This window comes from Phyllobates terribilis, unplaced genomic scaffold, assembly GCF_046119375.1.
Source record: "Phyllobates terribilis strain yellow unplaced genomic scaffold, ASM4611937v1 Scaffold_2__4_contigs__length_985480577, whole genome shotgun sequence".
Classification (NCBI taxonomy): Eukaryota; Metazoa; Chordata; class Amphibia; order Anura; family Dendrobatidae; genus Phyllobates; species Phyllobates terribilis.
The window spans coordinates 465,735,736-466,307,156 of NW_027362762.1; the positions used below are offsets into that span (position 1 = coordinate 465,735,736).

Below are 571,421 nucleotides of genomic sequence, written 5' to 3' on the forward strand. Positions count from 1 at the left end.
CCTTCAGAAGGATGTAGCAGACTCTGGAGTTGTGGTACATTGTTCAATTGTTCAGAGATACCTGCGCAAAGATGGCCTTCATGGAAGAGTCATCAGAAGAAAACCTCTTCTGCATCCCCACCTTAAAATTCAGCATCAAAAGTATGCAAAAGAACATCTAAACAAGCCCGAGGCATTTTGGAAACACGTCCTGTGGACCAATGAGGTTAAAATAGAACTCTGGCCACAATGATCAAAGGTATGTGTAGAGATAAAAGGGCACAGAATTTCAGAAAAAGAGCATCTTGCCCACCATTAAGTATGGGGGTGCATCAATCATGCCTTGGGGTTGTGTCGCAGCCAATGGCACTGGGAACATTGCACAAGTAGAGGGAAGAATGAATTACAGTATATGAAATTTCAACAAATTCTTGATGCAAACATAACACCACCTGTAAAAAAAAGCTGAAATTGAAAAGAGGATGGCTTCTACAAATGGATAATGATCCTAAACACACGTCAAAATCCACAATAGACTACCTCAAAAGGTGAAAGCTGAAGGTTTTACAATGGCCCTCACAGTCCCCTGATCTGAACATCATTGAAAATCTGTGGCTATACCTCAAAATAGCAGTGCGTGCAAGACGACCCAGGAATCTGACAGAATTGGAAGAATTTTCCAAGGAAGAATGGATGAAAGTCCCTCAAAGAAAACTTGAAAGACTCTTGGCTGGCTACAAAAAGCATTTACAAGCTGTGATACTTGCAAAAGAGGATGCTACTAGGTACCAACCATGCAGCATGCCCAAAATTTAGCATCATCTCCTTTTTGTAATTTTTAAAATGTAAGAAATGACAATATTTTTTTTTTTCGCCTAAAATACAAAGTAAATGTGTCATCTTTAACTTTAGCCCTTTTAGAGATCATTTCATCTTCAACTTGCTTAACTGTTCACAAGAACAGTAGTTTAGACCAGGGGTGTCCAAATTTTTACATGCCACTGTATAGCCCCCATCCTGGTATATATGTTCCCAACCTGGGCCCATCTTGGTATACAGTTGTGCTCAAAAGTTTACATACCCTGGCAGAATTTTTCCTTTCTTGACCTTGTTTCACAGAATATGAATGATAACAAAAAAAACTTTTTCTCCACTCATGGTTATTGGTTGGGTGAAGACATTTATTGTCAAACTACTGTGTTTTCTCTTTTTAAATCTTAATGACAACCAAAAACATCCAAATGACCCTGATCAAAAGTTCACATACCCCAGTTCTTAATACCATGTTTTGCCCCGTCTAACATCAATGACAGCTTGAAGTCTTTTGTGGTAGTTGTGGATGACGTTCTTTAATTTCTCAAATAGTAAAGATGCCCATTTTTCTTGGCAAAAAGCCTCCAGTTCCTGTAAATTCCTAGGCTTTCTAGCATGAACTGCGCGCTTGAAATTTTACCAGAGTGGCTCAATGATATTGAGGTCAGGAGACTGAGATGGCCACTCCAGAACCTTCACTTTGTTCTGCTGTAGCCAATGACAGGTCAACTTGGCCTTGTATTTTGGATTGTTGTCATGTTGGAACGTTCAAGTACGTCCCATGTGCAGCTTCCGGGCTGATGAGTGCAAATTTGCCTCCAGTATTTGCTGATAACGTGCTGCATTCATCTTTCCTTCAACTTTTGCTAAGCTTCCTGTGCCTTTGTAGCTCACACATCCCCAAAACATTAGCAATCCACCTCCGTTCTTTACTGTAGGAATGGTGTTCCTTTCATCATAGGCCTTGTTAACCTTTCTCCAAATGTAACGTTTATGTTGTGGCCAAAAAATTCAATTTTGGTCTCATCATTCCAAATTACCTTGTTCCAGAAATTTTGAGGCTTGTCTCTGTGCTGTTTGGTGTATTGTAGGCGAGATACTTTGTGTAATCGCTTTCTTCTGGCAACTCGACCATGCAGTCCATTTTTCTTCAAGTGCCTCCTTATTGTGCATCTTGAAACAGCCACACAGCTAGTTTTCAGAGAGTCCTGAATTTCAGCTGATGTTATTTGTGGGTTTTTCTTTGCATCCCAAACAATTTTCCTGGCAGTTGTGGCTGAAATTTTTGTTGGTCTACCTGACCGTGGTTTGCTTTTTACAGAGCCCCAGATTTTCCATTTGTTAATCACAGTTTGAATGCTGCTGAATGGCATTATCAATTCCTTGGATTTTTTATATCTCTTTCCTGTTTTATACAGTTCAACTACCTTTTCCCGTGGATCCGTTGACAATTCTTTTGCTTTCCCCATGACTCACAATCCAGAAACATCAGTGGCTGGATGAAAGATGCAAGAGTCTGTCTGGATCCCAGGAACTCACTCAGCTTTTATGCACACACACTGATTACAAGCAAACAGGTCACAGGTGAGGATGTTACCTTTAGTAGCCATTCAAACCCATTTGTGTCAAATTCTGTGCATGTTATCAGGCCAAAATCACCAGGGTATTTGAACTTTGATCAGGGTCATTTGGATGTTTTTGGTTTTCATTAAGATTTAAAAAGAGAAAACACAGTAGTTTGACAATAAATGTCTTCACCCAACCAATAACCATGAGTGGAGAAAAAGTTTTTCTGTTATCATTCATATTCTCTGACACAAGGCCAAGAAAGGAAAAATTCTGCCGGGGTATGTAAACTTTTGAGCACACCTGTATGTCCCACATTCTGCCACTGTTCTTTAATGCATAGAAAAAATAATAATTATGCTCCTCCACTTCCCCGCCACACATCTCCCTCTTCGGAAGCTGGCAGCTGACTTTAGCGCGCAAGTGACAGGAGCGCCTGACGTCACTACCATGTTCTTCAGTCACTTGCATGCTGACATCAGCTGCTGGCCTCTGATTGGCCGATGGCATGTATTGCTGTGCACGGACCCAGCAGATCCCCTGCACCGCAATACACTTTAGCTGAATGTGCGTCCAGATGAAGTTTGGCTGGTGTAGGCGGGCCCCACGCCCTTACGGGCCCGATCACGACCTCTGCGACTGCGATCATTATGCCCTTCCAATATGTCTACAAGTGTATTAGATTTTCTGTCACTAATTGTCACTGGTTGTAAGTCACACTTGACACACTTGCCATAGACTTCAATGTAAGTCACATGCGGCATTTGACCTCCATGTAACTTTTCTGCAACTTGGTTGTTTTATTTACAGCAAAATCACAGCTCTAAAATTGTTGCCTTTAAGCAAGTAGCAGATACGATGTAGAAATGTTTTTGCATCTTGACTTTTCAGAGAATTGCTATCATGTGACAAATGTCGCTGTGTGGTCCCAGCCTCACTCCTTCTCTGCGCTAGCAGAGCACGGACTTATTCTCATCATTAAAGTTTACTCAACACATATAAGGACAACAGCCCAAAACAAGAGTGTATTATATCCCTAAATGTATATTATTTAAAATTAGTTATAAATAAATTAATAACAAATAAATAAATAAAAGCAAGGTGCTGCTTTAAAGTACAGGGACAATTTAAATTAAAAAAAATAAACCAAGTAGCAAATCTAGTGTACACCACCGCTATACTAATAAAAATAACATAGTAACATAGTTTTTAAGGTTGAAGGAAGACTAAGTGCATCTAGTTCAACCCATAGTCTAACATGTTGATCCAGAGGAAGGCAAAAAAAAAACATGTGGCAAACACTAAGCTCCACATTGGGGAAAAAAAATCCTTCCTGACTCCGTATGGCAATCAGACTAGTTCCCTGGTTCAACGCCCTATCAAGGAATCTAGTATATATAACCTGTAATATTTTCAAGAAAGGCATCCAGGCCCTTCTTAAATTTTAGTAGTGAATCACTCATTACAACATCATGCGGCAAAGCGTTCCATAGTCTCACTGCTCTTACAGTAAAGAATCCGCGTCTGTGATTATGATTAAACCTTCTGTCCTCCAGACGCAGAAGATGCCCCCTTGTCCCCGTCTCTGGCCTCAGAGTGAAAAGATCAGTAGAAAGGTCTTTGTACTGTCCCCTCATATACTTGTACATAGTAATAAGATCACCCCACGCCTTCGTTTTTCCACAGTAAATAACCCCAAGTGTAATAACCTGTCTTGGTATTGCAGACCCCCCAGTCCTCTAATAACCTTGGTCGCTCTTCTCTGCACCCGCTCTAGTTCAGCTATGTCTTTCTTATACACCGTAGACCAGAACTGTACACAGTATTCTAAGTGTGGTCGCACTAGTGACTTGTATAGAGGTAAAATTATGTTCTCCTCATGAGCATCTATGCCTCTTTTAATGCATCCCATTATTCTATTTGCCTTTGCAGCAGCTGCCTGACACTGGCCACCAAACGTGAGCTTGTCGTCACCAATACACCCAGGTCTTTTTCAGTTACAGTTTTGCCCAGTGTTTTACAATTAAGCATATAATTATACATTTTATTTCCTCTGTCCAAGTGCATTACCTTACATTTATCCCAATTAAGCTCATTTGCCATTTATCAGCCCAAGCTTCTAGTTTTCATAGACCCTCCTGTAATATAAAATTGTCCTCCTCTGTATTGATTACCCTGCAGAGTTTAGTGTCATCTGCAAATATTGAAATATTAATCTGTATGCCCCCTACAAGGTCATTAATAAATATGTTAAAAAGAAGCGGGCCCAATACTGACCCCTGTGGTACCCCACTGTTCACTGTTAACTGAGACCCAGTCTGAGTGTGTTCCATTAATAACCACCCTTTGTTTCCTATCACTGAGCCAGTTCTTAACCCACATACATATATTTTCCCCTATCCCCATTGATCTCATTTTATGTATCAACCTTTTGTGTGGAACTGTATCAAAGCTTTTGAAAAGTCCATATACACAACATCCACTGCATTTCCTTGGTCCAGTCCGGAACTTGTCTCCTCAGAAAAGCTGATCAGATTAGTTTGACAGGAACGGTCCCTCGCAAACCCATGTTGATATTGGGTCATGAGGTTATTCCTCTTCATATACTCTAGTATATTATCTCTTAGAAAACCCTCCAGGATTTTACCCACAGTAGAGGTTAAGCTTACTGGCCTTAATTTCCAAGTTCAGATTTTGTCCCCTTTTTGAATATTGGCACCACATTTGCTATACGCCAGTCCTGTGTTACAGAACCTGTTATTATGGAATCTTTAAAGATTAAAAATAATGGTCTATCTATGACGTTACTTAATTCCTGCAGTACTTGCTGGTGTATCCCATCCGGGCCTGGGGATTTGTCAACTTTAGTGATTTTTAGACGCCGCCGTACTTCCTGCTGGGTTACGCAAGTGACATTTAATGGAGAATTTTTGTTATCACTAATCATTTTTTCTGTCATGTGATTTTCTTGTGTAAATACGGTTGAAAAAAAATCATTTAGCATATTGGCTTTTTCCTCATCCACCATTTCACCCAGTCTATTCTTGAGGGGGCCAACACTATCATTTTTTAGTTTTTTACTATTTACGTAATTAAAGAATATTTTGGGATTCTTTTCACTTTCTCTGGCAATGAGTCTCTCTGTCTCAATCTTTGTTGCCTTGATTTGGTTTTTACAGAATTTATTTAATGTTCTGTATTTATTTAATGCCTCATCACTACCTACTTGCTTTAGTTCTTTAAATGCTTTCTTTTTTGTCACTTATTGCGCCCCTTACAGCTCTATTTAGCCATAGTGGTTTCCTCCTATTTCTAGCATGTTTATTCCCATAGGGTATATACTGTATTGTGCAAAGGTCCTATTCAGGATGCTAATTAACGTCTCCCATTTGCTTTGTGTAGTTTTATGTCTCAGGGTATCGTCCCAGTTTATTGCACTAAGATCATCTCTTAACCGTTGGAAATTTGCCTTCCTGAAGTTTAGTGTTCTTGTAACCCCTCTACTACACATCTTATTAAAGGATACATGAAAACTTATTATTTTGTGATCACTATTACCCAAGTGACCCCCAATTCGTATATTTGATATGCGGTCTGGCCTGTTGGTTAATATTAGGTCTAGCAGTGCCCCCCTATTTGTTGGTTCCTGAACCAGTTGTGAAAGGTAATTGTCTCTCATAGTTGTCAAAAACCTATTACCTTTGCTTGAACTACAGGTTTCTGTTCCCCAATGTATTTCAGGGTAGTTAAAGTCCCCCATAATAATGACTTCTCCTTGAATTGCTGCTTCATCTATTTGCTTTATGAGGATATTCTCCGCTGCTTCCATTATTTTTGGAGACTTATAACAAACCCCTATCGGTCATTTATTATGTTTTCCCCCTCCCCTTATCTCCACCCACAGGGACTCTACATTTTCATTAGATTCACATATATTGTCACGCAAGATGGGTTTTAAGGATGATTTTACATATAAACACACAGCCCTGTAAATTAACTGCCTAGTCATGGCTCTCGTCCAGCCATGTCTCAGATATCCGCACCATGTCATAATTATTTTCCAACAAAATTAATTCTAATTCCTCCATTTTGTTGGTGAGGCTTCTGGCATTAGTGTACATGCATTTTATATATCTCTCTGTACCTCTATTCCTTCTTACTGTATTGACTGTTCTAACCCCACCCCCAATTTCTTTATTTGTGCCCAGGTCACTATCTGCACTATCTTCCCCACATATAAAATGAATACCCTCCCCCCCAATCCCTAGTTTAAACACTCCTCCAGCCTTCTAGCCATTTTCTCCCCCAGCACAGCTGCACCCTCCCCATTGAGGTGCAGCCCGTCCCTAGCTTAGAATCTGTAGCCAACTGAGAAGTTGGCCCAGTTCTCCAGGAACCCAAACCCCTCCTTCCTACACCAGTTCCTGAGCCACTTATTTATCTCCCTAGTCTCCCGTTGCCTCTCTGGCGTGGTACAGGTAGTATTTCAGAGAATACCACCTTGGAGGTCCATGCTTTAAGCTTGCAGCCTAATTCCCTGAAATCATCTTTAAGGACCTTCCACCTACCTCTAACTTTGTCATTTGTGCCAATGTGCACCATGACCACTGGGTCCTCCCCAGCCCCTCCCAGTAATCTGTCAACCCGATTAGCGATGTGCCGGACTCGAGAGCCAGGTAGGCAGCACACTGTTCGATGATCCCTGTCTTTGTGACAGATTGCCTTATCTGTTCCCCTAATAATTGAGTCCCCCACTACCAGCACCTGACTGGCCTGCCCTGCTCTCCTATTTCCCCCATTACTGGAGCTGACACTCCTCCGGCTTTCAGAGGACATGCCTTGCTGCAGCAGCGCCACCTCTGTACCGACACCCCCCTCATCTGCCAACTTTGCAAACTTATTGGGGTGTGCCAGATGAGGACTAGCCTCCCTGGCACTCTTTCCTCAACCCCCCCTTCTAACTGTCACCCAGCTAGCTGCCTCACTGTCCTTCAGCTCCCTACTACCACCCTCCCCCACATCTACCCCAGTGAGCAGCTGTTCAGTGAGCAGCAGACTCCTTTCCATATTGTCAATGAATCTCAGTGTTGCCAGCTGCTCATTTAGATCCAGTACCTGGGCTTCCAAACTCTCAACGTGCACACATCTCGCACAGCAGTATGCACCCACGACCGGCTGTTCAAGGATTGCATACATGTGGCAAGATGTATACTGGATAGCATAGTCAATAATGGAGCTCATTTCCTAATGGGGATTGCACTAGACAGAAATGTTAGGTAAAAAGAAATGTAAAGAATTAATAAAATACAGACAGCAATTCAGTCCAAATTCCTCCCTTCTAAACTCCCTGAATCCAAAGTCACTGAAAAACAAGTCACACACTTACTTTCGTTTGCACTTATGCTCCGGTCACACTCAGCTCGTTCACACTCGCTAAGGAAGAAGATTTAAAGAGTTTTTTTTTTTTTCCCCTTCTAGCAGCAATCCAACCTACAGCTCAATGCATTTCCAAAGGTGTACACCACGCTATACTAATAAAAATAACATGTTTCATCTTACTTCCTCAGGAAAACATACGCCTCCTGAGGAAGTAGGATGAAACATGCATTGGGGCAGTGGGGACACTGCAATTAACCAGCCACTTATACATGTAAGTGCCATACTATATTGTTATTCTCAGTAGTCGGACAGCCTGTTAAATTTATGGGGAAAGATTCTATCCCCTGTAAGATGGCCACCGGACAGGTCCTTGAGGGGAGATACTGTATGTATCATTGAGGTTGGCAGCTTCGGTGATGTAAGCCTGGGAAAGCATGCTCCAGCACATATTGTGCTGAGAGGGTTAATAGGGCGTTTCAGGGTGGGGTTTTACGAGCAGTCATAAGAGGTGGGTGGGAATGGCAGCTCACATATCCCCACTCCGAGGGACGTGGTTTAGTAAATAAAATGGAGACCAAGTGTCTCATTCAGTGCCTGTGATTGGAGGTGTGGAGACCTCCATGGTGTTTTGCTAAAGGACACTGACTGTGAGCGGGTGAACCTGCCATAATGTATGGACTGTTTATTTTCTGTTTTATTACTTTGTGCCGGAAAAGGCTGTCTTTTTGTTTACTTATGAACTGCTGTTTATGCATACTTAATAAACCTGCCTTGAACATTTTAAAGAAACCGGTTTCCTTTGGCTACCTCAATGCACACAACTGAGTGAGTAAAACCTTACAATTTATGCTAGAAGCACAAGCACGAATCCCAAGAGGCAGTGTAACTGCCGATACCGCATGTCCTGGGTGAAAGTGACTGCAGGACCGAAAGCCATGGAGGAGCTGATAAAGCAACTGGTGCAGGCTAATCTCCAGCAGCAACAGATATGGCAGCAGCAGCATCAACAGCAGCCACAGCAATGGCAACAGCAGCAGCACAAGCAGCAGATAGAACTCCTAGCTGAGGTGATCCGTGGCAGGGCAACCACCCCACCCCCAAGTTCAGGTGAAGACTCACACGTGAGGAAGACGGTAAGAAGAGTCTTACAAAAGATGACCCCGGGTGATGACGTCGAGGTGTTCCTGACAGTTTTTGAGAAGGTGGTGAAGCAGGAGAAATTGCCTCCGAAGCAGTGGGCAGAGGTTCTGGCACTATATTTAACAGGGGAGCCACAGAAGGCCTATTATGACTTGGCCTTGTAGGATGCAAAAGAGAGCACCAAATCAAAGACTGAGATCTTGGAGCGCTTAGGAGTGAGTGACTCTGACTGTCAGTGTTCAACGGGTGCATCACTGGGCCTATTGCAGTGGCAAACCTCCCTGGTCCCAAATGTTTGACCTTCTACACCTGGTCCAAAAGTGGTTGCAACATGAATCTTCTTCCCCAGCACAGATGGTGGAGAGGGTCATCATAGACAGGTTTATACACTCCCTTCCGAGACCTGTGCAATCCTGGGTTGCCCAGGGAGATCCCCATAATGCCGATGACCTGGTGGGGTTGGTGGAAAGGTACCAGGCAGTCAAGAGTGCTTTGGGGACGCAAGGGTTCACAGCATCTGCATACTGGGGTTCCCAAAGGGGGGCGGACACCCAAAACAGAGGAACTAAAGCCACATCTGGGGGGACATCCTAGAGCCCAGGAGGGGTCTGAATTGCTGCCAAAGGCCCCATCCAATAACGTAATTTGTTGGAGATATTAAACCCTGGTCACATAGCCGCCCGTTGCCCCATTACCAATGAGTCAATGGACTGCAGCATAGGACGTCACTGCTCGTATTTTGCATATCCTGCCTGCAGTGCTGTCCCTCAACCAGGCGAAGGACTGCAGGCATGCCTCATGTCAGTGAATGGAGTGCAAATGACTGGTTTGTTGGACTCGGGGAGTTTGGTGACTCTAGTGAGGGCCACAATTCCTCATCAGTTAATTCCAGGGAAAATGGTGGGCATCCACTGTATCCATGTATATGCTAAGGACTACCCTGTGGCCTGAGTGGTCATTGACACAAACTGTGGCCCCCAGTCCCATGAGGTCTACGTAGTCAAGGACCTATTGCATCCTGGTATAATAGAGCGGGACTTTGCCTTGTTTTGGGAATGGTGGGGGAAATGGAAGACGCATGGTTGTCCGGACAACAGCCAGGACAATCCTGAAGAAACCTTGTCTCAGGCCGCAGTTCACGGGTTTACCTTTTGTGTGCTTGTTGGCGATGAGTATGAGGCAGCATCCACGGAGGCCAACATCCCTGAGCTTAAGGTGTCCGGGAGAAACTTTGGAACCGCCCAACTCAGGGACTTAAGTCTAAAAGAGGCATTTGATAATATGTCTGTACTTAATGGTGTTGCTAAAGAGCCGGGGGCTGACACCCGATACCCGTACTTTGCTGTAAATGGGGAGTTGCTATATCGGGTCACCAAGCTGAGAGGGGAGGTAATTGAGCAGTTACTGGTGCCAGGGCCATACAGACGCAAGGTGTTAGACATAGCCTATACACATGTGTTAGCTGGTCATCTGGGGGTAGAAAAAACTTAAGAAAGAATCCTCCAGAAGTTCTATTAGCCCGATTGTCACTGAGAAATTGTAAATTATTATGGGTCATGTCCCACCTGCCAGCTGACCTCCCCGGTGGCTCACTTCCTTAGCCCATTAGTGCCGTTGTCGATCATTGAGGTACCATTTGATCGTATACCATGGATCTAGTGGGACCCCTGGTCACGCCAGAGGGCATCAGTATATCCTGCTAGTACTGAACTATGCTACACGGTACCCAGAGGCCGTACCACTACGTAACTCCTCTGTCAAATTTATAGCCCGGGAGTTGGTCCACATCTTTTCTAGAACAGGATTGCCTAAGGAGGTCCTAACAGACCAAGGGACCCCATTTATGTCAAGGGTAGATGAAGTGATTAAAAGGCTAGGGTCGGCCAGGTACATTACTACCCTTGACCTCAAAAAGGGTATTGCCAAATTCCTATGTCCCAAGATGCCAAGGAGAAGACAGCCTTCTCAACACCAGACAGTTGTTTCCAGTACACAAGGATGCCGTTTGGGTTGCAAGGAGCTCCGGCTACCTTCCAGAGAGCCATGGACCAGATCCTAGCTTCCCACAAGAAATATGCAGCGGTCTACCTGGATGACATCGTGATTTACAACCAGGATTGGGGAAGTCATCTGAGCAAAGTCCAGGCGATATTTGATGCTCTACGGAAGGTGGGGTTTTCCATCAACCCAAAGAAATGTGCCATGGGCATGGAGAAAGCCAAATACTTGGGCTATGTCATAGGCAGAGGTGAAATAAAGCCCTAAATAAATAAAGTTGATGCGATCCAGAGTTGGCTACAACCTCTCTCAAAGAAGCAGGTTCCTGGGCGTTCATCGCAGTGATGAATGTCATGGCCAGTGCGTTGATTGTCATGATAGCTGCCCCTCTGACGGACCTCCTTAAAGGGACAAAGTCGGCTATGGCTAAGTGGTCTCCAGAAGCTGAGAAGGCCTTCCAGGAACTGAAGCTAGCCCTGCGTAAACAGCCAGTGCTGGTGGCTCCAGAATTCTCTAGGGAGTTTGTGGTCCAGATGGATGTGTCAGATGTCGGGCTGGGTGCTGTCCTATCACAAGAGGTGAATGGGAAAGAGCACCCCATAATGTATTTATGCTGGAAGCTGACATCCTGTGAGAAGAATTACTCCATAGTGGAGAAGGAATGTTTGGCCATCAAGTAGGCATTGTACATTCTAAGATACTACCTCTTAGGCAGAAAGTTCAGGCTGGTGTCAGACCATGCCCCACTGAGGTGGATGAGGAAGGAGAAGGGGAACAATGCCCGAGTGACCAGGTGGTTCCTAGCGCTTCAAAACTTCAGCTTCCATGTAGAGCATAAACCCAGAAAACTGCATGGCAATGCTGACGCACTGTCGAGGGTCCACTTTTTCATAGTGCAAGGTGCCAAGTCCCCCCCAGCTTGTGGCAGAGGGGGGGATATGTAAGATGGCCGGACAGATAGTTGAGGGGAGATATGTATCATCGAGGTTGACAATTTCGGTGGTGTAAGCCCGGGAAAGCATGCTCCAGCACGTATAGTACTGAGAGGGTTAATAGGGCATATCAGGGCCGGATTTTACGAGTAGTCATAAGAGATGGGTGGGTATGGCTGCTCAGTGCTCACATATTCCCACCTCAAGGGGCATTGTTTGGTAAATAAAATGGAGACCAAGTGTCTCATTCAGTGTCTGTGACTGAAAGTGTGGAGACTTCCAGGATGTTTTGCTAAAGGAGGTCTGACCATGAGCTGGCGAGTGAGTAAAACCTTACACCCCATAAGGCGCTAAATGTCTACTTTGTTAGTGTAGCGTGGTGTACATGTAATGACCGGAGGTCCGAGAGAGATCCAGTGAGTCACAAACTGAGACAGAGACAGAAATAAACAACACTTTCTTTACTAAAACAGGGATTAGACTAAAATTCAGTATTAAATGAATCAGTCTCAGGTTCTGCCTCGGACACTGTCTCTATTAAATACACACAATCAGCAAAAGCTGAAATCAATGTGCCAATCTCAAGGTTTCCAGCTTATGTGAATTATTCTAGTGATCTGGAACAATTTTACCTAAACACAGTGTCAGTCTAGTGAGGGCGGTATATGGGGACCCCCTGAGATGGCACACTGAATGCAATCCTACCACTATAACAATAGTGTATGCATGAAACTATACCAATTGCTCTTATACCCTTATTATCAGGATACCCGGGTATCTTAAAGTTATGGTACCGTTAACCTCAGATGCAGTCTATCACAGGCCTCTGAATTGCGGTGGCTGCAGCTAGTCCCGGAAAACTTTGGTGCCAAAACAAAACAAAGTTCACAAAAAAACAGCAAAAATTCCTTGTCTTGTCGGCCGATGCCGAGCCCACACGCCGGGGACTTTAGTCCTGTAGCCTCAGATTAAGGTCTGGGAAGATCTCTTCACAAAGTCTTGTCAATATCCTCTCCATGGAAATGGCAACAGAAACCTTCTTTCCTCCCGAAGTCTCTCACTCTTATCCAGTACACCAACCATGTGCTCCGTCACAGAAATGAATTCCTAAGTCCCTTCCTTTATCACTCGACACGTGACTCCTTCAGCACAAAGTCTCTAATCCACTTATCATGGACTTCCACAAAACTCCACAGAGCCACACAGCTTTCCCAGCTCAGCACTTGTTCTTAAACAGAGAAAGGGGTAAACAAACTCCACAGGGAAGCGTGTAAAGACAGCGTCTTGTTGCAGCTCCTTCTCACAGACTTCCTGTCTAGACTGTCACACATCAGACGCTCTTAGAACAAACACAGTTTCTTGCACTGCCCCTCCTCTGAGCTCAGCCAGGCAAAAGTCACAGGGTCCTAGTGCTCTCCTGCTGTTACCAATTTCACACTCTCACTTACACTAGACCTGCTGGTTGGTTTATTTATTTAAATTGTCCTTGCACTTTAAAGCAGCAACTTGCTTTTATGCATTTGTTATTTATTTATATGTAATTTTTAATAATAAAAATGTTGGACTATAATATACTTTTATTTTGGGCTGTTGTCCTTATGCCTATGTGTTGAGTAAAGTTTAGCAGCTGTTTGAGTTCAAGCTGATGTTATTGTTGACTTGCGTCTGAAGTGGGGAATTCTTGTGTACACTGTTAGAACCCTCCTGTTAGTTTTTGCTATCTTGTGTTTTGCGGTCACGTGACCATCTGCCTATATATTCCAGCTCCGCCCTTCTGGCTTTGCTGGACTTCAGTGTTGTTTTGACTGTCTCTCTAGCCAGGTGCTTCGGTGCCTATCTCTGTCAGTTCTTGGTCCTCTGGGACCGTTAGTACTTTTTGTCAGTTTGTCCTTTTTGCTCTGCAACAACTTCTGTTTAGGAGGTGTCCCATTTTTGTCCCAGTCCTTAGTTCTTTTAGGGACCCCTCCATTAATTCTATAGGTCTCCGTTCAGACTAGCCGAGGACGAAGGAGGGTCTGTTCACAAGGAACAGGCAGCCTGCTACATGGTAGGGATTCAGCTTAGTCTTTCTGTAGGGACAGATTTCCTATTCAGGTTTTCACAGATCATAAGAATTTGATCTATCTGGATGCTGCCAAGTGCTGGAATGCCCGTCAAGCTAGGTGGGCACTTTTTTTTTCTCGGTTTCATTTTTCTGTTACCTGTATCCCTGGTACTAAGAATGTTAAAGCCGATGCTTTATCTCGCAGCTTCTCTTCTACGGTCGGTTCCGAGGAGGAAGAGAGCATTTTGCAGATAGGAGTTGTGGTGGCGGCAATGGACTCCGATTTGGAGAATGGGATTCTGAATGCTCAAGATGATGCTCCATCTAACACTCCCCATGGGAGGTTGTTCGTGCCTAGAGCCTTTAAGAGAGATTTGTTTGTGGAGTGTCATGAGTCTCGGTTGGCAGGTCATCCAGGAGTTTCGGAGACTAAGAGACTTATCAGTCGCAGTTTTTGGTGGCCTGGATAACAGAAGGAAGTCATCAAGTGGGTGCGTCAGGGTACTGTGTGTGCTAGGTCAAAGGTTTCACATACTCCTGCTGCGGGGTTGCTTTGCCCTCTGGAGGTTCCTAGTGAGCCTTGGACGCATCTTACTATGGATTTTATTACTGATCTTCCTGTGTCCGTGGGTTTTACTGTCATCTGGGTGGTCGTGGACAGTTTTAGTAAGATGTGTCATTTGGTTCCATTCATTAAGTTGCCCTGCGCCAAGACACTCGCTAAGGCGTTTGTTAAGGAGATTGTCAAGTTTCATGGCGTTCCCACGGATATTGTTTCTGATAGAGGACCTCAGTTTGTGGCTCGCTTTTGGCGTGCTTTTTGTGACAGGTTGGGAGTCCATTTGTCATTTTCGTCTGGGTATCATCCTGAGTCTAATGGACAGACTGAAAGAAAGAACCAGGATGTTGAACAGTTTTTGCGTTATTTTGTGGCAGACAATCAAGAGGTGTGGTCTGAATTTCTGCCTCTTGCAGAATTTGCTCTTAACAATCATACATCCTCCTCTGCTGGGTGTTCTCCTTATTTTGTTGTACTGGGAGACATCCGTCTTTTGGTTCGTTCTCCAAATTGGGGTCGGCGGTGCCGGAGGAGGAGAATTTTTCCGGTGATTTGGAGAGAATTTGGATTAATGTACGTTGTAACCTGCAAGAGGCTAACAAGAAGTCCAAGAAGTATTTTGATAGGAAACGTAAAGAGGTTTCGTTTACTGTGGGTGACATGGTTTGGTTGTCCTCGAAGAACCTGCGGTTGAGTATTCCCTCTAAAAAACTGGGTCCTAAGTTTGTGGGTCCATTTAAAGTGCTTCAGGTTGTTAACCCATCTGCTGTCTGGTTGGATGTCCCTATTTCCTGGAAGATTAATCCTGTGTTTCATGTTTCCTTGTTGAAAAAGGCTGACGTTTCTAATAGGGACGCCACTGTCACAGTTCCTCCTGTGGTGGAAGACGGCGAATATGAAATTTCTCGTATTTTGAATTCAAGATGGCATAGAGGGAAATTACAGTTTCTTGTCTCCTGGAAGGGTTTCGGTCCCGAAGACAACTCCTGGGTAAGGACGGATGATGTCTCTGCTCCTAGGCTTGTTAAAGCTTTCCACTGGAGGTTTCCTGATAGGCCTGGGCCTGGAGGATCCGGAGGATCCTCATAGAAGAGGGGGTACTGTTATAACCCTCCTGTTAGTTTTGCCTATATATTCCAGCTCCGCCCTTCTGGCTTTGCTGGACTTCAGTGTTGTTTTGACTGTCTCTCTAGCCTGGTGCTTCAGTGCCTATTTCTGTCAGTTCTTGGTGTTCTGGGACCGTTAGTACTTTTTGTCAGTTTGTCCTTTTTGCTCTGCAACAACTTCTGTTTAGGAGGTGTCCCATTTTTGTCCCAGTCCTTAGTTCTTTTAGGGACCCCTCCCTTAATTCTATAGGTCTCCGTTTAGACTAGCCGAGGACGAAGGCGGGTCTGTTCACAAGGAACAGGCAGCCTGCTACATCGTAGGGATTCAGCTTAGTCTTTCTGTAGGGACAGCTTTCCTTATCTTTCCTTAGTTTTGTTGCAGATCATAACATACACATTATACTCATCATGCAGAATACAGGCTGCCATTATACACATAGCTCAGCTGTATTCAGGAGGCTTTACAGCGACACAAGGCATCTCATATTATAGGAACTTCATGCATCACTTCATGCGATTCTTCTGTCCAGCTCCATCTTACTGAATTATTCTCCCTGAGGTCATAAAGACTTATGTAGGTGATATATTACAGCACCATACAACTTTTACAGAGCCATAATAAGCTTGTATGCTTAGGCACAGATTGTATACACTTTCTGCTGATAAATCAGAATCTCTACGTTGCACTGTAGAATATCACTGAAATAAATTACGGGTTCTAATAATAACACTGTATTCAGTTATTGTTCTTTGAGTAACTCTCTAATAATTCATTTAAACTGGGAGCTTCACATGTAATACATACATTTAGAAGTTCCCGGTATAATACAGATATGTATGATTAGTTTATATTGCATATTATTTGCACAGTAAATGTGCATTTTAGGAAATGTCACCCTTTATATAGATAAGCTTGATCTAATAGTTTATATAATGAGCTGACTGCCAGGAAAGCGGATTCAAGCTATATATGAAGAATTCCAGCATAGCCTGTGCATACTTTATTTCCAGTGCTGGAATGTAGAACACGTGGTGATTATGTGAATTAAGATGGATGAGGCACCTTTCAACCCTTCCCAGCTTTAAACTATGCAAGTGCAATGAAGTCATCAAAATAAATTGTGGCTTTACAGGAAACATGACCAATAATTTGTGATAGTCAGGAGAAGATAAATGAATGTGGAGTTTAGGAAGTGTAATGCTTCTGTTTGATTAATGTAAAACTTTACAGGATTTGTTCCATTTATTTATCTTCTATTACTTTAAAAAATAACCTATTCTTATTGGAATCAGTTTAATATAATGTGTCCGTATCTAGAATGTCATTTTACCATGTGACAACTTGTTTATGGGGTACATTGTGAAATTTTTCATGGCAATTACTGAACTTTTCTGGCCGTTTATGCAACATTTTTAACTGTATTAACTATGTAACTATTTTGTATAAGTGACACTTTGAGGCATGGTTTTATAAAGGTGAACAATGCCAGGTGCTGTTAGCTGCTACACCATATTCTTCAAAGGGCATGCAATCTAATGCAATACCTAATGCATGGAAAACGCCATCAAAACCATACTGCCGTTTATATGGGCATGTGCTTTTCTGACGCAGTTTACAAATCTTCTTCAATAATTTACTTGCCATTTATTGATTTCTCCTGAAAACTGCAGCAAGTAGTGGCACGTGGATTGAATACATGCGGACCCACGGCAATACAAACCTACAAAAGGAACCTGAAGTCTTGCCTTGGATTTCTGCCAGATTCTTGAGCAATTATACATCTGATTTGTGTTATACGTTGTTTCTTCATGTGGACATACAAAATGCCCAAATCATGGCTATACATACTAAAAGGAAGAAAAAATATGGCAGCAGTTGGATCTACCTTTTACTTTACTGGAATGATTTTATCTTGAGTGTTTATCTTCCTTTATCTCTGTTGCTTTAACTTGGAAGAAATAAGAAGTTAAAAGTCAGAAATGAGTTGCTAAATCTTCCCAGGAAAGAGGGATTTTGGAGGGCGGCACGGATCATGCTCCTACAGGCTGGAGATTTTTAGGACAGGTAGGGACAAAGAAGCAATGTCGTTTTAATGTGGGGCACTGCTTTCCTGTAAAGAAACAGATGGGTTGTGATAATTTACCTGTTCTGAAATAATTGAGAAATAAAAATAGAGGGGAACAGTCTATATCCTCTGGCTGTTTAATATCTGCATCCTTACTAAGGAAAATTCCAGTATAACTACCAGCACAGCCCTGTTTTTGGATCTTTTGGTATTGTTCTGCACGTATACATAGGCGGATTATAATGAGGGCAATCTGGGCTACCGCCCGGGGCCCCGGGCCTCCAGGGGGCCCCGGGCTCCGGGGTGTCTATGGCCAGATTGCCCTCATTATATGTGCGGCGCCGGGGCACATACCGGCAGACAGTGGCGGGGGGGCCCCCGGACCGCTCCCCCAGCAGCGGCGCATGGCTGCTACTTCTTCTTCGGCCGGGCCAGCACTGTAGCTGTTAACTTCCCTGTGCTGGCCCGTCCGCATCACAGCTAGGAGACACGGCCCTGTGCGCGGCCGTGTCTCCTAGCTGTGACGTCACGCAGTGCGCGCCCGGCCTGCACTGCTGGACAGAAGAGGAGCAGGAGGACTGAAGCCGAGCCGGGGATGGCGAGTGTGTGTGTGTGTGATTGAGTGAGTGAGTGAGTGTGTGTGTGAGAGTGTGTGTGAGAGTGTGTGTGTGTGAGTGTGTGTGTGTGAGTGTGTGTGTGATTGAGTGAGTGTGGGTGTGTGTGTGTGCAGGCAGATATCATTGTGTGATGTCTGTTTATATGTATTTTTGTGTTTCAAATGTGTTTATGCGTGTATGTATATGTCTGTATATGTTTGTGTGTGCGTAACTGTGTGCTGCCTCCCGCTGTCTCTGGGGTCTGCGCCGTGCGGCCTTCCACTGTGTATAGATGGCGCCGTGCGGCCTCCTGCTGTGTATAGATGGCGCCGTGCAGCCTCCTGCTGTGTATAGATGGCTACGTGCGGCCTCCCGCTGTGTATAGATGGCTACGTGCGGCCTCCCGCTGTGTATAGATGGCTATGTGTGGCCTCCCGCTGTGTATAGATGGCGTCGTGCGGTCTCCCGCTGTGTATAGATGGCGTCGTGCGGCCTCCCGCTGTGCATAGATGGCACCATGCGGCCTCCCGCTGTGTATAGATAGCGCCGTGCAGCCTCCCGCTGTGTACAGATGGCGCCGTGCGGCCTCCCGCTGTGTATAGATGGCTACGTGCGGCCTCCCGCTGTGTATAGATGGCTACGTGTGGCCTCCTGCTGTGTATAGATGGCTACGTGCGGCCTCCCGCTGTGTATAGATGGCTACGTGCGGCCTCCCGCTGTGTATAGATGGCGCAGTGCGGCCTCCCGCTGTGTATAGATGGCGCAGTGCGGACTCCCGCTGTGTATAGATGGCTACGTGCGGCCTCCTGCTGTGTATAGATAGCTACGTGTGGCCTCCTGCTGTGTATGGATGGCTACGTGTGGCCTCCCGCTGTGTATAGATGGCTACGTGCGGCCTCCCACTGTGTATAGATGGCACCGTGTGGCCTCCCGCTGTGTTTCGATGGCGCCGTGCGGCCTCTTGCTGTGTATAGATGGCGCCGAGCGGCCTTCCGCCGTGTATAGATGGCTACGGGTGCTCAGTATTGAGTCATACAATTAATGTAAGGCTATGTGCCAACGATGCAGAAATGCTCCGGATTTTTTTTGAGCGTTTCTGCATCTCCCTGGCAGAAAAAACGCATGCGGATTTTACATGCGTTTTTCCTGCCAGGGACAAGCGGATGTGAAGCGTTCTTCACATGCATTTCCGCATGCGGGTTGTCAAGCGCTTTCCAAGCGATTTTAGCTTGACACTTGGAAAGTGCTTGACAACTTGGTCACACTATATAAATCCATGCAACCAGCATGGATTTATATAGTGTGACCGTAAAAGAATGGTAAAAAATAAAACATAAATATATAATTACCTTCTGATGGCCGGCCGACGTCAGCGGTCGCGTGACCCGTCACATGACTAAATGACGTCACGGCAGGTCCTTTTCAGACCATCGCGAGCTGCCGGCAAGCCAGGACGCATCGGATAAAGACACCGGGGGCCATCAGAAGGTAAGTATAATATTTATTTTTTATTTTATTCTTTTTTTACAGGTTCTATGGTACCCGGGTCCGGAGGAGAGTCTCCTCTCCTCCAGACCCGGGTACCATCCGCACATTAGAACGCATGGAATCCGCATGTACAGATGCATTGATGCGGATTCCATGCGTTCCAATGCAAGTCAATGGCGACGAAAACGCCGCGCTTCCGCAAAATAATTGGTAGTGCTGCGGATTTTTCCGCAATGATAATCCGCAGCGGAAATTTCCGCAGCATGTGCACAGCACATGCGGATTATCATTGGGGAACATGGCAGGCCTTCTACCAAGCGTTTTTTAAGCATTTCTGCAGCAGAATTGCCGCTGTGGAAACGCTTAAAAAACGCATAGTGGGCACACAGCCTAAAAAAAATTATTATAATTAATATTGTGCCAAATTAATTTCACGTGAACTATCACATGATCTATCACAGGGGATCATGTGACATGTGATACATCAGGTGTGTGTGTGTGTGGGGGGGGCGCGCCTTCTAAACTGCCCGGGGCCCTTGCTACTCTTAATCCACCCCTGCACGTATATATATATCATATTTACATGTTATTATGTTATGTTATAAAATTATCCAAGGACCCAAAGAAAATGATGGTAGTTTCTTACATAGTATGACGCCACTTGGTGTTGGAAGTGTATAGCAATGTGGAGGTCCATCTAATAAGGTGAATGCTATTGGATGTTCATGCTCAGTTACACTCCTGACAGCCAGGTCTCTGCAGAGCAGCCAATAGAAATAGCTTTCTACCCTGCTTACTATTGGCAGTTCTGCAGTTAACAGAGGATCACTATGAACCAGCTGACGGAGGAAATGAGCTTTATTCCTCCCAGCAGCCTCAGGCTTTCAGTCTTAGATGCGCAGCTTCAGTCACCGCTTATTTTCAGTGAGTGGCAGCTGTTACCACGTCCCCCCAGCACTAACTGACAGCCGACTCAGCACTGATGCACTGTAGAGCCAGCTGTCAGTCAGTGCCGGGGTGTTGTTACAACTGCTGCTTATGTCAGGGAGGACAGAGAAAACAGGCCGGGAGGGAAGCACATGAAGAAGAAACAGGTGCAGGATAGAAGCTGTGCTGATATATTAGCTACTGAAAACCTTAACACTCTGGATACACCCGAAACTCATGTAGTGAAGCTAGACCGCTGCAATACATTTGTTTTTCTTGTATAGAAATATTGCATATTCCTACCACCTTTTACTATGATAATTCGTAATTTCAATTTAGTGTAAGCAAATGGCTCTACACCAGATGGGCTACATCCCAGGACTCTAAATGTGGTGTAGATTATGAAATATATTTTCAAAAATCCTCATAGGCATTATGCTGCCATAATTAATAAAATATGAATAGGTACATACTTTAATTCAAGAACAAATGTCTTATCAGATTTGTCTATAACTCAGGAATTTCAATATGAGAAATTCTGTGAAGATTCATTGCGTTATGTTTAGTATCTAAGTGATAGACACAATGTGATGAGATATGAAGGTATTATTGTCACTGGAATGACTTTCCTACGAGATTGGTGTCAATCTTTATAATATCTCATATTTGATAATTCAATGACTAAGTGGACAGTGTAAATGTACATTGAAGCACCCTTCCAACAAGTGGACCAAAGAAGGAGAAGGATTATTGTATAACCCAGCCTCAATGGTGGAATGTATAGGGAGACATAGGCTGGGGATCCAAACCAATTTGATTTGTGTACACTTTCTGCCCTTGTCCCTGGGAGCAAAGGGCTTTCTTATAATGATAGTTAAGCACATGACTTTTCCGTTTTTTTTTATTATTTTTATTTTAATAACTGCTTTCTCCACATTTTATGTATATTTATTTTCTTATTATTGTATAATAACTAAGCACAGTACATTTTGTTTATTAAAGACTAAAACTTTAACAGTTTTTCCTTGCTGTCCTAAAGAGTACAAGCATCCTTGTAGAGACTAAGTGGTATATTGTACATCCGACCGGTGTATGGCCTCTGGGCAGTGAATATATTGTGAGCATGAGAATTACTGCCCTATAAGTGATTGGTGGCAGCATTGATCATCTTGGGCATGTGGACTGGTTTGGGGTACATGTGCTCAATCTTTAGGTCACAGCCCCACTCTCAGTATTTGGTCAGCATTTTTTCTCAGGAGTGGGAGACAAAACCAGGTGAGGAACAATCAGAGAAAAGGTATAATAGAAACAAGTCACCAATTCTGCATTTATCACCCACTCCTGGTTTTGGCTCCCACTCCTGAGAAAAAATACTGACCAAATACTGATAGTGGGGCCGTGGCCTTAGTCTGAGTGAGGGGCGAGTGTGAGATTGAGGCAGAGAAGGACCTGTCCATGACACCTCACATCCAGCCTACATTCCTGGGAGAGAAACACCCAAAAGAGAAAAATCTGAAACTGGGATCTGCATATCAGGAGGTCTGAAAATTAATAAAGGAATGAAGATTGTAGATGGAAGCTTTTGCAATTTTATTAACTAAAGGTAACCACTAACATGTAAAATAAGTTTTCCTTCCTAAAGGTGTCTATGGCTGTTAAGTTGTTTTGTGCCATCTAATTGATTCAGATTGATGTTATTCAACCTTTCTAGAAGGTTTAGGTAACATCCAGCAGACTTTATTTATTTCACAATATACTTCAGCACAGAGTCTGATTGTCAGCATCACCACTTGTAACAATAAGTGACAGACCCTATGACAGTTGTGGTGACAAGAGATGTGAAACGTTTGCTGTTCGGTATAAATGTTGTCACTTGATAAACATAATACACAACATATCACTTTCAAACACATTTGCTTTTAAACCACTTTCTTTTATCTCTATCCATCTGGTTAACAATGATATGTGTGAACTTCCTCAAAGAAAATATTCATTTTTAGAACATGGTTTCTCCTTGTTTTATTTTTAAAGGAAACCTGTCACCTCCATAGATGCTATTTACCTGCAGATATAGTGATAATATATAGGTAAATAGCATTTAGGTCATGTCTCTATGGCTTACAGGAACAGAGGCTATAGGCAGAAAATGAAGTTTTATTCTCCCCACATTCATTTGCTTCCAGTTATTGGGGCGGTGCGGGGGCTGTTACAGTCACTTCTCATCATACATGAGCATGGGTGTTATCGCTCCACCTGCATATTGATTGACAGCCCGCGCTGTCACTGTAGTCACTCCTTGGCACCATTGTGTAGTGTAGCAGTCTCCTGCACTGCCCCAATGACTGGGAGCGAGCGCATGCAGCAGGGCCGAATATCGCTTTCCTGCTGTCTGAGGAGCAATATAAACCTGCATTGAATAAAACAATTCTGTATTTGTTTTTTTGCTTTACGGTGTTCCTTGTGGTAAAAAAGACTTGTAAAAATAATTCTCCAGATCATTGAGGTTTCGGCCTGCAGATTTTTTTTGGTAAAGAAGAAAAAAAGACCCTACCCTTGTTTTTTGCATGGTGGGCTGATGTTGACATTAATACCAACTTTTAGGGAGGTGTTTACCATACCAGTTAATTTTCTATTTTGATTATTTTGATAGACCAAGACTTTTATGGATGTAGAAATACCAAATATGTTTTTTTTTTTTAAATTTCTTTATTTTTATGGCTGTGATTTTAATTTTTAATTTTTTCAATGTTTTTATAAACTTTTCTTTTTAAGTCCCCTTAGGGAGTGATCGTCTATACTAAATACTAATACTACAGGATTACAATATATAGTGCAAATCAGCCACAAAGGCAGCGTTAAGAGCCTTCAACAAGGGATGACGATGGAAGCTGCTGCAGGCACGCATTAGTGACCACTCAATTTAAATGCAACTTTCAGAAATTGACAGCAGCATCTAAATAGTTAACAGAAGCTTTCAAAACTTAGGTCCAGCTGCTGCTATTAGAGACAAATACAAGCTGTGTAACATAGCCAGTATCGACTATGTGTGGAGCAGACTCACATCCTGAGCCACTTCACACACTTAGGGGTGTTAACAAGGCTGAGATTTTAGGTGGGGATCTCAGGGTGCGGGATTCAAATCTTTAAAAACAAGTTCCTTGTTTGCATGAGGGAAACAATGCCCCTTTTCAGACCATGCTAATTTCTGCAGACTACACCCTGTTACACACCCCTTTGTCCCCCATGAAATAAAAGTAATGGTAAGAAAAATAACAGGCACATTTTCCTTCAGCCCAATCTAACACGATAATAAACACACACTGATCCCTCTCTGGGTACTAATAGTGTACTATCATTACATGGATTACTATTAGAACTACCATCAGTAAATAAATACACTACCATTACCACCATCAGTACAGGAATACAGCACCAGAACTACCAGCAGTACATGAATACAGGTCCAGAACCACCATCAGTACAAAATTACAGCACCACAACACCAGAAATACATGAAAACAACACCAGAATCATCAGTACATGAATATAACACCATCATTAATATATGAATACAGCACCCAAACTACCATCAGTACAGGAATTCAAAAAACAGATCCACCATCAGTACATGAATACATTATCAGACCCACCATAAGTACATGAATACAGCACCAGAACTACCATAAGTACATGAATATAACACAAGAACCACCATCAGTACATGAAAATAGCACCAGAACCATCATCAGTACATTAATACAGCAAAACCATCATCAATGCATGAATACATCAACAGAAACATCATCAGAGCATGAATACAGCTACAGAACCACCAGCAGTACATAAATACATCACCAGAAAGAATATCAGTACATGAGCACAGCACCAGAGTCATCATTAGTACATGAATACAGCACCATAAACAACATCAGTATATGAATACAGCACCAAAACCATCTTCAGTATAATAATACAACACAAGAACCACCATCAGTACATGAATACAGCACCAGAACCATCATCAGTACATGAATACAGCACATTAACCAGGTACAGAACAACCATCAGTACATCAGTAGATAACTATATCAACAGTATACTAATAAAGTACCAGAAATACCATCAGTTTCATAAATGAATCACTAGAATCAACATCAGTACATGAGCACAGCACCAGAACCAACATCAGTACATGAATACATCACCAGAACCACCATCAGTTCATGAACACATCACCAGAACCAACTTCATTAAATGAGCACAGTACCAGAGTCATCATCGGTACATAGAGACAGCACCAGAAACATCATAAGTGCATGAAAACAGTGCTACAACCATCATTAGTAGAGGAAAACCACACCAGAACCACCCTCAGTACTTTAATACAGCACCAGAACTACCATCAGTTCATGAATCATCACCAGAAACACGATCAGTACATGAGCACAGAACCAGAATCATCAGTATATGAACACAGCACCAGAACCACTATCAGTACAAGAATACATCAGTGGTTCATGAATACATCACCAGAACCAACATCAGTACAAGAGCACAGCACCAGAACCACCATAAGCACATGAATACAGCGCCAGAACCATCATTATTAAAGGAAAACAGCACCAGAACCACCATCAGTACAATAATGCAGCACCAGAAACACAATCAGTAGATGAATACAGCATCAGAACAACCATCCACAATCAGTATCAGCCTCTATCATGTAAATTTGTATAGCATGGACCTTTCAACTTCCAGTATGTCTTTAAATGTAATCTGTCAGTAGATTTTTGCTATGTAATCTGAGCACAGCATGAGGTATGTGTTAAAACACAGATTTCCATGATGCCTCTCTTATCAAGCTCCAAGGTGTTGTTTACTTGTATTGATTGTTTTAGCAACAAGAGTTTATCATTGCTGGGACACAGCAGCGCTTGCCTGGTAGTCCAACACGCCCCCTCCTTTGATAAGCAGCTCACTGTCTATAGATACATACAGAGCCTGTGTGGGCGGTGTTAGCTTTCTCAGCTCTGCTGCATTGCTAAATCTAAAAGCTCTGATTGTGTCAGAACTGCTGCACCCAGTAAAGTAAGTGACACATCGTTGGTATCAGGGTCTCTTTGCCTACATAATGCTGCTCTCAGATGAGGTAGCAAAAACCTGCTGACAGATTCTCTTTAACAATAGTAAGGAGATACTAGGAGTTGTTGTTACCAGCCATCATCAGGAACCACAAAACTGATTAGATGCAGTCAGTATCACAAATAAACATTTACACTGACGTACCTTACAGGCGAAGTCTTTGTTGAATAGAGTCGTTCTCATCCCTTTGTCTTCATCTAGTACAACATCCGTGATGACTTTTCACATCCACAGCTCTTTACTGCAGACTTCCCTTTTTTCTGGCCTTCTGCAACATACGCCAACACGGTGCCCTTAAAAATAGTGTCATTATAATATCCCTGAATAAATCTGCCCATGCTGTGCCTCTAAATAATTAATTGCCACTCTGTGCTCCCTACACAAAATATTTTTCTGACACTGGCCATCGTATAGTACATTGCCTCCAGTGTCCTCTATTATAAAATATTGACACCACACCATCTGAAAGACACGAATTGAAAGCAGGGAATCAACATTCTACGGGTTCTCTGAACCCAGCTGTCAGTTTAAAAACCGGTTCAAAGAACTGATGAGATCCATACGAATCTCACTTCTTGGGAGCGGAAAATACCACTTTCCGAGAGACACTTCAGACCACTGTCTGAGGCAAGATGTCGACTCACGGTCGAAGTGGCTCTCGACTGCAGGGAAAATAAAACTTCATTTTTTCCTTGTAGCCACTGTTCTAGTAAGGAAGCCAGACATGCTTTATACTCTATTTACCTGCAAATTATCACTACTTCTGCAGGTAAATAGCGTTTTTGCAATTGACAGGTTCCCTTTAATACCACCCTAATACCAACATTATGATGTAGTATTGAAAAAAAGGGATTCAAAAAGGACAGAAAACTAAAGAAAAAAAAAATCTAAAATATAACTTTAATCCAGTATACCTCAGTGGTGTGTTCTAAATATCATACAAACAATACAACTCTTGCACCAGAACCACCCTTCTAAATCAGGACCAGAGAGAAGCATGCCACATCCTTTCACCAGACCTAGCAGTCATTTATTGACCAATCAACACTACCACCCATTTATAGATTGAGTCGCTTTCAATTGTCCGTTTTTCACATCCGTGTTCTTTTCATAATTTCTATGGATAGAACAAGTATCCGTAATAGACTTTGGGGCTGTTCACAGGTTTTATTTTTTTGCAGACCATTTGGTCCGAAAAAAAAAAATCAGTCATGTCTATTTTTCTTTTGAGTCGCACATCAAACTCGCCAATGCAAGTCTATGGGTCAGTGAAAACCCTGGACAGCGCATGGATGCCATCCGTGTACTGTCTGTTTTTAACACTGCAATGGGCAGGAGAACTTTGTGATTTTTAATTTAGTTTTTGCATGCAAGAAAATCACAGATCAACCACTGATGGATGTTAAATACCGAAACAGTGATGTAAAGATGAAAACCAGACTGTTTTTTGCCTAGGAAAAAAATCACTGTTGTCTGAATGAAGTCTTAATAGGACAAATAAGAAAGGATGCAGACGTAGAGAAAAACCTAAGGGTGGGTTTACACCACCCGACTTGCGATCGCCGATCAGCTTCTTGTTCGATGATCAATGGTCATTAGGCTGTTTAGACAGGCAGATCGGTGAATGATCGGATAGGTTTTGTTCTCGGCAGCAAATGTCCTGTTTACACATGATGAAGTGATGCTGAGAACAATGATTTCTAAGCCAGCTTAAAAATCATTTCACCTGATAAATGAACATGTCAGGGACATTTCATTGGGTGATTGGCAGCCTGTTTACACTGCCCAATTATTGGGAACACTCATTCACAATAACTGGCCAGTGTAAATCCAGCTTTATTAGGTGCAAATATAAATATATTGTCATTGCCCTAAGCAATCACAACACGCTAATCAGATTAGAGTGCCTGTGGCACATACACACCAAAGTGCTAAGAATGAATTGATAAATCACATACCCAGAAATACATGTTTCCCCTAGCAAATATAAGATTTTTTTTGTACCCAGGAATATATCCATTGGTCCTAGCAACCAAATGTAACGAGTCAATTTGGAGGGTTTTCTCTAGTTTATTGACTCTTTTTATTTGCTAGTGAATTAGTTTACTTTGTTAAATGCATTTTTCTGGCATCTTTTACAAAGTTTTTGCTGATGGTTTGAGGAGCCACAACAGCTTGCACTGGTCTCCCAGTTGCCTCCTTTCTTCTGTCTGACACAGAGGTAAGAGAACATAGTTACCCCAATGACGTAACAATGGCTCGTATGCAGTACAAGTCAAGGAGATATTTTCAGTGATTTGGGGCAAATTTAGTTTTCCGCCTCTTTTTAAATTTGGTATAATTGAAATGGTATAACAGAAATCAAATCTACTCCAGCTACGTATGTAGAGTGCAGTATGATGAGGGAAGGCCATTCATCTATCCAGGGAAAACCTGGCACAATCACTGTATACAGTTTGTCCTCCATGTGTGAGTGTTGCAATATACTGCCATAAAGAACATATTCTGGTAAATTACACCAATGAAGTGTGCCCCTAATGTCTTTAAAGCATAGTTCTGTGCTTAAAAAGTCAGGACTGCAGGAAAAATTATTATAGGACTCCCCTAAACGCTGTTCAAGGTCTCCAATGACATATACAGTACAGACCAAAAGTTTGGACACACCTTGTCATTTAAAGACTTTTCTGCATTTTCATGACTATGAAAATTGTACATTCACACTGAAGGCATCAAAACTATGAATTAACACATGTGGAATTATATACTTAACAAAAAAGTGTGAAACAACTGAAAATGCGTCTTATATTCTAGGTTCTTCAAAGTAGCCACCTTATGCTTTGATGACTGCTTTGCACACTCTTGGCATTCTCTTGATGAGCTTCAAGAGGTAGTCACCAGAAATGGTCTTCCAATAATCTTGAAGGAGTTCCCAGAGATGCTTAGCACTTGTTGGCCCTTTTGCCTTCACTCTGCGGTCCAGCTCACCCCAAACCATCTCGATTGGGTTTACGTCTGGTGACTGTGGAGGCCAGGTCATCTCGTGTAGCACCCCATCACTCTCCTTCTTGGTCAAACAGCCTGGAGGTGTGTTTGAGGTCATTGTCCTGTTGAAAAATAAATGATGGTCCAACTAAACGCAAACCGGATGGAATAGCATGCCGCTGCAAGTTGCTGTTGTAGCCATGCTGGTTCAGTATGCCTTCAATTTAGAATAAATCCCCAACAGTGTCACCAGCAAAGCACCCCCACACCATCACACCTCCTCCTCCATCCTTCACGGTGGGAACCAGGCATGTAGAGTCCATCCGTTCACCTTTTCTCCGTCGCACAAAGACACGGTGGTTGGAACCAAAGATCTCAAATTTGGACTCATCAGACCAAAGCACAGATTTCCACTGGTCTAATGTCCATTCCTTGTGTTCTTTAGCTCAAACTTGTCTCTTCTGCTTGTTGCCTGTCCTTAGCAGTGGTTTCCTAGCAGCTATTTTACCATGAAGGCCTGCTGCACAAAGTCTCCTCTTAACAGTTGCTGTAGAGATGTGTCTGCTGCTAGAACTCTGTGTGGCATTCATCTGGTCTCTAATCTGAGCAGCTGTTAACCTGCGATTTCTGAGGCTGGTGACTCGGATAAACTTATCCTCAGAAGCAGAGGTGACTCTTGGTCTTCCTTTCCGGGGGCGGTCCTCATGTGAGCCAGTTTCTTTGTAGCGCTTGATGGTTTTTGCAACTGCACTTGGGGACACTTTCAAAGTTTGCCCAATTTTTTGGACTGACTGACCTTCATTTCTTAAACTAATGATGGCCACTCGTTTTTCTTTACTTAGCTGCTTTTTTCTTGCCATAATACAAATTCTAACAGTCTATTCAGTAGGACTATCAGCTGTGTATCCACCTGACTACTGCACAACACAACTGATGGTCCCAACCCCATTTATAAGGCAAGAAATCCCACTTATTAAACCTGACAGGGCACACCTGTGAAGTGAAAACCATTTCCGGTGACTACCTCTTGAAGCTCATCAAGAGAATGCCAAGAGTGTGCAAAGCAGTCATTAAAGCAAAAGGTGGCTACTTTGAAGAACCTAGAATATAAGACATATTTTCAGTTGTTTCACACTTTTTTGTTAAGTATATAATTCCACATGTGTTAATTCATAGTTTTGATGCCTTCAGTGTGAATGTACAATTTTCATAGTCATGAAAATGCAGAAAAATCTTTAAATGAGAAGGTGTGTCCAAACTTTTGGTCTGTACTGTAGAACAGGGGGAGACTTATAGATAAAAGGGCATATGTGTCTAACATCCTTAACAAAGGCATCTAATACTTAAAGCACTAACCCAGAAACCTAAAAGAAGGCCAGATCAAAAGACTGTTGTGATACACGACTGAGATCATGAGCGGAATGGTAAAATATTCTGGTTCCTGCTCTTAAATTCCCCTGTAGTATTTAGATACAACTTGGTTTCCAGAAGCAGGGACGTAGTTTTTTTCTGCCATCTTGTGGTGAGCACCAGTACTTCATCCATCAGCAGATGGTTTGATAAGACAGTACATATATTTTTGTATTAATGCTTATTGGTAATGGTGCTTGCATACACAGAATGAATCTCATGTCTTCACAGGTGCCTGCTTCAGTAAGATGAACTCCTGGCACTTTTTATATTAATGCTTGGATCAAAGCTGCAGGTTGACAGTTTTATCTATAGTTGCCAACTTACCGCACCCATGGGCTTCCTTTTTATTATGGATGTGCCACCACAGAAATATTTGCATATACTGCTAGCAATATTTATAGTTTACAATATAACTAACCACGTATAAAAATTATCCTGTATAAAAATAAATAAATAACAGAGACATCCAACTTTTTAAGCAAAATTTTAATGAAATCAATAAATTAGTGAGGTACATATTTGTTCTATTGCAAACGCATCTATTTCCAAGTCAAGTTTCAGTAGCTTAAAGCATTCTCCTAACCACATTCTAACTACAGTTATTCTTCCCCTTAGAAAATGAGTCCTCTTTCAGGTGAGCTTGCAGGTTGAGGAAGAAGCAGGTAAATGTCAGTTATTGGGGGACGCGTCTTACACTGGATGCAGACCCTAGGTCCATGCCTGTGCATGCAGAGCATTCAAGAAGAGAGTGCAGGATCCTATCATAATCCCGACACCAGGATGCAGGGGACACCAACCAGAGAGGACACCTCAGAACAGGCAAGGAGTCGCAAAGTGAGATTCCAGAATTAAATCTCATTAACAAATCCTTACCTTTCAGCAGGGACAAAATTCTGCATTGAGAACAAGATTGTTATGGGAATCCTAGCCATATATAAAACTAGCTATATTTTTGAGCATTAATATCAATACAATGTGATAACTTGCTGTTTGGGACATTAACATCATACAAGCACTAGATGCCCTTCTGTAGGTTGTGCCTAATGTTGGAGCCACCTGCATTGCTTTCAGCATCCAATAGGTAGCAGCAAAAACACTGTAAAATGCATCCTGCTATAGGCTATATTCTGACTACAAATAGTTCTTTTACAATGTGCAGTACATTTATATACGTCCTAAAAAAGGATAGGCCACGTACAAAATGGCAGTGCTTCACACTGCTGCCCATTTACTACCCCTTGAGTCACGGTCTGTACATTTTTCCTTTTAACTAGTAGTGAAAAATTAAAAGGATCCTAGTCAAAGTGTGTGCCCTACACATAGTAAATACTCCTCATTGTGTGTAAACCTCGTATGATGCAATGAAAAATTGAATTTTACTTTTAGTTTTTCTAAAGAATGCATTCGAACTAGTCCAGGTTTCTTCTTTGCAAGCTCAGTACCACCAATGTCAAAGAGAACAGGGGACATTCTCTATAAAAGTGTTCAGGATACTACTGGACTCCAGCTTTACCTCTATAGTAGTCCAGCAGCCGGTGGGCAAGTACTGAACCAGAGATAGCTGTAGGCCCACAGATAGGATACTTCATCTGCACGTCTTCCTGCTTATAGGGGAATTGTGACTTGTGATGGCTGCCCCTGCACAGTAACCTCAATGTCTGCAGGCAGATCGTGGAGAAAAGCAGATAGAAAGCTGAAGACAAGCGGACAGAAGATAACTGGACCTCTCATAGTCTCACCTTACTGTATGAACTAACACATCAGGAAACACCAACACTTATTGGCTATTGGAACAACTTCAATATGTGTCTTTACATATGGAATTACATGTAACATTATAAAACGTATGCCGGGGCTTGCTGGGTGTAAAGATGTTTCAGGTACCAGGCTGCATGACAAATGTTACTAGTTGTAAAATACTGACAAAAGAGGACAGTAGTCTTCAGTGAGGTAGATAGCAAGAATTCATGACCTATCAGACATTTACGTCTTGACTGTTTCCACTACACAAAGGAGAGGAGAATCGACTAAAAGTACCACAATCCTCTCTTCTTACGTAATGGCATACTGTAATTATAGGAGGATTTGTTGACCGGTACGAACTGAACTAGTGAAATAAAAGTCGTACATTGTCACAAGGGAGACATTTCGGTCAGATTTGCTAAAAGGAAATGTAACTTTTTTTTTGTGTACTAAAGACTTTTGCAGCACATAGCCTCAGGCTGTCCCAATTTCAGTAAGACTGACCTAGTTTTGCAACTGTGTATCAGGTCCCTCAGTATTCATTGCATGTTTCTGTATTACTAGGATAAAAGTTCATGGCTTTAAGACTTATTACATGGGAGGCCTGCCATTATCAGTCTGTTTGTACATCAGAATACATGCTGGCACTCCTCTTCTGACCTCATGTCTTGACTTTCACACAGCAGTCCATAATGACAATGGTAGATAAATGGGTGTTAATCTGGTAATACATCTTATAATATTAGGTGACATTTTCCTTTTTCTGATCAGAAATACAAATTCCTGTAATCCAGTTATGTATTACGAGATCAGATTTCTCAGGCTTTGCAGCAGCTTGCCGACCTAGGGAAAGATGTGATGGAAATGACTAGATAGCAAGAACAACTAGAGGTAAACCGGTGGAGAAGGAATGGAGCCGGTACATGCTTAGGACGTGGGGCGTCATGCCGTGTGCTATGGGAAGAGGACGGAAGACAGAGCAATGCAGGGAAGCACAATGCTTTGCATATCTTTAAATATTGCTTCTCCTAGAGAGACAGCTGTGCAAATAATATTAGTCACTGACCAGGGCTCATACCCCATGTACATACACATAATATATGACATCCTACCATACACTATCCAGCTGCACACATTCCACTCCCTCACACACACAATGGCTGCAGCAGATCCATGCATGCACAACCATCTCCGAAATGGGGGTTTGTGTAAAGATATTCCCATCATTCACATTTAGAAACACTGGGCTCACACATGGACATACATTATGGTTGATAGAAGCTTCCATATAGGGGTGTTTTTGGTTCCATAGTAGCCTATAAGCTAAAATATAAAAATAACACTAGAGGTACTATATGTAGTGAGTGCCAACAAGTCTTAAATGGCAGAAAAGGCCGATTTATTTTCTCATGATAAGACATTATTTACACATGGTTTATTTGAAACTTACCACTCCAATCTCCACAGCGTTCCCTGAAAACTAAGTCACCACTAGAATGTGTACATTATGGTTGTCTGTTAGAATTATTTAAAGAAACATTTCTTGCTAAATTTTTATGCCCTAAACTTTTTCTGATATGCATGTGATATAGTGTTAAAATACTTATGGCCATTTTCCCTTGCTTCAAGTGTAACTCCAGTCTACTTCTGGGTCAAATAAGCACTTCTCATCTTTGGGAACTGGTGTGCGGTGGGCTACTTCCAAGCCTATGCAGTCTCAGAAAGGGGGTCCATAGACTTGCCTTGTAAAAGCAACTTCTAGTCCACACAAACATCCTGTGTGATCAGGCTAAACTGATCTGAAGTCACGTGGTCCAGAAAAGGAGCGGCGTAGCACTGCAAGCCAGGGAAACTGCAATCCATAAGTATTTTAATGCACCTACTCTATATCACATACATATTTAAAAGGGATTAGGGGAAGAAATTTTTTTGCTGGGAGAGCTTCCTTACCATAGTAACTTCATAATTTAAAGGTTTTAACTATTTACTGTGCATGGGTACATGCTAGCTATAGTTCATGGATTGAGGTTGTATATATATATATATATATATATATATATATAAATAAAAAAAATACATACCAGCCACTAGGCCTAATATTAGACCCCTACTTCCTGTTCTTCACATGGACATTAACTGCAACAAACTGAAGCTGCATTTACACTTAAACGTATAGGATAACGAGCATTCTGCTCACAATTATCTTTCAGTGTAAACAGGTTGCCGATCATCTGATGAACAACAAAACACTCATTCTTCAAGTGAAATTATCTTTTGTGCAGCACAAAAGATTAATATTCTCGGCGGTGCATCATCCTGTATAAACAGGACTCCCATTGACGAGAACTAAATCAGCCTATGTGCACTGAGCAATCTGTAATAGGTCATTGTTTGCTTCAGTCTGCCTGTGTAAACAGGCTGCTAAACTACCGCTGTTAAACCACCGCGGTCAGTAAAGGTTTATTGATCGGCAGTCGTTTAGTGCTGGCAGTTGGTCTGTGTAATCGGACCCTGACTCAGACTGCATTTGTTTATAAAGAAGCGTTATCTGGAAATGTTATCAGGGCAGAAGTCATTGCGGAAGGAGGGTAGAAGGGAAGCTATCACATCACCAATTGTTAATGGTGGATTCCGTGTTATCGGCTCTGTTTTCAGGTATTATCTGTATTTATAATCCTGCCTGTGATGATTGTGAAACTGCTGAAAAGTCTTCTGCTCTGAACAGGAAGCACGAGTCTAGCATTAGGCTTAGTGTTCAGTGCGAAAATTACTACATTTCTATTTGTTTATAAAGATAATGATATTTAAATTGAAAACAAATATCATCATCAAACATTCTTTTAAAAATACAATGAACAAAATAAACCTAGTTTAAACTAATTGGCGCATTCCCTTTCTGATCTTTACTGCTTTGAGTGGTTTTGGTATAACAATACAAAGCAGCAAAATATATACCTTCTTTGCACTGTTATAATCATTTGCCTATGGAAGTCATTGTATTATTCTACTCTCGTGGGACATGAACAATTGTATATCCATAGTCCATTGCAGTTTGATCAGTGAATAATAACTAGCATCATTCCCTTTAAAACGTCAAACCAAAAAAATAAAGAGGATATAGATGCAGTTCAGGAATTTTTAATGTGTCACCAAATCAGCCACTCTTTCCAAATATGCACTGTGTAAAGTAAATGACCTGTACCAAGAGCTATCCAATTACTGAGTCTGTGGCTGTTGCTTTATAATCTATTTTCCTTTATTTCAGATATGACATGGGGTTAATTAAGTTTGCCAGTCTGTATTATATATTTTGTTTGTTGCTGCCCAAACATGGAGATTTTCCATTATAGTACAATGCTGTATACAGAACAACACTGCACTTACTGTTCAGAAGCCGAGATCATGGACAGGAGTATGAAGTACACTCTCATCCTGTTCATAAGTACAAGTCAGTCTTTAGTCTGGTTTATCTCATTTACACTGTATCGATGCACATATATATATTTACACAAACACCCCATTACAAAAGCTAGGTCATATTACATTGTTACATAACGGTAATTCATTCATCTCACGAGCACACATCTCAGAGTGTAGACATCCATACAATAGTTCACATGAACATTTAAATTCTCTACTTTTCTTCCACTCCAGCAGGTGGCAGAAACTGATAAGGAAGATGCTCCTTTACCCCTGGAGATGAAGCTTGAATCACTGTAATCCATGCATAAATCAGCTTGTCTCAGTGTCTCGGCTGAGCAAAATACCTCCCTCAAAAAAGCCACCAGAAGTAAGGAGCTCAAGTTTGGTGTGCACCAGTGCACGTGCTGCCCCACACTCAGGAGATGAAAGATTGACAGGAGCAGCATCTGCATAATAAGATCTTTGAGGCACTTTCTACAGGCTGAGTGCTGTAAAACTGGCACCCGCCAACTTAGCAAGACATAAAAGCAAGAACGGACAATGCAGAAATTCAGTGGATTGCTAACAGTGGCCACAGTGCAGCTCGTTCTTGTGACCTTATAACATGATATCTCAGACTCAACAACTCATCTCTCCTAACCATAAGACAGCACAGCACAGAGAGAAATATGGCTCCACAAGTCCGTCTCACCTCTCTGTGACAATACTGGACTCCATTTCCAGAAGACTTGAAATTGCATAATAATAATCTATATTCATTATGTTATAAGATGCAGAGAGCACTAGATCCAATCCAGCCGTGAAATGGTGTCAGTTCCTAGAGCTGTATTGGAAAACCTGTGACTCTACCAATTACCGGTAGAGTAGCTGGAGGCACAAGGCAACTCTACCCCTGTATTGCGGGTCCTTCAGTCCATATTGGTGCTGTCAGAACGGGAAATATTCAGTGTCTGTGCAGACACGGATATATCAACTTGATCCACAGGACTATGGTAATCAGATGTCATATCATGGTCTATCAGTGGCAATTGCATGGACATCAAGGTGGAAGAGCTGGTAGGGCCCTTCTTCAGACAATGAGAATAAAAACCAAGGAGGACATCAAGTTTCTCTTCAATTGATTGAACCTGTAAAAGAAATAAACATCTTAAATTGTTATGATGTGTCACAATAATAATGTATAATAGTTATTATTCATAGCTATGATGTGTCTATAATACTGTAAGAGCTAATTGATTCCATTATAGAGCAACGGTAATATCTAGTCTGTATGACATTCTAGCTTGCCCGTATGTCTCATGACCCGAACTAACAGACTTATATGACGCTGTAAATTCAGATGATGAGACCTACAATTTGGCCACGACTTGCAACGAGAACATATGGCTAAGATGAAGCTGTCTAAATTGGACATTGAGGAAAACTACGTCTTTGGCATATGTGAAAGTTTTCAGTCAATACACTAGATAAAACTTTGTTTATGCAGTACTTTTTGCCTTGTAATAAAGGGGTACAAGAAGAGTGTTATATTGTATACTTGTGTATCTGCTTTTGAAATATCTGCATTTTGCAGCTTTGTTGATTTCTTTAAAGGGAATCTGTCACCAGGTTTTAGCTACCCCCCCATCTGAGATCAGCTTATTGCAGGGGCAGAGACCCTTATTCCAATGATGTGACACGTACTGAGCTGCTTGCTGTCATTTTGATTAAAGTCACCAGTTCTCTGAATACTGAGCTCTGTATAACTCTGCCCACACCACTGATTGGCAGCTGTTTTTTTACTGTAGACTGAAAGTTTGTGAAGTTTAATAAACTATCCTTTTTGAGCAAAGAAACGGCATACTTGTGTGAGTGCTACCGACTACCAAAGAGCTGATTCCCTACAGTAGTCATCTAGTGTTAATCTCCTGCTGATAAAACTGTGATTTTATCAAAACTACACTAAGCAGCCCAGTAAGTGACACATCACTGGAATCAGGGTCTCTATCCCTACATTATGCTGTTCTCAGATTAGGTGGCAAAAACCTGGTGACAGATTCCCTTTAAATGGTTCTCTTATGTTGTTTTCTTTAATATCAGTATTCTTTCTTAAAACAAAACAAAGCAAAACACCTTAATAAAACACATCAATATGGATGTGTTCACATGTTCCGGCCACATTGTTTTCACAGTCCATTTTTTCGTGGCCTTTGAGATTGTGGTAAAACTGCAATGTGTTTGCCATTGTTATTTGATCTGAGCCTCTTCTTTCAGACATGCTGTGTGGTTAGGCAAGAACAGTTGTGTAAAGCTAAGTCATGTGGTCCTTTCCACAACATTGGACTAAGAAGTGAAAAATGTATGAGGCACCTAAATTACAAAGCCTAACTACTACAAACTTCTGATGCAAGTTTAGTAAACCCCAAACTCCCACCGCCATCCATGTCATACTCAAGGAAAAATTCTATAATTGTGACAGATATATTCATCAAAATTATACTGTGAATACTGTACTAACAAGATCAGAAGCAGTACTGTGGGTGTTAAGCATAGCCATGTATTGCTGGGGTTCAAATTTACGCCGTAGCTGCTGCAGTCAATAGTGAACAGAGTATCTTAAAGGGAATCTGTCAGTAGGATAAACCCTCCTAAGCACTCTATATGGGAATGCTGGTCATAGGAAGCTGAATAAAATGATACCTTGATCTACGATCTCATTGCAGAGAAACACACTTTTTTCTTATACAGTACAGACCAAAAGTTTGGACACACCATCTCATTTAAAGATTTTTCTGTATTTTCATGACTATGAAAATTGTACATTCACACTGAAGGCATCAAAACTATGAATTAACACATGTGGAATTATATACTTAACAAAAAAGTGTGAAACAACTGAAAATATGTCTTATATTCTAGGTTCTTCAAAGTAGCCACCTTTTGCTTTGATGACTGCTTTGCACACTCTTGGCATTCTCTTGATGAGCTTCAAGAGGTAGTCACCTGAAATGGTCTTCCAACAATCTTGAAGGCGTTCCCAGAGATGCTAAGCACTTGTTGGCCCTTTTGCCTTCACTCTGCGGTCCAGCTCACCCCAAACCATCTCGATTGGGTTCAGGTCTGGTGACTGTGGAGGCCAGGTCATCTGGCGTACCACCCCATCACTCTCCTTCTTGGTCAAATAGCCCTTACACAGCCTGGAGGTGTGTTTGGGGTCATTGTCCTGTTGAAAAATAAATGATGGTCCAACTAAACGCAAACCGGATGGAATAACATGCCGCTGCAAGATGCTGTGGTAGCCATGCTGGTTCAGTATGCCTTCAATTTTGAATAAATGCCCAACAGTGTCACCAACAAAGCACCCCCACACCATCACACCTCCTCCTCCATGCTTCACGGTGGGAACCAGGCATGTAGAGTCCATCCGTTCACCTTTTCTGCGTCGCACAAAGACACAGTGGTTGGAACCAAAGATCTCAAATTTGGACTCATCAGACCAAAGCACAGATTTCCACTGGTCTAATGTCCATTCCTTGTGTTCTTTAGCCCAAACAAGTCTCTTCTGCTTGTTGCCTGTCCTTAGCAGTGGTTTCCTAGCAGCTATTTTACCATGAAGGCCTGCTGCACAAAGTCTCCTCTTAACAGTTGTTGTAGAGATGTGTCTGCTGCTAGAACTCTGTGTGGCATTGACCTGGTCTCTAATCTGAGCTGCTGTTAACCTGCGATTTCTGAGGCTGGTGACTCGGATAAACTTATCCTCAGAAGCAGAGGTGACCCTTGGTCTTCCTTTCCTGGGGCGGTCCTCATGTGAGCCAGTTTCTTTGTAGCGCTTGATGGTTTTTGCAACTGCAATTGGGGACACTTTCAAAGTTTGCCCAATTTTTCGGATTGACTGACCTTCATTTCTTAAAGTAATGATGGCCACTCGTTTTTCTTTAGTTAGCAGCTTTTTTCTTGCCATAATACAAATTCTAACAGTCTATTCAGTAGGACTATCAGCTGTGTATCCACCAGACGTCTGCACAACACAACTGATGGTCCCAACCCCATTTATAAGGCAAGAAATCCCACTTATTAAACCTGACAGGGCACACCTGTGAAGTGTAAACCATTTCCGGTGACTACCTCTTGAAACTCATCAAGAGAATGCCAAGAGTGTGCAAAGCAGTCATCAAAGCAAAAGGTGACTACGTTGAAGAACCTAGAATATAAGACATATTTTCAGCTGTTTCACACTTTTTTGTTAAGTATATAATTCCACATGTGTTAATTCATAGATGATGCCTTCAGTGTGAATGTACAATTTTCATAGTCATGAAAATACAGAAAAATTTTTAAATGAGAAGGTGTGTCCAAACTTTTGGTCTGTACTGTATGTAAATGAGCTATTAAGATCTATGGGTCGGACAATGATCTGAGAATCTGCCTCCAGAGCTCATTTTAAATAAAAGGGGGCATTACCAGTGTGAGACATGTAATGATTGACAGTCTGCTCTCAAGATGTCACGGGTGTATCAGAGGTGACAGACAGTCGCCCAGCAGTTGGTCGCAGGAGATCTCTACGTTTGGCATTACAGACATCTTCTTAGATGAAAGGCGGTCTCTAGGACTTAGCGGTTACCTCCCTCTGGCTAATTAGCTCTCTGGCCTGGGTGTATAAATACCTGTGTGTGTCTGAGAGGGAGGTGCCAGCTATATTCATTACTACTTGTGAAGGTTTAGCAAGAGCAGTACTTCGTCCTCTCTGGAGCTTGAGGCCGAGTGCGCATTTGTTTGGAGCCGTCTAAAGCTAAGCATTCTCCCCCTGTTTGTCTACCCTTGTTGTCTATAAAGTTTGGTGGGATCGACTATTGCTCATCTCCTCCTTTCCCTAGCCTTAGCCATACGCCAGGGAAAGTCAGGGTGAGGCACGTGTGCGGCGATTGGCGAGGAGCCAATATAGGAACGGTAGTTGAGACAGGGTGACACTAGACCAGACTAGGAGGTCTCCACTCCCCCCTTTCTCTAGCGTCTGGGCTCCCTTTCCCTCTTCCCTCTGTGTTCACTAAGTCTTTCCCACACCTGGGATGACACATGATCTCACTGCAGAGTTGTGTGTGATTGCAACTGACACAGTACAAGCATTAAACAACATCTGCAGCTGTCCTTTTATACTACTTCAGCTTCCATCTCACAGGTAGTATGTGTTGCAATACAGTAGAGCTGTGAGAGCTGCTGCTGCAAACATGTTTATAATGAGACAAAGTTCAGTTCTACTGTTCTGTGTAAATTACATGTCTCACACTGGTAATGCCCCCTTTCATTTAAAATAAGCTCTGGAGGCAGATTCTCAGGTAGATCTGTGTCCAACCAATAGATCTTAACAGCTTGTTTGCATATTAAGAAAATGTGGATTTCTCTGGAATAAGATATTGGATTACAGATATCAAGGTATCATTTTACTCAGCTTCCTATGACCTTCATGTCCATATAGATGGCTTACAAGGGTTTATTCTACTGGCAGATTCCCTTTAACTATTTGGAAAAGACATAGAGGTTGCCCTATCAGCCCATTGGCACTCATTGCGATAAAAGGTTACCATAGCTGATGGGGGCTTTTATTAAACATGCTTTTTGTGTAAAAAGAACTAAAACATAAATAAAAAATATATATTTGGTATTTCATATGTGTTATGATCCATACAATACAGTTAACATGTTTTTATAGTTTGTGTTAAACAATACCCAAAGACAAAATTAAATTTTTATTCCATTCTCACTCCCAAAAAATGTTATTGAACAAATTCTTTAACCTGAAAATGGTGGCTATAAAAACTACAGCTGAGTCCTTAAATAGTTACCACACTAAATCAGTAGTATAACCAAAAGATAAGACATTTTGCAATATATATTTTTTAGAGAAATCTGCTTTTTACCACTTATCAGTCACTTTTTGTTTCCTGCACTGATTATTAAATTCTTAAAAACTGTCTACAGATCGGTTCTCAGCTAGGTATGAAATTACACCTACTGCCTAAAAAACTCTATAGAGAGGGATGAGGGGGGTCTAGAAGAGGGGAGGGGAGATCTAGAAAGAGTTTACAAAGTGAAAATACTGATGCTTCCAATGCTGAGGGAAAAACTGCTAAAATTTGATGCAGGATACACATCAAATAACGGTTACTATGTTATAATAAATTAGTATTATCTAATCCAGGCCTGCATATGTGGCCCGCAGAAGGATGTTATGCAGCCCGCAAAGAATCGGGAGACTCCGGCTCTCACTTCCTTATGTTCAACTGTATTCTGGTCTTTTTAGACGCTTTAGGATTTCTACTCAGTTTGGTGCGTCGGGAGGCATACAGGAAGTGTTTTCTTTTAAATGTCCACGTCGGTTTATTACCTCATAAACCGTCCGTAAGCAAAAGCAAAACAAACAGCCTTTAGTGCAGGTAAAACAAAGTAAACAGTGCTTTAGGCAAAGTCTCTGGTTAGCCAGTCCTGTGGTCACACAAGCTGGATAGCGTCCAACACACTGGCTCAGTCTGGAAAAACAACACGCAGGAGGCCTTCTCCCTCCATACACAGACCATATGCCAAACAAAGGACTCCATTTTATCCTCCTAATCACACCCAGAAGTGAGGTATGTGGGCAACAAGACCCACCCGTCTCTCAAGTTGCCCATAAAACATGGTCCCAGATGCACCAAACAATCCTCTTAGTGCTCACGTGCACTAGAGCAACATTCCAGGATTACATCACAGATGACAACCATCTCTGTGACACATACCTCCCATCAACCATATGTCCTTTAGCTGCCTTACAACGTGAATAGTTAAACATTTCGGTGCCATGAATGAGGCAGAGCAGATGAGAGCTCGTCAGCCCCTGACCCAATGTGCAGCAGCGTGAAGAGGTCATCACGCCACGCTGTGACCTTATCACACTGCTGCTGTTGCCTGCGCCGTAAAGAGTAAGTCCTCCAGGAGGAGCCGAAGATTAAATATCCCTAATAGAAGAGAGGATGGTGGGCTGGTGTTACTATGAAGGCACCTTATGGGGCAACAGGAGGGTGGGGGGGAATTGGGAAGGAGGCACAGTATGGAGAGGGGCAGGGTGTGTGGGGACATTACAGAGACGGGCAGGTTGTGCGGAGGAATATTATGAAGAGGATCTGTGTGAGGTCAACATTATGGAGAGGAGCTGTGTGGTGGGATATTACAGAGAGGTGAAGTGTGGAGAGATATTAGGGAGAGGAGCTGTGGGGGACATTAATGAGAGAGGCAGTATGGGGGGACATTATGGAGAGAGGCAGTATGGGGGACATTACAGATGAGCCGTGTTGGAGGGACATTATAGAGAGTGGCAGTGTGAGGGGAACATTATGGAGAGGCGCAGTGTAAGGAAGACATTACGGAGAGGGGCTACATGGGGAGACATTACAGAGAGGGACAGTGTGGGGTGCATTACAGAGAGGGGCAACATGGGAGGACATTATGGATAGGGGTAACGTGGGGGAATATAATGGAGAGGAGCTGTGCAGGGGAGATATTATTGAAAAGGGCTGTGTGGGGGGGAATATTACAGAGAAGGGCGGTGTGGGGGGAATATTATGGAAAGGGGTGGCGTAGGTGGAATACTACGGAGAGGGATAGGGAGATGTGCAGGAAGGAGGTAATATTATGGAGAGGGGTAGTGTGGAGAGGGGCAGTGTGGGGAAACATTTTGTGCAGGAAAGACAGGGAGGGGCAATTATTTATTCAGTGGTGCAGCACTGGAGCTATTTTTATTTATGGGACATTATGATACTTTTATTTTTGAGGACACCATGTCGAAAACTAGTAACAGCAACTCCCAGTATCTACTTACTATTGTTAAGGACATACTTGGAGTTGCAGGTTTTTGTATGTGAGGCTGACCTGAAACTGCTTGCTGTACTAAGCTTGGTGATTATATTCCTGAACTGATGGTGATTCTGATGCTGCATTTATGTGCGGATAGTGGTTCTGATCATGTAGTAATCCATCACGTGCTTCCTGTTAAAACTGAAAAATCCTCAAAACTTAGTTTTGAGATTATGAGGAGGATTTGGTTGAGTTTTTTCTGTAAGTGTAAGTTTCAGTGTAAATGTAATTTATTTTAGCAGAAATTCTCCAAGTCCTTCTCAAATACTCAAAACTTGGTTCTGCTGGTAAATACCCATTTACATTTTTTTGCGGCCCTTCGGATTGATTCAGTATGACAAATGTGGCCCTTGGACTAAAAAAATTATGTGCACCCCTGATCTATTCGATATGCATATGTGGAAGTACTGTATGGAGGAATTATACAGAAAAGTCACCTGAAAATGCAGTTATACTTACAGGCTGAAAATAGGCCTGTCGTTAAAGGGTTAAGCTTTGAAAAAAACAGATCGACATTTTGCACGCCTTGGGAAAATCCACTGTATTTTTTGTAAAATAAATGTCACTTCTGAAATGCTGCTGTTGCTTAGCTAACCAGTATCTGTTTTCCACTGATCTGCTCTACCAGTGCCCTAACAATGAGGTGCTTCCAGCTCCACAGTACATATCTTGCTTCTTCACCTGGAGCTGCCGCATGTAATTCAAATAATGTTTGCTGCTTTGTATTTAAACACTTTCATTGCACATAGTGTGGGTTTTACCAAACCATTAATCTGAATTGCTCTCTTTTGAAATGCGGCATTCTATTTTCTCACCATAGTTTACAGAGAACAGTGCACATTACCCAGTATGTATTCACAATCTTAGCCTTCAAACACAAATCATGAGAACACATATCTTTTCCTAAGGTTAACTGTCCCATGACAGGCTTCTGGAAAGCATGCAAGTCGTTTACATTATAGCTATTCCATTTCTGGCTGACATTATGTGCTTCACATATAGGGAGGTTATAGTTGTGCAATTCTTTTATTATACTGTATCCTGCAAATAAACCAGTATTTGTATGGGATCCTTCCCTTGTTGGAACAGCTGCAAGCTTGTGCTAGAGAGGTGGGAGGGAGGCCGGTGTTAAGCTGACAGAAGATGGCGCTATATTAATGTGTGGAGTTTGCTAATTGTTACACGTATGCAGCCTAAGTTCAGATAGGGGTGAGACCGGTTACATAAAATTGTTGAAATCCTGGGGGAACCGTTACTCAGGGTGACCTGCAGCTTCTCTTAGGCATAGCATAGATTCAATTGCTGACCAGACACATTTGACAAGTGTCCTCAGAAACGGTAGAACAGTAACATTTAATGAGGCACGGCCAGTGCACTTTAAGTGTCTCTTTGAGCAACAGGCTGCAGTAACAACAGTACAATCTCCTTCGCAGCACAGTAGTACAGAGTCTATCCAGTAGTACAGTACAGCACAGTTTTAATGCATACACAACCACAGGCTTTTCCTTCACAAGGACTCAATAGTACATAGCATTCTTTAACCTGCATGGAGATGGGGGGGGGGGTCTGATGAGGGAGATGATCCCTATGACAGCATTCCTTCCAGTCCTTATCTTTCTGCCCAATAATAATACGCACTGTTAACTCAGGGAGTCTATCTGACCTGTGTTTAGCTTCCCTCCTCACCTGAATTCTGTTCCCTTGCCTTCAGTGAGATGCAGATCATACACCACCTTTCTCTTCGTCTCTAGCCAGACAGTAAACCACTTCCTCACAACCCCACTGGCGCTCTGCTAAAACACTCCCTGTCTCCTGTGACAGCATTAACCCCTCTAGTTGCTGGATGCTTCTGGAGCACAACACTTCCTGTCTCCTGTGCTTGTGTTACTTCTAATAGTTGCTGGATGCTTCTGAAGCAACAGCACTACTTCTGCATGTCACACTCCTTTTTGAATGTCGCCCTCGACATTCGTCTTAATTGGTCAATCTGACCAATTCTGAGACAGTGGTGAAAGTTGAATAACTTCATATACAGATTGCCATTGTCAAATTGGTATAATGTTCATAAACACTGATAACCTATTCTTACTACCTTTTACTTGTAGGATGCCAGTAAGAAATAAACAATTAACACAATTAAAACAATCAGCACCTCTTCAGCTGGAGCTTTTTGTACATCTTCAACCAGCTCTCTCTCACTAGGCTTTAACAGTTCTTTGTTTCTACAAAGTCTTTTAAGGAAAATCAAAGCATGATAACAAGTCTTTCCAGTAGGCAACATCTTCCATACTGCCTCTCGGTGGTGAATACCACTCCAGTTGGCATACCTGCTCCGTAGGCAGAGATACCTGTTTCTAGTCGACAGTCCTTGGCACTTGACTCGGTTCACCAAGTGTCTCATACGTCAGCATCACGGGCCTCCTCACTTCTCCAGTCGACATCCTCCTGGTGGGTTATTCCTCAGATACCACGGGTTCTTCGGTCACAGGAGTTTCTTCCGCCGCACTCATTTCCCGTGCTTCCTCAGATGCTCTTGGAGCTGCCTCTGTAAGTTCCTGTACTTCTCCTGAATCACCCGTTTCCGCATGGTCTGGTAATTCTGCTCCTCCTGAGTGTCGATTGGTCTCTTCAGGAACCGGTGTTCGATGTTAGAACTCTCCTGTTAGGTTTTTTCTATTTTGCTGGTCACATGACCTTTTTTGCCTATTTAATCCTGCTCCGCCCTTCTGGCCATGCTGGACTTCATTGTAATTTCTACTCTTAAGCTAGCCAGGTGCTTTGTAACCTTTCTCAGTCAGTTTAGCTAGGTCTTTTGACCTCTATGTTCTATGTTGCTTGTTTGTCTTTTTACTGCTACAATTTCTGCTAGGAGGTGTCCATCTTTCTCCCAGTCCCTAGTTCTTGTAGGGATCCCTCCCTCACATCTATAGGTCTTCGTTCAGACTAGCTGATGACTTTAGCGGGTCTGATCGCAGGATCAGGTTCCCCGTTACATCGTAGGGATCTAGCTTAGTTCTATTGTAGGGACAGATCTCCTGTCTTTCCTTAGTGATTGGAGCCTATCATAACAGTAAGTCCAGCCCAAAAATATCTCTAAGGAAAGACCTCCAGTTTCCATCATGGTGTCGGTTCAGGATTTGGCTTAACGCCTGCAGGGACTCTCTCTGGAGGTGGCCGAGCTCCAACAACACGTGAGTAGCTGTTCTGGAGCGCATTTTGTGGAGCCAAAGGTACGATTGCCTGATTTATTTTTTGGTGAACAACAAGATTTTTTTTCCTTTAAAAATGCTTGTTTATTGTATTTTCGTTTGAGACCCAGACCCTCTGGTGATGAATCACAGCGCATAGGGTTCATAATGTCACTTTTGCGCAAAGAACCTCAGGGATGGGCCTTTTCTCTCCAACCTAGTGATCCGTGCTTTAGATCAGTGGATAGTTTTTTTTCTGCTTTGGGGTTGTTGTATGATGATCCTGATCGTGTCTCATCAGCTGAGACGGAATTGAGACTTTTGAGGCAGGGATCAGGTAATGTGGAAAATTATTGCACTCACTTCCGTCGGTGGTCTGCTCAGGTGGGGTGGAACGATTCAGCTCTGAAAAGTTTGTTTCTTGCTGGGCTAGGTGAAAGGGTTAAGGATCTGCTTATTCCTTATCCTACACCTGGAAACTTGCAGGAGGCAATGCAATTAGCTATACGGGTGGACAGGAGACTGCGTGCAAGGGTTAATGAGAGTAAATCCTTTGCCATGTCAGCTCCTAGTCTTGAGAGAGTCTGTACTGAAATTGGAGAGCCGATGGAGATTGGGGCGATGTCACCCCGCTCTCAGGAAAAAGACAAAAGGTTTTCTGAAGGTTTGTGCTTTTATTGCGGAAAATCTGACCATTTCATTAAGAACTGTGTGCTTCGTATGAACAAAGAAAAAAAAAAAAAAAGGTCAGTTACGCCCGTATAGCCTGTTTAAACACTAAGGGGGTATTTCTTTCTGCTACTACTGCAGCTTAGGAAGAATTAATTGAATTTCGGGTATTTGTGGATTGTGGTTCTACTCTGAATGTGATTGATGGGGGATTCTTGGAAAAACTTAAATTAAAACCCAAACCTTTGTCATCCCCTATTGCCGTGGTTTCTGTTGATGGCTCTCCCTTGAAATGTGTTACTCACAAGGTTTAAGAATTTCCCCTCACTATTAATGGTATTCACCAAAAAAATTGGGATTTGGTAGTATTAAATAATTTGCCTTCTCCAGTAGTTTTGGGGTTACCCTGGTTAAAATTGCACAATCCTGTACTGGATTGGTCTACTAATGAAATTAAGTCCTGGAGCCCTAAGTGCTATGACAAGTGTTGTAACGGGCGCATTGCTGCTGTGGATAAAGGGGAATTACCTGTACCTATTCAGGATTTTTGGAAAGTTTTTTCTGAGGAGGAGTCGCAAATTTTGCCTCCCCATAGAGACTATGATTGTACCATTGAATTTGTCCCTGGAGCGACTCTTCCTAAAAGTCGTTTATTTAATCTTACTATTCCTGAGAGAAAGGCTTTGGAGGAATACATACAGACGAGGTTGGCCGCTGGTCATATCAGACCCTCTAAGTCACCTGTGGCTGTTGGATTTTTTTTTGTTAAAAAAAAGGACAGCAGTTTACATCCTTGTCTGGACTTTCGCGAGATTAATAAAATTACAGTACGCAAATCCCTACCCACTGCCATTGATTCCTGATTTGTTTAAACAGTTAGTGGGGGCCAAGTGGTTCTCTAAAATTGATCTCCGGGGGGCATACAATCTGTTGCGCATGAAGGAGGGTGATGAATGGAAGACTGCTTTTAACACTCCTGTGGGTCATTTTGAGAATCTGGTTATGCCTTTTGGTCTTACCAATGCACCAGCATTTTTTCAGAATCTTATTAATGACATCCTTAGACCTTTGATCGGCAAAAATGTGGTTGTGTATTTGGATGACATTTTGATTTATTCACCTGATCTGGAGTCTCATTGGCGGAGCGTACGTGAGGTATTACAGTTATTAATTGACAATTCGCTTTTTGCTAAGCTAGAGAAATGTGAGTTCGCTGTACAGAGAATTAGTTTTTTGGGCTACATTATCTCCAGCGAGGGCTTTGAGATGGATCCGGTGAAAGTTCAAGCTGTGCAGGAATGGCCTAGGCCTATTGGTTTGAAATCGATACAGAGGTTTTTGGGTTTCGCCAATTATTACAGAAAATTCATTAAAAATGTTTCTATTATTGTTAAACCACTGACCGATCTCACCAGGAAAGGTGCTAATATGGTTCAGTGGACTACTGAGGCCATTGAAGCGTTTGTGTTTCTAAAGGAGAGGTTCAGCTCTGCCCCCATCCTTATGCAGCCTGATGTGACTAAGCCGTTTTTGTTTGAGGTTGATGCTTCTTCTGTGGGGGTCGGTGCGGTGTTGTCTCAGGAAAACAAGGATGGAGTACATCCCTGTGCCTTTTTTTCAAAAAAAATTTCTGAGACTGAACTTAATTACGATATTGGTAATCGGGAATTGCTGGCTATTAAACTCGCATTTGAACACTGGTGTCATCTCTTGGAAGGTGCTGAATTTCCCATTCAGGTTTTCACTGATCATAAAAATCTGATCTATCTTGATGCTGCCAAGCGCTTGAATGCCCGTCAGGCTAGGTGGGCACTTTTTTTTTCGCGGTTTAATTTTTCCGTTACTTACATCCCAGGTACCAAGAATGTTAAAGCTGATGTGTTGTCTCGCAGCTTTTCTCCCATGGTCGGTGCTGAGGAGGAGGAGAGCATTTTACAAGAAGGTGTTGTCATTGCTGCATTGGACTCCGTTTTGGAAGATGAGATTCTTAAAGCACAGGAGAATGTCCCATCTAACACTCCCCATGGGAGGTTGTTTGTGCCTAGGACCTTTAGGAGAGATTTGTTTGTTGAGTGTCATGAGTCTCGGTTGGCAGGTCATCCAGGGATTTCTGAGACCAAGAGACTTGTGGGTCGCAATTTTTGGTGGCTTGGATGGCAGAAGGAAGTCATTAAGTGGGTGCGTCAATGTACTGTGTGTGCTAGATCTAAGTCTTCTCATACTCCTGCTGCGGGGTTGCTTTGCCCTCTGGAGGTTCCTAGTGCACCTTGGACACATCTGGCTATGGACTTTATTACTGACCTTCCCTCCTCTGAGGGTTTCACGGTCATCTGGGTGGTTGTGGACCGTTTTAGCAAGATTTGTCACTTGGTTCCCTTCATCAAACTGCCCTGTGCTAAGACACTCGCTAAGGCCTTTGTCAAGGAAATTGTCAGACTCCATGGTGTTCCTACTGACATTGTTTCTGATAGGGGACCTCAGTTCGTGGCTCGTTTTTGGCGTGCCTTTTGTGACAGGTTGGGAGTTCATTTGTCGTTTTCATCTGGATATCATCCTGAGTCTAATGGCCAGACAGAAAGGAAGAATCAGGATGTTGAGCAGTTCTTGCGTTGTTTTGTGGCAGACAATCAAGAGGGGTGGTCTGAGTTTCTGCCGCTTGCTGAATTTGCTCTTAACAACCATACATCCTCTTCTGCTGGGTGTTCGCCTTTTTTTTGTTGTTCTGGGAGACATCCGTCTTTTGGGTCATTCTCCAAATTGGTATCGGCTGTGCCTGAGGAGGAGAGCTTTTCCGGTGATTTGGAGAGAGTTTGGACGGATGTGCGTGGTAATCTTCAGGAGGCTAACAAAAAATCTAAGAGGTACTTTGACAGGAAACGTCAAGAGGTTTTGTTTACGGTTGGTGACATGGTTTGGTTGTCCTCTAAGAATCTGCGGTGGAGGATTCCTTCTAAAAAATTGGGTCCCAAGTTTGTAGGGCCCTTTAAGGTGCTTCAGGTAGTTAACCAATCTGCTGTTAGGTTGAAGGTTCCTACCTCCTGGAAGATTAATCCGGTGTTTCATGTTTCTCTATTGAAAAAAGCTGATGTATCAGATAGAGACGCCACTGCCACTGTTCCTCCGGTGGTGGAGGACGGGGAATATGAAATTTCCCGCATCCTTAATTCTAGACGGTATAGGGGGAGTTTGCAGTATCTCGTTGCTTGGAAGGGTTTCGGTCCCGAGGATAACTCATGGGTGAGGGCGGATGATGTTTCTGCTTCCAGACTTGTCAGAGCGTTTCACAAGAGGTTTCCTGATAAGCCTGGGCCTAGGGGATCCGGAGGATCCTCATAGAAGAGGGGGTACTGTTAGAACTCTCCTGTTAGGTTTTTGCTATATTGCTGGTCACATAACCTTTTTTGCCTATTTAATCCTGCTCCGCCCTTCTAGCCATGCTGGACTTCATTGTAATTTCTACTCTTAAGCTAGCCAGGTGCTTTGTAACCTTTCTCAGTCAGTTTAGCTAGGTCTTTTGACCTCTATGTTCTATGTTGTTTGTTTGTCTTTTTACTGCTACAATTTCTGCTAGGAGGTGTCCATCTTTCTCCCAGTCCCTAGTTCTTGTAGGGATCCCTCCCTCACATCTATAGGTCTTCGTTCAGACTAGCTGAGGACTTTAGCGGGTCTGATCGCAGGATCAGGTTCCCTGTTACATTGTAGGGATCTAGCTTAGCTCTATTGTAGGGACAGATCTCCTGTCTTTCCTTAGTACTTGTAGCCTATCATAACATTCGATAATCATATCTGAATTGGACTTCATCTGTACTCCTTGATACAAACTCTGGAGCCTCGTGACTTAGTTCACTCTCCTGAGGATGGCACATCCATCCCCTTGCCGGTCCCAGAAATACAACGCTGTGTTCTTCTTCATTGGAACTTTCAAGGTCACTATCCACCTCCGGAGCTTCACTCTGTGGTGGTCCCTTAGTCGATCTTGGACGATGTCGCTCTACTTCTGGGAAGTCTTGCTGTGGTGGGAGATAATCACAGGGTAGTAGTAAATTACGATGGACTATTCTGGTTTTCTTGTCTCCCGTTTCCAATTGGATTTCATACACTGGGCTGTCATCAGCTTTCCTCCTTAAGACCACATACACTTTGTCTTCCCAGTACGAACAAAGTTTTCCTGGACCACCTTTTTCACGTACATTCTTGACTAGCACCCGGCTTCCCGGTGCCAATTCTGCTCCATAACATTTTCGATCATAGTACTACTTACTCTTGCTCTGTCCTTGCGTAACCACTTTGGATGCTATGTTGTATGCCTCTGCCATCCATTCCTTCAATTTCTGAACGTACTCCGGATACGTTCTGTAAGTCTCTGACACCGGAGTATCAAACATGATGTTGATTGTCAGTCTTGGCGATTGTCCATACAATAGGAAGACGGGTGAGTAACCCATTGCATCGCTCTTTGTACAGTTATAGGCATGCACCACTTTTGACAGAGAACTCTTCCAGTCTTTCTTCTCTTCAGCTGTTAAAGTGCGCAACATCGACAATAATGTCCGGTTAAAATGTTCCACTTGTCCATTACCGTATGGGTGATAGGGCGTTGTGTAGGATCTCTGAATTCTACAGTACTTTCCTTGCTTGGCAAAGAGCTGGTTCTCAAATTCTCTTCCTTGGTCATGGTGTAACCTCGTAGGGAACCCAAACCTCAAAGCAAAATCATTGAAGATCTTCTCTGCCGCTGTTCGACCCGATTTATTGGTGGTGGCATATGCTTGAGCAAATCAAGTAAAATGGTCCATCACCACCAAGATGTATTCGTAGCCACCCTTGCACGTCTCAAAATGTAGAAAGTCTATTGAGACCATCTCAAACGGATACATAGTTTGGATGTTGCCCATAGGTGCCCGGGTTGATGTGTTGGGACGTTTATCTTTCAGACGCCCACACTCCCGGGTCACGTACCTCTCAATATTTCTCTGCATGTATGGACAGAGAATCATTCACGGATCAAGTCTGTTGTCCTTTCCACTCCCAGGTGTCCCATGTTTTCATGGAGTTCTTTTAAGACCAACCTACGTAATACTCTGGGTAGTACGAACTGCCGGTTTGATAAGCTTGTTGTCACGCTGTCTCAGTATACTGGAGGTAGGGGGCCTAAGCTGACCCTAAGCTGGGGCCCTGACTAATCCCTCAACCTGGAGGTACTGTTAAAGGTACAGAGGTCCAGGCCGCCAGCGTAACCCCTACCTCCTGAAGATCCCTGCACCTCAGTAATCTAGTCCTGAGAAGGACCACGATCACAACCAAAGGGAACAAGAAATAATATGCCCAAACACAGTATTTAGACGAACGAGACAGTACAAGGGAAAAACCAAAACCACCTTGCATACAAACAACTTCTCAACTACAACAGAGGGAAAACCAACGGGAAAGGAGATAAATGATAAAGCGAGGAAAGGGAAAAAACACTTCCAAATACACTTATCTCAGCAACTCCAAACACCACGATCCGCTCTGTCAGTCTGAATGAAATGCTTTCACCGACACCTCCCAAACAGACCAGCAGGTATATGAAGGAGTCTCACTACAGAAGTATTGATTGCAGCTGGGCGAGGCTGGACCTCATCTAGCCCAGAGAGAGAGAGAGAGAGAATTAACTCCCTCACTGCCGAGAAACACAAAGCACCAACAAGTCAGCTGCGAGAAGTCAGGCTGTGTACTCGTGACGATCTTCGTGGCAACACACCCGTGACAGTACCCCCCCTTCTACGAGGGGCCTCCGGACCCTCAGGGCCAGGTTTATCCGGGTGAGTCGTGTGGAAGGCCCGAACTAATCGGTCTGCGTTAATATCCGACGCAGGAACCCACATCCTCTCCTCAGGACCATACCCCTTCCAATGAACCAGGTACTGAAGGGACCGGCGATTAAAGCGTGAATCAATGACCCTCGATACCTGGAACTCCAAGTTACCATTGACAACCACTGGAGGGGGAGGTAAAGGTGACGGTACCACCGGCGTCACATACCTCTTAAGCAATGATCTGTGAAACACGTTGTGAATTTTAAACGTAGGGGGGAGGTCAAGACGGAATGCCACCGGATTAATAATAGAACTGATTCTGTACGGCCCGATGAACCTGGGACCCAGTTTCCAGGAGGGAACCTTAAGTTTTATATTCCTGGTAGACAACCATACCCGATCGTTCACACTTAGGTCCGGACCAGACACTCTCCTCCTATCAGCCATACGTTTGTATCGGTTCCCCATAGTATTCAGATTCTTCAGCACCCCTCTCCATACTGAAGCGAGTGATGAGGAAAATCGTTCCTCCTCAGAAACCCCCGAAGAGCCCCCCCCACTGAAAGTACAAAACTGGGGGTGAAAACCATATGCCCCAAAAAACGGGGACTTACCAGTGGACTCGCTCCGCCTATTATTAAGAGCAAACTCCGCCAGAGGTAAGAAAGAAGCCCAGTCCTCCTGGTTCTCTGACACAAAACACCGGAGATATGTCTCCAAGCTCTGGTTCATACGTTCCGTCTGACCATTGGTCTGAGGATGAAAAGCCGATGAGAATGACAACTGCATCCCCCGCCGTGCACAAAACGCCTTCCAGAACTTAGACACAAACTGAGACCCCCGATCAGACACCACCTCGGAGGGTACCCCGTGAAGCCTCACAATCTCCCCAATGAACACCTGCGCAAGAGTTTTAGCATTAGGGAGAGCCGGAAGAGCGATAAAATGTGCCATCTTGCTGAACCTGTCCACTACAACGAGTATGACCGTTTTACCCGAAGACGGAGGGAGGTCCGTAATAAAGTCCATAGACAGATGAGTCCAAGGACGCTCCGGGATCTTCAAAGGTAAGAGGGCCCCAGACGGACGGGTATGTGAGGTCTTAGAGCGCGCACAAACCCCACAGGACGCGACAAAAGTTACCACCTCCTTATGTAAATTAGGCCACCAAAACCGACGCGAGAGGAGATCCACAGTTGCTTTACTCCCCGGGTGTCCTGCAAAAACTGAGTTATGGTGTGCCTCGATCACCTTTTGTCGCAACTGATCTGGAACAAACAATCTCCCTGGAGGTCCAACAGGGGCGTCCCCCTGAGCCTCCAATACCTCCTCCTCCAGCTCAGAGCATACTGCCGAAACCACCACCCCCTCCTGAAGGATAGGAATCGGGTCGTCCGTATTCCCGGCCCCCGGGAAACTACGAGATAAGGCATCCGCCTTTACATTTTTTGATCCAGGACGATATGTAACGACAAAATTAAACCTGGTAAAAAACAATGACCACCTAGCTTGTCTGGGATTCAGACGTTTCGCGGACTCCAGATATAGCAGGTTCTTGTGATCGGTGATGACGGTGACCGGATGAACTGCCCCCTCCAGAAAATGGCGCCACTCCTCAAAAGCTAACTTAATGGCCAAGAGTTCCCTATTGCCGACATCGTAATTCCTCTCAGCGGACGACAATTTTTTAGAGAAAAAGGCGCACGGATGCCACTTACCAGGGGACGAACCCTGTGACAATACTGCTCCCACCCCTACCTCGGAAGCGTCTACCTCTACAATGAATGGCTGAGACGCATCAGGTTGAATGAGTATGGGCGCCGAGGCAAAACATTTTTTCAAAGAGGAGAATGCTTGACAAGCCTTGTCAGACCACCTAGAAAAATCCGTCCCCTTTTTAGTCATGTCAGTGAGAGGCTTAACCATGGACGAGAAATTACGAATGAACTTTCGGTAATAATTAGCAAACCCCAGGAAACGTTGTAGTGCCTTAAGATTCTCTGGCCGATCCCACTCAAGAACTGCCCGCACTTTCCCAGGGTCCATACGAAAACCGGACGCTGAAACCAGGAAGCCTAAAAACTGGAGTTCCTGTACGGCGAACACACACTTTTCCCACTTGGCATACAGTTTATTATCCCGCAAGATCTGTAACACCTGCCTAACGTGCTCCTGATGAGACACCAGATCCGGCGAGTAAATTAGGATATCATCCAGATATATGACAACAAACTGTCCCACCAAGCGGCGAAAAATGTCATTAACAAAGTGTTGGAACACCGCCGGGGCATTAGTCAGACCGAATGGCATGACAAGGTTCTCATAATGCCCCTCCGGAGTGTTAAACGCCGTCTTCCACTCATCCCCCTCCTTCATCCTAATCAGATTGTACGCCCCCCTGAGATCCAACTTAGAAAACCATTTGGCGCCCACGATCTGATTAAAGAGATCGGGAATAAGTGGGAGCGGATACGGATCTCGGACCGTAATCCGATTAAGTTCACGGAAATCCAGGCAAGGGCGTAGGCCTCCATCTTTCTTCTTAACAAAGAAGAACCCCGCAGCCACCGGTGAAGATGAAGGTCTAATATGCCCCTTAGCCAGACTTTCTGAGATATAATCCTTCATGGCCTGCCTCTCAGGACCAGAAAGGTTATACAACCTAGCTTTAGGTAACTTGGCCTCAGGGAGCAGTTTTACAGAACAGTCATACACGCGATGAGGAGGTAGTTCCTGACACCCTTTCTCCGAGAATACATCCTCAAAGTCCGCCAGAAATGGAGGTAAGACCCAAGGAGTAACCGCACCAATGACCGTGTTCATGCAGTTTTTATTACAGAATTTACTCCATTGGCTTATCTCCCTGGTTTGCCAATTAATAACCGGGTTATGCTTAGCTAACCAAGGAAGGCCCAACACAATAGGAGTGGGAAGACCCTCCAACACGTAGCAAGACAACAGTTCTTTATGTATTGCCCCCACTTGAAGTTTTACGTCATGCACAACTTGCAAAAAACTTCCCTGCCCGAGAGGCCTGGCATCGATCGAGAATATGGGGATGGGTTTAGCCAACTCACTCAACCACATACCTTGAACCCGGGCAAACCGAGCATCAACCAGATTAGCCCCGGCCCCACTATCCAGAAGAACAGATATCCTCTCAGTTCTTGTACCCACCACCACCTCCGCCGGTACGAGAAACTGAGACGAACCTAGGGACGAAATACCTACTCCCAGATTGCCGTCCACCACACAACCTGGGATCAACAGTTTTCCGATGACTCTTCACTCTGCAAGGGACGGGATGGACACCCCCCAATAAAATGTCCCTTTCTGCCGCAGAAGAAACACCTTCCTGCCTTATGGCGCACCACCGGTCCCCTCCCCCGAAATGATGTCCCTCCTAATTGCATAGGCTCCTCTGGACTGACCAGGGGAACCACCATATGAGGGGACCTTGTAGGAGGTGGAGTCATCACAGGGGGTAGAGTTATCCCGCACCTCTCCCGAAGCCGTCTGTCCACGCGAATAGCGAGGGCCATAGCGGCTTCCAGAGACACGGGAGAGTCATACTGTGCCAACACATCCTGTAATTTGTCGGATAAACCATGACAAAACTGGCTCCTAAGAGCCGGGTCATTCCACTGGGTGTCCGTGGCCCACCTACGGAACTCCGAACAGAATTCCTCCGCCGGACGATCTCCCTGCTGGATCCTACGTAACTTAGACTCAGCAAGGGAGATCCGATCTGGGTCATCATATACGAGTCCCAGGGCAGCGAAAAACCTATCCACTGACTGGAGAGCCGGGGAACCCGGGGGAAGAGAGAACGCCCAAGATTGTGGGTCCCCTTGTAGGAGCGAGATGACAATTCCCACCCTTTGTTCTTCACTCCCCGATGACCGAGGCCGCAGCCGAAAGTACAATTTACATGCCTCCCGGAAAACAAAAAACTTGTCCCGCCCCCCAGTGAACCTATCAGGGAGAGCTACTTTAGGTTCTGGTCCGGCTTGCTCCTGAGGATGCCAAACCTTGGACCTAACGTCCGCCAGCTCCATGGACAAACTCTGCAATTGCCGAGCTAGACCGGCTACTGGATCCATAGTAGCTGGAGAAAAACTAAGTGGGTCGGTGAAAATGTCACGCTGTCTCAGTATACTGGAGGTAGGGGGCCTAAGCTGACCCTAAGCTGGGGCCCTGACTAATCCCTCAACCTGGAGGTACTGTTAAAGGTACAGAGGTCCAGGCCGCCAGCGTAACCCCTACCTCCTGAAGATCCCTGCACCTCAGTAATCTAGTCCTGAGAAGGACCACGATCACAACCAAAGGGAACAAGAAATAATATGCCCAAACACAGTATTTAGACGAACGAGACAGTACAAGGGAAAAACCAAAACCACCTTGCATACAAACAACTTCTCAACTACAACAGAGGGAAAACCAACGGGAAAGGAGATAAATGATAAAGCGAGGAAAGGGAAAAAACACTTCCAAATACACTTATCTCAGCAACTCCAAACACCACGATCCGCTCTGTCAGTCTGAATGAAATGCTTTCACCGACACCTCCCAAACAGACCAGCAGGTATATGAAGGAGTCTCACTACAGAAGTATTGATTGCAGCTGGGCGAGGCTGGACCTCATCTAGCCCAGAGAGAGAGAGAGAGAGAATTAACTCCCTCACTGCCGAGAAACACAAAGCACCAACAAGTCAGCTGCGAGAAGTCAGGCTGTGTACTCGTGACGATCTTCGTGGCAACACACCCGTGACACTTGTACTGCTTGGGCAGTGCTCTCAATTTCTTCCAGACTGACTTCCTCTGGGCATTCTTGCATGAACTCCTCAGGCTCTAGTGGCATTCTTGACAATCTGTCAGCATGAGCTTTGCATTTTCCTGGCCTGTACTTGATGATGAAATTGAAGTCAGCTAGTTCAGCAACCCATCTTTAACCCATAGCATTCAGTTTGGCTGTAGTGAGGACATAGGTCAAAGGGTTGTTGTCAGTGTATACCTCAAATTCTTTGCTGTAAGAGAGATAATCTCTAAATCATTCACAGATAGCCAATTTCAATGCCACGAACTCCAATTTTCCGGAATGTAGATGGTAATTCTTCTCGGTGTCTGTTAAAGTTCTAGAACCGTAACCGATAACTCTCAATTTTCCATCTTGATGCTGATACAGGGCAGAGGGGTGGTTTTACCAGGTAGTCTACTAGTTCTTCCAATACCCCCTGGTGGTCTGCTGTCCAGAGAATGGGCTGTTGTGACCAAACGGCATTGTTTCTTTTAAGCCCGGTCCTACCCTCGTTCTTCTTTTTCTCCGGGTGTTGTTGACTCTGTCGCCCCCCCCCCCCAAGAGGAGGTATAGTGGGGCGGCAATCCTGGAGAAGTTCCGAACGTAAGTACGGTAGTAGGAGAGGAATCCTAATATCTGCCTCAACTCCCTGACGGTAGAGGGCCACTTGTCTTTTAAGGCCAGTACCGGAGCGATTTCTGCTGGGTCCATAGTATATCCTTCGCTGGACACAATTTTAACTAGAAATCGGACTTGCCTTTTGAACAGTTTACACTTTTTTGGGGTCAACTTAAGTCCGTGTTGTTGATACCACTGTAATACGGTCCTCACGTGTTCAACATGCTCCTGGAAGGTTTTGCTGTGTACCACATTGTCATCCAAGTATGGCTGGCAGATATCGTCCCTCAATCCTTCTAAACATGTCTCCATGCTTCTCTGGAATTCTGCTGGAGCTGCACTGAGCCCAAACGGTATGCGGATCCACTCATATAACCCCCACAGTGTGATGAATGCTGTCAAAGGTCTACTGGACTCTTCAACAAACCCTTGATTGTATGCTTTACCCTGATCGAGGACAGAGAACCAGGTACTTCCTGATAGGCTATCCAGCATATCTTGACTCTTTGGTATCGAATGCCAATCAGGTACTGACTTTCGGTTTAGTTCCCGGTAATCACAACAGAGTCTCAACGTACCGTCCTTCTTCCTAACACAAACAATAGGAGAGGAATAAGACGACTTCGACTTTTGGTCCCAACCTCTGTTGATTAAGTCTTGTAAATACTCTTTCACTTCACGGTGTAATGGTTTCGGCACAGGCATGTAACTTCTGGTTACTGGGGTCGTGTCTTTCAAATTGATTTTCACCTGCAACGACGGGATACAACCTATATCAGAGTCATCTTTGGAGAATGCATGAGACTCTTCTCTCAGCATCTGTTTTGCTACCGCTCGATCTTCAGCACACAAGTGTTCCAGGGGTACAAGGGATCCCAGGACCCCGAGGTGGGTCGTGCAATTTCCTCCCTTGGGCAACTCCTGTTCCTTGGTGGGGAGACAGAATTCATGGTAGACCACTGGGCGGGTCTCATACTTGCTGGATATACCGTATTAACGGTTTCGATGTGACCTAATGGTCTTTGGGTCCAGTCTAATTTCGTGTTTTGTAGTATTCATCACCGGTACTGTCACTTGAGCAAACCCACCAGTAGGAATAGTAAGCATAGTCTCATCTTGAACTAGGCCTTTCAGAAGTTCTGAGGAGTCTTTTGGCACGAACAGTCTTTTCTGGGCTTTTCTTCCCAATTCTATCCGGACTCCACACCTCACCCCCCACCATTTGGTTTGCAGGGATGATGGTTGGGCATCAGCTATATGCGGCCACATGGCTTCAGAAAGCTGTTAACCTGCAGACTACCCCCATATATACAGGTTAATAGTGTTTTTTCACATTACAAGTTCCCTTTAAAGTGGAAATTGTACTGTCTAGAGATAACTTATGGAAGGCTTTACTATCAAGAGACCACACATTAATAGTGGCAAGATCCACCATAATCTTACATATACAGTGGTGGCCAAAAGTATTGGCACCCCTGCAATTCTGTCAGATAATACTCAGTTTCTTCCTGAAAATGATTGCAATCACAAATTCTTTGGTATTATTATCTTCATTTAATTTGTCTTCAATGAAAAAACACAAAAAGAATTGTCCTAAAGCCAAATTGGATATAATTCCACACCAAACCTAAAAAAGGGGGTGGACAAAAGTATTGGCACTGTTTGAAAAATCATGTGATGCTTCTCTAATTCGTGTAATTAACAGCACCTGTAACTTACCTGTGGCACCTAACAGGTGTTGGCAATAACTAAATCACACTTGCAGCCAGTTAACATGGATTAAAGTTGACTCAACCTCTGTCCTGTGTCCTTGTGTGTACCACATTGAGCATGGAGAAAAGAAAGAAGACCAAAGAACTGTCTGAGGACTTGAGAAAACAAATTGTGAGGAAGCATGAGAAATCTCAAGGCTAAAAGTCCATCTCCAAAGACCTGAATGTTCCTGTGTCTTCCGTACGCAGTGTCATCAAGAAGTTTAAAGCACATGGCACTGTGGCTAACCTCCCTAGATGTGGACGGAAAAGAAAAATTGACGAGAGATTTCAACGCAAGATTGTGCAGATGGTGGATAAAGAACCTCGACTAACATCCAAACAAGTTCAAGCTGCCCTGCAGTCCGAGGGTACAACAGTGTCAACCCGTACTATCCGTCGTCGTCTGAATGAAAAGGGACTGTATGGTAGGATACCCAGGAAGACCCCACTTCTTACCCCGAGACATAAAAAAGCCAGGCTAGAGTTTGCCAAAACTTACCTGAGAAAGCCGAAAATGTTTTGGAAGAATGTTCTCTGGTCAGATGAGACAAAAGTAGAGCTTTTTGGGAAAAAGCATCAACATAGAGTGTACAGGAAAAAAAAGAGGCATTCAAAGAAAAGAACACGGTCCCTACAGTCAAACATGGCGGAGGTTCCCTGATGTTTTGGGGTTGCTTTGCTGCCTCTCGCACTGGACTGCTTGACAGTGTGCATGGCATTATGAAGTTTGAAGACTACCAACAAATTTTGCAGCATAATGTAGGGCCCAGTGTGAGAAAGCTGGGTCTCCCTCAGAGGTCATGGGTCTTCCAGCAGGACAATGACCTAAAACACACTTGCAAAAGCACTATAAAATGGTTTGAGAGAAAGCACTGGAGACTTCTAAGGTGGCCAGCAATGAGTCCAGACCTGAATCCCATAGAACACCTGTGGAGAGATCTCAAAATGGCAGTTTGGAGAAGGCACCCTTCAAATATCAGGGACCTGGAGCAGTTTGCCAAAGAAGAATGGTCTACAATTCCAGCAGAGCATTGTAAGAAACTCATTGATGGTTACCGGAAGCGGTTGTTCGCAGTTATTTTGACTAAAGGTTGTGCAACCAAGTATTAGGCTGAGGGTGTCAATACTTTTATCAGGCCCATTTTTGGAGTTTTGTGTGAAATGATCAATGATTTGATTTTTGCTTCATTCTCTTTTGTGTATTTTCCTTGCAAGCAAATTAAATGAAGATAATAATACCAAAGAATTTGTGATTGCAATCATTTTCAGGAAGAAACTGAGTATTATCTGACAGACTTGCAGGGGTGCCAATACTTTTGGCCACCACTGTAGAAGATGATCAACTGATCCACATAAGAAATAAGTACACTGCTATTCGCATGTAAAATGATTTGCAAAAAGTGGAATAAGAGATCTCCCCTGGCCAGGAGATGTGGTATGATCAGACCATGTTCCTGTACGGTCAGACACAGCTATTACACAGTACACAGCAGGGGCACATTTATAAGACTATAAGATTATCTTAGCACAGGAACATTTTAGATGGCTGGTCTCTGTGATGTAACCAGGAGTGTTTCTCTAGTGCATGTATGCACTAAGAGGATCGTTTGGTGCACCTAGGACCGGGTTACAGGTAGTTTAGAGAGTTGGGTGGGTCTAGCTACCCACATAACCACACCCAGAGGTGAGGTAACAGCCTATATAATGGAGGCAGTTGTTTGGCACATGGTCTGTGTGTCTGGAGGGAGAAGGCCTCCTGTGTGTGGTTGTCTCCATACTGGGCCTGTACTGGATGCCTACCAGCCTGTGTGACCACAGCGTTGGCTAACCAGAGACTGTGCTAAAAGGACTGTTTTCTTTGTTTTTGCCTGCACTAAAGGCTGTTTGTTTGCATTTTGATTTTGATCGGTTTATGAAGCCAATAAACCGTTATGGACATTTAAAGGAACATGCCTCCTGTTTGCCTCTCATCGCACCTGAGTGAGTACCATCCCTACAACATCCAATTGTGGAAATTATTATTATTCCAAGATCTATTGATTAAAATGTTGATTGTAATTAACTTTGTTCATGGGAAAACCCCTTTAAGCTGGCAGACAGACAGGAGCCAGACATCACAGGCCCGCATGCCACATGTGGCTCCCAAGCCACTGGCTGGGGACCTCTGCTCTAATGTTATAGGGGCGCTGGCTAACTGATTGTCAGGAAAGATGTTGATCAGGCATGTCCGATTTCGGACTGTTTCGCTTTGTTCTCTCTGACATAAGCCTCTAGCAAATACAACAGTGGATTTCTTAAAGAGAACACAGGAGCGCTCGGCTAAACAAGCACTCCTGTGTATGGGACAGCCGGCTGAGATCGCGGTTAGCTGAACGATTGGCTGAAGCATCGTTCAGCCGACAACCATCTAACGTGTATACTATACAATATAAAAACTAGAACAAAATAAATAATTTCCAAAAGGGACTAAACAAAAGGTTAAATCCACAATCTCTGATTCATTTCCAAATAATTGGAATGGCACATTTAAAGTGAAAAATAATAAGACAAGTATATTAACAGTTAGAAAGAGTGGGCACTGCCAATAAATATATACAGGGTGCTGCCCATATGTACACTGCTCAAAAAAATAAAGGGAACACTTAAACAACAGAATATAACTCCAAGTAAATCAAACTTCTGTGAAATCAAACAGTCCACTTAGGAAGCAACACTGATTGACAATCAATTTCACATGCTGTTGTGCAAATGGAATAGACAATAGATGGAAATTATTGGCAATTATCAAGACACCCTCAATAAAGGAGTGGTTCTGCAGGTGGGGACCACAGACCACATCTCAGTACCAATGCTTTCTGGCTGATGTTTTTGTCACTTTTGAATGTTGGCTGTGCTTTCACACTCGTGGTAGCATGAGACGGACTCTACAACCCACAGAAGTTGCTCAGGTAGTGCAGCTCATCCAGGATGGCACATCAATGCGAGCTGTGGCAAGAAGGTTTGCTGTGTCTGTCAGTGTAGTGTCCAGAGGCTGGAGGCGCTACCAGGAGACAGGCCAGTACACCAGGAGACGTGGAGGGGGCCGTAGGAGGGCAACAACCCAGCAGCAGGACCGCTACCTCCGCCTTTGTGCAAGGAGGAACAGGAGGAGCACGGCCAGAGCCCTGCAAAATGACCTCCAGCAGGCCACAAATGTGCTTGTGTCTGCACAAACGATAGGAAACCGACTCCATGAGGGTGGTATGAGGGCCCGACGTCCACAGATGGGGGTTGTGCTCACAGCCCAACACCGTGCAGGATGCTTGGCATTTGTCACAGAACATCAGGATTGGCAAAGTCGCCACTGGCGCCCTGTGCGCTTCACAGATGAAAGCAGGTTCGCACTGAGCACATGTGACAGACGTGACAGAGTCTGGAGACGCCGTGGAGAGCGATCGGCTGTCTGCAACATCCTTCAGCATGACCGGTTTGGCAATGGGTCAGTAATGGTGTGGGGTGGCATTTCTTTGGAGGGCCGCACAGCCCTCCATGTGCTTGAAAGAGGTAGCCTGACAGCCATTAGGTACCGAGATGAGATCCTCAGACCCCTTGTGAGACCATATGCTGGTGCGGTTGGCCCTGGGTTCCTCCTAATGCAGGACAATGCCAGACCTCATGTGGCTGGAGTGTGCGAAGCAGTTCCTGCAAGATGAAGGCATTGAAGCTATGGACTGGCCCGCCCGTTCCCCAGACCTGAATCCGATTGAGCACATCTGGGACATCATGTCTCGCTCCATCCACCAACGTCACGTTGCACCACAGATTTTCCAGGGGTTGGCGGATGCTTTAGTCCAGGTCTGGGAGGAGATCCCAATGGAGACCATCTGCAACCTCATCAGGAGCATGCCCAGGTGTTGTAGGGAGGTCATGCAGGCACATGGAGGCCACACACAATACTGAGCCTCATTTTGACTTGTTTTAAGCACATTACATAAAAGTTGGATCAGCCTGTAGTGTGTTTTTCCACTTTAATTTTGGGGGTGACTCCAAATCCAGGCCTCCATTGGTTAATAAATTTGATTTCCATTGATGATTTTTGTGCGATTTTGTTGTCAGCACATTCAACTTTGTACAGAACAAAGTATTCAATGAGAATATTTTATTCATTCAGATCTAGGATGTGTTATTTGAGTGTTCCCTTTATTTTTTTGAGCAGCGTATAAAAGATATACATATCACAAAACAAAAAACCATATACATAAAAAACATTAAAAGATGAAATCTGCAAAACCCCTCACCTGTCTCTCTACCTTTACAACTCTTCCCATCATGCTCATTTCATCAGCTGCATCTGCTTCAGATCCAATTTGAGGAAGTTTCTCCCCTTTCTCCCGTGGCTTCTTTTCCAAGGGGATAGGCCCCCTGCCTACAATTTGATCCACACTGCAAGAAAAGTCCATATAATGAGGATTTATAAAGATTATATGAAACATGGAAAACCTAGGTTTATAGGAAGGATAAAGTTGAAATGTGTAAACTAATGCAATGCTAACTTTCACTCATTGCACAATGTATCCTAGATCAGAAATGCTACAATGTACCACTGACCGGCACTGCAAACTCTTTATTCGTCCAAGCATGTCTAGGTGGCCTGCGGAGTACTGCTCAATGACATCTTTCACATCGTATGGACGGAGAGTCTCCTTGAACTTTCTCTTTGCTACAAGGAACTTCAGGATCCTAGATTAGAAAGATAGAAACCATTACAATGATAACACGTATTGATCTGGTGGGGCTGATACAGATGATATGCATGATTTGTAACTTGGATAAGTCGTTGTTTGTGGGACAAGAAAGGGTATGGTATTGTCCTTTTAAGGAAAGTGTTGCAATTTCTTAAGTGTTAGAGATGATTTAGGAATAAGTGTAGTTTGCAAAAGTGGATATGTGCTGGAAATAAGTAACTCTTATGTTTAGAAAACTAAAGCTGTGATTCAAGGCATGAACTGCATCCCAGGAATGCATAGCGGGGACTTGTTAATGCCACAGATATGTTTTGGTTTCACAGAGGAGTAAAATAAAAGTGTCATTTCCATTGGTGTTGAGAAGCTTTAATACATATAGGTTTGCAACAACCAGTAACTCCGTTATTTCCATACGGTAATAGGGCTTTAGACTTGGTTCATTTTTTGTGAACCTACTCTTACTTATTAGGTTACATTCTCACATACCAGAATACAAACAAAAAAGTAAAAACAAATCTGTTGTGGATTTTGACACAAATTCCATGAACTGCGAATTTATCAAAATCTGCACATTAAAGAAATGAAATACAGCAGATGGAATATAACACATGCCAAATTGTTTTGCATTTATACAAGATTTGTTAATCTGCTACCACTATAAAGCCCCCATACACAATAGATAGCTATTGGCCTAAAGGTTGCTTGGCCACTTGTTTGGCTGGCAGCAATGTCCCCGACTCCCCCATGCACCTGAGACTCCTATGGCCGTGACTTATCTTCTTGAGAACAAATGGACTATCAGTCTGAAATCAGACATGCCAGATCCTCCTCTCCCCAACATTATCTATTGGGGAGAGTAAGAGGTCCCCATACATATTAGACCATTGGCCAAACCTGTCGATATCAGCGGGTTCGGCTGGATTTTGTTTAATGTGTTTGGGGGGCCTGAAAGGGAACCTGTCATATTGTACGTGCAGTCCAATATGTGGACCACATGGCATAAAAAGTAGAAGTTGAGCAGAATGATATACAGTGTTGTTGGAAAAGATTCAGCATAACTTGTATTTTATCCATTGAATTCCCTGGTGTCTATATGCATATGAATCCAGTGGACAGTCCTACTGTGATTGACAGCTATCTCTACATGCACTGTCAAGATCGTCAAACACTGAATAGGACCGCTCACTGGACTCATGCATACAAACTAATAAATTAATAATAAATACATTTAAACAATTAATAATTCAGGTTTAACTGAATCTTTTCCTACAAAATCAATCTGCTCAGCTCCTGCTGCTCTATAACAAGCTGAAATCTGCAGCAAAACTGTGGTTTCTGTTATACACTAAGAACAATTCAATTTTTCATGGTGATTATCAAGATTATCAAGACTATCACAAATATCACAGCCCAGAAAGGTCACGTACTGCTCATCTTTGGAGCGAACAGCTCTCTGCTGCTCCCTATCGTCTGTATAATTACACGATTGGCCGATGATTAATGGAGGAGGAAGCAGGCTGTTTGCTGCCTGGTTATCAGAAAACAAACAGTGAGTGTATGGTATATACACCTGCGGATTCCAACACAAGGAATATGTGTGTGGCACCCCAGGGGTCTGGTTGCCACAGTAATAGAAATATTACGTCTGAGAGCAGGTGGGAGGTTTCTCTGGTCAGGAGCCCTAAGCATGCAACACTTCCTGCCCAGACCTGGGAGGGGAGGAATCTGCCCTTATAAACTGGGTCTGGGGCGGGATTAGAGAGTCAGTCAGAGCCTGGAGACAGTTCCAGACACAGGGAGAGTTACAGCAGGAGCTCTGTAGGAGCAGTAGCTGAAGACCAGGGGCTGGAGCTGAGCAGAGCTCGCTCTGGCAGAAGAATTTGATAACCGGACACCGGAGTCCGAGGCTCTGGGGACTGATATCCACCCAGCAGCAGAAACCAGCCGACATGGGATTCCAGGTCCTCTGGCCATAGAAGCCCGGAGGCTCAGTCACAAGGAAGGGACCAGCACCGCCATCCAGGAGCGGAGGCTAACAGAAGGCCCCAAGTCACCAGCCATACAGGTGAGCACCACACGGTATACTCAGGGACGTGGGCTACTTCTACCCGCTTACAGCAAGGTAGCCAGAAAGAGTGCAGATAGACGGGGAGGCCTACAACTCCACCTGGCCAGGGGAACTCCTGTTTGCTCGCAGACTGACCAGGCCCCTTATGTTAGCCAGTACTCCCGGGAGGGTCTGCCTTAATATCACCAGTAAAGACCCTGAACTGCACTGCAAAGACTCTGAGTCGTTCCTGCTTCATCGCCGCACCAGCACTACTAGTGCTGGGACTCCCGTGCACTATCACCCTCACCATCAACTACACTGCCCGGGGGCTCCCCTCTTCCCGTAGGGAGTCACACTACCTCAGCTGCACACCATCAGCCCCAGCGGTCTGCCTTGCAGCGGCGGTCCGCGCTGACCGCAATCCACGGGTGGCGTAGTCGGACAATTAACCTAAAGCCCCCACAAAATACCGCCATCGGCCTGACCACCCTCAGCCATGGGACCGGGTCACCGCCACGGATTCTGCAACCCCCAGAGACCCGCCTCCGGGTATCCCACACACGTCCACACTAGGCCCAGGGGGCGAGTCAGCTTTAGCGTAGTCGGCAGGATTAACCTAAAACCCCCACAAAATACCGCCATTGGCCTGACCACCCTGAGCCACGGGACCGGGTCACCGCCACGGAGACTACCACCCCCCAGAGACCTGGTTCCGGTTAACCCACTACACGTGTACGCTAGGCCCAGGGGGCGAGTCATGTGTATATACTCATGTATGATCACCGCTAACTCCATGATAATCCCAGACTACTCGCTGCCACCACCAGTCGGTTTTATAAATACAGGCTGACTGGAGGCCTGGTTTCTGGTAGCGTATGGCTTCAAGGCACGTTTACAGAACAAAAGAAACAGAATTATTACATTTTATATGTAATCCAAAAGGAAGCAGTGCTTATAAAAAAAATATACAAGAGTTTTACAAAAGGGACAAGACAATGCAGCACATACAGTAACAGAAAATAAAAGGGATTAACAAGAGAACTTACTACACCGATCGAAGATAATTCAGTTTAGCCGAAGGAGAGCGCTTCGCTTGGGGCCGTTTAGTAAATGCGATTCGTGAATACACGATGTGCATTTCTCTACATGAACTCAGATCCTAATTTGGCTTGATCTTTTATGAGCCCCTGAGTTCCACCCCCCCTCTAACATGGGCTGGGTTGTGGGCATTTCTCAGCCCTTCAGGATTTTTTGAAAATCCTATTTATGCGATAACTCCTCTACGGGTGATCGCAGAAGTCCGACATCGCTGCCATATTTTTTACTGCGATTTTATGGTGACCCAGAGACCAAACATGACATGCCTGTTGTTAGTTATCTGGCCCTTACTGATTTGTGGCTTAAAGGCAGGTGTCACGGATATGAAAAAAAAAAGTATCTTCTTCCCAGACTAGCCCTGCCGTTAAAAATATATGTCTCCTCACAATAGGATTTATACTAACTTCAATATTCCATATTTTTTTTCGAAGACATATCTCTGTTGCAAGTGCAATACTTCTCTTACAGGGACAAAGGTGTATAGTGTAAATGTAAAACACTTCCCTTGAAAGGACAATTTATTTCTTGTGGGCAAATAGTTTCTTCCAATTCTGTGTCTATGTGCAAATACATGTCCCTTTTGTTGTCTGAAAAGACCTTTTGTCTAATTACCTGTCCATTCTGAACCTCAGTCTTTCTCACAAAAGGCATCTTCTTTCAGTCATCTGGTCATCAAAAGGACTTCATGCATATTAATTAGGGTGGTTCACTTCCCTATGTGTCCAATATATACATCACAGACTTACCTGTATTAGTGTATTGTGTAATCCTAGATCTAAGAGTGTGAGCTCTTGTCTACTACTGCAACTGAGAGAGGGGAGGAGGGAGGAGGGAGAATGTCCCTATCTGGTGGGGCTGCAGAGCTGGTAATATGTTCTATGACACATAATTTGTGATGTTCTGCACCCCCTGGGGATACGTAAGGTCAGCGTACACAGACACCCCCTGTCCCCACGAGCACAGGGAAGCACGGGAAGTGAGAGAGGGTGGCCCATGTAGCCGCTGGTATGGCACAACACTCGCTCCCAACCCTGACAGTCTGAAACCCCTTTCAGCAACTATGCCGATATGTTAGCACACATGTGCATCATAGGACAGAAATGACTCATCTATCTGTATATTTAGACTGCCAGCCCCTGATGATTCATGGCAGGAGTAAATGAGTGAAGAAACCCGTAGGGCATAATCTCTAGCAGAACGATAAGATCTAAAAGGAGAGTTAGACAGCCTCTAGTATAATAAATATAGGGGAACTATAGGCTGAGGTTCCAACAATCATATGATGCAGAGACAAAAACCTTAATCTGTCACACACTAAACAGGATTAAATCTGTGTGCACCTGAAAATAAATTGAAAGAACAATATGAATTGAGTTTATCCATAACAAAGAGATTTCACCCTTTGCTGGTCATAATTGTCTAAGGACCACAAAAAGGAAACATTATGATATAATACAGGTAGCACTTTTATAGAGTGCAATATCTGATGCTTATTGACACAACTGCATCAGTGTATCATTAGTTATAGATATTAGGGCTATATAAGTGTTTGCTGAGAGAAAAGCAAACAGTTTAGTTTATTTTTCACTTTTATTAAGGATTTTATTAAGATAGTACAATAAAAGTTTAATTTTATAGTTAATATTACTCCAATTGGAACTGTCAGTGAATTAATTTTAAAAATTCTTTGGAGAAATCTGTTTAATAAAATGCAGTGAAATTGCTGAGACCCTTTTCACTAGCACCAGTGAAACAGAGCCCTGCCAGCCCGATTGGACTGCCACTAGTTCCTCGTTAGATATAACCCTTGTCCGTTAACAGGATTACATCGAACAAGAAACCAGGCCCGGAGGCATGTAAAGTTAAACTGAGAACACCGACGTGAGGATTCGTGGATCGAGATAAACGAGCAGCCCAACTTTAAAATATATATTTAATTGCCTTAAGTTCACACTAGACAAAACACTATATACTATGTCATACATGCCAGGCAACGCAAGACGCTACTGTTTCTAGTACTAGGCAGTGGTGGGATTGTGTCCATTCTGCTGTGCAAGTTAGCAGGGAGTGGTTGTCTGGAGTTGATTGGGAGGTAATCAATATCTTATCATTTCCTTCAGCATCAAGAGGGCTATTTAACCTGTTCCCAGCTCAGGTCTTTGCTGGTTATTGCAGTTCATATGAGTTGATGGAGAGTGGTGCTAGCAGTATTGGTTGCTCTCTTTCATGGTTGGTTTTAGGATTCGCTTCCTTTTCTCTTCATGCTACACTCCCAGGGTTTTCCCACAGAGGTACCTACCAGTTTCCAACTAGGCTCCGGCCGCGTCACCAGACACCAGGTGCCCGGCAACAGCAGGCCTGGGAAGGGCTCTGCCAAAGTCCCCCTCCTATTATCTGGGAGCTGGCTGAAGAATATCCTGGACCATTAAGGTTTGCCTAGATGGGGAAGCTTGCGCCAAGTATGTCTGCGCCTTTGCTGGTTTGGTGTCAGTCGTGCTGGGTCTCTCTGCGATTGCTCATATACACAATGGTTATACATATACCATATGTGACCAATGGTCAGATATGCAAATACAGGTGGTAGTACACAAGGTATAAGCAGATGAAACATGTCAGTTATCAGCTTGATGTTCGGCCTTGTGAGCTGGACCACATGGATGAGCAGGGACCTCACGCCTAATGTAACTGTTTAAACTGTCCTTAAATTGTATTGAATTTATTGTCTGTATATGTCCCCGCTTAATTGTAAAGTGCTGCGGAATTTGTTGGCGCTATATAAATAAAAAATTATTATTATTATTATGGGTGGTGTGGGGTGCCAGCTGTTTCCAGATTCTTCCAACACAATACACGTTGTGACTCTGAAGTGAACAGCAAGAAAAGAGAGCCACATGGCCTCAAAAGATAAAAAACCCCTTGGTCGGTCACTCCCTTTACCATCAGCGGGATGGTTCTAGTCTCCCTTCCCCTGGGCTCTTGGTACCTGAAGCGCCAAAACGTATGATGGTTCATAACTTCTCAATGGAAGGTCATAAAGGTGACGGTTTTGGCGCCATCGGATCCGGTCGGCCCCCGTTATGCTTGAAGACCAAATACAGCTTTGCTACCTGTCTTCTACTAGTTGTTCTACATATCTCCCTACCCTGGGGTGCTAGAACGGATCGAGACCCTGGCAGGTGTTCGGCCAATTCCCAAGATCTCGAATATGTAACCTGTATACAATCAGGAGGGAATTTGAATACAGACGTTACACAGCATGCGGGAGGGGGTCATCCTGTCAAGAGAATCTTGGTAGAAGCTAAGTGGGGGTGTGAGTCTTTTCCTTTTGAAGCTGATGAGGCTGGACCACCTGCTGAGCCAGGTGTCCAGTTTCAGCTTCACATTTTAAAGGAGGATTGTAATCTCAGACCGGATATGATACAGTCGATTGGCATGAAATTATCCCACATATTTTTCACAAGGACATTGCAGATGCTTTTCACAAGTAAATGATTAACTCATACAGCGTCACTTTTATGTAAAAAACATTACCTGAAAGTGTTCCTGATCCCATTATTCTCCTTACATACATCAATCATGATGCCACTTAACACAAATTAGTGTGAAGAGCAGTTCAAGGATGGGTTCACATGTAATGCCATAGCAAGACTGCACTGTGAAAAAAGTGCTAAATCAGCTATGGCCACTGTGAGAAATCAGGCTAATGAAAGGTGCATGGTTAGAACTGATATGTGACATCATTTATCCTTTTATTTTACATTTGAGTACCGTCTTTCACATTATTTAGAATTTTGATGTATTAAAAATTATCATCATTTTTGTCCTATGCATAAAGTAAAAGGTAGCATGTCACAGAATTCATGTTTCCCAAACAATGGGCAGCATGAATAACAGCTCGGCTGCACAACTGTTTTTATTGAAACGCTTTGAGAGAAAATACAGTTTTCAGATTGAAAATACAATTTGAAGTTTGAAGCTCTTTCTAGTGCTTCTCCAGGAGATTGACAGGTTTCTTCCTATTTACACACATGGAAGGGGAAAGCTGGACAGTGGTGACGCCGGACAAGTCTCGTCTCTCCAAATAGCCAAGGTCAGATCTTTAAACTATGTGTTCTATAAAACGCCAGAGCATTTCAGAGAAAAATATATTTGGCTGTAATCAATCATGCAATAACAAACACACAATGGCTGTGCTGAAACAAAAAAATCTATATGTAGGCTAAATAGAGGTCTATAAGTTTACAAAGTGGCAACTATAGCAAGGAGTAATAAGCTAACGAATACATGCCAAACAGTGTTTGTGTCCCCTTGCTGGAGCGGGACCCAACAGGACGACACAGATTTGGTTTGGTATGCAGTGAGAGGCTGTATCCCTGGATAAAGCTGTACGTGAAACACAGGTCAGGGCAGTAAGGAGTGCCCAGCATCTATATCCACTCATGGGTAAGCACTAGTGTTGAGCGAATTTGCTCGGCATTTCAAATTCGTGTTCGGGGTTCCGACTTGTACGCGCCAAAAAATTGGCTACGCCCATGAACATCCCTGATTTGCCATGCTGTCACGAAGATGTCATATGCGTGACAGCGTGGCAAATCAGGGATGTTTATAGGTGTACCCGATTTTTTGGCGCGAACAAGTAGGAACACAAACACGAATTTGAAATGCCGAGCAAATTCGCTCAACACTAGTAAGCACCACACTACTATACTGTTGTGTTGGGGAAAATATGTTGGTAGCGCTGACATGCACTGTTATGTGTGCCTATGAATTCAACTATTTTTCCCCCCATTAATTATACCATATTTATTTTCGATTTCCATGACATAGTGACTATTTTTACTACCAATAATACTACCAATATAATTTTTATCACCAATCCCATGTATCTTGAATTTCTCTATTGTGGACTGTTCTTATTGTCATTTTTAAGAATAGATTTATATGAATTGATAGTTTCTTGTGACTCCACTGGTCCATTAGCATACAGCGAGGTACTGAAGATAAGTTGATTTTGCTACAATATGTGCAGTTCCATAAAACAATAAACATATTATCAGAATACCTGAGTAAAGGTCTAAAAGGTCATGTGGCAGTTTAACAACATCAGGGAGCCTGACAAGTCCACTTACTTAACAGACACAAACATGACATATGTTTGATAACCTATAGCAGATATTGTACCTGAATGTATGCTGGAAACATATGTGCATGTTTTATCATTTGTGACATCTTTCAGTCCAATATAATTACCTAAAAGCTCTGATCAACGTTTTTACAGTTGGCATGATGTCTTCCATGGTGAGATCACTGGGAGGTCTCTTCTCATCATTCATCTCATCTCCTGCGCCCTCTGCAGGGAGAAATCATAACATTGACATAACTAAAATATTGTATTTTGCATATTTTTAAAGAACATAAAAAGGTATTCCAATCTCATTTATGGCATATGGCAAACGCTCATCTATTCTATTGGTAATAGAAGCAAATGGAGAGAGAGCTATGCATATGCAGCCTGCTCTCCAGTACGGCAGGGTGGGATGGGGCCTCGTTTTCGAGATGTTGGTCCAAAAGGTGGGCTCACATCAATCATACATTTATTGTGGATCCTGTGGAAATGCTATAACTGAGATTCATTAAATCATTTTACATCATTGGCCTGGGACAGCTCATAGAGTCTCGCAGCTTTCAGTATCACCTCTATGCTGATTACACACAGATCTACCTCTCTGGACCCGATATCTCCTCCCTACTAACCAAAATACCACAATGTCTGTCCGCCATCTCATTCTTCTTCTCTATCAGATTTCTAATACTTAACATGGATAAAACAGAATTAATCATCTTTCCACCATCTCATTCATATCCCCATCTGACCTATCCATCAACGTCAATAGCTGTTCACTCTTCCCAGTCCCACAAGCTCGCTGCCTTGGGGTAACCCTGGAATCTGATCTCTTCATCAAACCACATATCCAAGCCCTTTCCACTTCCTGCTGAATCCAACTCAAAAATATCTCCCGGATCCAAGCATTCCTCAGCAAAGACTCTGCAAAAACACTAGTGCATGCCCTCATCATCTCCCGCCTTGACTACTGCAACCTCCTGCTCTGTGGCCTCCCTTCCAACACTCTCGCGCCCCTCCAATCTATTCTAAACTCTGCTGCTCGACTAATCCACCTGTCCCCCCGCTATTCCCCGGCCTTTCCCCTCTGTCAATCCCTTCACTGGCTCCCCATTGCCCAGAGACTCAAGTTCAAAACCCTAATCTTGGCATACAAAGCCATCCACAACCTATCTCCCCCATACATCTGTGATCTAGTCTCCCGGTACCTACCTGCACACAACCTCCGATCCTCACAAGATCTCCTGCTCTACTCCCCTCTTATTTCCTCTTCCTACAATCGTATACAAGATTTCTCCCGTGCATCCCTCCTACTCTGGAACTCTCTACTCCAACACATCAGACTCTCGCCTACCGTGGAAGCCTTCAAAAGAAACCTGAAGACCTACCTCTTCCGACAAGCCTACAACCTGAGTAACCACTGCTCCACCACATTACTGCATGACCTCCTCTACCCCCACCTACTGTATCCCCACCCATTCCTTGTAGATTGTGAGCCCTCGCGGTAGGGTCCTCGCTCCTCCTGTACCAGTCGCTGACTCGTTGTGTTAAGATTATGTAAATGTTTTTGCTATGTATACCCCCTTTTTCATATGTAAAGCACCATGGAATAAATGGCACTATAATAATAAAAAATAATAATAATAGTATACTTAGTATAATTATCTTGTAGAGATCACCGAATCTGCAATTATTTAAATTTGCCAGATTCACTTAAAATCTGATGGAAAATTCAACTTAAATCAATTTAAGGAGCCATGATTGCCATTTATTATTATGCTCTAAAGTCTCCCAACTCCAAAGCATAATAATTGTGGTTAAAAAAACATAAAAATTCATACCCACCTACCCCATAACCTATCTCTGCCACTGCTGCATACCTAAGGCCCAGCTCCGGTCTCACATCCACTTTTCGCCTCAACATGTGTTGTGACGCTATGATATGTAACATCCCACAGTACCATTTAAGGCAACACATACCATGATGTCAGAACGGGCCCGTAAGCACCAGTGAAGAGTGAAAAGGAGATTGGAACAGGGCCTAGGAAGCCAACAAAAGTATGGCAGTGATCGCAGGCGGTAGAGACAGGTGGGTGGAAAAGTAGGAATGATTTTTTGTTGTGTTTTCAACACCATCCCCAGGCCATATTAATCCAACTGAATAGCAGCTTCTGGCTGCCATTTTGCTGAATTTGCAAATATTGAATTCCCAAATATTCAGTTTCACTGTAGAGTGATTACTGTACAGTTCTTCAGCTCCATTACAGGGCAGAAGTCCAGAAAAGGTGCAGACTAGGTTTTGTTTAAAGGGGTTGAGCACATCAGTTTTACTTTAAAAAAATGTGATGAGAACACAATTTTGTGTCACTTATAGATATATAAACATGGTAAAAAGTCAAATTCAGACTTCTGTGAATCACGGTCCGTGTACAAACTGTGATTTACAAACTGGCCGTGGGTCTTCCGTCTCGAACTTACCAGCCTCATAGAATTATCTGAAGTTGATGAATTTAGGTCAGGAGACCCGTGACCAGTCCGAGCGTTAAGGTTCATACACAGATCATGTTTCATGAACATGTGAATTAGGCCTAAGAATAAGTCCATCAGTCACCTCCAATTGAAAATGCTTCACATGAAAAAGCTTTTACCCAGTTGAAGAAAGATCTTGTCACATGTTCCTCCACCAGCAGACATTTTGTAGACAGGAGAGCTGTGCAGTCTGAGAGGAAAGCATGTGCCAACCACATTTGTTAAAAAAAAGCTAAAATGGACAATCCCTGTAAAGTTTCTGTTCTTACCGTCTGCTTGGGGCTTTGGTTTAAGTCGCAATGATGCCCGGAATCTTGTACGATCATTAAAGCTCCAACTTTTCTGCACTTTGGTAGGACTGGGAGTTTCTGAAGTCAGGTCTGGCCCAGGAGATGTCCGCTCTGGTGGAGCCAAATACTGCTTGCTCCGTGTGCTCTGTTTGGGGGCACCACCTCCGCGTAGTCGATCCTTTAATCCTGCCTTATTACTGGGAAGGACAGGAGCAGAAAACACAGCCCATGAGATCGATAAAGTAGAAAAACTTTTAACAGCGCAGGCAAGGGAAAGGTATATATTAGAAACTAGAAAGGTTTGAGAGGGGTAAAGAAGAAGGTGAATGAAGTGAGAGGGAGACAAGTTGAAGGCATACTCTCTATTCTGTTTGTGACAAATAACTTCTACAGAAAGGGAATTATTTCTAAGGTTACAAACTGAATCACTAAATCATCCCCTACTAATGATCAGGAATCCATGCAGTTATGAATTACATGAAATACAACCAGTCATTCAACATGGTGAAAAAAGTTCCAATAACGTTTCAGAAGTCATGCAACAAAAAGGTGTATACCTACTTCACGGAATGGAATTTTGCAATGTAGAATGTATAGAAAATGTATAAGTAAAGAGACAAATATGCTGAAGTGGAAACTTTTTTCCCCCACCATGTTGAGTATTCATGCTAAGAGCCGTCTAATAAGCCATTAGACTCCCCACATTCCATTTCATCAACCACCCCACTTAATTATAAAGCACCTGGAATACGGCACCCATTTCTCTTGGGAGTAATCCTCTCGGAGTTCGTTACAACACAGTTCAGTACCACATGCTGCTAAGACAGGCGATCCTACACACCTCATTCCTCTACTGCGGGCCTTCACACCTCATTCCTCTACAGCGATCCTTGGAAATCATCTGCATGCAAACACATCTTAACGACACTCTTAAGTCCTTGTCTGCCAAGTGAGCTTTGTATGTTCTCATGGCAGTGAAGGGGTTTAAGAAATGTATCAGATCCTAACTAATTTATATCATTTGTGGGCCAGCACAATGCATTAGTATGAGTAAGGTGTAATTTCACATTTATTCTTTATGGGCTGGCCCTCAAAGGGATAAATTAATAAATGACATTATTTAGAGCAATACAATCAATTATAATAGAACTAAAGTAAAGGCTGCTGTGTATTAGGATAAATGGATTGACAGCTCCTGATGAATAAGGACACTCCATCCACCTCTACATAACCAGCTCAGCACAGGAATGAATAATAGACATGATCGGGTGGAATACTATGGATGCAAATGATGTTTCTGCACATTTTAGACACACATTCTTCATCTTCCAAAACACTGGAAGAATCAGTCCTGCAGCTGGGAATATACAGATGTCTATGAGTCTCCATCATGTCGCCCCATGCACAATTATCCTTATACACAGAAACGCTCAGGGGATTACCCTTTACATGTAGAGAAGACGTCTTGGAGACTGTATTTTTGGTAAAGCAGGCTGGACTACTGTCTGCACAATTCAGACACACACATGCAGATCATCCCATTCCAAAAGGTAAATACCTGGGCTTCCAGCCAGCGTACAGGCGAAAGAAACTCCGCTTATTACTGTAAAGAGGCCATGGGTTACTGTTACACATAGTCCAGTCTGACAAATGAAGACAATTGTGGGTAGTGTGATTTATATGTAATGCACCAGTTCTGATCATAAAACAGTTACTTTTGGGGGTATGTGGAAAATAGGCAAACAACCTGTGCCAATGCAAAACTACATTATAACATTGTAATTCCAACACTGCTGGTTTCCTGAACCTACAAGACTGATAGAAAGCATGGTGGGTAGGAAGGATCCTGCTGATATAAGTCAAATGATGGTCATATTGATATAAAAAAAGAACACCGGCCTAGAAAGAGACAAAGCCCTGTCCTGAAATTCACTATAGAAGTCAAAGGTGAAAAAACAGGGGTTGAAAAGTGAAATTAGTGATGATAGTTAGGGAAAAAATAGTGACACTCACAAAAATGATACCGACAGTTACAAACAAACACGGGGGACAATCAACACTTCAGAGTCAGAGGGGCTGGCAAGGATGTGTGCAGGTATATGCAATGCCCGTCACATGCACTTCACAATGTATATTGGACTATCCACATCTTGTCTGAGTTGTGGTATATACAGTATGATGTGTATACATTTCAGATGGAATAATTGAACTTATCCTACATGTGGACATAATACACTATACGGACAAAAGTATCAGGATACCTACACAATACACCTGCAGGAGCTTTCCTGTTCTAAATCCATGGTATTCATTTGGAGTCTGTCCCTCTTTGCAGGTGCAACTCTCTTTTGGAGAGTGTCTGTAGGAATTTCTTCCCATTCGTCCAGAAGAGCATTTGTAAAGTCAGACACAGATGTTGGACGAGAGGGCCTGGCTGCAGTCTCCATTCTAGTTCATCCCAAAGGAGTTCGATAGGTTTGAGATTAGGGCTTTGTGCGCCCACTCATATTCTTCCACACCAAACTCCCCCAACCATGATGCCTTTATGGACCTTGCTTTGTGCACTGAGGCACAGTCATGCTGGAACAGAAAAGGGCAGTCCCAAAACTGTTCACCTAATGTTAGAAGCATACAGTTGTCCAAAATGATGCAGCTTTACAATTGGAACAATCCAGTCAGGCAGGTAATGTTTTTACATTGTGATTCATTACTCCACAGAACTCGTTTCTACCGCTCCAGAGTCCAGTGGTGGCATGCTTTACATCACTTCATCTGGCGCTTGGCATTGTGCTTGGTGATGTAAGGTTTGCATGCAGATGTTCAGTCCTGGAAGCCCATGTCATGCAGTTTTTGTGCTGATGTTAATGTCAGAGAAAGGAGATTTTGAGTTCTGCAGTTACTGAGTCAGCAGAGTGTTGGTGACTTTTATGTACTACGCACCTCCAAACTCGGTGACCCCACTTTACGTGGTCTGCCACAATGTGGCTGAGTTATTGGTCTTCCTATAAGTTTCCACTTTTGATCGTGGAATGTTTATGCATGAAGAAATATTATGAACCTACTTGTTGCAAAGGTGGCATCCTATTACAGAACAACGCTCCGATTCAGTAAGCTCTTTAGAAAGAACCATTCTTTCACAAATACTTATAAAGGTAAGCTGCATTTTATACAGCTGTGGCAATGGGACTGAATGAAAAACCTAAACTTAATGATAAACAGGTGTATCCCAATACTTTAGTCCATATAGTTTAAGTAAGAGAGGTTTCAACATTTGCAAGAATACCTCAGTAGTACGCTACATATTGAAAGAATAGTATGATGTGGAACCTTACAGGGACTTTAAGCCTTTTCTTGTATTTGGAATGTAATGTATGATTATATGTGGAACTTGTGCAGTATTATACAATCTATTCATCAATACAATTTAGTTCAGGCATACCACTCATGTATAAATTAAACAAGTCTAAAAATCGGACCGACATATCTAATGTGACATTCATACAGCACTCATACTTTGCACATGCATTGCTCTGCTCTTTTGCAGGCCCCTCTGCCCTGACGGACACTTTGACGAACACTGGGCTTGGTAACACTGGCAGGGACCCCTACCTTTCCCCAGCACAGAAAGAGGGTGCTGTAGTTTTCAGAGCAGGGGAGACTGGGTGATATCGAGGAGACCCCTGACAGTGCCTAACCCCTCCATTTCGGCTACGGGTTCGATGCCAGGTATCAAACAAAAGAAGCAGTTCTCTGAAGGGGTCAAATATACAATAGCAGTTACATCTTTGAAGGTAATTAGGAGGTGAGGAACGCAGACATAATCATATCATTAGTGCCTCGCTGTTTTTCTAATACCTCTAAAAGGTGAGGACACCCTTGTACACAAGACTGCCCTGCACTGTATCTAAACAGTGATCACTCTTATTAAAACTCACAAAGATTTCAAAGTCATACACATGCAATGATTAAAACCACTTCAAATTGTGCAAATAGTGCACAAACATGGCCCCGACTTGGCGTAAATAAAATATTACATAGCTCTTTTGGTATATTTATATTATCATTCTCAAGCATTCTTTGTTTTGATACTGCCCTTTTCTGCCTGTCACTTTTTTGCCCTTATCGCACAGAGCACTGGATGGTGATATAACAATTGGGTTATGTATATAAGGATGCTTCGCTCTTATAATGTGTGGTTTCTTATTCATGCCATGTTGTGATTTGTTCACTTGGTATTCGGGCCGGGGTCATATTTGTCCACACTTTGTATGATTTTAAATGGCTTTAATTATTGCCTGTACATGAATTTGATATCTATGTTACAGGTTTGTAAGGGATCTTTTTGACATAATGGCAAATAATTTTCCCATATCTGAAGTGTAATAGTGTTTGGAGACATGACAGATACACTGCTGTAGTAGCAATTGCATTTCATATTTCAGTCTACAAACTGCCCCGATAAAATTAATCCAAGTTTAGACAACAGAAAGTTAGTAAAAACAAATTTCAGACTAATTAAGGCTTCATCTGGCCGTTGACGAAAATCACGTTGGGTATAAGTTGGTGGGTGAACCCCTTACATTACATCTTGTTTTCTCTTAATTGCTTTAATGTGCTGCTTTTAAGCATTTTATTTTACACCTTTAGGCAGGCTCTGTTGGATTATGCACATTTTTCTGTGGATTGCACTTGCACTTTGCTGCCAGCAGCATAATGTCTCATTGATAATCCTGCCTACTACACTGGATTTATTTATCTAGCAGCATTTTAGGTTCACCCACCATTTGTTATCTTTGTGGCTGTGTATTTGTCTCACTTTAAGAATATATTTGGTGCATTTGTCTGTATTCTAATAAAGTTTAACATGTTTATATATTTTCATACTTTTTGTGTCCTGCACATTGCTAATTGGGTCCGTCTTTTGCATTCACTGTGTGTATGGACACATCTTTGTATGTTGCTGAGGGAGATAACATTTAGTTCTTTGAATTTTCAGAAGTACAGGTGCATCTCACTAAATTAGAATATTATCAAAAAGTTAATTTCTTCAAAACAAAAAGTGAAACTCATATATTATATAGAGTCATTACAAACAAAGTGATCTATTTCAAGTGTTTATTTCTGTTAATGTTGATGATTATGGCTTACAGCCAATGAAAACACAAAAGTCATTATCTCAGTAAATTAGAATACTTTATAACAACAGCTTGAAAAATGTTTTTAAAATCCGAAATGTTGGCCTACTGAAATGTATGTTCAGTAAATGCACTGAATACTTAGACTGGGCTCCCTTTGCATCAATTACTGCATCAATGCGGCGTGGCATGGAGGCGATCAGCCTGTGGCACTGCTGAGGTGTTATGGAAGCCCTGGTTGCTTTGATAGCAGCCTTCAGCTCATCTGCATTGTTGGGTCTGGTGTCTCTCATCTTCCTCTTGACAAGACCCCATAGATTTTCTATAGGGTTAAGGTCAGGCGGGTTTGCTGGCCAATCAAGTACAGTGATACTGTTGTTTGTAAACCAGGTATTTGTACTTTTGGCAGTGTGGACAGGTGCCAAGTCCTGCTGGAGAATGAAATTTCCATCTCCAAAAAGCTTGTCGGCAGAGGAAAGCATGAAATGCGCTAAAAGTTCCTTGTAGACGGCTGTGCTGACTTTGGTCTTGATAAAACACAGTGGACCTACACCAGAAGATGACATGGCTCCCCAAACCATCACTGATTGTGGAAACTTCACACTAGACCTCAAGCAGCTTGGATTGTGTGCCTCTCCACTCTTCCTCCAGACTCTGGGACTTTGATTTCCAAATGAAAATTGGAACTCTGGGACCTTGTGGAGTGTGTCAATGACTGCCTTCTGGACATCTGTCAAGTCAGCAGTCTTCCCCATGATTGTGGAGCCTACTGAAACAGACTAAGGGACCTTTTTAAATGCTTAGGAAGCCTTTGCAGGTGTGTTTTGTTAATTATTTTAATTTACTGAGATAATGACTTTTGTGTTTTCATTGGCTGTAAGCCATAATCATCAACTTTAACAGAAATAAACACTTGAAATGGATCACTCTGTTTGTAATGTATGAGTTTCACTTTTTGTATTGAAGAACTGAAATAAATTAACTTTTTGATGATATTCTAATTTAGCGAGATGCACCTTTAGGTTGATGATTGAACAACCATAGCATGAACAATCGTCTGTGAACGACTGTTGCTAAGACATACAGAATTTAGTCTATATTGGTCTACAGCTATCTCTCCTGAGCACCTTTCCCCCCATACACATGCACACTTGGTTCAAGTGATCGTGCATGTGTTTTCAATGGTAAAGTAAGCCGCTGCTAGCCACCTCTGGTCATAGCTTATTAACCACAGGACCAAGAGGACTGGGAGTTGTAAATCAATATACTTGATAGCTGGAAGGTCTCAGTAGACATTAGATAGTTGACCAGTCCTACATAGATTAGTGGGTTCATCTAACAATACCCTGTGTATAATGGTCTTTAGAGTACTGGAAATTCTTTAAAACTGATTATTATTTTTTGTTATTATTAGCTTTATTTTTAGGAAGTAGCAATATAGCAATCATTTATGATCTCATAGGTCATGATATAAATGTTACATATTGTTCTGTTTTATTTGCTGTTTACTTACCGGATGTAACTGTTTTAATACACATCCTAAAGCAGCATGCAGTTTACATAGTCCTGTAAACAGTCTAGAAAACATTGTGCAGTGCTATGACACAGTAAAGGAAGGGCTGCACTTTCCTCCAGTGAAACATCCTGTGCAAGTAATTGTTATAAAGAACTGAACCCTTCAATTTGCGTAAAAAGAAACTTCTGTAATAAGATTATAGATATTGAAATGCTGACGTAAATATGTATACATGAAGCTGGCATTTCACTAGCTGAGACTGATTCCTCCTCGTAATAGCAGCATCAGAGTGCATGGTCTCATACAACTCACCTGAAAGATGGCAGGATACTGTCGTAGTAATACCACGTAGCTGTGAGGTAGGAACGACTCACATCTGTTGAGTATAGACGCCAAGCAGCCTTAAAGAGAGGACAGAGTATTCATTGTATAGTACGGTCAACTTTTTTTAGAAAGCGATCACACAAACTAAGGGACTTACAAGCAGAGGGAAGATCCTTTACTTTGCGTTCCAAATTATTATGCAAATTATATTTTTGAGTAAGTATAATGTTCAAATCTTCAATCCTTAGAGTATAAATCACAATTGGACAAACCTCCCAATGATAAAAGTATTTTTTTCAACACTAAAAAACTCAAAATGTGCTGTTCCAAATTATTATGCACAACAGAGTTTCCAAACATTTTATTGGTTGTAAAGAACTGAAAATTTGTTGAATTTACAGCATTGAATGGACTTTATCAGCAGGTTTTTGCTATGTAATCTGAGGACAGCACGAGGTAGTGGTTAAAACACAGATTTCAACGATGTGTCACATGTTAGGCTGTATGCTGTTGTTTTCTTACACTGAAGGTTTTATCACCTGGTGATTATCATTGCCTGGACTACTTCAGACTGTGCATGCTAATCTGACTCCGCCCCTCCTGTGATAAGCAGCTCACTGTCTATATACAATGTAAATACAGAGCTTGGTGTGGGTGGGGTCAGCTTTCTCAGCTCTGCTGCATTCTACATCTAAAAACTCTGATTGTGACAGAACCCCTGCACCCAGTAAACTACGTGATACATCATTGGATCAAAGGTCTCTTTACCTACTCATGCTGCTCTGAGGTAGCAAAACCCTGATGACAGCTTTCCTTTAAGAGTTCATGTGATGAAAGCCGGCCGGTGGGTGCAGCTCTCTGGCGCCCCCTTACCTCTCAGGTCAGTCAAGGTACTGCACCTAGAGAAAGTAGTGCCAGGAAGCTGCAACCAGCGCAGGGAACACGGTAGTGTGTTATCCCTTCAACGTCACTAAACCGTAACGTCACTACACAGCACAACTCGCTAGCGCCCTCTTAGCCTCAGGTCAGTCAAGGAACTGCACCTAGGATAAGCGGTCGCCAGGGAGACTGTCCTGTAACCTACTGGGTATCGGGGCCCTCTGTAGTGAGGGCGGTATATATATCTTCCTTGGCCGCGCCAGGAATATATATATCTGAACCTCCGACCGTCACTACCAGCCTTCCCCAATCCCCAGTTGGTATGCTGCCACCAGTCCCTATTTTAGATATACGCCCAGTCCGTGAATGGGCCTATATCGGGTCAGGAACCAACCCTGGGTAGCGTTTTTGGCTTGAGCCGAGCTCACACGGACGTGCGTTCGTTATGCAGAATAAAAGGCAGGCCCACAATTACTTGAGGTAATTGATTATAATAATACACTAGATACACGATATACAACTAAATATACACAGGTATAAGGTCAGGCTAAACTATACAACAATGGAATACAACACACAGAATCACCACAGCATATCAGTTACCGGTTTCTTGATTTTCTTGTGACGCAGGGAGAGGATTCTGCGGTCGCAGGCACGGTTCTTTGTTACAGGCTGAGGCCTACCACCGCATGGTCAAACTGCTCCTCCCCTTGGTGGCCTCAGCTGGTGCTCAGATGTTCAGCACACCACTCTTGGGTCAAAAACTGACTTGTCTCTTGTCTGTCCTGCTATCTTACCTGCCCCGTCCCGCCCACTGCTGGTGAGGTCAGCTGGCTCAGTCTCCACCCTCAGGTCTAACTTCGATCAGAAGCCCAAATTCTATGGAACCCAATAACTTCTTCTGGGATGGTCTCATGATACCCCCAGGGGTTCCCATGGATTCGGGCCGCCGTAACCGACCTTTTGATATCAATTATGATACCATACGGTCCTCAGGAATGGCTCCGCGCTATATCTTGGCTTCCAGAGCACGTACAAACGTCTACCGCGGAGGCTTGTGTGCGCAATGGCTCCGGGACGCCGTGATATTTTTTTATTGGCCCATCCCACGCAACATGCGTGTACTATTCATGTTTCTATATCTTATGCCTCCATGCTTGTGACAGACAAAGAAACTAGTCCTATGGGACAAATGGTCAGGTACAGATAGACGAAGCACCCCCCCCTGCTGGCTGTGTTTCCTCTCGAAGTCTTTGAAGCTCCTAGCATTCAAGTGTTAAGTAGGCTTCTTATCTTACAGGAGCCTGGATGGGGGGAAACTATCTAGTTGACGTTTTAACAGAAGGTCCCAAGGGTGGGGGCTGCTGAAGTGTGGCCATCCCTGGATATGATTTATCATTACCAAGATGGCGGCTACAGGTTCATCACACCTCCCCCTATACGAGGGCGCGAGGGGGTAGCACATTCCTGTGTTCCCCCGTGCGTCCTTCTGCACCCTCCCCTTGCCGGGATAACCCGTCAGCGTTACCGTGGTCACGGCCTCTTCTGTGGCGAATGGAGAAGTGGTACTGCTGGAGAGCGAGGCTCCAGCGTAGCAACCTGCCATTCGACCCAGAGACCGTGTGTAACCAGCTGAGGGGGTTGTGGTCCGTCTCCACGGTGAAATGGCTCCCGTACAAGTAGGGCTGCAGACGCTGCAGGGCCCATACAATTGCCAGGCATTCTTTTTCCACCGTGGAGTAAGCCACCTCCCGGGGCAGTAGCTTCCTGCTCAGGTACAAGACAGGATGTTCCTGGCCTGTCGTGTTGACCTGACTTAGCACAGCACCGAGGCCAAAGTCACTGGCGTCGGTCTGTACCACAAACGGCCGGTCGAAGTCGGCAGCTTGCAGTACAGGGGAGCTACTTAGGGCGGCCTTGAGTGCCCCGAAAGCTGTCTCGCAGGCGACTGTCCAGTCGACTGCGACGGGCAGCTTCTTCTTGGTGAGGTCCGTCAGGGGCTTGGCCAGGGTGCTATAGTGTGGGACGAACCTCCTATAGTACCCGGCGGTCCCCAAGAAGGACATCACCTGCTTTTTGGTCCTAGGAGTGGGCCAGGATGCGATGGCATCCACTTTCCCCGGTTCTGGCTTCAGAACCCCCCCGCCTACCCGGTGACCCAGGTAGAGGACCTCACTCATGCCCAGCTGGCACTTTTCCGGCTTGATGGTCAAGCCTGCCCGGTGGATCCGACCGGGCACCTGCCGCAGGTGCTCTAGGTGATCCTCCCAAGTGGGACTGAAGACTGCAATATCGTCCAAGTACGCAGCCGCGTACCCTTCAAGTCCCTCAAGCAGCGTATTGACCATCCGCTGAAAAGTGGCAGGGGCATTCTTCATGCCGAATGGCATCACTGTGGACTCGTACAGTCCAAAAGGGGTGATAAAGGCAGAGCGTTCCCTTGCCGCGGGGGTCAGAGGAATCTGCCAGTACCCCCGGCTCAGATCCATGAGGGTCAGGTACTTAGCCCCGGCCATCCGATCGAGCAGGTCATCGATGCGTGGTATGGGGAACGCATCGGTGGCCGTTACAGCGTTGAGCCCCCGGTAGTCCACGCAGAACCGTGTAGTTCGGTCCTTCTTTGGTACGAGGACTACAGGCGAGGCCCACGCGCTGCTGGATGCCTGGATCACCCCCAGCTTCAGCATCTCATCTATCTCTTGGCGCCTGTTTCCCTGCACCTCGAAAGAGACCCGATATGCTGAACGCCGGATCGGCGGGTGATCGCCAGTGTCCACGTCGTGGACAGCCATCTCAGTCCTTCCGGGCAGGCTGCTGAACAGCCCCCGGAAGGGGTGCAGGGTGGTCCCCAGCTGGGACCGTTGGTCCTCCGTGAGCTGGTGGCCAACCCCCACATCCTCGATGGACCCACCCGCCTTGGCTTGGGTGAGCAGATCCAGGAGGGTTTCTACCTCTCCTTCCTCGGGAAGGTTGCACACTGGGTGGGCAGTCGCTTCCCGCTCATGATGAGCCTTCATCATGTTCACGTGGAAGGCCTTCCTCCTTCCACGGGCGTGATCCAGGGTGACCAGATAGGTGACGGCATTGAGTTTCTGGTGCACGAAGTAGGGACCTTCCCAGGCTGCCTGAAGCTTGTTCTGTGGTACGGGGACCAGTACCCACACCTTTTGACCCACCTGGTAGGTCCTCTCACAAGCATTCTGGTCGTACCACCGCTTCTGGTCGGCCTGGGCCTGGGCCATATTGTCCTGCACCAGCTTTGCCAAGGCCATCATCCTGTCCCGGTGGCGCACGACATACTCGATGACCGACACCTCGGGGGTGGCCAAATCTCCTTCCCATGCTTCCTTCACCAGAGCCAGGGGGCCCCGTACCCGTCGCCCGTACAGGAGCTCAAAGGGGGAGAACCCCGTTGAGGCCTGCGGAACCTCCCGGTAAGCAAATAGGAGGTGTGGGAGGTAACGCTCCCAGTCTCTCCCGTGGGAGTCGACCAACATCTTAAGCATCTGCTTTAAGGTGCCATTGAACCGCTCACACAGGCCATTAGTCTGTGGGTGATACGGGCTGGCCACCAGATGTTGCACCTGCATTTGCTTACAGAGGGACTCCATCAGCCGCGACATGAACTGGGTCCCTCGGTCGGTGAGCATTTCTTGGGGGAAACCCACTCTGGAGAAGATCTCCAGTAAGGCGGTAGCCACCTTGTCGGCCCGAATGGACGACAAAGCTACCGCTTCCGGGTACCGGGTGGCATAGTCCACTACCGTGAGTATGAAGCATTTCCCGGAGTGGCTGGGAGTGGACAGAGGTCCAATAAGATCCACAGCAACCCTCGAGAAAGGCTCTTCGATGATTGGCAGAGTTACCAGTGGGGCTTTGGGGCGCGGCCCCGCCTTCCCCACCCTCTGACAGGTGTCACACGAACGGCAGTAGGCACCCACCGCGGCTCCCATCCCAGGCCAGTAGAAATGCTGAGCTATCCTGGCCTTGGTTTTAGCGATCCCTAGGTGTCCGGCCATCGGAATCTCGTGTGCGATCTGCAACAATTCCGCCCTGAACGGATAGGGTACCACTAACTGTCGGTCCCTGGGCCACGCCTCCGGTGAACCCTGCTGGACCGTTACCCGGTACAGCCGTCCCTGGTCCCAGACCACACGCTCGCAGTCTGACTCCATGGGAGGCTGTGCCGCCTGTTCCTTGAGAGCTTTCAGGCTGTCGTCTGCTTCCAACGCAGCCTGAAATTCCTGACTTGATGTGGCCAGAATCGACGAAACTGCCACATCCTCTGTCAGCCCCTCCGGGCATGTCACCTGGCCGCTGTCTGACCCGGCAGACACTTGGTCAGAAGTGGGGAAGCCGTCGGACCTCTGCAAGGCTCCTTGGGCTCCGGCGCTCCCACTCCTGGTGACAGCGGCTATGACCGCTGTGACCGTGGGTAGTGCCTGCTTCCCCTCTGTTTCTGACCAAGCCGCCCGATCAGGCAGGCTTCCTAGGCCTTTGGACATCTCGGATGTGGGGAACTCCTGCCCTGGGGTCTTACCTGGCGGCTCCTCTCTTGGGACACCCCCACCTCCCATGGCCTGTTCCTCCCCCTGCAGTGGGCCTATACTCAGCAGCCTGGATACCCCTGGGAGCCCTACACTGCCGGTAGCTGCCCCCCTCTCCATCCCTGAGCTTCCCTCTACAGAATCCTGCCCGCCCCCTCCCTCACCGGAGGACAAGAGGTCACGGCACGCCGGCTGAGCACCTCTGCGGGCATCCCCACACTCCCCACCTGCTTTCACTAACCCTGTTTGTGTTGGGTCTGTGCAGGTGTTACCCTCAGGTTTCACTCCCTCCTCCTCAGCAGGACGCACACTACATACAACATGGTTGGCATTAGCAGCAGACAAATCAATACACTCTTGGGGGGCCGAACTTGGGGGTTCAGAGGGTACATACTGCGATACAAGACGCCCCAAGTCGGTCCCTAATAAAACATTTGCGGGAATATTTGGCGTTACTCCCACCTCCCGCATCCCCCTTCCGGCACCCCAGTCCAAATACACCATGGCAACGGGAAGTGCCGGCTCCACGCCTCCAACCCCGGAGACGGAAAGAGTCTTTCCTGGTACCAAGTCCTGGGGGGACACCACCTCAGGCCGTACCAGTGTTCGTTCAGCGCCCGTGTCCCGCAGTCCCATGACCGCAGAACGGCCTATGGTGACGGGTTGGATGTTGTCCAGGGACCTACCACCACCCCCTCCCACACACAAAACATTGGGCGCTCTCTGGGACTGGGATGGGGTCTTTTGGCGCTGGGGACACTCAGCCCTAAAGTGTCCTGGTTTGTTGCATAGATGACAACGTCTTACGTCTGGTCCTTGCCTGGAGAGGGCAACAGGGGGATACACCCCTTGTGTTCTAGGGGCCGGGGAAACAGGGGCATGACTGGGCTTACCCCCTCTCCAGGTGCTGCTGGCAGACTTCTTCAGCTCAGGCGCCCTGTTATTGGCATACTCGTCTGCCAGGGCGGCTGTAGCAGAAGCCCCTGTTGGTTTTCGGTCACGGAGGAACTGTCGGAGGTCCTCTGGGCAGTTCCACAAGAACTGCTCCGTGACGAACAGTTCCTGGACCTCCTGGCGGGTAGTAAGCGCTAGACCCGAGGTCCAGTGCTCTGCGGCTCTCAACAGCGCCCGCATATGATCGGTCCAGGTGTCCTTGGGGCCACGCAGCAGGCTCCGGAACTTCTGGCGGTACGACTCGGGAGTGAGGTTGTACTGCCGGATCAGGGCCCGCTTGATGCAGTCGTAGTTCTGTACCTCCCCGGCAGGTAAGTCCCCCAAGGCATCCAGGGACTTACCCCTCAAACGGGGGGTCAGGTATCTGGCCCACTGATCCCGGGCCAGATGGTGCTGAAGACAGGTCCGTTCAAATGCCACCAGAAAGGAGTCCAGGTCCCCATCCTTCTCCAGTAGAGGGAAGTCCTCAGCTCGGACTTTGGACGACTTGGTCTCCTGATGGGTTGGTTGCTCTAGCGGAAGCCCCCGCTGGGCCAGGTCCAGTTGGTGCTGGCGCTCCGCAGCTCGCTCTGCACGCTCCGCAGCCTCCCGGCGCTCTGCAGCTTCACGCTCCGCAGCCTCCCGGCGCTCCGCAGCTTCGCGCTCCTCCTCCGCTGCCTTCTCTGATGCTGCCAGGAGGGTTTTGTAGACGGCATCGCCATGAGACTGGAGACTTGCCATAGCCGCTTGTAAAAGGGCTTGTGATCTGGACAGGCTGGGCTGGGTAGGTGGTGGGCAGCCCACTGCGGGACCGTATACTGGGGACTGGCTCCCTGAGGTGCCCGGGCTGGACTCCTCCTCGCCATGAGTAACAATGTCCTCCCCTCCTGCCACACGGACCGTAGCATTAGCCTCCTGCAGGGTCTTGCTCCTGGTGCCGTCTGCCATCTTGGTAACCGACACCGCTGCAACCCTGAGTTTGCACACACCTTGTTATACTTTTAGCCTGACCGTCTAACGTTGGGCTGACCTTAAGACTCCAGCAGTGGAAGTTACCACTGGCAGTCTTTAGTGCCTGGGAGTAGGGGTCCCACAACACTATTATTCTGCAATCCCACCGCTCTGCCACCAATGTGATGAAAGCCGGCCGGTGGGTGCAGCTCTCTGGCGCCCCCTTACCTCTCAGGTCAGTCAAGGTACTGCACCTAGAGAAAGTAGTGCCAGGAAGCTGCAACCAGCGCAGGGAACACGGTAGTGTGTTATCCCTTCAACGTCACTAAACCGTAACGTCACTACACAGCACAACTCGCTAGCGCCCTCTTAGCCTCAGGTCAGTCAAGGAACTGCACCTAGGATAAGCGGTCGCCAGGGAGACTGTCCTGTAACCTACTGGGTATCGGGGCCCTCTGTAGTGAGGGCGGTATATATATCTTCCTTGGCCGCGCCAGGAATATATATATCTGAACCTCCGACCGTCACTACCAGCCTTCCCCAATCCCCAGTTGGTATGCTGCCACCAGTCCCTATTTTAGATATACGCCCAGTCCGTGAATGGGCCTATATCGGGTCAGGAACCAACCCTGGGTAGCGTTTTTGGCTTGAGCCGAGCTCACACGGACGTGCGTTCGTTATGCAGAATAAAAGGCAGGCCCACAATTACTTGAGGTAATTGATTATAATAATACACTAGATACACGATATACAACTAAATATACACAGGTATAAGGTCAGGCTAAACTATACAACAATGGAATACAACACACAGAATCACCACAGCATATCAGTTACCGGTTTCTTGATTTTCTTGTGACGCAGGGAGAGGATTCTGCGGTCGCAGGCACGGTTCTTTGTTACAGGCTGAGGCCTACCACCGCATGGTCAAACTGCTCCTCCCCTTGGTGGCCTCAGCTGGTGCTCAGATGTTCAGCACACCACTCTTGGGTCAAAAACTGACTTGTCTCTTGTCTGTCCTGCTATCTTACCTGCCCCGTCCCGCCCACTGCTGGTGAGGTCAGCTGGCTCAGTCTCCACCCTCAGGTCTAACTTCGATCAGAAGCCCAAATTCTATGGAACCCAATAACTTCTTCTGGGATGGTCTCATGATACCCCCAGGGGTTCCCATGGATTCGGGCCGCCGTAACCGACCTTTTGATATCAATTATGATACCATACGGTCCTCAGGAATGGCTCCGCGCTATATCTTGGCTTCCAGAGCACGTACAAACGTCTACCGCGGAGGCTTGTGTGCGCAATGGCTCCGGGACGCCGTGATATTTTTTTATTGGCCCATCCCACGCAACATGCGTGTACTATTCATGTTTCTATATCTTATGCCTCCATGCTTGTGACAGACAAAGAAACTAGTCCTATGGGACAAATGGTCAGGTACAGATAGACGAAGCACCCCCCCCTGCTGGCTGTGTTTCCTCTCGAAGTCTTTGAAGCTCCTAGCATTCAAGTGTTAAGTAGGCTTCTTATCTTACAGGAGCCTGGATGGGGGGAAACTATCTAGTTGACGTTTTAACAGAAGGTCCCAAGGGTGGGGGCTGCTGAAGTGTGGCCATCCCTGGATATGATTTATCATTACCAAGATGGCGGCTACAGGTTCATCACAGTTCACATTTACTGAAATCAAAGCTTTTCAATCAAAAACATCTTAACAGGCCAAATTACATGTTAACATAAAACCCCTTCTTTCCTTCACAATTCTTGCATTCATTGCACTTTTGAGATTTTGGATATTTTCTGCTTGAGTTTCTTTGCAGGATGTCAGAATAGCCTTCCAGAGCTGCTGTTTTGATGTGAACTACCTACTACCCTCATAGATCTTTTGCTTCAGGATACTCCAATGGTTCTCAACAGGGTTAAGGTCAGGAGAGGAGGGTGGCAAAACCATGAGTTTCTCTCCTTTTATGCTCCTAGCAGCCAATGACTCAGATGTATTCTTTGCAGCATGAGATGGTGCATTGTCATGGATGAAGATGATTTTGCTAAGGATGGCACGGTTCTTCTTTTTGTAACATGGAAGAAAGTGTCAGTCAGAAACTCTATATACTTTGCTGATTTCCTTTTCACACCTTCAGGGACCTAAATAGGCCTATCAGCTCTCTCTCCATAATTTTGGCCCAAAACATGACTCCGCCATCTTCTTCCTGACGTCGCAGTCTTGTTGGGACATGGTGGCCTTCCACCAACCATCCACTACTCCATCCATCTGGACCATCCAGGGTTGCACATCACTCATCAGTAAACCAGACTGTTTTAAAATTAATCTGCATACATGTCTGGGCCCACTGCAACAGTTTCTGCTTGTGAGCACGGTTTAGAGGTGGTCGATTAGTAGGTTTATGCACAACTGCAAGCCTCTGGAGGATCCTACACCTTGATGTTCGCGGGACTCCAGAGGAACCAGCAGCTTCAAATACCTGTTTGTCGCTTTGTAATGGTATTTTACCAACTGTTCTCTTAAGCCAATGAATTTGTCTGGCTAAAACCTTCCTCATTATGCCTTTATCCGCACAAACCCGTCTGTAATCTGTATCAGACACAAATCGCTTCGCAGCACGATGATCACGATTACGTTTCCTTGAAATATCTAATGTTTTTATACCTTGTCCAAGGCATTGCACTATTTGATGCTATTCGGCAGCAGAGAGATCCATTTTTTCCCCATATTACTTGAAACCTGTGACCTGCTTAACCCTTCACCCCTGAGCGATTTTCCATTATATCCTCCTTTTCTTCCAAGAGCCATAACTTTTTTATTTTTTCCATCAATATAGCCATATGAGGGCTTGTTTTTTGAAGGATGAATTGTACTTTTGAGAGACATCACTCATTTTATCATGTGATACACTGGAAAGCAGGAGAAAATTCCAAGTGCGTTGAAATTGCAAAAAAGTGCAATTTCACAATTTTCAGGGGTGTTTTTTAGTTGCCATGTTCACATTTGACATTTACCGAGAACCGTAGCGTTCAATTTTTGGAATATAGTGCTGTGCGAAGGCTTAAGTTTTGCGCCCTGAGCCAACGTTTTTACTAATATCATTTTGGGGGTAGATACAATGTTTTGATTGCCTCTTATTGCATTTTATTGCAATGTTTTGGCGGCTAAAAAAAGATAACTCTAGCGTTTTGATTTTTTTTCTTGTCACGTCGTTTACTGATCACATTAATTTATTTTATACTTTGATACATCGGATTTTTACAAATGCAGTGATACCAAATATGGGTATTTTTTATTGTTTTATTTTTAATGGGGCAAAAGGGGGTTGATTTGAAATTTTGTGTTTTTTAAATTTTTTTCATATTTTTTTTACTTTTTACTCTATTTAATAGTCCCCTTAGGAGACTTGAAGCTGGGATCGTATGATCGCTTCTGCTATACCTAGCAGTGCTGCTATGTACAGCTAAAATCATGATCTCCTATGAACGCCAGCTAAACGATGGCTTTCACAGGAGGATCATCATGACAAGCATGAAGGTGTTCAGCAGCCCTTCGACTGTCATGGCAATCCATCAGTGCATCGCGATCACGTCACTGGTGCACCAATGGGAGCGTGAAATGACATGTACCCCTGCCGATGCGTGTTAAATGCTGCTGTCAGAGATTGACAGTGGAATTTATCAGGCTAGGCATCTCATAGCTGCTGAAATCAGTCATCATCTGCCGAGCGTGCATCAAAGGCAGGAACACATAATATGACGTACATGAATTTGTATAATAATTTGGACCGTGGTGTATTGACTTGATTACACACCATAGAAAAGCTATAGCATCCAAAACCTACCATAGACATATTCATGTATTAGGATCTTACTAATAATTCCTGATTACTTTTCCAATAGGGTTTTCATTCCAGCACAAAATTATCTAACAACAAAACATAGTTTGGTAATAAAATGTGAATGTGGAAGTAAAATATATTGAAATTGATGCCATGTCTATTATGGCAAAGATATTACTTTGTAATCAGTAAGTTAAACCTGAGACCCCACCATCCTTATAATAAGGGAAGGAAGACCTGCCAATTACAGAGCTATGTAGTGGAACTTCAGCTGACCCCAATCACTTGAATAGGACTGCACAGCAGCTCCCTGCACAGCCAGGAAAAAACAGTGAAGGGCTTGTAACACCATAATCAATGAAGGTCCCAGAGATCGGACTCACAATTATAAAATTATAAATTATCCTAGTGATTTACAATCACTTTTTGAAATGGCAAAAACACCTTTAAAAGTGAATGGTGTTGAACACTCTAGTGACACATTACATTTGATAATGCTGAAGCGGCGTTTAGCTCAATGGAAATGTGACTTTGCTACAATTTTTGTCTTGATACAGCAATACAATATGACAGAAACTGAATCAATCATTCTCCTTATTCAGCAATTCTAATAGTCTAGGGATTTTTTTTCCTCTAAAATGGTGAGGCAGGCTATTAAAATGAATCTAGCTCCAGAAAAAAAGGCAGCTTAATCTTGCCGACTTGTCTCAAACATATTTGACTGTGAGCACAGTGATTTTCAATGAGAGAAGAACACGGAAAATACACAGAAATGATCACTTGATTTAGGGGCGTACAAGTGAAATCTAACTTCGAAATATTCAGTATAAATCAGCGTGTACTGTAACAACCAGATAAGGAATATATGACTCCATCTGTAGAACCACAGTCAAAATGAGCAAATAGGCCAACTGTGTGTAAGTGCAGTAAACCACGAGCTTCTGGGTTTTGAGAAGAAAAATAATTCTGTTTCCCACGCTGTATTTCTAAACTTTGGTGACTATGAGAATAAAAAAAAACAGCAAATACATACAGGTTTAGTCTCATACTAATACATGCAGAGGCCGCACTTTGAAAATTCACAATTTATTTTCACTGCATATCTGTAGAAATGTAACAAGTATCATTTAACCCCTTCACTCCAAGGCGATTTCTGTCTTTTGCGCTTCCGTGTTTCCTCATCTTCTCCCAAGAGCCATTACTTCTTTACTTTTTTTTATCAACATGTATGGGGGCTTGTTTTTTTGAGGGACAAGTTGTAGTTTTGAATGACACCATTTAATCCTCCATGGTTTTTTTTTTGTTTGTTTTTTTTGTGTTCATTGTATGATAAAAATGACAAGGCAATTTGATTCTCAATGTCAGTTCAGTGATACCAAATGTTTAGTTAGTTTGTTTCTTTATTTAACCAGTGAAAAGAAAGTCAGAGTTTTGTGTTAACACTTTCTGAGACCTGTAACTTTTTATTTTTGTGTAAATGGAACTGTGTGAGAGCTTGTTTTTTCCATGGCAAGTTGACGTTTTTATTGTTACCTTTTTTAGTAGATACAACATTTTGATAGTTTTTGCGGCGAACAAAAATATGCAATTCTGAAGTTTTTATTTTCTTCTCTTAACAGTATTTACAGTTCAGGTTTATTAATTGTAGATTATGATAGATTGGACTGTTATGGATGTGGCAATACCAAATACACTTATCTTTTATTTCTTTACTATTTATGGTAGAAATTGAGTGTGATTTGAATTTTTACATTTTTATTTTTTTACATTTTTTTTTTTTAAATAATTTTTATTTGAGTACCCTTAGTGGTCTTGGCCATTTGTTCTATATACTGCAATATATATACACACAAGTTTACATTCTTCTATGAAGCCCAGCCACAAGAGAACAAACATGGCAGCCATAGGGGCCATGACAACCCATTTACCTCAGCATTGCTTTGGGCTTATTGGAGCTAATGCAACGGCAATCACGCTATTTAAATGCCCCTGTCAGTTATTGACAAGGGCATTTAAAGGGTTAAACAGCTGCAATTGGAGATAGCTACAGTTACTCCAGTTGCAGCAGGGTGCCATCTCTGTAATAGCCAGTATCTCCTGAGCACACTCCATACACTGGCACCCGACATGTGAAAAACTATTAAGTGACTTGTCGGTAAGGGCTTAAAGGGAATCTGTCAGCAGGGTTTTGCTATGTAGTCTGAAGGCATCATGAGGTAGGTTCTTACACACTGATTTCAAGGATGTGTCACTTATTAGGCTGTATGCTGTTGTTTCAATACAATGAATGTTTTATCACCAGGAGATTATCACTGCCTGGACTACAGCTCATGTGAGCCCAGGTCCGACCACATGCCCTCCACTGATAAGCATCTTACTGTTAATAGACCATGTACACAGAAAACTGTGATTTAGTGGTCTGGGCGGGGTTAGCTTTTGAGTTCTGGTACATGCTACATCTAAAAACTCTGATTGTGTCACAACTGCTGCAACCAGTAAACTACGTTATACATCGTTGGAATCAGGGTCCTCTTTTCCTAAATTATGCTCCTCTCAGATGAGGAAGCAAAAACCTGGTGACAGATTCCCTTTAACCCCTTTGTAACCCTGGGATTTTCCGTTTTTGCATTTTCGTTTTTTGCTCCCCTTGTTCCCACAGCCAAAGCGTTTTTATTTTTTGGTCAATATAGTCGTGTGAGGGCTTATTTTTTGTGGAACGAGGTGTACTTTTGAACGACATTACTGGTTTTACCATATCGTGTATGGGAACACGGGAAAAAAATTCCAAGTGCGGTGAAATTGCAAAAAAAGTGCAATACCACAGATGTTTTTTTTTATTTTTTTTACCACGTTCACTAAATGCTAAAACTGACCTGCCATTATTATTCTCCAGGTCATTATGAGTTCGTAGACACCAAACATGTATAGGTTCTTTTTTATTTAAGTGGTGAAAAAAAATTCCAAAGTTTGCTAAAAAATAAAAATGGCGCCATATTCCAAGACCCGTAGCGTCTCCATTTTTCGGGATCTGGGGCTGGGTGAGGGCTTATTTTTTTGCGCACCAAGCTGAAGTTTTTATTGATACCATTTTGGGGTAGATCCGATGTTTTGATCACTCGTTATTGCATTTTATTGCAATGCTGTGGTGACCAAAAAACGTAATTCTGGCGTTTAGAATTTTTTTCTCATTACGACGTTTACCGATCAGATAAAAAATTTTTTTATATTGATAGATCGGGCGATTCTGAACGCGGTGATACCAAATATGTGTATGTGGTTTTTTTTTTTAACTATTTTATTTTGAATGGGGCGAAAGGGGGGTGATTTAAACTTTTATATTTTTTTAATTTCTTTAAAAACATTTTTTTTTCACTTTTTGCTTGCTTCTATAGATGGAGACTAGAAGCAGCACTTGTCTGATCGCCTCTGCTACATAGAGGTGATCAGCAGATCACCTCTATGTAGCAGAAATGCTCCTGTGCTATGAACGTGTGACGCCCAGCTGTGCTTGGTATCACAGATCCTGGAAGAGTGCATTGATGGATTCCTCCACAAGAGGCCCCCATAAACATTCACACATCTCCACCTTCCACCTCAGACCAGCAGAGGGAGCCGTTAGGGATATAAATAGGGAAGGTGGATCCAGGCAGTTTAGTCTAGCCAGAACAGAGTTCCTGCTCACAGTCAGAGAGGGACAGAGTACTCAGTTCGTTTTCCTGCAGAAAGCTGTCTGCAGAGGTGAGCCCAGTCTAGACTCAGTTGAAGCTCGGAATAGGGAGCTTAAGGTGTGCCGGTGCCATAAGATCGGTGAAGCGCGGCAAGCTGCCGTTAGTGTGTATAGCCTAGTGAGGGCCCAAGTAGGCCGAAGGCGAGTGGAGAGTTAGTACATAGGGGGCAGAGGAGCTTAACTAGCTCACCCAGAAGCAGTAACCGGACACGGGGTCCGAGCTTACCGGGATCTCTACGACCCAGTAAGGCATAACCAGAATCCCTGGAGAACTACAAGTCCCAGGATCGCTAAAGTGCTGATACGTAACAGAGCCAGGAAACACATAGGCCCCGGAAGCCGGGAGTGTGCACTCCAAGAGAAGGCCCAACCACTACGTCAGCCAGCGCAGGACAGAGACAAAGTTAGGCCTAGCTCCAGGCAGGTCAGAAACTTACTACGCAGAGGCAAGAAACAGGAGGCCCTACACCCGCTCATTGGGGAGGATCCTGACATGCACCCTTCACCCTACAGTGCTCCGGGACGTGCCTGATTTTCCACCAGTACAAGGTACTGAAGTGACTATCGTGTCTGTCCCCGTTCTTGCTCTGACCCGGCTGGGTCTCGCCTGCCCTGCATTCCCCTTTCTGTACGCTGCCCTGAGGCCTAGCTCCACCTGTGGGGAGCTATACCATCGAGCTGCCTTATCACCGGCCTCAGTGGATTGCCGCAGCGCTGGTGATTCTCACCAGAAGCCACAGGTGTCGTCACAAACTTACATAAAAATAACAAACCTATTATCCCAGTATAATATCCACGCTTTTCAAGAGTGACCCCAGGGTACGGGCCCGGGAGCCGACCACCGCGACATCCCTGAAGGCCAGGCAAAGACCCGGGTACCGAGTCATCCCCATCCCCTGGGCTGGTCATCTCTTCTGGCGTCACCAACAGGATCGCGTGCCCGCTGCAACGATGGAGTGTGATGCCCGTTGCCACCGGGTACTGTGCGCCTTTATTGAAGTGAGCTGTGTATTTGACTGTGGTGAAGGTTGCCGCCATTGTTGGGCAGCGGAGCGAGAAGAAGGGTGTAACCGCGGGAAAATGAGGGGCGTACCTGTAAAAGAGCGCGAAGCCCCAGACATGCCCCACGCCTCGACGTCAAACCAAGAAGCGCCAGGTCCTGGAAGGAGTGTCGCTGAACGCTCTGACGTAGGACGCAAGCGATGCAAGGCCCTGAAGACGACCGTCACCTGCAGAGCTGCGGCCTACCGGAAGAAAAACTAGAAGGTAGGCCACGGTTAGCTAGGGGGGCGCCAGAATGTCCGACGAACAGCACAACGCCGGGATACCGGCCAACGTCCCTGAAGTTCAACCCGCACCCGACGATGAGCAGGCCGAAGTGGCCGCTCCACCAGCAGCGCCTGTAACTCCTGTCATTCCCATAACTCTACCGTACATTCCTGGAGCAAAGTGGCTCCCCCAGTACAACGGCAATCCAGATACCCTGTCTGGATTCAAACGGAAGATAAGCGGTATCTTAGACATGTACTCTATGACAGGCAAACAAAGAGCCGCCGTTGTATTAGGGCAACTGACTGGTGCTGCGGAACGGGAAGTGGAAACATGGTCGGCCGCAGACCAGGAGTCAGTGTCCGCAATATTTCAAAAGCTACAGACTGTCTTTGAGGATCTTACTGAGGCGGACCTCCGGATGAGGTTCTATAACTGTTCTCAACAACCGGAGGACAATGTTCGGGACTACGCCTGGTGTCTACAGGGGGCCCTGCGGGCTCTGAAACAGGTTAGTCCAACCAGCATAGAAAATGAGAATAAAATGCTGAAGGACCAGTTTGTCCGGGGACTGAGGTCTCCAGAGGAGAGCAGGACAGTGCGTTGGTGGTCCCTGGATCATCCAGATGCCACCTTTGACAATCTTAAGGACATGGCTATAAAAGGACTGCAGCCCCTGGAGACAAATGCCATCCAATGTTACCAGGGTGGGGCTACCCCAGTGCCTGCTACACCCACCTTTTCCCCAGTGGCTGCTGAAGCTAAGGTTCCAGCAACGTCCCCTAGAGAGCTGGACAGTCTGCGCTCTGAAGTGCGCCAGTTGAGCAAAACTCTGACCACTTTTCTGAGTGCCCTGCAGCTGCGGACGGAGCCCGAGGAAGGAGGAAAAATCCTGTTAGCCGATAGCCCTGAGGATGTCCTCTGAATGCGAAGGAGGAGGAGGCCAACGCCACCCTCTACGAGGATCAGTCACCAGCGCCGTCCACAGAAGGACCCTACCTGCTACCGCTGCCGCAAGACTGGACACACCGCCCAGAATTGTCCTTTAAACGAGAAAACCCTGGGGCCGAGGGCCGACACCCAGGAGTAAACTCACCAGACCCATCAGACTGGTACAACAGGTTCGTCGGAGGAAGACCTTTCCTGTCCATTGAGTTGGACGGGATCCCGACGCATGCTCTGCTGGACACAGGATCTCAGGTAATTATCATGCTTGACGTCCTCTACAAGAGGTTCTGGTCCATGGACGACCTACGTCCGCCAGCTCCAAATCTTTCTATTTATGCCTCAAATGGACTCCCCCTTAACCTAATCGGGGTTAAGAATGTGACTGTAAAGGTGCGGAGAGTGGAGCTGAAGGACCAGGGGCTAATTGTAGTAGAGACTAATCCTGATGACACTAATCCGTATATGGTACTTGGCACTAACATTGTTGGTAACTGTTTGGGAGAAGCTGTGTTCTTGCTCCAACAGATAGCTGACACTGCCAGACCAAGACAGAGGAGGGCGCTGCAGAAGGAGATCCGAGTCCTGATGCACCAACAGCAAGTAAGTTAACAGATGGTGAAATCGGTAATGTGCGGGTGACAGACCCCATACCCATTGTGATCCCCCCTATGAGTGAAATGCTTATCTGGTGCAGAGCTACTATAGGTCTTAGAGGACAGAGCTACCAGGCGGTAGTAGAACCCCTTTGCTCCGAGCACAGACCCACGCTCTTAACCGCCAGGGGAGTGGTAGATGTACGCAATGGGAGGGTGCCCGTCCGTCTTCTCAACTGTGGGGAAGATGAGGTCAGATTGCCCCGTTATGCCACTGTTGCCAAATTACATGCTGTAGATAACAACTGCATTCACAAGGCGGAGTCCTTAACCTCACCAGATGAAGTGGAGGATAATGACCCCACAACGCAGGTGGAGGATTGGTGTCAACAGCTCCATGTTGGGATTGACACTACTCCTGCCCATCAACAACAGGGTGTACTGCGGGTGGTTCAAGAATACGCGCAGGTGTTCAGTAAACATCCACTTGACTTTGGGAGGGTTAAGGGGGTTCAACATCATATCCCCACAGGCGACCATCCCCCAATCAAAGAACGTTATAGGCCTATACCACCAGCACACTACCAGAAGGCAAAGGAAATGTTGCAAGACATGAGGAAGGCGGGGGTAATAAGGGATAGTTGTAGTCCCTGGGCAGCTCCCCTTGTGCTAGTTAGGAAAAAGGACGGGAGCATGAGAATGTGTGTAGATTACTGACAAGTAAATCGCATTACACATAAAAATGCATACCCTTTACCACGCATAGAGGAGTCCCTAGCTGCCTTAAAGTCTGCAAATTACTTTTCCACCCTTGACCTCACTAGTGGGTACTGGCAAGTAGCTGTGGCTGAGGAGGATCGGGAGAAGACGGCCTTCACCACCCCGATGGGACTCTGCGAATTCAACAGTATGCCGTTTGGACTCTGCAATGCCCCTGGAACATTCCAGAGATTGATGGAGTGCTGCCTGGGACACCGCAACTTCGAGACTGTGTTACTTTACCTGGACGATGTAATAGTGTACTTCAGAACGTACGAGGAACACTTGAAACACCTGGCAGAGGTATTTGAGGCACTGTCCCGGTACGGGATGAAGTTGAAGCCCTCAAAGTGCCACCTGCTCAAGAGAAAGGTACAGTACCTGGGGCACATTGTCAGTCCGGAAGGGGTAGCACCAGACCCGGAGAAGGTCACTGCCATCCAGAAGTGGCCGGAGCCGAAGAACCTCAAGGAGGTGCGTCAGTTCTTGGGACTAGTAGGATACTACCGGAGGTTTGTAAAAGACTACACCAAGAAAGCAGCTCCTCTGCAAGACCTCCTGGTAGGGCAGTCCCCCAAAGGCAGAAATCCCCCATTCCACTGGGGTAAAGAGCAAGCCGAGTCGTTTCAGGAGATGAAGGAGATCCTGACAGGCGATGAGATCCTAGCCTACCCTGACTACAGCCAACCGTTCCTGCTGTATACTGATGCCAGCAACGAAGGACTGGGCGCTGTCCTAAGTCAGAAGCAGAATGGCCAAGAGAAAGTAATCGCATACGCAAGCAGGAAGCTCCGCCCGACCGAGAGGAATCCAGAGAACTATAGCAGCTTTAAGTTGGAGTTCCTGGCCCTGGTCTGGGACATCACTGAAAGGTTTAAGCACTATCTAGCCTCCAGTAAGTTCACTGCCTTCACTGATAACAACCCCTTGACCCATCTTGAAACAGCTAAGCTCGGGGCACTGGAACAACGATGGATGGCGCGGCTGTCGAATTACCAATTTACAATTAAATACCGGGCGGGCCGCAAGAACGCCAACGCCGATGCCCTGTCTAGGATGCCTCACCAGTCAGACACAGAAGAAGAAGTGGATGACCTGGAAGAGATAGAGCTACCAGCCTTTCACCGGAATGGGATGATCCACGAGCAACGAGCCTCCAGGAGGCAGCGTGGAAAGACGTTAAACCCTCTGCCTCACCACAGCTGGAAAGAGACCCAGGACAGTGACCCGGTTGTCAGCCGCATCAAGGAGCTGATAACCCAAGAAGGTTCCTCCCTGGAAAAAGAAGTGTCTCCGCAAGCAAAGCAGCTGTGGAACGAGAGAAGCCGGCTGTTTATCTACCGTGAGAAGCTGTGCCGGAGATACGTCAATCCGAAAACCCATGAGATGGTATAGTGGTCCCCAAAACAGACATCCAAATGGTATTAGAAGCTTACCACGATCAGGCGGGGCACTTTGGCTGGAAAAAGCTAGAGACCCTGCTGAAGTGTCGATTCTACTGGGTAGGAATGCGCAGTTCCATTGAACGGTGGTGCCGGGACTGTGGACCCTGTGGCCTTAGAAGAAAAGACTACAGCAGCCAAAAGGCACCACTGCAACCCATCAAGACGACTCAACCCCGGGAGATTGTGGCCCTGGACCATGTCAAGCTGTCCCCCAGCAGGTCAAGGTACTCTTATGCTCTGACCATGGTGGATCACTACTCACGTTTCCTGGTGGTCGCCCCCGTCAAAGATCTGACGGCAGAGACAGCAGCAAAGACGTTCCAAGCGTATTTCTGTAGACCCCATGGTTATCCTGAGCAGGTGCTGACGGACCAAGGCCCGGCCTTTGAGGCTGAGTTGTTCAACGAGTTCTGCCATCTCTATGGGTGTAAGAAGATAAGAACTACACCGTACCACCCACAAACTAATGGTCTCTGTGAAAAGGTGAACAAAATCATCATCGACCTGCTAAAGACCATACCACTTGAGGAGAGAAATCAGTGGCCAGACCTACTACCTGACCTAGTAGATCTGTATAATCATATACCAGTAAGTTCCACCAATTGCACTACGGCATATCTCATGCGGGCAAGGCCAGGAAAGCTGCCCATGGATCTGGAGCTTGGTGTTGTCGAGCCTGAAGCTGATATGACCACCAAGGACTGGGATACGACCAGACAAGAGCAGTACAGGAGGGTACAAGCCTGTGTCGAAGATGGTCTCACTCGGGTGAGAGAAAAGCAGGAGGCGCACTACAACAAAAACGCGCCCGCAGAACCCTTCACACCTGGTGAAACAGTATTGAAAAGGAAAAGACGCAACCACAAACTTGATGACCAGTGGGAGAAAGAACCCTACACTGTGTTACAGTCAAGATTTGATAATAGGAAAACATGCTTAATCAGTCGAGACGGAGGAAGAACTTCTACAACAGTGTCCAGGGACCACCTAAAGTTGTGTCCAGATTTATTGAAACCCCAGGAAGAAGTGCCTCTCACAATCCCAGAAGAACCTGAAGAAGCAGTGATACACACTGACTTAGGAGATTTCCTGGCAGATTGGCCTCAAATAGGAGGTGCAGTAATCATTCCAACACTCCAATTCTATGAACAGCCAGAAAACCCACCACGGCAAGTTGAACCTGTAAGTGCTGCAGAAGAGCCAGCTCAAGAAGTATCCACGGACAAAGGATCCCCGGTAGGAGCAGAGCAAGAGGGCCCAGCCAATGGTGAACTTGCCAGTCCAAGAGAGAGGTTAAGGCAGTTTTACAACTTGGTCACACGTAGAACTGGTAGGATAACTGACAATACAGACTCTGATACCCCACAGACCACCGCACTACGCAGATCAACACGTAGCACGAGAGGCAAACCCCCTGTTAGGTACACTCAGTAAATAGTTAAGTTTCTGAAAATGTAGATAGTTACCCCTGGGGTATTAAGATTGTAATGTACAGTATTAATTGTGTATTTTCATGCATATGTATATTAAATTGTGCTTTACCTTATCAATTCCTTTATTATTTGCATAAAGAACTTCGTGGCTGAGGAATATGTGCAGCCCAAAAACTGCTTTTGTATATATTTGCGCTCCCTGGAGTGCCCCTTTAGGTGATCTCAGAAGAAAAACCTGTCTGGAGTGGCTCTCTTGGAGGTCCAACTCGGGATCTTCATGCCCTGCAGCCACCCCAGGGCCTACGTTGAGGGTTTGGGACAGGTCCCTCAAACCACCAAGTACTCTACCCTGTGAGATGGACATCCTGTCTGGGAACCTCACCATAAGAGACTTGAACTCTGAGGACGCTCTGTATTTGGTTATATTGTTATGCAACGTTTAAGCTTGGTGCCTCCCATAAAGGGAAGATTGTTCATGTTTCTGATTGTTGTTATAAAATGTACTTCAGCCCGGGAGTGCTGAGCTTTGCTAGGGGGGAATGTGACGCCCAGCTGCGCTTGGTATCACAGATCCAGGTAGAGTGCATTGATGGATTCCTCCACAAGAGGCCCCCATAAACATTCACACATCTCCACCTTCCACCTCAGACCAGCAGAGGGAGCCCGTTAGGGATATAAATAGGGAAGGTGGAGCCAGGCAGTTTAGTCTAGCCAGAACAGAGTTCCTGCTCATAGTCAGAGAGGGACAGAGTTCTCAGTTCGTTTTCCTGCAGAAAGCTGTCTGCAGAGGTGAGCCCAGTCTAGACTCAGTTGAAGCTCGGAATAGGGAGCTTAAGGTGTGCCGGTGCCATAAGAATGGTGAAGCGCGGCAAGCTGCCGTTAGTGTGTATAGCCTAGTGAGGGCCCGAGTAGGCCGAAGGCGAGTGGAGAGTTAGTACATAGGGGGCAGAGGAGCTTAACTAGCTCACCCAGAAGCAGTAATCGGACACGGGGTCCGAGCTAACCGGGATCTCTACGACCCAGTAAGGCATAACCGGAATCCCTGGAGAACTACAAGTCCCAGGATCGCTAAAGTGCTGATACGTAACAGAGCCAGGAAACACATAGGCCCCAGAAGCCGGGAGCGTGCACTCCAAGAGAAGGCTCAACCACTACGTCAGCCAGCGCAGGACAGAGACAAAGTTAGGCCTAGCTCCAGGCAGGTCAGAAACTTACTACACAGAGGCAAGAAACAGGAGGCCCTACACCTGCTCATTGGGGAGGATCCTGACATGCACCCTTCACCCTACAGTGCTCCGGGACGTGCCTGGTTTTCCACCAGTAAAAAGTACTGAAGTGACTATCGTGTCTGTCCCCGTTCTTGCTCTGACCCAGCTGGGTCTCGCCTGTCCTGCATTCCCCTTTCCGTACGCTGCCCTGAGGCCTAGCTCCACCTGTGGGGAGCTATTCCATCGAGCTGCCTTATCACCGGCCTCAGTGGACTGCCGCAGCGCTGGTGATTCTCACCAGAAGCCACAGGTGGCGTTACGAACTTACATAAAAATAACAAACCTATTATCCCAGTATAATATCCACGCTTTTCAAGAGTGACCCCAGGGTACGGGCCCGGGAGCCGACCACTGCAACATCCCTGAAGGCCAGGCAAAGGCCCGGGTACCGAGTCATCCCCATCCCCTGGGCTGGTCAAGCGCCGACCACTAGGTGGCGCTCATAGCGATCAGCTCATGACAACCACTGGAGTCTGCTGCAGACCCAGGGTTGTCATGCCCACTCATCGGTGACCTGCGATCACGTGTAGGGGTCACCGATGGGCAGGGTAAGTGACGCGCTTCCGGCGCGGCGATGTTAAATGCCGCTGTCAGAGACTGATAGTGGCATTTAACACGTTAACAGTCGCGGGTGGATCGCCATTCCACCCGGGGCTGTTGCGGGCACATGTCAGCTGTAAGAATCAGCTGACATGTGCCCGATTCAGTGCGGGCTCACCGCCGGAGCCCTCACTGAACCGGGGTTTACAGCCTGGTGCGTATTAATACGTCCCAGGCTGTAAAGGGGTTTATAATAATTGTGAGGAGCTGGCCTTGTTTTAAAAACTATTGAACCAATGAACGTAAAGCGTAGTCCACGGCTCTAAGGGATGCAGACTTTTTCCAGCACGGAGCACCGCTTCTGTCAATGCTATTGAGGTGTTTTATGGGACATTTGCTTGCTTGTCAGTTCGGCCTGAGGAAATAAATGCTTCCATTCAGTGACAGTAAGCAGAGGAATACGTGCAGGCTGGATCTTATGCATACTTAAGGCCAGACCCAAGATTAATCTCATTAGAACAATGGCTTGATGCTCCTGAAATACTAACAGCCACTAGTCCCTTTGTGTGAATGAGGAAAGTAGACCCAGAGGAGCCGTCACCACAGGGAGTCTCACATGCAGTCCCAGGTGATGGGCTTCTGGAATATTCTTCATTCTTTCAGATAAAATCAAATGTTTAAGGGGAAGGGTGTGAACAATTCTGCCCACTCAGGGGGTGGATCCCAGGGAGAGAGGAAAAGAAGCCACATGTTTAGTTAGGGTGTTGGTGGAATGACGTCAAAGGGATAGGATCTATGCTGAGGTCCTGGAGCCCATGTATGGATGGCTTATGCAGTTTGGAGATCGGTTGCCGACTGGGCTGGATAAACGTGCTACAGTTGTGGGATCTGTCGTCTTTATTTGATGAACTTTCTTAAGGACTATTGCTACTGGATACATGTGCTTCTATTGTTGTATCTGTCGTCTGGAGGAGCGTGGAATGTGAAGACAGACTATACTGGCTGGAGATACAAAATCTGTGGGCCAACCAAAAGTTAGGAGACAGTGAGTATCTACCGCCCCAGGGAGGAGATCTTGTAGACTAGAGGCAATGTATTTTGGCTATTTACCTGGAGTTGTTGTAAAACCTTGGATGTAAGGAATAAAATATTGTTGCATCGTTAACCTGCCTAGGTGATTATTACCCACAACTTCAGATCTTAACACTTCACAATGTACACAGAAAACTGTGATTTAGTGGTGTGGGTGGGGTTAGCTTTTGAGCTCTGCTACATGCTACTGTACATCTAGAAACTCTGATTGTGTCACAACTGCTGCACCTAGTAAACAAAGTGATACATCGTTGGAATCAGGGTCCTCTTTTCCTACATTAGGAATTCTCGGATGAGGTAGCAAAAACCTGGTGACAGATTTCCTTTAATAATAATAATAATAATAATAATAATAATAATAATAATAATATTAATCTCATGTTTACCATCTACCATGAGATTTTTATAAATGTCATTTAGATATGTTAAACGAATTCCTCTGGTTTGATTCTCTGTGATGGCTTCATGGTCACTTCTGCCTCTTCTTGTCATTTTTGAGACTGTTTCACCATTTACTGCTACACATGGGTGTCAAAGAGAAAGCAACTGTTAAAAAGCTTATACGACATATTGTCTTCTGTTTGCGAACGTATTGATTTCAGGATGATTTATTTAACCTTTTTAATATTGCAGCAGCCTAATCTCTGCTGTGTAATGCTGTGTATGCAGAGGGTCCACAATCTATTTACAACCAGTATGTCCAATTTTTCCAGTTGGGTTGTTCAAAAAGGATTTGCAGTTCTCCAGCTCTGTAAAAATGTGCTTGCAGACATGGCTGTTCGGCTTATTTGGTATGCGAAAGTACAATCAGTGGCAGTTATTCCCTGATGAATGAGATAGGACTGGTTAACACAGTGGAACATCATTAAAGGGGCATACTCAAGTTGTCTCTTTAGAAGCTCATAGCTCTTCAGTCTACATAGTTCATGGTTGCTTAGGGGAGCGGGTACGCCACCTTAAAGAAGCACTCCTATCAAAGTTTTTATCCTCTTAATATATTGCGATCATCATATTATATAGCACTGTGTACTTACAATTGTTCATTTTGCCTTTCTACCCACCTAAGCCTTCTCTTATCTGCTTTATGTAGAAACTGTAGAAGTCTATTGTCTCTGTGTAGCACCCCGAGGGCTCGGTTGCTACAGAGGTATTGCATCTCAGCCAGATGTGCGATATCTCACTCTCAGGTAAGGATGGAGTGTTGATCAGGACCCTGACACCTGCATGCATTACACCACATTTCCGTGGGGCAGGGCGACCGATGTGCTCCAAGTAGAGCACGACAGTCCCTGTCCCTGGCTGGAGTGGGGGGAGGGAACACCGAGGAAGGAGCAGGGAGGAAGCAGTTCCTGGGTGCACCTAGAGGGAGGTATAAAAGTTGGGCACCATCTTAGATCGGTGGTTAGTTCAGTTCAGACATAAGAGGGAGCAGGAGGTAGGAGCAGAGGCTCTGCATGGGCTCTGCTCCGCAGGCAGGCCTAAGAGAGGCCGGAGCCTGAAGGAAGGAGAAGGAAGGAAGAGGAGTGGAGGAGGCTCCAGAAAACGGAACGAAGGGACCCCAGGGGTGTGGACCGGTGAGTCGCCACCGCACGCCTGAACCTACCTGCGTAGAAGGGTCAGGCCAAAGGGGGAGACCGGTCCCCGAAACTAGTGGAGGCGGGGAACTACCCTCAGCTAGAAACCGGAGGCTGTGACATTTCACGTGGTGCAGTGCCTCGCTACACCCGCTAGGAAGGCACCATATAGGGTCAGGGAGACTGGCACCAAGTTTACCCAGAGAAGGCCTGAGGCAGCCGGACAGAAGCGAGGTCACTGGCGGGGTATGACAGGCCAGAGAAAGGACACACAAAGAGGGTCCTGTGAAACACTCCGGAGATACCTGGGGGTCGGCCGAGCCCCTCACCTGGTGAGCACACTACGACGTGGGCAGCCGTTACCTGCAGAAGTGGTCTGGATAATAAGAACTGTGAGTAAAGACCCTGGACTGCATCACTGACTCTGTGTCATCATTGCTACTCCTGCACCATCACCCCCATCCTCCGCATACACTGCCCTGAGGCTACACTCCTCCCATGGGGAGTTGTACTACCCTCTGCTGCATCCACAACACCAGCCTCAGCGGTCTGCCCTGCAGCGGCGGTTCATCCTGACCGCAATCCACGGGTGGCGTAGTCGGACATTAGCATATAGACTACCATTTAGTTTGACCACCCTGAGCCACGGGACCGGGTCCCCGCCACATGAGGACTACAACCCCCAGCATCCGCAACGGGTCCGGTTCCGGGTATCCCCACACACGCGCGGCCCAGGGGGGCGCGTCAACTTTTGGCGTGGTCGGCAGGATTTCGTGCCCGCAACCAACGGGTACTGCGTGCCTGAAAAGAGACTGTTTCACTGTATTAAATATGGCGCCCGCCCCAGCAGAATGGATGCCATAATGTGCGCGCCAAAAGAAAACAGGAAACCACCTCCCATCGTGGGTGAGGTCCCAGAATGGCACCAAAGACGGAGCCCACCCCCAACAGCCATGAGTGCGGCTGTAGAGATGTCCATCAACGTGGGGGGGCTGCCCCTAAGAGTGATTGTCAGAAGATTGCCCCAGGACCACCCCCAACAGGGGCGGAAAGAGAAGAAAACCGGGGGGGCAGGGTGTGGTTTGGATCAGTCTCGGCAGACCACACCCGGAGATGGCGAGCAGCACCGACTCCAGCACCCTGACGGGTGGCTTGCTGCAGGCCATCGCGGCCCCGTACAGCCTCAGGGAGCTGATGGTGCAGCTCCCTGGAGAATACCCGGAGTTCCTCCGAACGGTGTTGGAGGATTTGGACCGGAGGATGGTCCAGGCGCAGCGAGAAGCTGTAACGGAGTGGAGAGAGGAGATGGCTCGGCAGGTCGCGGCCCAGCAGCACAGGACGCCGCCAGCACCGGCCAGCGAGCCAGCCCCTGAGGACAAGGAGCGGAGGCCGGAAGCTGAGAGCAGCGCAGCCCTGGAAGCAGGTAAGGGGGACACCCCTGCCACCAGTCCTGATGCCACCAACCTGCCTCTGGACCCTGTCGCGGAGCCAGACGTCCCAGGCGCTGCTGCGCCTCCCCCGCTCCCGCCGCCGGCACGCAGGCCCCAAGCTGTGAGCCCCATCGCCGGATCAAGTCCCAGGCCGTGCCCCCTGACCCCGGGTGCGGTCGGAAGCGGCCCGCTCCAGGCCCGGTCGCAAGGCCTGACCTCCCCAGGCGCCTCTCAACCGCGTGCGCCCCAGGTCCCGAAGCCACCACCCCTTGGGACCGACCTGTACAGCCAGCTCGCCGGACCTGATGGAGAGCCGGTCCCTGTGCCAGAGGGATGGGTTCATCCTAGTCAGGGAGAGGGCCTGTCCGCAGAGGCCGAGGCCCCGCTTGCTCCGCTCCTGCCCGTGCCACAGCCAGTCGCCATCCCCCAGCTCCCGGAGGAAGAGGTCCAGATCGAATGGGACCAGACCGGGGAGGATCTGATGGGGTTTGCGCAGGAGACGCGGGCGGCCGCAGCTCGCACGCAAGAGTTTTGTGAGCAGCTTGAAAAGGAGGAGTGGGTGCGGCGTCAGAAGAGGGAGCAGCTGCAGGCCATGAGCGCGGAGGAGAAAACACGAACCCACCGAAACCCCCAAGCTGCACGCGGTCCTAAAACTGCTGGGACCATGGTAAAGTTCCACCAAGAGAAAGGGTGGGGGTTTATCCAGGACTCTACAACAGCCACAGACGTCTATGTTGACAGGAGGGATGTGGAGGGTCATCTGCCAGCGGGTCACCCGAAGCGGGAGTTGTTCCCGGGAGATCGGGTAATATACACCCGACATCGAGGCCTGAAAGGGTGGTATGCCCTCAATGTCCAGAGGGTGGAAGAAGAACAATACCATGAGCACTACTACCCAGAGGACCCGGACGGGTCTGAAGAGTATGGCGAGGAGGAAGAGCGAGCACAAGGAGGACGCCGATATTAAAGGAAAATGTGAGTGTACTGTACATAGTTGCCCGTTAGGGTACAGGAAGAAAAAGTTCACCCCGGACGGGGACTGTTGCATGTTTGTTTTTGCTGAAAGTTACCCGGAGACGGGTTAGTAATAGCCGGCTGAGGACTGGGAGCAGCCAACTTTTGTGAACTATCCGGCCGAGGACTGGGAGCGGTCAACTTTGTAAATAGTTGCACTTCTTAAAGTGCCCCCTACTGGTTTTATAAGGAACTACAACAACTGACCTCAGAACAAAAACCCGTTAGAGGTGGAGGAAGACGAGGTCCAGCAGCTGGACCAGCTACACCCTGCAGCCACCCCAGGGCCTTCGTTGAGGGTTTACGAACGGGTCCCTCATGTTCAAAAGTTTTGCCAAGTTTGCACCTTATTGAAAAATGGACACCTGGTCGCAAGTTGCACCGCGGCTAGTACAAGAGAGTCCACTTGAAAACGTTTTATATGAAAAGTTTTATATACCGAAATGCTTTGTATGATGCTTTCCATGATGTTTGATAAAAGAGTTCCCGTGATATTAAAGGTGCACTTATAATGTTGACAAGAGAAAGTGTTTCCCATAAAGGGAAGTGATATGCAGTTGACAGTTAAAAAAAAAAAAAAAAAAATTTTGCATGTCCTAATTGTTATTGTCTTTTGCTCTGTTCCAGCCCGCGGACATGCTGTGATTTACCAGGGGGGAACGTAGCACCCCGAGGGCTCGGGTGCTACAGAGGTATTGCATCTCAGCCAGATGTGCGATATCTCACTCTCAGGTAAGGATGGAGCGTGGATCAGGACCCTGACACCTGCATGCATTACACCACATTTCCGGGGGGCAGGGCGACCGATATGCTCCAAGTAGAGCACGACAGTCCCTGTCCCTGGCTGGAGTGGGGGGAGGGAACACCGAGGAAGGGGGAACCCTGTAGTGCAGGAGCAGGGAGGAAGCAGTTCCTGGGTGCACCTAGAGGGAGGTATAAAAGTTGGGCACCACCATCGATGGTTAGTTCAATTCAAACAGAAGAGGGAGCAGGAGGTGGGAGCAGAGGCTCTGCATGGGCTCTGCTCCGCAGGCAGGCCTAAGAGAGAGGCCGGAGCCTGAAGGAAGGAGAAGGAAGGAAGAGGAGTGGAGGAGGCTCCAGGAGCAAGGAACGAAGGGACCCCAGGGGTGTGGACCGGCGAGTCGCCACCGCACGCCCGAATCTACCTGCGTAGAAGGGTCAGGCCAAAGGGGGAGACCGGTCCCCGAAACTAGTGGAGGCGGGGAACTACCCTCAGCTAGAAACCGGAGGCTGTGACATTTCACGTGGTGCAGCCCCTCGCTAGGAAGGCACCATATAGGGTCAGGGAGACTGGCGCCAAGTTTACCAAGAGAAGGCCGAGGCAGACGGACAGAAGCGAGGTCACTGGCGGGGTATGACAGGCCAGAGAAAGGACACACAAAGAGGGTCCTGTGAAACACTCCGGAGATACCTGGGGGTCGGCCGAGCCCCTCACCTGGTGAGCACAGTACGACGTGGGCAGCCGTTACCTGCAGAAGTGGTGTGGATAATAAGAACTGTGAGTAAAGACCCTGGACTGCATCACTGACTCTGTGTCATCATTGCTACTCCTGCACCATCACCCCCATCCTCCGCATACACTGGCCTGAGGCTACATTCCTCCCGTGGGGAGTTGTGCTACCCTCTGCTGCACCCACAACACCAGCCTCAGCGGTCTGTCCTGCAGCGGCGGTTCATCCTGACCGCAATCCACGGGTGGCGTAGTCGGACACTTTAACATCAAAAATAGACTGCCATTTGAGTTGACCACCCTGAGCCACGGAACCGGGTCCCCCGCCACACAAGGACTACAACCCCCAGCATCCGCAACAGGTCCGGTTCCGGGTATCCCCACGCACGCGCGGCCCAGGGGGTGCACCATCTGCATATATTATTCCCCTCTTCAACTCCTGACCCAGCTGTTACCCCCTCACCCTGCCAGGGACTTTTGCAGTGACTCATGATTCATACAGGGAAAATTGACCTCCTGTTTCCGCATAGAGCTTAGAAGCATTCAGCTAGTCAATTTTTAATCATGTGATGTCGTAGACCTAATGGAAAACAGAAAAATTAGCTGGGTAGAAGGGCAAAATGAGCAATTGTAAGTGCACAGTGCTGTATAATAATTAGTGTTGAGCCACCCCCGTAGTGTTCGAGTTCGGTTCGGTTCGTCGAACACCCGTGTGTTCGCCGAACTGTTCGTCGAACTGTTCGTCGAACACCTTCGAACACCGTTAAAACCAATGGCAGGCAAACAAAAACACATAGAAACACATAGAAAACACCTTCAAAGGTGTCCAAAAGCTGACAAACTGCTCAGAAGACACAACTAACACATGGAAAAGTGACAAGTACATATAGTCATGCGAAAAGAAAAGAGGTGGAGGAGTAAAAGGAGGGGGAGACACAGATATAGGCATGTCATGCCCTTCTAAAATCCAAAAAGTGAGAAGCCGAGACGGCCAGTCCGCTCCTGCCCGTGCCACCTCCGTGTCGCCGGGTTTGTGCCAGAGCCGCGGTGAACCCTGACGGCCAGCCCCCCTCTCCCAATACTGGTGCCTGTCCGCTGGTGGGTCGAGAGAGCCCCCCTGTGGTGGAGGCAGCTCTAAGCTTTTTAATTTAAATTGTCCCTCTAATTTGAATGAATACACTTTAAATCCATTTACAAGGATCTATTGGAGGGCAAGTCTCATGCCAGCAGCCGCGTAATTCCAGCTCCAGTAGCGTCCACTAAAGCTGCTGCAGTTAAAAAGCTTTTATAAGGATCGAGCTCGGCTGTCCACCGCAAGGCATCCTAGTGCCAGTCCCAGCCCCTATGCCTTGGGGTGCCTCCTGATGCTCTTCACTAAGTATCCCGTGGTCCCGAAGCATTTCCTTTGAAAAAATTAAGTGTCCAAACTACAGGTGGTGTAGCTTGCTTAACAGCCGGGATAATCCGCTGACTAGCAGACACTGCTACTAGGCACAAAGTATTTCCTGGGCTAGATGCAGTTAAAAATTTGTAAGTAGATACTCTCGTTGGATGCTGAGAAAGCATTCCATAGAGTCTCCTGGCACGCCATATATGATTCTCTTAAAAAGCTTGGGGTAGGGGTCTAGGGGACCCTTTTATAGCCAAAATCACGGCCCTGTATCACAATACGTCACCTAGGCTGAAGATACATGGAACTGTAGCACCGAGGGCTCGGTTGCTACAGACGTATTGCACCTCACCCAGAGGTGTGATATCTCACTCTCAGATAAGGATGGAGTGTGGATCAGGACCCGACACCTGCATGCATTACACCACATTGCCGTGGGGCAGGGCGACCAATATGCCCCTGAGATGGGCACGACAGTCCCTGTCCCTGGCTGGAGTGGGGGGAGGGAACACTGAGGAAGGGGAACCCTGCAGTGCAGGAGCAGGGAGGAAGCAGTTCCTGGGTGCATTGAGAAGGGAGTATAAAAGGTGGGCACCATCTTAGTTCAGTGCAGAGAAGTCTGAGCAGAAGTGGCAGGGAGCAGGGGCTCTGCTGGAGCTCTGCTCCGGAGGCGGGCCTAGTAACAGAGGCCCAGGCCTGCAAAAGGGAGAAGGAAGGAAGAGGAGCGGAGAAGGCTCCAGGAACGAGGAATGAAGGGATCCCAGGGGTGCGGACGGGCGAGTCGCCACCGCACGCCCGAATCCACCTGCGTGGAGGGGTCAGGCCAAAGGGGGAGACCGGTCCCCGAACTAGTGGAGGCAGGAAACGACCCTCAGCTAGAAACCGGAGGCTCTGACATTTTATGTGGCGCAGCCCCTTGCTCCACCCGCTAGGAAGGCACCACATAGGGTCAGGGAAACTGGCGCCAAGTTTACCAAGAGGAGGCCCGAGGCAGCCGGACAGAAGTGTTGGTAAGAAAGGCCAGACAAAGGACACACAAAGGGGGTCCTGTGAAGCGCTCCAAAGTTATCTGGGAGTTGTCTGAGCCCCTCACCTGGTGAGCACAGTACGACGTGGGCAGCCGTTACCTGCAGACGTGGTCTGGATAATAAGAACTGTGAGTAAAGGCCCTGAACTGCATCACTGACTCCGTGTCGTTACTGCTGCTGCCCTGCACCATCACCCCCATCCTCCGCATACACTGCCCTGAGGCTATACTCCTCCCGTGGGGAGTTATGCTACGCTCTGCTGCACCCACAACACCAGCCTTAGCGGTCTGCCCTGTAGCGGCGGTTCACTCTGACCGCAATCCACGGGTGGCGTAGTCGGACATTTAAACATCAAAACCACATAAATAGTTCCGCCACTGGTTTGACCGCCCTGAGCCACAGAACCGGATCGCCGCCACGAAGACTACAACCACCAGCATCCACCAAAAAGGGTCCGGCTCCGGGTGTCCCAAGGCCCAGGGGGTGCGTCAGAACATTTTCATCACCTTTCACAATCACCAATGGGACAAGGCAGGGATGTCCTCTGTCCCCTCTCTTATACATCCTAGTGACGGAGCACCTGCTCTCATCAATTCGCCATAACCCCAATATTAGGTGGATTGAGGTGGGAGGCACCGAGTACAAGTGCTCTCTATTTGCTGATGATGTCCTAGTATATATCACTCAATCACATATATCCATCCCTGCTGTTATGGCTGAAATAGATCACTTTGTTACATGGTAAAATTTTAAAATCAATGCAGCGAAGTCTGAGGCCCTCGATGTCTCCCTCCCTAAATCCATATAGGATTCCATCCAGTCCAACTTTCCCTTTGCCTGGCCCTCACAGGGTATCAAATACTTAGGAATTCCTATTCATAGAGACCTCTCCCATCTATGTTATCTTAATTTTGGGCCCTTTATTGAACAATTCCATACAGACCACGGTTGGCAAGTTAGAACTGTAAGATTCACTACGTGAACCACTGGTGTTTTGTGGAAAAGCACATGTACACCGCGTTCCAAATTATTATGCAAAAAGTGTTTAGGAGTGATAAGGGAAGAATTTGTTTGTTTGTCAGTTAAACTCATTGATGGTGATGTGTGTCAGGGCTCTTTATATCACTGTAAGCAATTGCAGACACCTGTGCTAATTAGTTTGGCAGGTGTGTCCAATGAAAGGCAAGACTACTTAAGAAGGCTCTCTCACATTATTAAGCAGCCTACATTTTCTGCCAAAATGGGAAAGAAAAAGGATGTGTCGGCTGCTGAGAAGCAACAAATTGTGGAGTGTTTAGGTCAAGGCATGACTACAATCAACATTGTGCGATGATCAGGATGAAGTGTCTTGGCAATCAAGAAGTATGTAGCTGATTCACAGTACACACGTGTGCGTGCTGATAAGGGCAAATTGAGGACTCTTTCCTACAGGCAATTACGTCAGGTTGAAAGAGCAGCGGCAAAAAAGCCTTGTCATAGCAGCAGACAAGTTTTTGAAGCTGCTTGTGCCTCCAACGTCCCCCGAACAACAAGATGCAGGGTCCTTCAGAGGTTTGCAGCTGTGCATACGCCATCCTGTCGACCTCCTCTATCCACTTCACACAAGCAGAAACGGCTCCAGTGGGCCAAACATTACATGAAGACTGATTTCAAAACTGTTTTGTTCACGGATGAGTGCCGTGCAGCGCTCGATGGTCCAGATGAATGGAGTGGAGGATGGCTGTTTGATGGACACCCCACGCAAACACGGCTACAGCGCCAACAAGGAGGAGGTGGAGTAATGTTTTGGGCTGGAATCATGGGGAGAGAGATTGTCGGCCCCTTTAGGATCCCTGAAGGCGCTAAAGATGAACTCCATAATGTATGTGGATTTTCTCAAACAGCACTTCCTGCCATGGTTCAAGAAGAAGAACCGTGTATTTCACAGCAAGATCATTTTTCTGCATGATAATGCACCATCTCATGCTGCACATAAAACATCTGCATCTCTGGCTGATATGGGCATAAAAGGGGACAAACTTATGGTGTGACCCCCCATGCTCCCCTGACCTCTACCCCATTCAGAACCTTTGGAGCATCATTAAAAGGAGTGTCTATGATGGCGGGAGGCAGTTCACATCTAAGCAACAGCTCTGGGAGGGTATTCTGTCCTCATGCAAAACAATTGAAGCAGAAACCATCCAAAACCTGACAAATTCAATGGACGAGAGAGTTCAGAAGCTCCTTTCGAACAAGGGGTCCTATGTGAAAATGTAACATCACCTAGAATAAAGTTTTGAGTTGAAAACTGTTTGATTTCAGTTTCTAACAACCTGCTAATGCTTATAATTTCAAAAATGACCATTTTTTTGGTCTTTATTAAAATGAAAAGGTTGATCGAAAAGTTTGGGGGATCTAAGAGTGTGGCAACCCAGTAGTCATGATTACTTCGAATTCTGACAATATGAGGGTCATGCTGCAGGTAGTGCAGCAAGAAGGCACTTATGTGTCTTGCGCATCTCGGAGCCCCAAAATTATTTTCCGGGCTAGATGCAGCTAAAAATTATTTTTAATTTTAAATCTGGTGAAGCTTATTATAGATGGCCTAATAGGATCAGTGCTGCACACTGCTACAAAGCCCAAATTATTTTCCAGTCAAGATACAGATAAACATGATTAGTAATTTGAAAGCTTAAAACGGTTGGTAGGGTGATTTTAACCAATCATCAAGCTTTTACTCTCCCCAGGATGACACAGGGGTAGAAAAGTCGTTTCGGATCCATGATTTGTTCATCTTTATGAACGTGAGTCTGTCTACATTATCAGTGGAGAGCCGCGGGCGCTTATCTGTCAGCACACCACCAGCAGCGCTGAACACACGTTCAGACAGAACGCTGGCTGCGGGGCATGACAAGATCTCCAAGGCGTAAGTGGCTAGCTCCGGCCATTTATCCAGATTGGAAGCCCAAAAAGAGCAAGGGTCCAGTGACACAGTCGTGGCTTCAATGTTTACTTGGAGATACTCCTGTACCATCGTCTCTAGGCGTTGACTATGTGTCAGACTTCTTGTCTCCTGTGGCCTTGCAAAGGATGGGCTAAAAAAGTGGTGAAATGATTCCGCAAAATTGATGTTACCAGCAGATACTGTGGTTCTGTTACGGTTTGAGTGCTGAACACTTGACGGTCCCACGGTTGGCAAATTGGAACTGTGAGATTCACTACGTGCACCACTGGTATTTTGTGGAAAAGCACATGTAAGATTCTGCAACAGTCTCTGCTGATACTCCTGCATGCGTGCATCCCTTTCTATGGCAGGAATAATTTCTGCAAATTTACTTTTGTACCGGGGATCTAACAGTGTGGCAACCCAGTAGTCAGGATTATTTCTAATTCTCACAATTCGAGGGTCATGTTGCAGGTAGTGCAGCAAGAAGGCACTCATGTGTGTTGCGCATCCAGGAGCACCAAGTCCCTGTTGTGTTGGTGGCGAGGTAACAATCATGCTTCCTTCCTCTGTCCTCTCCCCCCAACCTCGCACAACAGAAATGTGATCAAGGTCTCCCTCATCTGATGAGTCTTCCATCAGTTCGTCCTCCACTTCTTCCTGGGCTCCTGCACCTCCCTCACTAGTTTGGCTGCTACCATGCACCCTGGTAAAATCATCTCCCCCACCCTCACATGCCTGCCGCCCTGGTGCTGCCGACCGTCTGGACCTTGCAGATGTTAGCCCTTCCGCATACAACTCCTCCTCCTCTACTTCCTCCACCTCCTCTTGTGCCACCACCTGACTCCGAATTCTGTTTAACATGTGCTCCAGCATGTAAATCACCGGAATAGTCATGCTGATAATGGCATCGTCAGCACTAAACATCTTCGTCGCCATTTCAAAACTGTGCAGAAGGGTGCATAGGTCCCTGATCTGAGACCACTCCTCCAGCGTGATTTGCCCCACCTCTGAATCTCGTTGGCCCAGGCTATACGTCAGAACGTATTGCACCAGGGCTTGTCGGTGCTGCCACAGTCGCTGCAACATGTGCAGAGTTGAATTCCACCGGGTAGGCACATCGCATTTTAGCCGGTGAAGTGGCAGGCCCAACGACTTCTGTAGAGATGTAAGTCGCTGAGCTGCGGGATGCGAACGGCGGAAGTGAGCACACAGCGACCGTGCCCTCTGCAGAAGGCCATCTAGTCTGGGATAGTGGGCTAAAAATTGCTGGACAACCAGGTTCAACACGTGAGCCATACAAGGCACGTGTGTGACATTGCCCCGGCGAAGGGCCGCACCCAGGTTTGCAGCATTGTCGCACACGGCCTTCCCTGGTTTCAGGTCCAGTGGAGACAACCATTCATGAAATTGGTTCTCCAGAGCTGACCACAACTCCTCAGCTGTGTGACTCACATTTCCCAGACATTTCAATGTAAAAACCGCCTGATGACGTTGAGCCCTACTGCCAGCATAGTAAGGAGGTGTGCAGGATCCCTTCTGCGCAGTTAGAAAGCTTGTGGCATGACCAGACAGGCTTTGGGTGCAGGTGGAAGACCGAGAGGAGGTTGAGGAGGCAGAAGCAGTGGAGGAAAAATGACATAAAGAGGACTGACGCACAACTCGTGGGGACGGCAAGACTTGGACAGCAGCCCCTTGTCCTGCTGTCACCATAGTTACCCAGTGCCCAGTCAGCGACATGTAACGCCCCTGTCCATGCCTACTCGTCCAAGTGTCTGTGGTGAAATGCACCCTGTCACACACAGAGTTTCTCAAAGAAGCGGTGATGTTGTGTGCGACATGCTGGTGGAGCGCAGGCACACCTTTCTTTGAGAAGTAGTGCCGACTGGGCATCTGGTACTGGGGCACTGCGACGGACATAAGGTCTCGAAAATCCTCTGTGTCCACCAGGCGGAAAGGCAGCATTTCTGTAGCCAAGAGCTTGCAGATGGTGAAATTCAACCTCTTAGCTTTCTCATGGCTAGGAGGAAATGGTCTCTTACTTGTCCACATCTGAGGGACCGAGGGCTGGCTATTGTGCTTAGACGGGGTTGATAAGGGTGTCCCCGGCAAACTGCCGGTCTGTGAGGAAGATGCAGGCGGACATGTTAGGTTGCCTTGATCCAAAGGTGGTGCTATCGATGTCGGACAGCGCTCAAGACCAGCTGGTGTTACCACCTCCAAAGAAAATGATGACCTGCCAATCACGCTGGCTGTTGCGGGTAAAGAGGTGGCAGGTCTGCGCCCCAAAACAGGTGTGACTGCTGTCCCCCCAGTCACAGAGGATGAAGAGGCCGCGGATGCACAAGATATGGCAGACGGTGGTTGGCCCGGCCGGCTAGACCGCATTGTAGCACACTGAGCTTCCCACTGCAACTTATGCTTCATGTCCATGTGCCGGTTCATGCATGAAGTACTCAAACTATGTATTTTTTGGCCTCTACTTAGCTTTTGCTGACAAATGTTACAGATAACACGAGTTGGGTCATCTTTATCGATCTGAAAAAATGCCCAGGCTATGCAAGGCTTAGCACCCATGCGACCTGAAGAGCCACCACGACTTGTGGTGAGAGGCAGAGTTGTGTTTGAGGATGCAGTTGTTGACGTGCTTCCAGTACTACGTCTCTGTCCAGGAAGGCGCAACCTGACCTCGTCGTCACTAGCATCTTCCTCCACCTCCTCTGCTGACCTCATCTCTTGGCTGACTGTGGGTTGACAGTAAGTGGGATCTCCGACCTCATCATCATCACCCTGTGCGTTATCACACCCGTCGTCCTCAGAGCCAACCTGTTCCTGCCCTGACAAAAAACTAAAGTTGTCGCTCCAATCAGGTATTTGAGTCTTATCATCGTCTTCCTCATTGTCTCCACCAACAGGAGTTACAGTTTGGGAATGAGGGTCTACATTATGGTCAGAACCTTCTGCGTCTGGTCCTGGATCCGACTCATAAAGATTCTGGGCATCAGTGCAGATCATTTCCTCGTCTGGATTCACAGAAGCGCTGGAGTCGACCTCTGATTCCCAGGCTATAGTATGAGTAAACAGCTCTGCAGACTCAACCATCTGTTCTACCTCATACTCAGACGGGCAGCTGGAGATTTGGGAGCTGTGAGGAAGCAAGTGCGATTTGGGTGACACCTTTGAGGACTGGAGTATTTGTGATGTTGAAGTTGATGTGGAGGAGAGCCCACTTAAAGGAGCACTTGATATCCGTTGAAGCACCTGCTGTTTTTGTGCCTCATCTGGAATTTGTAGCGATTGGCGTGGCCGTAAGAAAGGGATCTTATCACATTGTCCGCTAAAAGAAGTAGACATTTTAGTTTGGCTGGAAGATGGTCTTTCTTCTGCACCTACCCCACGGACACAACCTTTTTTCCCCTTCCCAACACGCCTATTCCCCTTTCCACCAGCAGCAGGCCTTTTTCCACTCATTTTGGTGGTTAACTAATTCACAACTCTGGAGTTGTTTGCACAAAAAAACAATGGATGGTAACCGAGCAGAGCTGAGTGGCCAAACTGTGGTATTAGGCCAAAACTATTGGCTGGGTTAGATGCAGAAAAAAATTATTTTTAATTTGAAACCTGATGGAGGTCAGTATAGATGGACTAATAGACCAAGTCCCACACACCGCTAGAAGCCCAAATATTTTTTCAGAGCTAGATGCAGAAAATTTTTTTATTCAATTTGCAACCTGATGGAGGTCAGTATAGATGGACTAATAGACCAAGTCCCACACACTGCTAGAAGCCCAAATATTTTTTCAGAGCTAGATGCAGAAAAAAATTATTTTTAATTTGCAACCTGATGGAGGTCAGTATAGATGGACTAATAGACCAAGTCCCACACACCGCTAGAAGCCCAAATATTTTTTCAGAGCTAGATGCAGAAAAAAATTATTTTTAATTTGCAACCTGATGGAGGTCAGTATAGATGGACTAATAGACCAAGTCCCACACACCGCTAGAAGCCCAAATATTTTTTCAGAGCTAGATGCAGAAAAAAATTATATTCAATTTGCAACCTGCTGGAGGTCAGTATAGAAGGACTAATAGAACAAGTCCCACACACTGCTAGAAGCCCAAATATTTTTTCAGAGCTAAATGAAGAAAAAAATTATTTTTAATTTGCAACCTGATGGAGGTCAGTATAGATGGACTAATAGACCAAGTCCCACACACTGCTAGAAGCCCAAATATTTTTTCAGAGCTAGATGCAGAAAAAAATTATTTTTAATTTGCAACCTGATGGAGGTCAGTATAGATGGACTAATAGACCAAGTCCCACACACTGCTAGAAGCCCAAATATTTTTTCAGAGCTAGATGCAGAAAAAAATTATTTTTAATTTGCAACCTGATGGAGGTCAGTATAGATGGACTAATAGACCAAGTCCCACACACCGCTAGAAGCCCAAATATTTTTTCAGAGCTAGATGCAGAAAAAAATTATATTCAATTTGCAACCTGCTGGACGTCAGTATAGAAGGACTAATAGAACAAGTCCCACACACTGCTAGAAGCCCAAATATTTTTTCAGAGCTAAATGAAGAAAAAAATTATTTTTAATTTGCAACCTGATGGAGGTCAGTATAGATGGACTAATAGACCAAGTCCCACACACTGCTAGAAGCCCAAATATTTTTTCAGAGCTAGATGCAGAAAAAAATTATTTTTAATTTGCAACCTGATGGAGGTCAGTATAGATGGACTAATAGACCAAGTCCCACACACCGCTAGAAGCCCAAATATTTTTTCAGAGCTAGATGCAGAAAATTTTTTTATTCAATTTGCAACCTGATGGAGGTCAGTATAGATGGACTAATAGACCAAGTCCCACACACTGCTAGAAGCCCAAATATTTTTTCAGAGCTAGATGCAGAAAAAAATTATATTCAATTTGCAACCTGCTGGAGGTCAGTATAGAAGGACTAATAGAACAAGTCCCACACACTGCTAGAAGCCCAAATATTTTTTCAGAGCTAAATGAAGAAAAAAATTATTTTTAATTTGCAACCTGATGGAGGTCAGTATAGATGGACTAATAGACCAAGTCCCACACACTGCTAGAAGCCCAAATATTTTTTCAGAGCTAGATGCAGAAAAAAATTATATTCAGTTTGCAACCTGATGGAGGTCAGTATAGATGGACTAATAGAATGATGCTATGCCCAAAAGATTTTACTTCACTAGGTGCAGTAAAAAAATTGGTATTCTATACACAGGTGGTATATCTTGCAACAGAGATAGGCTACTCCACTGACTAACACACTCTGCAATAGGCCAAAAAGGATTAGCTTTGCTAGATTCAGCCAAATGCTGTGAAAAAAACTTGCACAGCACTGGCACAGACCTGCCTGGCAAAAACTGATAGGAACTGATGTAACCTAGTCCTGAAAAGGACTCCAATTACAATTAGTCTTTACTCCCACAATCTATCTATTTAAGAGCACAGACCTGCCTGATAAAAGTCGTAGGAAATGCTGTAACCTAGTCCTTAAAAGGACTGCAATCACAACTATTCCCTACTCCCAAGCTATCTGTATATTTGTGCGAAAATTGGCTTGAAATTAACAAGGTATAGCGCACACAGCAACAGCGGTGCCGTCTAACACGCAGCTGCAGCAGTGAGAAAATGGTGGCGACGGGGAAAATGGCTTGGTCTTATAGGGCAAGGACATGTGACATACACTGCCAATCACACATGCCCTTGCTTGTGTGAAAAAAAGCACTTCGCTCCGTGTGTGCGCTGCTGATAGGCTGACAGATTGCACCTCCCCACTGCAAATGCGGGAAAGAGAAAAAAAAATGGAGATCTTCATTGTTCCTGCAGAGATCCATCCCCTGCCCCTCCCCCCGCCCCGCTGTACACTCAAACTGCGTATTAACATTAATTTTCATCATTACTGAGAAAAAATCCAGTTATGATTTTGGTGCACGAACAGTTATCGAACATAACCTCGAACAGCCGAATTTTTCTCAAATTGTTCGTGTTCGCCGACCGGCTCGAACACCGCCCAAAACAGCTCGAATTTGAGATTGGCGAACAGTTCGAGTAGAACAACGCTCATCTCTAATAATAATATGATGATTGCAATATAGTAAGAAGAGAAAATGTTGATGGCAGGAGTGCTTCTTAAAATAACAGTTCTGCTTAGGAGCTCCATCCTGCTACAACACATTAACGGTCTGTCAGTGTTTGTTCTGAAGTCTACACTGTTATCACTACAGTTAAATATAGAGATATCAGTGCATATGAACAAGAGCACAGTTCAGGAAAGTGAGAGCCGTGATTAGGAGAACCTCTCTGGAAACTACTGATGATGGTGTCTGAGGGTTTGTAATTCTACAGTACTGATAAGTGCTCTATCAGGAGCTGAGAGGGAGAGTAAGTAAGGTGAGCAGCTAACTGGTGTATAGAAATCAATGTGCTAGAGAAAGCTGACTGGGATGTTAGGAGTTACCTTTTGGAATGTAACTACTGCACATACTCGGCCACGCTCTGGTGGCTGAGCGCCATGGAAATGCGCTGTATACTATGTAAGAGAAAAGCTCTCACAGCGGGAGAATGAAAGTAGATAGAAAAAGCAAGTTAATTGCAAACCTGCATATTTTCAATTTTCATGCTGTCTAACTCTCTCAAAAAATTTAATATCCTGAGAATACCTCTTTAACTACCTCTGGACTGCTCATAGACTATACACGTCCAAGTAGTATTCACTTTACTCTACAGTGACGTTCTAAAACTTCCCTGCATAGTAAGCATCTTGCAAGATATTGTGCAGCTGTGGGGGTGGGGAGCTAGCTGTCAGAAACAGACAGACTTCCTGTAGAGAAGATAAACATGATTTATTATCATGTTTGCCTTCCTGACATCTGTGTGAACAATGCTGAACAAGCGCTGTGTATACAGATTAGGAAGCAGTGATGGACCCAGAGATCCAGTCATCACTGGGTGTAGGAAGTGGGCAGAAGCTGCTGGTCCTAGGAAACCCAGTCAGCTCTGCTATGCAGCTTAGAAGCAGAATTTCTCCTGTAATTGGGGCTAATATACCAGCTTCAGTTACAGGGGAAATCAGCAATTAAAGTAACGCATCAATAGATTTAAGCGTCCCCCAATGGTTTTTTAAGACTTTATGGGATGCACAGTGTGTAAAATGATTGAAAAATAAAATTAATTAATAGAAGAAAAATAAACAAATAAATAAGACAACAGTAAAAAAAAAACGCCCACCCCTGTTGAAAGAAATATGACCAATATATTATTTGACATATTATATTATAAATATCCAATAATTTTTATAAAAAGAGGAACACAAAAAAAAAAATAGACACGTATTTCCTCTTTCTTTTACATTTTCCCCCAAAATCAGAAAAAAATAAATGAAAATGATATAAAAATTGACTCCCATAACATGGCGAAAAAGGAGGCAAAAATTTCTTAAATATTCAAAAGAAATTTTTTTTACTGACGTTAAAAGTGCATATACAATGAAACGCAAAAATATGCCGGGTCAAAAAAGGGGTAAAATGGCTTGGTTCTGAACTGGTTAAAGACCTGCCATGCATTGGGGAAGTGGATTTCTGGACCTGCAGCATGTGAGGAATGTTCTTTAGATGCGTTTTATTGCCCTTACAGGTAACTTGTGTTTATACACAGAGAAGCATGAAACAAGTTATTGTTCCCGCTCAGTGGAAATCTCCAGGGAAATAAATCGATAGAGTGCCAACCCTCTGCATTTTCCCCCTTGCTCCTCTTAACTGAGGTGTGTGAAATACAAAGTCAAGTGCTGGGGAGCTTTACTGGGATTAACAGATTTGTAACTTGAATGTATAGTATTCAAGAAGCTGCATGTTGCTTATACTGGCAATTGTGTTGTATTTTTTGGACCAGATTAATAACATGCATCCTAACTTAGACCATAGAAAATTAGTACAAAAAATATTTCAGACTTCCCTGGTGGTTTAAAGTATTTTAGTGGTTAATGTCACCAGCTCTGTGGGAATGGGTAAGTAGATGACTTAATATTTGATCTCCAGGTGGTTACAATAAGATATTATAAAAAAAAACACAAAAAACTCACTTCTACATACTGTTCTAGGTGTTTAAATTGCAGCAGTAATTTTACTTTCAAACGAGATTCTTGCCATTATAATCAGAGCTATATTGTAATAATGTAGCTCATATTAAAAAAGAAGACAGAAGAGAGATTGTGTTCTCATTTTAACTGATGGCTCCTTTGCCTGAAGTCACACAGAATGCAGACTGTCAGTCAAGTAGGAGGAGCGCTGGGCGGGAATAGAGGTGGAGTGACAGAGGCTTCAGCTCTGCCATAGTCATTTGCATATCAATTCAATCAATGATTTCTCAGGAATGGAGGAAAGGACAGGCCATGTAATGGTATTGCTGGACTTACAGGAGCATCTCACTAAATTAAAATATCATCAAAAAGTTAATTTATTTCAGTTCTTCAATACAGAAATACAAAAAGTGAAACTCATATATTATATAGAGTCATTACAAACAGAGTGATCTATTTCAAGTGTGTATTTCTGTTAATGTTGATGATTATGGCTTACAGCCAATGAAAACACAAAAGTCATTATCTCAGTAATTTAGAATAATTAACAAAAAACACCTGTAAAAGGCTTCCTAAGTGTTTCGAAAGGTCCCTTAGACTATTTCAGTAGGCTCCACAATCATGGGTGTTACGGATCCGGATGGTGGAACCTCTGTGCTGCGGTGCAAGGAGGGACCAGAAGGGCGTGACTAAGTATCTACTCGGCCTGACCAATGTCGCACGGCGGCTCAGTCGACTCCGTGAACCAGGGAGGGACCGAGCAGAGGGACCAGGTGCCACTCTGGGGCCGACCTTGTATGAGAGCAGGTGACTCCCATGGGTCAGAAGGCTGGAACTGACCGGTACAGCGGATGAGCACGGCAGGCAGGCTGACGGGTGCTCCGGGTAGGCAAGCTGGCGGGCACAACAGGTAACAGGCAGGTGCTTCCAGGTAAGCAGGCAAGCGGGCACAGCAGGTAACAGGCATGTGTTTCCAGGTAAGCAGGCTGGCGGGCACAGCAGGTAACAGGCTGGTGCTTCCAGGTAAGCAAGCTGGAGGGCACGGCAGGTAACAGGCAGGTGCTTCCAGGTAAGCAGGTGGGCAGAGCACATAGACAGACTGGCGGACTGGACTGTAGGCAGACTGTCAGGCTGGAAAGTAGTCAGACTGGTGGACTGGACTGAAGAACAGACTGGCGGACAGGACTGACTTGCAGAGCACCTGAGGGCTGAAGCAAAGTAAGTATCACAGAGCAACAACCTTGCACGGGCACCTCCATATTGGAGGAGGTGCCTTTTATAGAGAAAGTCCTCCGGCCATTGGCCGGGGACTTTTTAGGACGGCGCGCGCGGCCCCTTTAAGAGGGAGGGAGCGCGCGCGCCCTAAGCACAGAGCCAGGGAAGCTGCGAGTACCAGCAGCCGCAGCATGGAGGCCGGAAGACGCCGGAGCAGGAACGCGGCGGTAAGGGGGAAGGCGTCTCAGCCTGGTAGGGGGCAGAGACGCCGATGCTACAATGGGAAAGACTGATGCCTTGACAGATGTCCAGAATGCTGTCATTGGAAAGTTGAGTGGAAGGAAAAAGTGTGGTAGAAAAAGGTGGACAAGCAACCGGGATAACCACAGCCTTGAAAGGATTGTTAAGAAAAGGCCATTCAAAACTTTGGGGGAGATTCACAAGGAGTGGACTGCTGCTGGAGTCATTGCTTCAAGAGCCACCACATACAGACGTATCCAGGGCATGGGCTACAAGTGTCGCAATCCTTGTGTCAAGCCACTCATGACCAATAGACAATGCCAGAAGCGTTTTACCTGGGCCAAGGAGAAAAAGACCTGGACTGATGCTCAGTGGTCCAAGGTGTTGTTTTCAGATGAAAGTAAATTTTGCATTTAATTTGGAAATCAAGGTCCTAGAGTCTGGACTAAGAGTGGAGAGGCACACAATCCAAGCTGCTTGAGGTCTAGTGTGAAGTTTCCACAATCAGTGATGGTTTGGGGAGCCATGTCATCTGCTGGTGTAGGTCCACTGTGTTTTATCAAGACCAAAGTCAGCGCAGCCGTCTACCAGGAAATTTTAGAGCACTCCATGCTTCCCTCTGCCGACAAGCTTTTTGGAGATGGAAATTTCATTCTCCAGCAGGACTTGGCACCTGTCCACACTGCCAAAAGTACCAATACCTGTTTTAAAAACAACAGTATCACTGTGCTTAATTGGCCAGCAAACTCGCCTTAACTTAACCCCATAGAGAATCTATGGAGTATTGTCAAGAGGAAGATGAGAGACACCAGACCCAACAATGCAGACAAGCTGAAGGTTGCCATCAAAGCAGTGCCACAGGTTGATTGCCTCCATGTCACGCCGCATTGATGCAGTAATTGATGCAAAAGGAGCCCCGACAAAGTATTGAGTGCATTTACTAAACATACATTTCAGTAGGCCAACATTTCGGATTTTAAAAACATTTTTCAAGCTTTTGTTATAAAATAATCTAATTTACTGAGATAATGACTTTTGTGTTTTCATTGGCTGTAAGCCATGATCATCAACATTAATAGAAATAAACACTTGAAATAGATCACTCTGTTTGTAATGACTCTATATAAGATACGAGTTTCACTTTTTGTATTGAAGAATTGAAATAAATTAACTTTTGATGATATTCTAATATAGTGAGATGCACCTGTATCTTTGAAAGAGCTACATGCGCATTTATAGTTTTGGGTGTGAAATCCTACTGACAGATTACTTTTAACAATACAGATCATCTGGAATTCTTACCTAATGGTGGAAACAATCAGGACCTGATTCATCAATGCAATTTTGCCAGAATTCTGGTGTAAATTGCCTTGAAAAGTCACAAATTTTGGGCAACTTGGAGTTGCGCGAAGGTTTTGCAACATTTTGGTCTTTTTACTACAGTTTCTCCCTGTTCAGCCAAAATGGGCGGAGCAGGGATGCGGTGGGTTCATGACACCACAGCTCGTCTAGTTCATAACAAACTGTGGCATTCAAGGACTGGAGTAAGATTTCTGGCAGAAAAGGGGCAGAGGGGCACAAAACTTGTCAGACAGCCCTATTTCATGAAGAGGCGTGCACCTCCTTATGAATCAGGAGGGTATGACTCCTACACGCACCATCATCAAGAACAGCGAGAACATCGCTGGTCTTGATGAATCGGGGAGTTAGCATTTATTATAACAAAATTTTTGCTATGGCAAAAGCTATATTCACAGCATTTACTTTACTGAGGAACATACATTTGGTGCAATGAAACCGATCATTTGTATTATAGTATGTATATTTCCGCTTATGTCTCTTTCTTGGCTTCCATACTATCTGAAGTTATCCTCATCTGAGCTATAAAGCCTTCAAACAATGCAAAGCGCTGTCATCCACCTAGTATTCGCCATATCACGCTATTTTCCACTAATAGGTTAGAATCTGTTTTGTGTCACTGTCTGGATAGTTCCCGCTCTCTTCTCCCTCTTGGGTTTGACAGTTTCCAGCCTCAACAGAACTCCCCCACCTCAAAGCATAACACCCTCCATACACAGAGAGCTTAACTTTTATAAACCAGCTGCTGCCAGGGATTGGGGAGGGGGAAGACCTGGCCTTTTTATTTTGATAGGAAAATAAATACCTTCCATAGCAACACTCTACTCTCCCCTAAATATTATGGCAAAGGAAAGAAAATTCTCTCACAAGTACAAGTACGTATGCATACAATTAAGAGTTACATTCGATAATATACACAGAGCAATAATCAAGTATATAAGATGTTACGTTTATAATATTAATCCAGTGATTAGGTGAGGGGATGTTTGCTGACATCGCTCCCACTTACACCAGCTTCACACACTCGGGTTTCAAGGTCCAAGCTCAAAAAGCGATTCACGGGCTGGCCGCAGGTCTCCTGATCCAAATTCAACAGCCTCATACACATAGGCTATGGAGTTTAGTTCAAAAAACAAACGGCCCATCTAGACATCACAGCCAGAACTCGGATCATGTTTCATGAGCATATGAATTCAGCCTTACAATGTTTTGCATGTACTCTACTGCTCACTACCTGCATTACATGTTCTGTGCTGGTCTTTACCTACTGTCACGGGTGTGTCAGCGGTGACAGACAGTCACCCTGTAGTGGTTTGCAGGAGATCTCCACGTTTGCCAATGCAGACAGCGGCCTAGATAGGAGGCTGTGTTTAGGACCCAGCGACTACCTCCCTTTAGTCTGGGTGTATATATACCTGGTGTGTCTAGGTGGGCGTCACCGGTTATACTCATTTCTACTTGGAACTTGGCTGAAGCAGCATCACATCCTCTCTAGAGTCTTGAGGCCGTGTGCCCTGTTGGAGTTCTTCTAAAGCTGAGTTGTTGTTCCCCTGTGTTGTCTTCCCCTTTTGTCTTTAGAGTGCTAGCGGAGGTTGACTAGTGCTCATCTCCTTCCACCCCCAGCTATAGCCTTACGCTAGGGATAGTAGGGTGAGGCACGTGATCGGCGACAGCTGCGGAGGCAGTATAGGGACGTTAGGGGGAGACAGGGTGACGCTAGTCCAGATTAGGAGGTCACCTCTTCCCCCAGTGTCTGGGCTCCCTTTCCCCTCTGTGTTGCACTCACACCTGGCATGACACCTAGAATGCATACGATGTACTACATGTCCTGTACCCCTCTTTATAGTTTTACCGGCACTATATGTTCTATATTGCTTTTTACCTATGCTCCATCTCCTGTGCTCCTTTTCATGCTCTTTGCCTGCACTGAATGTCCTGTACTGCCCTTTACTCACTTTACCTGCACTATATGTCCTGTATTGCGCTTTACACCTTTTACCTGTGCTACATATTCAGCACTGCTCTTTACCTGCACCACTTGTCCTGTGCTGCTCCTTATGCCTTTTACCTGTGCTGTGCCCTTTTTTACCTGCTCTACATGTCCTGCACTGCTCACTACCTATATGTGCTGTGCTCTTCTTTACCTGCTCTACATGTCCTGCACTGCTCACTACTTGTATGTGCTGTGATCTTCTTTACCTGCTCTACATGACCTGCACTGCTCACTACCTGTATGTGTTGTGATCTTCTTTACCGGCTCTACATGACCTGCCCTGCTCACTACCTGTATGTGCTGTGCTCTTCTTTACCTGCTCTACATGACCTGTACTGCTCACTACCTGTATGTGCTGTGCTCTTCTTTACCTGCTCCACATGCTGCACTGCTCACTATCTGTAGGTGCTGTGCTCTTATTTAGCTGCACTACATGACCTGCACTGCTCACTACCTGTATGTGCTGTGCTCTTCTTTACCTGCTCTACATGTTCTGCACTGCTCACTACCTGTATGTGCTGTGCTCTTCTTTACCTGCTCTACATGACCTGCACTGCTCACTACCTGTATGCTGAGCTCTTCTTTACCTGCACTACATGTCCTGCACTGCTCACTACCTGTATGCTGAGCTCTTCTTTACCTGCTTTACATGACCTGCACTGCTCACTACCTGTAGGTGCTGAGCTCTTCTTTACCTGCTCCACATGACCTGCACTGCTCACTACCTGTAGGTGCTGTGCTCTTCTTTACCTGCACTACATGTCCTGCACTGCTCACTACCTGTAGGTGCTGTGCTCTTCTTTACCTGCTCTACATGACCTGCACTGCTCACTACCTGTATGTGCTGTGCTCTTCTTTACCTGCTCTACATGTTCTGCACTGCTCACTACCTGTATGTGCTGTGCTCTTCTTTACCTGCTCTACATGACCTGCACTGCTCACTACCTGTAGGTGCTGTGCTCTACATGACCTGCACTGCTCACTACCTGTAGGTGCTGTGCTCTTCTTTACCTGCACTACATGACCTGCACTGCTCACTACCTGTAGGTGCTGTGCTCTTCTTTATCTGCACTACATGACCTGCACTGCTCACTACCTGTATGTGCTGTGCTCTTCTTTACCTGCTCTACATGACCTGCACTGCTCACTACCTGTATGCTGATCTCTTCTTTACCTGCTTTACATGATCTGCACTGCTCACTACCTGTAGGTGCTGTGCTCTTCTTTACCTGCTCTACATGAACTGCACTGCTCACTACCTGTATGTGCTGTGCTCTTCTTTACCTGCTCTACATGACCTGCCCTGCTCACTACCTGTATGTGCTGTGCTCTTCTGTACCTGCTCTACATGACCTGTACTGCTCACTACCTGTATGTGCTGTGCTCTTCTTTACCTGCTCTACATGACCTGCACTGCTCACTACCTGTATGTGCTGTGCTCTTCTTTACCTGCTCTACATGACCTGCACTGCTCACTACCTGTATGCTGATCTCTTCTTTACCTGCTCTACATGACCTGCACTGCTCACTACCTGTATGTGCTGTGCTCTTCTTTACCTGCTCTACATGACCTGCACTGCTCACTACCTGTATGTGCTGTGCTCTTCTTTACCTGCTCTACATGACCTGTACTGCTCACTACCTGTATGTGCTGTGCTCTTCTTTACCTGCTCTACATGACCTGCACTGCTCACTACCTGTATGTGCTGTGCTCTTCTTTACCTGCTCTACATGACCTGCACTGCTCACTACCTGTATGTGCTGAGCTCTTCTTTACCTGCTCTACATGACCTGCACTGCTCACTACCTGTATGTGCTGAGCTCTTCTTTACCTGCTCTACATGACCTGCACTGCTCACTACCTGTATGTGCTGTGCTCTTCTTTACCTGCTCTACATGAACTGCACTGCTCACTACCTGTATGTGCTGTGCTCTTCTTTACCTGCTCCACATGACCTGCACTGCTCACTACCTGTATGTGCTGAGCTCTTCTTTACCTGCTCTACATGACCTGCACTGCTCACTACCTGTATGTGCTGAGCTCTTCTTTACCTGCTCTACATGACCTGCACTGCTCACTACCTGTATGTGCTGTGCTCTTCTTTACCTGCTCTACATGTTCTGCACTGCTCACTACCTGTATGTGCTGTGCTCTTCTTTACCTGCTCTACATGACCTGCACTGCTCACTACCTGTAGGTGCTGTGCTCTACATGACCTGCACTGCTCACTACCTGTAGGTGCTGTGCTCTTCTTTACCTGCACTACATGACCTGCACTGCTCACTACCTGTAGGTGCTGTGCTCTTCTTTATCTGCACTACATGACCTGCACTGCTCACTACCTGTATGTGCTGTGCTCTTCTTTACCTGCTCTACATGACCTGCACTGCTCACTACCTGTATGCTGATCTCTTCTTTACCTGCTTTACATGATCTGCACTGCTCACTACCTGTAGGTGCTGTGCTCTTCTTTACCTGCTCTACATGAACTGCACTGCTCACTACCTGTATGTGCTGTGCTCTTCTTTACCTGCTCTACATGACCTGCCCTGCTCACTACCTGTATGTGCTGTGCTCTTCTGTACCTGCTCTACATGACCTGTACTGCTCACTACCTGTATGTGCTGTGCTCTTCTTTACCTGCTCTACATGACCTGCACTGCTCACTACCTGTATGCTGATCTCTTCTTTACCTGCTCTACATGACCTGCACTGCTCACTACCTGTATGTGCTGTGCTCTTCTTTACCTGCTCTACATGACCTGCACTGCTCACTACCTGTATGTGCTGTGCTCTTCTTTACCTGCTCTACATGACCTGTACTGCTCACTACCTGTATGTGCTGTGCTCTTCTTTACCTGCTCTACATGACCTGCACTGCTCACTACCTGTATGTGCTGTGCTCTTCTTTACCTGCTCTACATGACCTGCACTGCTCACTACCTGTATGTGCTGAGCTCTTCTTTACCTGCTCTACATGACCTGCACTGCTCACTACCTGTATGTGCTGAGCTCTTCTTTACCTGCTCTACATGACCTGCACTGCTCACTACCTGTATGTGCTGTGCTCTTCTTTACCTGCTCTACATGACCTGCACTGCTCACTACCTGTATGTGCTGTGCTCTTCTTTACCTGCTCTACATGACCTGTACTGCTCACTACCTGTATGTGCTGTGCTCTTCTTTACCTGCTCTACATGACCTGCACTGCTCACTACCTGTATGTGCTGTGCTCTTCTTTACCTGCTCTACATGACCTGCACTGCTCACTACCTGTATGTGCTGAGCTCTTCTTTACCTGCTCTACATGACCTGCACTGCTCACTACCTGTATGTGCTGAGCTCTTCTTTACCTGCTCTACATGACCTGCACTGCTCACTACCTGTATGTGCTGAGCTCTTCTTTACCTGCTCTACATGACCTGCACTGCTCACTACCTGTATGTGCTGTGCTCTTCTTTACCTGCTCTACATGAACTGCACTGCTCACTACCTGTATGTGCTGTGCTCTTCTTTACCTGCTCCACATGACCTGCACTGCTCACTACCTGTATGTGCTGAGCTCTTCTTTACCTGCTCTACATGACCTGCACTGCTCACTACCTGTATGTGCTGAGCTCTTCTTTACCTGCTCTACATGACCTGCACTGCTCACTACCTGTATGTGCTGTGCTCTTCTTTACCTGCTCTACATGACCTGTACGGCTTAGTACCTACCTGTATGTGCTGTTCTTTACCTGCACTACATGACCTGTAATGCTTGCTTTCTATACTGCATGCCATATTCCATAAAGAGTCAAACCTAATTTGCATTTGCAAATCCTTCATCTGGAGTAGTGCAGAGTATGTATCTGGGTGGGTGAGCGTATGTACTTCTCTGATAATTACATAGATGTTGTTACATCTCATTGGACATGATTACACACTGGTGTACACTCCCATTAAATTATAAAACTTCAGGTGGGATTTTAAAGGGGTAGAAAAGAGTGTGAATAAAATATAACTTTTATTATTAATTGTTATTAAAAACATATAATTTCCACATACATCCTTTTACGGGTGTATATTGGATCACAGTTGTTGAGGTTATTTTGTAATTCAAACCAGGCCCGGACTGCTAATCTGCCCTTCCGGGCACTAGCCCGGTGGGTCACGGAGTGGCACTGCTTGTGGGGCCGCCAACCCGTTTCTCCGGGTGGCGACCCCCTTAATTTTCCGGGTGCTGGCCCTTTAATTTTCCAGGTGCCTGCCCTGGTGGTTCAGCATCTCAGGGGGCGGGGCGCGCACACTCAGCATTCATAATCTGAACGCTGCGACGCACAGGTGCTTAGAGCCGGGAATGCGCTGACGTTGTGATATGTCAGCGCATTTTGCTCTCCTGCCCTAGCAACGCTGCAGCCGTGGCCCGGCCGGAACAGCAGGGAAGGAGGAGAGGTCAGATTTTTTTTTTAAATCAATCAGTATTCTGTGGGGGCCACGGTCTGTGGGGGTCATCATACTATATGAGGGATTATATGTTGGAGTCATTATACTATATGAGGAATTATATATGGGGGCTATCATACTATATGGGGGATTATATGTGGGGGTCATCATACCATATGGGGGATTATGTGTGAGGGGTCATCATACTATACAGGTGATTATATGTGGGGGGCCATCATACTATATGGGCGATTATATGTGGGGGGCCATCATGCTATATGGGGGATTATATGTGGGGGCCATCATACTATATGGGGGATTATATGTAGGGGCCATCATACTATATGGGGGATTATATGTGGCGGCCATCATAATATATGGGGGATTATATTTGGGGGCATCATACTATATGAGGGATTATATGTGGGGGCATCATACTAAATGAGGTATTATATGTGGGGTCATCATATTATGTGCAGGATTATATGTGGGGGGCCATCAGACTATATGGGGGATTATATGTGGGGGTCATCATACTATATGGGGGATTATGTGTGGGGGGTCATCATACTATACGGGGGATTATATGTGGGGGCCATGATACTATATGGGGGATTATATGTGGGGGTCATCATACTATATGGGCGATTATATGTGGGGGGCCATCATGCTATATGGGGGATTATATGCGGGGGCCATCATACTATATGGGGGATTATATGTGGGGGCCATCATAATATATGGGGGATTATATTTGGGGGCATCATACTATATGAGGGATTATATGTGGGGGCATCATACTAAATGAGGTATTATATGTGGGGTCATCATATTATGTGCAGGATTATATGTGGGGGCATCATATTATGTGCAGGATTATATGTGGGGCCATCATACTATGTGCAGGGCTATTAGGACTTTTGCTATGGGCCCCATGATTTCTATGTACTCCACTGGTGGCCACCTATTCAGCTCCAGATCAGCAGTCAGCCGCAGTGTGTTGCCGTTCCTGCCCCAATCTGCAACAATCTGGGTCACTGGGTGATATCGTGTTCTATCCCAGCCCAGAGACAAATGTAATAAATTTAAAGGGGTTGTCCACTACTTTAACATTGTAACTTATCCTTAGGATAGGTCATCAATGTTTGATCTGTGTGGGTGCGACACCTGGCTCCCCCGCAGGTCAGCTGTTCTCGTTGCCAGCAGGAACTGCTCAGTCACGGCACAGCATTGTCTGTGTCCACTTAAATCAGACCGTAGTTGAATGATGTCCAAGTGCAGTCTGATGTTTCACCCACACCCACAGACTTGAGAGGGTGTGCGTGTTCCGAATTCTGGAGCCTTTCGCACTTTTTTTTTTCACAGACCGATTTGGTCTGTAGAAAACAACGCAGATCTGCATTGCCCATAGTATAACATCGGCTGAGTGCTATCTGATAAAACATTGGCTAGTTTTCTGCCATGTTATACGCCAGTGTGAGCGAGGCCTCACTGTGCCAAACACATTCTCATCTGCTTCTCTCAATCGAAAAGTAAGAGAATTGGATGAGAAGTGAACAGAATGAGTTTGGCAAATCACCTACTTATGGTCACGTGACAACTGCCTGAACCGTCTGGTAAAGCCAAAGCCGAACTTTACACTCTGGTTAGTATTCTGCAAGCTGCACTGCTGACTAAAAATGTGCACTCGGTGGTATACCCCTTTAATGATGTGGGAGGAAGGACTGAGTGTATAAATTTATAATTATTATAATATGCACTGACCTTAGGTCCTCCTTCAGCTAGGGGCATACATAGAAGTCATGGGGCCCCATAGCAGAAGTCCTAATTCTGGTTCCCCTTTCCAAAAGCAAATATTGTCAGCGGGTTCACGGGGCATAGGCGCCGTCACAGAAAGCCGTATCTCCAAACTTTTAAAGACCGAGAGAGGGACATGTATTGTCATTTTTTCCATACTGAGCTCCCTTAGTGTTCTCACCCACAAACTTTACAGAAAAGGTTGCATAGAAAAGATTCACTCGTATTGAAAACAGCGATTTGCATGTGAGCTGCTTTGGTTTGTGTGCCAGGGCTGATTTTCAGTCCCAGTCCGGCCCTGATTCAAACAGCTGCGATCCACTAGATCTTGATGAGGTCAAAAGTAGAAACATAGAATAAATGGTAATCTTGACTTTTGTCCCTAATGAATTATAAATCAGATTATAAGCCCCATATCATACATATAGAGCCATAGATTGAGCCACATGGGAGACAGTTCTTATGTACCGGTCTCCAGATAAATTGTAGCTGGGTTATAGAAATAATTATGAATTATTATATTGCAATAATTCAATACAAACAATCAGTGGATTGAACCACAATATGTATTGCCAGATCTATTTATTTTTCAAACTGGCTGATATATACAACTACAATGATTGAAGCATTTTATTTCAATCTATATAACATTCAGATTGATATGGCTTCCGCTGCTCTTACAATCATGGGCATGCCGCAGTTGTTTACACTATGGCGGTCTTGAGATTCACTATAGGGGTCCGTTCTCTTACTAAGCATACTATAGGGCAGTCTGTATGCCTCAATATTCAGGTTCAAACACGCTGCTGTTGTATATGCTCTGCCAGCCGTATCTAAGTGTGCACGGCTCGCATCAGCAGTCGCGTGTTGAGACAGCTACTGCAGATTATGCTGTTTAAGATGGCTCAAATCCCATGCCGGCATGGTGGATGTCTGAGGGAGACCGTGCTCGCAGCTGCCATGCGAGCCGCGTACTGATCAATGCAGCTGGCTTGGTGCGGTTCATGGTGGCATATTTAAATCTTAAACAGCATAATCTGCAGTAGCTGTCTTGTTTTTCTTTTATCGTCATTTTTTATTATTTTCAGAAGACTTTTTAGGGGCTTCTGAACCAATGACTAGTTTTCCAAAATGTTTTAGTCTCAAATTACAATATCTCCAACTCACAATGGTCATCTCAGAACTGATTAATATTGTAACTTGGGAAATGTCCTTTTCTGGATTATAACCCACACTTTGTACCACAGGAAGAGCAAAAAAGGATATTGTACCAATCATACTGTTTGACACTTCATGACAATTACAGAATTTAAAACTCCTCCTTTGATGCTCCCATCAATTCCAATACCTGTATAAGGTTTGCTGCTGGCGTCCGACGCTTCTCAAAATGCTTCTGTCTGTGTTGTTCTTGAACTTTTAGAGCAAAACCAGAACCCAAGATACCCTGTTATAAAATAAAATACCAATTTTTTACCACTCATTTTAAAAGCTGATGTTGGTTATTTAGATTCATTTAAGGAACTCACCGCAGGAAGAGCAAAAAAGGATATGCCAAGAAGAGCAAACCCTGCAGCCAGGACTCTCCCAAGCCATGTGCGAGGTGTCTTATCCCCATAACCAATGGTAGTAAGTGTAATCTGTCAAAATATGAAAATATGAGTACAATTAAGATCCAAGAATATTAGATCACAAAATATGTATCCATTTATTTATAAACCTCTATACCACTTTAAATTACAAAATATAAATACAAGTAAAATGATCACTCACTTTGTATTGTACATATGAAAAAAAGCTTTAAAAAATGTCTATTTTAATTACTGAAACGGTTATTAAAAAGTATTTCCACCATTTTACAGTTTATTTATAGAATTAATCCAAATAAAAAAAAGTTGAGCATCCTTGTAAATACATTGTATTCCTTATCTTATTCTTATGTTGAGTTATACCCTGTGTATGTTGTTGCAGATGTTCACTTGCACATATTGATTTGACTATGCTCCATAGAAGTGGATTGTGGGAGCTCTTGTCTGCTAAATTGCCCCAAATCAGATTGTCTAAGGGGATATACAACATGTAATGTATTCAGACATTTCTGCAAATAAGACATAAATGGGATTGCAATGTTAAGCTAAGATGTCTGACCAGTGGAGGTCCAAATATTGGGGCCTCAGACACCGCTCTATTACTGCAGCGCAGTCCTATTTACTAAATAGCGGGGATTTAATATACTAGATGGTGCTATTGTAAGGAGACAATACATTGTGGAACCAGAACAGCATGGAGGTGTGGCAGAGGGGAAGAGTTTGATCAGGACTCTGGGTACAGCGTTGTCAAGGAAACGAGCTGAGGAGAAAAACAGCGTGTGTGCAAGTTCTGAGGTGATTCTGACGCCGAAGAGAGTCGGGAGGAGCAACAGCAGCGTCCGGAGCTCCTGTCAGGAAGAAACGTGCCGCATTTCCATCAAGCCCCAAAGACCCAAGCGACGCCAGTCCAGTTTCCCAGCCCAGACGTCGACGGTCAAGTCCCGAAAATTCGAGCGACGCCAGTCAAGGTTCCCAGCGCAGACGTCGACGGTCAAGTCCCAAAGACCCGAGCGACGCCAATCCAGGTTTCCAGCCCAGACGTCGACGGTCAAGCCCCGAAGATTCGAGAGACGCCAGTCAAGGTTCCCAGCCCAGACGTCGACGGTCAAGTCCCGAAGACCCGAGCGACGCCAGTCCAGGTTTCCAGCCAAGACGTCGATGGTCAAGCCCCGAAGATTCGAGAGACGCCAGTCAAGGTTCCTCACATGGGTGACGTCGGTCGACAGAACGGGAACAGGCTGCGACGGCACGGTTCTCAGACTTGTGCACCAGTGACAGAACGTCGCAGAAGCCACGGAGGTGTCAGATCAGAGATTCACAGTCGGGTCGGCGACCAGGAAGGACGCGCGAGACAGCCGTTACCTCTGACAGAGACATATGGTACCAGGCACGGATAGAGGGAAAGACAGTAGTCAGACAGGGACCAGCAGACGCCAGAGCGGCATAGCGAAAGTGGATAGAGAGTGATGGGGGAAACGGGCAGTGAGTAGTGATAATCAGGTATGTTTTATTAACTCTTTTGACGAGCATGCTCGGGTGTTCGCCGAGTATTTTGGCGTGTTGGCATTTCTTTTGCTCTCGCTGCGCCAGCAAGTGTCACGGCTGTTAGACAGGCAATCTCTGCATGTGTCACAGCTGTCTAACAGCCGTGACGCTTGCAGGCGCGGCGAGAATAAAAGAAATGCCGAGCATGCCAAAATACTCGGTGAGCACCCGAGCGTGCTCGCCGAAAGAGTTAATGAAATATACTCGATCATCACTAGCAGCGACTTGTGATAGGAACAGAGTATTGCCAAAGCTTTAAAAGACTGCACCTCGCCCAGTATAGTTAATGACAATCTAGTTCCCCTTCTCTCCAGAAGATCATTTTAAACTAGCAGGCAGCCCCTGAATTCTAGTGTATTCTGATATTTTATTCTGTTGTGTAATTTCCTGCTTATTTTACTGTCAAACGTTGTAAAGAAATTGTTACTATATAATACGTGTTTTACAATTTATATTAGTTGCTAAATAAAAGAAATATACTTTTGATTCGCCTGTGTCTCCGCTGGTGCATATTCTTTACCTGCATTATACTTGGCGTAGTTAGCAGGATGCAACATTCCAGTGCGGAAATGGCCGAACAGGGTGATGGCAGGCTTGTCAGGGGAAGTATGCCCCTGGGGGCCATGCTCAGTAACCTCCCAAAATTCACGGGGAATAACTTACAGTTGTGGGATTGGGTGGAGCGACTGCAGAGCATGGTCAGGATGTACCCTACAAGCTCAGCCGTCAAGAGCTTTACTGACTCTTGATAGGGAGGCACAACAGACTGTTATGTACTGACAACCCATTGACCGTGACACAATAGAAAAAGTGATTGGGATTTTGGAAGAAATGCGCGGTGACACTACTGACCTTGGTAACTTATGCATGCACTTATTTAAACAAATTCAAGGGGAAGGTGAGACTATTGCGTAGTATGTCAATGCTCTGCAGGAGGTGACGGCTGATATCGCCAAGAAGACTCAAGAGGAATGTCGAGGGCTGGGATCCTTAGACTAAGTACTGCGGGATTAATTTGTTGCCGAACTAAGGGACCCCTACCTGCGACAGTCTCTGAAGGAGCAGTTACGGACTAACCCGGACATGAATTTCTTGGAAACCGGGGCTGAGGCACGAGTTAGAGAAAAAGAGGCACCCGCCTTGATGGGCACGGTTCGGAATTACCAGGTAGCTACCGCCTCGGAAGCTGCCGTTTGGGAACTTGACTGAGCACGAGAATTACATATGCGCCTGTGACAGGACGTCGCAGAAACTCTGAAGGTGTCAGATCGGAGATTCACAGTTGGGTCGGCGACCAGGAAGGATGCGCGAAACGGGCCGTTACCTCTTACAGAGACATATGGTACCGGGCACGGAGAGAGGGAAAGACAGTAGTCAGACGGGGACCAGCAGACGCCAGAGCGGCATCGCAAAAGTGGCTAGAGAGTGACAGGGAAAACGGGCAGCGAGTTGTGATAGGAACAGAGTATTGCCAAAGCTTTAAAAAACTGCCCCTTGCCCGGTATAGTTAATGACAATCTAGTTCCCCTTCCCTACAGTAGATCATTTTAAACTAGCAACCCCTGATTTCTAGTGTATTCTGATATTTTATTCTGTTATGTGATTTCCTGCTTATTTTACTGTCAAACGTTGTAAAGAAATTGTTACCATATAATATGTGTTTTACAATTAATATTAGTTGTTAAATAAAAGAAAAGAAATATACTTTTTATCCGCCTGCATCTGCACTGTTGCATACTGTTAACCTGCATTATACTATGAAGCATGGTGGCACTGGCAGGACATACTATCAACATTACATTAGGGAAATCAAACTTAATACTCCAAAAAGGTCTATAGCAAGACCTGAATTCTTCTATAACAGATGTGTTTTGCTGGTAATTTCTTGTGACTGCATTTTGGGAACACGTCCTATCAGCAGCTCTGCACCTGTGCTTCATCTGGCACAGACAGGTCTGTTCCATTTAGCCTTGCAAGTACATCTTCAAATGACAATTTAGGGTCATGTTTTAGCAGCTCTGAATGTTTAAACTAATTCCCACAAGGCCATGACCTAGTTTTCTGCGCTTAGTATTTTTTTACTTTCTAACTATGGTCTGACCAGATTTGCCTGCAAGTCCATTCCAGTTTGGTTTTAGTAAATTCCAAGAGTACAGGAAAAGCAGACCAGTTATACACTGTGTGCAGAATTATTAGGCAAGTTGTATTTTAGAGGATTATTTTTATTATTGATCAACAACTATGTTCTCAATCAACCAAAAAGACTCATAAATATCCAAGCTTAATATTTTTGGAAGTTGGAGTGGTTTTTTTTTAGATTTGGCTATCTTAGGAGGATATCTGTTTGTGCAGGTAACTATTACTGTGCAGAATTATTAGACAACTTAATAAAAATCAAATATAATCCCATCTCACTTGTTTATTTTCACCAGGTAAACCAATATCAGTGCACAAAATATAGAAATAAACATTTCTGACATGCAAAAACAAAAACCTAAAAAATTAGTGATCAATATAGCCACCTTTCTTTATTATGACACTCAACAGCCTTCCATCCATAGATTCTGTCAGTAGCTTGATCTGTTTTCGATCAACATTGCGTGCAGCAGCCACCACAGCCTCCCAGACACTGTTCCGAGAGGTGTACTGTTTTCCCTCCCTGTAGTTCTCACATTTTATGATGGACCACAGGTTCTCTATGGGGTTCAGATCAGGTGAACAAGGGGGCCATGTCATTATTTTTTCTTATTTTAGACCTTTACTGGCCAGCCACGCTGTGGAGTAGTTGGATGCATGTGATGGAGCATTGTCCTGCATGAAAATCATGTTTTTCTTGAACGATACCGACTTCTTCCTGTACCACTGCTTGAAGAAGTTGTCTTCCAGAAACTTTCAGTAGGTCTGGGAGTTGAGCTTCATTCCATCCTCAACCCGAAAAGGTCCCACAAGTTCATCTTTGATGATACCAGCCCATACCAGTACCCCACCTCCACCTTGCTGGCGTCTGAGTCAGAGTGGAGCTCTCTGCCCTTTATTGATCCAGCCTCTGGCCCATCCATCTGGCCCATCAAGAGTCACTCTCATTTCATTAGTCCATAAAACCTTTGAAAAATCAGTCTTAAGATATTTCTTGACCCATTCTTGACGTTTTATCTTATGTTTCTTGTTCAAAGGTGGTCGTTTTTCAGCCTTGCTTACCATGGCCATGTCCCTGAGTATCGCACACCTTGTGCTTTTTGATACTCCAGTAACGTTGCAGCTCTGAAATATGGCAAAAGTGGTGGCGAATGGCATCTTGGCAGCTTCACGCTCGATTTTCCTCAATTCATGGGCAGTTATTTTGCGCCTTTTTTGGCCAACACGCTTCTTGCGACCCTGTTGGCTATTTGCCATGAAACGCTTGATTGTTCGGTGATCACGCTTCAAAAGTTTGGAAATTTCAAGACTGCTGCATCCCTCTGCAAGATATCTCACAATTTTGGACTTTTCAGAGCCCGTCAAATCTCTCTTCTGACCCATTTTGCCAAAGGAAAGGAAGCTGCCTAATAATTAAGCACACCTTATATAGGGTGTTGATGTCATTAGTCAACACCCCTCCTCATTACAGAGATGCACATCACCAGATTTACTTAATTGGTAGTTGGCTCTCAAGCCTATGCAGCTTGGAGTAGGACAACATGTATAAAAAGTATCAATGTGATCAAAATACGCATTTGCCTAATAATTCTGCACGCGGTGTATTTTAGGAACCTTGAAAAAAAAGTTATCTATCACTTATGGGGAAATTTACTATAATTAATTTAGTGATACAGGAAGGTTTTGGTGTTTTCATGTTTTGCAAGAGCATAGCGATTCCTTAGTGATTCAGGCCAATAGACTTTCATACTACACAATCTTAAACGGTGGGGTATAGGGCATGGGCGTACCCACCGCGGGGCAGGGGGGGCAGCTGCCCCCCCCCCCCCAGAAGCAGGCACGCAAGCCGCACACCAGGGCCGGCGTCAGCACCCGTCGCACCCGGGCAAATGCCGGGGCCCTGAGCAGGAGGGGGGGGCCCCTCACCGTCAGCGCCCGCTCCCCCCCCCGCTTGCTCAGGGCCCCGGCACCCGGCACAATACTTAGCCCTCCCCGTGCCTTCGCAGCAGCTCCTGCATCCTCCACGGCTGCTGCACTGTGACGTCTCAGGTCAAAGGGCGCGGTGACGTCTTTACACCACGCTCTCTCCTGAGCAGTCACAGCGCAGAGCGGGATGAGGCCGGCGACGCTGGAGTCCGGAGCAGCGGCAGCAGGTGAGATGTGAGGTGAGTATTTCATTTTTTTTTTATTATATGGAGGCCTGTGGCAATATAAGGGAGGGGGGTGAGGTGGGTGTGTGTGACATCCTGCATGGGGCATTATATGGGGGGCGGGTGTGTGACATCCTGCATGGGGCATTATAAGGTGGGGGGGTGACTTCCTGCATGGGGCATTATAAGGGGGGGTGTGACATCCTGCATGGGGCATTATAAGGGGGGGCTGTGTGACATCCTGCATAGGGCATTGTAGCGTCGGCGTCCCTGCCTCCTGCTAGGCAGGGACGCTGTTCCCCTCACCTCTCCACTCCGTGCCTGGCGTCCTCCTCCCGCTCTGCTGGCAGCGCGCGCTGCTTCCCAGCAACTGTGCTTAGGGCGCGCGCGCGCTCCCCCTCACTTAAAGGGGCCGCGCGCGCCGTCCTAAGGAGTCCCCGGCCAATGGCCGGAGGACCTCACCATATATAAGGCACCTCCTCCAAAATGGAGGTGCCCGAGCAATGTTGTTGCAAAGCCTTCACTCTGCTTCAGCCCTCAGGTCCCGTTACCAGTTACCTGCCAGTCACCTGCCAGATTCCTGCTTGATACCTGCCTGATATCCGTTTACCTGCTAGCAAGCCTACGGTCCGACGGTCTGCCTTCCGACACCTGTCAGTCTGTCTATGGACCAGCCTGCCCGCTCACCTGGGAGCGCTCATCTGCTACCTGCCTGCTAGCCTACCTGGAGGCTCTGCTGTCACTTGCCGTGACCACCTGCCTGTCCAGAGACTCTTGCCTGCTCACCTGGGAGCGCTCACCTGCTACCTGCCTGCTAGCCTACCTGGAGGCTCCGCTGTTACTTGCCGTGACCACCTGCCTGTCCAGAGACTCTTGCCTGCTCACCTGGGAGCGCTCACCAGCCACCTGCCTGCTGTCCTTCTACCCAGAGACTGTCCCTGTCACTTGCCGTGAGTACCCGTCCTTCTACTCTGAGACTGTCCCTGTCACTTGCCGTGACTACCTGCCCTTCTACCCAGAGACTGTCCCTGTCACTTGCCGTGACTATCTGCCCGTCTTCCCCGGGAGCCACCAGCTTCCTTACAAGGACCGCCCCCTTGTATAGTTGCTCAGAGGTTCCGCCTCCCAGACCCGTTACAGTTTGCTCGGGCCATGGAACCCGGTGGCACCCAAGCTCCCTCGCTCTCGGACCTATGTCATGAACTGTCCCGTCAGAGGTCCCAACAGGAGTCCATCCTGAGTCATCAGCGGAATGTCAACTCTCGCCTGGACACTCTGACTGCTCCACCAGCAACCACCGCTAGTGTCATGACTCGCAGCCCGGCAGCGCCGCTGCCCACCAATACCATGGCATCCTGCCCCGGACCCCGGCTTTCTGCACCTCCTCGCTTCGGAGGCGACCCCGCTCAAGCTCGGGGCTTCATAAACCAGTGCACCCTGCATTTTGAACTCCTGTCCCACCAGTTTATCTCCGACCGGGCCAAAGTAGCCTTCATCATGTCCCATCTCACGGGGGAGGCACTGGCTTGGCTAAATCCTCTATGGGAGAGAGGAGACCCCCTGGTGTCCAACCTGCCAGCCTTTCTCACGGCTTTCCGGAAAGTCTTCGACGAACCCGGACGGAAGACATCATCCGCATCATCTCTGCTACGTCTCCATCAAGGAAATCTCACCGTGGGCCAATATGCCATATGGTTCCGTACCCTTGCTTTGGAGCTGGCCTGGGATAACGATGCCCTGGTGTCTGTCTTTTGGGAGGGTCTGTCCGGCCGTATTAAAGATGAACTCGCCGGTCGGGACATACCTACCACTCTCGACGACTTAATAACTCTTGCCACCCGGATTGACATCCGGTTCCAGGAACGCGCCAAAGAGGTCACCCGTGAGAGGAGGTTTCCACGTCTAGCCCCTACCTTTCAGAAACCTGTCCCTTCTCCTGCTACTCCCCAGGCGCACTCACCCGAGCCTATGCAGGTCGACCAGACCAAGATGGTCAAAACCCGTCAAGAGTTACGCCGTGCCGAGGGGAGCTGCTTCTACTGTGGCAGTAAGGAGCACCGGATCCGTTCCTGCCCGGAGAGGTCGGGAAACGCCTGTGTCTAGGATCGCTCAGAGAGGTCGTCCTAGACAAGAGTAAACCCTCTCCATCTCTGTTGCTGTCGGTCTCTATCATCTGCGGGGAGAACCGTTATTTTGAACTAGCCCAACTTGACTCTGGAGCTGCCGGAAATCTCATTTCTCAGTCTCTGGTAGAGAAATACCGCATTCCCACCAAACCTCTAGCTGTATTCTTATCTGTCGCTGCCGTGGATGGGGGCCTCTTACCACATCCCATCCAACTCATCACCGAATCCATAACCCTGCAGGTGGGAATGCTGCACTCTGAGAGCATCTTCTTTCATGTTCTGCCTGGACTCTCTCACGCCCTATTGCTAGGCCTACCTTGGCTTCAGAAACATGCACCCGTGCTTGATTGGCAGACCGGAGAAGTCCTTCGCTGGGGACAGGACTGCCATAAGACTTGTTTAGTTCCCGTCCATCCTGTCCGTCCTTCTCCTACTCCAGCCAATCTACCTGGTCTTCCGGCTCCTTACTGGTCGTATGCGGACGTCTTTAATAAAAAGGAGGCAGAGACATTACCCCCTCATAGACCATACGACTGCCCAATCGACCCGATGCCCGGTGCTACTCCTCCCCGTGGGCGCATTTACCCTTTGTCCGCTGCTGAGACCCGATCCATGTCAGAATATATTGAGGAGAATCTGGCCCGGGGATTCATCCGGAAATCTACTTCCCCGGCGGGAGCAGGCTTCTTCTTCGTCAAAAAGAAGGATGGCTCACTCCATCCCTGTATAGACTATAGAGGCCTTAACCAGATCACGGTGAAGAATAAATACCCCCTTCCACTCATTCCGGAATTATTTGACCGTCTGAGGGGGGCTAGAATCTTCACCAAGCTGGACCTCCGTGGGGCGTATAACCTGGTCCGTATCCGTCAGGGGGATGAATGGAAGACGGCATTCAACACCCGGGACGGCCACTATGAATACCTGGTAATGCCCTTTGGTCTCTGTAACGCTCCGGCCGTCTTTCAAGAGTTGGTCAATGACATCTTCCGGGACCTTCTCTACTCCTGCGTAGTGGTGTACCTGGACGACATATTGGTCTTCTCTCCGGATCTCCCCACACACCGGAGGGATGTTCGTCAGGTTCTGCTCAGGCTCAGGCAGAACCACCTCTACGCTAAATATGAGAAGTGCCTCTTTGAGCAGACCTCGCTTCCGTATTTGGGCTACATAATTTCTCAGACCGGCCTACGAATAGATCCTGAGAAACTGTCTGCCATCGAGAAGTGGCCTCGACCAGAGGGGTTGAAGGCTATTCAGCGGTTCCTGGGCTTCGCCAACTACTACCGCCTCTTCATACCGCACTTCTCTTCCCGGACTGCCCCAATCTCTGCGCTCACCCGTAAGGGCACTAATCCCAGAGAATGGCCGCCCGAAGCTGAGGAAGCCTTTCTTTCCTTAAAACAGGCTTTCTCTTCCGCCCCGGTGCTGCATCGCCCGGACGGCAACAAGCAATTCTTCCTGGAAGTTGACGCCTCCTCCTCTGGAGCCGGAGCGGTACTTACCCAAAAATCGTCTTCCGGGAGAATGGTAACTTGCGGCTTCTTTTTCAAACTCTTCTCCTCTTCCGAGCGCAACTATTCTATAGGAGACCGAGAATTATTGGCCATTAAGCTGGCATTGGAGGAGTGGCGTTACCTGCTCGAGGGGGCTCTTCACCCGGTAATAATTTACACGGACCACAAGAACTTGGCTTACCTCCAGAGTGCCCAGAGACTTAACCCGCGCCAAGCCCGGTGGTCCTTGTTTTTTGCTCGCTTTGACTTTGTTCTTCATTTTCGCCCGGCTGACAAAAACATCAAAGCTGACGCCTTGTCCCAATCCTTCCTGGTGTCTGATCTTGAGGAGGAACCTAAACACATCATCGATCCCGCCAGAGTAATGCAGGTGGCCCCCGTGAGTCTAAATCGTCTCCCTCCCGGTAAGACGTTCGTAACGGTACCTGATCGGGAGAAGATCCTACACTGGGGTCACTCGTCTAAGCTTGCTGGCCATGCCGGTCAGAAAAAGACCCTCCAGCTTATCACCCGGCACTACTGGTGGCCTACCCTGCACAAGGACGTAATAGACTTTGTTTCTGCCTGTGTGTCCTGCGCCCGCAACAAGGTTCCGAGACACCTGCCAGCAGGTCGCCTCCTTCCTCTTCCAGTACCTGCTGCCCCCTGGCAGCATATAGCTATGGACTTCATAACAGATCTCCCTGTCTCTGCCGGTTGTACGGTCATTTGGGTGGTCGCTGACCGCTTTTCCAAAATGGCTCATTTCATTCCCCTGCCAGGCCTCCCGTCTGCACCCGAGCTGGCTAAAGACTTTATCCGCCACATCTTCCGTCTCCATGGCCTGCCCCTCCACATCGTGTCGGATCGTGGAGTTCAGTTCACCTCACGCTTCTGGAGAGCCACATGTAAGCTGCTAGACGTCACCCTGGACTTCTCCTCTGCATACCACCCACAGTCCAATGGTCAAGTGGAGCGGATCAATCAGATCCTGACCAGTTACCTCCGGCACTTCGTTAATGCCCACCATTCAGACTGGGTGGATCTCCTGCCATGGGCCGAATTCTCTTACAATAATCGCGAGAGTGAATCTTCCTCCAGATCCCCGTTTTTTGTAGTCTTCGGTCAGCATCCTCGGATCCCATTTCCCGTCTCCACCTCGGTGGACAATCCGGCTGCGGAATCTCTCGTTAGCAAATTTTCCTCCATATGGGAGAGTACCCGATCCGCACTCCTTCAGTCGTCCGAGCGGATGAAAAAACACGCTGACAAAAAACGCCTGGATCCTCCACAATTCCGTCCTGGAGATAAAGTCTGGCTCTCATCCAAGTATGTCCGGCTCAAGATTCCTTCCTACAAGTTAGGGCCTCGGTTCATCGGCCCACTAGAAGTTATCAAACAAATCAACCCAGTGGCCTATAAATTGAAACTCCCGGCCAACTTGCGGATCCCTAACTCCTTCCATGTATCTCTCCTCAAACCCGTGGTGCTTAACTCTTTTTCCAAGTCTACAGGTACGCCTCCTGCTCCGGTTTCCGCTGAAAACGAGTTTGAGGTAGAGAACATTCTGGCCACCAAAAGGGTAAGAGGAAAAACCTTTTTTCTGGTAGATTGGAAGGGGTTTGGTCCTGAGGAGAGAACGTGGGAGCCCCGGGAGAACATCCATGCCCCTCTCATCCTTGATAAATTTCTGTCTGGCCTAAAAAAGGGGGGGCCTAAAGGGGGGGTACTGTAGCGTCGGCGTCCCTGCCTCCTGCTAGGCAGGGACGCTGTTCCCCTCACCTCTCCACTCCGTGCCCGGCGTCCTCCTCCCGCTCTGCTGGCAGCGCGCGCTGCTTCCCGGCCACTGTGCTTAGGGTGCGCGTGCTCCCCCTCTCTTAAAGGGGCCGCGCGCGCCGTCCTAAGAAGTCCCCGGCCAATGGCCGGAGGACCTCACCATATATAAGGCACCTCCTCCAAAATGGAGGTGCCCGAGCAATGTTGTTGCAAAGCCTTCACTCTGCTTCAGCCCTCAGGTCCCGTTACCAGTTACCTGCCAGTCACCTGCCAGATTCCTGCTTGATACCTGCCTGATATCCGTTTACCTGCTAGCAAGCCTACGGTCCGACGGTCTGCCTTCCGACACCTGTCAGTCTGTCTATGGACCAGCCTGCCCGCTCACCTGGGAGCGCTCATCTGCTACCTGCCTGCTAGCCTACCTGGAGGCTCCGCTGTCACTTGCCGTGACCACCTGCCTGTCCAGAGACTCTTGCCTGCTCACCTGGGAGCGCTCACCTGCTACCTGCCTGCTAGCCTACCTGGAGGCTCCGCTGTCACTTGCCGTGACCACCTGCCTGTCCAGAGACTGTTGCCTGCTCACCTGGGAGCGCTCGCCTGCTACCTGTCTGCTAGCCTACCTGGAGGCTCTGCCGTCACTTGCCGTGACCACCTGCCCGTCCAGAGACTCTTGCCCGCTCACCTGGGAGCGCTCACCTGTTACCTGCCTGCTAGCCTACCTGGAGGCTCTGCTGTCACTTGCCGTGACCACCTGCCTGTCCAAAGACTCTCGCCCGCTCACCTGGGAGCACTCACCAGCCACCTGCCTGCTGTCCTTCTACCCAGAGACTGTCCCTGTCACTTGCCGTGAGTACCCGTCCTTCTACTCTGAGACTGTCCCTGTCACTTGCCGTGACTACCTGCCCTTCTACCCAGAGACTGTCCCTGTCACTTGCCGTGACTACCTGCCCTTCTACCCAGAGATTGTCCCTGTCACTTGCCGTGACTATCTGCCCGTCTTCCCCGGGAGCCACCCGCTTCCTTACAAGGACCGCCCCCTTGTATAGTTGCTCAGAGGTTCCGCCTCCCAGACCCGTTACAGGCATTATAAGGGAGGGGGTGTGTGACATCCTGCATGGGGCATTATAAGGGAGGGGGGGTGACATCCTGCATGGGGAATTATAAGGGAGGGGGGTGACATCCTGCATGGGGCATTATAAGGAAGGGGGGGTGTCATCCTGTATGGGGCATTATAAGGTGGGGTGACATCCTACATGGGGCATTATATGGGGGGAACAGCCTGCATGGGGCATTATGTGGGGGGAACAGCCTGCGTGGGGCATTATGTGGGGGTAACAGCCTGCGTGGGGCATTATGTGGGGGGGAACAGCCTACATGAGGCATTATGTGTGGGGAACAGCCTGCATGGAGCATTATATGGGGGCCAGTATTCTGTATGGAGCGTTAAATCTGGGCCAGTATTCTGCATGGAGCGTTATATGGGGGCCAGTATCCTGCATGGAGCGTTATATGGGGGCCAGTATCCTGCATGGAGCGTTATATGGGGGCTAGTATCCTGCATGGAGCGTTATATGGGGGCCAATATCCTGCATGGAGCATTATATGGGGGCCAGTATCCTGCATGGAGCGTTATATGGGGACCAGTATCCCGTATGGAGCGTTATATGGGGGCCTGTATCCTGTATGGAGTATTATATGGGGGCCAGTATTCCGTATGGAGCGTTAGATGGGGGCCAGTATTCTGTATGGAGCGTTATATGGGGGCCAGTACTCTGTATGGAGCGTTATATGGTGGCCAGTATTCTGTATGGAGCGTTATATAGGGGCCAGTATTCTGTATGGAGCGTTATATGGGGCCACTATTCTGTATGGAGCATTATATGGGGGCCTGTATCCTGTATGGAGCGTTATATGGGAGCCAGTATTCTGTATGGAGCGTTATATGGGGGCTAGTATTCTGTATGGAGCGTTATATGGGGGCCAGTATCCTGCATGGAGCGTTATATGGGGGCCAGTATCCTGCATGGAGCGTTATATGGGGGCCAGTATTCTGTATGGAGCGTTATATGGGGGCCACTATTCTGTATGGAGCGTTATATGGGAGCCAGTATTCTGTATGGAGCGTTATATGGGGGCTAGTATTCTGTATGGAGCGCTATATGGGGGCCAGTATCCTGCATGGAGCGTTATATGGGGGCCAGTATTCTGCATGGAGCGCTATATGGGGGCCAGTATCCTGTATGGAGCATTATATGGGAGCCAGTATTCTGTATGGAGCGTTATATGGGGGCCAGTATTCTGTATGGAGCGTTATACGGGGGCCAGTATCCTGAATGGAGCGTTATATGGGGACCAGTATCCTGTATGGGGCATTATATGAGGGCCAGTATTCTGTATGGAGCGTTATATGGGGGCCAGTATCCTGTATGGAGCATTATATGGGGGCCAGTATCCTGTATGGAGCATTATATGGGGGCCAGTATTCTGTATGTAGCATTATATGGGGGCCAGTATTCTGTATGGAGCGTTATATGGGGGCCACTATTCTGTATGGAGCGTTATATGGGAGCCAGTATTCTGTATGGAGCGTTATATGGGGGCTAGTATTCTGTATGGAGCGTTATATGGGGGCTAGTATTCTGTATGGAGCGTTATATGGGGGCCAGTATCCTGCATGGAGCGTTATATGGGGGCCAGTATTCTGCATGGAGCGTTATATGGGGGCCAGTATCCTGTATGGAGCATTATATGGGAGCCAGTATTCTGTATGGAGCGTTATATGGGGGCCAGTATTCTGTATGGAGCGTTATATGGGGGCCAGTATCCTGAATGGAGCGTTATATGGGGACCAGTATCCTGTATGGGGCATTTTATGGCGGCCAGTATACTGTGTGGAGCAATTCGCCGGTTTCTGAGCTATTGTGGAATTTACAATAGATATCACTCATGTAATGTAAGAAGTGAAATCTTTGCATTGTACTATATATATATTTCTCTTTGGTATCTGTGACCATGGCTTGCCCCCCCTTAGTTTTGATCCTGGGTACGCCCATGGTATAGGGGCATATAGTGAGGTACATTTCTGAAAGAAGTATAACTCTGCCAGGTTTTGAGAATAGATTTGCTAGCTTGTTATGTGTCAATTTTATAAACAAGGTCTCATGTATGCATGTGCTAAGTACTACATATCTATTACACAAAGCAGAACAAGTCTGATCAACAGTAGGCAGCCGAACAGTTTTATGGCACTGAAAATCTTGCATATACTTTCAAAGCTTAGGGCTCGATTCAATTGCAATTTTTTTAAGTCACATTTATTTTTTAAGTAAAGTAAAGACACTAGCACCCAAGGGGATACTGCTGAAAGCTGCTGACAGAAAAACGGGTCCTGTGTGGCAAACCCATGGAGAAAGGTAATCAGATAAAAAACTGGATACTGTCACACTAAACAGCTAGTGAATAGACATGTAGAAAGAAAGACACACCTTGGGCTATGTTCACACGTAGCGTTTTTGATGCGTTTTTGCATTGATTTCAACGGTGAAAAATACATTCATCGTTAAATGTCATTTTAGCATTTTACAATCTAACATACTAACAAGCTGATTTTACAATCTAACATACTAACAAGCTGATTTTATAACGTTTTATATACTTTCCTACCTGATTCACTCATGGGCGGGCGCCAAATTCAGTCAGTGCTGGCGCCGCCCATGACATTTGAATACTGCTCCTGGCAAGCGCTATGTTTGTTGGGCGCATGCGCATTTGCACACGTCGGGCTGCTGGTCCAGAGCGTGAGCACTGAGGCTGTGTGATAACCAACTTCAGTGCGCATGCGCTGTGAACTGTGGCTCCCGGCGCGTGCACACTGAGGCTGTGTAAGTACCGGCTTCAGTGCGCGCGCGCTGTGACCTGTGGCTCTCGGCGCGTGAACAGTCAATGTATCTTGCGGTCACCGCTGCACTGTCACTGCGCATGCTGTGGTGACTGCAAGATACATTGACTGCGCATGCGCCGGGATCCAAAGGTCACAGCGGCCCAGCGGCCCGACGTGTGCAATGCGCATGCGCCCCACAAACATAGCGCTGGCCAGAAGCAGCATTCAAATGTCATGGGCTGCGCCAGCACTGACTGAATGCGGCGCCCGCCCATGACTGAATCTGAGAATCACACCCCTATGACTGAATACGAGCAGGTAGGACAAAGTATATAAAACTTTATAAAATCATTATACTACCACCGATTTTCATGAAAATAGCTTGTTAGTGATGCAAATTGCATCACGAACAAAGAAATGGGGGCAGTGTACATAGCAACTAGGACATGACAGGTTCCCTTTAAACTCCATTTAAAATGGGCAAGGCGCATGGCAAGGGATGGGGAAGTGGACGTAACAGTGATGGTACACACAGAAGCCGTGGGCAAGATGAAACCGTGCCTGCTGAGGGAGCACAACAAGCACCCACATCGTGTCGACCTAGCTTCCTGTCCCACTTTCTAGGGGGCCGAATACCACTCTTGAAGCCAGACCAGTGTGAAAAGGTTATTGGTTGGACAGCAGAAAAATAAATAAGGCTTCCAGTCAGTTTGAAACCACCACCACCCTGTCATCCACATGGTCCAGTCTCAGTAGCCATGAGTCTGGACCACATTATTATTATTTATTATTAGAGCACCTTACATGTGAAAAAGGGGTATACATAGCAAAAACAATTACAATAATCTTGAACAAAAACGAGATGGCGACTGGTACAGGAGGAGAGAGGACCCTGTGAGGGCTCACAGTCTACAAGGGATGGGTGAGGATACAGTAGGTGAGGATAGAGAAGGTCGTGTAGCGGTATGGTGGAGCGAGGGTTACTGCAGGTTGTACGCTTGTCGGAAGAGGTGGGTCTTCAAGTTCCTTTTGAAGGTTTCAACAGTAGAATCATAGAATGGTAGAGTTTGAAGGGACCTCCTGGGTCATCTGGTCCAACCCCCTGCTCAACGCAGGATTCACTAAATCATCTCAGACAGTCTGTCCAGCCTCTGTTTGAAGACGTCCATTGAAGGGGAACTCACCACCTCTCGTGGCAGCCTGTTCCACTCATTAATCACCCTAACTGTCAAAAAGTTTTTTCTAATATCTAATCTGTGTCTCCTCCCATTTAGTTTCATCCCATTGCTTCTAGTCTTTCCTTGTGCAAATGAGAATAAAGATGATCCTTCTACAATGTGACAGCCCTTGACATATTTGCAGACAGCTATTAAGTCTCCTCTCAGTCTTCTTTTTTGCAAGCTAAACATTCCCAAATCCTGCAACCGTTCCTCATAGGACATGGTTTGCAGACCAGTCACCATTCTGGTCGCTCTTCTCTGAACTTGCTCCAGTTTGTCTATATCATTTTTAAAATGTGGTGCCCAAAACTGTACACAGTATTCCAGATGAGGTCTGACCAAAGAGGAGTAAAGACCGATAATGACTTCACGTGATCTAGACTGTATGCTTCTGTTAATACATCCCAGAATTGTATTTGCCTTTTTTGCTGCTGCATCACACTGTTGACTCATGTTCAGTCTATGATCTATTAGTATACCTAAGTCTTTTTCACATGTACTGTTGCTTAGCTCTATTCCTCCCATTCTGTATATGCTTTTTTCATTTTTATTGCCCAGATGTAGTACTTTGCATTTTTCCCTGTTAAAAACCATTCTGTTGGTTGCTGCCCACTGCTCCAGTTTATTTAGGTCTTTTTGAATCCTCTCTCTCTCTTCTCTAGTAGTAGCTATCCCTCCTAGCTTTGTGTCATCAGCAAATTTAATCAGTTTACCCTCAATTCCTTCATCTAAATCATTGATAAAGATGTTGAACAATACAGGTCCCAGGACGGAGCCCTGTGGTACCCCACTTGAGACATTCATCCAGCTGGATGTGAAGCCATTTACAACCACCCTTTGAGTCCGATCACTAAGCCAGTTATGAATCCACCTAACAGTTGCCTGGTCCATTGCATACTTGGTCATTTTTTCAATAAGGATGGTGTGAGATACTTTGTCAAATGCTTTGCTGAAGTCAAGATATACTATATCTACAGCATTTCCCTGATCCACCCAGTCAGTGATTCTGTCATAGAAGGAAATTAAGTTAGTCTGACATGACTTGTTAGTTACAAACCCATGCTGACTCTGGTTAATCACTTCATTCTTATCCATGTACTTACATACATGTTGTTTAATAATTTGTTCAAAGATCTTTCCTGGTATAGAAGTCAGACTCACCGGCCTATAGTTCCCTGGGTCCATCTTCTTCCCCTTTTTGAAGATAGGAACATTTGCTCTTCTCCAGTCTTCTGGGACTTCTCCTGTTCTCCAAGAATTTTCAAAGATTATGGAGAGTGGTTCTAAAATTTCTTCTACGATCTCCTTCAGTACTCTGGGGTGTAATTCATCTGGACCTGGAGACTTGAACTCATTTATGTTAGCTAAATATTCCCTCACAATCTTTCTGTTTACAGATAACTTGGATTCCTCTATTCCTTTAAAAGGACAGTGAAGATCAGTTGATGTTACATTTTCTTTCTGAGAGAAAACAGATGCAAAATAGGAATTAAAAAGTTCGGCCTTCTCAACATCCTCTCTTACCATTTCTCCATTTTCATCCTGTAAAAATCCTATAGCATCTTTGACTTTTCTTTTACTTTTGACATACCCCCAAAATCCTTTTTTATTGCTTTTGACATCTCTTGCAAGCCTTAATTCATTGTCAGCTTTAGCTAACCTGATACGTGACCTGCAGGATCTGCAGACTGCATTATAATCTTCTTTAGATATGCCTCCCTCTTTCCATTTAATAAACATTTTTTTCTTTCTTTTTAGCAAGTGTTTAAGTTCTGTGTTCATCCATCCTGGTTTCCTTAAATGCTTCCCATTCTTCCTACTTTTCGGGATTGTTAACGATTGTGCTTTGAGAATCTCATTTTTAAAAATTTCCCATCCTTCCTGGACATTTTTGTCCTTAAGGACATCCAGCCATTGGATCCCTCCTATTCTCTTTCTGAGTCTCTTAAAATCTGCCTTTCTAAAATCTAACCTTGAAGCTTGAGTCTTCACATGTCTTCCTCCTCTAGTTATCCAAAAAGTAGGTGAGAGTCTGATATGTTGGGGTAGAGAGTTGCAGACTAGGGGGGATGCACGGGAGAAATCTTGTATGCGCATGTGGGAAGAGGAGATAAGAGGGGAGTAGAGAAGGAGATCTTGTGAGGATCGGAGGTTGCGTGCAGGTAAGTACCGGGAGACTAGGTCACAGATGTATGGAGGAGACAGGTTGTGGATGGCTTTGCATGCCAAGATTAGGGTTTTGAACTGGAGTCTCTGGGCAATGGGGAGCCAGTGAAGGGATTGACAGAGAGGAGAGGCCGAGGAATAGCGGGGGGACAGGTGGATTAGTCGGGAAGCAGAGTTTAGGATAGATTAGAGGGATGCGAGAGTGTTAGAGGGGAGGCCACAGAGCAGGAGGTTGCAGTATGAGGACATGCACTAGTGTTTTTGCAGAGGAATGTACGGATCCGGGAGATTTTTTTTACTTGGAGTCAGCATATTCCTCCGTTGTCCTTCAGCGTTCAGTTGTCCCTACCCCAGTCCTTGGAACGCAACTGTAAATACGCAGCCACCCACAGGCCACAATACTAAACTGCCAATTGCACGACTGCTTGCACTAGAAATTTTGCCTTTTAGGCTCGTGGAGACGGAAGCTTTCCGCAACCTCATGGCGGTGGCTGTCCCTCGGTACTCGGTCCCCAGCCACCACTATTTCTCCCAGTGTGCCATCCCCGCCCTATACAAGCACGTGTCCCAGAACATTACCTGTACCCTCACCAACGCAGTTACTGGGAAGGACCACCTAACCACAGACACGTAGACAAGTGCTTGTGGCCAGGGACAGTACATCTCACTGACGGCACACTGCGTTAATATTGTGGAAGCCGGGACCCAGTCAGACCCTGGGATGGAACACGTCTTCCCAAAGCAGAGGATTGCGGGCCCTGGGTCAATCAAGATTCAACACAATGTTCACAAGGTAGACAGCAGAAGTGGTCGTTCTCCTAGACAATGAGCAAATTATTCATGATGATAGAGGCCACCATCTCCTTAGCTTGCTTGCTGCTTTTCTGTGGGAATGAGTTTGGCTCAAACCAGCCAGGAATATTTCCAGTGGTTTGGTGTTAGCACCCAGTACCAGAAGCAAAGCCATCCACAATTTCCTTCTCAGGAATTTTATTTTTGGTCTGAGTGGCTGCCCTAACATTAGTTTCTCACAAAGGTGCTGAAGATACTAAGTGACAGTAGATGCAGGTTTCTCCAGCATGACCTGTTTGTTAGATATCAGAGGGAGAATAGAGAGGGCAGCAAGGTGGCTCAGTGGTTAGCACTCCAGCCTTGCAGCGCTGGGATCCTGGGCTCAAATCCCACCAAGGACAACATCTGCAAGGAGTTTGTATGTTCTCCCTGTGTTTGCGTGGGTTCCCCCCAGATTCTCCAGTTTCCTCCTCAGTAAAAAAGCAGCCATACAGTGTCTGGGAACCTTCACACAGACTTTTCTTAGCCATGGCTGTTCTCGGCAGGGTTGGACGGGCCCACCAGAGAACCGGAGAATCCTCCGGAGGGCCCTGGCTTCTCCTCCAGGAGAGTTCATAATGCAAACCTTGCAGGTTGTGATGATAGAGACCACCATCTCCTTAGCTTGCTGTTGGCACTTTTCTGTGGGAATGAGCTTGGCTCCAACCAGCCTGGAATATTTCCAGTGAATTAAGGCACTCCATGGTTTGGTATTAGCACCCAGTGCCAGAAGCTTAGCCATTCACAATTTCCTTCTCAGGAATTTTATTTGGTAGACTGAGTGGCTGCCCAAACTTTAATTTCTCACAAAGGAGCTGAAGACACTGAGTGGCAGTAGGTGCAAGTTTCTCCAGCATGACCAGTTTGTTATTGTTAGATATCAGAGGGAGAACAGAATTGGGCTTTGCCAAGGTGCCAGATTGCTCTTAAGTCTTATAGATTGCTGGAGCCAGTCCACAGTAAAAAAGCAGCCATAGAGTGTCCGGGAACCTTCACACAGACTTTTCTTAGCCATAGCTGCTTCTCGGTGAGAGTTGTACTTCACTACAGCCATATTCTTTAGGTTGGATGAAAGGACTGGCATAGAAGGAAACCGTATCTACTCCGGCTGTCATTTCACCACCACCAGGTTCCGACCATTGTCACACACAACCATGCCTGGCTGTATGTTCAGCGGTGAGAGCTACAGCTCTGCTTTGCTGTGTTACAGCTTTCAACAACTCTGCAGTGGTGTGCGGTTTGTCACCTAAGCATACCCATATTATCTTCAGCACAGACTGTTGCCGCTTAACCGGGGCACTGTTTCCAGCTTGCGACGGATGTGGTCATTTCGGAGATGGAGGCCGAAGAGGAGGAGGTGCAGGAGCTGTAGAATGTGATTACATTGAGGTTACAAGTCTGGTTTTTATACTAAAGATCCTGCTGTGTTTTTATATATATATATTTTTTTACGTCTCTTCAAATGTGTATTGGAGTGTGTCTAATTAACTAATTTTTGGCAGCCCAAAAAGTATAGGAGACCCACTTTTTAATAATGGGAAGGACAATTCAAATAGATTCTATAGTCTAGAATATTACCTGTCTTATCTTAATTCGTTTACAGGTGAGGTATTGCAGTATGGATAGCATATTACACCGATCCAGCCAGGTATTATTGCCTTATACTGCGTGCTGCCGAAAAAAAATAAAAATCTATTCTATTCCCTATCAATACCGCTGTTAGATGCATTTACAATAGGGACAGATGCTGCTAGGTGGCGTCATCAGCTCAAGATGAATGTTCATTCTGGTCGCATAAATCTCTTCCACAGTCCATAACTTTTTTTTTTATTATTATTTCTTTGGACTTATATGCAAGTCATGAATCTGAAAATAATGTTTCTTAAAATTTCTTCCAGGAAAATACATTTTAGCTTTGTTTTTGTATGTTTTATTGTCAGTCCATAAAAGTGGTGTAATACTCCTTGACAACATTGTTCACAGACATGCTATTGGTCAGCGACCAACTGTGAATAGGTTTGAACACACAACTGATTATAGAATCAAAACTACCATCCATAACAATGTGTACCTAGCATGGCATAGGATATATTAAAATATAACTTTTAATGATAGTGTAATAAAAAAAGGCCACAGGCTCAATAAAACCAGACAATTAGACATAAAAAGACCAATAAACGACACACATACATAGAAGTCACAATAACCACGAGGGTAAGGGTAAAATTGCCCAATATTGCAACCTCCCGGATATAAGGCAGTGACAAGTAAATATTTGAGAAAGGAACAGTTTCACCAGAGGTTGGAGTATGGTCCTACTCAAAAGGAGGATCCCCACTTATCTGGTTACTTCATCCAGAGAGGCGCCATCCAGGAGGAGAGATATAAACAGATGGGGGAGGAAAAAGAACTACCCACACATTACCCATAAACAATATCTCATATATAAAGTGGATGGGTCACGGATCTATTGCACATATCCCAAAATATTTCCCATTCCCTACGCGTTTCGTAAATCACTCATCAGGGGATAGTGAGAAGATAAGGGACCACTGTATAAAAACAGCATAATAAAGTTTCCCAGAAAAAGATATATAGGGAAGTTACATGTGCGCAACTCGCCTCAACTGGGAAAATCGCCTAATAGTATGGTATTTGTCAGTGACCAAATGTGAATAAGTTCAACAAAACACAGCCGACTGACTATAAATGGAGTGTAATATTTGGCAAGCTCCACAAAATATCTGTATTATTACCGCAGTAATATGGGATCACGTGTGATCATGGAAAAGTTTCTCTGCTTCCACAATACAGTAATGCGAATATAATCAAAAAATCGGGCTGTATTCTGCTAACAAGCAAATGGAGCAGTAAATGGGTCACTCTGTATTGCTTTTTAAGCAAATAATCAAGATTAAAAGCAAAAAAAAAAAAAAAAAGTAGCCCGGATATGTAGGGCTGTGGATATTTGTAATAGCAGCAGCCAGAACGTGTAATGGACCCTATTGTGCTGTATACACTGTCCACAAACCCTGCCTGCCTAACTTCTGCTATCACCAGTAAAATATGCAGCTGGATTAGTCCTCAGAAGAACTGTTAGCTCAGATGGATATATATCTTGTTGTGGAATACCTATACCTAATTAATAAACAGTCAATTCTGTCCCTCACTCAGCAGCAGCGCTCCCTACTCTGCCTGTTTCCGGGGTACACTGTGATGAGCATAGGGGCACCAGGTCTTATATAGAGATGATGACGCTGTGCGGCCAGCCAATCACTGTAATGCCACAACCAACATGGCTACTGCATTACAGTGCTCGGCAAGCAATCCCTGCATGTTAATTGGCTGTCTAAAGAGCGCCAAACATGCAGGGCGGGGACCCGAGCTCCCACCCGAGCAACTCGGAAATACTCGCCGAGCACCAAGCATCTCGAGCAGTGAGATGCTTGGGCGAGTACCAAGCACACTCACTCATCACTAATCAATACCTCTCCAGAAATAACAATTTGTCGTGTTTCTGCTAACACCGCAATTCTGGTGCTTGGGCCATAGATCTTACATATAGAATATAAATAATTCACCAATCTCTTTCTATTAAAAAGTGTCAGTTTATAATGCTACAAATAGTTACCACTGCAGATCTAGCATTTCAGCATTATGTGAAACATAAAAGGAGTAACAAAAAGAAGACCTACAGTTTGCTGATATATCATCCTTGTTATAGTTCACTGGAGATTATCCTTATACCTCTGAATGCTCCTGTGTGTACTGGAATCTCCTGTAGGGATCCTGTACCAGAAGCAATTCAAAGTGGGCGTAGTGCAGCAAGATGCTGTGAGTCAGTTCACTGGAGGATGGGGGTTATCCCTGTACCTATGAGTGCTCCTCTGTGTACTGGTGCCGCCAGAGCGGCCTGGTAGCACAGACATGTAAGGCCACGGCCCCACTATCAGTATTTGGTCAGTATTTGGTCAGCATTTTTTCTCGGGAGTTGGAGCCAAAACCAGGTGATGAACAATCAGAGAAAAGGTATAATAGAAACAAGTCACCAATTCTGCATGTATCACCCACTCCTGGTTTTGGCTCCCACTCCTGAGAAAAAATACTGACAGAATACTGACCAAATACTGATAGTGGGACCATGGCCTTAGACTTACCAGAGGACTCACAGTGTCTTGCTGCACCGCGTCCATTTCTATTTGCTTCTGGATACAGGATCCCTACAATGGACACCAGTACACAGAGGAGCCTTACTGAGAAATCAGCATTTCAGTTCATATGCAAATGAGGCTGTGGATCTGAAGCCTCTGTCACTCCAGCTCTATTCCCCGCCGCCTCCTCCTGCTGCATAGATGCTGTCAGTCAAGCAGTACATCCATTCAAATGCTGATTTCTCAGTAACATAGGGATGGACTGGCTATAAATCAGCATTTGAATGGATGTGCAAATGAAGCTGAAATGCTTTTGACATTCCCTGCACAGCACTGATTTCTCCTACTTGACTGACAGCTCCTTTGCTGTGTGACTTCAAACAAAAAAGGTGTCAGTCAAGCAGAAGCATATCCAATCAAACACTGATTTTTCAGTGATGGAGGAAAGGTCATGGCCCCACTATCAGTATTCGGTCAGTATTTTTTCTCAGGAGTGGGAGCCAAAACCAGAAATAGGTGATAAATGCAGAATTAGTGAACTTGTTTCTATTATATCTTTTCTCTGATTGTTCCTCACCTGGTTTTGGCTCCCACTCCTGAGAAAAAATACTGACCGAATACTGACCAAATACTGATAATGGGGCTGTGGCCTAAAAGGTATTTCTGGACTTGTCTTTGAAAAAGCTACATGTGCACATAAATATTTTTTTTTTGGGGGGGGGGGTGATTTTTCTTGTAGGCAAAACCATAGTTTGGATCAGATTTTCATCAGTGTTTGGTCAGTGTGTCAGTTTTTATCATCAGTGTTTCATCAATGATTTTCTCAAATTAATTAAAAAAAAATAAATACATACAGCTGTGCTCAAAAGTTTACATACCCCGGCAGAATTTTTCCTTTCTGTACTTGCTTCAGAGAATATGAATGATAACAAAAAAACTTTTTCTCCACTCATGGTTATTGGTTGGGTGAAGCCATTTATTGTCAAACTACTGTGTTTTCTCTTTTAAAATCTTAATGACAACCAAAAACATTCAAATAACCCTGATCAAAAGTTCACATAACCCAGTTCTTAATACCGTGTATTGACCCCTCTAACATCAATGACAGCTTGAAGTCTTTTGTGGTAGTTATGGATGAGGTTCTTTAATTTCTCAGATGGTAATACTGCCCATTCTTCTTGCCAAAAAGCCTCCAGTTCCTGTAAATTCCTGGGCTGTCTAGCATGGACTGTGCGCTTGAGATCTCCCCAAAGTGGCTCAATGATATTGAGGTCAGGAGACTGAGATGGCCACTCCAGAACCTTCACTTTGTTCTGCTGTAGCCAATGACAGGTTGACTGGGCCTTGTGTTTTGGATCGTTGTCATATTGGAATGTCCAAGTACATCCCATGCGCAGCTTCCAGGCTGATGAGTGCAAATTGGCCTCCAGTATTTGCTGATAACGTGCTGCATTCATCTTTCCTTCAACTTTTACCAAGTTTCCTGTACTTTTGTAGCTCACACATCCCCAAAACATCAGCGATCCATCTCTGTGATTTACAGTAGGAATGGTGTTCCTTTCATCATAGGCCTTGTTGACCTCTCTCCAAATGTAACATTTGTGGTTGTGGCCAAAAAGTTCAATTTTGGTCTCATCGCTCCAAGTTACCTTGTTCCAGAAGTTTTGAGGCTTGTCTCTGTGCTGTTTGGCGTATTGTAGGAGAGATACTTTGTGGCATTTGCGCATTAATGGCTTTCTTCTGGCGACTCGACCATGCAGCCCATTTTTCTTCAAGTGCCTCCTTATAGTGCATCTTGAAACAGCCACACAGCTAGTTTTCGGAGAGTCCTGAATTTCAGCTGATGTTATTTGTGGGTTTTTCTTTGCATCCCAAACAATTTTCCTGGCAGTTGTGGCCGAAACTTTTGTTGGTCTACCTGACCGTGATTTGGTTTTTACAGAGCCCCTGATTTTCCATTTGTTAATTACAGTTTGAACGCTGCTGATTGGCGTTATCAATTCCTTGGATATTTTTTTGTATCCCTTTCCTGTGTTATACAGTTCAGCTACCTTTTCCCATAGATCCGTTTACAATTCTTTTGCTTTTCCCATGACTCACAATCCAGAAACGTCAGTGGCTGGATGAAAGATGCAAGAGTCTGTCCCAGAAACTCACTCAGCTTTTATGCACACACACTGATTACAAGCAAACAGGTCACAGGTGAGGATGTTACCTTTAGTAGCCATTCAAACCCAATTTGTGTCAAATTCTGTGCATGTTATCAGGCCAACATCACCAGGGTATGTGAACTTTTGATCAGGGTCATTTGGATGTTTTTGGCTGTCATTAAGATTTAAAAAGAGAAAACACAGTAGTTTGACAATAAATGACTTCACCCAACCAATAAGTGGAGAAAAACTTTTTTTTTGTTATCATTCATATTCTCTGAAACAAGGCCAAGAAAGGAAACATTCTGCCGGGGTATGTAAACTTTTGAGCACAACTGTAAATTGCAAAATATTTCCTACCACTTATAATGTGAAAACTGGACAGCACATGTCTTGCAGTATTACACATGAATAGCACAGACCCACAGACTTGATTGGGTGATTTTAATCTGTGACTTGGATCAAAAACGGACATGTCTCTGGGATTTATTTAGCAGACACAGTCAGCGAAAAAACACAGATATGCACCATAAACTAAAATGGGTATGTGTTCTAACTGTGAAAGACAAAGATAGAGCATGTATGTGAAAAGCAGAAGTCTGTTGCCTTAAAGGGGTTGTCCAGTCCAAAATTATACATCTGCAGTCACCCTATGTGACTGCAGACTTTTGAATCTTCTCAACGTATGCACTGTGCGCTGCGGGGATTCGCTGGTTTCTGATCGGCGGGTACATATGGGTTATGAGGAAGTGAAGATGGATCCAGCTCAACACACTAGGCAATTGATTAAAATTCAACAATCTTTATTGGCAAATCCTTTTAAAAATTTGTAGAAAAAACATTTTTGTTTTGCTTCCACCTTTTTCTTTTTCTTTTCATATATTTAGTCTAGTCTTCTCTGTGATTGGTATTTTCTTGATTGTTTTCATGTGTTTTTTGTATCCATGATTATTTGTTAGTATACTTAAGTCCAGTTCAGAACGTTCTTTTTCATAGCCAGTGTTCAAGAGTTTTTTTTACTCGAAACGCGTATGGCATTTTTTATACACACCACCCCATAATATATGCTTTGTCGTCTGAGACGTTCATTTTTTGTTTTTTTCTACAAATTTTTAAAAGGATTTGCCAATAAAGATTGTTGAATTTTAATCGATTGCCTGGTGTGTTGAGCTGGATCCATCTTCACTTCCTCATTGACCCAGGTGCTGTGCAGCAGCGAGGACTCCGTGCTCCATGCCGGACTGGGATTTCATCTCAGGGGTGAGCAGAAATTTTTTCTTTATTCATACATATGCGTTATGCATACTCCTGGCCAGAGCCCGCCCAGTGGGAGCAGCCTCGCGCAATACATTTGTATAGAGTGAGCCCGTGCCCTGTCTAGTGATGCAGCCGTCCATTGGGTGTGGCCAACTCAGGGCCGGTTTTAGACAAAGTGGGGCCCTAGGCAAAAGTTTAAAGTGGGGTCCTAAATGCTCACATATTGCACCATCACACTTAAACATTTAGGTTGCATTTACATGAGCTGAGTTCAGGCCATTAAATGAGATTGATCGACAATAGTGAAGTTGTTTGGCACTTGTTTCCCGGCCTCTTTACACCGGCTGAGGAAGAATGATGGGGACAGAACGATCACTAATGGATCAATCTGTCCCCATACACATCATGTTATCAGCAGCATATCTGCAGCTTACACCGGGCGATGTGCTGCTGAGAACAATGATGTATGTTCTGCCATAAACCATCCAATCACCCGATGAATGAGCAGCATTTTGCTCATTCGCTGGATGACTGCTGGCATGTTTACACCTATGAGCTCTTGTCTGTGCAGCCGGGATTTATAAATGTGGATGTCATACGCACACAAACACACAGTGTGTTGTCACATACTGCCACTGTGTGTTCATACCTGACCAGCTACATATACTATTTACATATATACAAGTTAGAATAATGCAATAAAATATATAAACATACACATACATACATGGCACACTCGTTCACGGCACACACACATGCACACAACACACCTCACATGCACACACACCTCACACGCACACACACCTCACACGCTGCTTTATGCTGGAGGGAATGATGATCTTCCAGACTATGAGCTGCAGCTTCTCCTGATGGCAGCAGCCCTGCCCCAGAAGACACCTCCTGCCTCTCATCTGCTGAGAGCTGACAGGAGCCAGAGTTCAGCAAAGCACACACAGGTGGACACAGACTTATCTGGCTGCTCATTAGCTTGGTAGGTGCCGGTCTCCGACTCTCCCTCCCCCTCAGGCTGAGTGCAGGAGGACAGGAGCCCCTGCCAACGCTCCTCCTCTCTTACTGCCAGGACCAAGGTCCTGAAGTTCCCCAGAGTGCAAGGTCTGTGGTGACATCAATGTCACACAACAGGTCACATGATCGTGATGCTACTACAGGTCCTTAACCAGTCTACATTGGAAGCTTCACTGATAATGCTATTATTAGTGAAGATGCTGCTGTAGACATACACATGAATGTGATTTTAAGTAGTTAGCTGGTTCAGTCCTGACCCATAAATTGTAGGCTTGCATTTCAGCCCAAGAGAGGTGACAGAGAAGGACAGGGACCCAACAATGAAGGACGCCTTGATGCTGGTTGTTGGGCACACATATATTGGACAATCTATGCACTAAGTACCTTCCTTTACTGTAATTTTTCATATTAATATTACAGATTTTTTTTTTAATATTTCATGTGTACATTTTGTAGCTTTGATAAAGAACGCAGGCTTGCATTTGAAACGCATTGCTATGCCTTCTATTCCCATGGAATTCCTTGCTACCCAATAAAGATTTTTGAAATTTAAGTAGCTGGAACATATTTTGTTTTTCTAAATTTTGTAGCACTTTCTTATGTTCCAATGCAGTTCCAATGTCTTGGAGCAATCACTTAGCAATTTAAGAGGCAACTTTGACCTTTTTTGTAATTTAAATACAGCCTTCAGATTGACAGCAGCATTTCAATGGTTAAACTGCAGTGGATAGAGCAAGCTCTGGTCGCTGCAGTGACAGGCAGACGACAGCTATGTAACACAGCCTGCATTTAGCTCCTGGGACTGCTTCATGCATTCCTTATCAACCCAAGATAAAAATATGTACCATAGGTCATTAAGAGGTTAAGGCAAATTTATAAATGGTGGTAATGGTATTGCAGAAAACCATAACATTACTACACACTGTAAAGAAAATCACCCATGCAACCACATAAAGTTCTGCCATTTGTGCAGTAGTAAATTTGAGATTGCAAGATCAAAAGGAATAGAAAATAAAGGAAGGACTTTTATTTCTCCTTCTTGCTGGATACATTTCTGGCTTTGGCTCAAAAACTGCAACAAACACTACATATCAAACTTAAGAACTCAAAAACTGCATAAGGAATTTCAGCCGCAACGTCTGTTCAAATATTGCGGATGCAATACATTCAAAGTGTGATTTTTAGCATGGTTTCGGAAAAACGGCTGAAAAAATGTATAAAGAACACAACCTATGAACATGATTGATCATTTGTTGCATATTTTACAGCAATTTCTATTGCCATTTTGGCAGCTTTTTCTTAGCTAAGTATCACTGTGGGTAGGTGCTGAAATGCTGCGGTGTTTCAGAGACAACATGGTTTAATATGCCAGCTTGGGACGAGTTGCTAGTCAAGGAAGTAAGTCCTTGCCAGCTTCTCCACGCCTGCTCACCTATATGGACAGGTCTCTCCCTATGGGTCTGTATAGGGACAGACCTATCAGTCTATAGGTGATCGGAGAAACTACAAGTCATCCTAGTCATGTCCTCCAAAGTTGACGCTTTCTTTGAAATGCTGCAGTGTAAAGCATACATGTACGCAATAACCGAGCCATTCTTTGATTCCTGCTGTACGTTGCTCAGGCAGCATGAATCAGCTGGCTGATGACTTTTAAGTCAACAGTAAAACAATGAAAATGTCTACATACACAACATTTTTTTTTATTGCATATGTGTGTGGTCATCTGTTTTTTTCTGCTTTCTTTTCTCCGTAGGCTTCTTTGTAAGACTTGAAAAATGCCAGGAAATATGCATGCACAAATGTTGATACATTAAGAATGACACTAACAAAAAAACCCTTTCAAAACAATATGAAAAACACTAGAAATTCATGACATCATTTACAAGAAATCAAAAACGCCAGGAGTGGATCATAAAGGTAGATAAAGGAATGAATAATACTTCTGTTCTCTTATGTATACTTTCCTGTGTTTGGGTTAAAGATAAAAACTACACCAGATGTCGCATCAAAACTTAACAGTGTAAATTAAGCCTTATGGAGTAGTTTTCATTGAGATGAGAGATAATGTATCAGTTCAATATGCTTTTACATTCTTTAGTTAGAAACAGTCTGTGAAAACAATAACTGTAAAACACTTACCGTCCCCCACCAAAGTGAATCAGCATAGGTTGAAAATTCAGTATTTGCATCTTTTTCTGCCAGGTATACCAGGAAGGAGGCAAAAATTAGCACCAGAAATCCAATGTACCATGCAGTGATCAGCTCCTGCAGTACAAGGGACACACACAAGAAAATTGTTTCACATTATTTAGAAACTCATAAAATAATTAATTTAATAAACAGACAAAAAAAAAACCCACATCATTTGGTACTGTAAGGCTGTGTGCCCACGGTGAGTTTTTGATGCTGCGTATTTTTGCTGTGTCAAAAACATAGCATCTTAAAGTTCCAGCAAAGTGGATGAGATTTACAGACATCTCAGGCCCACTGTGTTTTTTTTTTATTCAGCGTAAACTGAACTGAAAGAAATGAACTGGAGTATAAGCTGGTATACATGCAACGTGTAGGGACATGTTCACACTGGCCATTAAATAGACAACACCTGAGATAGAAACAAAATGAACAAATACCCTGCTATAACAAAGTAAAAAGCAATAGTGCATATAAATAACACAGGGTACTTAGTAGTGATGAGCGAGCGTGCTCGTTTAACCATTTCATCGAGCATGCTCGGGTGCTTGTTGAGTAACTTCAGCATGCTCGTATATTATGTTTTAGTCCCTGAATCTGCATGATTTACAGCTGTTAGACAGCCTCAACACATGCAGGGATTGCCTGTTTGTTAGGGAATCCTCAAATGTGTTGAAGCTGTCTTACAGCTGTAAATCATGCAGACGCAGGGACTAAAACATAATATACGAGTACGCTGAAGTTACTCAACAAACACCCGAGCATGCTCGGTGAAAGGATTGAATGAGCACACTCGCTCATCACTAGTATTTAGTAAACACTGTTTTTGATAGAAAAAAAGCATAAAAGCCATCCCACTTGCGCCAAGGTTTACCCAGTCTGGACGGTCCTGATCTCTAGTATTAGCGTTAACTGACCTACGATGCGTGTTTCAAATCTGCAACGTGTCAATTTCTCCTGTGGGTATGCTGAGTGTTATGTGCAGATTTTTCCCATAAAATTACATTAGATGCAGAAAATCGACAAGTAAAAACGCATGTGCAATTTTAGTGAGTTTCCACAGCAGAAACGCGTCAAAAATGCATACAATCAGCACTGTATCACTAAAGTTTTGTCATAGCCAAATACCAGGAAGTATCAAAAACACAGTCGCTTTGTTTAAAACATGACATATGAACAAAAGACAAAAAACACAGCGTCAAAAACGCAATGAAAATGCACTCAAAAACGCAATGAAAAAAAGCCTAATTTACTTAATAGGTGCAGAAATGGTTTAGAAAATAAGCAACATCAAAAACTCACAAAAAGCTCACCGTGAGAATGCTATTTTCCAATACTCGTAACATTTTTACTTTTCCATTGATGGTTGCCATTTTTATTGATAATATTTTGGAGTATATACAATGTTGTGATCACTTTTTATTGTTTTGTTTTTTTACGGAGGTGAGGTGACCAAAAAAACACAACTCTGGTATTTTGATTTTTTTGTCTTTTTATGTTGTTTACTATGTTGTTTATCAATTTACAGATGAAGGGATGCCAAATATGTTTCTTTTTTTCTTTCTTTATTTTTAATTGGTGAAAGGGAAGGTGGTTTACTTTTTTATATTGTTAAAAACCTTTTTATTATTCACATTTTTATGTCCCTGTAAGTGACTTGAAAATGCGATCAATTGACTGTTTATACTATATGCTGAAATACCGCAGTATTGCAGAAATTAGGAAAAATCCTATGGAGTCCAGTATGTGGCTGAGCTTCACAGGAGTATCAAGATAGCAGCAATTGAGGCCTTCAACAGGCCTCTGGGTGCCATGGCAATCTATTATTATTATTATTATTATTATTATTATTAGTGCATGTCATGTAGGACTGAGGAGAGCCTGCATGTACCGGTATAATGATCCATTTAAATACCACTGTCATAGATTTAGAGCAGCACACGAATGGTTAACAACCAGCTGTTAGACACAGATGCTGGCTATATACTATGGGAGGAGGGAGCTCCTCTCTTGAGCACCCTTCACCCAAGCCCAGGACTTTATTCACGTTCTAATGCAGGAATGGGTTAAAAGCTGATAAAAAAAACTGAAAAAAAAACACATCAAAACAGCGTAAAAAGCTTTATTTTCTTACAAAACTGCACCAAAAGTTACATGCATTTTAGAAGTGGTTACAGCCGGAAAAATATACCAATCTATATTAGCAAATTGCTAAAGACCATTACCTTACTGTGAGCATAGACCACTGAGCCCAACAATTTCCAGGTACCTCCCCTTCGGTCCATGCGCACCATGCGCAAGATCTGCAGAAATCTCATACTGCGCAGGGCTGAAGTTGCAAAGATGTTACCTTGTGTCCCAGCTGCGATCACTGCCAGTGATGCTATTAAGACTATAAAATCTATAATTTGGAAAAAAAAATATTAATATTAATTTTTTGATCTCATAGCACATGAGAAACATTCTTGCAGTTTTCACAATACACAAATCACTGAAAAGGTGCCAAGTCTAGTATAACTTATCTAACTTGGTCTCGGCTCCTATTAATGGGGTGCACTGATACGGTTTTTCTACTAAGGCCACGGCCCCACTATCAGTATTTGGGTCAGTATTCGGTCAGTATTTTTTCTCAGGAGTGGGAGCCAAAACCAGGAGTGGGTGATAAATGCAGAATTGGTGACTTGTTTCTATTATACCTTTTCTCTGATTGTTCCTCACCTGGTTTTGGCTCCCACTCCTGAGAAAAATACTGACCGTAAACTGACCAAATACTCATAGTGGGGTCGTGGCCTAAAACTGACAAAGTTGCCAAAGCCGACCAACTTTTCTATAGATATTTGGGATTTGGCTAGCATCGATCACACTTGATAATAGTAGAAAAAGTCGCAGACAAGAGGCATAACAGGAGGATTGTGACACATCCTCCAAGATGCAAGAGGTTCAGCTGTTGTAACTTCATTTCAGATACTAAAATGCTGGCACATTTCACAATTCCTACTGAATGATATGCACCAGCAACAATTTCATGACCAAGGCTGTAGTGTCGCATGGTATCATTTAGATACCCTGGCTCAGCGTCAAAGTTTGCTTTACATTTTTTGATAACTACAGTACAGACCAAAAGTTTGGACACACCTTCTCATTTAAAGATTTTTCTGTATTTTCATGACTTTAAAAATTGTACATTCACACTGAAGGCATCAAAACTATGAATTAACACATGTGGAATTATATACTTAACAAAAAAGTGTGAAACAACTGAAAATATGTCTTATATTCTAGGTTCTTCAAAGTAGCCACCTTTTGCTTTGATGACTGCTTTGCACACTCTTGGCATTCTCTTGATGAGCTTCAAGAGGTAGTCACCGGAAATGGTCTTCCAACAATCTTGAAGGAGTTCCCAGAGATGCTTACTACTTGTGGCCCTTTTGCCTTCACTCTGCGGTCCAGCTCACCCCAAACCATCTCGATTGGGTTCAGGTCTGGTGAATGTGGAGGCCAGGTCATCTGGCGTAGAACTCCATCACTCTCCTTCTTGGTCAAATAGCCCTTACACAGCCTGGAGGTGTGTTTGGGGTCATTGTCCTTTTGAAAAATAAATGATGGTCCAACTGAACGCAAACCGGATGGAATAGCGTGCCGCTGCAAGATGCTGTGGTAGCCATGCTGGTTCAGTATGCCTTCAAATTTGAATAAATCCCCAACAGTGTCACCAGCAAAGCACCCCCACACCATCACACCTCCTCCTCCATGCTTCACGGTGGGAACCAGGCATGTAGAGTCCATCCGTTCACCTTTTCCGCGTCGTACAAAGACACGGTGGTTGGAACCAAAGATCTCAAATTTGGACTCATCAGACCAAAGCACAGATTTCCACTCATCTAATGTCCATTCCTTGTGTTCTTTAGCCCAAACAAGTCTCTTCTGCTTGTTGCCTGTCCTTAGCAGTGGTTTCCTAGCAGCTATTTTACCATGAAGGCCTGCTGCACAAAGTCTCCTCTTAACAGTTGTTGAAGAGATGTGTCTGCTGCTAGAACTCTGTGTGGCATTGACCTGGTCTCTAATCTAAGCTGCTGTTAACCTGCGATTTCTGAGGCTGGTGACTCGGATAAACTTATCCTCAGAAGCAGAGGTGACTCTTGGTCTTCCTTTCCTGGGGCGGTCCTCATGTGAGCCAGTTTCTTTGTAGCGCTTGATGGTTTTTGCAACTGCTCTTGGGGACACATTCAAAGTTTGCCCAATTTTTCGCACTGACTGACCTTCATTTCTTAAAGTAATGATGGCCACTCGTTTTTCTTTACTTAGCTGCTTTTTTCTTGCCATAATACAAATTCTAACAGTCTATTCAGTAGGGCAATCAGCTGTGTATCCACCTGACTTCTGCACAACACAACTGATGGTCCCAACCCCATTTAAAAGGAAAGAGATCCCACTTATTAAACCTGACAGGGCACATCTGTGAAGTGAAAACCATTTCCGGTGACTACCTCTTGAAGCTCATCAAGAGAATGCCAAGAGTGTGCAAAGCAGTCATCAAAGCAAAAGGTGGCTACTTTGAAGAACCTAGAATATAAGACATATTTTCAGTTGTTTCACACTTTTTTGTTAAGTATATAATTCCACATGTGTTAATTCATAGTTTTGATGCCTTCAGTGTGAATGTACAATTTTCATAGTCATGAAAATACAGAAAAATCTTTAAATGAGAAGGTGTGTCCAAACTTTTGGTCTGTACTGTAGATTATTTGCGTGAATGACCATAGCGTGCTGTGTAATGAAGGTTCATGTGAATTGAAGTGACAAATACTAGTAAGAGCGCCTGAAATATGCCACGTGGCAATAAGACATTCTGCTTACAGTTTCTTGCTTCGCTTCATACTCTGCTGGCAAAAAATAGAATTATGGGACTATACAATCCTGAATTACTGGGGCCCTAATTTGTTAATGCCTATTATAAGACTTTACATACAGAACACAGGACTGGTGTCAGAATATTGCTGCTACTCACATTTAGCTAATTAGGAAACCTCAGGTACAAGAACTCAGGCAGGCACAGAAATACCACATCAAATGGCACCGTTTACAAGACTGGCACCTACACAGTGCATTTTACCTTCATGCATCATATATGAAAATCTCAACTGTAACTTTTCATTAAATATGTATGTCTTTACTAACACCTGCAGATTAAAATAGGTCACACACAAATGTAAAATACCGTATTCCCAGTTGGCTTCTCTGCAGATTTGCTGCATTAGCCACATAGATGGTCACAGGGATATTGCATTTGCTTATGCTTGGATCAACTAAAAGGAATGGTAGTTGTCGGTTGAAGAGAACTTTCACTGGATTTTTTTATTTAAACTGAGCACCTCCTCCAATTGGCACTGCTCCACTGATTCTGTAACAGTTTATCTCCTGCATTCCAAAGTTATACCCCCCTACCATAATTTAAATGCTAATTTTCCCCTTAACCAGCTGGGCATACACTACAGAAAAGTGCTCAGCATGCAAACTGATGGGGCGTAACAGTGCATGGAGCCCTTGGCCACACCAAGGGTGCACGGAAGACTCTTTATTTGCATATAAAATACATATTTGTTTAAGCCAATTAAACTACTAAAAGCTATACTAGAGGTATAATTACTATAGGGGCTAAGTCGCCTACATACCTCTATAGAAGTGGTTTACATAACGTTTCAAGTGTAACAAACTACCTTTAAGTGCACTGGGCAGTCAGAGCACTTAACAGACAGTGAACAATCAATCAAACTGAAGAGGAAGGTGCTGGGCAGGGAAACAACCTCAGGATGCAAAGGCTTGCGAAGTGCTCTGTCACACCTAGAGCACTTAACACAACATTGTAGTTTGGGGGGGTTGATCTTACTGACAGATTTGCTTTAATCATGTCCTAGCATTCTTTTATTTTGTTATTTTTGTATTTTCTTGTGCTGTTCGGTATCAAACATATGACTTATGTTTCACTAAACACTTAAGTTGAGGAGATATTTGGTACATGGTGTACTTAACTGTCACCATGAAAATGCAATCCAATCTGCAGGCACCATGTTATAGGTCAGGCGGAGCTGAGTAGACTGATCATTTTGTGAGAAAAGATTCTGTATAATTTGTGTTTTAATCATTTATACCTCTACTCTTTCTGGGGCTTTCGGTCCAATGGGTGGTCCCATCAGTGACTGACAGCTACCTCAGTGTGCACTCTTCTACAAAGAAAGCGGTCAGTCACTGATAGGACCACCCACAGGACCCAAAATTCTAGAAAGAGAAGTGGATTAAATGATTAAAACACAAATCATACTGAATCTTTTCTCAGAAAACTATACATCAATCTGCTCAGCTCCTCCTGCTCTATAACATGATGCCTGCAATTTAGAACACATTTTCATGCTGACAGGTTCCCTTTAATATTCAGGGTGGCCAGGACTACTATCCCATACATGCAGGCATCACACTACCATATACTTCAATGACACTCTAGGATAATTTCTTGCACATATACTGTACATCTGATCATTTGTACAGAAGAGATGAATATTGGTGGTTTAGATAGAAGTAGTTCCTGTGCAGGTCTTGAGAATACATAAATGTTTAATGCGTGTCTAGACTATTTATCAAAGCCATAAAATTGTAGATTGCAGCAAGTTAAGTCTATTCATCCCATACAAGTATTGACTGTACGCTGTAGAAAAGGACAGAGTCAATGAATGTGAAAAGATTTCAGTTGTTCAGTTCACCACACCGCTTACCATGCCAAACGCAATAAACTAAAAATGCTGCCTTCAGCATATTTATTGTGTGGTGTGAGACCATGTGAATAGCCCTTTGGGGACAAATGATCCCTATTTCATTGCGCACATCACAGCAAAGTAAAAAGAACTAAACACGATGCACCTTTGTGACCTCGAGAAAATGTGTTTTCGTATTAAGCCTTTTATTGACTATGCAAGTCAGTTCAATATATAATTCATAGTCATTTTTATATTGTCCAAAGACTAGAGCGGTGCACTCAGGAGCTTACTTTCGAAGGGCTCAATCCTCAGATAGCAACAACTTGATTAATTTCTAACAGTAAAATGATGACTTCCAAAGTTTTGGATTTTTGAAGTCTCCTGTGAATCCGATTTGAACCCAAGTCCAAAAACCATAGGTAGAGATGGTGCTCCTAATTAAGCTCACTGTCACTTTAGGTCTCCTTGGCATGGCAGTACTCTTGATGGTAATTTCCATCAGTGTTTGTAAACCAAAACCAGGAGTCAAATCCTCTGCCATCCCTTGTCTAATACAGTATAGGAAACTTTAGGACTGTTTTTACTATTTTATGGGAATATTTATGGGCATTATTACTGTACAAGCACAAAGGAACATCATTACTGTGTATGATCAAAAACATGGACATCATTAGACCTGGCAGAGGTTTGGAGACAGAAAACTTTTTACTTTTTGACCATAGAATTTATAGAAACCTATATCATACATGTGAAAAATAACTTAAAGGGGTAATTGCATAACCAACAATTATCACCTATCCACAGAGTAGATGATAAATGTATGATTGCTGTGGGTTGGTTGCAAAGACCTGCTGCTGTTCCAATGAACTATGGGCCAATGTTCACGGTGTCAGTGTTAGGGCTATTTCACACGTTCTGATATTTCCAGTACTGGAAAAACCAGTACCGGAGATATCATGTCCGTGTCCACCTGTGTGACACACATGTGACAACCGTGTGCCGCATCAGGAGCACACGTACCGGTGCTTGAGAATCAGTGGTACAGTTAGTGCTGTTCCTAAGCGCTGGGTGCTGAACGCTGCCCTCATCATTGTTCCCTGCTGGCACTGCGATCAGCACCAACAGGGGCAATGTTGATAGAGGTAGTCTGCTCCTGGAGTGTCCAACTGTAAAAATAAGAATAAAATAAAAAAATCCTTATACTCACCTGTCCTAAGTGTCCCCAGCTGTAATCCATGTGACCACTCACGCGGAGGAGCCGGGGAGAATGATGCGCTGCAGCGAGCGGGCCCCGGACCTCTGTTGCCCTCAGTGAGTGTACCGGAGGCACTGACATGTGAAAGAGCCCTTAGTGAGCATGTTTAATGACTGCTGCATTAACTGTCTATAACTCCTATTGACAGTTAATAGAGCAGTGGTTGTAATTGCTCAGTAAAGCTTCATTCACACAGGAGACTTTGGATCTCAAGCGATTAAACATTTATCACATTTCCTACCTAGTTGCATCACCCTGAGCAGTTATAATTACAAGCAAACTATGACTGCATTTTTATATTAACTGTCAAAATATAACAAGAAGGGGTTACAAAGCTATTTGTTAGGTTCTAGGAGCACAAAGACAGCCAATATTTCTCTCCTGGTACAACACCAAATACTTCTATGAGTACTTGGCTTCAGTAAAATATTTATTTATTGGGTTTGCTTATATAGCGCTAACATATTCTGCAACACTGCACAGACATTGTCATTGTCCCCATTGGGGCTCAAAATCTAACTTTGCTATCAAGTATGTCTTTGGAGTTTGTGAGAAAAGCTAAGTAAAAATGGACAGAACTGTGACAAAGTCACTGGCAAAGTATTAGAGGGGAGATATGTAGCACTGAGGTTGTTAGCTTCAGTAATATAAACCTAGGAAAAATGATCCAGCACACAAAGTGCTGAGTGGGGTTAATCAGCCATGTTTAGTGCTAGGATGATTGAACAGCTGTAGAGTGGGAGGAGTCCGGAGGATAAATACCTAGCTTTTTAGAGCAGTGTGTGTTGGTGAGCCTGGAGGTGAAAGAACTGGAGCTGTGTTTTTGTGTTAAGGAAAGCTGGACCTTGTGTTGATTGTTCCTCAAGTCGGCAGATTCCCATAGCAACAAGGACTGTGCCATACGTTATGCTTTTTGTTTTCCTGTTAAGCCGGGAAGGCCACATTTGTTTGCTAACCCTGCCCTGGTTTTATGTCGTACTTTTAATAAAACCAGTGGAAGATTTAGAGAGACAGTGTTCCTGTGTCTACCTCTATGTGCATCCGAATGAACCAATCTACCACAGAACATACAAACTTGAGTGACAGCTTGACCGCCCTATTGTGTGCAGTGGCGTGCTGGTCTGTCAGTATTATGAGTGACAGCTCAGTTGCCTTACAGTATGCAGGGGTGTGCTGGGCTGTCAGTATTGTTATAGGATTGCCCATTAGCTCAATCAGGGTGAGCCTGCTGGGTTTCCTCCAGGTGTCACCCTTTCAGGGTTATTGCCTGGCTATTTAGTTGGCAGAAGATTGCCAATCGTAGCTTTAGCTTAGTGGTGTGTGAGCCTGACGCGCCCCCTGGGCCGTGGGGTACTCGGTGCCGGGCCGGTCGTTGCTAGGGGAGATGTCACAGTGGCGGTGTCCCGGACCGTGACCCAGGGCGGTCAATCAAAAGGGGATTATTTACAGGGGATTAATAGTTTTTATATAAAGTTTGTGACGCCAACTGTGGTATGCGGCAAAAGGGAGCCGCCGCTGCGGTGCAGAACCTCTGGAGCTGTTGTTGATGCAGCAGAGTTGGTTTAGCTCTCCACAGGTAGAGCTTAGCTCCAGGGCAGTGTAGATGTATAGATGTTGCTTGGCGTTGTAGTGCAGTGTAGTGCAGGGGGTGATGGCGCAGAAGTAATTCACAGAGACAGTGGGGTGCAGTCTTCAGAGTTTACTCACAGTTGTTAAGTTCCTCAAATTGCACTGTACAGATTACAGCCTCCCACGTCACGCTGCGTTCACCAGGCAGAGGTTCAGCAATCCCTCAGGTAATTCAAGAGCGCTTAACGGGACCCATTTCTGTGTGCCTTTCTCAGTCGTCTTCCTGCGCTGGCTCTCACCCTCCTGCCCTGCGCCTCACAATCAGTGTCCCAATCCGGTAGCCTCGGGTCTTGTCGGGCGACCTGCAGTCCCCTGGACCCTCTGTGGCCACCTTTTCGGCGATGTAATTGTGGCTGTCGCAACTGCACCCTAAAACTACAGAAGCCTCCGGTTTCTAGCTGAGCCTTGTAGTTCTCCACTAGTTTAGGGGCCGGTCCCCTCTGCAGCTTGATCCTTCCACACCTGGTAGATTCGGGCGTACGGGTGGCCTCCAGCACTGCCCGTACCCCTAGGATCCCCTCATTCCTCCTGGAGCCCTCCTTCATGCTTCTCTCCTCTCCTCAGTCTTGGGCCTCTCAGGCTAGGCCCTCCTCCTGAGCAGAGCTCCTGCAGAGCTCCTGCCCCACACACTCTCCTCCTCTGACTGGCTTGACTTCCCAAGATGGTTCCCTCTTTTATATCACTTCCTTTCCTGTGCTCCCCTGAACTATGTCCTCCACCCACACCCATTACATGGTTCTACCCTCCAGCTAGGGACCAGGGACTGTGCTCTCCCTTAGGAGCAATCTCGCCCTGCCCCCACTGAAGTGGAATGTGTTGGATGCAGGTGTTAGGGTCCCGGGCAGCACTCTATCCTTACCTGAGAGCGAGATACCACAACTCTGGGTGAGATGCAGTACCTCTGTGGCGACTGAACCCACAGGGGCACCACATGCCTTTCTCTAGTGCTATGTTATTCTGATCTTTTGCTGCCCGACCTTGGACCTTGCCTTTGACCATCTGTTTGCTTAGCCCCTTTGTTTCGATCCGCTACCTCCCTGGAATTCTGACCTCGGACTGTGACCTGTTTACTCTTTTGTCTTGCCCCTCTGTTTGTGACGAACTGTCTTGGTATTTGACCTCGGACTTCTTGACTGCCCTGTATCATGAGAAGTGACGTTTACAAGCATCACAGATGGGCTTTGAACCCAGGAACCCAGCGTTTCTAAACACTGATCCACTGTGCTGCTTTCAACAACCTTAGTAGTACACTCCTCCTGTACATCCAAAACGTCTCCAAATGCAGAAGGCTTCTAGCTTCAGATATAAGAATGTAGCATGGAGGAAATTACTGCTACACAAGCATCTAAATAATCACCTGCTTAGACAATTTTCCATTTGTGCCTGTACTGAAAATATTTCTATAAATGAATGATTATTCTGCATCTGAGGTTAGCACTATATTTGTCATGTGACAATAGGCTTTAGATTATTGTCACAAGACTGAAATTATTTACGTGACTTGCTGCAACTTGCTGTGACAATTGAAGAGCTGCAGATTTGACTTTACAGAAAAAACAACTGGCAACCTGCTGGCAATTTGTGCTTCTAACGTGAAAGCTAAGGTGGCAAAGTTGTGTACGAATTGCTATGGGGAATCCAAAAGTGTAGGAGTTTTGTGACTCTGACAGTATTCTGTTGGTCATAAAGTAACCTAATTAACAATCACTAGATACAATATTGCAATGCAGCACCGCAATCTGCATGACAAAGAACAGATCAGAGAGTGAGCTGAATCATTCCTCAGGTGTTTTTCGCTTTGAAGGCATTCTATATTTTACAATAGAAGACAATGAGAAGGCTCAAAAGATGCCCAGTCATCTCTTTGAATGTTTTGCCAGCATTTTTGGTTGAATAGCCGCTGGTGATTTCATTGTTTAAAAAAAAAACGTCCGGTAAAAAGAAAATGCCACAAAAAAACGCTGGAAAACATTAATCCCTTCATGACCGGGCTATTTTCCGTTTTTCCCTACCTTCTTCCAATACCCATAACTTTTTTATTTTTATGTCCACATAGCTGTATGAGGACTTGTTTTTGCGGGGCTAGTTGTACTTTTGAATGACACCGTTCATTTTATCATGTGATGCACTGGAAAGTGAGGAAAAAAAATTTCAAGCATTGAAATTGCAAAAAAGTGCAATTCCACAATTGTTTTTTGGGTTTTTTATTTATTGTACCATTATATGGTAAAACTGACCTGGCAATCTGATTCTCCAGGTCAGTACAATTACGCAGATACCAAACAGGAATGGTTTTGTTTATATTTATTTAAGTAGTGAAAAAAAAATCAGAAATCTGTAAAAGAAAACATTTTTTGCTTTTGTCACCATTTTCCGAGACCCGTAACGTTTTCAATTTTCAGATATGGGGCTGTATTATTGTTTATATTTAGCATCCTGAGCTGACATTTTTACTGATACCATTTTGGGGTAGATACGATGTTTTGATCGCCTCTTATTGCATTTGTGGTGGCCCAAAACCTGTAATTCTGGTGTTTCAATTTTTTTCCCATTACACTGTATACCAATCGGATTAATAATTTATTTTATATTTTGATAGATCTGATTTTTACGAAAGCATCGATAAAATAATGTGTGTATTTTTATTTTTTTTAACTGTTTATTTTTAATGGGGCAAAGGGGGGTGATTTCAGCTTTTGTATTTTTTTTTCCATTTTTTTTTGTATGCTTTTTCACAGCCTTTTTCTGCCTTCTTTTTGGTGTTTTTTTTTTCTTTTTTTTTTACAAAGAAGCTTATGGGAAAACATCACATTCAGAAAAAAAAGCCAAAAATTGGTAAAAATCCTCAAAACAATAAAAAATGCCATATGTGGTAAAGAGAAATGTACCAAGCATTACAAAAACTTTTTATCATTTAGGATCCTGAGAACATCTGTGAAACGTCTAATTGTGGCTATACTGGCTGCCACCCAGCTTTCTTAAACAGGTATCAGGCAGGCTGTACAGAATTTTTGTGCGTGGCATTCACAGTGTTTACTTGTGGGATAGACGATAAGGACACTGCTTTGTGGTACTGTGCTCTCATAGTACAAAGACGTTGTGACGCTTATTGTTTAAAATTTGCTGATCAGCCTTTTTCTCTTACACAATCCATCTATTAGCCATGACAATGCTGGCTCTGCAATATCTTCCATTAAACCACATCTCCATGTTCTCCAACACTACTACAATGGGAGACAAAACTCATTCTGCAGCTGTTCTGCTGACAGGGAAGATGGAGAGAGGAAAAAGTCTTTGTCCCTTAGGAATTATAACATCTGGAGCCATACAAAAGAAGAATAGAAAGGTACAAATCTGCAACTTCTGTGAAACAGGTATATAGAGAAGTCAAGAGTGTATAAAACTGCCTGGCCAGTGTTATATCAGATACATTGCAGTATAAAGAGCTAAAAAGGACATGATTTGGTTCCTGTAGGTTAAAGGGTAATACTAAGCTTCTTACCGATAACACAGAAAGGTTTCCTTGCAAATCTCAGGCGTCCCTTCCATCCTCTGTAACGACAGCAACACCCGGCAGACCAAATTCGGATCACATACTCCATGCCAAACACCACAATCATCACAAATTCCTGATGAGAACAGAATGTAAATGTTAAATAAAAAAAACTGTAATTGCAATATTAGGCTCTATCATCTGCATGTTTAGAAGACATAACTGTCATAATTCTTCCACTATCATGCATAAAAGGCTAAATTCAACAGGTAGAGATAAGATTCTGCTACACACCACTTATCAATGAGAGAAAACAGTCATCAGATCCTGGTAGATGCTTGTATTTCAGCACTTCGCCAAGGATCTGTCAAGCATCCGAAATGTTAGGATCTCAGAAGACTATCAAAATAAGCACAATCCACCTAAAAAAATACATGTTTATGAAAAGATTTCAGATTAAAGGGGTCGTCCGGCCAACTACAAATTGCTGAATCCTAACAGCGTGTAATATAGCGAGTGTTAGGATTTAGCTTTGCTAGCAGATTCGACCCATGACAACAAGTTTGCGATATGCATACTAGCGGTCATGTGCTGATTCTCATTCATTTCTTTCAATGTACCGTTGGGAGAATGTTGAATAAAGTAGTCCAGCATGTCCAGTTGGTGAAAAGAAGCCTTGAAAAAGAACTGCTGTTCGAACTGCTTTCCTGTGTGCGACTATAAGTAATGTCATGGCTTTTGTAATGCTGAACATAAGAAATAATTAGGATTAGTAAATTTCTACCAACCACAAGTGCTGGACTACTTCATTCTATGTTTAAAGGGTATCACAAACTACTGTGCACCTGGAGGAGAGCACAAGTGCAGATGTGGTGAGCGGAAGATATTCCTCTATATTGATTAGGCCACGGCCCCACTATCAGTGTTTTGTCAGTATTCGGTCAGTATTTTTTCTCAGGAGTGGGAGCCAAAACCAGGAGTGGGTGATAAATGCAGAATTAGTGCACTTGTTTCTATTATACTTTTTCTCTGATTGTTCCTCATCTGTATATACTGATAATGGGGCCGTGGCCTTAAGGGAATACTCTATAGAGAAAAGTGGATCAGAGGCTACAGTGCATGCAGTACTTGCTGTCATGTTATGAACTGCTTAAGTGAGTCTTAACTGTGTGTAATATAACTGCACAGCTTGCCGAAAATTTGCACTTGGCTAGGCCAGCCCTTTAAAGCTAACTATAGACGAAACAATACTTTATTAAAGTGAATGAAGAGTCTGATGTTGTTTGGCTCATATAGTAATAAGCAACTGATCATTTTTTGGGGTGTAGTAGTTAGCAAGTGATAATTTTTTGGGCATAGTAATAAGCAGCTTATTTTTTGGGTAACTAAATGATGAAAGAACTATGATTCTTTCTGATCAGTTAGCATGGAAGAGCCCACCATTTACAATGGGATTATTAAGAAAAAAAGTTTCATGCCTTGGCTAAAGGAAGCTTCATTTTGATAAAACAATGTAATACATATGGGATAATTTCAGTGTAAATTGTAACTTTTTTTTTTTTTAGATTGGGATTAAAAAAGTAACACCAGAAGGCATCTGATCCAGGCACAGGCGTCCTACTTGTCAGTGTGCTTTCAGAATATCGGTGTGGTGGGCTCTGAAGCTGGCAGTCCCTTGTTTGTCTCCATCTCCTTGGAGATCTCATCTTCCATGTAAGCTCTGCCACCAATGATCTTCTGAGAGAAACAAACTGGTGAAAAGAAGAATTTCCGTTGTGATGAGTTTTCTGTTCAGGTTGCTCCTTCATATCGCTGCCTTTTATCCCAACAGTTTTGATCTTGCAATCACTTTCTATGCAGCACCCCTAGAGAGATGTCCTGCAGCTCTCAAAGTGAGGCTTGTTGTCTGCCGTGAGAGTGGGCGTTACGTAAGAACATATCACCATTACTCTTCCCCTAGCAGAACCAACTGGAAATTCAGGAAAAAGAATAGTAATTTTGTTTTAGGACTTAAATAATGGTAAGAATAGAATTTAGTTATAAATAAATGACATAAACTTAAATAATGATTGTGAGTTTTATTTACAACATGAGAAAATACAATGGTCCACATTTATTGATTCTAGGTTATATTTGTTAATGGCCACAGTGTGAATGTGTATCTATGCACTAAACATATCAAAATGTATTTAAGCTCATTTTTTTGCGATTATATTCCTTAGAATGGATCACCCCATACGCATTCACACTACATAGATCAAGGCGCTGTTTATAGCACCCAATACAGCATTCATATAGAGAATACACTTTATATGCCTCCATATGAAATCTGAGGTATACAAAGGTACAGTAGCATTGTAATACTGCATGAAGCATGTAAGAAGCCAGAACAGATCCACGTGCATGAACCTTTACAGGTTAATCTGGTCGTACAAATGAGATTAGTGAGATTATCCTTTACCCAATGCCACCATAAATAAAAAATAACATAATTGTGAGATCTACTGAAAAAATAAACATTAAAGTTTTGATATTTAAACATGATGCCATTGATAGATTGTACAATGTGGGCAATCAATGTACAAATATTTGTTTCGGCCAAATTGTATGTCAAGATTTTTGAGGTCAGTTTAAAAGAAATCTGCTGTGTCCACCAACAATTATGTATCAGTCTACCCAAGAGGCCTTCGTTATACTGAAAACTAATGACACAGGAGCCACGTATGGCACTTAAATGCCTTTGCATGTGGTTTCCTAGCTGTTGGCAGCTACATGTACAACTGGGTACTAGTGGCGCCGGGGAGGTCAGCATTACTTGAATTTAGTAAATGGGTCAAGACCAGATTAATGTAAGCTAACACCAGAGTAAGTCATATCACTTGGTCATATTTTTATTAAGCTTGTTTCTTATTTGCTTTCTTGCTTATCTTTCCAACACAATTCTAGAACGTTGTAAGTAGGGATACATATAGCTCACTTTCAGATTCTCCCAGTTGACTTATTAGGCCAGAATAACTTGACAAACTTTGTTGCTAGCTATAAAACATTAAGAAATATTTACAGGACACAGGTTAAGAAAATAACACTAAAACATTTTGTTCCTGTGCTTGTAATAATACCGTATATCAATCCCAAAGCAAAGTTCCATTATATAGTCATAAGAGTAAATTATCATATGCTTTCTTGATCATAACGCTGTACAAGCTAAGACACTACATACCATTCCTCGCAATCCTCTTCGTGTCAGATCCCTCTAAGCTCTTCACAGCCTATATAGATATCTTTTGTATCTAGATGATAACTATTTGGCCAGACACTCAACTGGAATGCTCCTTTGTAAAATTTTTTTCTTTATTCTAGTTTAGCTATTTCCAATTTACCTTGTCTCAGCAAAATCTCATGCAGCTTTTTAACGCAATTGTAGTCTGCAAAAACTATGTTTCCAAGAGTTTTCTCCAAACTCAGGTTTGTGGAACAAGGATACTTTTTTCCAGTCTGAAACTTGAAGCTACCAGAACCCGATGAAGATAACACATTCAGTGTAAAACTTTATTTCTGTCACATGTGAATGTTTGCCATATAATTATTTAATAATGAACATAAAAGATGACTGAATTATTCCTGTGCAGGAAAAAAATGTCTTAATCCTATTGTTCATATGTATTCAGTTTTATATCTCTCAGGTAAGAGCTTTAATAAGGGTCAAAATAGATTTTCCAGAGTGATAACAACATAAGGTCATGTCCTCCTTCCTTAACAAAAAAAAATTACTTATTTGCGGGAATATCAGGATAGTCTGTGTTATGACGGACAAGTAAGTGAAACTGATCCATTCTTTCAATCTATTGATCTGACAGTTCAGGGTGGGTCTGGTTTCCTAAACATCAGCAATGTGTCCAATGCTATCTCTAGCACCTTTCCACAAACAAAGACAACTGCGTTTAATCAAAGGAGAGACACAAGGACTTCTTAATTTAGACTTTGCCTCCGGAGTGAGTAGTCCTGACGTCAGCCGTTTGGGACAGGGGGCTGGAAGTAAAATACAAATTATACTAAACGAGATTGCGTAGAGCAGAACAGCATAGATTAATAAAAAGAAGAAAGTCAAAGAGAAAAATGCAAACTACATTGAACTGAAGGACAATAACGTCAAGCCGTAATAGGCACATTCAGTTACTGAAACAAGGCCACCTTTACATCTCTCCCAAATTAGTCTTTTCAGTGAAAAAAGTTAACAAACATGTTGGCACTCAGGTCAATCAGTCTGAGGCTCAATGAGCAAGATTCGATTTTGATTCTTAGGTTATGTGCGCACGATCAGGATTTACTTGCAGAAATTTCTACAGCGTTTCTGCAAGGTTCTGCACCTCTTGGCAGCAAAAACGCTGCAGAAAATCTGCTGCGTTTTTGCCATACATTTTTTCCAATACATTATATAAGAGAAAAACACAGGCAAAAACGCACAAAGAATGGACATGCCGCTTCTTTTAACGCACATGAAATTCTGTAAGGAAAAATCCTGATCACGGGCACAGATCTTGCAAAATCTCATAGAAAATGCTGGGATAAGCTTTGCAATGCGTTTTTGGGGCCAATGCTGCGCGGATTTACCGAATCAAAAACACATAAAAAACGCACCGTGTGCACATACCATTTGATGTGTTTAATTGACTTATATGCTATCATTATCAGATATTCAATGATCTCCCGCTGTCAACCCCACTCCTCGTTCTCACCTTCAAGAGAACTTTGTCAGCACGATTTTGTGATGTAAAGTAAAGACATGGCTGTAATGGCGCTGTAAGTCAGAATGAATTAATACCTTTGGGGAAGAAATCATCTTTGTGGTTCTTCTTTAATCACCATTTGAAGTTTTCGGCTAATTAGATTTCAGTGCACAGGGCTGTACTGTACACTGGGTCTTCTCCCCCCTGTTATCTCTATGTGTCAATACAGTGACAGCACTGTACACTCCAGAACAAACCACTGATGGCTAAATATGTTACAGCAGAGCTTTGTAGTTCTACTAATACTACAGTTCTACTATTCGTCAGAGCTGTCACTTAAGAAGGAGAGCCTGCTATATTAGAAACCAGAAAGTAAGGAGACTGCATATCTCTGAACTGCTCAAGAGACCACTTGAAAATACCCCTTTAAGACAAATCTAAATATCTTTTTTGCTGAACAAAACTTTTCATCATCAATGCATAAGTTGCACTTGGTTATTCTGCTTAAATTGTCATATACACACGTGGTCAACATTGTTGGTACCTCTCGTTTTATGAAAGAAAAATCCACAATGGTCACAGAAATAACTTGAATCTGACAAAAGTAATAATAAATTAAAAATCTATGAAAATGAACAAATGAAAGTCAGACATTGATTTTCAGCCCTGCTTCCACATAATTTGAAAAAAAATTAGACTCATGAAATAGGCCTGGACAGAAATGATGGTACCCCTGAAAATAATGTGACAAAAGGGACATGTTAAATCAAGTTGTGTCCACTAATTAGCATCACAGGTGTCTACAATCTTGTAATCAGTCAGTGGGCCTGTATATAGGGCTACAGATACTCACTGTGCTGTATGGTGACATGGTGTGTACCACACTCAACATGGACCAGAGGAAGCAAAGTAAAGAGTTGTCTCAGGAGATTAGAAAAAAATTATAGACAAGCATGTTAAAGGTAAAGGTTATAAGACCATCTCCAAGCAGCTTGATGTTCCTGTGACTACAGTTGACCATGTTATTCAGAAATTTAAGATCCATGGGACTGTAGCCAACCTCCCTGGATGTGGCCACAGGAGGAAAATTGATGACAAATCAAAGAGTCGGATAATACAAGTGGTAACAAAAGAGTCCAGGATAACTTCTAAAGAGATTAAAGGTGAACTTCAAGCTCAAGAAACATCAGTGTCCGTCATTGTTTGATCCAAAGTGGACTTCATGGAAGACGACCAAGGAGAACACCATAGTTGAAAAAAAATCATAAAAAAGCCAGACTGGAATTTGCCAAACTACATGTTGACAAGCCACAAAGCCTCTGCGAGAATGTCCTATGGACAGATGAGACAAAAATTGAAGTTTTTGGCAAGGCATATCAGCTCTATGTTCGGAAAAATGAAGCATATCAAGAAAAGAACACTGTCCCTACTGTGAAACTTGAAGGAGGCTCTGTTATGTTCTGGTGCTGCTCTGCAGCATCTGGCACAGGGTGTCTTGAATCTGTGTAGGGTACAATGAAATCTCAAGACTATCAAGGGATTCTAGAGAGAAATGTGCTGCCCAATGTCAGAAAGCTTGGTCTCAGTCGCAGGTCACGGGCCTGGCAACAGGATAAAGATCCAAAACACACAGCTAAAAACAACCAAGAATGGAAGAGGAAAACATTGGACTATTCTGAAGTGGCCTTCTATGAGCCCTGACATAAATCCTATTGAGCATCTTTGGAAAGAGCTGAAACATGCCGTCTGGAAAATCCAACCTTCAAACACGAGGCAACTGGAGCAGTTTGTTCATGAGGAGTGGGCCAAAATACCTGTGTAGAGGTGCAGAAGTCTCATTAATAGTTGCAAGAATCGTTTGATTGCAGTGACTGCCTCAAAAGGTTGTTCAACAAAATATTAAGTTAAGAGTACCATCATTTCTGTCCAGGCCTATTCCATGAGTTTAATTTTTTTTTAAATTCGGTGGAAGCAGGGATGAAAAGCAATGTCTGACTTTCATTTGTTCATTTTCAAAGATTTTTAATTTAATATTACTTTTGTCAGATTCAAGTTATTTCTGTGACTATTGTGGGTTTTTCTTTCATTAAACGAGGGGTACCAACAATTTTGACCATGTGTGTATGCCTTCCACACCTTACCTACATAATTCTCTCAGATGCATAAAGGGATTTTTGGTTTAAAAAATAAAGTTTTTTTCACTGTGTAAAGAAACATTTGATTTTCTTATGAATTCTTTATGGTTTTGAAGATCTCTATTAGTCAAGGAGTCTGAAACTGCAATGTTTTCTTTTCTCCCATCCTGCAATGGCCATGTGCAGATGTCACAGATTGGAAGCTTGTAACAAGACAGGAACTTATACACAAAGCATTGTAAGGGTATGTGCCCACGATGCGTACCAGCCTGCGGCCCAGAATGCCAAGAGTGTGCAAAGCAGTCATCAAAGCAAAAGGAGGCTACTTTGAAGAACCTAGAATATAAGACATATTTTCAGCTGTTTCACACTTTTTTGTTAAGTATATAATTCCACATGTGTTAATTCATAGTTTTTGTGCCTTCAGTGTGAATGTACAATTTTCATAGTCATGAAAATACAGAAAAATCTTTAAATGAGAATGTGTGTCCAAACTTTTGGTCTGTACTGTACATATATATACACATACATACATATACACAGGGTGGTCCAAAAGTGGGTGGACAGAAAGTGTAATAAGGTTATGAAGGGGGAGATTTATCAAACAAAATCCAGTAATTTTAGATAACATTATGTGGAGTGATGAAGTTTCTTTCAAATTATCCGGCCATATTAACAGACATAATTGTATTTACTGGTATAATGAGAACATGCATTTAACATTAGAGGAACAACTAAATGAGCCTGGTGTCAATGTTTGGGGAGGTATTTCAAGTTTTGGTGTTTTTGGACCAATATTTTTTGATGGAACAGTCACAGGAGATAAGTATCTCGAAATTCTAATGAATCAAGTTGTTCCCCAGTTACAGCAACAACCTAATTCAAATGACCTTTATTTCCAATAACATGGGGCCCCTCCACATTATTCAAGAGTAGTCCACGAGTATCTTGATGAAACATTTCCTAATAAATGGATTGGCAGACGAGGCCCACTTGATTTTCAGGCACGTTCACCAGACTTGACCCCAATGGATTTTTTCTTTTGGGGAGTACTCAAGGACAAAGTTTATAGTCGAAAACCAAAAAGTGTCAGTGATTTGAAAAATTACATACAGATACATTTCAAGAAATTAATACCCAAAGAGTCTTGTGCAAAAAAGTTTGTCGAAGCGCAAGAGTCAGACTTCAAAGCTGTGCAAATTGTAATGGAAAACAGTTTGAGCACCTGCGTTGATAAAATTTAAGGGCTTTTGTATTATTGTTCAGAACAAAATTTAATTGTCAATGTTATGCTTGTGTTAGTAAATATAATTTTATATATAAATCTTAAATCAAAATAAATGTTATTATTTTCTGGCCACCTACTTTTGGACCACCCTGTATGTGTATATATATATATATATATATATATATATATATATATATATATATATATACACACACAGTTAGGTCCATATATATTTGGACAGAGACCACATTTTTCTAATTTTGGTTCTAGACATTACCACAATGAATTTTAATCAAAACAATTCAGATGCAGTTGAATTTCAGACTTTCAGCTTTCATTTGAGGGTATCCACATTAAAATTGGATGAAGGGTTTAGGAGTTTCAGCTCCTTAACATGTGCCACCCTGTTTTTAAAGAGACCAAAAGTAATTGGACAGATTAAATAATTGTAAATAAAATGTTCATTTCTAGTACTTGGTTGAAAACCCTTTGTTGGCAATGACTGCCTGAAGTCTTGAACTCATGGACATCACTAGACGCTGTGTTTCCTCCTTTTTGATGCTCTGCCAGGCCTTCACTGCGGTGGTTTTCAGTTGCTGTTTCTTTGTGGGCCTTTCTGTCTGAAGTTTAGTCTTTAACAAGTGAAATGCATGCTTAATTGGGTTGAGATCAGGTGACTGACTTGGCCATTCAAGAATATTCCACTTCTTTGCTTTAATAAACTCCTGGGTTGCTTTGGCGTTATGTTTTGGGTCATTGTCCTTCTGTAGTATGAAACAACGACCAATCAGTTTGGCTGCATTTGGCTGGATCTGTGCACACAGTATGGCTCTGAATACATCAGAATTCATTCGGCTGCTTCTGTCCTGTGTCACATCATCAATAAACACTAGTGACCCAGTGCCACTGGCAGCCATGCATGCCCAAGCCATCATACTGCCTCCGCCGTGTTTTACAGATGATCTGGTATGCTTTGGATCATGAGCTGTACCACGCCTTCGCCATACTTTTCTCTTTCCATCATTCTGGTAGAGGTTGATCTTGCTTTCATCTGTCCAAAGAATGTTCTTCCAGAACTGTGCTGGCTTTTTTAGATGTTTTTGAGCAAAGTCCAGTCTAGCCTTTTTATTCTTGATGCTTATGAGTGGCTTGCACCGTGCACTGAACCCTCTGTATTTACTTTCATGCAGTCTTCTCTTTATGGTAGATTTGAATATTGATACGCCTACCTCCTGGAGAGTGTTGTTCACTTGGTTGGCTGTTGTGAAGGGGTTTCTCTTCACCATGGAGATTATTCTGCGATCATCCACCACTGTTGTCTTCCGTGGGCGCCCAGGTCTTTTTGCATTGATGAGTTCACCAGTGCTTGCTTTCTTTCTCAGGATGTACCAAACTGCAGATTTTGCCACTCCTAATATTGAGCAATTTCATGGATGGTTTTTTTCTGTTTTTGCAGCTTAAGGATGACTTGTTTCACCTGCATGGAGAGCTCCTTTGACCGCATGTTTACTTCACAGCAAAACCTTCTAAATGCAAGCACCACACCTCAAATCAACTCCAGGCCTTGTATGTGCTTAATTGAGAATGACATAACGAAGGGATTGCCCACATCTGTCCATGAAATAGCCTTGGAGTCAATTGTCCAATTACTTTTGGTCCCTTTAAAAACAGGGTGGCACATGTTAAGGAGCTGAAACTCCTAAACCCTTCATCCAATTTTAATGTGGATACCCTCAAATGAAAGCTGAAAGTCTGAACTTCAACTGCATCTGAATTGTTTTGTTTAAAATTCATTGTGGTAATGTCTAGAACCAAGATTAGAAAAATGTTGTCTCTGTCCAAATATATATGGATCTAACTGTATATATATATATATATATATATATATATATATATATATATATATATATATATATATATATATATAGATAGATAGATAGATATGTATATATACACACACCCACACACACACACATATACATACAGTGGGGAAAATAAGTATTTGATACACTGCCGATTTAGCAAGTTTTTCAACCAACAAAGAATGGACAAGTCTGTAATTTTTATTGTAGGTACACTTCAACTGTGAGAGACAGAATCTAAGAAGAAAAAACAGAAAATCACATTGCATAATTTTTACATAATTAATTTGCATTTTATTGCATGAAATATGTATTTGATACAATAGAAAAACAGAACTTAATATTCAGTACAGTAACCTTTGTTTGCAATTACAGAGGTCAGACGTTTCCTGTAGTTCTTGACTAAGTTTGCACACACTGTAGCAGGGATTTTGGCCCACTCCTCCATACAGATCTTCTTCAGATCTTTCAGGTTTCGGGGCTGACGCTGGGCAACATTGAGTTTCAGCTCCCTCCAAAGATTTTCTATTGGGTTCAGGTTTGGAGACTGGCTAGGCCATTCCAGGACCTTCAAATGCTTCTTACGGAGCCACTCCTTAGTTGCCCTGGCTGTTTGTTTTGGTCATTGTCATGCCTGAAGACACAGCCACGACCCATTTTTGATGCTCTTACTCAGGGAAGGAGGTTGTTGGCCAAAATCTCATGATACATGAACCCATCTATCTTCCCTTCAATACGGTGCAGTCATCCTGTCCCCTTAGCAGAAAAGCACACCAAAGGATGATGTTTCTCCCACCATGCTTCACGGTCGGGTATGGTGTTCTTGGGGTTGTACACATTCTTCTTCTTCCTCCAAACACAGCGAGTGGAGTTGATACCAAAAAGTTCTATTTTAGTCTCATCTGACCACACAATCTTCTCCCATGCCTCATCTGGATCATCTAGATGGTCATTGGTGAACTTCAAATGGGCCTGGACATGTGCTGGAGTGAGCAGAGGGATATTGCATGCCCTGCAGGATTTTAATCCATGATGGCGTAGTGTGTTACTAATAGTAATGTTTGAGACTGTGGTCCCAGCTCTCTTCATGTCATTGATCAGGTCCTCCCGTGTAGTTCTCAGCTGATTCCTGACCTTTCTCAGTATCATCCTTATCCCACGAGGGGAGATCTTGCATGGAGCCCCAGTCCGAGGAAGATTGACAGTCATCTTGTGTTTCTTCATTTTCTAATAATTGTGGCAGCAGTTGTTGCCTTCTCACCAAGCTGCTTGCCTATTGTCCTGTAACGCACCCCAGCCTTGTACAGGTCTACAATTTTGCCATTGGTGTCCTTAGACAGCTCTTTGGTCTTGGCCATGGTGGAAAGGTTGGAGTGTGATTGATTGAGTGTGTGGACAGGAGTCTTTTATACACATAACGAGTTCAAAGAGGTGCAATTAATAAAGGTAATGAGTGCAAAGTAGCAGGTCTTCTTAAAGAAAAACTAACAGGTCTGTGAGAGCCATAATTCTTGCTGATTGGTAGGTGATCAAATACTTATTTCATGCAATAAAATGCAATTTAATTATTTAAGAATCATACAATGTGATTTTCTGGATTTTTTTTTAGATTCTGTCTCTCACAATTGAAGTGTACCTGCGATAAAAATGACAGACCTCTCCATTCTTTATAGGTGGAAAAACTTGCAAAATCATCAGTGTATCAAATACTTATTTTCCCCACTGTATATATGCATGCATGCAATATATGTGCTTGGTATTGCAGCGTTGACCCACTCACTTTAATGCAAGTATACAGAGTAAACATTCAAGAGGCTACGGCATTCACAAAAGTTCTGCGCCCTCTTCAAAAAGCTGATCTTCAGGGTTTCAGAGAGTCACACGTCTGCTGATCTGATATTGATGGCCTATCCTAAGTATAGACCATGAAGATCATGATCCCGGAATTGAAAATGCTTTCCATTTTCGTGTAAAGCATATTAAGTTAACAATGAAATATTATGCCACTGTCTAATACCATTTCTGTATTGGTTTCTCATCATATTCATATTTGATATCTTGGGGAATGAAAGCCTGTAGTGGTATTCACACATAGGGGCACAGCTTATTATAATGTATTTTATTACTAAATTGAATATTAATGGTCAGCACCACCCACTGTACCTCCTTTTGACTCTATAGGCTATATTCACGCGTTGTGCTTTTACTGTTTTATTACTGTGATTTTTTGTGCAAAAGATGCTTTTTACAGTATCAGAAAAAGCTATGAGATTTCAGAAATCTCATGGACACGCTTGTTTTTTTTCTGAATGAATTGGAAAACTGCTGCATTTTTTAAATCTACAGCATGTCAATTCTTTCAGTGTTTTTGCATCTTATTTTCACCAATAGAAAATAATGAAAAAGTGCAAAAATGCAACAAAGCGTTTTTGCAGCATTTTTGGTACATAAAATTAACTTTATTAAATGTGTACTGTAGACAAATCAGACCAGCAATCTGCACCAGAAAAAGTGGCAAAAAACACCGTGAAAAGGCATTTAGAAAGCAGCGTTTTTACTGCCAAGAGAGCACGTTTTGGCCGCTGACAAAGGCTGCAAAAACCCAACTTTAAGGCTTAAAATTACGGAAAAGGAGAAAAAATGAAATCAATATTTTTAACTGAATGTCCAATAGAGAACACATTAAATAAAACTGATTACACCTCAAAAACTGGTGACAGATACTTAAAGTAGAACTCTGGGCAATAGAGTTTACATTGTGAATATCCCATTTGTTTTCTGTTCCGTACACCAGTTCAGTAATTAGACAAATACACTGTTATTATCTACTGGCTTACTGCTTGGTAGTACATCAGTATATGTATATGCTGCGGTCAGATACTCATGCAGCTTTCAATATGACTGTCACACAATAGGCATAGCAAAATACGTTGCTTACCAATTGAATGAGTTGAGCGCTATTTACTATGGAAGCTGTTGGGTGACAAAGGTTTGTGCGTAGTCCCTGAATTACTCCCATGTATTGTACTTCTCTGCAATGAAGAGTTTATAGAAAGCCTGGTGCTGGGTGACACCACTAAATGAGAGGCAACCAGCTTCCGAGTCTCAGTGAGAATAGAAGGAGTGAGAATAAATAACGTGTAATGTGTGCAGAGAAACCTAGGCTAAATCCACAAAAAGATACAGACACAGGAGATCAACTAAATACAAAGAGATCTCTCACCAGTATGAACAGGCCCTTGTTGGCTAAGTTTTGATATTCGGGAATTGTGGAGAATACCGAGAGCACCAGACAGCTGAACACCAGTAAGAATCTGTAAAGAGAAGAGCGAGTGATGTTAAACATACAGATACAGAGAGTCATTGTAGTACATATAGATCCATGTGCGACTGTCATTCATAAGAACACATACTTTCTGCTTCTTCATGTTTTCACTTTTATATACTCTTTATATTATATATCCAAATCCAGCTGCCTGGTGCCATTCCAGTGAGTGATGGGCTCTATGGGTAGATTTTGTGACTATTAGTTATATATATTAATACTTTTACAGCACCTATCTGATCCCATTTTATAGTGCACCGCCTTTTTATTGTACCGTTATTATCATTTGTATGGGCAGCCACATTTGTGTCACTTGCTTTTAGAATTGCTACTATTCACCTGTATCAATGTCAGCTCATTACTTATTTCTATGGTATTTTACTTGTTTCTAGTTGACATTGGATTCATTTTTGGTTCGGCACCTATATTTATGCTTTTATACATTTTAAGATGTTCCTTTTTAACATTTAATTAACAAATTAACAAGGAATAATTTTATCCACATTTATTTTTTAGTGCTCTAGCTTTTGTTTGTATGATTTATATTTTATTTTTTTGCCCACATATTCCTATTCCATGTGTTACCCATATTTTTATTTGTCTTTATTCTTTATTATATGTATTGCTTTTTGGGTATTCACTACCCTGTAGGTTTTTAAGTTATTTGGGATGTGAAAGAGGAAACTGTTTTCAAGTCTTTTTGTGTGTGTGTGCGCCCTTTTTACTTACTATGTTTGAGCACACCTTGCATAACAAAAATCAGACATGTAGTTCTCATAGTGCCCTCAATGAGTAGCAAATACTGACTTGGAAGTGGCTCTAAAGTCAAAGCAAACCATCCAAAGTGTGCTTATAGATAATTTACAAGTCCGTACACAAAGATATTCACTAACTTACACTGGTACATTTCTAACGTGCTTTTAAAATAATCTGACAAGTAAGTATAAACTGCTTTACTATTATTAGAAGAAGCCAGTAATACACCACTATGACCAATAGAGGGAGCACAGAGCTTGATCTATGTCAAGACATGAAATGATAACCCCAAGCAATCATGTTACACCAGTTACAGCTCTTGACTGACTAATCCATACACTGTAAACATACGTGAAAATGACTGAGGTTGTGTTCATATATACAGTTAGGTCCATATATATTTGGACAGAGACAACATTTTTCTAATTTTGGTTCTAGACATTACCACAATGAATTTTAAACAAAACAATTCAGATGCAGTTGAAGTTCAGACTTTCAGCTTTCATTTGAGGGTATCCACATTAAAATTGGATGAAGGGTTTAGGAGTTTCAGCTCCTTAACATGTGCCACCCTGTTTTTAAAGGGACCAAAAGTAATTGGACAATTGACTCCAAGGCTATTTCATGGACAGGTGTGGGCAATCCCTTTGTTATGTCATTCTCAATTAAGCAGATAAAAGGCCTGGAGTTGATTTGAGGTGTGGTGCTTGCATTTAGAAGGTTTTGCTGTGAAGTAAACATGCGGTCAAAGGAGGTCTCCATGCAGGTGAAACAAGCCATCCTTAAGCTGCAAAAACAGAAAAAACCCATCCGAGGAAATTGCTACAATATTAGGAGTGGCAAAGTCTACAGTTTGGTACATCCTTAGAAAGAAAGAAAGCACTGGTGAACTCATCAATGCAAAAAGACCTGGGCGCCCACGGAAGACAACAGTGGTGGATGATCGCAGAATAATCTCCATGGTGAAGAGAAACCCCTTCACAACAGCCAACCAAGTGAACAACACTCTCCAGGAGGTAGGCGTATCAATATCCAAATCTACCATAAAGAGAAGACTGCATGAAAGTAAATACAGAGGGTTCACTGCACGGTGCAAGCCACTCATAAGCATCAAGAATAAAAAGGCTAGACTGGACTTTGCTCAAAAACATCTAAAAAAGCCAGCACAGTTCTGGAAGAACATTCTTTGGACAGATGAAACCAAGATCAACCTCTACCAGAATGATGGAAAGAGAAAAGTATGATGAAGGCGTTGTACAGCTCATGATCCAAAGCATACTACATCATCTGTAAAACACGGCGGAGGCAGTGTGATGGTTTGGGCATGCATGGCTGCCAGGGGTACTGGGTCACTAGTGTTTATTGATGATGTGACACAGGACAGAAGCAGCCGAATGAATTCTGATGTATTCAGAGCCATACTGTGTGCACAGATCCAGCCAAATGCAGCCAAACTGATTGGTCGTCGTTTCATACTACAGATGGACAACAACCCAAAACATAAAGCCAAAGCAACCCAGGAGTTTATTAAAGCAAAGAAGTGGAATATTCTTGAATGGCCAAGTCAGTCACCTGATCTCAACCCAATTGAGCATGCATTTCACTTGTTAAAGACTAAACTTCAGACAGAAAGGCCCACAAAGAAACAGCAACTGAAAACCACCGCAGTGAAGGCCTGGCAGAGCATCAAAAAGGAGGAAACACAGCGTCTGGTGATGTCCATGAGCTCAAGACTTCAGGCAGTCATTGCCAACAAAGAGTTTTCAACCAAGTACTAGAAATGAACATTTTATTTACAATTATTTAATCTGTCCAATTACTTTTGGTCCCTTTAAAACAGGGTGGCACATGTTAAGGAGCTGAAACTCCTAAACCCTTCATCCAATTTTAATGTGGATACCCTCAAATGAAAGCTGAAAGTCTGAACTTCAACTCCATCTGAATTGTTTTGTTTAAAATTCATTGTGGTAATGTCTAGAACCAAAATTAGAAAAATGTTGTCTCTGTCCAAATATATATGGACCTAACTGTATTTCCTATATTTGGAGAATGAGCAGGGAAAATTCTTGGGGCATATGTCAAATGTATCCATAAAGCCCCATTTACCCAATAGATGCAAAAAACTGTTCTTGTGGCATCCATCAGGCACAAATACATTGGCGTATAGTTATCTATGCAGTTTCCCTTTAAAAAAATATATCTCACTGTATATCTTTTAAGAAATAAAATGAAAAATAAAATATGTGCCTCTTTGTGCCAAAAATGTGGAGATAAAGACTTTTTAGAGACATGGAAAGACAATAAATGACCTACAGTAATGAGAGATTAATAATCATAAATGTCGGTCTTACATCATTTAATAAAGTACAACATTTAACGGAGTTGTTCCAAGATCGAAACATGCCTCAGGACACATGATGAGTGTGTGATTGCTGGAAATTTAATACTGAGACACCTTCACTGTTCAAAAGGGGTCCATAGTCAACCCTTTAAAAGTGTATGATGACTGGACACAGGCTGCATTTATCACATGGCTGTTATGATTGTGTAACAACTCACATGGGTAAATAGATAAAACACTAAAAATCTGCAACTGATCCAGCCAGCTCCAGTACAGACTAGAGATTGTGACCCCACGGTCCCTAGCGGTTCCTGCGTGGGCTGGAATAACCCTAACAGACTAAATGATGGCACCTCAGACCTATGCTGCCTGAAGGCTGTCAAGGTCCTCAAGTTCCTCCTAAGGGAAGGAGTGCTGAGATAGAAAGAGATCCCAGAGAGAGTTAAAACGAACCAAGAAATACAAAATGAAAACATAAGGTATGTACTGCTAGAGAGTACGCTGCCTACTTCCTAAACAAGAAACAGAAGATAGGTGCAGGGTGAAAAGCATAATCAGCAGAGAGATAAACCCTAGCTGGTCTTTCACTGACTGGCATAAACAACGGCAGTATTGCTGGACATCCAAATGAGAATATCACCAGGAGAAAACACCAGCAGGGGGAAAGTATATATAGCCGCACCCAAAAGGTGACTGGTCAGACAAAAGAATAAACGAAAACACCCGTCAACCTAAAAAGACTAAAGCAAGGATACCAGGCAATAAACACCCAGAGAAAAGGTGTAACTGCTGTGGCTCAGCGGATAGCGAAGATGAAAGGTTCAAACCCAGACGCATGATAACAGGCAACAAGACACCTGCTTAGACAAGGGGAAATTACACTGTAGCACAGGAATGACAACACAAAACTTGTGTCATATAGACATACTTTTACTACAGATTATGAAAAGTGCGTGCCATCCAATTTTTGGTAATTATTACAATGCAACTAAAATAGTGAGGAACAGTATAAATAATCTTAGCTTATATTCACATGCATGTGTAGAGACTGCAATGACAGGACTAACCATAGGTCTCCTGACTCTAAATAACAGTCTTGGGCTACATTCACATATATGTGACGTTTTTCATTAGTGTCATATTCATATTTTTCTCATCTGCTTTTTTAAAACTGACGCAGGTAGATTGTCTGAACTGTTTTATATATATTGACTCTTAACAATTACCTAATTAAAAATGGATGAAACTCAGATGTAACTCTGGAGTAGAAAGTATATCTTCCTAGTTCAGTCCACGTCTCACAGATCCCCACAGATTTTAATGGCTGAGTCTGATAAGCATAGAACATTTTCTGAGTTTCACGGACCGGACACATGGATGCATTTTTAAAATGTATTTTTAAAATCAATGTATGTATGTATCAATGAAACTCTATGGCCCTATGTGATGTCCGAGGAAAAAAACAGATGGCACAAAGACATGCTACATGGAGGTGTAAATGCATGCGAATGTTAGTTCAAATCGGGAGACATGCATTGTAATCCATAATCGGACCATGAAACATGGATGTGTAAATTAAGTCTTAATTAAAAATCTCATTTATAAAGCTCCTATAAATACCATTTTTTATGGTAACAGGCTAAGCATATCTTTGTACTGTGTTAGCCAGTAGACAGAAAAATTTGAATTTGAATGTCCTCGGTGGTTGATACCTTTCATTAGGCATATTATAACATTGTGTCCTGTTGGGTATCAATACAGTCATTGTCAAAAGTGTTGACACCCTTGAAATTGTTCCAGAGAATGAAGTATTTTTCCCAGAAAATTATTACAACTACACATTTTGTTAGACACATATTTACTTCTTTTGTGTGTATTGGAACAACACAAAAAAACTGAGAAAAAAAGGCAAATTGGACATAATTTCACCAAAAACCTCACAAAATTGTTGGCATCTTTCCAAAATTTTGGGTAAACAACTTTGTTTCAAGCATGTGATGCTCGTTCAAACTCACCTGTGGCAAGTAACAGGTGTGGGCAATATGAAAATCACACCTAAAGCCAGGTAAAAAGAGAAGTTGACTCAATCTTTGCATTGTGTGTTTGTGTGTGCAACAGTAAGCATGGAGAACAGAAAGAGGAGAAGAGAACTGTCTCAGAACTTGAGAACCAAAATTGTTGAAAAATATCAACAATCTCAAGGTTACAAGTCCATCTCCAGAGTGCATGATGTTCTTTTGTCCATAGTGCGCAACATAATCAAGAAGTTTACAAACAATGTGTCACATAGTGACTAGGGACAGTGGGCGCCTATATCTGATCCCTCGAACTAGGGGGCGCCCTAGTCTATCCCTTTCCGGATTACTCCGGAAGGTGGGGACACTGGGGTCACGAAACTTGCTATGCTCCTACCTTAAACCTTATCTGTTCCCAACCCCCATCCAGGGAGGTGTGAGGCTGAAGTGCATAGGATTACACTAACTAGACAGAAAAGGGTAGACAGACAGGTATGAAAGAAAACTACAATCATACAAATATACTCACAAAACAATAGAGTGGAACACAAGGGAGGGATAGGTAGGAGAAACCAAATAGGAGAGAATGAGCAGCAGACTCCAAGCAGAAATCTACTGAACAACTCTCCAACCGCCTACTCAAAACACTGAATTTCTCCTCCAACACCTAACCAGGAAATAGAACTATCACTGGCAATTCCCAAGTACCAGTGGCGAGCATATATACCAGAGGGGAATGGCCAAAACAGAACAGCTGAGGCTATTCAGGATGGAGAGCTCCAGGAGATCAACTGAACTGATCAACCGTTGCCATGACACAGCAAGTGGAAAACCTGCACTGTTTAATAGGATGGTGAAGCAGTTCTAATCAATGCAGGATTTAGTCTGACTAGACGCTGCAATTTTTTGGCCCCTCTCTGTCGCGGTATCCCTGTGACATCATGGAACTATAGCTAAGCTCTCTGCACATGGATGGCAGAGAAAAATTGAGGAAAGGTTGCAATGCAGGATAGTCCGGATGTTGGATAAGCAGCCTCAATCAAGTTCCAAAAAAATTCAAGCTGTCCTGCAGGCTCAGGGTGCATCAGTGTCAGCGCGAACTATCCGTCGACATTTGAATTAAATTAAACACTATGGCAGGAGACCCAGAAGAAACCCACTGCTGACAGAGAGACATAAAAAAGCTAGACTGCAGTTTACCAAAATGTTTGTGAGTAAGCCGAAACTCTTCTGGGAAAGTGTCTTATTGACATATAAGACCAAGATAGAGCTTTTTGGTTAAGCACATCATTATACTGTTTACTGACAATGGAATAAAGCCTACAAAGAAAAGAATACAGTACTTACAGTCAAATATGGTGGAGGTTCAAAGATGTTTTGGGGTTGTTTTGCTACCTCTCGCACTGGGATCCTTAATTGTGTGCAAAACATCATGAAATCTGAAGATCACCAAAGGATTTTGGGTTGCAATGTAGTGCCCAGTGTAAGAAAGCTGGGTTTGTGTCTTAGGTCATGGGTCATCCAGCAGGACAATGACCCCAAACATACTTCAATAAGCACCCAAAAATGGATGGAAACAAAGCGTTGGAGAGATCTTAAGTGGCCAGCAATGAGTGCGGATCTAAATCCCAGTGAACAAGTGTGGAGAGATCTTAAAATTGCTGTTGGGAGAAGGCACTCTTCAAATATGAGAGACCTGGAGCAGTTGGCCAAATAAGACTGGTCTAAAATTCCAGTTGAGATAAGTAAGAATCTTGGTGATGGTTATAGGAAGCGATTGATTGCAGTTATTTATTCCAAAGGGTGTGCAACCAAATAGTAAGTTGAAGGTGCCAACAATTTTGTCCAACCCATTTTTGGGGGTTTGTGTGAAATTATGTCCAATTTGCCTTTTTTTCTCTGTTTTTTTGTGTTGTACCAATGCACAGAAAGCAAATAAACATGTGTATAACAAAACATGTGTAATTGCAACAATTTTCTGGGGGAAATACTCCAATTTCTGGAATAATTTTATGGGTGCCAACACTTTTGGCTATGACTGTATGTGACTCTTCAGATTTTGTGTTAGACTATGCCTAATGAAGAGACATGAGTAGTTTGAAAAACTTGCTATTTATTACCATCTTTTCAGTTAGCCATTAACAGGTATAAATCCCTGAGGTCTCTCATATTTTAATATTTTGGTAACAGGCTCTGTGTAGTCTTTTCCATCTGTCTCCTAATACAACATATGTTTGGTAGGTTAATCCTCTATTTGATTCGGACTACATGTAGCTGCATAAATGGATCCCATTGCACTACATACTTTTGACTCAGTGCACCTTCTATAGCTTTGTAAGGGGCAGTCATCTATACTTCTGTACATGTACCATCTAATTATTTTCATACAGATGGACAAAGGAGAGTATGCAGGAATCTAAAACCTGCAATCTAACATGCTCTCTGGGAAAAGGACAGACACTTGGCAACAGCTGATGAGTACAAGCGACTGCCTCCTAAATGTTGTCTGAAGAAAGTGACAGAATGCATTAGATGTGGGCTTCCCCTCAGTTAAAGTGCTGCCCAACGAGGATTTCTCAGATATTTTTTTAAAGGACAATCAATTGTCTAAATATAAAATGTATGAAAGATTTATCCACTGTCACTTAACATACAGAAGCTTGCAATGAGAGAAAAAACATGGACTTTCCTGCGTTTGATGTGCCAGCAGTTAGAAATAACATACAACCTCCATGGTATGGGTTAAACTCACATTACATAAGTGGATGCAATACTGAAGTCAATGGCAGGTCTAAAATTGGGAGGCTGGGTTGGATGGTTTTGCTGAGAGTCAATCTTTACCAGCAGAGAAGATATCGTCTGCATGTCTCAGAGTCCTGTTTTCCAACCAGGGTTCCTTTACTCTTGGCCAGGAATTTCCTAGAGCACAGCAAAAACAGTGCATTTTGCAGTAGTGATTTACAGGCTGCTCGAAGATGCTTTGCAATGCAGTAAACATGTCGGAACAAAATGACAGAACTGGATAAGGATTATAGAAAGCTATACCCACCCCTCACCAAGATAGTTGGAGGCAGGGATAGCATTAAGAGCTACTCAGGAGTAGTGTTGAGCATTCCGATACTGAAATATCGGGTATCGGCCGATATTCACTGTATCGGAATTCCGATACTTAATTCCGATACTTTTATAATATCGAATACCGGAATCGGAAGTTCCCATAATGCCTGCGCTCTGCAGTGTCTCTGAAGGATGACAAGCTGGATGGCAGCGCTCAGCTGCGATCCAGCTTGTCATCAGAATGCCATCCCAGCGTGGGAGAATTCTCCTGATTGTTTAAAAGCCGGCGCGCGGTAAAAAGCCGCCGGCTTTTAAACAATCACGCAGCCCCATACTGCTTCCCCGCAGCCTCCCACCCCGATCCTCCGCTCCCCTCGCCACCTCCCATCCCGATCGTAAATTAGGACCGGGCGGGGAGCACAGCACCAAGGAGCGAAGGACCCGGGCGGGGAAGCCGGCAGTGAAAAGACTTCACCGCCGGCTTTCCCGTTCTGTGCTGCGCTTTCCCGCCGGTTATTTCAAATGAACAGCTGAGGTATCAGGTGATGCCGATCAGCTGTTCATTTGAAGTAGCCGCGGTGCCCTCAGAGGGTTCATGTGAGTTCATGCTTGACTGCATGAACTCACATCAACTTTCCCACGGCCGCACAGGTCAGCCTCACCTCCCGGACCCGTCATGATTAGTGTGTGCGGGGTGTGTGTGTGTGCGGGGTGTGTGTGCGGGTGTGTGTGTGCGGGTGTGTGTGTGTGCGGGGTGTGTGTGCGGGGTGTCTGTGCGATGTGTGCGGGGTGTGTGTGCGGGGTGTCTGTGCGATGTGTGCGGGTGTGTGTGCGGGTGTGTGTGTGTGCGGGTGGGTGTGTGTGCGGGGTGTGTGTGCGGGGTGTCTGTGCGATGTGTGCGGGGTGTGTGTGCGGGGTGTCTGTGCGATGTGTGCGGGTGTGTGTGCGGGCAGACATAGGCCGATGTGACACTACTACTCCCATCGGCCTATGTCTGTCCCCCGTCCACTCCTGCCAGCAGGATCAGCTCGATGGGAGCAGTAGTTCCCATCAGCCTGATCCTGCTATTTAAATTGCCCTACTGTGTCCCCAATAAATGTTAGATACATGTCATTGGTGGCCAGTGGTTACCTAAAAGAAATTAGTTCATATATTACCTGTCCCCGCCGATCGCCACCTAAAATAAAGTAAAAAATAAAAAACTACACCTATACTCACCAAGACACCTAATTCCCCGAAGCCATCGATCTCCTGTAATAAAATATAAAATAATAAACCACAACCTTATCCTTACCCCTCCGTAGCAGTCCACGAGTGTCCCACGAAGATCTCCAGTTCAGAGCAGCCACATAGAATGTGACCGCTCTGAACCGCTGCCGCCGCTAGAATGACGGGGCCGTAAGGGTTCACCGGAGTTCAGGCAGCGCTGCTCCGGTTAGCTCCTTTACGGCACTGCTGTATCGTGAGAAATTCCCACGGTACAGCACTGCCGTAAAGGAGGTCTCCGGAGCTGCGCTGCCTGAATGCACTCCGGTGACCTCAGTCAGTGGCTCCCGCTGCCGGGAGCGGACGTGTTCCCGGCAGCGTGAGCTTACAGCAGCCATGCACAGCTGTCACCATCTCCAGATGTGACAGCTGTGCATGGGAGATCAGCGCAGGAACGTGGACAGGTAACTATTTTTTTTTTAGTAAACTAAGAATTAAATAAAATGGTGTTTTATTTCAAATAAATTATTTTTTTCTGGGTGTAGTGTGTTTTTTCTTTTTAACACTTTGTAGGTTAGTAATGGGGGTGTCATATAGACGGCCATCATTACTAACCTGGGCTTCATGGCAGCTGGCGCTGACATGAACCCCACCACTATTACCCCCTGCCACCGCACCAGGGCAGCGTGGAAGAGCGAGGCTAAGTGCCAGAATTGGCGCATCCTATGGATGCGCCATTTCTGGGGCGGCTGACGGCTGGTGTTTCTAGCCTGGGAGGGGGCCAATATTCATGGCACCCTTCCTGAGCTATTAATATCAGCCCCCAGCTGTCTGCCTAGCCTTTGCTAGCTATTAAAATAGAGGGGACCCCACGTCATTTTTTTTTGGGGGGTCCCCCATTTTAATAGCTAGTAAAGGCTAGGTATTCAGCTGGGGGCTGATATTAGTAGCCTGGGAAGCTCCGTGGGTTTTACCCCCTTCCCAGGCTTCAAACATCTGCCCCAGCCGTCTGCTTAACCTCCGCTAGAGACTAAAATTATGGGGGATCCCACGCCATTTTTTTTTTAAATAAATCCTTTATTTTAACACTAAATGACATTTGAGGACTTAATAAAGATGCAGTCCCTAAATTATTATTTATTTTTTAATAAATTTTTCCCAAAACTTTTGACGTGGGCTTCGCCATATTTTTGTATGCCAGCCAGGTACAGCATCCAGCTTCTATGAACGCGCCATTTTCCGGGGCGGCCGCGGACTGCAATTTTCAGCGGGGGGGGGAGGGCAAAAAGCTTGGGCCTCCCTGCGCTGCAGATTCCATCCCCCAGCTGCCTAGTTGTACCTGGCTGGACACAAAAATAAGGAGAAGCTCCACGTTTTTTTTTTTTTAATTATTTCATGAAATTCATGGAATAATTAAGAAAAAAAGGGCTTCCCTATATTGTTGTGTCCGGCTAGGTACAAATAGGCAGCTGGTGGTTGGGGGCAGCCCATTCCTGCCTGCTGTACCTGACTGGACACAAATATAGGGCGAAGCCCCACATCAATTTTTTTAAATTATTTCATGAATTTCCTGAAATGATTTAAAAAAAATTGACGTGGGGCTTCGCACTATATTTGTGTCCAGCCAGGTACAGCAGGCAGGAACGGGCTGCCCCCAACCACCAGCTGCCTATTTGTACCTGGTTGGACACAACAATATAGGGAAGCCCTTTTTTTCTTAATTATTTCATGAATTTCATGAAATAATTAAAAAAAAAAAATACGTGAAGCTTCTCCCTATTTTTGTGTCCAGCCAGGTACAACTAGGCAGCTGGGGGATGGAATCTGCAGCGCAGGGAGGCCCAAGCTTTCTGCCCCCCCCCCTCCCCCCGCTGAAAATTGCAGTGCGCAGCCACCCCGGAAAATGGCGCGTTCATAGAAGCTGGATGCTGTACCTGGCTGGCATACAAAAATATGGCGAAGCCCACGTCAAAAGTTTTGGGAAAAATTAATTAAAAAATAAATAATAATTTAGGGACTGCATCTTTATTAACTCCTCAAATGTCATTTAGTGTTAAAATAAAGGACTTATTTTAAAAAAAATTGACGTGGGGCTTCGCCCTATATTTGTGTCCAGCCAGGTACAGCAGGCAGGAACAGGCTGCCCCCAACCACCAGCTGCCTATTTGTACCTGGCCGGACACAACAATATAGGGAAGCCCTTTTTTAAAAAAATTATTTCATGAAATAATTAAAAAAAAATTGACGTGGGGCTTCGCACTATATTTGTGTCCAGCCAGGTACAGCAGGCAGGAATGGGCTGCCCCCAACCACCAGCTGCCTATTTGTACCTGGTTGGACACAACAATATAGGGAAGCCCTTTTTTTCTTAATTATTCCATGAATTTCATGAAATAATTTTAAAAAAAAATGCGTGGGGCTTCGCCCTATTTTTGTGCCCAGCCAGATACAACTAGGCAGCTGGGGGCTGGAATCCGCAGCGCAGGGAGACCCAAGCTTTCTGGGCCACCCCCGCTGCAAATTGCAGTCCGCAGCCGCCCCAGAAAATGGCGCGTTCATAGAAGCGCCATCTTCTGGCGCTGTACCCAACTCATCCAGGGCCCTGGTGCGGTGGCTCACTGGGTAATAAAGGGGTTAAGGCCAGCTTGGCATTATCAGCTGGCCCTAAGCCCAAAATTCATGGGGTCACGCCAATATTAGACATGACCACCATGAATTTCTAGTAAAGTATTTAAAAAAACACAACACCCAGAAAAAAGTCCTTTAATTGAAATAAACACACAATTCTTTATTGTTCTAAATTAAACCATACTTACCATCACGCCCATTCCAGCTGAAGCCAACGATCTCCTGCAATAAAAGTAAAATAATAAAGCAACCTCATCCTTACCTTTCCATGGCTCCCACGACAGCTTCAGCTCTGCTACATCGAGATGACAGGCTGGACCGCAGCAGAACGCTGCCATCCATCCTGTCATCCCGCAGACACTGAGAAGCGCAGGCATACTTCCACTCCTCAGTGTCTGGCTGTGACGGCATCCAGATGAGCCGAGGTCATGTCCAATGAACTCCGCTCACTTCATGTACGTCACTGACAGCGTGGGAAAATTCTCCTGCACTCAGCACTTCAGCGTGAGAATTTTCCCACGCTGTCAGTGACGTGCATGAGGTGAGCTGAGTTCATTGGACATGACCTCACCTCATGTATGTCACTGACAGCGTGGGAGAATTCTCACGCTGAAGCGCTGAGTGCAGGAGAATTTTCCCACGCTGTCAGTGACGTGCATGAGGTGAGCTGAGTTCATTGGACATGAACTCGGCTCATCTGGATGACGTCACAGAGAGACACTGAGGAGCGCAAGCATGCCTGCGCTTCTCAGTGTCTGCGGGATGACAGGCTGGATGGCAGCTTTCTGCTGCGGTCCAGCCTGTCATCTCGATGTAGCAGAGCTGGAGCTGTCCTGGGAACCATCGAAAGGTAAGGATGAGGTTGCTTTATTATTTTTCTTTTATTGCAGGAGATCGTTGGCTTCAGCTGGAATGGGCGTGATGGTAAGTATGGTTTAATTTAGAACAATAAAGAATTGTGTCTTTATTTCAATTAAAGGACTTTACTCTGGGTGTTTGTGTTTTCTTTTAACTTTGACTATGGGGTTAGTAATGGGGGTGTCTTATAGACGCCTCTCCATTACTAACCTGGGCTTGATGTCAGCTGGCATTATAAGCTGACATCAACCCCAACCCTATTACCCCCTGCCACCGCACCAGGGCAGCGTGGAAGAGCGAGGCTAAGTGCCAGAATTGGCGCATCCTATGGATGCGCCATTTCTGGGGCGGCTGACGGCTGGTGTTTCTAGCCTGGGAGGGGGCCAATATTCATGGCACCCTTCCTGGGCTATTAATATCAGCCCCCAGCTGTCTGCCTAGCCTGTGCTAGCTATTAAATTAGGGGGGACCCCACGTCATTTTTTTGGGGGGGTCCCCCATTTTAATAGCTAGTAAAGGCTAGGTATTCAGCTGGGGGCTGATATTAGTAGCCTGGGAAGCTCCGTGGGTATTACCCCCTTCCCAGGCTTCAAACATTTGCCCCAGCTGTCTGCTTAACCTCCGCTAGAGCCTAAAATTAAGGGGAACCCCACGCCAATTTTTTTTTAAATAAATCCTTTATTTTAACACTAAATGACAAGTACAGTAATCAACACTGTCACTGTACTTCATATATATGTGACTGACATGTTTCTATCTATCTAATCTATGTGTGATTCTCTATTCCTTCTATTCTAAATTGTCGGGTACAGATGCTGAATTGCCGGCCGGCTTTCTTAAAGAGACGGTGCATGAAAACACTATTATTTTTTTAAATAAATCCTTTACACTAAATGACAAGTTCTGTAAGCAACACTGTCACTGTACTTCATATATATGTGACTGACATGTTTCTATCTATCTAATCTATGTGTGAAGCTCTATTCTGTCTGTTATAAATTGTCGGGTACAGATGCTGAATTGCCGGCCGGCTTTTTTAAAGAGACGGTGCACGAAAACACTAATATTTTTTTTAATAAATCCTTTACACTAAATGACAAGTACAGTAAGCAACACTGTCACTGTACTTCATATATATGTGACTGACATGTTTCTATCTATCTAATCTATGTGTGATTCTCTATTCCTTCTATTCTAAATTGTCGGGTACAGATGCTGAATTGCCGGCCGGCTTTCTTAAAGAGACGGTGCATGAAAACACTATTATTTTTTTAAATAAATCCTTTACACTAAATGACAAGTTCTGTAAGCAACACTGTCACTGTACTTCTTATATATGTGACTGACATGTTTCTATCTATCTAATCTATGTGTGAAGCTCTATTCTGTCTGTTATAAATTGTCGGGTACAGATGCTGAATTGCCGGCCGGCTTTTTTAAAGAGACGGTGCACGAAAACACTAATATTTTTTTTAATAAATCCTTTACACTAAATGACAAGTACAGTAAGCAACACTGTCACTGTACTTCATATATATGTGACTGACATGTTTCTATCTATCTAATCTATGTGTGAAGCTCTATTCTTTCTGTTGTAAATTGTCGGGTACCGGTGAATGCCGCTGATGAATTGCCGGCTTTTCATGTCATTCTACATTATTCTTAGTTGTTTTACTTCATGTAGAATTAACCTACAAGGAAAGAAAGGGTTTATTTTCATTCCGATATTTGTGTCCCATTGACTTGCATTGGTTTCCGGTATCGGAATCGGCGATATCCGATACTTTTTGGGTATCGGCCCGATCCAATCCGATACGATATTTCCTGATATCGGAAGGTATCGCTCAACACTACTCAGGAGTAAAAATATTGTTTAGCGGTTTCCCTGCTGTAATAAAGTTGGGTTTCACTAAATTAGATGACGAAAAAGTTTTGTCTTAGAATATTGCATGTATTTTCCATCATATATTCAATTTTGGACACAAACAAGATCTGCATGTGATGATGAAATGAATACTTTCAGAAAAAATGAATTAGAATTGTCCATATAAAGTATAGAAACAAAGTCCCTGATGTATGCATTCTAAGACCAGAAAAAGGGGTTGGCCTGTAACATGGGAACGTAGCCGTGGCCGAGGTGCACGTCTTCCACGCCCCGGCACGCTACGTGAAGATGGGAGCCCTGGCTGGGTGTGTGGGCTTCATCTATGGGGGCGCTTTGCCCTTGAAGGCAGCATGATGCTGGTAACTTTCGGCTGGCCAGGACCGCATGTTGAACAGTTCAGTGAGGGAGACCACCACTTAAAAATAAAGTCTTTTACTTAACATTAACTTGGTGGGAACTATGTACAATAGATAGAGGGTGCTGTAAGGTGGGGGTGTTCACACCGTGCACTAACTGAGGCAGTGACCCAAGCAAGTCCAACATAAACAGCTTTATTCAGCAACTCACGGGTAAACAGAAAAGTCCTCCGGTCCGCAGCCGCGTTAACATGAGTCCTTAAACAACGGTTGCCATGGGCAACGGCGGCGCCGGGCCGCTCAGAGCCTGACAGGTGCACAGCCTTTCGAGGCATGGGTTCAGCTACACACAAGCCCGCCGAGCTTTCCTGCTATGTTTCTAGCAGGTTCCAACACTGAACAACACTACTCTTTAATGCAGGGTTTTTAAAGGACCATTGGCAAGAGCCACTGGAAAACCCAGGTTGGAGGGAAGAGGCCACTCCACTGCCTTCCTGTAACCTCCTCCAAAAAAATGAAGGTCCTGCCGGGTTTTACTAATCTGCCTTAGCCAGATAGCCTGACCAGGTCAATGCTCACCTTCATTCCTGCATTGCAGCTGCAGGTGAGTTTGTGACTGCAATGCACTCAAATGGATTTAATAGGACTCTGTACACATTCTGGGGGATATATAACGTCCCTCGTATACGATCCCGGTCACTGCATCACATACCCCCCCCCCCTCTGTTCAATCTTGTGGGGTTGAACATTTGACACCATAAAGGGTGCCCGGGACAGGGCATCCGCGTTTGCCTGCGACTTCCCAGGGCGATGTTCTACAGAGAAACTGAAATTTTGCAGTGACAGGAACTATCTGGTGACTCGCGCATTCCTCTCCTTGGCATTCCTCATCCATACCAAGCGTGAGTGGTCCGTCACCAAGCGGAACTGACGCCTGAGTAAATAATAACGTAGCAATTCCAAGGCCTACTTAATAGGCAAACACTCCTTCTCTAACACGCTATAGTTTTTCTCTGCCGGGACAAGTTTTCTACTAAAGTAGGTGACCGGATGCTCTTCACCATTCACTTTTTGTGACAATACTGCCCCTAGGCCTATCTCCGAGGCATCTGTCTGTACAATGAAGGTTTCCTTAAAGTTGGGGCTGATGAGGACCGGCTGTCCACACAGGGCCAACTTCATGGACTGAAAGGCTTCTTCTGCCTGAGGGTTCCACCGAACCATTACCGATTTTTTTCCTTTCAAGAGATCGGTTAGGGGCGCCGTTCTCCCAGCAAAATTAGGTATAAACAGGCGGTGATACCCAAGGATGCCAAGGAACGCCCTCACCTGCTTTGTACTTGACGGTTTAGGCCAGTTTTTTATGGCCTCAGCTTTATTGATTTGGGGCTTGATAACTCCAATCACATACCCTAAATATCGCGCTTCCTCTAGCCCTATTGCACATTTTTTTCGGTTTGCCGTTAACCCCGCGGCTCTGAGAGAATCCAGCATCGCTTGTAGCTGGGATAGATGCGTATGCCAGTCGGTGCTAAAGATGATAATGTCATCTAGATACGCGGACGTGCACTCCTGATGAGGCTTGAGCACTATGTTCATCAGCCTCTGGAATGTGGCCCAGGCCCCATGTAACCCAAAAGGTAAGACCACATAGTGATATAGACCCTCTGGAGTTATGAAGGCGGTCTTTTCCTTCGCCGATTTCGTGAGAGGTACCTGCCAGTAACCCTTGGTGAGATCGAGCATGGTAAAGTACTGGGCCTGCCCCAGTCTCTCAATCAGCTCATCCAACCTGGGCATTGGATACAGGTCAAACTTCGGCACTTCATTTAATTTCCGGAAATCGTTACAGAAGTGTAACGATCCGTCTGGTTTTGGAATCAGTACGATGGGGCTAGCCCACTCAGTCCGTGATTCCTCGATGACGCCTAACTGGAGCATTTGTTTTACCTCAGCCGTGATGGCTTGCCTCCGGGCTTCGGGTATCCGGTACGGTCTCATTCGCACCCTTACCCCAGATTCGGTGACAATGTCATGTTGGAATACTGTAGTCCTACCCGGTAGCTCGGAGAACACGTCAGTATTCTGCTGTACCAGCGAGCGAGCCTCCCGTCGCTGCAGTTTAGTGAGAGCGTCACTTATCCTGACCTCTCCCCCAGACGCATCCCTGGCTGAAGGTAGAGAACTCTCTGACGGCATGCCCGAAGTGACATCTGTAACTAAACACTCTCGATCTCTCCAGGGTTTTAGCAGGTTTACATGGTAAAGCTGCTCAGGTTTCCTCCTTCCGGATTGATACACCCGGTAATTTACCTCCCCCACCTTTTCTCGAACCTCATATGGCCCTTGCCACTTGGCCATGAGTTTACTCTCGGCTGTGCGTACCAGTACTAACACCCGATTGCCCTTGTTAAAAGACCTGACCTTGGCTCTTTTATTATATGTACGCTTCTGTGCTGTCTGGACATCTAACAGATGTTCTTTCACGATGGGCAGGACTGCCGCAATCCAGTCCTGCATACTAGCCACGTGTTCAATTATCCTTCTATGTGGAGTTGGCTCTTGTTCCCACGTCTCTTTGGCTACGTCCAACAGTCCCCTAGGGTGTCTGCCGTACAATAACTCAAAGGGAGAGAACTCTGTGGAAGCCTGGTGTACCTCACGGACGGCGAACATCAAATAGGGTAGCAACATGTCCCAATTCCTTCCGTCCTTAGAAACCACCTTTTTTAACATGGACTTGAGGGTTTCATTGAACCGTTCTACTAGCCCGTCGATTTGAGGGTGGTACACTGATGTGCGCAATTGTTTAATTTTTAGCAGTTTGCACAGTTCCCTAGTCACCTTAGACATAAAAGGGGTCCCTTGATCCATCAGGATCTCCTTAGGTAGTCCGAGGCGACAGAACCTGGCAAACAGCTCCCGTGCAATCAGTTTCGCTGAGGTGTGGCGTAGCGGTATAGCCTCTGGGTACCGGGTGGCATAGTCGACGACCACCAGTATATATTGGTGGCCCTACCAAGTCCATTGCAATCCGTTCAAAAGGTACCTCTATCACTGACAGGGGTACCAATGGGCTACGGAAACTTGTGGTGGGTGCAGTCAACTGACATTCGGGGCAGGATTCACAGTACTTTTGGACCTCTGCGTAAATCCCCGGCCAAAAGAACTGCTGCAAGATATGCTCTTGCATCTTTTTAACCCCTAAGTGTCCACCCAGCAGGTGTGTGTGTGCCAACTCCAGAACCGCCCGACGGTATGACTTAGGTACCACTAAGTGATCCACGACCTCGTCTCTGATTTTGTCTACCCTATAGAGCAACTCACCATTGACTACCATGCGTGGAAATACAGTATCTGCACCGGGCTGTTGAGCTACGCCATTTACCTCTAACACCCTTTCCCACGCCCGAGTCAGAGTGGGATCCTGTAGCTGAGCTGTCCCAAACGTGCCCCGGGACACTTCCAGCTCGGGGATCGATGGGGTCTCCTCGACCTCTCCTGCCAGCACCTCTAGGGGAGACCTATCGGGGTCACACTCTGTCCCTAGGTCGGACACCCCTACGGCAGGTACCCCTGACTCAGGTTCGTCGGGTACAGCGCCTGTAACAAATTTTACCGGGGGAGAGTGGATTTTGTTTTTCCACAGAGTCCAGAACAGGGGCAAGTCTCTTCCCAACACAGTCCCATAGGGAAGAGTTTTTACCACCCTCACCACGTTTTATGTCTCCACATGGCGTGGACAAAACTACCTCCGCGGTTGCATACTCTCGGAGGTCCCCATGGATACACACAACCCCGACTGTCTGTCCATTGGGGTTGTCTCCTGCCACCAGCGACCCATGTACCAAAGTCAATAGGCTCCCTGAGTCTAGGATGGCCTCCGTGGGGTACCCATTAACCAGTACCTGGCACAGTTGAGGTTCACTGTCCAAGGGGTCGGCACTCGCAGTGCAGACGGTCTGGGCATACATTGAGACCCGGCGGTTATACCCGCAGTCCATGGGTTCTGTAGTCAGGGGGCAGCTAGCAACCAAATGTCCCGTCCCCTGACACCGCCAGCACCTCATGGTGGAGGTACTGTTAGGTCTTATGACCGTTTGGGAGGGAACCGGTCTCCTGCCACTCTCACTCCGGGGTACCCCTTCTGCACTGGTACAGTGCTGACTGTCCTCAGCAGGGGGATGAGACCCTTTTCCCGGTTCCTGGGTTGGCAGGGATCGGCGAGACAGACGCGAGGGGGCAGAGTCTCAGATAAAGTCCTGAGTGGCCGAGTAGTGCTCGATCAGGCTGACCACCTGGTCGAGGGTGCCGGGGTCCCCTTGCCCCACCCAACGTTGGATAGCGGCTGTCAGAGTCCTCACCAGCCGGTCGACCATCACCCTCTCCACAATCTGGGCTGGAGTCAAAGATCCAACTCTTTACCAGCTGCAAAAGGTCATAAGCCTGAGACCGGGCAGGTTGAGTCTCCACATAGGCCCATGAAAATGCACGCTGACCCCTCAAGTATGTATTGACCCCCAGTCGGGCAAGGATCTCACCTTTGAGCCTCTGGTAGTCCTGGACGTCCTCCCGACTGAGGTCGAAGTAGGCCTTTTGGGCATCACCGACCAGAAACGGAGCCACCACTTCTGACCACTGGCCGGCTGGTAGGTTTTCCTGCTCTGCTATGTGCTCATAAATGGTCAGGAAGGCTTCCACATCGTCCTCCGGTCCCATCTTCTTCAATGCTGAGTGAACCTTGACCGGGGCCTCTCGACATTCCGGGGCTGGTGCCGTCGGCGTCTCCCGCAGGGCTGTGAGCTGCTGCACGATCAGCTCATTGGTGTGCTGCTGCTACTTGAGCTGCTCCTGCTGCTTGAACTGCTCCTGCTGCTGTCGTTGCGTGAGGACCAATTGCCTTAACAGCTCCTCCATTTTGTCCACGGGGTTAGACTGAAAAGTGGCCGGCTGGATTGTGGTCATGCAGCTGCCGGTGGGGTATGCCTCAGTCACTATGCCCACATTCTCCACCAAGCTGTAAGGCGGCGGTGTTCACACCGTGCACTAACTGAGGCAGTGACCCAAGCAAGTCCAACATAAACAGCATTATTCAGCAACTCATGGGTAAACAGAAAAGTCCTCCGGTTCGCAGCCGGGTTAACATGAGTCCTTAAACAACGGTTGCCATGGGCAACGGCCGCGCCGGGCCGCTCAGAGCCTGACGAGTGCAGAACCTTCCCAGGCGTGGGTTCAGCTACACACAGGCCCGCCGAGCTTTCCTGCTATGTTTCTGGTAGGTCCCAACACTGAACAACACTACTCCTTAATGCAGGGTTTTTAAAGAACCTGTGGCAAGAGCCACTGGAAAACCCAGGTTGGAGGGAGGAGGCCGCCACACTGCCTTCCTGTAACCTCCTCCAAAAAAATGAAGGCCCTGCCGGGCTTTACTAATCTGCCTTAGCCAGATCGCCTGACCAGGTCAATGCTCACCTTCATTCCTGCATTGCAGCCGCAGGTGAGTTTGTGACTGCAATGCACTCCAATGGATTTAATAGGACTCTGTACACATTCTGGGGGATATATAATGTCCCTCGTAGACGATCCCGGTCACTGCCTCACAGTGCAAAACTTCACAAAACGTTTCCTTTACAACATGGAACATCATGTTACCTTCACCACAACCCAGTACTGTACTACAGTCCAGTAAGTGAGAGTCCTGTACTTCAACCCGCGGTTCCATGTCTTCCTTTCCCTTAGAGGAACTAGTTTGCCACTATGGCCGTCACTTAACTTCTTTGCTTGCTGATGTCTTGGAATTAAAGTCCGGTGCACTCTCTTAGTCTCAAATTCCCTGTTCCGTCCTGGCCCTTTACTGCTGTGTCTTGCAGACTCAGGGCCGTACTGCTAGGCGTCCTTTCCCTGGACCCGTCTCCGATAAATTACCCTGTTCTGCTATCGCTTTTCCTTTGTCTGCATAGAATTACGCTATCCACTGCCTGGGTCTCCACTCACTTTGGGGACATCCAACTCCTGCAGCTCTACTGAGTACTCAGACCAAAGATTTGCTCTAGCTGCAAGCTAGGCTCTGTCTGACTCACTACCAGGAAGTCCTCTCTGATTTTGGTACATAGCCTCGCCGTCTCTGGGCTAGTCCCAACTCTTGACTCTATCCTTACCTACTCACTACCTGTTGCTTGGCAGAACACAACTCTCTCACATAACAATGTAAAACATTATAATGCATCACATCACAGCACATATCAACAAGCGGGAACGTCAGCACAACTTCCATCTTCTAACAGGCATACCATTACATCTAATATAAAGATTATAAAAAGTAAATAATATTAGCAATTTTCTAATAGCAACAAAATAGAAAACAATTCATGGAAAAGATATACAGTAGTATATACCAATTTGAATGTATTTCTGAGCTGAATGCTATTCCTTGTTCATTGTGGAATTATCAAGAAAGCTAAAAATAGTTTTCTGAGCTTCATGCTATTTCTATTAGCTGCTGTACAGTGATCAGTGAATTTCTATTGTTAGGGAGGACTGTCAGTGGACGGCTGACAGCTCTTAATAGGGCTTCCACGACAGGCTTTTGGTCAGTTACTCCATCGAGCAGATTCCAAAAAGAGCCCTAGCTTTTAACATTTAACACTTGTACAGGAATCTGGACATACGCAAGGGCCCTTAGGTTAGGTCCACAGTATGGTTGATGACCAATGGAGCAAGCTGGCAAAGGGCAGTGAGAAAACCACATTAAAAGCAGGAGGTCAGTGACACAAACAGAATCGTCAGGCAGAAAGATTATCTAAACATGGCCAAGGTCTGAAACAGGAATCAAAGTGGCTGAACAAGTACTGAATAACAGGAGTTAACAAGAGCAAGTATTAACTGGCCTGGTGAGGTACCAGTGAAATGCCTGGTGGGCCCTAGAGAAGAAGATGGAGAGAAGAAACAAAAACAAGAAAAAAAAAGTTTTTAGGGGCACGGGCCCTTTAAAACTGCAAGCAGGGGTGTGCGCACACAGGGTTCTTACCTGACTCGTCGCGACAATGCACGACGCACATCAAGATGAATGTACTGTTATTACTGGAGCCTGTTGTTCAAAGAGACATTTACATTGCACTGGCCGTGTCTCATTAAATGTTACTGTTCTACCGTTTATGAGGACTCTTGTCAAATGTGTCTGGTCAGCAATTGAATCTGTCCTGTGCCTGAGAGAAGCTGTAGTCTATGGTCGTCCGGAATAACGGTTCCCCCAGGATTCCAACGAATTCATGTAACCAGTCTCGCCCCTATGTGAACTTAGGCGGCGTGCGTGTAACAAAATATTTCATGTGTACATTTTGTAATGCTTTCTTATGTTTCTATTGCAGCAATGCAGTTTCAATGTCTTAGAGCAATCACTCTTAGCAATTTAGGAGGCAACTTTGACCTTTTTTATAGCTTGAATTTTTTTAGTTGGCTCCTGTTCACATTAGTAAGGATGTGCTGTCCATTTTCACTATGTTACTAAATTGTCTATTTGGCATGTGTACTCCCTCCCCCATCAGCCTCAGGTGATTTTAAGTAGTTAACTGGTTCAGTCCTGACCCATAAATTGTAGGCTTGCATTTCAGCCCAAGAGAGGTGAAAGAAAAGGACATGGACCCAACAATGAAGGACGCCTTGACGCTGGCTATTGGGCACACATATATTGGCCAATCTATGCTCTAAGTGCTTTCCTTTACCGTTATTTTCCATATTAATATTACAGAAAAATTTTTTTTTTCTAAATATTTCATGTGTACATTTTGTAGCGCTTTCTTATGTTTCTATTGCAATAATGCAGTTTCAATGCCTTAGAGCAATCACTCTTAGCAATTTAGGAGGCAACTTTGACCTTTTTTATACTCCTGTGTATAATGTCACTGGTGATCACTGTGTTACCTGTACACTGACACTATATACAGAGCTCCTGTGTATAATGTCATTAGTGGAAATATTAGTGTTATTAGTATTGTGGTTTTTACTAAAGAACAGTATTGTAGTATTCAGTCACTATTTGGTGGCAATATATGATCTGGTCATGGTGTGACGATATTTGTCCCCTGTATGTGGTATTGTTCAGTCACTATGTGGTGGTAATATGTGGTCTGGTCATGGTGTGACATTATTTAGCCCTTGTATGTGATATTATTTGATCACTATGTGGTTTGGTCATGGAGTGGAGGTATTTGTCCTTGTATGTGGTATTATTCAGTCACTGTGGTGGTAAAATGTGGTCTAATGTGGTCTGTCATGGTGTGGCGGTATTTGTCCCTTGTATGTGGTATTACTCGGTCACTGTGGTGGTAATATGTGATCTAAACACGGTGTGCTGGTATTTATCCCTTGTACGTGGTATTATTGGTCTTGGTATAGTGGATTGTGTTGTGTATAGCGGTCATATGTTCTCTCTGATATCAATAAGGGGAAGATTCTTGATTTCCAATAGAAATTAATTACTTGGACGTTTAATCCCTCCCTGTCCTGTGGCTATTACACAATAGCAAATATGCACTTGCAGGGTGAAAACAAGTAATCACCTATCCTAAGGCCACGTTCACACTATGTTTGGTCTGTAACTTAGACCTTCATCAGACTAGGCCACATTGACACGTTCAGTATTTGGTCAGTATTTTACCTCAGTATCTGTAAGCCAAAACAAGGAGTGGGTGAAAAATGCAGAAGTGGTGACGTGTTTCTATTATACTTTTCCACTGATTGTTCCACTCCGGGTTTTGGCTTACAGATACTGAGGTAAAATACTGAACATCTGAAAGTGGCCAAAGGATAAATGATAAGTTATTGATTGGTGGGGGACAACTGCTGGGACGTGTACCGATCTGTAGAATGTGTAACTTTTATCCTCATTAGTATGGAGCGGTATGTACGTCTCGACCACTGGTCCATTCATTCCCTAAGGGGCTGCACTTGTTTTTTTCTGGAAGCCCCCAAAGAAGATGAATGGAGCTGCGGTCTGACATCCCACCTGCCACTCCATTTTAAAATGGGGATAAAAGAGCCCTGTCAGGGATAGAAGTTCCCCATTCTTCCGATCTATACAGTTTCCAATGGTTGGATTCCACCGATCAATAAGTTATCACTTACCTAACCTGTGGATCGGTGATAACTTGTTTTCATCAAAGAATCCTTTAATGCAAAATTCTGTAATTGTACAACCCAGTTATGGTGTGCGCACAGTAGATTTGCAGGAGCCTCCTGTGTTTTACAGTTAATGCTCCACTATAAAGGGATAATGGCTTACGGATATTTGTATATTTCTGTAGGGTGGATCCTAGACACCCCAGTCTGACCCTGATTAACTATAACTTTTAAACCCCTAAGAGGCAACCCTGACCCAATCAGGGCATCACTTGAGGAGACATCCTGCCCCAATCGGGATATCACCCGAAAATAAACCCTGCACAAATCACAACATTCCCTAAGGAGAAGACCTGCCCAAATCAGGACATCACCTGAGAAAAAGCTCTGGCCCAATCATAATATCACCTCAGAAGATACACTGCCCCAATCATGACATCACCTGATTTCCCAATCAGGAAATCACCTGGGAAACCCAGCCCCAATCAGGACATCAACTGAGTAGAAGTCCTGCTCCAATCAGGATATCACCTGGGAAGAAGGCCTGCCCCAATCAGGACATCAACTAAGAAGCTCTGCCCCAATCATGACATCACCTCAGGAGAAACACTACCCCTTAGGAGAAGCCCTTTCAAAATCAGGACACCCCCTGAGGAAATGGCCTGCCCCAATCAGATCATTACCCAAGAAGAAGCCTAGCCCCAATCAGAACATCACCTGAGGAGAAGCCCTGAACCAATCAGGACATAAGCTGGGAAGATCATACTGTTATTCTGTCTATATCATTATAGTCAATGGCCCAGTCAGATCATACCACCAAATTCCCTTTTGTCTCGATGGAGCCATGGAACATAGGGTCAAAGATGTTGTGAGCTCTGCCTTATGAAGAAATGCTAGAAATTTTGGTTAAAGAGAATCTGTAAGTAGGATAAACTCTTTTAATTCATTTATATGGGCATGTAGGTCATAGGGTCATAGGAAGCTGAATAAAATGATACCTTGATATATGCAATCTGATGTCTTATTCCAGAGAAATGAACGTTTTTATTATAAGTAAATTACCTCTTCCAGGCTATGGGGAGATTGTTGGCTGCAAGATAACTCCGACTCCAGAGATTATTTTACATGAAGGGAGAGTTACCAGTGTGAGACAAGTAACTAACACAGAACAGGAAAAATTTAATTTGTCATCTTGCAAACACATTTTTTGCAGCTTTGCAACCCTGACTGCCTGGGAGATGGAAGCTGAAGCTGAGAGGAACCTGCAGAGGTGTCCGTTATGATCACACACAGCTCTGCAGTGAGATCAGGAGAGCAGAGAGCGGCCATCACACATCACACTGGTAACTCCCCCTTCATGTAAAACAAGCTTTGGAGGTGGAGTTCCGGGCAGTGACCTCCCAAGAGCCTGGAAGAGATCATTTACAAAAAGTGATAAAAGATGATTTCTCAACAACAAGGCATCTGATAAGAGGCTTATTTTCAGTGGATCCCCCAAAACAACTTGAAATACATACTTTAATGCAATAAAATGTAATTAGATCTTTACTGTTACCCTTAAAAGACATTGCAAAACACTTGAATCACCTGAAATTTGTGATCCACTTGTCACCCGAGTGGATATCATGATCTTTTAGGAAGCTATATTTGGTGGACTGAGCCCTACACAAGGTGGGGTGAGGGGACCATACTAGCCCTGCAGACGTTGCAGCTCACAACTGCTGAGCATTAACAGAAATTAAGACGGACATTTATTTGCCGGCTCTTGAAATGTTTAAACTGGGGTTTTAAATATTTAATAAGGAGCGAGCCTGCCGCAGAGAAAAAGAGAGAGAGTCACGCTGGGAGAAAAGATGGGATGGTGCTGTTAGCATGAGGGAGACTGCGCAATGTGTGTTAACCCCTTGCAAGAAAATCATTACAATTGCTAGTCTCTATTAATAATAAACCGTATATTTATTTTTAACTGTTGGTTCACTCATAAAGTTCCTGTAGCTCTATACAGGCTTAGGGATTCAAAACATTACACTTGGCTACTGTCTACACTTGCTCTTTACATTCATTCATAGGGAAAAGTAACACCTGGGAACATAACAGGTGATCCATCCCCAGTGCTGTGCCAGTGGGTATATACCGCTGGGCTTTGCCCATACCAGGGCACGAGCCAGTGAGTGAGCATACACAGACTGGAAGAAGGTGAACATGGAAACATGGAAAACTGATGGACTAGCTAAACTATGTTATGTGTTTAAGATGAGAACATTGAGTAAGGATGCCTAAAAATGTGTATTTAGTATTTTGGAATTTATTTGTGTGCCAAAAATTTATATCTAAACTTTATCTTTCTTTCATCTATCTATCTATCTATCTATCCTTTCTACTTTATCTACCACGTTTGTTTATCTTTCATTTAATCTATCTACTATATCTATCTACATTATCTATCGATCTTCTCATCTACAGTATTTATCTATAATATCTATTTATCTATCTACAGTATCTATCTACAGTATCTATCTTTTCATCTACAGTATCTATCTATAGTATCTGTCCATCCATCCATCAACAGTGTCTATCCATAGTATCTATCTATAGTATCTATCTACATTATCTATCTACAGTATCTATCTTGCTATCTATAGTATCTATCTATCCATCCACAGTGTCTATATATAGTATCTATCTACTCATCTACAGTATCTACTGTATCCATCTTTCAACAGTATCTATTTATCTATCTACAGAATCTATCTACTCATCTGCAGTTCTATGTATTCCATCCATCAACAGTATTTATTTGTCTATCTACAGTATCTATCTATCTAAATACAGTGTATATTTACTCATCTACGAAATGTATCTATAGCATCTATTTATAGTATCTATCTACTCATCTACAGTATCTATAGTATCTATATACAGTATCTATCTAGTCATCTACAGTATCTATCCACAGTATTTATCTATCTATTCAGACACAAAAATGGAACAGCACAATAAGAGCAAAAATATGGGTGCAGGGCCTCCCGAATAGCAATTATCCAGTTGTAAGATAAACAGAAAATAAAAAGCAGGCCACCTGGGCTAATAAAAATCCACATTTTTTGTTATCAAAATTTGGTATGCTGCCTTCTTTTTATTTTTTTTTCTATCTATTCATCAAACAGTATCTATCTGTAACCATCATCAAATCTTTACTTCCCAAAGTTTAATATATCATTATATTGAGTAAGTTCTCAGTTAAGTCTATTTTTTAGTATGAACATACAATATATATCAAAAGAATTGTGGAAGCAAGATTTTTGATGAAGAACAGTCAAATAGTAAAATAATAATAAACTTGGAGACATATTTATTTATTTGTAACTTCTTAAATTCTTAAATAGATATATGGCAGAGCTTTTATACAACACTGGTAAAATAAAGCCAAACATCAGGAAGTGTAAAGGTACAAACTCCCCAGTCTCCTCCGATCAGCACAATCTTAAACAACTGCCTGGAGGGATAAATTCGACTTACACCTCCTCTCGTTCTGGTATCACTTACCCCCAAGAGACACCTCACAAACCCCTGTTTTGCTTACTGTGCACTAGTGTGTAACATGTGCACTCTACTTACATTAATAACTACTCTGAGATAAGAGATATCTGATCACAAATATTTCTAATCATAATACAACTATTCTGAGAATTTGATTTATGTATGGAAATATTTACACACACAAATGATTTTCCATTCTATTCTATGTGTCTTACTGAATGAGTGAGTAAAATAACGTAAAAGGACTGGGTACATAAGCTTCTTCAAGACATCAATAACATGAAACCGTCAACATTTGTTCCAAAAGCATTTTGTAAAACAAGCCAGGTACAAAGCAGTTAAGTCTTTAAAACAAAGACGGGAGGGAAGGGGATGGTGGGATCACGCTGCAAACTCCAAATTTGTGTTTTTTTCAGAGATTTTCCCTTAACCAGCATTTCTAAATGTAGAAAGCTCTGAGAGCAGTCATCTGATTTCTGGATTATACACTAGTGCAGGTAAAGGATGTGAGAAGTCTCACCAGTGTAGAACACCAGAGAACAGGATTATTCCCCCTTACAATACGGAAAGCACAGAACATATTTAGGGTCATTCACAGCATGGACATTACCGTATAAAAGGTACTGTGAAATTCTGGTTCAGGATAGTTTTAGTTTGAAAAGCGTAGGATATGAAGAATTGTCAAGCATTTTAGGCTCTACTTATCTAGGGAAACAACATAAGAAGTCTAGGCACTAAATTCTTATGGTCAACGGGGGTCTTCAAGCCCCACAGAAAATAAGGAAAACATAACAATCACTCTTGGGCTGCATTTGCTCTTATTACAGGGGTTTTCAGGGTTGAACATAAATTTCTCTCAGAGAGTGACTGCAGATTGCTGAATCTTGCCAATATGCACACCATCAGGATTCCCCTCTATTTCCAGCTCGATCATGCCGTCGAGCTTCTCAACCACATCTCTCAATAGAACATTTGGAGAAGCAGGAAAAGTTGCTAGTTGGCACGTGACCACAAGTATGCAAATCGCGTAACTGCATGCTTCATTTCCATACTTATATGAGTAAAATGCCCTGCAAGTTCTTTCATATACATTAAATGAGTTGTCTTATAACCTATGAACACATAAAACTCAAGGTACCCGCAAGAGAACTTGACACTTTGTTAGAACTGTAAGAAACTGTGTTTTTGATGCAGCATCAAAAGCTCACCAAAATCTCCTCGTGGACACACAGCCTTAAAATTATTAGCAAAAATGGTAAATCATGAAAAATTTGGCTCACTTGCCATTTTTAGAAACACTTTTGCTCTTTATATCATGTCAATGCTGGCAGACATGAACAAAAATTTGCGCCAATAAAGTTGTCACAGTTTACGACAGAGAAACGTTACCCCTTAGACCTCAGTCCAGAGCCTCTCACCTAGCCAAATCAGATCTCATACTTTGCACTGACGAGGGTCAACAGCCCGAAACACCGTGTCTGCAAATTGAGATTCTGATTTGGCTTGTACGCTAAGTCATATTGTAAGGATCGTTAAAGGGTTGATTGTGACTTGTAGGATTGCTGCTTCCAACAGGTGGCGCTATAGAGTACAAGTCCTCTTTTTCTCTGAAGAGGCAATTTGCATATCGACTTCTCCTTTCAACTCTCTTTTTCTGTGCACTTCCAAACATGAACAGCTCACCATGTACTATATTTTTGCGGCAATATTCAGTACAATACTCGCGCTTGTTTTAGTAAATCTCCACTAATATATAGCACACATTCGATATAACATCAGTGTATCTTCGCTCTCCATATATTCAAGCTAATCGTAAGTAGCTGCTGAATCTGAATAAATTAAAAAAGCAGTCGTAGTGAGGAGTCCCGTGAGACGCACATTTTCACTTAGATCTTGGCCCTCTATGCTGCAGAACCCAATAACAAATGCATGATCCGCTCTTATGTTGTCCCCTTGTGTATGGGTGAACTGCTCTACTGGCTCCCAAAGTAATAGTTTGGCTGAATACTGTCTACATGTTGGGTATTATTTGTATTTTGCGTACTCTGAAATGCTGTATACCAAATCGTGTTTCACAGCAGCTTCTGCCAAAATGTATGTTCATGTTTGTACATTATTTAAGATAAAATAAAACAAACAAAAACTGTTCAGACACGTATAAACTTCATTTTCAGCTTTGAAGCTGAAATCGAACCGAGTGCGCATATGTATGGAATGATAAGGAGGGAGCTTTTGAGAGGAAGAGCATTTGGACAATAGCTATGTGTATGGCCTGTCTTAGCAGTAGTACAAATCAGTAATGTTAGATAACACTGTGACTATAGAGAAATGGATTATGAACATTTTTCAAATTTGAAGTACCTGTGTCTGTATATTTGGGGTGTGTAATCCTTATACAGGTGCATTGCATAATTTGAATGTGTTTTGTGATTGTCTATTTCTATATGCTTAAAGGCCTGTATTTTCAGCTTTAAATAGATTGATGACACCTAAGCAGCAAGGCCCCAGAAGAAGAAAATTTGTGAAACTTTATTTTGGCATTTTGTGCCACAATGAAATTTCTGGCATCTGTGTTTTATATTTACATGTGCTTTATAGTTTAACTTTTGAGAGTATGCAATTAATCTTGCGTGGAGAAATCAGAAATGCCCCTGCACATTACTGTTCGAAGTATGTTTCCCCTGTGTTTCTTCATAGGAATCTGGCTGACACCAGCCATGGTTATGGTATTGATACATCTATGGTTGATATTACCAACAGATGGATTTGATCAACAGAATGTTCCAAACTTTTGGATATTTCCATTAGCCAACAAGCACTACCCATTCATTGTTAGATTATTACATCAATTTGCAAATACTAAACATCTATTACTGCTTTTACACCCGATTTGTTTTAGTGTGGTTGCTGATAGAGAAATGCAATTTCGTGCCAGTTATCTATTGTAATAAACAGAGGAAGACCTAGCTTTGTGAATTAGTGATGAGCGTGCTCGGGTGCTAACCGAGTATCTTTGGCGTGCTCGCAAAATAGGTTTGCATCGCCGCGGCTGCATGATTCGCGGCTGTTTGACAGCAGCAACACATGCAAGGATTGGTTGACAAACAAGAAATCCATGCATGTGTCACAGCTGTATAACAACCGCGGCGATGCTAGCCTATTTTGCTAGAACGCCAAAGATACTCGGTTAGCACCCGAGCATGCTCGGATAACCACTTATCCGAGCACGATCGCTCATCACTATTGTGAATATTTTCTGTGGTCTGTAAGAAGACATTTACTATACATGACTTTTACTTTTATTGTATATGACAAACAATACTCAACGCATGCAACATCCACACCACTTGGAAATCGAACACAAGCAGCACTAGAACTGTTGAACACTTGTGGTCATTCATTAGCGAGACACATGTTGCACATGCATTGCTAGTATTCTGGACACAAATGTGCCACTTACACACTGTATACATTTGCTATTAGAGCACTTGACATATTCGGCACACATGCCACTAACACTCTGAACACACGTTGCATAAGCTCTCTTACCAGCTTGCTATACAACTATTACATATGGGCCACTCACATGCCACGTATGCTTCACTCACACACAAAATGTTACCAATATGACTCTCACAAAGAAAATTCTACTTGCACACAAGGCACATACAAGCTGGACACATGACGGGCAAGCACCATTCATGCACCAATACATTAAATGATTTATGTTGCCCAATAGTGACCCTTAGTAGAAAAGAGACATCTGTCATGGAAATAAAGTTATGCCCCTGATACGGCAAGCAATGACCAATGATGCCAGAAAGGTAAGCCCACTTTCACCACTGCAGTAGTTTTCTTAATCAGAGCCACTAAGCTACATATCCCTCTTCCACCGCTATAACCTTCCCAGCAATATCCAGCTTATTCCACAACTGTCTTTGCAGCACCTTTAAAGAAAGACAATTTCTTACATCAATAATTCACAGTTTCATATAATCTACTATGAGCTTTTGGGATCTTAACTTGCTCTATGCCTCTGGGACTCAATGTGAGAAAGGAATGTTCAGGATACAGAGGCCATCTTCCTTGCGACATTCAAGAATTATTCATGGTTGAGAGCCAGTTCATTGAATATAAATGGCCTACATAATATTGTATAATTTATTAATATTTATACTGGAAACATATTACAGAAAGTGTAGTTTAATATAAGAATGCATTGAGCCACTTATATACATTACACTTGTAAGAAGATGATAAGTAGTTCACCACCATCTTAGAAAAAAGACTCAAACATTGCTTGGACACCACTGTTATGTCTTGGACTAATATACCCTTCGTTGGTTGCCATGGGTTTCCATTCACCCTGTTGTGTTGGAGATACCACCTAGTTATCTAAGCTACTAAGAACTTAAGTAAGATAGTGAAACTATCAAAATACATTAAATATTCGAAACCACCTATCAGCAATGGAGATTGTACCCAATACAATTCAAAACAATAATCTTTATTTGTTCATAGTAGACAACCATTATCTGTTCTAATTACTCCACCACAATCCAGCTCAACAAGAGTCCTTTACTTGCCCCATGGTTCGGCGTCTTCTTTCCCCTTAGGGTGCCAGTATGGCCAGACTGCGCTTCAAGCTCTCTGACACTCTGGAACTCCCTACCGGGACTTTCTACTTGTCTACGCCCATTACCTCCAAGTGTTATAAACTCTGGACCTTTCAGCTAGGCGTCCTCTCCCAGGACCCGTCTCCGATCGATCACTCTGTCTTCCGGCACGGCAATAGTTAACAGCCGGCATATGACGGCATATGACGTCACTGTCATGCGCCAGCATTCGTGCTTCCTCCGATGGCAGAGCAGGACACCGCGGGAGCACCGCAAGGTAAGAAGAGACTTTTTTTAAAAAAAAAAAAAAGCTGCACCAGGACAGGATGGGGAACATTGGGGGCAGAAAACATGGGACAGAATGAAAACATGGGGGACATTGGTGGCAGGATGAAAACATGGGGGACATTGGGACAGGATGAAAACATGGGGGACATTGGTGGCAGGATGAAAACATGGGGGACATTGGGGCAGGATGAAAACATGGGGGACATTGGGGCAGAAAACATGACAGCAGGATGGGAAGAATTGGGAAATGTGCTCTGTAAGATGCTCTAGATAACTGTTATTTTATGCAGAGACGAGCTCTTGCTGGAAGAAGAGATGGCGGTCTGCGCTGGATGAAAATGAAAAGTGAAGATGAAAGACTTCAACTAGAGACGTCACCGGTGAGTCAGTGTGTTATCTGTACACTGACACTGTACACTGTATACTATGTACAGAAATCCTGTGTAGAATGGTACTTATGGTAATATTAGTATTCTGTTTTTTATAAATGATCAGTTTTGTAGTATTCGGTCACTATGTGGTGGTAATATGTGGTCCGGTCATGGTGTGGCGGTATTGTCCCTTATATGTGGTATTATTCGGTCACTATGTGGTGGTAATATGTGGTCCGGTCATGGTGTGGCGGTAGTTGTCCCTTGTATGTGGTATTATTCAGTCACTATGTGGTGTTAATATGTGATATGGTCATAGTGTGGTGGTATTTGTCCCTTGTATGTGGTATTATTGGTCATTTTAAAAAATGTATGTGACACACTCCCATAAATAAAAATATACCTAAAAGAGTATTGGATATTAAAAGAAATGTTTAATAGGTTACAGTAGAGTAGGGTCCGGCCAGAAGAGTCTCCTTGTCGTGGTGGCGGCTAAAAAAAATCTTTTGGCCAAAACAAAAGCTGCTGGCTATGTATGTGATCTGGTGCTCGATGGGAATTGTTAATGTATGATTGGTGAAGACGTGGTGTAGAAAGTAGAGTTTTTCCAAGAGTGAGCGGTGGACTGTGGAACGTTCGAGGGGTGGAGGCGGAGCTGGGGTGGAGCCTGGGCGGAGTCTCTCGGGGCCTGAAAATTTTGCTAGTATGGGGCCCCAAAATTCCTGGTGGCAGCCCTGCCCCCATGCGCATTTCACTTTAGCTTCCTCAGGAAAATATTATGAAACACGTATTGGGGCATAGTCTTTCTTTCTCTGGTGTTCTGGTAACTATTAGGCCACGGCCCCACAATCAGTATTTGGTCAGTATTTTTTCTCAAGAGTGGGAGCCAAAACCAGGAGAGGAACAATCAGAGAAAAGATATAATAGAGACAAGTCACCAATTCTGCATTTATCACACATTCCTGATTTTGGCTCCCACTCCTGAGAAAAAATACTGACCGAATACTGACCAAATACTGACAGTGGGGCCCTGGCCTTATACTGATTATTTGTCTCATTGCATTTACTTGAATTTTAGTCCCATTGTGGGTCATACTTTCTACTGGACAATCATATCCATTTTCTGTTTCACTCTTCATTGTGATGACAAATGATTAATGGGAGTGTGCCCTTTCAGAAAACTTTATGACATACACTGATTTAATTAAAAGACAAACTTATCGTCCCAGGGTCCAGTGCTGTGTCCGTGCAGTCTGTGTTATGATCTGCTACAAGCACTAAGGAAAGAAAGGAGATCTGTCTCTACAATAGAACTAAGCTAGATCCCTATGATGTAACGGGGAACCTGATCCTGCGATCAGACCCGCTAAAGTCCTCGGCTAGTCTGTATGAAGACCTATAGATGCAAGGGAGGGATCCCTACAAGAACTAGGGACTGGGATAAAGTTGGACACCTCCTAGCAGAAATTGTAGCAGTAAAGACAAACACACAACATAGAACATAAAGGTCCGAAGACCTAGCTAAACTGACTGAGAAAGGTAACTAAGCACCAGGCTAACTTAAGAGTAGAAATTACAATGAAGTCCAGCAAGGCCAGGAGGGCGGAGCAGGATTAAATAGGCAAAAAAGGTCATGTGACCAGCAAGATAGAAAAAAACTAACAGGAGAGTTCTAACAGTCTGCATGACAAGAGCTGCTGAGCTCAGTGACTGCCTGCAGCGCTGTCACTGGTGCTGCCAATCAATTGAGACTGGGGAAGTGGCAGAGAGCCACAGCTGGACCCAAGAACGGTGAGTATCACTCAGTTTGTTTGTTTTTTGTTTTTTTTACAACCTCCACATATAGCATAATGTTTTCTGAAAAAGAACAATCCCGGCTTTGAGGCATGTCTTATGTATTGCTGGGTTTATCCAGGAACCTATTATTATTTTTCAAACTCTCTGCAGTTTAATAACCTCTCTAGCATAATCCAGCTCCACTGCCCCAGCCTTGCCTTCAGATCCTCACTGGCTAATTTCTTACATCTTTTTCTGGCTCCATCTCCTCCATAATTGTGTCCATCTGCTTATCGTGAAGTGATGCCCATGTTCTGTGATGCCCATGTGACCATAATAAACTACATTTCCCACAAGAATCATACTTCATCTCCACACTCCCTGCTCTCCACCACTGCTCTGTGGTCTGCTAGTGACCACTGTGGCAGAGCTGACAAGAAGAGATGTGATACTGCGCATAGTTTATAATGTGACATCACTACATGTAATTCTTGTCTGTCCTGACCACCTTGTATAAAGGTTTCCAATCCTCCATTCTCCAATCTATATATGTTTCAGATATATTCCCCTCTGTGTCCTATTCTGGCTACAAAACCCATAGCAAACAATCACAGCACAGCTTTCATCACATCTGAGCTGTTCAAAAAATGAAAGCTGGTAGCTATAGGCAATAAAGGCAGTTTCTCCAACAGTTCAGATATCTACTGAGCATGTGTGACCTGTCATGAAAGAACTACAGGGCATATCCATGGGCATCCCTATTGGCAAAAGCCTCTGACATGCGGGTTTTCAGGGGGTGATATCTGGAGCAGCGAGCACTTTTAAAAATTGATTGCATTTGACATTATTTATTTTCGTATTTTAAGCCACGGAGCTGTGTGATTTTGGGAATAACCCTTTAATACTGTTCTTAGCAATACAGTATGATTATTGATTGGTTTATATACCCAGAATATCAGGGTATATAGTCAGGCAAATTTGCTTGTATCGCATTCCACATTTTAACTACATTATGTACTACTACTATGAACTAATGATATTGACATTGATATTAACAATATATTAAAAACCTGATGATAGAATTTCCTGCTATTTTACACACTGAATTTGTAATGTAGAGGTAGTCTTTGAACCTGTAGGGATATAATCACACTATATAATGCAACCACTCTGATGTATGACAATGCAGAATACTTTGTTGAATTTATAAAGCATATGGATGTACCAGTTCAAACCTGGGTCATTTACCACAGTTTCCGACCAGGCACATTTTTGGGTTCTTTATTACATGAAGTTTAAAGAGCTGAAAAAAAATGTACTTGTTTGATTATTCAAGAAATTTTTGCGTCTTTTTTTCATGGTTCATAGGGCTGCATTTTTATGACACTGTCATATTCTCTTTTTTTTTCTGATATCGGTGGATAAATAAGGGAAATAAGTGTCTGATTCTCCCATTTTTCATGAATAGTTTCCCATTATGTAACAAATATTTTTATATAATTGCCACATATATTACGAGGGCAGAGCTAGTAACAACGATTTGCCTTTACAGTGACATTTTTTGCATTTATTTATTTTTTTACCTGATATTTTTAATTTATTTATTTTACACATTGTACCCCCAAAAAGTAATAAAATACCTTTGGGGGCATTAAAATATTGAAATATTTTTATTTTCATCTTATATCCCTTGTAGCTGGGGCTTGCATATTAGCCCCAGTTAGGTTAAGGTCACAAAAATCAATTTTCTCTCATCAGAGAAAATCGGTCCAAATGTGCTAATCACACTGTGATCAGAGTGTGATCAGATTTTCACGGATATTGAAAAGATAAAGAAAAATAAATGTCTCCATCTTCGTCAGTCCGTAAAAATCAGACCGCACTCAGATGTCATCCGAATGCAGTCCGATTTTTTTCATGGATCCATTGACTTGCATGTTCAACTGCTATCTGATTTACAGATGCAAATCTTGCATGCGGTGATTTTTTCCTTGGACAGGATAACATTGGTCCGAGCGTGATCCAATGCTTTGTTGGATTGCACTTGGACAGAAAATATGGATGTCTGCATGAGCCCTTACAAGGGAAATGCAGCCTACTGTCTCCATTCCAGAGCTGTCTGGGTCTCCTCTTTGTGCCTTCACTATGTAGAATCCCTGCTTCCACAATTACACAATTGTATATAGCTGCGCTCCTACACAGTGACATTTTAGAACGTCACCGCAGAATAGAAGCAGGACCACATGGACGTTTAAACTCTATGGGCAGTCGTGAAACAGTTAATCACGTTACAAAAAAAGACTTTTAGAATTGATGCTGTAATTCATCTGAAATTTACATTGAATGAATATATTAATTTTAAAGTCCTGTAAAGTACAGCTCTATCTCAATTACATGCTACTTAGCTGTATACGAAATTACCAAAGTTGTTATTGCCAAATATACAGTAATATGGTAATTCAAAAATACTTCACTTAAAGGGAACCTGTCATGTAAAAAACACTATTAGCCTGCAGATATGGGATGGGTTAATCTGCAGGTTAATATCTTTCTAAAGCCATTCCACTGCCGCACTGAAAGCACGGCTGCCAGGAGGAAATGAACTTTATTCCTCCCAGCAGCCTCTGACTTTCAGTCACAGAGGCGCGGCTGGCACAGTTTCAGTCACTGCTCAGTACACAGCGAGCAGTGACTATAACCACACCCCGACACTGACTGACAGCCAGGTCACCAGTGCATCAGTACAAAGCCAGTTGTCAGTCAGTGCTGTGGTCTGGTTACAGCTGCCGTTCACTATGCACTGAGCAATGATTGATGCCATGCCAGCCACACCTCCATCACAGAAAGCCAGAGGCAGCCGATAGGAATAAAGTTCATTTCCCCCTGGCAGCTGTGGAACACTATTATCCTGCAGATTAAAGCCACATCTGCAGCTTAATAATGTTTATTGACATGACAGGATCCCTTTAAGTATTGGCTGTGTTTCATAGCCGGCATCTGTTCCTAAGAGTAGTGACCGGAGCTGAGCTTCCATTTCTGCTGATAAATATATAAATGCCGCTGTCAAACACTGAGAATGGCATTTAAATGATTTAAATGCGGAATACACCTGAGCACCAGCTCCCATCAGCTCCCCCCCGTGATGCAATCATGGGGAACCAATGGGCTAGCATGGCAGTCATGAAAGTCACTTTGGCTGCTACTTTAGTCCTGTGAAGTTGAGTCCCAGGCTGGGCTTCACAGGAGAATTGTAATTACAATAATTAATGCAATATATAGTATAAGTACTCAAACGATCACAGGCTCATGTCCACTACAATGAATAAAAACTAAAGTGAAAGAAAAAGGTTTTGAAAAATAGACAAAAAAAGTTTAAAGCACCTCCATTTTCTCCATTGAAAAGTAAAGAAATTAAATATGGAAAAAAAAATATTTGGTATTAGCGTGACAGAAAAAGTCAAATTTATCAAAATATGAAAATATTCAAACTTTAAATTAAACAAAGAAAGATAAAAAAAAAATTGAAATACTAGAATTGTTTTCCCTTTGCTGCACTTCCCTAAAAAATACAATAAAGGGTGATCAAAATGTCTTATGTACACTAAAATGGTATCAATAAAATCGACAGCTCAGTGGACAAAAAACAAGTCCTCACCCAGCTCAATTGATGGCAAAAAAATATGTGGGTCTCAGGAAATGGTGACTGTCAGGGATTCACCAGAGAGGACACCGGGGAGATCACACAATATCTCACTGTCAGGATTTTGTCAGGCGTCCGCGAGCACACAGTCACCACTACTCACTACGGAGGTATCGGCAAGTGACAAGTGAGCGTATGGCGTCACAACTCTGGATTCCAACGCATGGAATATGTGTTTTCGCCCTCCATACGGTCACTGTCAGCTTCACGATAGCATGCTTATTAATATTCTCTGCCACCACGGCCGAGTTTGAATTATAATACAGGCCTGGCCGGACGCCTGCTTTTTGGTAGCGTATATGGCTTTGGGGAATGGAACGATTACAGGACAAAAGAAACAGAACTACTAGATTTTATATTTAATCCAAAAGGGAGGCAGTGTTTAGGAAAAATATATACAAGGATTTTACAAAGGAGACATTACAATACATAAGCAATTACACAAAATAATAAGGATTAAAGAAGAGACTTACTATAAGATCGCTGAGACGATTCAATATAGGTGGAGGAGGGGGCTCCCCGATTTGATTTGAACGTTATCAAACGTGACCCATTGCTTATAGTATCTATACCCCCCTGGTAATGAGTATGGGTCAATCTTCAGTTGGCTTTTTTATGCCTAAGGGGAGATTTGCCCACACACCCCTGTGGTGACATCATCTGGGCTTGGGCTCCACCCTTCATGTATTTATTAAAAGAAGCTTGCAAATGATGCCATTTTTTCCGTTATGAATTTACCTTGGCATAGAGACCACACATGGCATATTTGCAACCCGTTATTCTGGTGTTTTTGCACTACAGCTCCATGGAGGGGTTACAGTGACAGGAAAATATCCCCCCCGTTCCCTAGCTGACCCTGTCACTAAAAATATGGATAATATCATTATCGGATGTATGGAACTTTAGTTATTCCATATTTCATTTTCAGCTCCAAAGAGTCTGGAGACTTTTGTTAAACTCTCTTTGAAGCCCTGGGAATGAAATTTCAACAGGTATCTGTAGATTTATTGCACGCCTGCGTCTAATTGTCCCCTGCCTTTGTCACGAGAAATCTACTTGCAATTTAAGTAGGTTGGTGGCACCTATCTTGCCAGCATTTGTGTACAAGGCCTTACTCAGGAGTGTGTTAATTGGGGTTTTATGCTGAGATTTACATGGAGACAGCTCTTGTACTGACAAGTGGTCGATTGCTAGCTCTTGTCTTGTGATAAAAGGTGGATAAGGGAGGGGTGGAGAGGGGCTTGGGAGAGAGACTTCTTATTATCTATGACAGGGGGAGAAAGAATATTTTCAATATTTCTCAATATTTCCCTGACAGTGACAAAAACAATTATTTTTTTTACAAGGTTCTGAATATTTTTAACCACTAAAATATAAAAAACATACAAATCTGGATGGGGAGAATCATATTTCCAGCTCATTTTTACCATGCAATGAACACAGTAATAATATATCTTTGTACCGTGTTAGCCAGTAGATAGAAAAATATTAAGATAACACTAAAAGAACTGACATGCTGCAGATTTCAATAACGCTGCAGTTGACAAAACCAGTCAGGAAAAAAAAAAAAAAAACTGTGTGCATGAGATTTCCAAAATCTCATAGCTTTTGCTGCTACTGTAAAAAGCAGCTTTTAATTTGCAGAAAAAAATGCAGAAAAAAACGCACTGCATGTGAACATAGCTTAATATAGGGATTGTGATATTTTTACATATACAGGTATTAGGCTGCATGAGACCTCTTGTCTGGTCAGGCAATTGTTCACCATTGTATCAGATCAATTGTGGTCTTCTACAGATTTGTGTCATGTCACTGAGGTGTAACGTTCAGCTTTACAGAACTGTGCAGACACTATCCTGTTTGTTTCCACCCAAGGCTGAGTGAGCAGTACTGCTTTGGCGTTGTAAGCATAGCTAGCTATGATCTGGCCAAGATCTCGGTGAGGTTACCTTCTTTTTCTTGGGATTTGTTATCTATTTCACACTGAGAAAAGCAGCACCCTGGACAGACATCTGAGGGGCTCTGTTAGAGTGTCTGTCTCCTAGATCTGCTCTTGGCAAAGGAGTTGCCATTTCTTCAAGAGGCTCAGGGTAATCCTAAGCAGGTGACGCAGGATTTAAATATTTCTCACCCGTCTGAGTTATGAGAATGTACTAGAGCAATTCCCAGTGTCTCCTCTATTAATCCTACCCTGTTTTGTGATAATAGTCTGTGGCACTGAATGCACATAGACTTTGGCACATTATGAGATTCTGTAAAATGAAGCGATATACTTAACTTAAAAGCAATAAACACAGCAAACGGACATAAAAAATTAAAAAAATGTAACAGAAAAAAAAGCAGCCGTATTTACCAACACAGGTCACAGAATTAATGCACTAGTAAGCTGTAAGCCAGGTACTCTGCATTACTAGATCTGGGTGATCAGCACCCTATGCAACCCTAAGGCTGTGTGCCCACGATGCGTTTTTTAAGCGTTTCCACAGAGGCAAAAACGCTGCAGAAACGCTTAAAAAATGAATGGTAGAAGGCCTGCCATGGTCCCCAATGATAATCCGCATGTGCTGTGCACATGCTGCGGAAATTTCCGCTGCAGGTTATCATTGCGGAAAAAAACGCAGCACTACCAATTATTTTGCGGAAGCTCTGCGTTTTCACCGCCATTGACTTGCATTGAATCGCATGGATTACACATCACTGCATCTGTACATGCGGAATCCATGCGTTTCAATGTGCGGATGGTACCCGAGTCTGGAGGACAGGAGACTCTCCTCCGGACGCGGCCGGGTACCATAGAACCTGTGAAAAAAAGAATAAAATAAAAAATAAATGTTAAATTTACCTTCTGATGGCCCCCGCTGCGCTTGTCCTCCCTTGCCAGCAGCTCGCGATGGACTGAAGGACCGGCGCTGACGTCATAGTCATGTGACGGCAGGTCCTTCAGTGCAGTGTACCGCGAGCTGCCGGCAAGCCAGGACAGAGCGAAGCAAGACTGCGGGGGCCATCAGAAGGTAAGTATAGATTTATTTTTTTATTTTTAACCATTCTTTTACGGTCACACTATATAAATCCATGCCGTTTGCATGGATTTATATAGTGTGACCAAATTGACAAGCACTCTCCAAGTGATGCTAAAATCGCTTGGAAAGCTCTTGTCAACCCGCATGCAGAAATGCAAGTGAAGAACACTTCACATCCACATGTCCCTGGCAGGAAAAACGCATGTACAATCCGCATGCGTTTTTTCTTCCAGGGAGATGCCGAAACGCTCAGGAAAAGTCGGGAGCATTTCTGCATCGTGGGCACATAGCCTTAGTCATACTATCAGGTTCGCTAAAGGGTCGATATTGACATGTAGGATTGCTACTTCAATTAGGTGGCACTACAGTTCAAGTCCTCTTTCTCTCTGAAGAGACAGTTTGCATATTTAATTTCCCAGAGGAGCATTGCAAGGTGTTTAAGCCTCCTCATACTGGCGTGCCAGACATGTCACTCTCCGTAAGGAGAAAACTTACCCCTTAGTTCCTATACAGTTCCTGGTCATTCTCTGAGCCCTGCCTATAATAACCAACTGTTTTGGATTCACACTGGAATATTTACTATACTTAACATCCCTTTGTGCATATTTATACATATTTCTCTAATATTGCCTACTCATAACCTGCATTATTTACCTAAGTGTGGTTAATTCCTTTTCCCTGAGAATTGTTAGTATGCCAGATGTTAGTCTGTGTGGCTTTGCCAGTCCACTTATTTATATACATGGCTCAAAAAAATAAAGGGAACACTTAAACAACAGAATATAACTCCAAGTAGATCAAACTTCTGTGAAATCAAACTGTCCACTTAGGAAGCAACACTGATTGACAATCAATTTCACATGCTGTTGTGCAAATGGAATAGACAATAGAAGGAAATTATTGGCAATTATCAAGACACACTCAATAAAGGAGTGGTTCTGCAGGTGGGGATCACAGACCACATCTCAGTACCAATGCTTTCTGGCTGATGTTTTGGTCACTTTTGAATGTTGGTTGTGCTTTCACACTCGTGCTAGCATGAGACGGACTCTACAACCCACAGAAGTTGCTCAGATAGTGCAGCTCATCCAGGATGGCACATCAATGTGAGCTGTAGCAAGAAGGTTTGCTGTGTCTGTCAGCGTAGTGCCCAGAGGCTGGAGGTGCTACCAGGAGACAGGCCAGTACACCACGAGACGTGGAGGGGGCCGTAGGAGGGCAACGACCCAGCAGCAGGACCGCTACCTCCACCTTTGTGCAAGGAGGAACAGGAGGAGCACTGCCAGAGCCCTGCACAATGACCTCCAGCAGGCCACAAATGTGCATCTGTCTGTACAAACGCCCTAGAAACCGACACCATGAGGGTGGTATGAGGGGGGTTGTGCTCACAGCCCAACACCGTGCAGGATGCTTAACATTTGCCACAGAACACCAGGATTGGCAAAGTCGCCACTGGGGCCCTCTGCTCTTCACAGATGAAAGCAGGTTCACACTGAGCACATGTGACAGACGTGACAGAGTCTGGAGACGCCGTGGAGAGCGATCTGCTGCCTGCAACATCCTTCAGCATGTCCGATTTGGCAGTGGGTCAGTAATGGTGTGGGGTGGCATTTCTTTGGAGGGCCGCACAGCCCTCCATGTGCTCGCCAGAGGTAGCCTGACTGCCATTAGGTACCGAGATGAGATCCTCAGACCCCTTGAAGCATTGAAGCTAAGGACTAGCCCGCCCGTTCCCCAGACCTGAATCCGATTTAGCACATCTGGGACATCATGTCTTGCTCCATCCACCAACGTCACGTTGCACCACAGATTGTCCAGGAGTTGGCGGATGCTTTAGTCCAGGTCTGGGAGGAGATCCCACTGGAGACCATCCGCAACCTCATCAGGAGCATGCCCAGGTGTTGTAGAGAGGTCATGCAGGCACATGGAGGCCACACACAATACTGAGCCTCATTTTGACTTGTTTTAAGGACATTACATAAAAGTTGGATCAGCCTGTAGTGTGTTTTTCCACTTTAATTTTGGGGGTGACTCCAAATCCAGGCCTCCATTGGTTAATAAATTTGATTTCCATTGATGATTTTTGTGTGATTTTGTTGTCAGCACATTCAACTTTGTACAGAACAAAGTATTCAATGAGAATATTTCATTCATTCAGATCTAGGATATGTTATTTGAGTGTTCCCTTTATTTTTTTGAGCAGTGTATATATATACAGTACACACCTCCTCATTTAAAGATTTTGCTGTATTTTCATGACTATAAAAATTGTACATTCACACTGAAGGCATCAAAACTATGAATTAACACATGTAGAATTAAATACTTAACAAAAAAGTGTGAAACAACTGAAAATATGTCTTATATTCTAGGTTCTTCAAAGTAGCCACCTTTTACTTTGATGACTGCTTTGCACACTCTTGGCATTCTCTTGATGAGCTTCAAGAGGTAGTCACCGGAAATGGTCTTCCAACAATCTTGAAGGAGTTCCCAGAGATACTTAGCACTTGTTGGCCCTTTTGCCTTCACTCTGCGGTCCAGCTCACCCCAAACCATCTCGATTGGGTTCAGGTCTGGTGACTGTGGAGGCCAGGTCATCTGGCGTAGCACCCCATCACTCTCCTTCTTGGTCAAATAGCCCTTACACAGCCTGGAGGTGTGTTTGGGGTCATTGTCCTGTTGAAAAATAAATGATGGTCCAACTAAACGAAAACCGGATGGAATAGCATGCCGCTGCAAGATGCTGTGGTAGCCATGCTGGTTCAGTATGCCTTCAATTTTGAATAAGTCCCCAACAGTGTCACCAGCAAAGCAGCCTCACACCATCACACCTCCTCCTCCATGCTTCACGGTGGGAACCAGGCATGTAGAGTCCATCCGTTCACCTTTTCTGCGTCGCACAAAGACTCGATGGTTGGAACCAAAGATCTCAAATTTGGACTCAGACCAAAGCATAGATTTCCACTGGTCTAATGTACATTCCTTGTGTTCTTTAGCCCAAACAAGTCTCTTCTGCTTGTTGCCTGTCCTTAGCAGTGGTTTCCTACTAGCTATTTTACCATGAAGGCCTGCTGCACAAAGTCTCCTCTTAACAGTTGTTGTAGAGATGTGTCTGCTGCTAGAACTCTGTGTGGCATTGACCTGGTCTCTAATCTGAGCTGCTGGTAACCTGCGATTTCTGAGGCTGGTGACTCGGATAAAGTTATCCTCAGAAGCAGAGGTGACTCTTTGTCTTCCTTTCCTGGGGCGGTCCTCATGTGAGCCAGTTTCTTTGTAGCGCTTGATGGTTTTTGCAACTGCACTTGGGGACACTTTCAAAGTTTGCCCAATTTTTCGAACTGACTAACCTTCATTTCTTAAAGTAATGATGGCCACTCGTTTTTCTTTACTTAGCTGCTTTTTTCTTGCCATAATACAAATTCTAACAGTCTATTCAGTAGGACTATCAGCTGTGTATGCACCTGACTTCTGCAAAACACAACTGATGGTCCCAACCCCATTTATAAGGCAAGAAATCCCACTTATTAAACCTGACAGGGCACACCTGTGAAGTGAAAACCATTTCCGCTGACTACCTCTTGAAGCTCATCAAGAGAATGCCAAGAGTGCGCAAAGCAGTCATCAAAGCAAAAGGTGGCTACTTTGAAGAACCTAGAATATAAGACATATTTTCAGTTGTTTCACACTTTTTTGTTAAGTATATAATTCCACATGTGTTAATTCATAGTTTTGATGCCTTCAGTGTGAATGTACAATTTTCAAAGTCATGAAAATACAGAAAAATCTTTAAATGAGGTGTGTCCAAACTTTTGGTCTGTACTGTGTATATATATATATATATATATATATATATATATATATATATATACACACATTTATATTTCTCTTGAACAACTGTAATCCCTCCTTTGTTAATAGTTTCTTTTGTTACCAGTCTCTTATGTTATGTTGGTTTCTTTTTTATTGCACTTTTAGGCCACGTTCACATGTTCAGTATTTGGTCAGTATTTTACATCAGTATATGTAAGCCAAAATCAGGAGAGGAACAATCAGAGGAAAAGTATAATAGAAACCCGTCACCACTTCTCTATTTATCACCCTCTCCTGGTTTTGGCTTCCAAATACTGATGTAAAATACTGACCAAATACTGAATGTGTCAATGTGGTCTAGTCTGATGAAGGTCTAAGTTACAGACCAAAACATCACGTTTGTTGAATTGCATTTCCTAATAAATTACGTTCACTTGCATCATACTAGTGCAAGATCTCATTTTTACATGGTTTGTGGAGTGGTATCCATTCTGAGCATCACATTATACAAAGTGACATATATCCTCATCCATCCTATACAAGTCTTACCAACGTGCATTTCTAATACCAGGCAACCACCTCCACCATGAATAGTAGGCATGTGAGTGGTTGTTTCATCTTTATTTTGCACCTGTGTTGCATTTGTAGCACCCTGAGGATTCGGCTGCTACAGGGGTATTGCACCTCAACCCAGAGGTGTGATATTCCACTCCCGGGTAAGGATGGAGTGTGGAACTGAGCTAGTAGGCTGCATGCACTACACACATCCCATTTCCGGGGAACAGACCGATGGTACTCCCACTAGAGAAATGTGCAGGTACGACAGTGTCTGTTCCTGGCTGGAGTGGGAGGGGGGTGGAACATCCCAGTAGTGTAGGGGCAGATAGGGGGAGCAGCCTGGGTAAAGTTAGGAGCTCATTGGGTGCTGGTCACCTGAGCTCACACATAGAGGGAGTATTTAAGGTGGGCACCATCTTAGATCAGGGTCAGCCTGTGAGACGTCAGTCAGTCAGTCTGTCAGAGTGTAACCTGAGAGGCAGAGCAGAGGAGAAGAGAGAGAGACCCAGAGGCGCAGAGGGGACCCCAAGAGCCCATAAGAGAGCTAATAGGGTGAAGGGTCGGCAACAGGGTACCGGATCCCAAGCTGGCAGAGGCTACAGCACACCTTAGCCAGGAACCGGAGGTCGTGGGCAGGATCTGCCACGATCACCCACTAAATCCACCCGGAAGGCAGACCAAGAATAGGGTCAGGGAGCCCAGAGGAGGCTTGACCAACAAGAGGCCCGAGGGAGCCAGACTTAGGTGGATCCCTGGTGGGAACGGCCAGAAGAAGGGAGAGACAGAAAGGAGCTCAGGACCACACTCCGGAGTTGCCTGGGAGTTGACCGAGTCCAGGACCTGGTGGACGCAGCACGGCTTGGGTGGTCACTGCTGTACACAGTGACCCGAGCAACACCAGTAAGTAAAACCCTGGAACTGCATTTTATGCCTCTGAGTCTCCTTGCTGCACCTTCACAACCACCATCCTCCACGGCTGACCCCCTGAGGCTATACCCCTCCCGTTGGGGGTTATACTACCTAAGCTGCACTCACATCATCAGCCTCAGTGGACCCTGCTGCAGCGGCGGCCGTATTGACCGCAAATCAACGGGTGGCGTAGTCGACACAAAAGAACATCTAGTAACATCATAAGGACTGCCACACACTGAGTTTGACACCCTGGGCACGGACCGGGTCACAGCCACTCGGAGACTACAACCCCCATCTGATCCGGCTCCGGGTATCCCTAACAGCACTGGCCCAGGGGGCGCGTCACATTCCCCTTTGCCAAGACGCAATGCAGCACCCTGTAAGTGCATTTCTTTTGTGAACTGTGTAAGCAAATATGGCTGCTTTTTTTCTGTTATGTTTTTGAATTTTTTGAGACCTTTTGCTTTTGACAATGAGGACCTTTGATGTAGGTTGCAAGTTTGTGTATTTTGGACTATAAGACCCCCTTTTTTACCCCAAATTTGAAAGGAAAATGGGGGTGCATGTTATAGTCTGAGTGTAGCTTACTGGGGGAAAAGGGAGTAGCGGCGGCAGTGGTGGAGTGGTGTCACAGGAGGCAGTGACACCACTCCAGGAGAAGTGGGGCAATGCTGCGGGCCCCGGACTGGAAGGAAGAGTGTCTGCAAAGAGGCAGGAGAGGAGTCCCTGCTCTGAGCATTGATTTCCCAGCAATTGGCTTCAGGAAAATGGCCGCCGGAAGTAGCACATGAGCAAATTGCGGCCATATTCCTAAAGCCCACTACCAGGAAATCAATGCACTCCGCTCTGCCTCACCCCTCCTTCTAGCCCAGGACTCACAGCCTCACACCACTGGGACACCCCCTCCTCTCACCCAGGGCCCACAGCATCGCTCCACTTCTGCCGCAGCCGGCTTCCTGCAGCAGGGACCCTGCCTGTTGTGACCCCGATCCACCGCCGCTACCCCCAAGTAAGCTACCGTAAATTCGGACTATAAGACAGACCCCCATTTTATTAAAAAGCTTTTTTTCACATTTTTTATCCCCCCCCTCCCCCAAAATTTGAGGTGCGTCATTGTAAAGTAAAGCTGATATATGCTGCCCGGTCCACGGGCAGAATGTATCAGTCATTGGTGCATGATTTCAGCTAGGTATGTTTGACTCTGAAACACTGCGGTGTTTCAGATTAAAACATATTTTAAAGGCTATATGGGGACTGAGCAGCATGGGAGACTAGTTGAAAAGAAGGGCCCCCGGCAATTTCTCCCCATCAGCTGCCTTGGAGTGACAGGTTTCTCCCTGTATACGCACGCAGAAGGGACCAGTCATTCTAGCGGAGTGGGTGGAGACAAGACTGGCTAGTCTCCTGTGCGGCTCGGTGCCCGGCTGCTTTTAAACTATGTTTTTCTCTGAAATGCCGCAGCGTTTCAGAATCAAACATACCTGGCTGAGATCATACAGCCAGTGCCTGATACCTACTGCTTGTGGATCGTGCAGCATGTATCAGCTGTCAGGATCCCTTTAAGTGGTTCTTCCCAATACGTAAAGTTTTCACCCATCCATAGATGAAACTTGTGATTTTTGGGGTCCCATTACTGGAAAAGCCACAGCTATACAGTCATTGTCTGTGAGAAGTATCAAAAGAAATCCCAGCACTCACAAAACTACATTTTAGGCTGTGTGCCCACGTAGCGTTTTTCAAGCGTATATGCTGCGGAATTTCCGCAGCGTAAACGCTTGAAAAACGCATGTAGATCCGCACCCCATGGTCCCCAATGGCATTCCGCAATGTCAATGCCCATGCTGCGGATTTTTCCGCAGCGTATATGCTGCAGTCAAAAATCCGCAGCATGTTCATTAATTTTGCGGAAGCGCTGCGGAATCAATGTGCGGATGGTACCCAAGTCTGGAGGAGAGGAGACTCTCCTCCAGACCTGGGTACCAAAGAACCTGTAAAAAAAAGAATAAAATAAAGTTTATACTTATCATCTGATGTTTTCCCTCCGTCGCGCTGTTGTCTGAAGGACCTGCCACGTCATTGAGTCATGTGACCCACCACATGACTCAATGACGTCACCGCAGGTCCTGCACACAACAGCGTGAGCCGCTCAAGACTCCGGACGGGGCAGAGAATGCATCAGAAGGTGAGTATAAAGTTTATTTTTTTATTTTTTACCATTCTGAACAAGTTGTCAAGCACTTTTCCAAGTGATGCTTGGAGAAGTGCTTGATAACCCGCATGCGGAAATGCATGCAAAGACGCCTCACAAACGCTTCTACCTGGCGGGAAAACCGCATGTAATATCCGCATGCGATTTTCCCGCCAGGGAGAAGCGTAAAAAATATGCTTCAGGTCCGCAACGTGGGCACATAGCCTGAGGCTGTGTGCCCACGTAGCGTTTTTCAAGCGTATATGCTGCGGAATTTCCGCAGCGTAAACGCTTGAAAAACGCATGTAGATCCGCACCCCATGGTCCCCAATGGCATTCCGCAATGTCAATGCCCATGCTGCGGATTTTTCCGCAGCGTATATGCTGCAGTCAAAAATCCGCAGCATGTTCATTAATTTTGCGGAAGCGCTGCGGAATCAATGTGCGGATGGTACCCAAGTCTGGAGGAGAGGAGACTCTCCTCCAGACCTGGGTACCAAAGAACCTGTAAAAAAAAGAATAAAATAAAGTTTATACTTATCTTCTGATGTTTTCCCTCCGTCGCGCTGTTGTCTGAAGGACCTGCCACGTCATTGAGTCATGTGACCCACCACATGACTCAATGACATCACCGCAGGTCCTGCACACAACAGCATGAGCCGCTCAAGACTCCGGACGGGGCAGAGAATGCATCAGAAGGTGAGTATAAAGTTTATTTTTTTATTTTTTACCATTCTGAACAAGTTGTCAAGCACTTTTCCAAGTGATGCTTGGAGAAGTGCTTGATAACCCGCATGCGGAAATGCATGCAAAGACGCCTCACAAACGCTTCTACCTGGCGGGAAAACCGCATGTAATATCCGCATGCGATTTTCCCGCCAGGGAGAAGCGTAAAAAATATGCTTCAGGTCCGCAACGTGGGCACATAGCCTTAGTGAAAGCTTTTTTGTGGCTCAATTTGCAAATCCTTCAGCTTTAACATGGTGTGTACATGTCCAGTAGTAGCATGGTATGCCTGCAGCCTTTTTCCACTGCGTAGCGCAAAACATTCTAGCGTCAGAAAAAAAAGTAAAAGAAAAAAGTTCAATGTCTTCATTTATCAATCTGATAAAATATAAAACAATGTCGAATTACAAACTGAAGCGTTAAAAAATCTTGTCTTAATTTGCATGATACCGATAAAATCTAATATTTCATTCGTCTTTCATGAAAATCACCAATCCTATCTCTCACGTACGTGTCTGGAATTTCAAATGACCAAACAAGAATGTGGATTGCTTTAGTAGAGTTTCTGTCTCCTAGACTTGTTATAAGGTCGGTTTAAAAATCCTACTGGAGTATATGGTAAATGCATCCATAGGGCACTGCTGACCTAACATACCGTACTATATGTGTCCATAGGGTACTACTACATGAAAATACGTACATTTACTTTAGCATTGAAGTCTATGAGCTACATATGCCGTTATTCGCCTATATGGAGGCATACATTGAAGCTTTCAGTCAGATGTTTATGTGGGACAATAATCCCAACTATAATGAAGACAGAAGGCTTTCCACACTATAATGCCACTAAACACAGAAAACATAAAGGCATAATTACACATAAACAACTCATTGTTATAACAATTCAATGTGTAAAGACATGTAGTTTGTAAGATAAAGCATCAAGATGGGGAAGAAATGTGATCAGAGTCACTGACAGTTCATGATTGTTAATAGAAACAGGGTTGCTTAGGTATTTAATAAGCGCCTTAAAAATTGCTGAACTCATGATCATATGACGCGCCCCCTGGGCCATATTCTTTAGGGGAATACCCGGAGCCGGATCAGATGGGAGTTGTAGTCTTCCGAGTGGCTGTGACCCGGTCCGTGCCCAGGGTGTCAAACTCAGTTGTATGTGGCAGTCCTACAGATGTTATAAGTTCTTTATTGTCGACTACGCCACCCGTTGTATTGCGGTCACTATGGCCGCCGCTGCAGCAGGGTCCGCTGAGGCTGATGGTGTAGGTGCAGCTTTTGGTGGTATAACCCCCAACGGGTGGGGTATAGCCTCAGGGGGTCAGGTGCAGAGGATGGGGGTTGTGGTGGTGCAGCATAGGTGTTAAAGGACGACAGAGTCGGGTTGTGCAGTTTAGGGTATTTACTCACTGCTGATGTTCCGGTCACTCCAGCTTCAAGTGACCTCCCGAGCCGTGCTGCGTCCACCAGGTCCTGGATCCAGCCAACCCCCAAGCGAGTCCGGAGCGTGACCCTGAGCTCTCCTTCTGTCCTTTCTCTGGCCGTCCCCACTATTGATCCACCCAGGTCCAGCTCCCTCGGGCCTTCTGTTGGGTGACCCTTGGCCTTGGGTTCCCTGACCCTCCACGTGGTATGCCTTCGTGGTGGATGTGGTGGGTGGCCGTGGCAGACGCTGCCCACGGCCTCCGGTCTCTGGCTGGGGTGTGTTTTTGCCCCCACCAGCTTGGGTTCCGGTACCCTAATGCCGACTCTTCACCCGTAGCTTGAATTTGGGTTCTCAGAGTCCTCTCTTTGTCCCCTCTCTGGGTCTTTCCTTCTTTCTCCTCTCTCTCTCTCTCTAGGGCTGCTCTGCTCCTCTTCCTCTGGCTCCTCACAGACTGACTGACTGTGGCTGACTGACCCTGATCTTTGATGGTGCCCACCTTATATACTCCCTCTATGTGTGAGCTCAGGTGACCAGCACCCAATGAGCTCCTATCTTTACCCAGGCTGCTCCCCCTATCTGCCCCTACACTACTTGGGATGTACCACCCCCCTCCCACTCCAGCCAGGAACAGACTCGGTCGTACCTGCACATTTCTAAGTGGGAGTACCGTCGGCCTGTTCCTCGGAAATGGGATGTATGTAGTGCATGCAGCCTACCGAGCTCAGTTCCACACTCCATCCTTACCCGGGAGTGGAATATCACACCTCTGGGTTGAGGTGCAATACCCCTGTAGCAGCCGAATCCTCAGGGTGCTACATTCCCCCCTGGTAAATCACAGCACGTCCTCGGGCTGTAAGACATAACACCAAAAACATACAAATTTTTGCATAAACATATAAGACATATAAAACAACATATATTAGCAGATAAAACATTCTTTCTTATAAAACATTCTTGTCGCCTCTGGCTCCTCCTCCGGTCACTGTGCAACGTGTGACCGGGTAAAGTGCGACAGTCTTTTCTTGAAAACTGGTTTTCCTATAAAACTGGTAGGGGCGCTCTAGGACGCGCAACTATATACAGGGATTATGGCCGCTCTCAGTCCTCGGCCAGATATTAGGGAGGAATGACCGCTCTCAGTCCTCGGTCAGTGGGATTTAGGGGTTAATCGGGTAACAGTTCACACTTGCTGGTCCCAACGGGGACTATATTTAGCAACAGTAACAGTTTCAGTTTCAGTTTATGGTGCCCCGACGGGCAACTATATACAGCTCCTGCTTCGCTGTACTTAACGACGGCGTCCTCCTGCTCTTTCTTTATTGTTACCTTTGGCTCTAGTTTCAGACCCGTCCGGGTCCTCTTGTTCTTCCTCCTCACACCGCAGCTCTTCCTCCGTCAGACGATGCACATGGAGGGCGTAGGGTCCTTTGGCACACTTGTGCCGGGTGAAGGTGACCTCGTCCCCGATGTAAAGGTCACGACCTCTGTGTCCCTCCGGTAGGTGGGACTCAACGTCTCTCCTGGTCACGAAGACGTCGCCTAGGGTGCGGTGGTCTCGGATGAAGCCCCACCCATGCTGCATGTTGAACTTTATCACAGTCCCGGTGGTGCGGGGACTATGCGCTGCACGGGGGTCTCTCCTGGCCCGGCTCTTCTGCTCCGCGCTCCTTACTTGAGCTTGCTGTTCCCGGACCCGCCTCTCTCTCCGCTCCCTCTCAAAGTCCTCGAGCTGTTGGCGGCAGCACTCAGCACGCTCCGCTGCAGCTGCCCGAGTCTCTTGAGTGAACCCCATGAGATCTTCTCCGGTGGGGTCCCACTCGAACTGTGCTTCTGCTAGCGGGGGCGAGATCCTCTTTACGGGCTTTGGAGCCGGGATCAGGGGTTCATCCAGGGGTCTCTCTCTCCGGAGTCGGGGATGGTGGAACTCCGGTGGCCATATAAATGGCTGCCCATCCGGGCACGTATGCTGGGCGTACAGGTCCTCTCCCAGATGCGACACTCTTGGTCTTATGGGCGCGGTGGTGTTAGCGCCCGGGTTGCCCGGGCCTTGCGGCCAGGCCTGGGGTATCTGGAAGGTAAAGGGCACCGTAAGGACGGCGGCGCCCTGGGCTACTTGGCCCTGCGACCAGGCCGGGGGCTCCGCGGAGGTAGGGGGCGCTGTTGGTATTGCGGCGCCCGGGGGTACTAGGCCTTGCGACCAGGCTGGTGGTACTTCCTGCTTGGTCACGCTCGGGGTCGAGGCGTGTGACGTCACAGGGGTCGCGGCTCCCGTTTGAGGCCTAGTCTGCGGCGGTGACGTTGCAGCGACGGGCACGGCAGGATAGACTTCGGGCTCTGCGACGGGGAGCTGGGGCAGGTTCGCGGTTTCCCGGTTTGGGGTATAGACGTCCCCTTTACCTGCCTCCTTTCGTTCGGCTCCCTTCTCGGCGCCGTCTCCGGCCTTCAATCCTCCCGCGCCATCCTCAGAGGCGGTCTGTTTCCTCGTCTCGGGTGGCGTGCTCCGCTGACAGGTCTCGGTCTGCTGGGCCATCTCACGGCTCCACTGCGCCAACGTCTCTCGCTGCACCCGGGCCATCCTCCTTGCGAGGCCCTCCAGAGCGGTCTGCGCACACTCCCGGTCTCGGGGGAGCTGTGCTAGGACCTCCACTAGGCCTAGTGGGGTCGTTGTTTCCAGCAGGCTCCTGACCAACGGGTCGGTGCTGCTCTGCTCTTCTACAGTTGTCTCCAGCAGGCTCCTGGCCAGCGGGCCGGTGCTGCTCTGCTCTCTCTCTTCTGTTTCTAGCAGGCTCCTGGCCAACGGGCCGGTGCTGCTCTGCTTTCTCGCCATCTCCGGGTAAGCTCCTCCGATATTCTTCTCCCGGCTTCTTGCCTCCGGGTGCGCTCGCTCTAGACTGCTCCAGGCGACACCCATCTTTGTTCTCTTCTTTCGTCTCCTCCCCCTTCGAGGGCGGTCCCGGGGCCACTTGGTGATTGTCAGCTCCAGGGGCTGTTCTTTCACGCTGACAGACACCTCTAGCATCACAGTCTCTGTTGGTGGGGGCGGTTTCCACTTTTGGCGCCATTTTCGGTCCTGGCCCACGATGGGAGGCGGCCTCTCGCCACCCTCTGGCACGCCCATAATGGCGTCCGCTCTTCCAAGGCGGGAAACCTTTGGAAATGGCGGGAATCGCTTCCCAGTGGCGGGAAACTCTGCAGATGGCGGGAAAAAGCTGTTAATGGCGGACAACCGGCGGGAATCGACCTGTGATGGAGTCCGATGGCATGGACCCTCCGGAACCGACAGGAGACTTCTTTTTGAGGTAAACTCGCACTTTTCTTCAGGCACGCAGTACCCGGGTGTTGCGGGCACGTAATCCTGCCGACTACGCCAAAGTTGACGCGCCCCCTGGGCCATATTCTTTAGGGGAATACCCGGAGCCGGATCAGATGGGAGTTGTAGTCTTCCGAGTGGCTGTGACCCGGTCCGTGCCCAGGGTGTCAAACTCAGTTGTATGTGGCAGTCCTACAGATGTTATAAGTTCTTTATTGTCGACTACGCCACCCGTTGTATTGCGGTCACTATGGCCGCCACTGCAGCAGGGTCCGCTGAGGCTGATGGTGTAGGTGCAGCTTTTGGTGGTATAACCCCCAACGGGTGGGGTATAGCCTCAGGGGGTCAGGTGCAGAGGATGGGGGTTGTGGTGGTGCAGCATAGGTGTTAAAGGACGACAGAGTCGGGTTGTGCAGTTTAGGGTATTTACTCACTGCTGATGTTCCGGTCACTCCAGCTTCAAGTGACCTCCCGAGCCGTGCTGCGTCCACCAGGTCCTGGATCCAGCCAACCCCCAAGCGAGTCCGGAGCGTGACCCTGAGCTCTCCTTCTGTCCTTTCTCTGGCCGTCCCCACTATTGATCCACCCAGGTCCAGCTCCCTCGGGCCTTCTGTTGGGTGACCCTTGGCCTTGGGTTCCCTGACCCTCCACGTGGTATGCCTTCGTGGTGGATGTGGTGGGTGGCCGTGGCAGACGCTGCCCACGGCCTCCGGTCTCTGGCTGGGGTGTGTTTTTGCCCCCACCAGCTTGGGTTCCGGTACCCTAATGCCGACTCTTCACCCGTAGCTTGAATTTGGGTTCTCAGAGTCCTCTCTTTGTCCCCTCTCTGGGTCTTTCCTTCTTTCTCCTCTCTCTCTCTCTCTAGGGCTGCTCTGCTCCTCTTCCTCTGGCTCCTCACAGACTGACTGACTGTGGTTGACTGACCCTGATCTTTGATGGTGCCCACCTTATATACTCCCTCTATGTGTGAGCTCAGGTGACCAGCACCCAATGAGCTCCTATCTTTACCCAGGCTGCTCCCCCTATCTGCCCCTACACTACTTGGGATGTACCACCCCCCTCCCACTCCAGCCAGGAACAGACTCTGTCGTACCTGCACATTTCTAAGTGGGAGTACCGTCGGCCTGTTCCTCGGAAATGGGATGTATGTAGTGCATGCAGCCTACCGAGCTCAGTTCCACACTCCATCCTTACCCGGGAGTGGAATATCACACCTCTGGGTTGAGGTGCAATACCCCTGTAGCAGCCGAATCCTCAGGGTGCTACACATATATACCACAATCTCTTCAGTTTAGCACCGAAAAAGGGTCAGGGCAACAATATTCATTGTGGATCAAGACTCATAATATATAACTAACCTACAACGCACCAAATAAGAGTCATAGAAAGATCCAGAAAGTCAATCATTTGGAAAAAATAGACACAGTTTTATTAGACAAAATTCATATAAATACAATAAAAGAACTGGGTTCAAATGAACACCAGAACAAGATGACAATGCCTCATACAGTTAAGACGAGGTCCAGATATAGGCTTCAAAAAAGACATTGCAGTGCAGCTCACATGTTTGTGCATATGAGAAGAGGGAATAAGACCAGAAAGTAGCACTGGTCACAGAACACTAAATCCCTTACCATGAGTCATAAATCACATTTATGCATTTATATGTAAGTTTAACTCATGGAAAAAAGGGGTTATTTGTACATGAAGCAAACAAGCTTCATTAGACATAGTATAAGCGTCCAAAACTCTCATTAAGCCAGGGCTGTAAAAGTTAATAAACATGTAAAGAAAATCTCTCCATGTGATAAGTACCTACCCTGACCGGGCACGGGGTACTGATCCAGCAGTGCAGAAAATCAGGGTAGGAATCCTGCCGACTTCACATCCGGTGACATCCTTCCTGTTTCCGGTAAATGGAACGCATGCATATAGAAATGAAGCACATCTCAGGCACACTAGCACTTCAAACCAACCGCAACCGCTGATTCAAACAGCGGTGATTGGGCAGGGAGAGAGAAAATATAATAACACAGACATATAGACTGGGAGGTGTAAAGCCCCTCTTCTCCTACAATTACAGATATATTCTCCACTACAGTCCTGCAGCAGCATATCTGACAATGGGACCAGATAATTTATTCAACTTTTTGAAAAAAGGAAGCATCCATAGTCCCACCCCTTAGGGGTTAAGCATGACCTCCCACCATAGGGCTTATCTTAATCAGACAGCTAGGCAGGCATCGATAGAAGGCTAAAACCAAACATGCATTTGTCCGCAAAAATCCGTTTGGAACATAGTCCAAAGGGTATAAACAAAAGTCAGCCTCTGAAATATGGGGTAGAAGGAAACAAACAAGCACACACCATGGGGTAGATTAACAGATGATACATTACTAGAATAGAATTAAATAGATAGAGAAAACCCTGGCGAGAAAAGTAGCCCCAATAAAAAGGCCAGAGGAATACATAATGGCACACCTGATCATTTCTACACTGGCCCTAGGCCCCAATCCCTACCTAACAGCGGAGGTTGGCACCCTAGACCTGCGCAGTGGCACCCCCACTCAACGTCGGCTGTCCCTACACTCCTTTCCCTAGATGGCCCCTCAACCTATAGGAAACATTTATACGAGATTTGTTCATTTAAACCACTAGGTGCCAGCGTACGCAGATAATGTATCCATCTGGCCTCCCTCTGAAGTAGAGCCTTGTCCCAATTTCCTCCTCTCTGTGGAAACTTGACCTTATCAATACCTATGAATCTAACCGAATCAACTTTGCCCTCATGCATAGTGTTAACATGTTTAGCTAGAGGTGTGTCTTTTTTATTAACAATGTCACTCAGATGTTCACCTATACGCCTCCTGAGTTCTCTTTTCGTTTTGCCCACATACTCGATATTACATTGACATGTAGCTTTATAAATAATCCCTTTGGATCTACAATTTATGAAGAAATTGATATAGTATATTTCTCCAGTCACTTTGCTCTCGAAAGTTTTACTTTGTGTGATCACTTTGCATGCCACGCACCCACTACATTTGAAACACCCCTTGCCAATTGATCTAAGCCACTCAGTACCCACATCATCACATTCAAACAGTCCCTCACTTCTTTCAGGTCCACACTTACTGCAGCAAAACAAACCTACTTCTTATCTATCATATCCTCCCTGTCTCACAACCCTAAACAGCTATTGAACACTTTCAATTCTCTCCTCCATCCCCCAGCGCCTCCTCCCTCTCCTCTCATCTCAGCCGAAGACTTTGCCTCATTCTTCAAGCAGAAGATTGATACCATCAGACAAAGCTTTTGCCTAAAGTCCCCACAGACCCTCCTCATAACTACTCAACCGTCCGCCTCCAAAACCAGCTTCTCTACCATTACGGAAGATCAAGTTTCCTCTTTACTCTCCAAATCACACCTCACCACCTGTGAACTTAACCCAATCCTGTCCCACCTCATCCCTAACCTCACCACAGTCTTCATCCCAACCCTAACCCACCTTTTCAATCTGTCACTAACAAATCATGTCTTCCCCTCATGCTTCAAACATGCCTCGATCACACCCATCCTCAAAAAGCTATCCCTTGACCTATCCTATCTGTCTATCACTTCTCCCTTATGCCTCAAAACTACTGGAACAACACGTCCATTCTGAACTGTCCTCTCACCTCTCCTCCTGCTCCCTCTTTGACCGCTTACAATCTGGCTTCCGACCGCACCACTCCACTGAAACTGCCCTGACTAAAGTCACCAACGACCTACTAACTGCCAAATCTAAGCAACACTACTCTGTCCTCCTCCTCCTGGACCTGTCATCTGCCTTTGAAACAGTGGACCTTCCCTCCTACAACAGACTCTCTCATCTCTTGGCATCAAAGACTTGGCCCTATCTTGGATCTCCTCATATTTAACAGACAGGACATTCAGTGTCTCCCACTCACACACCACCTCCTCATCTCGCCCCCTATCTGTCAGTGTCCCCCAAGGTTCAGTCACAGGACCTCTGTTCTTCTCCATCTACACCTTCGGCCTGGGACAGCTCATAGAGTCCTATGGCTTTCAGTATCACCTCTATGCTGATGACACACAGATCTACCTCTCTGGACACGATATCTCCTCCCTACTAACCAGAATCCCACAATGTCTGTCTGCTATTTTCATCCTTCTTCTCTGACCGATTTCTAAAACTTAACATGGATGAAACTGAATTCATCATCTTTCCACCGTCTCACTCAACTGACCTATCCATCAAAGTCAATGGCTGCCCACTCTCCCCAGTCCTGCAAGCTCACTGCCTCAGGGTAACCCTGGACTCTAATCTCTACTTCAAACCACATATTCAAGCCCTTTCCACTTCCTGCCAACTCCAACTCAAAAATATCTCCCGGATCTGCACATTCCTCAACCACGAATCTGCAAAAACACTAGTGCACGCCCTCATCATCTCCCGCCTTGACTACTGCAACCTCTTGCTCTGTGGCCTCCCTTCTACCACTCTCGCACCCCTCCAATCTATCCTAAACTCTGCTGCCCGACTAATCCACCTGTCCCACCGCTATTCCCCGGCCTCTCCTCTCTGTCAATTCCTTCACTGGCTCTCCATTGCCCAGAGACTCCAGTTCAAAACTCTAACCATGGCATACAAAGCCATCTACAATCTGTCTCCTCCATATATCTGTGACCTATTCTCCGCAAACTACACGCAAACCCCGATCCAAACAAGATCTCCTTCTCTACTCCCCTCTTATCTCCTCTTCACACAATCGTATACAAGATTTCTCCTGTGCATCCCCCCTACTCTGGAACTCTCTACCCCAACACATCAGACTCTCGCCTATTGTGGAAACCTTCAAAAGGAACCTGAAGACCCACCTCTTCCGACAAGCCTACAACCTGCAGTAACCCTCGCTCCACTATACCGCTGCACGACAAGCTCTACCCTTACCTACTGTATCCTCACCCATCCCCTGTAGATTGTGAGCCCTCGCAGGCAGGGTCCTCGCTCCCCCTGTACCAGTCGCCAATTCAAAATTTATTGTAATTGTTTGTGCTATGTATATCCTTTTCATATGTAAAGCGCCATGGAATAAATGGCGCTATAATAATAAATAATAATAATATGTAAAAACTGTTACGCGCTTTGATGAGTGACCCAGCAAGACTGGCAGCAAACCAGCAAAGGCGCAGTGACAGACATACTTGGCACAAGCTGCCCAGCTAGGGGAGCCCTTGAGGGCCGAGAATACTCTTCACCCAGCTCCTAGTAAATGGAAGAGGGACTTTGGCAGAGCCCTTCCCAGGCCCACTGTCTCCAGACAGCTGGCGTCTGACAACGCGGCCGGAGCCCAGTCAAGAACCAAGTGAGTACCTCTGCAAGAACCCCAGGAAGTAAAATCAGAAGAGAAAATGGGAAAACCCCCGAAAAGATAGCGAGATTAATGCTAGCACCACTCACCGCTAAGCACATAGGGAACTGCAATAAACAGCAAAGGACTGAGCAGGGAGTAGGATTATATAGCCCACCTAATGATCAGGTGTTGATTACCTCCCAATCATCCCCAAACAGCCACTCCCTGATAGCTTCAACAGCAGAATGGACAACATCCCACCACTGCATAGTACCAGACAAAGCAGCGTCCAGTGTTCTCACACACCCCACAACACCAGAATGCGACACTCCACAAGAATGGGACAGTTTCCCTGCATGCGCAGTAACTCTGCCACCAGGGTCGGGACAATGGCGGCACTTACGACCGGAGTAGCGTAGCACCGGACTTGCTCCATTCCCAGGTGGGAGCACAGAACAACGATTCATAGCAAAAACACAGCACAGGCATTCATGATATGCATAGACTACAAGCAGCACCATTGGGTTTTAATCCTCAGCTAAGAAATGAAGCAAAATGACCACAGATTTCTCAAAGCTGAATCGTGAAAATGGCCTTAAACTTAATCTTTAACCAGATCAAAAGTGGCCAGTTTTTGTTTTTATTTTATTCACACTGCTCCCCTGAGTAATACAGGTTTTGTTTGATTGTTTTTTAATTTGCCATACTGTTTCAGAGATATGGGCCTTTTAACTGAGTGCTGATTTTTTTGATCTTTACCAAAGAGGTGTTGCTTACAAGATTCCCTTGGGGCGTGTCTTTAGGCTGCTCTGCATAATTACACTGTTAGCAACGACCCCTTAGTAAAGAATAAAAAAAATTAACACTAAATTAAAAAAAACACATCTCTGGAACGGTATTGTTTATTTAGAAGAAATCTAATACTCAGGAGAGCAGCGGAAATAATATAAAGAGGAATAACTGGCTGGTGACAGGTCTTCTTTAAAGTCAAATTTTGGTGTAAAGCGCACAAGTCCATCCAGCCTTTTTTCAGTAGTTTAGGCTGGTATACACCACGATGGTGTATTCTTTGAGCACATTGGGCATATTTCAGTCATTAATAGCTGTGATGGGATGGACTATGAAAACTGTTTAGAGGACTATTTTATGATGTTTCTGTAACTCCCATAGATGTGAATATATACAGTACAGACCAAAAGTTTGGACACACCTTCTCATTTAAAGATTTTTCTGTATTTTCATGACTTTGAGAATTGTACATTCACACTGAAGGCATCAAAACTATGAATTAACACATGTGGAATTATATACTTAACAAAAATGTGTGAAACAACTGAAAATATGTCTTATATTCTAGGTTCTTCAAAGTAGCCACCTTTTTCTTTGATGACTGCTTTGCACACTCTTGATGAGCTTCAAGAGGTAGTCACCGGAAATGGTTTTCACTTCACAGGTGTGCCCTGTCAGGTTTAACAAGTGGGATTTCTTGCCTTATAAATGGGGTTGGGACCATCAGTTGTGTTGTGCAGAAGTCAGGTGTATACACAACTGATAGTCCTACTGAATAGACTGTTAGAATTTGTATTATTGCAAGAAAAAAGTAGCTAAGTAAAGAAAAACGAGTGGCCATCATTACTTTAAGAAATGAAGGTCAGTCAGTCCGAAAAATTGTGCAAACTTTGAAAGTGTCCCCAAGAGCAGTTGCAAAAACCATCAAGCGCTACAAAGAAACTGGCTCACATGAGGACCGCCCCAGGAAAGGAAGACCAAGAGTCACCACTGCTTCTGAGGATAAGTTTATCTGAGTCACCAGCCTCAGAAATCGCAGGTTAACAGCAGCTCAAATTAGAGACCAGGTCAATGCCACACAGAGTTCTAGCAGCAGGCACATCTCTACAACAACTGTTAAGAGGAGACTTTGTGCAGCAGGCCTTCATGGTAAAAATAGCTGCCCTGAAACCACTGCTAAGGACAGGCAACAAGCAGAAGAGACTTGTTTAAGCTAAAGAACACAAGGAATGGACATTAGACCAGTGGAAATCTGTGCTTTGGTCTGATGAGTCCAAATTTGAGATCTTTGGTTCCAACCACCGTGTCTTTGTGCGACGCAGAAAAGGTGAACGGATGGACTCTACATGCCTGGTTCCCACCGTGAAGCATGGAGGAGGAGGTGTGATGGTGTGGGGGTCCTTTGCTGGTGACACTGTTTGGGGATTTATTCAAACTTGAAGGCATAATGGACCAGCATGGCTACCACAGCATCTAGCAGCGGCATGCTATTCCATCCGGTTTGCGTTTAGTTGGACCATCATGTATTTTTCAACAGGACAATGACCCCAAACACACCTCCAGGCTGTGTAAGGACTATTTGACCAAGAAGGAGAGTGATGGGGTGCTACGCCAGATAACCTGGCCTCCACAGTCACCAGACCTGAACCCAATCGAGATGGTTTGGGGTGAGCTGGACCGCAGAGTGAAGGCAAAAGGGCCAACAAGTGCTAAGCATCTCTGGGAACTCCTTCAAGATTCTTGGAAGACCATTTCCGGTGACTACCTCTTGAAGCTCATCAAGAGAATGCCAAGAGTGTGCAAAGCAGTCATCAAAGCAAAAGGTGGCTACTTTGAAGAGCCTAGAATATAAGACATATTTTCAGATGTTTCACACTTTTTTGTTAAGTATATAATTCCACATGTGTTAATTCATAGTTTTGATGCCTTCAGTGTGAATGTACAATTTTCATAATCAAGAAAATACAGAAAAATCTTTAAATGAGAAGGTGTGTCCAAACTTTTGGTCTGTACTGTATATATCTTGAAAAATGGAAAAAGATAGATGTTGTAATAAGTCGCCAAATTGTTCATTCCATGCCTAGAAGACTTGGTGATGTCCTTAAACTCATAGAGGTCATATAAAATACTAAATGTAGTTGTTTTTGATTTGGTGTGGGTTTTTTTTGCATCAACTAATTTAAGTAAAACTGAAGATTTTGTAATGAAAGCTATAATATTAACCTTACTTTCATGTTATGGGTTAGAAAAATGTTCTATGAAACTCAGTCTTATCACAATTTTGGAATTTGGTTTTGTGTTCATTAAGATATTAAAATGTTATTTTTCAAAAAGGGTATACTAATTTATCCTGAGAACTCAATGTTTAGCTATACTCAGGATTGTAATAAGATACAAAAATTACTCAGGCAGGAAATGAAAGCTTTCACACATCCATTTATGATGTCAGTTTACCGTCATCAATTTATTAAAATGTACCGAAATGTATATAACTAAGAAGGTTGCAAAAGAAAGAAGTATTAACAGACTACTCAGGTAGTTCCTGATGATTTTGCAGTAAGATATGTTTAACAGTTCTTACTGTTAATGTGGAAGAGCCCAGTACCCTATAACAGTAGTCCCCATCCTTTTATATCTTGAGAGCCACATTCACCCTTGAGAGATGGTCGCAAGCCACAATCTATGCAAATAAATCATAGAAGCTATATACAATGGTATTGATTTGCTTATTGACCTGGTGTAGTCCATGGAATAGGTTCATATTATGGTCCGTAGACACGGAGTGTAACTGTGCTGCTCTGCAGGCATCTTATTTTCACCTTGAAACAATGTTAATGCAGTCCTTCTAGATTACCAAGATCTACCCAAAGCACAGTTTTTATGTAATCTTTCTCCTGATAAGACAATTGTATATAAAAACTAACAACAGTAACAGAAAATTACAATGTACTGTGGCTCAGTGGTTAGCATTGCAGCGCTGGGGTCCTGGGTTCAAATCCCACCAAGGACAATATCTGTAAGGAGTTTGTATGTTCTCCCTGTGTTTGTGTAGGTTTCCGCCGGGTTCTCCGGTTTCCTCCTACATGCCAAAGACATACTGATAGGGAATCTAGATTGTGAGCTCCAATGGGGACAACAATGATAATGTATGAAAAGCGCTGTGGAATTAATGGTGCTATATGAGTGATTAAAATTAATAAATAAACACTGTCCAGTATACCTAAAAGAAATGGAGCTCTGTATGTGAATTATCATGGAGTTTTTTCCAGAGCTTAAAGGGAACCTGACACCAGCAAACTGCATATTAATCTGACCCCATGCTCCTGCAGGCAATAGAATGATAATTATGTTCCTAGCTAAGCTGTATGATTAGTTGCTTTGGCATAGCTATAAAATTAAAATGTGCCTAGACTCTGAGTCTACAGCATTCAAGCAGAAGCTCCGAGTCATCCATTCTCTTTAGATTGATTGTCCCGTGGTCTGGTAACATTAGAGCAGATGATTCTGAAAACTTGCACATGCTCTTTTATTGTTTGGGTCCACAACACCTTTGTCATGTGACGCGCCCCCTAGAACCGTGGGGTACTCGGTCGGTTCCTTGGGATTGTCATGGGAGCGTGACCCGGTCTGGGGCCCTAGGCGGTCAATAAAAAGGACAGTTTATTTAGGGGAAAAGTTCTGTGACGCCACCAGTGGTATGCGGCTATAAGTGGCTGCCGCTGCTGAAAGAGACCGCTGGGGCCGTTGGTGACGCAGCTGGGATGGATGTGCTCCCCACTGCTAGAGCGGGGCCCCAGGGCTACCGGTAAGGTTTATGTAGGGGGCCTGTGGATGTTGGGGTGCAGGACTGAGGGTGCAGATAATGACCAGACGACACAAGAATGGCGGTTTCCTCTACCTTTACTTGAGGTTTGATGGTGTAGACCGGGCCACTGGTAACAGAAGGTAATGGAGATCCGGGTGGCCTAGAAGCAATTTTGGGATCCATCTCCAGGTGGAGTTGTAGGCCTTCCTTCAGCGCTGTCCTCTTTGGCTCTGCTGCCTAAAGCTATGTTGCGGCCCTCTTTCCTGAGCAATCGTTTAATAATCGCCTGTATGGTAGGCAGCTCGAGCCTTTTTCAGGCGTCGCTCCTTCGTGGCGGCTCCTGGCTCTAGTATGCTGCTGAGCCGCCGGGTCTTTGGTGGGGCCAGGAGACCTGCAGTCTCCTGCCCTCCGGATTTAGCTGCCGGGACTTCAGTACCCGAACAACCACGGACTCCGGTGTTTCTCGTGCTTTTCTCTGGGGCAAGCTTGGTCACAACTCCTCTCCCCAGGTTCTCCCTCGTCGCTCTCCTGTCTCCAACTGACTTTTCTCACTCGAACCGACTTTTCTAAACCAAGCCTCCAGGCTCCAATTTAAAGGGAAAGCTCCTCTGAAACCGGGTTAGAGCTCCCCCTTCTGGTGTGGAGCCAGGAAAATGTGTTGGATGCTGGTGTCACCTGATAAGGGGACCCCTCCTTGCTTCTAGGCATGGCATCACCCCCTGTGAGGGAGGCAATGCCAATGTGGCAACCGGACTCCTGGGGTGCCACACATGCACAGTGAGTTGTGGTGCATACACCTTAGCTTCCCCAAGATTACGGTGCATGATCAAGATCTATCCCACACGCCAGTTCAGAGCGCACCAATCCTGCTCCTGATAATGTGAAGGAAGCTTGGTGAGGCTAAGGTGTATGACTCACTGCGCATGACGGAGCATTCTGAGCCCTGACCGTAAGGTTGTGTGCCCACGATGTGTATTTCATGCGTTTTTGGTAAGGAAATTTCCGCAGCATAAACGCATGATAAACGCGTGGTAAGCCTTCTGCCATGGTCCCCTATGCAATTCTGCACTTTCAATGCCCATGCTGCGGATTTTTCCGCAGCGTTTATGCTGCGCTCAAAAATCCGCAGCATGTCCATTAATTTTGCGGAAGCGCAGCGTTTTCACCGCCATTGACTTGCATTAGAACGCGCCAATGCCGCAAGACTGCATCTGTACTTGCGTAATTGGCGCATTCTAATGTGCGGATGGTACCCGGGTGTAGAGGAGAGGAGAGTCTCATCTACACCCAGGTACCATTAAAAAATCTGTAAAAAAAGAATTAAATAAAAAATAAATGTATATTTACCTTCTGGCGGCCCACGCTGCGCTCCTACTTGCTTCCCGGCACTTCACAGTGGATTGAAGGACCTGCGCTGACATCAGAGTCATGTGACGGGTCACGCGACACTGACGTCGGCAGGTCTTTCAATTCACCGCTGCCGGCAGCCGGGACCGAGCGAAACAAGCCAGCGCGGGCCATCGTAGGGTAAGTATAAATTTATTTTTTTATTTTTAACCACTCTCTCGGGTCACACTATATAAATCCATGCAGTTTGACCTAGTTGTCACAAGCACTTTCCAAGTGATGCTAATCGCTTGGAAAGCGCTTGTCAATCCGCATGCGTAAATGTCAGTGAATAACGCTCCATTTCCGCATGTCCCTGGCAGGAAAACGCATGTACAATCCGCATGTACAATCCACATGCGTTTTTTTCTGCCAGGGAGATGCAGAAACGCTCAGGAAAAAATCCTGAGCATTTCTGCATCGTGGCCACGTAGCCTAAGGCTACGTTCCCAAGATGAGCTGTTAGTTAGTTTGTGATGTTGCAGATTTTCTGCACCAATTAAGTAAATTAGGCTACATGTGTTGTTTTCCTTGCGTTTTTGTATGAGTCTTCACATTGAGCTGGAAACATCCGGGTCGGTTCAAAATCCCACCAATCCTGCAGGTTATCCTTAGCAGAGACATAGTTATTGGGGGTGCACGAGTAGCACTCACACACAATCTCTGGTGCCTTTGGAGGCTCAAATGCCACATGAGAAGCCACCAGTATCCTATATGGCATTATGCTATTACAGCTAAGAGGAGAATGGTCAATAATAATATTATTTGAAGAAAATGCTAGTAACACAATTTGCTAACAGTATTTCAATCAAATCTACCAGTGGAGTTCCTCTTAATTTTTTTTCCTTTTGTTAATAAAGTTATCTATCCCCTGAGCGGCCATTGTTCTAATTGTTTTTACACTTATTGACTGTTAAACACTTCATCTGTGTCTCTCTGAATATTTCATTATACATCAACAAAGCAATTACGCCAGACATTCAATGTTCTAACCTGTATTCATTAGTGTAGAGTAATGGCTACGGCATGTGAACCATCTGTAGAAAAAAAACATTAACATATAATTTAACCTTCTGAAAGTCACATTAAAGTTTGAAAAAACTTCCAGAAAATAAACACTTTTGCCTTATGTATCTAGTTGGCATATATTAACAATAGGGGAATTGGGAGAGACAACTTTACTATGCACTGGAGTAGCTCAAGAAGAAGACAGGAATTGGAAGAGCACAAGGAGCATGGAGTCACAAGCGGAAGAGAATGGGGCACAGAAGTGAAGAAGAACCAAATACTAAATATGATGATTTATACTAAGCGGGGGACATGAAAGGAAAGAAGAACTATATAACAGATATAATTTCTACTAAGCGGGCCATGAAAGTGAAGAACTATATGATAAATATGATTTATACTAAGCGGGGCCATGGAGGTGAAGAATATATATGAGATGCTATGATTTGCATTAAGCCGGGCCATGAAAGTGAAGAACTACAGTTCAAAATAATAGCAGTGTGTTCAAAAACATGAGTTAAGCACAAAATCTTTATAATAGTTTTTTTTCACATGCATTGGGAACATTGCACACAGTTTTCTAATTCAAAACATGAAGAGAAATGTGTATAATTTTTAGCTACATTACAGAAAATAACAAAAAATTAACATTGGGCTGTTCTAAAAAATAGCAGTGTCTGCATTTGTCTACAAACTCACATGTACTTTTTTTTGAGGATTTAGCATTCCTGTGAATCACTAACCTAATATTTGGTTGTATACTCACAGTTTTTTTAGAACTGTTTCACATCTATGTTGCATAAAGTCAACCAACTTCTGGCACCTGTCAACTTTTATTTCGTCCCAGGATGCTTTGACTACATCCCACAATTTTTTGCCATTTGTTGGTTTTGTCTCAGAAATGACTTTTTTGATGTCACCCCACAAGTGTTCTATCGGACTAAGGTCCAGGGATTAGGCTGGCCACTCCATAACCTCAATTTTGTTGGACTGGAACCAAGATTTTGCTTGTTTACTGGTGTGTTTAGGGTCGTTGTCTTGTTGAAACACCCATTTCAAGGGCAAATCCTCTTCAGCATAAGGCAACATGACCTCTTCAAGTATTTTAATATATGCAAACTGGTCCATGATCCCAGGTATGCGGGAAATAGGTCCAGCACCATAATAAGAGAAACATGCCCATATCATAATGCTTGTACCACCATTCTTCACTGTCTTCAGAGTGTACTGCGGCTTTAATGCAGAGTTTGGGGGTCATCTGACGAACTGCGGAAATTGGCCCCAAAAAGAACAATTTTACATTCATCAGTCTACAAAATGTTTCTCCGTTTCTCTTTAGGCCAGTTGATGTGTTCTTTGGCAAATTGTATCTGCTTCAGTACATGTCTTTTTTTTAACAGTGGGACTTTGCGGGAACTTCTTGCTAAGAGATTAGCTTCACACAGGCGTCTTCTCACTGTCACAGTACTCACTGATCATTGGCTGGACCTTTGCCATTCTGGCTATTCTTTGATCCATTCGAATGGTAGTCTTCTGTTTTCTTCAACGTCTCTCTGGTTTTGCTTTCCATTTTAAAGCATTAGAGATCATTTTAGTTGAACAGCCTATCATTGTCTGCACTTCTTTATAAGTTTTACCCTCTCCAATCAACTTTTTAATCAAAATACGCTGTTCTTCTGAACAATGTCTCGAACAATCCATATTTCTCAGGCTTTCAAGGAGAAATGCATGTACAATATGTGCTGGCTTCACCCTTAAATAAGGACCACCTGATTCACAACTGTTCCTTCACAGAATGATTGCCGTCACTAATTGAACTCCACACTGCTATTATTTTGAACACCCCCCCCTTTCAATTAATTATTCAAATACACAGACTCAAAAACATGCAGATCATGAATGCTGAGTCTGTTGGTTTTCTCAGAATCTACAGCACCAACTGGTAAATTGTTTGACATGTGGTAATATAATTTATATATAGTAGGTATTCTGATTTGTACTAAGCATTGGCACAGAGAAGCAGGTGAAGGACACTGGCGTCATGGGGAGAAGATGGGGTTGTGACGCGCCCCTGGGCCTTCTGTGTCGTGCGGCATCGCGTGCACGGGGGCTTACCCGGAGCCGGATCAGATGGGGGTAGTAGTCTCGTGGCGGTGACCCGGTCCGTGCCCAGGGAGTCAAACTAAGTGGCGAGTCTATTAGCAGTAGATGTTGGATGACTACGCCACCCGTTGAATGCAGCTTTGGAGCTGCCGCTGCAGGGCAGACCGCTGAGGCCGGTGGAAGGATGGTGCAGCGGGGATGGTATAACCCCCAACGGGAGGGGTATGGCCTCAGGGCAGCCGACGTGGATGATGGGGGTAGCAGGAACCACTCGGAGACGGTACGGTGTAGTTCAGGGTCTTTACTGGTGACAAAGATAGACCCTCCTGGAGTACTGGCTAGCGATTGGGGCCTGGTCAGTCCTTGAGCAGATGGGATCTCCCCTGGCCAGGCGGAGTTGTAGGCCTCCCAAACTAACGATACTCTTCTGGCTACCTTGCTAGAGGCGGGTATAAGTAGCCCACGTCCCTGAGTGTACCGTGTGGTGCTCACCCGTATGGCCGGTGACTCGGGGCCTTCTAGTAGCTTCCGCTCCACGACGGCGGTGCTGGTCCCATGCGTGTGACCGTGCCTTCGGGTTTCTTGGCCAGAGGACCTGAAATCCCCTGCCTGACGGATTCTGCTGCTGGGTAGGAGTTAATCCCCACAGCCTCGGACTCCGGGTCCGGTAAGAAATCTTCTCAGTCAGGGCGAGCTCTGCAGCTGCCAGCCCCTGACTCCTTGTAACACTGCTCCCACAGAGCTCCTGTTGTTTCTTCCCATAGCTGCTTCTCTTCTCTGTCTCTACTTCTGGCATGGCCCAGGAGCTGGGCCCAGCCGGAGCCACAGCTCCCTGTCAGCCCTCCTGGCTGAACTCTCCCTCTCAACTCTCTAACCCTGCCTCAACCCCAGGTTTATATAGGGGAAGTCCTTCCCCTCCCAGGACTGGGCAGGAGGTGTGGCATGCATAGGATTCCTGACCAAGAGACCTCCCACCTGCTCTCAGACATAACATTGCATTACTGTGGAAACCAGACCCCTGGGGTGCCACATTCCCCCCTAGTGAAATTTAGTACTCCGGGACTAAACATATTTTAGAAAAAACATAACAAGATATAACAATAACAATACAATAAAGAAACACATAAAGGTGGTCACGGCATGTCCGTAACCGGGTGCAGTCTTTGAAGAAAGCAAGGTGTCCATTTCACCAAAACAGGGAGACGTAACCAGGTAGGGGTCTGTCCTGCCCCGAGTCCTTAACAGTCTTTTAGTCCATCCTGGGTTACGCTCCACTAACTGTACAAAGGATTCCCGGTAAATCCACCAAGGACTCCTATAAATTACTAGAAACACATAATTATTTACAGGATATGGCCGCTCTCAGTCCTCGGCCAGTGGGGATAAGGATTGGCTGCTCACAGTCCTCAGCCTGGTAAGGGATAGGGGATGGCTGCTCACAGTCCTCAGCCTGGTAAGGGATAGGGGCACATGGGGAACAATTCACTAATCCCAACGGGGACCATATTTTAACTAGCAGCAGTCCTTGTACCCTTACGGGTAACTATTTACAGCTCTTTATTCACGCTACTTCCCTTCAGTAGCTATGTCCTCTTTGTGCTCCCTCCTGAGGGTAGTCCTCAGACCCGTCCGGGTCCTCTTGGCTTTCCTCGTATTGGTAGTACTGCAGCTCCTCCTCGGTTAGCTGGGTTAGTATCTCTGCGACAGTCCTCCTCCCAGGTGGCCAGGACTTTACCTCCCTTTGGGCTGCCCCGGTTAATTGGGCCACCAGGATGCTCACTTTTTGCTCCTCTGTGAGGGGGTACACCTGGAAGAGGCTATCCAGCTTTTCTCTAAAGTCATGCAGGGTATGTGACTCCCCTGAGTACTGGGGTAGCCAGGCTGCCCCCGGGATATAGGGCATGGTGAAAGGCATGACCGCAACAGCGGTGGCGCTGGCGGGGGTTGAAGCGGTGAAGCTCTCCTCCGTATCCGGCATCCTTCTCCCCCCTAGTGGACCGTGGCCTACCTTGCGATGATCCTCTTCCGTAGGCCGCGGCTCCGCAGTGGATCGTCAGGGTTGAGGACCTTCCGTCGCGCTCCTGTGACGTCAGCGTCTGCTGGGCTCCTTCCAGGACCTTACGCGACGTCTGGACGTGAGGCGGGGCTTCAGTTCTCGCGCGCTTTTGGAGTCCACGCCCCTCTTCTTCCCGCGCGGCGTCTTCAAGATGGCGTCCAACGGCGGGAAAACTCCACGGAAGGCGGGAAGAAGGCTGAAAATGGCGCCGGATGGCGGGAATCTTCACCGATGGCGGGAAGAAGGCTGAAGATGGCGCCGGATGGCGGGAATCTTCACCACTGGTAAGTTTGAACAGTCTTTTTCAGGCACGCAGTACCCGGTGGTTGCGGGCACGAAATCCTGCCGACTACGCCAAAAGTTGACGCGCCCTTGGGCCTTCTGTGTCGTGCGGCATCGCGTGCACGGGGGCTTACCCGGAGCCGGATCAGATGGGGGTAGTAGTCTCGTGGCGGTGACCCGGTCCGTGCCCAGGGAGTCAAACTAAGTGGCGAGTCTATTAGCAGTAGATGTTGGATGACTACGCCACCCGTTGAATGCAGCTTTGGAGCTGCCGCTGCAGGGCAGACCGCTGAGGCCGGTGGAAGGATGGTGCAGCGGGGATGGTATAACCCCCAACGGGAGGGGTATGGCCTCAGGGCAGCCGACGTGGATGATGGGGGTAGCAGGAACCACTCGGAGACGGTACGGTGTAGTTCAGGGTCTTTACTGGTGACAAAGATAGACCCTCCCGGAGTACTGGCTAGCGATTGGGGCCTGGTCAGTCCTTGAGCAGATGGGATCTCCCCTGGCCAGGCAGAGTTGTAGGCCTCCCAAACTAACGATACTCTTCTGGCTACCTTGCTAGAGGCGGGTATAAGTAGCCCACGTCCCTGAGTGTACCGTGTGGTGCTCACCCGTATGGCCGGTGACTCGGGGCCTTCTAGTAGCTTCCGCTCCACGACGGCGGTGCTGGTCCCATGCGTGTGACCGTGCCTTCGGGTTTCTTGGCCAGAGGACCTGAAATCCCCTGCCTGACGGATTCTGCTGCTGGGTAGGAGTTAGTCCCCACAGCCTCGGACTCCGGGTCCGGTAAGAAATCTTCTCAGTCAGGGCGAGCTCTGCAGCTGCCAGCCCCTGACTCCTTGTAACACTGCTCCCACAGAGCTCCTGTTGTTTCTTCCCATAGCTGCTTCTCTTCTCTGTCTCTACTTCTGGCATGGCCCAGGAGCTGGGCCCAGCCGGAGCCACAGCTCCCTGTCAGCCCTCCTGGCTGAACTCTCCCTCTCAACTCTCTAACCCTGCCTCAACCCCAGGTTTATATAGGGGAAGTCCTTCCCCTCCCAGGACTGGGCAGGAGGTGTGGCATGCATAGGATTCCTGACCAAGAGACCTCCCACCTGCTCTCAGACATAACATTGCATTACTGTGGAAACCAGACCCCTGGGGTGCCACAGTTGCACCAAAGAACCGGTACAAAACTAGGGCATAGGGAAGCAGTTAAAAGGGACAGGTCACTACACCATTCATTTTTTTATATATATAATATGGCATGGACTATGTGAGAGCAGACAGGTACCAGATTTTTTGTTTTATAAAAGCACTGATAGGGGAGAAGAAGTGAAGCATGGAGACAGTAGGAGTGGGGTCACCTTCACTGCTTGGGCGAAGTGTTCCTCAGGAACATTGCCTAAGCTTTATTTTACTTATCATCCTAAACTGATGACAAAAGTTGCATATGGAAGCCACAGATATTAATAAACAGCTCTTCTGGTACTTACACTGGGGTCCAAAAGCTGTTCAGGGTAAAAAGTAGTGAGTTTTAGAGTTTAAAAGAAAGACTCTTGAGACTCTCGCTTTGCAAAAGAAACAATCAAAATTTTAAATCTGAAAGGCAGCAGCAGTTAAGGAAGTATTGAGAATAGTGTAGAAGTGATATAGGTATTTATGCTTATTGGTGCTAAATCGCTCAATCGTATACAAGCAAAGTAACCTGATAACTACTCTGTGGACTTCAGCTTTCCTTGGTAATTTATTTGCAGCTTCTTAAATCTCTATAGACACAATCCGTTAATTAATTTGGTGGGTTGATTAAACTAATTGCAAAATATACACAATGGAACAGCAGGGATTCTACTTCAGTTGTGCTTTTTCTCACACAAGGTACTGGAAACCAGTTGTGTTTATAGAGATATATTTCCTTCAGGGATCTTCACACTTATGTAACTTGGCTACACATGGGAGCCGTATTTTTAGTGCCAAAAAAGGTATTGCATCCCTTCATGAAAATGCAGGATAGTCTTTCCCAAAACACGATTACAAACACAATAGTTTTTGGGTTTTTTTCATGATCAGTCAATGACTCAATTAATGAAACCACTAGGATATGCAGAAATTTCTAAATGCTGTGGTATTGCATCATGTGCAAAGATTTAGGCATTAGCCATTCAATGAATTGGACAATTGCAGAAATGTCAAAAATTGCCCTGCCTCATAGGAAGTTTTCCTTAGACCTCATTCAGACTTCCCCAATTGCTGTTCAAATGTCCATACTTTAATCCTAGACCCGGATCAAAATCACTCATACTACGCTAAGGCTGCGTGCCCACGTTGCGGATTACAAGCGTTTTTGATGCGGATTTTCCGCAGCGTAAACGCTTGTAAAACGCTTGTTAATCCGCACCCCATGGTCCCCAATGAGAATCCGCAAGTTCTATGCCCATGCTGCGGATTTTTCCGCAGCGTTTATGCTGCGTTCAAAAATCCGCAGCATGTTCATTAATTTTGCGTTTCCGCATGCGGAATTGCCTTATTCAATGCATGAAAAAACGCAAGGCAATTCCGCATGTCGAAAACGCGTGAAAAACGCGTGCGGAATTCCGCATGCGTTTTTCCGGGAGAGGACATACGGAAATGAAGCAGAAATTTTCTGCCTCATTTCCGCAACGTGGGCACATAGCCTAAGTGTCTGTGAAAATTACCGACAGTACACGAATGTTGTAATGGGTAGAAGAAATGTTGCTATTTTTGGGGGGCATTCAAGAAAATCACTGATGGTAAAAACTGGCTCAATGACTGAACACTGATGAAAATCTCACCCAGCATACTGTTAAAATCAAACATGAAAATAAACGGACATCTGAATTAAGCTATACTGTTGATGTTATGGGCTAGTTAGATCACTTTAACATATTTTTAACCCAACAATGAGTTTTCATAGACGTGAATAGAAAACAAGAAAGGAGCAAATTTCTAGGTTAGGTCACTTAACATCACATGCAAACTATAGTCAAAATAATCATTTTTTTCTATTATTCTACATAAATCATTCGCACATGCAGAGCTGGAGAAACTCTGATCACTAGGTGTACCTTCTTGTTCTGGCTCCTAGATCTAGGTGGGATTCTTCCTGCCTCACAGAATAGGTGATGGATGGTTTGTTACCTGTAATCTTTAAGTAAATGAACAGTTTACAGAGTATCTGTTTTTCTCCCATTGACATGTAATTGTTTACCCATGTTATAAAGTGACAGAAATTTGCTACATCCTATAAATTGACAAGAATTTGCTGGGGCATGTCATTACTCATTGATTAGTGGGGACTATCCTTTGGGACCAACACAGTTGTTGAAAATATAAGGGTCGCAGCACAGATTTAGGTGATTCACATTGTGTCCCCTTAACTGTCTCCCTCTGCATGGCAGTACTACTGCCTATTGGGTATGCAGAGTACCACAGCACAGTCTAAGGTAGTGGTGGCAAACCTATGGCACGTGTGTCAGAGAGAGCACTCAGTGTGTCGCTCCAGGACTGAACTTCCTCCGGCCTCGAGCAGATTGCATAGGACCACGGTGATCGGGCTGGCAGCTGCGTCTTGTCGGCCACCAGCTCTTTAAGCCCGTCTTGCAATTCAAGCATTGCGTATGCAGTGATGGATTACGTCCTGAAAGTGGCCAGTGCCAGCATTTAGATGTACTATGTGGGCAGAGCTAGATAAAGACCAAATCAGCAGCCCCATTGCCTCCTGTAATATATGCACTAGCCCCGAAGTGCCTCATGTGATACTTTGGGGTTGCCCCAACTGTTTCCTGTGATGCGTGCACAATCCCCAAATGTCTCCTGTGATGCGTGCACCAGCCCCAAATGTCTCCTGTGATGCGTGCACCAGCCCCAAATGTCTCCTGTGATGCGTCCACCAGCCCCAAATGTCTCCTGTGATGCGTGCACCAGCCCCAAATGTCTCCTGTGATGCGTGCACCAGCCCCAAATGTCTCAGGTGATGCGTTCACCAGCCCCAAATGTCTCCTGTGATGCGTGCACCAGCCCCAAATGTCTCCTGTGATGCGTGCACCAGCCCCAAATGTCTCCTGTGATGACCAGACCCAAATGTCTCCTGTGATGCGTGCACCAGCCCCAAATGCCTCCTGTGATGCGTCCACCAGCCCCAAATGTCTCCTGCGATGCGTGCACCAGCCCCAAATGTCTCCTGTGATGCGTGCACCAGCCTCAAATGTCTCCTGTAATGCGTGCACCAGCCCCAAATGTCTCCTGTGATGCGTGCACCAGCCCCAAATGTCTCCTGTGATGCGTGCACCAGCCCCAAATGTCTCCTGTGATGCGTGCACCAGCTCCAAATGTCTCCTGTGATGCGTGCACCAGCCCCAAATGTCTCCTGTGATGCGTGCACCAGACCCAAATGTCTCCTGTGATGCGTGCACCAGTCCCAGTGTCTCATGTGATGTGTGCACCAACCCCAATGTCTCCTCTGATGCATGCACCAGCCCCAATGTCTCCTGTGATGCGTGCACCAGCTCGTGTCTACTGTGATGAGTGCACCAAACCCAAATGTCTCCTGTGATGCGTGCACCAGCCGAAATGTCTCCTATGATGCGTTCACCAGCCCCAGTGTCTCATGTGATATATGCACCAGCCCCAAATGTCTCCTGTGATGTTTCCACCACCCAATGTATCCTATGATGTATGCACCAGACCCAGTGTCTCGTGTGATGCGTGCACCAACCCCAATGACTCCTGTGATGCATATACCAGCCGCACGCGTTTTTGATGTGTTTTGGGCATGCGTTTTTTGAAGCATTTTTCAAAGTGTTTTTGGACATCAATGAATGCTTTTTGGAGCAAAATTTATTTGGTGGGACATTGCTTAAACCTTGGATTACCATCAGAACTGGGGTGAGTATATTGGTTAATTTGAATGATTAAAGATTGTGTCTGTTGTAATTCAAATAAAGTGTTTACTCTGTGTCTGTGCGTTTATTTAACGCTTTACTTTAGTTTAATTGGGTTTAGTCATGAAAAGGTATGATTGACACCTTGACATCACAAAACAAAATAGCTAGATGTCAGCTGATCTCATTCACCCAATCTTCATTAGCATTTCTATTCATGTAATTTATGCGGCTGCTGTGATCTGGTATTTTTAGCCTGGAAAGGTGCCATTTGCAAACATTTTCCCTGGTCATAATTAACATCTCACAGCTGATTCATTACATCCCCGCGAACAGCAACAAGCAGCGCTTTGGACGCAAAATATTTTTGTTGCATCCAAAACGCTGTGTTCTAATGCAGCACTTTTGTTGTCGGCAAATGTGAATCCACCGCATATAATGACACTTCAATTGGTCAAAATCTGCAGCGGAGACTAGAGTGTCCGCTACAGAAATTGACATGGTGCGAGTGAGTTTGGGTACGTGGCCATGATCAGGAGCCGCTGCAGGTTTGATGCTGCGAATTTATACAGCGTCAAACCTGCTGTGTCCAGATGTTACAGCATAGAGGATGGGATCTTTAGAAATCCCATGTTCACTATGCATGCATCAGAGGCTGCGAATCACCCATGGACACAGACATGCGGCTCGTCTTTCAGGACCACAGCATGTCAAATTCTCTTGTGGAGTCGCTAGTCTCCGCAACAGAAATTTGACCACTAGAATGTATTGAATGCGATAAATCCGCATGGTTCAGTGAACACATGTGGATTTACCTGCGTTCAATAGAATGCAATATTTTGGACGCAGCAAAAATATGCGTCCAAATACCTGCTACGTCCGGATCGTGGGCACAGAGAATACATTTTTTTTTAAAGAAATGGCGTGGACTCCAGTGTCATTTTTATAACCAGTAGAGGGAAAGCCGACCGCTGGGGGCCGATATTAGTAGATGGGGAAGGGGCCATTAGCCAACAATGTTCCCTGAATATTAATATCGGCCCACAGCAGTTTGTTTAGCCTTTACTTGCTATATTACAGGGAGACCCCAGAAAAAAAATTGATGTGGGGTCCCCCTATAAAATCTAACTAGCAAAGGCTAAACAAGACAGCTGCGGGCTGATATTAATAGCGAGGGAAGGGGCCATGGATACTAACCCCCTCTTCAGCAGTCCCAGAAATGGCGCATCCATAAGATGCGCCAAATCTGGTGCTTAGCCTCCGCTCTTCCCACTGCCCTGTTGCGGTGGCGAGTGGGGTAATGGGGTTGGGGTTCACGTCAGCCTTGTATTGGGGGCTGATGTGAAGCCCAGGTTAGTAATGGAGGGCGTTTATAAGACGCCCCCATTACTAACCGGGAAGTAAAATAAAATGGTCACCACTTTTTCAATAAAAGACACAGCCAGAATAAAGTATTTTAATGAAATAAAAACACAAAAACACACGGTTCTACAATTTTTTTTATTCCCCCGAAGCCTTCAATCTCCTGAAAAAAAAGTAAAATAACAACCAACCATATCCATCACCTGTCCACCATCAACAAAGTAGTCCACAATTACGACGAGTGTCCCACAGCGATCTGGGTCACTTCTACAGCAGCGACATCAGAAATCACTGATGTCACTGCTGTAGACGACAGCATTGTATACTGACAGGAGTGTAAAATCACTCCTGTCAGTATACATGCTGCAGGAGGTCACTGAGGTTGATCAGCTGAAGATCAGCTGATCAGCCCCGGTGAGCTTACCACCCTGGGAACATTCGCATGGTGAGGTCACATGAGCATCAGCTGATCGGTTATGTGACTGGTCAGCTGATCGCTGACATCACCGATCAGCTGATGGTCTCGTGACCGATCAGCTTATGGTCACGTAACTGATCAGCTGATGGTCACGTTACCGATCAGCTGATGGTCACGTGACCACCAGCTGATCAGTGATGTCAGCGCAGGTCCTGGCAGCTCGATACACTGCAGGGAGCGAGCCCGCTCCCCGCAGTATACCGCTGGCCGCCAGGGAGAGAGCATTGCCGGGGACCAGGAGGACACCGGGGGCCGCAGGACAGGTGAGTATGAGGTTTATTTTATTATTTTTTTTAAAATGGGCACGCGGGCTGGGCAGAGCAGTAGTACTGCTCCTCCCATCCACGCCGCTCTCGCTGTTATCAGCGGGAGCGGTGGTCGGATGAGAGGAGTTGTAGTCCTCCTCTCCCGACCCCGGTACCATAGACAGCGCATTTCCGGCCCGAATTCGCGCCCATTGACTTCATTGAAACCCAGCAAATCTGAAGGTATTGATATTATACCTGCGGGTTTGCTGCGATTCAATGCAAGTCAATGGGCGCAAATTCACGGGGGAAACGCCCGAACAATGGTAATGCTGCGGTTTTTAACGCAATGCGAATGTAGAGCGGAAATTTCCGCATCATGTGCACAGCACATTACCATTGCAATACCTGGCAGACGTATTAACAAGCGTCTTCGCAGCGGGAAAACTGCCTCGAAAACGCATCAAAAACGCATCATGTGAACTTAACCTTAGATTTTTTTTAGCTATGGGATTGCTTCATCTGTATTAGTTGTCTGCTTAGTTTTCGTCATCTTTTTTTCTTCTTTTAGGGTGAATTTTTGGAATCTTCAAAACCAATTACTAGTTTGTCATAGTGCTACAGTCTCAAGTTACAATACTTTACAGTTTCAAAATGCAGAAATCTACTTTAAAGTAATGGAAGTGGTCAGCTGCCATCACAGGAGGAACCACTGTGTGATGGCTCATTTTCCCTGCAACAGAAAATTAAGACTGCAATAAACAAAAATTGTCCTCTAGAGCTGACAAATTCACTGCATGCAGATCACAGGAATGACTAATAGACTGAGACCCCACTCAGCGCTCAACCAGCTCATATCACAATACAGAAAAGGAGACTGGGTTTGGTAATCAGGTAAATGCTAGAAACAGTGTTAAAATACTGGCACTATTAAAACATACACCTATGCAGCACAAGCATCATCTAGATGTACAAGTGCATCTCACTAAATTAGAATATCATCAAAAAGTTAATTTATTTCAGTTCTTCAAAACAAAAAGTGAAACTCATATATTATATAGAGTCATTACAAACAGAGTGATCTATTTCAAGTGTTTATTTCTGTTAGTGTTGATGATTATGGCTTACAGCCAATGAAAACACAAAAGTCATTATCTCAGTAAATTAGAATACTTGATAACAACAGCGTGAAAAATGTTTTTAAAATCCGAAATGTTGGCCTACTGAAATTTATGTTCAGTAAATGCACTAAATACTTGGTCGGGGCTCCTTTTGCATCAATTACTGCATCAATGCGGCGTGACATGGAGGCGATCAGCCTGTGGCACTGCTGAGGTGTTATGGAAGCCCAGGTTGCTTTGATAGCAGCCTTCAGCTCATCTGCATTGTTGGGTCTGGTGTCTCTCATCTTCCTCTTGACAAGGTCAGTCGGGCTTGCTGGCCAATCAAGCACAGTGATACTGTTGTTTTTAAACCAGGTATTGGTACTTTTGGCAGTGTGGACAGGGGCCAAGTCCTGCTGGAGAATGAAATTTCCATCTCCAAAAAGCTTGTCAGCAGAGGGAACCATGAAGTGCTCAAAAATTTCCTGGTAGACAGCTGCGCTGACTTTGGTCTTGATTAAACACAGTGGACCTACACCAGCAGATGACGTGGCTCCCCAAACCATCACTGATTGTGGAAACTTCACACTGGACCTCAAGCAGCTTGGATTGTGTGCCTGTCCACTCTTCCTCCAGACTCTGAGACCTTGATTTCCAAATGAAAATTGGAACTCTGGGACCTTGTGGAGTGTGTCAATGACTGCCTTCTGGACATCTGTCAAGTCAGCAGTCTTCCCCATGATTGTGGAGCCTACTGAAACAGACTAAGGGACCTTTTTAAATGCTTAGGAAGCCTTTGCAAGTGTTTTTTGTTAATTATTTCAATTTACTGAGATAATGACTTTTGTGTTTTCATTGGCTGTAAGCCATAATCATCAACATTAACAGAATTAAACACTTGAAATAGATCACTGTGTTTGTAAAGACTCTATATAATATATGAGTTTCACTTTTTGTATTGAAGAACTGAAATAAATTAACTTTTTGACGATATTCTCAGTTAGTGAGATGCACCTGTATCTAAAAACTACTAAGTCAGATATCCTCCAGTTAGGGGTACTTGGTTGAAATTTCCTTAAGTCTATACTACCTCCAAAACAGTAAGCCATCTATGTTTTTCATACAAAGTGATCCAAAACAAAGTCTGCATGCACCAATTCCTGCAGACGTGCCACCATTACAGATTCGGTTTGAAGAGGTATACATCCATAGCACATGCAGCCTACAATAATTGGAGCAGGAGGAAGCATATTCTACAGTTTTGAGGACCACAGGTTGAGAAAGTATTATCTAGAAGTCTAGGAAGCTCTGAATAATTGTTTCTGATACAGGGAAAATATATATTTGCACTGTGTTAGCCAGTAGATAGAAAAATATTAAAATTCAAGAGTCCTCAGACGTTTATGCGTTTTATTTGTTAATGGTAATAAATAGCAAGCTATCGAGACTCCTCAGGTCTCTTCATCAGACATAGTACTTTGTTTTTTTTTCCTGAGGAAGTTGGATAATTTTGAAACACGTAGTAAATAAACCGCATCACTATTATCCTTGTCTCTTGATTGTTCGGTTGGATCCTCACCAGAAGGCAGGAAATCCATATTGTCCTTTACCTACCTAACAGTATAGATGTGGTCCTCCTGAACAGTACTGACAGTACTACTTAATGGCATACTAACTGTTATGTATGTACCACTTCAAATGTATAAGAAATCAATACAGGAATGAGAAAAGATACATATTTAGTGAGATTGGAAGAGTTATAATACACTGTTCAAAAAAATAAAGGGAACACTTAAACAACAGAATATAACGCCAAGTAAATCAAACTTCTGTGAAATCAAACTGTCCACTTAGGAAGCCACACTGATTGACAATCAATTTCACATGCTGTTGTGCAAATGGAATAGACAATAGATGGAAATTATTGGCAATTAACAAGACACACTCAATAAAGGAGTGGTTCTGCAGGTGGGGACCACAGACCACATCTCAGTACCAATGCTTTCTGGCTGATGTTTTGGTCACTTTTGAATGTTGGTTGTGCTTTCACACTCGTGGTAGCATGAGACGGACTCTACAACCCACAGAAGTTGCTTATCCAAGATGGCACATCAATGCGAGCTGTGGCAAGAAGGTTTGGTGTGTCTGTCAGCGTAGTGTCCAGAGGCTGGAGGCGCCGTAGGAGGGCAACAACCCAGCAGCAGGACCGCTATTTCCGCCTTTGTGCAAGGAGGAACAGGAGGAACACTGCCAGAGCCCTGCAAAATGACCTCCAGCAGGCCACAAATGTTCATGTGTCTGCACAAACGGTTAGAAACTGACTCCATGAGGGTGGTAGGAGGGCCCGACGTCCACAGATGGGGGTTGTGCTTACAGCCCAACACCGTGCAGGACGCTTGGCATTTGCCACAGAACACCAGGATTGGCAAAGTCGCCACTGGCGCCCTGTGCTCTTCACAGATGAAAGCAGGTTCACACTGAACACATGTGACAGAGTCTGGAGACGCCGTGGAGAGCGATCTGCTGCCTGCAACATCCTTCAGCATGACCGATTTGGCAGTGAGTCAGTAATGGTGTGGGGTGCATTTCTTTGGAGGGCCGCACAGCCCTACATGTGCTCGCCAGAGGTAGCCTGACTGTCATTGGGTACCGAGATGAGATCCTCAGACCCCTTGTGAGACCATATGCTGGTGGGGTTGGCCCTGGCTTCCTCCTAGTGCAGGACAATGCCAGACCTCATGTGGCTGGAGTGTGTCAGCAGTTCCTGCAAGATGAAGGCATTGAAGCTATGGACTGGCCCGCCCGTTCCCCAGACCTGAATCCGATTGAGCACATCTGGGACATCATGTCTCGCTCCATCCACCAACGTCACGTTGCACCACAGACTGTCCAGGAGTTGGCGGATGCTTTAGTCCAGGTCTGGGAGGAGATCCCACAAGAGACCATCCACAACCTCATCAGGAGCATGCCCAGGCGTTGTAGGGAGATCATACAGGTATGTGGAGGCCACACACAATACTGAGCCTTATTTTGACCTACTTGTTTTAAGGACATTACATCAAAGTTGGATCAGCCTGCATTGTGTTTTTCTACTTTAATTTTGGGGTGACTCCAAATCCAGGCCTCCATTGGTTAATAAATTTGATTTCCATTGATGATTTTTGTGTGATTTTGTTGTCAGCACATTCAACTTTGTACAGAACAAAGTATTCAATGAGAATATTTCATTCATTCAGATCTAGGATGTGTTATTTGAGTGTTCCCTTTATTTTTTTGAGCAGTGTATATTTTTTAATTAGCAGGATGGCCCTAATACTGCCAAACAATGTTTGAGTAGTCAGCAGTGCATAATAGGCAGGTCTGTCATTAATTATGGAAGAAACTTGTCCACTACTTGACAAGCCCTTCTTAACAGCTAAATGGGCTATCATAAAAGTAAAGAAAAAAATGAAAAAAAGAAACATACAGTACAGACCAAAAGTTTGGACACACCTTCTCATTTAAAGATTTTTCTGTATTTTCATGACTATGAAAATTGTACATTCACACTGAAGGCATCAAAACTATGAATTAACACATGTGGAATTATATACTTAGCAAAAAAGTGTGAAACAACTGAAAATATGTCTTATATTCTAGGTTCTTCAAAGTAGCCACCTTTTGCTTTGATGACTGCTTTGCACACTCTTGGCATTCTCTTGATGAGCTTCAAGAGGTAGTCACCGGAAATGGTTTTCACTTCACAGGTGTGCCCTGTCAGCATTAATAAGTGGGATTTCTTGCCTTATAAATGGGGTTGGGACCATCAGTTGTGTTGTGCAGAAGTCAGGTGGATACACAGCTGATAGTCCTACTGAATAGACTGTTAGAATTTGTATTATGGCAAGAAAAAAGCAGCTAAGTAAAGAAAAACGAGTGGCCATCATTACTTTAAGAAATGAAGGTCAGTCAGTCTGAAAAATTGGGAAAACTTTGAAAGTGTCCCCAAGTGCAGTTGCAAAAACCATCAAGCGCTATAAAGAAATAGGCTCACATGAGGACCGCCCCAGGAAAGGAAGACCAAGAGTCACCTCTGCTTCTGAGGATAAGTTTATCTGAGTCACCAGCCTCAGAAATCACAGGTTAACAGCAGCTCAGATTAGAGACCAGGTCAATGCCACACAGAGTTCTAGCAGCAGACACATCTCTTTGTGACGCCTCTACTCAGAAAGCCCGTGTTTTACCCTGGGTGTTGGGGGACTTGGTGTCGGGCCCGGCGTTGAAGAGATGGGATGCAGCCGTGGCCTGGGTCCGACCCGTGCTCAGGGCCGTCACATTAGAAAGAGATGGTGTGGGCTATTCCGGGTTAAGTGGCTGATTAACGACTACGCCACCTGTGGTGTCTGGTGAAAGGCCACCAGCGCAGCAACAGTCTGCTGAGGCCCGGTGTCATGGCGGCTAGAGTTCTCGCTGCTCCCCACAGGCGGAGCAGGGCCTCAGGGCAGGCAAACAGGATGAAGGGGGGTAGCAGTAGCGCGGGGAGTACGGGCACCGCGTCGCGTGGTATGGCGCGTAATGAACAGTCCGGAGGCCATAGGGGTGAACTTCCAAGGCTTTACTCACTCAGATGTGTTAGCGGGAAGGCGACTCCCTGCTCCTCGCGGGGTCCTGCGGCCACCAGGGACGGGGGTCCGACTACCTCCGAGGAAGTCCAGTGTTTGGTAGCGACCCTACACCAGAGTGTTCCTGCACTACAGACTTCACCCTTTCCCGTCTGTGCGTGTGTAGATAGGCCGGGTCTCCCTCTGAGCTCCTCTCAGGTGTAGGGCTCGGGTGGCAATTCCTCTCCATCCGACGCCCGGCGGGATCCTCAGGGCCTAACCGGACTTTCCCGTCCTGGACGTAGAGTACGAGGTAGGGTGTCGGCGGCCGGTACCCCTCTCGCAGCCGGAATCCCTCTGAATAAATCAGGTAGGCGAGGACAGGTGGCGTGCTCCACTCCGTCTGCATCCTCCCCGGGACCCATTTGCTAGGGAGCCACACTCTAAAGCTCCCGGGCCTTCTTGATCCTGGTCCTCGGCCGGGTTGAGACATTCCTTGTCTGCAACCTACCTCTCGTCCCAAAGATCGGGGTACGAGGGCTGTGTCCCATGCCGGTGCAGGCCCACACAGGATCTGCGCTCCCGGAGGGAAGTCACATTACACACAGTATTTTGACAGCACAGTGACAGCCGACAGACTAGCAAAGGCTAGACCAACACTAGCCAGCAAGACTAGCTGAGAAGACTCACAAAGGACGAACAAGGACCAAGATCAAAGATGGCATTCTATTAAATATGAAATTAGAAGTGTAACTAACTAGTTGTTCCTCCACCCACACCCACTAACTGGTTCCTACCACTTTGTGTTCCCCAGTCTCCCTGTAACCAGGGGAGCAGCACCTAGTGCATACTAGCTTCCTCTGGTGGAAATGTGGTGTTAGATGCAAAAGGCTAGGTCACTACCATCACACTGGCCTTACCTCAGAGGAACACCACACTCCATTAAAGAAGTGCAGCATTCCTGTGGCGGTCGAACCCTCAGGGGCGCCACATCTTCAATAACTGTTAAGAGGAGACTTTGTGCAGCAGGCCTTCATGGTAAAATAGCTGCTAGGAAACCACTGCTAAGGACAGGCAACAAGCAGAAGAGACTTGTTTGGGCTAAAGAACACAAGGAATGGACATTAGACCAGTGGAAATCTGTGCTTTGGTCTGATGAGTCAAAATTTCAGATCTTTGGTTTCAACCACCGTGTCTTTGTGCGACGCAGAAAAGGTGAACGGATGGACTCTACATGCCTGGTTCCCACCGTGAAGCATGGAGGAGGAGGTGTGATGGTATGGGGGTGCTTTGTTGGTGACACTGTTGGGGATTTATTCAAAATTGAAGGCATATTGAACCAGCATGGCTACCACAGCATCTTGCAGCGGCATGCTATTCCATCCGGTTTGCGTTTAGTTGGACCATCATTTATTTTTCAACAGGACAATGACCCCAAACACAGGCAGTGTAAGGGCTATTTGACCAAGAAGGAGAGTGATGGGGTGCTACGCCAGATGACCTGGCCTCCACAGTCACCAGACCTGAACCCAATCGAGATGGTTTGGGGTGAGCTGGACCGCAGAGTGAAGGCAAAAGGGCCAACAAGTGCTAAGCATCTCTGGGAACTCCTTCAAGATTGTTGGAAGACCATTTCCAGTGACTACCTCTTGAAGCTCATCAAGAGAATGCCAAAAGAGTGCAAAGCAGTCATTAAAGCAAAAGGTGGCTACTTTGAAGAACCTAGAACATAAGACATATTTTCAGTTGTTTCAAACTTTTTTGTTAAGTATATAATTCCACATGTGTTAATTCATAGTTTTGATGCCTTCAGTGTGAATGTACAATTTTTATAGTCAAGAAAATACAGAAAAATCTTTAAATGAGAAGGTGTGTCCAAACTTTTGGTCTGTTCTGTATACTTCCCGTCTGGACTGGCACCATTGCAGTAGTGGTAAACCCCATCAAAGGGGTTGTCCTACCAATACATATCAGATCCGTTTTATATATCAAACAAAGGGTGTATATGCATTCTCCATCACCCTCTCAACAAACAGTTCCCTGAGAAGATATTGTATGTTTACTGCAGTGGAGCCAATAGAAATAGTTTTTACCCCTGCTTCTCAGTGAAGCAGTGAATATTCAGCATTATGGCAGTACAACTAAGAAAACTCATTCTGCTAAGGTAGTATGAATGGACTATGTCAAGGGCAGACACATCATTGGTGCACCGTGTGCCTGCGTAAAGGGGCCCAAAAGGTAAGAGGTCCCACTTCCACCTCCAAATCATCAAACAGGTTCTGTCACAGACACAAAGAAGCCCATATACAGTTCTTGCACAAGGGCACTCTTCTGTATGCGTCCGCAACTGGACTATCAGGAGCCCACCCTAGTACAAAATAATACTTGGGATAAGAAATAGGCAGCAACTGTGTTATTTAAGGACGGCCAGAACCAATTCTGCCAGGGGACAGATCTGTGTGACACAAGGAGACCAGCAGAGAACATTCTGCACTGATAGCAGTGCTTCCTCTATTCCATTCCTTTTATTCTCCTCTCATCATTTTTGCTAGCTATGGCTTTTTCTTGTATCTTTTATTAGCTAATTAACGCCTCCATAGAACTCGAGGACAATTAGCAAAGCTGGAAATACTCAATTCAATTAGAATATACTCAGTGAATGAGGGGAGACTCCTTCTCTCCTGAAGGGCTATTAACCCGATTTCCCTTTGGTATTACGACAGTCAAAGTAGTTACTGGCATAATTCTCAACTTTGCTCTCTGGGTCATAACCTGTTAGGGGTTAATAGATTTAAGACATTTTTCGACAATACACCTGATACCAAAGCCAATGGCTTAAGGCCCACCCATGTACACTTACAATTAACCAGCATAATTAGTCATTTTCAAAAAGCAAGCCTTTGAGATCTCGCTCTGAAACGCTCTGCGGACTTAATTACCTGTCAGCGGAAAACCAGGGGAAGTCAACACAGAAATACACAGTGGACTGATAGCTTTTAGGGTTAGTTCGCATGGCTAGGTTTATTGCAGGAATAATTGCTCCTTTAACAGTCAATAGTATGGCAGACAGCTCCTGCTGCAGTCACAAGAAATAAGCCATCTTGGTAGAGCTGAACAAAGATAGGTTACTTGACGTTTGACTTTCTCCAGATTTTACATTTACCAACTATAGAAAAACACAAAGTGACAGAACAGTTCTGATGCACAACTTCTACTCTAGTGGTGATGAGTAAACTGTGATGGGAAATACATTAGGCCAAAGCTCCTGTAGACAGTGCAAGCTGTAATATAGTCATGGCCAATAGTGTTGGCACCCTTGAACTTGTTCCAAAAAATTAAGTATTTATCCCAGAAAATTATTGCAATTACACGTTTTGTCATACACATGTGTGTTTCCTTTGTGTGTATTGGAACAACAAAAAGAAACAGAAAAAAGGCAAATTGGACATAATTTCACACAAAACCTCAAAAATGGGCTGGACAAAATTGTTGGCACCTTTCCAAAATTGTGGGTAAACAACTTTGTTTCAAGCATGTGATGCTTGTTCAAATTCTCCTGTGGCAACTAACAGGTATGGGCAATATGAAAATCACACCTGAAACCAGATAAAAAGGGGAGAAGTTGACTCAATCTTTTCATTGTGTGACTGTGTGTGCCACACTAACCATGGAAAACGGAAAGAGGAGAAGAGGTCACCTTGTCGCTGGTGGGACGGCTTGTATACTTTTTTTGATCAAAAATAGTTCACTAAGTACCCTATATTTAATATGCAACTTTGCTTTACATTTATATATAATGATGGTAGGGTATGAGGTATATTTTTTGTCTTTTGTAGGTTTTGCTTCTTTTTGCTAGTGTGAACATGCTCCTATTTCTTGCATGTGTACCATCTTAGACCTCAGTTCACATTGCTTGTTTTTTTGTCTTGTTTGCATTCTGTGCAAATTAAGGGTGTGGCATCCCCTTTGTTGAGCTGATTAGTATATATGTAGCTTACCACGGGCCTAGGTGGTCTGAAGTTGGGACCCGGTCCTATTTGTCTACCCTTTTATATGCATTACTTCAACTTTGATATACAGTAAGGTTTTTAATATAGACAGTGTAGGTACCGTCCCAATTTAGGGTCACCTTGTCGCTGGTGGGACGGCTTGTATACTTTTTTTGATCAAAAATAGTTCACTAAGTACCCTATATTTAATATGCAACTTTGGTTTACATTTATATATAATGATGGTAGGGTATGAGAAATATTTTTGTCTTTTGTAGGTTTTGCAAAAATTAATTAAGTAGAATGATAAAATGAAAAATTACACTTTTTCCACGAAAATATTGGTTTAGACCCAAATTTGTCATTTTTACAGGGGTAAAGGGAGAAAATGGACCACAGTTTGCTACGCAACTTCCCGCAAACGCGGTGATATCAAATATATAGTCAAAAACTGCCCCCATACGGCAGGTCTGGGAATGGAAGAAGTGCTAATTGATTTTTGAAGCACAATTTGGCTGGAATAGATTGTTGTCACCATGTCGTATTTGCTGAGCGCCTGAAATGCAAAAACAGCAGTAACCCTCCCACAAGTGACCCCGTTTTGGAAATTAAATCCTTCCAAGGATTCATCTAGGGGTGTGATGAACAATTTGAACTCACAGGTGCTTCACAGAACTTTAAGGTAACAAGCAACCATGATTTCACAACAAAATTGCCCAAGAAATTCAATATTCTCTAACTTATCTCATTGTACTCAAGGTATATAGAAGCAAAATGTGAGTAATAAAACTTAACTTTTAATAATAGTTAATATGCTCAAAACACACTTAACAAAATCTCACATTCACTGTACAGCACAGAGAAACAGAGAGGTATTCCTGTTCTTCATTCCTTTGTTAGTACACAGCCAGATGCAACAGCAGCCTGGAGGACAATATACAGCAGTACTGAGCTATCTGAATATGAACCAAGCTCTTGAATGAGGTCTCAGAATGATCTTTCTGTGTCTCATTCTTACTTTCTCACTCTGCTTCCAAAAAGTATAATAGGAGGTGTAGTCAGACACCTCACTGTGCTCACACTCTGTTTTGTCTTGGGCAAGACGGAATGGAGCTGTTTTTCAGTACTCAGGAGCCAGGGGGAGTTGAAGAAGTAATTCATAAATGGAGAAATAAACAGATTTATCTGATAAGATACATTACAAGTTTCTTATATTTTCCTGAACTTTTAAATTATACAAAGTTTGTTGAAAGTACACTAATGTAACTAAATATACATTTTTTGGCTTATTATGTTCTAAATGGAAATTTGGAATGGTCTATCCTCTTTAACTGTGCTACTACTAATTGTGTTTTCCATGCTTTTAAAACAAAATCAGCATAGTGATATGATATGTGATAGCATAATGAGCAAAACTCAAATTCTCAAAGCCTCTTAATGAATCTAACATTAACATCCTCCATAATCAGAATCTCCTACTCCCTACTCCAAGTCTTGTCTCGTGCTGCAACACTATTCTGGAATGCACTACCCCAGACAATCCGATTAATAACTAACTCCCACATTTTTAATTGAGCTTTAAAAACACATCTCTTTAGACAGGACTATCACCTCACTTCAGTAATCTAACCCTTCCCTGTTCCCCTTTTCTAAATTTGCCCAGAATATGTTCCCCCCTATTCATCTGTCTCCGCATCCTCCATGCACCCAATAGCACTTTGTAACTGCACTTAGACAAATACTGGCTGATGACCGACTCATGAGGCTTTATTTGAAAACCTCTATTTATGATAATGATGGTTGAACCATACATGACAAGCACTTTTTACCTACTGTGACCCCTCTATTTCCTTATAGATTGTAAGCTTGCAAGAAGGGCCCTCACTCCTGTAACTGTTGAATTATGTAGTACTCTATAATGTCTTTACTGTCTGCACATGTGACCGCTTAATTGTAAAGTGCTACAGAATATGTTGGCGCTGTAGAAATAAATTATTATTAATAAATCAGGAGTGTCTGACAAGTGGTGTGTGCCTTCATGCACTTTTCCACAAATCTTACTCCAGTCAGACACTGGAGTAAGGAAAGCTGCAGCTTGTCATGAATTAGACAACTTGTGGCCTCACATCCTCACACCACTAATTTTGACTGAGTTTGGCAAAACTGGCATGAATACGACAAAAAGCGGAACATTTTTGCACATCTCTGAACTGCGCAAAAATGTTGCTACTTTTCAAAGCTTTTTACACCAGTTTTCTGGCATAAAAGCTTTGATGAATCAGGTGCCATAGTGGATAAAAAAGTGTCAAGTGTGTGAAAACACATTGTTACAAAGATATTAGGAAATCTGCATAGGATGGCATTATGACACATTATAGAATATGTATGTAATAGATATATTTTGAATAGGCCTAAGGCAAAAAAAAGTGTCAAACCAACATGTTAATAAATACAGTTTTTTATGCATCTGTATTTTTAAGCAATTGACAGTTACATACTGTCTTTTTTTTATAATTACAAAATTGGAAAAAAATATTTTCTACAGTTACAAATTACTTTTACTTATTCATTTACATAATAACATCATAATAACAGAAATGTGCAACAAAACCACCAATTATAACTATAAATCTGTCATTTATAACCATCCTAACTTGCACTCAGATTTATAGACAGTGGACCTGATTCATCAGAGCTTTCACTCCAAAATTCTGGCATAAAAGCTTTGAAAAGTTGCAAAATGTAGTCGCAACTTGGAGCTGCACCTAAGTTTTGCGACTTCTGGCGTCTCCCAGCTCCACCGAAATAGCTGGGGCGGGGTTGACAACCGCTACGCGTCGAATTCATCACAACGCCACAAAACTTACTCCAGTGTACACCTCTTCTTAAATTAGGAACATCTTACTCCAGCACGTCCCCTCATCAAGACCAGTCTGAACAACGCTTGTCTTAATGAATCGGGCACAGAGAGTAGAGGTATGTTGACATGTAAGGTACTTTTTGCAGATTTTTTGTCTGAATTTTGGATGGAAAATACAAAGCAGAATACAATCCTAGTGAAATGGTTGAGGTGTTTCTAATCTCATCCACATGCTGCTTTTATTGTCAGGCTGGAAATTGACCCATTTTGGGGATTTCTCAGTCTGCAGTGAATTTCACCTGTGTTCACCAATCAGTGGCTGTAAATGTCACATGGGACAAAACCTTTGCACAAAAGACTGATATGCACTGGGGTCAGGGAAATCACCTGCTGAGGGGAGTATCTTCTTTTTTAATACCGAATACGCTGCTAGTATGCAGGGGAGTCTAAAACAAGATTCACGATTTTGTGCAAATTTCCAGCTGATGACTTCCATTTGGATTTGCTGCGGAAAGTGCCAGCAATGAATTAACGTACTCCAAAAGTTACACAGACAACCTCTGTATGTGCACTAGTATTATCTTTTACTACACTTTACTTATTCTAGCCCTGACTTTCCCCCAAATCTAGCACAAAGTAAAACATGAGGACACTATAGAACAGATGGATATGCTCCTGGTGATAGGAGTGATCTATAGCCTCTCTATGTGACCGCCAGCTGCCATTACAAGGGACAGAACATGATTATCACCATGAATCCTGTAAGATTCCTGAAGAGTGAGTAAGGTGATCAAGATTACCCAGACCATCCTGGCAGGAATCCCTCACAGCTACATCTGTCTCTATGAATGCAAAGAGCTTGCAAAATAGACATGTATGCAGTTGTCTACACCAGTGGTCCCCAACCTTTTTTGCACCAGGGACCGGCTTGAAGCAAGATCATTTTTCCATGGCCCAGCAAGGAGGGGGTGGGGTGGGCGGGGCTTTGGTCATATGGGGGCGGGGTAATGGAGGGATTTGGAGTTTAGTGCATACTTATCATATAGTGTAGACCAGGTCCCCGCCAGGAGCTATGCCAGGAGCCCCACATAATGTGCTGTGCCAGGAGCCGCATCACTGAGGCCCCATCACGCCCTGCAGCAGGACAGGGCAGCTGTCCTGACAGCTGCTGTTCAGCTGCATTTACTTCATCCCAGGGGCGGACACAGACTGTAGTGGGCCCCTGTGCAAGAAATTTTTGGGGACCCCCCCCGCCCTTCATAAGGCAACAAAGTTATGTAAACATAACCCCCCCATGTGCATCTCTCACCCCCCCATGTGCAGCTCACCCCCGTGCATCTCTCATCCCCCTCCGTGCATCTCTCATCCACCCCCCGTGCATCTCTCATCCCCTCCGTGCATCTCTCATCCCCCCCGTGCATCTCTCATCCCCCTCCGTGAATCTCTCATCCCCCTCCGTGCATCTCTCACCCCCCTGTGCATCTCTCATCTCTCCCCTCCCTCCCATGTGCATCTCTCATCTCTCCCCTCCCCCCATGTGCATCTCTCATCTCTCCCCTCCCTCCCATGTGCATCTCTCATCTCTCCCCTCCCCCCCATGTGGATCTCTCATCTCTCCCCTCCCTCCCATGTGCATCTCTCATCTCTCCCCTCCCCCCATGTGGATCTCATCTCTCCCCTCCCCCATGTGCATCTCTCATCTCTCCCCTCCCCCCCATGTGGATCTCTCATCTCTCCCCTCCCCCATGTGCATCTCTCATCTCTCCCCTCCCCCCATGTGCATCTCCCATTCCCCCCACTCCTAGTTAATTGTATTTAAAAAAAAATAAAACTTGTTATACTTACCCCCATGCGATCCCTGCAGAATCCTGGCGCTCATCCAAATCGCTGACACCAGGTTCTCCTGACTTCCGGCTATGTGACGGCGCCGTCACATGACCGGAAGTCAGGGGAATCATGAAGGTGCTGCCACAGCAGCGCAGCGCTAAGATGTCCCGGACTCGGCGCTTAGCATGCGGCCGGGGGCCCCATGAGGAGAGAGACGCACAAGAGGGGGGCTCCGAGGGGGCTCCTACCGGCCGGGCCCCATACTGGAGTCAGGGCAGTCATGCCCTGATGGCGGCCCTGCTGGAGGGGCCCCCTCTCCCCGCGGACCGGCTGAAAAACCCCAACGGCCCGGTCCTGGTCCGCGGACCGGCGGTTGGGGACCTCTGGTCTACACGGATGAGACATGGGTCCTGAAAATATTATTTGGCACCAGCCCCACTATCAGTATTTGGTCAGTATTTTTCCTCAGTATTTGTAAGCCAAAACCAGATGAGGAAGAATAAAAAAAAAGGTATAATAGACACACGTCACCACTTCTGTATTTACCAACCCACTCCTGGTTTTGGCTTATAAATACTGAGGTAAAATACTGACCAAATACTGATAGTGGGGTCATAGCCTTTATCAGTGTAAGGGCTCCTTAACACGTCAGTTTTTCTCATTGATAGCACTCGTACCTCTGATAGCCTATGGATTGGTTCACATGTCAGATATTTTCCTCGGATCAAGTGGTCTATGCAAAATCACGGAGACATGCCCGATATTGATCCGAGTGTCCGAACAAAATTGTCAATGGACCAGTGAAAAAAATCGGACAGCACTTGTATGCCATCCAACTTCTGTCCATTTTTCACTGACTGATAGAAGATGGAGAAACTTTTTTTCTTCTCATCAGTGAAAAGAACTGATGAGACTCTGACCAAACTCTGATGAAAATCTGATGAAACAGAGATAAAAATCTGAAGAAAATCTCTGATGAAACTCAGTTAGTTTTTCTTGTACGTGAAAAAAACGGACATCTCAATGAGGCCTAAGACTGTCTGAGAAGCCAACACAAATTAATTGTAAACTTTTAATAAAGGCCAAAAGTTACTCAAAGAGCATAGGTGAAAAAGAAATGTGGAGTGTTATTCATCCATCATAGTGATTCACCTGATCGGTCAATGAAACGTCACAATTTTTCCACTTAGACGCCTTGAGTGCTGCCACTATTTTTGCTGTATTGTATACAAAGGACTTTCTTGGCTACTACTGCCCTATGAGAGATTGCACCACTGATGGAATACTGTGCAGCTCTTTTTAGATTACTGGAAACTTTTAATAGATATTTAAAGGAAAATTCCAGCATTATTTTTATTTCACCACTGGAGTGGTATAGGGGCGCCCCTGGGGGTTCAGTCGCCACAGAGGTACTGCACCTCACCCAGAGGTGTGGTGTCTCCTTCTCTCAGGTAAGGAGGGAGTGCTGCCCGGGACCCCAACACCTGCATTCAACACTACACTACTCCAGGCCAGCTGGAAGGGCAATATGCACTCCTTCTGCTGCCCTGTCCCTGGCTGGAGTGGGGGGAACCAAAGAGAGGGGGAACCAGTAGTGGGTGTGGGTGGAGGATGCAGAACAGGGGAGCACTTTTATAGGAGGTATATAAAAAGGGAAGCCATCTTAGGGTGGCAGTGCAGTGCAGTACTGTGCAGTCAGTGAGTAGTAAGGAGAGGAGGGAAGCAGAGTCTCTTCAGGAGCTCTGCTCCACGACTGGGGCCTAGTAAGGGAGGCCCAGGAGGGGAGCAGAGGAGAAAGGCTCCGGTAACATAAGGGATCCCAGGGGGTACGGTGAGTGCAGGATGGCACCAGTACGCCCGAATCTGCAAAGCGTCAGAGGGATCAGACCGCAGGAAGGGAACCGGTCCCTGGACCAGCCGTGTGACTCCAGGTCTCGGCTGGAAAACCGGAGGCTTCTGCACTTTCATGGTGCAGTCTCCACAACCTCACCCTAGCCGCTGTGAAGGGCACCAAATAGGTCCGGGAACTCCACGTTACCCAGAGTACCCGATCGGGACTTTGTGTGGGGAAGCACAGGGCAGGAGGGAGAAGACCCAGCGCGGGAAGTCGGTCTAGAAAGGAATATACAAAAGCGGGGTTCCGTCAAGCGCTCCTGATATACTTGAGAAAGTGCTGAACCCCTTGTCTGGTAGACGCAGTGCAACGTGGGAGGCTGACACCCGTACAGTGTACCTGAGGAACTTAAACAGAACTGTGAGTAAACTCGGATGACTGCACTCCCCTGCCTCCATCAGTTATTTCCGCTGCGCCATCTCTCTCTTGCACTACAAGCCCCAGCATCACCACCATCCATGCTACACTGCCCTGGGGCCCGCTCCACCTGTGGGGAGCCGTTCCAACTCAGCTGCCCTACCAACCGCCCCAGAGGTCTGAAACAGCGCTGGTATCTATTACCAGAAACCACAGGTGGCGTCACGAACACTTTCTAAGAAATACAAATCCTATATAAATATTTCTCCCCATTTTTGTTGACAGCCCTGGGCCACGGACCGGGCCGCCGCCACTGTGACATATCCCTCCCCCAGCATCGATAGGCCCGGCACCGAGTACCCCACGGCCCTGGGGGCGCGTCAGTATCACTAATGTAAGTTTTCTGCTCCTAGTAATATACTTACCAGCTATAATTTCTACTGTTTTTGGCACCGCTCTGGTCATCTTCGGCAGTTTGTGACCTGCTGGATCGCTCCAGTATTTGCTGGGCCAGTGGAATTTCACTTATCAATGCAAGTCAATGAGAGCCAAAACAAGTCTCTCATAGCCTTACACTGAGAGCTTGTGACCATTACCTCTGATTTCCGGCCAGCCAGAAGCTACTGTCACAAGATGGCAGAACAGGGCAGAAGAGAAGAAGACAGCAGCTGGGGCAGAGAATATGGATTAGTAATATCACTCCAGAGTTAAAATAAGAAAAGATTGCGGGAGTGGTGCTTTAACCCTTTCATGACATTTAACATACCTATACGTCATGGTTGGATAGGGGTTCCCGGCCGATGACGTATAGGTACATCTTGGCGATCGTGTGTGGTACAGGTGCTGTACCCAGGCAATCGCCACTGTGAACTCAGCTTACAGAATAGCTGCGACCCAGCTCTTACACCTAGGAGCGGTGCCCGCACCGCCCCTAGCTGTTTAATCCCCTAAATGCTGCTATCAATATCGATAGCAACATTTAGGAGGCTGGGAGAGGGAGCGGGTTTCCCTCTCCGGTCCGATCGGCGCACCCCCAACATCATCGTGAGGGCCCGATCGTCGCCATGGCAACTCAAGGTCGTCCTGACGACATTGGGGTCACCAAGCTACGAGGTCTAAGAGGCTTCTGTCAGTGCAGCACTGACAGGTATAATATATTGCAGCGCTGGTGTATTACCATGCATTATAACAGCGATCAGAGTGATAAAAGTTAAAACCCCATCAAGGGACTAAGTAAAAAAGAAAAGTAAAAAAAAATGTAAAAAATATATAAAAAAAAAAAATCACTAAAATATTAAAAATAAAAAATATATATTATACCCATCAATAGGTATTTTTATGAAAAAACAAAAATAAATAAAAAGTACACATATTTGGTATCACCACGTCCAGAACGACCTGATCTATAAAACTGTCACACTAGTTAACCCTTTTGGTAAACATCGGAGAAAAAAAAACGAGGCAAAAAACTGTGCATTTTCATCATACCACCAAACAAAAAGTGGAATAAAACGTGATAAAAAAAGGCAACTGTAAATAAAAATGGTAACTCTGAAAATGCCATCTTGGCCCTCAAAAAACAAACGGCCATACAGCTCCATCAGCTTGAAAATAAAAAAGTTATAGCTCTCAGTATACAGTGATGCAAAGAATTTTTTTTCTATAAAATAGTTTTTATTGTGTAGAAGCGGCAAATCATCAAAAAATGATATGAATGTGGTATCGCAGTAATTGTACTGACCCGAAGAATTAAGCTGTGTTATCAGTTTTACCACACGTGGAACGGCATAAAAAAAAAAAAAACAATTCCTGAATTTATGTTTTTTTTTCATTCTGATCGGAATAAAAAGTGATCAAAAAATCTTATGTGCCTGAAAATGGTATCAATAAAAATGTTAACTCACAGCGTCTTTTAGTGTGTGATGGCAGAAAAACATAAAAAAGGTTTAAATCGGGTATCACTGTAACTGCACCGATCCCAAGAATAAAGTCGTCTAATCACTTATACCGCAAGAGGAACGGCGTAAAAAATAAATAAAAGCGATTTAAAACCTACTATTGATTTGTACATTTTGTCTTCCAAAGATCGCAGTAAGGCTCAGCTCTCACTTATCCTGTGCTCTGCGCTGAGCGCTTACACCGGGGTTTCCGTGAAAATCTCTGAAATACGTGATTCAGAAGGAACCCCCGGCGCAAGATTCCCTAAAATGAGGCAGATGGAGGTACTGCGGATGCCGTCTGGCCTGTGATCCTGCAATGTTCGTCTTTTTGAGCGTGCATAAAAAACACAGTTCTGTGCACCTCTGAAAAGCAGGATACAGCTGAAACAAGGCCATATGGAGTCCAGAGTAACTCTGCTGCCTAATTACAGTGAATGGATTCCTCAGGGGTTTCATCTGAATCACGTCATTTGGAGATTTAGATGGAAACCCCAATGTAAGTGCTCAGCGTAGAGCACAGGAGATGTAAAATGTTCCCAATAAAAGCTACAACTCAATCCAAAAAAAAGCAAGTCCCCACTCAGGTCTGTCTTCTGTCAATGGAAATATAAGGGGCTTCCACGTTACTGGTAGCACAAAAGAAAGGAAAAGCGAATTGGTTCCCCCCCCCCGCACAAAAGAAATATAGCTAATTCTGCGCTCCCAAATCCAAATGCCCCACAGTGGACCTAAACCACAGTTAGCATCCACGTTTGCCATTTCTGTAATTAAATTTATGGGGTCCATGTCTCCTGAAGCAGAAGCTGTAAGGAGGAGGACAATGAAAGTCAATGAGAGCCAGAACAAGGCTCTCATTGACTTAGTAGCTAAGCTCATGGCTGGCGTTCATAGGAGATTGTGACTTCTGCTATACATAGCAGTGCTGAAGCACTGCTATGTATATCACAGGCAACAGAACGATCGCAGCTTAAAGTTTCTTAAGGGGACTATTAGGCTATGTGCACACGATGCAGAAATGAAGCAGAAAATTTCTGCATCATTTCTGCATCTCCCTGGCAGAAAAAACGCATGCAGATTGTGCATGCGTTTTTCCTGCAGAATACATGCGGATCCACATGCAGATTCACATGCGTTTCCGCATGCGGGTTGTCAAGCGCTTTCCAGGCGATGTTAGCATCACTTGGAAAGTGCTTGATAACTAGGTCACACTATATAAATCCATGCAAACAGCATGGATTTATACAGTGTGAACCGAGAGAGTGTATATACTTACCTCCGATGGCCCGCGCTGTCCTGCTCAATCTGTTCTCCCTCGCCGGCAACTTTGAATTGAAAGACCTGCCGACGTCAGCGTCACGTGACCCGTCACATGACTCTGACGTCACCGCAGGTCCTACAACTCACTGCAAGTGCCGGGAACCAAGCGGGAGCGCTGTGCGGGCCGACAGAAGGTAAGAATACATTTATTTTTTATTTTATTCTTCTTTTCAGGTTTTTTAATGGTACCTGGGTGTGGATGAGACTCTCCTCTCCTCCACACTCGGGTACCATCCGCACATTAGAACGCACCAATTACGCAAGTACAAATGCTGTCTTGCGGAATTGGCGCGTTCTAATGCAAGTCAATGGCGGCGAAATCGCCGCGTTTCCGCAAAATTAATTGACATGCTGCGGATTTTTGACCGCAGCGTTAACGCTGCGGAAAAATCCGCATCATGGGCACAGCACATGCGGATTTCCATTGGGGAACATTGCTTCCCTTCTACCATGCGTTTTTCATGCGTTTCCGCGGCGTTTACGCAACTGCAAAAACGCCGCGGAAACGCATGAAATACGCATCGTGTGAACACAGCCTTAAATAAAGTAAAAAAAAAAAAAAAAAAGCTTTTTAAAATATAAAAAAAATAAAAGAACACAAAAGTTGAAATTACCCCCCTTTTGCCCCATTGAAAATAAAAAAAACTTTAAAGAAAAAAAAATACACAAATTTGGTATCACTGCTTTCAGAAATGTCCAATCTATCAAACCATAAAATAAACTAATCTGATCGGTAAACTGCGTAATGAAAAAAAAAATAGAAACACTGGAATTACATTTTATTGGCCACCACAACATTGAAATAAAATGCAATAAGAGGCAATCAAAACATCATATCTACCCCAAAATTGGTATCAGTAAAAACGTCTGCTCAGGGTGCAAAAAATTAGCCCTCACCCAGCCCCATATCTCGAAAAATGAAAACTTTACGGGTCTCAGAAAATGGCAACAGAGGCAAAAAAAATAATGGTCATGCAAATTTTTTGAATTTTTGTTTCACCACTGAAATAAAAAAAACTATAGGTTTGGTATCTGTGTACTCATACTGACCTGGGGAAGCGAGGTCAGTGTTACCACATAGTGAACATGGTACCGTAAATAAAAAAAAATAAAAAAACAATTGTGGAATTGCACTTTTTTTTGTAATTTCACAGCAGTTGGAATTTTTTTCTTGTTTTCCAGTACCCTATGTGGTAAAATCGATGGTGTCATTCAAAAGGACAACTCGTCCACAAGAAACGAGCATTCATACGGCTATATTGACAGAAAAATAAAAAAGTTATGGCTTTTAGAAGAAAGGGAGGAAAAAACGAAAATGAAAAAATGGAAAATGGCCCGAGGGTAAATGGATAGTAGTGGATATGCCACCAGATTTCACGACACAAACTTCCGTATAACCATGATATTAACCCTTTACAGACCTGGCTAAATTTTTGTTTTTGCTCATTTTACTTTAACTCTCCTTGCCATAACTTTTTGCATTATTTTGCTAACATAGCCATATGAGGGCTTGTTTTTTGAGGGACAAGTTGTAGTTTTGAGTGTTGCCACTTATTTTACCATATAATGTACTGAAAACAGGAAAAAAAATTTCAAGTGCTGCAAAATGCTGAAAAAAATTCTGCAATTGTTTGTGGAGTTTAAAGGGAACCGGTCACATGAAAAAACGCTATCAACCATCAAATGTGGGGTTAAACCACAGGTTAATAGCGTTCTGAACCTGCCCAGAGCCCGCATTTAGAGCCCCACTGTCAGCAGGAAATGAACATTATTTCTCCCGTCAGCGTTCAGGTTTCAGTCATGAGGGTGGAGCAGGCGCAGGTGTCATACCTAAAATAAGGTAGTCATTATTGTAACTGCTAGATTTTCATTGGTGAATGAAGGCTCGAAAAATAATGTTTATGGGGAGTCGTATATTACCCCAAAATCTACAGTAAAGGAGAACAAGGATCGGACAGATAGTTGGATTTTTCTTGACTAATTCTTCTGCCAGGGGCATAATTAAAATAGGTGCAGGGGTAGCAATTATACCCAATTCCTGGAGACGAGGGAACCCAAAAGGCTCCTTTGGTCCATATGAAAAGACCATTACTAGTAAAGACTTGCCTACGAGCTTCAAGTTACGCCACTGCCTTCCGCTACCCCAAAGGATAAGACCAAAGGATTAAACGTGACGGGCATGAGGGAGTTGGGGAACAATTACATAATGATGGTTCAGCTAACAGATGTTATTTTATGTCTATAGTTACCTTAGCTCTGAAAATCATGAAGCTGAAGCTGTGATAAACTCTTCCACTATAAATGAACAAGAAAGTGTTTCCAGTTTGTCAGGGAGCGCTTCCAGGTGATTCATTACTTACTCCAAATCTTTCAGGAATAATCCAGTTCATTTTTATACAAACAACGCGTTTCAGTTATACATAAAATTAGCCTTCATCAGGTAAAATCATAATTGTCTTTTAAGGATGCATTTATATAGAATAAAAAGAGGAGGAGGAACTAATCCAACCCCTCGATCAATTTTCAAGAGTGTGCAAAGCAGTCATCAAAGCAAAAGGTGGCTACTTTGAAGAACCTAGAATATAAGACATATTTTCAGTTGTTTCACACTTTTTTGTTAAGTATATAATTCCACATGTGTTAATTCATAGTTTTGATGCCTTCAGTGTGAATGTACAATTTTCATAGTCATGAAAATACAGAAAAATCTTTAAATGAGAAGGTGTGTCCAAACTTTTGGTCTGTACTATATATGTTTTCTATCTTGGGCCCATCAAGGTATATATATGTCTGCTATCCTGGTATATAGGTGTCCCATCCTGGTATATAAGTCCCCCATCCTGGTATATATGTCTCCCAACCTGGGCCCAACCTGGTATATATGTCCCCTTTCTACCACTGTTCTTTAACTTCGCCCCGCTAGCACGCCACATGGCGTCCTCTTCTGTAGCCAGTGCAGAAGCCAGCAGCTGACTTCAGTGTGCAAGCGAAGGGCAGCGCATGAAGTCACTGCCATGTGCTGCTAGTGACTTGCACGCAGGCGTCAGCTGCCGGCCTCTGATTGGCCAGCAGCTTGTATTGCTGGTGCAGTGACCCGCCTCTGTCCCACAATACATTTCAGTCACAATACATGCGTCATCGAATGGACATCCAGCTTAAATATGCGCTGCCGTCGGTAGGCCCCCTCTCCTCCCGCACGGGCCTGGTCAATTGTTACACTCCTGTTTAGGTCCCTATAGTTTGCCTATCACCTAAACTTTCTCTGAACACCTCCTTGTTGTTCCTGTATTGAAATTTGAAGACACCCATCTAAGCATTCACATTATACATAGTTTCCAGTAGATGCAGTAGTTTCATACAGTGTGCTGTATGGACATAATTATAAAGACTATAAAAAACATACATATGTAGCACCCTGAGGATTCGGCTGCTACAGGGGTATTGCACCTCAACCCAGAGGTGTGATATTCCACTCCCGGGTAAGGAAGGAGTGTGGAACTGAGCTCGGTAGGCTGCATGCACTACACACATCCCATTTCCGAGGAGCAGACCGACGGTACTCCCACTTAGAAATGTGCAGGTACGACCGAGTCTGTTCCTGGCTGGAGTGGGAGGGGGGTGGTACATCCCAAGTAGTGTAGGGGCAGATAGGGGGAGCAGCCTGGGTAAAGATAGGAGCTCATTGGGTGCTGGTCACCTGAGCTCACACATAGAGGGTGTATATAAGGTGGGCACCAACTAAGAACAGGGTCAGTTGCAGAGAGAAAGTCAGCGAGCTGAGGAGAAGAGAGACCCAGAGTGAGAGAGGAGAAAGAGAGACCCAGAGGGGGAAACAGAAGAAGAGGACTCTAAGACCCCAAACTAAATCCCCGGGTGAAGAGTCGGCACAGGGTACCGGAACCCAAGCTGGTGGGGGCAAAAACACACCCCAGCCAGAGACCGGAGGCCGTGGGCAGCGTTTGCCACGGCCACCCACCACATCCACCACGAAGGCATACCACGTGGAGGGTCAGGGAACCCAAGGCCAAGGGTCTCCCAACAGAAGGCCCGAGGGAGCTGGACCTGGGTGGATCAATAGTGGGGACGGCCAGAGAAAGGACAGAAGGAGAGCTCAGGGTCACGCTCCGGACTTATTTGGGGGTTGGCTGGATCCAGAACCTGGTGGACGCAGCACGGCTCGGGAGGTCACTCGAAGCTGGAGTGACCAGAACATCAGCAGTGAGTAAACATCCTAAACTGCATAACCCGACTCTGTCTCTGATTGCCGTCTACACTGCATCACCACAACTCCCATCCTCTGCACCTGATCCCCCTGAGGCTATACCCCTCCCATTGGGGGTTATCCTATCAAGCTGCACCAACACCACCAGCCTCAGCGGACCCTGCTGCAGCGGCGGCCACAGTGACCGCAACACAACGGGTGGCGTAGTCGACATTAAGAACTTGATAACATCTGTAGGACTGCCACATACAACTGAGTTTGACACCCTGGGCACGGACCGGGTCACAGCCACTCGGAAGACTACAACTCCCATCTGATCCGGCTCCGGGTATTCCCTTAAAGAATATGGCCCTGGGGGCGCGTCAACTTTGGCGTAGTCGGCAGGATTACGTGCCCACAACAACCGGGTACTGCGTGCCTGAAGAAAAGAATGAGTTTACCTCAAAAAGAAGTCTCCTGCCGGTTCCGGAGGGTCCCCGCCATCGGACCCCATCACAGGTCGATTCCTGCCGGTTGTCCGCCATTAACAGCGTTTTCCCGCCATCTGCAGAGTTTCCCGCCACTGGGAAGCGATTCCCGCCATTTCCAAAGGTTTCCCGCCTTGTCAGAGCGGACGCCATTATGGGCGTGCCAGAGGATGGCAAGAGGCCGCCTCCCATCGTGGGCCAGGACCGAAAATGGCGCCAAAAGTGGAAACCGCCCCCACCAACAGAGACTGTGATGCTAGAGGTGTCTGTCAGCGTGAAAGAACAGCCCCTGGAGCTGACAGTCACCAAGTGGCCCCGGGACCGCCCTCGAAGTGGGAGGAGACGAAAGAAAAGAACGAAGATGGGTGTCGCCTGGAGCAGTCTGGAGAGAGCGCACCCGGAGGCAAGAAGCCTGGAGAAGAGTAACGGAGGAGCTTACCCGGAGATGGCGAGAGAGCAGAGCAGCACCGGCCCGCTGGCCAGGAGCCTGCTGGAAGAAGAGCAGAGCAGCACCGACCCGTTGGTCAGGAGCCTGCTGGAAACAACGACCCCACTAGGCCTAGTGGAGGTCCTCGCACAGCTCCCCCGAGACCGGGAGTGTGCACAGACTGCCCTGGAGGGCCTCGCACGGAGGATGGCCCGGGTACAGCGAGAGACATTGGCGGAGTGGAGCCGAGAGATGGCCCAGCAAACCAAGACCCGGAGCACGCCAGCCAAGATGAGGAGACAGACCGCCTCTGAGGATGGCGCGGGAGGACCCAAGGCCAGAGACGGCGCCGAGAAGGGAGCCGAACGCATGGAGGCAGGTAAAGGGGACGTCTATACCCCAAACCGGGACACCGCTCACCTGCCCCAGCTCCCCGTCGCAGAGCCCGAAAGTCCCCCTGCTGTGCCCGAAAACGCCATGTCACCGACGCAGACTAGGCCCCAACCGGAAGCCGCCGCCGCGACCCCTGTGACGCCATGCGCACCGACCCCGAGCGTGGCAAAACAGGAAGTAACACCAGCCTGGTCGCAGGGCCTAGAATTCCCGGGCGTCGCATCACCAACAGCGCCCCCTACCTCCGCGGAGCCTCCGGCCTGGCCGCAAGGCCAGGTAGCCCAGGGCGCCGCCGTCCTAACGGTGCCCTTCACCTTCCAGGTGCCCCAGGCCTGGCCGCAAGGCCTGGGCAACCCGGGCGCCACCACCACCGCGCCCGCACCCGTAAAACCAAGGGTGCCGCGTCTGGGAGAGGACTTGTTTGCCCAGCACACGTGGCCGGACGGGCAGCCTTTCATCTGGCCCCAGAAATATTATGAACTGGAGCACCAGAGAAGAGTTGGGGCCATGTGTGCACCCCTGATTCCGGCTCCGAAGCCCGTGATAAGGATCTCGCCCCCGCTTGAAGAGACCCAATTTGAGTGGGACCCCAACGGAGAAGACCTAATGGGGTTCACTCAAGAAACCAGGGCAGCTGCAGCGGAGCGTGCTGAGTGCTGCCGACAGCAGCTCGAGGAGTTTGCGAGGGAGCGGAGAGAGAGGCGGGTCCGGGAACAACAGGCCCAAATAAGGAGCGCCGAGCAGAAGAGCAGAACCAGGAGGGACCCCCGTGCAGCGCACAGTCCCCGCACCACCGGGACTGTAATTAAGTTCAACATGCAGCATGGGTGGGGCTTCATCAGAGACCACAACACCCCCGGCGACGTCTTTGTCACGCGCAGAGATGTGGAGTCCCATCTGCCGGAGGGGCACAGAGGTCGTGACCTTTATATCGGGGACGAGGTCACCTTTACCCGGCACAAGTGTGCCAAAGGACCTTACGCCCTCCATGTGCATCGCCTGACAGAGGAGGAGCTGCGATGTGAGGAGGAAGAGCAAGAGGATCCGGACGGGTCTGAAGCTGAGATCCCAAAGAAGGAGCAGGAGGAAGACGTTGTTGAGTACAGCGGAGCAGGTGCTGTAAATAGTTACCCGATCGGGGTACAAAGAAACTGTTATTGCTAATATAGTCCCCGTTGGGACCAGCTGAGTGAACTGTTCACCCGTTTACCCTTAATCCCACAGGCTGAGGACTGTGAGCAGCCATTCCCTTTCCCTCCTTAACTGGCCGAGGACTGAGAGCGGCCATATCCTTGTATATAGTTGCGCGTCCTAAAGCGCCCCCTACTGGTTTTACTGTTAAATCATCTTAAAGAAAGGAACTGTCGCACTTTGCCCGGTCAACAGTTGCCCAGTGACCGGAGGAGGAACAAGAGACGACGAGAATGTTTAATGCTGCTAATTTATATAAAGTTTTATATGTTTTATATGTTTATGTTTATATGAAAATTTTTGTATGTTTTGTGATGTTTTTGTCTTACAGCCCGAGGACGTGCTGTGATTTACCAGGGGGGAATGTAGCACCCTGAGGATTCGGCTGCTACAGGGGTATTGCACCTCAACCCAGAGGTGTGATATTCCACTCCCGGGTAAGGAAGGAGTGTGGAACTGAGCTCGGTAGGCTGCATGCACTACACACATCCCATTTCCGAGGAGCAGACCGACGGTACTCCCACTTAGAAATGTGCAGGTACGACCGAGTCTGTTCCTGGCTGGAGTGGGAGGGGGGTGGTACATCCCAAGTAGTGTAGGGGCAGATAGGGGGAGCAGCCTGGGTAAAGATAGGAGCTCATTGGGTGCTGGTCACCTGAGCTCACACATAGAGGGTGTATATAAGGTGGGCACCAACTAAGAACAGGGTCAGTTGCAGAGAGAAAGTCAGCGAGCTGAGGAGAAGAGAGACCCAGAGTGAGAGAGGAGAAAGAGAGACCCAGAGGGGGAAACAGAAGAAGAGGACTCTAAGACCCCAAACTAAATCCCCGGGTGAAGAGTCGGCACAGGGTACCGGAACCCAAGCTGGTGGGGGCAAAAACACACCCCAGCCAGAGACCGGAGGCCGTGGGCAGCGTTTGCCACGGCCACCCACCACATCCACCACGAAGGCATACCACGTGGAGGGTCAGGGAACCCAAGGCCAAGGGTCTCCCAACAGAAGGCCCGAGGGAGCTGGACCTGGGTGGATCAATAGTGGGGACGGCCAGAGAAAGGACAGAAGGAGAGCTCAGGGTCACGCTCCGGACTTATTTGGGGGTTGGCTGGATCCAGAACCTGGTGGACGCAGCACGGCTCGGGAGGTCACTCGAAGCTGGAGTGACCAGAACATCAGCAGTGAGTAAACATCCTAAACTGCATAACCCGACTCTGTCTCTGATTGCCGTCTACACTGCATCACCACAACTCCCATCCTCTGCACCTGATCCCCCTGAGGCTATACCCCTCCCGTTGGGGGTTATCCTATCAAGCTGCACCAACACCACCAGCCTCAGCGGACCCTGCTGCAGCGGCGGCCACAGTGACCGCAACACAACGGGTGGCGTAGTCGACATTAAGAACTTGATAACATCTGTAGGACTGCCACATACAACTGAGTTTGACACCCTGGGCACGGACCGGGTCACAGCCACTCGGAAGACTACAACTCCCATCTGATCCGGCTCCGGGTATTCCCTTAAAGAATATGGCCCAGGGGGTGCGTCACATACATTTACATAATTTATTCAAGTTAGGAATTTATTTTAGAGCAGATCTCTCTAAACTACTGTAAGGATTAGAGTTATTTGTATGTACTTCAAAGTCATATTTATTAAAATAGCCGAGTCAAATCCTTAGGCCGGAATCACACCAGCGTACGGCATCGGATGCGAGAGCATCGGATGTGATATGGTAATGATCCTCGGCTCCAGCTCTGCTGTGAACGTGAGCCAAGTGTCATGCTACTGTGCTCCTATTCTCTCGCATAATAGAATCGCAGCACAGCTGCGGAGGAGATGGAGAAAGTCATTTCTCCATTTCCCCCATAGCCTGACTTGACGTATATCGGACTGCACTGGGCTGACATCCGAGTGCAGTCTGATGTTTCACTCGCACCAATAGACTTGTATGGGTGCGAGTGAGCAGAGTCTCACTGCCGATCACAGCATGCTGCGATTGTTCTCCCATGCCGAATCGGCATGAGAAAATAACTGCAGATGTAAGCAGCCCTATAGCATAACACTGGGCCAAGTGCTATGCGATGTTTTATCGCATAGCACTCGGCCGTGTTATACGGAGATGTGACTCCGGCCTTACAGTGCTCGCTCTACACTCTGTCAGGATTCTACAGTGTTTCAGGCAAGAGTGGGCGGTCACGTGACAGCAAGTATGCGATTGGCATGCATGCGGTCACATGCTAACTAGACGTGCTCAGCCTCGCTCAATTCACTTGTACTGAGGAAGGCCAAGCGCATCTAGTCGGCCCGCTCTTACCAGCATCTCCAGAGAATCCTGACAGCGTGCAATCACACAGAGTGACTGCAGATTTTCACAAGAGTGGACAAACCATTTAACTCCACTTTTTGGCACATTTTGCTTAGGAAATCTCCACCATTATCTAATTTGTTGAAATGTCATATTCTTCTACATTTACTAGCAAGTCTATGAAGTTGTCCTAATCTGGAACTCTACGGTACGATCCATCAATATTTTGTGAAAATGTTTTAGTTGTATAGATTTCAGTTTACAGCTACATAATTTTCTACTTGTAACTAAGCACACTATCAAAAACACACAAGCCCATAGTTTATATCTGAACCACAGGTTAAAGTTTGTTGAAAGTAAGCAGTGGGGTGAAAACGGAACTAGCAGAAAAAGTTTTTACAGGAAACATGTTCTTCAATCATGCGGAGAAAGAAGTGCATATAAAAATAGAATGAAGAAGCAGTTAAAGCAGCCGGAAAATGTAAGACACGCAAAATTAGTAAATGAAATCCAAAGCTATCCAGTAGGAAGCGATGTAAATAATGAAAATGGCGCAGCCATGTCCCACCCACTCTCGCCCCTTCAAGCAACTGTTAGTATGGATAAGCCAGCAATCTTATGTTTAATCTATTTTTATTGAAACTTTTTTTTAAGAAATACAAGAAAAGAATACAGCATACAAGAACAAAATGAAACATGTATATAATTTCAAACACAATAAACCAGATAAAGAAAAGAATCTGTATAGTAAAAGGCCATCAATTTTATAAACCTGGAAAATTCTTTTAACGGTATGTTCTAATATGTTGGATTTGCCTATGGTAAATCAGACAGGTACGTATTTAACCATCTGTAGTAGAAATAAAAGGCTATTTAACCATCTGTAGCAGAAATAAAAGGCTGACGCTTATATTTCTTCCTTGGATTCACCCATTCATTTGGGCTATTCTTTTTGGGATTAATCTATATATTCTCGCAGATTTTATTTTTCATGGCACAGAAAAAAAACTGTAGACTTTTCCCATTGCAAGTGAATAGAATGGTGGAAACACCACTTACTTCTTGCATTAGAGGTGGGTTTGATGTGTATTTTTGACATAGAATTTTCAGCCTAATGAAGTCATGGCCGAAAGTGTTGGTACTAGTGATGAGCAAACGTGCTCGGATAAGGGGTTAACTGAGCACTCTCGAGTCCTGACCAAGTATCTTCAGCGTGCTCGTATATTATGTTAGTCCCTGCGGCTGCATGATTTGGGGCTGTTAGACAGCCTCAACACATGCAGGGATTGCCTGTTTGTTAGGGAATCCTCACATGTGTTGAGGCTGTCTAACAGCCGCAAATCATGCAAACGCAGGGACTCCAACATAATATACGAGCAAGCTGAAGATACTCGGAAATTAAAACATGTGCATAACAACAAATGTGTAATTGCAATAATTTTCAGGGAGAAACACTTCATTTTCTGAAACAACTTCAAGGGTGCCAACACTTTCAGCCATGACTGAATATGACTCAGATGTTAACCCATTCCCGCAAAAGGAAGTTGTATTCATGCCCTGTGAAGGACCTGAGCTCCCTCCACCTGTGGCAGATCCTGGCTATATTATATAGACGGCACCTGTTGTGTCGGTAATGTTTCCAGGTCAATTTTACTGCATAATGAATGTCATAAAAACAAAACAGTAAAATCAATGGCAAAATTGCATCTTTTTCTCTATTCCTCACTGGTCTCACTGCAGATCTGTGTGTGATTACAAAGTACTGGAAGCAGAGCTGAGCCAAGTTTGATTACTAACACTTCTTCAGCTTTCATCTCACGGCAGTCAGTGAGGGGGAGAGCGATACAGCAGAGCTGACAGCACTGTCAGTGAAGAGCTGATAGAAGTATTTGTAATGAGACAAAGCTCAGCTGTACTGACCCTCCCCCTACACTGACTGAAGTAAGACAAAATCTGAAAGTTGTATGTAATGACACTCATCTATGCTCCGCTCTCTGCACTTTGTAATCACACACAGCTCAGCAGTGAAATCAGTGAGTAATGGAGACTGTCTGTTATTACATGTCTCATGAAAAGAAAACTGTTCTAAACTAATATAAGGGCGTGTCCTTTTTTCTCCTACATGTCGCTGTCTTCTTAAGATTGGCCAATGTTACACATGGGAAGAAGTACATGCCTTCAGCAAAAAATCTCTTGTTATGCCTCCTTGGACTTATCATGAATTATAACTTAAACCTTACAAGCTAATATTTCTGTGATGGAGGGGAGAAATTAAAAAATAAAAACTATGTTTTTCAGCTCTACAGCCACTATTCCATGATGCGGCCAGTTTAACATGCTAAAAGGGGATAAAGCCCTCTTCGACAGATCCAAAGAGGAACATACTTTCTACAAGCATAAATTTATTGGACAAAAAATAATCACAATGATCTAGAAAATAGGGAGAACAATTACAGCACTTGACATATGATAAATGTATTCACACAATTGGAGACTTGGGTCTGATCCAAATGGGATGTATATTAAAGATGAAAAAAAGATTAGAACTATCTTGGTCTTTCATCCAGTTTGGTCCTAAATGGCAACCAGACTAGGGCATTGTTCTACACCGGAAACTCTCTAGCCAGTATCCTGAAAGCCTATGCCACTTACTAAGCGTCCACAATATCATGAAGCTACAACGCAATGCACGTCATGACTTGCATAAGGCCTAGTGACTAGGCATCAAGTAATGTCATGACAAAGCAGGGGCCTAGCATGTGGCAGAGCCACCCAGGATGTGGTGAAGTGGATTGCTGGTGCAAAAGTGAACACTGTCCTGATTCAGCTGCCACAAAGGACCAAACTGGTTTGTTAGGCTGGGGCAATTTAAATCTTTTTGCTCATCTCTGAGGTCAGGGCCGGCATCAGCACCCGGCGGACCCTGGCAAGTGCTGGAGCCCTCAGCAAGCAGGGGGGACCCACTCGAAGTCGGGGACACGGCGCGCTATGGGGCCCGTGAATCCGAAGAGACTGGTGTTAGCGCCCGTGAGTGCCCCCCCCCCCCCCACTTGCTCAGGGCCCTGGCACTTGCAATACTTACCTCTCTCTGTTCCTCCACAGCTTCGGCGTCTTCTGTGTGACGTCTCAGGGCAGAGGTAGTGATAACGTTACTACAGCACGCCCTCTGCTCTGAGCAGTCACAGTGCAGAGAGATGGAAAGCAGCGACGCTGAGGAGTCAGGACCTGCCGCCAGCAAGGAGAGGTATTTGATTTTTTTTTTAATGAATGGAGCATTATATAGGGCCCATTATATATGGAGCAATATATGGGGCCCATTATATATGGAGAAATATATACGGCCCCATTATATATGGAGCATTATATGGGGCCCATTATATATGGAGCAATATATGGGGCCCATTATATATAGGGCCCAATATATATGGAGCATTATATGGGGTCCATTATATATGGAGCATTATATGGGGCCCATTATTCTGTATGTAGCATTATATGGGGGTCCATTATTTTGTATGCAGCATTATATGGGACCCATTATGTATGGAGCATTATATGGGGCCCATTATTCTGCCTGCAGCATTATATGGGGTCCATTATTCTGTATACAGCATTATATGGGGTCCATTATTTTGTATGCAGCATTATATGGGGCCCATTCTGTATGAAGCAATATATGGGGTCCATTATTCTGTATGGAGCAATATATGGGGTCCATTATTCTGTATGGAGCAATATATGGGGTCCATTATTCTGTATGGAGCAATATATGGGGTCCATTATTCTGTATGGAGCAATATATGGGGTCCATTATTCTGTATGGAGGAATATATGGGATTCATTATACTGTATGGAGGACTATGTAGTACCCATAATACTGTATGGAGGACTGTGTATTCTGTATGGAGCATTATAGGTGGCTGATTATACTGTGTGGAGCATTATATGAGGCCCATTATTTTGTATGGAGAAATATATGGGGCTCATTATACTGCATGGAGCAATATATGGGGCTCATTATACTGTATGGAGGACTATGTAGTACCCATAATACTGTATGGAGGTCTATACTGTCCAGTCTAAAATGAAAACCTTTGAATTCCCCCAAGAGCACGCACTGTGTGCTGCGAGGATTTGCCAGTTTCTGAGCGATTGCAGAATTTACAATAGATATTCATGTAATGGAAGAAGTAAGTGAAATCTTTGGCATTGTGTTATATCTATATTTCTCTGCTGTATCTGTGCATCATGAATCGTTGTATGTGTTAAAGGGACTCTCACCCGGGGCCCACGAAAACGTGGAGCCGGCCCTGTCTAAGGTATACTGTTTTTTTTTTACTTACATTGGATTAGGAAAATGTATCTGACTACCTTCACTCAGTAATATTTTTCTATACTCTCTGAAGAGGAATACTAACATTCAAATATCTGTAAATTTAATGTAAAAATAGTAGGAGACTAAAATCAGAGAAAAGTGTCATCAGACAGCACTTGAAGACATCTGCTATACTCTGACTTAGAGGCTTCAATCAGAATTCTTATCAAGGTAACTTCAAAAATCAGATCTAGCTTTTACAGTCATCACAAGAGAAGTAATCAATTTTTCCTGAATACATAACCCATTTCTAAGTCACATCCACAGTAGTAACTGGTAAATTCTGGGTATATCTCATATACATCATGGTGTTTACTATTTGTAAGGTGGCCATACAAGGAAGAAAATCCAAAATTGGGACACAGACATGCAAAAATATTTTACTTTGAAGGAGGAGACAATATTTGCAGGTGAAAATAGCAAAAATCATTCTGCTTCAACACTTTTCATCCGACTATATACGGATATGACAATAGTGACTATGATAATATAACATAATCTACATTTTACAATGTACAGAGAGAATATAGTTTTAACCATATATATTGTAACACTGATTATAATAATAATTATTCCTTCAAGTGATTGTTAAGTTAACAGGCTGAGTGAGCACTTTGCCAGCCCCTTCAACATGTACTAGAATACATATCAGTAAATCTAATGTTCAATCGGTTTTTATTAAAGGACACCTTTTACAAATCTTACAAAGAAAGAATTTGCAATGAAATGTTTTGCAGTATTATAAAACAATCTGGTCCCCAAGACCAGCATGTAATGAAGAGGAAAATGTCTTGTAAAGGAAGAATTACACAACAGTACATCTCAGGTAGAGATAATAACAATTACAAGAACTGACACTAGATTCTATATGCTTCTATATAAGAGTATAAGTCAAATCGTAGACCAAAGAATAATTCCAAGGAGAAGGGACAAAGGAAAGAGGGGGGAGGAAAGTAGGGGGGAGGCAAGAGAAACAAGATGCGGAGAACATGTTGCACTAGTCATACAGTACCATTCCAGGTAGGCCAAAAGAATACTTAGCGTTTACATATCAGTAAATCTAAATCTGAACCAAACTAATCAGAAGACTGAATCAGTTTCCAGCAATTTATCTTTGATGATACATAGTTCCAGAGAATGTAGCTGAACCATCTTGTTTGGGATACGTGCAGGAAGAAGAAATGCAGATTTTGGTAGGTAACGGTAATTATTAATTTTTGATTGATCTGAATCAGTGCATTCTTTCACATGTTAGTAAGGAACCAAACATTGAAAAAATGGTTTTGTAGTGCAGCAGGTAAGCTTTCTTTTAGCAAGGATACAAGTTTACTTCCCTGCAAAAGCTTTATCTAAATATCCTGGCCAAGATAAATGGCTTTGAGCTTATTGTAAGATTTTGCACGTTCAGATCATCAAAGGCTTAATCCCATATGGTGGGGTCCATTCACAGATTCTTAATGTCGTGTGAGATCATGTTAACTGAACTGGAGTAGCACTTATATCAAATGCTCCATCAATTCCAAAATGGTGGCAAAACTTTCTGATAGGGAAACTCAGTGCAATATTTGCAGACGGGCAAACTTCGGATTTGTGAGGTCAGACACTGATATTGCAGGAGATAGCCTGGCTTGCAATCTCTTCTTGTTCATTACAAAGGTGTGTAATGGCTCAGTACAGGCCAGTCAAGTTCTTCCACACCAAACTCCCACAACAATCCTGTTTGGTGTACTTGGGTACAGAAAGGATGGAATAGAAAAGGGTCTTCCCCAAACTGTTCACATAAAGATGAAAGCATACAATTGCCCAAAATGTTTTGGTACGCTGAAGCTTTAATGTAACAATGGGGTCTAGACCAAGCTCTGAAAAACACAGCATTATCCCTCCTCCACCAAACGTTACCATTTTCACAGTGTACTCAAGCAGGTAACGTTCTCCTGTCATTCGACAAACCCAGACTCGTTCATTATACCGCCAGTTAGAGAAGCTTGGTTTGTCACTCCACAAAACACATTTCCACTGCTTTAGAGTCCCGTGGAGGCGTGCTTTACACCAATCCAACTGACACTTGGCATTTTGCTTGGTGATGGAAGGCTTGCTACTTGGGCATGAAAAGACATGCTATGATTAGACATGACATGCTTGGTGCCATAACCCATCTAATTCATTACAAGGTGCGCCATACCTCACACCAGAAATCTTACTCCAGTCACTGACTGAAGTAAGATTTCTGACGAGGTGCACTCTACTTTTAAGGCACGCCTTTTAATGAATCAGGAGCTCTGACTCCAAGATGTTCCCTCTTGATGAATCGGGGGCCTATGTGCCTTAGCTGTTGGCAACTCCAATCTGTAACTTTAGATTGTTTCCACTTTTTGCCTAAATTGTTGTGGTTCTTAAACACTTACACTTTTCAATAATACCACTCATTACATTTCATGAAATTACTTGTTTAATGGTGACATCCTATTACAGTACCATGCTTATTGTCAGTGAGCTCACAAACACATTCTTTCACACATTTTTGTGAAGGGAGAAACTGTGCATAAAGTTACCCATGCCATTGAGCTTACCGAGATATGCCACCGATATCTAATTGGTGGAAGTTTAAACACTGAAATCCCTGCTTCTGACGAGAATATATTTCCCAACAGGGCCTGTATTGCACCACATAGCAGCCACGTACTGTACATCCACTCTAAATCTGTAATGATTCTGTATAACCATCCTGTATTACATCTATACAATCTACTGGTGTCAATTCTGGTGAAATAGCAAATTTATACAAATAGTCACTATAAGGCTATGTGCCCGCGATGCAGAAATGCTCAGGATTTTTTCCTGAGTGTTTCTGCATCTCCCTGGCAGAAAAAAACGCATGTGGATTGTACATGCGGATTGTACATGCGTTTTTCCTGCCAGGGACATGCGGAAATTAAGCGCTCTTCACTTGCATTTCCGCATGTGGGTGTCAAGCGCTTTCCAAGCGATTTTAGCAACACTTGGAAAGGGCTTGACAACTAGGTCACACTATATAAATCCATGCAAACGGCATGGATTTATATAGTGTGACCCGAGAGAATGGTTAAAAATAAAAAATAAAGCTATACTTACCTTCCGATGGCCCCTGCAGTCTTGCTGCGCTCCTGTGCTGGCTGCCGGCAGATCGCGGTACGCTGTACTGAAGGACCTGCTGTCACATGACTGTGACGTCAGCGCAGGTCCTTCAGTCCTGCGCTATCTGTCGGCAAGCACAGGGAAGGAGTCCGGGGGCCATCGGAAGGTGAAATCTTTATTTTTTATTTTATTCTTTTTTTTACAGCTTTAATGGTACCTGTGTGTGGAGGAGAGTCTCCTGTCCTCCACACCCGGGTACCATCCGCACATTAGAAAGCGCCAATTACGCAAGTACAGATGCAGTCTTGCGGAATTGGCGCGTTCTAATGCAAGTCAATGGCGGCGAAAACGCAGCGCTTCCGCAAAATCAATGGACATGCTGCGGATTTTTGAGCGCAGCATAAACACTGCGGAAAAATACGCAGCATGGGCATTGAAAGTGCGGAATAGCATTGGAGACCATGGGGGAAGGTTTACCAAGCGTTTCCCAAGCGTTTACGCTGCGGAAATTCTGCAGCGTAAACGCTTGAAAAACGCATCGTGGGCACACAGCCTAAGGGTAGATTCAAATGAGCGTATAAAAATCGTTTAGAGTTTCATCCAGAAAAGATTTTTTCCTCACTTGTCATCGTTGTGTAGTCCATATACAATGCATTTTTTTTTTACAGAAGCGGCTATTAACCATTTAGTTTTCTATGTTACAGAATTGCAATGTATCTGTAAAAATTGGATGTTATACTGTGGCATTCGATTTTTTTTCTCGCACCCATAGATTTGAGTCTCATTCGATTTATGGAGGAAACTTGTACATGCTGCGATTTTTTGCACACACAGATTCGGTCAGTGACAAAAATCATTCATCTGCACTGCTCCATTGAACAACATTGGTCGGACTGCGATCCGTTTCTTTAACCGATAGCACACGGAGCGAAAATACGCTCGTGTGAATGACAAAGGGCTTTACAAAGATATTTCCAGTAACATGTGAACAGCAGTTATGAACATGCACATAAACAATGTCAAAACAGGTGACTCCCTTCAGAATCCGCATTACCAATTTTCTTTTAATGGTTTCTAATCTCAAAAATGAACTCAATCTAACTGGACTGGTTGTATGGTGAGAGCAGTAAAGAAGGAGTATATCAAGCCAAGGAAAAGACAGATGCATTTTCGATCTAGCTGTCAGAGTTAATGGGACAAATCCGTAGCACATTTTCCCTTGTGGTCTGATTCAAGGAGTCTATGTTCACCTGCCTGTGTGCACTATTCTACTCTACTGACTCCAGTGTGCAGACTTCTGGCCTTTCTGATCTACTTACGGGAAATTAGGAAAGGGAGGAGGGAGAAGACAGTTGAACTCTTCCAGACTTGCTTGACAGCACTCCATGAGTTAACAGCTTATTCCATTCCCTGAGCCAGGGGAATAGAGATGAAAGCTTGCTGTTCATTCAGAACTGGTAACAGAGACCTCTCAGTACCCATTTAATACTGAGGCCTCAGGATGAGACGAAGCAGGTACAACAGTTATTCTGACGTTTCAGGGGACACCTTATTTATTATGCTTGCTTGTATAGCGCCAACATATTCTGACGTACTTCACGTACACTATCATCACTGGCCTCATTGGGACTCACAATCTTATCAGTATAACTCCTGGAGAAATCCTAACAGCATGATATGTGGAGAAGAGAGAAAAATTACCTTCCTAGCACTTAACAAGCTAGAAACGTTAAGTAGTAAGGGACTATAACTTCCATTTGAGTAAGTAGCTAAGATTGTATAGTGTGAAAAGGAGAGGAGAAGACAGCAATACTTTGATAGATGAATTATTGAAAGGAGTTTCTGGAATCTCCATTTCACTGTAATAAATATTGCATAGAAATATTGCCTCCCATCCATCTGGATATAAATATAAAGGCAATGTAGTTGTAGCCCTTAAAAGGCAAAGCCTGGTGCTATCCTGCCCCTACAGGACTCTCCCTACAAAGTCCTGGACATCAAAAAAGACATAGAAAGGGTATAACAGCTTATTTATGTCACCAGAGTAAGAATATGTAACAGAAGGTAGAATGATACAAAGCATACAGTCATTTAGCTATTAAATCATAGCATTGTTAATATCTAGTCTCTACATACAAACTGTAAATGTCCTTGAATAGCAGTAAATCTATTTAGTACTGCGACTGTGGAAACAGCATACAAATATTAAGAATTTAGAAAAGCAACTTTACACGACAGCATCCTAATTAGTGTTGAGCCACCCCCGTAGTGTTCGGGTTCGGTTCGGTTCGTCGAACACCGGGATGTTCGAGGAACTGTTCGTCGAACTGTTCGTCGAACACCTTAGAACACCGTCGAACACCGTTAAAACCAATGGCAGGCAAACAAAAACACATAGAAACACATAGAAAACACCTGCAAAGGTGTCCAAAAGCTGACAAACTGCTCAGAAGACGCTCTCTTTAAAAAAGCCGGCCGGCAAATTCAGCAGCGGCATACACCGGTACCCGACAATTTAGACAAGAAGGAATAGAGCATCACACATAGATTAGATAGATAGAAACATGTCAGTCACACATATAAGAAGCACAGTGACAGTGTTGGTTACTGCACTTGTCATTTAGTGTAAAGGATTTATTAAAAAAAATATTAGTGTTTTCATGCACCGTCTCTTTAAAAAAGCCGGCCGGCAATTCAGCATCTGTACCCGACAATTTAGAACAGAAAGAATAGAGCTTCACACATAGATTAGATAGATAGAAACATGTCAGTCACATATATATGAAGTACAGTGATAGTGTTGGTTACTGTACTTGTCATTTAGTATTAAAATAAAGGATTTATTATTAAAAAAATTGGCGTGGGGTTCCCCTTAATTTTAGGCTCTAGCGGAGGTTAAGCAGACGGCTGGGGCAGATGTTTGAAGCCTGGGAAGGGGGTAATACCCACGGAGCTTCCCAGGCTACTAATATCAGCCCCCAGCTGAATACATAGCCTTTACTAGCTATTAAAATGGGGGACCCCCCAAAAAAAATGACGTGGGGTCCCCCCTAATTTAATAGCTAGCAAAGGCTAGGCAGACAGCTGGGGGCTGATATTAATAGCCCAGGAAGGGAGCCATGAATATTGGCCCCCTCCCAGGCTAGAAACACCAGCCGTCAGCCGCCCCAGAAATGGCGCATTCATAGGATGCGCCAATTCTGGCACTTAGCCTCGCTCTTCCACGCTGCCCTGGTGCGGTGGCAGGGGGTAATAGGGTTGGGGTTGATGTCAGCTTATAATGCCAGCTGACATCAAGCCCAGGTTAGTAATGGAGAGGCGTCTATAAGACACCCCCATTACTAACCCCATAGTCAAAGTTAAAAAAAACACAAACACCCAGAATAAAGTCCTTTAATTGAAATAAAGACACAGTCCTTTATTGTTCTAAATTAAACCATACTTACCATCACGCCCATTCCAGCTGAAGCCAACGATCTCCTGCAATAAAAGAAAAATAATAAAGCAACCTCATCCTTACCTTTCCATGGTTCCCACGACAGCTTCAGCTCTGCTACATCGAGATGACAGGCTGGACCGCAGCAGAACGCTGCCATCCAGCCTGTCATCCCGCAGACACTGAGAAGCGCAGGCTTGCTTGCGCTGCTCAGCGTCTCTCTGTGACGACATCCAGATGAGCCGAGTTCATGTCCAATGAACTCGGCTCACCTCATTCACGTCACTGACAGCGTGGGAAAATTCTCACGCTGAAGCGCTGATTGCAGGAGAATTTTCCCACGCTGTCAGTGACGTGCAGGAGGTGAGCTGAGTTCATTGGACATGAGCTCACCTCATGCACATCACTGACAGCGTGGGAGAATTCTCCTGCACTCAGCACTTCAGCGTGAGAATTTTCCCACGCTGTCAGTGACGTGCATGAGGTGAGCCGAGTTCATTGGACATGACCTCGGCTCATCTGGATGCCGTCACAGCGAGACACTGAGGAGCGCAAGCATGCCTGCGCTTCTCAGTGTCTGCGGGATGACAGACTGGATGGCAGCGTTCTGCTGCGGTCCAGCCAGTCATCTCGATGTAGCAGAGCTGAAGCTGTCGTGGGAACCATGGAAAGGTAAGGATGAGGTTGGTTTATTATTTTTCTTTTATTGCAGGAGATCGTTGGCTTCAGCTGGAATGGGTGTGATGGTAAGTATGGTTTAATTTAGAACAATAAAGAATTGTGTCTTTATTTCAATTAAAGGACTTTATTCTGGGTGTTGTGTTTTTTTTAAATACTTTACTAGAAATTCATGGCGGTCATGTCTAATACTGGCGTGACCCCATGAATTTTGGGCTTGGGGCCAGCTGATAATACCAAGCTGGCCCTAACCCCTTTATTACCCAGTGAGCCACCGCACCAGGGCCCTGGATGAGTTGGGTACAGCGCCAGAAGATGGCGCTTCTATGAACGCGCCATTTTCCGGGGTGGCTGCGGACTGCAATTTGTAGCGGGGGGGGGCCCAGAAAGCTTGGGCCTCCCTGCGCTGCAGATTCCAGCCCCCAGCTGCCTAGTTGTACCTGGCTGGACACAAAAATAGGGCGAAGCCCCACGTACTTTTTTTTTAATTATTTCATGAAATTCATGAAATAATTAAGAAAAAAAGGCCTTCCCTATATTGTTGTGTCCGGCCAGGTACAAATAGGCAGCTGGTGGTTGGGGGCAGCCCGTTCCTGCCTGCTGTACCTGGCTGGACACAAATATAGTGCGAAGCCCCACTTAAATTTTTTTAAATTATTTCAGGAAATTCATGAAATAATTTTAAAAAAATTGACGTGGGGCATCGCACTATATTTGTGTCCAGCCAGGTACAGCAGGCAGGAACGGGCTGCCCCCAACCACCAGCTGCCTATTTGTACCTGGCCGGACACAACAATATAGGGAAGCCCTTTTTTCTTAATTATTTCATGAAATAATTTAAAGAAAATTGACGTGGGGCTTCGCCCTGTTTTTGTGTCCAGCCAGGTACAACTAGGCAGCTGGGGGCTGGAATCCGCAGCGCAGGGAGGCCCAAGCTTTCTGGGCCACCCCCGCTGCAAATTGCAGTCCGCAGCCACCCCGGAAAATGGCGCGTTCATAGAAGCGCCATCTTCTGGCGCTGTACCCAACTCATCCAGGGCCCTGATGCGGTGGCTCACTGGGTAATAAAGGGGTTAGGGCCAGCTTGGCATTATCAGCTGGCCCTAAGCCCGAAATTCATGGGGTCACGCCAATATTAGACATGACCACCATGAATTTCTAGTAAAGTATTTAAAAAAACACAACACCCAGAAAAAAGTCCTTTAATTGAAATAAACACACAATTCTTTATTGTTCTAAATTAAACCATACTTACCATCACGCCCATTCCAGCTGAAGCCAACGATCTCCTGAAATAAAAGAAAAATAATAAAGCAACATCATCCTTACCTTTCCATGGTTCCCATGACAGCTTCAGCTCTGCTACATCGAGATGACAGGCTGGACCGCAGCAGAACGCTGCCATCCAGTCTGTCATCCCGCAGACACTGAGAAGCGCAGGCATGCTTGCGCTCCACAGTGTCTCTCTGTGAGGGCATCCAGATGAGCCGAGTTAATGTCCAATGAACTCGGCTCACCTCATGCACGTCACTGACAGCGTGGGAAAATTCTCCTGCACTCAGCGCTTCAGCGTGGGAGAATTCTCACACTGAAGCGCTGAGTGCAGGAGAATTCTCCCACGCTGTCAGTGACGTGCAGGAGGTGAGCTGAGTTCATTGGACATGAGCTCACCTTATGCACGTCACTGACAGCGTGGGAAAATTCTCCTGCACTCAGCGCTTCAGCTTGAGAATTTTCCCACGCTGTCAGTGACGTGCATGAGGTGAGCCGAGTTCATTGGACATGAACTCGGCTCATCTGGATGTCGTCACAGAGAGACGCTGAGCAGCGCAAGCAAGCCTGCGCTTCTCAGTGTCTGCGGGATGAGAGGCTGGATGGCAGCGTTCTGCTGCGGTCCAGCCTGTCATCTCGATGTAGCAGAGCTGAAGCTGTCGTGGGAACCATGGAAAGGTAAGGATGAGGTTGCTTTATTATTTTTCTTTTATTGCAGGAGATCGTTGGCTTCAGCTGGAATGGGCGTGACGGTAAGTATGGTTTAATTTAGAACAATAAAGGACTGTCTTTATTTCAATTAAAGGACTTTATTCTGGGTGTTTGTGTTTTTTTTAACTTTGACTATGGGGTTAGTAATGGGGGTGTCTTATAGACGCCTCTCCATTACTAACCTGGGCTTGATGTCAGCTGGCATTATAAGCTGACATCAACCCCAACCCTATTACCCCCTGCCACCGCACCAGGGCAGCGTGGAAGAGCGAGGCTAAGTGCCAGAATTGGCGCATCCTATGAATGCGCCATTTCTGGGGCGGCTGACGGCTGGTGTTTCTAGCCTGGGAGGGGGCCAATATTCATGGCTCCCTTCCTGGGCTATTAATATCAGCCCCCAGCTGTCTGCCTAGCCTTTGCTAGCTATTAAATTAGGGGGGACCCCACGTCATTTTTTTGGGGGGGTCCCCCATTTTAATAGCTAGTAAAGGCTATGTATTCAGCTGGGGGCTGATATTAGTAGCCTGGGAAGCTCCGTGGGTATTACCCCCTTCCCAGGCTTCAAACATCTGCCCCAGCCGTCTGCTTAACCTCCGCTAGAGCCTAAAATTAAGGGGAACCCCACGCCAATTTTTTTAATAATAAATCCTTTATTTTAATACTAAATGACAAGTACAGTAACCAACACTATCACTGTACTTCATATATATGTGACTGACATGTTTCTATCTATCTAATCTATGTGTGAAGCTCTATTCTGTCTGTTATAAATTGTCGGGTACAGATGCTGAATTGCCGGCCAGCTTTTTTAAAGAGACGGTGCATGAAAACACTATTATTTTTTTTGATAAATCCTTTACGCTAAATGACAAGTACAGTAAGCAGCACTTTCACTGTACTTCGTATATATGTGGCTGACATGTTTATATCTATCTAATCTATGTGTGAAGCTCTATTCTTTCGGTTCTAAATTGTCGGGTACAGGTGTATGCCGCTGCTGAATTGCCGGCTTTTCATGTTTCACTGTTGGCACTGTTCCCATCGATTTGGGCAATCACTGTAATGCCACAACCACCATGGCTGTGGCATTACAGTGAGTGGCAGACAATCCATGCATGATTGGTGCTCTAAATAGCGCCAGACATGCAGGACACGCTTTTGGTGCACGAACAGTTATCGAACATAACCTCGAACAGCCGAATTTTTTGCAAATCGTTCGGGTTCCTCGAACAACTCGAACACCGCCCAAAACAGCTCGAATTTGAGATTGGCGAACAGTTCTAGTCGAACACCGCTCATCTCTAATCCTAATGCTAGTTCCTACTGGGCGTTTGTATTGCAGTTTTATCACTCCAGTGTTTCACAATAATGGTCAGATTTATGAAAATGTTAAATTCTTAGAATTTATGAAATCACGGTTTAATACTTTGAAATATTAACCACTGATATTCTGGAGTGTAATTCATGTTGGTAAACTGCAACATGTTTTATTGTGCATGACGATCACACTTGCAGTTCTGATCCAGTTTTTTGTGATTTTTTTCCAATTTTACATAAGCCAGATGCTTTTTCCACTTTAAGACGCACTGGAGCGATGTCCATTTTCATCTGGATTAACCACTTCCCAGCCACGCATAAACTGTAATCATCCGGCCGGTCCACATTCTACTCTGCTGTGACATTGGGAAACGTCACTGGATAGTAGAGCAGCTGTCGGAGCAGGAACCCAGCTATCAGACAAAGCCCCATATACAACCCCTGGCAAAAATTATGGAATCACCAGGCTTGGAGGATGTTCATTCAGTTGTTTAATGTTGTTGAAAAAAGCAGATCACAGACATGGCACAAAACTAAAGTCATTTCAAACGGCAACTTTAGGGCTTTAAGAAACACTAAAAGAAATCAAGATTAAAAATGTGGTACTCAGAAAGGGTATTTTTTTTTCAGACCAAGCAGAGGGAAAAAATTATGTAATCACTCAATTCTGAGGAAAAAATTATGGAATAACCCTGTAAATTTTCATTTCCAAAACTAACACCTGCATCAAATTAGATCTCCTCATTAGTCTGCATCTAAAAAGGAGTGATTACACCTCGGAGAGCTGTTGCACCAAATCGACTGACATGAATAATGGCTCAAACACGAGAGATGTCAATTGAACCAAAGGAGAGGATTATCAAACTCTTAAAAGAAGGTAAATCATCACGCAATGTTGCAAAAGATATTGGTTGTTCACAGTCAGCTCTGTCTAAAATCTGGACCAAATACAAACAACATGGGAAGGTTGTTAAAGGCAACATACTGGTAGACCAAGGAAGACATCAAAGCGTCAAGACCGGAAACTTAAAGCAATATGTCTCCAAAACAGGAAATGCACAACAAAACAAATGAGGAACGAATGGGAGGAAACTGGAGTCAATGTCTGTGACCGAACTGTAAGAAACCGCCTAAAGGAAATGGGATTTACATACAGAAAAGCTAAACATAAGCCATCATTAACACCTAAGCAGAAAAAAACAAGGTTACAATGGGCTAAGGAAAAGCAATCGTGGACTGTGGATGACTGGATGAAAGTCATATTCAGTGATGAATCGCGAATCTGCATTGGGCAAGGTGATGATGCTGGAACTTTTGTTTGGTGCCGTTCCAATGAGATTTATAAAGATGACTTTATGAAGAGAACATGCACATTTCCACAGTCATTGATGATATGGGGCTGCATGTCAGGTAAAGGCACTGGGGAGATGGCTGTCATTACATCTTCAATAAATGCCCAAGTTTACATTGATATTTTGGACAGTTTTCTTATCCCATCAATTGAAAGGATGTTTGGGGATGGTGACATCATTTTTCAAGATGATAATGCATCCTGCCATAGAGCAAAAACTGTGAAAGCATTCCTTGAAAGAAGACACATAAGGTCAATGTCATGGCCTGCAAATAGTCCGGATCTCAATCCAATTGAAAATCTTTGGTGGAAGTTGAAGAAAATGGTCCATGACAAGGCTCCAACCTGCAAAGCTGATCTGGCAACAGCAATCAGAGAAAGTTGGAGCCAGATTGATGAAGAGTACTGTTTGTCATTCAATAAGTCCATGCCTCAGAGCCTGCAAGCTGTTATTAAAGCTAGAGGTGGTGCAACAAAATACTAGTGAAGTGATGTATTGGAGTGTTCTTTTGTGTGTTTGTTTTTCAGGATTCCATAATTTTTTCCCTCTGCTTGGTCTGAAAAAAATTACCCTTACTGAGTACCACATTTTTAATCTTGATTTCTTTTAGTGTTTCTTAAAGCCCTAAAGTTGCCATTTGAAATGACTTTAGTTTTGTGCCATGTCTGTGATCTGCTTTTTTTCAACAACATTAAACAACTGAATGAACATCCTCCGAGCCCGGTGATTCCATAATTTTTGCCAGGGGTTGTAGAAGGCAGTCGATTTATTACTATCACTGCCTTAATCACTGTATAGATAGGGCTGAACAAGCGCTGTGTATAAATGAATAGAAAACTCTGACGGCTCTTCCTCCTCCAGAACCAGAGGTCATGTGATCACCAAATGTAGAGAGGGAGCAGGAGCTGCTGGCAGGGCTGTGGAGTCGGTAAGCCAAACTTCCAACTCCGACTCAAACTCCTCAATTTCCATGACACCCTCATACATGGCTCATGTTTAAGGGATAAATTTACTATAGCACAGATTCATCTCAGCTAAAAGTCTAGACCCTCAGATCAGGAATAGGACAGGCATTTATAGGACATTTCATAACCTTCCCAAATTCTAATGCAAAAAATATTCCCCACAAACTGCATTGAACTACTGTACCCAATTTATTATATATTTTAGGAGTTGGAGTCGGTCCATTTTATACCAACTACAACTTCACCAAAATGGACTCGGACTTCGACTCCACAGCCATGGCTGCTGGATCCTAGGAGCCACCGTCAGTTCTGCTATGCAGCCAGGATGCTGAATTTCCTTTGTAACTGGGACTAATATGCCATCCCCACTTACAGGGAAAATCAGATTTTAAAAAAAGTATTCAAATATTGAAATGTCCCCAAAAGTCTTCTGTGACCTTATTGATGGCAAAATATGTGAAATAAATGAATTTTTTTTTTAAAAAAGTAAGTAAAAAATCAATGATACTAGTCCCAGCTCTTTTGATAAAGAAACATGTCCTATATATATCAAAATCATTGTCACAGAAAGGGGAATACATTTTTTTATGTATTTTATTGGTCCATTTTTGTAAAAACAAATGTGCAAAACAGACACGTATATCTTTTATTTTCCCACCAATATTACCCGGCATCTGCAAAAAAAAAAAAAAAAAAAATTGAGTATGACAATGGCATAAGAATGAAAAGCTGATCTATTCAACTTCTTCTTGGCGTGGTCTTGCAGTCATAGAAGAACCAGGGGAGAACTTTGGACACATATCTCCCATTAAGTGGGACCTACACCAAGCAAACAATAATCACTTATTTATTGGATAAATAATAACTTTTTAGACTGGACTTCATAACAATTCCTAAGATTCCAGATTAATCGTATAAAATTTAATTCCCTTATCAAACAGAAGGTATGACTCCATTGTGATCACAGCATTAGTGGACCACATCCATGTTGCATTAAAAAAAAAGTGAAACATACCATTTATTTCAAACAGACTGGATTAAAACCTCTGTTTGTAAGGAGGAAAAAAGACAGAGTTTTTTGTTACGTCTGGGAAAGTTTCGTTCTCACACTTCCATGACAAATCCAGCTGAAAATAAAAGCCACATTTTCACTGACCACTTTGTATTTGGAAAGACAAATTCAAGGTGAGCCACCTATTCCATAACCTGGTTCTAGCAATTAAGTAATTAGTGGTGCAGCGAGCCATTGGCTATCCACATCTACTCTCCATTTCCAACCCCCTCCTTTAGTTCCACTAATGTTTCTCTTGTTTATCTTCATTATTTGTTTTTAAATTAAAATGTGTCTCAAACTGTTTGCATATAAAAAATGATGTATTGCTTTGCCGAGGGTGTACATGGGAGACAGGGGACGTGCCCTATAAGTATATACTATTTGTAAGATTTTGCCAATAGAATTAAAATTTGTATTTAAGTTTGAGTCAGCAATTTTATCTGAAATCACAATCAGTTCATACAGTGGGGAAAATAAGTATTTGATACACTGCAGATTTTGCAAGTTTTCCCACCTACAAAGAATGGAGAGGTCTGTCATTTTATTGCAGGTACACTTCAACTGTGAGAGAAGGAAACTAAAAATAAAATCCAGAAAATCACATTGTATGATTTTTAAATAATTAAATTGCATTTTATTGCATGAAATATGTATTTGATACAATAGAAAAACAGAACTTAATATTTGGTACAGAAACCTTTGTTTGCAACTTACACAGGTCAGACATTTCCTGTAGTTCTTGACCAAGTTTACACACACTGCAGCAGGGATTTTGGCCCACTCCTCCATACAGATCTTCTCCAGATCTTTCAGGTTTTGGGGCTGTCGTTGGGCAACATTGAGTTTCAGCTCCCTCCAAAGATTTTCTATATGGTTCAGGTCTGGAGACTGACTAGGCCACTCCAGGACTTTGAAATGCTTCTTACAGAACCACTCCTTAGTTGCCCTGGCTGTGTTTCAGGTCATTGTCATGCTGGAAGACCCAGCCACAACCCATCTTCAATGCTCTTACTGAGGGAAGGAGGTTGTTGGCTAAAATCTAGTGATACATGACTTTATCCATCCTCCCTTCAATACGGTGCAGTCGTCCAGTCCCCTTTGATTCAAAGTACCCCCAAAGTATGAGGTTTCCCCCACCATGTTTTACAGTTGGAACGGTGTTCTTGGGTTTGTACTCATCCTTCTTCTTCCTCCAAACACGGAGAGTGGAGTTGATACCATAAAATTATATTTTGGTCTCATTTGACCACATGACTTTCTCCCATGCCTTCTCTGGATCATCCAGATGGTCATTGGTGAACTTCAAACGGGCCTGGACATGTGCTGGCGTGAGCAGTGGGGCCTTGCGTGTCCTGCAGGATTTTAATCCATGACGGCGTAGTGTGTTACTAATGGTAATGTTTGAGACTGTGGTCCCAGCTCTCTTCAGGTCATTGACCAGGTCCTCCTGTGTAGTTCTAGACTGATTCCTGACCTTTCTCATCCTTACCCCACGAGGCAAGATCCGGCATGGAGCCCCAGACCGAGGAAGATTGACAGTCATATTGTGTTTCTTCCATTTTTTAATAACTGTGCCAACAGTTGTTGCCTTCACACCAAGTTATAGCAAACAACACCAATAAGATTTTTTTTACATATATATAACTGAATATTCATTCCACAATTCATTAAACCTACTCAGATAAATGATAAATACAGATAAAAATAATTTAAAAATAAAATGGAATATTTTTTATTAATGTACATGATTAAAACAGAGGGGAAAGGTATTATTAAGGAGAATGACTCAAGGTTAAACAATATTCCCAGAACGTTTATATATGGTGTACAACATACACGTGACAATAAATGCTTTTTCTTGAGTATGTATTAAAGTTCATAAATACAAGAAATAAGTGTAGCAACAACTAATTTGTGTTAAATACAAATAAATTAATAATTATTTAAATCCCAGTGGATATATAATAAATAGAAGTGCTATGCTAAATACATTACATACAAAAATAAGTATGACATATAAACAAGAATAAATACCATAAATACTATCTCTCACCAAGCTGCTTGCCTACTGTCCTGTAGCCCATCCCAGCCTTGTGCAGGTATACAATTTTGCCCTTGGTGTCCTTAGACAGCTGTTTGGTCTTGGCCATGGTGGAGAGGTTGGAGTGTGATTGATTGAGTGTGTGGGCAGGTGTCTTTTTACAGGTAACGAGTTCAAACAGGTGCAATTACTACAGGTAATGAGTGCAGAGTAGGAGGACCTCTTAAAAAAAACTAAGTCTGTGAGAGCTAGAATTCTTGCTAATTGGTAGGTGATCAAATACTTATTTTATGCAATAAAATGCAATTTAATTATTTAAAAATCATACAATGTGTTTTTCTGGTTTTTATTTTTAGATTCTGTTTCTCACAGTTGAAGTGTACCTACGATAAAAATTACGGACCTCTCCATTATTTGTAGGTGGGAAAACTTGCAAAATCGGCAGTGTATCAAATACTTATTCTCCCCACTATAAGTCAATACCTGTATTATCTTCTCAGTAACTTTTTGACACTGATCAAATACCCAAAAATTTTAGATTAATCTAACAGGCCTTGTTGTGGGTTGTTCGCGCATTCTAATAGTACACTTGCATATTTGCTTAAAACCTTAAAACTACCTGGACATACTTTACTTGTGGTAATGAGACAAACAACAAAGAAAGATGTTACATTTTATTGATAATGTTTTGATACTAAAAACATTCTAGAAAGAAAAAAGAAGTGAAATATATACTCAAAAAGTGGCAAGCACTGAAAAGGGACGTTCACTAAATACATTTTTTAACATAGCCACAAAATTAATCCATATCAATACTGATAAGGAATCTAGATTGTGAGCCCCAATGGGGACAGTGATGATGATGTCTGTAACGCGCTGTGGAATTAATGACGTTATATAAGTGAGATAAATAAATTAATTAATTAATAACGGCATGATTTATGTTTAAAGTGGAGCAGTGCTGTGCATCGCTATGAGGAGACGGCTATCTCTATGGGTTCTGTAGAAGAGAAACCTGGATTCTCGGGGGGTTGTTGTGGGGGCATTGAACACATTATCAACATGCTAACTTCAATGATAGAAGACAAATATATCCTTGGGTGTTTTCCATACAATGTTTTATCATTCAGCATATTTGTTTGTTTTTATACAGACATATAGAGCCAGACACAATTAAAAGTTTTCATCCCCACCAGGGCTAGCTTCTCTATAAATATACACATGTGCTGGAGCTTTTCCTTTCTACATTATGAGGTAACTGGAAAGTTAGTCTTTAAATACCCGTCTAAAAAGTCAGACATTACACAGAGGTGCTGTCCTAACATGATTCAGAGGATATGTAAGTGTTAACATGTTCTGTTCTTGCTAGAAAAAGGAGATTCCTACTATGACAATTTTCGTTCTTTTTTAATATTAGAGGTACAGTCCCGGCTGAAAACTTAATTTTCTAGCACACACCCCTCCCTCTCCCTTGCCATCATCATACAGTATGTGTTTTACTTTGCACTGTAATATGGCCAATGGGAGGACTAGAATGATCAACTCTATCACAATGTAGAAAACTTTCCAGCAGAAATGCCTTCGTTTTGATGAGGTCATAACTTTGACAGCATATTTTTTTGAATACACGTTGATGCTTAAAATGACTTGATGCTGCTTAAAATGACTTATTAAATATGACCGCATCAAAACCCAGTCAAGGCCACATTAGACCCTCACACCTAGTAACAAATACATCTCTTCAAAAGATGTAAATGTCCCCTGTAAGATCAAAGCCAAAGGCTTACTAATGTGCATTAGGACCAAAGACTAGCCCATGATGTCACAGAAGAGATAATGTAGTAAAATGCTGACCATGACTACTTTAGTTTTTAATAGTTATTTCATACATGCAATTTTTGTGATCTGGGAATGTTCAGGTGTCAATGGGGCCATTTTCAATTCAATTCCAGATTCTGTAATCTTTTAAGAGAATTTTTCCACTAACAAAGCACATTTTAATCAATAGATCTTAAAATAAAAACTAATTTCCACAATTGTATGTGTTAAAAAAATGTTCCTTTGCTAAAATAATCTTATACATGTACCCCTACTATGTACTGTGAAATGATTGTGTCTGACTGAGCAGGAACATGGTCTGATCATACCACATCTCCTGGGCAGGAGAGGAAGCAAAAGAGTATACAGACATTACAGCAGGGGATCGCAGCTGATATTTTTCTGTGAGGTAAAGCTTTTGCGGCTTGTTTTTAAAAAATGTTTCACCTCAAAGAAAGCAGAAGGTGTGATCTCAAGCTGTCCTGTCTGTATACTCTCTTTTGCTTCCTACACTGCCCATATATACACATACACACAGGTGTATACATATATGCAACATGGTTCCTAACTATCAGGATGCCGGGAGGAAGTGGGACTAAACCTTATTGTTGTGCACGCCGGAGTCACAGTCACAGTGACTCCCCGGTGCCTGCGCACTAGAGCAGAGCAGTAAAATAGGGCAGAGAAAAAAAAACGCACCTTACGTTATAAGCGCATTGCGCATGCGCGGTATGTGCAGCCCTAGACTGGACGTCACAGGGCCCTGTGATGTGCAGGGGCGGGCAGGGGAGGGGGGAATATTTAAATCAGGTAGCTAGGCGGGGATTTCTTGGCATCCCCCGGATGCAAAGCATAGGAAAACGGATTTTATAAAAAGATATTTCAAAGCAAGCAGACCTCTACTATGGGCCATACAGGTATGTATAGATTTACATTTCTATCATCTGTATGCCCATATTAGAGGTCTGATAGGTCCCAGGGGGTGACTGTCAATATTAGCAAGATATTTTATGACAGTCATGAAGGGGTGTAAGGAAGAGAAGTCTTTTTCAGTAGTGGGTAAAAAAACACTGAAAAAATCCTTAACTCACACTTTGCAAAGATGCCTCCTCGGTTTGAAATTGCACTTGTGGTATAGGATTATTGTATGTTTGCAGCGGAAATTCTGTAATAGAAGTTACCGAGAACATGTAAATGCACCAGAAAACATCATGCAAAGAACACCAATAAATAGTGCACATGTCAAATTTACTATATTTGTTGTCCATGTTGTATATTTATAACAGTTTAGAAGCTAAATAGGCTGTTGTTAAAACTTCTGAAAGAAATTAAAATGGTTGAAGACTTTGTAAAGATGTATTCTCATTTCAGACAATTATGGCATATACACACGTGGTCAAAATTGTTGGTACCCCTCGTTTAATGAAAGAAAAACCCACAATGGTCACAGAAATAACTTGAATCTGACAAAAGTACTGTATTTTTCGGACTATAAGACGCACCCCAAATTTTGGGGTGGAAAATAGGAAAAAAAATATTTTTTATAAGATGGGGGTCCGTCTCATAGTCTGAATAGGTATCTTACCTGGGGGGCATTGGAGCGAGGGTCACAGGAGGCAGGGTGATGAATGCTGTGGACCCTGGATGCGAGAAGCTGGTGCTCCAGCAGAGGGGAGGTGTGGTGGTGGTGGAGCAGGATCGCAGGGCCCTCGGTTCCCTCCCTCAGGAACCTGGCGGCTGCAGCAGAAGAGGTGAGATGCTGCGGGGCCCGGGCCTGTGGTGGGGCCTGGGCCTGTGCTGGGGCCTGGGCCTGTGCTGGGGCCTGGGGCCTATGGTGGGGCTGGAGCCTAGCTGGGGCCTGTGGTGGAGCAGGAGCCTGGCTGGGGCCTGTGGTCCGGATGGGGCCAGGTCCCGGGCCTGTGAGTGGCGTGAGCTGCTGTCCGGTGGCTGCGGCTGTGCAGCGGTGCGGCAGAGCGGTAGAGGGTGCTGCGGTGCGGCTTTCCGGTGGCCGCGGCCATCTTCATGAATCTGTGATCCACAGAAAAATGGCTGCCCGAGCTCCCCCGGCCATTTTCCTGTAGATCACTGTGCACCCACCGCCGCTCTGCCTCGCCGCCGCAGCGCTGCACATCCACTCTGCCTCGCCCCCGCACAGCCGCTCTGCCTCGCCGCCGCACCCACCGTCGTTCTGCTGCATCGGCCCTGCCGCCGCACCCACCACCGCAAGTATCTGGTAAGGTTCCGACCATAAGATGCACCCCCCATTTTCCTAAATTTGGGGGGAAAAAAGTGCATCTTACGGTCTGAAAAATACGGCAATAATAAATTAAAATCTATGAAAATGAACAAATGAAAGTCAGACATTGCTTTTCAGCCCTGCTTCCACAGAATTTATTTAAAAATTAAACTCATGAAATAGGCCTGGACAGAAATAATGGTACTCTTAACTTAATAGTTTGTGGAACAACCTTTTGAGGCAATCACTGCAATCAAACGATTCCTGTAACTGTCAATGAGACTTCTGCACCTCTCGACAGGTATTTTGGCCCACTCCTCAAGAGCAAACTGCTCCAGTGGTCTCGTATTTGAAGGCTGCCTTTTCCAGATGGCATGTTTCAGCTCTTTCCAAAGATGCTCAATAAGATTAGCTCTTAGCCATTCTTGGGTGTTTTTACCTGTGTGTTTTGGGTCATTATCCTGTTGCAAGACCCATGACCTGTGACCGAGACCAAGCTTTCTGACACGAGGCAGCACATTTCTCTCTAGAATCCCTTGATAGTCTTGAGATTTCATTGTACCCTGCACAGATTCAAGACACCCTGTGCCAGATGCAGCAAAGCAGCCCCAGAACATAACAGAGCCTCCTCTATGTTTCACAGTAGAGACAGTGTTCTTTTCTTGATATGCTTCATTTTTCCATCTGTGAACATAGAGCTGATGTGCCTTGCCAAAAACTTCCATTTTTGTCTCATCTGTCCATAGGACATTCTCCCAGAAGCTTTGTGTCTTGTCAACATGTAGTTTGGCAAATTCCAGTCTGCCTTTTTTTATGATTTTTTTTCAACAATGGTGTTCTCCTTGGTCGTCTCCCATGAAGTCCACTTTGGATCAAACAATGATGGATGGTGCGATCTGACACTGATGTTCCTTGAGCTTGAAGTTCACCTTTAATCTCTTTAGAAGTTATCCTGGGCTCTTTTGTTACCATCCGTATTATCCGTCTCTTTGATTTGTCATCAATTTTCCTCCTGCGGCCACATCCAGGGAGGTTGGCTACAGTCCCATGGATCTTAAATTTCTGAATAATATGTGCAACTATATTCACAGGAAAAATCAAGCTGCTTGGAGATGGTCTTATAACCTTTACCTTTAACATACTTGTCTATAATTTTCTTTTAATCTCCTGAGACAACTCTTTCCTTTGCTTCCTCTGGTCCATGTTGAGTGTGGTACACACCATGTCACCAAACAGCACAGTGAGTATCTGTAGCCCTATATACAGGCCCACTGACTGATTACAAGATTGTAGACACCGGTGATGCTAATTAGTGGACACAACTTGATTTAACATGTCCCTTTTGTCACATTATTTTCAGGAGTACCATCATTTCTGTCCAGGCCTATTTCATGAGTTTAATTTTTTAAAAATTCGGTGGAAGCAGGGCTGAAAAGCAATGTCTGACTTTCATTTGTTCATTTTCATAGATTTTTAATTTATTATTACTTTTGTCAGATTCAAGTTATTTCTGTGACCATTGTGGTTTTTCTTTCATTAAACGTGGGGTACCAGAATTTTGACCACGTGTGTACACAGGGTATGCAATAAATGTCTGATATATACGGGTCTCACTTTCTAGGATCAGCAAAACTCTCGAGAATGGGACACGTCTAACTCTGCTCTGAATGGAGAGGTGACCGAGCATGCAAATCTTAATCTATTTATTTCCAAAGGAGAATCAAAAATAGCATGCCATCTCTCCATTCACAGTGGCTTGAAACGGGCTCCGTTTTCGAGATAGGTGTGGGTCTACAGGTGGTATGTCATAAATGACTGAGAAGGGAATATCTACTAGATTTTACTCTTTGAATTGAAAAGGGTGAAATCTACTGTGAAAATTCTCAGCATAAATTGTCAGGCTGTGGATGTCAAATCTGCATTGCCACTCAACTTTTTACAGCGGATTCTTTCTGCAGCGTCTGGATGAGATTGAGTAAATTTTCTCCACAGTGCTGGTACTGTAATATGCAGTGGATTTTTCACACAGAGAACCTAAATGGAAAATCCACTTCATAGCCCAACCAGGTGAATATACTCATAACTTAAAAAAATAGCATTTAGTTGGTCTTCAATTCTACTTTTACATACTGTATTCATTATTCTGACACTTACGTATTGCTTTTACGTCTAATCTGAAAACCTCAGAGATGATGTTCTCCCTGTCAGAGAGGAAACATTTCCTGCTTACTACACAAAAGTAACAGCAGTTTTCTTGTAAGCAAAAGTGATGTTTGCTGATTCGCTATTATTCTCCATTTATCATTTATATTTCGATGAAAAAAGTGAAAGAAGAAAAAAAAAACTACAAGGTGTCCAAAATCTTTATATGCACCAGTATCAGTTACTGCTAACCTTATGATTCCCACACTTGACACATTATTATAGCAATACTGTAGTTTTTGTGACATGCCCTTTTATTAGCAAAATACTTTCACCCAAATGTATGTCTCTATTGTGTAACTGCTTCTTTCTTCTCCAATATCTAGTACCACTCTAACAACAGGATTTATACAGCACAAAACTCAGGAAAGTTTATTGCTGCCACAACCTTTTCCTGTGAACTCCATAGCTGTATTATCACAGCAATCATGTCATTGGGATCTGAACCAGGATTCAATGGCGTCACCTGGAAAAGGTGCTTTGGGACACCCAATGAAGGTGTGGATGTAATTGTAGGTCGACGCTGAGCAATGCCTATATAAATTTAAGATGGGTCGTCCAAAGTCGGTATTATATAAATATTAATGGGTCCTATCTATAGAGTATTCCCAAAAAGAACTTTGCGGATGATACATCAAAGTTGGTGTAAAACAGTTTAAACAGTCGCTAAATTTGCAGAGTTGTACAAAAATTCTGTGAGTTTTAGCATTTTCACGCCAGTTTCCAGCAGCTCTGCCAAGATGGGCAGAGCTAGGGGGAGTCAGAAGTGGCCAGGGCGTGACTACACATGCCCATCAACCTCATGGAAAGTGCCAGGGTTTCTTACACCAGAAATGCTATTCCAGCCTCGGACTGGAGAAACATTTTTGGCGTGGCGCAGACAACTGATGAGTTGCACTTAATTTATTAAGTGGCATGCGCTTCTTGATGATACTGAAGTATATTATTTCTGCATACTCCTGTGTAACACCTGTCTCAATAAATCAAAGCTATGTGTTTTCTGCTTTTTACCGTATTGCATTTGCTTTATTGACAAACCAAGTATGTAGATTACTGGGATATCCTAATATGTGAATAAAAGAAAAGCCCTTGGTCAATACAGCATCAATACCTTTACTGACTTTTTGGTTATATATTAGGATACATTTACACATGTGCTGCAAAAAAAACTTTTTTTCTAATGACTGCAGTTACATGAAACACACAATTTTATATGCATTTCTCTAGGACGATGGTTTAAAAACCACAATCGCATTTCTCACATGCAATTTTCAATTAACCAAAGTCAACAGAGAATTTTTGCCAAAACTTTCACCAATACATGTTGTTATTTTTTAAAAACCTTCATAAGCAGGAGCAATCACGTAACAAGGGTCCAGCCAAGTAAAATTTACCATGGTGAATCTCACTGGCATTATCAATACCAATGGACCACACATGCCCTTTACAATACATTCCCATGGTGGCAAAGGACGTTCTGCAAAAAACTCTGTGGATTTAGCTGCAAATGCTGCGCCGCTTCTACACTTTTCTCCCTACACATTGCAAACGGTGAATTCTGTTGTGATATATGCAGCAAAAATTGACAAACTGTGACAAAATTACAATCAAGATTTTTTACACATGTGTAAATCTCATGCACAAGGCTGTAATGTAATACATAGCAGAATTACCGCATGCAAATCTGCAGTGAAATTCTGCTGTGCATTCACCCCCTGGGAACATACCTTTAACATTCCATGTGAGCAGTAATGTTTAAGAAGACAGAATAGCTGCTTTTGTACCCAGGAGAACACCTTATCAATATCCTAGCCCTAATCTGGCGATCTCCACAACTGCTGCAGTAAGCCACACGCAGGAGGGCAATTTTCCCCCATTTCCGATCGGGGAAGCACTTCTGTATAGGCCATTTTTCCTTGACTTGACATAATATAAATGTTTCTGTATTTGGAATAATACAAAGACCTTACCATAAAAACTATATTAGAATGTCCTAGACTCTATGTGATACATATATCTTTGTACTGTGTTAGCAAGTAGGTATATAAAAATATTACAATTTGAAAGTCCTCAGTGGCAGATTCCTTTTAATGGCTAACTGAAAAGATGGTAACAAATAGCAAGCTTTCCAGACTACTCAGGTCTCTTCATCAGGCATAGCATGCATCCGATCCAGGCTGGGACAACAGGGTGGCTGGTAACAGGCGACAAGTAGTGTATAACAGAATTAAAAATCCCTCCATTCTTGAGAACAAACAGGATTTTTAATAGGGGTTAAGTTCCAAAGCTGTTTGTCTTTACAAGCACTTTGCAATTTTACTAATTTATGAACTCGATATAACACCTTGGAAATCTTTTATTACACAATGCACCACAGTGCCACTTGTCAACCATGCTCAGACCAAATAAACTGCAGATTTCCAATACAGAATATTTATCAGCTACCCACTGTGTAGGTCATCAATGTATGATCAACAGCGGCCCCACCGCTGGAACCACGGATTATCCTGTGTGAATGGAGTTGTAGTGCACATGTGCATCCATCGCCCATTACCTGTATATGGGACAGTCATAAATGCTATAGACAATGGAAGATTACGGCACAAGAAAGTTTCTAGTTACATTTCTTATTTAACTTTATTTAAGTTAAGTTCTTCTATAAGCAATAGCAACATTTAACACTAGGAAAATGTTTTACAATACAAGTACCATTATGGTTAATTATTCAGTAATTTTTCCATTATCATTTCTCGATCATTGTTGGAATCACTGCTGGAAAATCATTTGACCCTTTAGTAGCCACGACTCACACATTAAATGCTAAATTAAAACTCTAATAAAAAATGAGCAAAACCTAGGAGTGTAAGTTGGGAACAGACATCTTAATATTCAGGTGTAACAACAGCCGTTTGTTTGGTCCTTGCACAGAGGGGCTACCTTACTTGTGTCTATGTCTATCTATAACATGGGGAGAAACTGAATCCTTCATCATCACCAGTACTGAATGCACTGGGAAGATATATAAAAACTAGTGCTAGGTATAAGTGAATCATTGGTCCATTGCATCCAATCAGTTCAACATCTCATTTTCAAAAGGTCTTCAGAAGATGTGAGGTGCCATCTGATTGGTTATTACACACACTTTACACCCCCACCCCCCCACTAGTTTTAGTTAAATTACCCCATTTTTTCCTCTATGCCACAGGCACGTGCATGAAAGTCAGCTTTAGGGCTCGCTCACATGACCGTATAACACAGCCTTGTGCTAGCTGATAAAACATCGGATAGCACATGGACCAATGTTATATTATAGGGATTCGGCATGAAAAAAAAATTGCAGGACACTGCGAGAGGCTCTGGAATTCGAATCGCGCACACCCATACAAGTCTATGGGTGATGGTGAAACATTGGACTGCACTCAGCTGTCATGCCCGGACTCAGACAATTGAGATGGAGAAATCAAGTTCTCTGTCTTCTGCGCACCTGTGCTCCGATTCTCGGATGTCAGAGAATCGGATCACACTAAGATGACACTTGGATCAAGCTCTGACAGAGTTTGAGGCGAGTATCATTAGCATAATTGATCCAATTCTCTCGCATTATATAGTCATCGCTTGTGTGACCCCGGCCTTATAAATCTGTCAGTCTTCCACCTGTTAAACCCCTGACGATAAGCTATTATCACAAAAGGGAGATGCCAGCACCTAACCATTGCCCATGCATCATGTACAGACCGTATCTAACAAGATGTAATACAAGGTTAACTATGGATTAAATATGTATCTAAATTTGAAAAAAGCCCTCCCATTAAGTATTTTTTATCCAGCGCCGTTCTGCTCCACTTCTCTGTGACGTCAATGCACTTCAGGCTCTCTGGGTCACACTGCGCTGTGTGACATGGAAGTGACTTTTACTATGTAAGTCTATGGAGTATCTGGATGAGGCTCCATAGGCTTATATTGTAGAAGAGACTTCCAGCTCTCACATACAGCACAGTGTGACACAGAGCGTCTGCAGAACGTCACTGAGAAGTGGAGCAGAACGGCGCTGGGGGTACCATGCAGTTCACTTACTTCTGCAGGCATGACTATTCCCTCTGTAAATGCACCTCGGTCAAGCTTCTTTCAGGGATGTATTTATCTTTCCAGGATTTGAATATAAGCTCAAACAGGATACTGAGTATGTACAGATAGTTACATGAGCAGTGGAAATGGCCGTTGTCATTAGCAAAGACTTATGAATACGACACAAGTCCCACTTTGGAGATAAAAACTTTAGAATTTAAAATTATTGGATTCGTTTTTTTGCTCAGAAATTACATCAAAGACAAGCCATCACCTCTCCAGAAATGTCTGTTTTGATAAATATTTGTATTCCCTAAAAAATAACAATTCTAGAGCACCATTTCTTATAACTCAGTGTTCTGTCATTCCTGTTAGTCCTCCTGGATAAAAAATAAATTGACAACTGGGCAGTACAATTTCCCTTGTCAATAGGCCATACTGGCGGCACCAATTAGATGCCAGAGTAAACTGAGACATGCCAACAACGCTAGCACTAGGAAGCGCACAACATGGAGTTCTAAGTAATGACGCTCCACAATTGTTATTTCATGGGGAATTCAAATATTTCATAAAACAGATACTGTATTTCGGGAGATCTGGCAGGCCTTCTTTAAATATCATTATCATTATCGGCAGTATACCACCTTAAAGGGTTTGTCCAATGCTGAAAAAAATGCTTCCTAATCTAATATACCTTCATTACCAAATGTGTTCTCCCTTTCCGTGGTGGATCAAGTGACAACAGACTCTCTGGTAATATTCAATTCCGATGATGTTCAGTCTGCGGCAGAAAAAACAGACCATCAATGGCATCATGTTTTTGGTCTAGTAGGTATACTAAGCAGATATGAATCTAACCAGGAATTAGGATACATGTAAGGCCCAATTCATGATGAGGTCATTTCCAGATTCTAGCGTAACACACCTTTAAATCTTGCACAAAAATGTATTGGCTTTTGGTGCTTTTACACCAGTCTCAGCCAGCTACACCCAAATAGGTGGAACTGGGGCAGGATAGATCATGGTAAAGCCCACACTGCAAACTCTTCAAAATTTGCATCACTTTAGTGGCGAAAATTACACTAGAAAAGTACTACAGTCCCTGACTGGAGTAACATTTCTGGTGGCGACACAGCACTTGCAAAATGCGACTAATTCATTAAGTGGTGTAATTAATTAAGTACATATTACTACAGCCATGCCTTCATTAAAGGGGTGGTTCGGTACCTAAAACGTCCTTTCTTACTATCTATCTTAACACCCTAACCACTTTTGTAATTAAGCTAGCTTATCTTACTATATCCTAAACTTCTCCCTATATAATCCCTAAGGCCTCACTCACACGTCCATTTTGCATGTGCATGTTCTATCCGTTTTTTTTCTCGGATAGAACTCATATCCATTATAGTCTAAGGGAATGTTCACATGCCAGTGTTTTTTCACTGACTGTGTATCTGTGGAGAATTCAAGAAGACATGTCCATTTTTTTACAGCAGCACGGATGAAAAGGGTAAATACAAGTCTCTGGGTCCGTGAAAAACACATACAGCACACGGCGGATGGCATCAGTGCGTCATCCGTGTACCTTCCGTATTTAAAGTGCACCTGTCAGTAGGATTGTGCTTAGTAAACCACATACACTGTCAGGTGGGCGCCATTATACTGAGTAAAATGATACCTTTGTTGATGAAATCCATCCAGTGATTCTTTTATAACCTTCATTTTCATTTCTGCCATAATGATATGCATGTGCTCTGGTGCTCTCATTATGTATTCATGTATTCCTATCTGTGCCTTGTGCCAGGTCACTGTGCTTTCAGTGACCTGCCTACTATTTTACAAACTGACTTTGTAATTTGTGTGTCACATTGAAATTTACATTCCCCATAATGACCACGGCCAGCGCACGCGCAGTAGCATCTCGTTTGCTGAGAGGTGCTACTGCACACGCACGGGCGCCATTTTGCTTTTGGGTGTAGCAATATGGCGCTGCGCATGCGCAGTAGCATCTCTTGGCAACCGAGAAATGCTACTGCGTAAGCGCAGGCGGCGGAGGCTATATTGCTACAGGCAAATTTCTTTTTCCTCTAGCAAAATGGCGTCCGCGCGTGTGCAGTAGCTAAGCGCCGGCACCATGTTGCTGAAGGAAAAATAAATTTACCTGCAGCAATATGGCCGAGAGATGCTACTGCGCATGCGCAGCGCCATATTGCTGCACCCAAATTCTTTTTCCAAAAGCAAAATGGCCTCCCGTGCGTCCGCAGTAGCATCTCTCGGCAAACAAGATGCTACTGCGCATGCGCTGACGGCTGTGGCGGCCATTATGGGGAATGTAACTTTCAATGTGACACACAAATTACCAAGTCAGTATGTAAAATAATAGGCAGGTCACTGAAAGCACAGTGACCTGTCACAAGGCACAGATAGGAATACATGAATACATAATGAGAGCACCGGAGCACATGCATATCATTATGGCAGAAATGAAAATGAAGATTATAAAAGAACCACTGGATGGATTTCATCAACAAAGGTATCATTTTACTCAGTGTAACGGCACCCACCTGACAGTGTATATGGTTTACTAAGCACAATCCTGCTGACAGGTGCGCTTCAACATTGCAAAGTATAGGAGAAGCTTAGTAATTAATTTATTTATCCATCCGTGAAAAACACTGATGACACACTGATGGTAAAATGGACATACAAAGACGCACTGATGGTTAAAACAGACACACGGATGACACACTGATGGCAAAAACAGACATACTAATGGGAAAAACTGACGACACACAGATACAAAACACTGGTGACACCGGTACAATTTTTTTTTACGTAAAACAAGGACATGTGAATGAGGCCTAAATGTGATTTTTTTTTTTTACTACACGCCATGTGACATTTCATTTGAGAGATGTCACAAACAGGATGTCACAAGATGCCGGGTCTGCACTCACTTGCCTGCAGTGTCTATTGCCCCTCCTGGAACAGGACATCATCGGGGAAAGGGGGAAAGGGAGCGCTGAAGTTATTTACTACAGTTTCTTGCATCACTGCACTCTGAAGATATCCTGGATTCATGGTATTGGCAATAGAATCTGCAGGAGATGTTAGTGTAGTGCCGGCACTCTGCTTCTATCTACACCGCTGCTTCTAATTTTGTAAGAAGACGTCATCAGGGGGCATAGATAGAGGCAGTGAGTGACACGAGCACCGCCCCCTGATAACAATTTGTTTGAGGGTAGTGCTAGAGGCTGTTGGGTAACGCAGGAGTCACTCACACAGCTTCTATGACTCCCACCACCCATGACGATTTATTTGAGGGAGGTGCTAGAAGCTGTAGGGCGGAATTGGTGGTGAAGGTAAAAGCAGATGCCGGCGCTGCACTCACCTGTTACAGAGCGTCTATCACCATGAATCTAGGACATCTTCAGAGGGCGGCGATGCAAGAAACGGTAGTAAGTAACTGCAGCGCTACCCCTGATGACATCCTGTTCCAGGAGTGGCAATAGACATTGCAGGGAAGTGAGTGCAGCTCCAGCCTTTTGTGATGTTCCATTGGAGAATTGTCTCGAACACAACATAACAGGAAGTAAAAAAAAAAACACATCTAGGGATTAGCTAAATAGGTAGAAATGTAGGGGATTGTATAATAAAGCTTATTACAAAAGTGGTTAGTGTGTAAAGATTGATAGTTATAAAGGACTTTTTAGGTGCCAGGTGACCCCTTTTTGACTAGTGTGCAAAACATCAGTCTTTATGAATTGTAGTTTCTAATATGCCAGAAACTGATGCTGGACCGGAAGTACAGCAAGTATAGAAATGGCTGCACGGGAAGGTGCCCGGTATTAGTCCATATGATTACCCAATAAAAGATCCAGGTATTTGTGGAGAAGTCCAGTGGTGATTATTAAGCAAAAATTAGCATTTTTTATTTTTCTCTTCAGTATTTGAAAACCTTTTTAATCACCATTTACCATATATAAAACCGAATAATCCCTTTTAGATGAGATCCCTGGCCTTCTTTGTAAAAACATATCAGCACACTTATATAGGGCTACACAGCTACTAACACACCACTAATCATGGTGACAATGGCACTTCTGTCATGCGACCTTACAACTCTTGCAAAATGACAAAAAGTCCTGAAACTTTTTTTCCCCATGAGGAATACTGACATTGTGTTGTAACCATGATTCCTGTGCGTCCTCTAGATGCCACGCAGCTCCAGCCAACATTCAGCCCCATAACATATTTTATCCCAGGCTCTTAATAAATGTCTCTTAAACTAACAACTGTTCTAAAATAAGCACACGCTCAGATCTGTTGTACATGCACTCAAGTTTTCTAACACAAAATCCTTCCTTTAGACACTGACAAATATGTCTGTGAAGCTAAAAAACAGCACCACTGCATGAAACATCTCAGCCGGTTTCTCAATATGACGCAAGGTTTTTTTTAGAGCTATTAAACAGCCTTTTATATAGGTAAGTCTACCCCACTGCACTGGTGCTTAGTGTCAGTGACAATGTAAGCACTTCATGATCTCCTTGTTCTAGCATATGGCGTTTTCAATAACAATTTAAAGGGGCAGTAGTCCTAAAAGCAACTGTGTAATATAAAGAAGCTGAAAAATACAGTTTACTTTATAATATCTAAAAAATAACATAACACCTCCTATAAAGATGAGACACTTCTTTGGGTTAAGGTAACTGGCCATTTCAGCCTGTGAAGAAGTGGAGTGTAAGGTTTAGTAGACACTAAAGCATTTTGTATTTATTAGATATTATATTTATTATGCATTGTATTTATTTAAATGATATACTGGCTTGAATGATACATTTTTCCATTATTTAGAGGCTATAACACTGCACTTGGAGCATGAATACAGGAGTTTTCAGGCTGCTGTTTGTTGGGAGTTACATTATCATAAGTTATCAAGGAATCATTGTAGAGTCTGCTTCCATTTCCCACCACACATCCCTTATTGACATGCTTGTTATTGGAAGAGGAGGGAGCAGAGATATTATGTAGTCTGCCTCATCATACTTAATCTGGAGCATAGGTAATGTACAGAAGGAAGTGAAGGCGTCTGCATCCACTGTATGCATTGTCACAGCTGATCAGTTCTTCTATATGTGCTAATTATGCCCTAACATTGTGCAGAAGTTTGCCGATACAAGTTATAAATATACAGATAGTCAGGAGTATATTACTTAACTCAATTTACTGCCATTTAACTTGTTTTCATAGTAATTATACAAGTAGCTACAGGAACAGTCTACTTCATTTACACTGTTTCCATGTATAAGGTTAAAAAGTTATCTAGCTTAGACCACTCATTTCCACATATCTATTAAAAAGAGGACCTGTTACTTCTCATTACATTTGTTATATCATATAATTGTATTCAATGCTACATAACGGCTTTAGATCATATTTTCGCAAAGCTTGTCCTGTTCCTCTATTATTCCAACTAGAAATGTATGAATAGATGGAAAACCCGGGTGGCACATTTCCCCTTTTTAATGGTATACCGGTTGGCACTTGCACTGTTCGGACAAAGTCAGACTCACCCACAACTGGTAACATCCAGCTGTCAAATTAATCATAAATGTCAAGACGGAATAAAGGAGGAACGGCACAACTCAGTTATAAAAAAAGACGCTCCAGAATTGTTATGAATTAGCAATGTACATAATCCCCATCTTACTAAGGACAATTTTTGTTTTTGCAATTTCTGCAATAGCCATATGAGGGCTTGTTTAGTGCGGTACTAGTTTTGAATAACAACCATTCATATTATCATATAATGTTCTGAATAATGGGGACAACAAACTCAACTGGCATAAAAAGTTGAAAACAATGCAATTCTGACAGTGTTTTGGGGGTTTTCCTTTTTCGGTGTTCATTGTGCAGAAAAAAATGACTTGTTAACATGATTCTTCATGTCAGTATAAATATAGCAATACCAAATTGTGAAACTTTTTTGTTTGTTTTTTAACTTTAGTGGTTAAAAAAATTCTGAACTTTGTAAAACGTTTTCTGTCAATGGAGCACTTGTTTTTTTTGCATGGAGAGCTGTTGTTTGTATTGGCACAATGTTTGGGTATGTACGAAATTTTGCTTTTTATTGCATATTTTGGAGGAAGATGTAGTGACCAAAAAACAGCAATTCTGGAGTTTTTTTTTTTTTTTCTTTATACTGTTTACCATAATGCTTAATTATTTTATACTTTCATAGACAGGATACAGTGATCCCAAAGATGTTCATTATTTTATGTTTTTATTTTTTGGATTAGGAAAAGGGAGGTGATACAAATTGATATGCGTTTATTATCATGTTCATATTTTTTTTAGATTTGTACAAACTTGTGCGATTACTTGTTATTTAGTGGACTAGTTCAGTATTGCAGAATATAGTAAATACAAATTACAATCTCCTAAGAAGCCCAGCTGCAGGAAGTACCGGTACACAAATTGCAGTGAAGGGTCTTCAATAGATCCCCTGCTGACATGGCAATACAGCAGTACCCTGCAATAGCATTGTGGAGGGGGAGTCGATGGGAGCCAGAATGGACAACCCACCAGCACCTCACCACCTAAATGCAACTGCCATAGATAACACAGCCGCCACCTGCCCTGTATTAGGCAGGCTCAACTCCTGAGTTCAGTCCATAAACTAGCACCCAACATTTAACGTACATGTCCGTCACAAGTCAGGAAGTGGTTAAACAAACATGTCAGTGGACAGCAGAAAGCTTTAATTCTGACTTCTTTCCATTAGATGGACATCCACTAAACGGTTGCTCTGTGGAATTGAAGCACTGTAACACTGGGGTCCTGGATTAAAATCCAGTTAAAGTGAATACGTCAGCAGGTTTTTGCTATGTAATCTGACAGAAACATGATGTAGGGACAGATACTCTGATTCCAGCAATGTATCACTTAGTTTATGATAGAATCGCAGTTTTCTCTGAAGCAGATCTAGCAGCGCTCAGAATGCTGAGCTGTATATAACCCTGCCAACATCACTGATTGGTAGGTTTTTTGTACAATGTATAGTGACAAAAAGCTGCTAATCAGTGATGAGGGCATAGTTGGACTATGAGGCACAAGGCCAGTTGTCCTGTAGTGATAATCTCCTGCTGATAAAACACTGATTGTATTGAAGCAGCTAAACACAAACCAGTAAGTGATATATCCCTGGAGTCAGAGTCTCTGCCCCTACATTATAGTTCTCTCAGTTTACACTACAAAACCCAGATTCCCTGTATTTCCATGGAATTTATATGTTCTCAATGTGCTTAAGTAAATTTCCTCTGGGTTTTCTGGTTTCTTCTTACACTCAAAAAAACATGATGGGCAATACAGGAACTGATCAGAGTGATGACAATCTCTGTGCTACACTAAGGAATATGTTTGTGCAATATAAACAAGAACTAAAATAAATAATGGGTGAAGTATAATGCTTGCTTGCAGGACAAAGGAGAGATTCTGCTTAACTCGTTTAATCATAAAGTTTGTACAAAGTAAAGTGATATTGAAGGACGGTCTAGTTTAGACATTTTTCGCCTGGGGAGACCATGACAAGGTGCGAAGTGCAATCAATGACTTTGCGTTGTTCTCAAGTACTCCAGACGTGCTGGGTGTTAGTCTTGGCTTATGAAGGGGGGTACGCAGTGAGGGATCTCTTAATAGGGAATGTAAGAAATATACAGTATCACATGTCTGACGCAGGAGCTGAAGAGACATTTTATTCTAAACTATGAGATGCTGAGAAACATTATAAATAAACATAAGTAAAAGTCTGCCGAAAATACAGAAATGCGGCTGACCTACTCTCTGATGGTTCCCAGGGGCTTATAGTAGAGCCCTGAAGGCTCTACTATACGCGAAGGAGTCTCCTCAGCCCTGACTTGTTATTCCAAGTCCTCCATATTAATGCAGTATTCTAATGACTAGCAACGGTGTCATTTGGCTACGACATGCCATCCATATCTGATAGCTGAACCCTCCTCTGGACTCAAACTCTACAACCTCCAGTAATGCTCAGGATAAAGACGCTGCCTCATCAGCTCTTCTCCTATATAGATCTCCTTCCACCTGAGACGGTGGATGTCCCAGCAGCCAGATCCTGGTCACCGGCCGGACATTGATGGCATACACAGTGACACCTCATTGACACGAGCTGCCGATCTACTTCCACCTGAGACTGTGGATGTCCCAGCAGCCAGATCCTGGTCATCGCCCAGACATTGATGGCATACAAGGTGACATCTCATTGACACGAGCTGCCGATCTACTACCACCTGAGACTGTGGATGTCCCAGCAGCCAGATCCTGGCCATCGCCCGGACATTGATGGCATACAAGGTGACATCTCATTGACACGAGCTGCCGATCTACTTCCACCTGAGACTGTGGATGTCCCAGCAGCCAGATCCTGGCCATCGCCTGGACAATGATGGCATACAAGGTGACACCTCATTGACACGAGCTGCCGATCTACTTCCACCTGAGACTGTGGATGTCCCAGCAGCCAGATCCTGGTCATCGCCCGGACATTGATGGCATACAAGGTGACATCTCATTGACACGAGCTGCCGATCTACTACCACCTGAGACTGTGGATGTCCCAGCAGCCAGATCCTGGTCACCGCCTGGACAATGATGGCATATATGGTGACACCTCATTGAGACAAGCTGCCAGAATGTCATTAAAAAGTGGTTTTCTGGTGTGTGGATGCTTGGTATGCAAAGCAAATTATTTATTTATTGTTTATATACATAATAAATGTAAAAATTAGCTGCTGTAACATTTTCCACTACTGGAATTTGTAGAACACAGATAATAGGAATGCCTTCTTGGTTGCTATAGTAATCCTTAAAGGGACAGCAAATCAAAGTAATGTTTTCTTTTCACGCGCAGTAAAAGTTGCCACCAGGACTATAATATTGATAGCCTTTCTCTAGAAAAGACGACTGATATATGTAAAATTAGGCAGGATCCGACTCTCAGCACCTCCGACAACCAGCTGTTTAAATGGGACAACACTTTTAGTAACAGTTATACTGGGAATTAAAGTTTACTACAGCTCTATTTCTTTCTAGTAAATGGCACTGAGCTCTAAAGGGGTTGTCACCTTTAGAAAATCCAGCTCCCTGGGTGCAGTTTGTTAAAAAATGCTTTACTCACTCTCCTCAGGTCCAGTGCTAAGTCTCTGCCGCTGCTCCATGTGTGTTATTGTCTGCAGCGCTGATGTCACATCCAGAGCGCACCAGCCAATCAGTGAGCTCAGCGACGCTGTCCAAGTTCACAACACGACCCGGTCAGAGCTGCTAAGCTCACTGAATGGCTGCAGTGCTGCCGATGTGGCATCAGTGCTGCAGACAATAGCACACAAGGAAGCAGCAGTGGAGACTCACTTCTGGACCTGGGGATGGTGAATAAAGCATAGTTTCTTTTATAACAAACTGCAGCTGGAGGACAGAGATATTTCAAAATGGGACAACACAAAAGTTACTAAAAGCACACAGCTGTACCCAGTAATCAATGAAGGAAAGCGCCAAGACCACTTTAACCTGGACCCTCACCAATCTAATATTGATGCCATATTATGATTGTAGAATCCTGGAGAACCCCTTTAAATATCGTGCCCTGTAAGCAACCTGGGCAGAGGCTGGCAATCTGCACCCACCCATTATCACCTACCCATTCTGCACCTACCCATTATACCAGGGAAGGCTTGCTCTATGGAAGTGCCAGGGAAGTGCTTGCTCCATAGCAGTGCCAGGAGAGGCTTGCTCCATAGCAGTGCCAGAGAAGGCTTGCTCCATAGCAGTGCCAGAGAAGGCTTGCTCCATAGCAGTGCCAGAGAAGGCTTGCTCCATAGCAGTGCCAGAGAAGGCTTGCTCCATAGCAGTGCCAGCGAAGGCTTGCTCCATGGCAGTGCCAGCGAAGGCTTGCTCCATGGCAGTGCCAGGGAAGGCTTGCTCCATGGCAGTGCCAGGGAAGGCTTGCTCCATGGCAGTGCCAGGGAAGGCTTGCTCCATGGCAGTGCCAGGGAAGGCTTGCTCCATGGCAGTGCCAGGGAAGGCTTGCTCCATGGCAGTGCCAGGGGAGGCTTGCTCCATAGCAGTGCCAGGGGAGGCTTGCTCCATAGCAGTGCCAGGGAAGGCTTGCTCCATAGCAGTGCCAGGGAAGGCTTGCTCCATAGCAGTGCCAGGGAAGGCTTGCTCCATAGCAGTGCCAGGGAAGGCTTGCTCCATAGCAGTGCCAGGGAAGGCTTGCTCCATAGCAGTGCCAGGGAAGGCTTGCTCCATAGCAGTGCCAGGGGAGGCTTGCTCCATAGCAGTGCCAGGGGAGGCTTGCTCCATAGCAGTGCCAGGGGAGGCTTGCTCCATAGCAGTGCCAGGGGAGGCTTGCTCCATAGCAGTGCCAGGGGAGGCTTGCTCCATAGCAGTGCCAGGGGAGGCTTGCTCCATAGCAGTGCCAGGGGAGGCTTGCTCCATAGCAGTGCCAGGGGAGGCTTGCTCCATAGCAGTGCCAGGGAAGGCTTGCTCCATAGCAGTGCCAGGGAAGGCTTGCTCCATAGCAGTGCCAGGGAAGGCTTGCTCCATAGCAGTGCCAGGGGAGGCTTGCTCCATAGCAGTGCCAGGGAAGGCTTGTCGGGCACCCTCCAGGCACATGGTACTCACATGAAGACGTGGTAGATGAAGGCCCATCCCCGGGGTCTCTCCAGCACGTTGTACAGATAGTTCTGGAGCCGCCGGTATCTCTTGTGAGACGCTGAACTCCTCGGGGGTCCTGGGAGCGGGGTCCCCAATAGTCCCAAGCGCCGGGGGCTGCCGCTCTCCGTCTGTACAGCCGTGAGGGCCACGAACTCCATCTCTTGGCCAGTAACAGGGGCCAGTGAGAGTGACGGCACCCGGCCATTGTCTGTCTGGGGCTGTGCCCCCACTGCCATGCTCGGTGTAGGGCTCAGCTCATCACAGGGGTCCGGGCAGTGTGCTGGAGACGAGCGGAGGATGGAGAGGCAGCGGCGCTCACGAGGTGTGGAAGTTCAGCGAGCAGGAGAGCGCGGGCAGGAGAGGCTGGGGGGAAAGTTTCGCTTCCATTCCACAGCAAAGTTTCCAATCTTCTCCAGTCAGAGAGCCCACAGCTGCCACCCGGTGCCCACCCCGGCCAGCTGCTCTGTACATACTACTCAGCGTGGATCTCCGCTGTCCCGAGCGCGTTGTGTGTAGCACCAGCCTCCTCATGACTGAAGCCACCCCCCTTATTACTGTGACTACTACTCCCAGCCCACTATTACAGGGCAATGTTACCTGCCCGCTGGGCACTGCCACCCTGTCCTCTACCTCATGCATCTGTTGTCCTAGTTCACCCATCCCTCCTCATGCCCCCATCAGCCTATAATCACTGCCCGGTGCCCACAGTATTCGGGCTTTCCTCATAGCCAAGCTGGTAAGGCGGTGAGAGTGAGCGCACAGTGCCTGCTGCCCACGCTGACTCCTCGGCATGCCAGCTCTGTGGGCAGCTGTCGGGCAGCAGGGTGTGGAAGCAGCTGACATATTGAGCTGTCCTGGGTCACTGCTGGTGGCATGTCACTGAGAACATGGCAGAACCTTCACTGTTCCGGATCAGAAGCAGTCTTGGGGCTTGTACACATGACGCTTTTTACACACTTAGTTTCTCAAGAGGAAGACGCTTCAGGAGACGCCTTTTATTTCGCTTTTTTGGGGGTCATTTCCTGAGATCATTTTCAACTGCTGGTGGATGTATTTAAGCACCTTTCCATCATTTTTTTAGCATCTTTTTTACTGTATGCTAAAATGGGCCCAAATGCCAACCAACTATTGTGAGAAGCTTGTGGAAGGATATCCCAAACGTGTGACCCAAGTCATTCAGTTTAAGGGCAATGGTACCAAATGATAATGAAATGTATGTAAACTTTTGACTTTGCAGTAAGTAATAAAAATGCCTTAAAAATTCTCTCTCACTCATTATTCTGGCATAGGCAAATATTAAAAATGATGGTAATCCTAATTGACCTAAAATGGGAAAGGTTTGTTCTGATTTCATGTCAGATATTGAGAAAAACGTGCATATGTGTCTTTTTATACAGTGTATGTAAACTTCTGGTTTCATCTGTATATATATACATAAAGTAACGACCAAAAGTTTTGTATTTTTTTTAAAAGTGTGATTACTTCTGTCTGGTTGTTGTGATGCCATTTTCTTTGAGATTTGAGTAAACCGGAAGCAAATGGTAGTCAGCTATAAGGACGAAAATTGTGTTTGACATTGTTTAACCCCTTTATTTGTTAGTTTTCAACATTTTCTGGAACAAATGTTCTGCATATCTAGTCATGGGTAGTCGAATTTTGCCTAAAATTTTTATTTTTTTATGTGTGTGTTCTTAGGTTACAACATGGCAAAGACAAAGACAAATTTATCACCAGATGTCATGAAACTTATTATTCTGAGAGTGAAGTCAGGGATAAGCCAAAAAGAGGTAGCTATGGAATTCAACTGTTTTCAGAGTCAAGTGTCATGTATATTAAAGAAAGAAAAAGAAGGTTATGGAACAGCTGACAAACTTAGAAGTGAACAACCACGGAAAATTTCCTCCAAAGTTGATCACATTATTAAGAAAAAGTCAGTATCTGATGTCCATAAAAGTGCTGTACAGATTTCACACGAAATGAACAAAGAATATGGGGTCAAAGTGAGTCGCCAAACTGTGGTGCAACGGCTAAGAGCAGTAGGGCTGAATGCGAGAGTTCCAGTCAAGAAGCCTTTCATCTCTGCAAAGAACCGGAAGGTCCGACTTGAGTTTGCCAAAGAACACAGCCAATGGAAAGAGACAGATTGGTCTAAGGTGTTGTGGTCGGATGAATCCAAGTTCAATCTTTTTGGTAGTGATGGCAAGCACTATATATACCGCCCAACTGGAAAACGTAATGATGTAAGGTACCAAACACCTACAGTGAAACATGGTGGTGGCAATGTCATGGTTTGGGGCTGCTTTTCTGCATCTGCCTATGGCCCTCTGCATAGAATTGATGGAAATATGAATGCTACCATGTACACGGATATATTGGAGAAATTAATGCTGCCACATGGTAAAACCAAAGTAGTCAGGGGATGGAAGTTCCAGCAAGACAATGATCCTAAACACACATCCAATTTAGTCAAAAATTGGTTAGCAAAAAAAATATTTTGCCTGTTGCAATGGCCAAGCCAATCACCTGATTTAAACCTTATAGAGCATCTTTGGGATCAGTTAGGGTGACGAGTTGGGGCCCGTACCCATAGCAATAAAAATGAATTGTTTGCAGATTTGCAAATGGAATGGAACAAGATCCCTCAAGATGTCTTGAATACCCTAATGGCTTCAATGCCCCATTGGTGTGGTGCAGTAATTAAAGCAAGAGGCTATGCTACAAAATACTAAGTTATGGCATTATAAACAATGAATTTCTATGTTGTGATCAATAAAGAGTATATGCAAAACTTTCGGTCGTCAGTTTTCTTTAATTAAATTACCATACCTATATTCAAAAGCATTTTTGTTAAAATTAAGGTCTTGCATGATGACAACTTCATACACTTTCAATTCATCACCAGGGAAATGGCATCACAACAACCAGACAGAAGTAATCACACTTTTAAAAAAAATGCAAAACTTTTAGTCACCACTGTAGGTATATATAAATATGACTTTCCAGACTTCCTATCCTATATAGAGCAGGACAGTGATGGAAAACGAGTTTCCCACCAAGGTCACAAAATACAATGTCATCTGCTGATGTGCACCAGAGAATCCAGGACTACAACCACCTGTTGTGCACTTCCAAATGCCTATGTATACTCATGCTCAGAGTTGGATTCAGATATATGTAGCTTCTTTTTTCTTCAGCTTCACAACTGAGCAGTATATGCACCTCACAGAACCCTATTAGCGCTGGCATTTACCTATCCTGGTGCTGATGTTAATCCTGATTAGGGTAGCCAATTTGTTTATTTTTCCCAAAATAGGGACAGCCTATATCTTTGCCTTATTGAAGATGCCACTACACAGAACAGACCAAAACTGTAACAGACCGATCAATCTAATGTAAAAAATCTAATGTAAAAAATAATAATTTTTCTATCAGCAAGACAAACATTGTGTCCTGAATGTGGAAATAACTATGGTCACACTTTATCCTGGTTAAAGCCAGGTAGATATGATCTCATGAATTCCTCTTTTACCACATCACTATTATCTATATTCCCTATAAAATGTAACAAATATAACCCCCATTTGAAAAGTTATGTCTCACAAAATGGTAAAAATATGTAGGTAGATTGGGTAAACAAGAAAAATCACAACAGAAAAATATTCTCTTTTAAAATGTAAAAATTTCAATTGAAAAGTCATTCCAAAAATGAGGTAGTTATGTGCCCTAGTCAAAAAGACAAAAGTTAATAGTGCAATATTTTCCTTTTTTTTCTAGAGATATTTTGCTTAGTTCCTTCATATGTATCTCTTTAATGTTTATTATATTTTACGGTGCTGGAATAGTTTTGTCTCCGGCTACAGTTCCCAGCCAGATCTTCTCAATATGTTCTCTCTAAAATGCCCGAGTGTTTCAGAAAAAAATATACCAGGCTGCAATCCTGCTGCCAGGGTCTGATTGATTCTGCCTGCACTATGGGCGGCATGAATCAGCTGATAGGCAGGAGCATAAATATTGCAGTCGCAGAGGGGGCGACCAGGCCAATGCAGGAGGGGAGCCTGCTGACGCAAGTGCATATTTCAGCCGGATGTTCACCCGAGGATGCACATTCAACTGAAATGCATTGCGGTGCAGAGACCCACCAGGTCCCTACACCGCAATACAAGCTGCCAACCAATCAGAGGCCGGCAGCTGACGTCGGCATGCAAGTCACTGGCGGCGCATGGCAGTGACGTCATAGGTTGTCCATCGCTTGCACGCTGAAGTCAACTGTCAGCTCCTGCGCCAGCTACAGAAGAGGATGCTGCACTGCGCTGGAAGGTGAAGAAAATTGTTTAATTTTTTTATGTTAAAGAACAGCACCATTATGGAGGACATATATACCAGGATGGGAGACATACAGTGCAGACCAAAAGTTTGGACACACCTTCTCATTTAAAGATTTTTCTGTATTTTCATGACTATGAAAATTGTACATTCACACTGAAGGCAACAAAACTATGAATTAACACATGTGGAATTATATACTTAACAAAAAAGTGTGAAACAACTGAAAATATGTCTTATATTCTAGGTTCTTCAAAGTAGCCACCTTTTGCTTTGATGACTGCTTTGCACACTCTTGGCATTCTCTTGATGAGCTTCAAGAGGTAGTCACCGGAAATGGTTTTCACTTCACAGGTGTGCCCTGTCAGGTTTAATAAGTGGGATTTCTTGCCTTATAAATGGGGTTGGGACCATCAGTTGTGTTGTGCAGAAGTCAGGTGGATACACAGCTGATAGTCCTACTGAATAGACTGTTAGAATTTGTATTATGGCAAGAAAAAAGCAGCTAAGTAAAGAAAAATGAGTGGCCATCATTACTTTAAGAAATGAAGGTCAGTCAGTGCGAAAAATTGGGCAGACTTTGAAAGTGTCCCCAAGTGCAGTTGCAAAAACCATCAAGCGCTACAAAGAAACTGGCTCACATGAGGACCGCCCCAGGAAAGGAAGACCAAGAGTTACCTCTGCTTCTCAGGATAAGTTTATCCGAGTCACCAGCCTCAGAAATCTCAGGTTAACAGCAGCTCAGATTAGAGACCAGGTCAATGCCACACAGAGTTCTAGCAGCAGACACATCTCTTCCACAACTGTTAAGAGGAGACTTTGTGCAGCAGGCCTTCATGGTAAAATAGCTGCTAGGAAACAACTGCTAAGGACAGGCAACAAGCAGAAGAGACTTGTTTGGGCTAAAGAACAAAAGGAATGGACATTAGACCAGTGGAAATCTTTGCTTTGGTCTGATGAGTCCAAATTTGAGGGCTTTGGTTCCAACCACCATGTCTTTGTGCGACGCAGAAAAGGTGAACGGATGGACTCTACATGCCTGGTCCCCACCGTGAAGCATGGAGGAGGAGGTGTGATGGTGTGGGGGTGCTTTGCTGGTGACACTGTTGGGGATTTATTCAAAATTGAAGGCATACTGAACCAGCATGGCTACCACAGCATCTTGCAGCGGCATTCTATTCCATCCGGTTTGCGTTTAGTTGGATCATCATTTATTTTTCAACAGGACAAAAACCCCAAACACACCTCCAGGCTGTGTATGGGCTATTTGACCAAGAAGGAGAGTGATGGGGTGCTACGCCAGATGACCTGGCCTCCACAGTCACCAGACCTGAACCCAATCGAGATTGTTTGGGGTGAGCTGGACCGCAGAGTGAGGGCAAAAGGGCCAACAAGTGCTAAGCATAAAGCGTCAAAATACTAAAAAAGAAACAGTGCTTTCAGACCTCACATTACTCATGTTTTAACTCAGGAACAGTTCAGAAATCAATATTTTTAATCACAGCTTTCATGCGTCTTGGCATGCTTTCCACCAGTCTTTCCATGCTTTCCAATAGAAAACTGTTCAGTGGACTCTTAATTTTTGCCAGAGCTGTAGATACCAGGATGGGAGACATATACAGTATCCCAGGGTGAGCCCAGGATGGGGGACATATATAATAGAATTGAAGAAATATATACCAGGATGGGAGACATAGATGCCAGTATGAGCCCGGGATGGGGACATATATACCAGGATGGGGCACAGGATGAGGGACATATATAACAGAAAGGGCCCAGGATGGGGAACTGGCATGGAATCTGCATGGGAGCCCGCTGTCAGGGTCAGGGGCACGGTTACAGTCACCACTCTGTATTCTCAGAGTGGTGACTGAACCGGCACCGCCACCGCCCCTGTGACTCCTCTGGATGGAATAAAGTTAATTTTCCCCCCACAGCATCGGCTAAGTGAGGGTGCCGGGCAGGTTTTAAAATGCTATTAACCTGCAGATTAACCCCATATCTGCAGGATAATAGCATTTTTTTTCTGGTGACAGGTTCCCTTTAAACTCTTACAGTTGTCTCTGAGCAAGTGGGAGGAGCCTATCTGATAAGATGTCTACTATACACAGCTTATGAGACATGAAGGATTCCTGCTCTTCTGTCTCTTTGTAACATGTTCAGAAAAAGCAGCAGTTTGGATGGTGAGTTTAGGGGAACAAAAAGAAGTGTCTCACAAGTGGAGAAAGAAGCAGATCCTTCTGTTACATTGCAAAGTTTCTTATATTAGTTTGTATTGCTGATTTATGCACTTTGCTGAGCTGATCATTTAAATGGGCAGTCTAGCTTTATTATCACGATGTTAATAAAAAGACCTATAAGAAATCTATGAGAATTTATAAGGATTATAAATTCCGCTACAGTGGAATGTTTGTTAAATGGGTTGTTCAGACGTAACACAGCATGTGTGCGATTTTCATACTTGCGGTCACATGACGACTAGACATGATCAGCTTTTGTCAACAGAAGTGCATTTAGAGAAGCTTGATATGTCCAGTTGTCGTGAGACCACAGATATGCATATCACACACATGCTATCACGTGACTGCCCACTCCCAATACCAGACAATCTTGATAGACATCACACACTATCACAATTCAGAGGCTTACAGTCACATAAACTTCACATAAAATCCACTTTTTTATGAAACCTGGATAACCCAATTAAATTTCAACTGAAATCCATCACGTGTGGCTAGCTATAGTGGTTATGATTTCAGGGTACATACACTGGCAGATTAGGATTGAGCAAACCTAGGATATTCGATAATCGTCCAGATTAGCAATCACCAATGAACAAGGAGAACACTCGTTCGTTGGGTGAAATGAGTTTTTTAGATTGCTTAGCAATCATCATTCCCAGCAGCACATCGTCCTGTATAAATAGTACGTTTGGTGCTGATTCGTTAAGACTGGCATATTGGCGTAGCTGTCCGAGACTGGCATGTAAATGCCAAAAGACGCATTATTTGTGCACAACTGCCAAGCTGCGCAAAAATATTGTGACTTATTAAAGTGTTCACGCAGGATTTCTGGCATAAGCACCTTAATGAATCGGCCCCTCTATCCACAGAGCAATCTATTACCAATCATTCTATGAGCAGCATGGAAATATGTGGTTGGCCTTTCTAAAATGGCTATTAAATGACTGGTGATCAGCGTCTATGTAGCCAATCCGCAGCCTTTTAAATCGGCCAGTGTAAAAGCACCCTTACTGTACTGTATCTGCTTGCTATTGTTTGTACTGATCTATGTTTCCTTTGATGTAACTGTCTGATGTATCTGCACTTGTTAAGGAGATACAGTATTTCCGTACCCTGCAGATACTGCACCATGTGAGCTGGAGATTTAATGAAGAGATACAACTAGATGAAAATCTCTATATTTGCTTGCTGAGAATCTCCAGCCGTCTCTAGACTAATATCTCCAGGCATCTGGGGCCGGAGCTCCCCCTCCCATCTCCTGCTGTTACCTCTGCTCTTTAAATGTGTTTAGTAATGCTAACGGGGCATTTACTAACGAGTGGTATTGCTATTCCCTTGGCACCTTTAATATGCACTTCTCTTTCCTTCCCCTCCTCCAGTTTCTAGTTCTCTTTACTATACAACCTGTGTTAATGTCTTCCTTCAATTTTGCATTAGTGTATTTTCCTCTAATGAAATCCCGATTTCATTGCAAAATACACACATGCACATATTAACCTATATAACACTATATATAATGCAATTTTTTTAAATATCTATCTGGTATTTTGGTTTATTTTTAGCATATTTTTGCTGCCTCAAAAATGCAGCGTCTTACAGTTTCAAAGTGAATGGGATTTATAGAAATCTCATGCCGACTGTGTTTTATTATTACTCAGCACAAACTGATCTGCGATGAGTGTTCCGCAGCATTTCAATTTCTTCTGTGGGTACATTGTGGTGGAGGAGGGGCCTCCAGCTCCTTCTTCCACCAATCAGCATGACAGCAGACACAATGACGTCATTCCATTGGGTCTCCTATGTGGAGAGTCAGTGCACTGGAGACCAGAGCACAGTGGAGGCTAGGTGAGTATATGTCGGTTTTTTTCATGTGTATGGGATGTTTGCATGTACAATTGAAACCAGAAGTTTACATACACTATATAGAAAGACACATATGCACGTTTTTCTCAATATCTGACATGAAATAAGAATAAACCTTTCCCATTTTAGGTTAATTAGGATTACCATAATTTTTAACATTTGCCAAATGCCAGAATAATGAGAGAGGGGAATGTTTTAAGGCATTTTTATTACTTACTGCAAAATCAAAAGTTTACATACAGTTCATTAGTATTTGGTACCATTGCCTTTAAACTGAATGACTTGGGTCAAACATTTGGGATATCTTTCCACAAGCTTCTCACAATAGTTGGGCCCATTCCTCCTGACAAAACTGGTGTAACTGATCCAGATTTGTAGGTCGTCTTGCTCGCACCTGCCTTTTCAGCTTTGCCCATACATTTTCAATAGAATTGAGATGAGGGCTTTGTGATGGCCACTTTAAAACATTGACTTGTTATTCTTAAGCCACTTTGTTACCATTTTGGCAGTATGCTTCGGGTCATTGTCCATTTGGAAGACCCATTTCTGCCAAAGCTTTAACTTCCTGGCTGATGACTGGAGATGTTGCTTCAGTATTGCCACATAATCTTCTTTTCTCATGATGCCATCTATTTTGTGAAGTGTACCAGTCCCTCCTGCAGCAAAACAACCCCATAACATGATGCTGCCACCCCCGTGTTTCACAGTTGGGATGGTGTTCTTAGGCTTCCAAGCTTCTCCCTTTTTCCTCCTAAGGTAACGATGGTCATTATGCCCAAAAAGTTAAATTTTACTTTCATCAGACCACAGGACATGTCTCCAAAAATTAAGGTCTTTGTTCCTGTGTTCATTTGTACACATTAGTCTGGCTTTTTATGTTTCTTTTTGAGTAATGGCTTCTTCCTGGCAGAGTGGCCTATCAGTCCATGTTAATACAGTACTCGTTTCACTGTTGATATTGACACAATCTTACCAGCTTCCGCCATCATCTTCACAAGGTTTTTTGCTTTTGTCCTTGGGTTGATATGCACATGTCGAACCAAAGCACGTTCATCTCTGGGACACAGAACCCGTCTCCTTCCTGAGCGGTATGATGGCTGATCATTCCCATCTTGTTTGTACTTGTGTATAATTGTTTGTACAGCTGAACGAGGCACCTTCAGGTATCTTGAAATTGTACTCAAGGATGAGACAGACTTGTGCAAGTCCACACTTCTCTTCCTGATATCTTGGCTGATTTCTTTAGACTTTCCAATGATGCTACACAAAAGAAGCAGTGTGTTTCAGGTGTGCATTAGAATACATCCACAGGTGTGTCTCTAATTAACTCAGATGTTGCCAAAAAACCTATCAGAAGTTTCCAAACACATGACATCATCATATGGGCAGTCCAGAGTTGTTTAAAGGCATAGTAATCTTAGTGTATGTAAACTTTTGACTTTGCAGTAAGTAATAAAAATACCTTAAAACATGCTCTCTCTCTCATTATTCTGGCATTTGGCAAATATTAAAAATGATTCTTAATTGACCTAAAACGGGAAAGGTTTATTCTGATTTCATGTCAGATATTGAGAAAAATATGCATATGTGTCTTTTTATATAGTGTATGTAAACTTCTGGTTTCAACTGTATATAGAAGGGTTACTTGGCTGCTCATACTGTATATAGGAAACTATGTGAGGGCTTACACTGTATATCGGATGCTATGTGGGGGCTCATACTGTATAAAGGGGGGCTATGTAGGGGCTCACACTGTATATAGTGGGGTTATGTGGGGATTCATACTGTATCTCTCGGATGGTAGTTGAACCAACCACTGGAGATGATCTGCTGGATATGGTCCTGTCAGATAGACCAGATACAATTTCAGATCTACTGGTCCTTGAGCATTTGGGAGGCAGCGACCATAATATGGTAAGTTTCAAATCAATATTCAATAAAACATTTCAAAGGGTAAATGAAAAAACCTGGAACTTTAGGAAAGCTAATTTCAACAAATTAAGGGAAGAGCTTAATCGTATAGACTAGGACCATGTGATGGTAACTGATGATCCCGAACAAACTTTAAGGCTATGTGCCCACGATGCAGAAATGCTCAGGATTTTTTTCCTGAGCGTTTCTGCATCTCCCTGGCAGAAAAAAACGCATGCGGATTGTACATGCGTTTTTCCTGCCAGGGACATGCGGATGTGAAGTGTTTTTCACATGCATTTCCGCATGCGGCTTGACAAGCGCTTTCCAAGCAATTTTAGCATCACTTGGAAAGTGCTTGTCAACTTGGTCGCACTATATAAATCCATGCAAACGGCATGGATTTATATAGTGTGACCATAAAGAATGGTAAAAAATAAAAAAATAAATCTATACTTACCTTCTGATGGCCCCCGGAGTCTTGCTTCACTCTGTCCTGGCTTGCCGGCGGCTCTCGGTACACTACTCTGAAGGATCTGCCGCCACATGACTATGACGTCAGTGCAGGTCCTTCAGTCCACCGCCATCTGCCGGCAAGCGAAGACAAGGAGACCAGGGGCCATCAGAAGATAAATATAATATTTATTTTTTATTTTATTCTTTTTTTTACAGGTTCTATGGTACCCGGGACCGGAGGAGAGTCTCCTGTCCTCCACACCCGGGTACCATCCGCACATTGAAACGTTTGGATTCCGCATGTACAGATCCAGTGATGCGGAATCCAAGCATTCCAATGAAAGTCAATGGTGGCGAAAACGCAGGGCTTCCGCAAAATAATTGGTAGTGCTGTGTTTTTTTCCGCAATGATAACCCGCAGCGGAAATTTCCGCAGCATGTGCACAGCACATGCGGGTTATCATTGGGGAACATGGCAGGCCTTCTACCATGCGTTTTTTAAGTGTTTCTGCAGCGTTTTTGCAGGTCTATGGGGAAAGTCCACATGCGGACCTGCAAGAGAAATTGTTGCTGTGGGTCTGAAAGATGTGCAGCATGTCAATTTGTGTGGGTGATCCGCAGGTGCGCAGCAGGCCCGGCGTCAGCACCCGGCGCACCCAGACAAGTGCCGGGGCCCTGAGCAGGCAGGGGGGGCCCACTCGCCGTCGGGTACCCATGCGCACTATGGGACCCGTGAACGGTGTGGTGCCGGTGCTAGCGCCCGTTACCCCCGCTTGCTCAGGGCCCCGGCAGCTGGCTGCACAATACTTACCTCTCCCCATGCCTCCGCAGCAGTTCCGATGTCTTCCATGTCCTCTGACTGAGATATCTCAGGTCAGGGGGTGCGGTGACATCTTTCCACCGCGCCCTCTGCTGAGCCATCACAGGCAGCGCAGAGCGGGAAGACGCTGGCGCAGGTGAGGAGCCCGGAGCAGCGGCAGCAAGTGAGGAGAAGTGAGGTGAGTATTTTATTTTATTTTTTCTTTATGTATGGATGCATGGGACAACCGCATGGGGTATTATGTGGAGGGGGGTGTGATGACATCCTGCATGGGGCATTATATGGGGGGGAGTGACATCCTGCATGGGGCATTATATATGGGAGGGAGTGACATCCTGCATGGGGCATTATATGGGGGTGGGTGACATCTTGCATGGGGCATTGACTTGTATATGAGGCAAAATAAATAACCAAAAACAAAAATACTCCTCCACACCTTGGGCTATGTTCACACGTAGTTTTTTGATGCACTTTTGCATTGCTTTCAATCAAGACAAATGCATTCACTGGGAAATGTCATTTTAAAATTTTACAACCTTATCTGGCCATGTGGTATGTGACACATCATTAGACACATGCATACAGTGCTGAAAAGACATGGGAACAGCATGGGGAAGACCTCCGGAAGCATCTCTGACTCCCAGGTCACTGCCTAAAAGTGTGTCCATCATAAGTGATTCTTGGCGCATGCGAAGATGCCTCCCACCATGCACCTGTTGTTGCAGACTTGCAACAATCACCGTCCACGTCCTTGTCCCAGTGCAGCATTCAGTTGTCCTTACCCCATTCCTTGGAATGCAAGCGCAAGTATGCAGCCAGCCACTCAGCCACAGGCTGCAATACTATACTGCCAAATTTTTGACAGCTGCTTGCACTTGAAATGTGGCCTTTTAGGCTCGTGGAGGCAGAAGCTTTCCACAATCTTATGGCGGCGGCGACCGGGTATCCATACTCGGTCCCTAGCCGCCACTATTTGTCCCGGTGTCGTCTCCGCCTTCCACAAGCACAGATCCCACAACATTACCCGTGCTCTCCCCAGTGCACTTACTGGGAAGGACCGCCTAACCACAAACATGTGGACAGGTGAATGTGGCCAGGGACGGTACGGAGCCAGTCCACAGCTTTATTTGCTGAGTTGTATTTCACCACAGCCATATTCTTTAGCTTGCTGAAAGGACTTGGGAAACCATATCTACCCAGTTGTCATTTCTCCCAGGAAGTCCTCTAAAGCTGCTTTCACTTGAAATGTGGCCTTTTAGACTCGTGGAGGCGGAAGCTTTTCATAACCTCATACCGACGGCGGCCGGATGTCCATACTTGGTCCCCAGCCGCCTCTATTTCTCCCAGTATCGTCTCCGCCTTCCACAAGCACGGGTCCCACAACATTATCCGTGCCCTCTCCAGTGCACTTACTGGGAAAGACTGCCTAACCACAAAAACGTGGTCAAGTGAATGTGGCCAGGGACAGTACGGAGCCAGTCCACAGCTTTTTTTGCTGAGTTGTATTTCACCACAGCCATATTCTTTAGCTTGGTGAAAGGACTTGGGAAACCATATCTACCCAGTTGTCATTTCTCCCAGGAAGTCTTCTAAAGCTGCTTTCACTTTAAATGTGGCCTTTTAGGCTCGTGGAGGCGGAAGCTTTTCATAACCTCATGCCGGCGGCGGCCGGGTGTCCATACTCGGTCCCCAGCCACCTCTATTTCTCCCGGTATCGTCTGCGCCTTCCACAAGCACGGGTCCCATAACATTACCCGTGCCCTCCCCAGTGCACTTACTGGGATGGACCGCCTAACCACAAACACGTGGACAGGTGAATGTGGCCAAGGACGGTACGGAGCCAGTCCACAGCTTTTTTTTGCTGAGAGTTGTATTTCACGACAGCCATATTCTTTAGCTCGGTGAAAGGACTGGCATATCTACTCTGGGTGTCATTTCTCCCAGGAAGTCCTCTAACACAGCTTGTTTCAGAAGCAATGGCAGCCCGTCCAACATCAACTCGCACTTGTCGGTGGTGCTTTGACACACAAACATCTTTCTTTGCGCATTTAATTTTATGACTACAGAGTTGGGCAATGGCCTGATCTGCAATGCGGTTTGAGAAATAACATGCATAAGCACATCTGATCCACATTAAAAAATCAGCCACAGAGAGTCCGGGAACCTTCCCCCACACTTTTCTTAGCCAGGGCTGATTCTCGGCAGGGTTGGACGGACCCACCAGAAAACCGGAGACTCCTCCGGTGGACCCTGGCTTCTCCTTCAGGAGAGTTCATAGTGCCAAGGTGAGGCCATGATGATGATAGAGGTCACCATCTGCTTAGTTTTCTGTTACTTGGAATGCAAGGGCAAGTATGCAGCCAGCCACCCACCCAGAGGCCGCAATACTAAACTGCCAGATTTCTGGGCAGCTGCTTGTACTTGAAATGTGGCCTTTTAGGCTCGTGGAGGCGGAAACTTTTCACAGCCTCATGCCTCGTGTCCATACTCGGTTCCCAGCCATCACTATTTCTCCCGGTGTTGTCTCCGCCTTCTACAAGCGCGGGTCCCTGAACATTACTGCTTGTACTTTTCTGTGGGAATTTTCTTGCCTCCTACCAGTCTGGAATATTTCCAGTAAACTATGGTACGACGCCATGGTATTAGCACTGCCCCCCAGTACCAGCAGCGAAGCCATCCCCAATTTCCTTCTCAGGAATTTTATTTGGTAGACTGAGTGGCTGCCCAAATACATTAGTTTCTCACAAAGGAGCTGAAGCTATAGTGGCAGTAGGTGCAAGTTTCTCCAGCCTGTTAGATATTAGAGGGTGAACAGCAGCAGTGGTTAGCACTGAAGCCTTGCAGCACTGGGATCCTGGGTTCAAATCCCAGCAAGGACACCATCTGCAAGGACTTTGTATGTTCTCCCCATGTTTATGTGTGTTTCCACCTCAGTAAAAAAGCAGCCATAGAGTGTTCCTTCGTGTTGGTGTTAGGGGGAATGGTTGCCTGCCTTCTTTCTGTGGCCACCACACTGCTTCTTCCTGCCTGTTAGGGTGCTCTGCCTCCCTCCCCCTGTGTGCTGCTGTCCTCGCTCTGCATGTCCTCCTGTCAGGTTGGGTCAGTTACTATATCATCCACCACCTCGTCTTCCACTTCCGCACTCTGGTCCTCCTCCTGACTTTCTGGCAATTGTGTCTTATCATCGTCCACCTCTTGTTACACTTTCCCACCGTCGCCTTCGTGTGACCGTGGCTGCTCAAATATTTGGGCCTTGCTACATGCAATCTCCTCTTGCCCCGCTTCAAGTGGACCGCTCGAGGGGCCCGAATCTGTAAATGGAAAAGTGAACAGCTCTTCGGAATGTCCAAGTGTGGGATCAGTTGTCTCTGGGCACTCGGCATGGTGGGAGTAAGGAGGTTCAGGGTGAGGAATATGTGGTCCAGTCTCACAGCTACTGAGACTTGACTGTGTGGAAGACAAGGTGGTGGTGGCTACGTGACTGGAAGCATTATCTGCTATCCAACCAATAACCTTTTCACACTGCTCTGTGTTCAATAGTGGTGTTCTGAGGTCCCCTATTAATTGGGACAGGAAGGTCGAGCGAGAAGATGTGGGTGTTTGTTGTGGCACAATTTCAGCCCATTTTAAATGGAGGACAATATCTTCCACGCTCACAACAAATGACTGAATTTGGAACGAACTTATATGTGATCCGTGTGACGGATAAACCACAGTTTTAAATACCTGGCCTGTAGGTAACTATTTTGAACAGCAATCTGGTGTCAATTGCTTCACTGACACACTGAAACAAATTTTTAATGGAGGTCAAAAATGGCAGTATTTTCTGAATACATATATGTGATCTCTGTGACGGAGAAAACACAGTTTTAAATACCTGGCCTGTAGGTAACTATTTTGAACAAAAATCTGGTGTCAAATGCTTCACTGACACACGGAAACAAATTTTTAATGGAGGTCAGAAATGGCAGCATTTTCTGAAAACGTAGATGTGATCCGTGTGACGGAGAAAACACAATTTTGAATACCTGGCCTGTAGGTAACTATTTTGAACAGCAAACCAGTGTCAAAAACGTTGCCGACACACTGAAAAAAAAATTTAATGGAGGCCAGAAATGGCAGTATTTTCTGAATACGTATATGTGATCTGTGTGACGGAGAAAACACAGTTTTAAATACCTGGCCTGTAGGAAACTATTTTGAACAGCAATCTGGTGTCAATTGCTTCAATGACACACTGAAACAAATTTTTAATGGAGGTCAGAAATGGCAGTATTTTCTGAATACATATATGGTACAGACCAAAAGTTTGGACACACCTTCTCATTTAAAGATTTTTCTGTATTTTCATGACTATGAAAATTGTACATTCACACTGAAGGCAACAAAACTATGAATTAACACATGTGGAATTATATACTTAACAAAAAAGTGTGAAACAAATGAAAATACGTCTTATATTCTAGGTTCTTCAAAGTAGCCACCTTGTGCTTTGATGACTGCTTTGCACACTCTTGGCATTCTCTTGATGAGCTTCAAGAGGTAGTCACCGGAAATGGTCTTCCAACAATCTTGAAGGAGTTCTCAGAGACGCTTAGCACTTGTTGGCCCTTTTGCCTTCACTCTGCGGTCCAGCTCACCCCAAACCATCTCGATTGGGTTCAGGTCTGGTGACTGTGGTGGCCAGGTCATCTGGCGTAGCGCCCCATCACTCTCCTACTTGGTCAAATAGCCCATACACAGCCTGGAGGTGTGTTTGGGGTCATTGTCCTGTTGAAAAATAAATGATGGTCCAACTAAACGCAAACCGGATGGAATAGCATGCAGCTGCATGATGCTGTGGTAGCCATGCTGGTTCAGTATGCCTTTAATTTTGAATAAATCCCCAACAGTGTCACCAGCAAATCACCCCCACACCATCACACCTCCTCCTCCATGCTTCACGGTGGGAACCAGGCATGTATAGTCCATCCGTTCACCTTTTCTGCGTCGCACAAAGACATGGTGGTTGGAACCAAAGATCTCAAATTTGGACTCATCAGACCAAAGCAAAGATTTCCACTGGTCTAATGTCCATTCCTTGTGTTCTTTAGCCCAAAGAAGTCTCTTCTGCTTGTTGCCTGTCCTCAGCAGTGGTTTCCTAGCAGCTATTTTACCATGAAGGCCTGCTGCACAAAGTCTCCTCTTAACAGTTGTTGAAGAGATGTGTCTGCTGCTAGAACTCTGTGTGGCATTGACCTGGTCTCTAATCTGAGCTGCTGTTAACCTGCGATTTCTGAGGCTGGTGACTCAGATAAACTTATCCTCAGAAGCAGAGGTGACTCTTGGTCTTCCTTTCCTGGGGCGGTCCTTATGTGAGCCAGTTTCTTTGTAGCGCTTGATGGTTTTTGCAACTGCACTTGGGGACACTTTCAAAGTTTGCCCAATTTTTCGCACTGACTGACCTTCATTTCTTAAAGTAATGATGGCCACTCGTTTTTCTTTACTTAGCTGCTTTTTTCTTGCCATAATACAAATTCTAACAGTCTATTCAGTAGGACTATCAGCTGTGTATCCACCAGACTTCTGCACAACACAACTGATGATCCCAACCCCATTTATAAGGAAAGAAATCCCATTTATTAAACCTGACAGGGCACACCTGTGAAGTGAAAACCATTTCCGGTGACTACCTCTTGAAGCTTATCAAGAGAATGCCAAGAGTGTGCAAAGCAGTCATCAAATCAAAGGTGGCTACTTTGAAGAACCTAGAATATAAGACATATTTTCAGTTGTTTCACACTTTTTTGTTAAGTATAGAATTCCACATGTGTTAATTCATAGTTTTGATGCCTTCAGTGTGAATGTACAATTTTCAAAGTCATGAAAATACAGAAAAATCTTTAAATGAGAAAGTGTGTCCAAACTTTTGGTCTGTACTGTATGTGATCCGTGTGATGGAGAAAACACAGTTTTAAATACCTGGCCTGTAGGTAACTATTTTGAACAAAAATCTGGTGTCAAATGCTTCACTGACACACTGAAACAAATTTTTAATGGAGGTCAGAAATGGCAGTATTTTCTGAAAACGTATATGTGATCTGTGTGACGGAGAAAACACAATTTTGAATACCTGGCCTGTAGGTAATTATTTTGAACAGCAAACCGGTGTCAAAAACTTTGCTGGCACACTGAAAAAAAATTTAATGGAGGCCAGAAATGGCAGTATTTTCTGAATACGTATATGTGATCTGTGTGACGGAGAAAACACGGTTTTAAATACCTGGCCTGTAGGAAACTATTTTGAACAGCAAACTGGTGTCAATTGCTTCACTGACACACTGAAAATTTTTTTAATGTAGGCCAGAAATGGCAGTATTTTCAGCGCAATTATGCGTGATCCGTGTGATGGACAAACCACAGTTTTAAATAGCTGGATTTCTAGCTCTGTAATATGGAAAGGACCTGGCTGTATTCTGCAGTGCCAGCAAGCAAATGGTGCAGAAAAACTGTGTTCTCTGGATTGCTTTTTAAGCAAATAATGAGGATTAAGATCCAAAATAAAATTATTCCTGGCCCCTGAAACCTGGGCCTATTTCTAGAAATATCTAACAGCAGCAGCGGCAGACAGAACTTGAATGGAGCCTCTTATGCTATGTGCACTGCAGTCTGCTATATACCCTGCCTGCCTGCCTATATACACTGCCTGCCTGATATCTCTGCAGATGGATTAGTCCTCAGAAGGACTGTTTGTTGAGATGGATATGTGTCTCTAATATAGTTTGGTACACCTACACTAACTAGAAACAAGCAAATCTCTCCCTAGCTCAGCAGCACCTCTCCCTACACTGTCTGATTCCTGAGTGACTGTGACAAGCATGGCGGCGCAAGGTCTCATATAGACCTGATGACACTGTGGGGCCAGCCAATCACTGTAATGCCACAACCAACATGGCTATGGCATTACAGTGAGTGGCAGGCAATCTCTGCATGTTCATTGGCGCTCTCAAGAGCGCCAAACATGCAGGGAGGAAACCCTAGCTCCCGCCGAGCAACCCCGGAAATACTCGCCGAGCATCTCAAGCAGTGAGATGCTCGGGCGAGCACCGAGCAGTAGCGAACATGCTCGCTCATCACTAATACCTATACATCATAGATTGTAAAGGGGTTAAGTATACACGTCTTTTTTAAAATATATTCGTTTGAACATTTTTTTAAAAACAGCAACAAGCACGTCGCAGACGCCACTTCTGGGTTCGCCCTATGCTTGAGGAGCTTATCGAAAAGGGACACTTTAGTAATCTTTATCCTGACGTGCTCAGGTTTGCTTCTTGACCTTTGTTTGGACACAATGTGAATTTTGTTCCTTTATTTAATTACATTTATTTTTGCAGACATGCAGAGAAATTTGTGTCATTTTGCCGGCTTTCCATAAATGCATTTGACAATTTGTTACAAATTCTTCGTCCGCATTTGACTTTAGAAGATACCGTCACGAGGCAGGCGATCTCGGCTAAGGAAAGGCTGCTCATCACTTTGCGGTAAAATAATTACATTTTAAAAAAAATAAAAAAATAGTTTCAACATTACCATACACACTGATACAATGCACCCGGTGACTGTCTGCAACGTTCAGGGTCAGGTGATGTCAGCAGTGCTATGTGGCACCCCAGGGGTCTGGTTACCACAGTAATAGAAATATTACGTCTGAGAGCAAGTGGGAGGTTTCCTGGTCAGGAGCCCTTAAACATGCAACACCTCCTGTCCCAGACCAGATAGGGGAGGAACCTGCCCTATATAAACTGGATCTGGGGCGGGGTTAGTTAGTCAGAGCCTGGAGTTTTTTCCAGACACAGGGAAAGTAACAGCGAGGAGCTCTGTAGGAGCAGGAGCTGAAGACCAGGGACTTGAGCTAAGCGGAGTTCGTCCTGGCAGAAGAATCTAAGAACCGGACACTGGAGTCCGAGGCTGCAAGGATCTTTAAGTCCAGCAGCAGAAACCAGCCGGCAGGGGATTCCAGGTCCTCTGGCCATAGAAGCCCGGAGGCTCAGTCACGAGCAAGGGACCAGCACCGCCATCGAGGAGCGGAGGCTATCAGAAGGCCCCAAGTCACCAGCCATACGGGTGAGCACTACACGGTACACTCAGGGACGTGGGCTACTTCCACTCGCTTACAGCAAGGTAGCCAGGAAGAGTGCAGACAGACGGGGAGGCCTACAACTCCACCTGGTCAGGGGAACTCCTGTTTGCTCACAGACTGACCAGGCCTCTTATGCTAGCCAGTACTCCCGGGAGGATCTGCCTTATTATCATCAGTAAAGACCCTGAACTGCACTGCAAAGACTCTGAGTCGTTCCTGCTGCGCCCGTGCACCATCACTCCCATCATCCACGTTCCCTGCCCTGAGGCTATACTCTTCCCGTGGGGAGTTATCCCATCCTTTGCTGCGCACACCACACCAGCCTCAGCGGTCTGCCTCGCAGCGGCGGTACACCCTGACCGCAATCCACGGGTGGCGTAGTCGGACATTAAACCACAAAAACCCTAGAAAGACTGCCACTGGTTTGACCACCCTGAGCCACGGGACCGGGTCGCCGCCATGGAGACTACAACCCCCAGAGACCCGGCTCCGGGTATCCACACACACATGCACACACGGCCCAGGGGGCGCGTCAACTTTGGCGTAGTCGGCAGGATTCAGTGCCCGCAACCACCGGGTACTGCGCGCCTTCAAAAGAATGTCATACCTGCCGTGGCAGCTGTTTTCCCGCCATCCGCAGTCGTTTTCCCGCCATCAGACACCATCTTCGGGACGCCGCGCGGGATGAAGAGGGGCGTGGACGCCGAAAGCGCGCGAGACCCAAAGCTCCGCCCCACGCACCGACGCTGCGCAAGGTCCTGGAAGGGAGAGAGAGCGACGCTGACGTCACCAGGACGCGACGCAAGGTCCTCGCCTGGCGCAGCACCAGCGGAGCCGCGGCCTACAGAAGAGGATCGTCAGAAGGTAGGCCACACTTAACTAGGGGGGAGGAAGATGACGGACACCGAGGGACCCTCTACCACCAGCGTGGCCGCTGCCGCAGTAATGCCGTTCACAATGCCTTACATCCCCGGAGCGGCCTGGCTGCCCCAATACTCAGAGGAGTCGCATACCCTAAGCGACTTTAAAGAGAGACTGTACAGCCTATTTAAGGTATACCCCCTGACGGAGGGCCAGAAAGTGAGCATATTGATAGGCCAGCTAACCGGCGCAGCCCAATGTGAAGTAAAGTCCTGGTCAGTCAGGGACAAGGAGACCGTAAAGGAGATCTTGGCCCGTCTGAAGGACACTTTTGATACCCGCACCTCAGCCGAGATCAAAATGAGATTTTATTGGTGCAAGCAGCGGGCCCAAGACAGTATAAGAGACTATGCTTTGAGTTTGCAAGAGGCCCTGGGAGCCATTAAACAGGCAGACCCTGACAGTGTGTGGAATGCAGATGAACTGTTAACTGAGCAATTCATTGAGGGTCTGCTGTCCAACGCCCACCGAACCCAGTTACGGGCAATGGCCTTGCAGAACCCTGGGCTAGACTTTGCAAAGTTCAAAGACAAGGCCATCCGGGTGCTCCGAGAACCGGCACCGGGTAGCGCGGTAACCCACCGGCGCCCTGCTATTGCCTATCACCAGGAAGCGGCGCCCTTGTCTGCAGAGCCTGTGGGAGCTGGTGCACAGGCTTTGGATATAGACCCGGCTGCCGACTTGCACCATCAGGTCCAAGAACTGACCAAAAGCGTTGCCGCATTAACCAGGACTGTGCAGTTGTTACAGGTATCCTCTCCAGGAAAGATCCAGCTGGCGTCCGGACCGGAGGACATCCCGTGGCGCCGACAGAGGAGGATCCCACCGTCCAGAGGAAGACCCAGCGACTGCTACAACGAGGACGGACATCCCATCTGCCGCAGCTGCAATCAACCCGGACATATGGCAAGGTACTGTCATTTAAACGGGCACAACCTGGGGTAGAGGGCCAGCCCCCAGGCATAAGATCATCAGGTCCATCGAACTGGCGTGATAAATACGTAGGGCGACGTCCGGTCTTGCCTGTGGTACTGGATGGCATTCCTATGAGTGCCCTACTAGACACTGGGTCACAGGTGAGTACCATCCCGTACGTGCTCTTTAGGCGGTACTGGAATGACTCGGACATAACCCGCTACCCAGATGACGACCTGAGTATCATCGCCAGCAATGGTCAGCCCGTGCCGCAGGTGGGGTTCAAAGAGGTGACCATTAAGATCGGTAAAGTCGAACTGGCGGCACAAGGACTGATTATTGTGGACACTGACCGTCATGAGAGTCACCCTAAAATAACCTTGGGAACTAACGTGATTGAAAATTGTCTTGCAGAGATAATTCTCATTTTACAGCAGGTTGCCAAGAATGCCAGCTCCAGCCAGCAGCGTGTTCTCCATAAAGAGATCCGGGCACTGATGAAACGGCAACAAGTGGAACTATCTGGTGGTGAGATTGGTAGCGTGAGAATGTGTGACCCGTTCCCTATTGCCATGCCCCTGAAAAGTGAGATGATGATATGGTGCCGGGCAGCTATTGGTATAAGAGGTAGAGACTACCAAGCAATGGTCGAACCAATCTACTCGGACAGTAGGCCCACCATTTTGACAGCACGGGGGGTGGTCGATGTACGCCATGGGAGGGTGCCCGTCTGCATAATAAATATCGGGGAGAGAGAAGTATACCTGCCCCGGTATGCCACGCTAGCCAAATTGTTCACCATAAACCAAAATTCTGTAAAGGCCGTAGAACCCTTGCCTCCATCTCAACCAGAGGAAGGTAACGGCTCTAAGAAACAAATGGAGGACTGGTGTCAGCTACTGCATTTGGGTACTGACTCCACTCCCTCACACCAAAAACAGGGAGTCTACCGGGTGGTTCAGGAGTATGAAAGAGTCTTTAGTAAACACCCGCTAGACTTCAGGCGAGTAAAGGGCGTAGAACATCACATCCCCACAGGAGACCATCCACCCATAAAGGAAAGATACTGACCTGTACCCCCTGCACACTATCAGCATGCAAAGGGGATGTTGCGGGACATGAAGGAGGCTGGGGTAATCAAGGACAGCTGTAGCCCCTGGGCAGCTCCACTAGTTCTAGTGAAAAAGAAGGACAACACAATGAGAATGTGTGTAGACTACAGAAAGGTCAACCGTATCACACACAAAGATGCGTACCCGTTACCTAGAATAGAAGAATTTTTAGCTGCATTAAAATCTGCTAACTTCTTCTCCACTTTGGATCTTGCTAGCGGGTACTGGCAGGTTCCCGTAGCAGAGGCAGACTAGGAGAAGACTGCATTCACCATCCCGATGGGTCTCAGCGAATTCAACTGTATGCCATTCGGGCTCTGCAATGCACCAGGAACCTTCCAGCGGTTGATGGAATGCTGTCTGGGACACCGGAATTTCGAGACGGTCCTGTTATACCTGGACGATGTCATTGTTTATTCCAAAACCTACGAGGACCATCTGAAACACCTGGCAGAAGTGTTCGACGCCCTGGCAAGCTACGGCCTAACGGTGAAACCCTCCAAGTGTCACCTGCTGAAACCAAAGGTGCAGTACCTGGGACACGTGGTGAGTGCTGACAGAGTGGCTCCCGACCCCGATAAGATCACCGTGATTAAAGACTGGCCAAGACCCTCCAGCATAAAGGAAGTGCGGCAGTTCCTCGGGTTGGTAGGCTACTACCGAAGATTCATTCCCGGTTTCACCAAAATGGCAGCTCCTATGCAGGACCTCCTGATAGGTCAATCCAGGAAGGCCAAAAACCAGAAGCCGCCCTTCAGGTGGGAAAAGCTGGAAGAGGAGTCCTTCTGCCAGCTGAAGATGGCCCTCACGGGGGATGAAATCCTGGCGTACCCTGACTACGGCCAGCCCTTTATCCTCCACACGGACGCGAGCAACATCGGGCTAGGAGCCGTACTGTCCCAGATCCAGCAGGGGAAAGAACGGGTAATCGCTTACGCCAGCCGAAAACTACAGCCCACAGAGAGGAACCCTGAGAATTGTAGCTCATTCAAGCTAGAGTTCCTGGCAGTGGTGTGGGCAGTGACCAAACGTTTCAAGCATTACCTTGCCTCTTCCAAGTTCACCGTGTACACGGATAACAACCCGTTGACACACCTGGACACTGCAAGACTTGGTGCCCTGGAGCAGAGATGGATGGCCCACCTGTCCAACTATGAATTCACCATCAAATACCGGGCTGGACGCTCAAATGCCAACGCAGATGCCCTGTCCAGAATGCCAAACTTACCAAACGTAGGGGAAGATCCAGAAGAACTGGAAGAAGTCGAACTCCCTGCGTTCCACCGTCATGGGATTACCCTGTATTCCCACCATGTAAGGGACAGGCACTCTGCTACGTTCAATCCCTTACCCCACTACAGCTGGGCGGAGACACAAGACAGTGATCCCGCAGTCCGTCTGGTGAAGGAAATGCTGACACAGGCTGATGCCCGTCTAGACCCAGACGCTCCGGAGGAGACTAAGCAACTGTGGAAGGAGAAAAGTAAACTGTTTCTTTACAAGGAGAAGCTGTGCCGGAGAATGGTCAACTCTAGAACACATGAGCTGACCTGGCAGGTAGTGGTCCCAAGACGAGACACGGCTATGGTTCTGGAGGCATACCACGACGGAGCAGGACACTTCGGATGGAAGAAGCTGGAGTTCTTGTTGCGTGGACGGTTCTACTGGGTAGGCATGAGAGGAGCCATCGAGAGGTGGTGCAGAGACTGTGGCCCGTGCAGCCTAAGAAGAAGAGACCGTGCCAGCCAGAAGACTCCCCTGCAGCCCATCATCACCAGGCAGCCAATGGAACTGGTAGCCCTGGACCATGTGAAACTGGCTCCAAGCAAATCTGGGTACGTCTACGCCCTCACCATCGTAGATCACTACTCCCGGTTCCTGGTGGTGGTCCCTGTCAAGGACTTAATGGCTTAAACAGCAGCTAGAGCCTTCCAGCAACACTTCCGCCGTCCACACGGGTATCCGGAGCAAGTGTTGACTGACCAAGGGCCAGCCTTCGAAGCGGAGGTCTTCCAAGAGTTCTGCAATCTGTATGGCTGCAGGAAGATAAGAACAACGCCCTATCACCCTCAGACCAACGGACTATGTGAGAAAATGAACCGGGTGGTGATAGACTTGCTAAAAACGTTGCCCCTGGAAGAACGCAGTCTGTGGCCTGAAAAACTGCCTGATCTGGTGGACTTGTATAATCACATCCCCGTAGGTTCCACCAACTGTACCCCGGCTTACCTAATGAGAGCAAGGTAAGCTGCCTATCGACCTGGATATGGGAGTCCTGACACCTGAGGACACCTCGCCAGAGGCGGACTGGGATACAGAACGGCAGCAGCAGTATCGGAAAGTACAGGAGAGTGTCGAGCGAAGTCTGTCTCAAGCAAGAGAAAGGCAAGAGAAGATAATCAGCATGCTCCCGCTGTTCCCCTGGTACCTGGAGAGCAGGTCTTGAAGAGAAAGAGGCGGCTCCACAAGTTGGACGACCAGTGGGAAAAGGACCCGTACACAGTACTGCCCTCAAGCCATGATAATCCAAAAGTCTGCATAATCAGCAAGGATGGAGGAGAGACCACAGCCATTGTCTCCAGAGACCACCTGAAAAAGTGTCCCGAGCAGCTGCAAAGCCCTGATGAAGATCAAGAGAACCCTCAACCCGCAGAGGAAAGGGAAGAAATGATCAGTACCATACTCAGAGACTTTCCCCGGTCCTGGACTCAAATCAACAATGCAGTCGTGGTACCCGTCCTCACCTTTCTCCAGACAGCCCCTCAAGGGCCTACAGAAGAACAGGGAGTGTCAGAAGAGCAGCCGGCCCAGGAGGCAGAAGAATCCATACCAGCAGTCCAGGAGAATCAACCCTCTGCTAGTAGTGAGCCTGCCGTGCCCCTAGTGAGCCAAAGAGTACGCAGAAAGCTGCCAGGCCTACCCGCAACACCTCCTACACCCTGTAGTGCAGAACCAGATAGTGGGTTACGTAGGTCCACCATGAGCACTAGAGGACAGATGCCCGCTCGCTGGAGAATTTAAACTATAATGTGGATTTACCTGTAAACTACAAATGCTGAAAATGGTTTATGTTTGCTGTCTGTTTATTAATTATGTTTCTCTAGTTACCCTTCAGGTTTATTTGGACTGACAGGTTATGGACGCTGAATAACCGGAACTACATTGTAGATAATTACACTTGGTGTTTCTTGCGAAAACGGCCACGGATAAAAAACCTGTCTGGCGTGGCCCCGTGTGGTCCAAAGTAGTTAGCTTCGCCTTGCAGCCATGCCCAGGGCCAACGTTTGGGGTTTGCTTTGGACAGGTCCCCTACTCTAAAACTTCACCTTGGGTGATATGGACACCCGGTTACGAAAGCGCCGTGACCTTAAAGACAAAATGTCCTTGTACATATGTTATGCTATTGTTATACCCTGTATTTGTGTTTTCTTAAAAATGTGTTTAGTCCCGGAGTACTAAAATTCACTAGGGGGGAATGTGGCACGTCTGAGAGCAAGTGGGAGGTTTCCTGGTCAGGAGCCCTTAAACATGCAACACCTCTTGTCCCAGACAAGATAGGGGAGGAACCTGCCCTATATAAACTGGATCTGGGGCGGGGTTAGTTAGTCAGAGCCTGGAGTTTTTTCCAGACACAGGGAAAGTAACAGCGAGGAGCTCTGTAGGAGCAGGAGCTGAAGACCAGGGACTTGAGCTAAGCGGAGTTCGTCCTGGCAGAAGAATCTAAGAACCGGACACCGGAGTCCGAGGCTGCAAGGATCTTTAAGTCCAGCAGCAGAAACCAGCCGGCAGGGGATTCCAGGTCCTCTGGCCATAGAAGCCCGGAGGCTCAGTCACGAGCAAGGGACCAGCACCGCCATCGAGGAGCGGAGGCTATCAGAAGGCCCCAAGTCACCAGCCATACGGGTGAGCACTACACGGTACACTCAGGGACGTGGGCTACTTCCACTCGCTTACAGCAAGGTAGCCAGGTAGAGTGCAGACAGACGGGGAGGCCTACAACTCCACCTGGTCAGGGGAACTCCTGTTTGCTCACAGACTGACCAGGCCTCTTATGCTAGCCAGTACTCCCGGGAGGGTCTGCCTTATTATCATCAGTAAAGACCCTGAACTGCACTGCAAAGACTCTGAGTCGTTCCTGCTGCGCCCGTGCACCATCACTCCCATCATCCAAGCTCCCTGCCCTGAGGCTATACTCTTCCCGTGGGGAGTTATCCCATCCTTTGCTGCGCACACCAAACCAGCCTCAGCGGTCTGCCTCGCAACGGCGGTACACCCTGACCGCAATCCACGGGTGGCGTAGCCGGACATTAAACGACAAAAACCCTAGAAAGACTGCCACTGGTTTGACCACCCTGAGCCACGGGACCGGGTCGCCGCCACGGAGACTACAACCCCCAGAGACCCGGCTCCGGGTATCCACACACACGTGCACACACGGCCCAGGGGGCGCGTCAACTACATTGCACGGTTTACAATGGTAAGCCGCACTAACACCACCTGTCCGCTGCTAACTATCACAAGTTACATATGTGACAAAGTCACTGGTGTTATATGCGAGGGGAGGTATGTGTTACTTCGGCTGCTAGCCTGTGTTAACTGAAACCTTCAAACTTTCTGCCAGTATGTTATGTGCTGGGGTTAACTCAATTAAAGGGTGTGTTTTTTTGTGAATGGCAAAGAGGGTGGGAAGCCATTCACTCTACCTCCATTCATGGTGTGGCTGAGCAAGTTTAAATGCTCAGTCACTGTTTTTTTTCGGTAGTATGTGGTCTGGAGAGTGAAGTCCTGGCTATGTTTGGTGAAGCCAGAGAGCAACACCGAAGGACTGGTGTTCGGGGAGACTTCACTGTGCTACCCGGAGCGGGCGAAGCCTCACTCTCTAATGGACTCTGTTATACTTTATCTTTTGTTTTTCCATTACCCCAGAGGGGGCCTGTTTTTTTTTGTGGAACCCTGCTGCAGCTTATGCCGTCTGAATAAACCAGCAGGAAGTTAACCCGAGACATGTGTCCTGTATCCGCCTCTGGGAGAGCCGAACAAGTTGCTTTACCACACGTTATTTGAATTATTAATTTTTTTTTTTGTTTCTTTCAGATTTTCGGCCACAGGAGAGAGCTATGCATCACTGCATCTTCAATTTAGAGTTGGAAAATCCGCCATATCTCAAACTGTTAGAAGCACATGCAGTGTTATCTGGCAGAAGTTGCAGCCCATCGTGATGCCTTCCCCAACCGAGGAGACTTGGCTTCAGGCTGCCGCCGGCTTTCAGACTGTTGCCAACTTCCCAAACTGCATAGGTGCCATTGACATGTGGGAATGATTCAGCCCCCGCAATCAGGAACTGTCTTCTACAATTATAAGAAGTATTTTTCTGTGGTCCTGATGGCAGTGGCTGACGCACATTATAAGTTTGTGGCCATCGATGTTGGTGCCTATGGCAGAACAGGGGACTCCCTGGTGTTGTGAGCTTCACAGATCGGACTACAAATTCTTCAAGCTGGGGCTATGCTCCCAGCCCCTCAATCTCTTCCAGGGACTACGCATCCAGTCCCTTTTGTGATGTTATCAGATGAGGCTTTCCGCCTGATGCCAAACCTGCTGCGCCCATACCCATGAAGGGGACTGAATGCCCAGAACAGGATTTTTAAATTCGGCTGAGCCGAGCACGAATAGTCATGGAATTCACCTTTGGAATTATGGTAAGTCAGTGGAGGATCTTAAACACAGCCATCCAGTTAGATATTGGCACAGTTGATTCTGTCATCAAAGCTTGCTGTGTTCTTCACAATTATGTTAGGGACAACAGTCCTGAAGTAAAAGTGGAGACACTGTACCAGCCTTTTGACACAGCAATCAACTGGGGTCCTGGACGTCCCAACATTACAGGTTTGTGTGTTTGAGAAACCTTCACTGACTATTTCATGAGTCCAGAAGGTGCCGTGCCCTGGCAATACTCCTGTGTTGGTGGTGCGCAGTCTGCACAGCCAAGATCCACTTGACAGAAGACACAAAGCACATGATGGATAATGCTTGAGGACTGGAATGTACAAGGATTAAATTTGTTTAATGTTTTTTGGAAATGAAGTTTGTTATATTTTTTGTTAAAATAAATGTTTAAAAATGTAATTGTGGTCTTCATATCATTTTCACAACCAAAAATGCTTTTTATTTTTGGCTGAGATAATTTGTTTTTTTTGGAGGTGGGTGGGTGGTATCAGGCATATGTGCAGAAATAGAATAATCCATCAATCTCAAAATGTATCTAAATTTTTACATATAGATACAGATATATTCAGTTATATATGTCTATATCATACTAAAATATGCATGCAGTACATCATTGAAAGTTAACAAAATAGTGCTTGAGCCTTGAAAGGTTCTCACACAGGAACTGAAATGTCGCTATGATGGGCCATTACATTTTTTTTTTTAAATTCATTTAGAATGGTGCGCTGCATCCAATATTTGGTATTGGGCCTAGGCCCCACTATCAGTATTTGGTCAGTATTCATTCAGTATTTTTTCTCAAGAGTGGGAGGCAAAATCAGGTGAGGAACAATCAGAGAAAAGGTATAATAGAAACAAGTCACCAATTCTGCATTTTTTACCCACTCCTGGTTTTGGCTCCCACTCCTGATAAATACTGAGCGAATACTGACCAAATACTGATAGGGGGGGTCGGGTCCTTGTATTAAAGTTTTTTTGGACATGGTACGCATGGCACCCATGCACTACATGTTGGTGTTGCTTTAGTAATATATACAGTATATATATACAGTATATATATATATACATATATATAACACTTATACACACATACACACAGAACTAGTTTTGGTAAAACAAACAGGCTCAAAGAACTTTGTCAACAATTTTGTTTTTAATAACATTAACTCCAAACATTAAACGTATTTTCCTGAAAAACTGTAAAAGTGTTTTTTTTTAGGTAACAAGTAAGTGCAATTCTAACAAACAAGCAATAAAGTAGATAATATCTTTATGGAACGTTTGATTTTATAACCATTTAATTAAAGTCATGGAAGTTGGGAGGTGAGGGCTCGGGTTAGTTGAAAGTAGGGGTTATGGATGTGTTGGATTCAGAGGGACTTGAAAGGTAGGGCACAAAGTCAGCTGGTGAGATTGAGGAAGTGGACAAGGGGGAGTGAAGAGAAGCCGTGAAATCTGAAGATTGATTAAATGAAGCAGAAGGAATAGAGGAATGATGTTGAGGACGAACAGACGAAGAGTGAGGACGAACAGAGGAAGAGTGAGGACAAACAGAGGAACATCGCTGAGGACAAACAGAGGAAGAATGTGAAGCACGAACAGATGAAGAATGTTGAACAAGAAGAGAGGAAGCGTGGGGAGCAGAAAAAGAAGAAGCGTGGGGAGCAGAGAAAGCGGAAGCATGTGGAGCAGAAAAAGACAAAGCATGGGGAGCAGGATACGGATAATTGGCAGGTTGTGGTGGCTGTGGATGGGTAATGGGGTCATTTATGGAGGATGTTGGCCATGTATGTATATAATTGTTTATTATTGTGATCAGCACTGCAGTTTTAACTTCTGTGTTGGGTAATGAATAGCATTGGATGAGTAATAAAACAACAGAGGCACATGACCATTGCCTATGCGGTGGCACACCCCTGAATCCTGGTGCCAAGGACGCACAGAACTGGTTCCAGTAGTCGGCTGTGTCACATCTCTGTATTATGTTCATTGGCTGTTCTGTCAATGCAGCAGTTTGATCCCTCATATTTTGCGTTGCTTGCAGACATCACCGACACGATTGCCTGAGGGCTCCAGGTGTAGTGGCAGTTCCATGTATAGTTTCAGTTTGGGTCACTGATGAACCGAGGCTCGCTTGCGTTTCTGTAACAGAGGTTTAGCTGCTAGACACTCCTTCATCGGCCATCATTGTTGATCCATTTGGTGGAAGCGAATTCTATTCCTCTCTGTCAGGTTCCAACATATTTACCATTTCCAGATTGGGTGACGGAATGTTGCCCTGTGTTCTGGGAAATAAAAAAAAAGTTTAAACATGAGAGTCTTGACATACATGTTAAAATAAGACAAACGGTGAAAAGCATTTTAATCAAAGCAAGAGCACAACATTTAAAAATACATATATATTTGGTTTATACCCCCCCCCAAAAAAATTCTGTCTATGTGATTGAGAAGTATGGGTATAGATAAAACTGAGGACATCTATTTACGGGTCATTGTTTGAAATGACCAATCTGTCACCATGATAATGTCTTTATTACTTAAATTATTTGGGTGAATAAACTTTACTAAAAAAATATGATGTAAATGTAGAATTTGCGGAACTTACGGTCGTAACTCTCGTGAGTTTAACCAGAACTGAAGTTCGTTAAAATAAGGAAATTTTTTCGCTTTACTCGGAGATGACCCACTTTTCTCATTATCAAGAATCCTCTTTTTCAATGTATCATGGACAGATCGCCATCTTGTACGAACATCCTTTGCCATAAAATGTTTAAAAAAACTGAAAGCATTTTTTAATTTCCATGTGTTACATTGCTAACTCAGCAACAATTAATTACCTATTGCCTCCTGTTCTTGATTTGAAAATGAATACCAATCAGGAATCAGGTCGATCATAATTTGGTGCCATGCATCCTCCTTTTTAATTCTGTCATAATAGTATTCTGAAGTCTGATCCCATAAAAAGGGTCTGTTATGAACCTAGAGTCATAACAATGCAATTGTTATTTGATGTGACCAATTAGTACATTTTTAAAAATTAATCATGCCACTGAGAACCCCTCAAAAAACATGGCACGGTTATTTATCTTTACAAATGGTAAATTTATGCTTCTTGAATGATTTATTTGAAATTAAAAATTGGCCAGTCAGGGTGTTAGTAAACGTAGCATACAAATATTAGAGATTTAACAGAAATATGCTAGAATAAGTGACAGATCTTTATATGGGCACAAAATAAAATAATAATTACCATCAAAATCAGCCTGCTGACATCGATGGACATTCGAGAATACGCCATGTTTTTCTGGCTATGAACTTCAGCTGTTCTTTTTTTTTAATATATAATTTTTATTAACTTTTTCAAAAAGAAACAAAACATACCAGATTAAGGTGATAATCAGATACCTGTTCGCAGACAGGGTATAAAGAGATATTTCTTACATATTTGATCGGTAAAGCAAAACAATATAATAAAAGAACTTAATAAGAATGTAACTTACATCAGTTTAATTAACATGCAATCCAGTTGATGCTCTGATTTATTGAAGCCATCTTGTTAGATTAGACCACCTATGTTAGTATTATAGACCTTCACCAAATGATCCCTCCATTCCACTTTCTCTCCCCCTCAATCCAGTCGTAATGGACCTAGGCTATCCCCAAGATCTTCCAGAATGTACCACGCTGTGGAAGTGAAGGGTTCCACCATTTTCTTTTTTTCATTTAATGAGCAGCAATTTAAAATAAACTGTTTCCATTTCGGAAGAAATTTGCCAGCTTGCGTTTCCTTATTACTAAGGGAATCTTGTTGCTCTATTCCCATAGAATGTTTCATTTGAGCTGTTAACTCTTCAATGGGGGGGGGGTGTTGGGTTGTAGCCAATATTTAAGTAATTGTTTTTTTGCCAGGATAAGTAGGGTGTGGAGCAATTTCGGAGGGCTTCCCCTCTTTATCTCAGGGTTTTCTGTGTTGTTCTAAAAATGTAACAAGGCTAGATAGGGGGAGAGAGTATAACCCGGACCCCATATAGTGTTGATCGTAGCTGATACTTGTTCCCAATATGAAACTGAAGCCGGGCATGACCATAGGCCGTGCATGAGGTCGGAGAGTGGAAGGTGGCATTTAGGGCAAGCTGTTAGCCTGTTTGAAAGCGGATCTTTTTTAGGTATGTTAAATGCATAGATGGCGCCATGCATGATTTTATATTGCATTTCTCTCTATGTTTCGTTTATAATGTGTTTTCTTATTAAATTCCAGCCTGAATTGATCTTATCAGAGATTTCCACATCCTCCAACTGTTGTCTCCAATATTTGAAAAAAGGATCTGGGTGAACTCCTAGTAGACTGTATCTCTTTACAGAATAAAGGACAGAAATTGAAGGGGTACCCATTGGAGACAACAGAATGACATCCAAGACATTTTGGGAGACCTCAAAGGTCACATCTTTTAAATTGGTCACAATAGATAGTTTGATTTGTTCATATTGGAAATAATGTTGGGGAGGTAGATTGTATCTGTCTAAACACTCGGTACATGTCATCCATCTTTGCTCACTTGAGTGGAGAAGATGAGATACATTGTCTACACCTGCTTGTCGCCATTTCAGAAATAGTTTATTTTCATTATCCCTGGGGGAATTCTGGGTTTTGCCATATCAGGAGGTGCTTTGAAATCCTGAAAGAAAGACCATATTTTTTCTGACTGCTTTCCATGCGGAAATAGTGTCCCTAAGGATTGTTGACTTTTTAACTGCCAAGGGAAGGGAGGTAAATCGAGAATGGAGGAGGGCAACCAGGTCAAGGGGGTAAGCATAATCTTCTTCCAACATGTAGTCAGAATATGTATGTCTCTTATGGAACCAGTCTATTATATACCGGAAAAGGCAAGCAAGATTGCCATTTCTGATGCTTGGTAAATTAATGCCTCCGTCGTCTTTGGAAGCCATAAGTTTGCTCAGACTAATGCTGGGACGTTTTCCTTTCCAAATAAAGTGACTGAAGGCTCTATTGAGTATAGTTACATCCGTGTGTTTCAGGAGTAATGGTAAGATTTGTAGTTGATACATAATCCTGGCTGTACTGATCATTTTTACCAAATGTTCCCTACCTATAAAAGATAGAGGCAAATCTTGCCATGACTTTAATTGATTGACGATTTTTTTTTATAAGAGGAGGATAGTTTAAGGTTAATGGGAGTATTTCACATTTTTTAACATTGATTTTAAACCTTGAGTAAGAGCCAAAATTTTTAAGTAAGTCTAATACTATAGGTAGATGTTGGGTGGGGTCAGACATAAATAAAATGACATCGTCAGCAAAAAAAAACGGCTAAATTGATTTCCTAGTAAACTGAATGCCTGTGAAAGAGCTTGGATCAGACAAGATGCGGACTAAGGGCTCCAGAGCTAAGTTGAAGAGGCGGGGGGACAACGGACAAACTTGTCTCGTTCCTTTCTCAAGGGGGAATGGAGTGGACAGGAAACCCGGGGTGTAAACCTGAGCCCTTGGAGATGAATATACATTACGAATATAGTTAAAGAAGGGGCCTGCTAGTGACATTTTTGTTAAGACCATATATAGCCACTCCCAATTTATATTATCAAAAGCTTTTTCCGCATCCAAGAACACAATCGCTGGGGAGCCCTTTAACCTTTTCGCGCCAGAGCCTGTTTTCACCTTCCTGACCAGGCCAATTTTTACAATTCTGACCACTGTCACTTTATGAGGCAATTACTCTGGAACGCTTCAACGGATCCCCCTGATTCTGAGATTGTTTTTTCACTACATATTGTACTTCATGATAGTGGTAAAATTTCTTCTATATCACTTGCGTTTATTTGTGAAAAAATCAGAAATTTGGTGAAAATTTGGAAAATTTAGCAATTTTCAAACTTTGAATTTACATGCCCTTAAATCAGAGAGATATGTCACACAAAATAGTTAATAAATAACATTTCCCACATGGCTAATTTACATCAGCACAATTTTGGAACCAACATTTTTTTTTGTTAGGAAGTTCTAAGGGTTAAAAGTTGACCAGTGATTTCTCATTTTTCCAACAAAATTTACAAAAACATTTTTTAGGGTCCACATCACATTTAAAGTCACTTTGAGGGGTCTTTATGACAGAAAATACCCAAAAGTGACAACATTCTAAAAACTGCACTTCTCAAGGTGCTGAAAAACACATTCAAGAAGTTTATTAACCCTTCAGGTGCTTCACGGGAATTTTTGGAATGTGGAAGAAAACAATGAACATTTAACTTTTTTTCACAAAAATGTTACTTTAGACCCAATTTTTTTATTTTCACAAGGGTAACAGGAAAAAATGGAACACACAATTTGTAGTGCAATTTCTCCTGAGCACGCTGACACCCGACATGTGGGGAAAAAACACTGTTTGGGCGCACTGCAGGGTTCGGAAGGGAAGGAGCGCCATCAGACTTTTTGAATGTAAAATTTGTTTGAATAATTAGCAGACGCCATGTCGCATTTGGGGAGCTCCTAATGTGCCTAAACAGTGGAAACCCCCCACAAGTGACACCATTTTTGAAACTAGACCCCTTAGGGACCTTATATAGATGTGTGGTGAGCACCTTGCACCCCCAGGTGCTTCACAGAAGTTTATAATATTGAGCCGTAAAAATAAAATATTCACATTTTTCCCACAAAAATGTTTTTCATTCCCTAATTTTGCATTATCATAAGGGTAACAGGAGAAATTGCACCATGAAATTTGTTGTGCAATTTCTCCTGAGTACGCCGATACCCCATATGTGGGAGAAAACCACTGCTTTGGTGTACGGCAGGGTTCGAAAGAGAAAGGAGCGCTATGTTGGCTGGGATAGGTTGCAGACACCATGTCACATTTGAAGAGTTGCTGACATGCCGAAACAGCAGAAACCCCCACAAGTGACCCCATTTTGTAAACTATACCTCTCAAGGAATTCATCTAGGGAAGTAGTGAGTATTTTTTAATTTTTAAATTTATACCATTGGGCAGTGAAGAAAAGATAATTATATTTTTACCACAAAAAAATGTTTTACCCTCAGATTTTACATTTTCACACAGGGCAATGGGTAAAAATGCTGGCGAAATGTGTCACACAATTTCTTCTAAACGTGGCAATACCCCATATGTGACTGTACCGTAGCGCTCAGCCATACGGCGAGATCCGGGAGGGACGGAACGCTATTTGACTCTTGGAGAACAAACTATTGTAGAATAGTTTGCGGACTCTATATACACAGCCCCTAAGTGTTAGAACTCTCCTGTTGTTTTTTTTCTAGTTTGCTGGTCACATGACCTTTTTTGCCTATTTAATCCGGCTCCGCCCTCCTGGCCTTGCTGGACTTCATTGTAATTACTACTCTTGAGCTAGCTTGGTTCTCTGTTACCTTTCTCTGTTGGTTTTTGCTAGGTCTTCTGACCTCTATGTTCTATGTTGTGTGTTTGTCTTTTACTGCTACAATTTCTGCTAGGAGGTGTCCAACTTTATCCCAGTCCCTAGTTCTTGTAGGGATCCCTTCCTTGCATCTATAGGTCTTCGTACCGACTAGCTGAGGACTTTAGCGGGTCTGATCGCAGGATCAGGTTCCCCGTTACATCGTAGGGATCCAGTTTAGTTCTATTGTAGGGACAGATCTCCTGTCTTTCCTTAGTGCTTGTAGCAGATCATAACAGTAAGTCCAGCCCAAAAAAAAAAAAAAAAATTTCTCTAAGGAAAGACCTCCAGTTTCCATCATGGTCTCGGTTCAAGATTTGGCTCAACGCTTGCAGGGACTCTCTCTGGAGGTGGCCGATCTCCAACAACACGTGAGTAGCTGTTCTGGAGCACATTTTGTGGAGCCAAACGTCTGCCTGATCTATTTTTTGGTGAACAACAAGATTTTTTTTCTTTTAAAAATGCTTGTTTATTGTATTTTCGTTTAAGACCCAGATCCTCTGGTGATGAATCACAGCGCATAGGGTTCATAATGTCACTTTTGCGCAAAGATCCTCAGGGATGGGCCTTTTCTCTCCAACCTAGTGATCCGTGCTTTAGATCAGTGGATACTTTTTTTCTGCTTTAGGTTTGTTGTACGATGATCCTGATCGTGTCTCATCTGCTGAGTCTGAATTGAGACGTCTGAGGTAGGGATCAGGTAATGTGGAAAAATATTGTTCTCACTTCCGTCGGTGGTCTGCCCAGGTGGGGTGGAACGATTCAGCTTTGAAAAGTTTGTTTCATGCAGGGCTAGGTGAAAGGGTTAAGGATTTGCTGATTGCTTATCCCACACCTGGAAACTTGCAGGAGGCTATGCAATTAGCTATACGGGTGGACAGGAGACTGCGTGCAAGGGTTAATGAGAGTAAATCCTCTGCCATTTCAGCTCCTAGTCTTGAGAGGGTCTGTGCTGACAAAGGAGAGCCGATGGAGATTGGGGCGATGGCACCCCGCTCTCAGGAAAAAGACCGCAGGCTTTCTGGAGGTTTGTGCTTTTATTGCGGAAATTCTGGTCATTTTATTAAGAACTGTGTGCTTCGTATGAACAAAGAAAAAAAAAAGGTCAGTCATGCACGTATAGCCTGTTTAAATACTAAGGGAGTATTCCTATCTGCTACTACTGCTGCTCAGGAAGAATTAATTGAATTTCGGGTATTTGTGGATTGTGGTTCTACTCTGAATGTGATTGATGGGGGATTCTTGGAAAAACTTAAATTAAAACCTAAACCTTTGTCATCCCCTATTGCTGTGGTTTCTGTTGATGGCTCTCCCTTGAAGAGTGTTACTCACAAGGTCTGTGAATTTCCCCTCACTATTAATGGTATTCATCAAGAGAATTTGGATTTGGTAGTATTAAATAATTTGCCTTCTCCAGTAATTTTGGGGTTGCCCTGGTTAAAATTGCACAATCCTGTACTGGATTGGTCTACCAATGAAATTAAGTCCTGGAGCCCTAAATGTTATGACAAGTGTTGTAACGGACGTATTGCTGCGGTGGAAAAAGGGGAATTACCTGTACCTATTCAGGATTTTTGGAGAGTTTTTTCTGAGGAGGAGTCACAAATTTTGCCTCCCCATAGAGACTATGATTGTACCATTGAATTTGTCCCTGGAGCGACTCTTCCTAAAAGTCGTTTATTTAATCTTACTATTCCTGAGAGAAAGGCTTTGGAGGAATACATACAGACAAGCTTGGCCGCCGGTCACATTAGGCCTTCCAAGTCTCCTGTGGCTGTTGGATTTTTTTTTGTAAAAAAAAAAGATGGCGGTTTACGTCCCTGTCTGGACTTTCGTGAGATTAATATAATTACTGTACGCAATCCTTACCCACTGCCATTGATTCCTGATTTGTTTAACCAGTTAGTGGGGGCCAAGTGGTTCTCTAAAATTGATCTCCGGGGGGCATACAATTTGTTGCGCATGAAGGAGGGTGATGAATGGAAGACTGCTTTTAACACTCCTGTGGGTCATTTTGAGAATCTGGTTATGCCTTTTGGTCTTACCAATGCTCCAGCATTTTTTCAGAATCTTATTAATGACATCCTTAGACCTTTGATCGGCAAAAATGTGGTTGTGTATTTGGATGACATTCTGATTTATTCGCCTGATCTGGAGTCTCATTGGCGGAGCGTACGTGAGGTTTTACAGTTATTAATGGACAATTCGCTTTTTGCTAAGCTAGAGAAATGTGAGTTCGCTGTACAGAGAATTAGTTTTTTGGGCTACATTATCTCCAGCAAGGGCTTTGAGATGGACCCTGTGAAGGTTCAGGCTGTGCAGGAATGGCCTAGGCCTATTGGTTTGAAATCGATACAGAGGTTTTTGGGTTTCGCCAATTATTACAGAAAATTCATAAAAAAAATTTCTATTATTGTCAAACCGCTGACCGATCTCACCAGGAAAGGTGCTAATGCGGTTCAGTGGACTTCTGAGGCCATTGAAGCTTTTGTGTTTCTAAAGGAGAGGTTCAGCTCTGCCCCCATCCTTATGCAGCCTGATGTGACTAAGACGTTTTTGGTTGAGGTTGATGCTTCTTCTGTGGGGGTCGGTGCGGTGTTGTCTCAGGAAAGCAAGGATGGAGTACATCCCTGTGCCTTTTTTTCAAAAAATTTTTCTGAGACTGAACTTAATTACGATATTGGTAATCGGGAATTGCTGGCTATTAAACTCGCATTTGAACACTGGCGTCATCTCTTGGAAGGTGCTGAATTTCCCACTCAGGTTTTCACTGATCATAAAAATCTGATCTATCTTGATGCTGCCAAGCGCTTGAATGCCCGTCAGGCTAGGTGGGCACTTTTTTTCTCGCGGTTTAATTTTTCCGTTACTTACATCCCAGGTACCAAGAATGTTAAAGCGGATGCTTTGTCTCGCAGCTTTTCTCCCATGGTCGGTGCTGAGGAGGAGGAGGAGAGCATTTTACAAGAAGGTGTTGTGATTGCTGCTTTTGAATCCGTTTTGGAGGATGAGATTCTTAAAGCTCAGGAGAATGCCCCATCTAACACTCCCCATGGGAGGTTGTTTGTGCCTAGGACCTTTAGGATAGATTTATTTGTTGAGTGTCATGAGTCTCGGTTGGCAGGTCATCCAGGAATTTCTGAGACCTAGAGACTTGTGGGTCGCAGTTTTTGGTGGCCTGGATGGCAGAAGGAAGTCATTAAGTGGGTGCGTCAATGTACTGTGTGTGCTAGATCTAAGTCTTCGCATGCTCCTGCTGCGGGGTTGCTTTGCCCTCTGGAGGTTCCTAGTGCACCTTGGACACATCTGGCTATGGACTTTATTACTGACCTTCCCCCCTCTGAAGGTTTCACGGTCATCTGGGTGGTCGTGGACCGTTTTAGCAAGATGTGTCACTTGGTTCCCTTCATCAAACTGCCTTGCGCTAAGACACTCGCTAAGGCCTTTGTCAAGGAAATTGTCAGACTACATGGCGTTCCTACTGACATTGTTTCTGATAGGGGACCTCAGTTCGTGGCTCGTTTTTGGCGTGCCTTTTGTGACAGGTTGGGAGTTCATTTGTCATTTTCATCCAGATATCATCCTGAGTCTAATGGCCAGACAGAAAGAAAGAACCAGGATGTTGAGCAGTTCTTGCGTTGCTTTGTGGCAGACAATCAAGAGGGGTGGTCTGAGTTTCTGCCACTTGCTGAATTTGCTCTTAACAACCATACATCCTCTTCTGCTGGGTGTTCGCCTTTTTTTTTGTTGTTCTGGGAGACATCCGTCTTTTGGGTCATTCTCCAAATTGGTATTGGCTGTGCCTGAGGAGGAGAGTTTTTCCGGTGATTTGGAGAGAGTTTGGACGGATGTGCGTGATAATCTTCAGGAGGCTAACAAAAAATCTAAGAGGTACTTTGATAGGAAACGGCAAGAGGTTTCATTTGCTATTGGTGACATGGTTTGGTTGTCCTGAAAGATTCTGCGATTGAGGATTCCGTCTAAAAAATTGAGTCCCAAGTTTGTAGGGCCTTTTAAGGTGCTTCAGGTAGTTAACCAATGTTAACCACCAATGTTAACAATGCTGTTAGGTTGGAGGTTCCTACCTCCTGGAAGATTAATCCGGTGTTTCATGTTTCTCTGTTGAAAAGAGCTGATGTGTCGGTTGGTGACGCCTCTGCCACTGTTCCTCCGGTGGTGGAGGACGGGGAATATGAAATTTCCCGAATCCTAAATTCTAGACGGTATAGAGGGAGTTTGCAGTATCTCGTCGCTTGGAAGGGTTTCGGACCCGAGGATAACTCATGGGTGAGGGCGGATGATGTTTCTGCTTCCAGACTTGTCAGAGCGTTTCACAGGTGGTTTCCTGATAAGCCCGGGCCTAGGGGATCCGGAGGATCCTCTTAGAAGAGGGGGTACTGTTAGAACTCTCCTGTAGGTTTTTTTCTAGTTTGCTGGTCACATGACCTTTTTTGCCTATTTAATCCGGCTCCGCCCTCCTCGCCTTGCTGGACTTCATTGTAATTACTACTCTTGAGCTAGCTTGGTTCTCTGTTACCTTTCTCTGTTGGTTTTGCTAGGTCTTCTGACCTCTATGTTCTATGTTGTGTGTTTGTCTTTTACTGCTACAATTTCTGCTAGGAGGTGTCCAACTTTATCCCAGTCCCTAGTTCTTGTAGGGATCCCTTCCTTGCATCTATAGGTCTTCGTACAGACTAGCTGAGGACTTTAGCGGGTCTGATCGCAGGATCAGGTTCCCCGTTACATCGTAGGGATCCAGTTTAGTTCTATTGTAGGGACAGATCTCCTGTCTTTCCTTAGTGCTTGTAGCAGATCATAACACTAAGTGCTAGAAGAGCAGAATCCCCCCTCAAGTGACCCTATTTTGGAAATTATACCCCTTTGGGAATTTACCTACAGGTGTAGTGACGATTTTGACTCCATGGGTCTTTTCCAGAAACAAGGAGCAGTGGATGTGCCTGAGTGAAAATTTTGAACTGCTGTTGAAGTGAGCAGTACGCTGTAGTGACCAGTACGTTGTGCCCAGCTCATGCTTCTGGAGACATACATCTGTAAATTAGGCAAGCTCTCATCGCTACAGGAATGCCAAACATGTGGACACTAAATGTTGTTCATGCACATTGTGGTGCTCAGAAGAGAGGGGGGCATTTGGATTTGGGAGCACAAAATTTTCCGAATTTCTTTTGGGGGGCAAGGGCCATTTTGCTTTTCCAGAGCCTTTCTGCTACCAGTAACTTGGAAGTCCCTTATATTTTTAACAGATAACGGACCTGAGTGGGGACTAGCTTTTTTTGAGGACTGAGTTGAAGCTTTTATTGGGAACATTTTACATAACATTTATCCAGTGCTCTAGGCTGAGCACTTACATTGGAGTTTCCATCTAAATTTCCAAGTGATGTAATTCAGATGAAACCCCTGCGGGATCCATTCATTGTAATGAGGCAGCAGAGTTACTCTGGACTCCATCTGGCCTCTGTTTAGCGGTGTCCTTTTTTTTTTAGAAGTGCACAAAATTGTAGGCATCCACAGTGCCTACATCTGCCTTATTATAGGGAATCTTCCGTCAGGGGTTCCGTCTGAATCATGTATTTCAGAGATTTACACGGGGACCTCGGTGTAAGCGCTCAGCGCAGAGCACAGGATAAATGTGAGCAGAACCTTACTGTGATCTTTGGGAGACATAATAAGCAAATCAGTAGCAGATGAAGAATTGGTTTTATTTATTTTTTACGCCGTTCCTCGTGTGGTATAACTGATTAGATTACTTTATTCTTCAGGTAGGTGCGATTACAGCGATAAGAGATTCATATCGGGTTTTTATGATTGACAGCTGTCACACACGCCATATTTTGAGAGCTATAATTTTTCCATATTTCAGCTGACAGAGTCATGTGAGGGCTTGTTTTTTGCGGGGCTAGTTGACATTTTTATTGGTACCATTTTTGGGTATGTGACATTTTTTGATCGCTTTCTATTCCATTTTTTGGGAGGTAAAATTAACAAAAACCAACAATTCAGGAATTGTTTTTTGAGGTATTTTTTTATGCCGTTCTGCATGTGGTAAAAGTGATAAGGCAGCGTTATTCTTTGGGTCAGTACATTTACAGCGATACTACACTTACCGTATATTTTTTATTATGTTTTGGCACTTTTACACAATAAGACTATTTTATAGAAAAAATATTTTTTTTACATCGCTTTATTCTGAGTGCTATAACTTTTTTATTTTTCGACTGATGGAGCTGTATGGTGGCTTTTTTTTTTGCGGAACAAGATGACGTTTTCAGCTGTACCATTTTTATTTCCATTTGGCTTTTTGATCGTATTTTATTCCACTTTTTATTTGGCGATATGATGAAAAAGCATTGTTTTTTGCTGCGTTTTTTCTTTATTTTTTTTATGGTGTGCACAGAAGGAGTTAATCAGTGTGACAGTTTTATAGATCGGGTTGTTTCGGATGCGGCGATACCAAATATGTGTACTTTTTTTGTTTTTGCATAAATATACGGATTTATTGGTTTAATATTTTATTTATTTATTTTTATTTATTTTGTGATTTTTTTTAACAGTTTGAAAACATTTTTTAGACTTTTTTTTTTACATTTTTACTTAGTCCCCGTATGGGACATCAATTTTTATTTTTCTAATCACTGTTCTCATTCAATAGACATGTATTGCATTGCATGAGAGCTCTGCTGACAGTGTAAAGCTGTCATTATCTCCTGCTAGACTCAGCTAACCTCTATACAGGTTTTATAGTGGAAGGGTGATGCCACATATAGGACCCGGTTCTATTGGATTGCCTAGTGTGGATTTATTGTGGCCTCTGTCAGAGTCTGTGCTGCTAATAACCAGTTTCTCCTCGGGTCTCACTCTCCCCAAGATGGCGGGCGCTTCTGTGGCAGGAAACCCCCTCAGGCGGCAGATGCGGCTCAGGATCTTCCCCTACCTCTGCTCCGGATCTTACCGAACTCAGCAGTCGCAGCGCTTCTCTCCGGTCACCGTCTCTTGTCCTTTGCGGCACGAGGGAGCCGAGCCCCAAGCGATACTCAAAGCCTCCGCGTGACCACCCCAGTCAGGACCGCCGGCACCCTCCTGGGTGCGCTCCGGGACTGCCCAGCAGGAAAGACCGCGGCTTCAGGGATCCAGGTAGGCCCGACCTCAGTAATCGGTACCGCTGCTCTTGGAGGCTCTCCACAGGATGCCTTCCGATCCAGGGTTGTCATCTGAGATGTTAGAACGGTGGATGGACCCGAGAAACTTGTTTTAATTGCTGAAATTGAGAGTTAGACTCAGGGAGCTCCCAGCTTGATGTCCTTCTCCTTCAGCAGCTAGACATGTCCCCAAGCTGTTCTTCTTTACCTCTATAAAATTAGATCAACGCATTTCATCAATTCATGTTGTGTTTGCAAAACCTTTTTTTTATATCTCATACACTGGCTTGCAAATATGTAAACCCGTAATTGAAAAAATAAAAAATAAATAAACATTGCTACCTCTTTTAATACAGTTTACAATAAAATTTGTCACCCGGACCTGTCACCACTCGTACCGGAGATACATGAACTTCTGTAAACTGTCATAAAATGGTAAAATCGATGTTGTGAGGTAGCAAAACACGACAACTGCTAAAGGAGTGTGAATATTTTTGGTCGAGCCAATGAATGTTCTATGTGCACACGATCAGGAGTCGCGTGCTTATGCAGCGTCATACCTGCAGCGACCAGATGTAACAGAATTGTGGATGGGATTTGTAGAAATCCCACGATGTCCATCTGTTCATCTGTGCCTGCGGATCACCGGAGGACACCGACATGCGGCGCGTCTTTCAAGACCGCAGCATGTCAATTTCTCATGTGGAGCCGCTATTCTCCGCAACAGAAATTAGATCAGTACAATGTATTGATTGCGGTGAATCCGCATGGTTCAATGAATACATGCGGGTTCACTTGCATTAAATAAAAAGCAGCGCTTTGGACACAGTATACTTGATATTCACTGACATCAAGCCCAGGTTAGTGATGGAGGGGCGTCTATCAGATGCCCCTATCACTAACCCCATAGTGAATTTGTACACAAAAAAACCCCACAAACAATAAAGGTATTTTATTTAAATAAACACATGGAGGCATGAGTTTTATTATATGCCCAATCCAACAATGCCCTTGTCTCCTGTAAAACAATTAAAGTAATAAACAATCATATTCTTCACCTCTCCACAGGATACTGTCCCACGACGAGTTCAGCTCTGTTTCATCTGGATGCCTTTGGCTGAACTGTGGCATGACACCACCGTCCAGCCTGCCACCCAGAAGAAGCCTGCTGATCTTCAGGCTGCTGCTATTGACCGGAGCTACTCTGTACCCACCGGTTACGTGACTACAAGTCACTTGCCCGGCGGGGATGGGGGTTGTCTCCGGTGAACAGCAGCATTCTCACGATCAGCTACTTGTGAGAACGCTGCTGTTCACCTGAGATAACTCCGTCCCCGCCGGTCAGCTAAACGTGAGAATTCCGAGTCACGTGATTGGCGGGGACGGTGTTGTCTCCGGTGAACAGCGACAGCGAGGCATTCTTCAGGATGGCACGCTGGATGGTGGTGGCATGCTGAGAACTCATCGTGGGACTGGCGGAACGGTGAGTAAGTGGATATTATTTTATTTTTTTACAATTATTTTTTTTAATAGGGGACAGGGGTATGAGATTCATTGACACAGGGTCTATGAGGGAGAAAATAGTTAATTTGTTAAATTAAAAGTATTTATAGGGGGAGATGAGATAGATGACACTGACCTTTCGCTGCTCAACTTCCTATGTTATCTATTTCTATGTATGGATTGTGACAACTTTTCTTTAAATCAGTAGTCATGCGCAGTAAGGTGCGTAAACGCACTTTACAACGCATGTGACACTTTTGTAATTGCAGATTTACCGCATCTAATGTTACCCTATGGTAAAATGTCACTACGGAGACTGACCGTCTCCGCAAATGAAATTAACATGCTGCGGGTCCTGAACTTGCATGGCGGGTCAGTTTACGCAGCGTCTTAAAAAAGCATACTGGGCATGGGATTTCTTGAAATCCCATCCACTATGCTGTAACATCTGGCTGCTGCGGATTGCACGCGTCCAATCCGCAGCGATTACTGACCATGTGCACGCACCCTAAGGCTATGTGCGCACATTCAGGATTTGAATGCAGAAATTTCTGCAGCATTTCTGCATTTCTTGTCAGGAAAAATACTGCTGAAAAAAACGTGCATTTGCCGCGATTTTTTTTTTTATGCATTTTTTATGCTTTTTTGGACATCAATCAATGCATTTTGGAGCTAAATAAAGATATTTGAAAAAAGAAATGTGGACATTGCTTCAACCCTTGGATTACCGTCAGACCTGGGGTGAGTATATTGGTTAATTTAAATGATTAAAGAATGTGTCTGGTGTCTGTTGTATTTCAAATAAAGTGTTTACTCTTTGTGTGTTTATTTAACTTTTTATTTTACTTTAATTAGCTTTTAGTAATGAAAGGGTCTGATTGATACGTTGTCATCACCAAAAAATTGGGCTAGGTGTCAGCTAATCCCATACACCCAATCTCATTAGCATTTCCATTTAAGTCATTTCTGGGGCAGCTGAGAGCTGCTGTTTTTAGACTAGGAAGGTGCCATTAGGCAAACATTTCCCCTGGCCATTAATAACATCTCACAGCTGTTTCATTAGCCGCTGCGTCCCCACGAACAACAACAAGCAGCGCTTTGTACACCGCGCATTTTCGCTGCATCCAAAACCCTGTGTTCTAATGCTGCACTTTTGTTGTCAATACACGCGGATCCACCGCATCTAATGACATTTCAAACGGTCAAAATCTGCAGCGGAAACTAGCGTGTCAGCTACAGAAATTGACATGCTGTGGGTGAGTTTGGGTACGTGGCCACGATCAGGAGCCGCTGCAGGTTTGAAGCTGTGTATTTATAAAGCATCAAATCAGCATCATCCAGATGTTACAGCATAGTGGATGGGATTTCTAGAAATCCCATGTCCACTATGCGTGTGACTCGCCCCCTGGGCCGTGGGGCACTCGGATCCGGGCCATAGGGGAACGATGGGAGTAGTAGTGGCAACCCGGTTCCGTGGCTCAGGGTGGTCAGGCCAGTGGTAGTCTGTTATGTGCTGTTGGTTTTGTACGACTACGCCACCCGTGGATTTGCGGTCATCAGGAACCGCCGCTGCAGGGCAGACCGCTGGGGCTGATGATATATGCAGCTGGGATGGTGTGACTCCCCACGGGAAGAGTGCGGCCCCAGGGCAGTGTAGTGGATGGTGGGAGTGATGGTAATGAGAGTCCCGGTGCTGATAGTGCTGGAGGAGCAAGGAGCACACAGACAACAAGTTGCAGTCCAGGGTCTTTACTGAAACAGGTAAACCGACCCATAAACAGTCCCAGCTAGGAGGGGACCTGGATGTCTGAGAGCAACGGGGAAATTGGCCCTGGTCAGGGTGAGGGTGTAGGCCTACCGTGCTTTCTGCGCTCCTTCTGGCTATCTCCTCGTTATAGGGTAACAGCCCACGTTTCCAAGCTTTCCGTGTATTCTCGCCTGTATGGCCTGCGACGTGGGTTCCTTTCTGCTCCCAGCCTTGTACGGCTTTACTGGTCCCTTCGGTTGTGGCAGGGCCTCCAGGCTTCTTAGGCCAAGGAATATACAGTCCCTTGCGGACTGGTTATCTGCTGGGGGATGTGGAATCCTCCCAGCCTCAGACACCAAAGTCTGGTAAATTAAGTCCTCTTTCTGCCAAGACAGGCTCTCTTCGCCTCTTGTCTCTGGCTTGTGGCTCTCCTCCTGTCACATTTCCTCTTAGGTGCAATACGACTGTCTGTCCCTGCTCTGCTCTGGGACACGTCTCAGTGCTGAGACAGGCCATCAAGTTCTCTCTAACCCTGCCCCCAGCACCAGCTTTTATAGGGGCAGCCAGCTCCCCCTACTGGCCTGAGACAGGAGGCATTGCATGCTAATGTTCCCCTGACTAGAGAACCTCCCACTTGCTCTCAGACACAGCTTTAATTACACTTGTGGCATCCAGGCCAGGGTAACACATTCCCCCCTAGCGAAATTTAGTACTCCGGGACTAAACAATAAACAAAGACACTATGCATAACCATAAAACATTAATAGACAAACGACGCACAGATTGAGTTAGGGGTACAGCTACCAGCTAGGTGTACAGGTAGGGCAGGCAGCTGTCTGCGGGTTCTTTGGCTTACCGCAGGCATGGCAGGCTCATTGTCAGCAGAGGGTTGACTCTCCTGGGCTGCTGGTACAGGCTCTTCTGCCTCTCTGGAACTGCTTGCTCCTCTTCACCTTCCGGCTCTGGTGTTGGTTGTTGCTGTGCTGGTTGCAGGAAATGCAGGACAGGTACCACTATGGCATCATTTATGCGAGTCCAGGACTGAGGGAACTCTCCGAGAACGGTGCTGATCATTTCTTCCTTGTCCTCTGCGGGTTCAAGGTCACTCTGATCTTCTTCTGCACTACGGAGTTGCTCGGGGCATCTTTTGAGGTGGTCTCTGGAGACGACACTAGTGGTTTCTCCTCCGTCCTTGGTGATTACGCACACCTTTGGGTTGTCGTGGTCAGACTGTAGTACGGTGTAGGGTTCCCTTTCCCACTGTTCGTCCAACTTATGTAGCCTTCTCGTTCGCTTTAGGACTTGCTCACCAGGTTCTAGGGGACCAGCAGGGGCGTGTTGATTGAAGAGTTTTTCTTGCCTCTCTCTCACCTGGGCCAGGCTCTTCTCCACACTCTCCTGTACCTTCTTGTACTGCAGTTGCCTTTCCGTATCCCAGTCCGCATCCGGAGAGGTGTCCTCAGGTATTAGGACTCCCATCTCCAGGTCTACGGGCAGCTTACCTGGTCTAGCTCGCATCAGGTAAGCTGGGGTGCAGTTTGTAGCATTCACCGGGATATTGTTGTATAGGTCTATCAGGTCTGGTAGTTTTTCTGGCCACAGGCTGTGTTCCTCCAGGGGCAACGTCTTCAGGAGATCAATGACTATATTGTTCATCTTCTCACACATCCCGTTGGTTTGGGGGTGGTAAGGTGTTGTACGAATCTTCTTACAGCCATAGAGGGTACCGTCCCAATTTAGGGTCACCTTGCCGCTGGTGGGACGGCTTGTATACTTTTTTTGATCAAAAATAGTTCACTAAGTACCCTATATTTATTATGCAATTTTGCTTTACATTTATATATAATTATGGTAGGGTATGAGATATATTTTTGTCTTGCTTCTTTTTTGCTAGTGTGAACATGCCTCTGTTTCTTGTATGTCTGCCATCTTAGACCTCAGTTCACATTGTCTGGTTTTTTGACTTGTTTGCATTCTGTGCAATTTAAGGGTGTGGCATGCCCTTTGTTGAGCTGATTGGTATATATGTAGCTTACCACGGGCCTAGGTGGTCTGGAGTTGGGACCCGGTCCTATTTGTCTACCCTTTTATATGCATTACTTCAACTTTGATATACAGTAAGGTTTTTAATATAGGCAGTATAGGTACCGTCCCAATTTAGGGTCACCTTGCCGCTGGTGGGACGGCTTGTATACTTTTTTTGATCAAAAATAGTTCACTAAGTACCCTATATTTATTATGCAATTTTGCTTTACATTTATATATAATTATGGTAGGGTATGAGATATATTTTTGTCTTGCTTCTTTTTTGCTAGTGTGAACATGCCTCTGTTTCTTGTATGTCTGCCATCTTAGACCTCAGTTCACATTGTCTGGTTTTTTGACTTGTTTGCATTCTGTGCAATTTAAGGGTGTGGCATGCCCTTTGTTGAGCTGATTGGTATATATGTAGCTTACCACGGGCCTAGGTGGTCTGGAGTTGGGACCCGGTCCTATTTGTCTACCCTTTTATATGCATTACTTCAACTTTGATATACAGTAAGGTTTTTAATATAGGCAGTATAGGTACAGTCCCAATTTAGGGTCACCTTGCCGCTGGTGGGACGGCTTGTATACTTTTTTTGATCAAAAATAGTTCACTAAGTACCCTATATTTATTATGCAATTTTGCTTTACATTTATATATAATTATGGTAGGGTATGAGATATATTTTTGTCTTGCTTCTTTTTTGCTAGTGTGAACATGCCTCTGTTTCTTGTATGTCTGCCATCTTAGACCTCAGTTCACATTGTCTGGTTTTTTGACTTGTTTGCATTCTGTGCAATTTAAGGGTGTGGCATGCCCTTTGTTGAGCTGATTGGTATATATGTAGCTTACCACGGGCCTAGGTGATCTGGAGTTGGGACCCGGTCCTATTTGTCTACCCTTTTATATACATTACTTCAACTTTGATATACAGTAAGGTTTTTAATATAGGCAGTATAGGTACCGTCCCAATTTAGGGTCACCTTGCCGCTGGTGGGACGGCTTGTATACTTTTTTTGATCAAAAATAGTTCACTAAGTACCCTATATTTATTATGCAATTTTGCTTTACATTTATATATAATTATGGTAGGGTATGAGATATATTTTTGTCTTGCTTCTTTTTTGCTAGTGTGAACATGCCTCTGTTTCTTGTATGTCTGCCATCTTAGACCTCAGTTCACATTGTCTGGTTTTTTGACTTGTTTGCATTCTGTGCAATTTAAGGGTGTGGCATGCCCTTTGTTGAGCTGATTGGTATATATGTAGCTTACCACGGGCCTAGGTGGTCTGGAGTTGGGACCCGGTCCTATTTGTCTACCCTTTTATATGCATTACTTCAACTTTGATATACAGTAAGGTTTTTAATATAGGCAGTATAGGTACCGTCCCAATTTAGGGTCACCTTGCCGCTGGTGGGACGGCTTGTATACTTTTTTTGATCAAAAATAGTTCACTAAGTACCCTATATTTATTATGCAATTTTGCTTTACATTTATATATAATTATGGTAGGGTATGAGATATATTTTTGTCTTGCTTCTTTTTTGCTAGTGTGAACATGCCTCTGTTTCTTGTATGTCTGCCATCTTAGACCTCAGTTCACATTGTCTGGTTTTTTGACTTGTTTGCATTCTGTGCAATTTAAGGGTGTGGCATGCCCTTTGTTGAGCTGATTGGTATATATGTAGCTTACCACGGGCCTAGGTGATCTGGAGTTGGGACCCGGTCCTATTTGTCTACCCTTTTATATACATTACTTCAACTTTGATATACAGTAAGGTTTTTAATATAGGCAGTATAGGTACCGTCCCAATTTAGGGTCACCTTGCCGCTGGTGGGACGGCTTGTATACTTTTTTTGATCAAAAATAGTTCACTAAGTACCCTATATTTATTATGCAATTTTGCTTTACATTTATATATAATTATGGTAGGGTATGAGATATATTTTTGTCTTGCTTCTTTTTTGCTAGTGTGAACATGCCTCTGTTTCTTGTATGTCTGCCATCTTAGACCTCAGTTCACATTGTCTGGTTTTTTGACTTGTTTGCATTCTGTGCAATTTAAGGGTGTGGCATGCCCTTTGTTGAGCTGATTGGTATATATGTAGCTTACCACGGGCCTAGGTGGTCTGGAGTTGGGACCCGGTCCTATTTGTCTACCCTTTTATATGCATTACTTCAACTTTGATATACAGTAAGGTTTTTAATATAGGCAGTATAGGTACCGTCCCAATTTAGGGTCACCTTGCCGCTGGTGGGACGGCTTGTATACTTTTTTTGATCAAAAATAGTTCACTAAGTACCCTATATTTATTATGCAATTTTGCTTTACATTTATATATAATTATGGTAGGGTATGAGATATATTTTTGTCTTGCTTCTTTTTTGCTAGTGTGAACATGCCTCTGTTTCTTGTATGTCTGCCATCTTAGACCTCAGTTCACATTGTCTGGTTTTTTGACTTGTTTGCATTCTGTGCAATTTAAGGGTGTGGCATGCCCTTTGTTGAGCTGATTGGTATATATGTAGCTTACCACGGGCCTAGGTGGTCTGGAGTTGGGACCCGGTCCTATTTGTCTACCCTTTTATATGCATTACTTCAACTTTGATATACAGTAAGGTTTTTAATATAGGCAGTATAGGTACAGTCCCAATTTAGGGTCACCTTGCCGCTGGTGGGACGGCTTGTATACTTTTTTTGATCAAAAATAGTTCACTAAGTACCCTATATTTATTATGCAATTTTGCTTTACATTTATATATAATTATGGTAGGGTATGAGATATATTTTTGTCTTGCTTCTTTTTTGCTAGTGTGAACATGCCTCTGTTTCTTGTATGTCTGCCATCTTAGACCTCAGTTCACATTGTCTGGTTTTTTGACTTGTTTGCATTCTGTGCAATTTAAGGGTGTGGCATGCCCTTTGTTGAGCTGATTGGTATATATGTAGCTTACCACGGGCCTAGGTGGTCTGGAGTTGGGACCCGGTCCTATTTGTCTACCCTTTTATATACATTACTTCAACTTTGATATACAGTAAGGTTTTTAATATAGGCAGTATAGGTACCGTCCCAATTTAGGGTCACCTTGCCGCTGGTGGGACGGCTTGTATACTTTTTTTGATCAAAAATAGTTCACTAAGTACCCTATATTTATTATGCAATTTTGCTTTACATTTATATATAATTATGGTAGGGTATGAGATATATTTTTGTCTTGCTTCTTTTTTGCTAGCCATAGAGGTTGCAGAACTCTTGGAAGATTTCAGCCTCGAACGCTGGACCCTGGTCTGTCAGGACCTGTTCCGGATACCCGTGTGGACGGCAGAAGTATTGCTGGAAGGCTCTGGCCGCTGTTTGGGCTGTCAAGTCCCTTACCGGGACCACCACTAGAAAACGGGAATAGTGGTCCACGATTGTCAGGGCATAGATGTATTCTGACCGGCTTGGAGCCAATTTGACGTGGTCCAGAGCTACCAGCTCAAGAGGCTGCGTGGTGACGATGGGCCTCAAGGGTGTCTTCTGGCTGGTGCGGTCCTTCCTCCTTAGGTGACAAGGGCCACAGTCTCTGCACCATTTTTCTACAGCTCCTCTCATGCCGACCCAAAAGAACCTTCCTCTTAGCAGGAACTCCAGTTTCTTCCAACCGAAGTGTCCCGCTCTGTCATGGTAAGCCCCCAGGACCATAGCTGCATCCTGCCTTGGGACCACGACTTGCCAGGTCAGCTCGTGCGTCCGGTGGTTAACAATCCTTCTGCACAACTTGCCTTCGTAGAGGAACAGCTTGCTCTTCTCTTTCCATAGCTGCTTGGCTTCCTCTGGGGCATCTGGATCTAAGCGGGCGTCTTCCCGGGTCAGCAGATCTTTCACCAGGCGGATTGCAGGGTCACTATCTTGGATCTCGGCCCAGCTGTGGTGAGGTAGGGGATTGATCATCACGGTTGTTAGATCCTTCTCCTTCACGCGGTGGGAGTATTGAGCGGCTCCATACCGGTGAAACGCGGGGAGTTCTACCTCCTCCAGCTCTTCAGGGTCTTCGTCACCTTCAGGTAAGTGAGGCATCCTTGATAGGGCGTCCGCGTTGGCATTGGTTTTACCTGCCCGGTACTTGATCACGAAGTCATAGTTGGAGAGACGGGCCATCCACCGCTGTTCCAGGGCACCCAGTCTTGCATTGTCCAGGTGTGTCAACGGGTTGTTGTCCGTGTACACGGTGAACTTTGCGGAGGCCAGGTAATGCTTGAAGCGTTCTGACACGGCCCGCACCACCGCCAAGAATTCTAGCTTGAAGGAGCTGTAATTCTCCGGGTTCCTCTCGGTGGGCCTCAGCTTCCGACTGGCGTATGCGATCACCCGTTCTCTGCCCTGTTGGTTTTGGGACAGTACGGCTCCCAGTCCCACATTACTGGCGTCTGTGTGGAGAATAAAAGGCTGTCCGTAGGCCAGGATCTCATCCCCTGTGAGGGCCATCTTTAGCTGGCGGAAGGACTCCTCTTCCGGTTTATCCCACTTGAAGGGTGGCTTTTGGCTTCTGGACTTAGACTGTCCGATCAGGAGGTCCTGCATAGGAGCTGCCATCTTAGTGAACCCGGGGATGAACCTTCGGTAGTAGCCTACCAACCCGAGAAACTGTCTCACCTCTTCGATGTTCGAGGGGCTTGGCCAGCTCTTGATTGCCGTGACCTTGTCAGGGTCGGGGGCCACTCCTTCCACGCTTACCACGTGCCCTAGGTACTGGACCTTTGGTTTCAGCAGGTGACACTTCGATGGTTTTACCTTCAGGCCATAACCTGCCAGGGCTTCGAACACCTCGGCCAGGTGCTTTAGATGGTCCTCGTAGGTTTTTGAATAGACGATCACGTCGTCCAGGTAAAGGAGGACCGTCTCGAAGTTTCGGTGCCCTAGACAGCATTCCATCAGCCGCTGGAAGGTCCCTGGTGCGTTGCAGAGCCCAAAAGGCATACAGTTGAATTCGCTCAGTCCCATCGGGGTGGTGAAGGCGGTCTTCTCCTTGTCAGCCTCTGCCACAGGAACCTGCCAGTACCCGCTAGTAAGGTCCAAAGTAGAAAAGAAGTTAGCTGATTTTAGTGCGGCTAAAGACTCCTCTATTCTAGGCAGCGGATATGCGTCTTTGTGGGTGATACGGTTGATTTGTCTATAGTCCACGCACATTCTCATGGTGCCGTCTTTCTTTTTGACCAGAACCAAGGGGGCTGCCCAGGGGCTACAGCTGTCTCTAATGACCCCAGCTTCTTTCATCTCTCTTAGCATGCCCTTTGCGTTCTGGTAGTGTGCAGGGGGTACAGGTCTGTGTCTTTCTTTTATTGGTGGGTGGCTCCCTGTGGGGATGTGGTGTTCTATCCCTTTACTCTGCCGAACTCTAGCGGATGCTTACTAAAGACTCTCTCGTACTCCTGTACCACCCGGTAGACTCCTTGTTTTTGGTGCAGGGGAGTGGAGTCAGCACCCACATGGAGTTTCTGCCATCAGTCCTACTTTTGTTTCTGGGAGCCATTACCCTCCGCCTGAGGAGATGGAGGCAAGGGTTCCACGGCCCTGATAGCTTTGTGTTCGACAACAAACAGTTTGGCGAGTGTAGCGTACCTGGGTAAGTGTACTTCCCTCTCCCCAATGTTGAGGATGCGGACGGGCACCCTCCCATGACGGACATCAACCACCCCCCGGGCTGTCAAAATGGTGGGCCTGCTGTCTGAGTACACGGGTTCTACCATGGCTTGGTAGTCTCTACCTTTCAACCCGATTGCAGTCCGACACCAGATCATCATTTCACTTTTGGGAGGCATGGAAATGGGGAATGGGTCACTCAGTCTTACGCTACCGATCTCACCACCAGACAGTTCTACCTGCTGCCGTCTCATCAGGGCTTTTATCTCCTTGTTGAGGACTCTCTGTTGGCTGGAACTAGCATTCACCGCCACCTGTTGTAAGATTACAATTACCTCTGAAAGACAATTTTCAATTACGTTAGTACCCACAGTTATTTTAGGTTGACTTTCACGACGGTCAATGTCCACAATAATCACTCCCTGTGCCGGTAGTTCAACTTTACCAATTTTAATGGTCATCTCCTTGAACCCCATCTGCGGCACGGGTAAGCCATTACTGGCGATGATGCTCAAGTTACTGTCTGGATACCGTGTGATATCAGCATCAGTCCAATACTGCTTAAAACGTACATAAGGGATAGTGGTTACTTGTGACCCAGTATCCAGCAAGGCGCTCATGGGGATACCGTCCAGCACCACGGGTAAAACTGGGCGCCCCCCAACGTACTTATCACGCCAATTATAGGGGCCTGGTGATCTTATGCCTGGGGGTTGGCCCTCTGCCCCAGGTTGGACCCGTTTAAATTACAGTACCTGGAAATGTGTCCGGGCTGGTTGCATCGACGGCAAATGGGCTGTCCATCCTCTGCGTAGCGGTCTGTGGGCCTCCCTCGGAATGACGGGATCCTCCTCTGTCGACGCCACGGGACATCCTCCGGACTTGAAGCCAGCTCGATGGGTCTTGCCGGGTCCACTTGCAACACCTGGACGGTCCTGGTCAACGCCGCGACGCTCCTGGACAGCTCCTGGACTTGGTGGTGCAGGTCTTTCGACGGGGCTTGGTTCAGGGCCTGTGCATCAGCCCCCACGGGGTCCATAGAGGAGGGCGCCGCCTCCTGGTGGTAGGTGAGAGCAGGGCGCCGGGGGTTTATAGCGCCACTGGCTGCAGATTCACGGAGCACCCTTATGGCCCGGTCCTTAAATTGGGCAAAGGTCAGGTCGGAGTTCTGAAAGAACATGAGGCACAGTTGGGCCCTGTGGGCGCTAGACAGCAGACCTTCTATGAATTGTTCTGTTAGCAGCTTATCCATTTCCTGCACACTGCCAGGGTCAGTTTGTTGAATAGCCCTCAGGGCTTCCTGCAGATTTAGGGCATAGTCTCTGATGCTGTCCTGTGCCCGCTGCTTACATCCATAGAACCTCATTTTAATCTCAGCGGAGGTACGTGTGTCAAAGGTACCCCGCAGCCGGGCCAGAATACCCTTCACAGTTCTTTTCTCCTCAGTGGGCCATGATTTTACCTCCCTCTGGGCTGCGCCAGTTAACTGCCCTGTTAATATGCTGACCTTCTGTTCCTCTGTCAGGGGGTAAACGTGGAACAAACTGTATAGCCTTTCCTTGAAGTCAGTTAGGGCATGGGGCTCCCCTGAGTATTTGGGCAGCCAGGCCGCTCCAGGGATGTAGGGCAGGGAAAAGGGCATCACCGCTGCTGCAGCTGCATTGGTGGTAGTGGGCGCCTCTGTGTCCGACATCTTCCTCCCCCCTAGTTAAGCGTGGCCTACCTTCCGACGATCCTCTTCTGTAGGCCGCGGCTCCGCTGCTGCTGCTATGGACGAGGACCTGGCGTCGTGTCCTGATGACGTCAGCGTCGCTCTCTCTCCCTTCCAGGACCTTGCGCAGCGTCGGTGCGTGGGGTGGAGCTTCGGATCTCGCGCGGTTTTGACGTCCACGCCCCTCTTCTTCCCGCGCGGCGTCCTGAAGATGGCGTCCGATGGCGGGAAACAGCTGCGGATGGCGGGAAATGACTCCGGACGGCGGGAAACTTCGCCACAGGTAAGTTACAAAAGTCTTTTTTCAGGCACGCAGTACCCGGTGGTTGCGGGCACGAAATCCTGCCGATTACGCCAAAGCTGACTCGCCCCCTGGGCCGTGGGGCACTCGGATCCGGGCCATAGGGGAACGATGGGAGTAGTAGTGGCAACCCGGTTCCGTGGCTCAGGGTGGTCAGGCCAGTGGTAGTCTGTTATGTGCTGTTGGTTTTGTACGACTACGCCACCCGTGGATTTGCGGTCATCAGGAACCGCCGCTGCAGGGCAGACCGCTGGGGCTGATGATATATGCAGCTGGGATGGTGTGACTCCCCACGGGAAGAGTGCGGCCCCAGGGCAGTGTAGTGGATGGTGGGAGTGATGGTAGTGAGAGTCCCAGTGCTGATAGTGCTGGAGGAGCAAGGAGCACACAGACAACAAGTTGCAGTCCAGGGTCTTTACTGAAACAGGTAAACCGACCCATAAACAGTCCCAGCTAGGAGGGGACCTGGATGTCTGAGAGCAACGGGGAAATTGGCCCTGGTCAGGGTGAGGGTGTAGGCCTACCGTGCTTTCTGCGCTCCTTCTGGCTATCTCCTCGTTATAGGGTAACAGCCCACGTTTCCAAGCTTTCCGTGTATTCTCGCCTGTATGGCCTGCGACGTGGGTTCCTTTCTGCGCCCAGCCTTGTACGGCTTTACTGGTCCCTTCGGTTGTGGCAGGGCCTCCAGGCTTCTTAGGCCAAGGAATATACAGTCCCTTGCGGACTGGTTATCTGCTGGGGGATGTGGAATCCTCCCAGCCTCAGACACCAAAGTCTGGTAAATTAAGTCCTCTTTCTGCCAAGACAGGCTCTCTTCGCCTCTTGTCTCTGGCTTGTGGCTCTCCTCCTGCCACACTTCCTCTTAGGTGCAATACGACTGTCTGTCCCTGCTCTGCTCTGGAACACGTCTCAGTGCTGAGACAGGCCATCAAGTTCTCTCTAACCCTGCCCCCAGCACCAGCTTTTATAGGGGCAGCCAGCTCCCCCTACTGGCCTGAGACAGGAGGCATTGCATGCTAATGTTCCCCTGACTAGAGAACCTCCCCCTTGCTCTCAGACACAGCTTTAATTACACTTGTGGCATCCAGGCCAGGGTGACACACGTGCATCAGAGGCTGCGGATCCCCCGTGGACACTGACATGCGTCGTGTCTTTCAGGACCGCAGCATGTCAATTTCTCTTGCACAGTCGCTTGTCTCCACAACAGAAATTTGACCACTAGAATGTATTGAATGCGGTAAATCCACATGCTTAAGTGAACACATTTGGATTTACCTGCGTTCAATAGAATGCAGCATTTTGGACGCAGCAAAAATATGCCACGTTTAAAGCGCTGCTACATCTGGATCGTGGGCACATAGCCTAAATTTTTTTTTAAAATGGCGTGGGCTCCCGCGTCATTTTCATAGCCAGCAGGGGGAAAGCTGACCACTGGGAGCTGATATTACTAGCCGGGGAGGGGGCCATTAGCTAAAAATATTCGCTGGCTATTAATAACAGCCCACAGCTGTTTTAAAGTCGGACGCCAGAAAAAAATTCACATATTGTTTTTTCTGCACATAGAAGTAACATCCTTTTTCTATATATATCACTATTACCATCAGAATAATCAGTCCATGATTAAGACTAACGTCGAAACGCGTAGGTCGTAACTCTTATAGTGCACTAATGCCAACATATGGTGGAGTATTATGTTTTTAAAGGCTAAATAAAAGCTAAGTTTTATTAACTTTTTAGCAGTTCCCGCTGGATCGTTTTGTATTTTTTCCTAGTCTTCATTACAGCTGCTCTGACTGGATCTGTGCTGGATTGCACATACTCCTCACCCCTAAAGGTGAGCTGACTTGTTCCTATTTTTTCTTTTCTAATAACTTCAACTTATCCCAGTGATTCTGACATTTTTTTTTCGTGACATTTTGTACTTCATGTTAGTGGTAAATTTTGGTTGATATGATGTCACAGGTTTACCATGACAGAGAGGAGCCAGAAGACCGCGTTGTGTGATTTCTCCTACTCCTGCACTGATTAGAGGAACTTCACGTTCATATTAAACATTGAAAGTTTCTTCTAGCAGTGGAGGGGTCAAATCTGTTCAGTTGAGAGCTCCTAGAAGCTTACCAGCTTTGATGCTCTCAGCTATTCTGTGTTATATATATATGTATAAATAAATATATATATATATACAGTACAGACCAAAAGTTTGGACACACCTTCTCATTTAAAGATTTTTCTGTATTTTCATGACTATGAAAATTGTACATTCACACTGAAGGCATCAAAACTATGAATTAACACATATGGAATTATATACTTAACAAAAAAGTGTGAAACAACTGAAAATATGTCTTATATTCTAGGTTCTTCAAAGCAGCCACCTTTTGCTTTGATGACTGCTTTGCACACTCTTGGCATTCTCTTGATGAGTTTCAAGAGGTAGTCACCGGAAATGATCTTCCAACAATCTTGAAGGAGTTCCCAGAGATGCTTAGCACTTGTTGGCCCTTTTGCCTTCACTCTGCTGTCCAGCTCACCCCAAACCATCTCGATTGGGTTCAGGTCTGGTGACTGTGGAGGCCAGGTCATCTGGCGTAGCACCCCATCACTCTCCTTCTTGGTCAAACAGCCAAGGTCATGTTTGAGGTCATTGTCCTGTTGAAAAATAAATGATGGTCCAACTAAACGCAAACCGGTTGGAATAGCATGCCGCTGCAATATGCTGTGGTAGCCATGCTGGTTCAGTATGCCTTCAATTTTGAACAAATCCCCAACAGTGTCACCAGCAAAGCATCCCCACACCATCACATCTCCTTCTCCACGCTTCACGGTGGGAACCAGGCATGTAGAGTCCATCCGTTCACCTTTTCTGCGTCGCACAAAGACACGGTGGTTGGAACCAAAGATCTCAAATTTGGACTCATGAGACCAAAGCACAGATTTCCACTGGTCTAATGTCCATTCCTTGTGTTCTTTAGCCCAAACAAGTCTCTTCTGCTTGTTGCCTGTCCTTAGCAGTGGTTTCCCAACAGCTATTTTACCATGAAGGCCTGCTGCACAAAGTCTCCTCTTAACAGTTGTTAACACTTGGGGACACTTTCAAAGTTTTCCCAATTTTTCGCACTGACTGACCTTCATTTCTTAAAGTAATGATGGCCACTCGTTTTTCTTTACTTAGCTGCTTTTTCCTTGCCATAATACAAATTCTAACAGTCTATTCAGTAGGACTATCAGCTGTGTATCCACCTGACTTCTGCACAACACAACTGATGGTCCCAAACGTATTTATAAGGCAAGAAATCCCACTTATTAAACCTGACAGGGCACACCTGTGAAGTGAAAACCATTTCCGGTGACTACCACTTGAAGCTCATCAAGAGAATGCCAAGAGTGTGCAAAGCAGTCATCAAAGCAAACGGTGGCTACTTTAAAGAACCTAGAATATAAGATATATTTTCAGTTGTTTCACACTTTTTTGTTAAGTATATAATTCCACATGTGTTAATTCATAGTTTTGATGCCTTCAGTGTGAATGTACAATTTTCATAGTCATGAAAATACAGAAAAATCTTTAAATGAGAAGGTGTGTCAAAACTTTTGGTCTGTACTGTATATATATATATTATATTAAAAATAGAAGCAGCACCAGCAAACATACAATGCTGAGTGGGTGCACGTCCTCCAAGTCTGCACGCGATGATACTGGAGGCTTCGTCGGCGTTGTATGAAAATGTGGGGGTTGTCGTGCCATGACAACCCCCACATTTTCATACAACGCCGACGAAGCCTCCAGTATCATCGCACAGACTAATCTCTCCAGCGATTTTCTCAGAGTTCCACCCAGGGAGACGCGTGGACGAGACCTCGAGAAAGAACGCAGGCATTTAACAAATATTGAACTTCACTGTGTAACCTTGACAGAGTACCTCAGGGCCCACAGAATCCCTAGAGGGTTGCAAGTACAGATACGTCCTACCTTATTCTCAGATATCCCTGATTACTGCTCCAAATTTGAACTAATTCTTAACAAATGTTCATTTGATCTCATGGTGCTAACTGTTGATTTTCTACATAAAGCCATCACCACTACTAAAGAAAGGATCAAGAACATTGAAGATCAACTGACATCCTCAACCAGTCCCGAGGACCTACAGGAACTACAGAATAAAATTCAAGCTAATATTGATCTTCACAAAAGAGACACTGAAGCTAGAAAAAGGAATAAATTAATCAGAGATTCTGAAGATTACGAACTAAACCAAGTCTACAAATGGCGGGACAACTCCTTTACCGGCAAGAATACCCACCGATCAGCAAAATCCTCTACCGATTTCTCAACATCAGGCTCCGAAACGGAGCACAGAGATCAACTGACACAATCTGCTCCTTTTTTAGGCCTACCCAGACAACGACCACCCAGAAGACAACGAGGCGGGGCGGCAGGCGGAGGAGGAAATACAGACTACACCAGGATCACCAGATCCTGAGCTCAACGCTGGTGGTAAATATCTCCTCAAAAACTCTTAGCATCGCCCAAACCTCAGTGCTACAAAAATGGCTAACATTTAGCCCCACACACAAGTACAACACTTTCCAATTAGATATGGAACTACAGCGTTTTTACAGAACATTACGTCTTAAAACACATTTTGCAAATAACCCACCGATTCATGTATCTTCAGATTCATCAGTATGCATCACATCACAGAGTTTGGGTTTGAGGCCTAAAAGTACATATAGACCCCCTCAAGGAACACCAGCAGTAGAGACATTTATCTCCTTTATAAACAATGCCTTCCAAGATCTAAGACACAACATAGATAGAGGTAAACTACACCATCATAATAATCTTACCCCCCTTGACCGACAAGCCCTTCGTAGCTTACAGGAGGACAAGGATCTCATAATAAAATCCGCCGACAAAGGCGGAGCAATAGTGATTCTAGATAAATGCGACTACATTTCAGAAATATTGAGACAACTACAAGATGAATCCACTTATAGAAAACTCCCCAGAGATCCTACCTCCCAAATTCAACAAGAAATAGCATTAGTTCTACAGCGTTTCTTGTCAGCAGGCATCATTGACACGAAAACATGTGACTTTCTAACCAATAAACACCCCATCATTCCAATATTTTACGTTTCACCCAAAATTCACAAAAATCTGACCAAACCTCCAGGCCGACCTATAGTAGCATCCACCGATTCTGTTTTAGCACCTAGCACCTTTGTCGATATTTCTTGAAAAAATACTAACTCCCTTGACCCAAAAGAGCCCCTCTTATTTATTGGACACTGGAGCTTTCCTCAACGTCCTCACAGAAATCAACCAGATTCCCTCTGAGGCCATACTAGTCACATTTGACGTATCCAGTCTCTATATATCCATTCCCCATACGGATGGCATCCGCACGGTTGAAGCAATGCTAAGACATGCACAATTAGACCCGGCTGTCGGTGATCTGTCTTTGGAATTATTATCCCTAGTCCTAACAATAAACTATTTTCTTTTCTAAGACACATTCTATTTACAGACTACAGGGACCGCAATGGGATCGAATGTAGCCCCCCCATATGCAAATTGCTATATGGCTGCCTTTGAAGCACAAATCATCTATCCCCACCCCCTCTTCCAGAGATACTCCATACTCTGGAAACGCTACATAGACAATATTTTTTGCATATGGGGGGGCCCCCAAGACACCCTCAATTAATTCTTCACCTACATGAATTCTGCTTGGCCCAATTTGAACTTCACCATTAACGATCAGGGTCTCCTGAAAACCGACATCTATCGGAAGCCGACTGACCGCAACACTCTTTTACACTTCTCCAGCAATCATCCTGAGTCAGTCAAACGAGCCATCTCCAAATCCCAGTTTCAAAGGGTCAAAAGAATCGTCACCGACACAACATTACGGGATCAGCGACTTTGTGAGATGTCTACCAAATTTCAGGAACGGGGTTACCCACCACAACTGCTAAAGCAACAACAATATCCTCATACACGTCCAAAAATGGACAACTCCAATCGCATCCCTTTCGTGCATACGTTTCACCCTACAGCCTACATATTACACAGAACAATCCGTAGACATTGGAATATCCTCAGGACAGGATACTCCACTATTACTGAATTTCAGAAACCGTTTCTACCTTGCTTTAAAAGAGCGCCCAATTTAAAAGATTCCCTAATACGAGCCGAAGTGGGTTCAATTGCTCCAAGCCCACGCCAGAGACTGTTGCAAACACAGAAAAGGGGCACATATCCTTGTCTTCAGTGCCATCAGTGTAATAACGTCCAGAGAGGTGACACGATCAATCATCCCCACACCGGCAAGAGATACCCGATAAAAGGATTTTTTACATGCGACACAAGCTTTGTAGTTTATCTCATCAAATGCGCTTGTGGTCTGGTATATGTAGGCGAGGCGACACAACCCATCAAAGACAGAATATCTAAGCATAAATCCACCATTAGATGCAAACAGTTATTATTACCCATTCCTCATCATTTTCACACATCAGGACACAGTGTTGCACAATTAAAGTTCCAGATAATTGAACATATCCAGCAACCCCGTCGCGGCGGCAACCGTATCCAAAAATTAAAACAACGAGAAGCCTTTTGGATACATGAACTGCAGTCCTTAGCCCCCAGAGGACTCAACAAGGACTATGAACTCCTGTCTCCAGAGTGTGAGCTCATAATCATGTTTAAGATGACACCATGAGGATGTTGTCACATTAAAAATGTTGGGGTATCTTGGTGTTATATTATCGGTTTATTCTGCACTATATACTAACGCATATGTTCTTTATTATTTATCTGCATCAGGGCCTCCGTTCATCTCTCCCCTGCCTCCTCCCCTCCTGCTTCATGCGCAATCTACAGTTTCTCTCCCACACAAGGTGAAATGCTTCCATATACTTGTGCCAGATGCCTCCCACCTTGTGGAACGCATCGACACACTCTGTGACACGCAAGGATCTGAGCATGCGCGTGCTCCAGCCAATCACGTAAGCCTCCTGAAGTTCGCAACGTCACTTCCTGTGACGTCACTGGAAGACGCGCGCTGCCAATCACTCGTGCGATAAGGCATTGGCTATTCCCCGTCCTTAAGCCCGCCCCCTTTCTAAATCTTCCTGCACACCACCCTCCTCACAAGCAGACCATTTACCAGCGGTGGATACCGCGTTTGTCTGTCTGGAGAGGCCACTTCACTGTGCACAAGGTATGCAAGATTAACCAGGTAGCTTCCACACACCTTATAACACCCAGTTATACTCACCTTGTACATCATATCCACAGTACATTCCTCCAAGGACACTGCGCTCCTCATTCCTCCCTCCTCTCCCCAACTCATTAGCATTTGGGTACGTTACAATCTCCTTTGTTACGTTTGTATACTATTACTGTTTATATACCATGACTGATCTGCTCTGTGATACTGTGAACCTCTTTGTCCATGTTAAATGTGCATACATGCATAGGCACCTTTTTGACCCAATGTGATACTTTGCATCTTATTTCTATTTTTGAGCTATGTATATTAATGAATCTATGTTATACTTCTCTCTTTACCTGCAGTACACTGACGAAGGTCCGTAAAAGGACCGAAACGTTTGATGTGGACTGCTATAATAAAAACTAACTAATATTCAGCTAATGGTGTGCCGAGATTTTACTACTACCAGTTTGGCAGTGGGTCAGTAATGGTGTGGGGTGGCATTTCTTTGTAGGGCCGCACAGCCCTCCATGTGCTCGCCAGAGGTAACCTGACTGCCATTAGGTACCGAGATGAGATCCTCAGACCCCTTGTGAGACCATATGCTGGTGCGGTTGGCCCTGGGTTCCTCCTAATGCAGGACAATGCCAGACCTCATGTGGCTGGAATGTGTCAGCAATTCTTACAAGATGAAGGAATTGAAGCTATTGACTGGCCCGCCCATTCCCCAGACCTGAATCCGATTGAGCACATCTGGGACATCATGTCTCGCTCCATCCACCAACGTCACGTTGCACCATAGACTGTCCAGGAGTTGGCGGATGCTTTAGTCCAGGTCTGGGAGGAGATCCCACAGGAGACCATCCGCAACCTCATCAGGAGCATGCCCAGGCGTTGTAGGGAAGTCATACAGGCACGTGGAGGCCATACACAATATTGAGCCTCATTGTGACTTGTTTTAAGGACATTACATCAAAGTTGGATCAGCCTGTAGTGTGTTTTTCTACTTTAATTTTGGGGGTGACTCCAAATCCAGGCCTCCATTGGTTAATAAATTTAATTTCCATTGATGATTTTTGTGTGATTTTGTTGTCAGCACATTCAACTTTGTACAGAACAAAGTATTCAATGAGAATATTTCATTCATTCAGATCTAGGATGTGTTATTTGAGTGTTCCCTTTATTTTTTAGAGCAGTGTATATATATATATATATATATATATATATATATATATATATATATATATATATATATATATATAGTGTCTCTTGCTCTGCTTCACTCTGAGGTAGATACAGGACACTGTCTCTTTAAATGACTTGGTGGTTTATTGTAAGAAGCGGTATAAGCCATGGCCAAGTGAAAAACATACACATAGCCTTTCTGGCATAACAGTAAACAAAAAGAAAAAGGTACATAACAGTCCTTACTACGGCCGGGGTCTGGCCACTCAGGGTAAGCAATAGCACATGGTCCAGCTTAGCACAAACACAAGCTCCTCTCTTTCTGAAGCTAGCTTCCACACACTGAACAACACCTGAGTGAAAAGCTGGCTATTTAGAGCCCAGACCCCATCCTGGGGTGGAGATATGGTGGATAGCCTCCCGCCCGCACTGCAGCCATCCACCTGTAAAACATGCCCTTTGTAAATGGCTGTGTAACCCTCGCTGCACCTGCAGGAGAAAGTTTTTTATGTTTCACATCACTGAAGCTAACAGCCTCAGTGAAACATATCTCCCTTCCAATATTCTGTCAGTGACTTTGTCACAATATACAGTGCAGACCAAAAGTTTGGACACACCTTCTCATTTAAAGATTTTTCTGTATTTTCATGACTATGAAAATTGTACATTCACACTGAAGGCATCAATACTATGAATTAACACATGTGGAATTATATACTTAACAAAAAAGTGTGAAACAACTGAAAATATGTCTTATATTCTAGGTTCTTCAAAGTAGCCACCTTTTGCTTTGATGACTGCTTTGCACACTCTTGGCATTCTCTTGATGAGCTTCAAGAGGTAGTCACCGGAAATGGTTTTCACTTCACAGGTGTGCCCTGTCAGGTTTAATAAGTGGGATTTCTTGCCTTATAAATGGGGTTGGGGCCATCAGTTGTGCTGTGCAGAAGTCAGGTGGATACACAGCTGATAGTCCTAATGAATAGACTGTTAGAATTTGTATTATGGCAAGAAAAAGCAGCTAAGTAAAGAAAAACGAGTGGCCATCATTAATTTAAGAAATGAAGGTCAGTCAGTGCGAAAAATTGGGAAAACTTTGAAAGTGTCCCCAAGTGCAGTTGCAAGAAACTGGCTCACATGAGGACCGCCCCAGGAAAGGAAGACCAAGAGTCACCTCTGCTTCTGAGGATAAGTTTATCCGAGTCACCAGCCTCAGAAATCGCAGGTTAACAGCAGCTCAGATTAGAGACCAGGTCAATGCCACACAGAGTTCTAGCAGCAGACACATGTCTTCAACAACTGTTAAGAGGAGACTTTGTGCAGCAGGCCTTCATGGTAAATTAGCTGCTAGGAAACCACTGCTAAGGACAGGCAACAAGCAGAAGAGACTTGTTTGGGCTAAAGAACACAAGGAATGGACATTAGACCAGTGGAAATCTGTGCTTTGGTCTGATGAGTCCAAATTTGAGATCTTTGGTTCCAACCAGCGTGTCTTTGTGCGATGCGGAAAAGGTGAACGGATGGACTCTACATGCCTGGTTCCCACTGTGAAGCATGAAGGAGGAAGTGTGATGGTGTGGGGGTGCTTTGCTGGTGACACTGTTGGGGATTTGTTCAAAATTGAAGGCATACTGAACCAGCATGGCTACCACAGCATCTTGCAGCTGCATGCTATTCCATCCGGTTTGCATTTAGTTAGACCATCATTTATTTTTCAACAGGACAATGACCCCAAACACACCTCCAGGCTGTGTAAGGGCTATTTCACCAAGAAGGAGAGTGATGGGGTGCTACGCCAGATGACCTGGCCTCCACAGTCACCAGTCACAGTCATCATCTGGCGTAGCACCCCATCACTCTCCTTCTTGGTGAAATAGCCCTTACACAGCCTGGAGGTGTGTTTGGGGTCATTGTCCTGTTGAAAAATAAATGATGGTCCAACTAAACGCAAACCGGATGGAATAGCATGCCGTTGCAAGATGCTGTGGTAGCCATGCTGGTTCAGTTTGCCTTCAATTTTGAATAAATCCCCAACAGTGTCACCAACAAAGCACCCCCACACCATCACACCTCCTCTTCCATGCTTCACGGTGGGAACCAGGCATGTAGAGTCCATCCGTTCACCTTTTCTGCGTCGTACAAAGACACGGTGGTTGGAACCAAAATCTCAAATTTGGACTCATCAGACCAAAGCACAGATTTCCACTGGTCTAATGTCCGTTCCTTGTGTTCTTTAGCCCAAACAAGTCTCTTCTGCTTGTTGCCTGTCCTTAGCAGTGGTTTCCTAGCAGCTATTTTACCATGAAGGCCTGCTGCACAAAGTCTCCTCTTAACAGTTGTTGAAGAGATGTGTTTGCTGCTAGAATTCTGTGTGGCATTGACCTGGTCTCTAATCTGAGCTGCTGTTAACCTGCGATTTCTGAGGCTGGTGACTCGGATAAACTTATCCTCAGAAGCAGAGGTGACTCTTAGTCCTCCTTTCCTGGGGCGGTCCTCATGTGAGCCAGTTTCTTTGTAGCGCTTGATGGTTTTTGCAACTGCACTTGGGGACACATTCAAAGTTTGCCCAATTTTTCGGACTGACTGACCTTCATTTCTTAAAGTAATGATGGCCACTCGTTTTTCTTTACTTAGAATTTGTATTATGGCAAGAAAAAAGCAGCTAACAGTCTATTCAGTAGGACTATCAGCTGTGTATTCACCAGACTTCTGCACAACACAACTGATGGTCCCAACCCCATTAATAAGGCAAGAAATCCCACTTATTAAACCTGACAGGACACACCTGTGAAGTGAAAACCATTTCCGGTGACTACCTCTTGAAGCTCATTAAGAGAATGCCAAGAGTGTGCAAAGCAGTCATCAAAGCAAAAGGTGGCTATTTTGAAGAACCTAGAATATAAGACATATTTTCAGTTGTTTAACACTTTTTTGTTAAGTATATAATTCCACATGTGTTAATTCATATTTTTGATGCCTTCAGTGTGAATGTACAATTTTCAAAGTCATGAAAATATCGAAAAATCTTTAAATGAGAAGGTGTGTCCAAACTTTTGGTCTGTACTGTACATAAAAAGAGTTTGGGGTATTTTGCAGAGGAAGTGTCAGTCAGAGCTGGGGGCGCAATTACAGCGGCCGCTTTGTATTCTCACAACTGTGACTAAATCAGCGCCTCCCCCGCCTCCATGACTGAAACCAAATGCTGGTCGAGGAGAATAAAGCTAATTTTCTCCCTGTTGCATTCGGCTGCGTGCAGGCGTCGGGCAGCATAATAACGCTGTTAACCTGCAGATTAACTGCATATCTGCAGGTTAATAGCATTATTTCTGGTGTCAGATTCCCTTTAATAGGTTAAAGTAGAGTAGGGCTTGGCCAAAAGAGTCTACCTTGTCACGGTGGCGGCTTAAAAATTCTATTGGCCAAAGCAAAAGCTGATGGCTATGTATGTGATATGGTGTTCGATGGGAACTGTTATTGTGTGATTGGTGAGGATGCTGTGCAGAAGTTGAGTTTTTCCAAAAGTGGGCAGTGGGACTGTGGAAGGTTCAAGTGGTGGAGGTGGAGTTGGGATGAAGTCTGGGTGGAGTCTCAAGGAGGCCCAAAAATGTTGCCAGTATCAAAAAAAAAGGGTAGGTACAAAATATGTCTCACAAAATAAATTATTAATTTATTAATATAAAGAGTCATATATAAGAACAAGATTTTAATGAAAAACACTTAGACACAATGGAGGACTACAGCTACATGCTTTTGCTGCATAATGCATTGTATACCAAAGTTGCAGTGCCTAAAGTTTAAAATCACAGTGGAAAACTCAGGCCTGACTAGATTAAAGACTTACATGGTGTAACTGTCAGAAACTACAATCGTGGTGCAGCCCTGGCGCCCCAACGCGCGTTTCACCTAACTTCGTCAGGTGTGTCTCTGCTACTGTTATTATTATTGTGTTAATGGCAAAACCAGTTTTGTAAAATGGAGTTCAAAATTGTCTAGAATTGATAGCGGATGCCATGTCGCATTTTCAGAGCCCCTGATGTACCTAAATAGTAGAAACCCCCAACAAGTGCCCCATTTTGGAAACTATACCCCTCAAGGAATTTATCTAGAGGTGTTGTATAACCCCAAATTTTTCATTTTAACACGGGTAACAGGAGAAAATGGACCACATAATTTGTTGTGCATTTTGATGATGATATCCAATATGTGGTCAGAAACTCTTCTTTGGGCATATGGAAGGGCTGGGAAGTGAAGGAGTGCTATTTGATTTTTGGAGTGTAAAATTCTCTGGAATAGATTGCGGACTCCATGTCACATTGGAAGAGCAACCACGGTTCCAAAACAGCAGAAACCCCCATAAGTGACCCCATTTTGGAAACTACACCTCTTGAAGAATTCCTCTATTGGTGTAAAGGGCATTTTAGACCCAAGGATATTTCACAGAATTGTATAAAATTGAGGAAAAAGTAAAAATTTTTCCACTAAAATCATATTTTAAACCCAAGTTCTCAAGTTTCAAAAGGGCTAATAGGAGAAAATGGAGCACAATGTGGACCAGAAGGGTCAAAGACTACTTTTGAGGCACATGGGAGTGTAGATTTGCCTGGAATGCTTTGTTGGTGCGATGTCACATTGGCAGAGCCTCTGAGGTGTCAAGACAGCAGGACCCCCCATAAGTGACCATAAGTGACCAGAGTTTACAAGCTACACCTCTTAATGAAATCCTCTAGCGGTGCAGTGAGCATATTCCTACCCCAGGTGTTTCACAGAATTTTATACCATTGAGCTGTGGTGAAGAAATTTATTTTTTATTTTTATCACTATAATGTTGTTTTAGCCCCAGATTTTACATTTTCACAAGGGGGAATAGGTTAAAATTACCTCATAATTTGTTATATTATTTCTCGTGAACGTGACAATGCCTCATATGTAACTGTACTGTTTGGCCACACAGTGAAACTCGGGAGTAAAGGAGCGCTATTTGACTTTTAAAGCACAGATTTTCCAGGAATGGTTTGCAGACTCCATTTGCAGAGTCTCTAAGCACCAGAAGAGCAGAAACTTCCCTAAATTGACCCTAATTTTGAAATTATACCCCTTTGGGAATTCATGTACGGGTGTTCTGATGATTTTGACTCCATGGGTGTTTTCTAGGGATGAGGAAGCACTAAAATGCTTGGATGCTTGTTACTCGAACCAAGCAATTCCTAATGCTCGGATGCTCATTTCGAGTAACAAGTATAATGGGAGTCAATAGGAAATCCGAGCAGACCTTACAAGGAGATCTGGGGGGCAGTGAAAATGTTCAAATGGATGGAAAAAATTTGGAATGGAAGGAGAACAGCATGGAGAAGGCCCCTAGAAGCATCTGTGACTCCCAGATCCCTGCTGAGAACAATGGTGTCACACTTTTACTCCACTTTAAGGACTGAAAATAGAACAAATTCAAAGAGAAATTGGAGATTACAGGGAAAAAAATGTTAAGAAACATTCATTCCTGTGTAATGATTTGTATATAAGGCAAAATTTAAAAAGGATTTAAAAAATAATAATAAAGTAAACCAAAATTGAAATTTTTATTAAAAGAGTGGACATTTCAGTGTAAGTTATGAGAGAAGCAAGAATTGCCAAAAATTAGATGGAAGAGGGACTCAGATACACCCTGTATTAGACATTAAGGAGGGTCTCATACACATTCTGTTCAAATTGTAATGCAGTGATACTCCTAGACTCATTAAGGCTATTCAAAGCCTGCCAAAAATTAAAAGAAGGGTCATCCATACACCCTAGAAGGCACCAACTGTAGTACCTCATTCAAATATTGTGAACAAAGTGTAGTTGTAGTACTCCTACACTCATAAAGGTTCTGTACAAAAGGAAAAGCCAGGAAAACATTATAAGGAGGAAAGTCCAGTCATTCATAGACCCTTGAAGGCAACAACTTGTGGGCCTCATTCAAATATTGAAGATTAAAAACACTTTATGTGCTGATGTCATCTGTTGGTGTGGAAAAGTTGGGGCTAAGCCAGGCTTTGTTCATATTTATGAGAGTGAGCCTGTCAGCATTTTCTGTTGACAGGCGAAAGTGCCTGTCTATTATGACCTCCCCGGCAGTAAAACCCACTCAGACAAGACGCTAACAGCAGGGCAACACAACACCTCCAAGGCATGGAGGGATAGCTCATGCCAGGTGTCCAGCTTTGAGACCCAATAGTTGAAGGTCACAGAGGAATTAGGGAGAAGCTGGCTTTGTCGGCCAGGCATTGCTTGACCATGTTTAAAAACTTTTTCCTCCTTGTCAAAAATATCCAGTCATCAGGCACTGGACACTGGGACACTGGGAGGGTGTCATGAAATTCCCCCAGGCTTTTGAGAGTGTACCCCTGCCTCTGCTGTACCTGGTGTGTGTCTCCCTCGCCTCTCCTCTTTGGTTGGGCAAGGAAGCTTGCCCTCTGCCCCTAGCGTCTGATAGGAATTTTTTTGGTCTTAATAATAATAATAATAATAATCTTTATTTTTTCTAGCATAGCACCATTTTAGTAGACCTCTCTGATTCAGGAAGGAAAAATGCAAAGTTCTCCTTTTAGTGTGGGTCTAGCAGGGTGAACAACCAGTACTCTTTTTTGGCCAAGATGAATGTAACGCAAGTGTGACAGGAGAGGCAGCGGTACATATTGGCCATATGTACCCAGCTCCCTACAGCAAACACTTCCCTGTCTCCACCATGATGACAACTCTCCAGCTAATCCTCCTCTCTCTTATTCTCCTCATCCCCCTCCTCAGCCCATCCACGTAGGAGAGACGAGACGAAGCTTGTGTGGGTACTAGCCTCTCTTGCACTATCAACCAGCTCCTGTTCCTCCCCAGCCTCCACCTCATCATTGTTACCCAATCTGGCGCTGAGCAGATGAGATGAGACTGGGTAGTATCTCCCTTTCTCATGTCTTCCTCCATCTCCACCAGGTCCGCATGCATAGTTTCATGTTTAATTGTGAGCAGTGACTGTTTAAGTAGGCATAGAAGCTTAATCGTTGTGCTGATTATGGCGTCATCGCCACTCACCATTCTTGAATTCTTGGAGAACTGCACAAGTGTCAGACATCCATGCTCACTCTTCAGCTGTTATGTGCGGAGGCTGACCGGAATACCGACGGGAAAGTTGGAGCTGGTTTTCGAAAACTGGCCTCTGCTGCTCACAAAGCCTTGCCAACATGTGCAGTGTGGAGTTCTAGCAAGTGGTCACATTGCATACCAGTCGGTGAGCTGGCACTTACATGTGCTGCTGCAGCACTTCCAGAGCGGCTGCAGCTCTATCTAATTTGTGGAAATGGGCACTAATGCGACGTACCTTGACCAGAAGCTCTGGCAAATCTGGGTAGGTTTTTAGAAACTGCTGAACAACCAAGTTGAACATGTGGTCCAAACATGGTACGTGTGTGAGCTTGCCTAGCTTCACAGCCACCACCAGGTTACGGCCATTATCACACTCGACCATGCCTGGTTGTAGATTCAGCTGCAAAAGCTATCTGTCTGGTCTGTTATTCCTTGCAATAACTGCTGCAGTGTGCGGTTTGTCTCCTAGACAAATTAGCTTCAGCAAAGCCTGTGGCCACTTCGCTGAGGCAGTGCTGCAGAGCTTCTAGCTTCCGGCTGATGTGGACGACATGCTCTGAGATAACAAATTGGAGATGGAGGATGAAGAGGAACAAGAGGGGGTGCAGGAACTGGTGTAGGAGGTGGAATAAACCCTGATAGAAATCGGTAGCACATGTGCCGTGCCAGGGTGTGCTGTCAGGAAAAGGGAGCGTCCCTGGCCATGTGTTGGTCATTAAGTGGACAATCCCAGTATGTGTGTTGATAAAGGTGATCTTTCTGGACACAGGCTGGTACAATGTACACCGGGAGAAATAGTGGCAGCTGGGGACCAAGTACCGATGGATGGCTGCTGCCATGAGTTGGCGGTAGTCCTCCGTGTCCACAAGCCTAAAAGGCAATATTTCCACAGCAAGCAGCCTGGAAATATGATCACTTAGCATTTGGGCCTGTGAGTGGATGGCAGGTCACTTTCTTTTTCATTCCAAGGCCTGGATAAGGGACAGCTGAACGCTGTGCTGGGACAAGTTTTTGAAAGTGCCTGATGATGGTGCCTCAGAATATGTAAGGACAGGTGCAGGGCGGGAGGCATCTGCGCCAGTGACATGGAAAGGGGATTGGCAAGCACCTAGCACAGGGGAAGAGGCAGTGGTGTCACCTGCTGGCACCAATCGTTGACCCAGGTGTTTGGCTCAGTGACTCAGGTGCTTAGATGACATGTGCCTGAACATGCTGGTGGTGGTTAGGCTCATAGTGGTCAGGTCCCTGGCATGGCACTGGTTGCAAATGACCATTTTTTTGTCTCAGAACTCTCTTTAAAAAAGTCCCAGACTGGGGAACACCAAACTCTTTGACAGAGAAATTCACGAGAGTCAGTGCTCTCCGGAACAGTTGCCCGCCTTCTCCCTCTGGTCACCTCACTGCCTCTTCCTGCCTGTTTCGGTGCTGCCGATCTCTCACCCTCAGTGGTGCTGGCCTTGCTCTCCATGCCAGCTTCCCAGATTGGGTTGGTGACTTTGTCATCCACCACCTCATCTTCCACCGCCGCACTCTGGTCCTCCTGACTTGGTGACTTAACAACCTGACTTATCGGCAACTGTGTCTCATCATTATCTACCTCCTTAGACAATAATTGCCGTTCCCCACTGTCATCTTCTTGTGACTGTGGCTGCTCTAAATATTGTGCATCACTAAACAGCATGTCTTCTTGGAAGATGCAGGGTGAGAAACCACAATCAAGAAATGATGTAAAGAGCTCCTCGGAGTGTCCTACTGTGGGATCACTGGTCTCCTGGGACTCAACGTGGTGGGAGAAAGGAGGATCAGTGTGAGGATTAAGTGATCCAGACTCTTGGCTGGGGCAACTGGACCGTATGGAAGACTGGGTGGTGCTGGCAAGCATGATGGAAGCATTATCTGCTATCTGACTGACCACCTGTTTGCACTGGTGTGGCTTCAGAAGTGGTGTGCCGTGCCTCCCTGTAAACTGGGACAGGAAGCTATGTGTTGTGGATGGACGAGTTTCTTGTGCTCCAGCAACAGGCGTAGTTGCACCTGTCCCCTATCCTCGGAGTCGGCATGCACCATCATCAGCACTTCCACATACCCGTTCCTTACCGCACACATTTTCTATTTGCTAGGTCTCTGGAAACCAAGTTTATTTTTAATTAAAAAAAATTGGTCACCTGCAGCAGTCAAAGCGTTTTTTTGGAGTTCAATATACCACTATAATGTAACACATAGCACCTAAAACTGTATGAATGACAAATTCAATCCAGAAAAATAATTTTAACGTTTTTTGGAGGTTAATATACCACCATAATGTAACACTAAGCATGTTAAACTGTATGGATGACTAATTCATTCCAGAAAAAAATGTTTGAATGTTTTTTTGACATTGTATATACTACTGTAATGTAACACTAAGCACGTTAAACTGTATAGATGACAATATAGTCCATTTTTTTCACCCCAAATAAAAAAAGAAAGTGGTCACCTGCTGCAGCTATATATTCAGCAATGGACTGCAAAGCCCTAAGCCTTGTCTAGAGGCTGTATTCAGCCACTCTCCCTGCTCCTGCAGCTGTCCCTAGGCTAAATGCAGAATGTATCTCCTTCAAACAGCAAAGAACAGGATTAGCCCTTTTTAGTGCAGCGGTATTCACACAGTGTGGTAAACAGGCAGTGACCCCAAGAAAGTTCAACTTAAATGTCTTTATTTTCAAAACTCACAAAGTAAAGGAAACGTTATCCTCCGGATCTCAGCTGGGTCGTCCATACAGTAGGTATTAATGATGATCGAGTATGTTTCATTAACTCTTTTGGTGAGCAAGCTCGGGTGCTCGCTGAGTATTTTGGCTCGCCATTTCTTTTAATGTCGCTACGCCTGCAAGTGTCACAGCTGTTAGACAGCTGTAACACATGCAGAGATTGCCTGTTTGACAGGCAATCTCTGCATGTGTCACAGCTGTAGAAGCATCTAAGGAGATTAGGGAAACCCCCAGTTTCTTAGCTACAGCGGCATCCAAAAAACTTCTCAGCCCCACAAGCCACAAAAGCTTAATCTTCAAGATGTTTATCAGAAAAAGAAACAACAATTGGCAAAAGTATTTTTTTCATATCTAGGGCTACCTGAGCGCCAAGCCGGGTAGCCTGTCCTGAATAGGCACGGTTGTTTCCCGACGGCTCCAGGAGTGGACACTCACGAACCAGGTGACATGGGGATTTGCTGATGCCATCTTTGTTGTTTCACCTTTTGAGCGGTACCCACTCTGCTAATCTGCATAGGTTCACCAATGACCTCCGGGAATACAGAGGGAGAGGGTAGACCCTGTCCAGAGGATAATTTTTCCTGGAGCCGTTCTTGTTTTCTCCTGTCCAGACAGTATACTAAATTCATGGCTGCTTCAAGAGACCCTGGGGGAGAGTGATGGATCAGCATATCTTCAAACCAGTCAGGAAAGTACAACAGAGAAAGGCATCATTCCAACCTGTTTCTATAGACCATCTCTGAAATTGGGAGCAATAATCCTCTGCAGTAAGTTCTCCCTGGTATAGAGCCCTGAGGTTGGACTAAGGCTAAAGCTGCAGGGTCTGGTTCATCATATATCTGCCCCATGGCCTCAAAAAATTAATTAACAGATGAATGAGTTAGCGAGTCTGGTGTAAAGGCCCATGACCGAGGGTCCCCTCTGAGAAGAGGAATTATGAGGCCAACTTGAGTTTTTTCGTCCCCAGAGGACACTGGACGGAGTTGGAAATAGAGTTTACAATTCTCCTTAAAATTAGTAAATTGCTTACGATCCCCCTCAAAAAAATCAGTAAGGGGAACAGTTAATTTTAATTAATAGATCTTGGAATAAATATAAGTTCCACAATTGGATGTGTTAAAACAATGTTCCTGTGCTGAGATAATCTTATAAATGTGTCCCTGCTATGTACTGTGAAATGGCCGTGTCTTACCGTGCTGGAACATGGTCTGATCATAGAAAGTCCAGGAAGAGATCAGCACTTGCTTCCTCTATATAAAAGATTTATTTAATTAAATATAAAATCATGAACAACTCACACAGCACTACTCCATGAGGCATACAGGGAAACCTTAAAAAAGATAAGGCAACCGTTTCTGACCTTTTCGGTCCTTAACCCCTTAAGCCCCGCGGGTGGTTTGCACGTTAATGACCGGGCCAATTTTTACAATTCTGACCACTGTCACTTTATGAGGTAATTACTCTGGAACGCTTCAACGGATCCCCCTAATTCTGAGATTGTTTTTTCGTGACATATTGTACTTCATGATTGTGGAAAAATTTCTTCGATATCACTTGCGTTTATTTGTGAAAAAAACGGAAATTTGGCGAAAATTTTGAAAATTTTGCAATTTTCAAAATTTGAATTTTTAAGCCCTGAAATCAGAGCGATATGTCACACAAAAGAGTTAATAAATAACATTTCCCACATGTCTACTTTACATCACCACAATTTTGGAACCAAAATTTTTTTTTGTTAGGGAGCTATAAGGGTTAAAAGTTGACCAGCGATTTCTCATTTTTCCAACAAAATTTACAAAACCATTTTTTTAGGGTCCACATCACATTTGAAGTCACTTTGAGAGGTCTTTATGACAGAAAATACCCAAAAGTGACACCATTCTAAAAACTGCACCCCTCAAGGTGCTCAAAACCACATTCAAGAACTTTATTAACCCTTCAGGTGCTTCACAGGAATTTTTTGAATGTGGAAGAAAAAAATGAACATTTAACTTTTTTCACAAAAATGTTACTTTAGACCCAATTTTTTTTATTTTCACAGGGGTAACAAGAAAAAATGGACCCCAAAATTTGTTGTGCAATTTCCCCTGGGCACGCAGATACCCAATATTTGGGGAAAAAATACTGTTTGGGCGCACGGCAGGGCTCGGAAGGGAAGGAGCGCCATTTGACTTTTTGATTGTAAAATTTGCTTGAATAATTAGCGGACGCCATGTTGTGTTTGGAGAGCCCATGTGTGCCCAAACTTTGGAGCTCCCCCACAAGTGACCCCATTTTGGAAACTAGACCCCCCAAGGCACCTTTCTAGATGCATAGTGAGCACTTGGAACCCCCAGGTGCTTCACAAATTGATTCGTAACAATGAAAAAGTGAAAAAAAAAAACACTTTTTCATTTTTATGAATCAATTTGTGAAGCACCTGAGGGTTCCAAGTGCTCACAATGCATCTAGATAGGTGCCTTGGGGGGTCTAGTTTCCAAAATGGGGTCACTTGTGGGGGAGCTCCAATGTTTGGGCACACAGCGGCTCTCCAAACGCAACATGGTGTCGCTAACAATTTGAGCCGATTTTCCGTTAAATTTGTTAGAGGACACCATGTTGCATTTAGAGAGTCCCTGTGTGCCCAAACATTGGAGCTCCCCCACAAGTGACCCCATTTTGGAAACTAGACCCCCCAAGGCACCTATCTAGATGCATAGTGAGCACTTGGAACCCCCAGGTGCTTCACAAATTGATTCGTAACAATGAAAAAGTGAAAAAAAAAACACTTTTTCATTTGTATGAATCAATTTGTGAAGCACCTGAGGGTTCCAAGTGCTCACTATGCATCTAGATAGGTGCCTTGGGTGGTCTAGTTTCCAAAATGGGGTCACTTGTGGGGGAGCTCCAATATTTGGGCACACAGCGGCTCTCTAAATGCAACATGGTGTCCGCTAACAAATTTAACGCAAAATTGGCTCAAATTGTTAGCGACACCATGTTGCGTTTGGAGAGCTGCTGTGTGCCCAAACATTGGAGCTCCCCCACAAGTGACCCCATTTTGGAAACTAGACCCCCCAAGGCACCTATCTAGATGCATAGTGAGCACTTGGAACCCCCAGGTGCTTCACAAATTGATTCGTAACAATGAAAAAGTGAAAAAAAAAACACTTTTTCATTTTTATGAATCAATTTGTGAAGCACCTGGGGGTTCCAACTGCTCACTATGCATCTAGATAGGTGCCTTGGGGGGTCTAGTTTCCAAAATGGGGTCACTTGTGGGAGAGCTCCAATGTTTGGGCACACAGGGTCTCTCTAAATGCAACATGGTATCCGCTAACAAATTGAATGGAAAATCGGCTCAAATTGTTAGCGGACACCACATTGCGTTTGGAGAGCCCCTCTGTGCCCAAACTTTGGAGCTCCCCCACAAGTGACCCCATTTTGGAAACTAGACCCCCCAAGGCACCTTTCTAGATGCATAGTGAGCACTTGGAACCCCCAGGTGCTTCACAAATTGATTCGTAATAATGAAAAAGTGAAAAAAAAAACACTTTTTCATTTTTACGAATTAATTTGTGAAGCACCTAGGGGTTCCAAGTGCTCACTATGCATCTAGATAGGTGCCTTGGGGGGTCTAGTTTCCAAAATGGGGTAACTTGTGGAGGAGCTCCAATGTTTGGGCACACAGGGACTCTCCAAATGCAACATGATATCCGCTAACAATTTGAGCCGACAATTTGTTAGCGGATATCATGTTGCATTTGGAGAGTCCCTGTGTGCCCAAACATTGGAGCTCCCCCACAAGTGACCCCATTTTGGAAACTAGACCCCCCAAGGCACCTATCTAGATTCATAGTGAGCACTTGGAACCCCAGGTGCTTCACAAATTGATTCATAAAAATGAAAAAGTGTTTTTTTTTCACTTTTTCATTTTTACGAATCAATTTGTGAAGCACCTGGGGGTTCCAAGTGCTCACTATGCATCTTGAAAGGTGCCTTGGGGGGTCTAGTTTCAAAAATGGGGTCACTTGTGGGGGAGCTCCAAAGTTTGGGCACAGAGGGGCTCTCCAAACGCAATGTGGTGTCCGCTAACAATTTGAGCCGATTTTCCATTCAATTTGTTAGCGGATACCATGTTGCATTTAGAGAGTCCCTGTGTGCCCAAACATTGGAGCTCCCCCACAAGTGACCCCATTTTGGAAACTAGACCCCCAAGGCACCTATCTAGATTCATAGTGAGCACTTGGAACCCCAGGTGCTTCACAAATTGATTCATAAAAATGAAAAAGTGTTTTATTTTCACTTTTTCATTTTTACGAATCAATTTGTGAAGCACCTGGGGGTTCTAAGTGCTCACTATGCATCTAGATAGGTGCCTTGGGGGGTCTAGTTTCCAAAATGGGGTCACTTGTGGGGGAGCTCCAATGTTTGGGCACACAGGGGCTCTCCAAACGCAACATGGCGTCCGCTAACAATTTGAGCCGATTTTCCATTCAATTTGTTAGCGGACACCATGTCGCGTTTGGAGAGCCCGTGATGTGCCTAAACAGTGGAGCTCCCCCACAAGTGTCCCCATTTTGGAAACTATACCCCTCAAAGATTTTATTAAGGTGTATAGTGAACATTTTGAACCCAGAGGTACGGCACATTATTTGTTTACATTAGGTCATCATATTGAATAAGTTGTCATTATTCTTGAGCGCAAGTGCTCGCTACTTGAGTTTGCATCGGGTACTCAGGTATGCACCATGTACAGCGTGTGCTCGAGTGACATGCTCGAGTCCCTGCTCCGCATGTTTCACGGTTATTATACACCCAAAAAAAAACATGCAGGGATCGCTCGTGCATGGCAGGCAATCCCCGTAAAGTTTTTTGGCCGCGAAGCATATGGGGCAGAGACTCGAGCATGTCACTCAAATACCCACGATACTAAATGCATACCAGAGCACCAGATGCAAACTCAAGTAGCGAGCACTTGCTCTCAACACTAGTCGCCATATCGTCATCTTTTTTTCTTACTTTTGAAAAAAATCCCAACCCCAGCCCTAACCCTAGCACAACCCTAGCCCCAGCACAACCCTAGCCCCAGCACAACCCTAGCCCCAGCACAACCCTAGCCCCAAACCCAGCCCTAACCCTAGCCCAATCCTAACTCAAGAGTTTATTTTTGACGCCGTTCCTTGTGCGGTATAAGTGATTAGACGACTTTATTCTTCGGGTCGGTGTGATTACAGCAATGCCAGAATCATATGGGGTTTTTATGACTGACAGCTGTCACACACTAAAAGACGCATTTTTTGTAAAATCTAGTTTTTGCATCGCCATATTTTGAGAGCTATAATTTTTCCAGATTTTGGCAGACAGTCATGTGACGGCTCGTTTTTTGCGGGATGACGTGACGTTGTTATTGGTGCCATTTTCAGGCACGTGACATTTTTTGATCGCTTTCTATTCCGATTTTTGGGAGGCAGAATAAACAAAAACCAACAATTCAGGAATTGTTTTTTTTTTTTTTTTTTATTTTGTTCCGCGTGTGGTAAAATTGATGAGGCAGCTTTACTCTTCGGGTCAGTACGTTTACAGCGGTACCACATTTGTATCATTTTTCTATGTTTTGGCGCTTATACACAATAAAAGCTATTTTATAGAAAAAAATATTTTTTAGTATCGCTTTATTCTGAGAGCTATAACTTTTTTATTTTTCGGCTGATGGAGCTATATGGCAGCTTGTTTTTTGCGGGACGAGATGACGTTTTCAGCGGTATCATTTTTATTTATATGCGTCTTTTTGATCGCGTGTTATTCCACTTTTTGTTTGGTGGTATGGTGATAAAGCATTGTTTTTTGCTTGTTTTTTTTTTTTTTTTTTTTACCGTGTTCACTGAAGGGGTTAACTAGTGGGACAGTTTTATAGGTCAGGTTGTTCCGGACGCGGCGATACCAAATATGTGTACTTTTATTGTTTTTTTTAATTTTTTTTATAATATTTATTGATGGGTACATTATATTTTTATTTTTGGTGTATTATTTTTTTAATTTTTTTATAATATTTTTGCACATTTTTTTTTTTTTTTCCACTTTCACACAGTTTATACACTTTATTACTTTGTCCCACTCTGGGACTTTCACTTTTTTTTTTCTGATCGCCTGCATGGCACAGGAATGGAGCACCATCCCTATGCCATGAAGGCTGTCAGAAGTGCACAGTGTGAAGATTGCTTGGAGATGCACTGCGCATGTCCAAGCAATCTTCCTGCTCTCTGGTGACCCGGATGTTGTCATGACGACATCGGGTCGTCATGGCAACACCCGGGAAGCCTTTGCAGACTGCGCTGGAAGCCGGAAGAGGAGGTGAGTATCGCCGATCACCTCCCCTTGCCCCCGCAATGCCGCGATCGACTTCGATCGACTTCGATCGCAGCATCGCGGGGGTTAATGTGCTGGGAGCGGTGCGTGACCGCTCCCTGCACATAGTACCGGGTGTCAGCTGTGACAATCAGCTGACACCCGGCGGCGATCGCGCCCCACAGCCTGTGTGCGCGCGCGATCGCGATGACGTACTAATACGGGTCTGGCTCTTAAGTCCCAGGGCACAGACGCGTATTAGTACGTCAGATGTTATTAAGGGGTTAAAGAGGTTTTCCCACAAACAAAGGTTCATTTTAATCAATAGATCTTGGAATAATAATAACTTCCACAATTGGATGTATTTAAATAAAATCTTCCTGTGCTGAGATAATCTTATAAATGTGCCCCTGCTATGTACTGTGTAATGGCTGTGTCTGACCGTACAGGAACATGGTCTGATCATACCACATCTCCTGGACAGGGGAGGAAGCAGAAGAGTATACAGACATTACAGCAGGGAATCACAGTTGATCCTTTCTGTGAGGTAAAACATTGTTTAAAAACAGGCAAGGAAATGTTTTACCTCACAAAAAGAATCAGCTGTGATCCCGTGCTGTAATGTCTGTATACTCTTTTGCTTCCTCCCCTGCCCAGGAGATATGGTATGATCAGACCATGTTTCTAATATGGTCAGACACAACCATTACACAGTACACAGCGGGGGAACATTTATAAGATTATCTTAGCTCAGGAACATTTTATTTAAACACATCCAATTGTGCAACTTACTATTATTACAAGATCTATCGTTAGAGGGAAAATCAATTTAATCACTGCCTTAAGGAAAGGACCGCAAAGGTCAGAAACGGGTTGCCTTATTGAGTTTTTTTGACCTTGCACTAAACAAATGAGCTAAACTGTTACATGAAAATCTGTGGCTAGACCTCTAAATAGCAGTGCATGCAAGACGACCCAGGATTCACACAGAAATTGAAGAATTTTCCAAGGAAGAATGGATGAAAATCCCTCAAACAAGAATTGAAAGACTCTTGTCTGGCTACAAAAAGCGTTTACAATCTGTGATACTTTCCAAAGAGGGTGCTAATAGGTACTAACTACGCAGGGTGCCCAAACTTTTGCATCAGCCCATTTTCCTTTTTGTAATTTTTAAAATGCAAAAGATGACAATATATATATATATATATATATATATATATAAATATATATATATACAGTGCCTACAAGTAGTATTCAACCCCCTGCAGATTTAGCTGGTTGACACATGCGAAATTAACTTGGCATTGTGACATTTGTACTGTAGATCAGCCTGGAAGTGGGAAATGCACTGCAGCAAATTTTTTTTTTTTTTTTTTTTTTAAAACGTTAAAAGTTAATTCAGAGTGTCATTTATTATTCAACCCCTCAAACCACAAGAATTCTGTTTGGTCCCCCTAAAGTATTAAGAAGTAGTTCAGGCACCAAGAATAATGAGCTTCACATGTGTGGATTAAAGATCTCTTTTGCCAGCCTTTTCTGACTATTTAAGACCCTCCCCAAACTTGTGAACAGCACTCAGACATGGTCAACATGGGAAAGACAAAGGAGCATTCCAAGGCCATCAGAGACAAGATCGTGGAGGGTCACAAGGCTGGCAAGGGGTACAAAACCCTTTCCAAGGAGTTGGGCCTACCTGTCTCCACTGTTGGGAGCATCATCCGTAAGTGGAAGGCTTATGGAACTACTGTTAGCCTTCCACGGCCTGGACAGCCTTTGAAAGTGTCCTCCCGTGCCGAGGCCAGGCTTGTCCGAAGAGTCAAGGCTAACCCAAGGACAACAAGGAAGGAGCTCCGGGAAGATCTCATGGCAGTGGGGACATTGGTTTCAGTCAATACCATAAGTAACGTACTCCACCGCAATGGTCTCCGTTCCAGACGAGCCTGTATGGTACCTTTACTTTCAAAGCGTCATGTCAAGTCTCGTCTACAGTTTGCTCATGATCACTTGGAGGACTCTGAGACAGACTGGTTCAAGGTTCTATGGTCTGATGAGACCAAGATCGAGATCTTTGGTGCCAACCACAGACGTGACGTTTGGAGACTGGATGGCACTGCATACGACCCCAAGAATACCATCCCTACAGTCAAGCATGGTGGTGGCAGCATCATGCTGTGGGTCTGTTTCTCAGCCAAGGGGCCTGGCCATCTGGTCCGCATCCATGGGAAGATGGATAGCACGGCCTACCTGGAGATTTTGGCCAAGAACCTCCGCTCCTCCATCAAGGATCTTAAGATGGGTCGTAATTTCATCTTCCAACAAGACAACGACCCAAAGCACACAGCCAAGAAAACCAAGGCCTGGTTCAAGAGGGAAAAAGTCAAGGTGTTGGGGTGGCTTAGTCAGTCTCCTAACCTTAACCCAATTGAAAACTTGTGGAAGGAGCTCAAGAATAAAGTTCACATGAGACACCCAAAGAACCTAGATAACTTGGAGAAGATCTGCATGGAGGAGTGGGCCAAGATAACTCCACAGACCTGTGCCGGCCTGATCAGGTCTTATAAAAGACGATTATTAGCTGTAATTGCAAACAAGGGTTATTCCACAAAATATTAAACATAGGGGTTGTATAATAATTGACCCACACTTTTATGTTTAAAATTTAATAAAATTCAACTGAGCAACATAACTTTTTGGTTTGTCAGATTTATGCTTCTGTTCATAAAACCTACTCTCGTTTGCAGTTTGAAGGCTCTAACTTATTTGCATCTTATCAAACCAGCTAAATCTGCAGGGGGTTGAATACTACTTGTAGGCACTGTATATTCAACTTGCTTAACTGTTCATAATAGCAGTAATTTTGACGAAGGTTGCCCAAACCTTTACATGCCACTGTGTGTATATATATATATATATATATATATATATATACAGTGCATTGTGAAAGTATTTGGCCCCCTTGAACTTTTCTACCTTTTCCCACATTTCTGGCTTCAAACATAAAGATATAAAATTAAAATTTTTTTGGGAAGAATCAACAAGTGGGACACAATCATGAAGTGGAACGAAATTTTTTGGATATTTTAAACTTTTTAACAAATTAAAAATTGAAAAGTGGGGCATGCAATATTATTCGGCCCCCCCTGAGTTAATACTTTGTAGCGCCACCTTTTGCTGCGATTACAGCTGCAAGTCGCTTGGGGTATGTCTAGATCAGTTTTGCACATCGAGAGGCTGAAATTCTTGCCCATTCTTCCTTGCAAAACAGCTCGAGCTCATTGAGGTTAGATGGAGGGCATTTTTAAACAGCTGTTTTCAGCTCTTTCCGCAGATTCTCGATTGGATTCAGGTCTGGGCTTTGACTTGGCCATTCTATCATCTGGATACTTTATTTTTTAACCATTCCATTGTAGATTTTGCTTTATGTTTGGGATCATTGTCTTGTTGGAAGATAAATCTCCGTCCCAGTCTCAGGTCTTTTGCAGACTCCAACAGGTCTTCTTCCAGAATGGTCCTGTATTTGGCTCCATCCATTTTCCCATCAATTTTAACCATTTTCCCTGTCCCTGAAGAAAAGCAGGCCCAAACCATGATGCTACCACCACCATCTTTGACAGTGGGGATGGTGTTTTGAGGGTGATGAGCTCTGTTGCTTTTACACCAAACATATCGTTTTGCATTGTGGACTAAAAGTTCGATTTTGGTTTCATCTGACCAGAGCACCTTATTCCACGTTTGGTGTGTCTCCCAGGTGGCTTGTGGCAAACTTCAAAAGAGACTTTTTATGGATATCTTTGAGAAATGGCTTTCTTCTTGCCACTCTTCCATAAAGGCCAGATTTATGCATTGTACAACTGATTGTTATCCCATAGACAGACTCTCCCACCTCAGCTGTAGATCTCTGCAGTTCATCCAGAGTGATCATTGGCCTTTTGGCTGCATCTCTGATTAGTCTTCTCCTTGTTCGAGATGAAAGTTTAGAGGGACGGCCGGGTCTTGGTAGATTTGCAGTGGTCTGATACTCCTTCCATTTCAATATGATCGCTTGCACAGTGCTCCTTGAGATGTTTAAAACTTGGGAAATCTTTTTGTATCCAAATCCAGCTTTAAACTTTGCCACAACAGTATTTCGGACCTGCCTGGTGTGTTCCTTGGTTTTCATGATGCTCTCTGCACTTGAAACAGAACCCTGAGACTATCACAGAGCAGGTGCATTTATACGGAGACTTGATTACAGACAGGTGGATTCTATTTATCATTACCAGTCATTTAGGACAACATTGGCTCCTTCAGAGATCCTCACTGAACTTCTGGAGTGAGTTTGCTGCACTGAAAGTAAAGGGACCGAATAATATAGAACGCCCCACTTTTCAGTTTTTAATTTGTTAAAAAAGTTTAAAATATCCAAAAAATTTCGTTCCACTTCACAATTGTGTCCCACTTGTTGTTGATTCTTCCCAAAAAAATAGAATTTTATATCTTTATGTTTGAATCCAGAAATGAGGCAAAAGGTAGAAATGTTCAAGGGGGCGAAATACTTTCACAATGCACTGTATATATATACACTGCTCAAAAAAAATTAAGGGAACACTTAAACAACACAATGTAACTCCAAGTCAATAACACTTCTGTGAAATCTATTTGTCTAGTTATGAAGCAACACTGATTGTGAATCAATTTCTCCTGCTGTTGTGCAAATGGAACAGACAACTAGTAGAAATGATAGGCAATTAGCAAGATACCCCCTATAAAGGAGTGGTTCTGCAGGTGGTGACCACAGACCATTTCTCTGTTCTCATCCTTTTTGGCTGTTGTTTTGGTCGCTTTTTCATCTTGCCATTGCTCTCACCCCTAGAGGTACAGTAGCATGAGGCGGTGTCTACAGTACAACCCACAGAAGTTGCTCAGGTAGTGCAGTTCATCCAGGATGGCACATCAGTTTGAGCTGTGGCAAGAAGGGTAGCTGTGTCTGTCAGCACAGTGTCTAGAGCATGGAGCAGATACCAGGAGATGTGGAGGGAACCATAAGAGGGCAACCAGCCAGCAGCAGGATCGTTCCCTCTTCCTTTGTGCAAGGAGGAACAGGAGGAGCACTGCCAGAGCCCTGCAAAATGACCTCCAGCAGGCCAGAAATGTGCATGTGTCTGCACAAATGGTTAGAAACGGACTCCATGAGGGTGGTATGAGGGCCCGACATCCGCAGATGGGGGTTGTGCTCGCAGCCCAACACCGTGCAGGACGCTTGGCATTTGCCACAGAACACCAGGATTGACAAAGTCGCCTCAAGTGCCCTGTGCTCTTCACAGATGAAAGCAGGTTCACACTGAGCACGTGTGACAGACGTGATAGAGTCTGGAGACGCCGAAGAGAGCGATCTGCTGCCTGCAACATCCTTCAGCATGACCGGTTTGGCAGTGGGTCAGTAATGGAGTGTGGTGGCATTTCTTTAGAGGGCCATACAGCCCTCCATGTGCTTGCCAGAGGTAGCCTGACTGCCATTAGGTACTGAGATGAGAACCTCAGAACCCTTGTGAGACCACATGCTGGTGCGGTTGGCCCTGGGTGCCTCCTAATGCAGGACAATGCCAGACCTCATGTGGCTGGAGTGTGACAGCAGTTCCTGCAAGATGAAGGCATTGAAGCTATGGACTGGCCCGCCCGTTCCCCAGACCTGAATCCGATTGAGCACATCTGGGACATCATGTCTCGCTCCATCCACCAACGTCACGTTGCACCACAGACTGTCCAGGAGTTGGCGAATGCTTTAGTCCAGGTCTGGGAGGAGATCCCACAGAAGACCATCCGCAACCTCATCAGGAGCATGCCCAGGCGTAGGGAGGTCATACAGGCACGTGGAGGCCATGTTAGAACCTTGCTCTTAGGTTTTTTCCTTTGCTGGTCACATGACCTCGTTGGCCTATTTAATCCTGCTCCGCCCTTCTGGCTTTGCTGGACTACATTGTATAACTACTTTCTAGCTAGCCTGTGCTCTGTATCTAACTCTGTTAGTTTGCTTGGTCTACGGACCTCAGTGTTCTATATATTTTGTTTGTTTGTCTGTCTGCTACTATTTCTGTTAGGAGGTGTCCCATTTTCCTCCCAGTCCTTAGTACTTGTAGGGATTCCTTCCCCACATCTATAGGTCTCCGTACAGACTAGCTTAGGACTTTAGCAGGTCTGATCGCAGGATCAGGTTCCCTGTTACATCGTAGGGATTCAGCTGAGTTCTATCGTAGGGACAGATTTCCTCTCTTTCCTTAGCTCTGGTAGCAGAACATAACAGTAAGTCCAGCCTGCAAATTCTCTAAGGAAAGATTTTTCTGTTCCATCATGGTGTCGGTTCAGGATTTGGCTCATCGCCTGCAGGGACTCTCTCTGGAGGTGGCCGAGCTCCGTCAGCACGTGAGTAACTGTCCTGGAGCACATTTCTTGGAGCCTAAGGTATGTTTGCCGGATTTATTTTTTGGTGAACACCGAGAATTTTTTTCATTTAAAAATGCTTGCTTATTGTATTTTCGTTTGAGACCCAAGTCCTCTGGGGATGAATCCCAGCGCATAGGGTTCATAATGTCACTTTTGCGCAAAGAGCCTCAGGAGTGGGCCTTTTCTTTGCAACCTAGTGATACATGCTTCAGATCAGTGGATAGTTTTTTTTCTGCTTTGGGACTATTATATGATGATCCTGACCGTGTCGCATCAGCTGAGACTGAGTTAAGACGTTTGAGACAGGGATCAGGTAATGTGGAAAAATATTGTACTCATTTCCGTCGTTGGTCTACTCAAACAGGGTGGAACGATTCTGCTCTGAAAAGTCTATTTCTTGCTGGGCTCAATGAAAGGGTTAAAGACCTGCTAATTGCTTATCCTACACCTGAAGATTTGCAACAGGCTATGCAATTAGCTATACGGGTGGATAGGAGACTGCGTGCAAGGGTTAATGAGAGCAAATCCTCTGCTATGTCAGTTTCTGGTTATGAGAATGTGTGTACTAACAGTGGTGAATCGATGGAGATTGGATCGGTGGCACCTCGCTCTCAAGAAAAAGACCGTCGATTTTCTGAAGGCTTGTGTTTCTATTGCGGAAAATCTGGTCATTTGATTAAAGGCTGTGAGCTTCGTATGAAGAAAGAAAAAAAAATGGTCAGTCATGCCCGTATTGCCTGTTTAAATTCCAAGGGTGTATTTTTAGCTGCTTCCACGATTGCTCAGGAAAAATTAATGGAATTTTGGGTGTTTGTTGATTGTGGGTCTACTCTGAATGTAATTGATGGGGGATTCTTGGAAAGACTCAATTTAAAACCCGAACCTTTATCATCCCCCATTGCTGTGGTTTCTGTGGATGGTTCCCCTTTGAAGAATATTACTCTCAAGGTCTGTGAATTTCCTCTCACTATTAATGGTGTTCACCATGAGAAATTGGATTTGGTAGTTTTGAATAACTTGCCTTCTCCAGTAATATTGGGATTGCCCTGGTTAAAATTTCACAATCCTGTACTGGATTGGTCTACCAATGAAATTAAATCCTGGAGCCATAAATGTTATGACAAGTGTTGTAACGGGCGTATTGCAGCTTTGGATAGGGGAGAATTGCCTGTTCCTATTCAGGATTTTTGGAGAGTTTTTTCTGAGAAGGAATCGCAGGTTTTGCCTCCCCATAGAGACTATGATTGTTCTATTGAATTTGTCCCTGGAGCGACTCTTCCTAAAAGTCGTTTATTTAACCTTACTATTCCTGAGAGGAAGGCTTTGGATGAATACATACAGACAAGTTTGGCCGGCGGTCACATTAGGCCCTCTAAGTCTCCTGTGGCGGTTGGATTTTTTTTTGTAAAAAAAAAGGACGGCGGTTTACGTCCTTGTCTGGATTTTCGTGAGATTAACAAAATTACTGTACGCAATCCTTACCCACTGCCATTGATTCCTGATCTGTTTAACCAGTTAATGGGGGCCAAGTGGTTCTCTAAAATTGACCTTAAGGGGGCATACAATCTGTTGCGCATGAAGGAGGGTGACGAATGGAAGACTGCTTTTAACACTCCTGTGGGTCATTTTGAGAATCTGGTTATGCCTTTTGGTCTTACTAATGCTCCTGCATTTTTTCAGAATCTTATTAATGACATCCTTAGACCTTTGATCGGTAAAAATGTGGTTGTGTATTTGGATGACATTTTGATTTATTCGCCGGATCTGGAGTCTCATTGGCGGAGCGTACGTGAGGTATTACAATTGTTAATGGACAATTCGCTTTTTGCTAAGCTGGAGAAATGTGAGTTCGCTGTACAGAGAATTAGTTTTTTGGGTTACATTATCTCCAGCGAAGGTTTTGAGATGGACCCGGTTAAAGTTCAAGCTGTACAGGAATGGCCTAGGCCTATTGGTTTGAAATCGATACAGAGGTTTTTAGGTTTCGCCAATTATTACAGAAAATTCATAAAAAATTTTTCTAGTATTGTCAAACCTCTGACCGATCTCACCAGGAAAGGTGCTGATGCGGTTCAGTGGTCTTCTGAGGCCATTGAAGCTTTTGTGTATCTCAAGGAGAGGTTCACCTCTGCTCCCATCCTTATGCAGCCTGATGTGACTAAGCCGTTTTTGGTTGAGGTTGATGCTTCTTCGGTGGGGGTTGGCGCAGTATTGTCTCAGGATAACGGGGATGGATTACATCCCTGTGCCTTTTTTTCAAAAAAATTTTCGGAGACTGAACTGAATTACGATATTGGTAATCAGGAATTATTGGCTATTAAACTCGCATTTGAACACTGGCGCCACTTCTTGGAAGGTGCGGAATTTCCCGTTCAGGTTCTTACGGATCATAAAAATCTGATATATCTTGATGCTGCCAAGCGCCTGAATGCACGTCAGGCTAGGTGGGCACTGTTTTTCTCGCGATTTAATTTCTCCGTTACTTACATCCCTGGTACTAAGAATGTTAAGGCGGATGCCTTGTCTCGCAGTTTTTCTCCCATAGTCGGTGCTGAGAAAGAGGAGAACATTTTACAAGAAGGTGTTGTGATAGCTGCTTTGGACTCCGTTTTGGAAGATGAGATTCTTAAAGCACAGGAGAATGCCCCATCTAACACTCCTCATGGGAGGTTGTTTGTGCCTGGGACCTTTAGGAGAGATTTGTTTGTTGAGTGTCACGAATCTCGGTTGGCAGGTCATCCCGGAATCTCTGAGACCAAGAGACTGGTGGGTCGCAGTTTTTGGTGGCCTGGATGGCAGAAGGAAGTCATTAAGTGGGTGCGTCAATGTACTATATGTGCTAGATCTAAGTCCTCACATACTCCTGCTGCGGGGTTGCTTTGTCCTTTGGAGGTTCCCAGTGCTCCTTGGACACATTTGGCTATGGACTTTATAACTGACCTTCCCCCCTCTGAGGGTTTTACTGTCATCTGGGTGGTCGTGGACCGTTTTAGCAAGATGTGTCACTTGGTTCCCTTCGTCAAACTGCCCTGCGCTAAAACTCTCGCTAAGGCCTTTGTCAAGGAAATTGTCAGACTTCATGGCGTTCCTACTGACATTGTTTCTGATAGGGGTCCTCAGTTCGTGGCTCGTTTTTGGCGTGCCTTTTGTGACAGGTTGGGAGTTCATTTGTCGTTCTCGTCCGGATATCATCCTGAATCTAATGGCCAGACAGAAAGGAAAAACCAGGATGTTGAGCAGTTCTTGCGTTGTTTTGTGGCAGACAATCAAGAGGGGTGGTCTGAGTTTCTGCCACTTGCTGAATTTGCTCTGAACAATCATACATCTTCTTCTGCTGGTTGTTCGCCTTTTTTTTGTTGTTCTGGGAGACATCCGTCGTTTGGGTCGTTCTCCAAGTTGGGATCTGCCGTGCCTGAGGAGGAGAATTTTTCCGGTGATTTGGAGAGAGTTTGGACGGATGTGCGTGGTAATCTTCAGGAGGCCAACAGAAAATCTAAAGACTACTTTGATAGGAAACGACAGGAGGTTTTGTTCGCTGTTGGTGACATGGTTTGGTTGTCCTCTAGGAATCTGCGGTTGAGGATTCCTTCTAAGAAATTGGGTCCCAAGTTTGTAGGGCCCTTTAAGGTGCTTCAGGTTGTCAACCAATCTGCTGTTAGGTTGGAGGTTCCTACCTCCTGGAGAATTAATCCGGTATTTCATGTCTCTCTGTTAAAAAAAGCTGTTGTGTCGGATGGTGACGCCTCTGCCTCTGTTCCTCCGGTGGTGGAGGACGGGGAATATGAAATTTCTCGCATCCTTAACTCTAGACGGTATAGAGGTAGTTTGCAGTATCTGGTGGCCTGGAAAGGTTTCGGACCCGAGGATAACTCTTGGGTGAGGTCAGATGATGTTTCCGCGTCCAGACTTATCAGAGCGTTTCACAGGAGATTTCCTGATAAGCCTGGTCCTAGGGGATCCGGAGGATCCTCTTAGAAGGGGGGGTACTGTTAGAACCTTGCTCTTAGGTTTTTTCCTTTGCTGGTCACATGACCTCGTTGGCCTATTTAATCCTGCTCCGCCCTTCTGGCTTTGCTGGACTACATTGTATAACTACTTTCTAGCTAGCCTGTGCTCTGTATCTAACTCTGTTAGTTTGCTTGGTCTACGGACCTCAGTGTTCTATATATTTTGTTTGTTTGTCTGTCTGCTACTATTTCTGTTAGGAGGTGTCCCATTTTCCTCCCAGTCCTTAGTACTTGTAGGGATTCCTTCCCCACATCTATAGGTCTCCGTACAGACTAGCTTAGGACTTTAGCAGGTCTGATCGCAGGATCAGGTTCCCTGTTACATCGTAGGGATTCAGCTGAGTTCTATCATAGGGACAGATTTCCTCTCTTTCCTTAGCTCTGGTAGCAGAACATAACAGGCCACACAAAATACTGAGCCTCATTTTGACTTGTTTTAAGGACATTACATCAAAGTTCGATCAGCCTATAGTGTATTTTTTCACTTTAATTTTGGGGGTGACTCCAAATTCAGGCCTCCATTGGTTAATAAATTTGATTTCCATTGATGATTTTTGTGTGATTTTGTTGTCAGCACATTCAACTTTGTACAGAACAAAGTATTCAATGAGAATAGTTCATTCACTCAGATCTAGGATGTGTTATTTGAGTGTTCCCTTTATTTTTTTGAGCAGTGTATATATATATATATATATATATATATATATATATATATATATATATATATACTGTATATATATAAATATATATATATATATATATATATATATATATATATATACATATATACAGTACAGACCAAAAGTTTGGACACACCTTCTCATTTAAAGATTTTTCTGTATTTTCATGACTATGAAAATTGTACATTCACACTGAAGGCATCAAAACTATGAATTAACACATGTGGAATTATATACTTAACAAAAAAGTGCAAAACAACTGAAAATACGTCTTATATTCTAGGTTCTTCAAAGTAGCCACCTTTTGCTTTGATGACTGCTTTGCACACTCTTGGCATTCTCTTAATGAGCTTCAAGAGGTAGTCACCGGAAATGGTCTTCCAACAATCTTGAAGGAGTTCCCAGAGATGCTTAGCACTTGTTGGCCCTTTTGCCTTCACTCTGCGGTCCAGCTCACCCCAAACCATCTCGATTGGGTTCAGGTCTGGTGACTGTGGAGGCCAGGTCATCTGGCGTAGCACCCCATCACTCTCCTTCTTGGTCAAATAGCCCTTACACAGCCTGGAGGTGTGTTTGGGGTCATTGTCCTGTTGAAAAATAAATGATGGTCCAACTAAACGCAAACCGGATGGAATAGCATGCCGCTGCAAGATGCTGTGGTAGCCATGCTGGTTCAGTATGCCTTCAATTTTGAATAAATCCCTAACAGTGTCACCAGCAAAGCACCCCCACACCATCACACCTCCTCCTCCATGCTTCACGGTGGGAACCAGGCATGTAGAGTCCATCCGTTCACCTTTTCTGCGTCGCACAAAGACATGGTGGTTGGAAACAAAGATCTCAAATTTGGACTTATCAGACCAAAGCACAGATTTCCTCTGGTCTAATGTCCATTCCTTGTGTTCTTTAGCCTAAACAAGTCTCTTCTGCTTGTTGCCTGTCCTTAGCAGTGGTTTCCTAGCAGCTATTTTACCATGAAGGCCTGCTGCACAAAGTCTCCTCTTAACAGTTGTTGAAGAGATGTGTCTGCTGCTAGAACTCTGTGTGGTATTAACCTGGTCTCTAATCTGAGCTGCTGTTAACCTGCGATTTCTGAGGCTGGTGACTCGGATAAACTTATCCTCAGAAGCAGAGGTGACTCTTGGTCTTCCTTTCCTGGGGCGGTCCTCATTTGATCCAGTTTCTTTGTAGCTCTTGATGGTTTTTGCAACTGCACTTGGGGACACTTTCAAAGTTTTTCCAATTTTTCGGACTAACTGACCTTCATTTCTTAAAGTAATGATGGCCACTCGTTTTTCTTTACTTAGCTGCTTTTTTCTTGCCATAATACAAATTCTAACAGTTTATTCAGTAGGACTATCAGCTGTGTATCCACCAGACTTCTGCACAACACAACTGATGGTCCCAACCCCATTTATAAGGCAAGAAATCCCACTTATTAAACCTGACAGGGCACACCTGTGAAGTGAAAACCATTTCCGATGACTACCTCTTGAAGCTCATCAAGAGAATGCCAAGAGTGTGCAAAGCAGTCATCAAAGCAAAAGGTGGCTACTTTGAAGAACCTAGAATATAAGACATATTTTCAGTTGTTTCACACTTATTTGTTAAGTATATATTTCCACATGTGTTAATTCATAGTTTTGATGCCTTCAGTGTGAATGTACAATTTTCATAGTCATGAAAATGCAGAAAAATCTTTAAATGAGAAGGTGTGTCCAAACTTTTCGTCTGTACTGTATAATGTATAGTTTTTTTTTGACTTGTGAAAAAAAAATCTGAAATCTGAAAAAAAAATTGAATTGAGCTTTATAAGGTTTTTTTTTTGCATAGCAGACTGACACCATTCTGGTTCACATATGACTGCTTTGAGCGCTTTTTCTTGTTTTTGTTATTTTTCTTTTTTTAAGCAAGGTATGTTGACCAGAAATCACACAATTTTGTCAACCCCTTTATCAGTAAAGGGAAAGTCAGTCTTCACTGAATACAGATTTTACCTTAGAATTGAGAATTTTGATAATGACTGATCAATTTTGGCAGAGAAGGAAGCAAATTTTTCTAATAAGATATATTACAAAGTTGCTTATTTTCATGTGTAGTATTCATGTGTACAAAAATTAAAACAACGGTTTCGCTTTGAGGAAATGAAAAAACCTGACAAAGGATCTTATAGTGTGCACTTGGTCAAATACTGGAAAATGTGAATGCATCATTAAATTCATAGCTACAAGGGCAACTGTTCCTTAAAGGGGATATCCGGGACTTAAAAAAAAAGGCATGTAGTTTCTAACAGAGGCAACTACCTGCCTGTTGTACTCATTGACCGCTCCTGCCAGAAATTCAGCTGCTTCCTGTCAACAGAGCAGCAGTTTCTCTTCCTGTTGACAGGGCGGGACTACTGGTGTCATGCTGATTGACAGATGGCTTCCCACAATTAGGCAGCAGGGAGCCGGCTGTTAATCAGCATGACACAAGTATTCCCGCCCTGTTAAAAGGAAGACAAACTGACGCTCTGTTGATGTAACGTCAGCCGAAGTCTGTGACCGCTCTGTGCCGGCGAAGAATGGCGCCAAGCACAACAGGCAGATAGGTAGCAACTATCTGCCTGCTAGTGCTTAGGCACATTTTTTTTTAGAATGTCCCGGATATTCCCTTTAAGAGAAAACTGACAGTGCTCAGACTACTTGTGAACAAATGGCTGAAGTCAGGAAAGGCCCAAACACTGCAAGTGACCAGATACAACTGAACCCAGATATAGAACCAAGGAGATCAACAATACAAAACAATGGTAAACCTCCTGCATATCTCTCTTACAAAGCAACACAGTCAATTTACATGAACTCATACTTTGGTAAGACGGTAAGACGTATCTCAGATCTCAAAAGGAGAAGCGAATAAATGGATACAGGCTGCAGAGGAAGAAATGAAATTCATGCATGACAAGGATGTATGTGCAAAGAGTTAACCCAAGAGCCAAGCATATTGATGTGACGTTCCTTGGAGAACAAGGAATTCTGAACTAACGGTGCTGCCCATTTGAAGACATGACTGCAGATATTTGAAATTAATTATTTTTTTATGTCACCAGATAAGATATTTCAAGCTGTTTCATTTCTTTTTTTTAAATGTGCTAATCCATTTTGCTAAATTGTCTGTACAACTACTTCTTCAAAGAAAAAGATTGCTGGATGTAGGTAGATTATAACACCAATATTCTTGTTTATAACACAAATGAAAGAAAATGAAGCTAGTGTCAACCCAACATTAAATAATTTGAGTGCAGCAACAATATGGTGATCCCAGTCTCAAGAGACCTCTATTGAACAGCTATATAGTTGGAAATACATAGGAAGCCGCTATGTAAATACCGATAACCCACTTAGAGTTGCTGATTCATCTTGGTCTTTTTTTCATCTTCTTTAAGTAAAACAATTCTCTCCAGAGAGTAGTAAGGGTAATTAAAAACTAATAAAAATGAAAATGTTTAGTGCGCCTTTCTTCTTATGTAAGTGATATGGGCTATGTTACCCAAAGCACACATTGTGCCCCCTGTTCCCCAAGCATTTATATGCTCAGTCTATAATGGTGGCTAGTTAATTATTCAAGTGTAATGTTGCTATCCCTACATATAACTATAGCAAAGAGGCTCCAAAAATCAGTGACAAGGTGGATACTCTATATTATTCTGTAGTTCTTCACTACTGCATTAAAGGGAATCTGTCACCCCCTGGGCGATATCAGACCTCTACTCTGGGCATACAGGTGATAGAAAAGTAAATCTATAAATACCTGTATGGCCCATAGCAGAGGTCTGATTGCAGAGAAATCTTGTTTTATATAGTCTGTTTTCCAGAGGCTTGGCGTCCGGGGGACGCCAGGCAAACCCCTGCTATCTGATTACTATTTGCTATGGATCCGGGTGGTGGAACCTCTGTGCTGCGGTGCAAGGAGGGACCAGAGGGGCGTAACTAGGTATCAACTCGGACCGACCAAGATCGTACGGCGGCTCAATCGACTCCGTGATCAGGGAAGGACCAAGCAGAGGGACCAGGTGCTACTCTGGGGACCAACCTTGTATGAGAGCAGGTGACTCCCACGGGTCAGAAGGCAGGGACTGACCGGTACAGCAGATGAGCACGGCAGGAAGGTTGATGGGTGATCCGGGCAGACGGGCTGGCAGGCACGGCAGGTAACAGGCAGGAGCCTCCAGGTAGGCTGGCTGGTAGGTACGGCAGGTAACAGGCCGGTGCTTCTACGTAAGCGAGCTGGCAAGCACGGCAGGTAACAGGCAGGAGCCTCCAGGTAGGCTGGCTGGCGGGCACGGCTGGTAACAGGCAGGTGCTTCCAGGTAAGCAGGCGGACAGAGCCCCTAGACAGACTGGCGGACTGGACTGTAGACAGACTGTCGGGATTGAGAGTAGACAAGCAGGCGGACTGGACTAGTAGTCAGGCTGGCGGGCTGAACTTGTAGTCAGGCTGGCGGGCTGGACTTGTAGTCAAGCTGGTGTTCTGGACTTGTATTCTGGCTGGCGGGCTGGACTTGTAGTCAGGCTAGCAGCGGGACCTGAGGGCTGAAGCAGAGTATAACACACAAAGCTACAACCTTGCACGAGCACCTCCATATTGGAGGAGGTGCCTTTTATAGGGGAAGTCCTCCGGCCATTGGCAGGGGACTTTTTAGGACGGGAGGGACGGCGTATCTGCCGGGCAGGAGGCAGAGACGCCGATGCTACACTATTCCACTAAATCGCCTCCTCTGTGCTAAATTACCATATTCCTCCCCCTCCCCTGCATGTCACAAGGCCCTGTGACAGGTCCTGTGACATGCCCTGCTCTGCCTCCCCTCCCGCGCATGCGCAAAGGGGTGCTCCCATGGAGCGCGCTTTGTTTCCCTCCGGCCCCATTTGGCTGCGTACTGCCAGCGGAGCGGAAGTCTCAGTGACTCACCGTCGCTTGCGCAATACAAGGCTGCGGCACAGTACGCAGCCAAACGGGGCCGGAGGGAAACAAAGCACGTTCCATGGGAGCGGCACTTTGCGCATGCGCGGGAGGGGAGGTAGAGCAGGGCACGTCACAGGGCCTGTCACAGGGCTCTGTGACAGGCAGGGGAGGGTGGGAATATGGTAATTTAGCACAGATGCAGTGATTTTCTGGGAATAATAAGCAGATAGGAGGGGTTTGCTTGGCATCCTCCGGACGTCAAGCCTCTGGAAGACAGACTTTATAAAAACAAGATTTTTCTGCAATCAGACCTCTGCTATGGGCCATACAGGTAAGTATAGATTTACTTTTCAATCACCTGTATGCCCATAGTAGAGGTCTGATATCACCCAGTGGGGTGACACATTCCCTTTAAGTAAGAGTTTGGAAAAATAGTGTCACCTTACCTCACCAAACTCTTACGTCCCAGGGTCCACGATAGACATTCTAGGGAATGGATCTTGGGGAAGATCCAATCCCAAACTAGGTAATGTCTAAACAAAAACAATATATTTCCAATGTTGAAACTTGCCATATTTAGTAAAGAGATCTCTTCAAAGCATTGGAAGGTAGTAAGTGTATCATACTATGGATGGAATGGGTAATGGGAGCTGGCATTCTGCAGCTACCTTTTGGGTGCCTGTTTGATGTCTATGGGTGAAAAATTGTCAGAACACATTAAATAGAAATAATTGCCTCACATTCGCAGTTTTGGCATAAAGAGTGGCAAAAAAATTACAATGTACATGGTAACTGAGCATCACTAGCAGCTGTGTCGCAGTTCATGTGTCGCAGTTCATGTCTACAGTATATTCCCAGTATATAGGCCGGTTAGTCTGACTTCTATACCAGGAAAGATCTTTGAACAAATTATTAAACAACATGTATGTAAGTACATGGATAAGAATGAAGTGATTAACCAGAGTCAGCATGGGTTTGTAACTAACAAGTCATGTCAGACTAACTTAATTTCCTTCTATGACAGAATCACTGACTGGGTGGATCAGGGAAATGCTGTAGATATAGTATATCTTGACTTCAGCAAAGCATTTGACAAAGTATCTCACACCATCCTTATTGAAAAAATGACCAAGTATGCAATGGACCAGGCAACTGTTAGGTGGATTCATAACTGGCTTAGTGATCGGACTCAAAGGGTGGTTGTAAATGGCTTCACATCCAGCTGGATGAATGTCTCAAGTGGGGTACCACAGGGCTCCGTCCTGGGACCTGTATTGTTCAACATCTTTATCAATGATTTAGATGAAGGAATTGAGGGTAAACTGATTACATTTGCTGATGACACAAAGCTAGGAGGGATAGCTAATACTAGAGAAGAGAGAGAGAGGATTCAAAAAGACCTAAATAAACTGGAGCAGTGGGCAGCAACCAACAGAATGTTTTTTAACAGGGAAAAATGCAAAGTACTACATCTGGGCAATAAAAATGAAAAAAGCATATACAGAATGGGAGGAATAGAGCTAAGCAACAGTACATGTGAAAAAGACTTAGGTATACTAATAGATCATAGACTGAACATGAGTCAACAGTGTGATGCAGCAGCAAAAAAGGCAAATACAATTCTGGGATGTATTAACAGAAGCATACAGTCTAGATCACGTGAAGTCATTATCGGTCTTTACTCCTCTTTGGTCAGACCTCATCTGGAATACTGTGTACAGTTTTGGGCACCACATTTTAAAAAAGACATAGACAAACTGGAGCAAGTTCAGAGAAGAGCGACCAGAATGGTGACTGGTCTGCAAACCATGTCCTATGAGGAACGGTTGCAGGATTTGGGAATGTTTAGCTTGCAAAAAAGAAGACTGAGAGGAGACTTAATAGCTGTCTACAAATATGTCAAGGGCTGTCACATTGTAGAAGGATCATCTTTATTCTCATTTGCACAAGGAAAGACTAGAAGCAATGGGATGAAACTAAATGGGAGGAGACACAGATTAGATATTAGAAAAAACTTTTTGACAGTTAGGGTGATTAATGAGTGGAACAGGCTGCCACGAGAGGTGGTAATTTCCCCTTCAATGGACGTCTTCAAACAGAGGCTGGACAAACATCTGTCTGAGATGATCTAGTGAATCCTGCTTTGAGCAGGGGGTTGGACCAGATGACCCAGGAGGTCCCTTCCAACTCTACCATTCTATGATTCTATGATTCTATGATTATTACTGGAGCTGGTTGAGAACACTGAGGGCAGGCAGCGGTGAATTAGACTTTTAGGGAGTCATATGCAAAATTCCAAAATTTGCTCTGGGGCCCGTTACACCACTGCCTGGGGGTAAATGTTTATTAACTTTTAGAAGGTACGAAATATGCAAGATTCAGTAAAAGGCATGCACATTTTGATATATTGAGAGCAAAATACACCAGCTAACTACTATTCACTGTCTCGTAATTGGGAGTCTCTAAAGTAAATAAAACATAACTTTCATTAATCAGCTAAAAAAGTTAACCAAATTGATAATACGAGGGTCAGTCAATAAGTAATGCCTCCTATTTTTTTTCTCCTTTTAATTGGCAAGAAATTCAAATGCAGTTACATAGGTTGAAAACCACAACATTAACGATTAATTTGTCACTTTTCAATATAATCTCCATCCATTTTCACAGTCTTGGTCCACCGTTTAACAAGGGCATGTATTCCAGCATGGTAAAAAGCATTCTTGGGACCCACCGTGCACAAACTTTTCTGTATCCCAATTGTCCAATAATTTTCATCACACTGCCTTTACTGAGGCAGATAATGCCACACAATTCATCTGCAGTCACCCGGCAGTCACCGCGAATGATGTCATCGACTCGCTGAATGTTGCTTGGAGTCACTGCGGTTACTGGCCTGCCACTCCGCATTTTGTCAGCCAACGATGATGGCCCTTCAGCTGTGTTACAGCGACGAACCCATCGTCTAACAGTACTGACATCCACTGTTGCATCACCGTACACATTTTTCAGTCTCTCATGAATTCGAATGGGCGTTTCACTTTCTGCATGCAAGAATTCAATCACAGAACATTGTCTAATACGAACATCGATGTCAGCCATTTTGCAAACGGATACAGTCTTGCCACCTGTTGGTGCAGGAAGTTGCAATTGCTGTGGATTGGAGAAGAAGGTTTGAGGAATTGTGCCAAATTTCAATATTTAACATAATTACCTTATTTAAGGAGAAAAAAAATAGGAGGCATTACTTATTGACTGACCCTCGTACATGAAAATTGTAATACATATATATACATACATACATACAGGTATTAGAGCAGGGGTCTCAAATACATGGTCCGGTGGCCGCATGCAGCCACTGAGGCTGTCATCTGCGACCTGTGGGGCACTGGAGCTCCAGAGACATTCTCAGGACAGCAGAGAGCAGGCTGTAGGAAGAGCACACCGGAGAACAGTGTGTTAGAGTGCAGTGTGTCCGAGTGAAGGCGTCTCTTTCTCAGGCTGTGGATTGCTGGTGGTCGAAAATGGAGAGAAGGATTTTTTTAACTGCTTCCTGACATCCATCCTATATATACCGCCACACAGTGTAAGGTAACTTCCCAACATATGCGGCTTGCCTTGTATCCCTGTGCTATATTTGTTGACCTGTTGCTGCCTGACCTTGGACTTCATTCTGTATGTCCATTTGACTAGCCCCATTGCTTTGATCCGCTATCTTCCTGGTATTCTGACCTTGGACCATGCCCTGACTACACTTTTGTCTTTGCCCTTTAGTTAACGACGTGCTCTCTTGGTCTCTGACCCTGAAACATTTGACTACATATATCATAGCTGACACTCTGCAGAAATGCCCACAATCGGTGCTAGTGCTGATTGCGGGTGCTTAACCCCTCTGATGCCGCTGTTAGCAGTAACAGCGACATCGCCTGGCATGTAGAGGGAGGAAGCTCCCTCTGTGCCCCGATCAGCACAACATGATCCATGGTGACCCGGGCTGCAAGATGGCCATGGAGTCACACTGGCAGGTGGCCTGTAGCCTCCTGCTCAAGGCAGGAGCTGACACGCCTCCTCCCTGTGGATTTACTGATCTAATACCCTGTAAAGCAAAAGCATTGCAGAATATTAGATAAGTGATCAGAGTAAGGAAAGTTGATGTGCCGTCCTGGGACAAGGTAAAAAGTGTAAAAAAAATAAATAAAAAAAAAACACTTTTCAAATTTTAAAAATAGTTAAAAAAAAAATCACAAAATAAAGACAAAAAAATGAACAAAATATCATACCAATAAATTCATATATTAATGTAAAAAACAAAAATAAAAAAAAGCACACTTATTGGGTATCACTGCATCTAGAATGACCTGATCTATAAAATTGTCACACTAGTTAACCCATTCAGTGAACATCATAAAAAAATAAATAAAAAACTATGCTTTTTCATCATACTACCGAGCAAAATCTGGAATAAAACATGATCAAAAATGTTGCACGCCACCTAAGTTCAGATAGAGGCGAGACCGGTTACATGAATTCGTTGGAATCCTGGTGGAACCGTTACTCAGGTTAACCATAGGCTGCTGCACGGCCAGTGCAATGCAAATGTCTCTTTGAGCAACAGGCCCCAGTAATAACAGTATAGTCTGCTTTGCAGCACAGCAGTACACAGTCTATTATCCGGTAGCACAGTACAGCACAGTTTTAATGCATACTCAACCACAGGCTTTTCCTTCACAAGGACTCAACAGTACACAGCATTCTTTATCCTGCATGGAGATGGAGGGGGGGAAGGGTGTGATGAGGGAGATGATCTCTATGACAGGCTTCCTTCCAGTCCTTGTCTTCCTGGCCAATAATACTCCACACTGTTAGCTCAGGGAGTCTAACTGACCTTTGTTTAGCTTCCTTCCTGACCTGAATTCTGTTCCCTTGACTTCTGTGAAATACAGATCATAAGCCACCTTTCTCTTTGGGTCCAGCCAGATAGTAAACAACTTCCCCACAATCCCCCTGGGGCTCTGCTAAACACTCCCCTTCTCCTGTGACTGTGTTAACCCCTCTAGTTGCTGGATGCTTCTGGAGCACAACACTTCCTGTCTCATGTGCTTGTGTTACTCCTAATAGTTGCTGAATGCTTTTAAAGCAACGCACTACTTTTGCATATCACAAAAAGTCAAATGTGTATAAAAATGGTATCCCTGAAAATATCATCTTGTCTGCAAAAAACAAGCCACCACAAAGCTCAGTGGAGAAATAAAAAAGCTAGGGCTCTCAGAATATAGGAATGCAAAAGCACTTCTTTTTTTACAAAATTATTTTTATTGTGTAAAAGCGGAAAAACATAAAAACAACACATAAACGTGGTATCGCTGCAATCGTACTGATCCGAGGAATAAAGCTACCTTTTGACTTTTACCCCACATTGAACTGCATTAAAAAAAAAAAAAAAAAACAATTCCTGAATTACTGAATATGGTGATGCAAAAACTTTTTTTGCAAAAGAAGTCAAACATAAGAAAAGATATACCATAAGTCTGCTATCGTTGTAATTGCACCGACTCAAATAATAAAGTCGTCTAATCACTTATAACGCACGAGGAACGGCGTAAAAAATAAATAAAACTAATTCTTGACCTACTGTTGATTGATTTATTCTGCATCCCGAAGATCTCAGTAAGGCTTGGCTCACATTTATCCTGTGCGCTACGCTCAACATTTACACCAGGATTTCCATGTAAATATGTGATTTGGACAGAACCCCCAGCGGAACATTCCCTATAATGAGGCAGATGGAGACACTTTGGACTCTTTCTGTCTTGTGATCCGGCGGTGTCCGCCTTTTTAAGCCTGCAAAAAATGTGTGCAGTTTTGTGCACCTCTGAAAAGGAGGACACCTCTGAATAGAAGCCAGAAGGAGTCCAGAGTAACACTACAGCCTCATTATAGTGATTGGATCCATCGGGAGATTTATCTGAATCATATTATTCGAAGATTTAGATGGAAACCTCGTTGTAAGTGCTCAATGAAGAGCACAGAATAAATGTGATCCAAAATGTTTTGTAAAATGTTCCCAACAAAAGCTTCAACTCAATCCACAAAAAAGAAAGTCACCACTCATTTACATCATCTGTTAATGGAAATATAGGGGGCTTCCACGTTACTGGTAACACAAAGGCTCTGGAAAAGCTAAATGGCTCCCCCCCAAAGAAATCCAGCAAATTCTGGGCTCCAAAATCTAAATACCCCCTTTCCTTGTAAGCCTTACAATGTACCTAAATTACATTTAGTGTCTACATGTTTGTCAGTACTGTAGCAATGAGAGCACTGTTTACGGGGTGCATGTCTCCAGAAGCACATACTGAGCACCAGGTATGGGCATTACAATATACTGGGCACTACAATGGCAGATTTGCAATTTTCACTTAGTAACATCTATTGCTGTTTGTTTCTGGAAAACCCATGGAGTCAAAATTGTCACTACACTTGTAGATAAATTCCCAGAGGGGTGTAATTTTCAAAATGGGGTTACTTGAGAGGTGCTTCTGCTGTTCTGGAACTTAGGGGCCCTATATATGGTGTCCGCAGACTATTCTAAGAAAATATGTGCTCCAAGAGTCAAATAGCACTCCTTCCCTCCCGAGTCTCGCTGTGTGGCTAGAAGATCCACACCCCATGCCAGTAGAAGATTCGTACCCAGTGCCCATGGAAGTCTGTGACCCGCGCCAGTAGAAGATCCATAACCAGCGCCAGTAGACGACCGTGACCAGATCTGAACCAGGCTCAGGACACGATCCTGCGGTAGCAGAGGACAGTTCCTGTTGGCTGTTACTTCCAGCGCAGACGTACTGTACAGGGTGTGGGCTGGGGCCGTGCTTCAGGGAACGGAGACAGTCAGTGCAACAAGCACACTGCATACCCAGTGACACGCATATCAAGGACTTGAGGCCTAGCGGGAAATACCGGTGACCCCCGCTAGGGCCAGTGTAATGAACAGAGGTGTTTATAGAGACTTCGACGGGGACAGGCCTAGTACTGAGAGTGATGCCATTGAAGGTGAGACATAAAGGCATTAATAGTCATTTGACTGCTAGGTATTGTTTTCAGTTGTATTGCTGTGTCATAATATACTGCATTGACTCTGTTACTGTAACTCGCCATATAGTGCTTACTTGCAAATAGATATACTTATAAATAAATTTCCCTTTGTGTGTTAGTTAAATAAATAGTGTTGGTTAAGTACCACTGTCTCATTGTCTGCGTTGTAACATACCTACATAGTTTCCAAACTGTGGTCACTTGTGGGGGGGTTCTACTGTTTAGGCACATCAGGGGTTCTCCATGGCATCCACATACCATTTCATCAAAGTCTGGGTGCAAAACTTTTGCTCATTCCTTTCGGAGGACAAACAGGAGTTTCCCACCATACATGTGTAAGAGGGTGACCAGGATCTGGTCATGCACCTTGTCTGTATGTGTACATATGATGCCGTATCCTGTTTGCAATATGAAAATGTTTTATGATTAATTGCCCTACATGTTAGTAGAGGGTAGTGTAGGAAAGGGTTAAGGAGTTTGGGAGCTGCTGAGTGTGGGAGGAGCTGATACAGTGGATCAGAGAGCAGTTTCCTGGTTGCAGTGAGTTCCTGGGAGAGAGAGAAAGATGTAAGACAAGTACAGTTGGTGGTCCAGGGGGCACCTTTGGCACAAGTTGTCCAGCAGAGAAGAACCTGTACTCAGATAATCTGAATAGACATTTCCGTACGTTCGGGACCTACGGTCCATAGGATTCACAGTGAGCTGTGTCTCCACAAGCCTTCAGAGAAGGGAAAGCCGGACGGGAAACAGTCCGTACAGGGATTCTTACTACTGCAAGGGTCTTATAGACCATGAGTGTTCACTATGAAAGGGACAACTCGGGACAAATGGACACTGAACATCTCTACGTGCGGTGTGTCGAACGGTGACCCTGGTGGAGTCGGTATGCAATGTAATGTGCTGTATGAAGATATTTACCAATGTTCTAGTAAAGCTCTTTTTTATAAAATGGAACAGAACTCCTTAAATGTGTGTGCGGCCGTTCCTGAGATGAGAAGACTGAAGACGGCAGAGATCTATGATCCAGATGTGAGTGTTCTGCACAACACACACAATACAGGCAAATGGGAACTTTTATCTTTGTCAGGGGACCAGGGTATGGGAACACATCAGCCTCTGGCCATAACTACCACCCTGAGTCCCTTACAAAATTGGCGTAGTCGGCAGGATGCGAGTACCTCGCATGAAGAGAGCGGGGTGGAGAAGACCCGTGGTGCAGATGAGGCGCCTGAAGATAAACAAATGCAGCGGAGAGAATTGAAGCATGTACGAAATGAGATTGCGGATGAACATGGCGATGCCAAGATGGTGGCCGGTAACGTGAGTCCCAAGATGGCGGAGGATGGCGCGGAGATTGGCGAAGGTTCCTCCCATCGTGGGCGTCCTGAGCACAAAACGGCGCGGAAAGTAGTATGGTATGGACTCCGGCCCAGATGGAGATTACAGCCCCCTGTGAGCGGTATCCGCCCACGGTGGGCGCGGCGAAGGAAGAAGAAGTTCCGCCTACCACTGAAGATCCCAGAGACAGAGTGGGAAGATTTGCCGAAGGCAGCCCCGCCCATGGAGGGGCGGAGTCTTGAAAGAGGATCTCGTGTGATGAGCAGTGCGGCGCCATTGCTGGAAGGGACAATGAAGCAGCGAGAGCCTGAGAAGATGTCCCATCGTGGTGGCCTCGGGCGGATGAAATGGGACCGGCGCAAGAAGTGCCAGGAGATGGAGCAGCAGCAGCAGGCGATGAACCAGCCTGTGCGGCCGACGGTAGTGACCGCAGTACAGCTGGCTGTGGGCCAGAGTGACAGAGTCAGCTCCAGAGGGGGATCCCCTGCGCTGGAGTCAGTGGGGGCAACGGCCGGTTCACAGGGAAGCGTGCAGTCGGGAGCCTCGAGCATGTCAGCATCGGAGACAACGAGCCGGAGCAACAGCGGAGGATCGGTCTCCAGTGATTCGTCCTCTGGGACCACCATCATCTATATCCAGGGTCAGGGAGTGGCCCACTACGGTGGTCCCAGGGGAATCCCTGAGTGAGCGGCTGCTTTAAAAGCATCTGGTTGTGCTCGTTGCACAGAGAAAGAAAAGGAACTGTTCTGCGTTCCTAGGGGCAGGAGCCCCTGTTCAGCCTGGGGATGACCGGAGGTGGCCCAGGATGCGGTCACTAAAGAGAGACTGTTCCGCGTCTCTTAAAGGGCAATCAGCTCTTATAGCACCATGGAGCAATGGTGCTGGCCGGACGGCCAGAAGATAATTTTTTATGTGTGTGTTTTTCCCCCTCCAAGTTCTGTTGCGCACGTTTGCGCATTCCCCTGCTGGATTACGGGACTGAACCCTAACAGGGTTAACAAAGGACTGTGCGCAACTGCTTCATGGACTGTGTCCTAGTAAAGAACTGTCGAGCGGTTCATGGTCTTCAACGGGACCGTACCCAGTAAAAGGAGGGAGGGGGAGAAACTGTCAGGACGACCTGAGGATCGAGCCGGGTCACTGCTCCAGGACTGTCAGAGCAGGATTTGGTGGCCAGCGGGCCTGTGGTGGACAAAATTTTTTTTGTACTTATTTGTTTTTGGTCCTAGGAGCAAGGGGACCGGAGTCTGACAGACTCATATCCAAAAGAACTTGAACTCTGTGTTCCAGGGGCCCAACCGAGTGGGACCGAGGTCAAGATTGACCACCAAGAAAAAAAGAAAAAGTGAATTAATATATTGTGTGTTTTAATATAAATATATGTGTCGAATGTTTTAAATGTGCATTGTGTTTTTACAGGTGCTGTCATGGTCGGGACGACCATGTTTAAGGAGGGAGGAAATGTAAGAGGGTGACCAGGATCTGGTCATGCACCTTGTCTGTATGTGTACATATGATGCCGTATCCTGTTTGCAATATGAAAATGTTTTATGATTAATTGCCCTACATGTTAGTAGAGGGTAGTGTAGGAAAGGGTTAAGGAGTTTGGGAGCTGCTGAGTGTGGGAGGAGCTGATACAGTGGATCAGAGAGCAGTTTCCTGGTTGCAGTGAGTTCCTGGGAGAGAGAGAAAGATGTAAGACAAGTACAGTTGGTGGTCCAGGGGGCACCTTTGGCACAAGTTGTCCAGCAGAGAAGAACCTGTACTCAGATAATCTGAATAGACATTTCCATACGTTCGGGACCTACGGTCCATAGGATTCACAGTGAGTTGTGTCTCCACAAGCCTTCAGAGAAAGGGAAGCCGGACGGGAAACAGTCCGTACAGGGATTCTTACTACTGCAAGGGTCTTATAGACCATGAGTGTTCACTATGAAAGGGACAACTCGGGACAAATGGATACTGAACATCTCTACGTGCGGTGTGTCGAACGGTGACCCTGGTGGAGTCGGTATGCAATGTAATGTGCTGTATGAAGATATTTACCAATGTTCTAGTAAAGCTCTTTTTTATAAAATGGAACAGAACTCCTTAAATGTGTGTGCGGCCGTTCCTGAGATGAGAAGACTGAAGACGGCAGAGATCTATGATCCAGATGTGAGTGTTCTGCACAACACACACAATACAGGCAAATGGGAACTTTTATCTTTGTCAGGGGACCAGGGTATGGGAACACATCAGCCTCTGGCCATAACTACCACCCTGAGTCCCTTACACATGGAGTATCCAACAAATGCACAACCGAGTCCGCTCACCATTCGGAGTGTGGAGCCAAATCGCCTAGCCCGGATCCGGTCAGAGAAGCTGCAGTAACTCAAATGAGAAAAAAGGGAAGGATGAACCAGCGTATCAGGCTAATTTCTTAAAATAAAACATAGCTTTTATTGTGCCCATTAAAACATTGCTCCCCACCAATTGTCCATATGATGCACCACAAGGATCAGGACCTACGCGTTTCGACATTTAAGTCTTGATCCTTGTAGTGCACCATATGGACAATTGGTGTGGAGTTTTATTTTAAGAAATTAGCCTGAAAGATTGGATCATCCTTCCCTTTTTTCTCATAAATGGAGTATCGGCGTGCTCAGAAGAAATTGTACAACAAATTTTGGGGTACTGCTACCCTTGGGAAAATGAAAAATGTTCATTTTTTCCTTCCACGTTGCTTTAATTCCTGTGAAGCACCTAAAAGGTTAATAAACTTCTTGAATGTGGTTTTGAGGTGTGCATTTTTTAAAATGGTGCAACTTTTAGCCATTTTCTGTCACCTAGGTTCCTCAAAGTCACTTCAGATGTGATTTGGTCGTTAACAAAAATTGGTTTTGTAAATTTTTTTGCAAAAATGAGAAATTGATGATAAAATGTGAACACTTTTAACTTCGCAACAACAAAAAAATATGTTTGCAAAATGATGCTGATGTAAAGTAGACATTAGCTATTTATTAATTATTTTGTGTGGTATAACTATCTAGTTCATGAGCATAACATTTCAAAGCTTCAATAAATTGGCCAGGTCAGGAAGGTGAAAACAGGCTTTGGGGTGAAGGGGGTTAATAATATGAAGCACTGTAGCTTTCCTTAAATTGGGCGGCTCACCTGGAAAAATAATTATCACAGGTGTTATAAATTGATTTCAGTGATCCAAAGAGCCCTGAGACACAATACCATCCATGAGTTTATTTGAAAAATAAAAAGTTACTTTTTTATTGCACCTAAATCCACTTTGCATAATAATTTGAATGCGGCGTAATATTCTGCAGTATCGAGGTATTGCAAGATATTAGATCAGTGATCGGGCAAGTAAAAGTTAAAGTCCCATATACGGACGAAGGGAAAAAAAATCGAAATTAATTATGGGAAAATAATGAAAAAATATTTTGCCACTAAAAAGTATCGTCGTGTCTGGAAAGATCCAAGGTATAAAAATATATTATAACCCATACAATAAAGAAAAAAAACAAGTCACAAAAGTAGCTTTTTTATTGCACACACAAAAAAATTTGAATAAAAAGTGATCAAACAAATTGTATGGAAATTATTTTTTTTTTATCACTGAAAATATAATCTCACCCCACAAAAATTGCAGCCTGATAACTTTAATTTTTTTTTGTGCGACTCATTTACCTGAGTTTGAGACCCCTGTATTAGAGGGAGTTATATCCACACTAACTTACATGCTACATGCAATTGTTTTTATTTCATACACATTACATAAGCTGCAGACATCATGTAATCGAGCAGGTGGAGCTGAGTAGATTGATATATAGTTTTCAGAGAAAAGATTCTCAGTCCAATGGGTGGTCCTATCAGTGATTGACAGCTTTCCCTCTATGCTCACTTATGCACAGAAATCTGTCAGTCGCTGATAGGACCGCCCACTGGATTGAAAATCCCAGAAAAAGCTGAGGAATAAATTAGTAAAATATGTTACGCCCAAGGGTGGCGCATAAGGATTTGTGGACTCACTGTGCCACAGACTTGGGCCTGCCTAGGTAGGTGTAGCTAAGTGGGTACCTGGTGTTTACAGGAGCTCCTGATGGTGGAGACAGCCTGAGCTGCAGGTAGCCGCCAGGTACCACTCCTAGGCAAAACCCAGTACTGCAGCTGCTGACCCAGGGGTCAGGTTAGCTGACACTGATTAGGGCTACGTTCAGACACACCGGTTTGGGATATGGGATCAAAGACTGGCTGTACACACGCCGGGGGACAATGTTCAGGCACTGGCTGCACCAGGACCAGGAAACTTCAGGGACAGGACTGGCCGCACCAGGACCATGGGACAATGTTCAGGCACTGGCCACACGAGGACCAGGGGACTTCGAGGGCAGGACTGACCGCACCAGGACCGGGGGACAATGTTCAGGCACTGGCTGCACAGGGACCAGGGGACTTTGGGAACATGACTGGCCGCATCAGGACCAGGGGACAATGTTCAGGCTTCAGGCACTGGCCGCATCGGGACCAGGGGACTTCAGGGACAGGACTGGCCACACCAGGGGATAGTGTCCAGGCACCGGCCGCACACAGACCAGGGATTCGGGTTCAGGACCTTGCGACACCGGGATCATGGATTCAGGTTCAGGACACTGGCCGCACCGGAACCAGGAATTCGGGCTCAGGACACTGGCCGCATCAGGAGCAGGTTATTTCACAACTGCACTGGTAGAACACCACACTACCTAATGACTAAACTGGTTGCTTGGGGACTCCCTAAGGCAGAGGGAGTCTTTTATACAAGATGCCTCACAGCTATTGGTTGGGAGCCATCTTACAGGTGCATCATTATACTAAATGCCAAGCTGAGGGTATTTACTATATGTGCACTGCCCCTTTAAGAGCAGGGGAGCGCACATGACGCGCCCCCTGGGCCTGTGCGGTGCAGGGGGATACCCGGAGCCGGATCGCTGGGGGTTGTAGTCCTCCGTGGCGGTGACCCGGTCCGTGCCCAGTGCGGTCAAACCAGTGGCAGTCTATATGTAAGAACAATGTCCGACTACGCCACCAGTGGATTGCGGTCAGTGGGGACCGCCGCTGCGCTGCCGACCGCTGAGGCTGATGTTGTTTGCGCAGCCGAGTATGGGATAACTCCCCACGGGAGAAGTATTGCCTCAGGGCAGCTAATGTGGATGATGGGAGTGATGGTGTGAGCGTCCCAGTAGTAATGGTGCTGGTGCGGCAAGGAATCACAGAGACGTGTGGTGCAGTTCAGGGTCTTTACTGATGGTATAAAGCAGACCCTCCCGGGAGTACTGGTTAGCAGTAGGGGCCTGGTCAGTCTGTGAGCAAGCAGGATCTCCCCTGGCCAGGTGGAGTTGTAGGCCTCCCCGACTATCTGCACTCTTTCCTGGCTACCTTGCTCTATGCGGGTAGAAGTAGCCCACGTCCCTGAGTATACCGTGTGGTGCTCACCCGTATGGCCGGTGACTTGGGGCCTTCCGTCAGCCTTCGCTTCACGATGGCGGTGCTGGTCCCTTGCTTGTGACCGTGCCTTCGGGTTTCTAAGGCCAGAGGACATGGAATCCCCTGCCGGTTGGATTCTGCTGCTGGACCTGGATGTCCCCACAGCCTCGGACTCCGTGTCCGGGTTAGTGTCTTCAGCCAAGGCGAGCTATCTAGCTTCCAGCCTCTGGCACTCACTCCTGCTCCTACAGAGCTCCTGTTGTCACTTTCCCTGTGTCTGCTGTCCTCCAGACCTGACTCTGTCTCTGTTTGGGACTTCACTACCTAATCCCACCCCAGACCCAGTTTATAAGGGCAGATTCCTCCCCTCCCAGGTCTGGGTGGACCGTGTTGCATGCTTAGGGCTCCTGACCAGAGAAACCTCCCACTTGCTCTCAGACATAATATCTCTATTACTGTGGCAACCAGACCCCTGGGGTGTCACATTCCCCCCTAGTAAATTTTAGTACTCCGGGACTAAACACATTTTTTAAAGAAACATAAATACAGGGTATAACAATAACACAATAACATATTTACAAGAAGCTTTAGTTCTTTAAAGGTCACTGCGTGTCCGTAACCGGGTGTCCATATCACTCAAGGTGAAGTTTTAAGCGAAGTAGGGGACCTGTCCAAAGCAAACCCCTTGCGTTGGCCCTGGGCGTGGCTGCAAGGCTGAAGCTAACTACTTTGGGCCGCAAGTAGGCCACGCCAGACAGGTTTTCTCTTCCGCGGCCGTCTTCGCAAGAGGCACCAAGGTGCAACTATCTACAAGAATGTTCCGGTTATCCAGTGTCCATAACCTGTTAGTCCAAATAAATCTGCAGGGTAACTGAGAAACATAATTAATAACAGGCAACAAACATAAACCATAAACATTTAAACAGATAAATTCACAGTGCATTAGTTTAGATTCTCCAGCGAGCGGGCATCTGACCTCTAGTGACTCTAGTGGACCTACGGAGCTCACTAACTGGTCCTGCACTACAGGGTGTAGGAGGTGTTATGGGTAAGCTGGGCAGCTGTCTGCGCACTCTTTGGCTCACTAGGGGCACGGCAGGCTCACTACTAGCAGAGGGTTGATTCTCCTGTGCTGCTGGTGTGGACTCTTCTGCCTCTTGGGCCGGCTGCTCTTCCAGCTCTACCGGGTCTTCTGTAGGCACTTGAGGGGCTGGCTGGAGAAAGGTGAGGGCGGGCACCACGATAGCGTTGTTTACTTGCGTCCAGGACCGGGGAAAGTCTCCGAGTACGGTGCTGATCATTTCCTCCTTTTCCTCTACGGGTTGAGGGTCTTCCTGATCTTCATCCGTGCTTTGCAACTTCTCGGGGCACTTTTTCAGGTGGTCTCTGGAGACAGTGGCTGTGGTCTCTCCTCCATCCTTGCTGATGACGTACACCTTTGGATTATTGTGGCTTGAGGGCAGTACGGTGTATGGGTCCTTTTCCCACTGGTCGTCCAACTTATGGAGCCGCCTTTTTCTTTTTAAGACCTGCTCTCCAGGTACCAGGGGAACAGCGGGAGCATGTTGGTTATAAGTCCTCTCCTGCCTTTCTCTTGATTGACAGAGACTTCGCTCGACGCTCTCCTGTACTTTCCGGTACTGCTGCTGCCGTTCTGTATCCCAGTCTGCCTCTGGCGAGGTGTCCTCGGGTATCAGGACTCCCATATCCAGGTCAACAGGCAGCTTACCAGGTCTTGCTCGCATTAAGTAAGCCGGGGTACAGTTGGAACCTACCGGGATGTGGTTATACAGGTCCACCAGATCGGGCAGTTTCTCAGGCCACAGACTGCGTTCTTCCAGGGGCAATGTTTTTAGCAGATCTATCACCACCTGGTTCATCTTCTCGCAGAGTCCATTGGTTTGGGGGTGATAGGGTGTTGTTCTTATCTTCTTGCAGCCATACAGGTTGCAGAACTCCTGGAAGACCTCCGCTTCGAAGGCTGGTCCTTGGTCCGTCAGCACTTGGTCCGGGTACCCGTGTGGGCGGCAGAAGTGCAGCTGGAAGGCTCTAGCTGCTGTTTGAGCCGTCAGGTCTTTGACAGGGACCACCACCAGGAACCGGGAGTAATGATCCACGATGGTTAGGGCGTAGACATACCCGCTTCTGCTTGGAGCCAGTTTAACATGGTCCAGAGCGACCAGTTCCAGCGGCTGCCTGGTGATGATGGGCTGCAGGGGAGTCCTCTGGCTGGCACGGTCCCTTCTTCTTAGGTTGCACGGGCCACAGTCTCTTCACCACCTCTCAATGGCTCCTCTCATGCCTATCCAGTAGAACCGTTCACGCAGCAGGTACTCCAGCTTCTTCCATCCGAAGTGCCCTGCCCCATTGTGGTAGGCCTCCAGCACCATAGCTGCGTCCCGTCTCGGTACCACCACCTGCCAGATCAGTTCATGCGTCCGGGAATTGACCATTCTGCGGCACAACTTCTCCTTGTAGAGAAACAGTCTGCTCTTCTCCGTCCACAGTTGCTTGGTCTCTTCCGGAGCATCTGGGTCCAGGCGGGCGTCAGCCTGGGTCAGCATCTCCTTCACCAGACGGACTGCAGGGTCACTGTCTTGCGTCTCCGCCCAGTTGTAGTGGGGTAAGGGGTTGAACGTAGCGGTTCGCTGGCCCCTCACACGGTGGGAATACTGGGTAATCCCATGACGGTGAAACGCAGGGAGTTCGATCTGTTCCAATTCTTCTGGATCCTCCCCTTCATCAGGTAGGTTTGGCATCCTGGACAGGGCGTCCGCGTTGGTATTGGAGCGTCCTGCCCGGTATTTGATGGTGAACTAAAAATTGGACAGGCGGGCCATCCATCTCTGCTCCAGGACACCCAGTCTTGCAGTGTCCAGGTGTGTCAACGGGTTGTTGTCTGTGTACACGGTGAACCTGGAAGAGGCAAGGTAATGCTTGAAACGTTCGGTTACTGCCCACACCACTGCCAGGAACTCTAGCTTGAACGAGCTGTAATTCTCAGGGTTTCTTTCCGTGGGTCGCAGTTTTCGGCTGGCGTAAGCAATTACCCGTTCTCTCCCCTGCTGGATCTGGGACAGTACGGCTCCTAGCCCGATGTTGCTTGCGTCCGTGTAAAGGATAAAGGGCTGGCTGTAATCAGGGTACGCCAGGATTTCATCCCCCGTGAGGGCCATCTTCAGCTGGCGGAAGGACTCCTCTTCCAGCTTTTCCCATTTGAAGGGTGGCTTCTGGTTTTTGGCCTTCCTGGACTGGCCTATCAGGAGGTCCTGCATAGGAGCTGCCTTCTTGGTAAAACCGGGAATGAATCTTCGGTAGTAGCCTACTAACCCGAGGAACTGCCGCACTTCCTTTATGCTGGATGGTCTTGGCCAGTCCTTGATCACGGTGATCTTGTCAGGGTCGGGGGCTACTCCGTCAGCACTCACCACGTGTCCCAGGTACTGTACCTTTGGCTTCAGTAGATGACACTTTGAGGGTTTTACCTTTAGGCCATAGTTTGCCAGGGCTTCAAACACTTCTGCCAGGTGTTCCAGATGGTCCTCATAGGTCTTGGAATAGACGATGACGTCGTCCAGGTATAGTAGGACCGTCTCAAAGTTCCGGTGTCCCAGACAGCATTCCATCAACCGTTGGAAGGTTCCTGGTGCGTTGCAGAGCCCGAACGGCATACAGTTAAATTCGCTGAGTCCCATCGGGGTGGTGAATGCGGTTTTCTCCCGGTCTGCCTCTGCTACAGGAACCTGCCAGTACCCGCTAGTGAGATCCAAAGTAGAGAAGAAGTTAGCAGATTTTAATGCAGCTAAGGACTCTTCTATCCTTGGTAACGGGTACGCATCTTTGTGTGTGATACGGTTGACCTTCCTGTAGTCTACACACATTCTCATGGTGTTGTCTTTCTTTTTCACTAAGACTAGTGGAGCTGCCCAGGGGCTACAGCTGTCCCTAATTACCCCAGCCTCCTTCATGTCTTTTAGCATCCCCTTGGCGTGTTGATAGTGTGCAGGGGGTACGGGTCGGTATCTCTCCTTTATGGGAGGATGGTCTCCCGTGAGGATGTGATGTTCTACCCCCTTTACTCGCCCGAAGTCTAGCGGGTGTTTACTAAACACTCTCTCGTACTCTTGAACCACCCAATAGACTCCCTGTTTTTGGTGTGAGTGAGTGGAGTCAGTACCCAAATGCAGTTGCTGACACCAGTCCTCCATTGGTTTCTTAGAGCCGTTACCTTCCTCTGGTTGAGATGGAGGTAAGGGTTCCACGGCCTGTACAGAGTTCTGGTTGATGGTGAACAATTTGGCTAGCGTGGCATACCGGGGCAGGTATACTTCTCTCTCCCCGATATTTATGATGCGGACAGGCACCCTCCCATGGCGTACATCGACCACCCCCCGTGCTGTCTAAATGGTGGGCCTACTGTCTGAGTAGACGGGTTCTACCATTGCTTGGTAGTCTCTACCTCTTAGACCAATAGCTGCCCGGCACCAAATCATCATCTCACTTTTCAGGGGCATGGCAATAGGGAACGGGTCACACATTCTCACGCTACCTATCTCACCACCAGATAGTTCCACCTGTTGCCGCTTCATCAGTGCCCGGATCTCTTTTTGGAGCACACGCTGCTGGCTGGAACGGGCGTTCTTGGCAACCTGCTGCAAAATAGGAATCACCTCTGCAAGACAGTTTTCGATTACATTAGTACCTAGGGTTATTTTTGGGTGACTCTCGCGACGGTCAATGTCCACAATGATCAGTCCTTGTGCCGGCAGTTCAACCTTACCTACCTTGATGGTGACTTCCTTAAATCCTATCTGTGGCACGGGCTGACCATTGCTGGCGATAATGCTCAGGTCGTCATCTGGGTAGCGGGTTATGTCCGAGTCATTCCAGTACTGCTTGAAGAGCATGTACGGGATGGTGGTGACCTGTGACCCGGTGTCTAGTAGGGCACTCATAGGAATGCCATCCAGTACCACAGGCAAGACCGGACGTCCCCCGACGTATTTGTCACGCCAGTTTGATGGGCCTGATGATCTTATGCCTGGGGGTTGGCCCTCTACCCCAGGTTGTGCCCGTTTAAATGACAGTACCTTGCCATATGTCCGGGTTGATTGCAGCGGCGGCAGATGGGTCGTCCGTCCTCGTTGTATCTGTCGCTGGGTCTTCCTCTGGCCGATGGGGTCCTCCTCAGTCGGCGCCACGGGACGTCCTCCGGTCCGGATGCCAGCTGGATCTTTTCCGGAGAAGAGACCTGTAAAGACTGCACAGTTCTGGTTAGCGCGGCAACACTCTTAGTCAGCTCTTGGACCTGGTGGTACAGGTCTGTTGCCGGGTCATTGTTCAAAGACTGCGCATCAGCTCCCACAGGACCTGCAGACAAGGGCGCCATCTCCTGGTGGTAAGTGATAGCAGGGCGCCTGTGGGTCACAGCGCCACCTGGTGCCGGTTCTCGGAGCCCCGGGTGGCTCTGTCCTTGAACTGTGCAAAGTACAGGTCAGGGTCCTGTAAGGCCATTGCCCTCAACTGGGTTCGGTGGGCATTGCACAGTAGACCCTCAATAAATTGTTCAGTCAACAGCTTGTCTTCATTTCCCACGCTGTCAGGGTCTGCCTGCTTAATGGCTCTCAGGGCCTCTTGTAGGTTTAGGGCATAGTCTCTTATACTTTCATGTGCCCGTTGTTTGCACCCATAAAATCTTAGTTTTATCTCGGCTGAGGTGCGGGTGTCAAACGTGTCTTTCAGCCGGGCTAGTATCTCTCTGACAGTCCTTTTCTTCCCAGGTGACCAGGACTTTACCTCCCTTTGGGCTGCTCCGATTAACTGGGCCACCAGAATGCTCACTTTTTTGCTCTTCTGTGAGGGGGTATACCTGGAAGAGGCTATCAAGTCTTTCCCTAAAGTCACTTAGGGTATGTGACTCCCCTGAGTACTGGGGTAGCCAGGTTGCCCCCGGGATATAGGGCATGGTGAATGGCATGACTGCTGCAGCGGTTGCGCTGGCGGTGGTTGTGGCAGTGGAGCTCCCCTCGGTGTCCGACATCCTCCTTCCCCCCTAGTGGACCGTGGCCTACCTTGCGATGCTCTTCTTCCGTAGGCCGCGGCTCCGCAGTCGATCGTCGGGGTTGAGGACCTGGCGTCGCGCTCCGATGACGTCAGCGTCGCTCTTCCTTCCTTTCAGGACCTTGCGCAGCGTTAGTACGTGGGGCGGAGCGTGGGGCGGAGCTTCGGATCTCGCGCGCTTTCGGCGTCCACGCCCCTCTTCATCCCGTGCGGCGTCCCGAAGATGGCGTGAAACAGTCCAAGATTGAGTCTGATGGCGGGAATCGGCTCCGGACGGCGGGAAACTTCACCACAGGTAAGTTCAAAAGTCTTTTTCAGGCACGCAGTACCCGGTGGTTGCGGGCACGAAATCCTGCCGACTATGCCAAAGTTGACGCGCCCCCTGGGCCTGAGCGGTGCAGGGGGATACCCGGAGCCGGATCGCTGGGGGTTGTAGTCCTCCGTGGCGGTGACCCGGTCCGTGCCCAGGGCGGTCAAACCAGTGGCAATCTATAGGTAAGAACAATGTCCGACTACGCCACCCGTGGATTGCGGTCAGTGGGGACCGCTGCTGCGCTGCCGACCGCTGAGGCTGATGTTGTTTGCGCAGCCGAGTATGGGATAACTCCCCACGGGAGAAGTATTGCCTCAGTGCAGCTAATGTGGATGATGGGAGTGATGGTGTGAGTGTCCCAGTAGTAATGGTGCTGGTGCGGCAAGGAATCACAGAGACGTGTGGTGCAGTTCAGGGTCTTTACTGATGGTATAAAGCAGACCCTCCCGGGAGTACTGGTTAGCAGTAGGGGCCTGGTCAGTCTGTGAGCAAGCAGGATCTCCCCTGGCCAGGTGGAGTTGTAGGCCTCCCCGACTATCTGCACTCTTTCCTGGCTACCTTGCTCTATGCGGGTAGAAGTAGCCCACGTCCCTGAGTATACCGTGTGGTGCTCACCCGTATGGCCGGTGACTTGGGGCCTTCCGTCAGCCTTCGCTTCACGATGGCGGTGCTGGTCCCTTGCTTGTGACCGTGCCTTCGGGTTTATAAGGCCAGAGGACATGGAATCCCCTGCCGGTTGGATTCTGCTGCTGGACCTGGATGTCCCCACAGCCTCGGACTCCGTGTCCGGGTTAGTGTCTTCAGCCAAGGCGAGCTATCTAGCTTCCAGCCTCTGGCACTCACTCCTGCTCCTACAGAGCTCCTGTTGTCACTTTCCCTGTGTCTGCTGTCCTCCAGACCTGACTCTGTCTCTGTCTGGGACTTCACTACCTAATCCCGCCCCAGACCCAGTTTATAAGGGCAGATTCCTCCCCTCCCAGGTCTGGGTGGGCCGTGTTGCATGCTTAGGGCTCCTGACCAGAGAAACCTCCCACTTGCTCTCAGACATAATATCTCTATTACTGTGGCAACCAGACCCCTGGGGTGTCACACACACACACACACACACTAGGCACGCCGCCGGGAACTGCGACGAGCACTACAGCAAACATGCTGGGGACCACGCCACGGGGCCAGGGCGGAGAGTAAGCCGGCGTCCCTGCATGGAGGGAGAAGAGGAAACCATGCAGGGACGCCGGCCACAGTGCTACAAAATACAGGTTATACTGAATCTTTTCTCACAAAACTATATATCAATCTACTCAGCTTCCACTGCCATACACCATGGTGCAGAATGGACTGCATTTCCATGGTGACAGGTTCCCTTTAGATACAGTGAATCCCTATTTAGCACTTAGGGGACAATTTATTTATACCGTTGTTAGTAGTAAAATCTAGCTAACTACTTAACCCTTTAATGACAGGCCTGAAACAACTTAAGGGAATCTGTCAGTAAGGACAACCCTCGTAAGCCATCTATATGGGCATGTAGGCAAGGTCGGACTGGGGTGTCTGGGACCCACAGGAGGAATTGACTCTAGGAGCCCACACTACAACTATATGCAATTATGTGTAAGCTTTTATCTCTGTTACAGTGGAGCATCGACTGTAAAATACATGTGGCTCCTGCACATCTACTGTGTGCACACCATAACTGGGATGTACAGTTACGGTAGTTTGTGTTAAAGAGGTTCTTTGGTGAAAACAAGCTATCACCGATCCAAAGGATCGGTGATAACTTATTGATCGGTGGAATCCGATCATTGGAAATTGCACTGATTGGAAGAATGGGGAACTTTTATCCCTGATAGGGTACTTTTATCCCCATTTTAAAATGAAGCTGTAGGTTGGATATTCGACTGCTGCTCCATTCATCTTCTTTGGGGATTCCAGAAGAAGCCAAGTGCAGCACTTAGCAGCCACTGAGGGAGTGAATAGATCAATGATCGAGTCATGTGACTCACCCCCTGGGCCGTGGGGTACCCGGAACCGGGCAGCAGGGAGACGATGGGGGTAGTAATGGCGACCCGGTCCGTGGCTCAGGGTGGTCAGACCAGTGGTAGTCCCTTTATAAGTTTTAAGTGATGTCCGACTACGCCACCCGTGGATTGCGGCTATTAGGAACCGCCGCTGCAAGGCAGACCGCTGGGGCTGATGATGTATGCAGCTGGGATGGTGTGACTCCCCACGGGAAGAGTGCGGCCCCAGGGCAGTGTAGTGGATGGTGGGAGTGATGGTGGTGTGAGTCCCAGTACCGGTAGTGCCGGAGGAGCGAAAAAGCACACAGACAACGTACTGCAGTCCAGGGTCTTTACTCACTGTTAATATCCAAGTCACTTCAGCTGGCAATGACTGCCCGAGCCGTGCTGCGTCCACCAGGTGAGGGGCTCGGTCAACTCCCAGGCAGCTCGGAAGTATGGCTCAGGACCCCCTTCAATCCTTCCTCTGGCCTGCCTCACCAGTGACCCACTTTGTCCAGCTGCCGCGAACTTGTACGGGTAAACGTGGATCCCGTTCCCCACTGTTCTATATGGCGCCTTCCTAGCAGGTTTAATGAGGTGTCGCACCAATAAATGATCACGACCGTCCTGTCTTTGGCTGAGGGTAGTTTCTCCTCCACCAGCTTGGGATCCGGCACCCTTAATCTGCCTGACCCTTCACCCTGTATTCTCGTGGGTTCTTAGGGTCCCTTCTTCCTTCTTGTTCCTGAGCCCTTCAGTTTCTTTCTCTTCTTTTCCCTTCTCTGTTCCGCCTTCTTCTCCTTTCTCGTGGAGCTGGGCTGAGAAGTAATCCCAGCTCCCCTTCACCTCCTCTCTCTCTCCACTCTCCTCCTCGGCCTCGCTCTAGGCCCACTCTGGAGTAGAGCTCCTACAGAGCCTCTACTCCCTGCCTTCTCCTCTCTCTGCACAGACTGTCCTGAACTGACTGACTGTCCTAAGATGGTGCCCACCTTTTATACCTCCCTCTAGCCATGAGCCCAGGTGACCAGCAACCAATGGGTTCCTACCTACGCTCAGGAACCAACCCCTATCTGCTCCTACATCACTGGGTATTCCTCCCCCCTCCCCACTCCAGCCAGGGACATGGTCTGTCGTACCTGCATTTCTGTCTAATGGGAGTACCGTTGAGCTGTCCCTCGGAAATGGGGTGAGTGTGCTGTATGCAGCTAACTGAGCCCTGGTCCATACTCCATCCTCACCCGGGAGTGGAATATCACACCTCTGGCAGAGGTGCAATACCCCTGTAGCAGCCGAGCCCTCGGGGCGCTACACATGCATGTCACTCCATTCTAATGGATCATTCTGCTGATCAGCCTGGTCCCAGCAATGGGACCCTCACCATTCAATATATCATCACATCCTGTGGATAGGCGATTGCTTTTTTCACTGTAGAACCCCTTTAAGTGTATCTTTGCTACTCGGTAATAGTCACAGGACAGGGAAGGGTTAAACTTCCAACTGTTTAGTCTCTAATGGAAATAAAGAATCTTCTCCTTATTGATATCAGCGAGAACAAGTGACCGCCATCAGGGCTGCCACCAGGAATTTCAGGGTCCCTTACTGGCAAAATTTTCGTGCCCCCTTGAGACTCCACCCAGGCTACACCCCAGCTCCACCTCCACCCCTCGAACGTACAACAGTCCCACCGCCTACTCTTGAAAAAACTCCACTTCTGCACCACTTCCTCACCAATCACACATTAACAATTCCCTTTGAACCATATCACATACATTGCCATCAGCTTTTGTTTTAGCCAAAAGATTTTGTTAAGCCGCTACCAGGTCAAGGTAGACTCTTTTGGCTGGGTCCTACTCTACTCTAACCTATTAAACATTTTTTTAAATATTTAAAATATCCAATACTCTTTTTAGGCATGTTTTTTATTAATTTTTAAGGGAATGAGTCACATGCATTACTTAAACTAGTTGAAACCAGATAGTGATTGTTTTTATAATAAGTACAGTACAGACCAAAAGTTTGGACACACCTTCTCATTTAAAGATTTTTCTGTATTTTCATGACTATGAAAATTGTACATTCACACTGAAGGCATCAAAACTATGAATTAACACATGTGGAATTATATACTTAACAAAAAAGTATGAAACAACTGAAAATACGTTTTATATTCTTGGTTCTTCAAAGTAGCCACCTTTTGCTTTGATGACTGCTTTGCACACTCTTGGCATTCTCTTGATGAGCTTCAAGAGGTAGTCACCGGAAATGGTCTTCCAACAATCTTGAAGGAGTTCCCAGAGATGCTTAACACTTGTTTGCCCTTTTGCCTTCACTCTGCAGTCCAGCTCACCCCAAACCATCTCGATTGGGTTCAGGTCTGGTGACTGTGGAGGCCAGGTCATCCGGTGTAGCACCCCATCACTCTCTTTCTTGGTCAAATAGCCCTTACACAGCCTGGAGGTGTGTTTGGGGTCATTGTCCTGTTGAAAAATATGATGGTCCAACTAAACGCAAACCGGATGGAAGAGCATGCCGCTGCAAGATGCTGTGGTAGCCATGCTGGTTCAGTATGCCTTCAATTTTGAATAAATCTCCAACAGTGTCACCAGCAAAGCACCCCCACACCATCACACCTCCTCCTCCATGCTTCACGGTGGGAACCAGGCATGTAGAGTCCATCCGTTCACCTTTTCTGCTTCGCACAAAGACACGGTGGTTGGAACCAAAGATCTCAAATTTGGACTCATCAGACCAAAGCACAGATTTCCACTGGTCTAATGTCCATTCCTTGTGTTCTTTAGTCCAAACAAGTCTCTTCTGCTTGTTGCCTGTCCTTAGCAATGGTTTCCAATCAGCTATTTTACCATGAAGGTCTGCTGCACAAAGTCTCCTCTTAACAGTTGTTGTAGAGATGTGTCTGCTTCTAGAACTCTGTGTGGCATTGACCTGGTCTCTAATCTGAGCTGCTGTTAACCTACGATTCTGAGGCTGGTGACTCGGATAAACTTATCCTCAGAAGCAGAGGTGACTCTTGGTCTTCCTTTCCTGGGGCGGTCCTCATGTGAGCCAGTTTCTTTGTAGCGCTTGATGGTTTTTGCAACTGCATTTGGGGACACATTCAAAGTTTGCCCAATTTTTCAGACTGACTGACCTTCATTTCTTAAAGTAATGATGGCCACTTGTTTTTCTTTACTTAGCTGCTTTTTTCTTACCATAATACAAATTCTAACAGTCTATTCAGTAGGACTATCAGCTGTGTATCCACCAGACTTCTGCACAACACAACTGATGGTCCCAACCCCATTTATAAGGCAAGAAATTCCACTTACTAAACCTGTCAGGGCACACCTGTGAAGTAAAAACCATTTCCGGTGACTACCTCTTGAAGCTCATCAAGAGAATGCCAAGAGTGTGCAAATCAGTCATCAAAGCAAAAGGTGGCTACTTTGAAGAGCCTAGAATATAAGACATATTTTCAGTTGTTTCACACTTTTTTGTTAAGTATATAATTCCACATGTGTTAATTCATAGTTTTGATGCCTTCAGTGTGAATGTACAATTTTCAAAGTCATGAAAATACAGAAAAATCTTTAAATGAGAAGGTGTGTCCAAACTTTTGGTCTGTACTGTATTTCTGATTGCAGATTATTGTATTTTATTTAAATAATAACAGATAAGATCAGCAAACTGATTTGTACAGACTAAGTAGTGGCGTCTATTATTAAATATATATTTAATTGCCATTTTTTCCCTTTTTTGCCTCACACAAATCAATCCCTTATACAGCTCCATAGAAAGACAAATAAAATTATGGATCTTGAGAGGTGGCGATGAAAAAAAGGCAATTTAATTATTTTTGAAAAGGGGCACAACTAGTATAACGTAAAAAAAAATAGTTGTTATCACTATAACTGTACTGACCCAGAGAATAAAGTAACGTTGCAAAATTTACAATGTAAAAAATCAGTGGCGATATTGCTGTTATTTCCCAACCTGCTCTGAAAGAGTTAATAAATTAATCTGTAATTTATGTGTACCCCAAAATGATGGCATCAAAAACTACAACTTGTCCAGCAATAAACAAGTTATAGCTATGGAAATATGACGATGAAGAAATTACAAAAATAAATACTCGACCACCCCCTGAAACGAACGGAGCGGCTGGTCAGTCATGCATGCGGCCGCTTCATTCATTTCAGTGGGAGTTCCAACTATTTCCGAAATTCCCAGTCAAATGAATCAAGCAGATGCACGCATGTCTGACCAGCTGCTCCGTTCATTTCAGGGGGCAGTTAGAGTTACGGGGCTCCTGCTCTCACGTCAGTGGGAGTTCTACTTCTGGGACAAATCACTAATCACAAGAATGGGGTCCCCCGTAAATCTCGTTGCCTCCTGAAATGAGTGGAGCAACTGATCAGGCTTGCATGCAGCCTCTCGATTGTGAGGGCCAGCTCACACGGCAGATTTTCAAACAGAATTTTGGTGCAGACAGGTCCTTTCTCAGCATGACTGTGGCTAAAACCCGCCGATCCGCAATCCTTATCGCTGTCTCCTATAGAGATGAATGGGAGGCATGAAAGAAGCAGATGCCGTGGATATTCCGCAGAATGTCGGCTGCTTGAAGATCCCCAATGTCAACTGGCCTAATAATTATCCCATAAGTTGTGTATAGGGGATAAGGGATATTAGGTTACTAGAATATTGCCTTTAAGACTGGCAACTGTACATTATTGCAGTCAGACAACAATCAGTAGGATTGAACTTAGTATTAGTTGCAGGCAGGCTGCAGGCAGAGATAGCCTCCAACTTCATACTGCACGAGCAGTGAGTGGACCAGCGGGTGGGTGAATGGGAGGTCGGGTGGGGGAATGGGAGGTAAGATGGGCGAATGGACAGTCGGGCGCGCACACCTCCTCACTTTCGGGCCCTCAACTCCTGCATATAATGTGCCGCAAGGGCACGGGGTGCGCTGACAGCTTAGGAACAGAGGGAGGGCCAGCAGCGTCTGACGTCACTGATGTCAGATGCGGCCTGCCCCCTTTGCTCCGGCCATACAATGTAAGTAGCTGTGGCTGTGAGTGACTGGGGCACCGGGGCTCAATAAAGCAACATTAAGTAATTATCCCTGGCTCCAGCATGCCACATAGTCTGCCAGACTGTTTATACATTGGCTCAGCTGTGCTGCTGACAAAGCACAGGCTGGGCAGTGTGCCTCACCCAGTCTGGGCCTCTTTGCTTCTGCTCACCGGGCTCTATACATCAATAATGGCAGTAATGCCCTGACGGCGGCCCAGTCCACCATACACAACACACTCCACTATACAAAGACCAATAATACCACATACAAGGGACAAATACTGCCACACCATAACCAGACCACATAGTACCACCACATAGTGACCGAATCGTACCACATACAAGTCAGAAATACCACCACACCATGACCAGACCACATATTAGTGCCACACAGAAAACATTAAAAATTTGAAAGGTCCTCTTTGAAGAGGATGTTTCACCGGTTTTAGATTGTTAGCTGACCACATTATGGAACAGTGGCTGCAGAGCTAAATAAAACATTGTTTTTAATTTCTCATCTCTGTTGTGTAGTTATTAGCTGATAATGTTTACATTCTAATTTTTGCCAAGACCAAGTGATCATTAGTAGAGATTGTTCTATGGAGACAGTTACATTTTCCTAGGCATGATGTTGATCAATCATAAGCAAGAGGCATCATTCAGGGCAAAAATCGATCATTCCCCCAGATAATGTCAGACCCTACTTTCTCAGTGTGAGACATGTAATGACTCACAGCTCACTGATCTTATTGAAGGCATTTACTATAAATTGGGGAGGGGAGTAGAACAGAACTGTGTGTCATTACAAGCACCTCTTAGAGCTCTCCTCTCACAGTGCTGTCAACTCTGCTCTCCTCCCTCCACAGTCACAGTGCAGTGAAAGCTGTAGAGGTGTTTATAATTTTATAATAAAACAAATCCCTGCTCTAGTTTATCCCCCCATTTGTAATCACAGTAGCAGCTGACAGTAAGACCTGTGTGTCATCACAAGTCTCACACAAAAAAAGTCAGATTTGACCTTCTCCTGGAGCGTGTTTGTTTTTATCCTCTGCATGACTTCTCCTGCTTGTGTAGCACCCCGAGGGCTCGGCTGCTACAGGGGTATTGCACCTTGAACCAGAGGTGTGGTATTCCACTCCCGGGTAAGGATGGAGTGTGGACCAGGACTCGGTAGGCTGCATGCATCACACACACCCCATTTCCGAGGGACAGCTCAACGGTGCTCCCACAAGATAGAAGTGCAGGCACGACAGCATCTGTCCCTGACTGGAGTGGGGAGGGGGTGGAATACCCAGTGGTGTAGGAGCAGATAGGGGTGGGTCTTTGGGCATAGGTAGGAGCCCATTGGTTGCTAGTCACCTGGGCTCGGGTGTTAGAAGGAGGTATATAAGGTGGGCACCATCTTAGAACAGTGTTCAGTCTGAGAGAGGAAGTGACAGAGCAGGGCCTCTGTGGAGCTCTGCTCCGGAGGCGGGCCTAGCCTGTGAGGCCAGAGCCAGCAGAAAAGACAGGAACAGAAAGGAAAGGAAGAAAGGAACAGAACACCAAGAGAGGCCCAGAGACACGAAGGCAGAAGGAACCTTAAGGACCCAGGAGATTGCGGGTGACGGGTTGGCAGAACAGGGTACCGGATCCCAAATTGGTGGAGGCGACTAATCCTCAGTCAAAGACCGGCGGTCGTGACTATATCTCGGTGCGACCCCTCGCTACACCTACCAGGAAGGCACACCATATAGGGTCAGGGACGCAGAGATCAGCGTGCCCAGAGAAGGCCCGAGGCAGACGGACAAACGTAGAGTCACTGGTGGGGCACGGCCAGAGAAAAGAAGAGAAGGGAGCCCTGTGCCACGCTCTGGAATTGCCTGGGAGTTGGTCGAGCCCCTTGCCTGGTGGACGCAGCACGGCTTGGGCAGTCACCGCCGGTACCAAGGTGACTAGGACCAGTAAAGAACTGTGAGTAAAGCATTGGAAACTGCAACCACACGTCTCTGTGTTTCATCGCCGCACCAGCACCATTAGTACTGGGACGCTCACACCATCACTACCATCATCTACTCTAGCTGCCCTGAGGCAATACTTCTCCCGTGGGGAGTTATCCCATTCTTGGCTGCGCATATAACATCAGCCTCAGCGGTCTGCAGCGCAGCGGCGGTCCCCACTGACCGCAATCCACGGGTGGCGTAGTCGGACACTTATTACAACACAAATAGACTGCCACTGGTTTGACCACCCTGGGCACGGACCGGGTCAGCGCCACGGAGACTACAACCCCCAGCATCCTACAACAGGCCCGGTTCCAGGTTCCCCAGCACTGGCCCAGGGGGCGCGTCACTTGTAATTGGTCAACTTCATTCAGGGGGAAAAGCCACTACACCTAGAGACAAATCTCTGCTAACCTCTCCTTGGTCTTAGCAAAAACAAGCATATAAACTTTACTAGCTAATATCACAGCATTGGAGATGAAAAAAATAATAATTTTATTCAATTCCCCAACCACTATTCCATGATGTGGCCAGTTTAACATGCTGGAACTGGGTAAAGGTCCTCTTTATTTTTAATTCATATAGGTCTTTTTCCCTTCTCTCTTTTTTTAAGCAAAATGATTCTGTCTCCCGAGAGTATTAAGGTCATTAAAAACATGAATGCCCAACCGGCTCTCCAATTGCAAAATAGCTTTAATATGCAGTGTTTTTCAATCGAAGGGGACTGATGAACAGATCTGTGCAGATTCTCCTCCATAATCAGCAATTTTGCAGACAGGAGAGCTGTGCAGTCAGTGAACTAACAGGGGCAGGGGAGGAACCTGTAATAACTTACCGTATATATTAGCAATTGTTACAACTTAAAGTCCCCAACACATTTGTTTAGATAGAGGTAAAGTGGAGAATACCTTTAAGATACATCAGTCTAAGTGAATCAGAGGCCATTTTAATGAATGGAAATTCATTTTTCACTAAGTTGATATTTGGATGTTGCATTTTCCTAAATATAAAATCCATAATAAATGAGCTTAAATCAGACTATACCCCCATGTGTGAACCAGACTTAGATCAACATTAGTAGATAAATAAAGCTTTATGTTTGGAATCTATACTGAATTCAGACAGACCTTTAATGTTTCTCATACCTTATTGTCATCTCATTTTACCTGGTATGATACTATGATACTTTTCTAATTTTATATTTTCTTTATTTGGCTCACATTCTTGTTAATCACTGTATTTCTCTACCAGTCATTCTGCTCTGCCCCTTCTTTTCACCACCCCCCACTCTGTTATTTTCGCTCAAACTCCCTCAGCATCTATATCAATGCTCTCACTGGGTACAGCACATACTTCTTAGCAGTATTTGTAACAATAACCCTGTGTGCCTGATATTTTTACCTCTGCACATAAACTGCTGACTGTGTATTCCTTGGCTTAAACACTTTTTCACACAGATGGGGGCCAGCAGCCTCTCTCTTCCCCTCTCTTATTTTCCTTTCCGCAAAATAACATAATTTTAATCATTTCTTGGCCGCGGTGCTTTGAATAAAGCCAATACTAACAATATATGTAAAATAAAACCTCCTTTTTGAACTAGCTTAGCTACACAGGGGCATACATAGAAATCACAGGGCCCCATAGCTAAAGTTCTAATTGCCTTTCCGCTGCCCAAAAAAAAAAATTTGTCGGATTAGGCATCATATCTCTTAATTTATATAAACAGCGAGAGGGACGTGTATTATGGCACATACACAGTAATTATGCACTTATTGAAGCCCCAGAGCCTCTTCATGTTCTCACCCACGATACCCATTTCATGGCGATTATAGAGTATGGCCTGTTAGTACGATGGCCCCCACTCAGTTTAATACCCCCACAGCGCCCCCACACAGTAAGATGGCCTTTCGGTAGGATGCTTCCATAGCCCCACACTCAGTATGATGGCCCCTCAGTCAGTTTGATGCCCCCACAACCCTCCCACTCAGTATGATGCCTCCATAGCCTCCACTCAGTATGATGCCCCACATTCTCTCACTTAGTATGATGCCACCGTCCACTCCCCACTCAGTGTAATGCCCCCACAGTCCACCCCCTCTCAATAAAATGGCCCCAACACACCCTCACTCAATACAATGGCCCCCACAGTCCCCCACTTAGTATGATTGCCCCCACAGCCCCTCACTTATTATGATACCCTCACTGCCCTTCACTCAGTAAGATTAATCCAAAAGCCCCACACTCAGTAATATGGTCCCCACAGTCACTCACTCTGTATGAAGGCCCTGACAACCCATCACTCAGTATGATTCTCCCCACAGCCAGTAACTTAGCATGTTGCCCCACAGCCCCTCACTTAGTTTGATGCTCCTACAGCCACTCACGTAGTATGATAACCTCACTGTCTGTCTCTCAGTATGATGGCCCCCATAGTCACACTCTCAGTATTATGGTCCCCACTGCCTCTCACTCAGTATGATGCCCCCACAGCCCCTCACTCAGTATGATGCCCCTACAGCCCCTCACTCAGTATGATGCCCCCACAGACCCTCACTTAGTTTTATGCCCCAAAAGCTCCTCGTTCTGTATGATGCCCCTACAGCCCTTCACATAGTATGATGCCCTCACATAGTATGATGCCCCCAAAGCTCCTAGTTCAGTATGATGATGCAACTGACCCTACTTATTATGATGCCCCAACAGCCCTCATTCAGTATGAAGCCCCAAAAGGTTGTTGTGTATGGAGCCCTCTCAGCCTCCCACTCTGTATGATAGCCCCGACAGCCCCTCACTTAGTATGAATCCCCCAAAGTTCCTCACTCAGTATGATAGCCCCCATAGCCCCCCACTCAGAATAATAGCCCTCACTCAGTATAATAGCCCCCACAGCCTTCCACTCAGTATGATGTCCCCACAACTCCTCATTTAGTATGATGCCTCCACAGCCCCTCACTTAGTATGATTCCCCCAAAGCCCCTCACTCAATCTAATGCCCCCACAGCCTTCCACCTGGTATAATGGCTCCAACATGTACTGATATTAAAAAAAACAATACTGTCTAAGGTCACGTTCACATGTTCAGTATTTTACATTAGTATTTGTAAGCCAAAATCAGGAGTGGAACAATCAGAGGAAAAGTATAACAGAAACAGGTGCCCCACTTCTGCATTTTTCACCCTCTCCTGGTTTTGGCTTACAAATACTGATGAAAAATACTGACCAAATACTGAATATGTGAACCTTAGCTTAAATCTGTGCAGTGTGAGGACTCCGCATAGCAGATGCATTGTACTGACATCATTGCACCTGCAGAGTCCCTGAGTATCAGTTTCAATTTATATCCTTTTGGAACACATTTCGCCCCTTAATTTAATCTTTCCTCTGGACCAGGGCTGACGTCACCGCCCGGCACACCTGGGCAAGTGCTGGGGCCCTGAGCCAGTGGTGGGACCCACTCTATGTTAAGAACACCGGTGCGCTATGTGGCCAGTGAGTCGGGGGGAGCCCAGGTCCAGCACCCACGAGTGGGTTCCCCCGCTTGCTCAGGGCCCCAGCACTTGGAATACTTACCTCTCCATTCCCCACAGCTTCAGCTTTTTCTGTCGTCTGCTGACTTGTGACGTCTCAGGGCAGAGACCGTGATGACGTCACCACAGCGCTCACTCTGCTCTGAGCATCACAGTGCAGAGAGCGTAAAGACAGCGATGCTGGGAAGACCGGAATGAGGAGAGGTGAGCATTTGATTTTTTTTCCTTTATAGAGCAATATATGGGCCCCATACTGTATGGAGCATTATATGGGGCCCATTATTCTGCATGGAGCATTATATGGGGTCCATTATTCTGTATGGAGCATTATAAGGGGCCTATTATGTATGAAGCATTATAAGGGGCCAATTATGTATGGAGCATTATATGGGGCTCCTTAGATTGTATGGAGCATCATATGGGGTCCATTATTCTGTATGAAGCATTATATGGGGTCCCTTTTTTTGTATGGAGCATTATAAGGGGCTCCTTATATTGTTTGGAGCATTATATGGGGTCCATTATTCTGTATGAAGCATTATATGGGGTCCATTATTCTGTATGGAGCAATATAAGGGGCCTCTTTTGTATGCAGCATTATATGGGGCTCATTATACTGTATGGAGTATTATATGAGGTCAATTATTCCATATGGAGCATTATATGGGGCCCATACTCTATGGAGCATAATATGGGGTCTATTATGTATGGAGCATTATATGGGGCCTTATATGTATGGACCAATATATGGGTCTCATTATACTGTATGAAGCATTATATGAGGTCCATTATTCTGTATGGAGCATTATATGGGGGCCATTATTCTGTATGGAGCATTATATGAGGCCCATTATTCTGTATGGAGCATTAAATGAGGTCCATTATTCTGTATGGAGCATTATAGGAGGTCCATTTTTCTGTATGGTGCATTATGTGGGGTCCATTATTCTGTATGGAGCATTATATGGGGTCCATTATTCTGTATGGAGCATTATATGAGGCCCGTTATTCTTTATGGCGCATCATATGGGGTCTATTATTCTGGATGGAGCATTATATGGGGTCCATTATTCTGTACGGAGCAATATTTGGGGCTCATTATACTGTATGGAGGACTATGTGGTGCTCATAATACTGTATGGAAGACTGTACTGTCCGGTCTAAAATACAAATTTTTGAATCCCCCCAGGTCACGCACTGTGCGCTGCGATGATTTGCCAGTTTTGACCTATTGTAGAATTTAGGATTTAGATATTCTATATGTAGAATTTATTTTGTAGAATATATATCACTCATGTTATGTAAGAAGTGAGTGAAATATTTGGCATTGTACTATATCTATTTTTCTTATCTGTGCATCATGAATTGTGGTATGTGTTAAAAGGGCTCACTGAGACTCTTTTGCCCGGGGCCCACAAAAACCTGGAGCCGGCCCTGCTCTGGAGCCTTGAACATTTTAACAGGCTGGAAAGAGGCAATGAAAATCCATATACTTAAAATGCATTAATTGTGTTTTCTCATTTTCGATCTTCAGGAGAACACCACTACCCTGTCTCCTGGCTTCTTGCTTGCCGGGGGTACGGTGGCTTCTGGAGATTGACAGATGTGGCTGTGCCGCTGATCTTCAATGTGCCCTCTCTCATTGTCAGAGCAGAGGCAGCTTTGCCTCTGCTGCATCGGAGTAGCACTGATGAGCTCTGTGACATAAAGTATGCAAGTGCATGCTCCTTAACTAGGAAGCTGTCTACTTATAATACACTGCAGAAGTGGCCGGTAACCGAGGCAACAAGCAGAAAACTATAGAATTAAAAATCCCTCTGTTCCTGAGAGTTTAGAGGATATTTAATAAGAGGTAAATTGCAAAATTGTTTGTTTTTACAAGCCCTTAGCAGCTTACACATGTAACAAGATATGGCAACCTCTTTTTACTAACTGCTAATCTAGATACTGTGTGTTCTATATACTGTATCTCATTGTATGATGTGCACCATCTAAGCATATGGCTACTGTAATCTGTATATATAACAAATAAAAACTATTTGAATTACAATTCTAAAACGTGGCAGTAAATAATAGGATCTAATATCAATCTATGTGTGTTTCTAACCCCTTTACCTTGCTCACTCACATAAGGTTAATGGTTAAGAAGGCAAGAAATATGCACCCCTGATGTAAGCACAGCGGATTATGTAAGCAAAACTCAAATTTATCAGATTTATCTGTATCAATATTGATATACAAAGATGACTTTTATTAGATATTACTTATATGCAAGCTTCCTCAGTTGGGAAGTTTACCATTCTGGTATGCATGGCACCCCTTGGTCCCCCATCCTGGTATTCATGGCACCCCATGATCCCCATCCTGGTATTTATGGCACCCCTTGATCCCCATCCTGGTATTCATGGCACCCCGTGATCCCCCATACTGGTATGCATGGTACCGTTATCCCGATCCTGGTATGCATGGCACCCCTTGAGCCCCCATCCTGGTATGCATGGCACCCCTTGAGCCCCCATCCTGGTATGCATGGCACCCCTTGATACCCCATTCTGGTATGCATGGCACCCCTTAAGCCCCCATTCTGGTATGCATGGCACCCCTTGAGCCCCCATTCTGGTATGCATGGCACCCCTTGAGCCCCCATTCTGGTATGCATGCCACCCCTTGAGCCCCCATTCTGGTATGCATGGCACCCTCTGAACCCCCATCCTGGTATGTTTGTGAAGATGTCCTATGTTAGAGAGGCAATTCTTTCCTGCCATTTAGGTCTTCCCATTCTTGTATAAAATAACTTATCAAAAGGAATCTGTTACCGGGTTTTTGCCACCTAATCTGAGAGCAGCATAATTTATGGGCATGTAGTCTTCCATATTCATGTGCCCTGTGTAACCCTGCCCCCACCACTGATTGGCAGCTTTCTACCTATGCACAGTGTAGACACAAAGCTGTCACTCAGTGGTGTGGGCCGGTTATACAGAGCTCAATATTCAGAGACCTGAGATTTTTAAAAAAACTGTAGCAAGCAGCCCAGTGAATGACATATCTCTGGAATCAGTATCTCTGCCCCTACATCATGCTGCTCTCTGATAGGTAGTATAAATTTTGTTGACATAATCCTTTAAATTAAATTCCCTTGGTCATTACATAATATCGTATGTACCAAAGTTGTTGGGTTTTGAGATTTATATTGTCAGAGAAGGAAAGACTGGGTGGGACAAGCCGCTCTAATCTGTCATAACACACTATGCTTTTCTGGAGCAAGGATTTCCCATACTCACCAAACCACGGCATTTGTATTTTTAGGTTGTGTTCTCCGTGCAGACTGTCATTCACTAAAAGCAAACAGTGCATTTTAGTACAGTAGAAACTTGCTGAAACTCTCTTTTAGTCATTAGTATTGGATTTCCTGTCCATTACCGACAAAGAATAATACAATTTAAATGGAGCTACTTCAAAGACTTTAATATAGAATTGCATAACTGGAAATTCCCTAAAATAAAGCTATTTTATCAGAATCATATACTACTAAGAGCAACTGAAGAATTACCCCACAGAAGCCAGCAGCAGAATACAATTGTCATTTATGTCAGCCTATATAGTCCAAATGCATGGCCGAGATGAAAGTCTGTGTAGACTCCATCTTGCATCCCTACACCTCAACTTTGTACTTCATTTCATCCGAGCAGTGAACTTTCTCCTACATGTCTGTGACATCATTCCCCGCACTTCATGGCTGATTTAATCAGCCATCAAGTGCCTCCAACAGCAGCGGGTGGATTGGAGACCTGTTAACCAGTTAAATGCCACTGTCAATCACTGACAGCGGCTTTTAACACATGCAGACAGGAAGCGCGTCATTAATTCTGCCCATCAGCACGCTCGTCGTGTGATCACGGGGCAACGATGGGTTGTTATGACAGCAGGGGTCCATGCCTGTCATCACGATACTCCTGTGAGCGCTGGTCTGTGGTCGGCGTTCATAGGAGATTGTGATTTCTGCTACACATAGCAGCCCTGAATCGGACAATTATAGCTTCAAGTCTCTTAAGGGGACTATTAAATACAGTAAAAAGTAAAAAAAAAAGTTTTTAAAAAAATAAAAAAACACAAAAGTTCAAATCTCACACTTTTTGCCCCATTAAAAAAAATAAATAAAAAAAATACACAAATTTGGTATCGCCGCATTCAGGTCTATCAAAATATAAAACAAATTAATCCAACTGGTAAACGGTGTAACGAAAAAAAAAAAATGCCAGAATTATGGTTTTTTGGTCGCCGCAACATTGCAATAAAATGAAATAAGAGGCGATCAAAAAATCATAATGGTATGAGTAAAAACATCAGCTCAGGGCACAATAAAGAAGCACTCACACAGCCCCAGATCCCAAAAAATTAGAACATTACGGGTCTCGAAAAATGACGACAAAAGCACAATTCTTTTTCACTATTTAAATAATAAAAATAAGCTATACAAGTTTTATATTTGCATACTCATACTGACCTAGGGAATCATATTGCCAGGTCAGTTTTACCATATATTGAACATGGTAAGTCAAAAAAACAAAAAAAAAAATGTAGAATTGCATTTTTTTTTGCAATTTCACCACACTTGGAATTTTTTTTCCTGTTTTACAGTACACTATGTGGCAGAATGAATGGTGTAATTCAAAAGTACAACCTATCCCACAAAAAAACAATCCCTCATATGGCTGTTTGGCTGGAAAAATAAAAAAAAAGTTATGGGTTTTGGAAGGAGAAAAACAAAAAACGGAAACTTTCCCAGGGCTGAAGGGGTTAAAGAAGCACTCCCATCAAAGTTTTTATCCTCTTAATATATTGCAATTATCATATTATACAGCACTGTGTACTTACAATTGCTCATTTTGCAATTCTACCCAGCTAATTCTTCTCTTTTCTCTGCTCTTTATAGAAACAGGAATTATCTTATCCCTGCATTTATCATTCCCCTCTTCAACTCCTGAGCCATCCGCTCCCTCCTCCCCCTGCCAGGGACTTTTGCAGTGACTCGTGACTCAAACAGTAAAAAAATTGACGTCCTGTTTCTACATAGAACTTAGAAGGATTCAGCTAGTCAGTTTTTAATCACGTGATGTCATAGACCTAATGGAAAAGAGAAGAATTAACTGGGTAGAAAGGTAAACTGAGCAATTGTAAGTGCACAGTGCTATATTATATGATGATTGCAATATATTGGGAAGGTAAAAACTTTGATGGGAGTGCTTCTTTAATGTGCTGATGGGAATTGATGGATTTGAGACTTCTTCAGCTGCTTCACTTGGTTATTATCAGATCAGTCATGTTTTTTTTTTTGTTTGATATTCTGTAATGTTATATCACGTACCCTTTAAAGGGAATCTGTCACCACTTTGGAGTTATCAGACCTCTACTATGGGCATACAGGGTATAGAAAAGTAAATTGTGGTAAGACGCCTCACTCGGCCACTTCCGGAGGTAGACTCAGGAACCGTGTTTTCTCTGCATGCTTTATTTAGTGGCATAAAGCCCTGCAGCTCCAGCAAAAACAACACAGCCTTACTGGCAAAACAACAAAACAAAAGATAAACGATAGCACAGTTCATAGCAGTGTGGGATTAGCCACACAGGTTGCAGTCCCAGCTTTCAGCTCCTCTCTGAGCTGTGGCCTTCCAGTCTGGAGTCTTTGCCACTCCAAACTCAACAAAACAGAGAAAAAAACAGGACTGAACATTTAAATGTTGCTCAGCCACACCCTGAGGGGGAGGTATGGGGAATGACGTCCCTCCCATCTCTATGTCATTCCCATAAAACCATGCTATTTAAAAGAGTTAACCCCCCAGCATATAACATGCTGGCAGAAAGTTTACTGGTTCTAGTTCACACAGGCTAGCAACCTGTGTGACACATACCTCCCCTCATATACCATCCCAGTGACTCTGTCACGAAATCTACATACCTGTATGGCCCATGGTAGAGGTCTGAATGCAGAAAAATGTAGTTTTATCTTCTTGGTTTTTCACAGGCTTGGTGTCCCCCGGACGCCAAGCTATCCGCTCCCATATGCTTATTATTCCATCAATGCCTATATCCACGTTTACCATATTTCCCCCCCTCCCCGCACGTCACAGATCCCTGTGACGTGCGCTTTTTTCCCTCGCCTCCCGGCGCATGCGCAAAGCGTGGCTCACAGGGAGAGTGCTTTGCTTCATCCCAGCCCTGTCTGTGCACTGCACCGCAGGGTTCTATTGCGCAGGCGCTGGGGAGTCACAGTGACTCCCCAGTGCCTGCGCAATAGAGTACTGCTGCACTGTACTCAGCCAACCGGGCGCGAGAAGAAACAAAGCACTCTCCCTGTGAGCCACGCTTTGCGCATGCGCTGGGAGGCGAGGGAAAAAAGCGCACGTCACAGGGATCTGTGACGTGCGGGGAGGGGGGGAAATATGGTAAATGTGGACATAGGCGGGAAATTGGTAGAATAATAAGCAGATGGGCGGGGATAGCTTGGTGTCCGGGGGACGCCAAGCCTGTGAAAAACCAAGAAGATAAAACTACATTTCTCTGCATTCAGACCTCTACCATGGGCCATACAGGTATGTATAGATTTACTTTTCTATACCTTTATGGCCATAGTAGAGGTCTGATAACTGCAAAGTGTTGACAGATTCCCTTTAATATGTTCAGGTTTAGTGTGTTCATCACTCACCTCTTCTCAGAGCCAGGATTCACACCCTGTCTCCTTCTATGACTGATCACAGCACACCCAGCACGGGACATCATCTGCTGAACACTGACTGCTCCATTAGCGCTCACCACACATTGATTTTAGAAAATGGGCAACATTTATGCAGGATAAAGGTACTTTATAGCAAACCCTCAAACCTGCTTATACAGTTGCTAATTTAAATTTTAGTGTGATTGAGAAGCTTTTACTTGTCACTCAGTTGTCCTGAACCCCTCATCAGTTTATCTATAACGTTATACATTACACAAGCATTTCAACACATTGAAGATTAGTAATTAAAGCAACAACTCATTCAGCTAATGTTCTACTTCTAAGAACAATTACAGCAAAACAAAAGAAAAAATAATTTGCATGTTTGTTTTTTTTTTAAATATAATTTCCTGCTGAACTCACTGGACCCAACTAAAAATGCCAACCACACAAGAATCAGCCTCTGGCCCTGATTCAAGTTGTTCCTACTCAATTGGAACAAACAAGCTCTGGGGAAAGGTGACTACCCTCGGTTATTAACTGTGCCACTTGATGCATACACAGTTTGGTGAGGGCTTGCTCATAACTAGTCAACAGTGTGGGAGCAAGGCCATCTCCGCATAACACTATTTCTGATTTTATTCATTACACTTTTGCAAACTTTACATTTTAATATGCAGTCTTTTTATACTTATTAGTATTGCTTATTAAAAGTGAATAGTTAAACAAAAAGTCTGTCTTTACGGAGAAATAAAGCCCAATACTGTGCAATCAACTTTATGGATTTTTTTTTTTAAAGGGCTTCTCCAGGATCGTTATATATTTATTTTAATAAGGGTCTAAAAATTAAAAGGCAGGTAGGTACTTATAGAGACAACTGCCTGCCTGTTCTACCTGGCGCCAGCTCATATTTTGCCAGCCCTGAGCTGCTCTGTCGACGGGGCATGACTGCTGACGTCATGCCGATTGACAGTCGGCTCCCCGCAATTTGTATGACGTCGGCAATCACACCCCGTCAACAGAGCAGAGCGGACAAAAAGCGGCTGCTCTGTCAAAATGACATCAGCAGAACCAGCCAAATCGCCAACAGACATCAGGGCCGGGCACAACAGGCAGGTAGTTAGCAACTACCTGCCTGTTAGTGTGGCGCCCCTGAGGGTTCAGTCGCCACAGAGGTACTGCACCCCAACCAGAGGTGTGGTATCTCCTTCTCTCAGGTAAGGAGGGAGTGCTGCCCGGAACCCCAACACCTGCATCCAACACTACACTGCTCCAGGCTGGCTGGAAGGGCAAGACGCAATGTATGTTCCTGCTGAGCCCTGACCCTGACTGGAGTGGGGGGAACCCAAAGGTAGGGGGAACCAGTAGTGGGTGTGGGTGGAGGAAGTAGTTAGGGGGACCACTTTGGTAGGAGATATAAATAGGGAAGCCATCTTAGGGTGGCAGAACAGTAGTGAAAGGACAGTTCAGAAGAACAGTCTGGGAGCAGAGGCTCTTTAGGAGCTCTGCTCCACAACTAGGGCCTAGTGTTAGAGGCCCAGGAGGGGAGCAGGGAGTAGGCTCTGTTCAGTTAACGGGATCCTAGGGGGTACGGCGAGTGCAGGATGGCACCCATACGCCCCGAATGTGCCAGAAGACAGAGGGATCGTAGGCCGCAAGAAGGGGACCGGCCCCTGGCCCAGTCGTCTACTTCAAGTCTCGGCTGGAAAAAACGGAGGCTTCTGGCTTATATAGTCAGTTGCCGGAGCCTCATTCTAATCCCCGTGAGGGTCAAGCAGGTCTGTGAACTCCGACGGACAGGAGGGACTTCAGAGCACCCGAGCAGGATTCAGAGTGGGAAAGTGCAGGGCAGGAGGGAGAAAGACCCAGCGTGAAGACGGTCTAGCTAGGAACACAAGAAAGTGGGGTTCTGCCAGGTACTCCTAATATACCTGAGGAAGTGCTGAACCCCTGCCTGGTGAACGCAGCGTGACGTGGGAGGCCGACAACTGTACAGTGCACCAGTGGAACTGTCATAAGAACTGTGAGTAAAAACTCGGATGACTGCACCGCACTGCTTCCGTCCATTCTTTATCTGCGCCATCTTTCCCTCCCTGCACTACAACACCCAGCGCAACCTTCACCGCCTTACACTGCCCAGGAGCAAGCTCTACCTGTGGAGAGCCACACCATCCCTGCTGCCGTAACACCATCTCCATAGGACTGCTCCGCAGCGGCGGCTCCCTTTAGCCGGATTCCACAGGTGGCGTCACGAACAATCCCAAAAACCCCATATAAAAATATCTCCCTTTGCACTGACCGCCCTGGGTCACAGACCGGGCCAGCCACCGTGATATCCCCCAACCGGCGTACGCTGAGGCCCGGCTGCCGAGTACCCCACGGCCCTGGGGGCGCGTCATTAGTTCTTAGGCCCATAGTAAAAAAAAATATATATAGTCAAGGATAACTCCTTTAACAATATTTCAACAGCATTGTGATACTTAGCAACTTTGTATAGATGATGTAACTTTACTTAACAGTCATTGCAGTGGTCTAAATATTTTCACCCATTGCTTAGCAATCAGGCACACAGACCACACGTGACATTGTTGACAAGATAATGATGATGGCAGTGTGGACCCAGCTATGGAGCATAATTCTAAAGAAAATCTTATATACAATGGCAAAATATTTCTCAACACTTTACAATTCAGAGGCCACATGTACAAGCAAAATCTACACAACTTATTAACAATTCAAACAATAGAATTTACTTAGCTGCTCAAAATTTTCTAGAATATAAAGGTCTATATCATGCCTCTGTCTTGTACAAAGCCATAGTAGAGTTTCAATTGAAGTGCATAATACCTCTACTGTACGTTCACATGCTTTTAATGTCAAGAGCTGCCTGGTATCTAATGTGGATCCCATTTGTATTTACTCTATATATAGCAATCATTTTTCAATTTATGACTTATGACTTATTTGTGACTGCAAGCAGAGATTTCACATACTGCACACCAAAAAGCAACAAATCTGAATATCTCTGTGATGTAGCGCAAATTGGAAAAAACTGTGTCGGAATCAAGGAAGCTCAGGGATTTTTACAAAGTAAAATTTTTTACAAAGTATTTAACTCAATTTTTTTGAGCAAATGACAGGTGCTCTTTAAAGGGCCACCACATTTCAGCCCTGTGTGACAGCATTCTAAAATATATAAGACTCCAATTCGCCTGTAAGGCAAAAAAAATGATCTTTTATTATACTTTCCAATGGGGCGCTCTCTTCTTGTGATGCCATCCTCCTTCTCTGCTTCATGTGGATGACGTGTCCTACATCATCCACACAGTGTTCCCTTCGCGCTCCTACACAGACGCACTTCTCTCTGCCCTGCCAAGGTCTCAGTAAAGTACTGTAATGCGCATGCGCAAGCGCTCTTTGGCTTTTCCTCACACATGCGCAGAATAGTACGTTGCTCTACCATTGCAAGAAGAGGAGGTGCTGGATGAAGACAAGCAACGACTACCGCTCCATAGGTGAGTATAATAAAAGGTCTTTTTTTGCTTTGCAGGGCAAATTTGAATAATATATACAGCATTATAGAATGCTGTATATCAGGGCTTAAAAATGATGACCGTAGGTTATATGGGAAAAACCTGGTAACAGGTTCCCTTTAAGGTTGTTATACAGATGCTTCTCACTAAATTAGAATATCATCAAAAAGTTAATTTATTTCAGTTCTTCAATACAAAAAGTGAAACTCATATATTATATAGTCTTTACAAACAAAGTGATCTTTTTCAAGTGTTTACTTCTGTTAATGTTGCTGATTATGGCTTACAGCCAATGAAAACACAAAACATTATCTCAGTAAATTAGAATACTTTATAAAAACATCCGAAACGTTGGCCTACTGAAATGTATATTCAGTAAATGCACTCAATACTTGGTCGGGGCTCCTTTTGTATCAGTTACTGCATCAATGTGGCGTGGCATGGAGGCGATCAGCCTGTGGCACTGCTGAGGTGTTATGGAAGCCCAGGTTGCTTTGATAGCAGCCTTCAGCTCGTCTGCATTGTTGGGTCTGGTGTCTCTCATCTTCCTCTTGAAAATACGCCATAGATTCTCTATGGGGTTAAAGTCAAGCGAGTTTGCTGGCCAATCAAGCACAGTGATACTGTTGTTTTTAAACCAGGTATTGGTACTTTTGGCAGTGTGGACAGGGGCCAAGTCCTGCTGGAGAATGAAATTTCCATCTCCAAAAAGCTTGTCGGCAGAGGGAAGCATGAACCGCTCTAAAATTTCCTGGTAGACGGGTGCGCTGACTTTGGTCTTGATAAAACACAGTGGACCTACACCAGCAGATGACATGGCTTCCCAAACCATCACTGTTTGTGGAAACTTCCCACTAGACCTCAAGCAGCTTGGATTGTGGCCTCTCCACTCTTCCTCCAGACTCTGGGACCTTGATTTCCAAATGAAATGCAAAATTTACTTTAATCCGAAAACAACACCTTGGACCACTGAGCAACAGTCCAGGTCTTTTTCTCCTTGGCCCAGGTAAGACGCTTCTGGCGTTGTCTATTGGCCATGAGTGGCTTGACACAAGGAATGCGACACTTGTAGCCCATGTCCTGGATACGTCTGTGTGTGGTGGCTCTCAAAGCAATGACTCCAGCAGCAGTCCACTCCTTGTGAATCTTCCCCAAAGTTTTGAATGGCCTTTTCTTAACAATCCTTTTAAGGCTGCAGTTATCTCGGTTGCTTGTGAACCTTTTTCTACCAAACTTTTTCCTTCCACTTTCCATTAATATGCTTGGATACACCACTCTGTGAACAGCCAGCTTCTTTAGACATGACCTTTTGTGGCTTACCCTCCTTGTGAAGTGTGTCAATGGCTGCCTTCTGGACATCTGTCAATTCAGCAGTCTTCCCCATGATTGTGGAGCCTACTGAAACAGACTAAGGGATCTTTTTAAACGTTTCGGAAGCCTTTGCAGGTGTTTTTTGTTAATTATTCTAATTTACTGAGATAATGACTTTTGTGTTTTCATTGGCTGAAAGCCATAATCATCAACATTAACAGAAATAAACACCTGAAATAGATCACTCTGTTTGTAATGACTCTATATAATACTGTATATGAGTTTCACTTTTTGTATTGAAGAACTGAAATAAATTAACTTTTTGATGATATTCTGATTTAGTAAGAAGCACTTGTATTGTATAATACTGGGTCCCAAAATACAGTGGCTATTGTCAGAGACACAGTATTACATTGCAGTCATCTATGTATTCAATGTTGTGCCTTGTAATGCTATATTTTGTGGTAGAAATGTTTCTTAGATTTAACTTTTAATGACACAGTGATTCCTAATATGTTTATTTTTTATGCTGGCTTTCAATGGGCCACCATCATAGCAAGCACAGGGTTCTTCAGCAACCCCCATGCTGCAATTGCAACCCATCCAGGCCAATGAGCACATGAAATGGCGTGCTCCCAGGTTTGCTTTAAATGCCGCTGTCAAAGAATGACAGTGACGTTTAAAAGGTTAACAGCAGCGGGTTGAGCTCAGCTCTATCTGCTGATGTTACAGTCAGTTGATGGCTGAATAATGCAGCCATCATCACCCAGGCATGGGGAGCCTACTGCATATACCTGCTCCTCACTTGCGTTGTACATATATGGCAGACATTCTGAAGGGGTTAATATATGCAGATTGATCAGTAATATCACACAGACTGCTGGTCTTGGCCGCAAAGGTCCAGGACGAAGTACTGATGAGTACAATGATCTTTTAAGTATACCAAATATCATGTCAACCTACAAAAGTATGTTTAGCTAGTCTATTAGGTTATCAGCAGCCTGTTCACACTGTCCAATTATTGTGAAATGATTGATCGTAGGAATGCTCTTCACTATAATTGTGCAGTGTTAATGTACCTTTAAAAAGGTGGTCGTCCCCATAAGATATTCTCCTTATAGCATAAAAATACATGTGAAAAGGCCCTAACTGGTTACTCTTTTTTAGAGACACAGGAACCTTATTGGTTCTAAAATTGGGTACAGATCAATTATCATGAAAAAATGTGAAACAAGAAAAATCATCAAAGCAGGGAGGGGCGTACATAGAAATCATGGGGCCCCATAGATAAAGTTCTAATTGTGCACCCCCCCCCCAACAACAAAAAATGTATATTCGATGTTGTCACAGAAGAGCATATCTCGCAACTTTACAGCCCTTGCAAAGTAATCTTCCTCCTATAGATTGCCCTTTCATTGCCCCCATAAAGTATGATGCCAACAATAATGTCCCTCCGAAACACAGTATGAATTCTTCCACAGTACCCTCCATACATATGGTATGATCACCCCACTGTACCACCCTCCCCCAGCAAAGTATGGTGACCCCAACACAATATGATGCCCCTACTGTGATCGCCACACAGCCCTACATATAGTATAATGGGCCTTCATACAGTAAAATGCCCCCCACAACCCTCCATTCAGTATGATGGCCCCAACTTAACCATCCACACTGTATAATGTCCCCCACTAGCCCTCCAAACAGTATAATGGCCCCAACATAGTCCTCTACACAGCAGGATGGACCCCACAAAAACCTTCACACTGTATAATTGCTTGCATACAGTATAAATGCCCCCACATAGTATTAAGGGCCCCACATAGTTCTCCATACAGTATTATGGGCCTCACATAGTCCTACATACAGTATTATGGGCCTCGCATAATCCTACATACAGTATTATGGGCCCTACATAGTCATCCATACAGTATTATGGGCGCCACATAGTCCTCCATACAGTATTATGGGCGCCACATAGTCCTCCATACAGTATTATGGGTGCCATATAGTCCTCCATACATTATTATGGGTGCCACATTGTCCTTCATACAGTATTATGGGCCTTATATAGTCCCTCATACTGTATTATGGGCCCAATATAGTCTTCCATACAGTATTATAGGTCCCATATAGTCCTCCATACATCATTATAGGTACCATGAAGTCTTCCGTACATTGTTATTACATAGTATAATGGCCCCCACATAGTCCTGCAAACAGTATAATGGCCCCCGCATAGCCCTGCATCAGTATAATGACCTCCAAAAAACGTGCAAACAATGGCCACCCACATATACCTGCAAACTGTATAATGCCCCCTACATATATACAGTATAACGGCCCCTTAAGATCGATCTGACAACAGTATAATGGCCCCATATAGTCCTCCATACAGTATTATGGGCCCGATATAGTCCTCCATACAGTATTATGAGTCCCATATAGTCCTCCATAAAGTATTATGGGTCCCATATAGACCTCCATACATTATTACAGGTCCTATGTAGTTCTCCATACAGTATTATGGGCCCAATATAGTCTTCCATACAGTATTATGAGTCCCATATAGACCTCCATACATTATTATTGGTCCCATATAGTCCTCCTCACAGTATTATGGGTCCCATATAGACCTCCATACATTATTACAGGTCCTATGTAGTCCTCCATACAGTATTATGGGCCCAATATAGTCTTCCATACAGTATTATGAGTTCCATATAGACCTCCATACATTATTATTGGTCCCATATAGTCCTCCATACAGTATTATGGGCCCAATATAGTCTTCTATACAGTATTATGAGTCCCATGTAGACCTTCATACATTATTATTGGTCCCATATAGTCCTCCATACAGTATTATGGGCCCAATATAGTCTTCCATACAGTATTATGAGTCCCATATAGTCCTCCATACATTATTATGGGTCCCATATAGTCCTCCATACAGTATTATAGGTCCCATATAGTCCTCCATACATCATTATAGGTACCATGAAGTCTTCCATACATTGTTATTACATAGCCCTGCAAACAGTATAATGTCCCCACACATAGACCTTCAAAGAGTATAATGGCACCTCCAAATAGACCTGCAAACAGTATAATGCCCCCCCATGTAGTCCTGAAAACAGTATAATGGCCCCCACATAGTCCTGCAAACAGTGTAATGGCCCCCTCATAGCCCTGCATCAGTATAATGACTTCAAAAAAATGTGCAAACAATGGCCACCCACATATACCTGCAAACAGTATAATGGCCCCTACATATATACAGTATAACGGCCCCTTCAGATCGATCTGCAAGCAGTATAATGGCCCCACATAGTCCTCCATACAGTATTATGGGCCCAATATAGTCCTCCAAACAGTATTATGAGTCCCATATAGTCCTCCATACAGTATTATGGGTCCCATATAGACATCCATACATTATTACAGGTCCTATGTAGTCCCCCATACAATATTAAGGGCCCAATACAGTATAGTCTTCCATACAGTATTATGAGTCAAATATAGACCTCTATACATTATTATTGGTCCCATATAATCCTCCACGCAGTATTATGGGTCCCATATAGACCTCCATACATTATTACAGGTCCTATGTAGTCCTCCATAAAGTATTATGGGCCCAATATAGTCTTCCATACAGAATTATGAGTCCCATATAGACCTCCATACATTATTATTGGTCCCATATAGTCCTCCTCACAGTATTATGGGTCCCATATAGACCTCCATACATTATTATAGGTCCTATGTAGTCCTCCATACAGTACTACGGGCCCTAAATTAAAAGTAAACAAATACTCACCTCCGCCTACTGATCTGGTCTCTGCAGTGCGTCTTCAGACACTACTCAGCGCAGAGGGCGCGCTGTAGTGACGTCTTTGCGCCTCTGTGCTAAGATGTCACAGAGCTCAGACGCAAAGGGGGAATGATGGGAGATTGAGCGTCAGCTGACGGCTCCCTCTCCCATCACTGTTTTCAACTGTATCGGCAACCAGGACCAGAATGCCGATACATTTGAAAGTAGGGGTGACCAGGTGCCAGCACTAGCACCAGGCCCTCCCAACTCACGGGCCTCATAGTGGCCTGCATGGAGTGCTGTCATTGGCGGTATGCCACCTAAAGCAGGACAGCGGAATATGTTGATGTGTTTCGACTTAGTAGTCTTAATCATGTGAACATGTTCCGCTATCCTTGCTATCTTGCAATTTTTTAATGGACTACAAATAAAACGGAATATTTTCTCTGAGATTTTTTTCCCTTTTTTTGTTTTACATTTTGCCTATTGGGCCAAAGGGCTTCCTGGATCTCTGTGTTTATATAGGTGGTGGTGGAGACATCCAAGGGGTGAGCTAATTTCTTTTTTCTGATAATTAAAAAATACTTCTATTTTAAATTCTTAAAAAAATCCTAAAACATGTTTTTTATTGTATTCTTACTATTTTTTTATACATATAAAATATCTAAAGCTAAATTGCTTTCCTAATTATCAAGCAGACCTTGAATAAACTATACATATTTGGTATTGTTGTAGAGCGGAAAATTAGTTAAGTATGTTGACTGTTCCAACTACCTTATACATTGTGCCTTTTACCTGGAAATGTCCCCTAAATAAAAAGACATTTGTTCTGATTTGATACCTTAACAAACCCTACCTGAGTTGTGGAACCAGAAGTTAAGAAAAATACAAAACTCAAGAAGTAACCAAATAACATAAACAACAAACAGATGGGCACATCCTAGTAAGCTCATCCAAAGGGGTCTTTCTTGGCAGTTCACATGACATTATTACATCTTGTTTGGCATTTTATATTTTGTATAATGTTTGGCATGCTGCATCCTGTTTGGCATTTACCTCCTGCATGTTACTTGGCTTATTAGATGTTGTTACGCTTATCACTTGGCATATTATGTCATGTTCTTTATAATACTGGCATGGCTTGTGGAGAATATTTTTATTAGGCTGTGTTGGCATGCACTGTGTAATGTGGGCACAGAGCTATGATTCTAAGCATAGATCAGTATGTGATAGGCAATGAACTTATTTGCATAGGATTTTCTTCTTTTGCCCTACTGTGCATGTTAAAGAGTTTTCTGTTTTACACATTTTCTATTTTATATGAATTTCCTCTTCCAAGTATGTCACAGGATTATCCATATTAAAGTAATTTACATGTCAGAAATTGTCTATATCCCAATATTATGTTTCATTAAGAATCAAATGCAATGTAAGAAATACAGGAGACTCAATGTTACTAAACACTTGGTACATGGTTGCCAACTCTAAAACCCTATTAATGGATAATTTGCTGTAGTCATGTATGCTATTGTTTCTGAATGCCACAAAATTTTACATCTTCAGTATGTTGAATAGTAAATGGTTTCATTCAATAAATATGAAATAGTTAAATACAAGATAATAAACCATTTTGATATAAGAGATATATATTGTCCTTATAATATAATACAGGGCTGCTTGGCCCTCCTGTTCCCTGCTTTTTTCTAATTTTCTATTCCCTACTTCAGCAGCCTACAGTAATTAGCCACTGCTTAAAACCGTTCATATGGTATGTAATCAAAACCTGGAGACATATCTAAGCTACATTTTTGGACAGAAATCACAGTTTACACAGTTCTGTGGTTATTATCAAAATATATATAGTAGTATAAAAAAATCACAAATCTACAAAAAAAATAAAAAAAAAATAGTTTGCAGCAGTGCTGTGTTTAGCTATTACACACGTAGTGGTGTACTCACATAGTAGCACTTCATTAAAGAAAAGCAAGTCAATTAACCCCTTAAGCCCCGAGGGTGGTTTGCACGTTAATGACGGGCCAATTTTTACAATTCTGACCACTGTCACTTTATGAGGTAATTACTCTGGAACGCTTCAACGGATCCCCCTGATTCTGAGATTGTTTTTTCGTGACATATTATACTTCATGATTGTGGTAAAATTTCTTCAATATCACTTGCGTTTATTTGTGAAAAAAAACGAAATTTGGCGAAAATTTTGAAAATTTTGCAATTTTCAAAATTTGAATTTTTATGCCCTTAAATCAGAGAGATATGTCACACAAAAGAGTTAATAAATAACATTTTCCACATGTCTACTTTACATCAGCACAATTTTGGAACCAAAATTTTTTTTTGTTAGGGAGCTATGAGGGTTAAAAGTTGACCAGCGATTTCTCATTTTTCCAACAAAATTTACAAAACCATTTTTTTAGGGACCACATCACATTTGAAGTCACTTTGAGAGGTCTTTATGACAGAAAATACCCAAAAGTGACAACATTCTAAAAACTGCACCCCTCAAGGTGCTCAAAACCACATTCAAGAACTTTATTAACCCTTCAGGTGCTTCCCAGGAATTTTTGGAATGTGGAAGAAAAAAATGAACATTTAACTTTTTTCACAAAAATGTTACTTTAGACACAATTTTTTTTATTTTCACAGGGGTAACAAGAAAAAATGGCCCCAAAATTTGTTGTGCAATTTCCCCTGGGCACGCAGATACCCAATATGTGGGGAAAAAACACTGTTTGGGCGCACGGCAGGGCTCGGAAGGGAAGGAGCGCCATTTGACTTTTTGATTGGAAAATTTGCTTGAATAATTAGCGGACGCCATGTTGTGTTTGGAGAGCCCCTGTGTGCCCAAACATTGGAGCTCCCCCACAAGTGACCCCATTTTGGAAACTAGACCCCCCAAGGCACCTCTCTAGATGCATAGTGAGCACTTGGAACCCCCAGGTGCTTCACAAATTGATTCGTAAAAATGAAAAAGTGTTTTTTTTTCACTTTTTCATTTTTACGAATCAATTTGTGAAGCACCTAGGGGTTCCAAGTGCTCACTATGCATCTAGATAGGTGCCTTGGGGGGTCTAGTTTACAAAATGGGGTCACTTGTGGGGGAGCTCCAATGTTTGGGCACACAGGGACTCTACAAATGCAACATGGTGTCAATTCAGGAATTGTTTTTTTTTTTTTTTTTTATTCTGTTCCGCGTGTGGTAAAATTGATAAGGTAGCTTTATTCTTCGGGTCAGTACGTTTACAGCGGTACCACATTTATATAGTTTTTCTATGTTTTGCACTTTTACATAATAAAAGCAATTTTATAGAAAAAATTATTTTTTAGCATAGCTTTATTCTGAGAGCTATAACTTTTTTATTTTTCGGCTGATGGAGCTGTATGGTGGCTTGTTTTTTGAGGGACGAGATGACGTTTTCAGTGGTCATATTTGTCTTTTTGATCGCGTGTTATTCCATTTTTTGTTTGGCGGTATGGTGATAAAGCATTGTTTTTTGCTTCGTTTTTTTTTTTTTTTTTTTACCGTGTTCACTGAAGGGGTTAACTAGTGGGACAGTTTTATAGGTCAGGTTGTTCCGGACGCGGCGATACCAAATATGTGTACTTTTATTGTTTTTTTTTTTTATAATAATATTTATTGATGGGTACATTATATTTTTATTTTTGGTGGATTTTTTTTTTTTTTTTTTAATATTTTTGCAATTTTTTTTATTTATTTTTTTTTTACTTTCTGAAAGTTTATATACTTTATTACTTTGCCCCACTCTGGGACTTTCACTTTTTTTTCTCTGATCGCCTGCATGGCACAGGAATGCAGCACCATCCCTGTGCCATGCAGGCTGTCAGCGCTGGACAGGGAGAAGATTGTTTGGAGATGCACTGTGCATGTCCAAACAATCTTCCTGCTGTCTGGTGACCCGTATGTTGTCACCCCTCAAAACCACATTCAAGAAGTTTATTTACCCTTTAGGTGCTTCATAGGAATTAAAGCAATGTGGAAGGAAAAAATTAACATTTTACTTTTTCTCACAAAAATGTTGCTTTAGCTCCAAATTTTGCATTTTCACAATGGTAATAGGAGAAAATGTACCCCAAAATTTGTTATGCAATTTCTCTTGAGTACACCGATACCCCATATGTGGAGGAAAACTACTGTTTGGGAGCATGGCAGGGCTCGGAAGGGAAGGAGCACCATTTGACTTTTGGAGCGCAAAATTGGCTGAAATCTATAACAGACACCATGTCGCGTTTGCAGAGCCCCTGATGTGCCTAAAAACAGTGGAAATCCCCCACAAGTGACCCCAGTTAGGAAATTCCTCAAGGAATTCATCTAGATGTGTGGTGAGCACCTTGAACCCACAGGTGCTTCACAAAAGTTTATGATGTTGAGCCTTAAAAAAAAAAAACTTTCCCACAAAAATTTTGTTTTAGGCCTACATTTTTTATTTGCACAAGGATAACAGGGGTAAATGGACCCCAAAATTTGTTGTACAAGGTCTCCTAAGTACAATGATACACTATATGTAGGGCAAAACTACTGTTAGGGCGCACGGCAGGGATCGGAAGGGAAGGAGCACCATTTAACTTTTGGAACGCAAAATTGGCTGGAATCGATAGCCATGTCACATTTGCATAGCCCCTGATGTGCCTAAACAGTAAAATCTCCCACAAGTGACACCATTTTGGAAACTGCACCTCTTTAGGGATTAATCTAGGGGTGTAGTGAGCATTTTTAAACCTCAAGCAATTCACAGAATTGTATAACATTGGGCTGAGTAGTGCCCAGTAGTTTGTGCCCAGCTCGTGCTTCTGGAGACATGGACCTCATAAATTAAACAGGATCTCATCACTACAGAAATGCCCAACATTTGGATGCTAAATGTGGTTTAGGCACACTGTGGGGCTCAAAAGAGAGGGGGGCATTAGGTTTTGGGATTGCAAAATTCTTTGGATTTCTTTTTGGGGAGTGAGGTGCCATTTTGCTTTTCCAGAGACTTTTTGCTACCAGTAACATGGAAGCCTTTATATTTCTATTCACACTTGACAGTTGACAGACCTGAGTGGGGACTTGCTTTTTTGTGTATTGAGTTGAAGCTTTTATTGAGAACATTTTACATAAAATTTTGGATCATATTTATTCTGCGCTCTACGCTGAGCACTTGCATTGAGGTTTCCATCTCCGAATGACGAGGTTCAGATGAACTCCCGACGGATCCATTCACTATAATGAGGCAGTAGAGTTACTCTGAACTCTGTCTAGCCTCTTTTCAGCGGTGTCCTTCTTTTCAGAGATGCACAAAACTGTGGCTGACCGTTGACGGATCATACGCCAAACAGAGCCCACAGTGTCCTCAATTGCCGGGGTTCCATCTGAATCATGTATTTCAGAGATTTACACAGGAACCCCAGCCTATCGATATTGATCACAGCACTTAGGGTGTTAAATGACCCAGGGTGGTGCGACCACCGCTCCTGGCTGTGACAGCAGGAGCTCAGTTATAACTTACGCTGAGCTCCCAGCTGCAATTGCGCGGGCCCACACAATCGCCATAACGTAAGTTTACGTCATAGGTCATGAACCCCTATCCGACCATGACATAAACTTACGTCAAAGGTCGTGAAGAGGTTAAAGGGAATCTGTCTGCAGGTTTTTGCTATATAATCTGCGGGATGTGTCACTTATTAGGCTGTGTGCTGTTGTTTCCATACAATTAATTTTTTTTATCAATAGATTATCACTGCCTGTACTACAGCTCTCATGAGCACTGGTCCCACCACACCCCCACCTCTGCTTAACAGCTTACCGTCAATAGACAATGTACATAGAAAGCTGTGGTGTGGGCGGGGTTAGGATTTGAGCTCTGCTACATGCTACATCTAAAGACTCTGATTGTGTCACAACTGCTGAACTCAGTTTAATAAGTGATACATCGCTGGAATCAAGGTCTCTTTTCCTACATTATGCTGCTCTCAGGTGAAGTTGCAAAAACCTGGTGACAGATTCCCTTTAATATTTCAGCATTTTTCATGTCCCATTGTTTCCTGCAGTGTGGCACCTACTTATGGTGTCACATGACTTCATCCTCATTCTGACAGCTCCGTACTCACATGTGCTATGCTGTTCTACAATTGAGCTTCTCTTTTATAGGGGTGATGTCACCTGGAGGGGTGGAGAGGTGCAAAGCTCATAACAGGAAGCATTCATACATGACTTTGTAGGTAGCTTAAAAGAGTGATGTACTGCAGGATGTGGCCATATATAGGAAGGTTAGAGGAGTGAGGTTCTGCAGGTTGGAGCTATATGTAGAAGGGAGGAGTGATATATTGTAGGAGGTGACTGTGTATGCAGGACCTAACTGGTGATATACTGCAGAATGGGGCTGAATATAGAGGGGCTGAGAGGAGTAATATACTGCAGGATGTGGATGTATATAGAGGAGCTCAAAGGAGTAATGTATTTAAGAAGGGGCTGCATGTAGAAGGGTTGCGAATAGCAATGTCCTTCAGGATGTAGCCATGTACAAAGGGTCTGAAAGTAGTGATATATTGCAGGAGACTGTGTAGAAGGGCTGAGAGGAGTATTATACTGCAAGATGAGACTGTATATAGAGTGGCGGCTAGGAAGAGTGATATAATATAGGATGGGTTTCTGGAGCTTTATATTGGTGAACAAAGAGGAAGGTTATTCTAAAGTGTATATATAATATAGCTTCGCACTGTTCCCTCACACTGTGTTCTGCCTATACCCAGTCTCTATACTGTACTTCCTCCTCACATTCCTCCCTTCTGCATACTGTATTCTCCATACTGCACCCTCACACTTTTCTCCCCCATACTGTCTTCTCATATATTGCCCCCTTTCCTTGACTGTCTTCTCACACATTCTCAGCTCCCCTGCCCATACTGTCTCCTGACACATTCTAAGCCTCTCTGCCCATTTTGTCTCCTCACACATTCCCAGCCACTCATACTGTCTTCTTACACATTTCCAGCCACACCCCGCTCATACTATCTTCTCACATATTCCAAGCCAGCCAGCTGCCAACACTGTCTCCTCACATATTCCTAGCCCTCCCTTCCCATACTGTCTCCTCACATATTCCTAGCCCTCCCTTCCCATACTGTCTCCTCACAAATTCCATCATCACCCCCCACCTACATTATCTCCACACAGTTATTCCACCTGCCCTGCCCATACTGTCTCTTTACATGTTCCCAGCTTCCCTGCCCATACTGTTTTCTCACATATTGCACCCCCCACTCCTGCCTAATACAATCTCTTGTCATACTCACCTTGCTGCCAAACATGTCCTTTGAGAAGTAGGAGTGACATCAGCAGGAGTGACAGCAGCAGAGTGATCAGCTGACCTAATCATGCTGCTAATGTCAACCTGATCTGGAAGTGCCAGCAGTCAGAGCTTCAATTTTACTTGCGCCTGAAAGATGCGAGTACAATTAAATGCTGGGAGTAGGCTGTCAGCTTGACAGTCCGCTCAGAGATTTGCCGAATCTCATTCTGGGGGGTGCAGCAAAATGCAGCCATCTGTGAGACACCTCAGACTGCCCTATCAGGTAGCCTGACGGTGCTCCTTTGCTGGTTGCGCCTGGTACAAATGCCCACCAGCATCCCCCTATATATGCCACTGGTATAGAATCTGCAGACACAAAGCAGTAGCAGTATTAACATGTCAGAAACCCATTATAATTAGTGATGATCGAGCACTAAAATGCTCGAATGCTCGGTACTTGAATCAAGCAGGACGGAAACTTGGACGGGCTTGACTCGAGTATCAAGTATAATGGAAGTCAATGGGAAACTTGAACATTTTTGCGGAAGACCCTAACAGGTGGGCTGGGGGAGCAGGAAAATCTCGGAAATAGATAGCAACAGCACTCAAATGGAATGGGAACAGCATGGGGAAAACGCCTGGATGCATCCCTGACTCTCAGGTCGCTGCTGAGAAAAATGTTGTCAGAATATTACTCCACTTTTACAGACTGATAATAAAGCATATAAGTCTGAAGAAAAAATGGATTTTACAGGAAAAATGTTAGGAAACCTTCTTTCTTGTATAATGACTTTTATATAAGGCAAAATTGAAAAGAAAAAAAAAATCCCGCCTCCTCCACCCCTTAATAACTGGGCCATCTCTCACCGTATTTCTCCGTCGCCTATGATTACAGTAGATGACATAGTAGAGGGGGAAATAAAACTACACCCACCGGTAGTCACCGGTAAATGTAATTGTGTGTGACATGGTCATAAACATCCTGTTTAATTTATGAAGGAGGGACTCTGAAATTCACAAAGCCTATGCAGGCAATGCAAGAACTGCCACAAATTAGAAGGAAGAGGGATTCCGGTACACCCTGTATTAGACAAAAGGGAGAGCCTTATACACATTCTGTTAAAATTGTTAGGTAGTGGGACTCCTAGCCTCATAAAGGCAAGGGCTGCCAAAAAATAGAAGGAGGGACTGCATTACACCCAGGAAGGCACATTTTTTTCCCCATTTTTAAGGAGTGAGACGCCTAGACTGGTAAAGCCTCTGCACTAAGTGCAAGAGCTGAAAACATTTACCCCTGGGGGGTATACATATATATACAGTACAGACCAAAAGTTTGGACATACCTTCTCATTTAAAGATTTTTCTGTATTTTCATGACTATGAAAATTGTACATTCACACTGAAGGCATCAAAACTATGAATTAACACATGTGGAATTATATACTTAACAAAAAAGTGTGAAACAACTGAAAATATGTCTTATATTCTAGGTTCTTCAAAGTAGCCACCTTTTGCTTTGATGACTGCTTTGCACACTCTTGGCATTCTCTTGATGAGCTTCAGGAGGTAGTCACCGGAAATGGTTATCACTTCACAGGTGTGCCCTGTCAGGTTTAATAAGTGGGATTTCTTGCCTTATAAATGGGGTTGGGACCATCAGTTGTGTTGTGCAGAAGTCTGGTGGATACACAGCTGATAGTCCTACTGAATAGACTGTTAGAATTTGTATTATGGCAAGAAAAAAGCAGCTAAGTAAAGAAAAACGAGTGGCCATCATTACTTTAAGAAATGAAGGTCAGTCAGTGCGAAAAATTGGGAAAACTTTGAAAGTGTCCCCAAGTGCAGTTACAAAAACCATCAAGCGCTACAAAGAAACTGACTCACATGAGGACCGCCCCAGGAAAGGAAGACCAAGAGTCACCTCTGCTTCTGATGATAAGTTTATCTGAGTCACCAGCCTCAGAAATCGCAGGTTAACAGCAGCTCAGATTAGAGACCAGGTCAATGCCACACAGAGTTCTAGCAGCAGACACATCTCTACAACAACTGTTAAGAGGAAACTTTGTGCAGCAGGCCTTCATGGTAAAATAGCTGCTAGGAAACCACTGCTAAGGACAGGCAACAAGCAGAAGAGATGTGTTTGGGCTAAAGAACACAAGGAATGGACATTAGACCAGTGGAAATCTGTGCTTTGGTCTGATGAGTCCAAATTTGAGATCTTTGGTTCCAACCACCGTGTCTTTGTGCGACGCAGAAAAGGTGAACGGATGGACTCTACATGCCTGGTTCCCACCGTGAAGCATGGAGGAGGAGGTGTGATGGTGTGGGGGTGCTTTGCTGGTGACACTGTTGGGGATTTATTCAAAATTGAAGGCATACTGAACCAGCATGGCTACCACAGCAACTTGCAGCGGCATGCTATTCCATCCGGTTTGCGTTTAGTTGGACCATCATTTATTTTTCAACAGGACAATGACCCCAAACATACCTCCAGGCTGTGTAAGGGCTATTTGACCAAGAAGGAGAGTGATGGGGTGCTACGCCAGATGACCTGGCCTCCACAGTCACCAGACCTGAACCCAATCAACATGGTTTGGGGTGAGCTGGACCGCAGAGTGAAGGCAAAAGGGCCAACAAGTGCTAAGCATCTCTGGGAACTCCTTCAAGATTGTTGTAAGACCATTTCTGGTGACTACCTCTTGAAGCTCATCAAGAGAATGCCAAGAGTGTGCAAAGCAGTCATCAAAGCAAAAGGTGGCTACTTTGAAAAACCAAGAATATAAGACATATTTTCAGTTGTTTCACACTTTTTTGTTAAGTATATAATTCCACATGTGTTAATTCATAGTTTTGATGCCTTCAGTGTGAATGTACAATTTTCATAGTCATGAAAATACAGAAAAATCTTTAAATGAGAAGGTGTGTCCGAACTTTTGGTCTGTACTGTATATATATATATATATATATATATATATATATATATATATGAGAATTGTAGAGTTAGGCCTCATACAAATCCTGTAAAAATTTAAGAGCGAGGGTCGCATGATGATCTTCTAAAAATTATGAGTGATGGTCGTCTGCTAACCCTCTAAAAATTATGAGGGAGGGTCGCCTGTTTACCCTTTAAAAATTATGAGTGAGGGCCGTATGATGACCTAGTACAAATTTGGAACAAGGGCAGCATGATGACCCTGTTGATATGGTGGAGGATGAGGAGGACAACAAAAAGAAGAAACCATAAGCCGTACACTCTTTTTTGGGTGGGAAGGGATGCATGGGGATACAACAGAAAAAAATAAACATTTTAATTGGTTTTATGTTCCTCTGCTGTCATTCAGTCAGGTTGAGAAGTCTGGGCCAATCCAGGCCTTGTTCATTTTGATAAGAGTCAGCCTGTCAGCATTTTCAGTTGACAGGCGGATGTGCCTATCAGTTATTTCCCCGGCGGCACTAAAAACTCGCTCTGACAAAATGCTAGCGACATGGTAGGCTAGCACCTTCAAGGCGTAGAAGGGCAGTTCATGCCATGTGTCCAGCATGGATACCCAATAGTTGTATGGCACAGAGGAATCATGGAGGACACTGTTACTGTTGGCTAGGTACTCCCTCACCATCTTCCAAAACTTTTCCCTCCTTGTCAAACTAGCCTGCACATCAGGGCCTGGGTGCTGGGAGGGTCTAATGAAACTGTCCCAGACCTTTGATAGTTTTCCCATGCCTCTGTTGGACCTGGCATGTCTCCCTCGCCTTTCCTCCTTGGTTGCCCAAGGAACTATGACCTCTGCCATCAACGTTGTCAGATGGGAATTTTTGAGCTAATTGTTCGACTAGGGCCTTCTGGTATTACATCATTTTACTAGCCCTCTCTGCCGCAGGATGGAGAGATGGAAAGTTCTCCTTGTAGCGTGGGTCCAGAAGGGTGAACAATCAGTAATTAGTGTTGGCCAAAATGCGTATAACGCGAGGGTCATGGGAAAGGCAGTGGGACATAAAATCAGCTATGTGTGCCAGACTCCCAACAGGCAAGACTTCCCTGTCCCCATGAGGAGGACGACTCTCCATCTTCTCCTCTTCCTCCGTCTCCTCCCCCTCCTCCTCTTTAGCCCATCCACACTTAACAGACAGGATGAAGCTGGTGTGAGTAGTACCCTCTGTAGTGCAGGCATCCATCTTCTTCCTTCTCAGCCTCCTCCTCCTCAGTATCACCCAATTTTCACTGAGAAGATGTGGTGAGGCTGAGCTGGGTGTGATCACTCTGTATACTTTCTTTCTCCATCTCCACTTGGTCCACATGCGAAGCTTCCTCTTTAAAGGGAACCTGTCATGTCCTATCTACTATGTAAACTGCCCCCATTGTGTCCTATCTACTATGTAAACTGCCCCCATTGTGTTGTTAGTGATGCAATGAGCATCACTAACACGCTTTTTTCATTAAAATTGGCGCTTATATCATGAGCACATAGAATTTTATATACTTATATCATACCTGCTCGTTTAGTCATAGGGGTGTGATCCTCGCATTCATTGAGGGCAGGCGGTCACGCATTTGAATTCTACTCGGCCTGCTCGTAAGTAAGTATGGGGCGCTTGCGCTGTATGACATGACCAGCCAGCAAAGCTTGCAGAGCTGGGAGCCACGCATGCACTGTGATGAGCGGCTCCCCGTGCGTGCGCAGTGAGGCTGTGTAGTTCCCAGCTTCACTGCGCATGCGCTGTGATGACACAGTGAGGCTGTGTAGCTCCCAACTTCACTGCAAATGCGCTATGATGAGCAGCTACCCGCGCGTGCTCAGTGAAGCTGTGTAGTTCCCAGCTTCACTGTGTGCAGCCGGAGCTGCTCTTCACAGCGCATGCGCTAACAATGCAATGGGGGCAGTTTATGGCTCGCCCCCTGGGCCGTGGAGCACTCGAATCTGGGCAACAGGGCAATAATGGGGGTAGTAGTGGCAACCCGGTCCGTGGCTCAGGGTGGTCAGACCAGTGGCAGTCTTCTATATGTTTTGCAATGTCCGACTACGCCACCCGTGGATTGCGGTCAGGGTTAACCGCCACTGCAGTGCAGACCGCTGGGGCAGATGTAAATGTGCAGCACTGAATAGTACAACTCCCCACGGGAGGAGTATGGCCCCAGGGCAGTATATAATGGATGATGGAGGGGATGATTCCGACAGCAATAGCCAGGAATCGGAGGCCTCTTAAACAGTTCAGGGTCTTTATTAGAACAAGTGAAATGACCCAAAAACAGGCCCGGCTAGGAGGGGGCCTGGATGTCTGAGAACAAGTGGGAAACTGGCCCTGATCAGGGTGAGGGTGTAGGCCTACCGTGCTCTCTGCGCTCTCTGGCTATTTCCCTCCTCGTGGTGTAATAGCCCACGTTCCTGAGCTCACCGTGTCTTCTCGCCCGTATGGCTGGCGACTTGGGTCCCTTTTTACTCTTGGCCTGGTGTGGCTTCACCGGTCCCTTCTGCTGTGGCGGAACCTCCGGGCTTCTTAGGACAAAGGACATACAGTCCCCTGCGGACTGGTTATTTGCTGTAGGACTTGGAATCCTAACAGCCTCGGACACCAAAGTCCGGTAGATTAGCTTCTCTATCTGCCAGGACAGGCTCGCTTCACCTCTTATCCCTGGCTCGTGGCTCTCCTACTGCCACACGGCCTCTTAGGCTGCAACACAACTGTCTGTCTCTGCTCTGGGACACCTCTCAATCCAGAGACAGGTTGTCCAGTTCTCCCTAACCCTGCCCCCAGTTCCAGCTTTTATAGGGGCAGCCTGCTCCCCCTACTGGCCTGGGACAGGAGGTGCTGCATGCTAATGGTCCCTAACTAGGGAACCTCCCCCTTGCTCTCAGACACAGCGTTATTAAACATTTGTAGCATCCAGGCCAGGGTGACACATTTATATGGTAGTGTCACGGGTGTGTCAGAGGTGACAGACAGTTGCCCTGCAGGTGGTTGCAGGAGATCTCTACGTTAGGCATTACAGACATCTTCTTAGAGGCTGGCTGTCTCTGGGACCCAGCGGCTACCTCCCTGTGGCTAATTAGCTCCCTGGCCTGGGTGTATAAATACCTGGTGTGTCTGAGAGGGAAGTGCCGGCGATATTCATTACTACTTGTGAGGCTTTAGCAAGAGCATTACTTCGTCCTCTGTGGAGCTTGAGGCCGTGTGCGCATTTGTTTAAAGTCGTCTAAAGATAAGCAATTCCCCCCTGTTTGTCTACCCTTATAGTCTATAGAGTTTAGTGGAGATCCACTAGTGTTCATCTCCTTTCTTCCCTAGCCTTAGCCATACGCCAGGGAAAGTCAGGGCGAGGCACGCGTGCGGTGATTGGTGAAGAGCCAATATAAGGACGGTAGTTGAGACAGGGTGAGACTAGACCAGACTAGGAGGTCTCCACTTCCCCCTTCCCTAGTTTCTGGGCTCCCTTTCCCTCTGTGTTGCACTAAGTCAGGTTCCCTTTAAATGTGAGCAGCGAGCGCTTGAGTAGACACAGAAGCGGGATTGTTACGCTGATTATGGCATCATCAATGTTCACCATCTTGGATGATTCCTCACTGTTTTGGAGAACCTCACAGATGTCAGACATGCATACCCACTCGCCAGTTGTTATCTGCGGAGGCTGACTGGAATACCTATGGGCATGTTGTAGCTTGGTATTCAACTACTGCCCTCTGCTGCTCACAAATCCTTGCCAACATGTGTAATGTGGAGATCCAGCATGTGGTCATGTCGCACAACAGTCGGTGAGCTGGCACTTGCAAGCGCTGCTGCCTCACTGCCAGACTGGCGGCCGCTGGAGCTGACTTGTGAAAATAAGCGCACACGCGGCGCACCTTCACAAATAGCTCAGGCAAATCTGGGTAGGTTTTCAGAAAGCGCTAAACCAGTAAGTTAAGCACGTGGGCCAGGCATGGTGCTTGTGTGTGCTTGCCAAGCTTCAGAGCCGCCACCAGGTTACAGCCATTATCACACACGACCATGCCTGGTTGTAGGTTCAGTGGTGAGAGCCACAGATCTGTTTGGTCTGTTATACCTCTCCACAACTCTGCAGTGGTGTGCTGTTTGTTACCTAAACAAATAGAGCATGTTGCCGCTTCGCTGAGGCAGTGCTGCAGTGCTTCCAGCTTGCGACTGATATGGACAGCATGCTCAGAGATGATAATTCAGAGATGGAGGATGAGAAGGAGGATGGGATGCAGGAACTGGTGTAGGAGGTGAAAGAAACCCTGATGGAACTAGGGCCCGCAATCCTCGGCGTCGATAGCATGTGTGCCGTCCCAGGGTCAGACTAGGTCCCAGCCTCCAAATGGCATTATTGTGTATGGCAGGCATTCCTCATATGTTATTGACTGTCTAACAGCCACGATACATGCGGGGGAGGGGTGACTCGGGCAATGTGCTTGAGCACCTGCAACACTCGATCGAGTTATAAGCGTACCCGAGAACCCCGATGCTCGATCGAGTATCGAGCAGTGGTGAGCAAGCTCGCTTATCACTAATTATTATGTGTTTTTGTTTTTAAGATAAGAACTGGAGAAGTTCATAATGTGATAAATGTTTTGTTTGATGGAAGGCAGGAAGCTAATCACAAGATCTGTTCTAGAGCCACAGATAAAAAAAAAGAATAACTGAAATGCGATTGAACACTACAAATAGTGTGAACATAATGTTTACAAGGAGGGAAGGGACTCATAGCCTAAGATGTGAAACATAATATGCTAAGAAAGTTTACTTGCATATTTAAAAGGTTTGTACCAAGTTTAGAAGTTATCTCTAATCAATATTATAGGGGACAACTTACAGATTGTTGGAGGTCTGGAGGTGCCCCAGCAATTGAAAGAATGGGGCTCAGAGAGCCCAATCTGGATGGAGCAAAGGTGAAGCCTGCATGTCTACGCTTTATTCACTTGCAAATCTCTGGAGTCTCAGTAGTTGTACCCACAGCCATCAGTAAATTATTAATGGCTATAAATTATTAATAACGGACAGCAGATATAAAGGTACCAATTAGTTTATCTTTCACTGACCTACATGGACATATATAAACAGTTTAGGAGGGTTAATCTTGCTGACTTCTATCTAATGTGTATGGGGATGCCCACTATGCATTTTTCAAGCGTTTTTGCCGCGGAATTTCCGCAGCGAAAACGCTTAAAAAACGCTTGGTAATACGTGCCCCATGGTCCCCAATGATAACCCACATGTGCTGTGCACATGCTGCGGAAATTTCCGCTGCGAATTATCATTGCAGAAAAGCAGCACGTACATTATTTTTGCGGAAACGCGGCGTAATTTCTGCCATTGACTTGCATTGAATCGCATAATATCTGCATGACTACATGTGCACATGCGGATATTAAGCGATTCAATGTGCGGATGGTACCCGGGTCTGGAGAAGAGGTGACTCTCCTCCAGACCCAGCTACCATAGTACCTGTAAAAAAAAAAGAATTAAAAAAAAAATAAAACATTATACTCACCTTCTGATGGCCCATGGTCTCCTGTACGGTGCGTCCTGGCTCCCCGGTGGCTCGTGATGGTGTAAAAGGACCTTCCATGACGTCATTTAGTCATGTGACAGGTCACGCGACCACTGACGTCGGCGGTCGCGTGACCTGTCACATGACTAAATGACGTCATGGAAGGTCCTTTTACACCACCGAGAGGCAATAGGGAGCCAGGACGCACCGGAGAGAAGACCGCGAGCCATCAGAAGGTGAGTATAATGTTTTTATTAATTTTCACCATTTTTATTCTTTTTTTAACTATTAACTTGGTCACACTATATAAATCCATGCCGGTTGCATGGATTTATATAGTGTGACCAAGTTGTCAAGCACTTTTCCAAGTGATGCTAAAATCGCTTGGAAAAGCGATTGATAACCCGCATGCAGAAATGCATGCAAAAACGCTTGGCAAACGCTTCTACCTGGCAGGAAAAATATATAAACAGGAGAAGAAACGAGCGTATTGGCATAAAAAAACTTTATTAGTGATTCATATAAAACTCCATTTATTAATGGCAAAAAATGTAATGTAAAGTGCAGACATGCAGATCAAAAGACCCCACTCAATCTATAGCCCAAAGGAAGGATAATATGGATATATTCAAAAGGTTACATAAATACCATGAAACATACAAGTATTACACACATATCCTCCTAGGAAGGAGGAAATGTAAGAAGTATTAAATAAAAATGAAAAAGCAGTAGGGGCAGAAAAGAGAAATAGACCGGGGCAGAAAGAGGTGGTGTACATGGACAATTCAATATACCACTAAACATATGGGGATCACATATACCATAGTCCTGTACCATTAGTCAGTTACCATAATGTAAATCATATGCAGGACAATGGTAACTCACCCCACATATTGTCACATGTAGAAAGGGGACCACATGAGGGCAGGTGTCTGTCGTGGAGGACAGCCTCGACGCGCGTTTCGCAGGTGCTTTTTCGAGAGGCGTGGTAGGAAAAATGCCTGTAAAATCCACATGCATTTTTTCTGCCAGGGAGATGCAGAAAAAGCAGCAGCATTTCTGCATCGTGGGCACATAGCCTTAGGGTAGAGGATAACTTCAAAACTTGGTGTAAATTCTTAAAGTGTTTTGGCAACTTATTAGAATTTCAGATATTTAGGGGCATTTTTAATACTCATAAGTTATCATAACATACAAATTTTTCTATCAGAGTTCTATGCTCTCCTGAAACATGACTCATAGATTGTATCTTTGGCATGCAGTTTCTCAGAAGACAACAATGATGTTATTGCTTCATATATATCACACCTTCCTTGCACTGCAATATATTCTAAAGCATTTAGTATTCTAGTAGGCTTACTATAGTCATTTATTGCTCATGTTGGCCTCTTTTGCCCTCTTCATCAACTGTTCCTACAGGGCTTTACTTTACAGGATGTTATCTTAATAGTGGCCCAGTCTTCTAAAATGGAAAACAGCAGACTTGTCATATGATTGTCTATAACAATGCTGAGGCTAAAAAACTCCTCTGACAGGAAGTGAAACAGATACCATTGCTAAGTAACATAATTCTGTAACTTGAATGGTAAGAAAAAAGAGATTATAAAAATGATTAATAAAGTGTTAAAGCATACATACACACACACACTACTAAGCAAAAGTTTTAAGCTTGTGTGGAAAAAATGTTGCAAAGTAAGAATACTTTAAAAAAATAAAATTGTGAATAGTTTATTTTTATCAATTAGTAAAATGCAAAGTGAATGCACAAATGAGAAATCTAAAACAAATGAATATTTGGTGTGACCATCCTTTGCCTTCCAAACAGCATCAAATCAATTATTCTTGCTACTTTTGCCCACAATTTTTAAAGGAACTTGGCAGGGTGGTTGTTCCAAATATCTTAGAGCGTTAACAACAGATTTTCTGCGGATGGAGACTTGTGCAAATCCTTCAGGTTCTTCAGCTGATGTTGAGATCAGAGGTCTGTGGGGGTCATATCATACCTTTTAGGACTCCTTGTTCTTTTCACAATTTTTTTTTAAAATCAAATGTTTTTTTATAAATTTTTACAAAGATTTTCACAAAGGTAAAAAAAAAACAAAAACAAAAAAACAACAACCAGACAAACATTGGAGAAACACAGTTCTCCCCCCCCCAACCTTAAGAACCATTAAACATGAGTTATTTATACATCTTGGCTTTGCAAAACCAGCAGAATTAGATGAACAAATATTTGAACATAGTAACAATAGTCAATCCAATTACAAGTAACTTGTAGAAGTACTAATAACATTTTTATTAATTTTCAAAGAAGTTTAATTTGAGGCATCATATAAACGTAACTCAAAGCAAGCTGAGGCAAAATCTCCTCAGTTCCCTAGATGTCAAATCAGAGCCATCAATCCATAGACCCCATATCTTGTCAAATTTAGAGATAGCATCTCTTTTTTAGGTATATGCCTTTTTCCAAATTTACTAGCCAGTTAACTTTATCAATAAATTCTGATATCATAGGCTCCTGATCTGCTATCCATTTTTGGGCTATCAATTGTCTTGCCATATATAACATACGTGCAGCCGCAATTTTGCCGTACTCATCAATAGTCAGATCTTCAACATATCCTAGTATACATATTAATGGTGAAAGCTCTACGTCAATTGAATAAACCCTGTTAATCATTGCTACAACACTCTTCCAAAAGGACACAAAGTTAGGACAGTTCCACATCATTTGAAGCATATCTGCTATGTTAGTTTTGCATCTAGGACAGTGGGGACTTGAACGAAATCCTATGTTAAATAAGAATTGAGTTGTATACCTGGTATATCACATATATATGGGACAGTCTATGGGATTCACTTAAAGACAGCTGTGGAACTCTTTCCAGTATATCTGACCAGTGATTTTCCTCTATGGGTCCCATTACATTCTCCCATTTCTCTTTTGATTGCATCGGCTGGTTTGTCAATATAATGTCTAAGAGAATGTTATTAAGTAATGAGATCAGTCCACGAGAACTGTGTAGATTAGCTATTCACTGTTCTTTTCACAATTTTAATTTAAAACATTTTACTTAACTCATTTTTAATTTAAAATTTAACAAGCATGTAGAGTCCAGGGATGACGGAATGCTGAGGCTTCAACATTCCGCTACCACCTCTCACCACATATTTGTTAAAGGGAACCTGTCAAGTCCCCAAATGCTATTAACCTGCAGATATGGGGTTAATCTGCATTTTAATAGCATCCTAAATTTGTGCAGCTGCTGCACTGAAAGCCCAGCTACCACCAGGAGGAAATTAACTTTATTCCTCCCGGCAGCTCCCGTCTTTCAGTCATAGTGGCGCGGCCGATGTGGCTTCAGTCACCGCTCAGTACATACTGATCAGCAGCAGTAACCATGCCCCAGCACTTAAGTCACACTGGTCGCACTTCTATGACTGAAAACCAGAGGCTGCTGGGAGGATTAAAGTTCATTTCCTCCTGGCAGCCGGGCTTTCCGTGTTGCAACTGCACAGCTTTAGGTTAGGTTAATAGTGTTTTTTGATGACAGGATTACTTTAAGACTGTGATGTGAATTAAGAAGATAAATGAAACCGGTGAGTGCCACTGTTCTTTCTTTTGAATAGTCTGTATGCTGGGTCATTTTTAGTATACCATTATTCATGTAATCAACTCTATGGTTTTTCCAGAAGTGGGCTATTAAAATATGATAACAGAAATATATTAAAAATTAATTGACATTTATGTAAAACTCCAAAGGAATACAATTTCACTATGAGATTTTTTTTCATGATTATTTAAAATTATTGGAACATCGCATCCAACAGATGTAATGCATGGTCATGTCCTAAGAATACCCGTGAAAATACGTCTGTAGAAATATATTTAGCAATCCTCAAGGGGATTTTTTGTTTCTTTCCTAACATCTAATAACCTGCCTCGGTCAGCATTGTGTTGATGGATGTCTTAGCTGTGGAGGTGGACATCTTATGCCATTCCTGGATATCTCCAGTAATTTTCCCATTTGGTTAATTAGACAAACGATAGCTCCTTTGGCATCTAGGGAAAAATTACAAACATAAAACAAACTGTAAAGTAACCAGAAATATGAAATTTTAATTTAAAATATATATATATTATCACACCAGACTCTACTAAAATCAATTTGCAATTTTATAGTACAATTAACATTTTTTTTTCACTAACAACACATAGCAGAAGGTTTTAAGACAATGAGTATATATCTACGTTCACACTGCTCTCCTTTCTTAAAGTTTGCTTTTATAAATGGCTTTGGAGAATATCACAGGGACACTATGTCCGTGATACCCAAAAGCACCTAGGGCAGTGGCATAATCCAAGGCCTTTTGAAGGCCAAGCTGACTTCATTAGTTGTCTATGACATATTGCATACATTCATAATGCTCACTGAGGTGTATTGCGAAACGTACCTTCCTGTAAACAAATAAATCATACTGCGGTACCACAGCAGTCATCAGCAGTTGGAGCTTGAACAGCATTCCTTACCGAAGTCATTAGTCTCCTATAGTTTTATCTACCGGGGAACAGAAGGATGAACGAGTTAATTAGGGAGCATCCCTTCCCTTGCTTGGCTTAAACTAATCAGAAGTTTGGGCAGAGATGGCATCGGTCTAGATCAGTTCAGCTTTTATATCTTCTTCTGTGAGCAAACAGCAGAGGATGTTTCTTGTACAAGCTGCAGGGATTCTACATAATTCAGTAAACTGAACTTATATCTACTAGAAACAAATGATGAGCAGATCGCTTCACACAACCAAGGTCCACGATCCAGGTCAATGCTCTCTGGCTGTGGCCTGAAGCTGTGCAGATTTCCTGAGCTTCTTGGTTTCCAGTGTTGGCTTATGATTAGACAGGAAGGTGAGACGTCACCTGTGCGGCGTGTGGAGAAAAGGTTACGTCTCGCCACCCCGACTAATCAAACGCCGCTTCGGGAAACCCGGAAGCTGAGAAAATTCTCGCAGTTCTTGTCCATGGCCAGAGAGCACTGACCTGGACCAAGAACAGGGGTTAAGAGGAAAGAATGGTTCATCTCTACTAGAAACTAAGTCAAGTGTAGTTTAAAAGGGTTTTTCAGTCCTGACCTTAATGGTGTGGACAAGTCACAGCTAGAGCCAAAGACTAAGACCAGCAGGGCACCTGGGAAGCAAGTGGGTAAGGTATTACTTTTTTAATTTTATAGCATTCTATGCAAATGTATGAAACATTTTGGGCTGCTGGCCAACCCTTTTACATGAAACCCCTTCAAATTTTGCATAAATCAATAATACAAGCAAAAATACGAAAATTTGCAATATATCTTTTCAGATAAATATTCTTCTTTCTCCACTTATGAGCCAATTGTTCTCTTCCCCGCCTCCTAAAGTCATCAATTACTCTGAAATACAGCTTATAGACACCAAGCTGAGGAAAAGACAGCGTACAGTTGCCTATTGACGTCTATGGAGTTTAAGAGACATATATACACATAGATTATGCTACTGTTTTCTTTTAAGTGTTTTACATCTTCTCAGTGCTGGATTCACAGCTGCACTGCTCATTATTACTGTACAATGCTCTCTATGCCACTGCTGCTTGTAAACAAATGCTGCAGAGAGACAGGAATGCCTCCTTCCTTTCTGTACTGTATATAGGGGACATCATAGCATCAAATCTCCACCCACTATTTCAGATACAACTAAAATGTTGGAAAAACCCCAAGGACCAGAGCTGGAAACTAGGTTAGTCCGGCTCCAACACTGGTCGTCTTCTCCTCCCACGACTATAGGTGATTGACAATTCTCTACACTAATGTAAGAGACCTGTCAGTTACCTGGAAGGTTGTTGGGAAAAGCTGGCCTGGGATCACAGCTGGAGACGAGATCAGTCTGTCCAACTATATTTTCTCTGACATGCTGGAGAGTTTAAGAGAACATACCTGGCTGAAGTCTGATTCATCCTGCCTGTGGTTTGGGCAGCGTGAAACAGCTGACAGGTTCCCTTTAAGAATGTGAGGAAACTTCTGCAGAAGATAGTAACGTACACTTGAGAAAAGATTCATGTCAATTATTACTTTTTCAAAGTTATTATTTAAGTTAATATTTCTACCAATAATTATAATTATCCATCCAATTTAAATGCACACAGTGCAGTGGCATATTATCAGACTGGAAGATTATTTGTAATAGTAATCAATTTGTACATTAAGTCAAAGAAATATTCTGGGTATTTCTCAAAACCCCATTCACAAGTCGCAAGATAAATCTCATGTGGAAAAATAAGAATGTTGCAGGTTTCCGAATTCACACATCTTTATTATCTGATGGAAAAGCTTCTGATTTTTCATTCTTGCAATGTATAGGGTGTCAACTTAGCCTAAAATATCAAGGTCAAAAGTATTTTCCCCATATAGAGAAAAATGACTATATGCATAGATATGGGTTTCCCTCTTGTGGACATTGGTGGAAATACTAGCTATGATTGCAAACGGGTTTCACTCAAGTGATAGATACATCAATAAAAATCAAATGATTGTTAGTGATGATCAACGAGCCCAATGTAAGTCTGTGGGAAACTCGAGAATTTTTCTGGCGGCCTTCCCCCGGAGGTCTGCAGGGGGCTTAAAAATTGACCACATCGATGGGAACAATGCTCAAATGACATGGGAACAGCATGGGGAAGATCCCTGGAAGCATCTCTGACTCCCAGGTCACCGCTGTGAACAATGTTGTCAGAGGTATTACGCCACTTTTAAAGACTCACAATAAAATATACAAAAACAAAATCAAAATGGATTTTCCTGGAAAAAATGTTAAGGAACATTTTTTCCAGGGTAATGACTTGCATTTATGGCAAAATAAATAACCCCCCCAAAAAAATGCTCCTCCACCCCTTGGACTATGTTCACACGTAGCATTTTTGATGCGTTTTTGCACTTTTGCATTGCTTTCAATGGTGAAAAATACATTCACCAGTAAATGTCATTTTAACATTTTACTATCTTATCTGGCCATGTGGTGTGAGACATGATCAGAAATATTCATACAGTGCTGAAAAGACATAGGAACAGCATGGGGAAGACCCCTGAAAGCATGTCTGACTCCCAGGTCACTGCCTAAAACTGTGATCTATAGACGTGATCTATATTACTGCGGTTATAATACAGACAATTTTGACAACATGACAAATATTAAACTCCATTTAAAAGGGGCAAGGCACGTGACAAGGGATGGGGAAGTGGACGTAATGGTGATGGTGCACCCAGAGGCCGAGGCAAGGTTGGCAAGATGAAACTATGCCTGCTGAGGGAGCACAACAAGCATCCACATCATGTCACCATAGCTTCCTGTCCTACTTTCTATGGGGCCGCGGAATACCACTCTTGAAGCCAGACCAGTGTGAAAAGGTTATTGGTTGGATAGCAGATAAATAAATAATGCTTCCAGTCAGTTTGCAACCTCCACCTCCACCCTGTCTCCCACACGGTCCAGTCTCAGTAGCCGTGAGTCTGGACTACATTATTATTATTACTGTTATTATTATAGCGACATTTACTCCATGGCACTTTACATGTGAAAAAGGGTATGCATAGCAAAAACAATTACAATAATCTCGAACAAAAACGGGACGGCGACTGGTACAGGAGGAGAGAGGACCCTGCCTGCGATGGCTCACAGTCTACAAGGGATGGGTGAGTATACAGTAGATGAGGGTAGAGCTTGTCGTGCAGCGGCGTGGTGGAGCGAGGGTTACTGCAGGTTGTACTTTTGTCGGAAGAGGTGAGTCTTCAGGTTCCTTTTGAAGGTTTCAACAGTAGGTGAGAGTCTGATATGTTGGGGTAGATAGTTCCAGAGTAGGGGAGATTCACGGGACAAATCTTGTATGCGCTTGTGGGAAAAGGAGATAAGAGGGGAGTAGAGAAGGAGATCTTGTGAGGATTGGAGGTTGCGTGCAGGTAAGTACAGGGAGACTAGGTCACAGATGTATTAAGGAGACAGGTTGTGGATGGCTTTGCTTGTCAAGGTTAGGGTTTTGAACTGGAATCTCTGGGCAATGGGGAGCCAGTGAAGGGATTGACAGAGAGCAGAGGCCGGGGAATAACAGGGGGACCGGTGGATTAGTCAGGCAGCAGAGTTTAGGATAGATTGGAGGGGTGCGTTAGAAGGGAGGCCATAGGCTGCAGTAGTTGAGGCGGGAGATGATGAGGGCATGCACAATTGTTTTTGCAGATTCTTGTTTGAGGAATGTGTGGATCTGGGAGATTTTTTTTATTTGGAGTCAGCATATTCCTCACCCTGATCCTCCTTCCTCCCACCATGCCGAGTGGCCGGATTTGTTCATATTTCCATTTATAGATTCTGGCCTCTAGCTCCGTCCGCTTCAACCGGGGCAACAGGAGATCGCATGTAGCGATGCCCAAACATTTGAGCAGCCATGGTCACACGAAGACGATGGTGGTAAAGTGCAATTACTGTCGCAAGAGGAGGATGATGATGAGACACAATTGACAGAAAGTCAGGTGGAGAAACAGGGTGTAAGTGCAAGAGTAAGACGAGTTGGTGGACAATGAAGTCATTGACCCAAACTGGTAAGGTGGCATGCATAGCGAGAAGATAATAAGCTTAGGTGACAAACCACACACCGCTGCAGAGTTGTTGAAAGCTGTAACAAAGCAGGCAAATCTGTGGCTCTCACCGCTGAAGCTACAGCTATACATGGTCATGTGTGACAATGGTCGGAACCTGGTGGCGGCTCTGAGGTTTGGCAACATTGCACACGTACAATGCTTGGCCCATGTGCTCAACTTAGTGGTTTAGCGATTTCTCAAAACCTACCCAGATCTTCTTAAGATGCTTGTGTAATGACCCTGCATGTGTGCATATTTCAGAAAGTCAGCTAGAGCTTCCGCCACCCTGGCAATGCTTCAGCAGTGTTTGCAGCTTCCAGCTCACCGACTGGTGTGCGATAAGAGCATGCGTTGGAAATCAACATTGCAGATGTTGGGAAGGATTTGTGAGCAGCAGAGGGCAGTTGTTGATTACCAGCTTCAACATGCCCGTCGGAATTCAGGTGAGCCTCCGCACATAAGAGCTGATGAGTGGGCATGGGTGTCAGACATCTGTGCCATCCTCCAAAACTTTGAGGACTCCACCAAGATGGTGAGCAGCGATTACGCCATAATTAGCGGCACCATCCTGCTTCTCTGTGTACTGAAACGCTGGCTGCTCACAATTAAAGAGGAGGCATTGCAGGCGGAGCACAGTGAGATGGAGCAAGGAATTATACAGGGTAATGCTACACAGCCCAGCCTCATCTCATCTCAATGTGGATTCGGTGATAATGAGGAGGAGGAGGAACAGGAACTGGTTTCCTGCACTACAGACGGTACTACCCACACCACATTCAAACCGTCTGTTCAGCGTGGATGGCCTGAGTAGAGAGAGTACGAGGAGGAGAACAAGGAGTGAATGGTGTCCTTGAGACCTATAGAGCAGAGCATAGTGAGGAGAAGCTGGTGATCCTCAGTGTCAAATGCTGTAGAGAGATCCAGGAGAAACATCAGGGAGTTCTGGTCGAAGGATGTTTTTTTAAGTAATGGATATATGCCGGCGTGTTTAAAAGAGGAGGGAAAAATACCAGATGAGAGGGAGAGATTAAATATTTTAGTTAGGTGAGTGGTGACAGCAGGGGAAAGGGACTGAAGAATATGTGAGGGAATAGGGTCACTGGTCCAGGTTGTAGGATGAGAATATGCAAGGAGCCTGGTCACTTCTTTTTCTGTGACAGGCTCGAAGATGGAAAGTGACCTTGAGGTGAGGGAGGGAAGGGGATCCAGACTCTGAGGGGATTCTGCAAAAATGTCTTGACGGATATGATTGATTTTTTGTAGGAAATAAGTGGCCAGATCGTCAGCACTTAGGTTGGTGATGACGGGGGTCTGTACTTTAGGGCTCAGGAGTGAGTGGAAGGTTTCAAAGAGTCATTTAGGATTGTTGGCTGGAAATGTGATGAGGGTGGTAAAGTAGACTTGTTTAGCCAGATGGAGAGCAGAGTTATAAGCTTTGAGCATGAACTTATAGTGGATGAAGTCTTCTGCTGAAAGTGATTTTCTCCAGACGCTCAGCGCACCTTGAGCAGCGCAGGAGAAAACTTGTTTGCATTATGTGCCAGGACTGCCGTCTATGCCGAGTCATTCTGCGTGTAGCAGGTGCTGCTTCATCCAGGGCATTCCGCAATGTGTTGTTATAGTGTGACAATGCTGAGTCTGGACACGACATGGAGAGAATGGGACATAAAGATTACTGTAGATTGTTCATAAGCTGCTGGGTATTGATGGCACGTACATTTCTGTGTGTATGGTTCTAGACCTACGCTACTAGGAGAACTTCTAGACCCACTCTACAAGGAGAACTTTCTATCTCTCCTTCCCATGGTGGAGAGGTCTAATAAAATGTTGCAGCACCAGAAGGCCCTTGTTGAAGAATTGTTAAAAAAAAATCCCATCTGACGACGCTGGTGGCAGAGATCACAGTTCCTTGGACAACCAAGGAGTACAGGTGAGGGGGACACAAACCAGATGCAGCAGAGGCAGGGGAACGATGTCAAAGGTCTGGGACAGTTTTCTCAGACCCTCCCAGTGCCCAGAACCTGATACACGGGGTACTCTAAAAATGAGGGAAAAGTTTTGGAAGATGCTGAAGAACTACCTTGGCGACCGTACCAGTATCCTCTGTGATTACTCTGTACCATGGCACTTTATATGTGAAAAATGGGCATACCTTGCAAAAACAATTACAAAAATCTTGAACATAAACGTGACGGCGACTAGTACAGGAGGAGAGAGGACCCTGCCCGCGCAGGCTCACAGTCTACAAGGGGTGGGTGAGGATACAGTAGGTGAGGGTAGAGCTGGTCGTGCAGCGGTATGGTGGAGCGAGGGTTACTGCAGGTTGTATGGTTATCGGAAGAGGTGGGTCTTCAGGTTCCTTTTCAAGGTTTCCACAGTAGGCGACAGTCTGATGTGTTGGGGTATAGAGTTCCACAGTAGGGGAAATGCACGGGACAAATCTTGTATGCGATTGTGGCAAGAAGAGATAAGAGGGAAGTAGAGAAGGAGATCTTTGAAGGATAGGAGGTTGCGCCCAGGTAAGTACAGGGAGACTAGGTCACAGATGTATGGAGAAGACAGGTTTTGGATGGCTTGGTATGCTAAAGTTAGGCTTTTCAACTGGCGTCTCAGGGCAATAGGGAGCCAGCGCAGGGATTGACAGAGGGAAGAAGCCGGGGAATAGCGGGGTGACAGGTGGATTAGTTGGCCAGCACAGTTTAGGATAGATTGGAGGGGTGCGAGAGTGGTAAAAGGGAGGCCACATAGCAGGAGCTTGCAGTAGTTCGAGGCGAGAGATGATGAGGGCATGCACAATTGTTCTGGCAGATTCTTGTTTTGAGGAATGTGCGGATCCGGGAGATTTTTTTTTTACTTGGAGTCGGCATATTCCTCAGTTGTCACTCAGCGTTCAGTTGTCCCAACCCCAGTCCTTGGAATGCAAGCGCAAATACGCACCCACCCACAGGCTACAATACTAAACTGCCACATTTCCAGACTGCTTGAACTAGAAATTTTGCTTTTTAGACTCGTGGAGGCAGAAGCTTTCCGCAACCTCATGGCAGCAACTGACCCTCCGTATTCTGTCCCCAGTCACCACTATTTCTCCCGATGTGCCGTCCCCAGCTTATACAAGATTAGGTCTCAAAACATTATCTGTACCCTCACCAACACAGTTACTGGGAAGGACCACCTAACCACAGACACGTGGACAAGTGCTTGTGGCCAGGGACGGTAGAGCTCACTGACAGCATACTGGGGTAATATTGTGAAAGCCGGGACCCAGTTGGACTGTGGAACAGAACACGTCCTCCCGACGCAGAGGATTGCGGGCCTTGGGTCAATCAATCTTCAACACAATGTTCACAAGGTAGACAGCAGCTGTGGTCAGTTTCCTAGACAATGAGCAAATTCTTCATGATGATACAGGCCACCATCTCCTTAGCTGGCTGGTACTTTTCTGTGGGAATGAGTTTGGCTCCAACCAGGAATATTTCCAGAGGTTTAGTATTAGCACCCAGTACCAGAAGCAAAGCCATCCACAATTTTCTTCTCAGGATTTTTCTTTGGTAGTCTGAGTGGCTGCCCAAACATTAGTTTCTCACAAAGGAGCTGAAGACACTGAGTGGCAGTAGGTGAAAATTTCTCCAGCAAGACCAGTTTGTTAGATATCAGAGGAAGAGCAGAATTTGGCTTTGCCAAGGTGCCAGATTGCTTCTTCTTAAGTCATAGATTGCTGGAGCCAGTCCGCAGTAAAAAAGCAGCCATAGAGTATCCGAGAACCTTCACACACACTTTTCTTAGACAGGGCTGCTTCTCAGTGAGAGTTGTATTTCACCACAGCCATATTTTAGGTCAGATGAAAGGACTGGCATACAGGGAATCCGTATCTACTCTGGCTGTCATTTCTCCGCCACCAGGTTCCAGCCATTGTCACACACGATCATGCCTGGCTGTATGTTCAGTGGTGAGAGCCACAGATCTGCCTGCTGTGTTACAGCTTTCAACAACTCTGCAGCGGTGTGCGATTTGTCACCAAAGCATAAGCATATTATCTTCAGCACAGCCTGTTGCCGCTTGGCTGAGGCAGAGCTTCCAGCTTGTGACTGATGTGGTCATTTCGGAGATGGAGGCCGAAACGGTGGAGGTGCAGGAGCTCTACAATGTTATTACATTGAGGTTACATTGGCGAGTCTGGTTTTTATACTAAAGTTCCTGCTGTTTTTTTTTTTTCTTATCGTCTCTTCAAATGTGTATTGGAGTGCGTCATAATTTTTGTCAGCCCTTGAAATTGCTGCATAAACGCAATAACAGTATAATAGACCCACTCTCTAATAATGGGAAGGACAATTTAAATAGATTCTATATTCTAGAATATTACTTTTCTTATCTGAAATTCGTTTATGGGTGAGGTATCGCAGTATGGATAGTGTATTACACCGATCCAGCCAGGTATTATAGCCTTATACTGCGTGCTGCTGGTGCTGCCGAAAAAATATAAAAATCTATTCTATTCTCTATCAATACCGCTGTTAGATGCATTTAGAATAGGGACAGGTGCTGCTAAGTGGTATCATCAGCTTGAGATGAGTGTTGATTCTGGTCACATAAATCTCTTCCACAGTCCATAACATTTTTTTTTCATTGGCCTTATATACAAGTCATAAACCTGCAAAGAATGTTTCTTAACATTTCTTCCAGGAAAATCCATTTTAGCTTTGTTTTTGTATAATAAATAAAATGACACAACCTGGATATCAACATAGTTAAGGAAGGGCCTTCTACTCCATATACAAATTTAAACCAAAAACTGAGTACATAATGGCCCAAATAAGAACACCAAGAATATCCATGCTAGTGCTCAAAATGCAATTCCGTTTATTAATCGGTTACATTGTGGACAGCTTATACAAATCTTGGAGGCAATAACGGGATAAACAAAGGACTGAGCAGAGAGGCAAGGTAGGGGAAAAGAATAACACGAAGGCAACAGAGGAAAGATAAAGTGCATCTGGTACAATTAAGGGTCCTTGTGCAAAGTAACAAGTATCCCAGTATTATGACAAGGGATATAACAAGGGTAGAAGAATCCGTCCCTATATCCCTCTCTAAAGTGCTAACAGGTCCCCAAATGTAAATTACTGCTCACCCATACTGTATCCAGGAGTCGTGCGTCCCTCCGTGTCAACGTGTCAAAGTGCAGCCTCACTTTGCTGTCAGTCCATAAAAGTAGCATAATACTCTGACAACATTGTTCACAGATATGCTATTGGTCAGCGACCAACTGTGAATAGGTTTGAACACACAACTGCCATACTTTAAGTGGAGTATAATATTTGACACTCTCCCAAAAATTTCAGGATTATTATGGCAGTAATATGGAATTACGTTTGATGACCACGGTTTTAGGCAGTGGCCTAATAGTATGGTATTGGTCAGCGACCAAGTGTGAATAGGTTCAACAAAACATAGTTGCCTGACTTTAAATGGAGCGTAATATTTGACACGCTCACAAACATTTCAGGATTATTATGGTAGTAATATGGGATCACATCTGATGACCATGGTTTTAGGCAGTGGCCTAATAGTATGGTATTGGTCAGCGACCAAGTGTGAATAGGTTCAACAAAACATAGCTGGCTGACTTTAAATGGAGTGTAATATTTGACACACTCCCAAAAATTCCAGGATTATTACGGCAGTAATATGGGATCACGTCTGATAATCACAGTTTCAGGCAGTGGCCTAATAGTATGGTATTGGTCAGCAACCAAGTGTGAATAGGTTCAACAAAACATAGCTGGCTGACTTTAAATGGAGTGTAATATTTGACACGCTCCCAAAAATTTCAGGATTATTACGTCAGTAATATGGTATCACGTCTGATGACCACAGTTTCAAGCAGTGGCCTTTAAATGGAGTGTAATATTTTGCACGTTCCACAAAATGCCTGTATTATTACCGCAGTAATATGGGATCACGTGTGATGATGGAAAGTTTCTCTGCTTCCACAATACAGCAATGCAAATATAATCAAAAAAATATGGGTGTATTCTGCTAACAGGCAAATGGAGCAGTAAAATGGTGTACTCTGTATTGCTTTTTAAGCAAATAATCAGGATTAAGGGCAAAAAAAAATAGCCCTGATATCCAGGGCTCAGAAGGACTGTTAGTTCAGATGGATATATTCTAGCCGTGGAATACCTATACCTAACTATTAAACCGCCAATTCTGTCCCTCACTCAGCAGCACCTCTCCCTACTCTGCCAGTTTCTGGGGTACACTGTGACGAGTATAGAGTCACCAGGTCTTATATAGATCTGATGACACTATGCGGCCAGCAAATCACTGTAATGCCACAACCAACATGGCTACGGCATTACAGTACATGGCAGGCAATCCCTGCATGTTAATTAGCTGCCTAAAGAGCACCAAACATGCAGGGTGGGGAAACGAGCTCCCGTCCAAGCATCCCGGAAATACTCGAGGAGCGCTGAGCATGTCGAGCAGTGAGATGCTCGGGCAAGTACTGAGCAGTGACGAGCATGCTCGCTCATCACTAGAGCCATTCTTGCGACATTAGGTTTAGTACACTTCTTTGTTATCCCTTTTTAATTCATGTGATTGTATATACTGAATTGTTTTGTTCCCATTTTGTAACATCTTTTGTATATTGCTATAAACACTGCCTACTTTCGGATTAAATATATAAAATTTAATAGCTTCATTCCTCTTGCTCTATAAATGCATCCCTGAAGCCATACACTACAATGTAATGGTTGTCCAATTGGCCTGTATAAACAACTGATGGTGGCAGCAAATTTTTCGTTGATTATTGCGGAGCTTGGTGGTAACAGTACAAGAGTATATGCTGTATATAAATATACATTCCATATGTTGGAATCAGATGTGTATATACTATACGCTCACTGTGAGTTCACGATATCCGGCCTAGTTTAGTGAAAGCTGTGGCCTTGTCCATCAATCATCAGCCAATTACGTAATTATCTTGACGATTGTAGGCACCGGAGTGTTGGTTTGTGACTACCTGGAAACAGAAGGGGGATATCTGTGGGAATTTAGATTGTGAGCCCCAACGGGGACAGTGCCGATAATGTCTGTAAATTGTCTGAATTGTAAAGCGCTGCGGAATATGTTGGCGCTATATAATTAAAAGATATCATTATTATTCCCTGGATGTTCTCCTTGACAACGTATCTATGTTATCACAATAGGGTACAGGTGTACTGGACGTCTCTATGACATCACAGTGAAGAAGTGTACTAGACATTTCTATAAGATCACTGTAATGTACAAGTGTACTGGACATCTCTATGACATCACAAAAAAAGTTCAAGGGTAATAGTTGTATCTATGCCATCTCAGTAAAGTACAGGTGTACTGCACGTTTCTATGACATCACAGTGAAGTACAAGTGTACTGGTGTCTCTGGGACATCACAGTAAATATAAGTGTACAGAACATCTCTATGACATTACAGTAAAGTACAAGAGTACTGGAAGTTTTTATGACCTCATAGTAAAGCAAAAGTGTACTGGATGTCTATATGACATCACATTAAAGTGAAAGTGTACTGGACGTCTCTATGACATCACAGTAAAGTACAAGTGCAGAGAACGTCTATGACATCACTGTAAAGTAAAAGTGTACTGACATCTCTAGAACATCACAGTAAAGTATAAGTGTATATGATTTCTCTATTACATCAAAGAAATGTACAAGTGTACTGGATGTCTCTATGACATCACTGTAAAATACATGTGTTTTGGAATCTTCTATGACATCCCAGGAAAGTACAAGTGAGACTTACGGGCAGCACGGTGGCTCAGTGGTTAGAACTGCAGCCTTGCAGCATTGGGGTCCTGGGTTCAAATCCCACCAAGGACAACATCTGCAAGGAGTTTGTATGTTCTCCCCGTGGGTTTTCTCCGGTTTCCTCCCACACTCCAAAGACATACTGATAGGGAATGTAATAGGGAATGTAGATTGTGAACCCCGATGGGGACAGTGATGATAATGTCTGTAAAATTGTCTGAATTGTAAAGCGCAGCGGAATATGTTGGCGCTATATAAATGAAAAGATTATTATTATTACTTTCACAGCGTAACTATAGTCAATTAGTGGAAGCATGAACCAAATTAAAAAAACTCACCGAACAGCTTTGTACTTCGCAGATACTTTAAAATGTATCCTTTATTGTTATTAAATACTAAAATAGATACATGTAAGGACTAACAAAACTAATTTAAAAATTAGGGGGACAGTATCTTAACCTAGTGAATCACTTTCTTTCCCTACCTTGCCACGGAGGTTGGCATCCTAGACCTGCGCAAATGGCGGCCCCGCTCACCGATGGCTAGCCCTTCTCAGCCTTTTGTGCCCTAAATCAGGGTTCCCCAACTCCAGTCCTCAAGGCCCACCAACAGGTCATGTTTTCAGGATTTCCTTAGTATTGCACAGGTGATGTAACTATTGCCTGTGCTGATGATGGAATTATCACCTGTGCAATACTAAGGAAATCCTGAAAACATGACCTGTTGGTGGGCCTTGAGGACTGGAGTTGGGGAACCCTGCCCTAAATGACTGTGGTAGATCGACTCACTTGTTTGCACATAGAGGTACACAGGAGCACTGTCTCTTTAAATCTTCTGCTGAGTTTATTAAGAGGACTGCATAAACTACAGCAATGTTAGGAAAACAAACATGGTCTTCCTGACCTAACAGGAAAAACAAAACATAACCATAACGTATGGCACAGCCCTTGTTGCTACGGGTAACCGCCTGCTTCAGGAACAAACAATCCCAGGTTTGTCTTTCCTTCATATGACCAAAACAGCTCAGAGCTTTCACCTCCATGCCCTCCCTACACCAAATGCTCTAAAATGCTGTGATTTTATCCTTTTATCACCCTAGCACTAAGATGGCTGATTAACCCACTCGTGTGCTGGAACCTTTTTCCTATGTATAATTACTGCAGCTATTAATCTTAGTGCTACATATCTCCCCTCCAGTACTTTGCCAGTAACTTTGTCACATGAGATAGAAAAAGAGTGATATGACAATCAATTATCATCATATACTTAAATTAAACTCCATTCGCGTAGAGTCACACAATTCAGAAAGTACCAAATGCACTATGTCACTGTTCACAAATAAACTAGACATCTCTATGACATCACAGTAAAGTACCAGTGTACTGATGTCTCTATGACATCACAGTAAAGTGAAAGTGCAAAAAACGTGTCTCTGACATCACAGTAAAGTACAAGTGCAAAGAAATTGTCTATGACATAGCATAGAGACATCCAGTATAATTGTAACTTACTGTGATGTTATAGACAAGTTCTTTGCACATATACTTTACTGTAATGTCAGAGACACGTTCTTTGCACATGTACTTTACTGTGATGTCAGAGAGACATCAGTACACTTGCTCTTTACTGTGTTGTCGTAGAGATGTCCAATACATTTGTACTTTACTGCGATGTTACAGAGACATCCAGCACCCATTTTCTTTACTGTGATAACATAGAGTCATGCATCCAGTACAATTGTACCTTACTGTGATCACAGTAAAGAAAATGGGCGCTGTCTTTGTGACATCGCACTAAAGTAAAAATGTATTGGACGTCTCCATATCAACACCGTAAAATACAATTGCAAAGAACATCTCTATGACAACACAGTAAAGTACAATTGTACTGGATGTCTATATGTTATCACAGTAAAAAACATGGGTGCTGGATGTCTCTATGACATCACAGTACAGCACAAGTGTACTAGACATCTCCATGACAACACCATAACGTCCAATTGCAAAGAACATCTCAATGACATCACAGCAAAGTACAATTGTACTGGACATCTCAATGACATCACAGTAATGTAGAAGTGCGCTCGAATCTCTGTGAAATCACAGTAAAGTAGAAGTGTATTTGATGTCTCTGTGACATCGCAGTAAAGTATAAGTGCAAAGATAGTCTACATAACATCACACTAAAGTACAATTCTATTTGACGTCTCTATGACATCACTGTAACGTAGAAATATACTCAAAGTCTTTATGACATCACGGTAAGGTACAAGAGTACTGGACGTCACTATGATATCACAGTATAGTACAAGTGTACTGGACATCTGTATGACTTAACAGTAAATTAAAAAAATACTGAACATCTCTATGACATCACAGTAAAGGACAAGTGTACTAGCCTTCTCTATGACATCACTATAAAGTATAAGTGTCCTGGACATCTCTATTATATCAGTCAGTCAGGAGATCCTGCAATTATGCCCCAGCCTTTACCAAGTAATTACGAACCAGCACTCCGCAGCCTCCAATCTCCAGGACAATTACTCAATTGACTGACGGTTGAAGGATGAAGCCATGCCAGCTTTTGCTACTAGGTTATTGGGGACCTCACAGTGAACGTATAGTATATTAGTATATACACATCCTATTCCAACGCATGGAATATGTTATATACCCCGGTATGGTTATCGCCAAGCTCTGCAATAACCAACGAAAGACTAGCTACCATCACCGTTCGTTTATACAGGCCGATTGGACACCCGTCAGGTAGCATATGGCTTCAGTGGAGCGGTTTATAGAGCAAGAGCAACGAAGCTATTACATTTTATATATTTAATCCGAAAGTTGTCAGTGTTTATAAAAATATACAAAAGATGTTACAAAATGGAAACAAAATAATACAGTAAATACACTTACAAAATATAAAAAGGATAAATAAAAGAAATGTACTAAACCTGATGTCGCAGGAATGGCTCTGACTCTTATGAAGGGGTGCTCTTTGTTTTTTGGAAATAGAACATAGTGAACCATATCTCCCAGAACTGAGAGTGACCAAAAACTCAAACTCTGATTTCATTAGATAAGGGTTACATCCACATAATTCCCCTTGGTGAACTCATATGGGGGCTGGTCTTGGGATGTGGCTAGGTCTTTAGAAATTATGGGATCTCAAACTTTCAGGATATCTTCACCCCTGAAGGTCCCAGGTGGGAGATTTTAATGCCATATTTCCTATCATATTTTTTTCAGATAGGAAACATGGCATATATATTGTCATCCATCTGCCCGATATTAATTTGGAGCTGATGCGGCGACCGCCCAGTGATGGAAGTCAATGCGTTACATCCGCCCTTCGTCACAATGCCGAAAATATGTCTGTCATAACTGTCAGATCTATGTCTGCCACAAAACACCCAATATTCATAACTGGACTTCGGCTACACCATGTCTGAGATAATTCCTTTGAAGACCAGAAGAGTTGCCCAATCAGGGGTATAAGATGGCTTTACTTCACAGTAAAGTAAAAGTCAACTGTAGCACCTGCACATTCCCTTCCTCCCCCAGCACAGATGCTGACTTACTGCTGTGGCCTCTGTCCAGCTCCTCCTCCTGCTGCTGCTGCCTGGTGTCTGTACATGGCTCGCAGATCCCTGGGCATTGTGCTTAGGGTGCCTGCAATGTTGTTAGTCTTCTCCCTGCACGCTTGCTAGTTGTCAGGTCCCCAGTTCGTTAGTACCTGCTTGTTCTTGACTTGTTCCTGCCTGTCCATACTTGTCCCTTCCAGTTGTAACTGCCTGCACCTGCCTGTGCACACCTGTATACCAGCCACACCTGCCTGCATCAGCGAGTACCTGCCTGTCTACCAGTCATGTCCGTCAGCACCTGTCTGTGCCCACTTGTATACCAGCCACACCAGCCTGCATCAGCCAGTACCTGCCTGTCTACTAGCCGTGTCTGCCAGCACCTGCCGCTCCTGGCTTCCTGCCGTGCCTGCCTTTACCAGCTGAACTTTCCCTTCTTGGCTGTTCCAGTCTCCTGTCCCTTGGGGGTCAGCTGCGATGCTTCCGAGGTCAGTCCTGGTGTAGCACCTAGTCATGCCCCTCCAGGCTCTCCTCAGATCACGGCACAGTAGTTCGACACCCCCATTACATGTACTCGACGTCTATACAATGTCACAGTAAATTACAAGTGTACTGGAAGTCTCTATGACATGCACAAGTGCACAGAACTTCTCTATGATGTTACAGTAAACTACAAGTGTACTGGATATCTCTATGACATCACAGTAAAGTAAAAGTATAGTGGACATCTTCATGACATCTCAGTAAAATACAAGCATACAATATGTCTTTGTGACATCACAGAAAAGTACAATTGTACTGGACGTCTCTATGACATCACAGTAAAGTACAAGCCTACTAGACGTCTTTATGACATCATAGTAAAGTACAAGAGTACTGGACGTCTCCATGACATCACATTAACGTACAAGTGTACAAGATGTCTGCTGCATGACATCACAGTAAGCAGAGCCAATTTTAGACAAAGTGGGGCCCTGAGCAAAAGTTTAAAGTAGGGCACCAAAGGCTAACATATTGCACCATTACAAAGAAACATTTCGGTTGTACTTACATGAGCTTAATTCAGGCCATTAAACGAGCGTGATCGACAATATAAAAGTCAATCGATGCTTGTTTCCCAACCTCTTTACACCGGCTGAGGAAAAATGATGGGCACAGAACGATCACTAGTAGATCAATCTGTCCCCATACACTATCGTGTTATCAGCAGCATATCTGCAATTTTCTCAGGGCGATGTGATGCTGAGAACAATGATTTTTGTTCTGTCATAAACAATCCAATCACTCGATGAATAGGCAGCATTTTGCTGGTTTAGTATAATGCACCCCATAGTCCTCCACATAGTATAATGTGGCCCATAGGCCTCCATATAGTATAATGTGTCCCATAGTCCTCCACATAGTATAATGTGCCCCAAAGTCCTCCATATAGTATAATGCATCCCATAGTCCTCCATATAGTATAATGCACACCACATAGTCCTCCATATAGTATAATACACTCCCCATAGTTCTTCATATAGTATAATGCACAACCCCTAGTCCTGCATACTGTATAATGCACCCCATAGTCCTCCATATTGTATAATGCACCCCCCATAATGCTCCATATAGTACAATGCACTCCTCATAGTATAATCTACCCCATACTCCTTATATTATAATAATAATTTTTATTCTGCAGCACTTTACAATAGTATAATGTATTCCCCATAGTTCTCCATGCAGTATAATGCACTCCCCATAGTCCTCCATGTAGTATAATGCACTCCATAGTCCTCGATAGAGTATAATGCCGCTCCCATATAGTACACATAGTATAATGCACAACCCATAGTGCTTGATAAAGTCTAATGCAGCTCCCATATAGTAAAAGGAAGCTCCCATATGGTATAATGCTGCCCCATATAGTATAATGCAGGCCCCATATGGTATAATGCAGCCCCCATATGGTATAATGCATACTCATATAGTATAATGCAGCCCCTATATGGTATAATGCAGCCCCCATATAGTATAATGCACACCCCATAGTCCTCCAGTATTATGGCCACCACATACTCACTGATTAAAAAAAAAAAAATACAATACTCACCTCTCCCCATTCCCCCGCTGCTACGGTCTCTTCAGTGTGTCTCCTCAGCAGCTCCAATGCCCGGCACAGCAAGCAGCAATAAAGTGACATCATCGTGCCCGCTGGCTGAGATGTCAGACGCAGAGAGGGAATGATGGGGGAGAGGGAACATCACCTGACGCCTCCTCCTCCATCATTGCTTTCAACTGTATAAGCATCTAGAATGTGAATGTGCGATGTTGGGCCCGGAGCCGGTGCTGGCACCGGACCTCTGACTCATGGGCCCAATAGCGACTGCGTTGTTTGCCGCCATTAGCAGCGCACCACCTGGGGGCCCCTCGAGGAGTGGGGGCCCTAGGCAAATGCCTAGTTTGCCCCATCCAACGCCGGCCTTGACAGTAAGATACAAGTGTACTGGGCGTCTCTATGACATCACAGTAAAGTACAAGTGTACTGGACATCTCTATTACACCCAGTAAAATACAAATGTATTGGATGGCTCTATGAAATCACAGTAATGTCTCTATGCCATTACAGTAAAACTACTAGTGTGCTGAAAGTCTCTTTGACATCACAGTAAAGAACAAAAGTGCTGGACATCTCTATGACATCAAAGTAAAGTACAAGTGTACTGGACATCTCTAAGATATCACAGTATAGTATAAGTCTACTGGAAGTCTCTATGGAATCACAATAAAGAACAAATGTACAGAACATCTCTATAACATCCCTGTAAAGTACAAGTGTACTGGACATGTCTATGACATCACAGTAAAGTTCAAGTGTACTGGACGTCTTTATGCCATCACAGTAAAATACATGTGTGCTGGACATCTCTATGACATCATAGAAAAGTATAAGTGCACATAATGTCTCTATGACATCACAGTAAAGTACAAGTGTACTGAAAGTCTGTATGACATCACAGTAAAGAAAAAGTGTACTGGATGTCTCTATGACATCATAGTAAAGTAAAAGTGCTTGAAGTTTGTATGTTATTACAGAAAAGTACAAGCATAGAGAAAGTCTCTGTGACATCACAGTAAAGTACAAGTGCAAAGAACTTCTCAATGATATCACAGTAAAGTAGTACTGGACGTCTCTATGATGTCATAGTAATGTAGAAGTGTACTCGAAGTCTCTGTGACTTTACAGTAAAGTGCAAGTGTACTGAAAGTCTCCATGACATCACAGTAAAGAATAAGTGTACTGGTCGTCTCTATGACATCACAATATAGTACAAGTATACTGGACTTTTCTATGATATCACAGTAAAGTGCAAATGTACTGAACGTCTCTATGACATCTGTTATGATCTGCAACATGTACTAAGGAAAGATAGGGGAAAGCTGTCCCTACAGTAAGACTAAGAACACCCAGCAGAGGAGGATGTATGATTGTTAAGAGCAAATTCTGCGAGAGGCAGAAACTCAGACCACACCTCTTGATTGTCTGCCACAAAACAACGCAAAAACTGTTCAACATCCTGGTTCTTTCTTTCAGTCTGTCCATTAGACTCAGGATGATAACCAGACGAAAATGACAAATGGACTCCCAACCTGTCACAAAAAGCACGCCAAAAGCGAGACACAAACTGAGGTCCTCTATCAGAAACAATATCTGTGGGAACGCCATGGAGTTTGACAATCTCCTTAACAAACGCCTTAGCGAGTGTCTTGGCGCAGGGCAACTTAATGAATGGAACCAAGTGACACATCTTACTAAAACGGTCCACGACCACCCAGATGACAGTAAAACCCTCGGACACAGGAAGATCAGTAATAAAATCCATTGTAAGATGCGTCCAAGGCGCACTAGGAACTTCCAGAGGGAAAGCAACCCCGCAGCAGGAGTATGTGAAGGCTTTGACCTAGCACATACAGAACACTGACGCACCCACTTGATGACTTCCTTCTGCCATCCAGGCCACCAAAAACTGCGACTGATAAGTCTCTTAGACTCCGAAATTCCTGGATGACCTGCCAACCGAGACTCATGACACTCCACAAACAAATCTCTCCTAAAGGCTCTAGTCACGAACAACCTCCCATGGGGAGTGTTAGATGGAGCATCATCTTGAGCTTTCAGAATCCCATGGAGTCCAAAGCCGCCACCACAACTCCTTTCTGTAAAATGCTCTCCTCCTCCTCGGCACCGACCGTAGGAGAGAAGCTGTGAGATAAAGCATCGGCTTTAACATTCTTAGTACCAGGGATATAGGTAACAGAAAAATGAAACTGAGAAAAAAAAGTGCCCACCTAGCTTGACGGGCATTCAAGCGCTTGGCAGCATCCAGATAGATCAAATTCTTATGATCTGTGAAAACCTGAATAGGAAATCTAGCGCCTTCCAAAAAATGACGCCAATGTTCAAACGCAAGTTTAATAGCCAGCAACTCCCGATTTCCAACATCATAATTCAGTTCGGTTTCCGAAAATTTCCTCGAAAAGAAGGCACAAGGATGTACTCCACCCTTGTTCTCCTGAGACAAAACTGCTCCGACCCCCACCGATGAAGCATCGACCTCGACCAAAAAAGGCTTCGTCTCATCAGGCTGCATAAGGATAGGGGCAGAACTGAACCTCTCTTTGAGATACTCAAACGCTTCAATGGCCTCAGTAGTCCACTGGGCCGTATTCGCACCTTTCCTGGTGAGATCCGTTAGAGGTTTAACAATTACAGAAAAATTTTTAATGAATTTCCTGTAATAATTGGCAAAACCCAAAAATCTCTGTATAGATTTCAAATCAATAGGCCTAGGCCATTCCTGCACAGCCTGAACCTTCACAGAGTCCATCTCAAAGCCCTCGCTGGAGACAATGTAGCCCAAAAAACTAATTTTCGCAACAGCGAACTCACATTTCTCCAGCTTAGCAAAGAGTGAATTATCACTCAATAACTGCAAAACTTCACATACACTCTGCCAATGGGACTCCAGATCTGGCGAATAAATCAAAATGTCATCCAAATACACAACCACATTCTTACCAATCAAAGGTCTCAGGATGTCATTAATAAGGTTCTGAAAAAATGCAGGTGCATTGGTAAGACCAAAAGGCATCACCAGATTCTCAAAATGACCTACCAGAGTGTTAAAAGCAGTTTTCCATTCATCACCCTTCTTCACTCGTAACAAATTGTATGCCCCCCGGAGATCAATTTTGGAGAACCACTTGGCTCCCATTAACTGGTTAAACAAGTCAGGAATTAACGGCAATGGGTAGGAATTGCGTACAGTAATCTTATTAATTTCACGAAAATCCAGACATGGACGTAAACCGCCGTCCTTTTTTTTAACAAAGAAGAATCCAACTGCCACAGGCGACTTAGAAGGTCTAATGTGACCAGCAGCCAGGCTAGTCTCTATGTACTCCTCCAAAGCCTTTCTTTCAGGGATAGTCAGATTAAACAAGCGACTTTTGGGAAGAGTAGCACCCGGAACAAACTCAATGGCGCAATCATAATCCCTATGAGGAGGTAAAACTTGCGACTCCTCCTCCGAAAAAACCCTCCAAAAATCTTGAATAGGTACAGGCAATTCCCCTTTTTCCACAGCCGCAATGCGACCATTACAACATTTATCATAGCACTTCGGACTCCAAGACTTAATCACATTAGTAGACCAGTCCAATAAAGGATTGTGCAGTTTTAACCAAGGCAATCCTAGAACAACCGGAGAGGGCAAATTATCCAAAACAACCAAGTACAAAATTTCTTGGTGAACTCCATTGATAGTGAGGGAAAATGCAGCAGTCTTGTGAGTAATACATTTCAAAGGAGTGTTATCAATTGCAACCACAGAAATAGGTGATGACAAAGGTTTGGATTTCAATTTAAGGTTTTCCAAAAACCCTTTATCAATCACATTAAGTGTTGAACCACAATCCACAAATACCTTAAATTCAATCAAATCTCCCTGCAGAGTAGTACTCCCAGAAAGAAATACTCCTGCAGAGCGTAAACAAGCTATACGGGCGTAACTGACTTTTTTTTTTCTTTACTTAAACGACGCTCACAATACTTAATCAAATGGTCAGCTTTACCACAATAAAGACACAAACCCTCGGCGAATCTCTGGTCTTTTTCCTGAGAGCGGAGTGACATCGCCCCAACCTCCATTGGTTCTCCGCTGTCAGAGCAGATTTTCTGGGAACTAGGACCTGACGTTACAGGAGTTTTTACATCATTCACCCTGGACCTCAGTCTCCTGTCCACACGAACAGCTAACTGCATAGCTTCCTGCAGAGTCTCAGGTGCAGGGAATGCAATTAGCAAATCCTTAACCCTTTCACTCAGACCAGCAAGAAATAAACATCTCAGCACAGAATCATTCCATTTAACTTCTGAGGCCCATCTCCTGAAGTGTGTGCAATAATTTTCAACATCATCTGACCCCTGATTCAAACATCTAAGTTCTGATTCAGCAGATGAGATTCGATCAGGATCGTCATATAATAGCCCCATAACAGAAAAAAATTCTTCAACAGACCTTAAACATGGATCATTAGGTTGGAGAGAAAAGGCCCACCCCTGTGGCTCTTTGCGCAAAAGTGACATAATAAAACTAATGCGCTGTGATTCATTCCCAGAGGATCTTGGTCTCAAACAAAAATATAACAAACAAGCATTTTTAAAGGAAAAAAATTCTTGCTGTTTACCATAAAAAACATCAGGCAGTCCTACCTTGGGTTTGACAAAATGCGCTCCAGAACAGCTACTCACGTGTTGCTGGAGCTCGGCCACCTGCAGAGACAATCCCTGCAAGCGTTGAGCCAAATCCTGGATGGAAACCATACTGATCCCCGAATTTCTTTCCTTTTAGTTTTTGGGCTGGACTTACTGTTATGATCTGCAACATGTACTAAGGAAATATAAGGGAAAGCTGTCCCTACAGTAAGACTAAGCTGAATCCCTACGATGTAGCGGGCTGCCTGTTCCTAGTGAACAGACCCACCTTAGTCCTCGGCTAGTCTGAACGAAGACCTATAGAATTAAGGGAGGGGTCCCTAAAAGGACTAAGGACTGGGACAAAAATGGGACACCTCCTAAACAGAAGTTGTTGCAGAACACAAAAGACAAACTGACAAAAAGTACTAGAGGTCCCAGAGGACCAAGCGAACTTGACAGAGAAAGGCACAGAAGCACCTGGCTAGAGAGACAGTCAAACACTGAAGTCCAGCACAGCCAGAAGGGTGGAGCTGGAATATAAAGGCAGATGGTCACGTGACCGCAAAACACAAGATAGCAAAAACTAACAGGAGGGTTCTAACAACATCACAGTAAAGGACAAGTGTACTGGACGTGTCTATGACATCTGAGTACAGTAGAAGTGTACTCAAAGTCCCTGTGACATCACAGTAAAGTACAAGTCTGCTGTTTATCTCTATGATATCACAAAAAAGTACAGTTGTAATAAATGTCTCTATGTCATCACCAGGGGCTTAACTACCGGGTGAGGGTCCCGCCGGCGCCAGTAAATACTTCAGCTGAATGTGCATCCTCAGCTGACTATGGATGGCTATGGGCTGTACATTATATTATATGGATGAGCATGGTCTGTGCATTATACTACATGTATGACTATTAGGTGTGCATTATGCTACATGGTTGATTATGGGCTGTGCATTATACTACATGTATGACTATGTGTTGTGCATTATACTACATAATGACTATGGGCTATGTATTATACTACATGGATGACTGGGCTGTGCATTATACTTCATGGATGACTATGGGCTGTATATTACACTACATGAATGATTATAGGCCTTGCATTATACCATATGGAGGACTATGGGATGCATTATACTATATGGAGGACTATGGGATGCATTATACTATACGGAGGACTATGGGATGCATTATACTATTTGGAAGACTATGGGCTGTGCATTATACTACATGGATGACTATGGTTATACTACATGGATAACTATGGGCTATGCATAATACTACAAATATGACTATGGGCTGTACATTATACTACATTAATGACTATAGGCCCTGCATTATACCATATGGAGGACTATGGGGTGCATTATACTATATGGAGGACTATGGTGTGCATTATGCTATATGGACGATTATGGGATGCATTATACTATATGGAGGACTATGGGATGCATTATACTATTTGGAGGACTATGGGTTGCATTATACTACAGTGGCATGTAAAAGTTTGGCACCCCTGGTCAAAATTATTGTTATTGTAAACAGTTGAGCAAGTTGAAGATGAAATAATCCCTAATAAAAAAGGATAAAGTAAAAGATGACACATTTCCTTTATATTTTGGACAAAAAAATATATATTGTCATCTTTTACATTTTAAAATTACAAAAAGGAAAATGGTCCAATGTAAAAGTTTGGGCACCCTTGGAGATTTGTGTGCTCACATAACTTTGACCAATGTTTCAGAACTTAATTAGCCTGCTAGGGTTATGGCTTGTTCACTATCATCTTTAGGAAAGGCCAGGTAATGCAAATTTCCCAGCTTTATAAAAACCCAGTCTCCTCTAACCTTGTGCCAAAAAACAGCAGTTGAAAAGACCATGGCTTCTGCAAATGGATAATGATCCTAAACATACGTCAAAATCCACAATAGACTACCTGAAAAGGCGCAAGCTGAAGGTTTTACAATGGCCCTCACAGTCACCTGATCTGAACATCATTGAAAATCTGTGGCTAGACCTCAAAATAGCAGTGCATGCCAGACGACCCAGGAATCTCACAGAACTGGAAAAATTTTCCAATGAAGAATGGATGAAAATCCTTCTTAAACAAGAATTTAAAGATTCTTGGCTGGCTACAAAAAGTGTTTACAAGCTGTGTGTCATGCCGCAAAGGGCAAAAACGGGAAATGGCTGAGTGTTGGGATCCGCACCTGTCCCTGCCACACTAGAGGAACGCTGACTGTCCCTTATCTCAGGGGTACCTCTGATGGTGAGGAGGCCTGAGCCACCAGCGTCTCTTTATCTCCTGCGCAGGCCCTGACAGTGACCCCCTCTCCCCTCAGGGAGGAAAACAGTACAAAATAATGATACTGTGACAAGACAGGGAAGTACAGACAGGGTAAACAGAAATAGCAGTCACATGAAATGCTCACTCAGCCACAGAGGAAGCACAAGGGAGGTAAGGAGAGGAAAACAAGGAGAGAAAGCAGGTAAATATTCAGCAAAACAGCAACCACGATAGCTAAGTAAACCTCCAAGCTCCTATACACAACTCTCCTCCTTCATTCTCCAAGCCAGGCAGAAGAACTGATCACTGACACCCTAGGAAGTCAGAGCTGAGTCTATATAGAAGGAAAGAGTAGTTAACCCAAATCAGCTGAGAGACCAGGAAAACCCAGATTAACTCCTGCACTGCTGGCAAAAAGCAGTTAATAAACTGGAGAGGAGCTTTAGCCCATTGTGTGTGAACTATGCCCAGAACGCTGCAGTTCTCTGGAACTTCTCTGTCGCAGTAACCCCGTGACACTGTGATACTTGCAAAAGGGGGTGCTACTAAGTACTAACCATGCACAGTGACCAAACTTTTGCATCAGCCCATTTTCCTTTTTGTAATTTTTAAAATGTAAAAAATGACAATGTATATATATTTTTGCCTAAGATACAAAGGAAATGTGTCATCTTTAACTTTAGCTCTTTTAGAGATCATTTCATCTTCAACTTGCTTAACTGTTCACAATATCAGTAATTTTGACCAGGGGTGCCCAAACTTTTCCATGCCATGGTATATAACAGGATGCGGCCCAGGTTAAGGGACATATACCAGGATGGGGGATATATATGGCAGGATTGGGCCAGGATGAGGGACATAAATACCAGAATGGAGGGCATATATATATATACCATGATGAGGGACATATATACCAGGATGGAGGACATATATACACTGACGAGCAAAACGGTAGCAACATTTTGAACTTTTGACTTTCAGTCTCCATATCTCACCATTCACTGTTGCTTCCAACGTGAGACTAACATCATTCTATAGACAATCATTTTGGCTATCTCATATATAAATTTGACTTGCAACTATTTTGCATATGATAAGTTGTGCAGATTATTGTCATGTCACTGCATTGTTACTGTTTTGCTCTTAAAAATATAAATTAACATTTTTATTATTTTGTTAGTATTTTGTAAATCCACCTTTGTCTTTAAACACTGCCTGAATTCTTCTGGCCGTGCTCTCTATCAGATTCAAGCATGTCTCGACCAAAATCTGATCCCAGGTCTCTTCTGCACGTTCCCAAAGTTGGTGCATACTGGTCGACTCACTTGGGTGTGTATACAGCTCTTTCTTCAACTCTACCCAAAAGTGTTCAATTGGGTTGAGGTCTGGGGACTGTGGGGGCCAATCCAGCACCTCTACTTATAGAATCATAGAACCATAGAATGGTAGAGTTGGAAGGGACCTCCTGGGTCATCTGGTCCAACCCCCTGCTCAAAGCAGGATTCACTAGATCATCTCAAACAGATGTCTGTCCAGCCTCTGTTTGAAGACGTCCATTGAAGGGGAACTCACCACCTCTCGTAGCCGCCTGTTCCACTCATTGATCACCCTAACTGTCAAAAAGTGTTTTCTAATATCTAATCTGTGTCTCCTCCCATTCAGTTTCATCCCATTGCTTCTAGTCTTTCCTTGTGCAAATGAGAATAAAGATGATCCTTCTACAATGTGACAGCCCTTGACATATTTGTAGACAGCTATTAAGTCTCCTCTCAGTCTTCTTTTTTGCAAGCTAAACATTCCCAAATCCTGCAACCGTTCCTCATAGGACATGGTTTGCAGACCAGTCACCATTCTGGTCGCTCTTCTCTGAACTTGCTCCAGTTTGTCTATGTCTTTTTTAAAATGTGGTGCTCAAAACTGTACACAGTATTCCAGATGAGGTCTGACCAAAGAGGAGTAAAGACCGATAATGACTTCACGTGATCTAGACTGTATGCTTCTGTTAATACATCCCAGAATTGTATTTGCCTTTTTTGCTGCTGCATCACACTGTTGACTCATGTTCAGTCTATGATCTATTAGTATACCTAAGTCTTTTTCACATGTACTGTTGCTTAGCTCTATTCCTCCCATTCTGTATATGCTTTTTTCATTTTTATTGCCCAGATGTAGTACTTTGCATTTTTCCCTGTTAAAAACCATTCTGTTGGTTGCTGGCCACTGCTCCAGTTTATTTAGGTCTTTTACTTCATTGTGATTGAACCATTTCTTCGCCAATCTCGATGTATGCGTCGGGTCGTTATCCTGCTGGAACACTATATCGTCCTTTTCATACCCATAGTAGCTTAGGAAGCCTTTGCAGGTGTTTTTTGTTAATTATTCCAATTTACTGAGATAATGACTTTTGTATTTTCATTGGCTGTAAGCCATAATCATCAACATTAACAGAAATAAACACTTGAAATAGATCACTCTGCTTGTAATGACTCTATATAATATATGAGTTTCACTGAAGAAATTGAACTGAAGAAATTGAAATTAACTTTTTGTTGATATTCTAATTTAGTGAGATGCACCTGTATGTCATTTGTTTCCAGATGTTAGTTTTTCCAATTTCTAAAATAATTATTTTATTGACCTAAAATTAATATACAGCGAGGAGAATAGGGGAATTTTATAAATATAAAATTCCTGGAAAATATACATTTAAATATATTAGAAATGAAAACAAGAAAAATATAAAATGTCAAAATAACTAAAAACTCACAAAAAAATAAATTAATTAAAAAAAATTGAAATAAAGATATCTTAGATTTACATTAGAGACAATGAAACAAGCTGGCAAAGATATAGCAAAATAATTTTTTTGTATAGGTGTGTATTTATTCAGATCATTTTAATGTTTTTACATTTTCTCATTGCATTGTACTTGAACTTGTGTGGCTTTGTGCTTCTGTTGTTCAGAACATCATATGCAAGTTGTCAAGTTGTCATTTGGTTGATGAGTCCAAACAGTTCACAGCACCTTTTGTAACTGGATTGGTTCATTTCTACTTATGACATCACCTTTAGGGGGATGGGTATTGGTGGACGTGCAATGTGCTATTAATTACGCCCCTCCGCTCTCACCCCCACCCCACCACTACTAATGAAAAAGTATAAATAGGCTGTATGGATTATCACAGATATACACCTGATGAAGGCTAGTCAGCCGAAACATGTTGTGTTTACATTTTATAATTTTCCATTTATTTATCATATTTTATCTAGCAACCTTTTGTTATTTTTTTGAAATTAGAAATCTCAAATCCATCTATACCTCTGGATCCTCAATGAATTTGAGTGGAAGCGCCTTATAGCCTGGTCTTCTTTTTCTATGTTTACCATATTATTATTTTGTATATGTCGTTATCTTTTAGGTTAACCTCTGTTTGTTGATTGTATTATGAATTAATAAATTGTTGGATATTGACTATATGTATTAGTATCCCATATCTCTTTTGTACTCAATAGGGTTATTGTAGTTTACTGTGTTGTCATACAGACAACACATGTGTTGGCATAGAGACATCCACTACAGTGGCAATTTACTGCGATCACTGTAAAATACTAGTGTGCTGGACATCTGTGTGACATCAAAGAAAAGCACAAGTGCACAGATTGTCTCTATGACATCACAGTAAAGTACAAGTGTACTGAAAGACTCTGTGACTTCATAGTAAAGTACAAGTGTACTGGACATCTCTATGACATCACAGAAAAGTATAAGTGTATAAGTATAACACCACAACAGTTGCAGCTCTCGATTCGGTCGCCCCTCTCACACATACCAAAGCTCGCACATTCAATAGGCAATCCTGGCACACCAACCTGACTAAAGAACTGCGACGGGCCTCCAGGGTTGCTGAGCAGAGATGGAAAAGGTCCCACTCCAACGAGAACTTCATCACATTCAAACAATCCCTCACTATTTTCAAGTCCACATTCACTACAGCAAAACAAACCTACTTCTCATCTCTCATATCCTCCCTGTCTCACAACCCCAAACAGCTTTTCAACACTTTCAATTCTCACCTACGTCTCCCAGCGCCTCCTCCCTCTCCTCTCATCTCAGCTGAAGAGTTTGCCTCATTCTTCAAGAAGAAGATTGACAACATCAGACAAAGCTTTTGCTTAAAGTCCCCACAGCCCCTCCTCATATCTACTCAACCTTCCTCCTCCAAAACCAACTTCTACACCATTACAGAAGATCAAGTTTCCTCTCCAAATCACACCTCACCACCTGCGAACTTGACCCAATCCCGTCCCACCTTATCCCTAACCTTACCACAGTCTTCATCCCAACCCTAACCCACCTCTTCAACCTGTCACTTACTAACAACCGGTGTCTTCCCCTCATGTTTCAAACATGCCTCAATCACACCCATCCTCAAAAAGACCTCCTTTGGCCCATCCTCTCTGACTAGCCATCGCCCCATATCACTTCTCCCCTATGCCTCAAAAATAATGGAACAACATGTCCACCTTGCACTGTCCTCCCACCTCTTCTCATGCTCCCTCTTTGACCGCTTACAGTCTGACTTGCGACCACATCACTCCACTGAAACTGCCCTGACTAAAGTCACCAACGACCTACTAACTGCCAAATCCAAGCGACACTACTCCATCCTCCTACCTGGACCTGTCATCTGCCTTCGACACAGTGGACCATTCCCTCCTACCACAGACTCTCTCATCTCTTGGCATCCCGGACTTGGCCCTATCTTGGATCTCTTCATACCTAACAGACCGGACATTCAGCGTCACCCACTCACACACCACCTCCTCATCTCGCCCCCTATCTGTCGGTGTCCCCCAAGGCTCAGTTCTAGGGACCCTGCTCTACTCCATCTAGACCTTTGGCCTGGGACAGCTCATAGAGTCTCATGGCTTCCAGTATCACCTCTATGCTGATGACATACAGATCTACCTCTTTGCACCCGATATCAACTCTTTATTAACCAGAATCCCAGAATGTCTGTCTGCTATTTCATCCTTCTTCTCTGCTAGATTTCTAAAACTTAACATGAATAAAACTCAATTCATCATTTTTCCCCCACCTCACTCAACCCCCCCATCTGACCTATCCATCAAAGTTAATGGCTGCCCACTCTCCCCAGTCACACAAGCTCGCTGCCTCAGGGTAACCCTGGACTCTGATCTCTGCTTCAAACCACATATCCAAACCCTTTCCACTTTCTGCTGACTCCAACTCAAAAATATCTCCCGGATCAGCACATTCCTCAGCAAAGACACTGCAAAAACACTAGTGAATGCCCTCATCATCTCCCATCTCGACTATTGCAACTTCCTGCTCTGTGGCCTCCCTTCTAACACTCTCGTGCCCCTCCAATCTATCGTAAACTCTGCTGTCCGACTAATCCACCTGTCCCCCCGCTATTCCCCGGCCTCTCCCCTCTGTCAATCCCTTCACTGGTTCCCCATTACCCAGAGACTCAAGTTCAAGACCCTAACCCTAGAATACAAAGCCATTCACAACCTATCTCACCCATACATCTGTGACCTAGTCGCTTGGTACTTACCTACACGCAACCTCCGATCTTCACAAGATCTCCTTCTCTACTCCCCTCTTATCTCCTCTTCTCACAATCGCATACAAGATTTGTCCCATGCATCCCCCCTACTCTGGAACTCTTTACCCCAACATATCAGACTCTCACCTACAGTGGAAACCTTCAAAAGGAACCTGAAGACCTACCTCTTCCGACAAGCCTACAACCTGCAGTAACCACCGCTCCGCTGCATGACCAGCTTTACCCTCACCTGCTGTATCCTCACCCATCCCTTGTAGATTGTGAGCCCTCATGGGCAGGGTCCTCTCTCCTCCTTTACCAGTCACTGACTCATTTTGTTCAAGATTTTTGTAAGTGTTTTTGTTATGTATACCCCTTTTTCACATGTAAAGCGCCATGGAATAAATGGCGCTATAATAATAAATAATAATAAAAAGTGCACAGAATGTCTCTATGACATCATAGTAGAGTACAATTGCTTAGAAATTCACTATGACAGTAAATTACAAGTGTACTAGACTCTCTATGCATCACAGAAAATGCAAGTGTACAAGACGTCTATGACATCTCAGCAAAGTACAAGTGTAATCAATGTCTCTATGACATCACAGTAAAGTACAAGTGTACTGGACATCTCTATGTCATCATAGTAAAGTAAAAAATTACTAATCGTCTCTATGACATTACAGTAAAGGACAAGTGTACTGGACGTCTGTATGACATCACAGTAAAGTACCAGTGTACAGGATGTCTCTGTAACAAAGTGTCATCTCCAGTGGGCCTCCATGGACCAAAATGTAATTACTAGTGATGAGCGAGTGTGCTTGCTACTGCTCGGTACTCGCCCGAGCATCTCACTGTTCGAGATGCTCGGCGACTACTTCTGGGATGCTTGGGCGGGAGCTCGAGTCTCCACCCCACATGTTTGGCATTGTTTTAACAGCGAATAAACATGCGGGGATTGCCTGCCACTCACTGTAATGCCGTAGCCATGTTGGTTGTGGCATTACAGTGATTTACTGGCCACATAGCATCATCGGGTCTATATGAGACCCAGTGACCCTATGCTCGTCACAGCCTACCCTTCAGACAGGCAGAGTAGGGAGAGGTGCTGCTGAGCTAGGGAGAGAATTGGCGGTTTATTAGTGAGGTATGAGGTATTCCACAGCAATATATACACATCTGAACTACAAGTCCTTCTAAGGACTAATCCAGCTGCATATATTATACCTGGTGATAGCAGGAGTTAGGCAGACAGAGTTTGAAGAACGTGTATAGAGCAGAATAGGGTCCATTGCATGTTCTGTCTGCTGTTGTTACATATATCCATAGCCCTAGAAATCAGGGCTAATTTTTTTTGCTCTTAATCTTGATTATTTGCTTAAAAAGCAATATAGTACACCATTTTTACTGCTCCATTTGCTTGTTAGCAGAATACAGCCAGATTTGTTTGATATTATTCGCATTGCTGTATTGTGGAAGCTGAGAAACTTGTCCATCATCAGAAGTGATCTGATATTACTGCGGTAATAATCATGACATTTTTTGGAGCATGTCAATTATTACACTCCAGTTAAAGTCTGCCAGTTGTGGGTTGTTCAACCTATTCACATTTAGTCGCTGACCAATGCCATATCTATAATGCCACTGACTAAAACCGTGGTCACCAGACGTGATCTGATATTATTGCGGTAATAATCGTAATATTTTTTGGAACATGCAAAATATTATACTCCGTTAAAGTCGATTTTGTGTTCTTCAAACCTATTCATACTTGGTCGCTGACCAATACCATACTAATAGGCCACTGGATAAAACCGTGTTCATCAGAAGTGATCCAATATTACTGCGGTAATAATTGTGATATTTTGGGGTGCGTGCCAGATATTACACTCCAGTTAAAGTCTGCCAGTTGTGTGTTGTTCAAACCTATTTACACTTGTTCTCTGCCAATACCATACTAATAGGTCACTGCCTAAAACCGTTTTCATCAGACATGATCTGATATTACTGTGGTAATAATCGTGACATTTTGGGGAGCGTGCCAGATATTACACTCCAGTTAAAGTCTGCCAGTTGTGTGTTGTTCAAACCTATTTACACTTGGTCGCTGACCAATAGCATCCTAATAGGCCACTGCCTAAAACAGTGTTCTTCAGACGTGATCCGATATTACTGCTGTAATAATCGTGACATTTTTTGAAGTGTGCCAGATATTACGCTCCATTTAAAGTCTGCCAGTTGTGTCTTGTTCAACCTATTCACACTTAGTCGCTGACCAATCACCTATCAGTTATAATGCCCCCGGCAGCGCTAAAAACCATCTCTGACAAAACGCTAGCGGCCAGGACCTCCAAAGTGTAGAAAGACAGTTCATGATACGTGTCCAGCTTGGATACTCAACAGTTGTAAGGCACAGAGGAATCATGGAGGACGCTGGTACGGTCGCCAAGGTAGTCCTACAGCATCTTCCAAAACGTTTCCCTCCTTGTCAGAGTACTCTGCGTATTAGGGCCTGGGTGCTGGGAGGGTCTGAGAAAACTGTCACGGACTTTTGACAGTGTTCACCTGCCTCTGTCGCATCTGGTTTGTGTCTTGCCTGTACTCCTTGGTTGTCCAATGAACTGTGACCTTTGCCGCCAGCATTGTCAGATGGGAATTGTTTTTACTAATTCTTCAACAAGGGCCTGAAACTGAATCTCTCCTTGTAGTTCCTCCCTCTACCTATACCTGACTTTGCAATTTCCTTAAGTGGTGCCACCATAACGCCGAAGTGTCTCGCCCAGGGGGAATATGGGGAACTTGGTACCCGGGCCTTTACCTTCTGTGGGAGCTCAGCTTCAAAAGCAGGGCCCTGATCTGTTAGCACCTTGTCCGTATATCCATGGGGTCTGCAGAAGTAGGCTTGAAACGTTCTTGCTGCAGTTACTGCTGTTAGATCCTTGACGGGGGCTACCACCAGGAACCGGGAATAGTGATCCACCATGGTCAGGGCATAGGAATAGCCTGATCTGCTGGGCGACAGTTTGACGTGATCCAGAGCGACAATCTCCAGGGGTTGGGTTGTCTTGATGGACTGCAAGGGTGCTTTCTGGCTGCCGTAGTCTTTCCTTCTGAGGCTACAGGGCCCACAATTCCAGCACCACCTTTCTATGGAACTCTGCATTCCAACCCAATAGAATTGGTCCTTCAGCAGGGTTTCCAGCTTCTTCCAGCCAAAGTGACCTGCCTGGTCATGGTAGGCCTCTAACACCATCTGGATATCCGTCCTGGGTACAGCAATCTGCCACACCATTTCATGGGTTCTGGAATTCAAGGAATTCTGTCACCTGTATGGATGCAAGCAGATCCGGACTTCGCCATATCATCCGCAAACCAACGGTATGTGTGAAAAAATGAATAACATCGTAATAGACCTGTTGAAAACCTTCTGCACAGCTTTTCTCTGTAGATGAACAGCCGGCTTCTCTCATTCCACAGGTGTTGGCTTGTGGAGGAGCATCCTTCTCCAGGTGAGAACCTTCTTGGGTTATCAGTCCTTTATGAGGCTGACAACTGGGTCACTGTCCTGGGTCTCCTTCCAACTGTGATGAGGTAAAGGATTCAGCTTCCTACCCTGACGTCTTCTGGAGGCATGTTGCTCGTGGACCACTCCGCTTCTGTGGAAAGCAGGTAATTCAATTTCTTCTAGGTCATCCACTTCATCCTCGGTGTCCGACTGGTGGGGCATTCTTGACAGGGCATCTGCATTGGTGTTCTTGTGACCTGCCCGGTCGACAACCTGGCTACCCAACGCTGTTCCATGGCTCCCAACCTGGCTGTCTCCAGGTGTGTCAAGGGGTTATTGTCGGTAAAGGCTGTGAACTTAGTTGAGGCTAGGTAATGCTTGAATCTTTCAGTGATAGCCCAGACCAAGGCCAGGAACTCCAGCTTGAAGGAACTGTAATTCTCCGGGTTCCTCTCAGTAGGGCGAAGCTTTCTACTGGCATAGCCGATTACCTTTTCTCTGCCATTTTGCTTCTGGGACAACACAGCTCCCAGTTCCTCATTGCTGGCATCTGTGTACAACAGGAAAGGTTGGCTGTAGTCGGGGTAAGCCAGGATTTCGTCACTGGTTAGGACTTCCTTCATTGATGCAAAGGACTCCGTCTGCTCTTTGCCCCACTGGAATGGGGGATTTTTACCTCTTTTGGACTATCCTACCAGGAGATCTTGTAAAGGTGCTGCCTTTTTGGTATAGTCCTTAATGAACCTCCGGTAGTACCCGACCAGTCCCAGAAATTGACGTACTTCTTTGATGTTCCTTGGTTCAGGCCACTTCTGGATGGCAGGGACCTTCTCCGGGTCTGGTGCTACTCCCTCTGGGCTGACCACGTGTCCCAGGTACTGAACCTTCTGTTTGAGCAGGTGGCACTTGGAAGGTTTTAGTTTCATCCCATAATGGGACAATGCCTCAAATACCTCCGCCAGGTGCTTCAGATGGTCTTCATACGTCCTCGAGTACACGATAACGTCATCCAGGTATAGTAGCACTGTCTCAAAGTTCCGTGTCCCTAGCAACACTCCATCAATCTCTGGAACGTTCCGGGTGCATTGCAGAGTCCAAACAGCATGCTGTTGAACTCGCATAATCCCATCGGGGTGGTGAAGGCTGTCTTCTCCCGGTCTTCTTAAGCAACAGAGACTTGCCAGTACCCGCTAGTGAGATCCAATGTAGAGAAATAATTGGCAGATTTAGTGCAGCCAGGGATTCCTCTATACGGGCCAAAGGGTATGCATCTTTAAGTGTTATTCGATTAATTTGTCTGTAATCTACACACATCCTCATGCTACCGTCCTTTTTCCTGACCAGGACCAGGGGAGCTGCCCAGGGGCTACAGCTATCCCTTACCACCCCTGCCTTTTTCATATCATGCAACATTTCTTTGGCTTTTTGGTAATGTGCTGGTGGTATGGGTCTGTAACGCTCCTCAATGGGTGGATGGTTACCGGTGGGTATGTGGTGTTGTACCCCTTTAACCCTTCCAAAATCAAGTGGGTGTTTACTAAACACCTGTTCGTATTCCTGAACCACTCTGTAAACACCGTGTTTCTGATGGACAGGAGTGGTGTCAGTCCCAACATGGAGCAGTTGACACCATTCCTCCAGCTGAGCTTCGGAGTCATTGTCCTCCACTGTATCCGGTGGGGTCAAGGATTCCACTGTGTGTATGGCATGATTATTCACAGTATACAGTCTGGCAACAGTGGCGTATCGTGGCAATTTAACTTCCTCCTCCCCGCAATTTAGGAGACGTACAAGCACCCTTCCATTGCGTACATCAACTACCCCTCTAGCAGTTAGGAGAGTAGGTCTGTGCTCTGAGTTGATGGGCTCTACTATCACCTGGTAGTTCTGTCCCATCAGACCTATTGCTGCCCTACACCAAATCAGCATTTCACTCATTGGGGGAATCACAATGGGTATCGGGTCTGTCACCCGTACATTACCAATCTCACCACCTGTTAGTTTTACCTTCCCCTGCCCTGGTTGGGCAGTGTCAGCAATCTGTTGGAGTAAAAACAACACTTCTCCCAAACAGTTACCAACAATATTTGTACCAAGTCTCATATACGGATTGGTATCACCAGGGTTAGATTCTATCACAATCAGTGCTTGGTCCTTTAGTTCCACTCTCCCCACCTTCACTGTCACATCCTTAACCCCTACTAGGTTAAGAGGGAGGCCATTGGAGGCTTACACAGAGAGATTTGGGGCTGGCGGGTGGAGTTTGTCTATGGATCAGTACCTTTTGTAGAGGACATCAGGTATGATGGTTACCTGTGAGCCGGTGTCCAGTAGTGCAGGTGTTGCTATGCCGTCCAGCACGATGGACAGGAAAGGCCATCCTCCTACAAACCGGTTGTACCAGTTTGATGGGCGTGGTTGATCTACTCCTGGGTGTCGGCCCTTGGCCCCAGGGTTTGCCCGTTTAAAGGACAGATCTGCACGGTGTGGCCTGCCTTGTGGCAACGGTAGCAGATGAGTTCTCCTGGAGGGCGACGTTGGTCGTTGGTCCTCTCATGGGGTGGCGTTGTCCTCCTTCTTCTCCTCATTCAGGGGACATCCTCAGGACTGTCGGCGAGTAGGATCCTTCCATCCGGCTCGCACTCCGTCTGTAGCTGCAGGGCGCTCAGGACAGTGGTCAGGGTTTTACTTAGCTGACGCACTTCAGAGCGCAGGCTGTCCAGCTCGCTAGGGGGCGCTTTTTGCACTTTTGTCTCAGCCGCTAATGAAGGGGCAGTGAGTGCTGTGGCCATTGGAGTGACCCCACCCTGGTAACAGTATCTGATGTTTCCAGGGGCCCTTAATAGCCATGTCCTTCTGGGTGTCAAAGGTGGCATTTGGATGATCTAAGGCCCACCACCGTACAGTTCTGCTCTCCTCCTGGGACCTCAACCCCCGGATGAATTGTTCTGTCAGCATTTTGTTCTCATCATGTATGCTGGCTGGACTAACTTGTTTCAGGGCCCGCAGTGCCTCTTGTAGACGCCAGGCATAGTCCCGGATACTGTCCTCAGGTTTCTGGGTACAGTGATAGAACTTCATCCGAAGATCTGTCTCAGTGCGGTTCTCAAAGACAGTTTGCAGTCTCTTAAATATAATGGATACTGATTCCTGGTCTGCGGCTCGCCAGGTCTCAACTTCCCGATCTGCGGCACCAGTCAATTGTCCATACAGAACAGTGGCTCTCTGTTTACCAGTCATTGAGTACATGTCCAGTACACCGCATATTTTCCTTTTGAATCCAGACAAGGTGTCCGGTTTGCCGTCATACTGGAGTCACGACCCCTGCTGGTGGGGCAGCCGCTCTGGCCTGAGCAGCGCAGGGAGCGAGTTGAAGATCGGGAGCGTTAACTGGTGCTCCGGCGTTTTGCTGGTCATCGGCCATGGTTGCGCCCCCCTCTAGTAAATTGCAGCCTACCTTCTCTTTATTTTTCGGGTAGGCCGCAGCTCCTCAGACGACGGTCTCCTTCCAGGACCTGACGTTTCCTGGTGCTGCGTCAGGGTGCGAGGCGGGGCTTAAGTTTCGCGCACTTCCAACAGTCATGCCTCTCTGGGTTCACGCGGTTACGTCCCTCTTCTTCCCGCGCGGCGGCACGGTAATGGCGGCAATGTTCACCACAGTTCAAATACGGCACACAGTACCCGGTGGCAAGGGCACGAAATCCTGTTCGTGACGCCAGGAAAGAGTGGTGTCTCGCCCAGGGGGAATATGGGGAACTCGGTACCCGGGCTTTTACCTTCTGTGGGATGTCACGGCAGTCGGCTCCCGGGCCCGTCCTCTGGGTCACTCTTTAAAAGGGGGTTTTAGTGTTGTTTAACAGTTTGTTTCATGACGCCACCTGTGGTTTCTGGTAATAGTTACCAGCGCGGCTGCAGACCTCCGGGGGTGATGGGATGGCAGCTGGGATGTTTCTGCTCCCCACAGGCGGAGCGGGCCCCCGGGGCAGAGTTGATAGATGGGATGCAGGTGAGAGATGGCCCGGTCGGGTCAGGAGGAATGACGGACACGCACACAGGGGATTCACTTCAGTACCTTTACTGGTGTAACGACAGGTATGGTCCAGAGTACTTGCTAGGAAGGGTGCACTTCAGGACTCTCCCCAGTGAGCGGGTATAAGGCCTCCTGATCTGTGTCTCCCTCTCTCTAAGCTTCCGGCCAGCCTGGAACTTGGCCTGGCTTCTATGTTGCGTTGCTCTCTCACCTGACCGCTTGGTAGTAGGACTTTCCTTTGGCAACCACTATCCCTGGACACCGGGGCCTTCATGGTTCCTAGTCCTGTATTTGATGGTAGCTTCAGGATGACCAGGGGTCTGGAAGCCTGCTGGTATGCCGGTTGTCCCTACTGGGTGTAGATAACTCTGTAGGCGCGGACCCGGTGTCCGGACTGTGTCTTGGGGTGAGCCTATGATGCTCCTCTGCCCCCTCAACTCCTCTCTCCTCTCCTCTTGCCTCGGCCACACTCGGGGCCCTCAACACACACAGCAGCCCACATGCTGCTCTCAGACTGCTCTCTGACTAACTACTCACTGCCTAACTCCACCCTCCATATATATATCCCTAACAGGGCTCCCTCTGGTGGTCTGAGGTGGAAGGGTGGAGGTGTCTGTTTGTAGTGAGGGCCTCTTGTGGAGAAGTCCATCCATGCACCCTTTTGGGTCCTGTGGTACCTGAGGTAGCAGGGTGCCACAGAAGCAGCACGCCTGTTGTCTTGGAGTCATATTTGACACACAACTTTCCTTTACTCCCCATGTACAATTACTCACTTGATCATGTCACCTGCACCTTAAAAACAGCTACAGAATCCAACCTTTTCTCACCTTTGATACTGCAAAAACTCTTACTGTTGCTCTTATTCACTACTGCAACTCTCTTCTAATCGGTCTCCCTCTAAACAAACTGTCTCCTCTCCAATCCATTCTGAATGCAGCAGCCAGGGTTGTATTTCTATCAAGCCGCTTCACCGACGCCTCAACCCTGTGCCAGTCATTGCACTGGTTACCCATTCACTACAGAATACAATGCAAACTCATCTCTCTCATCCACAAAGCTCTCCACAGTTCTGCACCGCCCTATATCTCATCCCTCATTTCTGTCTATCAACTCTCCCGTGCCCTTCGTTCTCAAACTGATCTAAGACAGGCATCCTCCTTAATCTGAACCTCACACCTCTGTCTCCATGACTTCTCTCGTGCCGCGCCAATTTTCTGGAATGCACTACCCCAAACGATGAGACTTATATCTAGTGTCATGGGTGTGTCAGAAGTGACAGACAGTCACCCTGCTGTGGGTTGCAAGAGATCTCTACGTTTGGCATTACAGACATCTTCTTAGAGGCTTTTTCTAGGACCCAGCGGCTACCTTCCTCTGGCTAATTAACACCCTGGCCTGGGTGTATAAATATCTGCTGTGTTCCAGAGGGAGGTGCCGGCGATATTCATTACTCCTTTAGCAAGAGCAGTACTTCTTCCTCTCTGGAGCTTGAGGACGTGTGTGCATTTGTCTGGAGTCATCTAAAGCTAAGCAATTTCCCCCTGTTTGTCCTCCCTTGTTGTCTTTAGAGTTCAGTGGGGATCGACTAGTGCTCATCTCCTCCTTTGCCTAGTCTTAGTCATATGCCAGGGAAAGACAGGGCAAGGCACGCGTGCGGCGATTGGTGAAAAGCCAATATAGGGTCGTTAGGGGAGACAGGGTGACACTAGACCTGCTTAGGAGGTCTCCACTCCCCCCTTTCCCTAGTCTGAGCTCCCTATCCCTCTTCCCTTTGTGTTGCACTAAGTCATTCCCACACCTTGCGTGACATCTAGCCCTCATGTTTTTAAACGTGCTTTAAAAACACATTTGTTTAGACAAGCCTATCACCTCAACACACTAACCCAACTCTCCTCTGTTCCCTCCTAAATGTTAATCTTAATCTGCTCCTGCCTATTCATCTGTCTCCACATCCTCCATGAATAGCACACGGTAACTGCACTTAGAACATGGTCATCAGCCAGTATCTGTCTATCTATTGTGTCCCCCTATTTCCATATAGATTGTAAGCTTGCAAGCAGGGCCCTCACTCCTCCTGTAACTGTTTAAATGTAATACATTGTATTATTTGTAGTGTCTGTACATGTCCCTACTAGTGATGAGTGAGTATGTTCTGTGAACCCTTTTGGTGAGCATGCTCGGGTGCTCGCCGAGTATCTTCAGCGTGCTCGGCCATTATGTTTTAGTCACTTCATGCGCATGATTTGCGACTGTTTGACAGCTTTAATACATGTGAGGAATGCCTAAGAAACCGGCATTCCTCATATGTATTAAAGCTGTCAAACAGTCGCAAATCATGCGCACAGCGTGACTCAAACATAACACCCGAGCACGCTGAAGATACTCGGAAAACACCTGAGCATGCTCGTAAATCTCAAGTAACGAGCATGCTCGTTCATCACTAGTCCCTACAACTGCTGCGGAATATGTTGGCACAATATAAATAAAAATTATTATTAAGTGTGACCAACCAGTAATTACTGTCGCCCAAAATGCGTACAATGCATGGGTCACGGTAAAGGCATCAGAACATAAAGTCAGCCATGTGTGCCAGACTGCCAACAGCCAAGCCATCCCTGTCCACACCAAAAGGAAGACTGTCCATGTGCTCCTCCTCCTCATTATCACTCAATTTGAGTTGAGATGAGGCTGAGCTGTGTAGCATCACCCTGTATAATTCCTTGCTCCGCCTGCAATGCCTCCTTTAATTGTGAGCAGTGAGCCTTTCAGTAGACAGAGAAACGGGATGGTGACGCGTCATCGCAGCTCACAATCTCGGTGGAGTCCTCAAAGTTTTGGAGTTCAGCACAGATGTCAGACATCCATGCCCACTCATCATATCTTATGTGTGAAGGCTGACCTGAATTCCAACGGGCGTGTTGAAGCTGGTACTCAACAACTGCCCTCTGCTGCTCATAAATCCTTCCCAACATTTGCAACGTTGATTTCCAACGTGTGGTCACATCGCACACCAGTCGGTGAGCTGGAAGCTGGAAATGCTGCTGAAGCACTGTCAGGGCGGCGGAAGCTGTAGCTGACTTTCTGAAATGGGTACACAAGCGGCATACTTTCACATGCAGCTCTGGGTAGGTTTTGAGAAACCGCTGAACCACTAAGTTGAGCACATGGGCCAGCCATTGTACGTGTGCAAGGTTGCCAAGCCTCAAAGCTGCCACCATGTTCCGGCCATTGTAACACATGACCATGCCTGGCTGTAGGTTCAACGGCGAGAGTCAAAGATCTGCCTGCTCTGTTACAGCTTTTAATAACTCTGCAGTGGTGTGCATTTCAGCACAGCCTGTTGCCGCTTGGCCGAGGCAGTGCTGCAGTACCTCCAATTTGAGACTGATGTGGTCATTTTGGAGATGGAGGCCGAAGAGGAGGAGGAGGTGCAGGAGCTGTAGAATGTGGGGGCAACCCTGATTGACCTAGGGCCTGCAATCCTCTGCATCGGGAGGACGTGTTCCGTCCTAGGGTCCGACTGGGTCCCAGCTTCCACAATATTAACCCAGTGTGCCGTCAGTGAGATGTACTGTCCCTGGCAACAAGCACTTGTCCACGTGTCTGTGGTTAGGTGGTCCTTCCCAGTAACTTTATTAGTGAGGGTAAGAGTAATGTTCTGGGACCCGTGCTTGTATAAGGTGGGGACGGCACACTGGGAGGAATAGTGGGGGCTAGGGACCAAGTACCGAGGGACAGCCACCGCCATGTGGTTGTGGAAAGCTTCCACCTCCACGGGCTTAAAAGGCAAAATTTCTAGTGCAAGCAGTCGATAAATGTGGCAGTTTAGTATTGTGGCCTGTAGGTGGCTGTGTATTTGTGCTTGCATTCCAAGAACTGGGGTAGGGACAACTGAACGCTGGGCTGGGCAAGGACGAGGTTGCTGACTGTGATGGTTGCAAGTGTGCAACGACAGGTGTAGGGTGGGAGGCATCTTCGCCTGCATTATGGACGGAGGCTTGACATGCACGTACAACAGGGGAAGAGGCAGTGGTGTCACATGCAGACACTGTTTCTGGACCCTGGCATTCAGCCAAACTACTCGGGTGCTTTGCTGTCATGTGCCTGAGCATGCTGATGGTGGTCAGGCTGATAGTTTTGCTGCCCCTGCTGTTGCTGGCATGGCAGATGTTGCAAATGGCCTTTTTGGGGCTAACTGGATAGCCTTTAAAAAAGAGCCAGACTCGGGAAGACCTAGCAGTTGGACTGGCAACTTCCTTGGTATTGGTGTTTTGGGGAACAGTTGCCCGCCTTGTGTCTGCGGCCACTCCACTGCTTCTTCCTGCCTGTTGTGGTGCTACGCCTCCCTCCCCCTCTGTGCTACTACAGTGGTGGGCAAAAGTATTGGCACCCCTGCAATTCTGTCAGATAATACTCAGTTTCTTCCTGAAAATGATTGCAATCACAAATTCTTTGGTATTATTATCTTCATTTAATTTGCTTGCAAGGAAAAAACACAAAAGAGAATGAAGCAAAAATCAAATCATTGATCATTTCACACAAAACTCCAAAAATGGGCCAGACAAAAGTATTGGCACCCTCAGCCTAATACTTGGTTGCACAACCTTTAGCCAAAATAACTGCGAACAACCGCTTCCGGTAACCATCAATGAGTTTCTTACAATGCTCTGCTGGAATTGTAGACCATTCTTCTTTGGCAAACTGCTCCAGGTCCCTGATATTTGAAGGGTGCCTTCTCCAAACTGCCATTTTGAGATCTCTCCACAGGTGTTCTATGGGATTCAGGTCTGGACTCATTGCTGGCCACCTTAGAAGTCTCCAGTGCTTTCTCTCAAACCATTTTATAGTGCTTTTGGAAGTGTGTTTTGGGTCATTGTCCTGCTGGAAGACCCATGACCTCTGAGGGAGACCCAGCTTTCTCACACTGGGCCCTACATTATGCTGCAAAATTTGTTGGTAGTCTTCATAATGCCATGCACACGGTCAAGCAGTCCAGTGCCAGAGGCAGCAAAGCAACCCCAAAACATCAGGGAACCTCTGCCATGTTTGACTGTAGGGACCATGTTCTTTTCTTTGAATGCCTCTTTTTGTTTCCTGTACACTCTATGTTGATGTTTTTTTGCCAAAAAGCTCTACTTTTGTCTCATCTGACCAGAGAACATTCTTCCAAAACGTTTTAGGCTTTCTCAGGTAAGTTTTGGCAAACTCCAGCCTGGCTTTTTTATGTCTCGGGGTAAGAAGTGGGGTCTTCCTGGGTATCCTACCATACAGTCCCTTTTCATTCAGACACCGACGGATAGTACAGGTTGACACTGTTGTACCCTCGGACTGCAGGGCAGCTTGAACTTGTTTGGATGTTAGTCGAGGTTCTTTATCCACCATCCGCACAATCTTGCGTTGAAATCTCTCGTCAATTTTTCTTCTCCGTCCACATCTAGGGAGGTTAGCCACAGTGCCATGGGCTTTAAACTTCTTGATGACACTGCGCACGGAAGACACAGGAACATTCAGGTCTTTGGAGATGGACTTGTAGCCTTGAGATTGCTCATGCTTCCTCACAATTTGGTTTCACAAGTCCTCAGACAGTTCTTTTGTCTTCTCTCTTTTCTCCATGCTCAATGTGGTACACACAAGGACACAGGACAAAGGTTGAGTCAACTTTAATCCATGTTAACTGGCTGCAAGTGTGATTTAGTTATTGCCAACACCTGTTAGGTGCCACAGGTAAGTTACAGGTGCTGTTAATTACACGAATTAGAGAAGCATCACATGATTTTTCAAACAGTGCCAATACTTTTGTCCACCCCCGTTTTTAGGTTTGGTGTGGAATTGTATCCAATTTGGCTTTAGGACAATTCTTTTTGTGTTTTTTCATTGAAGACAAATTAAATGAAGATAATAATACCAAAGAATTTGTGATTGCAGGGGTGCCAATACTTTTGGCCACCACTGTATACATGTCACCTTACCAGGTTGGGTCAGTGACTTCATCATCCACCACCTTGTCTTACACTTCCGCACCCTGGTCCTCCTCCTGACTTTCTGTCCATTGTGTCTCATCATCATCCAACTCTTGCAACAGTAATTGCACTTTCCCATCGTAACCTTAGTGTGACCATGGCTGCTGAAATATTTGGGCATCGATACATCGATCTCCTGTTGCTCAGGTTGAAGGGGACCGAGCGAAAAGCTAGAATCTATAAATGGAAAGATGAACAAAACTGCTCTTCGGAGTGTCCAAATGTGGGATCAGTTGTCTACAGGCACTCGGCATGGTGGGAGGAAGGAGGATCAAAGTAAGGAAAATGCCGACTCCAAGTTAAAAAAATCTCCCAGATCCACACATTCCTCAAACAAGAATCTGCAAAAACAATTGTATATGCCCTCATCATTTCCCACCTCGACTACTGCAAGATCCTGCTCTGTGGCCTCCCTTCTAACACTCTCGCACCCCTCCAATCTATCCTAAACTCTGCTGCCTGACTAATCAACCTGTCCCCTTGCTATTCCCTGGCCTCTCCTCTCTATTAATCCCTTCACTGGTTCCCCATTGCCCAGAGATTCCAGTTCAAAACCCTAACCTTGGCATGCAAAGCCATCCACAACCTGTCTCCTTCATACATCTGTGACCTAGTCTCCCAGTACTTACCTGCACGCAACCTCCTTATCTACTCCCCTCTTATCTCCTATTCCCACAATCGCATACAAGATTTCTCCCGTGCATCTCTCCTACTCTGGAACTCTCTACCCCAAAGTATCAGATTGTCGCCTACTGTTGAAACCTTCAAAAGGAACCTGAAGACCCACCTCTTCCGATAAGCATACAACCTGCAGTAACCTTCACTCCACCATAACGCTGCACAACCACCTCTACCCTCACCTACTGTATCCTCACCCATCCCTTGTAGACTGTGAGCCCTCGTGGGCAGGATCCTCTCTCCTCCTATACCAGTCGCCATCACATTTTTGTTTGAGATTATTGTATTTGTTTTTGCTATGTATACCCCTTTTTCACATGTAAAGCGCCATGGAATAAATGGTGCTATAATAATAATAACGGGGTCCAGACTCATGGCTACTGAGACTGGACTGTATGAAAGACAGGGTGGTGGTTGCAAACTAACAGAAAGCATTATCTATTCATGTGCTAGCCAACCAACAACCTTTTCACACTGCTCTGGCTTCAAGAGTGGTATTCAGCGGACCCCTAGAAAGTGAGACAGGAAGCTAGGTCAATATGATGTGGGTGCTTGTTGTGCTCCCTCAGCAGGCACAGTTTCATCTTGCCCACAGCCTCGGCCGCTGTGTGCACCATCACCATCACATCCACTTCCCCGTCCCTTGCCACGCACCATGCCCATTTTTAATGGAGTTTAATATTTGTCATGTTGCCAAAAATGTCTGTATTATTACTGCAGTAATATGGGATCACAACTGATGACCACGGTTTTAGGCAGTGATCTGGGATGCAGAGATGCTTCCATTGGTCTTCCCCATGCTGATCCCATGTCATTTCAGCACTGTATGGATATGTCGATCATGTCTCACACACCACATGACCAGATAAGGTAGTAAAATGTTAAAATTACATTTACCAGTGAATGTATTTTTCACCGTTGAAAGCAATGCAAAAGTGCAAAAACGCATCAAAAACGCTACGTGTGAACATAGCCCGAGGTGTGGAGGGGCATTTTTGTTTTTGGTTATATATTTTGCTTTATATACAAGTCATTACCCTGAAAAGAATGTTCCTTAACATTTTTCCAGAAAAATCCATTTTAGCTTCGCTTTTGTATGTTTTATTGTGAGTCTGTAAGAGTGGCATAATACTCTGACAACATTGTTCCCAGCAGTGACCTGGGAGTCAGAGATGCTTCCAGGGGTCTTCCCCATGCTGTTCCCATATCATTTGAGCACTGTGTCCATTGATTTGGGCGGGGGGGGGGGTGTGGCGCCGGAATAATGCTCGAGTTTCCGATTGACTTGGGCTCGTTCCTTGGGTCAAGCACCCGAGCAATACGATTTGCTCGACCCAAGCATTTTAGTGCTCGCTCATCACTATTTAATGAGGCTGCAGGGGACATTGAGGGATTCTTCCAAGACTTTTAACACTGTCAGTTAATGGAAGTTCCAGAAATGAAGTGGGTCCGGCTTCTGTTGGGACTCTTAGAGGGTGGAGCTGTGGCAGCGTATCGAGCAATGGACCCTCAGTGGAACAGCGAGTAGGAGTACATTAAACAAACCGTCATGGAACATTATGCCTTAACTCCAGACACTTACAAGCCTTAGTTCCAGTCTTCAGTCTGTAATAGGAAAGACTCTTTTGACATGTATGCCATAGAATTAAACAAGCATTAGTGTTGAGCGAGTATGTTCTGTCCGAGTATGCTCGGGCCGAGCTCCGAGTATTTATAGCTGCTCGGTGATATGGTTGAATCGCTCCCGTGTGCATGATTTGCAACTGTTTGACAGTTTTATTACATGGGAGGAATGTGTAAGAAATAGACATTCCTTACATGTAATAAAACTGTCAAACAGTCGCAAATCATGCACACGGGAGCGATTCAACCATATCACCGAACAGCTATAAATACTCGGAGCTCGACCCGAGCATACTCGGCGAAAGGGTTAATAGAACATACTCGCTCAACACTAACAAGCATGTGAACGCTGGCTTGAGGGAGAAGAGGCCTTAACTCTGGAGAAGGTCCTACAGGTCATCCTAAAAGAGCAGTTCTTTACCAAATGTCCCGATGAGATCACGTAATGGGTGCATGAGAGGAAACCAGTGACAGTGGAACAAGCTGCAGCTTTAGCTGATGAGGTTCTTATTATCAAGCCTCAGTGGAAGCTGTTGGTTGATGGGAAAGTACTACCAGCACCCCACCACCGATCGTCCTTTGTTCTTCAGCTCCCAATGTTCACCGTTTTACTAGACCACCACTTCATCTTTCTAATTGTGTGAATGTGCCTCCAGTTACTCCTACCTCGTCTTCTTGAATGCGATGGGGAGGGAAAATAGTAGAGCACAGATGTTAAGGCTGTGGGTAGCCTAGGCATCTGCAAGCCACCTTTCCAGGTGGTCTGAGGAGTAATGGCCACACACCAACTTGACATATCCATTAACTACAGATTTCCTGAACAGAGGATGAGATGGTTTCTTTCCAAGATGACTTGCCAAGTGGCTCTGATATGTTGGCTCCTCTACCAGGAGTTTATGGGGTGAGGGCCACAGCCATCTGTTCTTGTGCTCCTCAGAGCAAACATCTACAGGTTATGCTGGATGACAAAAAGCTGTTGGTTTTATTGACTCTGGGACATTTCTCACCATAGCTGATCCAGGGGAAGTTCAGACAGAAGCAATTCAAAAGGAACTGGGAATTGTCATTTTTTAAGCCTTTTTCACTGTTTTCAGAACATTAACAATAAGAACATGGAAGAGTCCAGGAGCCATTTGGTGAGCTGCATATCCTGCTACATGTTCACAGACTTGCCAGTGGAAAAGCCAAACTTCACATGCCAGAAATGCAAGCTTGTGTCCCTGTTGGAGGAAAAGTTGCGAAATCTAGAAGAGAGGTTAACTACGTTGAAAATCATTAAGGAAGGTGAAGAGTTCTTAGACAGAGCAGAATTATCTCTTCATGATTCAGAAAGAGAAGAAATTCGAACTGCACCTGACGAAACAGAGGAATGGAAGCATGTGACCCACAGAAGCAGGAGGATCGAGAGGCAGTCAGCACCCATACTGCTCAGGAACCAGTACCAGGCTCTCACGCAGGAGAACCATGAAGAAATACAGCAAAATAAGACTTTGCCAGCAATGAATAACCTTGTAAGCCCTCAGAATCCTCCTGGATGGAGAAAGAAGAATGTTGTGAAGAAAAAACGGAGAGTGGTGGTCATGGGGGATTCCCTGTTAAGAGGAACAGAGGCCGCTATCTGCAGACCAGACATAACCTCAAGAGAAATGTGCTGTCTTCCAGGAGCAAAAATTAAAGATGTGTCGGACAGGATATCAAGACTCTTCAGACCTACAGATCACTACCCATTCCTGCTAATACATGTGGGGACAAATGACACCGCAAGAAAGGACCTGGAAACCATCTGCAGTGACTTTGAAGACTTAGGCAAGAAAGTGAAAGAATTGGGAGCGCAGGTGGTCTTCTCATCCATCCTCCCAGTGGATGGCCATGGAACAATGAGGTGGAATAAGATTCTACAGGTGAACAACTGGCTACGTCGATGGTGCCGTCAACAAGGATTTGGATTTCTGGATCACGGAATGAATTACCTATACGATGGACTACTTGCTAGAGATGGGGTGCACCTTACGAAGACTGGAAAACATGTATTTGGAAGTCGCCTTGCTACACTCATCAGAAGAGCTTTAAACTAGAACAATGTGGGAAGGGAAGCAAAAGGCCAGAAAAAGCCATACAGCTGACAAATACTATTGAGATCTCTGCTACTGGAAGTGGAAAGGAAGAACAAAGACAAAACAATTTAAATAATAAAAATATGGGAGGAAGAGAAACCAATCACAAACTAAAATGTTTTTATACAAATGCACAAAGCATGGGCAACAAACAAGGAGAATTGGAACTACTAATGCAGGAAAAGGAATATGATGTCATTGGAATCACTGAAACTTGGTGGGACGATACACATGACTGGAATAAAAGGCTAAAAGGATACAACTTATTTGCAAGAAACAGACTTGATAAACGAGGAGGAGGTGTTGCATTGTATGTTAGAAAAGCGTATATCTGCACAGAGATTGAAGCTTCAGAGACTGGGAGTTCTGTGGAAACTGTTTGGGTAAGAATACAAGGAGAGAACAACGGAAAGGACACCATTGTAGGCATTTACTACAGGCCACCTGGGCAAGCTGAAGATATGGATGAACTCTTTATGTATCAAATGACCAAGTTCTCCAAAAAATATGACGTAGTGGTCATGGGAGATTTCAACTATCCAGACATTTGTTGGGAATCTCTCTCAAGTAAAACTAACAGGTCAAGCAAATTCTTATCCTCTCTTGCTGACAACTTTATCTTCCAAAAGGTAGGGGAGAAAACAAGGGGATCTGCTACTTTGGATCTAATCCTTATAAACAGGGAGGAAATGGTTGAGGAGGTAAAGGTGGCTGGGACCCTAGGAGGCAGCGATCATGCTATTATAGAATTTTGGATAACTAGAGGAGGAAGACATGTGAAGACTCAAACTTCAAGGTTAGATTTTAGAAAGGCAGATTTTAAGAGACTCAGAAAGAGAATAGGAGGGATCCAATGGCTGGATGTCCTTAAGGACAAAAATGTCCAGGAAGGATGGGAAATTTTTAAAAATGAGATTCTCAAAGCACAATCGTTAACAATCCCGAAAAGTAGGAAGAATGGGAAGCATTTAAGGAAACCAGGATGGATGAACACAGAACTTAAACACATGCTAAAAAGAAAGAAAGAAATGTTTATTAAATGGAAAGAGGGAGGCATATCTAAAGAAGATTATAATACAGTCTGCAGTTCCTGTAGGGCACGTATCAGGGTAGCTAAAGCTGACAATGAATTAAGGCTTGCAAGAGATGTCAAAAGCAATAAAAAAGGATTTTGGGGGTATGTCAAAAGTAAAAGAAAAGTCAAAGATGCTATAGGATTTTTACAGGATGAAAATGGAGAAATGGTAAGAGAGGATGTTGAGAAGGCCGAACTTTTTAATTCCTATTTTGCATCTGTTTTCTCTCAGAAAGAAAATGTAACATCAACTGATCTTCACTGTCCTTTTAAAGGAATAGAGGAATCCAAGTTATCTGTAAACAGAAAGATTGTGAGGGAATATTTAGCTAACATAAATGAGTTCAAGTCTCCAGGTCCAGATGAATTACACCCCAGAGTACTGAAGGAGATCGTAGAAGAAATTTTAGAACCACTCTCCATAATCTTTGAAAATTCTTGGAGAACAGGAGAAGTCCCAGAAGACTGGAGAAGAGCAAATGTTGTTCCTATCTTCAAAAAGGGGAAGAAGGTGGACCCAGGGAACTATAGGCCTGTGAGTCTGACTTCTATACCAGGAAAGATCTTTGAACAAATTATTAAACAACATGTATGTAAGTACATGGATAAGAATGAAGTGATTAACCAGAGTCAGCATGGGTTTGTAACTAACAAGTCATGTCAGACTAACTTAATTTCCTTCTATGACAGAATCACTGACTGGGTGGATCAGGGAAATGCTGTAGATATAGTATATCTTGACTTCAGCAAAGCATTTGACAAAGTATCTCACACCATCCTTATTGAAAAAATGACCAAGTATGCAATGGACCAGGCAACTGTTAGGTGGATTCATAACTGGCTTAGTGATCGAACTCAAAGGGTGGTTGTAAATGGCTTCACATCCAGCTGGATGAATGTCTCAAGTGGGGTACCACAGGGCTCCGTCCTGGGACCTGTATTGTTCAACATCTTTATCAATGATTTAGATGAAGGAATTGAGGGTAAACTGATTAAATTTGCTGATGACACAAAGCTAGGAGGGATAGCTAATACTAGAGAAGAGAGAGAGAGGATTCAAAAAGACCTAAATAAACTGGAGCAGTGGGCAGCAACCAACAGAATGGTTTTTAACAGGGAAAAATGCAAAGTACTACATCTGGGCAATAAAAATGAAAAAAGCATATACAGAATGGGAGGAAAAGAGCTAAGCAACAGTACATGTGAAAAAGACTTAGGTATACTAATAGATCATAGACTGAACATGAGTCAACAGTGTGATGCAGCAGCAAAAAAGGCAAATACAATTCTGGGATGTATTAACAGAAGCATACAGTCTAGATCACGTGAAGTCATTATCGGTCTTTACTCCTCTTTGGTCAGACCTCATCTGGAATACTGTGTACAGTTTTGGGCACCACATTTTAAAAAAGACATAGACAAACTGGAGCAAGTTCAGAGAAGAGCGACCAGAATGGTGACTGGTCTGCAAACCATGTCCTATGAGGAACGGTTGCAGGATTTGGGAATGTTTAGCTTGCAAAAAAGAAGACTGAGAGGAGACTTAATAGCTGTCTACAAATATGTCAAGGGCTGTCACATTGTAGAAGGATCATCTTTATTCTCATTTGCACAAGGAAAGACTAGAAGCAATGGGATGAAACTAAATGGGAGGAGACACAGATTAGATATTAGAAAAAACTTTTTGACAGTTAGGGTGATTAATGAGTGGAACAGGCTGCCACGAGAGGTGGTGAGTTCCCCTTCAATGGACGTCTTCAAACAGAGGCTGGACAGACATCTGTCTGAGATGATCTAGTGAATCCTGCTTTGAGCAGGGGGTTGGACCAGATGACCCAGGAGGTCCCTTCCAACTCTACCATTCTATGATTCTATGAACTGGATAAATGCACTTAATGAAATATTCCAAAATCGAGCATGATCCTGGACTGCGGTTTTGGGGCAAAACAATGCATGGTTGGTGTGATGAGAGGCTTTCCTGCAGACATTCTTCCAGGAAATGATGTGGGGGATCTTCATTACCACTTTGCCGGTACGGTAACCCAAACTCAAGCCAGTAGAGCAGCATAAATGGACCTGCTCAAACCTTCATTGGATCTAAGATCACCAGAATTGCCTTTGAAGCTGGTAACACTTCTTTTGGGGCTAATATGAGTTACTTGGGATAAAGAACAGTTTAGACAAGAGGTAGAGATTGACCCTACCCTAGCTAGTTTTAGAGCTTGAGCTGAAATGGGGAAGATAGGGAAATATGGTAAAAAGCTGATAAAAGAAAATGGACTCCTATAATGTGTTCTCAATACTAGCTTCCCAGATAAACCATGGACTTAGGCAAGCAACAGATTATATTTCTAGGGGACAGAGTTTCCCTATTACACTATGACATCCCTACTGTGGGCCATCAAGAGAAACCAGGTACCGAGACTATTGACTCAGATTTTGTATTGGCCTGGAATTTCTCAAGTAGTAGCACACTTCTGCCAAACTTGTGACATGTGTCAGCATAGAGGGTGACCAGGAGACCACCCAAAGGTGCCCTTACAACCAAACCACTTCCTATAATAGAAGAACCCCTCCAAAGATAATCTGTTGGTATCATTGGACCCCTGGCTAAACCCACTAAATCTGGAAAGCAGTACATTTTCACAGTTGTGGATTATGCCACTGGATATGCAGAAGTTGTGGCCTTGTCAACTCTTTCTGCTAGTATTTCTGCAGACAAGGTGGCCGAGGCCCTGCTTATCATTTTCACCAGAATGGGATTCCCAAGTGAGATCCTATCAGACCAAAGTGGCCAGTTCATGTCAGAGCTGCTACAGTGTCTCATGTGCACTTGTGGGATACGAGCAATCTGAACTATACCATATCATCCACAAACCAACAGGCTTTGTGAAAGTTTTAATGGATAAAACATATGCTAAAGGCCTTCACAGAAATGGATTCAGACTGGGAGAAGTACCTACCCCATCTGCTATTTGAATACCATGAAGTTCTCCAGGAGTCCATTGGGTGTCTGACTGTGCAGGAACATGGTCTGATCATACCATATCTCCTGGGCAGGGGAGGAAGCAAAAGAGTATATAGTCATTATAGCAGGGGATCACAGCGGATTCTTTTTGTGAGGTAAAACATTTCACTGCCTGTTTTTAAGCAATGTTTTACATCAAAGAAAGAATCATCTGTGATCCCCTGTGGTCTTGTCAGTATACTCTTTTTTGTTTCCTCCCCTGCCCAGGAGCTGTGGTATGATCAGACCATGTTCCTGTACGGTCAGCCACAGCCATTACACAGTACACAGCAGGGCACATTTATAAGATTATCTCAGCACAGGAACATTTTTTTTTAAACACATCCAATTGTGGAAGTTATAAAACAAAGATCGATTGATTCAAATTAACTTTGTGGGAAAACCCCTTTAAACCCTACTAAAAGAAGTACTAGTAAAGTACAAGTGTATTGGAAGACTCTATGACATCACAGTAAAGTACAAGTGTACTGGACGTCTCTATGACATCACAGTAAAGTAGAAGTGCAAAGAACATCTCTATGACATCACACTACAGTGGGCTGACAGTAGGGTGACAGTCAAACATTTTGTGTGTAAATTTTTAGGTATCACCACTGGGAACAATTCCTTTTGGTGTGATTGTAAGATACACAAAGTTTTGTAACATTGCAACATTGTTTACTAGTGGCTCAATCATCACTAAACTAACAATTATTTGTAATAAATGTCTTGCGGCAAAGTAAATGTACAATGTTACAGTAGTTTCACATTTTAACGAAACACTCTTTATGTGGTTCAGGATAGTCATGGCGATGCTTCTCCACACACTGGAGAATAAACTTTTTCTTGTCTTCTTGAATGCTCAGTGACAAATTGAATGCACTCATGAATGCAATGGAGCGCTCAGCGGCATCATTCACTATTTTCAATCCGGCGACTTTTGAGGATGCATTGATGTAACTTGCATTGGTGTGCCACAGAGAAGGATTAAGAAAATCTTGATTTCCAGTGCAACAAACAGTTTTTTGTGTTGGACAGCATGAAGTGATGAAGCTTCATGTGTGACAAGGTCTTCGGCACGCTGCACGCGACTTGAGCAGACATCATTGCCTTTCTTCTGCAGAGCCAGTACCATCTCAATCTTTTATGAGGTTGGAACCTGTCAAAAAAGCCAGACCCACCATAATGTCACTGAGGTACCACAGGTGTCTGTTGAAAGTTTTTATTGCTGCCTCAGCAACAGACACGTTGATTCCTTAGTATGCTACAAGTTCTTGCAGTAATGTCAATGGAATCTGACAGAGTTACCAAACCTTCAAGTATAAGCGGACAGTAGAAGTGCAAAATTGACGGAGAATTTTTAACTCTGTCAAAGTTAAACGAAATTGGTGATGAAACATGAAGATCTTCAGAGCATATATCACTTTGGCCACCCATCAGGATCGATGGTAGGCTTCTGGAGTATACATCTGGGTTTGCCGGCGAACCAAGGAACAGGAGTGCCAGTATTAACAATTGCTTGTAATCATCTCTTTGATGGTATTGTTAATTAGACAGTAAGGCTATGTGCCCACGATGCAGAAATGAAGCAGAAAATTTCTGCAGCATTTCTGCATCTCCCTGACAGAAAAAACGCATGCAGATTGTGCATGCGTTTTTCCTGCAGAATACATGCGGATTCACATGCGTTTCTGCATGCAGATTGACAAGCGCTTTCCAGGCGATAGCATCACTTGGAAAGTGCTTGACAACTAGGTCACACTGTATAAATCCATGCAAATAGCATGGATTTATACAGTGTGAACCGTAAAAATAAAATAAAATAAAGCTATACTCACCCCCGATGCCCCGGCGTGGCTGCAGTGCTCGTTCCTGTCTGGTTCCCGGCTGCCGGCATATCCCGAGACAGAGCGGTGAAGGGCCTGCGGTCACATGACTGTGACGTCACAGAAGGTCCTTCAGCGCTGCCGGCATGCAGAGAAGCCTTCGGAAAGGTGAGTATAAACTTTATTTATTATTTTATTCTTTTTTTACAGGTACAATGGTACCCAGGTCTGGATGAGAGTCTTCTCTCCTCCAGACTTGGGTACCATCCGCACATTGAAACGCATATAGAATCCGCTTGTCAAATGTACAGACGCGCATTCTATGCTTCTCAGTGCAAGTCAATGGCGGGAGTTCCGCTGCGCTTCTGCAAAATTAAATGACATGCTGCGGATTTTTGTACGCAGCATAAACGCTGCGGAAAAATCCGCAGCATGTGCATAGAACATGCGGAATCCCCTTGGGGATCATGGGGTGCGGATTACCTAGCGTTTCACAAGCGTTTAAGCTGCGGAAATTCCGCAGCATAAACGCTTGAAACACGCTACGTGGGCATCCAGCCTAAAAAACACAATCGGAGTGGTGTAGGCTGCTGTGTAAAGATTTAAAGATTAGACTTACCTAAAACACTGAATAATACTGAATGTTGTCTGTAATCTGGCAAGTTTACTTTGAAACAGGAAATATAAACTTATAATATTAAATATGCTTTACAAATTAGAAATAAGCAAATTGGAGAGAGTTTCAAGCAGCTGTTCAAACACTGTTTGGGCGCACGGCAGGGCTCAGAAGGGAAGGAGCTCCATTTGACTTTTGAATGTAAAATTTCCTTGAATAATTAGCAGACGCAATGTCGCGTTTGGAGAGCCCCTGATGTGCCTAAACAGTTGCTGACCCCCACAAGTGACACTATTTTGGAAACTAGACCCCTCAGGGAACTTATCTAGATGTGTGTTGAGCACCTTGATCCCATAGGTGCTTTACAGTAGTTTATAACATTGAGCCGTAAAAATAAAATGTTCACATTTTTTTTCACACAAAAATGTTTTTCAGCCCAAATTTTGCGCTTTCATAAGAGTAGTAGGTGAAATTGCACCAAAACATTTGTTGTGCAATTTCTCCTGAGTACGCCGATACCCCATATGTGGGGGAAAACCACTGTTTGGATGCACGGCAGGGTTCAGAAGGGAAGGAGCACTGTGTGACTTTTTAAACGCAAAATTGTCTGGAATAGAGAGAGGACCCAATGTTGCGTTTGGAGAGCCCCTGATGTGCCTAAACAGTGGAAAACCCCTACAAGTGACCTCATTTTGGAAACTACACCCCTCAAGGATTTTATCAAGGGGTATAGTGAACATTTTGAACCCAGAGGTACAACACAGAATTCGATAAAATTAGATCATCATATTGAATAAGTTGTCATTAATCTTGAGCGCAAGTGCTCGCTACTTGAGTTTGAACGGTTGTTAGACACCCCCAAAAAAACATGCGGTGATTGCTCGTGTATGGCAGGCAATACTCATATGGTTTTTACGGCTGTATAACAGCCGAGAAACATATGAGGCGGAGACTCGAGCATGTAACTTGAGCACCCGCGATACTCTGTGCATACCGTCACCATATCGTCATCATTTTTTTTCTTTACTTTTGAAAAAATCCCAACCCCAACACAACCACAACCCCAACAGAATCACAACAACCCTAACCCCAACACAACCACAACCATATCCCGAGGGATCCATTCACTATAATGAGGCAGCAGAGTTACTCTGTGCTCCGTCTGGCCTCTGTTTAGTGGTGTCCTTTTTTCCGAGGTTCACAAAACTGTGGCAGATGGCACTTTTATGTACGCCTAATAAAAAGATGGACACCGTGGGATCACAGGCCAGAAGGCGTTCATGGTGGCTCCATCTGCCTCATTACAGGGAATCTTCCGTCGGGGGTTCCGTCTGAATCACGTATTTCAGAAATGTACACGGAAACCCCGGTGTAAGCGCTCAGCACAGGATAGATGTGAGCCGAGCCATACTGCGATCTTTGGGAGGCAGAATGAACAAATCAGCAGCAGGTGAAGAATTGGTTTTATTTATTTTTTTACGCCGTTCCTCGTGCGGCATACAGTAAGTGATTAGACAACTTTATTTTTCGGGTCAGTGCGATTACAGCGATACCAGATTTATATCGGGTTTTTATGTTTGGCAACTGTAACACAAAAAAAAACCTTTTTTTTTTTGCAAAGACTAGTTTTTACATCACCATATTTTGAGAGCTATAATTTTTCCATATTTCGGCTGACAGAGTCATGTAAGGGCTTGTTTTTTGCAGGACAAGTTGACGAATTTATTGGTAACATTTTAGGGCACAAGACATTTTTTGATCGCTTTATATTCCGATTTTTGGGAGGCAGAATAAACAAAAACCAACAATTCAGGATTTTTTTATTTTTTTTTATGCCGTTCCGTGTGTGGTAAAATTGATAAGGCAGCTTTATTCTTCGGGTCACTACGTTTACAGCGATACTACATTTATATATATTTTTTTTACGTTTTGGCACTTTTACCCAATAAAAACAATTTTATAGAAAAAATATTTTTTTTTGCATTGCTTTATTCTGAGAGCCATACCTTTTTTATTTTTCGGCTGATGGAGCTGTATGGCGGCTTGTTTTTTTTGCGGGACAAGATGACATTTTTCAGCGGTACCATTTTTTTTACATTAGTCTTTTTGAACGCATTTTATTCCACTTTTTGTTCGGCGGTATGATAAAGCACGGTTTTTTGCTTTGTCTTTATTTCTTATTAATTTTTTTTACAGTGTTCACTAGAGGGGTTAACTAGTGGAACAGTTTTATAGGTCAGGTCATTCCGGGAGGGTCAAAACCAAATATGTATACTTTGGTTTTTTTTTCATAATGTTTTTTTTTATGGGTACAATATATTTTTATTTTTTTGGATTATTTTTTCATTTTTTGTTTTTATATTTTCTTCTTAATTTTTTTTTCCATTTTCTTTCCCTTTTTTACTTTGTCCCACTATGGGACTTTCATTTTTTGCAGGCTGATCACTGGTATAGCATAGGGATGCAGGAGCGGGCCCCTCTCCCTCCAACTTCTAAATCATGTGCAAATCTCAAGGCTTAATAAGCCAAGGTGGTTCTAGCACCGGCCCTGGCCAATTCTGAATGAGATTGGCTGTCAGTTAAGCGGAGCTTCCGCTGTGACAACGTCAGGAAAAGTCATAAGTTACTTACCGGTAACGGGATTTTTCAGAGACCATGACAGCACCACAAGAGAGGGGGATCCGCCCACCAAGGAGAGGAAACCTACAGGCTTAAAAGGGGCGGACCTCTCTCTCGCCTCAGTTTGGATTACAGAGCATTGAGAGGACCACCAGGTTAGTAGACATAACAAACAACCATAAAAATAATATTTTTATCCAACACCAAGTGTGAAATCTTTAATTACCATATTTTTCGGACTATAAGATGCATGGGGGGTGCGTCTTATAGTCCGAATGTTGGGGGTGGTGTATATATATGTGGGGTATGGGGGGAGCGGTAGCATTGGAGGAGCGGGGCACAGGAGGCAGCAGCCGCCCACTGCAGCCTACACTGTCCCCGCTGCTAAAGAAAATTAATATTCACTGCTCCCCATGCCCATGGGGCGTGGGGAGCACTGAATATTCATGCTTCTTAATAGCAGCACACAGTGTAGCTGCGCTGCGGCTCCTGCTGCTGCCGGAATCGCCTGTGCCTGCTGTTAAAGGACATGAATATTCAACCTCTCGCCAAGCCCATGTATCACACATCTTCTTACATCTAAAGTATGGAATTCTGCCTCTTTTTGGTTACTTGGATTAGGACAGAACGAGGGTAGGATTATTTCTTGGAGCCTATGGAAACGGGAAGCTACTTTAGGGAGATACACTGGGTCAGTTCTAAGAATTATTCTATAGTCCAGGACCTGAGTGAAAGGTGAAGTTGAAGACAGAGCCTGGATGTCGCTGATCCTCCTAGCTGATGTTAGAGCTATTAGAAGCGCTGTTTTAAGGGAGATGGACGTAAGGGTTGCTGAATCTATTGGTTCAAAGGGTGAACTAGTTAGTGCTTTTAGAACTAAATTTAGATCCCAGGGTACTAAATTGCTTTTGATAGCAGGTCTGGATCTAAACACGGCTTTGATAAAGCGAGAAATCCAATAATTTCCCGCCAAGTCACAGTTATATAGGGCACAAAAGGCAGAGACTTGGACTTTAAGGGTACTTGTTGCCAACCCCAACTCGAGGCCCTTCTGTAAAAACTCTAAAATTTTAGCAATTGGCGCCCCCTCACCAACTGTAGAACCAGAAAAAGATAAAAATTTCTTCCAAGTTCTAGCGTAAATTCTAGTAGTATTTTCCGATTTTGCATTTTCTTTTTTGCTCCCCTTGTTCCCAGAGCCATAGCGTTTTTATTTTTTGGTCAATATGGCCATGTGAGGGCTTATTTTTTGCGGAACGAGTTGTACTTTTGAACGACATTACTGGTTTTACCATATCGTGTACGAGAAAACGGGAAAAAAATTCCAAGTGCGGTGAAATTGCAAAAAAGTGCAATACCACAGATGTTTTTTTTTTTTGTTTGTTTTTTTTACCACGTTCACTGAATGCTAAAACTGATCTGCCATTATTATTCTCCAGGTCATTACAAGTTCGTAGACACCAAAGATCTATAGGTTCTTTTTTTATTTAAGTGGTGAAAAAAAAATCCAAAGTTTGCTTAAAAAAAAAAGCCATTTCCAAGACCCGTAGCGTCTCCATTTTTCGGGATCTGGGGCCGGGTTGAGGGCTTATTTTTTGCGCACCGAGCTGAAGTTTTTAATGATACCATTTTGGGGTAGATTCGATGTATTGATCGCCTGTTATTGCATTTTATTGCAGTTTTGCGGCGACAAAAATAACGTAATTCTGGCGTTTAGAATTTTTTTCTTGTTACGCCGTTTACCGATCGGATTAGTTTTTTTTTTATATTGATAGATCGGGCGATTCTGAATGCGGCGATACCAAATATGTGTATGTGGGGTATTTTTTTTATTATTTTATTTTGAATGGGGCGAAGGAGGGGTGATTTAAACTTTTATATTTTTTAATATTTTTAAAACCATTTTTTTTCTCACTTTTTGCTTGATTCTATAGTCTCCATAGGAGACTAGAAGCAGCACTTGTCTGATCGCCTCTGCTACATACAGGGGACGAGTAGATCCCTTGTATGCAGCAGAAATGCTCCTGTGCTATGAGCGCCGACCACTAGGTGGCGCTCATAGCGATCAGCTCATGACAACCACTGGAGTCTGCTCCAGGGTTGTCATGACCACCCATCGGTGACCCGCGATCAAGTGACGGGGTCACCGATGGGAGGGGTAAGTGACGCGCTTCCGGTGCGGCGCTGTTAAATGCCGCTCTCAGAGATTGACAGCGGCATTTAACATGTTAACAGCCGCGGCCGGATCGCGATCCCACCCGCGGCTGTTGCGGGCACATGTCAGCTGTAGTAATCAGCTGACATGTACCCGGTTCAGTGAGGGCTCAGCGCCGGAGCCCTCACTGAACCGGGGGTTACAGCCTGGTGCGTACTAATATGTCCCAGGCTGTAAAGGGGTTAAGCCACAGGGCTCTATGGGCTGCGTTGGACATGGCAGCTGAACTTGCTGCCAATCTGACTGAATCCGCAGAGGCATCTGCCAGGAAGGCTGCTGCCCCCTGTAAGAGTGACATATCAGATAATATATCTTTCCTGTGTGTGTTATTCTTCAGATGGGATTCATTTCCCAGATCCCTTTGAGAAAGGTGTCAGGTTTCCTATCCAAAGGGTCCTTAAGAGCCCCCATATCGTCAAAGGGGAGAGACGACCGTCTAGATGCCTTAGCTATAGCCACATCTATTTTTGGGGCTTTCTCCCAGGAGGAAGAAGCGGAGTCTTCGAAAGGGGTATTTCCTCTTAAAGAACGGAGGGAGAACATTAAAAGGAAAACTTCTTCTTTACCTTTGCCCCAGCCCCCTGAACATTACAAGTCCTGGACTGATTTCTCTGGTCTGGCATCTGAAATACCCATGGTTGAGCCAACTGCTTTAATCAAACCATCAACCCCATTAAGTGGGAAACAATGCTGACCCGCGCCACTGTCTGAAGAAGTGAATAATGAAGAGGCTGAGTTGTCAGAGTGCAACTCATAAGCCGACGACAAGGAGTCATTAGGGGCTGGGGAGATCTCACCGTCTGTATTCGCCTTTCCCTTAGCCTTTTTAGAGAGGATTTTACCAATTTCAAACTTGACGAAGATTTTCAATCCCAAGGCCAAACTAGGGGTCTAGCGTCTGATTGATACATGATTGACACAATTTTTTGGGATACGAGTCTGGAAGGACGGTGTTACACAATGCACATTGAAAATGCTTGGTCTTGGAGGCACACTTCTTCCCCTATTAAAAAATAGAAGGGGAGAAGGTATACTAACTTTCTCGAAGATCACTTACCCAGGCGGCTCAAAGGGCTGGTACCGGTTTGGAGGAAGGACCTTGCACAGCTGGGGGATCTTCCCTGGAGGCTGCAGATTCATCCATTCTGCTGGAGCCGTGATGACTGGACCTGGACGCCGAACCTCGCTTTCCTGAGGACCGGGCATTACCAGTAGCTCGAGGACGATGCACCTTTTGAAGCTCCCCGAGAAGCCACTGAGATGGTGAAGATGGCGGCTGCTGAACTTGCTGCTGCTCACTATCAGTCTCCATGATATGGAAAAGTGAAGCTGGGAAGCCCCGAACAGCGCTGCCTGGGCCAGTTAAATAGCTGCACCTGTTCCACCCTTCATTAACCTCAACCACCTGTCTTTATTTATACACACACACACATATATATATATATACACACACATATATATATATATACACACACATATATATATATATACACATACACACACAATGTTTGGAGTGCTGCCTTCTGATATACCTTTTTGATATGCAGCAGTCTGGACAGACCGCTTGTAGGCTTGGCACCCATTAGTGAGTAATTGTTAAACGGTGCTGTCTTTAGTATATACACTTTACACACACACACTGCTCAAAAAAATAAAGGGAACAGTCAAATAACACATCCTAGATCTGAATGAATGAAATATTCTCATTGAATACTTTGTTCTGTACAAAGTTGAATGTGCTGACAACAAAATCACACAAAAATCAATGGAAATCAAATTTATTAACCAATGGATGCCTGGATTTGGAGTCACCCCCAAAATTAAAATGGAAAAACACACTACAGGCTGATCCAACTTTGATGTAATATCCTTAAAACAAGTCAAAATGAGGCTCAGTATTGTGTGTCGCCTCCACGTGCCTGTATAACCTCCCTACAACGCCTGGGCATGCTCCTGATGAGGTTGCGGATGGTCTCCTGTGGGATCTCCTCCCAGACTTGGACTAAAGCATCTGCCAACTCCTGGACAGTCTGTGGTGCAACGTGACATTGGTGGATGGAGCGAGACATGATGTCCCAGATGTGCTCAATCGGATTCAGGTCTGGGGAACGGGCGGGCCAGTCCATAGCTTCAATGCCTTCATCTTGCAGGAACTGCTGACACACTCCAGCCACATGAGGTCTGGCATTGTCCTGCATTAGGAGGAACCCAGGGCCAACCGCACCAGCATATGGTCTCACAAGGGCTCTGAGGATCTCATCTCGGTACCTAATGGCAGTCAGGCTACCTCTGACTAGCACAAGGAGGGCTGTGCGGCCCTCCAAAGAAATGCCACCCCACACCATTACTGACCCACTGCCAAACTGGTCATGCTGAAGGATGTTGCAGGCAGCAGATCGCTCTCCACGGCGTCTCCAGACTTTGTCACGTCTGTCACATATGCTCAGTGTGAACTGTCTTTCATCTGTGAAGAGCACAGGGCGGGCGCCAGTGGCGACTTTGCCAATCCTGGTGTTCTGTGACAAATGCCAAGCATCCTGCACGGTGTTGGGCTGTGAGCAAAACCCCCATCTGTGGACGTGGGGCCCTCATACCACCCTCATGGAGTCGGTTTCCTATCGTTTGTGCAGACACATGCACATTTGTGGCCTGCTGGAGGTCATTTTGCAGGGCTCTGGCAGTGCGCCTCCTGTTCCTCCTTGCACAAAAGGTAGAGGTAGTGGTCCTGCTGCTGGGTTGTTGCCCTCCTATGTCCCCCTCCACATCTCCTGGTGTACTGGCTTGTCTCCTGGTGTACTGGCCTGTCTCCTAGTAGCGCCTCCAGCCTCTGGACACTACGCTGACAGACACAGCAAACCTTCTTCCCACAGCTCGCACTGATGTGCCATCCTGAAGGAGATCCCACAGGAGACCATCCACACACACAATACTGAGCCTCGTTTTGACTTGTTTTAAGGACATTACACCAAAGTTGGATCAGCCTGTAGTGTGTTTTTCCACTTTAATTTTGGGGGTGACTCCAAATCCAGGCCTCCACTGGTTAATAAATTTGATTTTCATTGATTTTTGTGTGATTTTGTTGTCAGCACATTCAACTTTGTACAGAACAAAGTATTCAAAGACAATATTTCATTCATTCAGATCTAGGATGTGTTATTTGACTGTTCCCTTTATTTTTTTGAGCAGTGTACTTTTGAGGCATAGTGCTAAGGTCAGAAGAGAAGGAGCACAATATTATAGTGCAGATTTTACTGTTATGGTTTGAGGGTGCAATGACCCACTAGGAGATCCCCTGAGGTGCCAGAACAGCAGATTCCCTGTAAGTGACCGCATTTACAAACTACA

At 44.6% G+C, this 571,421-nt stretch overlaps 1 protein-coding gene across 3 annotated transcripts; it reads right to left on the minus strand.

The window, feature by feature from the left end:
- Nucleotides 1–30,598: 30,598 nt before the first annotated feature.
- KCNQ4 (potassium voltage-gated channel subfamily Q member 4) lies at nucleotides 30,599–344,267 on the minus strand. 3 transcript variants are annotated; one of them, XM_073665725.1, is made up of 15 exons: nucleotides 343,494–344,267; nucleotides 194,955–195,045; nucleotides 181,789–181,915; nucleotides 170,879–171,054; nucleotides 168,603–168,728; nucleotides 138,494–138,604; nucleotides 138,316–138,411; nucleotides 82,761–82,849; nucleotides 79,407–79,547; nucleotides 77,356–77,400; nucleotides 75,777–75,994; nucleotides 73,107–73,206; nucleotides 64,572–64,703; nucleotides 64,262–64,406; nucleotides 30,599–36,423 (listed from the first exon to the last, which is right to left on the minus strand). In XM_073665725.1, the coding sequence occupies exons 1-15, from the start codon at nucleotides 343,760–343,762 to the stop codon at nucleotides 36,205–36,207; spliced, it is 2,085 nt and encodes a 694-aa protein (XP_073521826.1). In that variant the 5' UTR covers nucleotides 343,763–344,267; the 3' UTR covers nucleotides 30,599–36,204. The 3 variants fall into 3 exon arrangements, with proteins under 3 accessions (XP_073521826.1, XP_073521828.1, XP_073521827.1); XM_073665727.1 differs by lacking the exon at nucleotides 79,407–79,547 and having other exon boundaries at nucleotides 343,494–344,266; XM_073665726.1 differs by lacking the exon at nucleotides 77,356–77,400 and having other exon boundaries at nucleotides 343,494–344,265.
- Nucleotides 344,268–571,421: the final 227,154 nt, after the last annotated feature.

Bases quoted from the DNA above. Each gene is read 5' to 3' on its own strand.
- KCNQ4 (XM_073665725.1), bottom strand. From the start codon at position 343,762: ATGGCAGTGGGGGCACAGCCCCAGACAGACAATGGCCGGGTGCCGTCA. The intron at 168,729-170,878 runs GTAATGGTCTTT...CTTGTACTGCAG, and splicing joins TGGTCTATGCTCACAGTAAG to GAGCTGATCACTGCATGGTA. The intron at 77,401-79,406 runs GTAGGGGTCCCT...GCCTCTTTACAG, and splicing joins TCTTTCTGTGCTGGGGAAAG to TAATAAGCGGAGTTTCTTTC.